Raw genomic sequence first — 526,538 nt, forward strand, 5'->3', positions numbered from 1 at the left:
AGACAGTCAGGCACTCAAGACAGCAATGCGCAGAAGCAAGTGGGAGAGTATCATAAACTCAACGGTATACACTTTTAACATTTCCCCTACCCAAAAACTAGGAGCGGGGAAGAGTACCAAGTCAAGCCTCCAGGGAAAAGCGCTTCTAAACAAAACACGCATATACAATCTGCCTGCCCAAATGTCTTGTCTTGGACGAACAATCTGAAGCGCGAAACAGAAAAACGCGGACATTATAACATAGTACATGGAAACAAAGTGTGTCAATAAGAAGATTGACCTCCCTTGAATCTTTGCGCCACCGCAATGCGTGCCAAAGTAGCGAGAGCCGGTTTCCCACACAAACAAGCCTGCCAAGCAAGCCATCCCTCCCATGCGCCCTGAACGCCACGCATTAAAAGCATCCATCCGTCCCATTCATCCATCCAATAAACCATCCTACTTTAGCGATGCGCTTGAGTCTGCGAAAACCAATCATCTTGTGTGGAGGTGTGATACTGACGGCGCAACTCGGCCTCTTCTTCTTCTTGGCTCGACTTAAGAATCTCCTGCATGGTCTGAATGTCTTTGATGATGGTGTTGAAGGCCTCGGTGACTTCTTTCAGGACAACGTTGCGATTGTAGTCTGCGCGGTGCTTCCAGATAGCGTCCATGAGTGCAGCGTTGATCTGCTCCAACTGCTCCAGGGAACAGCCAGAGGTCGATTGGACGAGCTTCTCGTGCAAGTCTGTGACAAGACCGTCGTCGATGATGAGCTGTGGCTTGGGCTCTTCGTCGTTAAGGATCTGGTTGAGGTTCGAGTGGTGAGGGGGTGCAGGTGCAGGCATTGAGGTAACGTGCTGCGACAACTGCGAAAGTTGCGACGGCTGCGAATTTGATGGCTGACTACTTCCATAAGTGACTTCTGTATTGGAAATATGGTCAGTTGGGTATTCTGGTGAAAAGCGGGGGAGTCGTGGGGAAAAGGGAAGTGACGAACCTTGTGTGTCGGGAAGCTGCGACCCGCTCGGTTGGGGCATCATCTCTGAGAAGTTTGGTATGCCGGGTAGCACACCACCGTTGCTACTCTGAGTGCCAAACTTGTTTTCTGAAGACCTGTTCGACGTCTTTTGACCAGAAGTGGTCGTTGACGCGCTGTTGTTGTAATCGTTGGGATGTGAGTTTGGCGCCATGAAGGTGCGACCCAAGACCTGCGACTTTTGCGTTTGCGTTCCCTGTGTATCGATCCTACTAGGAGTCTGGAATTGGAAATCGTGCTGTGTGTTGGCATTCAGATCCTGGCTGTCCGTCATATGTGTTTCATCGTTGGAAGGCACAGCAAAACCATTAGTTATGAGCTGTGCGCCTTCTCCAACGGTGCCGTTAGATAGACCGCTCTCATGAAGTGCTCGCAACGGAGTGACAGGTGGCATAGGCAAACGGCCGGGCACAGGCTCGCCCAAAGTGATTGGTCCCGAGGTCTCTGTTGTACCGATGGACTGCTCTGGAGGCACACGTGCAACATCAGGGAAGTCCTTGTTCGCTGCGATGGCCTTCTCTCGCTTCTCGCGCGCCTTTCGCTCCCTCTCGAGTTCGCGTTGGTATACTGCCTCGCACTCTTGAAGCAGACCAGGGTTTTGGTGCATAAAGAAGTTATCCAAATCCACCTCAACATTGGTTATCATCTCGTTGCCCTTCAGAGTCCGTTCGGCGTCTCCAAATGTCCGGGCATCCTTAACTAAGGTCTTGATATCAAAAAGATAATCGGCAGGGCGTTTGTAGTAACCGTTTGAAAGACGCTTCTCGATAGTGCCCAGGTCCAGGTTGTAGTACTTGTTGCCACTGTCAACGTGCAACAGAACATCTACACCTTTGCTGTCTTTGGAAAATTCCCAAGGTCGCTCAAGGCCTTGTTGTTCTTGCTGATCACGTGGCAAGTCTGACCCGACATGCTCGGGATCCTGTTCATCCAGCAAATAAGCATACCAGCTTTCTTCCAGGATTGGCTTGAAGAATTTCCTGTGACTCCTCTTCAACTGATCCATAATTGGCTGGATGACAATCTTCATCTTGTTGAGCGTCAACCTGTCCTGCTTCTTCTGCCACTTTTCACGCGCCGCGAGCTCCTTGGGATCAACCACTGGGGCAACAATAGGCGCAGCCTCCAGTTCCGGAAGTATTCGCTTCTTCCTGTTATCAGGGTCGGGGAAGTCTGCAGGAGACATGCGAATGTAGTGGCTGATGTTGTTGAAGAACTCAGAGCGACCTTCCTGATCAGGTCGAGCGAGGTGGAACTGATTAGTTTGTGAGAACGAGAAGAGATCAGTCATCATCTGTCGATCTGGCTTCTCCTTCTCGTTGAGCAATTCCATGACACCCAGCAGCATAATTGGCTCGTTTGCACCGACACTCCGCAGGAGGAGTTTGAATGTCTTGATGGCCTGTGCGGGGAGTGTCTGGTACCAGACATCGACTGAAGGGATGTAGATGACACTTGGCTTGTGCCGCCTGACCTCAGTGAACAGTTGCGTGATCGCCGCTTCGGGTGCTCGGGTAGAGTCTTCCAGGATAGTCGGGAGATCGAATGACTGCACATGCAGACCTTCAATCTTGCTCAGCAGCGCAGCACCAAGATACTGCTGGCCCATGCCTTGCAAGCCACTGATGAGTAAACGGGGCCTGAAGATCCTGCTGCTCTCGAAGTTGCGCATTGTGGCTTCTCGCTCGAAACCCTTCTCGTCGTCGCGGTCGTCGTATTGAGCTTCTTCGAGTGCAGTAAGCTTCTTCCGCCTTGGGATAAGCTCGTCTATCCGCTTCAGGATTGCATCAAGGGGCTTGCGCAGTAGTGGCTCAATGTTCTTGCCTAGTGGTGCTGCACTGGCTGTCACTGTTCGCTGAGATGATGGTACCATCTTGTTGACTGAGATCATGAAATCTTTAGCGAGAATCTTGATGGTGCTGGGGTCGATCAAGAGCTTCTTCTCGGAAGTGTAGATCTGGGGGTATGTTCCTTGTACCGCATTCAAGGCGGCTTCTGTGCAGAGCGCACGAATGTCGGCACCTCCATAACCCTTGGTCAGCTCTGCAAGTTGGTCCTTCATCTCCGGCTTGAGAGGTGGCTCCCAATTCTTGGTGTGAATGTCGATGATGGAGCGTCGGCCTGTAACATCCGGTAGAGGGAAGTAGAACTCTCGGTCGAAACGACCTGGACGCCGGAGGGCAGGGTCTACAGAGTCTGGACGATTGGTGGCGCCTATCACGATGACTTGGCCACGACCATCCATACCGTCCATGAGGGCAAGGAGTGTTGCCACTATTGACGCGTGGATTTGCTCTTGCTTGCTAGAACGGACAGGTGCCAGACCATCGATCTCGTCGAAGAAGATGATACTAGGCTGGGTTTTGCGCGCCTCTTCGAACAACAGACGGAGTTGGCGTTCAGCTTCTCCAACCCATTTGCTCAAGGCATCAGCGCCTTTGCGCATGTAGAAAGTGACCTTCTGACCATGTGTGCTGACACTAGAAGCAAGAGCACGGGCAAGAAGTGTTTTTCCTGTACCAGGCGGTCCATGGAACAAAACACCTCGGGGAGGAGTGATCTTAAAGCGCTGAAACACCTCGGGATATAGCAATGGAAGCATCACCATCTCCTTAAGTTTGTTAATGTGATCGTCTAATCCACCAACACCATCGAAATTGACGTTGGGGTCAACTCCAAGAGGGTCAGAATCTGCCAGGGCTTTCTTGTCCTTGACTTTGCCCAGGTTTGCAGGACCCCCACCAGAGTCTTTTTGTGCGTCTGCATTATGAGTCTGTGGAAATCCAAATGTGGGGGCCGTCGCTGTTGTGGGAGTCATGCCGATCATGCCACCGACAGGCTTAGGCATCTTCTGGTTCTCGTCATCGCTGCTGTCAGAGTCACCGCCTGCTACTCCCATGCCGGCTTCAACACCACCACCAAAGGGCCCCTGACTACGCCACAGGCTCTTATATGCTGAGCGACCACCTCGTGCCCGAGATCTGTCGATAGCCGGTGCATCTTCATCAATCTCGAATATCTCGTTTTGCTCTGGTCGGATGACGCGGTAATCAACTCCTGTCTGGCGGGCACGACGTTTAGGCGCGGCATCATATGCCAGGTCGTTGTCAGGGTTACGTCGCGTAAGACGCCGGCGCTTGTTATACTCGAGGTCTTGTAGCTCGTCTTGTAGTTCATCCTGATCTACCCCAGACTCTTCAGACGAGGAGTTGCGCCTGCTGCGACCAGATTGACGCGTCTTTCCTCGTAGACGGTTCGATCGCCGTCCTGAACCAGAGGCGCTTTCGGATGCGGAGCGCTTGCCCTTTTCCTTGTCTGACTCGGACATTTCTTCTTCTTTTTCGTCCTCGGCCGGGGGTTCGAAATCACTGCTCTCATCGGCACCTCGTTTGCGTTTGGCTGATGCAGCACGGTTCTGTGAATAGAGATTAGTTTACGATGGTCGACGGATTTGTCATGCAGACGTACCCTCAAATTCCGGCCGCCGCGCGAAACCGGGCCTTCCTCGTCAGACTCGTCAGCAGCGCCTTCATCGTGCTGAGACTCCTGGATGACGCCTTCCATATCTTCATCCTCGCCCTCGGCATCATCATCTCCCGGGGCTTCTTGCGTAGGCGAGCTCTCTTTGCTGGCCTCGACTTGAGTTTCGGCACCAGCGAGGATGGCGTCGAGCGGGCCAGGACTCTCGTCGCGGATCATCGATGTCTCTTGTGAGGCTTCCATGATGGCACTGGGGTACTCTGTTGGCCTTGGGCCTTTGCCGCCTCGGGTCGCGCGCGCGATGACGGGCTCAGGACTGCGCGTTCCTTCGCGCACAATCTTGACATGCCTTCCAGAGTCTGAAAGCTCAACGATGGGGGCCTCGACATCGTGCGAGAGACGACTACTACGTCGCGTACCCTGTACTTCTGGTGTCTTTCCACGCGCAAGGGATTTGCTTCCTGTGCGAGTGCGCAGGTTGCGGCCTGGTGCGTGATCAGGCATCTTCAGCTTGACAATGAGCGAAGGCTTGTCGACTTGTTCAATAGACGGCTTGGCTCTGCGTCGCGAAGCTGGCTTGGGAGAGTCGTCCTCTGATGGCGTGTCTTCAATCTCGTCCTCGCTCTCCTCGTACTTGATCTGTTTCTTGGTGGCGCGGCGTACGCTTCTGCCTGTTGCTGGGTTGATTTCGGGCTCCTCGGACTCTGAGCGCTCGGTGAATGAGCCGTCCGACTCGATTTCGTCGTCGTCGTCAATGTCGGAGCCGCCGTATGCGCGTCGTTGGCGCTTGGAAGGCTTCTTCTTTGCTCCCGGCGTGCCTTTGTGACGGCGCCGTTGAGGAGCTGCGCGTTTTTCCGAGTCGTCGTAATCAAAGTCCTCGGGGTCAGATGCGTTGGGGTCGATGTCGAACTTGCGCTTCGCTCGGCTAGACATGGGGACTCGTCGCGGTGAGGCCTATCGCGGTCCTGGTCGGTACAGTGAGCGAACAGACCCCTCAGAGACGTCGCAGTGAGAGCGCACTTACACCGCTTGTTGAAAATTTCAATTCTCACCGTGACATTAGCAGCTGGGAAGCTTCTCCTGCATGTGCGCCGATGACGGCGGCAGCGTGCGCGATGCGAACTGGTGACTGCCCAGGTCGTGTTGTTGTGAAAGCGTGTGTGATAGCCGGGTGCGCGATGCACAGGTAAAGAAGGCGAGAAACGGCGTTCAAGCGACTTGGAAGTCAAATGCTATCTGAACAAATGCCACCGACAAGCAATCAAGTGAAACAAGACAGGTGGTGATCGAGGGGCGTGTGGGTGTTGGGGGAGCGCATGTCCGGCTAGGTCAACCTAATGTTCATGACGGGCCCCGTCCAATCCAACCCGCGCTAACACGCAACACGAAATTAGAGCAAGGAACACTTTTTAGATGCAGCGACCGCGACAACAACGAGCAGCTTTATTCCTCGACTTTTTCATTATCGATCAACATGTACGAATCCAGAATACGAACAAGGCATATCCACATGTCATTTTCCGCAACTTTTCGGGAGTCTTCCGGCATGCCTAGAAGCCCATTTCAACCTCTTCCTTTTCTCTTCGTGGCTCTTCCTGCTGTCGGTTCCTGCATGATCGGCATGCGGCTCTAAAAGCTTAACGCGTTTAGAGCTCGCTGTCATGTGTGGGGAAGAGCGAACCATGCACGTGCGCCACGTGCCGGATCGACTCCATCAAACCGCCCCTGAGCGTTGGTGTCAGTGACGTACAGTTATTGATAATGTTTTTTATTATGAGAGGTTGATTCAACTCCTCCTTGATAGGATATGCGGCGCGCATGTACGAATGCCGAATAGGAATGAGCGTGGCTCTCTGTAATCATCACCTCCAACTGACCAACGACCTCATATTGCCTTTCCTTGGATATTGATTTTGCTTCCTCGCGCGATTGGAAGAGGCTATCATGGCCATGTCCTCATGGTGCACGTGTCCAGGAATAGTGGTGTTGCGTTTTGACCAACGTCGACCAGGAGCCACCCGGGCGGGACCGATTACAACACGACTGTGCGAGGCTGGCCTTCTTTGCATCACAGTCTCGTTTCGTGCATGACAGAAAATGATACATGATTTACTCAGGATCGAGACGGGATGCAAGCTATACCTCGTCGATGGGAGGTTGCACGCTTCAGGAATGAGACTACCTAGGTATAGCGGGCGCATCCCAGCCAAGCCCAACTAAGCCGATTCTTCTACCCGTACCAGCACGACTGAATACCCCTCACAACCAGGGTTCGCCGCCGTAGGCTCTAACAACTCATCAGCCCATGGCAACCTATCTTTTGCGCCGTCGACTTCCTACACGCCGGTAACGCTCTAAACGCTACATGCGCACACAATGTAATACTGGCTCCTAAACACTCATAACATAACAACAAAAGGTTGCTAGAAAGGCATATATATTAGACTTGAAACTTATAAGAACCTCATGTTCATGTTGTCCTGTTGCCGTGAATACCGTGAAGGGCTGCCGAATTAATCCAAGCCTCAGCGCATCCGACCCCGCAGTGTGCCAATAGCTCTGTGATACGTCATAAGCTTTTCAACTCCACCTGCCCCAACACCGAACCAGTAGATGAGGAAGTGCAGTCGTTTTGTAGCGAGCAAAGCTTTCCGAGGTTCCCGGTTGTCACGCGTGCCGTATCTAGAGCCGGCGCATTCGTGGTAGCTTATAATCAATCTCAACGCCCACGCCAATACACCATGCGATCTTTTGTGACAGCTACCCGATCAATTGCCCGTCAACAAGCTTGCAGAAGCAACTTCCAAAAAAGAACATTACCTTTAATCGTTTCAAGAGCCTACGCAAACATGGGTCATTCGATACCACCCGTATGTCACAACGCCCATCTGGTAGTCGCACCGAAAAGACAGGGCTGACAACCATCACAGCTCAACGACAAGTCTCTTCTGAAGAGCCAGACCTATGTCAATGGAGAATGGATAGACGCAAAGTTGGGCAAGAGCTTTGAGGTTCATGGTAATGCTACTAATCTGCGTGCTTTGGAGAACCCTCTACTAAGACATCGCAGACCCAGCGACAGGCAAGCTCATTGGCACCATGCCTGAGATGGATCGCGCCGACACCGAGGCCGCCATTGCAGCTGCCGCGGCTGCCCTCCCCTCTTTCCGCAAGCTCACAGGCCGGGAGCGCTCACGCATGCTACGAAAATGGTACCAACTCATCATCGATAACGCCGACGATTTGGCGAAGCTCATAACCTGGGAGAATGGCAAGCCCATTGCAGATGCAAAGGGAGAGGTCAACTATGCTGCGAGTTTCTACGAATGGTTTGCTGAAGAGGCACCGCGAATGTATGGAGCTACCATCCCAGCATCGGTTGCGGGAAACAGGGTCTTCACAATCAAAGAACCAGTTGGCGTCGTCGGATTAATAACACCGTAAGTATCGAACCCCACGATAAACTACTTTGGCTAACATCAATAGATGGAACTTCCCTGCAGCCATGATTACAAGGAAGATCGGACCTGCTCTCGCAGCTGGTTGTACAGTGGTAGCCAAGTCGCCTGGCGAGACGCCCTTCACTGCCGCTGCTCTCGCCGAGCTTGCACATAGAGCGGGAATTCCCAAGGGTGTAGTGAACTTTGTTACTGCGCTCAAGAATACGGCTGAAGTAGGTGAAACCATCACATCAAGCAAAACCGTCAAGAAGGTCTCATTCACAGGCTCCACCGGTGTTGGTAAGCTCCTGATGAAGCAATCTTCAGAAACACTGAAGAAGCTCTCCTTCGAATTGGGTGGAAACGCACCCTTTATCGTCTTCGACGACGCCGATCTCGAGACGGCGGTGACTGGAGCCATTACCTCCAAGTTCCGTTCATCAGGTCAGACGTGTGTATGCGCCAACAGGATCTACGTACAATCTGGCATATACGATGAGTTCTGCACCAAATTCACCGAAAAGGTCAAGGCCTTCAAGGTTGGCGGTGGCTACGAAGAAGGCATCACACATGGCCCTCTCATCCACGACCGCGCTGTCTCCAAGGTCGATGCACATGTTCAAGACGCTGTCAAGAACGGTGCAAAGGTTCTTTTCGGCGGTCAGAAGCTCCCTGATCTTGGAGAGAACTTCTACCAGCCTACTGTCCTCCGTGACATGACCAAGGACATGCAGCTCGCTAAAGACGAGACTTTCGGTCCCGTAGCCGGTCTCTTCCCATTCGAAACCGAGGCAGATGTCATTAAGCTTGCTAATGCGGCTGACGTGGGGCTTGCAGGCTATTTCTTCAGCAAAGACATCCAGAGAGTTTACAGAGTGGCTGAAGCGTTGGAGGTTGGTATGGTCGGTGTCAACACAGGTCTCATCTCGGATGCTGCCTCACCTTTCGGCGGTGTCAAGGAAAGTGGGTTTGGGCGAGAGGGAAGCCATCTGGGCATTGATGAGTACATTGTCACAAAGACGATAACTTTGGGTGGCAATGGACAGCCTCTGCAAGGCGAGTAGTTGGTTTTCGGCTGTTAGGAACGCCCGTCCACGATGAAATTTGTATACAAAGTCTGGGGATACACATGAAATCGAAACCGCTCCAAGGCAACATTCCAGTCATTTCCAACCGGCTGGAGTCTGCGCAATGCGAATAAAGTCGTGTGGTGGTCTTTTCAGCCGGTCAGGTGAAGATTCGCGAAAGCAAAATATCGCTTTCGCTGTCGCAGCTTTTTCAGCCATAATACAGCACATCAAACTTAGTACCCTCGGTCGCACCAAGTCTCAACAACTCCCCATCTCCAGCCTCCCATCTAGCTTGTAGAGGCCGACTAGGACAAATCACATTGCTATCGGAGAAGCAACGCTAGCGCGTCAGATTCGCGAAAGGGTGGAACCTTGGAAGTTTTGCTTAGCCCAACGCGACTCCGTCATCCATCCAGGGATCCCTTGGCCGCTGCTTCTACATTCGGGTTCATTGCCTGCGCAACGTTGTTGATAGCACCTGTATAAACCGGAGCAGCCTCGACTGTTGACGCTTCCAAAGTCGTCACTTCCAAGTCCGAATTTTCCGACCCTTTCCGACGATTCCGATACGAGACGATTTGTTGTGTCCGACCCTCCTGCCCCTCCTCTCCGCTACATCCTCCGCCAGATATGGCTGCCATGACAAGGTGGCTTAGAGGGAGTAAGCACCAGAGCCAGAGGTTCTAGAGGATACCTCGACGATGACGATGGACAGCAACGAATTACGTCGTGCAAGTGAAGAGGTGGAAGGAACACCAGCACCTGCCTCAGCGGGATCAGAGCAGATGGATGAGCCTGCTGATGCTTCGGTACAGCCAGCACCACGCCGCAGACCTGGAAGACCAAGGAAGAGTGTGAACCAAACTCCTACCAAAGCTCTGACGGTGAAGGCAACGGAGACCATCCTACGCCGTTCGACACGTGCAAATTCGAGGAAGAGCGAAAGCATTCAGGCAACAACATCAGACCAAGACGACATGCCGGTGACTTCAGGAGCAGCGACAACACCAGCACCGAGCGTGCCTGAAGTGGCCCTTGCTGTGGATGAAGAAATGCAGACGGAAGACAACATTGTAGTTGCCATGACGAAGCCAGCTGCGAACGAACAGAGATATATTCCAGGCGACCACGCTGCTCAGACGCCCGAGCCGGAATCCGTGTCGAGAAGCGAAGAAAGAGAGCCGCCGTCACTCGGTGCCCCAACACCGATGCCAGACTCCACAACATTCGTCCCGACACCAAACACCTCGAACCAAACACCTCAACCTTTAGGAGGACTTTACAAGAGCAAGTATGCGCAAATTCCGACCGCCGAATGCAGTCCAAAGAAACGGTCATTAGCCGAAGATGGTATTGAAGATCAATCAGACCATGGAGGAGCTCGATCGATGAAGCGAGCCCGCCTTTTTGACAACACATGTACACCAGGCCCCAGTACAGCAACGTTCCCTAACAACCAGACGATCCCTAGCAAATGGTCAGGGCACGTATGGGCGCCGACTAATACAACAATGAGGAATGAGAAACATAGACATGTGTCATCTGATCGCGAAGAGACAACAGGACGATCGACGGCCGACCGGGACACTGTAGAGCGTGAAGTCATTCAAGGAGTCATGATCAAGCAGGAACCGTTGACCGATGACGTACCCACACCTCCTCCTCCACCCCCGCCTTCCAATCCATCTACTCACGTATTCGGCACTTCGATGCCACCAATCTCCTTCCAACCTCCACAAATGAGCCAAGCGCCTACAGGGCCACGCAGAGTCAACGATCCAATCCGACGAGTGGCGCCTCATCCAGCATATCCCACGTTCGACGTATGGGAGCTCTGTACACCACAACCACAGCGATCAGGTGATCGCCAATTGTCACCCCAGGAGGTGAAGCTTCTGGATGACTTGCAAGAAAAGGTGAACAGAGTGCTTGGTGGCGGGGAGGCCAGAGTCGATGTCATGAGCCAAATCCCAGCTTGGATGCGACTACGACTATCAAATGCCCAAAAAAAGATTCTACAAGAGCTGCATCAAACGATCGCTTGCTTTCGACGAAACAACCAGCCGGGCAATGGAAGAGGAAACCCTGTCGCTACCAGACCAGCACCTGTTCCAGCAAGACCCGCCCCAGCACCACAAAGACATGTCCAGGCCCAACCACTAGCTAGAGCTGCCACAACACAACCTCAAACACAACTTTCTGTTCCTCAACAGGGCGGCCAGGTCTTGGCCCTCTCAGACCTGGATATAAACAACCTATCCGGCATGTCATTAGTGAACAGCGCAGTCCAAAAGATCAACGAGTTGCTGAGGCTAGCTGGTCAGGATAGTGTCCAGTTCAGCTTGTCCGGGCGAGATAAGTTGATCTTCGAGCAGGAGAATAGGCCATGATATGCCTGGGGCTCTTATGTCAGTATCTGCTTCTATGTCTGTAGCAAAATGAGTGGGAGCTAAGCGTCGCCTGTGCGACGATCACTATGTTTGTTCTAGTGTATGTTTAAGTAATAGGTCTATACAGGGAGAGTGTGCAGTAATTAGGCTGCGTAAAGTGTTAAATCCAGGTTGTTCAGGGCTATGTATCTCATTACCAGTACGCTGTATTCAATACATCAACGATCAGAAGTCCACGTAATGGATGCAAGGAACACTCTTTACCAAGTGCTGAGAAGAGATTCAACTACTTAGTGTGTCTGGGTCGTGCCACCTGCGGGTACACCTCCAGGGTTGCCCCTCTATACTATCCTAGCGCGACATTTGCGAGTTGGCCGCGCAACCGCGTTCCTCGATATCTTTCCCGTCCGCTACATTCTGCTTAACCCACCTTGCTTTTTTCCACACAATTACTTCTTTTTTTCAACGCACCAATCAATCTCAGACAGATATAACCCGATATCTTCAAAACAGGCTTTCTAATCAAATTTCAGAAGGTTTACAGACGCCCCTTTTCTTCTTTGGGCGAATATCTTGGTTCCGATCATTCCGATCGCGATCCATCGCTTTCTTGTTTTTCGTTATGTATCCCACGCGTTTCTACCTACAGGTACTGCGATTGAAGTACCTTAGACTCTTGTATCGTTTTGTATTTTATTTATTCGCGACCCCCGTTACGTTACGTTACGTTACGTTACGTTACGTTACTAGCGAAAAGATATGTCTGTGTATATTAAGCAGGAACCGGGCATGCATGCTGATGATGGTGCTGTCGCGGCTATTCCGATACGAACATCATCAGCAACGAGTATCAAACAAGAACCAGGACTTTCTACCATTACAGTCACGGAGATTGCAATTCACCCAGCCCCAATGGCTATTAAGTCTGAGCCCGGCCTTAGACAAACTGCGACTCCAAGCCCCAGCCCACCAAGACCAGCACGGTATGCGCCAGCAACGAATGCAGCGCCAATTGCCGGTTCCAGCAATTCCCTTTCGTCAAGTGTCTATGCCACACCAACCGCATCAACAGGACTCTCCCAATTCCAACTTGACTGCCTGGAGTCGCGTAAGCGACTCTTCGCCGACGATGACGATGACGACACCAACAACAACCAAGCCATAAAGATCGAAGGACGACCAATCAAGCGCATACGCTACCACCTACACACGACACCCATCAAGCCCTCAGAAGAACCCCCCAAGCCCCAACTCCCAGAAATTCCCAACCCTCGGGACCCCCGCGTGGACCTCCTCCAAGTCTGCGCCGCAAAGGGCAACTTCACGCCCTACGAGCTGGAAAAATACAAAGCCGTGCAGCCCAAGGTCGACAGCGTCGTGTACCAAAAAGCGATGGCGTTGTTTAACCTGCTCCAGGATCTTGAAAGTAGGTTTGGTAATGATCCGCCAAAGTGCTATCCTCTTTCGTCAGCGCAGAAGGAGAGGATCGCCAAGTTGCAGAGGATTATGGATACGGGGGTTATTCCGCCGCCGGAGAAGGAGGGAGAGAAGGAGAAGGGTGGGAATGGGAGGAGGAGGAATAGGAGGGGTGGGCGGAGGCATGGGAATAAGGGTAAGGAGGGTGTAAAGACGGAGCCTAGTAGTTAGGTGTGCTGGTGTGAATAGCTTTCTTATTGGGGTAAGGATTGGGCTCAGGGGAAAGGGGTTTGGTTATGGACGTTCGGTTACGTTTGGGTTTGTAGTAAATCCTTTCTGCTTTGTATCATTAGGATAGTTTTGTGTAATATATATATATATATGTTGAGACAAAAAGTGAACACACTTTGCCCCTGCGTTGATTGGTACATATACCTTCTCAACACACCCCCGCAATTAAGGCAGGGAGACAAAGTAATGCGAGTGGTTTGCAACGCAGGCCCTTCACGGTGCTGACTCCGGCTCTGGCCCTACTCGGCGCTGGCCTCATGCTCTGACCCTTACTCGGCTCTGGTCACTCACCCAACCAGCAGTTCCTTCGCGAACATGCTGATGCGCTGAAAGCGACCCGGGCTCATAACCTGTTGAGACAAAAAGTGAACACACTTTGCCCCTGCGTTGATTGGTACATATACCTTCTCAACAATATATATATATATAAAAGCATTCTAATCACTATATTTGGTTTCTTAGTGCGTTTGATTGTCCTGAGGCGGGCGGATACTGCTCCCGTTCAAACCGTATAAACTGCTACACTACATTTGGACTCTCCAACAACTCCCTGAAATGCTTTCGTGACACAGTGTGCGAGAACAGGAGGACGTCTCAGCGTAGTTAACACCATCCATGCAATGTGGAGGTCTTCTGAGAAGATGGGGTTCTGCCAGGGTGACGAAACTTCATCTCTGTACTCATGTCAAACATACGGGCATGGCACGCCAAGGATTTCATAACTTCAGACATCATTGGAAATTGTTCATTTTCATGCCGGTTGCTCCAGCACTATCGTTGGATGCATACGTGAGGTCCTGAATGTAATACCCCGCGCCATAACCCATGAATGCTAGAAAAGACCCATATCGCCCAGAAACTACCTCTAGTACCTCTTGCCCTCGCGAAGGATGTCGCTGTACTCCTCGAGAGGAGAGGGGGTGAGCTTGTTGTCCTTCCACAGGTTGGGTGTAAGGAAACCGTAGGTGTGTGCGACGGCGACAAAGGTAGCCTTCAGGGTGTTCTCGAGGGTCTTGGTGGAACCGGACGAGGCAGTGTAAATGTCGGAGACACCAGCCAACTGCAAGAGACGCTTGACGGCGGGGGAAGCGACAAGACCAGTACCACGGGGAGCGGGAATGAGACGGACAGTGACGGAACCGCACTTTCCGCTCTCCTTAGTGGGGAGCGAGTGAGGCTCACCAAGGTTGGTACCCCAGTAACCTCTTCGGATGGGAACGACGGAGAGCTTGGCAATGATGATGGCGGCGCGGATGGCGGTCGCGACTTCCTTGGAGGTCTTGATACCGAGACCAATGTGGCCCTCAGAGTCACCGATGACGACGATGGCCTTGAAGCGGGTACGCTGACCGGCACGGGTCTGCTTCTGGACGGGCTTGATCTTCATGACCTCATCCTTGAGCTTGGGCAGGAAGAAGTCAACGACCTGGTACTCCTTGATGGGGAGAGAGTGGAGGTAGCTGCCATTTGTCAGTCCGGCTTTCTGGAGAGATGTTGTCGCTCTCATAGACGTACATCTCCTCCATGCTCTTGATCTTGCCAGCCTTTACGAGACGGCCGAGCTTAGTGACGGGTTGCCATTCCTTCTCCTGTACCGATTGTCAACTTCCTGCAATTTTTCCTTTAAGGTTGTGTATGCCTACTTCTTGCTTTCCACCGCGGCGGCCACGTCCACGACCACGACCACGTCCGCGGTCACCACCACGGTCACCACGAGAACCGAAACCGCCACGAGCGGGGGCAGGAGCGTCAGCCATGTTGTATTTTGGTGGGGTATACGGCTGCTGAACTGGCTATTAGCAATTGCTCGGCAAGAAAAGAGGTGGAAGAGCGTACGATTTGGTGTTCCTGGGAGTTAGTGCTGTTGTCGCGAAGGCAGTCGCGAAATTCAATGTTGGAATTCGAACGTCGCTTCCAATCCGTGGGCACTAGCCTGGATTAGGCTTGGCGTGGCGGGACAGTGGACTATCCATAAGGCACTCTTCAACCCGGCATACAAGCCACTTTTTCCTCTGCGTGTGCGTATGCGTGTGCGTGTGATACAGTTAGAGATGTGCGTGTATTCAAGGACTGATTGCTGGAGTATCAGGGCTAAGATGTCGTTCATAGTATGCGAGCATATACTAAACTTTGCGTATTCGTCGCGTTGCTAATTGTGTCGACCATCTTGAATTTAAGTCTTCCCGAACTTACCAGAAAATTATACGATATGCTTCTCATACTTGGAGAGATCTTTGACTCATGGACTGATGTTGTTTGGCGTGTCGAATGCGCTTTCCATGATGCCTCTGTGATGGTAGCTGACTAAGAAACCTCGGAAAGCGCCTGACTCGTTCACATGCTCAAGGTAACAGGAATATCACACGAGCAGGCATACAAACACACCTTAGCAACTCACTTTCGACGATATCACCGCCTACATACATGTCCATGTCCCACAATAATGTCCATCTTTAATTCAGTACTGGGCTCGCTGTCTCCTCCTCCGGGATTCAGGAAATCATTCGAAGATCCACATGCGCGCGACCACGAGCTACCGGTGTACAACTCCCCGCCGTCTCCTCGAATTCCACCCCCCGTTACTGCCTCAGTACTATGGAGCGCCCCCAAAACCGCCTTATTACCACCACCTCGGGTGCCCGACGATCTGATAGCTTTGCAACGACGAGCGCGACACCTCGAACAACAGCTGCAAGAGCTGCTCGATGCTCAGGCAGATGGTTTAATGGGCGGGCTAGGCGCGGGTGATGTCATACCGGACGATCTCGTGTCAAATGGCAGTACTACACCAACTGTGAGTAGTGTAAGGTCGAGTGATAGGAGTGCAGAGAATGGGGATACCCGGCAAATACCCAAGCGGAAGAAAGTCGGTCTCGACACAGCGAGAAGAGGCATCTCCAGGCGTATAAGACAACTTGCTAGTGTCAAGTCTGAAGAACTGGATTTGCTAGACGAAGATTTGAGAAAACTGCAAACCACAGTGGAGAAGACCGACGCGTGGAGCCAGAAGCGCATACGACTCGAGAAGAAGATCCACGATATAGAATGCGAAGACGCAGGCGCAAAAGCGAAGAGCCTACAAACTGAAGCTTCGAAGCTAGAGCAAGAAATACGGCAAAAAGAAGAGGAGCTTTGGGCCCTGAAGCGACGGCATCGACGGGTGCTGGACGAGCTGGCAGATACCGAGAACTCGGCGGAAGCAAAGATAGCGTCCTACAAAACGGCACTCTCGTTGCTGGATCGTGAAATCTCAAACTTCCTTGAAAGACCTCCAAACGCGGACCATGTACCAATGTCATCCTCGCCGTTCCTTACACTCCCAGCGAAGCGGAGAACTCTCGATATGGCGCGTGAATATTGGCAAGACGAGTACGCAAGGTTAGCAGAAAAATGCGAAGAGGTCGACACAGACCGCGGCGCGCTTGAGGAGGGGGCACATCTATGGACAGAAGTCGTGAAGAAGGTAGCAGACTACGAAACAAGCCTACAAGATTATATGCAGCACGCGGGACGGAATGGTTCTCCTGATGCTTCTCAGCTCCTCGAGCAAATGGATAAGACCATTAGCTACCTGGAAGAAAAGCTGGACTACGCCACTTCGCGCAGCTGGAACTTGCTGGTATGCGCTGTTGGGGCAGAACTTGAGGCATTCACGCAAGGTAGAACCATGTTGGTCGAGGCTCTGGGCACAAAACGAAAAGGCAAGGAGAAAGCTCTAGGGTCACTACTAGATCATGATGGGTTTCAAACGGAGCAACAGGAGGATATGACGATATCAGCTATTAGAATCAGCAGATCGCCGCAAAGGCAGCCAACTCCGCCAAAGCCATCGTTCTTCGACTCAGAAGATGAAGATCCTGATCCAGAACTGATGATTTCGCATCAGGATCACGATACCGGTTGAGCTTTTTCTGAAAATGTTGAGGCATTGGGGTCTTTCACAGCCGAGTAGTTATTCTTCAACAGTGAATTAATTTTCGATCATCATCTCGCATCATATAGCATGCGCATCGCGTAATTGTACGGTAGACAGCTGCAGTGATAATCTATTTCACCTAACCAGCATATCGATAAGGTGGCCCGAATGTGGGGTCATCGGAGATAGTCTTATTGCCGAGCCTGCTACAAAGCTTCCCGATACGAGCACCACGATATCGCCTCGGTACAACTATATACTCTTTCGGAAGCTACACGGCAGAAATGAGCTCGTCGCAAGTTCCGACAAGTCCACCTAACGAAGAGGATTCTGCAAGGACCATAGTCTACGATCCGAACGATCCCTTCTGGCGCGACACTGATGATGATGACGACATGGACTTTGTGCCGGCAGAAACGGGCAGTGAGAATGCGGACGATGGGGAAGCCGAGTTGAGCTTTCATGGTACGCGCTCACATCAAGTGCGCAATAGCCATTATATGTATTGACTTTACTTCAAGACGCTGCCGAACGACTGGGTAATCTCAACGGGGTCGAGATCGCATTCGAGTATACCGACGATAACGAGGAAGAAGAAGACGAGGACGATGAGGATGAAGAGGAGGACGAAGACGAAGGGGAAGAGACAGAAGAAGGCGAGACACATATGCATGGACGACCCATAATCCTTGGCCGCGACGAGATCCTGCGGTTACTTGGGCATGCGGGATTGGGACGGATATTCGCCGCTGGATTTAGCCCACGGTCCGCACTTCAGCGGCGCACATTCAACGACGATGATGAAGAAGAAGATGATGAGGACGACGACGACGACGACAGCGACCCGGGTACTGGTTATGACCCTGTCGGCCCTGCAGGGACATCTGGCAGAAGGCGGCGACCACGCGGCGCAAACTTGTTTGAGAAGGTGCCTAGCGAACAAGGACAGGAATTGATGCAGACGGGGACCTTTGGGTCAAACGTACGAAATGTGGACACAATTAAGAAAAAGAAGAAATTAGCCAGTGCCATCATGCGACGAGAGTTGGGCATCGGTAGTGATGGGCGGCAGAAGAACGCAACAAGGCTTATGAAGCAGGACATGATACCAGAATCAGCGGCCGACACCATCATACATTACAATGCGCGATGCTATTCTGGACAGTTTTCCGACGACGGCAACTTCTTCTTCTCTTGTGCGCAGGACTTCAAAGTGCGCATGTACGATACGTCAAACCCATACGACTGGAAATACTACAAGGTAAACGGTATTTCAAGATGTTGCTTTCGCAAAGCTGACTAGTCGTAGACAGTGAGATACCATGGTGGCCAATGGACGATTACAGATGCCTCATTAAGTCCTGACAATCGCTTTTTGGCATACAGCTCGATTCGAAGCGTCGTGAGTTTAGCACATACGGATCCAGATAATGATTCCGAGCCGCATTTACTCGATTTCAACGACATGGGCTCTCGCAACCCCCGTGGCTTCTCCTCACATTTCGGTGTAAGTGGAATCCTATCCACATGCGATTTGCAGCTGACCTTTTCAGATATGGTCGATACGCTTCTCTGGTGATGGCCGTGAAATTGTAGCAGGAACAGGAGACAACTCCGTCTACGTTTACGACATTGAGCGACGTCAATCAGTGCTCCGTATACGAGGCCACCAAGATGATGTAAATGCGGTCTGTTTCGGTGACACTCAATCGCCACATATTCTATACTCGGGCTCGGACGACACAACGCTTAAGGTCTGGGACCGAAGAAGTATGGGTGATGGCCGAGAAGCTGGTGTTTTCCTAGGCCACACTGAAGGTTTAACCTACGTCGACAGTAAAGGAGACGGGCGATACGTGCTCAGCAATGGAAAAGACCAAACTGCAAAGTTATGGGATCTGAGGAAGATGATGTCCAAAGAGAAGGCTGACACGATTGATCCGAATAAATACACGACGCGCTTTGAGTATCGATCCAACGCTTACGACCCTAAGGACTATAGCCCACATCCTTACGACTGCTCGCTTGTTACTTTCCGTGGCCACAAGGTATTAAAGACGCTTATTAGATGTCATTTCTCGCCCCCTGGTAGTACCGACTCCCGCTACGTCTATTCTGGTAGCTATGACGGTTCGGTTCATATTTGGAACATGGATGCAACGCATGCCGGTAAAGTGAATGTCCTAAAAGCGACGAGGAATTCGCGGCCACGCGATCCAGACTTCCTTGCTGGAACCTATGATTATTGGGGTAGGAACGAGGGCCGATGGATGACTTGTGTCCGAGACGCGAGCTGGCACCCCAATGCGCCTGTGATTGCTGGTAAGTTTAGGAAACATGACATACCTCTTCTTCGGTTGTGCTAACAAGTTGTAGCGACGTCATGGAACGGATGGGGCACCTCACAAGGGACATGCACAGTTCACACATGGAACGATGGCGTTGAGGACGACGAGGCAACGCCGGAAGTCGGTCGACGGGTCAATGCGCAACTACAGCATGACGAGCGGTTGTACAGGAGACACCCAACGTGGTACGAAGACATGATGGAAGATGATTGAAGAGTCTGCATTGGCTGACAAATGTAGAAATCGATGCACGTGTGGGCCGAGTGTTCTGTACGTCTCGGTGGTTGCTGTGTATTATTTCGCATTTAGATATTTGGCGGCAGTTTGGTATTAGTCGGTATTCACATTACACGAGCTGTGCGGGACATTGATGATATGCGGTGCGTAAATGCTTAGATTTTGTATGCAATCAAACTCCCGCTGGCCCAATGTCGGTATAGTACAGCCCCTTTCGCATATGCAATGCGTGGTATCTGGGCCTCCAAACCCCATATGCCGCATATGTTCCCCCACCCTCCAAGCGCACTAAAAATGATATGATGAACGCATCCGTCGTGTGGTCGGATGTGCAAGAGGAAGGTAATCGATGTCTCTGGAGTTGGGGAGACTATGAGCCACCAACGAGGATGTTGTTGACGGGAATGTGGACGAGCTTGACGACGTAGCCAATAACTCCTGCGGGTACGTCAGATGACCAGATTCGTCGAAGAGGAAAGAGATATTACTGACCCATGATCAAGAAACCGATTCCGACTGCTTGCGATATCCTGATGAACTCCTTCTTGTCGGGCTCTGCTACCGAGTTAGTGCCGTAATTAAGCACACGTAATGTAAGTCTTACTGGTGCAGCGGTTCATGAAGAGAGTACCCTCCTTGAGGAACTCAGCGGGCATACTGCGCGCACGTTAGTAATTGCCTTTTCTCTCTTCCATCATGTCTTCGGTCTTGCGTACTCGGCAAACTCCTTGATGTTCTCCATGGCGACTGATGTGCGATTTTCGTATCGTAGGACTAATTCGAATTGGTGTGAGGGATGACTTGTCGAGGAGTTTTGGTATCGTGGATTGAGGAAGTCGCGAAGTCAGGGTAGCTCAGCTGCCAAATTACCAGATAGACCAGTTCAGAGTTGGCGGCAATCTGGCCTTGCGGAGACGGCAAGAGCCGACAGGGGTGGGTGGCGTGCCAAGGAGTATACTAACGGCGACGCTAGCGATCCGAGCTCTCGCATCGCGTTCTCGTATGTTGCTCACCCTCTTTCGCGCCGGCGATAGCAATCGACTCGAATCTGCAATCTTTCCCCAGGTTTGTTGCTGACGCAGAAAGTACTAAAACAGACAGGGACGTTATAAAAACTGCACTAGCAGCCCGACTGTTCTCGTTGCGGCACGCGCAGAGCTTGGGACAGGAAGGGAACGCGCTTGGCTTCTGGTTCGAGCTCATCCTCGTTACTGTCCATTATTTTCTCATTACTGGTTGCGCACGGTTTTGCGCCACGTCAATTCCAAGCACATTGTACACAGCGGCTCTGGTTCGCGCACACTGTACTAGAAGCTGGCAACGCAAGCGCAGAAGGGAGGCTGAGGCTACTACACACACAAACATCTCTGACACCACATCCTGTACCTTTCACATCTCCGCATCTGCCAGAGGCGATCGGAAGAGCACGTCTTGATCTGAGCTGTCCTTCTGGACCATTCCCCTCGCCAGCAGCGGCACTGTACGTATGGCCTGATTCTACGCAGTTTGTCTCTTTGTCCTCGTCGGAATGGCATCGACTGCCGCAGCATTCTTTTCTTTACTGTATTCATCCCATCTCAACATGCTGATTTGTATACCAATCACAGAATTGCATGTACTTTTGCTATTGATACTAGCACCTCGAGTACCTAAAGCGAATCAAACAAGCATACCGGCACATATCATAGCGCTCGCTTACTGCAGTTGACTTGACAGACTACAGCAAACATGGCCGACGACGACAACTTCGATATCGACATCTACGGCGATGAACCTTACCAAGATTCGACCGCCCAGCAAGACACCACAGTGACCGACTCCAACGTCCCCGATACAGATGCCAATGCAGCTACCCTGAACAATGCATCCGACAACACAAAGCCCGAAAGCGGTGACCACACAGCCGGTGACCCGGCGAATGGAGATAGCCATCACGAACAGACTACACAACAGATAGCGTCCACAGGCGGCTCGGCTGGTCTAGATGTTCACAAGCAGGCACCACAACAGCAAGGCACAAAGCGCAAGCAAGGCGAGGATGACGATCGTCCGACCGACCCTGGCGCTACCGCAGCCCTGATGATCAACGATGTCAACTGGTGGGTCAGTGAAGAAGACATTCGCGGATGGGCCAACCAGAGCGGCTGCGAAGACGAGCTTATCGAAGTCTCCTTCAGCGAGCACAAGGTCAACGGCAAGAGCAAAGGGTAAATATGTTTCAATCTCCTGAGACTTCGCATGCTGATTAGCTTGTAGTCAAGTTTTTGCTCTAATGAATTCACCACAAGCAGCTACTGCTTTGAAGCACAAAATTGAGAACCTGTTCAAAGACCAAGCGCACACCAAAAAGCCGACCGCCATCTTCAGTCCTCCCCACGTCAACCCATTCAAGACATTACCAAAGGATGTCCCAACACGAGACAAGGGTAGGAACGACCGTGTGATTGCCAGCAACTACGGAAACTCGGGCGGCTATAACAACAACCGAGGTGGTTACAACAATAATAGGGGCGGGAACTTCAACAGAGGCGGTGGTATGGGCTATAACAACAACCGCAACTACAGTCCGGTAAATAATAACATGGGCGGAAACATGGGAGGCTATGGCGCCCAGCCACCTATGAACAACTTTGGAAACCCCATGGGAGGCATGAACAACTTTGGGGGCGGCTTCAACCGTGGTGGTATGATGGGCGGTGGCATGCGCGGTGGCATGGGTAATCGTGGTCGCGGCGGAAACATGGGCATGAATCCGATGGGTGGAAACCCGATGGGCGGAATGAATATGCCAATGGGTGGCAACATGATGGGCATGGGAGCCAATATGATGGGTATGGGTGGTGGCAACATGGGCATGATGGGAGGAATGGGTATGTGGAAATCTCCCCCTAGAACTTCTTCTAGTGACTGAACCCCAACATCCTCTTCTCTTTGCCTAGATAATTGCTAACGCTGAACTTACAGGAGGCGGCTTTGGTGGCAACCCAGGCTTCAACCCAGGCTTCTTTAATGGTAATCAGGGTGGCAATGAGAATACCTGGCAAAACCCTCATGGCGCTAAACGACCACGCCCGGAGTAGTCGACACCCCCAGGACCCGATGCCGGCAACTCGCATAACCTGGCGGTGTTAGACGATCAGGTCGCAAGCAGCCTTTACGCACCAAACCCGACTTCTAAAATATGTGCCTAGCGAAGACTCCCTGTCCGAGGCCTAATCGGAAACCCCTTTCTGACCATTTTAAACCCGATCTTACCGACGTCATGATGCACGCTTTGGTATCATGATACTGATAGTCTGGCAAAAGTTTGGGCTTTTTTTTCTTCTTTATACGCATGTTGCGGCCAAGCGTAGTCAGATCGACTTGGTAACTGATTTCAACTTTCTTCGGCGTTTACATGGGATATTGGGATATGGTGTATGAATTCATCCTTTTCTATTCGTGTGTTATCAGTACATTCGACGTTTTGTCGGATGTGTGTATGTTTATATCTAACCTTGTGTAAATTTGGTAGTTACCATCTTGTTCGTCACATCCACGTGCCTGGTGATTGTGTTTATTGCTTTTCCATAAGTCTGTGGAACTTCTAGAACCTTTGTAATTGCTTCCTGGAAGCAGTTTGGAAACGAGATGCTTGTATACTATTTATTTTTTTGCAAATTCCAGCGCCTTTACGTGTAGTTTTCATAAACTGCAGACACTCATGCTGTGCTAGTACTGTAGTAAAGACAGTCGCATCATCATTCCTTGGTGGAAATACAGGTTCACCCTGGCTAATCTGGATATTAGGGCCGGCTGTGGACCTGCATATTGAATATGGGGCGGCAGGATTGACGATATATTGGACGAACATTAAACCTTGGACATCACTTGTTCTCTTTAAACCAATCAACAGCGCTTCGTATGCACCCACCTTCCAGAAGTATTCTATACGTGGGTCTCCGCACTCGCAAATCCAGGGAATACAGCGGGTATGCACTCTAAGCATAGGTATGGCTGTGAAAGCTTGACGATCGCGCTAAACTATAAGGAGCCGTCTTTCTGGGGACTAGAACTCGGTTGCCAGGCGAGGCTGTTAAAACTTCGGGGATAGGACATACGAGTGGGTGTGAGAGCTATATGGAGGATTTCAACACTGAGGGGCAAGGGGGCGTTTTGGGTATGTAATACAGTAGGTAGAAATGTATATCTTGGCCGACTCCCAAGATATAGAAAAAGTTCAGGGAGTTACCAGATCAATTGAAGACCAAAAAAAATTGCAATGAAGGTCTCTCGCACAAGTGCAGCATTGCTGCTTAACAGCATTCTTGCCTCTGCTCAATGTATTTCATCCCTCCCTCCTACACACTACCACACCAACTCCCTATCCACTAACCCGCCCTAACAGCAAACACAACTAGCATAACCTGCCCATCCTCCTCGAAATTCACCTCCATCTCCGCCGGTACATTCTTCTCGCGCATAAACCCGGGCTGGAACGTCGGGAACACACTCGACGCCGTAGAAACAGAAGGCAGCTGGAACAATCCACCCGTCGTAGCCGCCACTTTCGACGACGCCAAACGCGCCGGTTTCAAGGGAATCCGTATCCCCGTTACGTGGGCCTACCACTTTACCTCGCAGTCCCCTGACTGGACCGTCGATCCTGTCTGGCTGCAGCGCGTCTCCGATGTCGTCGACATGGTGACATCCCGCGACCTATACGCCATTGTAAATGTGCACCACGACAGCTGGACGTGGGCGGATTTGACGGCATCTGGTACGAATGTGACGGCTGTGGAGGAGAGACTGGGAAAGCTGTGGAGCCAGATCGGGGCGAAGCTGGCGTGTAAGAGTGAGAAGGTAGCGTTTGAGCCTATCAATGAGATTCCGGGGACGACGGCTGAGCATGGAGCGGAGGTTAATCGGCTGAATGAAATCTTTTTGAAGGCGATTAATGAGGCAGGGGGATTCAATTCGAAGAGGGTTGTTACGCTTGTGGGTGCGGGTGAGGATGGGGTTAAGACGAGTCAATGGTTTAAGAGACCGGATTCCAAGTGGAAGAATCCGTGGGGGATTCAGTATCATTATTATTCGCCTTGTAAGTCTCCATTCTCTTACTTTAAAAGTGTTGGTTCATTGCTAATGTGGACTAGACGACTACGTCTTCCAAGCCTGGGGAAAAACAACATGGGGCTCCGACGCAGATAAAGCCAGCCTCGAAGCTGACATCGCCGCCGTACGCGGAAACTTTACTGATATTCCCCTCATGATCGGTGAATGGGCTGTTTCGCCAGTCGCCACAGAGACAGCAGCGCGATGGCGTTACTTTGACTTCTTCGTTCGCACTGCCGCAAAGTACAACACTTCCACCATCCTCTGGGATAACGGAAACGACTTCCTAGACCGCGCGAAGCATACCTGGCGCGACCAGGTGTCCATAGACATCTACCGCAATGCTTTCCAGGGCATCCCCAACGCGTTACCGCAGAGCACGACGGATGGCTCGGTAACGACGCAGCAGACTTCAGCGTATATCTTCCACCGCAAGAACGATGCAGTTGCGAGTGTGACGCTGCCCTTTTCCTTCAACGGGAATAAGTTGAGTAAGATTAGCAAGGGAAGCAAGCAGTTGGCTAGCGGCAAGGACTTTTCCTTGCAAGGCGAGAGTATCACTTTCTCGGCTGCGTACTTGCAGTTGATCCTCACACCGGCGGCTGGAACGGGTAGTCTGGCGAACTTGACCTTGACTTTTAACCGTGGTGCGGCTCTCCAGGTTGATGTCGTTCAATTTACTACGCCGACGCTAGCTAGCATCTCTGGATCCTTACCAGCAACAGGCCAGGATCTCCTCCTCCCGCTGACTTGGTCTGGGTTGAACCGACCAGCTGCTGTAAAGGCGACGAAGGCTGATGGCACGTTTTTGGTAGATGACTGGACACAATATCTGGGACCACTACAGCAAGGTCGTATGACGTATAGCAACCAGTGGGATTGGACGGCACAGGGCGTCTTGATCAAGGCTGCTGCTCTTGATGCTGTTAGGGCGGCGGGGCAGAGCACGACGTTCACTTTGGAGTTTTATCCACGTCAGCCTGGGAATGAAGTCAAGTATACCGTGACAGTATAGAGGTATGCAAAATACAAGTGGACTATGCAAAGCTGGTATCCAGGACCTGGTAGGAGATATAATGCTATATATACTCAAGCAGATGCTACCGTATATCGTGTTCCCACTCTTCCAACGCCGACCTCAATCTGACTTCGACGTCTGGTTCGGCCCAAAAGTGCCCTGCGCCAGCAACCTCGACGCTGGTAAATCGTGACGTAGGCGCTGCCTTGAGTTGATCGGACCAGTCTCGGATCTTCTTTGCCGAGGAAAATATATCCTGGTCTCCATAAATAGCAAGGCATGCATGCTTCGCAATGACCTCCTGATAATCTTCCCTAGATTTACTCCAAATTTTGTAACCCAATGCTGGTGCCACCACAGTAGATACAGGCGGTGTCAACGGCGAGATGAGAATATAACGAATGTTAGGCATGGTGATGGACACACTCTTCGTATCTGGTGTTGATATTGCTTCATTGTGGTCGTGCCGCCTGTGACTAAGGCTTCTCAGCCGCGTTCGTATCTCTAGACGCGTACCTCCCTCAAGGTTTCTCTTGACGTCCCTGCTGCTTCTCCTTTTATGTGGGCTGGTTTCTTCTCCACCAATCATGACTGGACTGGTCAGATCGTGACCTGAGCTGCTCTTCCTCGCTCGGGTCTCATCTCGAGCGAGGTTTATCCAATCCAGATTGCTCTGGGCTGCCAACTTGCGCGCACGAAGAATTATCTCGTCGGCCGCAGAGCCCGCCAACGGGGCAGAGAAGGGTTGTAGTATGGTAGGTACAGGCGGTAGGTTCTTGAGAATGAGGGAGCCATATGAGTACCCTCCTAACACGACTACAGGACAAGTATCCGGTTGTGTCTGCGCTGCTTCTCGCATTTCAGGTGGTATTGGCGACTGTTTGGGCGTGAAAGCGACACCGGGAGTCTTTGTAAGATGCGGCTGGATGTAGGACATGTAATGCATGAAGAATGCAGCGAAGGAATTGTAATCGTCCAGCTCAGGTCTTCCGGACCAGCTGGTACGTCCTTTAGACGTGTTTGCACCTCTAATAGCTATGAGTTTGCTATTATTGTGTCAAAGCCTCTTACAGACGCATACCTGAAGTTGAACGTGCCCACCATCCACCCAGCGTGTAGAAACTCCTCTACCACGATACCCACTACCCGATCATCGTAGCTGCCACCCATTGAAGCATACGGATGTGCCATGACGATGCCCCTTCTCTTCCATTGTACGATTTCACTCGAGTCTTTCGGCTTAAGTAGGACATCGGGGTGGTATAGGCGGCAGTCGAGCGTCGTATCATCGTGTATGGAGGGTATCGTGAAGCTGTAATGGGCATCTGGTGGGCGACGCATCTTCTGGGCCGAATCGAGACCCAATCAGATTATTCATTGCATGCTTATGATTAATAATGCTTATTCGCAACTCGTTCGACTTTGGATGTGATAGTTGTAGGATGCGGACGGGAGCATTCGGGAGTGTGGGGCCGCTGGGAGAGCGCGTGAGGCAGGATCCGCTTAGTCATCGTCAATAGTACCAACTGCTTTCGGTAGACTTTCCCATACGAACGAAGGTTGACCAGAAAGGAGGTTTCTTAAGTAGAGCATCTAACTCATCTGTATACATACATCATTTTTTTATGTCTTCGGCCATGTAGTCGGATCTGTTGAGGTGCAAGTACTATTATACACCCGAGTACCTGGCCACAGTCGTCAGAGGAAGCGATTACTGCTTGGATAAATATTCATGTTATATAATAAGCGCTTATCCGTTATTCCCTCTATGCTTCAGTCTAGTTGGGTACTTGCTATACTCTGCCCGAGCAGATGATACAGCTGTAAGCGCGTGCTACATCAGAGATAGCAGGCAAAACACTGTGACGTCGTTGAGGTCTCTCAGGACCATTGTGTCGATTGCTTCATTTCTTTGAAGACGTCAACATCCAGCAGTCGGTAATCTACGGGTTCGATATGACCGAGATAGTCATTCCGTTAGGGCGAGTTCGCATAAACCTTGCGTCATCACCAGCCCGCCACAGCCACGCGTCCATTGAATCTGCAGGTCCCCCTCGGAGCATTGTTCTTATTCCGTCATGTATTCAGGCACATGCACTGAATGAACACCGTAACCTTGGATTGGGTATTTTTAGATTCTAAGATTGACCTATGTCTTGTACACGCAATGTGGCTCGGCTCAACTTCGGTGACTTTACTTGGGTATGGCTCACTACACGAACCCGATTTGGGAAGATCCGCATCCGCTCACACCTCGACTAAAGATCTCCCTCAGTCAAAACAACAGATAGCTCGCGCAACCAGCAGAGCGCGCCGACATGCACCCAAACGAAAAAACACGATTTTTATCACCGCAAGGCTACAACCAGTTTCGATATCGGCCGCTGAATCACGCGGATGGCGAGGACTTTCGCCTCTTGTGTCTTTATCCAGGCGAGTGGCACGAACCGGTTCGATGCGACCTTCTTCATTCCAACATCGACGCCGACATCGAGTATGAAGCTGTTTCGTACTCATGGGCATCCGAAGAGGGAGATGATAGCCTATCACAGCGGATCTCATGTGCTTACATCGGGGAGGAGCAAACGGCGGATCTTCTAGTAACCTCAAACTGTGCCTCTGCACTACGCAGGCTGAGACTCGCATCAAACGAAAGGATGCTGTGGATTGATGCCATTTGCATCGATCAAGCCAATACACAAGAACGAAACCATCATGTCGAGCTCATAGCAAAGATCTACTCAAGCGCTTCTCAGGTGTTGGTGTACCTTGGAGAAGAAGACCTAGGCTTTGCTTCTCAGAGCTTATGGTTAGACAGCGAGCGACGCCAATCGGCTCTCAAAAGGCTTTTTTCAAAGAGATGGGTTTCAAGGGTGTGGGTGATTCAGGAGGTTGCATTGGCACAGAAGGTAGTAATGGTTACTGGCGATGCCACGTGCCAAATGGACGCGAGCCTAATGTGCCGTATACGAGGAAGAGCCAGGGCCTATGGTTTGCAAGTCCCTGGTCCGCTAGCTTGGGATCCGCTGGTCAGTGCTCCCACAAGAGATCTCCTCACATTGTTATACATGACACGGGGTTGTCGTTCCAAAGATCCCAGAGATAAAGTGTACGGGCTTTTGGGTTTAGTTGGGGAACGCCTACAGAATCTGATTGCGATCGACTACTCTCAAAGTGTGGAAGAGGTTCTAACACGCACGGCCGCCGCCATTATCATCTGCCAGGAGGATCTCGAAGTTTTGGCATATGCATCGTTATCCCTTGGGAGCAGACATGCAGCGAATAGACTACCTACGTGGGTTCCGGATTGGACCGAGCATCGCGGTGACAACACGCTGCACTCTCAATTTCAACAACCTAAGATCGGCCCCTGGAGATCCTTGGAAAAGCTATCTGGCAGCGAAACTCGTGCTGCGGAGCTCACCAAGCTAGACTGGGGAGCAGCGGTTCATATCCCCTCGAATTGGCCCGTTGATAGCTTTTCGAGTCCATTCGTAACAGCTAGGGCTCATTGTCTCGCGACCATCGATGGTACGACGAGACAAGTGAATTCTCACAGGCCAACATGGCAAGATGCTCAAGATTTTAGCCGCGGGTTAATGGCTCTGATTGACAAGAATCTCGGATCGAAATTCGACTCACAAGTATGGCCTTTACAATATCAGTGGCTATTCGATCCTTCGTACGCTCGCCCCATCTCTGCACAGCACCAAAGCCCCGACAAGCTCTACTGGACCAGTCTACAGCAGTTTTGTCTCGAACTCAATAAGATGGGAAAAGACAAGTACATCTTCCGGGCCGGCATTCTTCCTGCGATATCGAGTCACGACTTTCAGGAGGGCGACACAGTTTGGGCCATTGATGGCTGCACAGTCCCGCTGATTCTCAGAAGGTTTAAGAGCCTTAATCACGAACGTATGGATGCATGGGGCTATATAATTGTTGGAAATTGCTACCTCTTTGCCTTGTCACATTTGGATTGTTGGGCCACATCAGGGACGGGGCTCGAGCAGCGATGGGATTTTGAGCCATTTCGCCACATGGATCCATTGGGTACGCAGACAATTAAGATTTATTGATGCTAGTTCTCCTTGGACTTCAGCATCAGCCTTCAGCCTTTCCATGATTGCCGATTGCCGATTGGTCAGCACAGTCACCAAGATGCATAGCCCATGCCACCATTAAAACCTGCAACCGCGCCTGCTGCTTTGCATCCATTCAACACAACTCTCGCAAGGGCCAAACTAACAACAACTTTTACATTCATGCAACCATCGAAAGAGGGCTCTATCCCAAAATGTCTGGAGTCGCATGTAAACACACGGATGTATGTCGATTCGACGGCGTCAGGCTTTGCTTGAGTTGTGGTACGACGGAATTCGAAGTCTCGTTCTCGGACAAGGCTATCTGCCTGGCAGACGGTTGCTACAAGTATACTTTGCTTGACTACAAATGCGGTCGCCAAGTTCGCCTTATCATCCTTCTCCCGGGCGCCTGGGAAGATTCCCTTCGATGTGAGATCAGACATGTCAATCTGGACGACGATCCAGTATACGATGCAGTATCCTACACTTGGGCAACTAAAGCTGGAGACGCGTCTCTCTCCAAAGTTGTTCAGTGTGTACATGGTGGCTCCATCCTCATCACTCCCAACTGCCATTCCGTTCTTCGTCAAAACAGACGATGGGGAAAACGAACACTTTGGATTGATGCAATATGTAAGTGGTAGCCAGAGACCGTAGTACGAATTTCGGCTGACTCCAACTTGCCAAATAGGTATCGACCAAAAGAACACGAGTGAGCGCAGTCATCAGGTTGGGTTTATGGACCTCATTTACTCCAAAGCTCGGAGTGTTCGTGTCTGTATTCCTGATACCTCGCACGGGACCAAATCGGTAGACTACGACCAATTGTTCCGCCGGTTGGGCGACGAGAAAGACATTGCTGCACTTGACAAGAGTTGTCTCTACAACACCCTAGAACACTTTTTTTCGTTGCGATATTTTTCAAGGGTATGGGTTATTCAAGAAGTGGCATTGGCGCGAGTGGTATTTCTGCTTGTGCACGATCAAGTCCTCCAAGTAACCGCTCACATTATTGACCGCATGGCTCATCTTTGTAGGCTGAGCGCAAACCGCCCTTCTTGCATGGTCATCAGGTCCAATTGAGGAGGCAGGGGTTATTGATTGTTTGCGCACCAGCATACATGGCAATGCCACCGACCCTCGTGATCGGGTCTTTGCAGTTCTAAGCCTTATGAAAGCTCAATCAAAGTCACTCATACCTGTAGACTACTCAATGAGTCTTGAAGTGGTATTCTCGAACGTAATGGTGGCAATCATCGCAACACAGCGGAACCTCGATATTCTATCTTACATGGACGACTACAACGACCCCGCCAGCCTAACAACTAAGACGATTGAATGTTACCTGAATCGGACAGAGAAACACGTCTTTCATACTCGGTGCCCTCTTCGTTTTCCTCCAATAGTCCAATTTCTAGGAGACAGCAACGGCCCCTGGCGCGCAACCGCAGACTTCAATATCACATTGTTTTCTGAATGTGAACAAGCAGTCAAGTACGAGAAGAACTTATGCTCTATTAGGAGGCCACATCAACTGGCAATGATCCACGTCTACGCTTTCGTGTACGGGCACATTATCTCGATAGCGTTGACGGGACGTGTCCTTGTAGCGAAGGAACGACCTACCAGGATGCAGAAGAATGGTTGCAAAGCGTGCGTGAGAGATATCCTGAAACATGTAGACTATCCTTATATGATTATATTCAGCGAAAAGGGTCAATTGGGCTTTGAATAAACGCAGATCGAAATGACAGAAGTCAGAGTACTGAGACGGAAGAAGTGGAACCCTCCGTCGCTCTCAGGAAATCACTTGCAAATAGCAAACTATTCTCAACCCACTTTAGCGACGGCTACACCGACCGGGTTCCGCAGATGGACGACGAAATTTTTGCCATAGATGGCGCCCGAATGCCCTTTATTCTCCGCCCAACCGGTCCGCAACAACATCGGATAGTGGGTATTTGTTTATTAGGGGCGACTCAGGACCTAGATCATTGGGTGGAGAGAAAGAAGCATATGAACGGCGTATGCAGCATCCCGAGGCCCATTAGGGAGCAGACGGAGATGATTGAGATCTACTGATTTAGGCAACTCTTTCTCTCAATCTTGTATTCATGGTGTTCCCCTATAGATTTCATTTTCGTATTCAATAAAGAACCAAGACCAGGCGCAAAAAATTTTCTCGTCTTATATAAACATCTGCACAAGTAGTATAAGCATTTTCTCACAGCGATTACACAGATATCTTGTATCACTCGATCAATCAATTATGGATAACCAGAAGCAGATGTAATAAGCCGAGTATCAAAATGTATTATCAATTTTATTCTATCTTACCTCAGATCTAAGCTCCACTACCTCCCTTCACATATCCCTCAAACCCACCCCCACATTACCCCTTTTTCTCTCTCCAAAACTCCAAGAACCGATTTACAATCCTCATCTCCCAATAATGCGCCTCACGAATATACGCTGGCTCCGCAGCTACATCCTTAATCCCATAGCTATCCCAATGATGCCCCGCACCCGCAATCAAATAACTCGGATACTCATCACTACTAATCCTCGGACTAGACGCAAAGTTGGAATGATAGCACAAATCAAGCCACACATCCGTGTTCCCGTCAATGAGCGCCAGGTTCTCGGCTTGTAGGTCCCACCCGCCGTACTTGTTGTAGTAGTGCAGAGACGGCGTAGCAGGAACGCTGTTGAATTGGCCGTCGGGAAAGGCCCAGGTACACCATTGTTGGGTGTAAGGGATTTTCAGGACGCGCGAGATAAGCGAGGGACCCATTACGGGGGCAACTTGGTAGCCACCGGATTCCGCGCATGTGGAGTAGAGGTAGGAGCGAGCGGCGCCGTTTGTGGGGTCAGCGTAGAAGGTTTGGTTTTGGGTGCTGAAGCAGCCGGGATCTGTGGAGTTGATGCGGCCGGTGGTACATAGGGGTAGGAAGATTTGCTTGATGTAGTTTGCGTAGTTGCCGAGGCCGGTCCAGGGGTCGCCGTTTGTGTATTTGGAGAGGGATGTGTCGATGCTGCTGATATTTGCGGGTGGGTTGGGGTTTGTGACGTTACTGCAAAAGTTCCAGAAGTCGTTGTGGCCGTAGAGAGGGGACCAGTTGAGCTCTTGCCAGGTGTTTGTGGGGTAATTCATTGGGCCGCCGATGGGGAAGGCGATGGTCATGGCGAAGTCGCCTAGGCTGGAGAGGTCCCCAAGACCGAAGACTTCTTTTACGGCTTGGATGCCTTCTTTGTTGTCGTCCCAGATGAGGTTGTCGATTTTGTTGATAATATCGACAATAAGGGAGACACAGTCCGCGGGTCCATACTTCATGATCGGGTTGTACCAGGTTGGGTATTCGAGGAGTGCTTGAACAGTGGCACTGCTGCCAATGCCACCGGCAAACTTGCCATTATAAGTCTTCATGGTAAATGCGGTTTGTGCACCAGCGAGCGAACCACCGTACATTATCCATGGAACGTCGGGTCCGCTGAGGGTAGCATTGACACCAGGGAACGTGGCATATTCCCTGAAGTAGGCGTTATCAGCAATTGCTGTTATCTGTTAGTTAGTTTCGTTGGCAAGAAGTTTTTGTATAACCTACTCTGCTCCGTAGTCAAGAACCTTAACTCATCCGTCGTACTAGTATTAAACGGATAGCTCTCTCCATAATACCGATTCTCAAGAATTACACCCAGGCCACTAAACTTTTCCATCAATATCTGAATGACTATTCCAACTCGTTAGTCATCTTTCCCAGACAAAAATGCATTCAAGACTTACTTCCAGTCTGCAAGTTCGGGAATCTCGATTCTCCACTCGTCTCTCCACCAATGTAGAGAAAAACCGGGCCTCCAGGCTTGTAGTACGACGAATCAAAGACTAAATACTCAACGATCAGTTCAAAGGTCCTAATTGTCGGGGCTCCAGTGGGATGAGGACTTACAGTACCGCTGCTTAAACGTATCATTCGTATGCGGAACATAGCGACAGCTCTCAGGAAAATGATCAATCTGCCTTGAATCAGGTACAACCCCACAGAACATCATCAACAAACCTTGAACAAGAGGAACCAAAAGAAAAACATACCGGCATATCAATCGTATGCGGCGCATACCCCTCCGCCGCCCTCTTGCTGCTCATCCACCTCGGCTGCAGGACAGCCTCCGCCACAACCGCCAGTCCACCAATCAACGCAATTAGACCCTTCATCTTGAAATTATTTGAAACTTCAACCAAGAACAGAGAAAAGAAAAAGAGAATCAAGGACCTTCGTATACCTCCTTAACCCGTCCCCAGCTCACACCTCGGAGCAGAGCAAGCTCGCGCATTTACTAGTTCAGGTTGCGAAAGCGGGGCAGGTGCAGGAGCGCTAGGCAGAAAGAGGCAGTTGGGTACAAAGCTTGGTTAAGCTTGGGGAAGCTTGGTTGGTTTTAAGTGGGTGTGATGATGACGGGCTGCGTATTGCTTACGAGGTGTTATCTGGGTAACACGGCGGACGAGGGACGGGATGTAGTTGGGGGCGGGGAATTTAGATGTGTTGGTGTCTGGGGGTCCTTTTTTGCAGACATTGTTGAAGTGGGATTGAGATGTGGGATACGGGGGTGTTTACTACACTGCTATAGTTTTTTGGACTCTACTGCTGCTCCTGTGAACATGTTTCTACCTACTTTCTTTTCTCAGACTAGCTGCTAGCTTATCTTTGGCGTGGAGTGGGGGGATAGTCAGTGCGTAAGGCCGGCCGATGGTCAACCGTCAATGTCAGATCAGTAACGCCGATTGGCATACATTTTCTCGTACCCGTGAAAGGATTGACAGCTTGGAACATCTAATTCTCTCACACATGGAAGCCGTATGTATCACTATCTAAGCCGAGGTGACTACAGAAAACTCATATCCTTCACTCGAGAGCCTCGCTCGTCGGTCGGATGAGCATGCCGGCCTTCTCGTATGTCCGATCCGTGGCTTCCATTTGCTTGATACTCTCCTCGCCTGTCACCCAAGCGCCACTTCCCTCCCTCCTCTTGATCTTGTTCACGAATTCTTCAAGCTGGTATCGATACGTAGCCCACCAGCCCTGACCTTTGTTCTCTCCACCCATGCCTTCAGGCCATGTGTATGCTTTCAACTTGTCTGTAGTCTGTTCTTGTTTGAGGATTTGGCCGGTCTTGGGATCGAGGAATTTGATCGTAGTTGTGACATCGATGCGGTGCCATACATGTGGACCCATGAAGTTCCAGAAGATGACCGTCTTCTGACTAGACCTATCAACCCCATCTTGAGCTTCGAGCTTCTCTGGTCGCAAGCGGACGGTCGATGTAGACAGCAGGCCTTGAAAATTGGGCCAGTTGGATGTTAGCCATGGGAACCAGTATCCACCCCTCTTGCCTAAATCTGCGAACATGTGTCCTTTTCCACCATTGGGAAAGGTGTAGGTAGCCTTCATGGCTTGGTCACATCGCTGATCGAACGGCTGATGTATAAGACGAGGCGTTGCAGAGTCAACTTGTACGGGTTCAGTGCCGAATACGCCTCGTACTGAAGACAGCGTGTAGTGTCCCAAGTCCATGGCAGTACCACCAGCAAGATTATAATCGAACCTGATGTCGGTGTTAGGGAAAGCACCTGCGGGCACTCCAGCGCTAGCATCTACACTCTCGACCAAATTCTTGTCAAATTGAGCGAGAAAGACGTGCCATGCGGGATGGAAGCGGTAGTGGCTTGCTTCGACAAGCACTGGTGCGTTTGGGGCATTGAACAGTGGGTGGTGAAAGAGTGAGCGTGCTTCTTGCGCGTTGGAGACTGACGGCTTTTCGAGCAGCACGTGTTTTCCAGCTTTGAGCGCGGCAAGCGTCCATTTGTAGTGTAGACCATTGGGCAATGGGTTGTATATGCAGTCAATCGATGGGTCATTGATCAGTGCTGTGATGTGTTAGTGAGTGTGCTCACATGCACACAGGTTGCTCGACTACTATCAAGGCATGCCCCGTAGAAGCCAACAAACCTTCGTAGCTGTCGTGGACAATGGGGACATCCCATCGTTTCGCATAAGCCTCTGCTTTTTTCCTGTCCCTTGCTGCAACCGCAACTACAATGACGTCGGCATGGGAACGTGCTTGAATGATCAAAGCCTGTGGACTGTTTCACCCTTGGGATTAGCTCCCGAAGACAATCAAACTAAACTTAGAAGTTAAGACGGTAAACCAAACATACGCAATCGCGGCGGCCCCTAGTATCCCAAAACGAAGAGCGTCGTCATTCTTCTTTACCGGCTTTCGCCCGGCTGCCCACTCGCCAAACTCTCCTAGGTAGTTCAACCAGTCAACAAGGCCCATGATTGATAATAGTCGCGGTTGTGAGATGAGAAGCACAGGGATGGAGTTGAAGATGTTTCGTTTCGTGAGGAGCCTTGCAAGCTGTATCTCCCGCTTTCTGTAGTTGACACTGAAGCGGGGTTACGCCCCGTTCCCAACTACCTAGATAGTACACATGCAACTACTCTAGCAATCTTGCGATAGCCAGCAAAGTTGGTGCATCTAATTCCCGCATCAATGCTAATGATGATGTAGTTTGTACATTTCAGGGTCTCCAAGCACATGCCCGGCGTTGCATGCTGGGGTGTGGCTGTGCATGCTTGGCGCTACCTCGGCCTGAATTGCACCGCAGTGTCAGGCCATTTCCTCCTTGGCAGCATCCAGAAATAGATGGCTAATGTAAAGCACGCGGCATACCCAGTGGACGATCAGGGTGCCGCAAGCTGAGGCTCCATAGTAGTTGCAATATAATACCTAGCAAACACTTTAGGCAGAAACCAGGCATCAGCATAATAGTAATAGAGCGTGGGGCCCACAACGACACTGTATACCTCGTTCAGGTTGAGGCATAAGTGTGATATAGACGCAGCCAGGACCTGGTTCGTTGGAGATGGGATGATATGCCGTCCTCGGAGTCAAGGGCCCGGCTAATGAGAACAAAGGCAACGGAACACCGAGGCATTTGGCTCGTCCGACGACGCCCTCTGGAACACGACAACGAGTCGAGGTCCGTAACGGCCAAGGCAAGTCTGAGGCATAGCGGCGTCGACGTCGGCCTATTTAGACTTTTTTCTGCCAGGCCAGGCCATGCTAGGCCGCAACCGGCAAAAGGACGGCAATAGCAATACTGTAGCCAGCGACTCGTGAGGGCGACCTGAGGCGCGTTTCAGGTGTAAATCGCGGTGGCGAGAGATGCGGCATTGCCTTGCATGAACATGCCGTTCAGGAGAGGTCGTGTGTGATCGACGGGCGCTGATGCACGCGTGCCTGGTTGCCTGCGAAACGAATTGCGCAACCGAGGTGTGTATGAGCCACAGCCACATAGGGCCCACACACTCACACAATGTCTCGCCAAGCACGCCATGTCACGTGTCTTGGGTAAGTATAGACATGTACATGACGCTATCTCACACTGCGGTAGGATCACCTCGATGATGTCAAGATTCAGATGCAGCGGAGATTTGGTCGGACACGGAGAAATTTGCAACTGGCGGTGCAAGCTTGGACGAGCGTGATGGAGACAAAGTGCAAAAAAGCAGTGGGCCGAGCGTCAATGATCAACCGGAGACGATGGATACCGTGATTGGATCTTCCTGGGGGTGAATTGATCTTGTTGGCTACTCGGTATGAAGCGGCTCGCTAAAAGCCACGACGCCTGGCACCGGAGGTCACAAGATGAAGATGAAGATGATGATTGCTTCAAACGGCCATGCAGCGGTGAGCAAGCTCGCTGCTCGACAATGGAAGCTTTTGCTAGAGCGGCAGCGGCAGTTGCAGGTTCCAACGGTCTTTTGCTAGCTTCGTCCTATTGTAACGAGTTCCGACCACCTGGTTCTACTGACTAGGCAACGGCCAAATCGCGACTCGCAACGGCGTCCGTGTTGAGACGACGACAAGGGGTTTTTTTGGGTCTTGGGTATTCACCGCTAGCGGTGAGTCAGAGACGAGGGAACAAATGACGAAAGCGCCGAATAGCGTCCATGACGATTAGGGTTTTCATTTGGCTGCATTCCAACTCAGAGCACTCTGTGCTAGTAAGGCTGCTACCCACAGACCCACGATCTGCATGCAGAACGTGGCAGGTGTGGAATTGCGGGCGTTGAGTCAGAAGTGATCTCTGCCAGGGATAGTAGGTAATGGGCAAGAAAGAAAAATGAAGCCAGCAGGTTTATTGCACTGTATCCAAGCACCAATGCCGGTTTCCACCTACATGTTGTGCACCGCAGGCGTTAGGCCATGTCTTGGGCGGGACGCCTGCCTTGGAGCCTGCAGCTATACTAAGAAGTTGACGTCTGGCTTGACACTGCCCACGTCGCACATGGACGAGCAAACCAAGGCAGGCTGGAGAAGTGACCCACTCGAACCGATTGGCCCGTGGCCTTGCGTACTCCACGTACAGTACAGGATTATTGTATTGGTAAGTATAGCTTTGTATGCATCAGACCGGTACTCCGCCATTGCAGCCCATATGCCAATCTATACGGCAGGTACGGCTCACCCGGGGTGAGACGGGTAGATCGAAGATGAGAGCGGAAGTCAACGGCTCATTGTCCAATCCCTACTCCAATGTCTACTCTTGCTGAAACCAAGGACAATACACTTTCGGACTTGTCGTATTCGCAGTCGGACGCGGAGTGCAGCGCGAGCTGACTGCGCCTCCGTTCGCGCGCTGAGAGCCGAGCCGTCCTTGGGCTACGATATGCACATACGTATCGTACGTGCCTGAAATATTTTCGGCATGCGGATCCGAATATCAAGACACAGTCAGCGCGTGCGGACATGCTGGCTGAATAATGTGGTGTGGATGGACCCGCTCGGAGCCCTGGATCGAGGGGGGCATTGGCGTCGGATTGCGGCGCAGGCATCCATCTCATGGTACTTAGTGCCTAACCGCGCGACGCGCTGTTTGCTGTACATGAAGGCCTCAAAACGCCGGATACGAAGTTTGAACGTGAAGAGGGTCCAACGGCTAATCACTGTGGAGACTGGCGAATTTGATTTGTCCTGTTTGAGCGGTGTAGCCGTCGACTGCATGGCAAAGGGGAGCGAAATTTGGTAGACAAAGATATTACGCCAACTAGCGTAGCATAGTCGCAGTACTTTTCTTCGCCTAGCCATGCATCTCTTGGCTGGCCAACCTGTCAAGGGTCATCTGCCACAGTTGGAAGCCTAGCATGGCTCCCTGGATGCTCTGCACTCGTGCCTGAACGGGCTGCAGGCCTGAAGCAAGCAACTGCCCTGCTACCGCGCGGTCAAGAGGGTGTGAGACGATCATCGCTTGCTTACCGCGCTGCCTTTTCCAAGCTGAAGTGCGCCAAGTATCGTCGTTCCTGCACAAGCCGGGTTGCTGCCGTGACATCTCAGGCGAACCGGTCACGCGCAAGGTTTCGGTCGTAGCGAGACAGGAACACGCCCGGGCAAAGGAGGACCCAGATTCACTCAAGAATACGTCACACAGCGCTTGTCGTGGTAGTGGTCGTGGTCGTGGCCGAGCTTGTAATGTACAGGTGCCTAATTGTGGAGGCTGACGAGGCAAACCTTCTCTCCTCATACACACGCGGCCGCGCTTGCAAAGGACGGTGGGGTGGATCCTGTCACTACCATGTGCCTTAGCGGGTATCAAAGAGGGTGTGGACGGGAGCTATGGTGCGGGCTGATGACGGGCCAACACTCGTAGCCGAACACATGCTCCTTGTGCCCACTTTCTCACTCAGCAGCCAAAAACAGCCAGTATCAGAGTCATCGCTTCGTCAGGCTTACATACCATGTCGGAATGTCTCCGATGCTGTTGAGTCCGTCTGACTTGCATACACGTTTCACCTTGAGCAATAAAAGAGGCAATGTAAGAGTAAGAGTGGGTGATCTTAATAGACCAAACGATTAATGCTACGGGACAATATTGGGTATTCCTCCAGGCTATGGTGCCGCCGGACCAGTAACAAAAACTCCGCCAGTTAACAAAGCTATCATGTACAACCGGGTCCCAAGCGCCGACCAACGCATGTCCAAAAACAGTAAAAACGCTGATTATTACAGGTAGGTAAGGGTGCCAATAAGTCAAGTAGGCGTCTATAGAGAAGATTCGTTCCGTCCACCCGAGCCAGCGCGTGTGTGGGATATGCAAGCGTAGCCATGGACCGATGACCAGCTACACCCGGCAAATGAGCCAGGGTCACATGTTTCGGGACGTCGTGGACACCATGTGTTGGAGTCGGAGGCACCAGTGTCGACATTGCTACCAGTGAATGCGTAGATTGCCTTTAACCGGTGATAGCGTCGAGTGTCAGGTGAGCAACAAGGAGTAGTTCTGATCCTGAGGCACGAGGTGCGTCGTACTGAATGCGGCAGATGCTCTGCATGATGGCGACATTCCAGGCGGCAGTGTGGGTGCTCCAAGTTGTGGATGATAAGGAATTAAGGTGGAGTAGGCGGATAAGGATGCGTAGTCGATATCAATGCTGAGCTGCCAAATAAATTATGAGAGTCGTTGACATGGTCGTCTATTTGGACTTGGTTGGGACCGCAGGAAGAGGGCAGGTTGGTGGTGGGCCAGGGCAAGGTGGGAGGTTCTGTCCGGCCATGTTGCACTCGCTGTAGGTAAGAGCAGCCATTGGATGAGTTGATATTAGGTTGTTGGTGGGTTGATTGGAAGGCGAGTTATTGTAGTGGTGGTAGTAGTAGTAGTAGTAGTAGTAGTAGTAGTAGTAGTCGTTGAAGATGTGAGAGTCGTTGTCGTAGACGTTGATGGTGTAGAAGACTGCAGAGATGTATACTCTTCGTGGTAGTCGAGGATGGTGGATGATGAAACGATTTCTGGTCGTGGTGGGGGGTCAACGTATTTATGCTTGTGCTCAGATTGCAGAGGCCCAAAATGTCGGTCAGAGCTACGTACCTTGACGATGGTGTGTAATGGCGCTAGGCAGCGCATGGCACGGTCCAAGCGGTGAAAGAGGCGTTGGGCTGATGAGCAGGAAAGGGGTGGCTCCTGGTGTGTGCATGAGCTAAAGCACGGCGAAACATCGCTGATCCCGGTCAGATAATTCGCAGGGGTAAAAGGAAACACGAACCTGCGCGTTACCGCTTGCCGTTTCATCAGCCTCGTGACCGTATGAAGATGATGTTGATCCAGTCATGTCGCAGTTGGCGCTCCTCGCGGCATGTCGTTGGTACAACGCATCACCTCTGGCGTATAGCAGCAGGCAGAGGGCGCATAATACATGGGAAATACCATTACGAGTCTGACATCACCTGTTGTTCCATGACATTGTCCGCGTCTTGTTAGTCTTATTAGTCGACATGGCTAGTGCGAACGGTCGTGATAATTGAAACATGGCCCTCCTTTTCCCACCCGCCAGTGCGCAGGGCTGCTGCCATCAGTCGCCACCTTGGGTCGGCCTGCTAACTTGGGAGGAGGGTTTGCTTGCCATGCCTGCAAAAGCTTCAGGAACAGGCTGCGCTCGGTGTCTATACCCGTGCGTGTCAGAATTAGGTCCTGACACTGCGACAACAAATTTCGGTCGCACAATTTGCGACGTCGCCTATTTGCCCGCAACCGCCCACCGTGTCCTGGGAGTCGACCGCCCACCGCCCTCCGCCCACCGTCTTCGAGCGCAGGACGGAGATCTAGCGCGCATGCCCACCTTCTCCCGTGCTTCTCCCAAGCTTCCATGTAATTTCAATCCGAGAAAGGCCCCTAGAATTTTTCCTCTCCACTGCGGGCTGCTGATGCATGCCCGTGCTGGTACGGTACAGTAGCAGTCTGATGCACCAACCCGTCTTTGCTTGTTTGCACCTGGCACCGTCATGGTCACGCAGACTGTACGGTACTGGTATGGTAGGGTAGCTGTGCAAAAAAGGGCCCGAGAGAGTTTAGCTTTTTGCCCTTGGTCAGGATGAGCGCAAATCGCACACGCAACGATGTCATGCTTATTTTCGTCCTTCTAGTTAGTCTGTCGGCCGCCTTGATGCGATTCGTGTTAATCCCGGCCTCGCGCTTGTGTCAAGGCAGACGCCGGCGCCCTGTATGCCCTGTTGCCCTTTTCTCCCTCCGGCCATCACCAGTGGCTGGCAGTGGCTGCTCGATAAAGGTTATACCACAAGGTCGGCTGGTCCGGAAGAAGAGAGTTGAGCGAGCGGGATTCAGCCACTTGGCCTTGAGTCTATTCTACCGTGTCGCAGCTTGGAGGCTGTACCAGCACCCATCTCCACGTGGTCCGCCAAGTCTCATGTTTGAGCCTGCAAAAGCGTTTGTTTGATTTACATTCGCAATATGTCTCTGCACCCCTCTAGGCCCTAGTCCGGTCCCAATGGGGACGACCACGACTATCGTGCCCTTTGCAACCTGGTTACCGATCGCCAAAAGCAAGAGAGATTTGCCTTGGATTTGCCTTGGATTTCCCTTGGATGCTGGCAGAAAAACTAAAGACACATTGCGATGCACGTATCAAGATCCGTAAGCGATCTACAGGGGCAGCCGTTACGTCAAAGCTTGGGAAAAATAGCCATCGTCCTCACCATTGCCACCCTCCGGTAGTTCAGTCTCAACCCTACAGAAAAACTGCCGTTTCAGACCAGTGGAGCGGGCATGCGCTGCTGTTACAGATCAATGCAGAAGTCGTGCGACGAAATCGGAGATATGCTCCCAGCAGGCAACGTTTAGGGGCTGCTAAGCGTTCCAGCAGAGCGGACGACGCGGAGAGGCGAGGCGACCGAGCGTTCAGTCGGCCTGCCGTTAATTGACAGCTCACCAGATCGGTGCCGCGCCCACGGGAAGTTGCCTTGAGCCTTGAGGCTGAGGCTGATAGGTAATCTGCTTTCTATCATGCCACGAACCATGGCACATCCGCTGCAATACTCCACCCTTGGCCGCCTGCCTCGCCGTTCATTCACACCATCTCACGACATCAATAAGCCTCCTATTACCCGTACAGCAGGGACTACCTGCAATAACAATCTTCTTGTAGGCAAGGCCAAAAAAAAGTATTGCGTATTGCCACTAAACTCTATTTGCCGGCTCCGCACAAGTCGTAACAGCTTTGCCGATCCATGCGTCACAGCTTCACAGCTTCTCCCATGTGGGCGCTTTTGTCGCCTATCGTGACGATAACGATAGCTGAGTTTGTCGTCGTCAGCAGATCTATTCTGATATGGGACGTCCATGTGCGCTGCTGCAGGTACGCGCAAGCCAGTCGTACAATATGTGGCTTGCGCTGCTCAACTCTAAACGATCAACTGTGGCGCCACATACTTTTGGGGCCGGCGAGTCCGGAGCACTAATTCGGTTGCTTTGGCGACAGCTTTTCCAGAAGAGGTATATCGGGATCGAAGAAGCTTTGCTCCATAGAGGCACCGCGCTGACATGTGCCAAGGGCGTCGTGATGGACCTTTGGTCGCAACACAGAATGAAGCCCTGTACCTTAGCAGCCTTAATGTAGCCAGAACGCGCCGTAAACGTACCAGACTGCCTTGATTCGATTGTCGTGAATATTGCATCTTCCACGTGTACGCCATCTGTATCACACTTTCCCCTGAACCGCACGTCAGGACCGCCTACCCAAGGCCATACCAAGACAAGGATTACTTCCTATTTCCACGCATAACTCGCCATCACAGCTCTTTGGCTGTAGGGCCTATTCTCCAGCTTGTGAATATGTCTTTTGCCTGACGTTGCACGAACGCACACCCGTTACACACATGTCGGCGCAATCATTCGGTGCAATGAAAAGCACATTGCGTTCGTAGAGAAAGAAGCATGAATTGGAGCCCTGGCGGCCAAGGGTCGGCCAACCGTGTCCATGTAGTTATTTTCGGATTCGGTACCTGAAAACATCTGGAAGAAAGCCTGGGTTCCTTGTTTCGATAATAATAATGCATACACGGATACGATTGCGATTCATACGGCATCCTCTTCGTCGTCGACGGGCTCGGCCACGGCTTGCGTGGACACCCAATTTTCTAGCATGGCCTGGCTGGAAGTGGCACCGCTTGCTCCCGCTGGGTGTCGTACGCCACGGCGCTTAACGACCAAACATAGGATACGACCGTAAATACTGAAGCCATCATAGCATGTCTTCAGGCCAGGTTTCTTCTTGTCGCCATCCAAAGGCTCCTCGTCCTCGTCCTCTGCTTCATCACTTTTGCGGGACCTATTCTTTGGCTGTGTGGGAGAGGGTTCAGGGACGAACAAGTCTGAACCCTCGCTGTCGCTAAGTGCATCTGCACCTCGGTCAACCCTTGTAGCCTTTCCGCGTGTTGAGCGCCTAGATTGCTTTTCCGGCATGTTGGCTTCGGGGATATCATTGAGCTTGATGGTTTCGTTGTCCTCCTCTTCCCTGATCACTATAGGTTCTGCGACATCTTCGTTGATAACAAGCGGCTTCTCGCTAGTTCCCGTTGCAAGCCAGTTTGTGAGCTTACCCGAGTTGCTCTGAATGCGAGGCTTGTCCTTGAACACCTTTTGTTTCGTCAGGACCGAGTGACGAGAGGACAGTTCCGTCAGGAAGATTGAAACTTCGAAATCGTCTGACAGGAGGTTAGTTAGCTGCCTGGGGTAGAGTCCAGTGGGGATGCCTGTTTCATAGGTGATGACAGGCCGTGCATCTTACCTTGGACTACGACATCCTTTACTCCTTTTCTCTTTCCTTTGGAACCACCCCTGCCTTTTCCTCGTTCATTTTCTTCTCGAAGCTTGGGCAGTACGAGCGGTCGTATAGCTTGTATTACCCGTGGTAAAGCCGGGTTGTCGCGTTTCAGCAGCCACGCTTCTGCGTCCGCAGGCTGATCTAGATAGATGCGGACTTCCAGGACAGAGTGTTTTGTGATCCGCAAGTATCGGCGGAGAGGAGCCATCCTGCAGATTTGAAGGGCCTAGAGCGGGTCCTCCGACGTTGGTTGTGTTAGATGGCGGACGGCCATCGGCTGGCGAGATCGACGACGATGCGTGATCACGTGCGAACGTTCCGACGCTAGTTCCGATCGGCATGCGATTGCAGAAGTTCGTTCAGACGGTGGAGAAAGTGAGTTGGTACGTACATAGCACGCACACAACACATTGCAACGCAGCGAAAGAGATGGTGCTGGCGCTTCATGTATGGGGCCCAGCGTTTGGCCTCCCCTCGATAGAGCCCGAATGTATAGCTACTATAGCCTACTGCCAGCGCGTTATTCCGAGGGGACAATGGACACTAGTCGCTGAGCATGATGCTACGGTTGGAGTAACAGGTACATGCACTCATTCCTCCTCGAGTGGGACATGATTTGACCCAATGCAGAGAGCCTGCCGATCCTATTCGACGACGATGTTGCGACTGCATCTGGTTTCGAGGATATTGTTGCATATCTCCGCAACTATCCTGTCATCGCAAATGATCTTGATGCTAGTCTCTCCAGTCGTCAGCGAACCGATAGGACTGCGTAAGCATATCAATTGAAATGCTGAAATCTTTCTCATGAATGATGCAGTTTCATTACCTTCCTCCAGTCCACAGCGACCCCTCTGATCGACTTGTCACTCTACGTTTCTGCCGAGAACTACAACACTACTACCTCGTCGGCATATACTGCGATACTACCATGGTACGCCAACTACACAGTCCCTCCGAAGCGACGAGAGTTGGCGAGAACAAGGACGGCACACATGGGTTTGAGCAGTTTGGATGTGGACACGACAGCGGAGGACGGGTTTGCGCCAGGTCGAGGGACTGCATCGTCGGAATACGAGGCTGCCAAACGAGCCGCTGGTATACCGACCGAGAGCAAGGCCACCACTTCATTGAATATTGGACGCAGCAAAGGCCTGACCGGCCTCTTGGGTGGCCAAATGTACGCCGCCCGTTTCAAGCTGGATGCTCTTTCAGCGGACCTTTTGGACCCATTGTCCGACTTATTGGGGAGGCATGACTATCTCCTTCACGGAGAAGAAGCTTCCAGCTTGGATTGCCTTGCCTTTGGGTATCTGTCTCTACTAATATATCCACCAGTGCCTCAAGCGTGGCTAAGGGAGACGATCAAGATGAAATACCCACGCATTGGAGCATACGTAAACAAGCTTCATGGAGATCTGTTTCGCTACGACGAGGTCAAGCCTGCTGAGGTGTGGACCATTTCTAGCAGCAGTGCAAAGACGCCTAGAACTACACTGTTGCCGTGGGTCGCAAAATCGGAGACGTTTGCCTCGAAAGCATTGGCCAGTGCAAAGGAGATTGCCGGAAGCATTCCTGGCGTATCCAAGTTTTGGCGAGGATCGACAGCTGTGGCAGTGTCGAAGCGCAGCAAGTCCGAGCTCCCGTCTCCCTTGTTGGTCAACAGCCTCGTAGGCATTACAAGCGCGTTCACAGTGGGATTGGCGGCTCTGGCTATTCACCACCGTCGGTCGCCACGTGAGGGCGAGCTCATTTTTTGGGCATTGCGCCCAAGCGGTGGATTAGGCGAGGCTGGGAGTATCCTCGGGGTCTTCGCGGACCAGCTCCGTGATGGAGCGCTCTATTCCCAGTTTTAGACTTGATGCATCAGTTACAAGTCAAGGCAGCCAGGTGGTAGTATGTCAATAGCCGCAAGTGCAAAGCGAGTCACATCAGCCGGAAAGAAGATAGTCATTGGCGCCAATAGCTTACAAGCTTCTCGCCCCAAACCAGATTAGCCATAAAGCAGGGCAACCACTGCCGGCATGCCGTAGTCGGTGGAACCCTTCTTCAGTGTGCATATGATGCATCCACATATTAGTGAATGGTGCAACACAGTAGCACACGAGTATGTTATACTAGTCAAGCAATGCCAACACTGGCCAGGGCAGTGTGGAGGATGTGCCATGTGAGGCCCAGGGTTGCGGGCGAGCCCGAGAACATGATCGCCGTACAAAGTGGGGCTGAGCGAGGGATGGATACGTCATAGCATTGCCCTCACCCTTTAACAAAACGTCCGTCTTGCCGCGACACATCCGCGCCTTCCACGTCAACACCACATCGGAACCCTTACCAGCTTCACAAACAAGACACCTAGTTCAAGATGCACCGAACATACAGCATGCGCCAGTCTCGTGCGCCTACGGCGTCGCAGATTCAGAGCCCCCCGCCTCCTGCTTCTTCGACAAAGAGCGGGCGCTTCTTTGGCAAGGCCAACATCGGTACGTCATACAACTATTACTTGCGCTTCAGCGCAGTATTTGCCAAAGTCGTGGACAGAGTCAATTCCTCAATGTCATGTTTTTAGTGCTAACATGTCTTCTTCTTTCCAGGACATACGTTCCGCCACAAGTCTGCCGGCGCATTTGGCCCCGACCTTGCAAAGAAGCTTTCACAACTCGTCAAGATGGAGAAGAACGTCATGCGCAGCATGGAACTGGTTTCCAGGGAGCGCATGGAGGTCGCAGTATGTTTGTACCACGTTGCAAGCAACAAGACCGTATTGTACTAACTCCCCGTGTAGCAACAACTCTCCATTTGGGGCGAGGCTTGCGACGACGACGTCTCGGATGTCACTGACAAACTTGGTGTTCTCATCTATGAAATCGGCGAGCTTGAGGACCAATACGTCGATCGATACGACCAGTACCGCGTGACTATCAAGAGCATTCGCAACATTGAGGCTTCCGTCCAGCCCAGCCGCGACCGTGAGTTGCAATTGCACGTGCTATGTGAACCAAATTAAAATATTGCAGGCAAGCAGAAAATCACCGATCAGATTGCTCAACTGAAGTACAAGGAGCCCAACTCCCCCAAGATTGTTGTGCTTGAACAAGAACTTGTCCGCGCTGAGGCCGAGTCTCTGGTCGCCGAGGCCCAGCTTTCTAACATTACGCGTGAGAAACTCAAGGCAGCTTTCACTTATCAATTCGATGCAATGCGCGAACATTGCGAGAAGTTGGCCATCATCGCCGGTTACGGCAAGCACCTTCTCGAGCTTGTTGATGATACCCCGGTCACCCCCGGTGAGACTCGTCAGGCATACGACGGATACGAGGCTAGCAAGGCGTACGTATCTCTCCACCATGTTCCCGAATATATTTCCACTAACACGCCACAGTATCATCCAGGACTGCGAGGATGCTCTTACCAACTGGGTTTCCCAGAACGCCTCCGTCTCTGCCAAACTCTCTCAGCGATCGCGTACCCTTTCTCAGCGTCGCCGCAACCGCAACCACAGTGAGGGTGTCGACCTATCAGGCCAAGACCAGGCCCTCGACAGGGAATCTGGCCTTTGGATTCCCGCCTCAGAGCACCATGGTAACGGTTACCAGGGCGAGGAACTTGACGATGACATCAACTCCACCATTGCTAGCGAGCACCAGCGTGGTCGGGAAGACGAGAGGATTGTTGCTGCTTAGACGTCTTACTGACGCGTTGGACAGTGTTCCACTTTCCGTCATCTAATAGTCCATCTTTGCAAGGATCGACGATGTATACCCCTGACGGAAGAGTCGGTAACACTGCGGAGCTCGATCCAACTTATCATTTTCATGTGGCTTGGGCCATGTGAAGTGCAATGTTCTGGATGGTGTGCTGCAAGCTCTGGTCTATTCTCGGATATCAAAGTTTTTGACGATTTTTATGATGCGGTACGTTCGTATAGGAGAGTTGTGGTAAATACAGTAATGAAAGAGTCTTTATATGCTTACCTTCGTCATGTGTGCACGACCTCGTTCGACCTCTGTGCTGTCTCGTAAACCCCGGCCGGGTTCCCCAAATTAGGATCCCTTGGGCCCATCGTTCATTTGCCGACAGCCCACTTTCGGCGGGGGGAAGATGCCCCGCGTTACTGTCTTGGTCATAGTGCGGGGTAGCGATGATGAAAGTCAATGGCCGAGGACGGCTGTTTTACCGGCTAAGAGGATTCGTAAGTACCTGAGAGTGATTTTCGTGTGGGGGTGACGTGTACAGGGTGGAGTAATATAGAGGAGTAGCCTCGTTCCTACTACACACCGTACCACCTGCACTTGACGGGACAGAAAAGAGCAAGGACTACACATGAGGGGTTCATAAGAAGGAAGTTACGATACATCCAAACTTGACAGCTCTGCAACTTGACATCACACGTCGTCAACGGGCTATTCGTATCCCAAACACAACACGCCATACTCTCATACCAGCCCCTCAGTATAAATCACACCTCAAAAAAGAACCATCAAACTTCAACAATGGCATCCAAACCCGCAGTTGGCTTCTGCGGCCTCGGAGCCATGGGCATGGGCATGGCAACCCATCTCGTCAAGCAAGGCTACCCCGTAACCGGCTTCGACGTCTACCCGCCCTCGCTAGAAAAGTTCAAAGCCGCAGGCGGCACGCCTTCATCCTCGCTTTCTGAGTCTGCTAAAGATAAGCCATTCTACATTGTCATGGTGGCTACAGCCATGCAAACGCAACCCGCGCTCTTCGAAAAAGACGGCATTGTAGCTGCGCTACCCAAGGGCGCAACGCTCTTCCTGTGCTCCACGGTACCAAGCGCGTATGCGAAGAGCGTGGAGAAGGAATTGGTTGACATTGGCCGCTCGGATATCCACTTCATCGACGCGCCTGTTTCTGGGGGCGCTGCAAGGGCGGCTGAGGGTACGTTGTCGATTATGGCGGGAGCGTCTGCAGCGGCGTTTGAGAAGGGCACGGAGTTGCTCAAGGAGATGTCTGCGCCAACCAAGTTGTATCTTGTTGATGGTGGGGTCGGCGCTGGTAGCAATATGAAAATGGTGCATCAAGTGCTTGCTGCCGTACACGTTTTGGCACTCAACGAAGCTTATGGGTTTGCGGCGCGTTTGGGGCTCAATGGCAAGGATGTGCTGGATAGGGTTGTGGGCAGTCCGGGGTGGAGCTGGATGTTTGAGAATCGCAGTTTGAGAACTTTGAAGGAGGATTATTTTCCCGGGGCGAGTGCTGTGACTATTATTCTCAAGGATACGGTATGTTCTCTTTCTTCTGTTTTTACCCCGGTACCCACAAGCTTCTGTTCTCCGGAGTAGAAGTCCGAGGAAGAGTTTCACTAACATGATATAGGGTATCATAACAACCATGTCCCGCGACATCCGCTTCCCAGCAACAATGTGCTCCATCGCCGAGCAGGTCTACTTCTCCGCCGTAGACCGCGGTCTCGGCCCCAACGATGACGGCGGCATCGTCCGTCTCTGGACCACCGATCCAGTCGCAAACATTACATGTACCCTCTCCCCCGAAGACAAGGAGACCAAACTCCAGCGCGTCGTCGACCTGCTAACCGGCATCCACCTTGTCGGCGCTGCGGAATCCCTATCCCTGGCCAAGCACGTTGGTATCCCGCTGCAGCAGTTTTACGGCTTGGCACTGGATGCCGCGGGTGCAAGTACCATGTTTAAGGAGGCGGGTAAGCAGATGATTGAAGTGTTGGAGGGTAGAAATGATGGCAAGGGTAAGGTGCTGGATGCGTATGCGGAGGTGTTGAAGATGGCGGTTGAGCAGGCGCAGGCAGCTAGGTGTCCGGTTTATCTGGGTACTGCGGCTTTCAACGTCTTGTTGCAGACGAGGGATGAGTTGAGCTTCGCGGCGTTGTTGAAGTACTATGCACCTTAAGGGTGGAATGGGGTACCTTTTCTTGGTAATCTAATAAAAAGCTTCGAGTTACACGGAATTTAAAAGACGTGCTGATGAGCATGCAATAAAAGAGAAATTTATCAATCCGCTCCTTTGAATTTCACTTGATGATCTTCGCGTGTTGAGTAAAAAACAGTTGTAGAGAGAACTAAGTCAACACCCTCTATGCCACATACGAAATGCAGGGTGTCGACCCGTGTAATTCTCTCTGTAGCTGTCTCTTCCTCAATTTGCGCAAATCTTTAACTGAGATACTTGTGTTGTCCATCTCTTTTGCCGTACACTGTAGATATGGCCAACTTCTCGTGTCTGCACGACTTCGTACACTCCTTTCTATGCTGCGGAATATGCCAGTCACTCGATACGCCAGGCGTATGGAGCCTCCCAAAGTGCCACCTTCATTCGCTGTTAGCGTTTACAGTGGTAGCACCGGTGGCTAGAAGTCCACTTTTCGTAGCACCAAGGTTCACACCTGTGGTGATCGGTCCTCAGTGGAAAGGGCATCAGAGTCACAGTCTGAGGAGACGACTGTCTGCTTGCTGCTGACCCTAAGCCGTCTGACTTCGCGTCTAAGGAGCCTCTGGCCTCCTTGCCACCAAGAATTTGTGGTAATGTGCGGTATCCATCCTTCCCAGATCAAACCGCCACCCGCATCGCAACAGCCCTCGAACTATTCTTCACATAAATCAATCCACGCCTGTATATTCAAGTTCTCATCTCCATCTCCAGCTCTCTCGTCTCCTTGCTGAGCTCCTGCACCTCATCTTGCGCCATCATCTGTGCACTAATATCCAGATCTTGTATAACGTTTTCCAAGCCGCGGACCAGCGCCTCGATCTCAGCGCGCTGTGCGGTTACAGTAGACAGTAGCTTGGTGTTTGACTGCTGAGTTTCTGCAAGTTTCGTGTTCATGTCGTTCGCTTGTTTCTCGAGGTAGGGCATAAGGTGTGCTAGGTGTATTTCAGAGGGCGAGAGTGTGTGAGGGCTGTGCAAGTCAGGTAGATTAGCATTGGGGACATTGTTGAGCGAGGCAGTTGGGTTGATGTGCTTACGGAATAGGGGTTTCCACAGGCCCGCCATTCGCATTCGATTCGGCGCGTTTCTTCCTCAGTTTCGCATCCTCGATACATTGGTCTAGGGAATTAAGCAGCTTGACTACATTCCTCCTCTCCATGATATCTTCAAAGTTGCTCTTCCATGTTCGGTCTAGTTGGTCTACAATCTGGCCTCGCAGGTTATCCAGCACTTCTGGACTGTATTGTGCAGCGGTGGGGAAACAGGAAGCAAAGTTCTTGGCGGAGCATTTGTCCAGTGTGGCTTTTGAGGCTTGGTTGAACACATTGATCAGACCTTGCGCGCGAGGGCCTGGGGCGTCGGCGATGGGCGGGGCGGGTGTGGGAGACGGGGAGCGCGAGTTAGGTTCTGTGGCGGTGGGCATCTTGGGCTAGCGGTTCTGAGGCGATTTGTGACGAAACGGCTTGTTCCTGTCTCCAAGAATCGCGGAAGTGATGTCGCTGGCTCCGAAGCTGTGTTTACACAAAAACACGCTAACCTTGCACGTGATAGCGCGCTACGCTAAGCATGACCCCACTTCCCCGCAGCCTACTTCTCCAGCGGATGTTCAACAACCTTTTTGAAAACAACTACCACCTCAAAGGTAACGGTGTTGCGTCCTGAAAACATGGCGCCGTCAAGTTTACCCGCAAGACCTGGTGGTCCGCCCCCGATGATTAGAAAGGGTCCAGTGCGTGTCAGGAAGGTCGAGAAGAAGCGCAAGCGCAAGGGCAAAGCCATCGACAAGTTAGTCGCGCTCTTCGACTCCGGAAAGATCGACCTAGCCACAAAGGATGAGGCTAAAGCCCCAGAAGACAGTAGTGTTGCGAACCTACTGGCTGAACCCAATGTGTATGAAAAAGAATATTGATGAATTTGTCAATTAAGCATTTTGTACAGTATATTTTCTGAGATTTCTTAACTAACACATACCTTACTTAGACCTAGCAAGCAAACCAAGAGACAAAAGCATCTGGCTCGCGGATTACCGGAAGAAAAGATTTTCGAGCAGTATGAATGCAGGGTCTGCCACGTACTTTGTCTGGACAAGGGAGCGCGTCCGCCTAAAGGAGGTGGTATGGGTATATGCTTCGACTGCGATATGGCTGCATTGGTGGTAAAGCCTCTCCGCGGCAACATCGTCATCCTGCGGAAACACCGACGAGTGCGCTTCTGCCTCGTCTGCGGACATGCAGTTTGTCAGCCGCGCAATTCCAAGCACAGTAGATACTGTGCTTGTATCATCAGTCTTCTATCGGCCAAGTCGAAGGAGGAAGCTGTTGAGATTGAGAGGATTGCTGCTTATGAGATCTGCAAGGAACTTCGTGGTAAGAGCACGATTGGAATGCGGCGTGTTTCAGTATGCTAATATGGTTGTTCTAGTCGCTAAGCCCGAGGAACTGCCTACGTACAAGCCAGAGTTTAAGCTGGAGACAACACCATTGCCTGGAATCTCGTCTGGATCCTTGTTCATTCACGAAAAGCAGAAGGCCATCAAGCAACAGATTCTCGAGGAGTCGCGCTCTGATATGAATAAGCATCAAGAAGAAGTATCCGCTATGGAAGTCTAAGGTTTCTGGGGTCGAACAGTCCACCCAAGTTGGAAGAAGACAAGCACGACAAGGAAGCGCATCAAGTGATTTAGCGAATGAGAAATGGACACCACATGGTTTGACCATATCGGGGAAGGCTAAGATTTCTGGAGCCGGATAGGCCAGATGAACAGCACACCAAGGAAGGTACAGAGTGATTTGACTAATGGGAAATGAACACCACGTGGTATTGATTGCGTATGTAGGAGTATTGGCTAGACAAATACAATGAGTCCGAATCCTCCCCAAGCGCGTCCCAACGATCAATACAAAACAGACTGCTGTGCCCCAATGTACCATAAACAATAATGCTATGAAGAGATGAAGATGCGAAAAAGGTTTCTACTCTTCCAAGTAGGAAAGCTTGCGCATCTCGCCCAACCTAGTCCTAGCCTGGGCAAGCGAGTTCTCAAGCTGCAAGATCTCGACCTGTGATATCCTGTTAGCAACTGGTTCCTCAAATAGCGGATGACGACGATGATGATGATGTAACGTACCTGCTGCTCCATCTGGCGAACCTTGAACTCATGGTCGCCCAACTTGCTGTAATCCACAGATTCACCCTCGTCACGGTTCTTCTGTGCGATAATCGCCTGCACTTGCCTGACGAGCGACCTGCAAGCCGCTGTGACGGTCTTGGACGCACTCTCAAGCTTGTCTTGCGTCTTGCTCATGAAGCTGGCCTTGACACGACTGGCAGCCACCAACTGAGCCGTCGAAGCAGCCACGTCGTTGGAAGCGACAATGAGCTGCTCGGGCGAGTTGCGACCCGAGATGACGCCATCGGCCGTCTCAATGAGCATGTTGGTTGATGTAGCAACAGCTTTGGCGGCACTGATGAGCCCTTCGGTCCAGCGGTTGTGTTTCTTGTAGAATTGCGTCTTGGACATGCTTCCTCGGCCTTCACGGACAATTTCTTGTTGCGAGACGGTAGCGGCCTTGATGAGGTTCGCGATGGCGTTTGTGACCGCGATGGCGGCTTCGAGAATAGAGTCGTGGATTTGCAGCTCGTAGGTCGAATATTGGTCTCTGGGCTTCTTCATCAGCTTGGATAGACGTTCTGTAGCCGCATCAATAGCGTTGGCGGCCTTGGTCAACTCGCTATCAACCAGGTCACCAAGATCACCAGATGCATTGGTGATCTTGCTCTTGGGCGCAAACGCGTCCGCAAGCTTGGATAGACTCTGCAGGTTGCGCACCACCTCAGTACTATTGTTGATGACAACACCGATCTTCTGCTCAGCGTCCAGATCGTACATGCGCACTGACTGAACGTTACGGAAGAACCTGATGGTGGACGTTGCCGAAGCTCTCGCACCGTTGATGAGCTGATCCGATTTGTTCTCATCCGAAGCAAAACGTGTCAATCCCTTGGTGTTGACCAAAACATCGACGATAGCGCCACCAAAGTTATTGACGGCATTGATCACTTCAGCATGCTTGGCGTTTGGTCCGTCAGCAATGAAGTTATTAAAGGCCGTGGAAAACTCCATAGCGCATGCTGATGCCTTTTCGATCTGCGACAGTACGAAGGGACCTGTGGCATTCTGGTTACCAGCTTGCATGGGAGAGTCTAATTCGTACAAAGCATCATCGACACGCTGTACGCCACTTTGTAGGACCGAATCAATTATGTCGTTAATCTTCTGAAGGCTGTCTTGAATGAGAGTGTCCAGATGGCCATCCAGGACGTTGTCGTTGGCATTGGCATTAAGCTTGAGCTCGTTCAATTCCAGCAGCGTCTGGTCCATGCCGGCGCGGAAGATCTCAAGCTCTTCCTCCTTGTCGCGTAGTTGACGCTCAAGGTCGGAGTCCCCTTCACGGTACTTCATCTGGAAGTCCTCCAGTGCGCGGCTCTTGTTTCGCAAGGCCTCTTCGAGATCTGCAATCTCACGGTTATGTCTTGACAGCAGCGCCGACAGTTCTGAACCCTTGCCACGCTCGGCGTTGTCGGCTCTATCCAGGGCAGAGCGAAGCTCGCGCTTCAGCTTCTCAATCTCTTCACGATGGCCACCAGTGTGTCGGTCCTTGTCCATGAGTGCGCGGTCACGTTCGCGGATCATGTCGGCCAACTCGATGTTCTTGGTCTTCAGCTCTCGTTGGAGCTTATCGCGGCTGTCGATGGCTTCCTGGGCAGAGTTCGCCTTGAGTTGTACAGCCTTGAACTTCTGTAGCAGCTGAAGGTGCTCATGTCGCAGTTGAGAATATAGCTTGGCGAGCGATTCGTACTTGGACCTCCAGGTGTTGAGCTGTTCCTGAAGCGCGCGTATTTGATCGTCTCGTGAGCCCATCTGTTGCTGGAAGTTTTGGTTCATCTGGTTGATCTCTCCCTCCAAAGCCTTCATCCTTTGATCGTACTGTTGTAGCATTAGCTGATCGCGTTCGTACTGTGCACGCGCATTCAAATTCTCCCGTTCAAGTTCGGCAAGGCGACCCTGCGTTTGTTGCTGATACTGCTCGCGCATGAGTTGCTCTTGCGCCAAACGAGCTTGCTCAGCCTGAAGCCTTTGTTGCTCCTCGAAGTCGCGTTGTGCCTGCAGCGCTTGCTGTTGCTGTTGCTGCTGGGCCTCCTCCCATTGTCGCTGTAGCCTCTGCTGCTCTGCCTCGTATTCCTCTTGTTGTCTTCTCTGGTTGTCTTTCCAAAACTCGTTGATGGGCTCTGGGTCAACAGCAGGAGTGCGTTCGGCCGGCTTCTCATTTCGTGGTCGCGCGGGCAAGGCTGGCGCATTTTCGTCTTCGGACAGCAGGTTCGGTGGCTCTTGTGGTAGCTTTGGCACTGTGATCAGGCTCGTTAAGTATCGTAGGTTGGAGCATTCGTAGTAGAACTTGACAAGGCGGTAGTGCTGCGCATCGTATCGGCCGCGCAGAGGAGAAAGCGCCTCATCGTCGCCAAGGGCTAAACTTGTTAGTCCAGGCCGGAGTGCAGGCGAGCGTCAACCACTTACTGGTATGCATTGCGCGCAGCATGCTGGTAATGAACTTGTAAATACCATAGCTTTCCTGGACCAATGGAACCAAGGCTGCTATTCTGCATTCGTTGTTCGCGCCGCTCCTGAAGTGGGAGAAGATGAGCTTTTGGAAGGCGTCAATTTGATCCTGCAGTGTCATCAAGTCCGAGATGGTCTCGTATCCCTCGTTCGGGTCGTTGATCGACTTCAGACTGATGTACTCCTCATATTCGAATGTTCCTGTCTCATGTCAGTCGGCCATTTCGGGACTGCTGTCACCTCTCGTACCGTTGAATTCCGGGTGCTGTCTGTGGAAGGCAAGCTTAGCCAGGAGATAGTAAATGTACTCGGAGATAAGCGGCGCATATCCTCGCATGCCTTCGCCGGCTACAGAGCCCCGTGACAAGCTTTCGAGCCAGCTAGTGTTTGATTGTGCCTCCTTAAGAGCGATGGGGTGGCCTTCTTGAAGGACCTTGTGGACGGTAATGAGCGCCTTGAAAGTCTGCACCTCGTCTGCAAGAATTGGCTGCCTAGGCGTGCTATCAGCATCTCCGGCGTGTTGGCAAGCGGCGCCAGAGTCTCGAGTCCAAGGGAACCTACACTTTCATGCCCTGCCAGAAAGAGGCCGAACTCTTGTGGTCCCAAGTGTACACAATACATGCTCGTACGTGTTTCCCTGCGCCGGTATAAGCTTCGTCTAACATGGCAAGATTCCGAGGCCCAACGTACGCTTGGGCGAGACCTCATCAATGCTGGTCGCTTTACGAATGTTGATGGCAAGCTCCGACTCCTGCCTAGTGATTTGTTTGTTAGTCCATGCAACTATTGCGCCCGCGACAGTGCTATGCAGAAAATCTTCCATAGCCGTGAATGTTGGGCTGTACGTACTTGCCCATGTCAACGTTGCGCGAGCTTCCGTAGAGGGCCATGTTGGTGGCCGTATGCGCTTTCTCAGACTACGTGTTTACGGTCGCAAGCAGTCGCAGACGAGGAAGGGTGTCGGTGAAGATGCAAGAAAGCCACAAACAAGTAAAGAAAGAGGTGGGGTGGTTCGGGCATCTGGTTCAGTTAACCATCGTAGGAGCTACTTAGACTACTAGTTACTCCTGGGGGCGGTGGTTCGTGCTCCTTGGCGCTTCGTCATCGCCATCACCCGCAACACTCCAGGCTGTGCCTCCCGTCCAGACTGTTGCCTTCGGTGGTGCTAACAACGCATACGCGGCTGCATGCGCAACCGCCTCCCTTTCTGAGTTGGCAGTTCGTCATGGAGGGTGAGCAGATGCGCCTTCACTAATGGGGCTGCTAGATAGACCCTTGATCCATACCGATCATCCATGTCTGCAGGCCAGCGCAACCGTCATGAGGAACTACTATGTCATTTTACTTGATATGCTTATATGCCACCTAGGGTATCAACGCCATGCAATGCTACGAATACAAAATCCAGCGACCTATGACGCTGTGGACGACAACGGAAACACCTCAAACCGCCTCACTTTTGTTTCCTTTGCTGAGGTAGGCCGCCATCGGGTCTGCTGCCATTGTGCGTTTTCGTCGGTACTCCTCCATCTCATCCTCATTCACTGAGCCAGTCATCTCGTCGAGGGCCCGTTTTCGACTAGCAGCATCGTTTTTGGCCTTTTCGGCGGGATCGGGAGCGTTCGGCACGTGTTTCTCTAGGGCTCCTTCCTCTTTCCATGCAATCTCCTTGGGAACTTCTTCCAGCGCCGCGCCAGTGCGCATCCGATCTGCTAGCTCAAACGCTTCCTTGCCTGCCTCACCTGTACAATACGAATTCTTAATCGTCGAGTGACAGCACGCAAAGCCCCATTTGAAATCGGACCACCAGCTACCCCAGACTGATGTGTGATTGTTGAGAAGTATGTCTTCCGGATACTTTGACTTTGCCTTGACTTTCGGCGCTCCCTTAATATTGCCTCGCTCATCGTACTCGACATATCGCTCGTTCTCCGTGATAGCCTTCTTCCGCAGTGTATCGTCTGAGAACTTTTCCTGGGTTCCGTACTTCTCTGCCAGGGCCTTCTTTCTCGCCGCCGCCATCTCTTCGGCTTCCTTGAGCTGCTTCTTTCGCATGACCTCGCCAGATGTAGGGTTGGCTTGCAGATGCAGCTTGTTCTTGTCTCCGCGCTCTTGCGTCTCCCATGCATATCGCTGTGCCCTTTCAAACTCGGCTGCATCTCCCGAAGCCTTCTGGAAGCCTTCTTCCGCGACCAATTGAGCTGCATTGTCCGCTGTTGCACCGCTGTCAACCATGGAGCGCGTCTTGGGGTCGTATTTGGCCGAATCGAGATCGAGGTTGAGCAGGTACTTTGCGGTATCCTCTCGTAACCGCAGGTTTCGTGTAGATGTGGCCTGCTTCCGTCCCATGTCTGTCTCTGCGTCGTACTTGTCGCCTTCATCGTCGTCATCTGATTTGTCGCCCTTCTCTGCCTCTTTTGCCTTCTTGCGTATCTCCTCCATGGCATTGTACTCCTCGATAACCTCCTCGAATTGCGTCGCGTCATAGCCATTCCAGCGATCGCGCTTCGCATCGAACCCAAGTTGTACATCCTGGATAACTTCGTCCGCTTCTATATTCTTCCCCGTAAACTTTGCGCCTGCTTTGCGCGGCCGACTCAGGCAGTCCTTCTTCTTATGGGTCATGGCTCCGCAGTTCTCGCATGCGCCTTTGCGAAACTTGGTCGCGGCCGGCCCGGCCTTCTTCCCGCGATCGTACCATTTGGAGTCTTGTTCCTGCTTCTGCAGACGTTGATGCTCAAGGTAATCTGTTTGGTCCTCTCCAGTTTCATCGACGGCATAGAAGGGTTTCTTCGAGATGAAGGAGGGGATGTACTCGTTGCGCTCCTTGGCGGCGGCCGAGACATCCGGTTTCTTTGGTTGTGAGGGCGGCATCTTGGGCGACGTGGGCTGCGTTGAGCGCGGTGAGTTGTGCTGGGAGATGTGCTGGGAGATGAAGGTGGTGGTAGAAGCTTTAGGTCGGCGGCGAGAGTGGAGCGCTAGCGCCATAGGGCTGCAGTGACGATCCCTAGCTCACTCGCCTCACGGGACCACGCGCTGCATTTCAGTCGCGACCGCGTCTGCTTGTCGCCCCCCATTGCACGGTAGCGTCCACCTTGCGTACTCTTTGTTCTGCACGGTTTCTTGAGCACGATGCAAACCACCTTCCTCTCCCACACATTTTGCATCTTGCCCAGGTGGTTGTGTAGGTAGTCATGGACACGTTCCGCTTTCGTCTGAATTGCATCGACAACTACCAGGCGGCGCCGACAGACCTCGACCCTCTGTTGCGGCGCAATGCCGGGCCGGCTGGTCGCATGGGGGCGCCCCAAGTGCCGGTAATCAGAGCATTCGGTGCGACAGAGACCGGACAGAAGGTGTGCGCTCATATCCATGGAGCGCTACCCTATCTGTATTTGGAGTACAATGGGAGTTTGGAAAAACATGTCGGTAGGTATAGCATACTGTTTACATATATCACGTGCTGATACCTTCTCAGTGGACTCATATATACTCGACCTACGCACATCGATTGATCATGCTCTTGCCTCGGCCTACCGACGAAACGCATACGATGGAAAGTCCATATACGTTGGCCACATCACCCTGGTCAAAGGCGTGCCCTTCTTTGGATACAGTGTTGGATACAAGATCTTTCTCAAGGTTTACATGCTCAATCCCATGCACATGACGCGATTCGCCGATTTACTGTATCAGGGCGCCATTTTGAACCGCGTCTTTCAGCCATATGAAAGTCATCTACAAAATATCCTGCAATGGATGTGTGATTATAACCTGTACGGGTGCGATTATATCAACTGCGCGAAAGTGCGGTTTCGGGGGCCTGTTCCAGATAGCGAGGAAATAGATACTTCCGTTCACAAGTGGCACGATGCTTCCATTCCGGACGAATTCATGGCACAAGCAGATCAGTATCCTCGCCAGAGTCATTCCACCCTCGAAGTCGATATATGCGTTCAAGATATCCTCAATCGGCATGAATTACAGTATCGACCCATTCACCACGACTTCCTAGAGCGATCGAGCCAGATGCCCCGAAATCCCGACGACAAGTTTGTGCCGTCCATGGCTGGTTTGTGGCGAGATGAAACTCGCAGAAGAAAGCGTCGTATGGGTCTCAACGATACATCGAGCAGTCCCTTTCCTGATGAGGTGCTCGTGTCAATGTCGGCTGACACTAGAGAAACCAAAAGCGGGTGGATACACGAGGAGGAGTATCGGGAACTTCTTGAAAATCTAATCAAAGAAGAAAGACGTGAGAGAGGCAACGTCGAATTTGACACTTTCGTCAAGCCTGTTGAAGGTCAAGACCGTATCAAGACTGCTGTGGAGAGCATCGAAGATCTATACCCCGAAGTTTTGTCTACACAACGGCTTCCAGACGATAGATCTGATGAAAGCGATGACACCTTGGCGGCTGACGGTGTAGATCCTTTGAGCAACAACGAGCCCCGGTCTGATGAACCTGAACTTGAGTGCGAATATCAGAAGCATTGCGATACCATCGTGGGCGAGGACAACGGATTGAATGAGCCAGATGTCCATCTTTCCGACACTGAAGAGCAGCTATCCTTAGATCCTTTGACCGCATCGTTACACAAGAGTTCTAGTGGGATGGAACTGGATAATATACTGATCGACGAAGGTATTGATCTTGTCGACCCCAGTGACGAGGGTGAGCCTGGTTCTAGCAATTCCAACAACTCACGGAAACGAACACGAACCCTCGATGCTACAAGTGAAGAATACAACAAGCGTCAGAGAACGCTAAATGAAACACCGAGCCGTCGCGGGCGCATCTCTCTCCGCTATGCCATTGCAAAAGGTGATGATTCAAGAGCGAGCGCTTTGCAGGAAAATTCTGGAGACGAGCCACCTCAATCCAAACAGGATTCACAGGCAAGTATCAAAGCCCAGGGCCGTGGAGGACCGACTACGCTTGCATTTCCTGTAGTTAAAAACCCAAATGCACCGGAGACTATGCATCGCTTGAGTCAATCCGGCTACTCCAACTCCCAAGACGGTCCTAAGACACCTGCTAAGCATCTCCGGATGAGGGCCTCACAGCACTCTCCAGTCACTCCATGGACAAATGATAAACTTACACCTGTGGTATCGAGCAGCAGTACACCGAAATTTGGTTCCCAAGCGATCTCTCTAGCAAAGCAATTGGGAACGTCGAGCCGTAACACTACCCTCTATTATGCTTCCCTACCTCCGTCAGCCGACCTCGTGGGGAACACTATGATGCACGCCGGGCTGCCGCCTGTAATTTATCAAGATGCCTATCATAGCAACGAGAAGGACGTTCCGGATCGACCTCGTGAGTATGCGGGTCGTGAGTTCAAACTACAAAGCACGACACTACCTTATCTTCCTCCTTTTGATCCAACCGGTAAATCTCTCTCCAGTACTGGGGAACATCCACCGGTAATGGTAGACAAAAAGGAACAAGCTGCAATGGACAAGGCTAGAGCGCAACGTTGCAGCTTGCGTCATTGGGAAATCTCCAAACCTCCACCATCTTTTGAAGAAGTGGAAGACTGGACAAATCGGCAAGCAAAGCAGCGTAAATTGGCAAAGTCAAAATCAAAAAACGAAACTGCCTCTCCCCTGCGGAAATTCAATCCTATGAGTCATCTCTCACAGATCGAAGGTCCGACGCAGAAGAATCAATACGGCTTCAAGTACTGTCAGAAGCAGAAGTCAACCAGTGTTAAGCACGACGTCCAATATATGAGCATCATGAGCTTGGAGGTCCACGTCAACTCTCGAGGCTCTCTGGTGCCTGACGCTGCTGAAGATGAGATTCAGTGTATCTTCTGGAGCGTGCAAGGTGAGGAGAATGCGACCACCGACCGCCCCCACGCGGGTATACTTTGCTTCTCTGACGAAGATGGAATTGCTGTTCGCATCGCGAAACAGGTCCGGGTAGACGTCGAGTACGAAGAGGACGAGCTGGACCTCATCAATCGCCTCGTTGACATTGTGCGTCAGTTTGATCCGGATATTCTCACTGGATACGAAGTACATAATGGTTCATGGGGCTATCTTATAGAACGCGCGAGAATGAAGTACGAGTACAACCTGTGCGAGGAAATCAGTAGGGTTAGGTCGCTGTCTCCCGGTAAGGTTGGAAAAGACGCGGATCGTTGGGGCTTTACGCATACCTCCACTATCCGGGTGACCGGTCGCCACATGATCAACATCTGGAGAGCGATGCGCGGAGAATTGAATCTGCTACAGTACACGATGGAAAATGTGGTGTTTCATCTACTACACAAGCGCATACCACACTATCAGCACTCGGATCTCACTACTTGGTACACGAACGGTAGACCACGAGATCTGACAAAGGTCATCAATTACTTCACCACGCGCGTACAGCTCAATCTGGACATCCTAGAAGCAAATGATATTGTACCACGTACCAGCGAACAAGCTCGTCTGCTTGGTGTCGACTTCTTCGCAGTCATCTCGCGCGGTTCACAGTTCAAGGTTGAGTCGACCATGTTCCGTATTGCAAAGCCGGAAAACTTCATCCTTGTATCTCCAAGCCGGAAGCAAGTCGGTCAGCAGAACGCTCTTGAGTGTTTGCCTTTGGTCATGGAACCTCAGAGTGCTTTCTACACCAGCCCAGTCTTAGTCCTGGACTTCCAATCACTTTATCCCAGTGTAATGATAGCATACAACTACTGCTACTCTACTTGTCTTGGGCGGATTGTCAACTGGCGTGGGCGCAATAAGATGGGCTTCATGGACTTTAAGCGAGAGCCCCAATTGCTAGAGTTGGTCAAGGATCATATCAACATTGCGCCAAATGGTATGATGTATGTCAAGCCGGAAATGCGCAAGTCGCTGCTAGCGAAGATGCTTGGGGAGATTCTGGAGACTCGCGTTATGGTCAAGAGCGGCATGAAGCAGGACAAGAACGATAAAACACTGCAGCAACTGTTAAACAACAGGCAATTGGCGTTGAAGCTTCTTGCAAACGTCACTTACGGATACACATCTGCATCATTCTCCGGGCGCATGCCCTGTTCGGAGATTGCAGATAGCATTGTACAGACCGGTCGTGAGACTCTGGAAAAGGCGATTGCACTTATACATGCCACGCAGAAATGGGGCGCTGAAGTCGTGTATGGAGATACAGATTCAATCTTCATCCATCTCAAAGGACGTACCAAGGATGAAGCTTTCACTATCGGTGAAGAGATAACCGCTGCCATCACTGTCGCAAACCCACGACCTATCAAGCTCAAGTTTGAGAAGGTGTATCATCCCTGCGTTTTGCTTGCCAAAAAGCGCTATGTAGGCTTCAAGTATGAGCACAGGAACCAGAAGGAACCAGAATTCGATGCAAAAGGCATCGAAACAGTCCGCCGTGATGGTACGCCCGCAGAACAGAAGATTGAAGAGAAAGCTTTAAAGATCCTGTTCCGAACAGCCGATCTCAGTCAGGTCAAGCGCTACTTTCAAGAACAATGCTTCAAGATCATGGAAGGTCGCATCAGCATCCAAGACTTCCTATTCGCCAAAGAAGTCAAATTAGGCACATACTCTGGCAGAGGCCCACCACCACCCGGCGCCCTCATTGCCACGAAACGCATGCTCGCAGATCCGCGCACCGAGCCTCAATATGGTGAGCGTGTACCCTACGTCGTCGTTACAGGTGCGCTAGGAGCTCGCCTCATAGACCGTTGTGTCAGTCCAGAGACGCTCCTACAAAAGAACCACCTCGAGCTTGATGCAGAGTACTACATTTCCAAAAATCTGATCCCACCACTTGAGCGCATTTTCAACCTCGTTGGCGCAAACGTCCGGCAGTGGTACGACGAAATGCCCAAGATCCAACGCATCCGTAACATCTCGATACCCGTGGGGTCGAAATCAAATGGAAGAAGAACACTCGAAAGCTACATGAAACCATCAAACTGCCTCGTCTGTCGCTCGAAACTTTCGTCACCTACACAGCGACCCGGCGCTCAAACTAGTCCGTACGCAGTGCTGCCGCTTTGTGTGAAGTGTATAAAGCAGCCTGCTCGATCGCTCCTCGCGCTCAAATACCGTGTCTTGAACAGCGAGACACGTGTTACAGAGGTGGATGCTGTGTGTAGGCGATGCGCGAATCTAGCGCCTGGCGAGCAGGTCAAGTGCGATAGTAGAGATTGTCCAGTGTTTTATACACGCATCAAGGAATATTCGAAGCTGGCGGCGATTAAGGGTAATGTGGAGCCTATTATCGGGGCTATGGAAGGCATATGCGAGGATGAGATGAGGGAGGGGAGTATTAGGAGAGTAAGTAAACAACACCTGGCTTGGTAACGTTGGTTAGGTAGGAAAAACTCGTATATATGAGTAACGAAGGAAAGAAGAAACGAGTCAAGATATTAGCTTTGCTTTGTATACTCTGAGATCTACCGTACTATTCTGGCATCTACATCGTTTTCAGTCCTGGGCCTTCTCTCGAATACGAACGACTTCTTTGTGTGGAGATGAAGCGCAGCTGCACTCTCCTATCCGTTGGTCACTATCACAGTTACAGCATTCGCGACTACCCTAGGAGCGTAGACCCAACCATGGCACACCTTCCACCCCATTAATGCACAACCCCCCGTCTCCATGTAGACACTAAACGGATTAGACCCCAAAGCAGCAAAGGCGTAGACCTGGTCAAGCATACATCATCAAATGTCTGGGTTTGAGTGGCTTACTACTTCCGTATGTCAGTGCAATGGTGCAAGCGCATCAAGTGTCGTGCCTGCCAAAACAACGTCTGAAAGCCCTGCGAACACCACAATCTGACCAATGGACAGGTGAGGACAAGAACCATAGTTTGAGCGACTCATGCTATTTGACGTAACAGAAGACTGAAAGAAGAGAGTCGAAGCAATTAAGAGTTTAAGAACATAGTGTAAATTAGTTATCAATCAATGCAACGGTGTGCATGCAGCGGGTGCTTCTATGCATGATGCTACATTGTCATTTTTCATCAGGCATGACGCTCATGCGTGTGGTATGTCAGACAGACCGTCACATCCATGCAGAGTAAGTTCCTAGAAGGTATTGATATCCATTACTATAAGCTGCTGTGACCGCACTTCTGGGCCCAGTCCGCGAATCTCATAGGAACACCGTACGCCGATGACGAGGGGTATCATGACGCTGAACTACTTCAAATCAAAATAAAAAAGAAGGGGATCATCCAAGCCCAATCAAGCGAACGTTCCAATACCCCAAAACGAAGAATCGGTTTCACTAGAAGCGCGAATGATGGCTTCAAGCGATATGAAGGGTGGCGGGTAGATGCAGTGTGATACTTTTGGAGTGCCACGGTAACACAAAGAAGTTGAGAAACATTGAACTTCTAGACTGACCCTAGGTTGCGATGGCATCTAGCGCCTTCCACTCCATCGGTGCTATAAGCCTCTGAGTACCGTAAATGACTGCCCTCCTTGAGGATTTCATCGAGCGCTATCTCGGCGGTAGAATCCCGCGTCTCTTGTGAGCTTGTCATGGTCTCGTTTCGTTGTGGCTGACATCGTAATGGCTTTCCGGTAAGCCTGGACAGGGTCATGCCCCAAGCTCGCTTACATTCTTTCCGGGTTGTAGAAATGTATATCACAGCGTTCCAGGCGCCTTGAAGTGGCAATACTATTGCGGAGCTGATGTTGAGCGAGAAGCTAGGATCCCTGTGAACGAACTGGAACATCCGATTGATACTACTGGGTAACCATACAACGAATAGCGCTAAGAACATGAGGAAGGCGACCTGGAAGTATGCCATTGCCGCAGCATTGCCCTCGGTGGTTCTCTTAATTTCTGGGAAGGATGTCGACAACGTGTTGGGACCCTCAGTAGACTCTGCCGATGTATCGATTGCGACGATGGTCGCCCTATATACACTGCGTTCATTTCGGCCACAATTTACTGTGCGCTGGCCTTCGATGTCTTCAGGCAGAGCTTTGGAGATACATATAGTCGTATCTTGGACGGTATTGGCCTCGGCTAGCATCCGAGTGCTTGAAAAAGAGGTGATTGAATTCGTATCTTGTGTAATTTGAGTCGTTACAATGATGTTGTTGGCATCGGAAAGAGGCAACATGTCGTTGTCTGGAACAATGTTTGGGGTCTGTATCGTGGCGGCGGCTTGGCGAGAATTGCGAGAAATGGAGCGAAGCTCAACACGTCTTCTCCATATTCTATATCCGGTAACAACATAAATGGTGAGAGTAGCAGTTATAAAGATCCAGGCTGGGGCGTAGAAAAACGCAATTCTCATCCACTCGACGTCAGTCGCTACCCAGCACCATAGAGTAGCGGACCCTATGACTGGATGTCCAGTATTTTCGAGGATTACATACAGGATAGCTGGCAGGGCCGGAATCCCATAACTGAATGCAAAGTACCACTTCTCCAGATGACGTATCTGCTGAGCATCGTAGCCGTAGAAGAATACGAGGAAAACGTTGGTAGACATGCAAAACACCTATAGACATTAGCACTGAAGATGTCGATGATGGTACACTGGCTTACCCAGAACGAATCTGCTACCATGAACCATTGAATCACTATGCCCTGAGCTTGGCAGAGACTAGAAGACGGAGAAGCACCTTCAGGTAGTACTGCGATCGATATCAATGTTGCTGTGTTAGTTAAGATGTTGCCGAAAGTCGCTAGGAAGACGAGTCGGTTAATCGGCTTTCGGAAATAGGGAAAAAAGACGAATGTGGTTATTATAAATATTGAGCCCACCACAGAGAGTGTCGACGATGTCCGTGTGGCGAATACAAGAGCAAGATCTTTGCTGTATGACAGTGGAGTTGCCATGGTTGATCGTGTTGAGAAGGGGATTTGGAACTTGGGTTGATGGTTTAGTTAGGTAGCGTAGACTGTGAGGCTGCAACAAGTAATTTCTCTGTGAATAACAGATGAGGTCGGTATGGAAACAGCAAGGATCTACCGTTGTAGCGACCCGTAAGGGTAGCCAAGGGTAGCGGTGCGGCGCAAGGGTTTTCTATCGGGAAACTCGATTGTAAGAAGGGATAACCTCAAAACAGATGGTGCGATTGATCATTGGATAACGGCGTAGAGTTGTGTTCCAGCCTCAGATGTCAGATTAATATACGCCAGAGCATGGGTTTCTCCATGTGTTGTCAGGGCGGTAGCCCAATAGACCAAGTACGATTCACTTGATGAGGGGTACAAGACTCTCGAGCGCGACGTCGCACAAAGTAGGGAAGTGAAAAACGAGTAGTAACCGGGGGACTGGTTCGTGGAATGGAAGTTGGACCAATGAGACAACGGACATGACACTAGCGTAGTGAAGGACTTGATGAGAAGATGAGCAGCAGTAAATGGAGGCGACTACAAAATCTTCACCAGCGGGTGATCTTGAGGATCAAATCTCATTTTTTACTACAGAAAGCGCCAGACATGACGCCCTGGAAGTGGGCAAGAGCTACACCTGGACACGTCGCTAAACGCTGTCCAGGTGCTGTTTGATCATGTCCAACATCGTAAAGGGGTGTGCAAACTGCTTTTCGTTTGCAAAATGAGGCCTGAAATCCTTCTGCAGCTGATATTGGAGGCGTTTCGCGAATGAGAGCGTGCGAAATCAAGAAGTGTGTTGTGAAGTGTCGAGGGAGGCGTTGCCAAGAAGATCGGTCATCTTCCCCGCAGCTCCACTTCCATCGCATTGGCAGCCCCTCGACGCCCTGCATGCCACTATCAAGACAAAGGCACCAAGCTATCGAACCGACTATATGACTTCACCACGCAATACCCCTTCTCAATAGTGGCTGGATGAAGAGGGATATCGAATGGTAGAAACACACTTGACAATCCATCATATATCCCGCTTCTCACGAGCTTTGGCGAGAGCCTACACTATGTCCTGTGAATGAACATTTCTTGTGCTCCTATCATATGTCACATCCGCCCACCCATTCGTACATGTCGCGCTATCTGATAGGGCTCCTCGCTACGAGTTCAACGCCTCAACCTCAAAGAACAAAGAACCCAAGGGCCGCACGATAGGGCATGCTGACATCCAACCGTTCGTGTTGACGACTGTGACAGGCCGCATTGTCATGTAGCCTAGCACTGAAAAAATGGCGCGAGCGTTAATTGTGCTATTAATGAACAAGCTCACCGCTGCACTGCAAGTACTGATAGGGTTGCCCTGTGTATTGGTCGGGTGCAGCGACGTCTTCACACGGCACCGACTTGCTAATAACTACTTGGCCATTTACACTGCCCAGCCAGATAAGTTTTGAGCATCATAAAATTAGTTCCGGCTGTAGCTAATAACCAGGTATAGACACGCTCATTAACCAACCCTCTCGACAGACAGAGATATCTCGTTGGCTTCCATACCTACTCTGCTGCTCTTCTCTGTCTCCCAGAAATCAAATAGGTGCTGGCGCGGACGTCTAGGAGTGGGTCATCGCTCGGCTCCACCCCTTCAACACGTGGTATCGGGTCGAAAATGATAGTCTTTTGCTGCTGGAGACTTTCTGAATCGCTCATTATTTTTTGAACCTTGATGATACCGAGCTCGACTATCTTTCTCTCCTCAGGCCAGAGGACAGTCGCATTGTCCGTCACGTCACCCTCTTGAGCGACCTGTCCTACAAGTTTGAACTTAACTTCCCCAGATTCCAAACGCAAAGGCAACTCATCGAAGAGGTAAGATTTTCCCTTCAACCCTTCTGAATCGATATACTTCTGACCAGCAGCTGGCAAAACCCGGTATCTCAGAGTCGTGACCTGGCCCTCTTTATTGATGAATCGATATGCATTCACGCCGAAGAACCTCTCCGTAGCAAAGCTCTCGGGGCTTAGTCTCACCTCATTCAGAAACCGTGAGGTTTCCGGATGCCGTTCCAAGAACTCAGGTACGGCCTCCCCAGGATTATCCCCTGTTGCTGCCTGCAAGAACTCGAGAAAATCTCCGCCTGTACGTGTAGGAAAGTACGGCGTAGAGTGCGTTATGATATCGGTATGGTGACGCTTTCCGTCGGGAGAGGGTAGGTGAAAGCGAATTGCCAGACCCCTCGGGTTTGCGTTTGCGTCGTTATCGGGTATTTGGGGTATGCCGGTGGATGAGGAGAAACGAACAGTGAGTGGTGTAGAAGGTTCGTTGAAATGCGGGGCCGAAGATAGACCCGATGCGGTGGCTGTTGGAAAGAAAATTCCGCTCAATAGATGGCCTTTTGCATGGGCTTACAGGCTTGTATGTGAGCTACGTTCATTGTCAGACATGATTCGGTTGAACGTACCCGGCCTGAAGCTATGTGGGACGTCACCAGCCATCTCACGAAGCTTATTGACGAGTCCATTGCTAGTCTCGTTCACTTTCCCATCGTTGGAAAGCGGCATATTGGGCGAAGACAAAGATTCAACTGAACAAAGACAGTCAAGAGATAGGATGAAGGGAGGGACAGGGGGATTAGACACAATCTTCAGCTTTTAAGTACCACAGCAGCACCATAATGTTGCTTAGTAAATCCTCAAGGAAAGATGCTCTAAACCGTATCCAATGCTGTCTGTACACATACAGAAATCAAAACTTTCATTGGCTGGGTACAGCTTATGAACGCTAACTGCATGCTTAGTACGCAGACTGCATATATTCGGCAACTACGACAAACAACTTCCAGCCGTTAAGCACTAACAAATAAAATGCGGAATTGTTCTTAACAGGATACCATAGCCGTAGTCTGCAGTCTTAGTGATGACGTATGTTGCAGCTAGTGGAGGTCGCAGGGTGTTGGGCTCACTGCACACAGTTGAGGTGAGCATGCGCCGCTTGTGTTGCCACTCCTAGCTAAAGTGGACATGGTTCTATTCTATAGTTCTAAAATCATTTGGCACTTATAGGTTTTCTAGCACGTTGTCCATCATATACAAGAGGAAGTCCTTACAAATGATGACAATAAAACTTACATTGTGGAGACTGGAGGAAAACGTAGTAGAGTGGTAGCCTAATGATCAGAAGAGAGTCCGCCGCTAATGTGCAATGAGCAGAGTTTAAATAAGAGGCATCAAGTTATCCAAAAAAGGAAGAGATATCAGGTGTTCTCCTGCTGAAGCCTCCCTGAGAATTCTAGCCCTAGCCCTGATCACCTAACGCCTACGGCATGTAACCATCTACTGCACCATGGTATAATCAAATGGATAATATTTGCAGGAAATTTGTTTCTGAAGAGACATACAAGAAGGACATGGTACCTAGGTAGCATGCAGTACTGCAGAAAGGGAGTGAGGAGAGGGAAAGTCGCGACTATGAAAAGTCAAGCCGGTGACATCCCTATCACGTCAGAAGATCACAAGATATTGATGGCAATGTTTATTTAAAACAGACTACTAGAGATAGCGTTAGGACTTGGATGGTAAAAGAGTAGTTGTATATGTCGGGCGATCTGGTCAAGGCCTATACGGCGTTTGTTCTCCCGCGAAAATCTTTACTTCTGAGTTAAATTAGGGGTTTTGGAAGTGCATTGCATCAAGCGCACATATCAGTTTGGGTAGTAATAGTAGCAGCTGTTTGTGCATTGGCGTCTGGTTGTTGATAAGGCAATGCTCAAGTCCCTAGTCTCAAACATCCGGACGGCCCGCAGCTAGGTTGACACGGTCGTCAGCTCCACCATGAATTGTATTCGGCTTCGTCTCGAGCGAGGGTACGAGCTGACTCACCTCGGCGCCTAAACAACCGGGCCGACAATGTACGCCAAGGCATGTTTTGCACGCCCACGTGGTTTCTAGAAGCTTTTGCCCCATTGTCGCGATGCCTAACTAACTAGTACGTTAGTTAGTTAGCGCAACAGGCCCGAGTAGGCGCCTCTACCAGCTACCCTCTGCATAATTGCTAGCCTACGTATATCTCGCGGGCCGCTAAGGTGCACAAATCGGAATTCGACAAGGCAGGAGGTGGGGTGTTTTCTACCCACCGGCATTTCCTCCACGTGCAAACTGGGGCAGGAGGGGCGGTGGGTGGAAAGCGCTTCCATCACAGCTCGTTTACCTACTCCAGGGCTCCATTGTACAGGACGCGAACGCCGACATGATGCCTAGCGACAAGTCGATAGTTTTCCACTACGACGGATCACTTTTTGTGGGTGCTCTGGTACCTATGGCTTCTTGAGATATTCTATGATGAATGCGTAGGTTCTGTATATACATGGCTTACAATCAACTAAGAATCTTGGATCCAACCGACTCTTATGCCTCGCCGTGATCTTGGACTTCTTGGTGTCGGCCATCGCAAGATAATTATCATGGCCATTGGGAGGGGAAACAAAAGGAGGGGCGAGGGGTTGCGACTCCTGGCAGTCCAATTGTGTGCTCTACGCCAGCTTAAGCTGGTACCAGAAAGCTCTTCAAAAGCTGGATCGTCGATGGCGGTATCTTTACAAACGCTGCCAAGATGATGCCATACTAGCAAAAAGCAGGTTTTCTTTCAGAAGAGATGCAAATACTTCGGTGTAATTGTCCATATTGAAATGCTCCATCGCCAGACTATCCTTGATGCTCACATCCTTCATTAGCCATCTGAACGGCTAGACGGCACGAATCTCTTCCATCTGTGAGACTCGTGCACTCCAGCATATCAAATACCTATTGCAAGTGCTGGGTACCGTCCGGACATTGGGCCTCCATGCCCTGAGCGGTCAATCCTTTCCCCATTAACTGGTGGAGAAATTTGGTGTCGAGCTAGAGAAGAGGAAGAAGGAACTCGGAAACGCTACGGCGCTGGATAGTCGCTAGATCCAGCCACTTCGCCAGAGCATGTAAGCTTCAACGACAAGTCTCAAACAAGGCGAAGACTGTCGAAACGTCACTATCACACCAGAGTCCGTGATTTGGACCAGAGTACCAGAAGGGTTCATCGGTCCCTCTCGGTGGTCACCAGCACATCATTCAACCATGTGTGGGTATATGAGACCAGGGGTCGATTATCTTTGCGAGTGAGTTCTTCGTCAGACTTTCCTATGGATTCTCCGCAAAAATTTCCTGTGGGTTCTCTATGTACAGCGTATGTTTTCATTATGGTCGTAGAGTTCATGTTGAGTCGTGTGGTTGCAGAATAGTAGGTAGCTATAGGTTTTCCCGGGTTCTCCGCAACACTGTCCGCAGGCTCTCCGCAAGAACGTCTGCAGGACTTCCCCAAGACTTTCCCACGAGTGCTCTACATACAGCGTGTGCATAAGTCATGAAGGTTGTGCTGAGTTGTAATCAAAACATTTACCATGGAACGCGACATTGTGAATCAATGGTGATTCTTAGAAATTTGAAAATTCAATAGAAGTATAAGTTCTGATATATTCTGTGTGAAAATGACTTATGGGCGGTATCTTCACCATGTACCCTATGGCCTCCTAATCACTACATACCATAATACTAGTGGTAAGCACAAGTAAACAGAAAATAATTCAAATATGTTGTGAAGCAGATGGGTTTGGTATTATATCATATTCATTTAACGGCCATATAAAACATCCTCATAATGGTAGTCACACTGCTTCCCGCAGAACCCAATTATATGTACAGACTGTCACTCCCTCCTAACTTCCTCACAAGCGCCCTCATGCCAAGGAGGTGCCAGCACCGAATTTTTTGCAGTAGTATTCAACCTCGTCGCCTCCCAAGTGCTTAGCGTCAGAAAAGCACATTGGCATGTTGCTGATGACAACCTGTATTCGATTGTTAGCGTGTGTGATTTGAAGTTAAAAGTCGCTGATTATATCTTACCATTTTGCAGTCTTTGCATGAATCCCAGTGTTCGCCTCCAGTGTTTCGGTTTCTGTATGCGTTCGGAATTTGGCCTGCTCGACAAACTCCGCAGCAACCCCGTCCCGCCACCTGCCCCGGCCGGCTGGGACGGCGAAAAGGTGGTCTACCCAAACTGGCCTTCCAACAAGACCGTTCAGTCCAGATCTGTTAAACCTGGAAACTGCACGGAGCGCGAAATTCCGCTACATGAGCGACACGGGACGCGCGGAACAATCCAGATCACGGTACCTGGACCCTAAAGCAGGTTGCTGGGCTGGGATGTTCGTATGAGCAACATAGCCAAGGGTGTTGGTCGGTCTATAGCACTAGTGCTGGAAGGAAATAACGATAAATAGGAATGAATTCTGCTCGGTGATTGTTCTGGTTGATTGTCTTGCGGAGGAGAACTATGGAAGAGCTAGATATAGGAGGTCTGGTCTGAGCGCTGCTCGGACGCCGCGATCAGTGCGCCTGTCCGCGTGACCGAGATCAGTGCGGCCGATCGCGTGGCTGAGATATCTGTGATCTGACAAAGGGGATTATTACCATTTCCGTATCTAAGGGCTTCACGGTCGGCAACAGCGTTACCTTCGGTGCCAGGGGAGAGTTGAGCCCGGTACCAACAATCTTCACAATCGGCGGGAATGCTGAAAAGCAAAGGCAATGGTCGACTGTAGATACTACTGCCTTTATTGGTCCTGTACCAGCGAACAAGTACGGCGCCTTCGTCACCAACGCGTGGACGAATCGAAAGACCGGGCACGTATTTACGAGTGTCATTGGCGGTGGTGGTACCTGGGGACCTTATATGATTGACACGCTCGACGAGAAGCAATATGGTGATATGACATGGGTTGACGGCCTCATTTCTATATGCGCCAGGACCAAAATTCCTCCAAAAAGGTGCCTTGGTGGTGATTTCCTCTAGATGCGCCCCACCGGGGAATGAGAGAGACTTGGGATATGTGTGGGATACGGCGGTGGACATTTCGGCATACAATCTTCAAGGCACGTAGCGGAGCTGCGTGGTTAATTTGTACATAGTAGTGAATGGGAATAGGCTATAGTTACGTACGGTCACGACAGCATGATGAGGGAATGTTAGCTTTATCGAATTTATGACATGATTTTTCATAATTCGCACATCATACCTTGTACACTACCTGAACGTGCTCATTTCGTACAGAAGAGCAGATCTTGGCTCCACCAAACTCTCCTCGTTCACATTTAGCAATTTTGAATGCATTTACACCCTACAAGCCCTCCTTCAGTGTCCTCTTGGACATTGAGCGTGTGCCTTTGTCACCATACAGTCTACAATCCTGTGAACCATATACGTCGCTTGGTTCTTGAAAGTCACCCAGATATTCTCCACCTTGTGATATACGTCTAATCTAACTAACTGCTGCCATTCTCTTCATGTAAACAAACACGCACAGCCAATTCTCGCTGCGAGGCTTCCCGTTCCTTGTCTCCCCCCTGTGCATGAGTAAGCAAAAGAAGCATTCGTGTACCCATGTATCCCCAGATCTTTGTTCACGCACGTCTCTTGGGGTGTCTCGAGTATCCTCTGTTCTGCGGGGCATACGGAGATGCCCACGTGCTCCAAGTGTCGAGTGCACGGGCTATGATCTCCAATGACATGCCCAGCGATATACCTGTGCTTTTTATCCCACAATCCAGCCTCCTCACATAGCCTCCCTCTACCATCTGTCCCAAGTGGGATGTTAATTAGTAATTAGTGGGATTATCATCACAGGTCCATTGTCCTACAACTTGCTCGTTTTGTCTAGTCTTCTTCTTGCAATCAATTTACCACACACTAAAAACCAAACTTATTTCCCAGCGCACACTTGTTCTAGGTACCTCCACTTTGATTGTATAACAACTCGGTCAATATCTCCCGGTGGCAATTCTAACAAAAGGCAGCGAAGCATTCGGAAGCCACAAGGTTCCAAAAATTGATCTTCCTCGTTTGGTATGTTTGCGTATGTGTGTACGTGTGTATGGGCACACGAGACCTTTGCGGTGACATTCTTTCTTACGCTAGTTTTCTGTTACATAAGGACACTAAAGTGAATGGATATTGAAGAATATCATTACCTCGTATTGCCAGTAAGACTCCGTGATTAGCGCCGACTGCGGCTCATCGGCATTAGTGAAACACATGACCATTGCGTCATCTTATACGAGATAGCATTGACTCGGCTCCGATCCTGAATACAGGTTCTCCAACCTGAAAGTTTTGTCGGGAAGCGCTGGAAATAAGGTTTGGGCGATCGTTGGACGGAAGAGGAAGAAGGTCAAGGAAAGAATAATTCTGCAGGGTAGAATAACGTCATAAACTGATGATTCGCATGTAAATACGTATATGAGACTAGAGAGTTTCATGGTTTCATGGGGAAACGGAGACATTGAGATAGCGGTACCGGCACCGGCACCGGTACGTACATACGTTCACTGTTTACGTGTACCTAATGGATTTAGACACTTGCTCAATAACCCTACAACCGGTCCGATCTCATCCCCAGGATTTCGACCTTCCAAGCTACAGTTATCACTGTACCCTTTGTTAGGTGCATTGCCCCAGATACCCCTCAAAGCTTGTGCTGTAAGATGCTTAATCGCCCCCACTCGGTATACCTGCTCACTCCTCTCTCATGCTATCAATCCAAGGCTTGAGCGAACAAAGACCGATAGTGACCGCCTCCTCGGTCCTGATTGTCCTACTGCCTTGTGCCGGCACCAGATTGATCCACGCGTCAAAAATAGAGTTTGCCGTGGACTTGTTAAGCTCCTTCCCAAGTACCGGGTCGTTGGCCACTGCCGGTTCTATACCGGCCTGACCGCCAAACACGATAAGCAAGTGCTTGAAGGATTCGGGGGCTTTGGCGACATCTCCTGTCCACGTGACTGATTGAGATGGACCGACGCCCGAGATGAATGAGTAGACAGATTGGCCACGCTCTGAGGTGCCAATGGAAAAGTCATAGCCGCCGGGGTATTCGCATTCAGAATAGACGTCGCTGAGGCACGCAGCGCGTCGGACGGTGTAACCCCAGTAGTAGCCTCCCTCCTCACGCGGTAGACTAGCAGCGCATGCTGTAGCATCCAGGTTATCGCAGTCGACTTGCGAAAGATGTGGCCAATTATTCGGTGGGTCGATATTGGCAAAGCGGACCGTGGTGCGCATGCCCTCCTCGATGGGTACATCCTTTGGTGTCGGAACCCGAACTGGATACGGAAGACCACATTTGACATATGCGTATCCTTGCTCATCCTTTGATTTCTTTGATTTCTTGCTCTTGGGCGTAGACGGCAGCGGGGGTGCTGGACCGACAAAGACACCCTCACGGTATTGACACCACTCATGGCTCCTGAGATGATGTGGCATGTCCATGCTGGGCAGGTTGCCAACCCATTTGAGGTTTTGATGTTCCTTAAAGATACTCAACCGATGATCCTCGCGATCATACCTCAAATGAGGAGGGCACTCGGCAAAGGATAGCAAATGATATAGAAATTGGTCTGGGTTTTGCCATGCTTCATCTTGCTCCAGGATAGAATCTAGGACTTGTTGCTTTGACCGTCCTTTCCGAATGTACTTGGGGTCGATGACTCTGGGGTCGATATTGACGGGATCATCGTCGAACACAACAATTTCGTCGACACAGTAGATGGCCGCTGCGCGTGCGATGCGGCCGACTTGAATGGTCTTGTGGTCGGGCTTCTTCGCGTTGAGAGTCCAGCTACCAGGTAAGGCGATGGTGACGGTCCAGTCTCGGCCTTTGGTTGGATTGAAAATCGCAGTGGGTTTCGATGTATCAACATCTTCCATGGATTGCTCCTGATTATCGCTTTTCCTCTTCTTAGTTGGGCTGGAGTTGTCATGTGAGTTTTGATGAACTACGACCGAGGCCGAGGCCGATGCCTTGCGCTTCTGCAATGACATCAGCATCCGTCAAGTTTGAGTTAAGCACGATTAATTTACCTTTATGTTTTCTGCGGTTCGCGACGGCATTTTGACGACGATATTATCGTCGCTGTTGCGCATTGAAGCTTTAAATTTGGTAAGATTTTCAACTTATCTGTCGCGACGGAATAGTCGCTAAGTGAAGGAGGTGAAGATCAATACTTGGTTGCTACTATGTGTCGCATGCGTCGGAGGTAAAGTCGCAGAGAAAATAAAAAGAGGCGCATCTTGTCCTGCGTTAGCGCGGATCGCGGTGAGCACCCCTGTTCAGCCCTACCGGTAGGCAGCGACCACGGTCAACTACTCCCACGTTCTTTCTCACAAGCCATCACCCTTTGCTGTTGTTCTGCAGCAACAAGTAGCAAGAACGTCTGGGCCAACATGGAAGGCCACAAGTAAAGTCATCACCCTCCCTTGCACACTCTTACTGACCAGTTCAGGTCCCTCGTCTCCCGCACGCGCGACACACTCATTACCTTCTTCGCCCTCTATCTCACCACGTTGTTCTCGCTCGACACGTGGGCCGCAGCACGAGGCTCTCCCTACCGGGCACCAGGCACCAACTCGTATTACCGTCCAGCGACTACCACACCAGGACCGGACAGCTACCAGGCTGGCATGCATGGGCGCGGCAACGCGGGGCCGGGCAGTGGCGGCGGAGGTGGAGGTGAAAGTGGAGGGGGACGAAGTGTTGGCAGGGTAGACTCAAGGCCTCCGATCAAGATGGGAGGTACAGCCGGCTGTGGTGCTTGCTTGATCTAGCATGGCTGCTGGCTGCGACTTTCCAGCCTGATCTTTGCTAGACCTGCACTTCTTCACTAAACCCGACTACTTCACGAGGATTTGAATTGATTCAGGAAACCATGTTGGATTTCCTTCATTGCTCCCTTTCGCCCCGCGCTACTCGGTGATGCTAACGAAACTATTTGTTCATGCTCCTCTCCTCACATTGGTGCTCATCAACGTGATCTTCTTTCCCTTCTTCTTCTTCCCACCTGCCTGCTTCTTCGGCGTCTCTTCCCCCTCGGCCAGTGACATGGCCTGTACCTGGGCCAGCATGTCTTCCTCGGAAAGGAGGTCCTTCTCCCAACCCTGTAGCCAGCCATCATCACCATCATGATGATCCTGTGGCGCAAGCACCGGCGATGCCCCTGCCACCATCGCAGTACCCCACACAGTCCGTGGCGCTGACGGACTAGTCGAAGGAGATGCCAATGAAGCGAAACCATCACCACGGCGTGATGGCCATGGTGGTGATGTTGATGTGTGGTCACCATCCATGGTGGGCTGCACCTCAGATGTGCTTCCAGAGGCCAAGGGCTGGAAATCGTCGGCGGAAAACCTTTCAGTAAAGCTGGGTCGCCTCCTACGCGACGAGGCGAATTCGGCGTACTCGGCCTTCTCCGCGCGTTGTCGCGCCTTCTCCTCCTTCGTCTCCTTTTCTGTATGTTTCTTGCGTCTTCTCTCAATCTCAGGCCTAAATCGCTCCAAAATCTCGGGTGCGACGGTATCAGTCCAATCGCATTCGAGGAAACCAACCTCACACCCATATGGTAGATGAGCCAGGTATTTGGTGCGCTTCCTCAGCTCGTCATCGACCACATGGCCTGTGGAAACATGTTCGACGCGGGGTAAAATAGTCGAAGGAAATGATGCAAAATTGCCGAAAGCGGCTTTCAAAATACGAATGTCGAGTGGTGATAAATAATAATGCAGAAGTGCTTGATAAAAGAAGTATTCAGACGGAGTCTTGTGATGCTCGTGTTGTTGTCGGTTGCGTAGCTCCGCGAGAGTGAGGGAAATATCGTGACCTGCAGCTGACGAGTGAGACGAGACAGACATGGTCCTGTCTTTGTCTTGGGCAGGTCCATTCCCGGTGCTACTCTGTGCTGCTGTAAAGTCTTGGCCTGCCTTGGAAGCGTTCTGAATCGTGTACATGTCCGGTGCAGCTCCTTGTTCGAAAACGATTGGCGCTCGCTTCATCTTTGGTTCTGCCGGTTTCGCTGGCTCCTCTGGGGGATTTCCGATTCCTTTAAGCTTTTCCTTTGCCTCACGTATACTTCGGATTGCTTTCTTAGTCCACTCCATGCTGTCTTCTGCGAACATGACCTCGTCTTCTTTGCCCTGCTGCTCCAGCTTGACAATCTCTTGATCCAGCTGCTTGAGCATGTAATCCTCTCCACCTCGCATTACACGGGCATAGTCGGTGACTTCGGCAGCGTGGTACCAGGGGATGTCTTCGTCTTTGGCTAGAGCATCGGCTCCGTCGCGCGGCATGGCCAGAGTACTACCAGCAGGCCTGACGACTAAGCGCAAGACAACGTCACCTCCCTCTCGTGGAGGCTCGCCCTCTTGCCCCGTATACCAGCGAACGGGTCTGGTCTCTGAAGCGTAGATGGTGTCAAAGCATAGTGGACACTTCTTGGAACGCGCCCTCTTCTCCGGGGCTTTGCCATCGTCTTCGGACTGCATGTAGCGTATGAGGCAGGGGAGACAGAAAATGTGACCACATCTGGCCATGCGCGGGGCTACTGGAGTCCCGAGGCAAATGGGACAGGAGGCCTCTTGTGAGAGCTCGGACGCCAATATTTGGAGGACGTTATTCCAGTCCAGATGAATATCTGCGTCTACACTCTGGGCGCGGTAGTCGCCACGCGGATCTACAATGAAGCGATAGTTGGCATGCACATATCTAGCAGCGTTAGCCTAGCCATACAGCAACTGCGACTGGTGGAAACTGCTCACCTTGCCTTGTCGACGGCGTGGTAACCAGACCCGAGACCCCAGGTTGGATTGCGACGGTAATTTCTTCCATAGCTGTGCGACTGGTTGTTCGTGGGCCGTGGCGGCAGACTGAAGTTCATCAGGTGGGTGATGGACGTCTGGCCCTTGCGGTTGTTGAATGGACGCATGGCGAGGGACTCTACAATGGCATCCTCGTCGGTGTTCCTGAAGCGTTTGGCGCCCTTGTGCTGCTTCTTCTGCTGCTGCGTGCTCCGAGGCGTAGGCGCTGATCGCGCCGGCGCTGCACTACCCCGCGGCTGCGCGAAGAAGCTGCTGGTGCTCAGGGACGGAGTCTGGTTTTGGGCAGGGGAAGCAGGGCCGGAAGATGCAGAGGCCTTGGACGAGGACGCGGCGGGTGGGTTGCTAGACATGACTCCCAATCAAGGGCTCACGATAGATGACGATGACGCTAACAATGCCGACCGTTATGAAGAGTCGAGTCTCTACGGCCGTGGAAAAAGTCGGATTTGCAAGTGCCGAGGCTTTCACAAAAGCATGCGCACAGATGAGCGGTTCGGAATCCAAACTTGACTCGGTTTATGCTGACGCTGGCGCGGTCGCGCAGGAACCAGGAACCAGGACCCGGCTTCGTCTGCGAGGCCAGATGGGGTACCGAATACGGCAAACCAGGGTCTAAATGGCGGAAAGAGACGGGGAAACAGAAAAGGGATAGTATCAAGGCGATGGGGGTCTAATTGCGAGTGTTGGGTCCCCAAGAGGGTGCGTGTCGGGGACGAGGGTCAGAAGGTGGAGTGGCGGATGCGGACAGATGCGATCATGACGACTTGCGACATCACGTGCGCGGACGCTTCATGTTTGCGCTACAGCCTACAGGGCATTACCTGAAGCAAAGCCTACCCGTACTGCTGGGGCGGCGTCTGTATCCCGAGCTATCCACCCGTCAGTCTGCTCGCACACGCGTTAGCATTCAGTCATCATCACTCTTGGCCGTCCATCGCTCATCGCTGGCGACCGCGTCTCCGCACAGACGATTACTCTTTCGGAACGCCTTCGAACTTGTTCCATTACCGGCCGACCCAAGACCAACCCCAACCCCATCTCCAGGCCAATTCAACTTCACCCCCTCCACTCCACGCGTTTCCTTTTCGCGGGCAGCCTCCGCTGCGCTCATGTCGTCCTGATACCATGACCCCGCCATCCTTTGCTCGCCCACTCACACCTCAACCCTCGCCTACAGCCGTCGCGCGACCCTGTCTGGCATTCAAATAATTCTCGACAAGTCCCTGCGCGCCCATCCCGCACCGACGCCCATCGCATCAGGCGCCATCACTGGTGCAGAGAAGCCCGTCGCCTCATCGTCTTTTCCCCGTTGCCTCACAAGTTGGCTGCTTGGTTTCGAGCCGGCGCCGACTGTCGAGGCAACACGGCGCATAATCGCCCATGATGCCCGGCCCATATATGCCTAGGAGGCAAGCTGAGCAGCAGTACTACCACCACATGCCGCCCCAGGCCCAATCGCCCGTCCACCACAATCCCTATGCTGCCCCCTACCACCACATGCAGCAGTATGGCCTTCCCCACGGCTATCCCCAGCACATGCAGCCCATGCAACAGTGGTACCCTTCTTACCAGCAGCCCCTACCACCGCCGCCGCCGCAATATGCCATGCCCCCGCGCCAGTTTCAGCCGCAGCCCCATGCATCGCCTGTAGTCGTTTCTTCACATCTTCACATGGTGCCGCCAGTCAACCGGGCCATGGGGCAAACGCCCCCCATTGTCCATTCGCGCACCCCGCCAGTGCCGCGCATGCCTACGCCTCAAGCCGCGCCCTCAACCCCTTCGGTTCACTCGCAGACGCACATGTCTTCCTCGACCCCGCAGACCAGCGCCACCGTCGACAGCCCTCCGCCTGTCGTCGAGCCAAAGCCAGTCCCGGCAGCTCCCCTGACCCCGCAGTCGACCACGTTCAAGCCCTTCTATCCGCCTCTACCCTGGCTCTCTGTTCCTGACGCCGAATTTCCCCCGCGCGCCTCACGGGGACGGAGACGGCGGAGGGCTCCTGTGTCTACCGAGGAACAGGGTCTCGCCCTGCCCTCCCGAGAGCAGGCTGTCGACCAAGGTGCCACTGAGGAAGCTGATCAGGACACTGAAGGCCACCTGACTCCGACCGAGGAGCCCGAGGAGTCGCAGGCGTCCACCATCGCCGGTCCCTCTGATGCTGAGGTCGACACACCCTCTACCTCGCACCCGCCCTCCGAAGTCGATCTGGCGCAGCCCACGACTCCGTCCACGACGACACCTTCGACTGCGCAAACATCGGTCCAGACCTCTGTACCCAAGAAACACGCCCGCAACTCCACCATACCCGCTGTGCCCCGCGTCCCCATCAGGAACGCCAAGGCGCCAAGCGCAGCTTCTACCACACAGCAGTCGGTTAAGGCTCCTGCCATAGCTGAGCATGAGTCTACGCAAGCTCAAGAAACCACTGCGACTACTTCAGAAGCTGGTGGTAATGCTGAAGAGACCCCAAAGTCGTCTCCGCCGAAGCCTATGGCACCAAAGTCATGGGCAGAGCTACTTCGAGCAAAGAATGCCCCAGCCCCAGCGCAACCGGCTCCTACTCCTAATGGCACTGTGGCTGCTCCCAGCGGCCCGGTTGTCCCAAAGAGCAACACGCTTGCCGATATCTTGGCCTCTTTCTCTGTCGATTCGGAGAAAAAGGTCTCCTTTCTTGAGCCCCGCGGTCTTGTCAATACGGGCAATTTGTGCTATATGAATTCCGTGAGTCAGATGCTGTTGCTTTACCAAGTGCAATGCTAATAATTTCCAGATCCTTCAGGTTCTTCTTTTCTGCGTTCCTTTCTACGACTTTCTGGATCAGGTCGCTAAGCGCGCTGTGCATAGCTTCAAGTCCGAGACTCCTTTGGTCGATGCGATGATTATGTTTTTGCGCGACTTCAAGCTCATTGACTCAGCTGCAACTGTTGAACAGCTTCGTCTTCGGTTGAAAGGCAATGATCTGGAGCAGTATGGTGAGCCGCTGACTCCGGAGTACGTGTACGATGTGATCAAGCGTCTTCCTCGTTTCGACAATATGAAGCGTGGCCAGCAAGAGGATGCGGAAGAATTTCTAGGATTTTTGCTTGCTGGGCTGCATGATGAGTGTGTTCATATCATCAAAACCGGAAAACAGAGCCAGCCTGCAGACACTATCACATCACCCAAGACTGAGCGGTCCGGTTCAGTGGATGGCGGCTGGGAAGAGGTCGGACACAAACAGAAAACAGCTGTTACTCAAAACTCTGGTGCTATTGACATCGAGAGTCCCGTTACCAAGATCTTTGGCGGCAAACTCCGATCCGAGTACAAGAGGCCCGGCGAGAAGGCTTCGGTCACGCTGGAGCCATATCAGCCGCTTCAACTCGACATTGGCGAGCAGAACATAAACAACATCTCCGATGCTTTAAAGAACCTTACTCGTCTGGAGACACTGGATGGTGCCGCACGCGGTGCCAAAGCGTCGACGAAGCAAGTACACATCGAGACATTGCCACCAGTCCTGATTCTTCACCTTAAACGCTTTCACTACGACGAGAAGGGCCCCCAGAAGATCTGGAAGAAGATCGGGTACCCATTGGAGCTGGAGCTTCCCAAGGAAGTCTTCCCTCCACACAAACGAGGAAGCTACCAAGTTCAGGGAGGCTTCCCCCGCTACAGGCTGACAGGCGTTGTGTACCATCATGGAAAGAACGCCAGCGGTGGCCATTACACGGTTGACATTCGCCGACAGGAAGGAAGGGAGTGGATCCGTATGGACGACACCATGATCCGGCGTATCCGCGCCGAAGAGGTTGCCGAGGGTGGTGCTGAGGAGGATCCCAAGGTTCTAGCAGCTGCCCTCGAACAGCACAAGAACGATGCTGGGAAGAGCAAGAATTTCTTCACTCAGCTCGACATGGAAGAGGAAGAGCCGGATAAAGGAGGATGGAACCAGGTCAACGGTTCCGAGAAGCAGAAGGATGGCGGCAAGAAGTGGAGCGGTGTTGTCAACGGAACGGCAACACCCAATTCAGCAGGCAAGAGGACGCCGCTTCCCAAGGAGAATGTACGCGACAACAAGGTGGCGTACATCCTGTTCTACCAGCGCATTGAAACCTGAGGCGAGCAAGCTGGAGCAAAGGAAGCCACGGACTCGGTGGAGGCGTTCAACATGACATGATATTCAGAGCCATCTTATCATGACTGATTGAAAAGAAAAGTAATGCAGTACGGGGCAACCTGACGTGGAGATGATGAAGCGTCTCATGAAAGGTTGCGGTTCACCCGCATCGCTTCGGTACGATGTACAAAAGAGTGGGGAAAAGCAATGTCGTGTCGGTCGATGGGCCCTATATGGGTGTTTTGATAGCACGAATGATGATGATGATAGAACTTCAGTTTGAGCTTGTTGAGCAACGCACATGTGATTGCTTTGCCGTATGACTGACACCCCTTGACCCCTTTCCTTACGTTGATTGGCCAATGCAACGGACATGCACATACCTACCATCCACAGCCCTCACCAAACCTCCCCTTATCCCCCTCGATATCACTCCTCATCTCTGGAAAAGTATCATAAAAGCCCTCCTTTACACCCCAAAACGTCAAGTCTCCATGATACCGCTCGAACAATGGACTTGGATAATACTCGCCCGTCCTGGAGTCTTGGAAAAACGCGTCTTCAAAGCTAAAGGGCCAAGCGAAATGGAGATGGTGCGAGTATGCGCGGGATAGAGCAGTCGATTGGAAGATGGAAGCGTGGTTTGCGAGGAGGCGAGTACGGAGTGTGGGCCAAGCGAAGAAGTCGAGAGCGATTGGGTGAGTGGTAGAGGCTTGAGAGGGACTTTTGGTGGGTAATGGGTTAGCTCATGGTTAGATTTGGAGATTGTTTTGTCAGAGTGACTTTAGGTAGACGGACCTGGGTTTCAGCCATTCAGGCACTTTATCCAATTCCTCTTTAGTAGCGTGAAGATAGTACTGATTCGTTAGCCCACCCCATCCTGTGCATCAAACCTTGAAAAGACTAACCTTTAATAGTTTATAGCTCTTGTATGCAACAGCCAGCCTTTCAATCTTGGGCAAATGCTCAAACAACAGTCCGTCCATTTGCCTCAAGATCGATATCGCGGGACATTTTTGCAGACGCTCGACTGGTACGGTATCCCAGCCCTGTTTGATGCCTAGAAAAAGTAGCCCTGGTTCGGCGGCTTGTGAGGTTTGAGGGGCACTAAAAAGGCGCGAAGAATTGGAAAGACTCAGTGGTTGGCGGTAGGTGAGTACTTTGCCGAAGACCTCGTTGCACCTTTTCCAGGTAGGACATACTTTGATTGACGCGGGTAGCCGCAGGTCGGGGTTTCCGATGTAAAGCGTTGTTGGTGAGGGTAAGCGCCAATCTGGGCCGAAGAGCTAGAGATAGGTATATGGGTTAGTCTGGTGACTGTTATAAACGAAACCAGAGTGTGTACCTCTTCCATCAAGGGTGCATATGGGGCGGCGAGCTGAGTATTGCGAGGCATCTCTTCAACGTCTTCTTCGTCGTTGACCGTAGCGAGTTCCAAATTTATATCCATGTCCAGATTGAGGTCGTTTGCTGTCGCTGGATCCATGACTGCCTGCACAGGCATGCTATCAAGATCAAGGCATCTTGGTGCTGTGAATGTCTCCGCGGAAGTCTTTTGATCGACGATACATGTCGATGATTTTCTTTGGTCATTTGGAAGAAAAGGCCTTGGCGATGGTTGTCCTGCCGTTCAGAGTGAGCTGTGCCACGTTTGTGCCTGAAGCTGCGTAGAGAAATGCTCACCGGTAATGCTGTTCGCAGCTGACGAACCGTTCTCGCCATGGCCATTGGACGCATTTACTGACGTAGTGTTACGTGATGCAACTGGACCACCTACCAGATTCCTGACACTATCGATAATCTCCTTCAACCGCACATTCTCCGCTCGCAGTTGGTCAATCTCGGACAACAAGCTCGCAGTGGCTCCATTGCTGTCTTGTTGGCGCAGTATTTCTATGGTGCGTTCCAAGTCGGCGATGTGTGCCTTTGTTTTTTCTCGCAAGGAACGTTGGGCTTCGCGATCAATGGCCCGCTTTCTATCCCGACGTTCCTGTTCACCCAGGCACGAAGCAAGCCGCTTTCGTTTGACAGCTGGAGCAGCGGCGGAGCTCAGGGGTGATGCAGCATCACTAGGTCGGAAGTCTACCATGGTCGTAGGATTACGTCAAGCTGGACGCTTCCTTGCTTCTGAATGGTACAGTAACAGTCAGCAAGCAAATAGGTAGCAATGTTGACGGGACCGAGTTGACAAGACCACGGCGCACCAGCGCGTGTTCCAGTCTGCTGGGACGGCCGAGGCGGAGGAAGGCCTTAGTCAGCGTGATCCCTAGCGCGGGGAAGGTGGGGGCCGGGGTATGTACCGTACAGTAGTGCGCACCAACGGGAAAGGGAAAGGGTAGAGTTTCTCCCGCAGCTTCTGAGGTAGTTAGGGCTTAGGTGGTATCCGAGCAAGGCTTATCACTGTGTCTTAAGCTTCCAGGAGTTGCGGAATTTAACATGGGCAGGGGACAGACGATCAAGTGCGGAACAAAATTCGGGCCATATTTTGGCCTCTGATTCAACATCCATGCATTGCATCGTTTATCGCACTATCAAAGGGCAAGTACCGGCTGCCTAAAGACTAAACAAGATTAGACCAAGAACACCACCTACAGCTTGGAAGGCTTCCAATTCGGTTTCCGCTTCTCAGCAAAAGCGTTTAGCCCCTCCAATGCATTTTCACTTGTATTGAGACGGCCATTGTACTGCTCCATTGTCAACTGCGTCGCACGCTCGACGCTTCCAGTTTCCCAGGCTTCCCTTAACGCTGCGCGAGTAACGATGGCGGAATCCGGTGAGATAGCTGCAATCTCATTCGCCAGCTTCAGAGCCTCGTCCACGACACCTTCCGGAGTCGACGAGATGCGATTTACGAGATTGAGCTCTTTGGCCCGCTGCGCAGTTATGGGTCGGCCAGTCAAAGCCATCTCAGTCGCTATGGGCATGCCGACGTTGCGGACGAGGCGTGCCGGGCCTCCTGCACCCGCGAAGATGCCGCGCAGAGCCTCTGGAAGACCGAAAATCGCATGTGGTGCAGCCACGACCATGTCGCTGCAAAGGTTTAGCACATAGCCAGTATGCTCAGCGTTTCACGAATGACATACCAGCCCAAAACTATCTCGAAACCGCCTCCGAGTGCAAACCCATTGACAGCCGCAATAACTGGCTTCTTACCCATCCTGCGGCTCAGACCGCCGAATCCACTCAGCGGATGCCTCATGAGCCCAGGGCTCAGCTTCAATTCCCCGCTCCGAATCTTGCCAAGCTGTATCAGGTCCTGTCCAGCACAAAAGCTCTTCTTACCCGCGCCAGTAACAATGGCGACGCGTAGATTCGGCTCGTGGTCGAACCATTCGAACACTTGTCCCATCTCCAGATGACCCTCAAACGGGATGCTGTTCATCTGTCTTTCCCGATTGATCGTGACGAGTAGGACATGGTCGGCGGGATAGGATAGACCAACATGCGAAGTTGGAGGTGGAGCCGTCTGGGGCTTGATCGATGACATTTTGGTGACAATAGAGACGCGTCGCCCTAGCTATCTTCGGACGAGGCTACTGACGCAGTTCTTGACGTATCTACCGGTCAGATGAGGGTAACAATCATGTTACATATTTGCTCATATGAAGAGGAAGAGTAAGCTCGCCACGACCTTGGACCGAGGCATCTTCAACCCCCGCAAAGAGCTACCTAGGTATCGGCATCCAGCACCCGTACCGCTAGCTCCATCACAACCAAGTTCCCACATGTACCCTATTATATTAACCGCTTATGAGTCCAACATGTAACATTCAACCGTGATACTCCGTAAACGCCTGGTTTCATCAAACTCGTCCACACCCCAGCTTCTACACATGCGTGTGCCCGCCCAAAAGGGGATATGCGTATAACGCCGCGCATACACCCCAGACAAACGTCCCGACGACAACAAGGCATCCGGCCAAATGTGGCACCGTTCGATGTGCGATGACCAGACGTCCATGCCCATTTATCATGGGTGGGTAGATGTAATACCGCCCCGTGGGTGGGAAGCCTGGCTGTGACGCATCAGTCGGGCTGATGTCGATAACGGAGTCATGAACGGATCTGGGGGGCTTGATGCTGCCATATACAGCGTCTCGAAATGAGGGTTGCGACGCGGTATCGCGCGACGATGGGTCATTCTGGCGTGAGCGTCAGCATCATCTGCATTCCTAGTGTCCCGGGGCTCACGGCTGTACCTCGCCTGCCATTGCGTAGCACAATCTTGGGATGTTGCAAGTGGGTATTAGCGGAGAGAGAGATGGGTCTCGGGAGCTGTCTATCGCACACGTATTATACAAAGTCAAAAGTAAGGCGAAGTAGAGCCGGATCACCTGGCATGTCCCGCAGGCGTCGCTCAGCCTCGTGCGAGGAACTTGGCGTGTCTTATGCTTTGTAAGACATGTCGAGCACAAGAAGCAGACATGTCCCCAACCTCTGTCCATGTTCTGGCGGTGAATCTTCTTGCACAGCCAGCTCTTCCGAGTGCGTCAGACTCGTACAGTGCCGCACAGTAGGCCAAGGTGCGAAGCGCTGAGCCTATACCGAAGCAGAGGATATTGACTCGGCCCCCAGGTCATGGTACCTGCCGGTAGAACTAGACATAATCGGCCAAGGAGCGCCGCACCAACTGTTGATCATCATTCATCGTCTCCAGTGGGCAACTTCCTCAACGGAAATGTGTCGGTGATCCTGTGCAACTTAGCAGTACAGTTTCAGTGTCCCTCTGCAGAAAGCGGGGTACACCACGCTTACTCTGGATCCATCAAAGCAGGACTTTTGGCCAATATGCAAGATCACAAGTGGGCAAATGAGGCCCAGTCGATTCGTCGCATCATTGGCGGCCTGTCGTCAACTGCACATGTGCAAGACGCAGCAGATGCCCGGTTGTGCGACCCGACTGCTCGAGGTAGGCTACACGGCATGTTTGCTGCCTTTTCTCCCTGCATGAGGGCAGTCGTATTTGACTGCTCGATTCCGACTTTGCTGGCTTTCCATTCGTTTCAAGTCATCTTACACTCTCATCTGGCTCGCTGAGCAGCCCGAGACGGCTGGCTCACTACTTTCCCACCCTTCCAGCCTCACCATCATGACCTGGCCAGTTACTGTCGGTGATGGAGCCACCGTGATGGAGGACAGTCCTGGAACAGAGCCGCTCCTGGCTGAGCCGACCCCATCACCCATCAAATACACGTTTATTGACCCAAAAGACCCCGAGGGCTTCCTGAAGCGATGCTCGGGTGTGTTGAAAAAGACGAGTTTACGCTGCAGCGCTGTCATTGGCAAAAAGACGCACCTGAATACTCACCCCACCTACCTTCCTACATGCAGCGCCCATCGCGACCAACGCAGCCTCGCGGGGTGGTGCCAGTTCAAACCCCCCAACGGAGAGAGATGCGGACGGCTTTTTCGCTGGACGCCGCCGTCGTACTTTGAGCTTTGTCACGAACACCAAGGTTACCCCGGTACGCCCTGTTACTTGCTCAAGCAGCTGCCACTTGAGTTGCGTCACGAGATTTACCGCTACCTACTGCCTACCGAACCCATCGGGTCCTCCACCATTACGCACCATCAGGAAGGCTCCGATGAAGCTGGTCCGACCGGTCAAAGGCTCGTCGCAGTTCATAGGCTCCCTAATCTTCACCTCCCGCAATCTCGCTATCACTGCAAAGCGCCAACATCCAAATGTGTCTTTCCTACGCGACTAGTGAGCCTACTTCTAGTATCCCGTAAAGTTCACGACGAAATAAAGGACTTGCTATTTAGCATTGCCACGTTCAAGGTTGATGTTCGTCGAGACGGTACGTTCATGTGTGGGCGCCGACTGCTGGAGCCAAAGCGCGCGGACGGGTCATCGCACGTCTGGGCTGCCGAGGCCGATGACGCTAGGAACAGGTTCCTGAAGACATTCAATTGGGGCTTGGTAAAGAACTATACTGTCGATATATTGTTGGAGAACTGGGTCAATGCATTTCTTGGAATGGGCCCTGCCTGGGACGAAGAAGTCGAAATCTACGATATACGAGGTTGGTCTGTGAAGTCATACTACTGCATTGTTGTTAACGACTACAGATTATATCTCCGTTGTCGTATCAGGCATCCTGGCCAAAGCGCAGAAGCTGTGCAAGCTTCAAGTTCGACTCTGTCTGTCGGAATTCCAGTGGTCAGAAGAGCAGATTTTCTCAAACTCACGGTTACTTTTCGAGCCCTTTGAGCGACTACGCAATGTGCGTCAGGTAAGTCTGGGTGGTGTGTTTCAAGGACGGCCAGAGGACAACTCCATGTTGTTAGTCTCGCCCCACTCACCATACACTCGGGGGCTACCAGACCGTCTCGAGACCTGCTCGGTACCATCACTGCCTACCAATGACCCAATTTTGGTTGCAGGCATGCCTGCATTCGATGCCTATGTCTCTGAATGGAAACGCAAGATTTCTTCCAAAAGCTCCACGGCTGTGACCGAGGAACCACCCATCCGGAGAATGTTTGCCGAGTTCCGCAACTTCTACACCCAGCTGTCATCCTATGTACCAGACGTCATGTACCGAAGTGGGAAGCATACTTTTCTGCATCGAGCCAGGGTGGCTCGCGAAAAAGAAGACGTGATAGTCTTTCGAGATATCCAAAACGAGCTCGTTCACTACTGGACTGCATACCTACTGAATGAAGAGGACCGCAAGAGGAAAATGAACACAATCTTGGAGAATCTTCTCAAAAGCGATAAATACCCCTCGCACGTCTGGGAAGAGACCAGTTCAAGACAGATGCAGTTGCCATCAATCAATAGCAGCAGTGTGCAATCTCCCATCCATCTAGATTCCAACAGGATGGCCAGCGCTAGCATACCGACCAGGGGAAGCTCTGTAAATTCACAAAGGGAAATGGAAATGCAGGGATATCGCGAAGCGGAGCTACGAGTCATACGTGCGTGGACGCAGAACGTAGACCAAAGTGTGGGACGACAGCGTACGCTTTTACCTCGCCCTGGCCCGATAGACAGCCCAACTTTCCTAGCCGAATGCTCTGCCAAACTAGCCAACGTCAATGAAGCCAACATGCGCCAACAAGCTCGATGGCAGCAAACCGGTACTACACGAGATGGGTGGGAGCAATTCGATGCTCTCATGTGCGGTGAGGATAGTAGCCCAAGTACCATCGCCGCCGACGATACGTACAATGTCGCTTTTGAGAATCACTATATAGCGCCCGAGGGTGATCCGGGCCCGTCTACCAAACGGCGACGCATTGATTACGCGCCTCAGTCGGAAATGCAGCGTTCGCCATCTACATCTGGACCCATATATCCATATTTGCCTTACTCGGGAAAGGGAAAGGGGAAAGCCCCCGTACAAGCCAGGGATGAGGTTGGTTCATACTAGAAAGGGCACAGAGAAGCAAATACGACATGCAAGAGCATTCACTTGGTTGAAGAAAGCGAGAAGTATCTCAAACGGCCTTACGTTATTGTCATTTATAAAGCTTGTAGTATTATATATTATGTTCAAACAACTTTTTATGATATTCTATCTTTTCACTCGCCACATCTCCTGCTTTAAACCTTCCATCCTTTCTTCTGTGTTTTCACGGTAAAAATCCACAGCACAATCAGACAACACGTGCCAATGATCAAACAAACCCCACTCCACACCTGGACGCCGATGAAGTCTGTTCGGCCGTCCTTTTTCTTGAGCAGAGCACCCGCAATGGGCGCGCCAATAAGCGTTGCAATACTGGATACACTCCATGACATTCCCAAGCGCGTGCCTAGACGCGAAAGATCCGGGGTGATGTTTGCGAATGCAGCAGAGGGAAGAGTTACCAGACCCGCAGAGAAGAAACCTAGCGCGGAAATGTTAGTTTTGCAACTACAGGTAAACGCGAGCCGGGAATACTTACCCCAAAGAATACTAAACGCAATAAACGTCTTTTCATCTTCGATGACAATCCAACAGAGAGATAAAATCCCGCTTGCGAACGTACATATTGCCCATGTGACAATAGCGCCTAGCCAATGCGCCACAACAGCAGACATTAGTCTTCCGAAGAAGCTACCTGCGATGGCAAGGACGAGCATGTACAACGCAGTGCTCTCGCTGCTTCCCAAGCGCTCTTTAGCATACGTTGGGATGTAAAAGTACGGCACGATATAGCCAAGGAACGTAGCAAAAGTACAAGCCGTAAAGATAAGAAACAAACGGTCTGTGAGGGCCGTTTTATCGAAGAGCGAGCGACGCTTACGTTTGCGGTTGAGCCAATCCGATCCAGAAAGAAGCGCTGGGATAGAAAGCAGCGCGGCGGCGAGCGCAACGAAACCAATTGCGCGCATAGTCCAGGGAAACCCAGCAGAGTGGACAAGCTGGTTGAACATGTTAATATAAATGACACCACCAACAGCAATACCGCTCATGACGATCCCCAGTGCAAAGGCTCTCCGCCGACTAAACCACACGCCCACCATGGCTAAGCTAGGGATATACAGCAGACCCGCACCCAGCCCCATGCACAGACCTTGGCTCAGGAACACCTGCCAGTACTGTGTGCTCAGACTCAACATCATGATGCCTAGCACGACGAGGGCGTTGCCGACAAGCAGCATGGAACGGAAGTAGCCGAGGTCGAAGAGCGGACCTGACATGACGCCGACGATGATGAGGAGCCAGGCTTGCGTGGTGCCGATCCAGGATATTGCCGAGGGGGAGGAGCTGCTGAGGAGCGTGGTGCGGTAGTAGGTTTGGAAGACGCCGTAGCTTAACGTGAAACCCCTGTCACATACCGTTAAAATCGGCAATTATTCAAAGGTTCGGAGAGATTGTATCATCACGTACCAAATGTTGATGTAAATCATGAAGCCGCCAAAAACTTTTAACCATGCATGTAGGCCGCCATCTGGAGGAGGCGGAATTGCAGATTCTGCAGTGACGGTTGACCGAGCATCGAGTTGTGCTTCTTTGTCTTCGGCTACCTCATCGCTCCTTCCTGGCTCTGCGTGTTGCACGACATCTTCGTCGCGAGACGCCGATGAGGGGCGACTGTACTCTTCCCCCTGCGAGTTGAACTTGTCTGAGATGACATGTTTCTCTTCTAGCTCTGATTGTGCCGTCATCTGGTTGTAAGAGCAACTCGTTTTGCAAAATCGTCTCGAAGGCGTTCTTTTTATCCTAAATTAAATGATCCTAGCTCCTATGATTCCGACTCCGATATCATTCCGACGGGTAACTGTTATCGAGTCATGCAACCAAGAAGCACCGGAGCTATGAGCTGGCACACGCTAATATTCGCATGTATGTTTCGACGGAATGAAGGATTGCGAGAAGATGAGTCCGAGGTAGTTTAGCATATGCGGACTTTGCACGCGGAAATAACGCGCGGGGACTCCCACCGCCTAAATATCCCCACACTTCTTAGTGCTGGATGATGTTGGTTTGTGTGCGGGAATAACGTAGCTACCGAGGTCGGGGAGATGCCCGATACTAGGTACACGATGCCAAGGATTGCACAAGGACGGCACTAGACAAGTCGATACGAGAGGGTCAAGCATTCTATCTGTATTCAGACCCACAAGGGTCGGGAAGATTTCGTGTCCAGACCGAACGGCCATTAGATACCTTCATGGCTGCCGAGATGCAAGCCGAATATGGGGTGCGGTGAGCTTTTTATCGAATTGCAAGGGTACAAGGCGGAGCCACCGACAGGAGAAGCCTATCGACAAGGAACACCGAGCGACTGTGCTCGTTTCTTCACTCTGTGGTCCGACCAAAGCTGGTACGTGAACGAATACATGTTGAACCACAAGAGATTTGGTGCGCAACTGTGGTGAATGTTCTCCGAGCTGGATGACGGGAAGGCACACGGCTTCAGCAAGACATGGGTAATGAGTGTGACTTCAGGACATCTTCTTCCGTAGCGTTTCTGCCTGAGGTCGCTACGGCCCGCCAGAATCTTGGACGCAAGAACCCAGAACTCGGGAGTGTGCTAATAGCGAAGGATGAATGAGGTGTCCGAGTTGGTTAATGATCTTTGAATTCTTATATCCGTAAAGTGTCTGAAGTGAGAATCGCAATCCGTCCGGCAATCTTGTCAAAAAACCCGCAAAGATGTTATACAATGAGTGCGCCGGTGCTGTTCAATCGTTCAGCTGAAATCCGTCGAAAGTTCGTCTTCGAAGTCGGCCATGGGCCGTTCTTGAAACCAACGCCGTGTCTTCAAGCCGAAGCTGCCGGCTTCGCGAACTTGGCTTTCCTGGCCTCAGCAGCAGCCCTGTCCTTTTCGCTCATCCAAGTGGTACCGCTACCGCTACCGCTACCACCAGCGCCGCCTGCAGTCTTCCTTTCACTGCGACGGTTATCATTGCTGTCCCGGCTGTCTTTGGCGTCTCGGTTGCGGTTCTCGCGTCGACCTCCACGGCCTCCAGAGCGGCCTGCATCCCGACCTGCGTCGCGACGCTTGTTGCTGCTTGCATCTTCAGTACCTTCTCGTGTCCGTTTTTGGCGGCGCTCTCGCTCCGGCAAAGCCTCGTCGAGTCCCTTGGGGGGACCGACTTCTCCAAACTTCTTAGCACGCTCCAGCTTCTTGAGACCCTCGTCGTCTTCGAACTTGGTACCGAACTTGAGGGCGCGCTTCTTACGCTTTTCGATCTCTTCGTCAAGCTTAGTGGCAGCAAGACCTCTTGAGTAATCGGGGATGGGCTCCTGTTTCTCTTCGGGCTTGGCCTCTGTGTCTTCTGCGGGCGCTTCTACCTTCAGGTCGTCCGTTTGGGCGGGGTCAATATCGGCGACTTGATTGGGTACGGCTTGAGGATTCGGTGGCTGGCCTTCACCTCCAGCGTTGGCGACAGTCTCTGCGTTAGTAGTGACGGTCTCTTCTTGCGTAGTGGTGGTGGTGGCAGGCGCTGCAACGACATCGTCGCCTTCGTCGTCCCAGTCGATCTCATCTTCACCGCGGGTAGAAAGCTTTGCGCTAGACTTCTCGTCGTCCTTCTGTAGGCGTTCAACCATCTCTGCCTTCTTGCCGGTGTGAGGGAGCTTGCGCTCTTTGAGGAGCGCTGACAGCTCGTCGTTCTTCATCTTGGAGTAGTCCGACATGATTGCGCAGACGGCGGTTATGGACGTGGTAGTCAAGGCACTCGACGCGACACGGACAGGGGCGCGTGTCGAGAAGCTGACGGGTGTGTTGAAAGGTCGAAGAGTGTCGCACAACAAATCTTGATTTGTCGCTGATTGGGATGCGATCGTAAAAGACGGCTTAAATGGAAGCGCGCGAGCTGTTCGATAATGGCGCGACAGGTGTGGGCGGAACCACGGTCGTCCTCGTACAGAGGAATGAGCTGGAGGGTGAGCTCGGACCGTCTTGCGCTAAACCTGTTCCGGCGCTCCGCAATCCATTCATATGCTTTTGTTAAACCTTGTCGCTATTGTGTTTCAGATTCACAGCCGGAAGCAGAAGGATGCTTCCGCATCGCGTGAGTTATGTAATCGCGACACATGTTTAGTGTAGCTTCATCAAGGACAATGGTCGAGGTATCACATTTCATTCTGACTACAGCTCGCTACCATTCACTACAGTACTGTACCCTCTCCATGTGGCCCGATTACCGTATCCACTGCTTACTCCATCGACCGAGCTCTCACCCTCTTGCGCGGCTGATCCACACTCTCGGCCTGACTAAACATGTCCCCGTCAAGTTTACGCTTACGAGGAGAAACGGAACTTCCGAGTCGTCCTGTCGGGTCCGAACGTGTGATTTGACAGTCAGTCTGCGCCTTATCTTGAGACTCTTCAATCTTGGAGAGTAATAGCTCTGAAGGAGTTACCCGTCCTTGTGTAGGCCTCGAAACTGTGTTCGTATCAACAGGCTTTGGAGTTCCCTGCAGTATTTTCACGCGTGCCTCGTATGTTTGGATGAGCTTTTCCATCTTCTGTTTCTGTTCGTTCTTCTTGGTCTTTTGAGTTTGTCGGAGTGCTGCGTTTGCATCGGCTAGCCGCTCAGCCTTTTGCTTCAGAAGGCTGCTTTCATGGCGCCTGCTTTCAAGCTCGGCTGCATGTTCTGACCTAAGCACTGCAATGTCTCTGCTTAGTCGCGAGACCTCATCGTGGACGTAGGGTGATGCTGATTTGATGGCTTGCGGACGGCGTTGCTTTACGATTGGGTGTTGTTCTTCCAGCGTTACTTCAGATAGGCTCGCAGACCTCTGCTCTGCGATTTGAGCCTCATACGTCTCGGCCTTCTTTTTCTGCTGCTCGCACTGCATCTCCAGCACTTTGGCCTCCCACATTTGGTTAAGCTTTTCCGTTTCTTGCTGATGCTTCTCCCGCACCTTCTGATCGAAGCATAATTGGACTTTCAAATCCCCGATCCGCCGATCTTCTGCTGTCTTGGCTGCGTATATAACGTTGGATATTGTGCCTCTCCAAGATTTAATGCATCCTGCTATCTGGCTCGCTGATACCATGTCCTGCCCTTGTGTGCTTTCGTCTAAGCATTTCATACAAGCTTCCATGACTTCCTTGAGAACTTTGAGTGCGTCATAGGGACTGGCTGCACGAGAAGGACTTGATGGCTTGTCATGGGTTGAGAGCGACATGACTATGGCTTTGGCGATATCGGCAGCTTCAGGCGCAGCGCCTTCATTATCAACGAGCGAGCGAGCCACGGCTTCTGCAATGTCCTCTTCACCATTGGTGTCGGAGTCAAGTCTATTGCGGTGTAACACACCAGTCCCTTTCAGGCTGTTGCAGGATGGACTGTCATGCATGGCCGCCTTGTCCCGTGCTGCTGTTTTACCCCGACTGGAGATAGTATCAACGCGTCTTTGCGCCTTTGCTCTGTAGTCCCTGCGTCTAGCCTGTTGACTGATCCTTTCATAAGCTTGCTCGCCTTTGGTTTCGTTTTCGTTACTACCGGAGGCCTCTCTTTGTTGAGTCGAATTGCTAGGGCGAATAGGGCGCTTGCCGTATGGCACATGCGGCTTGCGCATGGTGGGTACATCGAGTGGAAACATGTTTGTTGTGGTTTGAACTGACCAGGTTGCGATGGAAACTTGGACGCAAGTATCGAAGTGCAGTGCGCGTTGGCTGATTGCAGGCTGGACGTTGGCGGCGAAGAGTCTTTGCAAGCGTTGTAGACCGATTGGTAGAGAGCGTACTATGCTCATATACTGAAGAGGTGAAAGTGAGATCACAAGCAAGTTGCACAGCAATATTGGAAGTGGGGCCGACGGTGAAAGTGAAAGCCAGTGTATGACTGATATCATTCACCTTTGCGCCTATTTAACCTAGCAGGCAATCGACCCGTTAAGATTTTTATGAGAAATCGCTCCGTCCTCGCCAGAAACCTGTACCGCCATGGAGGATTCTTGTCTGGACATTATACGGCCTAGTTCTTCTCCTCGCGTGCGGCGCGTGGGTACTGGTAGTGTCGCGGAAGGATCATGGGCCGGCGATTGGCGGTGCGGAAAGCTTCAGTCGCAATGGGGGAGCTGTCGGTTCGGATGGTAGTGCCGATGGCCATGAAGAAGCTGTCTCGACGTTAGCTTTGGCAGGCACGTATGGGCGGACATGCATACCCAAACGTGGCGGCTGAGCCCATCATGTATTGGCCCAGCGTCCTTAGCATCCCATTCGGGCCCGGACCAAATCGAACAATGTTGGTGAATCCTACTTCTTGTTAGGAAAGGACCTTTTGTAGAAGCGCGGGGTCAATGCGCACCGAAAATGAAGCCAATGATCAAACCGACAGCTGCGCACATGTCAGATTATGCTTGTGATTGTGTTTACTCGTAGAGCGTACATCCACCCATCATGCCACCCATCTTCACTGCATACTGTCAGCCACGGCCATACATGTCTAGGTGCGCAGACGGAAGCCTACGCTTGTCAAGAGTTGAAGGGCCATGCGCGCCCTGGGGCATGGAGCCAACTGGTATGGGCATCTTGGGGAGTGTTTGACGATCAAGTGCAAGAGGGGAGGCACAGTCAGTGTCAGTTGGACGTCGTCCCACTTGCAAGTTCTCGCCGCGGCTCTTCCAGCGCCAAGAAGAGAGGCCCGAAATCCGGGGAAAGTGTGGCCATGGGCACTCTCGCTCTCGCTCTCACTCTCACTCTCACTCTCCATGTCGAGGCTAATCGACTTGCCACTGCACATGTGCCGTCATGATTACGGGTTGAGACACGGGCTTGCAAAGGCGAAGATGCGCTGATGGAGAGCGGCTGTGGCATAGGCACGTGACTCTCGACACTCGACCACCCCCCGGGCATTGGAGGCGCCTGCGCTCGAAAATGAAGCGGATTAGTTTCGACTGCGGCCTGTCTAACTGTCATGGTGGGTGGGCTGTAGCAGCATCTGTCTCGTTTCATCTAGGTAGATATTGCCATCTGTGCTTGCACCCTTTCTCCACGCCCGCATCACGCCTGTGCCGTTGTCTCGCCTCGCCCATCTGGCCAGTCAGCGTTGCATGGAACCAGGCCCGACAACAAACGTCCTACTACTCCTCAACTCAACCCCCAAACCAGCCCATCCAGACTATCTATCCCCCGCAGCCCATCCAGCAGCCTAAGCCGTGGCCGCGCCCGCAAGAGTTGCACTTCCAGAGACACTGCTTTCCGTGCTGTGCGCCTGTCTGCAGTGCCTTGCATCATCGCCCTGACGTCGCACCCTTTCTGCCTGTAACTAGTAGCACACGACCGACGACGACGCCTCGACGACACCCAGAGCCCGCCTGCTACCGCAACGCATGAGTGTATGACGGCGCCCGCGACATTTTGCTGCTGCCGCAAAGCTGTTGTTGCAACCCTTGGGCCTCGTCACGCTGGTGTCGCGCCGCTAAAAACGGAGAACACGGGAAGCGTGCAGCAAAAGTGACGGCCGAGCCTAAACACGACCACCTCCTTCCTTCGACACCACGTCGCCAATGACGGCAGTTGCGCCCCCCGTCAACTATCAGAACATCAACCGGCAGGCATGGAGCGCTGAAGGCGTGCCCAACGGCGGTGGCATCTTCATGCCGAGGAAAAGTGCCCAACGGTCAAACTCGTCGTCGAGCCTGTCTTCCCAGGCCTCGACCACATCCACCATATCCGCTGCCTCATCATCTTCGTCGCAGCCGAACAGCACCGCTTCCTCAAACGGCTCCGACTGGGCTGCCACCCGCAAAGCAAAGACGCCAAAGGGATTATGGCCTGCCACCAAGACTGAGCCTATTGCTGGAATCACTGCTGCACGCCCGCAGCCCATTGCATCCGTCGGCCCCGGCTCCTCTGCTGCCTCGGCCATGAGCGCACTGCAAGCACCGTCTGCCATGGTCCCCTCGCAACATAATGGCGCCCTCCAGGCCGCCCAGCAACAGCCCAACGGTGCACAACGGACACCTGCCCAGGAAAGCACCGCCGTCCTGCACCTTGTCCCCATGAACGGCACCTTTGAGCGCAAGACCATCACCGTTCCCTTCTTCCCGGATGTTCTCCGCATTGGCCGACAGACCAACAACAAGACAATACCGACGCCGCTCAACGGCTACTTCGACTCAAAAGTCCTGTCAAGACAGCACGCCGAGGTATGGGCAGACCGCCAGGGCAAGATATGGATCCGAGACGTCAAGTCTTCAAACGGCACCTTTGTCAACGGTTCCCGCTTGTCGCAAGAGAACAGAGACTCGGACCCACACGAGCTTCGCGAGCAGGACATGCTGGAACTTGGCATCGACATTGTCAGTGAAGACCAGAAAACTATTGTCCATCACAAGGTTGCTGCTCGTGTCGAGCATGCGGGCATCTATTCACGCTCAAGCAGTGAGATGATTGACCTCAACTTTGGCGAAATGGAAGGCCCTCAACTGTCAAATATCATGGGCTCCACCAGCCAACAACAACTGGCAAACATGCGAGGTCGCACACCTAGTCAAGGTTCCATCAACGGCCAGCGAATGCAGGGCCCCGGCGCCATGGCCAACTATCAAAACGGCATGCAGCAACCACGACATCCCAACTTCTGGCTGCAGCCTATCACCATGGAGCAGGTAGTCAAGAAGCTCAACGTAAGTATCATGTCAGTAACCTGCTGTCTTCACCTCTAACAGCAACAGAACGAGATCAAGGCCGCAAAGCAGCAGTCGCAGGACCTCCAACAAACTCACCAGTACATTAATGCCATCCTGACAGCAGATACAAAGAAGGAACTCACCAAGACATCTCCAATCAATCAAGTGAGAATCTCACCCATCAAAGACAACAGCCTCAAGGCGAGATTCTCTGACCCACCTGCACCACCTCCACAGCAACCCTTACCCGAGAAGCCTGACGCCGCCTCGTCCCTCAAGAGGTCAGACACTGAGCGACAAAAGACCGCATCTCCAGTGCGGTCGGATGCACAGTTGTCCTCGCTCACCGAGGCTTTGACTAATGCGAAGAAGGAGATAGAATCTCAGGGCATGCGACTACGAGATCTCGAGACTCTGTTAAACGAAGAGCGTCGCGCGAGAGAAGACGCCGAAGAACGAGCGGCTCGACTTGAGCGTGAAACGAACAAGGATCATGGAGATGCAGAGACTGTTGTTGGCGACAACGATGCAGAGGAAGCCGAAGCGGCCGGGCCAGAGCATGAAGAACTCACCGGATCAGACAACGGGTCCGTGCCTTCTGATAGTACTGAGGATACTACGGCCCGCTTGCAGCAACGTCTGGAACTGATGATGTCAGAAATGAACGAGATGAAGCAACAGATGGAGCGTTACCGTGAACGAGCCGAGACCGCAGAGACCGACCGTAAATCATTGGCCGAAATGATCGAAAAGATAAGAAAAGATAATGCAAAAACAGCAAGCAACGGAACTCGCCGGCGAAGCAGAAGCGATAGTGCGTCGGAAAAGATAAGCGCGCAATCCGGCATGAACCTGGGGGACAGTCATGAGTCTGAGGAGGGCGAAATCGTCATCATCAAAGAAAAAGATCTCGACGAGGACGGCCCGGAAGCTTCAGCTCCGGAGCCGAGTCGTCAGAATGGACATCATGTCCAACACAAGGATTCGAAACAGTCACGGAATGCTGAATCCCTGGTCGCTCAACGGCTTGACCGAAACCCCATGTACTATGGCGGCCCGGTTGGGGCCATGGTGGCAGTTGTTGCAATAGGTGTGGCAGTCATGACGATGCTTAATCAATACCCGAAAGCCGAGCGTTGAGCAACAGTACACTAGACAAAGTCTTTACAGACGTTGTCGAGTACAGCGAGGCAAGCGCATAGACATGCATACGGAGAGGATGATGCACGCCAGAAGTGGTGATTACGATAGCGATTATTTTGACATTGCCAGGCTACAGCCAGACAATATCCACTTTTGGACATGCACTATACGCATCCTTCGTCAAATCGCCACGGAACCGCACCTTGAGCATTGGTTGCATTTACTCCGTTGAAAGCAAAGCCACCACCACATGCAGGAGCGCGACACTTAGCAACACCTAGCACAGGACCATCAGCTATCCAGACCTATACCGGACACCGGAATAAATATCCATATCCACCACACAAATCGTAATGCTCCAACAGGAGCGATGTCACGACATCGAAATCACAGCAACAAACCTTTTCCTTGACCAATTCCAGCGCAATCTGGCGCATTCACCGTCACAACAAAGTTTCCTACCGGTGTTGAGGAGGTCTCGAGCCTCTGTTCAATCGTTTAGGCGAATTTTTTCCCTTGGGTCCTTTCAGTCGATATAGCTTCTGGCAAGTGAGTGAGGGGGTGGAGGTGGGTAGGGAGCATGGGACAAACAAGTAGCCTATAGGACGGCTAAACGTTTTCTTTTTCGCTATCAGGTTTCAGCAAGGGCAGGCAAGCAAGTTTATCTACCATTTTGATTTTTTCCTATGTTATACACACAACATATGTTTTCGATCTGTTATCTGGGTGGCTTTTCTTTGTGTTGTTCTTGTTGTTTGTTTTCTTTAGGGGAAATTGGATTCTTTTCTTTCTTCTTCTTTTTTCTTCATGGCATCACGAATGGGTAGATGGATAGGTTGGAAAGTGGAAGCGGGATATTTTTCGCGCCACAACCTTCAATGATATATACTTTGACCTCTCCTCTTTTTGATATTCTTCTTCTCGTTTTGTTTGTTAGGTGGGCTAGACTAGCTTTTGCTTGCAGGTTTAATGCAAATGCAAATGCAAATGAGAATTTGGACATGGACAAAGCTCATACCAGTCCTATACTCACAGTCACTGAACTTAGCGTTCGTATCCTCGTCTCGGGTATATCATCATCCGCTTCTCCTTCGGCCTGTTGTTCCTGCTCTGTCGCACCACTCTTAACTTCGATATCATCAACCGCCTTGACATTCCCCAACTCAACCCTCACCCTACAACTCTCATCTTCCTGGAAATGTAGCCCTATCTCCAGCGCCCTAGGTATCGCCCTACCCGTCGCTTTCAAATACACCATCCCGCCTACTTTGCGCGCTTCTCCTTTCTTACTCGCCTCCTCGGCAACGTTTCGCTCCACATCTTTTGCCTCTAGTCGCCCATTCGCTTCTAGCACTTTTGCACCGTGTTGCCCCCCTCGGGCTGCTCCTCCTGCTCTACTGTCCAGCGAGGCGGCGGATTGCTTCTCACGCTTTGTAATGTCTGCGAGGAGTTTGCGCACACGCTTGACGCAAGGGATGTAGGGTGTTGTTGCAGTTATGTAGATTGTCTTGGGGGAGGCGGATGAGGAGTGTGGGGTTGGGAGTGCGGGGTGAAGGAGCGGGCGGGTGGATATTGAAGCATCTGGGGTGTGTCAGAGTGTGGGCTTGAGATCTCTCGGGGTCTTTTTGCACAGTATTTGCGTATGTAGGGGGTAGACGTACTTTGGGGGGGTTTGGCGAGCTTTTTGCGGTTAACGGGCTTGCGGGACTTGGGTGCTGGTTTAGAGGTGGGCGGCAGTATTTGGCCTTCTTTCGGGGGGTTCGGAGTAAGGTTCGGGGCGCTTAGCGTGCTCTCTACTGCCGTCTTGGGAGTGCATGTTGTTTTGCTGGATGGTGGTGGCCGTTGACCGCATGGTGGTGTTGCATCTGTCATGGCGATGTCTTCGGGTGTGCTCTGAGGCTGAGGCTGAGGCTGAGGCTGAGGTTTGACCTGGCCATTCACTGATCGCTTCTTGCCCGCCATGTTTTCGGCATATAGAAGAGTCTAGGAGGGAAGTGGGCGCAAAAGGTGCAGTCGCGTCGCGTCACGTCACAAAATCTTTATCGATAAGTCCGATTCGGGAGGATACCGACGGCTCCCTCCGCCCCACGCACCACCCATCGCGATTACTATCAAGCATGTAACACAACGCAGCAATGGCCAGCCCAATGCGGCAAAAGCTCTTTCATATCCATCTTCCCGGTCTGGCTCCCTACGCAACTGCCGCCCGCCTCCAAGAATTGCTCGTTTCCCGCTTCCTCGCCTCGAAACCGCCCTCCAACGCTCCTTCCCCACCACCACACATCATCACCGCAGAGTTCCAACCCGTCTATACCTGCGGACGACGAGAAATCGGCAATGTTTCCCCCGAACAGCAGGCACATTTGCGCTACAATGGCCGCGCAGACTTTGTCGAAGCCATGAGAGGCGGACAAACGACCTTCCACGGCCCGGGACAGCTTGTCGCATATCCCATTGTCGACCTGCGTACACATAAACTCACGCCCCGCCACTACGTTTGTCTGCTTGAGAAGAGCCTGATAGCTACGTGTGCGCGGTTTGGTATCAAGGCCATGACTACGGAGCATACGGGTGTGTGGACGAGCCCGGACGACAAGATTGCGGCCATTGGCGTGCATATGCGGCGGAATATCACAAGTCATGGGGTTGGTTTGAATATCAACACTGACTTGGCGTGGTTTGAAAGGATTGTGGCGTGTGGGCTGGAGGGGAAGCGGACGACTAGTTTTGAGAGGGAGGGAGTGGTTGGAGAGGGGATTGAGAGTGTTGCGGGTTTGTTTGTGAACGAGGTTGGGGAGCGGTTGGAGGGGGTTGATGGTGTTGAAAGGATAGGTGAGGATGTAGTTGAGGACATGTTAAAGAGGAGAGTGTGGGGCTGATGCTGTGTATACCACCTGCTCGTCGCCTTTCGTGTGTTTAGCGCATCATGTTGGACGATTTATTTGACTGGTTTCTATAACCTCTTGTCGAGGTAGCATGTGCCTAGCAGAGCGACCCGGTTGGTCGCTATCAACGCAAGACCACGCAGTCCAGACGTCCTCGAAACTGTTAGTAGGGAAACAACTGGCTACCCCCACAGCTCAGCAGCTTCCGATTCATATGAAAAACACTTGTGAATTGCGACAGATAATCGCCATACTACAGTCTGATTTCGCCATCGACATCTCCATAAAAGGCCCACACAGTGTGTGGTGGATACTGCGAGTGCCATGAGGCGATCAGGTGAGGTGATTGGTATTTCTGGCCATATTCTAGTTGAGCGTTGTAGACCAAAAGGCAGGTGAGTAGTATACCTGCACTTCCAATCACCAAAAACGTTCTAGTCCACTTCGCCTACGCAGAGTTGACGTACATGGTCCACATAAAGTGCCACAATCTTAGATTTACGATCCAAATCTTAGATTGTGATTGAAATCTTACATGTTGGTTGAGATCCTCAGATAGAGTCTGATTCAAATCCTACAGAATCCTGCGACTTTACGATCGGGCATCAATCTCCAATCAGGTCGCCGCAGATTTGCGAGCCCGGCCCACGAGCCAACTTCCGTTGGAACCGGAATCAGGATCTTCATGGGGGTTAGTTCCGCAGATGCATGGTGGTTGGGATAGGGCGTTAATGCGGAGAGGTGAGGGAGGTGGTGCCGGGCGACTGCGGGATTTAGGGTTACAGTGTCATGGTTGGCAGGAGGAGAGCGACAATGTGGGTACCATGCTGCAGAAACAGAATCAGAGGAGCAATTAGATACGGAGCTAAGATACTGGGGCGTTTTGCACTGTTGATTGGGAGGACGTTTTGTTGCGCTAGTGTTGTCAGTTAAACGGTATCTCTAGTGTTGGAATAAGTGGCACTCGGTCTGGTGGGCATGCTGGGTATTGGGTGAAAACTTAGAAAGAGAAATTTAGCTTATTTCGAGCTTCATTGGACACTGTGGTTTCCCAAGGACGCCTGAAAGACTGTGCAGTAGTGGATAGTGGATACTGGCTCTCCTGGGATTGGTCCCGGATTGTCAGCCCCTTGCACACTGGCTTCTTGGCTATCAAAGTGTCTTCCAATCAAGTGGTTCAAATTAGGAACGGCTATTTTGGGTTTGTGTCTTTTGCATGGACAGTCATCTTCGAGGTCTACTTCTGCTTTAGGTGTGGTATTGTGCTCACTTCCAGGGCTAACGTACGCACGGCAAAGCGCCGTGGATCAGTGTCCTTTGATTTTACCTTTCCAGCCGGATGCATGATGATTCAATGAGTTATATCATATCTTGAAGGAGAAGAGGCGAAGAGCTATACGTAGTATATCTTGAAGAGACGAGATGAGCGAAGGAGCTACTGCAATGCCTTGTCAGACCAGGGAAGAAGTGATATTCCTGCCTCTTACGGTCATGTCCGCTATGCATAACAGTTAGTATGCAGATGATCTAGTAGGTTATCGTGACTCGGTTATCATTAATCAGATATAGGGGAAGGGGAGGGGTGGTCAGCAATGTCAGTTTTCCATCTATCACAGGTACCGTAGCTTAACATTGTGACCTTTATGGTCGTGCTCACATGATCATTTCACTCTAGCAGGGATATTGAAGACTGAATCTCGCTCAACAAGCCCCACATACAACGAATTTGACGAGTCACGAAGCTGTATACTGCACACCCTCTTCGCTTACTGGAAGGCTGTGCTATAATCTGAGACACATGATAGTACCGGAACTGCTAGCCGCGAAATCGGTCGCTTACCTACATTAATATGCGCATACAGTATGTAGGGTGGTGGCAGGTGGTAATTCTGCAGCTGCCTCCTGGGGACTGAATAGATCCGAGAGTGTGGTTGATGCACACCGCCATGTGGGTTCCTGCATGTCTCGACATCACCAAGACTCTCTTATCGCGCTCCAAGCGAGAGCTGCTGGAATTAGAATCCAACGCTCGAGGGTGGAGATGTACAGTAATGGAAGGGTGAGTGGCGTTGCCACTGCCGAAAGTGAAGCTGCAGTTGCCACTGACCCAAATGGCCAATTGTACCTGTATGCGAAGTAATTTCTTCACAGTCGTATCATACCCACATGATCTATATTAATCTGTAGCTCAATATGTGTAGGAACATCATATCATTACCGTGTGCGAGTGGCACAGGTTTACCCCGTAGCTGAGATGCCTTGTTACATGTTTGTCTCGTTCAGCACTGCCATTCATGGATGGTCGCCGAGAGCCAAGTTGTGGAGATGATACTACTGCAGGAAACGAAATAATTCTTCAACGGTCTCCACAAGTGTGGAGGCTACAATATAGCTGATATTAGATATTGACAACGCAATCATGATGCTTCAATGGGCATCACATGTGGTACTTTGCTTGCTACTCTGGTTTATCCAAGCGAACCAAGAGTGTTACGCAAGAGGTATGGAGTGTTCTGGCCAGATGAAAAGACGAGTTTGCATACTACGCCGCTGATGTTCGTAATTACATAGACACATGCGCACATGCATGCTTACGTGCTGAGTTTGGCACGTGATGCGGCTCCTTGCGATGACGCAGCGGGCCGTGGTCCTTCCGCAAGAGCAACAGGCACATGAACTATCTTAGAGTTGCTCTCGTCGTCATCATCAGGGGCCCGATGCAGCGGGTAGTGAAACGCACGTTTGCATCGTAAAGTTTACCGAGCGCCCAGTCCCGGAAACGGCGACAGGCTTCGGATCTGGGGATTGGGCTTGAGCCACAATGCGATGCTGATTTGATTTGCGCGAGACTGTACACTGCATCATGGGGGAGCGAGTGCAAGATTAGGAAGGACGGATGCATGCACAGCCTGCACACCGATCAAACACGAACGACACGAGGGTCACAAGAGAAACGCGGTGCTCAAGATGTAAGATGCAGAATCTCGGCTGATTATGGCGCCTGTCTGCATATGCCACTTGGCTTACTGTGGAAAATATGAAGACGGAGCTGAAGCGCATAGAAAGTTACTCCCGGACGGTGAGCGCGGCTAGGAACCTTTTTTCGTCACGTACTACCCCATACTGCAGGCCCAAGAGTCTTACCCAATACGACACATCTACTGGCGCCGCCTCTGGTCTGCATGAATGGTCTGATTTTTGGCTTATCCAACGAACTGCTTGCCGCATGTGGTTGCTAATCGCTTGTTCATCCTCAAGGGCTGGATGACGGAAATATAACGCGCGATTGCCGAAGCCTGTCCACGTAGGCCCTGAGAACTAGCGTAGTACCAGATCTTCACCTTGTACATCCATCTTCTCCATCGACACCAGTGTTGTCATGCCCCATGTGCTGGACATGACAAAGTCATACCAAGTCGCTTGCTGATAGAGTGCAATAGTGTGCAACCGGCCTTGTGTTTGAAATGAAACACCAATAGCTTCGATTCTGCACATGACCGGTAGCTTCCTTAATGTGAACCACCCTGCTTCTGCTCCGCTGCCTCTTCCCATACACATCTAGCGCACATGCACTCACCACCAAGTGCCCCCACGGCCCATTCACGTCGTTCCTTGACCGGTAAACGAATGTCGCAGTAATGACCAAAGACCTCCTCGTCTTTCTTGAGACCAGGACCCTTGTCCTGATCTCTACCCATCCAATCAACCATCTGCTCACGGGTCCAGAAACGCATCGATCCACGCCACTCCCAGGCTACGTTCGGATCACAGCTATGGTTTGCGAGACACCACATGGGATGAACAGCACTAATCTCAGGTTTTCCGTCCAAGCCCTGTTGTGCGGACGCCGTTCCCCGGAACTTCGCATACAGTGCGTTGAAGATCCAAGTGTCGTAACGGTGGCTTTGTGTGAAGATGTTGACATCCATCTTCTCCAGAACATTCAATGGCATGAGGATGTTGTTCTTAAAAGAAAAAGGTAGTGTTTGTGGGACATGACCGAACGGGTTACTCAGACGACCGGACGTGCCTGCTTGCCACGCGACTCCAAGATCCTTGCCGTGGTAGTCACCCCATATGTAACGCACTTCTTTCAACTCGAGTGGGTGAAGGTCCTGAGTTTCGGCCAATGCCAGAGCGCGGAAAAGGAGAAGGGTATAGAGATAGTCTGCCGCCTCGCGCACCGGTACCTTGCCTTGATCCAAGTTGACTCCACAAATTGAGGGGTGATAGTGATCTTGTGCTAGATCGTGGCATTCTTCACTGCAAAAGAAGACTTCATCGCATTCCTCGCATGAGATGATTGCGTCCTTTTGGTCTTCGGAAGTCGAGAAAGGTATACTGCAAGCATCGCAATATGAATCATGGAGCCTTGAGATAGCAGTGAGCAGAGACTTCTCCTCCAAGACCTTCTCGCCCGGGGCTATATCCTCCTTGGCAAAGAGTCCAAGTTGTTTCGTATATTTTGAATCCGGAATTGATCCGTTTGTGGTGTCCGTGGTAGTGAGAACAGGTAGTTCAGCGACCCTCACTTCCAACATCGGGGCTATGTTTGTGAGCTCCTTGTTGAGAAAGTCCAGGCACTCTGTTGAGAACCGGTTTGGTTCGTGATGATTCCAAGGGTACTTCTCGCGGCGAACCAGGCCTTTATCTGGGTACTCTTCTATATTTATATCTTCTAGGGCTTCTCCGTTGTCCGCGAAGTAGGATCGAAGACGGCTCGACAATGTATCATCGTAATTATGGAAGACTTTATCGTCTGGAAACGCCTTTTTTGCACGAGAGATGTAATCAAACGCACTGCGGAAACATCCACAATCTATCAGACACCCAATGAGGGCATCGTGTCTTAGCCACGTCAGTAATCGCTTCCTATGTGTATAGATTTATCTCGGCGCTTACATACGCATTCTTCGACCATCGCGTTTGTGCCCAGGCCGCGATCTCGTCATCTTCAAAAGACGTAACTTCCTTCTCAGAATCTACAGCTACATCTCTCATTTGTTCAGTGGCGATGTCCGTTCGCGCCGCCTCCAGGGCGTCGTCATGGTATTCGCCTTCCTGAACCACTTCATCAATCAGAATCAAGGCTTTGTACGCATCTCCTGCCGCGAGGTCAGGATATCCAAGATCTCTATATGCTTTTGCAAGTCTGAGACGATGCAATATGCTGTAAGGCTGATCAATTGTGGTCTCTTGCAGCCCAACTAGCTCTCGTGTTAAGCGTTCGCGTAGGACATTGGATTTCTAGGAAAGTCAGGTTGACTGTGAAAACCATAGTAAGATGACTTGCCTGCATCTCGAATGAGGAGCCCGATCAATGAATCAATCAATCCAAACTCAGCGTCGCATATTTTCCACAAAATATTCGTCACGGTGCCATGTGCCCACCCTCGTATCGATAAGCTAATTAGCCCCACTTCACTTTGCCCTCGTTAGAACATCATCAACTTCTACGCTCTACATATCGACACTTTTATCACCTACAACTAACTGGTAGTGAGGGTTCTTGTGAAACACAGATATCAGCAGTCATGCTTCCATCTGCGGCCGAACTTGTTGCGCGTTTTCTAAGAGCTAGTGGATATACTGAGGTGACGTCGTCCCTAATTGGAAAGGGTGACAATCACTAACGCTCCTGTAGACGCTGAATAGCTTTGTTCAGGAGGCCGAATTGCCTTCTGATATCGGAGCAGCTTCCGATAGTCTCGTCACCATCGAGTCTATTCTGGAAGAGAAGAAGAAGTTCGACCTCAGCCTCAGCTTCGAGAAGCTCGGTGTCGATGAAACGAATCAGGGATGGGCCATCCACGCACCAGTCACCCCGAAAGTCGTGCCGTCCCTACCAAGTCGGTCGAATATACTGAGCATATCAGTGCTCGATCTCAAGCTGCCATCAGTAACAGAGATCAAACAGTATGTTGGCGTCACCACTGCTGATCGACAACTACACTTGATGGATCCAACGACAAATTCGCTCGATGTTGTGCACACATTCTCCGGTTTTCAGGATTCGCCGACACTGGATCTTGTAGCTGTGGATTCAACACATCTGCTAATCGCCTCAATGTCCGGAAAGCTGACGCTATTCGACACTGTCAACAACAGGATATTAGAGGAACGCAAAGATCATTCAAAGTATCTAGTCAAGCTCTCAATGTGGTCTTCCAATGGCAGCTCCATACTAGTTGCTAGTTCAGGATGGGATGCTAAGATAATACTATATCAGATGGATGTCAGCGCCGAGAAACCACAGCTTGGAGATCCAATAGCAACGTTGGATTTGCCAAGCATTCCAGAATCGACTGTATTCGTCACCTTGCCCGGGGATGGGACTCCAGCTCTGGTAGTCGCTCGGAGAGATTCTACGTTTCTACACTATTACGCTGTACCCAGCCCAGAGTCACTGGCTTTCACTCTGATTGGCAAGCAGAACCTTGCTCCACACTCTAATGCTTGGATTGCATTCACACCATCAGACATACAAATCTGTCCCACAAACCCACAGCTAGCAGCCATCGCTACCTCCAGTACGCCGCATATGAAGCTACTGATAGTGAAGCTACTACTCCCTCCCACATATTCCTCAATGACTGTCACGGAAGCTAGTTTAGCCATGGAAGTATCCGTGACACAGGCGTCGCAAGCACGAGCTGAGCTAGCCACTGCAGATAAAGAGGAAGCTGCTATATTAGTCAACGTTTCCACTCTAGCGCCACAAACGGCTTATTCCACTCCACGCCTAGTTTGGCGCCCAGATGGTACAGGTGTTTATGTGAGCTCGGATGACGGAGTAGTCCGCGGCCTTGAAGCAAGGAGCGGGAAACTCATTTCTTCCCTACATGCACACGAACCAGGGTCAAAGTTGCGATGTCTCTGGGCGGGTTATTTGACGGGGACCGCTACTCAAGTTTCAGACGATCAAAGCAATACCGAATACTTGATAAGCGGTGGCTTTGATCAGAAGCTCATCGTCTGGAGTCCTTCTTAAGCGAATTGTATATGCTACTATCATGACTAAGTCATATTTAAGATATTGGAGATATTTTGAAACACAGAACTTGTGGAATTACAGTGAAGTCACTACTAGCAATGTCATTTTCACAGATCCTGTAGGCGATGAGTGGTGGTCCCTGTTGTGAAACGAATGCAAGAATAAGGTGGACATGACAGCTCCCGAAGCACGCCGAACGAGCTGCAGCCAGCAAAACCTCATGTGCCAACGACATTCAATATCATGCCTAAGCCATTAAGAGTGGTTATTGCAGTTTACACGCTTCATATGCCGAATTGAGACTAACGATAATTGCTTTTGTTTGGCTAGCTGAGGATGACTACAGTACACAAGACGGAAGGCAAGGACAGGGCTCTGCGCATGTCGTTGAAGATGATAGCACTTAATGACGTTTACATTTTACAGGTATAGTAATCCTTTCCAAGAAGCGTGGCGTAAAGATGCAGGTGTCCAGGACGCATACGCCATGCATCCTATTCCAGGGTATCTCACCACGCACCACACGCCACACAGGAGTTCGTGCACCCAGTGCGGGTGAATCGAAATAGTACGAGATCTAGACGGGGAGCGGGTAACAGTTCCTATAGGCTACACATCTCGATGTCCAGCCATTCTATCCAGCATCCCGACCTAGCCATGTTTCGAGAGAACGATGGCTCAGCCAATATGGCAGTCGGACAAGACCACTGAAACGAGGTATTACTTGAATAATCCGCGGAAGAATAACTATAAGTATGGAGCCGGTGCAACTCGATCACCGATCTATTTCATTCCATTCTTGAGCAAATAATTCAATCTTCGATTGTACGCACACGGAAAACAACAGTTTGGTAGCAAGATATATTTACAGAATCATTTTTGCACCTCATCACGCTCTGGTTGCCATTTGTACTTGGGCGCCACTTCTCTATCACACATATCTATTTACTGCAATGTCTTACGGAAGATCTTGGAAGGAAGGTGAAGGGGATTTCCTGCTCGTAGTATCTGGTACCACCCGCTATGCACCCTACTTGACCGGATGGCAAGAGTTCAAAGACCATCTTCGAAAAGTGGTCAAAGAACAGCCGGGTTGGGCTGATGTGTACTCAAGCCAAGGCCAACGGCGAGGAGAAATGCAGGGGTGGTGTCGGCTCAAGGACAAGGAAGACGCGGATGCTGTGTACAGTAAGAATCACTGGGCGATATCAACGGCGAAACTTGGCTAATCCACTTCAGAGGTCTACTACCGAGCCAAAGGCATGTTGGTGCACGTGTGGGAGACGAACCGCAAGGGTGAGGGTTACCGACTGATGCGATGCAATTGTTCAACACTGTTCCCTGAGTTGCCCGACGGTGGTCATTCCTCACAGCATTGCGGTATTGATATTGGAAGAGTCAATCAGTTGGGCGGCAGCAGAGGAGCCACTACAATGGTACCGACGCCATATACCACAGCACAGTCCAGGTACTCGACTGGGATGTATCAGCAGGGCTATGCTTCTCAGCCGCCCTTATACAATATTGCCCCAGTCTACCCGGCCTATGCTTTGCCATCGCCACCTATCTACTCGACGAGCACCAACGGAATGCCGGTAAACGTCCGAGGTGGGGCAATACTTACCGAAGCTCGTGGTATATTCATTCGCAACTTGAGTTACAAGTGCACCCCTCAGGATCTCAATGGATTGCTCCTTCAAACTGTCGGATATCCCATCGATATCCAGTTCCTCCGCGATGGCAAGACCGGCGTGTTCAAAGGTGTGGCAACCGTCAAATTTGCATCCAAGGAGTTGGCGCAACACGCGGCAAATACGCTGAATGGCAGGGATCACATGGGACTGAAGCTCCACGTGCGCATGGACGTCGATACTACGGTTGTAGGACGAGCTGAACCCATGGTGGTAAATGGGTCGTACACGGTAAGCTGAACCAGACCCCCCCTCAAGGTTGATCGGTCTCTGACAAGGCACAGCAGTGAAACTTAGTAATTCAAACCGGCCTTTATCTCGGGCTTAACGGTTTCCAGGGTGAATGCAGGCGTCAAACAAGGGTCAAAGACACGGCACCCACATGGACGGGCAAGGATGAGGCATGGTGAAAAGGCGTCGTTCCACCACGTTATTTCAGTGGCAGAAATTGTTCTAGTAGCAGCCCACGATTCATGATATAGCTATTGAATAACGTAGAAAAAGTATGGCAACAGGGCGTTGCTTCATCTCGGCAATCTCGAATCGTGTCTTGAATCCTGATGTCGTTGTGGCTAAACCAGCCCAAGGCAATGGTACACAGGGCACATGAGACATGGACCCCAACATTTCTTTTTCTGCTCCTTGTACATAATACCATCTTAGGCAACTGATGTCAACCGTCATACGAGGCTCAAGAAGAAGCAAAAGTTCCATTTTCCCGAATCCCTGGTTGGCTCTAGACTTTCGCCAAGGTTACATCACCATATTCTCTATAAGCCCTTTATTCGACAGCATGGCTGCAGGCCAAGTAACGCATGCTGTCGCCCCCCCCTTTTTTTTAGCGCGACAGCTGCACAGCACGCCATCCTCATGGAAGACCCTAAGCGCCGGTCTTCTACCAGTTACCACAACCATGCTATGGGTACGGCTACACGTGTGACCAGATCCTCGGGTCAACCTTGGCTCGATATGTCACACAACAGGCTGAAGACACTTTGATCGAACAGCCGAAATGGGGGGTCCACCATCTCCGGCCCCCAAATCCGCAAAAACTGCCATGACACAATAAAGCTCCGCGACGAGCAGGCAAAAAAGCACGATGAGACAGCCCTACAGCAGTGAGCCACAGGGCTGAAGTGTACATTGCGTCAACAGGGCAAGCGGAACAAGAAGATGGCATGTTGTCGTATCACGCATATGCATCCACGCATGTGGTGCAAAAAAAGTGCAACATGGCCAGCGCCCCCAAGCCAGCGGGCGATATCGATCAAATCCCCACATAAAGCGGTCGAGGGGTTCCACTAGCGTAAGATCGATTATCATACCATCCCATGTCTCAATACTCGACGCCTAGATCTCGGCAACGCATCTCAACACGCGGGTGGGCAGCGCGGCCGGCGAGGCCACCACTCGACGTCCAGGCCCGTTCCGCGCTTCCGCGCTGCCGCGCTGCCGCCCCCCCATGGGCTGCATCATCTACAAGACACAACCCACCGAAAGCACGGTGCGTGTGCGTGTGCGTGAAATGCATGCAAAGGGAGGCTTGCCTTGGCTTGATGAAAGGCGGTTCCACATTAATCTTACACACCATGATTTCCCGATTCTCATACTTTCCTACCCACATCATCGGTACAGGTCGTCATCACCCTTCATCTCCATCCACCGTGACCGTCGTTTGTCATCATCATCATCGTCAACAAAATCATGCAACACTACCCTGGTGTTAGCGTCGACCGGGAAAAATGCAACAGTGGGTTGGGCTTGTTGACCCCCGCGGTGGGTGCGACAAGCGAAGGGGCTCCATCGCTGGGCGCGGGCTGTATAACCATAATGGGTCAAGGACGCCAGATCTAGAGGACGTGTGACAGTGGGACTGTGATCGAGATCGCATCATCGCGTCCAGGTGAGGTATTTTTGGGGGGATGGAGAGTGGGTTTACTACCCACATGGACTCGGGTATGAGAGCCGTAGCAAATCCGACTCTCGCCTCACCTCTAAGAGGTGTTTGAGGCTCGTGGGAAGTAAATGACGAATAAAAGATGGGGATACCAGGGTAGCTACAAAGAGGTGAGTTGGCTGAAATTATACTAGGTTCCAGGAGTGCAATCTGGGGCTGAAAGGACGATTTGGTACCAGTCAAAGGGACATATGCCAACTTCGCAATCGCAAGCCCAATCACTACTCAAACACAGCCCAACACCCTGGCACGCCAACACGCACGACAATGAGCGATTTAACAACATTCAACGCAAGGACCCGGAACCCCTTTCTCCCGAATCAATCCGCATCACTCTTCCCTGTCCACCACCCCTCTATACGCATCATCACCAGCTTGCGGGGGTGTAAGCATACGATTAGGAAGTAGGACCCGTAGCTAATCTCAGATCCACCGTCCATGTCAGGGATGTGTGTGATCTGTCAGCATAACAGACCCCCCTCGCGTACGTAGGTATACGTATTCAGCTTCTGAAACGCTGCGATATGTCGAGTTACATCATTGACTTTTGGAAGGATTTGGGCGGCACATACAACGTGCCTCATCACGTCTGCTCCCGTCTGAAGATTCTTTGAAGACACGATACCCAGACGATTGTAATTCTCAAGCTGGAACTCACACTACTTGTCATAGATTCCCTAAATCGTATAGGGTAAAAGCCAGCCTCATAGAAGTAATGTGTAGATATCAGACAGTAAAATGTATTCAATATAATATTCCACTACTTCAATAACATCAAAGCTCAGATAGCATGGGTATACCGAGCAACCACAGCAAACACCTTTACACCGGCACTTTCCATCACTGACTCTCTCATCTGATACCTCTGGCTTTCCCGGTCACAGATCAGGGTACATGAATCGTATCATACCTAATCCGTACCAGTGATCCAAGCCCACCAGTTCTGTGGTGATCCCGTCTCGATACCACAAGCTCTGATGACTGCCACAACGACAGCACCTACCACACTCATACCCCCCAATACCTTGACGAGCACGAAGCTCCGCCGCCTTATTTCATCACTAAAATCGCATAGACCCAAGGGGTCTCGCGAGTCTAGTCCGACAGCTTTGGCATACCGCTGACCGACTTTGCTACCTTTCTCGTCACCGTGCCTGACTACGGCCCATTCGGCTCTCGGAGTTCCATCGGGACATGCAACAATTGTACCTCTCGACACCTCTTCTCCAACGCGTTCGAGCAGCCACTTTGCTCGTTCGTTGCTCTGTAATTCTTCAAACCTGTCTTTTTCGTTGCGTCGACTGCGTTGCAAATCTGTTGCCCATCTTGCTATCCTAATTTCACTGAAGCGTTGATCGCCTTGCATGGACTTGTTGTATTTCGCCAGTGAAAAGCTGCCCGGCGGCTCGAGAGCCTCGGAATTGGCTAGTGATGCAGAAGATAGGAGTGGGGATTGTAGGTTGGAAGGGTAAAAGGGCGATCCTGACCCTGGCACTAAAACACCTGATGGTGACGCGGCAGAGAAGACCGAGGATGCGAGAGACGCTGAGCGAAAAGTTAGCTTGTGCAGATACGAAGGAGATTCGGCCTTACTATTCATAGTAGCTCCATTGAGGCCCACAGAAGCCATGGTTGGGCTACGCGGGTGCGTTATACCTTGCATAATGACCGAATCGCCCGGCAGCCTTGTCCTTCGCCGCCAGGCTAGGAACTTCTTTGCTGCCGAATGTCGAAGCCAGGCAATAGACTCAGGGTCAAAGACCTTGTGTACCAATGCTCCAAGTTCAGAAGGAAGCAGAGGCTGTACGTAGTCGGGCGACATGAGGAGTGATGCATCCATGTTATCATTGTCTGGCCCAGAAGTTGAAGAGACGGCATAGGGATAAGTGGGAGTAGTGTAGGGGTATGAAGCTGCCTCGCTTGATGCCCCAGACGCTGAGATTCCGACGACGGGAAGACCTTGCACAGCGAGCAGCGCATCATCCATGGCCTCGCCAAAGAAGAAAGGCCTGAGAGCGGTTGTCTGGAGCCGAGCGAGGATTGAGGTCTTCAATGCTACAACTTCCTGTGCAGACAGCGTATCCGATTTGGCAATGACTGGAATGACATTGGTGAGATATGACAGTCGCTGCATATAGTCGATGTCCTTTGTGATATCCTTGTCTGTTTTATGTTAGTATGATAGCAAAACAGCGGTGCTATAACATACTGGGTGGTAGTAAGTAGATGACAATGTCTACTAAGACACCGCCGCTACCACTGACGACTCCAAGGGCGTCATTGTCTTCCAGTGTCGTTACCGAAGACGTTTGGAATAATAGCGACTCAACATAGTCCACTACCAAGTTCATGTCATCCTGTTCCGTTGGTCCGTGACAGTACCCAGGAGTGTCTACGAAGCAAATGTTCCTCTCTAAGACGGTGTCGGTCCCGCTCTTTCTCCTTCTCAGTACACGACTCTCTTCGATATCAGCCCACCAATGAGGGTAAGGCTTCGTGCTGGCATGGGTTTCGGTCACGCGCGTCGTGCCTGCATGTCCTGCCTTTCTTGTTCGAGATCTGGACTTTGGTGGTCGTGATTGCGCGATTAAGGGTGAGGGTGACAGCGGGTCTACGTGTACAATGTCTTCACAGGCCTGGACGATGGAACGAATGAGAGACGACTTGCCAAGGCCTACAGGATGTTGTTAGTATAACCTCTGTATATGGCAGGGGTATTGCACACCTGTCTCGCCAGCAACCATGACTTTCAGCTTGCCCATGGCTTTACCTCTCGTCGTAAAGGGCCTCCTCGTTGGCATTTGCATCACAGGCATTACAAGCTGTGGGAAGCTGGATGGTGCCTGTTCTATCTCTACTGACTCTTCATCCTCACCACCTGAGGAAACGGCTTGGCTCGCGACATCGTCCATGGCAAACTCTTCGTCAGACAGCTTGAGTGATGTTATGGAGGCTGACCTGGGCGTGCTAGACAATGCAGACAGGGGGTGTGGGGAGGGTATCTCAGCACCGGGTAGCTTCAAGGGCGTAGATGAGCCATGGGCAGAATAGCCCCTCTTCAGCTTCCGAGCCGCATCTGCCTGGAATTTATCCAGTTGTGGCACCGAGTTTGTTGACGAAGTATGCGAAACCGACCCCGAACTCCTTGCGCTGTGGTTTCCCGTCTTGCTCGCCTTCACTGGCTCCTTCGCAGGTACTGTGCTCTCTGGACCGAAGGCAGCCTCCAATGTGTCTGCGAGACTCTGCACTCCATATGTCCCATCTTGGTACCTTGCCGTCGAAGACGCAGCTTGGGGAGGAGTCATGGGCTGTTCCACCTCGTCGGCGCGCTTCATGACGAAGGTAGTGGGGACATTGCTCCATGGGGCGACGGCATGGTCGACGCTTGACTTGCGAGATGGTGGCTTAACAGCCGGAGTGAGGGCGTCGCCGCCCAGTTGCGGCCGCATGACTGGAAATGATCTTGGGGCATGTGTCGCAAAGCGAGCAGGACAAAGATACTTGGGGGAGGGAGACTTGCTCAGGCTCAATAGAGGCCCAAGTCCCAAGTCCCAAGTCGTGAGGTGATGCGCGTAACGGCCCCGCCTTAGCCCCGCGACGAGCTACCTACTGCTACTCTTAGTTTGGCAAGATCCTTTGTGAGAGTGGAGCGCAAAGCAGAGAGCTCGTGTCTTGATGTCGGGTGACAAGCGTCAAGATACTGAACATGAACAAGACGTATGCACGAGACGGCATGAGAGATGCAACGCCTCCAAGCTGGGCTGGTGCTGATGCAGCCGGCATGCAGGGTGCTATTACCCCTTCTCGAATCAGACGCCACCGGCCCGTGTCGCACTATCAGCTGACTGACGTTATCGGGACTACCTCCCGCTATAGACATCACACATCAGACCAGGTCTGGTAAAGCAAACATATGTGCACATCTTGTGTACTGCTTTCATACTACAACATGGCACCATCATCTTGCTCAGTCATGTCTGATCATCTTGTCGCTCATGCCATCCATATACTGACCCCAGCACCGGAACCCATTACACTACATGTCATAACGTCCCAGTCCGTACATCCGCCCTCGAACCATCAGATAGCCATCCCTATATATTAGCTGACCAGAAATTTCCGCACCCACAAGGGAATACATTTCGAACACGGAGTTGAAGGAACACCCCCGACGACAGAAAGGAAACATGCAAAAAATGAAACCGCTCGCTATGCAAGGGCTCAAGACCCCAAGGACGAACGCGCGTGCGCCTACACTTTTCCTCGAAATGAAATGACTTTTATACAAGCGCTGAAAGGGGGTCGAGTACAGTACATAGCTGAAGCCGTCAGTCGTTAGGCCGTCGAGTCAAACAAAGTTCATAAAAGGATTCGGATTCCATCTCAGGAAGGTATGAATGTGAATGAAGAAGGATAGGAGAAAAAAAAGCCTGTCACGGAAGCGCTGTTCTTCCTTTATGCCTCTTGAGGCGCGCCACCGCGACCCCCACGCATGGGACCGCCTCGACCGCGCGGTGGGAAGTTTCCACGGGGTGTCTGGCCCATACCACCACGGCCACGGGGAGCACCGCCGCGACCGAAGCCTCCACGGTTGAACTGGCCAGGGTTGGTGCGGCGTTCTTCGACCTTGATCTCAATGCCGTTGATCGTGTGCGGGTTGGCGGCGACTGCGGCCTGGAAGCCAGCGGGTGTCTTGAAGTCGACAAAGGCACAGTTCTGGAACTTGTTAGTGAAATCATGGTTAGGATGGAACTGTTACTCACCTTGCCCCGGCTGATGTCAAGGTACTCGACCTCGCCAAATTTGGAGAGAGCAGCCTTCAGTGCACCATCCTCGACTTGGCTGTACACGTTCTTGATGTAAGCACGCTTCTGGTCGGGATCGGCGGCCGGCCCAGCGTTTTGGGCACGAGATTGCTCTTTCTTGTGCCCGGTAGCTGTTTGCCAGCCAGCAGCTTCACCCTGGCTTGTTGCGGGAGACTGTTCACGGGCAGGTGCTGAGCTTTGGCTGGGAGCGGCCGCTGCGGCGGGGGTGGGGGCGGCAGCAGGGGCAGCAGCCTTGGTCTGACTGGGAGCTTGCTGGGAGGCGGGGGCATTGACGACTGGGGTGGCGACCTTGTGTGCAGAAGCGGCAAGGCTAGCCCATGTTCGCGGCGCGGAGGGCTTCGGGGGGGCAGAAGGCATTGCAACGGGTGCAGCCTTCTGTGCGGCCGGGGCAGGCGTGGGCGCGGCAGGCTTCTCAGCCTCGACGGTCTCTTCAACTGGGGCCTTGGGCTCCTCAACCGTCTTCTCTTCAACAGCAGCAGGTGCCTCTTCCGCTGCGGGCAGTTCAACCTCCTCAGGTACCTGCTGGGCCGGGGCAGCAGGCGCAACCTCGGGAACAGCAGGCTCCTCTTGCGCGGCCTCCTGCAGCTTCTCGTCCACCTTGTTCAAGTCCTCTTCGCTGGTCGCCACCTCATCGCTCTTGTTAAGGTCGGCATCCTCTGGGACGGCGGCGGTGGGAGCTGGCTCAGTCACGCCATTGGCAGGCTGTGCCTGCTCCTGCTGCTCGTCGTCCTGCTCGGGCTCCTCGGCAAGGTAACGGAAGATATCATTGAGGACAAAGTAACCATTGGTCTGCTCAGCCAGAACGAAGGTCTGGACAAAGCGCTTGTGCGGCTGGCCCTGGTTGGAGATCTCACCAATCACTTGGATAACGATGTTGGCATCGGAGCCTTGCGAGTCGACGTTGGTGACACGGACTTTGGTGTCTTTGAAGTCCAACTCCTTGATGCGCTCGTTGATAGCCTATGCCCATGTCAGATGGCTTGGCTGTAGCTCGCAAGTGTCAACATACCTTCTGGCCTTGGCAGACGTTGACCTTGTCCTCCTCGACACCAGAGACGTACTGAGAGCGCTTGTTGTAGAAAAGCTGTAGTTGGCATCAGTCGCGTGTCCGCAGAGATAGCCATTGGCATGCGTGTGGCTTACGTAGAGTTGGTTGGGGTTCTTGCTCAAAGTGGTGTAGTACTGCTCGACAAAGTACCAGCCGACTTCATCCTTGGGGATCTCCGAGGCAGCTGCTTGTTGTGCGGGCTGGCTGGCGGTTGGTTGCTGCGAGGGTGTGAAGTTGGAGGCGCCGGTCGAGTAGCTGTTCTCATACGCTTGTGGCGCGTAGTTGCCGTTGACGGGGCCGGATGGTTCGGTAGATGCCATTTTGCGTGGGTTGGAGAGCGGGGGCAGAGCGACTATAAACCGACAGCTGCGACAAGTTGCCTTGACTCTGCGCGACGTATAGCGGGGGGTGAGTTAGGTGAAGGTAGAGACGGGCGTCTAGATGCTAATTTCGCAACCCAGCGTCAGTAAACTTGGGCGTCGTTGCAAGGTGCAGCGCGCCTACCGAGCCGTGGTGAGAAGGATGGGCGGGAAATGCGTGCGGAATTGAGGTTTCGCTGTGGGACGAGGATAGATGGCGCCGAATCGGACAAATGGCCGTATATACGAAGCTCTCGCGGGGATGAGAGAGAGATGAATTTGTCTGGCTATGGTCAAAGGCAATGGGAGAGCGGTTGTTTGTGCGCGTGCAAGCAAGATGGGAACCAAACTCATTCGGATGGCAAAATGGAAAGCACGCGAATCAAGTCTGTGCGTCGGCGGCCCAATCAAGCGAACATGTCCTGCGCCTATCCGTCAGACGCCCCAACCGTCGACCACCTACAGTACGGTACTGTGAACCACCCACCTGGAACATGGAACATGGCCTTTGTAATGTGCGAAGCCGCTGCGACGACTTGTAGACAAATCATGCTTCTTCATCGTCCCTCGTTTGCTCATCCGCCGCCATCATCTGTGTTCCGGTAGAAGAAACAAACCTGCCTCAGGCAGCATATTTTGCATAGTTGGTGTGCACCCACGGGGTATTGGTTGCAGCAGACTGGCATCGGCTCGCTATTAAGCATTAAGCAAAGATGATGGCATTCAGCTCCGCTTGGCCCTACTTTCAGACCCCTAACCACCTCTAATCGTCTGAGCAACAATAGTATCATGACTACATCTCCACACCGGTACCATGGCACCTTTTCTAGTCAAGCCGAAACTTGACGACAAGCAATCATTCAGGACCATTAAGCCTGTGTATCGGACTTCCGTACCGCCATCTTGATCTTTCTCCGATATGCCCGACTCGCGCGGCACCCGACACCTAAAACCGACCTGTCCGACCCATTTTTGATGCACCTTTTTTATTCTGTTTTCAAGGCCGTGTCAGGCCTTTGTGCGTTCGAGGCCACTTTAAAATATTCCACCAGTGGACACCTCTGCAGTGACGTCGTGTCGGCGGATTCCTCGCGCCCCGACGCGCGCGAAGATTTCGGAAGGATGTAGTCGAGACCCCTGTTCGGTGTTCAATCAGGCCGACCCAACCCAGTCCTACGCCGCATGTGCAAGCACTAGTGTGTTATCAAAGAGAGCATCATGCACTTCTTGGTAAATCAAGCCCACAGACTGTCTGCTTAAATAAGAGAGCTGTCCCCTTGGCTTTGGTTACTCAGACACTCATACAACTCCAAATCTTGTCCTGACAACATCCGTCTTTCACCATGTCGCAACCGGCAAGCTCAACAGTGTCCATGCACGAGAAGGACGACCAAATACCACACACCGATGTTGAACAGCCAATTGCATCCATGGACGACAAGCATCTTGATACGGCTGCGCCTACAGCTGTGAGCCCTTTCGACCCAAGCCAGTACCCTGACGGCGGAAGAGATGCATATCTTTGTCTTCTTGGCGCCTTCTGCTGTCTCTTTTGCTCTTTTGGGTGGCTCAACGCCGTTGGTGTATTCCAGAGCTACTACCAGCGAAACCAACTCCGAGAATACACGCCTTCAACCATCGCCTGGATTTCCTCGCTCGAACTTTTCGTCATGTTCTTACCTGGACCCATCGTCGGTTTCGTCTACGACAACCACGGCCCCAAGTATCTCTTGTTTGTCGGTACCTTCTTCCACGTATTCGGCCTCATGATGACCAGTCTCTGCACCGAATACTGGCAATTCGTTCTCGCTCAAGGCATCTGCAGTCCCCTGGGCCTCAATTGTATTTTCCAGGCAGGCACAAGCACCCTCCCCACATGGTTCTTCAAGAAGAGAGGTCTGGCATACGGCGCTATGGCTGCTGGAAGTGGTTTGGGCGGTATTATCTTCCCTATCATGGCATCGCACTTGATCCCAAAGGTTGGCTATGGCTGGACAATGAGGGCGATTGCCTTCCTCATCCTAGGCATGATGATCATCGCTATCTTCACTGTCAAATCTCGGCTTGCCCCGACACCGAGAGCGTTCGAGTTGAGCGTATTCTTGGAGCCCTACAAGGACACTCGCTTCGTCCTCCTCACTGCTGGGTCCTTCATGTTCTTCATGGGCATTTTCATTCCCATAAACTTCATTGAGGTACAAGCCATGTCGGACGGAATGTCTAATCGCTTGGCTGGCTATCTCTTGGCTGTTCTCAACGCCGCCAGGTAAGCATTTCCTCGATTATGCCTTCATGCACAGTACATATGCTAACCATCCTCAGTATTTTCGGTCGTGTCATCCCCGGTGCTCTTGCAGACAAGGTCGGAAAGTTCAACATGCAAGCCTTCTGGTCCTTTGTATCCGGCATCCTAGTCCTCAGTCTCGGCATCACCGCCTCCAACAACGCAGCCTACATTGCCTTCGCTGGCTTCTACGGTTTCACATCCGGCGCTTGGGTTTCCCTTCTGCCCGCCCAGATCGCTTCCATCTCCAAGGTTGAGCAGATTGGCACACGCGTTGGAGTCATCTTCGCCACCATGTCGTTTGCGGGTCTGATCGGTAACCCAGTTGCCGGCCAAATCATCATCAAGAACAAGGGCGAGTTCTGGGGCCTGAACGTCTTTGCAGGTGTCATCCTCCTGTCTGGAGCAAGCATCTACTTGGTGGCTCGTATGCACATGGCGAAATGGAAGCTTGCTGTTAGGGTTTAAGACCTTTTGCGCTATTCGCTACGTATTTACGAACTCCTATCCGCCCCTCCATACTTGTTTCAAAGCGCACTTGTTGCTTTGGTAGACTGCATCTTCACGGCTCCGGTAGCCTTGTTGTCGACGATTATCCTCAGTATCTTTTTTTAATAAAGCATCACAGCGTTCCTGTTTTCCATTATATCTCCTAGAGAAAGTAAGACCGAAAAGCCTCGGTAGAGATTATGTAATCGATAGTTGTTCGGTTTGGTACGCCAAGTATGGGTACCGTAGTACTGTGGAGGATATGATAGAATTTCCTCTCCTGTACATCCATGGCACATGGCATAAAAGCAATTCAATAGAAAATGATACCTTAACTGGACCTTTGGGTTATTACTGTAATACTGAGATTTACGATCAGTGTGCATGTTGAGTCCCTGTCGAGAAGGCAAGTACGATAGAGTCAGGATCATTGGAAGGAAGGCGACCGGACAGTCATTCGGCAGTCCCATGGGAAAGTACTCCACTAAACTACTCTGGGACACGCTTTAGCCCTGTCCCTCGCGGCACACTGTATAAGTACTTGCGCTATCACTCCCCCGCTCCTTCTTCATGCTCGCCCTGTTCGCTAATAGATATTTCGATTCTACACATTTGCACCACCGAAAATGTCTCTAGCAAGGCTCTCTACGAGCTTGACGTTCACATCGTAGAGTACTGCGACTTTGAATCTCAGCTTACCCTCTGCTCTGTATCCAAATATTGGCGCGGTCTCGCAGAGCCTTACCTCTATAGCAAATTACGCTTCACGATCGACGAACATGAGCAGATGGAACTGCTGATGCTGACCCTACTGAAGCGACAAGATTTGGCGAGATATATCAAGAGTTTCCATCTTGCACCATCAATCATACCTGAACATGAGTTCAGTAATGAACAGATGTTCCAAGAGACGGAGCAACGAGAGCGTCAGCGGCTAGTGGTGCGCGAGAAATCTCGGGCTCTTCTACCTAAGATGCAGCAAATCATCGGAACTGCCTGACCTAACCTTCACCCTGAATTAGTCGCGTATTCTTGGTTACTTCACATGGGTAAAGCTACGAACATGATCAACCACACGCTCGCCCTCATCTTGACCCTCGCGACAAATCTTGAAGATATCCAGGTGCAAGCACGGAGAGAAAACAACGGTAGTCTGGTATCCACACTCCTTCAATATTACCGAACGGCTGAAGAGGTTGCTAGCCGGAATTCCTACCCGTTTTGCAAGTTGAAGAATCTTGTTTCATGGTCTTCAAAGTTTGAAAGAAGAGATCACTGGATCGAACCTGCACCCGCTTTTTCATGGATACCGATGCCAGTCAAGGCAGATACTTGCAGCCTGCACGGCTTGAATATGACTTGGATCGAATATCCGGTTTTGAAGGAGAATCTGTATCACCCGTCGCTGAAATGGCTGATAAGTGTACCCACTTTCACATACATCACGGCGATGCACCCTGGGTTTACACCGATGCTACGTGTATTCGAAATGAATGAGTGTAACTCGGATACTATGGATTTTCTAGACATGTTTGGTTCAGTATATTTCCGAAACCTGGAGATCCTACGACTCACCAAGCTTGGTTTGTCACATACCAGATGGTACAGGGGTATCAGAATGAACTGGTCTAACTTCGGTCGCTTTTTGGGTAAGTCCCCTCCCAAGCTGAAAATGCTTCAAGTGTCTATCTCCTGGGATTTGCCGGGATATTTTTGGTACGCCAGGGAAAGGCCTAGGGACCTCGAGGTATCCGCGGGAGCTCTGAACGAGATTTTGAATCTCAACCACCTTACCATGGATATTGGAATGTTAGTCCATTCGTTCGCGGAGAATGCTTGCGACGAGCTTCTCAAGCTTCCAGTAACAGTACTTCCACAATGCCTGGAGCACTTTACTATCACCAATGTCAATCTCGGGTTCCTTCGCCGTGTCGTGGCCGCGTATACAGCATCAGAGCGCCGCAATGTGTTTGGCCAGCTGATGACAGGCCTTCCCCACTGCCACTATTTCACCGTTGAGACGTATCGAAAACCCTCTGACTGGACTGTCGAAGCCCTAAAGTTGATTGGTATCGACCTGTACAAGAGCGGGGTGGAGCTTGCGCTATGGGTGCGGCAAGACAACGGTGAAATTGAAAAAAACGATCGTCTTGTTTAGGAATTTGCTCTTGTAGAGACGATCCCTAAAAAAAGTCTTCTATGCGAGTCGGAAAGCATACTGCATATGTACCTTGGATTTGGTGGTCGAGCCGGCAACTAGCCCGAGCCGAGGTATGATGAGCCGACAGGCTAGACCAAATTCGGCACAAAGCGCAGAATCTACATGGGAAGCTATAGAACAATCAAGACTTCTAATACTCCGGAATCTTTCTAGTACTAGCGGTGCAAGAGGAATTGAGCCGGACGCAACTCATTCAGCTACTGCACAGTCGGTGTACGGCTCATCTTTTCCTCCATCCTCGGTGATACTCCAAACAACAGACACGTCATATGTGATTAACCATGTCTCTTAGGATTAGGTAGAGAGCTTAGAGAGCTTAGTGGCATGTCTCAGGGTCCTAGATATTCTAGGTCTCACCACGTTTAGGTTTCCGTGCGTTTCCACCCCAGGCCTTCGCCCTATCACCGCCCAGGACAACTGTGTTGTTCTGGAATCCAGAACACGTTGAGCTGCTTGCTGCCTATCACCGATGATTACATGATGTGGATATGGAATTGCTGACGAATTCCCGCCTCGGAGGATATGGGCGGCAAGGTTGGCTACGGCCTTAACATGCCCGTGCGCGTGACGCTCCGGCGAACAACATCATAACCATAGCAAACATGAGGTTGTTGAGCCACCCACAACAGGTAGTATTATAAGATTTTGTAGTGGAGTAGTAAACAGATGTTTACGATCAATTTGTACTATCTAAATTTATTTAGGAGGTGAACGTTCGCCTACGTGAGGTAGTTTTAGTTAGGGACAGCGATAGCTCTAGTGCAGCAGTATTACCACTTATAGCAGCTATAACACGCTGCCTACTACGTTTTTTTAGAGTAGGTTTCTTTGAGGCTAGCCTCTTACCTCTTTAGGATAACAATAGAGCTTTTGTAGCGTTTGCAGCATCTCTCTATTACTGTTTCTCACACCAAGCGTAAGCAAGTCTCTTAGCCTTCTCAGCTCTCTCCTTTTCCCTCACCACCTTAGCTCTCTCTCGCTCCTCACGCTTCTCCTCCATCTGTAACTATTTAAGATGCTTAGCATTATCTCTCTGCTTCTTACGCTGAAGCTTTTAAAGGTGCTCCTCCTCCTCCTCCTCCTCCTCTCGCTGTATTACTGCTGCTCAATCACGTGCTCTCTGAACTATCCTTGGAGAGTACAAAACAGCGCCACCATGATACTCTCCTAACTGCCCTAGTAGGAGAGCTTTACCGTGCTTCTTCCTCTTCTTCTTAGTCTTAAGAGCAGCTTTGAGACCCTTGTTTTTATAGTAAAGGAGCTCATTTTAGACTTAAAGATAGTGAAGGGAAGTAGAGAGCTACTTTGCTTTGTCACTGTTGCTATCTTCAACAGCTAAGCGCATAAGCCGTTCTATATGAATCTAACCACTTAGAGAGAGGCGTAATAAAGAGCTCTCGCCCCTAACTAACTGTGTTAGAGTATTAGAGAACCTCTTTAATATAACGTCGGCGTTCATAGGCTAGATGCCAGTGGCTTCAAAGCTCTTAATAATAGTCTCTTTCTTAAAGGAGGTGATTCAGGCACCCTAAAACAATGGGAAGAAGTCTCCTTTCTTAATAGCTAAGTGCCCAAGAGCGTGTTGTTAATGATGAGCTAGTTTAGCTAAGTAAGCTGATGAGAGAGGCTTAAATATCACTACATCTAGGGGTTGAAGCGTATGAGTTGAATGGGGAGGAAAGATGGCTAGGAGTATTCGATTCTGATGGCAGTATTCGATGAAATCTATAGTGAGATGAGATCCATGGCCATCCAAGATGAGTAATCTGTATAAGCGGCGGCACTTCTCCTTTGTGTACCAATTAAATATATCCTTAAGCCATGATAGTCCTATATCATTTTTAGTCCATCTAGATGGATTTAAGGTGACATGAACTAAGTGCTCTCCTGCTCTAATATCGGCTACCTATGTATCTCTGATAGCTCTATTTTTAGCCTAGTAGATGAGGCTAGGGGGAAGAGCTGATCCATCAGCACACACGCACGCCAGCACCGTTATCCACTTCCTGTTGCCATCTTGGATAGGTGCTCTAACTCCTTTCTTCACCTAAGTCTATTTAAAGAACACCCTCTTTGTTCTACCTAATACACCAATTATAAAGCCCTTCTCATCTATATTATATGTGTTGCTCTGCTCAATCTCATACTCCTCAATCTTCTAGTATAAAAGATCAAAGTATAGTTTGTATTTATATTATAAGTCAGCTTGGTGGCGTACGCTGTCAATTCCAGTGCTCCAGCGTGAGATGAGATGGATGGAGTGGCGGTTGATAAAGCGGGTAACCCACGCTTCTGAGAGCTGCCGGTAAGCTACCTAAAAGGCAAAATTGTTAATCATCTCTCTCGTAGGTGGAAGGCCTTGTCTAGTTAAGCCTTCTATATATACAACAAGCTCACTTTCTTATTGTGGGTTAAGAGCGCGTTGATTGAGATCCTTAATCTCTTTTATATGCTGAGAGCCTTGGTGTCTTCGGCTGAGCGTTGATCGAGCCACGCCGTACTTAGAAGCTACTTTTGTATACGAGGTTTCGGCTCCGAGCTCTCGCGATTCGATTGCTGCAATTGCAGCTTCAATTAGGTCCATATTGGTGAAGTTGTGGTGCGTTAAAGTTGGGGTTGATCTCGTGTTTCGGTGTTCGGCGGGGCGTCACGCGAACCCGAGCGTCACGCGCACGGGCATGTTACCATAAGCGAGTAGTGGGTAGGCAACCTTCAAGTGACCGCGCGAGTGCCACCATCTTTCTTCTCACATTAATCACGCAGTCCTGCAAGTTACAACATTACTGCATCAAAAATGGCGAAAGGACCCATCGTAGTGTAGCTCGCTAATGGAAACTGATGGCTAACGACTGACCATGAGACGCAGTTTCTTGCTGCTCTTGCGGCTTTATCCCCATGGGTATACGACAGATATCAAGCACTCTCAGCAATGCTGGAGAATAGACCTGGGAGATTACAAAACTTCAACGGCTTTGGAAGCCATGAAGTCAAGTTCCGCGATGAATTGCGCAATTGCGAGGATGTGCTCGTGGAAGAAAACATGGGTATCGCCTTTTTGAGCTGCAACCCCGAGCGGGATCAATGGAATACTGTTATGGTAGATCTTCCCACGATGCAAACACCAGAATATTACACAGTATAGTCATTGGGGGCTGACATAGAACAGGGCACATTGGTACAGCCCGTCGCCGGCAAAGAACCCCCACACATCTGGATCTACGATTACTCAACCCCCTCCCAATCCCTCAAACCCCTCACTCTAACCAACTACGCCAACGCATCAGACTTCCAACCCCTAGGCATAGAATTTGATGCCGCAACATCAACCCTCTATGTCATCAACCACTCCCGCAACTCCGGCAACATCATCGAAGTCTTCCAGGTTTCAGTCCAAGACGCAGTAGCAACACATGTACAGACGGTAAAGCACCCGCTTCTCTACACGCCTAATTCCATCCACTCCCTGGGTGACGGGAAGCTGCTAGTGACAAACGACCACTTCATCAGCTCGCTGATTTCCCCTCTGCTCTCGACCATTGAGACATTTGCGGGTGTACCTGGTGGAAGCGTTGTATACACCGATATCCGCAATATGTCACGAACGAAAACTCTAGCTCGACTCCCCTTTGCTAACGGTATCACGATGCTTAACACGACAAGCGTAGCCGTCGCATCATCGTCCAAACCAGGTCTTTACTTTTACACGCTGGACGCTGAAACTCCTAGTCTGCAATTCGCTACCTTTGTACGCGCGCCATCGGGCGTGGATAATCTTGCCGTTGACTCAACGGGTAAGCTTACCATGGCTGGTCATCTGTTTGCCCCGGAGTTGGTCAAGGTAAGCAAGGCGAGGGCGAATTGCGATATGTCGGGGTCAGAAGAGGCGAGGAAGGCTTGTGAGTGTATGGCGCCTAGTTGGGCGGCGGAATGGAGCGAGGAGGGTGGTTTTAAGACGTTGTATAGGAATAGTGGGGACGAGTTTTGCAGTAGTAGTACGTTTGCGAGGGATGTGCGGAGGGGTGTGGGATTTGTTACGGGGTTGTATGATAGGGGGCTCTTGGTTGTTAGGGAGTGATGTAGAGGAAGGTGCACTTGATAGCGGTGTGAATCAGATTTTTGGACTGCTCTGTCATTGCAAGATAAACCGAAAGGCTGTATTCAAAGCTTCTCATATCAAACTCTCCCCGTGTACTAAGCTCCGCCAGACGCTCCAATGAATTCAGCATGTCTGCCTTCTTCAATTCAACTCTCCAACCCCTCTGTGAATTCTCCGTGACTTTGTTCGCTCAGTTCCCTCATTTCCGCCACCAGCATCATTCTGGGCTCCAGAATCATTCGCAAACTTCCTCTTCAAATTCACCTTCAACTTGACCACCTGGCTACAGCTCTCCGCTTGCTCATTGGTCCACGGCAGATAACTCCACCGCCTACTTCGCCCCTGCTGCTTCGGCGCACGATCATCCATGAAATAGAGCTCATCATCCCTATATTGACCGTACCCATCGTAATGCGTCCACTGGCTATCATGTATAAACATGTTTTCTCTAGGCTCCACTTTCAGCGCACCATCAGAATGCACGATAACAGCTTCGACCTTTGCAAGCTCTTCTGCGTCATGATTGACTGAATGGAACTTGCGTGGTAGATGAGTGCTGTAGGTTTCTGGGTGCAGAATGTAGCGACCGCAGCCTAGAGGTTGGGGTTCTGGGTAGAGCGGGGAGATCGGCGGTGCTGTATGTTTAGATTAGCTATTGATAAACCACGATTATCCATGAGCTTACATGTTATCTCTCCGTCCGCATTCTTTGGTAGCCCCAGCCGCATGAGTTCAATCTGCTCTTCACATAGAAAATCGTACGGCACGCCATACATGTCGCAGTAACGTCTCCACTGGCTCCAATCCTTAATGTAAAGTGGCTGTCGGTCACCCGAACGTCTCATACGGCGAGTGTAGTACTCTTTTGCTGCATAATGTGTGCTTGGGATCTTCTCAGTCACTACCGCGGGCGGATTGTGCAGTGTCCAGGATTTCTTGTTGAAGGGGTCTTGTTTGAACCAAGATGGGCGCCAATGAAGTGTCGAGTTGTCGTTGAAGCTAGTGAGATTCAAGAGATCTAGTTGGAGGCGCTTGAGCTGAGGGTTTTGTTCCACGACTGCCTGCGTCAAGTTTTCGGGGATAAGGAATGAGGGCGCTCGAACTTTGCTGACTGGCTGTGGTGACGTAGCCGTGAAGCTGTTCGGAGTTGCGATGCCGACCGTGCCTTCCTCAGGTCCTGACGTATGTGATCCTGGCGTGTTGGGGCCCGAATAGGGCGGTGTATCGTGACTTCCCATCGCTGCAAGCTCTATAAAATATGATGTCGTCGAGAAACAATTGACAAAGTGGTGTTGAACTTCACCAGGTTGGTGCCTTAACAAGTCAGGGAAAGCTAGTGTTTGTACAGAGCTAAGAAGCCAGGTGTACGGGGACCGGTGAGTGGTGAGGTTCTAGTGCGCACTCGCTTTCACTCTCTATCGTGGTGCGCTTTGTAGCAATCGGTGATGGCTCACGGGGCTGGACACGCGCGGATTCCTGCATCTGACTGGTCGAAACAAAAGAGGGTCAGCTGCAGTTAGGCGTGTTGGTACATACGCTTGGTACTAGAGAGGTTGTGTTACAAGGGGTCCTCCGAGCCAAGCTATATATCGCTAGTGTTCCGTTTGCACATGCACACAACAATAGCAACGGGAAAGCGCGTGAATATTCATCTCATTTGCGTTCCATATCATATCATAAGGCAATGTTGGTCTTGAGCATCTATACATGACCGTCGTAGACTTAAACTCTGCACAACCTTCCGTTCTGAGTCTGTATACCCTGCTCACCATCCTGAACGACCCATCTCTCGCTTCCTACAGCAGTTGTTGCGTAGAATAGATCATTTGGGTCCCACTTACGCTTGATCTCGCTCAACTTCGGGTAATACCCTCCGTAAAAAGACTCTTGCCATTCAGCTTCCATGACACTAGCCTCGTTCAAATAGCTACCACCTCCCTCAGAAACGGGTGCTATATCGCGCCATGGCTGCAAGATGTTCTCCTGGAAATCCTTATCGGCCTTAGCAAGGGCCTCTGGTGTAGAATGATCCGCCGACCTATTAGATGAGGTTACAAAGAACATGGCACATTCACGCCAAGCTGGATTGACGGCGTTGTTCGTGTTCGCATACTTCTTGGGCGCTTTATGGTATCCGAGGAAGTGTTTACCGGCTAACACGTGCTCTTTGATGAGTGCAAAGGTCTCTTCGTACTTCTCTTTGAAGTTACGACGTGGAACAATGCGGTTCGCCGGTACTGATCCATCAGAACCAACACCGAAACTCATCTTTCCCCACGTTGCCTGGTAGGCCGAGTAGAACGACGTATGTGCGATGGGCGCATCGGGCTTCGTAAGTGTGATATTGTTCGCATCGAGATAGTCGAAGAATGGCTTGACAAGATCAGTGTAGGATTCCATGGTGTGGTTTGCGGCGAATATGAATCCGAGTTGAAGATATAAGGCGGGGTTGTTTCCCATGAAGTAGAAGGTGTAGATTCCCGCATCTGCCCATTCAAGAAAAAGGTCGTAGAACTTCCTAGTACCGACCCAGAAAGCCTCAGCACTGTTCTTGGAAGCATCGAGGGTCCAACTCGAAGTGACGGCGTTGATCTTAGGATGCGCTCGGACAATAACGGACGTGATGACAGCAAAGGTTCCGCCACCGCCACCTCGCAGCGCCCAGAACAGGTCAGCATTCGAATCTTCTGAGACCGTTATGAAACGACCGTCGGCATTTACAACTTGGAATGCCACAACGTGATCTGCTGACATTCCATATACACCGGCTAGTGGGTTCTGGCCTCCGCCGGTAATCATGCCTCCAGCCCATCCCACACTCTGTCGTGCGTTAGAAAAAAATTCATATAGTCATGCTGACTGGAGATGTCTCTTACAGAAGCGATAGCGCCCAAGACGGTGACACCGTTCTTGTCTGCTGCCTCATACACCTGCCTCGTTCTGACACCTGCGGCGACCTTCAACGCTGGTCCAGAGTAGCCAGGGCCTTCGTAATTGGGAAGGAAGTCTATCTGCTCCATGTTGTGCATCCACAAGCTCAATGCTCCACTACCAGTTGACTTTCCAAGATAGCAATGGCCAGTATTCTTGATAACGAGACGGATGTTGGTAGCTCGCACAAAGTTGATAGCAAGTTGGATTTGTGCCACGCTCGTCACTTTGACTGCGTACTCGGGATATGCGCCCATCGTGCAAGTCAGACCGGTGGTGTCGTTTTTCGGCATACAAGTCCTGCCTTGGTAAATAGGCCACATGTCTAGACACGACGTCAGTACATATCTCAAGCAAGTTTCGTAAAAGGTAGCCCTTACTGGAGGTCGGATCGTCTTCGTGGAACCAAGGACTTGTGAAGTTACTAACGATGTCCGCACACTTTACACTATCCTTCTTGCCCCATTTTGTGTCGTAGCACGGGGCTCCAACAGGTTTCGTCGGGATCAGAGCTCCACCCAAGAGGGCGTCGAAAACCCTCCATATCGCATCCTTAGGCCATGCTGAGTCTCCAGGGTATGTTTTGCATGGTGCAGAAGCAGCGCGTCGCATCCGCGCTTTGCTAGCAACATCGCTGTCGTCGAATGCAAAGTATTCGGCGTACTCGGATGTAGCTGCATCTGCTGCTAACCGCTCGACCACTGCATCCGTCAACTGCAGAGTCTCCGCTTCTTGTAGTGGCGCTCCTGCTGCGATTGTCGTCGGAACGGAAGTTGCGGCAGGCTCGATTGAGGAGGCACGAGTAACAACAACCGGTAAAAGAGCGAAGAACAGACAAACAGCTACCCGCTGTAAAGAAGCCATGTCGAGGCTGATACGGAGGTAAAAGGTTGATGAAATGAACAATTCCAAGTAATGGGCGACTGGACGTTTTATCTCACATCTTTAGCCGGTCGGTAGTGTAACCAAGGCTTTATGTCTATAATCCAGGCTCATGATTCGTGTACTGATGCTCTAGAAACCGCTAAAGTCCCCTATCTTCACTGTCGTTCTGCTCCACAAGGAAGGGTTTATGAGGCTATGTCCGTAGTCTTGCGCAGGGACTGCAGAAGGAAGACAACGGTCGGAACGATAGAAGAGTCGTCTACTGGCTTAGGCATGGAAGGATTTGCTCTGTATACCGTCCTTGGTTTGCCGCTTAGATAGTCAGCATCGCGGCACTTTTATCAAACCAATCATATTTTCCATGCCCAGGAATGGATACCGAATCAGTCATGGGTTTTCTTCGTTTACACTACTCTTGCAGAACAGTGGATCCATTGGGCATCGCAGAAGGACGGTCAGCTTGGCGTTTGGTAAATTGGCAGCATGTGAGAAATCCGTAGAATTGCAGCACGGCTCCCAAGACATAATTCGGTCGCTGCTTCCGTCTCCAGAAGTCGGTACTGGCGGACCTTTACATTCTCACCATGACTTGAAAAGTATCGATAAAACGCTCGCTCATAATGCTGCACAGAAGGGTGGACACATCCAAGCCTGTTTTATTTGTAGAGTTGGTATTGGTGGAGTCGAGAAGAGCTACAGTAGCACGAATTCACCCGTCTCCGCTCCCGCCGCTGCGGGCGCTAAGTTAGTGCCTTGGCGCAGGGTCTTAGCCTTGCCGCCTCGCCTCAGATACCTCTCATCTACCGCTGGTTGTTCCTAGCGACGCTCCCAAGACATTTCAGTCCTTCTGGATCAACTTTACCGCTCCCCCTTGCAGGATCGATCCGGCCTTGGCGAGCTCTGTGTTGGGAGACGTGCAATGCTTCTACGGACGACGGAGAAATAGGATCCCAGTCATGAGAGCAGGTAAGAAATTTTTAATGGTGTTTCTCAATTCAATTCAAATCGAGATTGTGCTCATTCTGCTTCAAATAGTATCAAGTTGTGCCTCCGGCATTAGGAAACATATATGGAAGGGAAGCAGCCGTAAGGGGACGCCGTAACCGAGAAGTCATGAGTGGAGTGGTGGCCGCCGGTTCCGAGACGGGGCTTTCCGATTTAAGTAACGATTATCCTCCCCAAGCTATGTTGAGCGTGAGTGTAAGGAGTATTCGAACAGGCACTGAGATGTAGGTATAGGCTTGTATTAAGACGAATCCTTGAGGAGCAATCAAGGATTCAGTGAGATGCTATATACGACTATGGCACGTGACTGTGGCTGGCTCGGGCCGATGGGTCTCCGAAGGGGTCCCTGAGGCCTACCAAAGTATGACCCAGCTGGAGTATCGTGACAGTGAGTGCTCTGACCGTCTTTTGGAATACTATGTTTTCTAGTACTCTGCAATAATGTTTTTTTAAATAAACTTGTTGGTAGGGCTTTGCACTAAGTTCGAAAAGGAAATAACGTAACTAGGAATGCATTCTGTTCGGTGACTGTTGATTGATTGTTCTATCTCTAGGTTGCTATGAAGATATACGCGGGGTTAGTACGAGTCAGACCAAAGTAGTGTAAAGGCACTAGTACACTGCAATAGTTAGGATGCCTCTAATAAGTGAGATTGTGTGTACAGATCTATATACAAGTACGAGGGGAACTTTATTATTCCTCGCACGGGCCAACTGCCAGCGTGGCACGTGATTGTATGGCACGTGATCGCGTGAGGGATCGTAGTGTGAAGGTCGTCCGAAGATGATCTTGGGTTGGTTCTCGGGGATAGAGTGATGCGATGGACACGAGGGTGTATAGCACGATTGGTAGATCGATGTAATATACGGGGAGTTGAGAATCAAGTACTAATCCTTAGATTTCGAAGTTGAACACAATGAGCTATAGGAGCTCATTGCCTAATGCTATATACCTATGGTGCTCGCTGTCCTCGCTCAGAGGAGTCCGAGGATTCCTCGGTGGCTGACGCGCGAGGAGCACTCCTCGGTGGCGTATGTACGAGGGGTGTGCCAAGACTTTTCCTCGTGCATGCCAAGCCGAGGAGGTCACGTGATTAAGTTCCCGTGTCACATATGGAGGGGTCAGCTATCCCGCCGACGCTCCTTAACTTAACCGCCGTGCCCCTTCCCACAGGTTCGTAACACGTAGGTTTGATCCATCACAGTAGGACCGACGCGGCCCGTGATTAACATCTGTAATCCGACAAAACTACAAAAAAAAGTTAATAAAAATAAGCTTCCGCTAGCTTAGTTAATAGTAATAGTAGACAGGGTACGCTAACGTAAGTGTAGGACTACTATAATACTAATAGGTCATAGATAACTACACGTTGTTGTGTTGTTCTTAGTATTAGGAATACCTATCCCTAGATACTATTGTTAATACAAATAAAATGCTCAAAAACAAAAAAAACAAAAATTTTGCACACTAATAGAAGAGCCGTAACCCCTTTTAGAATACTATAGAAGGTAGTTATATACTGCACATTGTAAACAACGAGATGATATAGTACCTCGTAGATCGCTCTGTTAATAGCAACTGGAAACTTCCAAGTCGGTGAGTCTGCTACTGCCATCAGCAGATGATATCTTGCGAGGCTTTCACTGCGAGCAGGATATTGGTGGAGATGTCAAATCCTTGCATTCATGGAAGGATCCAGTGGCACAGTAAGCTGGCGAGCGGCTGACTCCTACAGAAATGATTGGCAAGTGAGACCAATGACAATCTCCCGTCGTGATCACATATGTACACACGGCATAACGGCATGGGTTGATGTATTACGGCGTTGTAAAGCAAGTTACAAAGTTAAAGATGGGAAGAGGAGCTTCGAAGCGACCATTAAAATACACTACTCCGCTCTGTAAACCTGCGTTCACACACAATGGCAGGAACTGGTCTACAACCAGCTAACATTTTTCTCATAATCTTTCCTTTTCTTCTCTCATTTACGATTGTGACCATCCGAATTTGGCAAAGAATCAAAGAGCGCAAATATGCTATTGGTAGAAATCCCACGTCTTGGCCATACTGGGCATATACTAATGAGCTTAACAGAAGATATGCTTTTGATAATAGCGGAAGCTATTGTACTAGTGCTCACAGCTACCCTGTGGAAATGTATGTACCAATACTTTCGGATGGTCGTTCCAGCTAACCAACTAGTCGTCATGGTGTCTTATGCGGGCTATCATGCGGAAGATATCCCCAAAGGAGCCGTTCAGAGGGAAGACGTCGCTTTTGTGAGTCGTGAGTTTCACGATCCTCTCGTTCCGTCAGCCTCGAGTCGTTTTTAATCCGGTCCTCAGTGGCGGCATACCAATGGCATTACCTATAACCCGATCCTCGGGTTTGTCAAGATATCGTTCTTGATAACGCTTCTGAAACTCCGTTGTATGGACCGCCTCATCATCGCGAGTCTCTGGACTCTGATCGTTGTGAACATCCTTTTCATCATCAGTGCTGTCCTCGGAAGCCTCTTGATATGTTGGCCAATCCAAAAATCCTGGCATTCGGATACGCCTGGTCGCTGTGGTGATCGTGCAGCTTACGTTTTTGGTACTATCGCAGTGACCATTGCTACTGATGTCCTCGTTGCAATCATACCGGCGTGGGTTCTCCACGACCTGCGGATGCCCTTGAGACACAAGATGGCTGTGATCATTTTTCTCTCACTTCCACTTGCAGCCACTGGAATTGGCTGCTATCGTCTACATAAGTTTGTCGAGGTAGTGAACCTACCAAAAATCTACGGCGAGGACCCTTACAACGTACAGAGTGTACTGTCCAATGTTGAAGCAAACCTTGGTGTCATCGCTGCCTGTGGGCCTACAGTCAAATGGATCTTGGTAAGCAGTCATGTCATCTCAGAAACGAAATTCTTGCTGATCTCATGTTAACAAACAGAGCCGCTTCATCCCCTACTTCGATACGAGTCCGCCACCACGCGAAGACACACCAAAAGTGATGTCGTGTTGGCAGAGACGCCCCAAGGCCCATTTGAAGAGCGATGGAGACATTGAACTACAACTCAATGAACTCAATACCACGTATCCACGCGACGCCAGCAATATGTGTTGGGACAATGACGACGACAAATCGGGTAGCGAGAAGCAATGTGAAACGGTCGATAGCATCGGCAAGACTACTGGAGTTCATTGGGACCACATTGAAGCACCAAAGCCTTCTCTCCAGCTCAGTATTCGAGAGATTAAATAGAAATTCGGTACGCTAAAGATCTGAATGAGTTCATTGTCAGAAGTGTTTACCCAACTGTATCACAAGACGCCCACACTCTAGTCGTGGACAGAGAGGAACTCCATATGTATACCTGTATGAAAGTCATCTGGACTTTGCTTGCACACTGAAACTACTGATCTCCATACTTGGACTCCCATATGTATTCACAGTGCGTTGTCTTTCTCACGGTTTTTATGCGTTTTGGTACGAGGTCATAATAAAAGCTATGAGTTCAGTACAGAGGACATGCTCGATGCGTCACGGTCCCCGGACTCCTGAATGATCTCCCCACCGCTAGAACGAGTTGAGAAGATTACACACATCCCCGATTACGACGCTGGTGGCAGCCGGTGGCACGTAATGGCGGGCCAGAACACGGGTCGTCAAATGACGATGGCCCCACTTCGCGGCTCACGGCTGAATGTGTGGAAGCGCGGAGACTCCGCGGTTGGAGGTCATGCCTCCAAACCGAAATCTCAACATGCTACGAACACGAGCATGGCGTTAGTAAGCCAAGCTCGATCGTGTCATCAAGCGACCTTTTCGACGGTTCCCACGGTCGCTGAGGACCCAATGGCATGGACATGTCTCCACTGAAGCGTTCGAGCGATGATGCGGACCATGAAGACGGTCGCCGGCCTGCACCACGCACGCCAAGAATTCGAGCGTGTGAGTCGCGCGCAGTGTCGATATATGGGGATGCAATTTTGCTAATTAGGAATTAGGCGCCGAATGCAAGAGACATAAGATCAAGTGCGAGCCCGTGGATAATGAGAACAAGTGCGCAAAGTGTCTGAGGAGCGGAACAGAATGTGTACCGTATAACTTGAATCAACGCCTTTTAGACGAGGATGCCACGTAAGTTTACCTTTCCACATTTACTATCAGTCAGAACTGACAATTCTCTAGTTGGAAAGCAAATGCGACTGCGGAAATACAGCAGTTGCGCTCAGCAGTCGAGCGTCTCCTCCAACACAACAAGCTCCCCAGCCTGCAGGACAGCTCTCAACCAGAACCATCACCCCAACCACGTTCAGCACGAACATCAACCATTAGTCCACCAAATGTCGTGTCTGATAACGGACATACAACTTTGGTCGTTCCGCCTCCCATGGACATGACGCGCGATACCTCCGTCGAGCGCGAATCTGGAGAAGAATCCGGCTTGGTGACCGCACCGATGAGAAGTTTGTACGACCTCACGCGAATTCGCAATCTCCGTAGTAGTGCACGAAGGAAACCAAACTCCAACCCTGTAGAGCAAGATTTCATTGCGCAAGGTATTGTGTCACTAGCAGAAGCAGAAGCCCTGTTTAAGCGGTATATGCAAGACCTGCGACTCTATCTCTGGGCTGGCGTACTTTTCCCATATGACTCTCTCGCCGCAGCACGGCGGCACTCCACGCTCCTGACCGCCGCTGTCTTAACCATCTCAGCTCTACACACACCCGGGCGAGATGAAGCATTGCAAAAGTGCTACGATGTGTTTGTATCCCTCGTCTACAGCACCTTTCTGGCCCGCCCCCACAATCTGGACGACATTCGCGCCTTAGCCCTCGCAGCATTTTACCTCTCAAACCTAAGCTGGAAACTCGCGGGCCTCGCCGTGCGAAATGCGGTAGAAATGAACATACACATGTCCTACCAAAAGCTAACACGCGGCCACGAAGACCAGCGCGACAACGTCCGCCTCTGGTATGCCCTGTACGTCTGTGACCACCAATTCAGCATCGCATACGGCCGACCATCCATCATCCACGACGACATCGCCATCAAGAACATCGAGCACTTCCTCGACAGCCCCAAAACCACGCCCGGCGATATCCGGCTCGGAGCCCAAGTAACGCTATTCAAGATCCTGACAGAAGCCTACATGGTGTACGGGAGCGACCCCGAGCAACCCCTTACCGAACCTGATTTCCAACAACTCCGCCTCTTTAACTTTGCCATTGAACAATGGCGACTAAGCTGGCAAACACGATCCGCCGATAGCCCCGCCATCGGCTCATACCCCTCGAAAGGCGTAGTGCTCTACTACCACTTCGCCCGTTTCCAACTAAACTCACTTGCCCTTCGTGCCCTCCCACCTCCCAGCGCAGCAACGTCGGAGTCGCTATCCTACGACCGCCGGGAAGCCGCAAACATTGCCATCTCCGCCGCCACCAGCACATTAACCCTCATCTTCGAGGAGCCCGACCTGCGCAAAGCCATGACTGCCGTCCCCATCTTCACGCACACAATGGTTGCCTTCAGTGTTACTTTCCTACTCAAGATGGCGCAAACATGGGGCGGTGTTGCGCAGGTCCAGTCGCCAGAGTGGGCGGCTACGGAACCTGTGGGATTGGGCTTGAATTTCAATATTAACCAGGTGTTGTCGTTGTCGAGGCGGTCGTCGTCGTTCTTGGCAAAGGTGGCAAGGGATTTGAATGAAAAACATATTACGCGGCATATTGTTCAGGGTATTGATGATTTGTTGAAGAGGATTGATATTACTGGGACACCTTCGTCTTCGTCTTCGTCGGGGGCGTCTGCTACGGCTGTGGTAGTGCCTGAGCCTGCACAGGTGTTTCAGCATGTCAAGGGGGGTGCTGTTACATCAGGCGGGGAGCAGATTGCTGCGGATCCGACAAATGAGTATAACATGTATGATCTTATCGGTTCTTATGGGTTTGGGTTTGATGAGACGTTCCTGGGTCAGGTTGCTCCGACGAATCTTGACTTCTGGCAGACGGAGCCTTTTTGATGGTATCTTAATACAAAAGTTTACTATTCTTATGCCTAGTCTACCGAACAGTATACTGGCGTGATTCTGAAACGACACCTGTTCTTGGCCTTCTGTTAAGTATGGACAAGACGACCTCCTTGGTCGAGATCCCCATGTGTGAAGTGCAGGCGCATGCTCAGTCTGAAGACTCTTTGGTACTAGTTATCTCCATCCGCCGCCAGAGACCCAGGAACCCACCTCCAACGACCATCTCACCGACCTTGGGACGGCATACCATGACCCACTTTTCTTCTTCTTGCTTACTCAGCTCCGCTTCAAGCTCACTGTCCCTCGCGGCTTGTCTTTGTTCGGAGTCTACTCCCTCATCGCTTGAGGGTTCTGAAGGCTGGTCTGCTCCAGCTTTCCTGACTGTTGCTTTTGGTCTGACGGCGCGCACGTCCCATTCACGAATTGTGCCTGTTCCCAGCTCAATGACCTGGTCAAGGAGATATGGCATCCTCTGTTCGCGAATTCTTTCAACGCATTCGGCGATTTGGGTTATGCTGGGATTGAAGACGGCGAGCAGTCCGTTGACATGCAACGCTGGGATGACGTTGGCTAGATGGCTGTTCGCATTCGGTAGGTCTAAGAACACATGCGCCAGAAAGGGCTTGTCTGTCTTTCGCGAAGCTTGTTGTTTCGCGATCCAGTCCGATATATCACCCACGTGAAAGTCAACATTCTCAGAATACATGCCATGTCTAAAGCCTTGCACAATCTTCTTGGCATGCTGAGAGTGCTTGCTAGAAATGTCAAGCGTATGTATGATGGCACGGCGATTCTGCTTCCAAGACTCAATTGCTGAGTCGCCCAAATCCGACATGGACTCGCCAAGATAGACTGCATCCTCAGGTTCTTCCTCAGTGGTGGTGATAGAGGGCGTCTTGGGAAGCGGCGGATTTGCGGCGTGTATTGCTCGCGAGAGATGCAGTGTCAGCGCGCCGTGGCCTGTGCCAGCTTCGAGAATCTCGAACGGAGGCTCCGAGTCTGGGTCAGGGGAGGGCCTGTCCACGTGAATGTCGAGCAAAGAGACTATGAGATTTGTATCCGACGGGTAGAGCTAGCCTGGATGAGTATCGCTGACATTAGGGGTAATGCTGTACACACCGGAGTGACAAGACGAGGGGTCAACCGGACATACTCTGCCAATGTCGGCTCGATAACGCGATATGTGGCGCCCTTGCTGGACTGGACAATTTGTCGCGACTCCTTTCCAATGACGTCGGCATGTTGAATTACGCCCCGGTGCGTATGTGTCGAACCGGTGGCTTTCAGTTTCACGAGGCGGCCATCGTGGCTATCTCTTTTCTCGCGAAGGAGCACCACATCGCCTTCTATGCGAGTGTGAGCGACGGCGCATAGGTGGAGGTGGACTTCTTGCCTTGAAAAGCGCGGCAAAGACGGGCGCTGGTGGACAAGTTTCGAATTTGCGTACAAAAGGGAGTGAATTGGACGGCACGTGGTAGCTGGCGCAGAGGGGAAGAAGACAGCATGGCTTTGCAGACGCAGAGGAGAAATATGTGCAGATGCGGAGGTGACGCCCTTCTCCGCAAGCACCAAGCGGGCCGAGCGGGCGGGCACCTGCGAGCAAGACAGCACTGGACGAGATTAACTCTCGTAAATAATACCACTGCCACGTCTCCTATGCTTATCCTATTCAGCCTACACTCGACACGTGCGGACCCGAAACCGCGACTCTGTTTATCCCCGTGACGATCCCAGAGGTTCAAACATTATCGTACGGGTGGTCCAAGAGCAGCGACCCGCAGCACCACGCTTCATACGCGCCGGTACCTCTGACCCTGCACGCACAAGATTGAATATTTGAACAAGGCCTTTTCCATATCACGGACATGACGTTGCACCACTGCAAGAGAAACCGATTCTAATCCCAACTTTGCCTTCATGCGCTTACGCCTACACCCTCAAGAGCCTCCACCATGACGCGCCGGATAGTAAGTGCACAAACACTGAGTAGCCATGTCAGAGACTGACTTTGCAGGTGCGGACGGGCGTGCAGCTCATTGCCCTCATATTGCTCGTCTCTACGTCTCTCTTCTTCCTCGACAACCGCTATCGAGTCCTCCCGCAGTCGGTCCACAGCCATATGCCACTACACCACGACGGCCTCGTCATCACCGATATCACCGTACAGACATGCTCGAGTATTAATCCGCTGTCTAAGTGTATGCTGGACCAGAAGAAGTGGCACCGCATCGAGAAGGACCTGTATCTCGGCAAGGGATGGGTCACAAAGGCATACGTGCACATCAAGCGCAAGCGCGAAGAGGAGCTCAAGACTGAAGACAAGGTCATTATTGATATTCGTACAGGCAGGCTCGACCCCTCAATAGCAGAGAAGACACAGGCGTCGGAGAAGTGGGAGCCTCGTCCCGCCGGCGTCTGGATCAAGACATCGCTCAAGCGTCACGCGAGCGACTCCAAGAAGGCGGTTACAGCGATAGATATTCTATTTGGTTCAGATGCTGTCGAGCCACGACCTGGGTGGGAGCTGGTCAAAGGAGCGCTGCATCTCGACAGCAGCGCCAAGGATAGTACAGACCCCCGCCTGAGCTTACGACGTGGCCGCGCAGCCAAGATTGAGAAGCCGGTACCTAAGATCAGAAAGGATGGGAAATTCAAGATTATGCAGATTTCCGACCTGCATCTCAGCACTGGTCTCGGCCACTGCAGAGACGCGGAACCCAAAGGCGCAAACGGTGGACATTGCGATGCTGACCCCAGGACTCTGGAGTTTGTGGAGAGGCTTCTCGATGACGAGAAGCCTGATTTTGTAGTCTTGTCTGGTGATCAGGTCAATGGCGACACTGCGCCCGATGTTCAGAGCGTAAGACACTCCATTTCGCTGTGTGCTACAAGCTGACCAATTCACAGGCCCTGTTCAAGATTGTCGACCCCCTCGCAGAGCGCAAGATACCATACGCAGCCATCTTCGGTAACCACGATGACGAGGGTACCCTTTCTCGCCACGCGCAAATGGACCTCTACGACTCTCTACCCTTCTCAGTCAGCGAGCCCGGCCCAAACACCATCGAAGGAGTTGGCAACTACTTTGTTGAGATTCAAGCCCACAGCAGCAAGCACTCTGCCCTGACGCTCTACTTCCTCGACACACACTCGTACTCACCGGATGAAACCCACTACCGTGGCTACGACTGGCTTAAGCCAAACCAGATCAACTGGTTCAAGACCACAGCCGAAGGCCTCAAAGAGGCGCACAGCCACTACACTCACAAACACCTCAACATGGCCTTCATCCACATCCCCCTCCCCGAATACGGCAACCCGGACAACGACCGCGTAGGCAACTGGACCGAACCCATCACCGCCCCCGCCTTCAACACGCATTTCAAAGACGCCCTCGTCGAATACGACGTCAAAACCGTCTCGTGCGGCCACGACCACGTAAACGACTACTGTGCCCTCTCCAAGGACGAGAAGACGGGCGACCCAGAACTCTGGATGTGCTATGCCGGTGGCAGCGGCTTCGGTGGCTACGGCGGATACAACCACTACCATCGTCGTCTGCGCGTATTTGAAATCGATACCAATCAGGCACGTATCGTTACGTGGAAGAGGCTGGAATACGGCGATGTGGGCAAGAGACTTGACCAGCAGATCATTGTGGATTCGGGGAGAGTGCTGCCGATCCAGTCACCACAGGAGTGAGTGGGTGAGGCGAGCATGAACGGGGACGTTCCATCTGTTCTGCGTGTCGTTTCGGGTAGATCTGCAGCTAGTAGCCCTACACAGGCTGCTTTAAAGGAGCGTGTGAGGGTTGGTGCACACACGCAACGGAAAAGGTCATTCTGTGGTCACACCTTGCCTTTTCCGTTTCTTAAAACTGCGCGCTTTGGTCACTATTACATTGTTCACGGCAGCCGCCTTGTATCAGGGGTTTATTTTTTTGCAAATGCGGGAGGGTGTTGTTGGTATGGGCGGGGTGTGGACGCTGGGCGTTTCTGGCATAGCGGACCTTTTGTTGCTGTTGATCGTTGAGACTTTCCTTTTCTCATTCTGAAGCTCAGGCCAAAACAAACAAGAGAATCAAACTTTGTACACATTGTGATAGTAATGCCAAGGACTTGTCACCTTTTGAGGTCTTGTCGGGTTGGGACCGAGGGCGCTGGCTGGCCAGGGGAAACAAAGTTTGGTAGACCATCTGTGGTGGACTGTGTGCCATGTGCTACTACCGACCCGCATCGACCCAACCACGTAACCCCACACTTTCTTTGTCCCAGCTACCAGGAAAAAAGAACCCGACATTTCACCCGGGGTATTGTGTACCACATAAGTCAGATTCCCAGCTACCGGGACGAACGAGCTGTCACATGGAAATTGAAACCCCACAACCCCACGACACACACACACACACACACACAAAGATAGCAGTCCAAGACGTTTGTATATTGAAATTATCATGTTCATTGGACTAGACATGAAGATACATGCAAGAAACTCATCAGGGGCCCATTAGGCTATTTATCCATCGTCACCAATTTTATGATTCCATCTCCCAAAAAAGGACTTTCCAGACCAGAAGATTTTTACAGGAAGGGAAGTATCTATAAACACACAAGCACACCACCGTATTGTCGTAGCGTGAAGTTGAACGTCTTCGGTCTCGCTTAAGAGACGTGGACGAACTGGCCAATGGCAGGGACGCCATCGACGACAACGAACAGGAGGTAGGGACCGGCGGGCAGGACGTTCCTGTTAGGAGGCATGGTCACGGTGACGGTCTGGCCGGTGGAAGCCGTGTTGAAGCCAGTAGTCTCGAGCATGACCATGCGGTGACCCATGTGGACCGAGTGGGTAACGAAACCACCGTAGTAGAGAGAAACCTTGAGGTTCTTGGAGTTGGCAGGCACGTTGAACTTGATGGTGAAGGTGCTGCTGTTGGCCTTGAGTTCCTTGCTGGAGATGACTACGTTGGAGGGACGGGTGGGGTTGCCCTGGAGGTAAGGGGGAGTGTAGATCTCGTTGCGGAACTCGGTGGGGAACGGGTTCTGCTTCGAGGCGGTGAGGACAGGCTGCTCGACAGGGTTGGAGCCGCTGATGAGTAGGGTGCCGTCAGGGAGGAGGAGAGATACACTGTGGTAGAGACGGGGGATGGTGGACTTGGGGCCCGTGCTCCAGCGTTGGCCCTTGGGCGCTGAAGGGTCGTACAGGAGAACCTCGAGCGAAGGGTTCTGGGCAACACCGAAACCTTGGGCACCCTCTTGAGCACCGTTGACCCAGACGATGGTGCCGTCAGCAAGAAGCGTACCCTCAACCATGCAGCGGCCTTCAGGCATAGCATCCATCTCCCATGACGGATTGGTATCAAGAGGCCTGATACGGCCGCAAGATGGGTCGCCGGGAGCAGTGATATCTTGGTAAGGGCCACCCCCGCAGATAATGATGTCAGGGTTGTAGTTGTTGGCTTTGGTCAAAGGCATCATGACGGATCCACCAGTGTTGGGGTAGGTGCGGTAGGCACCGGGCAGGTCAGGCAGAGTGCGGACAACGGATCCAGTCTCAACCTTGAAGATCTCAGCAGACTTGGCGACTTGAACGAAGAGGTTACCATCCCTCATCAAGTGCATGAAGGGGTACATGTAGTAAGGCTGGTTCTTGCTCAGAATCTCCATGTTGACACTCTTTCCGCGAGGAGTACCGTCGGCGTTGAGGATCTCGTAGGTAGGGTTGTTGTTCTCGGGCTTGGTAGGGTCGAGACCGTTCTTGGATCCGGATGCGACAAAGATGCTGTTGTCACCCATGATCTGGACGGAGGCGTACCAGCGAGGAGTGTTGAGTTGTTGGCCGGGTTCGCTCCATGCTTGGCCGTCGAGAGAGGCATCGCTGGAGGATCGCTTCAAGTATCGGATACCACGGAAACCATCGCCAACAGTGGGGTCGATGAAATCGAGCGGGGCGTTACCACCGAGAGATACAAAGCGGCCATCAGCCAGGAAGATACCACCAGAGCAAAAAGCGTTGGTCTTGTAGGCCAAGGGAGTAAGCTTGCCGGTGGCGGGATCCCACTCGGAAGAGTAAGCAAACTGGCCGTTACCAAGCTTGAGCTCGGTGTAGTTCTCAACCTTGTCAAGGAAGACAACCTTGCCGTTGGGCATGAGGCCAGCGTGCATGGCGGGTACACCAGATCGGCCCTTGATTTGGATGCTTCCGGGCTTAGCGGCAGCAGGCGCCGGGCTGGCGGCAGGTGCAAGTACAACGGGAGCTGAATTGCATGGTCCGTTCTGGCAACCTTCACCGCAGTGAGCAGTGGTGTTACCACAGTAGCCGTACATGCTGCAGCAGCTTCCCTGTGCCCAGTTGCCACAGACAGTGTTGCCAAACTTGGCTCCACAGGTTCCGTCGGTAGTCGCGGCACCGCTAGGGGTACCTGTGGCTGAGGGCTTACCAAGAACAGGCTCGCCAGAGGTAGTAGAAGAAGGAGGACGGGTTCCAGTCGTGGTAGGGGCAGCTGATTGGACGGGGGTAGTGTCTTTGCATCCGTTCTGGCATCCGTTTGCCTTGAGGCAGTGCCCGTCAGTGCTACCGCAGTATCCGTAAGACGAACAGCAGCCACCGTATTGGCCGTTCGTGTCGCATGTTGCGCCAGCAAAGTCCTTTCCACACCTGCCGTCGTCCCTGGGCTTGGGTCCAGCTGTTGTAGGCTGAGGAGTAGAAGGCTGGTTGGAGCATCCTGACAGGCAGCCGGCATCGCAATGCGCAGCTGTGTTTCCACACCATCCGTATGATGAGCAGCATGTGCCAGTGTACACGGTGCTGTTGGGGTCGCAGAGCAGGTTGCCGTGAGCAGGACCGCACTGGCCGTCTTGCGAGTACTTGGACTGTCTCTTGACCTCGGGCATTACTCGGCGGTAAGATGCATACTTCGGAGCGTTGGAAACGCCGGTGTTGAGTTCTGGCTCTGCAATTTGGGGAAACCTCGAAAATGGGCTCTGGATGATAGGGATACATCTGTTATGCATTAGCCAACATTGGTGAAGCTGTTCCCCGTGTAAACTTACTTCTCCTTCTGCCAGCATTGTTGACCAGAGAGGCATGCGAGAGGGTTTTCGTCGCAGTAGGGCTGAACCAAACCCGGAAAGGTATCGATCATGCCGTACGCCAAGTTGGCGAACAGGCCGATGTATTGAACCCTCATTATGGATGTAAAGCTAGGGAATAATGTGAGCTGACTGAGCACTGGAGGACGAGATAGTCATTCAAGTGTAATGCCGGCAAATAGGATGCCAGGGATAGAGAGATAGGTGTAGTGACATGGAAACAAGGGTGTCGAGGGTAGTGTAGAGGGGCGGAAGGATATAAGGAGTGATGGTTTGAATGTTTGAATCTTTGTTGGTATTGCAAAATAGAAGGGAAGCGGCGGCCGATGGTAGCGACTTCGGAATGAACTTACCTAGTTGTAGTTGACCAAACAAATTAAGGGAAGTATTATTAGCGACTTATATAGAACGTGGAGGAGGCTGGAAACGAGTGACAGCAACCAACACAGTAGTGGGTGAGCGAGGGTCAACGAGCGACTTGGGTGGCGTCGACTGCGATGGAGGGAAAGAAAGCAGGCGGGAGTGCTTGGCCTCAAGTACCTGCGTCGAAACAAGGAATATACGAACGAGTTCAGCTATACTAGTCATCGGCTCAGCCTATTGGACGTGTGGCCCAATAACGGTATTGGTTAGGGCCAGCGGGCAGCCCTAGGGGGGGGGCTTGCTTTGCGCGGCAATTTCCAATCTTTCACCCAATGTTAGACTGGGGCGGTAGGATCATCGCGGGGATTGGGCTCGCTGGCATTCTATTTTGAGGCGAAGCGTTGGCTCGCAGCACACAGCAGACGTGGAGACGCGGGAACCGGCACAGGTGACGACAAGAAGTATGTGAGGAGGAGGAGGAGGAGGCTGAGGGGCCTGGCAATGAGGCTATCGTGAAGGCAACCTGCTGGCCTGCAGCAACACTTGTTCACCATCGCTCCAGCGACGGCAGAGGGGGAATGGTCCGACAAACGTCGCGCTGTCACCGAGCCCAGCGGACAGAGTCAAGCATTTTGGCTAATGCGCTAAGCTTTGGGGATTTGTCCTGTGGCGGCGAAGAGATTGCAGCCCTGAGCCATCCGGTGCATCCAGCTCGCCTAGCCACACGAGGGAAGCTACCAGCCCGATGGCCGGCGCTAACCGTACCAAGCCAGACGCTAGCCGTAAAAAGCTTAGACGGCAGGAGGCAAGGAAAGGAACTATGCAGCCCTCCCCACACATCCGAGCCCAATACGGTTAGCCTGCCGAGCCTTATCGGCATCAGGGGCACAGGCTGCTCATCACCGGGCGGGACGAAGCATCACGACACTTGTATACCATGTAGATAGTCGTATTTACGCAATAGCACATGGCGCAAGTCCTCAGCCTGCGACCTACCGCCGCGCTATTACCAAGCCCGCCAGCACGAACGTCTACGCACCTTAGCTTTCTAGATGGTTGACGGATGTCGTTCCCCGTCCCCTGCATATCTCGTATCCAAAAACACTGCAGGTGACCGGCCGTCCAGCTAGCTTGTCTAAACACGACTTCTAGTACCTGCCCGGCGTGCTGGCCTGCCTGTACCTGAAAATGGCTGCCAGCATCTCGAAGAGCTGGTCTGCCTCAATCTAGAGCTGCCGACACATCCGAGCACGGCACTGCCCGAAACCTGTCAGCATCTTGTTGCATATTGATCACCTCCACCCGGCGCGCCTTGTTGACCAAATTCAACGAGATTGGTCTACTTGCCGAACACGAGATTCCAATGCCGGCGCATCACCGACACGTCGAAATTTGACCGATTGTTCCTCCATCGCATTGAACGTGGCTGCCACCACCAGCCTTCAATATGCACCCACCACCACTATTACGAAACTGCAACTCTGCTGCCTCTGAGCATGCGCTGTCGGTGCGGATACTCTCCGCACATGCTAAGCACATTGGTGTTTCCTTGTTTGCAACACCATCGTGACTGCATTGCACTTGTGGCTGGACCCCCGACTCGCCAAGTTGTCAACTTTTGCAGAGTCCCCACAGCGGCTGCCACGGCCTCGCTTTTTGCTACCTCCGCTTTTCCGCTTTCCGCTTTCCGCTTTCCGGGAATAATCTGTCACCCGGACCAAAATGTTTTGCTGCCAGAATACTGTAGCAGTCATCGTATGTAGGTAGACCAGGTTGATCGATTTTAGCAAGAGTCGGCCCGTTTACAAACCCTATCAAACTTCCGGTATTGGCCTTGGAACCACGCCTCTGTTGATGTTTACCAGACCCCGCATCTATACGAACTCGGCATGTTTGGCAAGTATCGACTGCAATGTCCAAGCGTTGTCGAATGACGAAGTGGAGTGCCTGAAATACCCGTTGCGGCAGTCGATTGCCTGATTTCCCCTGATGGCCAGCACCAATCAAAGAACACGGAAAGCACTTCGCCGTAAAAACGTTTTAGTCGCCGTTTAGGGGATGCGAGACTCCTGAGCATACCAGGACACATCTAGATCACGAATTTTCCTTCTTTTTCGCCCTCTGACCTATGCATGTTTCATCAGCTTTTACCCGTCGTCGTTATTCCAATATGCAAGCTGCAGTACTGTTCATCAACCACTCACCTGTCACTCATCAACAAAACTCATATGATCCCATGAAAGCTGCGTACATGTCCAGAAGCGCAAGTAACATACATCCAAAGAGTCTTTGTCTCCGCCTTCATTGTATATTAGAGACACTGATCGTTACAGATGACACTCAATACGTTCACAGATGCGTCTGCCACTACCATGCATCACTCCATGTGCAGTATCCACCGCATGTCCACAGCGCCACTCAGAACGCGAAAGCGCCAAACGTTACGCCAAGCCGTGGTATCGCACTCGCTTCGTCCGCGCCATCTAATCAACGGTCGTCTGCGTGTCGAGCAAACAACGGCAACGCACGCCTACCGTATCATCGTCTCCACTCGTAGATCCCCACGACCAACAAACGTTGTGCTGGTGATGATACCATGACAAAGTCTCCAATGAGCCACTATGTGTAACCCTCGCGTAGTTAGCTGAGCCCTGTCACGTTACACACGACAAGGAATAGCCTCCAGGATCTTCCAGAAGTAAACCAAACCACTCATGCGTAACAGACCACGACCTCGCCCCATCTTAGATGCCACAGACGGTGATCAGATGCTCATGGCGTTCCTCGCTTCGACATTGCTGCGTGACAGGGGCGCTGAACGGTGGGTACACGGAATTCACATGTGAAAGACCTCCTTTTACCGCCAGGCTCGCGCGCGCGTAAAATACAGTCGACGGCGCGTAACCACCACAATATGCTCTCTAATCATCAAGAATCGCACAATCCCATAGCTAAATGCCATGGATGATATGAAGACATATATGGTATACAACTTGTCCCAACGACATATCTGACCCTGACCCCTCCAGGACTATTATCCTGTCGTGCAGTGCCGTACCACATCGCATCATCAGTACTCACATACACCGCATCAAAAGTGTCTTTCCACCGCATGTCCTTCGCACAGAAGTTAGCCGCCGTCGTGGACAGAGTAAGCGCTGGACACGACTTCGCATAGCTGCATGGTGGCGGAGGACGGCGAGTGCGTAGATAGGCGGTTGAAATGTGGGTGATTGTAGGGAAGTCCAGGGCGTCAAGGTGTGATAAGGAGATCGGAGGAGATTTTAATGGCGAAATCGCAGTGTAGTAGGGTGGAGTCAGGAGCATGGCTTTCACTGACTTGGATTTGGTCAGTACTATGAAATCAAGTGTCGTGTACATGTTGCAGTGTCAGTTTATAACTTGTAGTATAGATGATTGTAATGCTGATTCTTGCACTCTCTCAAAAGCTAGAATTTCTTGTTTTGCAATCGCGGACCTCTAGTCCAGCAATCTAGTAATATATATATATCTATGTATATCTACACTCAACTATGTACACACCGCCTTGATAAGAAAGAAAAAGATAATAGGAAAGATAATGCTGTCTAGCATGTAAGTCATACGACACAACTCCCCCCTTTGTCGTTGCAAAGTTTTGAACCCCCAAGTGATATCTTCCGCAAAGCGCCTTTTGGAAACAACAACAGCAACAAGCTCAAAGAAAAGACAACTATAAGGAAAATGACAAAGGAAAAAAGCTTCTCAAAAGATGGACTTAATCATCCCCACACCCACAGGTAAACATCTTCGCAAACCCACTCTGTTTCTTCCTCGGCATATTCTCACTCGCCAGACGAAACGCCCTCGCCGTCTCCGCCGCCTCGATGCGCACACGCTCAAGCTTAATCTCCTCCTTGCTCATGCGCGCCTTTCGGGGTCTGTCGGAAACACCTGTGCGAGGCCGTTCCCTCTCGCTATCAAAGCTATCCATGCCCCTGCTTTTAGCTTTTCGTCGTCCCATCCAGCCCGCAAGCCCCACTTTGTCGTCATCAGAGTCCCAGTCATCCCACGCGCTCACGGTGGTTTGCAGCGGGTAACCGACGCGACAAGAAGTGGGTGGTGAGGAAGCGCCTGCAGAAGCAGAAGGGTACAAAGTGCTCATCTCTGATAGCGTGGCGCTGTCATTGCGTGCGTGGGGCCAGGGCTGCGTTTGTAGTAAAGCAACGTTTGCTAAGCTGGAGCGGCGCGTCGAGGATCGCGATTGCGTCCATGGAGGAGAAGTGGGTGTTGTGGGGTGGGAATCGGGCTGTGATCGGGGTACGTGTGCAATTTGGAGACGTAGAATCGGGAGATTGGGGTCGGTGAGGGAGACTTTTCGCTGCCGTGACGTGTCTAGATATGCTTCTTGCTGCTCAGAGGGGGGCTGCAGTGACGACATTCGCATGGGTAGCTCGGCCATGTGTGGTGGAAGTGGGCAGAATGATGCACGTCTTGGCGATATTGGTATTGGGACAATTGCTTCTTCGCCGGATGAGATTTTGTGGAATTGTTGGGGGTCCGACATGGGGAAGTTGCGTGTGGCAGGACTGATGGGGGGCGTGGCTTCTCCCGGAGCGGGGAGGACAATGGTTCTTATACAGAGTTCGCAAATTCCAGAGGCGTAGATGATGGGGTGTTGGCATGTCTTGCATATGGACACTGTAGTTGATGGTGTAGCAGCGTGTGCCCGTCGGAACCGAAAGTCAAAACTTGATCTCGACGTGCATCTGTCGAGCTGTGGGCGTATTTTTCTGTTCTTCGGAGCTGTAGGTAATAGAACTTGTAGCGTCTGGGTATGCATCTCTCTTTCCCTTGCTTTTTCTACAGCCTGTCTCTCATACTCGTCCCACAACTGTGCCGTTTTTGTAGGAGTCGATGGTGGTGGCCTGGGGTCCTTGAAGGCGGATGGTATTCTCGTCAACGGTACCGGTTGGTTTGGTGACACCATGGTCACCGTCGAGGTTGCCATGTTGTTGCTGTATTCTACAGTGATCACGTTGGATAACGGCAAGTAGGTTGATTCCAGGCGATAAGGTGAGGAGGAAGACAGTAGGCCTATCAGGGCGGGCAAGCCTTGATAAGAGTTTCGGTCCTTAGACGATGTGTACTTGCACAAGTCCAGTGTGTCGGAACCAAGGGGTGATACACATTGTTTATCAAGGAAGCTCTTCCAGCCCAAACAAGCCGCCAACATCAAGCCGTGGTGGGCGGGGACAGGGAGGCTTTTGGTGTAGACTAGGATCAAGCGGTAGAAGGGCGTTACATATGCCGCATCCGCGGGTTCGAAAGCGCTGTACACTATTGATCTACGTCGGATAAGCATTCACAGCAGCAAGATCTCGGAGAGTTGTTTGGTCGCTCCATTGGACATGCTCATCCTGCTCCGTCCAATAGGTGCCACGCAGCGCAACGCAAGGCGTCATCTGTGGTCCCAATGTGGCAGGGGTCATAGCCGGAAAAGAAGGAAAGCAAGGGAGCACTGTCTTGTCAACACGTCTTGACCGATGGCGCCTATAGAGGAACGGTCAAAAGCTTTGACGATATGCCTGTTCATGCATCCATGATTTGCAGCTTGTCGTGACGGCGCTGATGATCCTCCTGCCGGACACATGGGGGGATCGGGACAGTTGCAGTAGATTATCCAGAGACGGCTAGTGTGGAAGCCGTTGTTGCGCAGAATCATTTGTGCGGCAGTGGGAGTAATGGTGAGGTATTGGATTGGGCAGCGTAGCCGTCGCACAGTGGTGGCTGGAATGTAACTCCCCCATCCTTTCATAGTTCCAATGGACCCTTCATTGACAAAGGGGAAAAACAACAGTCCGCATAAGTCGTGTGTCGAGAAATGCCACAACGCGACGTCCGGGGCTTCAGGACGAGAGCCGCACATCCTTGATCGCACCGTAACCATGACTTGTCGCGTCGAGCAAAGCAGAGCATACAAACACCATTCGTCGTCGAGACGAGTGCAATGTTCATTATTGGCATTGGGCGTCTGTCAAGGGCCGTTCTGTCAATGCTCGTTGTAGGTGCAATGCTCAGGTATGCGCCCAGCGTTGCATCTCGGAACCAAAGCACGGATTCCTCGCCAGATTTGTCTCGAGTGGCGTCTCAACACCCACCACAACATGACTGCGCCCTCAGCTGAGCTGTAAAGCAGCGCGCACAGTAGCAGGACTCATTTGGTTTCCTGTGTAGCGCCGCCCGAGACGAGCTGCTACTTAGTCTACGTGAAGAAGAGGTTGAGCATTGCTTCTTGAGGTCCCAGGGCATTCACGCCGCGAGCCTTGGCAGCGATTAGCGAGACGGGACGGGATTGCGCAATTGCAGTCATCACCATGGATGCATTCGACTTGTATGGACGGCTAGGAGATGGACGGTTGCTTGAGCTACCGACAAAAATCCGACTTGTAGCAAGCTCCCGTCAGGCGCACTTTGGTTCCCAAACACCATAGGGCAACTTCGTTTGAACACTTCACCGATCGACCCTCTTCCATCGGTTGCCTTCAACAATAAAAAAAATAAACTGTTTCAGCATGGCTCCGGTGTATGTCAGCAGCGACATGGCATCTCAATCTCGATCAACGCCGAACAGCTCCAGGGCACAGATGACATCGTGGTTCGTACGCTAGACAAAACCACAAGAGTGCGTGCGCATCGTCCAGTGTTGGCATGGACACTGAGAAGCTCAATACATTGCACCTAGTAAGTTTGCATATGCAATTTCAGGCAATCGGGGCTACGCTCCCAGGCTCCTCCCGAAGTACCGACCTTAGTTTTCGCCATCGCGTTTCAACTTGCTTCTGTCAGGCAAACCATGGATTCCCCTCAGCTCCCAGCAACAGCAATGAGAAGATATGCACGGAAGCTCGACCGGCCCCCCACCTCCGGCACGGTCGCTCTCCACATTGCGCGCGTCCCCCTAACATTTTACCCAACCAACTAAAGCCAAATTGTCCAGCAACTGCTCGTTGATAGGGCTAGCGTCTTGTGATGAGTAAGAGTGAGTGAGCGTTCTATACTAGGAAGGATGCCATGCTTGACTCGAGCGTTGCACAGCATGCACGGCCTAATATCTGACCACGACTCAACATGTTTGCTTGCCCGATAGAAACTTCCTCGTCGCCGACTTCAACCAAGACGGAGCAGGACTGTGACGCAATCACTTCATCACCACCTCCACTTCGAACTGAAGCTTGAGCGTTGGAAAACCAACAACACGTAAACATGGGGCTCAGGTTCAGGAGCTTGCGGGACTTGGACCAGACAGATGGCACTGTGGTGTTGCAGCAAAGTAGGCCTCCACATAACATTCATTCTTATTTCCCTGCATCAGAAACTGATGGTGTGCTCTAGCCGGTAGCGATGAGACCGCTCCACCGAGCATCATCTTGTCCCCACAGCCCTCACCAAGCGATCCAAATGACCCTCTTCGCTGGCCACGTTGGAAGAAGCATGTAGCGTTCGCCTCGGTGTGCGCCTTCACGTTCCTGACAAATTTCGGGATTGCCGGTCTGTCACCAGCGTTTTACATCCTTTCGGGCGAATTCTCCAAGCCAATCAACCAAATGTCACATATGCTTGTGTATCCCATCTTGGTTCTAAGAGTCTTCAACTTCTTCTGGGTGCCAATGGCCAATTTCTTTGGGAAAAGACCAATCTTTGTGTTTGCTAGTGGACTGCTCTGCGTAAGCAGCGTATGCGGGGCTGTAGCAACTTCGTTCCAGAGTTTGCTTTGGAGTAATATTATTGCCGCATTTGCCGGGTCTTCCACAGAGGCCCTCGGGCTGGCAACAGTCAATGTAAGCTCTGGAATTCAGTGTATGCCCTTTTAGGTGTCAAACGTGGAACACCGACCCTATGGGTATCCGAGAAACGGTGTTTTGGAACAATGTTTCATTATGCATACCATTCCGAGACCCTGGTTCAAAGAGCAATAGCATTAGCATGGAATGCACTGACTAAGAACTCTCCCAGGACCTATACTTTTTGCATGAACGTGGTGGCAAAATGGGGTTCTACATGTGCGTACTTTTTCTCGTCCCAACCTATCCCCTCACTCACCTATAAGCCACACGATAATCGTGGCGCAGGAAGGGGATTCTAATTCTGGAGATTGACGAGATCCAGGAACGCCATAGCAGGTGGCAACACGATCGGTCCCCTGGTCTGCGGTTTCATCGTCACAAATCTCTCCTGGCGCTGGCAAAAATGGATTACTGTGATTTTGACTGCAATAAACTTCATTGCCATCATACTCTTCGTTCCTGAAACAAGGTACAAGCGGGAGGAAGTAGATGGAGTTGACGACGCGAGTTACCCATCAAACGAGAGGATTGTCTTGACACAAGAAAAGGCCTCACAGGATATTATCGGTCATGGAAATGTACAGCAACTGCCAAAGAAGACCTGGGCGCAGGATCTGAGCTTGTGGAGCGGAACTTCGGAAACGAACATTGCCAAGATATTCATACGGTGAGAAGCAGTCGAGCACCGTAAAAGGGTTGACGTGCTAATATTCAGTAGACCTTTTCCAATGATCGTGTATCCGGCAGTCATCTACGCGTTTCTCTGCTACTCGATATCCCTTGTCATCACGGTCGCTGTCAACATTCTCAATCCTTTCGTACTACAAGCACCTCCGTATAACTGGAGCCCGCAAATAAATGGCCTCATAAACATCCCTGGTATATTGGGCAACGTTTTTGGATCATGGGCTGGAGGTAAGCAGATTGTAAAATGGTGACAGCAGATGAACTGATTCAATACAGGTAACCTGGTTGACGCCTGGTGCAAATGGCGTACGACAAGGTATCTTGGTGTCTACGAGCCTGAGAGTAGAATCTACATGGTAGCCATCCCACTGGTGATCACAACGTCGGGGTCCATCCTGTTTGGTTATGGCGTTCAGGATGCGCTGTCGTGGGTGTCACTGTTCTTCGGCTATGGGATGATCTCGGTAGCGCTGACTGCGATCCCTACAGTTACTTTGGCGTATTTGAGTGACTGTGCACTGCCAGTAAACTCTGACGTCCTGCTACTTGTCAATGGGCTGAAGAACATTGTGGCTTTTGGCTTCTTGTACGGTGTCATACCTTGGGTTGACAGTGTTGGTTACACGAGTAGTTTTGGTACCCTGGCAGGTATTTTTGCTGGCATCGTTGGCGTCGGCGCTGTGTTTCTAATTATGTACGGCGCCACTGTGCGCCATGTATCGGCCCAGTGGAAAGTAATCCTAGAGTGAGTGCTACGCATAGATGACAATCTGACGAACACGTGTATGATGTTGTGAACCGTAAAGAAGCACACAACGCAAAAAGCAAAAAGAGATGACTTCTGATGATGGTACGTGTTATTCCAAGAAGCTCAAGCACTTGCCTTTGCTTCCTTTAACAATCTATTATACATGGAAAAGATCTTTTAGATGATTTGAGATGATTGCTATGATGTTGCATATTATTCTTTGGCTAAATCTCGTGCCTGGGCTTGCTCTATCAGCCTAGTATGCATGGACTCGATCTCAGGGATGATTAGGGATTCGATTTCCATAGATGGCTCGCCTTGTGGTACTCCTTTCTCTATGGCAATGGACGCACCCGCTTCTACAACTTTCCCTGATTGTTGATCTGCGGAGCCGACCAGGGATGGCATACCAGACAGGCTCTTCGTCCTGCGGCTGGTGGGCACTCTGATCCATTTCTCGCCATCGAGCACGGAAACAAAAACGACCTCCCACTTGCGAGTGAGCAGTAGATTTCCGATAACCAGGTGATGTGAGTATTTGTTTAGTGCATATCTGGCCTTTGTGACGAGTAGAGAAGGATCGGTCTCCAGCTTGAAGCTTACAATCATGGCTTCGGGCGCCCAGCCATCGACGAGCTGCTTGAGGAACTTGGGTACGGGCTCCAGATCGATTATGAGACTCTTGCCTTCGGTGCGTGCCGCTGGTGGTTTCACGTTGCCCCCACTGGCGCCATCTGTACCTTGGTGGAACTCTTCATTTGACTGGATCTTATGTTCAACCATGCGGTCCTGAGGCACGAAGAAATCGGATACGGCGGCAGCTAAGTAGAACATGGCTTTGGGCCCAAGCGGACGCATGAGCTGCGCAACCTCGCGCAGGTTCCACAGGTACTCGGTGATGGTTACGTAGGACAGGATCAACAGCTTGTTCTCACGCTTGACCTCATTGTACTGGCGCAAGACACGTAGCATCTGATCCTGGTGTTGTTCATCCACCACCACCTTGCCGCCCTCCTCCTTCATGAAATCGAGAAAGGACCGCGTATTGTGCGAGTAGTGCCGCGAGTAGGGGAGAAGGGAGAACTGTCGATGTAGGAAGATGACTGCATAGCCGTTTTGGAGAAAGTATTCGGCACTGGTGGCTCCTCGCGTACCGGCCGAGAAATTGTCAATGTAACGGACCGTCTGCTGTTCTAATGGCACCGTGGTGCCGCCAGAAGTGACGAGCACGACGCGGAGACCTTCGTTAGCATGTCGCGTGACAAACTCTCGTGCAAGGGTCGTGTTGGTTTTGAGGTCCTTTGGCGGAGGTTCGTTATCGAAGTAGTGGCTCTCGGCCTGCTGTGCGCTCGTTGTATCCGTCATGATGGCATGATGGCGGAGTAAATGAGGTTGTTGCGTCGCTACAAATGCGTTTAGCGGGGTAACTAGCTCCTAGGCCGAGTGAGGGGCATGCTGAGTCATGATTCATATGGCGAACTTCATGGAGAAGAGTGCAGTGCACGGGAAAGCCAGTATTCTTCCTAGCCTCTAGGCAGTTGCGCGCGGCATGATTGCAGTCACCTGTTGTTGGGAGAATAATAGGAGCGTATGCTTCTTCTTCTATACCCATCGAATCGCCAGGCAACGACGCACTCGTTGACTGTACTCATGGTTCTCTGATATGGGCTCAACCACATACCTCAAACACATGTACCGACCCGAGGAACCCAAGGACGCGTACCTAGGTAGTCTCCAGGCAACAGATGGTTGTGTTGAGAACCAATTGAAGCCAACATTGAGGGCTTAGGTACATTCCACATGTGACATGTCTGAGTGATGAAATGTTTTGGTCAAACATTCTACCAAGTCATATTTGAGTCTGGATTTGGTACACACTTCTCAACGGACTGGGGTTTTCAGTCACACGCAGCCCATAGGTATTTGGTAGTCTGTACATTCGCTTCATACGCTATAAATTTTGTGCCAAGTTATTCAGATGTAGTCGTAAGGGTTAGATATAGGTTCCTCTAGATTTGCTGATACAGTCTGGGTCAACTATGCCTAGGTGGGATAGAGAGTGTAATCTGGAACCGTGGATGTCGAAAACGCTAGCCTACGACGATGAGCCTATGCACTGTCAAGTATTGTGTGCATCGAACATTTCCGATGGAATTCATCAAGCCTCCTCTGAGCCACAGAGGATGGACTTGGCAGGTGAGGATGATGATGCTAGAGGTGAGGCGCGCTGTCACGTGTGATCGACGGTTGTCGGCTTTACGTAAGCAAAGCAGCGCGTTTGCCAACCTTTGAAGTGAGAGCATCTACCTAGCGGCAAGAACACTCACGTCGCTTGTACACTCTATTTCCAACATCTGTGGCACTCTACCTTTGCAAATAATATAATTTGAGCCGCGACTGCAAAAATGTAAGCGGACGACAATGTCAATAGCCAAGTTAATGAAGCTAACGCCATCTAGGGAGGCCTTCAACGACATCTACCTCAATCTCTCCCGCAAGCCAGGCGCAACGCGATTCTCCGACTCGGGCTTTGGCTGGAAGCCGGCAAACGGCGAAACATACACTTGCGATCAGTCACAAATCATCCAGGCGCAATGGAGCCGAGCTGCGCGCGGATATGAAGTCAAGATTCTCTCGCGCAATGACGGTGTGATCCAACTTGACGGTTTCAAACAAGAAGACTTTGACCGCGTCTCGAAGGTTTTCAAGACTTGGTACGGAATAAGTCTGGACAATCGGGAGCACGCTCTGCGCGGGTGGAACTGGGGAAAGGCCGATTTTGGCAAGGCCGAACTCACCTTCAATGTCGCCAATCGCCCGGCCTTTGAAGTGCCCTACACCGAAGTCTCCAACACGAACCTGGCAGGAAAGAATGAAGTTGCTGTCGATTTCTCTCTCCCCACCGATGGCGATGCTGGCGCAAATGGGTCCTTGGGAGGCGCGAGATTCAGAGGCAAGAAGTCTGCAGGTGCTCGGGACCAGCTCGTCGAAATGCGCTTCTACATACCCGGTTTGGCTTCGAAGAAGGAGAAGAACGAGGACGGAGAGGACGCCTCCGGGGCTGAAGATGGCGAGGAGACCAACGCCGCCAACCTTTTCTATGAAACTTTGATGGAGAAGGCTGAGATTGGCGAAGTCGCTGGTGACACATTCGCCACATTCCTGGACATCCTACATCTTACCCCCAGGTACGATACTCGCTTATACATCAATCCACAAAGTGCTAACAATACTACAGAGGTCGTTTCGACATCGACATGTACGAGAGCTCCTTCCGGTTACGTGGTAAGACGTACGACTACAAGATACAGTTTGACTCAGTCAAGAAGTTCATGGTCTTGCCAAAGCCTGATGACATGCATACCTTGATCACCATCGGTCTGGACCCGCCTCTCAGGCAGGGCCAGACGCGATACCCGTTCCTTGTCATGCAGTTCAAGCGCGACGAGGAGGTCAATCTTGACCTGAACATGAAGGGAGACCTGCTAGAGGAAAAGTACAAGGACAAACTGCAGTCGCACTACGAAGCCCCCATTGCTACAGTTGTGGCAGACATCTTCAAGGGCCTTAGTGGAAAGCGCATTACCAGGCCATCCCGCGACTTCATCAGTCATCATGAACAGTCGGGTGTCAAGTGCTCTATCAAGGCCAACGAAGGACATTTGTTCTGTCTGGACAAGGCCTTCATGTTTATCCCCAAGCCGGCGACGTACATCAGCATGGACAACATCGCGTCGGTGACCATGTCGCGTGTGGGTGGGGCCATGGCTGCAAGCCGCACGTTCGACATTACCTTCACAATGAAGCATGGCATGGCTGAACATCAGTTCTCAAACATTAACCGGCAAGTGCCACATGTATGATATTGAAACTCGTGAGACTAATACTTTACAGGGAGGAGCAACAGCCGCTTGAGAATTTCTTCCGTGCCAAGGGCATCAAGACAAAGAACGAAATGGCCGACGACGTGAGTAACACCAGCCCCCCATGTGAAGTCGGAACTAACAAGGTAACGCATAGTCTGGAGCTATTCTTGCTGCGGCTCTTCAAGATGAAGATCTTGCCTCGAGTGATGATGGACAGCCAGCCAACCGCGGTAGTGCTGACGAGGACGACGAGAGTGTTGATGAGGACTTCCAGGCCGATTCGGAATCAGAGGTTGGCGAGGAATTTGACTCTGACCATCAGAGCAGCGGCTCCGATAGCGATGCTGAGATGGAGGATGCAGAGAGCGATATGGCGGAGGCTGTGCCAGAACGCCCGAAGAAGAAGCAGAAGGTGTCGCAATAGTGACAACCCTGTAACCGCAAGCTGGTAACCGCAAGCGGGCATGGGTGGACGGGTCGAGGGCGGTGAAGGGGCACCGCGTTATCTTCCGATGCTTGCAAGTTCATCGAAGATGCAGAATCTCGATGATGAAAGAGCATCGTTCGCTTACCGCTGTTAACGCTCCCAGCGTGTCCTCGTAAAGCTCGCTCAGGCCATGGAGGAATCTCCGAAATTTCTCATAGGTTCTGATTAGGCTTGGCAGGATAGAGGAAGTGTCATTCCGGTTATGAACAAGGCAGGGAACAGGGCCCCTGATGCGTTGGTAGCCACAACAAACGGACCGACCATGATCCCTAGTCAAGTGCGCAGCGACCAGGAGAAAAGTTTAACTAAAGTCGCACATTAGCGTCCATGTTCCGGCTAGGCGTCCACCAGTGCATCTTGCAGCGTCTACAAGTGATTTGCGTAGTGCAATTCGGCCATGACTCGGCTGACTGCGGCGCTTGACGCGACCTGGCGTGCGCGCGGGCCCTTCACGGTCCCTGGGCGCTGAAGTCTGGGTTCTCCTACTCCAGCTAACTGGAGCAGCCCGAGTGCGATTCAGATTGATGCACTAGGCCAGGTCCATCCCTCTCGTCAATTTTCGCAACCTTGCTCATGGTGACGGTGGATCCGCAACTGGCGCGAACCCATGCTAGACCCCGCATCTAACCATCGAGTATCAAACGCTCTATCGCCCTGAATACTGAGATAGATATAGGGCAGCTCTCGCCGACTCATGTGGATGCTTTTTCTTACCCACTTCCCTCGGCACGAGGTTCTGAGATCTTAAGCTTTTCGGAAAATAGACCCACACATTGGCACCACCCTGAAATGCGATCACGAACTGGATGGTAAGTCGACACCTACCTTGATGCTGCTGAGTCCTCGTCCTGACCTTTGCCACACAGTCTCACCTGCCGTCAGCGGAAGCTGAAGTGCGATGAGAAGAAACCCGTGTGCGGGCAATGCACAAAGGCCTCTCGAGAATGTGTCCCAAGCTCGGGCATTGTCTTCCGTCACCAGCACAATGCCTCGATGAACGGCGAAGACTTGGGAGACGAGAACTCTCTGAAAGGCTTCTACGCCTACAAGAACACCTTCGATGACAATGCCATCTGGATGGACATACCAAAAAATGGTGAGTCTCACACTATCTTGTCCTTTACCATTCGCTTAATCCATGTCCAGTAACCTTCATCAACACCACCAACCCATACCTGGATCCTGGTACACCAGACTTTGACTCCATGTCGGCAGCTTCAGACTCTCCAGGACCCTTTGAAGCCCGCTCAGTAGCTTCATGGCGTACACACAGCAACTTCCAGTCAGTGACCAGCACACCGTCGAGTATGGGACCCGACTTAGGCCATACCAGTGTTCCTTACTGCTACACACCTGACCTCGAATCTCTCCCACCCCTGATGCAATCACCTCCAACATCAGCAGTCGGCACACCCATTTCTCCTCCTCTATCATTATGTAACCGACGCATGCATCCCGTCATCGATTATGCCGCCTCTACAGCCTCGCCACCAATTGATCCCCGGCTAAACTCGCCATATGACTCTGCTGACCACATCCCTCGTTCCGTCTCAATTTCAAGTTCAAGACGGTCGCCCCCCCGGTCAGACGGCGGGACACCGACCCAAGACGACCATGAGATTGCCTTCCTTCTTCGGTGGTTCTCCGAAGGCCCTGGATATTGGATGGACTTGTTCGATCTTGGTACCTATTTCGCCTCTTACGTTCCAGTCAAGGCACGTGAGAATCCATTACTCAAGTACGCAGCCGTTGCGTGCGCCGCAAAGGCTCTTGCACGTGTTCAAGGACGAAAGCCTGTCATGGGAGGTAGTGTGACGCGTCAAGCTCGGATGGAACAATACCCTGACGCTCCCTTAGTTGATTGGAAACACAAAGCAGCCGTGTATTACGATACCGCTGTGACGCTTTTGCTGCACGCTCTCAAGATGGATGTTGCCTCCTCTCCCGATGGATCAGAGTGTGAGCTCCGACGGCAAAGCCATGACTTCGTGCAAGGGTACCCCGGCCCAACACACAAACGACGAAGAACTTCAAGCAACACGTCGTTTGTCTCTAGCACCGATGAAATCCTAGCCGCATCAGCAATCCTTTGCGTGTACGAGTTCTTGGACACATCAGTATCCGAGTGGGCGAAGCACCTGAACGGCGCCAAATCTCTCTTGGTCTTGTCCCAGGAGCACGTTATGCCGTTCCAACTGCCGACTCCCCCCTCTAGCATACCGTCGGCTAGCTTCAACTTTACTTCCAAAGCCCGAAGAGCGACCTTCTGGAACATTGCTAGGCAAGACATGCTGGCAGCTTGTAAGTTAATCTCCAGTGACATTGCAGACATGTCACACTAACGTGGTACAGTCATCAACAAGACGAGGACTAGACTCGATACCGACTGTCTAGCGTTGTGGAAAGAAGCCGGGCTGCTAATCGATGAACAAGGTTATATCATGCCCAGCAACACGACGGCGAGCGGATACCCGGAAGAAGGGGAAGCGATGATGAAAGAAGACTTGATTTGTAATGCGCTTGTATGGCTCATGGCGAAGCTAGTCAACTTCATGGCGGCCGGCGACGAGATTTCCAATGCAGCCGGAGTGTCCTGGGCAAACGTACCACAACGCACCCTCCTCGACTATTGGTTCAATCTTCGGAAGCAGTTCCAGGTTTGGCACGATGGTCTGCCAGTCACTTTCAACCCTTCGGCCAGGGTTACACCTTCGCATACCCCCATCCAGATTCACAACTGCGACGATGCGTCTTTGTTTACAGAGGTCTGGTACTCAATTCCAATGTGCGCCTCGACTATGCAGACGTATCACATGTCGCAGATTCTCTTGTTTATGAACAAGCCACACGAATCGACCCAGGGAGGCAGCACAGTGGTTGCGCGCATGAACTCGTATCAGTCGGTCCTGGCCACATGCCAGAAGCACAGCCGTGAGATTGTGGGCATATCACTTGCGCGATCCGACGAAGCGGTTCGGATTCATTCTGTGCAACCCCTGTTCACAGCGGGTCAGTGCCTCAGCGATCCCCGAGAGCGCCAGGTGGTACTACACTTGCTACGGGACATTGAGTCTGACATTGGCTGGGCTACGGACTATCGAATACGACAACTTTTCGAACAGTGGCAAGGCCAAGAAGCAGACGGCCTTGTGCCATGAGCACACGAACCTAGGCATCACCACACTCGAGAAGTGCCGTTACGAAACGGCGATACAAGAATAGTACACTTATTATCAAGCCAAGCCCGCACACGTGTCAACCACCTTTGACCCACGGGTCTGTTTCAGCAGCAACAAAGTACAAGAGTAGTCCCAGCTTTGACGCGACACCGTTCGGGGAGCCAGTAGCGTGCGCCCAGACTCAGTCTATGGCGGCGCTGACGCTATGACTTCAGAGGGAAAAACAGGCAACGCACATCGGATGCCAGGGCGGCAATGACACTCGGGACACCGGCGATCAGTTGTAAAGGTTGGGAATTGCAGCCGCCAAGGGGCCGTACGAGATCTGATCGCCGCCCAGTATCCCGTCCCGTCCGAGGGCAAAGCGAGATGGCATCACTTACGGCCATGTTTGACGAGGATTGGTGCACGAGCCGTGGGCTTAGAAGAGAACAAGATGGATAGGCAAAATACCAACGCCCATTAGACCGAGATTGCATCTAGCGCAGCATTATCAGCGGGCGGGCAGCAAATGGCGCACAGGGAGGATGAATACTTTTAATCATTATTAGTTTAGTTGGTCTAGAAAGCTTATGATACCCTCTCTTTTTTACCATGATGGTACAAACCAAATCAAGAAGCTAAATCCTCGTATATTGTACTTACATACTTGACATGTTTGACAGGTGTCGTGATTCGTGATTCATGCGCTAGAATAGATAAGTCACGATGCACATCACCAACACTTTGACACAGCAAAAGGGCCAGGGTTAGACCGAGAGCGGGACCCCTAAGCAAGGTGAATCAAAGAGAGCAGAGAGCAGAGAGCAGAGAGCAGAGCGTAGAGCGCAGAGCGCAACGCGTGCCGCGGTATCCGAATAGCTTCCGACGCTACCCCATACCCACACGCAACCCAAAGTCGAGTGTTCGGGACCAGGGCGAAGGTCACCAAGCAACCAAGCCCCCAGACCACCGTGCCAGAATACGCCCAGCTTAGCGAGAAGTAATGCGGCAACTTGCAACCGAGAGAGTGAGTAAGCGTGTGTGGTGTGCGTGCACCATATTTACAACGGGCCGGGTGTTTTGACCTTACTGCGTAGAGCAAAGGCAAGGACATGGGCAGAGCGAGAAAAAAAAGGCCTCCCCCACTCTCAGTTTATTCGCCGCCAATGCGGATCCGGTTCGTGACCGAGCCAGAGGCCCAAACGTCCTAACCAGCCTACCCTACCTACGCAACACCAACCTTGTGAGCGCACGATTTAGAAGCATGAGCAGCACCAAGCAGCGGTGCGGCGCTGCCCTGCATATCGGGGGGCCAAAAAAATCGCTATTGCAACGGATTAAAACAAATATGCACCACGTACGGCCGGGGTATCCCAACCGAAATCGTATGACGCACACGAAGCGCAGCAGGAGAGGGCCTGTCAGCCAAACGCGTATATGGGTTCGTCTGACCAGGTCGTTGTGGTTTGCTGGGCTTGTCAGAGGAGCGAAGTGAGTGAGAGAGAGTGTGCAAGCCCACACACCCACACTTTCCAATTGACAGTGACACTCAGCCAATCAAGTTGAACCAACCACCCCCGGCAAGTGGGGGATTATGCGGTTCGTTCCTCGGGGCCTTTGTCCGCGGTGCAATGGGCGTTGCTTCGGCGCAACGAAGATCGGCATATCATGATTCCGGATGAGTGTGAGTGTGGGTGTGGGTGGGATGGGGGGGGCATGGGCACAGAGATGAAATCGGATCAGGCTTTTTTCGCGCGAAGTTGCCGGTGATACTATTAAAGAACAACCGAGGGGTAATGGTGAGATTACTATGCTGTTAGTCGGTGACATGCTCTGGCGTACAAAACTGTACAACAACGCGTACTGTTCTTACTAGCTATATGGTGACGCCGTCTTTTCGTTCTTGGCCCCCATGGGGAGGGGGGAGGGGTGGGAACAACAAGAATAGCGCGACAGATTTAGGGTTTGTTGCTAGGGAACGGGAAGAGACGAGGGAGGCTGGGAGGGTGTGGCCTCGTAACGAGTCGTAGAATAGTAGATGGGGTATCCCAGCCTCTAGCCTCTATCCTAGTAACCCGTGGCTAGGGGCGCTTGGGTCAGAGATATGCTTGGTGCGATGATCTATCCCGTGAACCGGACTCCGTTTGCGCAAACCTGTAATTGCGCGACTTGCTGGCGAATGGGAGTTGCATCTATGACGCCATAATCATGCCAGATTGAATTTCAGATGGGATGCTCCGCCCCTGCAAGCATGGCTGCAAATACGAGCATGGGGGCGTCCCACGGGTCTACTACACCGCAACGCTGCTGCAACTGCACTAAGACATCCAAGACGGTGATTTGGCTTGACTGGACGGTGGCTGCGGCCCAAATTTCGCACAGCAAAGCTACAGTACATTGCGGATACACATGCGAGGCTTTTATTATGCATGGCAGTGTTATATGTTGAGCAGCTGTATCAGCTCTCAACTTGTTCTCGAAGGTTTCCAGCTGCAGGTTAGTGAGGCTTAACGGCGCCTAGTCTAGACTACTGCAGGCTGTTATGCATTCCGCTAGCGAGCGGGTGAGAAAATGGTGTGGGCATTCGGGTTGCCTGTTGCAGTGTGCATGTGTGCGGCTCCGCGGTTTAGCCATCGGCTAACTGTATGCGCAGTTGCTGATGCCATGTCCATGTGCGGAGCATGGGGTGAGGTGATGATTCTAGTCGGCAGTTCCGTGTCTTGCTTGTGGTGGGAGGGCGACATGGTCTGGCTTTGTGAAATCAATCAAGTCAAGTGACATGGCGAGTCGCAATGCGCGATGAGACACGTGTGGCCAGTGTCGGATGGCTACGATACAAGGACGTGCTTTCAGTGGCAGACTACCCCTTTTGCGGTTGCGATAAATGAGGTGGTTTAATGCATGGTGAACGACGTGCATATAACGTGGGCGTCGTGGCCGGGAGTTGGGCCCAGCCTTTTGTTGTGACATGTTTTAGGCGCACGCGTACTCTACGTTGCGGGTATCAAAGATGCTGGCCGCCGATCAAGAGCCGATGCTAGTCTCTACCCAGCGCTCATGGCAAAGCGGATATGTGGAGACTGTGCGTGGCCATGGCTGAAGATCTGGGAGAGGTTGAGTTATGGTGCGAAATAGTCGGGGATACCGAGACCAAGCAAGATGCGGAAAGATGGCGGAAAGCACCGTACCAGTACTGTACACCGTACTGGATTTGTACAGTACATAGTTCTAGTCCATGCCCCAGACACATGGCACTTTCCGCACTGCAGTCTGCAGGTGAGAAAGGCGAGTCCACACTAAGCCATGTCCTCACCGTACATACTCGGCGCCAGTGGCAGGCCTCAGCGACCTCTCAGAGCATTTCTTTTAGTCGCACCTGACTTGTAGACACACATACGCGCCGCCACGCTACTCGCGAAGCAACATGAGGATGCCATTATAGCCGAGCTTCGGCAGCTCAGCGCTGCGTGCTCAGCAAGCCATGCTCGGCACCTTTTACGCCCGTATTGACCGGAATACCCTGTACGGGCAGCGGACGGACGTCGTTGCGAGGCAGATGCACGTGTCAGGAGGTTGGAGTCCAACGGGCGGAATCTCCCTGGGGCCGCTTTGATGGGCAATTCTTTGCGCGTGGTTCCTGCATGCCAGCCAGCTGGATGCGGATAAGATGGAGGAGCCGTGGAAGAATAGAACCGGTGGCCTGTGCGTGCAGTCACATTCCTTGCTTGACATGTGCCACGCCACCAAGGTACGGAACTTTGCGAGCGGGGGACCTGCTAGGCGTTCCAAATAAACGGCTGTTGGGCAGTTGGCGTACAGTATTGCAGCTGATATGGCGCATGGTTAGCAGTACATGGCTGTGACGTCACCGCACTTGACCGCACCGTACGTAAATCCGACATGGCACAGCGCCAAGCTGAAGGCCTCTTCTATCTCAGCGTCTGTCGCGTGTAGACGATGGGATAAGCTAGGTTGACGTGGCAGTATTCGTCATCAAACGACACGTGGTAGCCCTTGTTGCGGAGCCTCAACGTTGGCAAATGTTGATAGAGAAGTGCAAGGGTAGGCGAGAGCTCCACAACCCATCCTGCATCCGCGCCCCAGCGTCCCAGCGTCCCAGGACCTAGACCCGAGAGCTGTTTCATCTGGCCAGGACGAGCGACACCAGTTTCCACCTGTCGTGACTAGGCGGCCTCATGTATCGGCCAGAATTGTGCTCTTCGAGATAGCCCGGCACCGGTGAGGAAAATGCAACCCAGGGGCGAGTATCGCGTACCCTGTGTCCTGAGTAGTGCTGCCCCCATTTTGGGTTTGGGCTCTGTCGTCGATGACACCTACCGAGCACACGTGATGCTTGATGCGGTATCATGAATTGATAGCTTCAGTCGCAATTCTGTTCAAGGGCGAGCGAGGACCGACGTCACTTCATCTCGATACCTTCCAAACAAAGGCCAGCGAAGAGTGACATGCCATGGGCCCTAAAGGAACTTGTGAGCAAATTCGTCGCCTGTGGAGCGACGCACGGAGATCAAACCCGCCGAACAAAACTCACAGTGTCCTCTTGCCCACTGCCTATGCCTCCCCCATATATCTCGACTCTTATACGATCCGGTCGCCAAAATACCATGTACATAGGCGGCATGCCCATGGTCGCATGGTCGACAAGTCCAGACCAAACCAGGCAAGCATGAGAGACAAGCTCAGATTCCCGCAGGGGCACAAACAACCTTTACCGGCTATCGGCACACGACGCAGAAAATCTCACGTTACACTCCATGTCGCTTCCTGGAACGGCCGTTCCGCTAAGATCAATCCTACTCCATTGGGTAGTGTTTCCCCGCCTGTACGCCACTGGAAATAATAACCATGATCGCCACACCCGTTCCTGACTACATGGAGCTGCATCACCGCGACAAGGGCATTGAAGCCTCCAAGACACGTGAGCCAGCATCGTTGTCGGGAAAACTCTGGGAATTTCGCGCATAAGCACGTACAAGGGACCTGGCATCGCGGACCCGGATTGTACAAGTCAATCATGGCCGGCATTTGACAGTACACTGGAACAGACGTGTCCATGTCGTGACTACTCACAACTTCAAACTCTCTCTCAACCTTCTCTACCCACTCCGGACCGTCAATTCCGAATCCGCCAATTGCTCCCATAACTGTAACAAGAAACTCGAATCGACATAGCCAACCGACAAGCTCGCTCGTCACACCAACCAAAGCGCCCCAGATCGACCATGGTTATGTGGGGCTCCATCGATTTATTGTCTCCGAGACCAATCCTCAGGTCCCTGTATCCTCACGCCATTATGACGTGACATATTGCTAGTTTAGGGCCCCTTCGGAACGATATTGACCACATGGGGTTTGTCAGTAGCTCCGGATGCAAGGAAGAAGATGGGCGCCGCTTATGGTGTGCATGGCCAAGGTTGGCCGCACTTCTATACGCGGCACCGCCTATCTTGCTTGTGCAATTGCGCTGATCAGGATAAACATTCTCGCAGGAAATCGTCATTTCCAAGACATGTCTTTACGTCAAAGAATCCTTCGCACACACCAGTCGTCGCAATTGCTGTCCGTCACACAGTACGTAATATGCAAAGGAGTACGGTAGAGTCCCGGAAGGTTTGTTCCGCTGGCTGATAGGTGCGACGGCATCAAATGCCGAACTATGTAAAGCACGGCACGGTAGCGGGACAGGCGCTGCTAGGCATACCACAGGTATCCGCACGCGCCATGCATATGCTAATTCGAGTAGCCCTACACCATGCGACCCCTACACCTCAGCCCTCCCATCAACACTTGTACATGAATTCAAATTCACCATGCTGGATGCTGAGTCGGTTTACTGTCTAGTTGCTACCTTAGTTGCTACCTAGATCTCTAGCACTCGGCACTCTGACTCGCTGCCTCTGCCGCCTCGTCGATCCCGAATCTCTCTCCCGGATCTGCGTCTAGCGTTGGAGACCTTGACACCGCGGAGCACTGGGAGCGAGATCAGGGTCCTGCAACTTGGTAACGAACAGTCGCTAAAAGCCGCTGCGAAAGGGTCTGCGGGCATGGGATTCTAATGTCACGCGAGGCTTGGGCGTGCTTAGCTCTTGGAAGCGCATGTTCCCGCTCCGCGGAGTGGCTCAAGTCGAGACAGCCTCATCTTCAAAGCCTGTTGTTCCTGCTTTTGAGGATTCTGCAGTGATGCCCGACAGTAAGCCTCCGGACGTGCCGTAATGACGTTCAGGAGAGTGGATTTAGTCCTGATTGTCGGCTGTGTTGGACATGGTTGCTGTGTCGTCATGAACGATTGAGGCGGCTTGTTCGTCCACCATCTGCGCCGCTGCAGGGCGATCACTAGTAGTGGCAAACGCCATGTAGGCATCTTCCCAGCTTGTGCATGAAGATGCATTTCCCATTGGCCCAGCCCGCAGCATATCGCTTTCAATCACGATATTTCCTGTACGGTGATGAATCGCATCTCCCTGACAAGCTACTATGCTAGTATTACAAGTGCCCTTGTGGTGCTCTTGGACATCCGCATCGCTCGCTCCACCATTGTGCCTCGTCTCGGTGGTTGTCTTTTCTGAATCGTTGTAGGTTTGTCGTTCTAGGCGCTGTACTCCGGCTCCGATATCTTCCGGTGCGTCTGGACTTTCGCGCGCGATGAAGTGGGTATTGGGTATGGGTAAGGCAGTAGCTACATCACTAGGAGCATCTTGGGCTCTGTCCAATGTTCCATCGAGCAATGTCTCGTTGGGCTTCCGTGGCTTCCTACTTCGAACCTGAGTGATTGCGGTCATGTTTATCTGTGCCGGTCCAGCGCCCAATGTCTCCTTGGCTCTTCGTGCTGATCTGGTTGTGCGAGCATTTGCCAACGTCTGTTGGTCCCTTCCCAAGTCGCCTTCCATATCACCATTCGTCTCTTGCGCTTTCGTCTTCTCTGCCGCAACCTTCACACCCTCTTTCTTCTTTACAAGCTCTTCCTCGCTCAACTCAACCCATTTCGCGCCCACCTTTTTCATCTGTGTAAACCTGAGAAACGTCTGGCCAGAACCGCTCGTATCCATATACTCTGATCCCTCGGGTGGCGCATTTCTGCCTCGAACATATGTCTCACTGGGCCGATGATACTCTTCACTACTCCGGTAGCTGGCAGGAAATTCAACTGTCTCCGAGAACTTGAGTCGCTTGCGCCCTGATATAGATACCATGCTCCGCGATCTCTTCGGCGATGGACGGAGAGAAAGCGATATATTGTGATGGTGTTGCGCAAGTCTATCGGGCATCTCTATGGTATCGCTGAACTTCTGGACGGTCGGTGAATGCGAATGTCGTCGCTTGGTGCCCTGGTCTTGCTGCTCGACCTCGTCCTCATCCGTGTAAGTCTCGTGATCTCGTCTCTTGGATACTGTAGGCACCTCGACAGTCATGAGCCAATTGTGAAATTCCATGTGCGCTCTCTTGTAGTTCTCCCGAGCAAATGACTTTGTGATGGAATCGCGCTTGTTTTGATATGTCGTCCAGTCCATGTCCGCAGTCTGCACAGCATCATAAAGCGTGCTAAACTGCTGACATGTGTCGCAACCTTCGCTCGTTCCCGGTGAGGCTGTTGCAGCCAGGCCAGTAGGCGCGATTGTTGCGAGAACTCTGGCGCATGTTTTACATTTGATAGAATCATTATCGCTGGCCATCCGGTCGTTGTTGTCGAGGTTACACTTGCGGGTAGATGTCATGTTCAATGGCTGAGGCTGACCGTCTAATAGTGGGGTAAACACAGAGTGGACGCGTTTGGACAAAAATAAACACGCGACGTGAACCATTCGACAATCCTCGATAACGCGTGCGCCACTTTTGCCGAAGATGCCGACAATGACAAAGGAGCAAATGTGGCGCAGTAAATGTACTGTAGAGTAAGACGTTGTATAGAGAAGGCCCGAGAAAATAGCGTCTTCGTTCCAGCCTCGCGATGTCAGCTTCGATTGAAGAAACCACGTGGATCACCATTTCGCTCACCATCGATAATCCCTGTCCTCAACCTCACAATGTCCCCTACGTCTGACCCACAAATACCAACAACTGCCATGACCCACATGTCAGACTACAAGATGACGATGACCTGCAACTTTCATGCACAATTCGGCTCCAACATACCAACATCGACGCTCCTGTATGCGCTAGTCTAGTAAACGCCGAAAAAACACACCGAAACATTAGATCTGCAAAGCCGGAGATATGCATATGTACAGCGAGTTGTTCAAGTGCCCAGACTGATCGACGTGTTGGAATAGACAAAGCTGTGATACCGATCATGACTGACGTGACAAGAACATGACTCGTCGCTTACCCCAGATACAACGGGAGTTTGCGAGAAGAGTGTGCACCCCTCTTCTTGATGATCGTTTGTGTCGAGACGCGGTGAGAGCCTTCACTAGTATTCACGGTGAATCAGGCTTCCCGTGCTCTGATTGGCCAGGCACTGATTAGTCAGCTGCTCCGTGCGCGCACCATAGATATTCTCCCTTCTCCCGTAGCTCCAATACAACAAGTTCACGCACGTTTTCTCCACCTTCATCAGGTTATGAGCCCTCCTCTATCACGATAAAGTGCTCTAGAGGTGCGATTTCCGCAGCAGCAGAACCGATCAGTTGAACACAACATCAGTCACTCGCGCGACGACGACGACGATAAAGTCACGATGGCGCCATCCACAGCGATGGACGCGATCCCAAAGCTACAAGCAGATGGTAGCAACGCTTACCACTGGGAAGCAGCATTGAAGCTGTACGCAAATATTCACTCTATCGGAGGTCTACTCGACGGCAGCTACATGGTCACATACCCAGAAACACCTCACTATCAAACTGAACCGACAACTACGTCATCGGCATTCAACACGCCACAACTTCTGCTTGACGCTCAGCAACGCGTACGAGCCCACAACAAAGAAGTTACTACACAGTACGACAAAGACTATGAGCTCTATCGTATTTACAACTCCCGAGAATCGTCTCTCACCTTGGCTATACTCAATACAGTACCAAGATCAGTATGGGACAACGTCATGAACCTGCCCACAGTGAGGCAGAAGTACGAAGCTATTACAGCTCGTTATCGTGAACAAGGCGTCACTGAAGAGTGTACTATCTGGGCAGATTTTTTCAAGCTGAGAGCTCAAGACTGCCCCTCTACAGCCAACTTCACCGACAAGTTTAAAGCAGGACTTGCAAAGCTTGACGTCATCGCAGACTGTAAGCTATCTAACAAAGCTCGAGTGTATCAGTTCATTCTTGCTATCAACAACGCCTACCCGGACTACGGACGCGATCGCCGCGCTGATCTGCGCCGCAACGTTACTCTGAACGTCGATCGCATGTGCAGCGAGCTCATTGACGAGGCCCGCCGCGACGACCCAATCAAGACCATTAACACGTCTATCCGAGCTTCTGGGGGTGACAACAACCGCAGTCAGCCTCTTGGTGATAACAACGACGCCAACAGAAGCGCCACCCGTGGCCGCGGCAATCGAGGCAATGGGCGAGCCCAGCGCGGACGAGGTAGAGGTTCTGAGGGTGCGACTCAGAGACCTACAAATACCTCCCCATACTGCAAGCACTGCGACTGCAACCATACTGGAGGAGGTGATAACTGCTGGTACACCTTTCCTCACCTCGCCACTGAAGCCTGGCGTCAGCGCCAAGCTCAACAACAAGGCAAACAACAGCCTACTAGCACCAACGCCGCAGCTATTAATGCTGAAGGCTTTGCCTTTACAACGGTTCATTTGTCAGAGAAGGTACAGAGTCTCACCAAGGAGACCTCTAACTTCAAACAACGATTCATTATCGATACTGGAAGCAGCGATCACATCTGCAATGATCGCAGCAAGTTCCAAATTCTACACGACACTGCTCCTGCTACAATTAATACTGGAGCCGGACCTATTACTGCTAAGCAGGTAGGTACCATTCAGATCACTGTCGTCACGTCAGAAGGTGTACTCAACAAGGTCTCCTTCACTAACGTGCTATACGCTCCGGACATGTTTGTATCAGTCCTCTCCCACTCTAAACTACGAGCGAAAAATCTCTATTACCACGGCTGGGACAGCAAGCTGTACCTCATGCCATCACAACAAGAGATCGCCTTCACACCTGAGATCGACAAGATCCCTACGCTCCTCCTCGCCAACACAGAGCTTGAGGCAGCTCGCGCGTTTGCCTTTGCAACCGCCGCAACCACCAACCCAACAGGTGTACTCGCTCCCTATCGCGAGATTACTCTCCAAGAGCTCCATGAGCTGTTTGGCCATGCCGACCCCAAAGCTCTTAAGCTTCTTGTCGCCAACACCACCGGCCTACGTCTCACTACAACACAGGCATTCTCATGCGAGGCCTGCATGTTATCCAAATCGAAGAAGCAGATCTCACGACGGTCTCCAGCCCGCTCAACCACGTTCCTCCATCGTATTCATATCGATATCGTTGGACCAGTGACGCCCGAAGGTGTCAACGGTGAGCGCTACTGGATACTGTACACCGACGACTACTCACGATACCGCTGGATTGATTTCACAGACTGCAAAGCAGCAATCACATCTAAGCTTATACAACACCTGGACAAGATGGAAACTCAACACCACGTTCGAGTGTCGATCGTTCACATGGACAACGACAACATGTTCCTCAACCAGACGACTGGGCGTTACTTCAAGGACAAAGGCATCATCTCCGAGCCTTCCACCGCCTATACACCCCACCAGAATGGAGTCGCTGAAGCCAGCAACTACGTAGTGGAGGTCCGAGCACGCACAATGATTTTGGCGGCGCCTCACATATCTAAGTCATACTGGCCATACGCAGCCCAGTACTCTATCGACGTCCTTAACCATAGCGTCAGCTCTGCTGTACTAGACAGTAAGACACCAAGACAGCTGCTATTTGAGCACATGAAGGTTGCAAACCCTGTGCCTAACCTATGCTCCTTCCGCACCTTCGGAGAAGCTGGGTACGTCCATCAACCAGTACAGCGACGAGTTCAGAGCGCCAAGTTCGAACCACGATCGGTCAAGATGTACTTCGTCGGTCGAGAAGGATCACGGATCTACCTTATGTGGGATCCAGTCACACAGTCCATACACCGTACGAGCAGTGTTGCTTGGCCTAAACACGACGTCAAAGCTGTAGTCCAAGAAGACACAGCTACAACCAAACCGGATCAATGCTTCTATATCCAAGATCCACCGCCAGCACTAGATCCCTCTTCATTTCCACACCATGAAGTCTCTCTCCCGGAGCAAGGTAGTGGTTATGTATTTGACGGACTAGAGGCTGAAGCGCAGTCTAGCTTTGACTTTGACGCGGACATTGACAACTATAACAGTCTTAACGAGGTTGCTAATGCTCGAGCAACACCTCAGCGTCGGGATACATCCCAAAACGCTCCACGTCACGACGAGATCAGTGCATCATTTGATGCCCGTAACATACTCGATGGACGTCGTCGCATCACTCGACCGCCCAACCGATACGCGGCAGTCTCTCGTTGCTTTGCTACGGCAATTACAGAGGCAACAACAACAGACTTACCGCCTGAGCCTGCCACACGCAAGGCAGCACGCCTTCATCCATACAGCAAGCAATGGATCGCTGCTGAAGATGAAGAGCTCGTATCACTCGACCAGAATGGCACATGGGAGACCACAACCACGATCCCTCCCGACGTATACGCCCTGCCTACTAAGTGGGTATACAAATACAAAGTCAAGGACGATGGACAACTCGAGCGCTTCAAGGCTCGACTGGTTGTCTGTGGCAATAGGCAGGAGACCGACTTCTGGCGCGAAACCTACGCTGCAGTAGCTCGCGCAACTACACTGAAAGTCCTTCTCGCCCTTGTCGCAACCGAAGACTTAGAATGCGAGCAAGCAGACGTTGTTACCGCCTTTCTCAACGGTAAACTAGACAAAGACGAAGTAGTCTATGTCCGCCTGCCAGACGGACGCAAAGCCAAGCTTATCAAAGCTTTGTACGGCCTGCGCCGCTCACCACGCCTCTGGTACAATGAGCTATCGAGCTATCTCAAGGGTATCGGCTTAGATCCTTTAGAGTCAGATCCATGTGTCTTCAAACACCTAGACGGCAGTCTTATCCTTGCGTATGTTGATGATATCATCTTCATCACAGCTACGAAGCAACGCATGAAGGAGATCAAAGAGGCTGTATACAAGAAGTACAAGTGTCGAGATCTAGGACCAATCTCTCACTACCTAGGTCTCCGGATCCGACGCTCACGACCATCCCGACTCATCGAGATCTCAATGGAGTCATATGTCGACAAGCTTGTAGAGGAGTATAGTCGTCAACACGCGCTCCCTCGCTACACGCCGCTTGATACCTCAGTACTCAAGTTGAAGCTGCGATCTCCAACTGATCTTGCAACTCAACAACAAATTCAGAACTACCAAAAGGTTATTGGCAAGCTGCTGTATCCAGCAACCCAACTGCGAGCCGATATATCCTTCCACGTCGCCTATCTCGCCCGCGCTATGAGCAATCCAACTCAACAACACTACGAGTACGCAATCCAGATCATCGACTATCTCAAGACCTTCAAATCTCTTGTAATGAGCTATCGAGCTACATCTCCACACGCACGCATGCCTATCACCATGTATGCGACATCATACGATGACAACAAGAACAACACTAATCCTACGCTACACCTACATGGCTACAGCGACGCCTCATTTGCTGACGGCGAGGACCGCAAATCAACCTCCGGATACTTGTTCAAACTTGCTGGAGGTACTATCTGTCACAAGTCAGTCAAGCAAAAGCTAGTTACAACCTCAACAACTGAAGCTGAGTACGTTGCTCTTACCTACGCCGCTAAGGAGGCTACCTGGCTGTACCGTCTGCTACACCAGCTCGGTTACAACGGTACAGATACCCATCCTATCCTTATCTACGGAGACAACGCTCCATCTATACAGCTACTACACTCAGAGGGTCATCACGAGCGTACAAAGCACGTCGATATCTACTACCATTACATCAAGGATCAAGTCCGCGACGGCAACCTCTACGTAGAGCATGTACGAACTCATGAGATGGCTGCTGACGGCCTCACGAAACCTCTTGAACGACAAGCCCACAGCAGGTATCTACAACAGCTAGGCCTTACGACTCCAACTATCGAAACAAAGGACTACAACAAAGGTGGATAGAGCAGGACTATCAGGTCCTGTGGGGGTGTGTCGAGACGCGGTGAGAGCCTTCACTAGTATTCACGGTGAATCAGGCTTCCCGTGCTCTGATTGGCCAGGCACTGATTAGTCAGCTGCTCCGTGCGCGCACCATAGATATTCTCCCTTCTCCCGTAGCTCCAATACAACAAGTTCACGCACGTTTTCTCCACCTTCATCAGTTTGCCTAAATTAGCCCATTCTAGAGTACTAAATCTCCCGCCCCCAGATTCTGAGAGCTCGTATCATCCAGTGACATACTGTCTCAGTAGTAGTGGATGTAAGACCCAACATAGAACCATGCAAGGGCGTCTGTAAAGCTGGGGCTCGTATTCGATTGCACTACAGTAGCCCAACCTTCTAACATCCCCCGCAAAGCTACGCATGAAGTTCTATTACTGTATCCTTAGCGTCCCAGATCCGACATAGAAGCATGCAAGAACCTCTGCAAAGCTAAGAGCCGTATCCGATCCGATTGAAGTAGCCGGATCCTTTCGGAACCCTTACTTGGAAAGCCATGATCCATACTAGACTCGATTGCTGCCTTCTAATCCTCTCGGATCCAACATAGAACCATGCAAGAGCCACTGCAAAGCCACGACTCATGTTAGACTCGATTTCCACACCCTGACCTTCTCAAAGCCTCTACAAAACTACAGCTCGTATTCGGTTCGATTGCTGTAGCCTAACTGTCCTACAGCTTATGCATAGTCACTGCTCTGCTTATATTCGATTCGCTTGTTCAACCTCTCAGAACCTGTCTTTCTGCCACTCTGAAACGTCTGCTTACCAGCTCAATATCTCCGTAGGATTCCGGATACCAAGGTATCTAGTCAAGGTACGTCATTTTGCCATGTTGAAGCGTCTACTTACTATGTCACCTTCACCGTATGATTTCATGTATCCCTGTACCTAATGAAGTTGCGTAACTGAGCTCGGTGCTCTCATACACGTACGTATCACTTGCATTGCATATGGCTCGACTATTACGCCGCGATTCTGCCAATCTTGCATATTCGTATACCCCACGCGTGTCCGTTACATTATTGTTGTATGAATCTTGATTGCTTCAAAGTTGATAGTGTAGCGCCGAAATCTCTCTAGGCAATGTAGAAATGATAGGTGAAAGTCTAGGCGATGTGGTAGTAATGAGATAGCACAGCTTTCAGAGTGCTACCTTGACATTTTTCTCTCGTAATGTTCGGATCTGACGGAAAGACTTGTACTGCATGGAAGCCCAGCTGAGACCATCATGAGGAAACCCATGCAAGCTTCCACATCACACTTTGACTGAAAGACAACGCTGAATGTTCACTGAATAAAAAAAATTCGCTCAGTGCTGTGTAATTGCTCAAGAAATGGACCCCCAACACCCCCAATACGGCCAATGAACAGCAAGAATTCCCGTGCCGAACGCTACCTGCAAAGGCTCATAATTCTGTAACTTAATAATTTTGAATGCTCAAGACCAAATTCTCATAAAACCCGTGAAAACCATTCGATGAAACATCAACTATCAAAAAACTCCTTGTTCTTATCCATCAGCCCATCCAACTCCTCCATGCTCATCTCTCCTAATCCCTTCTTGAGATGCAAGCTATGCCACTGCCTCTTATACCTCTCCACATACCCCTTACTCATCTCCCTCCACGACTCGCCTCCCAACCCCACGAGTTTCTCATCATCCTTCGCAAGCACTTTGGTAGACCCGCGCAAGCTCGTTTCTATAATCTTGACGCGCTCAACACTGCCAAACGCTGCCACTACTATTCTAACCATCATTGCAATTTCCGATTGGGGGATTCCCTTGACGTCAATCGTGAGTTCGAGGAGATGTACTTCCTTCACAAGCGCTCGTAACTGGCATCTCCAAAATCGTGGTAGACCGGGTTGTGTGTAGTTTTGATGTGGGGGTTCCAAAAGTTCGTATAGTTCATCTGGTGATAACCATCTCATGCAATGCAGCAGTGCACTGTGCCCGAAGTGAAAAGCGAGACGTCGGATGTGGCGGCGGTTGCCGGGTCCGCATTGCCAGAGGAAGTTTGTGGTTCCTGTGAGGCCAAAGTGAAAGTTTGTGCGGTGGAAGATGTAAGGTAGCATTGTAGCGGTGATGGGTGGGGATATCCGAAACATGCCGGAGAGACTGATGGGTGGTTCGGCTGACCCAGATGTTCGGGAGAGTGCACCGTGGCACAAATCATAGTCCCGTGTTAGTCCGGTGGCATACATGAGTATCATCTCTTGAAGCTCTGGAGGCAACCGGAGAAAAGGCTGGAACAAGGGCTGAATTGAGACGGTGTCATTGGGAGATGGCAGCGGTCCGAGGGCTTGAGACCGTTTGCCGAAGATGTAGTCCGCCGTGTGGAGCATCGAGACTCTGGCCGGTAAGTTTGTAAAGTAGAGTTTATTGAAGTAGTCGCGTGCGGAGACCCAGCCGGAACCACAGCGAATGACAAGTTGGTAGTAGTTGTTTGGCGGGACAGATTTGGATTGGGGTGGTGGCCAGCTTCCGTCGTCCTCGACTGGGCTTGAGGTGTCTTTTGGATACTCCGTAAGGTCAAGTTTATGGGTGGAAATATCGATATTTTCGCTCTTCGTACGCCTTTTGGTTCCTCTTTCTTTGGTTTCACCATCCACCATCTGGGGCCCAAAAAGTTTAATGGAAACCATCTTCCTACTATCCGTAAATCCCGAGTCGGTAAGCACGCAGTGCACAACTTTACCCAGCACAAGTTCGTCCCGGCTTTCAGGATCGGGAGGAAGCAGACTTATCTTTCCCTGAAAATACGTGCTCGAGTCGTGGTCCAAAGACCATCGTTTCAGATGTTCCAAGAAGACCCTTCGCTGCTGTTTCTGGACCCAAAGCCGATTCGAGAGGTTTCTAGGGGATCTCGGAGGAGTTAAGAGACGCGTTGTGGAAGGCTTGGGGGTCGGCGGTCGACTCGCGTCGTACGAGGCCATAGCCGGTGTTTCGGGTTCACCGGTGTCGACGGTGCTGCGTGCGCGAGTCATACTGGTATCGGGGCTGGCACCAGTAGTTCAAGTCAGTCGACTTACTTTTCCAACACCTGAGATAGTTCCGGGCTTCCCGAGCGCTCTTGAAGGGTCCGGTGGTGAAATTTGTGTTATGAGTTGGACCCTTTCCCCAGAGACAGTTCGAAGACAGATTGTTTCTACAGACACAACACACCGCTACTTTTGCAGCACAGTTTCCCACGTGTCGTTTTCCTCCTGCCAATGAAAGTGTTCTTCTAGGAAAGATTGAAAACTTTAAACAGAGCGACGCGGAGATCGAAATGGTGGCGTTCAGTCTTACAAGACAAACATGTACGGTGTGAAGCTTAACGATGCGTGATGAGGAGATGATAGTGAAAGTAACATGAAAACAACCGGATCTGATTAATGTAAGTGAACTGTTCAAGTGTAAAGATGTGATTGGATTGAGCTATCGAACTGGCGATGGATGAGTATATTGTGATAGTTTGGTGTCATGATGCATCATGACAAACGTGATGCGGAGGTGCAGATCATCTGGAACGCTAGCGCTAAAACAAACAGCTGCGCTAGCCTGTTATGTGCTGGCATAGGAGACGGATAGTTTAGATCACAGCTCACGATCATCAGTGGATTGAACAGAGGTTGCAGTAATAAAAAAATCCATTTCGAATATGGCGATCATGCCGGGTATCGTATCGAAAAATGCACAACCTAATGCCGTCCTATCATCTACCATGAGCCATCAAGCTCTTCCTTCTAGCCAGCCGGCAGCCTTCTCTAGAAGCCCATTGAAGCTCTTGACATTAGCCAGAAGCCCACCGCCACGCGAGCCGACATCCTTGCCTACCGTCTCCAGTAGCATGCTTAGCGGGATTTCCGGACCCTCGTTTTCTCTTCCTTCCTTGCGCGCTTGCTCGCGGCCGTTCTTGATCGCAGCCTCAATATCAAACATATTGTCACTAAGCGTATTCCTAGCCTCTACTTTGGCCTTCTCAGCTTCGAAGTGAGCCTGTATATAGTCCTGCTCAATTGCGATCTCCTCTCGGTTGTTCTGGAGACCAAGTATTTCCTTGCGTAGTTCAGCGTTATCGCGCTTGAACAGTTTTGTCTTCTTAAAATTGGTACTTAAGACGTCATTAGCGTCCTGCAAGTCCAAGAGCTTCTCATTCAAACTCTCCTTGAAGGACAGGGAAAGGTTGATCTCGCTTCGCAGTTCCTTGCGTCGGTCAGAGTTTTGTGAGGTCTGCAGGGTCTCAGCCATACGATTGAGGCGATGATCGATAGTTTCTTCCAAGATTGTGCGCGTAGTATCTGCAACTGTGATACCTCGTACTGCGGACCCCTTGATGCGCATGACGGAGATGGCATGTTTCGGCCCTAAGAACTTTTGACGTTTGCGAGGTGGTAGCTTCTCTGCCAAAGGTTTATTTCGCGGCACTTGTTTCGGAGAGCGCCGTTTCGTCGCAGGCCTTGGTATAATCTCCGTCTCATCTGCAGAGGGCGCCTCGTCCTCGGGTAACTCTTCTTGTACAGTAGACGTTTCTTCTACTTCTTCTTCCCGGTTTAAAGGTTCTGCAGGTTTTGCAGGTTTTTTCAGTGTTTTCTCGCGCTCAGGGGAAGGCTCGTCTACGGCCTCGCCACCTACTGCTGCCATTGGCTCGCTCCGCTTATTCGGTTTTGGCTTGAGTATGACTGGAGTTGCTTGAGGTTCGCTTTCCGTTGCTGGGGCTTCTTTTCTAAGTCGACCGCGTTGGTTCGGCTGTGGCGTAGGCTCGTTCTCTTCTACTTGAGGCTCAACTTCTAGTGGTGTGGCTTCTTTACGAGGTCTACCGCGTTTGGTTGGTTGTGGTGTGGGCTCATTATCTTCTTGTTGAAGTTCGACTTCTGGCGGTGTGGCTTCTTTACGAGGTCTACCGCGCTTCGCTCGTCGTGATACAGTGACAGGCTCCTTTTCGCCTACTTGAGTTTTCGCTTCCTGGCTTACGATTGGTGTTTGTTGCTTCGGCGATGAGAGCTCGTCCATGTCCATCTGCGTGTCTTCTTGTACCATGGGCTGTGGTCGTGGTTCACTTCCGACCACCCGTGGTGTAGCCTCATTGGGTTGTGGTGACAGTTCATCTTCGCTCTCGTCATCCGCTGGGGCAACAATCGGGGTAGCCAAATTGGTTCCGGATCGGGAAACGGAGGATACTCTCGAGCGGCCATTCACAGATAGACTCGGTGTTGCAGGAACGGGATCTGTCGACTTTGATCGTCTTGTTGTCGATTTTCGTGATGCCACTGACAGTGCTTCTACTCGGTCGGGAATGGGCGTCTGCTGCGGCGTATTACCAGGAAATATGCGCTTTTGTGCTAATGCTTGTGGAGGTGTGCGCTTCATCACCGTCGACTTGGCGAAGACCGTCTCGCGTACAGTACTGGCGCCTTCGTTCAAGATAGACAGCTCATCTGGCACCTTGTCTCGCTCTTCGCGTATGGGCGAAACTGTGCCAACCATTCTCCTACTCTTCTCGATGAAGCGCACAACTTCCTCCCGGTCTGGACTCAGCTCATCCTCGTCTGTATTATCTGCCCCTGGCTCCGCCTGCGATGAACCCCGCTTCCTCTTACCCAGATGCGGGGTCACATTCTCCTCCCGCGGTGTGCTCTTGCGCTTTACGGAACTGCTACGTTGGATTGACGCGCTCCGGTGTCGCTGTACTGAGCCATTCGTGGCACGTGGTGTTCTTTGGACTGGTGTTCGACGCGACGATAGTTGAGGTGGAAGGGAGGCTTGTTTGGCAGGACGTGCCGCAAGAGCGCCAAAGTTGAATCCAAAAGATGCTTGCACTGAGGAGGGTCTGTAGAAGTCAGCATCGCCATATATGCGTCAGCCTAAGATGGTCATACCCAGCACCGCGCACGCGCTGTTGTCGATGTTCGCGGCGATCTGCAGCCGATTAGTATTCAAACACACCAAAAACATTCGGGTTGAAGTCTTACCAACTGGCGCCATAACGATGACTATCCTAACAACTGAGGTTCAAGTGTATTGCTGTCGCGTCATCGAGTTGAGACAGTGTTGTGAGTGCAATGTCAACGCGCTAGTCCCAAAAGCTCCGACTGCCGAACTACAGTTCACCATCCCCGCAACATTCCCGCTCACGCTCCAAGAGAGAAAAAAAAGCGACCGAATCACGCGAATTCGAACATGGGCTGGATATGGAGCAGCGACAACAGTGCGAACGGGCAAGACCAGCTTGACCCCTCTCTGCGCGACTTCCTCAAGAAAGAAGCCCCCACGGGCCCAAAACCTACATTACCGTCTGCGCCCAAAGAAAAGCCCGCCGCACCACCGACATCAACGCAATCGCAACCGCAGACCCCAGCACAACCAGAGAAACCATTCGTACCTCCACAATCTCAATTCCAAGACGGCAGATATGCCGACCTCTGGAAAAACTACACCCCGCAAGACATCCTCAACAACCGCGGAAAGTCAGAGCAAGACCGATTACGAGACCTCGTAGACGCCTACAATGACCGGAAAGCCTCAATCGGGCGTGTAGCAATGGAGAACTGCGCGCTAGAGTACATGGAGCAATTTGAGTGCTTCAGACATCCGACAACATGGTGGTCCAAAGGGACCATGTGCATCGCCGAGTCGCGCAAGTTCAACCGCTGCTACGGCATACAATCCAAGTTCCTCAAGGCGCTGGGATACATGACTATGGATGCGCGGACACCAGAGGAAGACGAGCGGATACAAATGCACGCAGACAAGCTCTACCAGCAAATGCTGCAGCAAGAGGCAGAGATAGAAAAGGCCAAAGCTGAAGGACGGCCCGAGCCCAAGTTCGAAAGTGTCCTGTCCAAACGCAACGTCGCGCAAGCTATGGGAGGTGTTGCTTCATCGACTACTGTTCCTGTAGCAGAGACTAGCAAGTCGAGCGTTTCAGACGACAACGACATTTGGAGTCAGATCAGGCCAGAGGCGCGGAAAGAGTACGAGAAGAAGCTAGCGAAGATGTCGCCGGAAGAGCGCGAGATTGAGAGGATGGCGGTAGAAGGCGAGATCAAGGCACAGACCGGCGTCACGAAGCAACTAGAGCAGACATTCATCGAGGAACGCGTTGCTCGGATGAAGAGGAGAGAGGCCGGTCAGGCAACTTTTGGTGATACGATTAAGACTTTGTGGGGCTGGGGCTAGAGGTCAACGAATATACATGTACGTCATGTGTTGAATATGTGTAGGAGTGTCCTTTGCGCTGATCATCTCACTCCATCTTTGCCATTTTCAACCTGACCATAAGGGGCTTCTTGTGCCAGAGTGTAAACATTGGCTGGTCAAGCCATTCGCTGTTCTTCTCAGCCAAGTCCACTCTCACTGAATCTTGCGCCGGTCATATAATAAGCCCGTTATTACGACTTGAGAACATTGATGAAGTTTTCGACTGGCAATGTTGACATTTTTCACAATGCAGTGAACATGGCAATAAACATCGTGTTGACACTCTCCCTAGAATTTCACACTAAGTTACCACAGTATCTCCTTCACAATGTCACACGAAATCAATACATATTACTTCTCATTTGTTACCACAAAACAGCAGATCCATCTACCAACCGATTTCCGAGCACACAAGGCAGTCACAGTTCTCAACTCAGGCTTCAACAGCACCGCCGAAACAACCATGTCTAACTCTAACTCCATGGTGTTCTTTCCAACCACCCCTTTCGACATCGCTTTGGTAGTGATCTTCGTGTTTGTTCATATTTCCATCATTCGCTTGGCGAATGAGCATGACTACGAGTTTGGAGTACACATAGCCATCGATCATTCCTTGTATTACGAAAGAACCATTGCTTTGTTGGACGAGTATCTTCCAGCGTATTCCGACGATTCGCCGCCGGCCTACACGGAGACTCCGGATGAGCCTCCAGCGTACTCCGATGTCATCGGGATTGATGTAGCAGTCTTCGCAGTTGAAACGGAAGACGATGAGGATGGCACTTTGTGAGTACGTTGTCCTTGCGCTGTTTCATACTCCTAAGTTTTTGGGCGTGAAACACGATATTTCTAGATTGTGTCATGTTATTGGAGTTGTTTGTCGTTCTTAGTTCATAGACGATTGAATTGAAAGGTATGCTTGTGCTTTGCGATTATTTGGCTTTCACTTCCTCTTCTTCGTGCCGTTGATCATTCTTCTACGTTCCGATAGTACAATTCTAGCCTATCTTACATTTGCTTTTACGGGAGTTGCCTCCGGGAATTTTTCTTTTTCCACGAGAAATCAATAAAAACGGGTGCGCTCATTGGAGCATGCTTTATACTTTCTCTTATAAGCAAACAAGTGTCATGTCTCCGTATCTCAACCACGGTTTGAGATATCCAATTGTCTGTGCAGACTGACCTTTCAAAACGTCCTTGTCTCGCACTCTCTGCCACGTAATTTTGTCTTCGCTACCATACAGTCCACTATTCTATCTCGTCGACCCTTGGGTATTATCCGTCTTTTAGCGTACTGCTTTCGATTTATAATTAAATTATGCATTAAGCCTTCATCTTGGCTAGTTCTCATGAGCAAAGGATAATTTATACATTGCCGTCGCCACAAAGCCCCTGACCTCCCTCAGAGTGGCTTCATAACAACAAATCCATCACACCTAATACATTAACATCTTTGCTCATGGTTGTCAACTACTCGCGGACCTTCGCCAGAAGTCCGCCATCACCAGCACCATCTAACAGTCCCACATCACTTAAAGAGCAGAGTCGACCAGAACTCTGGAAAAGGGTCTTCTCAGCGAGCAAAACCCCCACTTTCCAATATCTCAAAACGAACCAGTCGACCGACCCTTTTTCAACCGAAGGACCTCCAACACCACCAAGAAGCCCGAAAGAGCGCCAATATACACCACAATCTCGTGCGACAACTGCAACACCTTCCAGCCCTAGCTCGACCGAGAATGGGCGACTGAGCACAAGAAAAGAATGGATGAATATGCCCTTGGAGCGACGGAAAGCGGCGCTCGAAAGAGTGAACGAGCTCAGAGTGGAGTTGTATATACCGGAGAAGAACTTGGACGGGAGCATGCGGCCGATGAGAAAGGATGAAGGAAATTACAATTTCATCTTAGACTACGCAGATAGTCGAAGCCCGTTGTACTAGTAACATAAGTGTCACGGAGACCCCAAGAAGCGTATTGAAAGAGTTGTTTGATGGGCGTGTTGAACATTTCTTAGTGTCCGTCACATTGGCGTCTTTTCAACGTAGAATGTTTGTGTGGGTGGATTTTGATTATTCAGTCTTTCTTCAAATCTGGCGGTTAGCTACAGAAGGCAAAAGCTACTGTAAGTGGCAAAAGTGTTTTTATCAATAACACAATTCTTAGATTTCATAAACATGTTCTAAGCAATTTTTGATTTTCTAATCGGTAGTACTGTAAGTAGCCGTCCTATTCATATAGTCATTACACGATCAGATTCGCAAAGACCACCGGCAGCCGCGACGCAATCTCGAACACCAAACTGTAGCATATAAGTTAGTATTTACAACATGATTAGAAGATTTCATAACAAGCCCTTGACAAATGCAGAGCCACTATAGCTACAGCGATGCTAGGGGAAGCAGGTGCCTATGTATCCTCATAGGCTTCGGCTCTCTCATAGAGAGCTCGGCATGAATGAATTGGTTATAAGAGAACTGTTACTTCCAAGAGTATGGGGTGGGATGTCAGAAAGGGTGAAAAGCGGCGTTCCATTGATCAAATTTCAAAGGTCGAATACCTCAAAAGAACTACTGTTATAAGAAACAAGAACTATACTGACAGAATCCACAGTGCGGTCATGATTATCTGGCTACCCACATTTTCCTTCCCAAATCACTAAACCCTTCCTGCAAGACCTTGCGACCCGCGAGCTCGTTTGCGAACTCTAGTTTCTTCTACAGGTCCCACTCATCATGGTTATTGACTGAGAACAAAATACCAGCAATGAATGTATCGCCGGCACCAATCGTGTCCACAACCTGTGCCTGCTCTTCTCCAGATACATGCCACGCTTTTACATTAGCCCACGTCTCTTGAGCCCCCTTTTGCAAAGCGGTAGCACCACCAGAACCCCAAGTACAGCATAGTATCGCCCCTTCTTTTGTGCCTTCTCGCTGTGCCTCAAGAAACGTCTTTGCATCTCCAAATCCATTTTTCTCTGCCCAAAGTTTCGAGTAGAAGACGACATCTGCGAATCTGGCTACCTTTGCTATATCCTTCCGCTCAGGCTTCTCACATTCGACACTGATACGGAATCTTGTAAGGGCATCGCGCAGGAACTCAGCACACGGGTACGTGACTTCTGGGATGCGGCCTTCGAAGTGAACCCATACCTTTTCTTCTGCAGACAGAGGCAAAGCAAAAGCTTCAATCCGCTGCTTGAACTCTTCAAATTTCATCTCGGGTAGTTGGTTGATACTGACAATGGTTCTCGACCGCGTCTCTTGGCTTTGGATAATGTAGCTCGATGCAGCTTCCTCGTATCCGTGTCGAAACAAGCTCACACCGGCGGTATTCACGCCCGGAATGGATTCGCAGATAAACTTTGCGGAGGCAGAGTGCTCATCTGGAAGTACGGCTAACAGGTGCAAGGCAGCAGCACCAGATGTTTTAGTCGTTATCGTTGGATCTTGATTTTGTAGTTGCGATAGTACCTCGAGGCTGTTCGCTGTGTTGCCACCCCTTCTCCGTGAAAGCCCTCTTGCGCGGAGCTTCTCATCTTCGATGGGAAAGTGCGGCACACTTGGTCATGTCCAAGTCAATCATTATGCGAACATTGTGATTATGTAGATACCTACGTCAGGATGGTGTCGATATATACTGCGCCCACACATATGATGTGATTTCTGGCCATGGTAGCTGTTTTCGTTTGTAGCGGGCGAAACTCGATGGTCGAGGGTGCGAAGTTTGACATGTGGAGCACCAGTGCTACCACTAACGTCAACTGTCGCGTGTCGTACTACGCGTTCGCACGAAGTCACATGCCAAAATTGTGGGACATTGCATTAGCTGGCTGGATAGCACCACAGGCATGAATTTCCTCAAATACAAAGGTAATACAATAATAATATAGATATCCTGGTAGGTATGTCCCAGTTTCCTCATGATCCAGTAATGAGTGAATCCCTTAGTTCCCAAGTTGGTATCTCGAAAAGTCACACGCTCAAACGCCTGTTCCCATAACAAAAAGCAAGACGATTTAGATACGACGCAATCAATATGCATTACCACTCCAACCCGGCGCCTTTCCTTTTCCTTCCTGACCGTAATGGTACTGGTATTCGTCTTGCTCCATTACTGGACTAACGGTCTGCACCGCGATGCCCCCATGGTGTGGTGGACCATACCACCCATTCCCTGCGGCTGGGACATTACTGTAATAGCCCCCGTGTGCCGCCTCCTCGCCACCCAGGTCGCTGAAAGCTCGTGTGCGCGGCGTCATAGGGCTCTTCATTCCACCAATGGTCCCTGGAGTACGCGGTAGTTGTTGGAGTTCCCACATATGCTGCCATTGCTCCTCGGCTGTCATCTCGTTGTCGTATGGCGACGACGCCCATTTCTCCTTTTCGGCCTTCTTCTCGGCTTGTTTGGCGGCGTGGGCTTGTCTTTGTGCGGAAGTGGGGATGAGAGAGTAGATAGATAGAATCACAAACGCGGCGTAAATAGACCTGTGGGGGTTTGTTAGCACCGTTCGCATGTGTGTGTGTGTGTGTGTGTGTGTGTGTGTGTGTGTGGAGAGAGCTACATACATCATGATGATGCTGACTGCAAAGCTACTCTTCGCTTGCATACAGTAACTTTTTATGTGTTTGTCTTCCACGATATTGCAGTTCTTGGTGAGATACCAGGGCGCACCCTTGTTCTGGCGCCGCGGGTCGATGGTGTCGGGCGACGTCTGGATGTGGATGCCATATGCCCAAAGGCACGTAAGACCGATGTGGAGTAGCAGCGATAGGATGGGAAAGAAGACCTTGAGGAGCCAAAGGGTAGCCTTGACTAGCCAGAAGAACATGCACACGACGCCAATGACAAGGTGGTACTGTGTTGCGCTGTGGAGTATCAGCACATGTCCATGCGCCATGTTGCTAACGTTAACGGGGAAAATACTCACAAGCTGCTCCATACCAAGGGTATATTGACTGGCCGGTAGTTTGCATATGCGTACAGGATGGTGCTCGGGTCGGAATTGAAGCCCATTTCCCCTCCGACCCGCCACAAGATGGTGCGATAGAGGTTTGGCGATGCGATGCCGAAAAGCGCAAGATTAGCGACGGTAAACGGTAGCTCAAACATCATGAGAAACCATATGATCTTGGGTAACCGCCATGATCGCGATATGAAGAAAGCCATGCCGTACGCAGTTCGTCGTTCGTGCTCGAGTTCAGGCGCACCCGGGGCGTTGGCCGCTCTTAACAGCCGTGTAAGCCCCCATCCTAGCCGACGCCAGCAGGTGAAGTGAGGGGCGAAAAGCCATTGCAGGCGCTGAGTGGCACACGCATGCTGCGCGATCACACAACTTGTTAAGTGTGATGGCGAATCACACTTGCAGAAGGGTGCAGTAAGCGGGAGCTAGGCGGCTTGTTCCTTGCGCTTATCCCTGCATCCAGTACCGCGAAATGTGGGTTAATAGCAACGCATCGGGTAATCCAATATAGAGCGACATGGTAAGAGGACGGATGAACTGGAGGGTGTTCTCGCGGAGGACGTACGGCGTAGACGATCGCTTGCTGTGCCGCAAAAACATTTGCAAACACAGTATAACTCAGTCAGGCGCATGCAGCACCTCGACCGTTGGTGGTCCACGGTCCGCAGTGGAGACGGGAGCGGCAGTTTTTGCGGCCTTTGTGGGCGCGTAAAATCGGGCTATGGTGTGAGCATCGTACATATACGAGAGCGCTTGCGGCAACGACGCGATGAGTAGACGCAAAAAAACTAGTATTCATTGACTGGCCAAGCCTCCGCTGTTTTGATCCGCTCTATTACCACCACTTCTCGTACAGCACTCTCTGCGGTATGACGTTATCTTGCTCCTTGATAAACTTGACCATGTCGTCCGTCATGTCTGGAGGCCCGCATACATAGAAAACCGTGGATTGCGCCTCCTTCCTGTTACCAACCGCGCTCGACAGCGCGATATCGTCAATCCTATGGGTCCATGCACAGACTGGTACTTCGGTAGCCGAATCGATTTGCGGCAGCGTCAACGACATCAGCGGATGTATCAGATCGCCCTCATTTGTGCCCATCTCGGATCCATCCCATGTGCCGGTAAAGAAGAGCTCTAGTCTATCCTTTGTGGTTTTGAAGCGCGGTATGCGGAACAGGTCAAGCACATCTTGGAGGAAGAGAACTTCGCTCGGGTCTGTTTCGCGCGAGGGGACTTTGGTGGAATACAAGAAGCGTACTTCGAGGTTCGGGTAGTTCTGGTTTATATAAGTCATCATTGACATCATAGGGCTGCAAAGCATTAGTCGCCGGATCACGCAATCCTGTGGTGGAGCGTGACATACTTGATACCAACGCCGCCTGCGATGAAGATGGCGCGCTTGATCTTCTTCATGTCGAGACAGGGCGGCGGCCACACAAAACTACCGCCGACGCGCACCGTGACCTGCTTGCCCAGTATCTCCTCGACCGGTTTCCATAACCATGCTGCTGGTGGGTTCTCAGGAGCCTTTTGGACGGCTAGCTCAAAGAACGGTACGTGGTCAGGATCCGATCGCGGGAGCGCTTCTGACGGCGATGAGGTTATTGTGAATCCGCCCGGCTTTTCTACATCAGGCACAAAGACATCAAGCCATTGGCCGGGGAGGAACTGACTTGTCCATCAGCGCATGTCGCGAGCGAGATGGAGGTCGTCATACGTTGAAGCCGTTCTTTTCATCTATTTGGAATTTATAGCGCTTGATCCGATCGTTGACATGTGTCACTTTGGCAAGCGTAGCAGTGTATAGGTCGTTGTCTCGGGGCTCCGTCGCGGTGCGCTCTTGGTGGCTTAGGATCGCTTTTGCAGAGCGGGCCTGTGGCATGCTGCCCTGCATCCTTCTCGGCGGAGAGAAGAGTCTTGAGGGGGGTGGATGGGACAAGAGTCGACGGGTAAGAATGCTCATAGCAAGAAGAAAGTATCTTACCACGAGGAAAATGTGAGTGGGGACACACCAGGTGGAGGGGTCCAATGCGTAAGTATGCACGCTGATCCCATCGGGCGGGAGCTTGGACGCCGCCGTTGACGGCTAACCGGACCTCAGCCTTTCGCCCAAGACGGCTGCATTTCGGCCTCTAAATATAGGCGCGCGTCCTTTGCCATAAAGCGCCTCCTAATGACGCGGAGTGGCATTGCAGACGACATGTTTCCATGTCGTGTGGTTGAGTCGGATGCTATCTGCTCACGAGAGACGACTGATAGGCGTTAGCGCTAGGACGCATCCGGGAGCCGCGGCTGGCTTCGGACATGGTGGTCAGCCTTGGAACGCCAACTCAGCTGCTCAGCTGCAACACCAGATGCTACCTGCCAATCCCCCTCAGCTCCTACTTGGGCATCACTGTCGCTCTCGGGGTTTATTCCAGAATAAATACACTACCTGCTATCCCCTTGCACCTAATCAACTTTGCATATCAATTACCCACCATGTCTGTCGAAGAAGGCGAGTTTGCTTTGCCCGATGGGAAACAACTCTACACGAAGACTTTCAGGGTACGGTGGAGCCAATATTAAAGTGATCGGCGTTAATCTGGCATGCAGACGGATGGGCCAGCAAAAGCACGACTCGTCTTCATCCACGGCTTCTCAGACGTACGAGCCCCTCTCAAACGCATACATGGCACGTTTAACATTGACATGACATGTAGCATGGTGAGACTATTACTGCTCCGCTCGCACGCAGCAAAATATCTAATACGCCAAAGTGAACGCCTATGGCGATTTCTTCCCAGGACTAGCTTCCAAAGGGATCGAGGTCTACACGTTCGACCAGAGGTACGTATGCGCCCTATTCTGGCTACTTCTCACTAATGATTGACAGAGGATGGGGCCGCTCTGTGACAAAGCCCTCTGAACGAGGGGACACGGGTCCAACGGCGCAGGTTCTTGATGACATTACCTCCTTTCTCAAGTCTGTTGTTCCAAGTCCAGTACCCCTGTTCTTAATGGGCCATTCCATGGGTGGCGGAGAAACGCTCTGCTATGCTGCCCAAGGACCGGACGAGGTCCGCAAGCACATTCGCGGCTACATCCTGGAGTCGCCCTTTGTAGACTTTGATCCAAAGTCGAAGCCATCCTCATTCACAGTTTTCTTCGGCAGAGTTGCGGGAAAAGTACTCGCAAAGCGACAGCTGACTAACAAGCTGGACCCAAGCCTCATCTCGCGAAACGCAGATGTGTGCAAGCAATTCGATGAAGACCCGCTCTGCCACGATACCGGCACGCTTGAGGGGCTCGCGGGATTGCTCGACCGGACCAATGCCTTGTCTAGCGGAAAAATTATCATACCTGACAATGCCGGGGAAGGCGGAGTGACCAGGATCTGGATAGGACACGGGGACAAGGACGGCATCACCAGCTACCCAGCCTCCAAGCGACTGTTTGACGCCTTGCAAGTCAAGGACAAGGAATTCCAAACGTACGCGGGGTACTACCATCGTCGTGAGTATACTGTCATGGAAAGTCGAGGATACAAGCTAACAAGGCCAGTACATGACGAGCCTAGTCCTGATAAAGAGAAGTTCAGAGAGGATGTTGCCAACTGGATTTTGGCGCGCTCAGACCCTGTCGGCGAGCATGATGCGAAGCCAAGGCTGTGATGTACAGTAGAAGCTTTCCAGCCTGGCTAGCAGGCGAGGCGATGGCGGCGGACTACATTGAAAGGGCGATTAGCGCTGCCGGAGTCGATAGGCGCGTCTTGTTCGCGAGTTTAAAACGCGGAGAATCTCCAGCCCATGGCCCTGTGAGAATGACGATGCTGTAGGACTTTGATGTCGAGTCGAGTTAATACCAGTACACACCTGTTCGAATGCCTATGACGTGAATGACGTTGTGTGACGGCTGTGATGCAACTCAAGAAAGGTGGGATGAAGCCGGGGCAAGAGAAGCTGCCCCACAATTGCGGTAGTTGATGCAAAAGGCGCAATCATGGGCCAGGAACGCCGACAGCGACCGCAGAAGAGGCTCCAAATTATCCAGAGTACAGAAGCAGCCGCAGTCGCATTTGGGCTCCCCGCATCAGGACGCACATCCGCTGCCACCACGTCCCATGTTACTGCGTACCGCCTGCAGAGAAGGAAATGGCCTGCGAGTCTTTAGCCAGCGATGCGTCGATGCGCCGTCGCTCCCAGGAGGCCTGCACAGTGCTCTGTCACCATACTCGACCCGAGCCTCAGTGCGACCGTATCCTGTCAGACCACGTTACCCGTACTTTCCACCCACTTGCCGGCCGAGACTACGTGTTCTTTGCACGCAAACCAAGAGTAAAGGCGCTCAATATCTCGACCTCCCGTCGCGCACTGCGCCCCTTCTCAACTGGTCTGCAACGGTACACCGCAAACCACAGCTATCTCCTACCACCATGACGTGCAGTACTCAGACGCGGGGCCATGCCGGCCATTCCCACCATCACCACCATGATAACACTTTTCTGCTATCCAAGAATAAAAACGATGCCGGCGTGCGCATTACCAGAATTGGCCTGTATGTCAACTTGGGCATGGCCATTAGTAAGGGCTTCGGGGGTTATGTTTTCAATAGTCAGGGTGGGTGAAGGTCGGACATGCTTTCGACGAGGAATACACTGACACGTGATAGCACTTGTTGCCGATGCCATTCACAGTCTTACCGACCTTGTCAGCGACATCATGACGCTCGCGACCGTAGGTTGGTCTATGAAGCCGCCTACCGATCGATTTCCCAGCGGTTATGGAAAGGTTGAGAGCCTGGGCTCGCTGGGTGTCAGTGGCATCCTGCTGGGCGGCGGCTTTCTCATGGGCTGGACAGCTCTAATAGCACTCGCCCAGCAATTCTTCCCCGACGCCGCCGAGATAGCTGAACACTGGGGAATTCTACCGCATCATCATCACCATGGCATTGAGAATCTAGGCCCTAATATCAATGCCATATGGCTCGCTGCTGGCTCCATCGTCATCAAGGAGTGGCTGTATCGTGCGAGTATGCAGTCTCCTCCATAAGCTTCCAATAAGGCCCGCTAACCATTGCTCCAGCACTCAAGATTGCAACAGAACGCAAGTCGACTGTCCTCGCCTCAAACGCCTACCACCACCGCGTAGACTCGCTCACCGCCTTCGTCGCTCTCCTCCTTATTGGCGGCTCCAACGTACTGAACAATGCACAATGGCTAGATCCTGTCGGAGGTCTGGTTATCTCTCTCATGGTTGTTCAAGCTGGCTGGGGCAACACCAAACAAGCATTGCTAGAACTGGCTGATGTTGGCGTCGACCAGGAAATGAAGGACAACGTGCGGAAAGCGGCGACCAAGGCGTTGGAAGAAATTACCACATTGGCGGAGCCGGTGAATGTCCGCGCTATTCAGGGTGTCAAGGCGGGCCAGAACTACCTGATGGATGTGGAGCTTGGTGTGCAGGGTACATGGACTATCGATCAGACACGCAACGTGGAGAATCTAGTTCGAGAACGCATTGGCGCCAACGTACGCGGTGTGAAGAAGGTTCGCGTACGGTTCGTCACAAACTCAGCCGAGGAGCCAGATTTCTTAGATGAGTTCATCCCAGGCGATCCTACATTAACGTCAAACTCAACATCAGAGGCCGAGCATAGCCACGACCACGATCACGATCACAAGCACGAAGACATGAATGGGAGTGCAAGGCGTAGAAAGTGATCCTCATGTACATGTAGACAAGCATAGCTGGGCGTTCTGGAGTTGGTTGATTTGAATGTGCGGCATACCTCAGAAGCTTGGATATCCAAAGAGCTTTTTTACAGACATTCTGACCGACGCATGATTCTAGATCTTACCCCCACGCTAACGTTACTTACCTAGTTGTCATGAGCGTTAGACTGATGTGGAACCCAAGAAAATCGTAGCTGTAGTCACGATGCTTCGGTTTGAATTTATCCGTTACCCAATGACTGATCCCGGTCATCTGCAGGCACCGCCGGCAAAATGCTATGATGCACGTTGGTCGTCAATGTGGGTCTTGCGTAAGTCTGCCGTATCGTGGAAAGGGTCCTCAACACCACGCGACGTGATTGCTTATTTAGCCATGTCCAAGTCTTTTCTAACACCCAAACCATTTCTGATCTCACTACCATCGTACATACATACTGACCATGGCTGACCAATTCTTGGGCTTCGACCTGAGCACCCAGCAGCTCAAAGGTGTGCATTTACCCCGCCGAAGCTACCCCACTAAGCAGACTGACGTGACCCCGGATTGTAGGAATCATTGTCGGCTCAGATCTTAAGCTCATCCACGAGGCAAAGGTCGACTTCGATGCCGACCTATCTAAATACGGCATTGAGAAAGGTGTCCTTACTAACCCAGATGAAGGCGAAGTATTTGCGCCAGTCGCGTTGTGGCTCGAGGCCATTGATCTCGTCCTGCAGCGATTGAAGGAGCAGGGTGCCGATTTCTCCAAGATTCAGGGTATATCGGGTGCTGGCATGCAGCATGGAACTGTTTTCTGGAGCAAGGATGCTGAGACGCTGCTTGCTAGTCTGGATGGGGGCAAAACATTGCTCGAGCAGCTAGAGGGTGGTGCAAAGGGAGAACGGAAAGGCGCATTCAGCCACCCATTCAGCCCGAATTGGCAGGACGCGAGTACGCAGAAGCAGTGTGAGGCTTTTGATAAGACGCTACAACAACCGAGGAATCTTGCGCTCGCTACTGGAAGCAGTGCTCACCACGTGGGTTCCTTCATCTCCGACAAGTTTGAAAATCCTAACTTGTATGACAGAGGTTTAGTGGCCCCCAAATTCTAAGATTTCATGACAAGTACCCTGAAGCCTACAAGGCGACCGCTCGCATCTCCCTCGTATCATCCTTCTTGGCTTCCATATTCCTGGGCAAGTTAGCCCCCATTGATATCAGCGATGTAACTGGCGCGAATCTGTGGGATATCAAGAACGGTCGCTGGCATGAGGATCTCCTCGCACTCGCAGCTGGAGGGAGCGAAGGCGTTGAAGACCTCAGAAAGAAGCTCGGCAACGTGCCTGAGGATGGTGGTTCCAGCTTCGGTACTGTCTCGCCATACTTCAGCAAGCGCTATGGCTTCCCTTCGTCAGCCCAGGTCATCGCGTTTACCGGTGACAATCCATCCACCATCCTCGCACTCCCTCTCCGTGCTTCAGATGCAATCGTCTCGCTCGGTACATCCACTACTTTCCTCATGTCAACACCAGCGTACAGACCAGACCCCTCGTACCACTTCATGAACCACCCCACAACAGCCGGTCTCTACATGTTCATGCTGTGCTACAAGAACGGTGGTCTCGCTCGAGAACACATCCGTGATGCCATCAACAAAGCAGCTGGCTCATCAGACAAGTCCTGGGACGAGTTCAACGAAACAGCCCTCACAACACCCGTTCTCGGTCAAGCTCAGCCTTCGGATCCCATGCGTCTGGGCCTCTTCTTCCCCCGCCCCGAAATTGTACCGAACGTCAAAGCAGGAACATGGCGCTTCCTCGCAAAGGACAACAATCTATCTCCCGTAGCACCAGAGGCAGCCCAAGCAAAGACAGAAGACAAATCGTGGCCCATCCCCCAAGCCGACGCCCGCGCCATCCTCGAATCCCAATTCCTCTCCCTAAGACTGCGCTCCCAATCTCTTGTTGAACCACAAGGCTCCCTCCCCGCCCAACCACGTAGAATCTACATGGTCGGCGGCGGTGCCGTAAACCCAGCCATTGCCGAACTTGCCGGCCAAGTCCTCGGCGGCTCCGACGGCGTCTACAAGCTGGAAATCGGGGGCAACGCGTGTGCCCTTGGTGCAGCATACAAGGCCGCGTGGGGTGTACAGCGTGCGACGCCGCAAGAAAAGTTTGAAGATTTCCTTGAGGCGAGGTGGAATGAAGAGGGTTTTGTTAAGAAGATATGTGAGGGCTATAGAAAGGGTGTTTTTGAGCAGTATGGTGAGGCGCTCAAGGCGTTTGATCAAGTGGAGAAGGTTGCGCTCAAGGAGAAGGGTGAGGCGGAGAAGACAGATGCGGTCAAGGAGGCTATGGGGTTGCAGGGCTTGGATGCTGCGAGGTAGATATTGATAGTATTGGTATGGATCATCTAGGAATTGAAAATTGAAACCTTTTGCTCACCATCTTGAAAATTACGTGGAGAACATAGTTATCCGATTCATCATTGCTGCAATCTGTGTTTGTTCTACTAATGATATAGGGTGAAGGTACACCATATAACCGCACCGTATACGTACTCCCTTGCTACTTAATCCAAGCATCAAACAAGTCCATCACAGACAGCTTATCGCCTAACCCCGGAGCCCCCACTTCCTACTCCCTTACCCGCACCATCACTTCTTTTCTCAGCTTCCACCCCCTCCTATCTCGACCGAAAGCTCACTGATTGCTCCAAAGCCACAGCCTTCGGACCACCATTCCAATCACTGAAACTAGAACTCGATTCGTACAGTGTGACCGACGTATGTCGATGTGCGAGCACCCGCTCATCTACTACACGACGTGGCAGAATATATCCTTCTTGTTGTCGTCTTTGAGACATCGGCGGCGAAGTAGAAGAAGAAGAAGAGTAGAGAAGGGGAAAAGGATGCGGGACGTGTATAGTACTCGATGAACATGAGGATGAGGGCAAGGCATGTGCTAATTTTGAGTTTGGGCCTACAGTCTCGTCTATGGTGTATGGCCGCCGGGTCTCTGCTGCTGCTCTCACTTGCGCGGCAGTGGAGTGGTTAAGATTTTGCCTTTTCACGCCTGCACTCGTCGCGGTTCTGGGTTTCTGGGGCGCCGAGTAGAATGTCGTGGGGGATTGAGAAGATCGCGTTGTAGTGACGTGATTATGATGGGTACTTGGTCTTGACTTTGGTGATGGGTGGATTCTGGTGTTACTTTGACGACGGGTAGGCGAGTATGAAGCCACGTGCGAGGAGATGATCCTTTCATCTGGGTTGGGAGATGTCGTATGGCTTGAGGTTTCGAGTGTAGAGCAGGTAGAGCTTCCTTTTCCGCCTTTTGAGATGGTAGACTTGGTGTGACTGTGATTTGGTCGTGATTTGGCCTTTGATTGTATGCCCAGACCTTGCTCTTGCACTTCTGGAATAGCCTTATCAACGGCTTTACGCCCGCTTCTTCCGTCTGATTGTCCACGCTGTGATATGTGGGCGACTTTGGAGACTGACAAGCCTTCTTTGGGAACAAACCGGTGGTATTCCTCATCCTGCGTAGCTCGGCACGTGCAAGTGGATTTCGAGTGATTCTGCGTCCTACGTTGAGATGGAGCCGCTTTGGAGCACACAGGGCCCTCCTTCTGGTGACGAGGAGTCTTCCGCGCCTGAGATTGATAGAAAGGGGGCTCCGACGAATAGCGAGAAAGGGGCGGCTGGCGAGATTCGTCACAAGAGGTAATCTTGGGTCTAATCCCAGCTCTTCCTTGTGGACATATCTTCCAAACCGGTGCAATACTGGGCGCTGGAAAGTAGTTATTTGCTGGCGGTGCCGAGTTTCCGCGAACTGGAGGTTGTGCCCATGTACTGATGTAGATGTCTCTTTGAAAAGATGAGGACTGGGGACAAGGAGACTTATCGCTGCGGCCTTCGAAGATTGGGTTGAGTGTTTGGCAGTACATGCCTTGCTGAGAGTAAAGCTGGAATCGACTTGGAAATTGTTCTTCTGTTGGAACGGGGAGAAGACTGGATCCTCGGTCATGACACTGATGTTCAGGTTGGCTGAGATGGTCCTTTTGTCTTTGTAGCGTTCCCCCAGGTGACTTTGCTGTTCGTCCTGGTGCCGCCTTTCGAAAGGGTTCGGCATGTTGACGATCTTGGCGACGTTGGGGAGGTGCATGTACTCGATGCTGCGGCTGTGGCACAAGTATTCTCAGTGGTCGAGTTTGCTCTTTTGATTTCGGACCCCATCCAAACCATCGTCTTTTTCTGATCGGACTTACAGACTTCAACCTCGGTGGTGGCTTCTGGTTATCTGGCTTGGTACATACTGGAGTCGGTCGTTGAGGGTAAGACGGAGCCGGAACATATTGCTGATCAGGGGGGTAGTTCGTAAGCTCCTTGGGCTTCTTGACAGGAATTGAAGGCGGGATCGCGACTACAAAATCCTTCTGGGTTGTTTCTACAGAGGGAGCTACAATCCCGAGGGCTGCACTTTTCTTCCTGCGATTCCGAGGTCTCTTAGGTACCTTGGGTATGTTTTGAAGGAGTTCGGGTGGTGCCATTGTTTCTGATGTTTCCAAGTTGGGATATGCACTAGGGAGTTCTTCTACATTCCCTTGAGACTTGTGAACCCCGGAAGATTCAGAATTGCAAGACAGGCCAGTCTTAGATGTCCTCTTGAGCTTCTCCTCCGTTATTGCCTCTCCCGGTAGGATATGGCGGCGTTCAGCTATGTGCTGTATGGTTCCGGTAGTCGTTGAAGATCCAGAGTTACACTCGAATGACTCTATAGGATCAGTTGGTGGACGCTCTGCTTGAGTCATAGTTGGAAGCTCCAAGTCTGTATGAGCGCCAGTAGCGTCGTCTCCACATTTAACCTGTTTTTCAGCAGCACTGTAGACTGCTGGATGATCCTCTACGATATCTACACAACAGGATGATTCCGAGGACGCAGAACTGCACTTGCCTGAGCCTGTTGAGTATCTGGTTCTTGGAAAGCCGAGTAATCGGCCGATGCGTTCTATGAGAAAATGGGTGGGTGATCTTTCTTCGCCGAAAGGCGACGACTCCACTGGTTCCAGCAGAACTTCGCAGCACTCAGGACCCTCCATGTCGGGTTCCTTGGAGGGGTTGTATTCAGGTTTGTCGAAAGGTTCGAGAAGCTCCATCTCTGGCTCAGTAGAAATGGAATTCACGAGCGATGGCATCTGCTCCTTGACCTCTAATAAGGACGGCTCTTCAGGTGGCTCATGAAAAGCAGAATGATGTGGCAAAGAGGTGTTTATGCGTTCTGGCTCCCTCGAATTGGGCTGTCTACAGCGAATTGAGTCCGATCCTCTGGTTGAATTTTTATGCACATGGTCTGGTTCAGGTAAGGTAGATGGTGACGAAGCGGAATTGCTTGTCACAGGCTGCAAAAGAGACGGCTCGGGGAATGTTGCTTGATCTATGAGCAAATTTGAAGGCCGTTCCGTCTCCGTTACAGGGCTCGGTTGAAGATTGACGGTGGGTTCATCAGAAGAACAAGACGTAGGCGACGAGAATGAGAACGTTCTTTCAGGATCTCGCATTGGCTGACGAGATATAAACGAATACCGGCGATGAGTCATGATGCGTTCGGTTGCAGGTGACTCCTCCGGAGGTTGCGGAAACGTAAACATGCCAGCTCCGCTCATTACTTTCTCATTATCACTTGTGAACGTGGAATCGGTCTCATCTTCCACCGTACTTGATTGGGGAAGTTCTGACTGTCGAGTTGGATATTCTGTTGTATGAGTGTTCTTGTGCTCCTCTGTTGGGCGTTCTGCTTTCATTCTTCCCATTGAATGCGAGCCGCCAACGCTCTTGGAATCAGCTGCATGTTCCGCTGAGATGGTGAGGGTCTCTTTTCCATACTCTAACGTGGAAACCCTCTGCCGCTCTTGATCCAAACGTCTCTCAAGATCATCGGTCACATTCCGCAGGTGCTCTATCGTTTCTGTGTATATGTGGCAAGAGGGTCCTGCGGAATGATGTCCAATGTGTTTTACTGCCACATTAAGTTGTGGCTTGTGTAGTGCCACGTCGTTTTCCTTATTCAGTAGATCGCATTGCCACTCAGACGTTGATGAAGAATTCTGGACGTATTTGGGTCGCTCTCCTTGCTGAAAACCGAACTGAATATCTGAAGCTGGAAGCGTACTCGAGTCGGTAGTAGCAGAACCAATGGCAGTTGAAAGCTCGGACCGCGCCACTTGAAGCCACTCCTAAATCTCCTCAGGTGGGATCTCTCCAAGCTGCTGTAGGTCTTTCATGACAACAGACCTTTTCCCCGAATGAGCGGAGATAGGGGAGACTGTACCACCAGATTCTCTCTCGTCGATTTCCTTGTTGGTGATTATAGGCGCTCTTTCTGTGGCAGCGTCTACAGGCTTCTTTCCAGACTGTGTACGCTCCGTTGACGACTCAGTAGATACTTCGCTAAGCACGCTCTGTGCGGAATCCGCGACAGCTTTGGGATGTTGATGATCTTCAAACTGAACACCAAGATCTCCGGCTATTGAATCCAACTCGCCAATGAGTTGCTCGCGGGTTTCCAAGATTTCCATCAACCTCCGGCGTGCTTGTCGCAGCCAGAAATCCTCCTCATCTTCGACGATCGTCTCTCCTACAGTAGCTAGATGATCGTCTCCGCATGACGAACAAGAGTAGCAAGGTGTACTTTCGTATTGGGCACTGAGGAACATTTCCTCGTCCTGTGCACTCGGTACCAGTTCAAGATCAACACCAAAGTCATCGGCTGCAGATTTGACTAGGTCCACTAGATCAGGCATTGACTTGACAACTTCGTTCAGGTTCGAATGACGATCGTTGATGTTTGGTCCAACTCTCCCAGGCGACCCAATGTTTAGCTTCTTAGCTTCTTTAGGCGGATCATACAAGGTGATTTGCTGCTGTTCGGAACATGGCTCAGAGACGGAGTCAGATGCTTCATTTACTGTCTGGTGTTCGCATGGCAGTTTACCGGAGGCGTTACAAGAGTAGACACAGCAGCTGGCGGTTTGGCACCGTTGCACAAGTTCTCCAGATGCTCTTTGAAGCTTTGCAAGACTTGGCTGACTACTTTTGATGTTGTCGATGACATCTTGCAGTGTGTTGGCGTGATCTTTCAGAATAGATTCAATAATTTGACCCAGATCTTCTGCGAATGTGTCACCGCATCTGTCTGCTGGCACACATTCAGTATGCTGCTGGCGCCGTCTTGTATTACGGTCACTAGCTTTTCTGACTCTCCTTGACGAGGATGTGGAGGTAGAGGATCGGGTTAGAGCTCGTTTTCCTGTCCACTGTTGATGGACTGGTAGTTGTTCGGGCTGATTGGCCCGAGCAGAGCACTGTCGGCACGTTCTCTTCTGAGCATGCTCGCGATGCTCTGTATTGCCCATGTATGAAAAGTGACCGCATGCTCGTTTGACCCATCTGCCGGGGTCCTGTAGGGCTTTGCTCGATCTGGTCGTACCACCAGGTTTGGTACGTGCACCGGGGAAGCCGAAATCTTGGGTCATCTAGATATCGGTATGCATCAGTATAAGTCTTTGGTGAAGTTCTAACGGTGAAGTTTCTTACGCGACGCCCGTACCCTTGGCGATTGTCCACATCGTCAGGGACCTCTTTGTTGTGATGTGGTGCCCCGATGCCTGTATTTACGACTGGGACTGGACCAGAAGTGGTGTTGCGACGCGAGAGATTGGGAGAATGCGATCCATCGTAACTGAGACGATCCTTTGATATGTTGACCTCAGACTTTTTGCGGACATCCACATGCTTGCCAAATCTATCACGGAACAACTGAAAGTTCGGGCTCGATGCCTTTGAGAACCTTCTCCTGATGGGGCCATCAGCGACCTCATCTGGGTTACTGAAGCTTTCAGGCATATGAGTGCTGCGTGATTCAGCCCGTTTTGGAACAGACTCTCCGTGTTCTTCAAAAGCCGTTCGAATATCGCGATAAGATCTCGCACGTTGACTCCCTAGCAGCGATTGTCGACGATTCAGAGTCTGAGCCTGCGTGGTCTCGATAGCTGGCATTGACCTACGGGTAGATAAACGCCTCAGAAGCCTATCGGACGGCCCTTGATCATTTCTTGACTGGGGCTCTTTACCGACAATGAGTGGTTTGGAGACAGAAAGTAGCGCTGGCCTATCATCTGCCACACGTCTGTCGAAGCCCAAAAGATTCGCATTACGAGTTGAATCCGAAAACACGGTCGTTGGCTGTATCTGCTTCGTTGCATCTTCTTCTGCCTCCTCTGATTTAGCCTCTTGTAAGGCCATATCTGCCACGACAGTAGCTCTTCTGATTATGACTTCAGGAACCGACTCGCCAATTTCGACATCAGAGTAAGGGATCATAGACTGCACAGCTTCGACAGCCCCTGGCTCTGTCAGGCTTCGTAAGGGTAATCCAGTGGGAGAAGAGTCATCCTCCATGATAGAGGCCGTGTTCTCGTCCACATTATCAAAAGTATCCTTCTCATTGATAGACGATGTGTTGTCCGCAGTATCGGAAGTCTCTTTTTCGCTCGAAAAGGGTCTCTTCGTAGTATGGAGAACATCTGGACTGGGATCACGAGTAGAGGAGCTACGAGAAGGTAACGATGAGTGCGTTTTCGGAGATGCAGAATCCGTTCTAGTAGCAGTCGCTGAAGAGGGAAGAAGGGGTGCTGATGAAGGCTGAGAGACTTTGTTCTCGAAAAAGTTCTTTGCCGACCGTACCGAGACTAGCTTTGGTTGTCTCGAAGGCAGTGGCACAGCCTGAGATTGGCATGGTTGTCCTTTAAGATGAGATGCGGGGCCCGGTATCGATGATCGCCTCTTGAGCTCGACAGCGCTTGAAGCAAGTGAACGGTCTTCACTGCGGGCACCAACTGGGGAAGGGATTCTGCCCACTGAAGCTGCTGCCCTTAGCTCTGGGTAAGAGTACCCTATACGATCCAGAACCTGGGCATGTGTATGCTTATTCGGTGATGTGTTGGTATGATACCTGTGTCCTACATTAGACGACTGTTGGGCCTCGCTTGATCGCAGCAGGACGATCGAATTTGGTGGGCTATTGGTGTTAGGTTCGGATGAACTCGACCGTGGTCGGTTTGGCTGCTCAGTACTCGGTAGCGACACATGAGCTTCGCTCCGACTCTGTCTTGTTCTCACTGTTGATAGTTGACGTGCCTGCTCGCGAAGTGCCGCACTATTTGTACGGGCTGCGGAACTTGACGTAGGCTGATCAAAGCCTGGGGGCATATGTAACTGTTGAGGTGTTGTAAGGCGCTCGATTGACGTATGAGCGGCTTTACCGAGCGGCGTGGGAGGATTGGTGTTTGCTTGTAGTAGGTATCGAGAGAATTGGTATGAAGTGAGATAAACAATAGGATGATAGGAATGGTGTTTTAGATTGTGCAGGGTTGATTACGGGTGCAAAGTCACTCAATTCAGGTGTTATGTGAAGATAATGCGAGGGTTTGTTGCAATGTTTGGGATGCCTCATGGGCTCCTTCTACACTTTGCGCACGGAAAGTACGCGGCATCTGTTACTGTACATACCGCATACGACCTGCCTAATAAACGCTATTTACAGGCTTACTTCAACGCAGCCTGGAGGCTCTCGAGAACCTGTAACATATCAGTTTCCCTTCATCAGACGTGTGAATCAGACCTACCTCAAGCTCAATCTTGGCCTCGGCAATGTCAGCCTCACTGCCGCTTCCACTGGCAATCTTCTGTGCCTCGCCGATCTGGTTCCTGACAGCCTATCTCTACGTCAGTCGCAACTTTCCCATTTCCTTATGATTGATTCCTACCTCGGCGCTGAAGTCCTCCAATGGGTAACCCTCGACGGCGTTGATGCTAAGAACAGAGTTTGGCTGCACAACGGCGAATCCACCGGAGAGGAAGAATTGCTTGCTGCCGCCAGACTCCTCAATGATCTCGACTAGGCCGGGCTTGAGCTGCTCGATTGAAGCAACGTGGTTGGCCAAGACACCCATGTCACCGGTTTCCGCGGGAAGATTGACCTGGACACTGCACGAAACCTCATGTCAGCAATCGCGCATTCGATATGGTGTTGGTCGGCATTTCAAGAGACGTACACGTCCTGGGACTTGTAGATGGACTATAGACTAATAGTTAGCCTTGGTTACTCCTTGACTATCTATAGGTTTCCAACTCTCCGAATTGCGCCTGCTGGTGTTGCGTACCTGATGCGGAAGAGCTAGGGACAGCTTGATCTTGTCGTTGGCGACCTCGGCGTAGCCTCTTCGCTGGATGGGGCGGGCAATGGCAGCGGGCCTCGCGCGGAGGGCGGCTCGGGCGATACGGAGAGAGCTCATGATGGACGGGGTGGTGGGGAGGATGCAATTGCTGCGGAGGTGATGTGAATCGAGTTCTTCGCCTGCGCACTTCTCGGCATTCGCCGACAAGGCACCGCCAAAACGGTTAGCGCAAACGGCATCCACGCCTCATCAGATTATATCATCCTATTTTACAAGTTAGACAATCACTCTGTACAGCGACTTACTTGGCTAGCCGAATTGTATAAAGGGCATGTCTAAATGCTTCTATTCAATAAGAGGGCTTATGCATTCTGATGAGTGTGTGCACCCAATGTCTCAAATTGTATGAACGGGTACATGATATAATCGGACAAGAGTTTGGTATTATAGACACGATAGTCTACAGTATAGAATAGTGAGTCAAATATGTGAATTCTTCTATCATGGGGTATCTTAATCGCAAAACGCCCATCCGAATACGATAAGGCTTCCAATCTGCGCCATACTGCGTATCGACTATTCCCAACAATAAACCAAACTCTTTGCAAGAACTAATCATCATAAAGCTGCTGCGGAGCCGCCATGCTCATTCTCAGTTGTCTCTCCCGTTGCTTTGCCTGCAATTCCAGTGTTTCCACCGCATAGCTCAACCTATCCTTCTTTGCCTTCAATGCCTTGACTCGCAGTTCTTGTTGTGCACTGACTGCTTTCCCCCCACTCCTCGGCGCAGACCTACTGGCCGGTCTTGAGCCTGACCCGCCAGTTCCATCTCGACCAAGTCTGCCGTCATTCAAGTCGCACTTTGCGATCAGGGATTGTTCGCGGCGTTCAAGCTTGTCTAAGTAGTTCTCGACACGTTTTAGGAGATTATCGACTTCTGGGCGGATCTCTGAGAGGAGGGCTGACTGTGCGGTTTGAAGGTCCGATTCGGAGATGAGCTCAAAGTGCTGTTGAAGACGTCAGTCAAATGGATATGAGATTACTGTCTCCTTGTGTTGTATATACCCGGGTTGTCTGCAGTACTTTCGCCAATCGAGGTAGGTCACTGACGCCGTCGTCTAGTATATTGATAGATGAATCCAGCAGTTGCATGCTATTGCGCAACGAGGCCACACATCCCTCTAACGGCGACGCCATGATCGTGGCGAAGGACTCTTAGGTTCAGCGGCGTTCAATACTACTATACTACTGAAGTAATGTGGTATGTCGCGGGGTTGTCGTTGCAGTGGTGCGGTGTTTACTGGTCGGTGTTTCCTTGCGCCGACGCCAAGAGTATGAGGAAGCCGAAGAACAGCTTCTTCTACACCCCATTACCGCCATCCTCCATCGCAATCGCCAATCAATCCATTGCCCCTCCAACACACGCCAAAATGCCTCTTCTCGGAAGGAAATTCCCGGCGCAAATCGGTATGTCACGCCAGACCACAAAAGTGAAGGATGAAGCTCGAAAAGATTGCTAACAAGGGAACCACAGCCAAGCCCATGTGGCCCTTCTACATTTCCGGTACGTTGCGCAGCCTTGTTTGTTCTTGGTAAAAATGGGAAATTTTGGAAAGAGACGGAATTAGCAGGGCGTTGCTATAGACCGGAGGACGTCTAGAGTGAGAGAACCGGACTAACAAGTATGGCCAGGCCTCGTCATCCTCTACGGTGTCAACTCTGCCGCGAACGCCATGGCTCAAGGTGCGTCTTCTCTATTTCGCAGCTTCATGTGCAGGTTCAATTGGCATGTTCGCAAGCTGACCCAGTACAGGCGAGGAGTACAAGAACGACCCGCGAAACCCGGCCGTCAAGAACCAGGCGCCAAACCACTAAGCCGGATAATGGGCCATGCCAGGAGGGGTCTTGAGACATACAAGCGTCACGAGAGGCGGTGTACAATAGCCGTGGGAGCACGATGAATCGTGGTCAATCGAGATCTCGAGCCGAGATGGCTGTATAGACTTTGGCAAAAGCAATGTTGCTCTCAGATGAACGATTCCCCTTGTGCAGTCGTGTAAGAGTGCTAAAGTCTATTCACAAGTTCAAAGTGAAGGGTCGATGATATCGTGCACCTGGCAAGATTGTGAAGCATCTGTTTTGATGGTTGGCGTAAATACATCAAGCCGATGCAGAAACGAGATGACGCTGGCTGGCCAAGCCATGGTTAAGAGTCGGTCAAGGCCATGCGTCATAATATGGCCAACTGACAGCAATCCCCAGGCGATTTGGACTGTTCCTTGGGAACTAAGCTTGACCCCTCATCCTTGTCGAAACGGGTGTTTACACATCTACGACAGCACGATAATTACACGATCGCTGCAGCAACGTTCCTATGAGGACAGGGTGCATTTGTACTGTCCAAGATGTAGGTGCAAGCATCAGCCCCCTCGGATACGTGTGACAAGATGGTTCGTCGAGGTAGGAGATTCAGCCAATGTAGGCAGGTGTCGTAAATGCAGTGCTACAAACAAAAACGGCGTCATGGTACTCGGTTCGAAAAGTGCCTTGCTGTGTGCTTGTTGCATGCGCAAATGTGTGCAGCCGATTTGGGCGGAAGGCAGTAGTTTGAGTGACAGGCTTCTAGGGCTGTGGCTAGGAGATTTGGCTGCATGCGCTATATTACCGTGGGTGCCGAAGACATTGCGCCATATACACAGCAAATGGGGTCTGGGAAGTCGTGACATGTGCCATGGGCTGCTGCGGTCGAGCGCAGCGTTTTCTATTTCTACCCATACCCACCTGGCTGGCATGAAACCGATGCGAAGCGAACTGCAGACTGGTTCGGGTCGCGGGTTTCCAAAGCATCGGCTACGATGGCTTTTCTCGCCGACAGCGGGACGGCGCCCGCAGATGGTTTCTGGTCGAAGTCAATCAAATGTAGCGTCATGTTTGGCGAGCTGCAGCGCGCATAAAAGGGGCAGATCTGGAGAAGTCGGCGTGGATTGTATGCATGATGTGGCCATCAGTTGACGGCATTTGAAACGTAAGACGGTGTCTTGACGGGCACATCCTGGCCATGGACACAAATACACGCCCAAGAAGCAGCGGACCTGCCAATGTGGGCAGGCTCCTCTCTTCCGGCTCCAGGGATCAGCACATCAGATAGGCGGGCTGGGCTTGATACACCGCCGCAGTGAAAGTGGTGGATTAGTGCTGCACGTGACAGGGCTGCCCAGCCCAGCCGAATACAAGGCAGTTGGCTCCTTCTGTGCCGCCGTCCTCTCCATCCGCGTTGACACAGCACCACCACCTTGCTGCAGTGCGACTTCTCCGAGCCCTTCTCTGCTCCTCTGTAGCCTGCAGCTGCTTCATCCATACGCTGCACTTGCACTAACATTGTGCAAACCCTGCTCCGCGTAAAAGCACGTCGGCGCCTTTGTTCGTTGGGCTCATTCACGCCCTACAGGTAAGTCCTGCCCAGCTCATCATTCGGTTCCGCCCTCCAACCCGAGGCCTGGCTGAGCACTCACCACCACGCTCCGAGCATTCACCTGCACCTGCACCTGCACCTGCACCTTCACCTTGTCCGCCAGCCTCTTTCTCCTTCTCTTTTACTGTTCCTACTAGCGTCCCTCGGCTGCCCGCTCCGCTTACTCACCGCCTTATTGGCAAAAGCCTCATACTGACCGGTCCGCCCACAGCAGCCTGACCCTCAAAACGCCATCCCGCCCCATCGTCACAACTTTCGACCCGCACCCAACTACCACCTCCTCCCCAACAGGCCAACCTCTTCAAGGTTGAACCTCCCGCAATCATGACGACAATGGTACGTCCCCCCGCCCCGCTTGTTGTCCCGATACGACACAAGTACCTCGCTGTAGGACGTTTTAGGCTAACCCGTGGCAGGATCTCCGTGTCGGCAACAAGTACAGAATTGGCCGCAAGATTGGTAGCGGCAGTTTCGGTGACATTTATCTCGGTGTGTAGCTGCTGCCCGCTATCCGCTGCCCGCCAACATAGCTGACGTCCACAGGCACCAATATCATCTCCGGTGAGGAGATCGCCATCAAGCTCGAGAGCGTCAAGGCCAAGCACCCCCAGCTCGAATATGAGGCCCGCGTCTACAAGTCGCTCGCCGGCGGTGTCGGTATCCCCTTTGTTCGCTGGTTCGGCACCGAGTGCGATTACAACGCCATGGTTCTGGACCTGCTCGGCCCGTCCCTTGAGGATCTGTTTAACTTCTGCAACCGCAAGTTCTCCCTCAAGACCGTCCTGCTGCTCGCCGACCAGCTCATCTCCCGCATCGAGTACATCCACGCTAAGTCGTTTATCCACCGTGATATCAAGCCCGACAACTTCCTCATGGGCATTGGCAAGCGCGGCAACCAGGTCAACGTCATCGACTTCGGTCTTGCCAAGAAGTACCGTGACCCCAAGACTCACTTCCACATTCCTTACCGTGAGAACAAGAACTTGACTGGTACCGCCCGTTATGCCAGCATCAACACCCACTTGGGTGTCGGTACGTACACGTAGTCCATCTGTCTTTCCAAACGCTAACGTCCGCAGAACAATCCCGCCGTGACGACATGGAGTCTTTGGGCTACGTCATGCTCTACTTCTGCCGCGGCTCCCTCCCCTGGCAGGGTCTTAAGGCGGCCACCAAGAAGCAGAAATACGACCGCATCATGGAGAAGAAGATGACGACTCCCACCGAGGTCCTTTGCCGTGGCTTCCCCAACGAGTTCGCCATCTACCTCAACTACACGCGCTCGCTTCGCTTCGACGACAAGCCCGACTACTCGTACCTGCGCAAGATCTTCCGCGACCTCTTCGTTCGTGAAGGCTTCCAGTACGACTACGTGTTCGACTGGACCGTCTACAAGTACCAGAAGAACGCCCAGGCCATCGCCCAGGCTGCCAACCAGGGCCAGGGCGAAGAGGACGACAAGGGCCGCGGACGTCACGTAACCACCACCGCTGCTGCTAACGCTGGTACTGCAGCTGGCACCAAGCGTGGACCGGTCAACGCACGCCAGGAGGGCACCGGAATGTGAGTTCGATATATCTGATCCTCGTAAGGGACCCTCTCCTTTGCGTTTGGTGTGATAACGCTTAGCGCGGGGGATGTCAGATTCAGATCTTACTAACCTTCTTCTTTTTTTTCAGGCAGCTTCGTTCGGCCAATAAGCGTGGTGGGGACCAGTATGCATCTGGTGGCTACTGATTCTTGATGTGGCTTCTGATTCGTCATCTCAACTCTTGCGGAACCGCTTCTTTGCAATCGGTTCTGCGTACTACGAATGGGAAATGCGGCATTGCCGTCCTGGCAACATTGTGGACGGCGTCGCTCCTCATCGATCAGTTCATGGGATCCATTCGTCGGGCACCTGGTACGGAACTAGAGAGGCACTTTTGTGTCGCATTCACTACGGCCACGGTTTCTTGACGACCATCTCGTATCTCTGGGAGCTCGACCTAAACGATATCTTCAATTGGCACAAAGTTCGGCTGGCGGACAACATTCAACAACTCTTGACCGACTAGAGCCAACGGATCATCTTGGGCTTCTTGCACATCTACGTTACTAGGCAGCTCTCCAGTGGATCACTGATCATTGTTTGCTTTACGGCTTCACCTCGCATTAATATCCCCCCTTGCCCCTTGTCCTTTTTGCGGTTTTGACGTAATTTCCTTGAGTTTCCCCCCTTCGGATATGTCTGCCAGCTTGTGGGGAGGTAAAGCTTAACCAGGGGACGAACACAAATTGTAAATGCAAACGATTGTTTAGCTGAAGCTTGGCTGGTAGACTCGAAGGGTTGCAATTGGTTGGCAGCTAGTGTATGGGTGGTGGATCTCCGTCAAGGGGGCCGCTTCCGGGGACGAAGAAGGACATGTAGGCTGCTACCATTGTGCTCAAAGGGGAACGGTGACGGGCGGGGCGAGTGATTGTGTTTAGTATGCTTGCTTTAGAAATGCACGGTTTTCCTTATATGTGCCATTTCCCACACTATTGACATGTCTTTGGTGCTGTATGTGCCAGTGTTGAATTGGTGACAAGGTTATTTACTCGGTGATTACTTTTGTTTGAACATGTATTGTCAGCAGTCGGTCTGATAGCTATTTGTACATGGCCACGAGGCCTATACATTGAAGGTACCATAACATTAACCAAATAACAAAACAGGCGTTTGACCAAACGTCTTCTGAAGTATTTCCTTTGTAGCTAGCAGGTACATGTATCCCAAAACAAACATGATGTTTGGAAACCTTCCATGCATTACTATCATGGGCCAACCTCGTGTCATGTCATTCATGCCCGACCCTCATAGTCGACAATGCCCAAACCAGATGCAGAAAAACAGGACTTTCCCATTGTACGTCCCTTTTTCTCTACCTGGGCCCGTTTCCCCACTCCTTCTATTACATCTTGATTACATAACGTATTGGCCAATTTTATTTTGGGCTTGGAGTCCAATATAGCAAGCACACTGTTTTCAACAGCGGCATCACAGATACACTGTGTGTGTGAGTTTCGCATCCTCCAAGACTGTCTGTGGACCCAAGAGTTTCCGTAGTGAGGTGCGGTCAGAGCTGAATCGACATGTCGATGTCGCTCGGAAGGTATGCGGCAGGGTCGCGTAGAAACACTGCTGGTTGTACGTCTCCGTCGGGAAATAAAGCGTTGATGATTAAAAACTCGTCCGTTCCATCAGTCTTCAAGTCTCGTTTTCGGTGTTTGGGCTCGAATAGGGTTCAGCTTTGGGCTGTGACGCTGCTTCAACTTCAGATACCGAACCTTCAGAGCTACTTCTCTTCAGCGCAGCCAGCTCCTTCCTCAGTGCATCCATCTCTTGATCCTTCTGGGTTAGTAGATTGTCTCTTTCAGAAACTTCTTGCTTCAACTGCTTGATGTATTCAATGGCGCTCTCCACTTTGGCTGCTTTGGAATTGTTCGAGTTTTGCGCGTTCGATTCCGGGCTCTTGGCATCGGGTGTGGCGCCGAATTGTGGTGAGGGTAAGAGAGCTTGCATTTCCTGGAGGGCCATATTGATACGGTTCCGGCGTCCTTGTTCGGCGATTTTGTGCGAGGTTCGTTTTGAAGTAAGATTGGTAGAGAGGGACGTAGGGTAGACAACGCCGGGGACTGTGGTGCCATCGAGGATATTCTGGTAATTTGACTTGGATGCCAGCAAAAGTGCGTGTGTACTGTCTGCGCCACCTACTACGAGTTAGAACAGGCTGTATAAACCATGTCAAATGATCAACTTACCACTTCCTCCGTCAGGTAGTAGAGGCTTTATACTCGGCGAGATCTTGGGTCTCAAAGCAGGGCTGACAAGACTCGTGCTCACACTGTTTCTCTTCTTCGGGTTGCGTGCCGATTTGGCATTTTTCTTACCGTTGGTCATAGCAAATGCCGGGCTTGTCGGTGTGGACATGGCGTCCATCATTGGGCTGGGGCGGCCTGAAATGGATCCACCAGGTGTGCTCAAAGGGTTCAGCTTCGGTGTTTTCCGCGCGGACATGCGAGGCGTATCGTGATCCTCGTCCCGGATAGCAGTGTCTATTCTCGACAAATCCGGTCGGTCTAAGGACGCTTCGGGCAGAGTGAGATCTTCTAGCATTGGCGGTGCTTGTTGGTGGCCATTGAATTCGGGCGAGGGTTGTATGCGCATCAAAGAGGCTGGAGTGGCCGGGGTGCTGTTATGGCTGTTGCGCTGGGCAATTATGGCAGGAGAAGCTGTCGAAGAGCCAGGCTTAGGTGGTGGGCGCATCTCAGACAGCATGGGCTCAGGAGATATAGAGTCGGTCTCTGAGCTTTCACGTGTCATATGCACATCCAAGCCATTGGACGATGGTCGTGTCGAGTGCACCTCTTTCATGAGCTCGCTGACTTCCTTTGACGGGATCAGTGTAGAGATGGCTGTTTTCCGCCTGTTTGGTTTCACAATGGGAGACTGTCGTACGCGGCCGGTCCCGTTGGCCCGCGGCAGAGTTCTTTTGTTTGTGCTCCGCGAACTTCTCCTCACCTGTTCCTGTGATACGATGGCAGGCTCACCCAGCATGTCCATATCCACATCAATTGGTGAATGTCCCGTCGAGCTCCCCGACGTTGTGTTATGCGATTGCTGGTGAGCATGCTGGTGGCTCTGGGCGTTCAGCGCGGGCGACGTCAGAGGGCTGAAGTAGGCTCCCGGCACGGTAAAGTCTGGGATCTGGAAGCGCGCATCATGGGGTGTAACAGCGGGGGAGACAAGGGGGGTAAATGTCTATGTATGTCAGTTGTGGAGTTGATAGGCACTGTGAAATGCTACGCACCGCGTCGTCCTTGGGCATGTGATATCTCTGGTCGAAGAGGGCATGGTGGGAGTCCAACTGCTGAAGATAGCGGGTGGGGTCGCCATGCATCTCTATGCTGTTAGGCGTTGGTGGAACACCATGGTGTGGGCGATATATTTGGTCTTGGGGCTGGCTAAATGTCGGTGTCCCTGCCTGGCTGTACTGGGACATGCCATAGTCGAAGAAACTATTCGTGGACTGCGACATGCCATGATTTGCTAAATTTTGGACCTGGTGACCACGATTGGCGCCATCGCGGTGGTCCTGGGGTAGTTGCGGGGGAAACTGGGCTTGGAGATGGTGGACGTTGAGCGAGTCGGACAGATCGGCGAGCTGGTTCCCATTCGAAGCCTGAGCCTCATGGTTGTAGCCATCAATGTTGAAATGCAGATCCAGATTGTCAAAGTCGATGAATTCTGCGCCGGCGAAGTCCTGGGGGTTTTGGTCCATGGCGAACTGCTCAGCAGCGTTCCACGACTGTGCAGTGGAGCTGTTCATAACTTGACTTGAGCGGCAACCCGGGCGGAGGGGAGAGAAAATTGGCGGTCGCAGTGACGGACGGGTGGGGTTGGCGCGGAATTGGGACCAGCGGTGCGGCTCCTTCACATGCGTATAGAGGATGGACAATACAGTAGGACTTGTGACACAACTTGTTGCGCTTTTGGCAGCGGTGTAAGGACCTGGCGCTGGCCTCGCCCTCTACAGTACGTAGCGGAGGCAAGTGTCGTCAGAGGGTCAGGTTGAGGGTTGTAACTTGTGAGGCACTGCACGAGAAGAGGCCGGGTGCGCTGAGGCCCCCACGGCGATTTGATAAGAATGGGAGAGTCGCCCGCGCATCTCGAGGGTGTGTGGCTTGCAAAGCTGGCATTTGCGCCCTCAGCCTATTGCCATGTGCCGCAGCTCAGGCGCAGTACCCCCATGACGTTCGGCCCTAATGGCTTGATGATATGTCGTCTGCAATGACGGTCATGTTGGTGGCCATGGTCGACTTGGGTCTCCGACCTGGCTTGACTCGTGCGCGTGGGATGCAACAATCAACAAAGACGGCGGGCTGCAGGCTCCCAGCGACTCGAAAAGGCACACTGTCGACACACGACTAGTCGGCCAATAGTGCGCCGTCGCCTAAACTAATTACATGTCACCGTAGGCGAAGTGCCGGCCTGCATACCACTCGTTCGTCGCTCTCGGTCGTGGCCATTTGGGACATTTGGCCGGCGCCATGTCGCAAGACGTTGGCGATTGATGATCCTCCAGCGACCAGCGACACGGTAAGTTAGCGACGGTGACGGTACCTCTTCTCTCCGGTCAGCAGTCTGATCACGTGCAATCATCTTCCGCTTACATACACCACCACCTGCCTGTACTTGGACATGCCCAGCCCCTTGGTTAGAGGTAGAAGCTTGCTTTTTCGACCTGGCTGCATTGGATAGGGCGACGACATTGTTTGTTTGCGTCGGACGCATTGGGCGGCCATGCCATCAACTGGCTACCATGCGACTGACTACGGCTGTTGATGCTACTAGCCAAGCCTTCGCGCCCTGTTAATCTCGTTTGCCCACTCGGTGGTGACCTACCCTTTCCAGCAAGCGTCCGCCCGGTGCACAGCTCGGGATCGGGATGTGCCGTAGTTACCACAGAGACAGAGACAGAGACAGAAACAGAGTGCGAGTGGACAAGTCCAAGTCGATGTGGAAATGGAAGTGGACATGAGATTATTATTTGAGAACGCTTTTATCTCGTAATTGAAAAACTAGCAAGCCGCCCCGGCCGCATATAAAAGAAGACACACAAATCCCCCGCTGCGCTGCAACCATCAGTCAGCAGCGAGCCCTGCCGTCGCTGGTAATTTACATTGCTGAAAAGAAGTACATGACCCGTCCGATAGCTTCGCTCCCAGGACTGCTGTGCGCGACTTGGGGTCCTTGGGGTATTATCAACCTTGTCCAAAAGAGTAAAAAGAAACCAGTCCCTGCCGTGTAAAAGGGCGCCGCAGAACGCCGGTAATGGACATGACTTTCTGCATCTTTCTCATCCTTCACATTACGATGCAGCAGCCGTTACTCTGTTGCGGCGCGTAGGGGTCGTCGCGCTTGTCAATCTGTCGGGTGCGTTAGCAGTGCACAAGGACACGTCGGAGCGCGTCTACTGACCGTCCCCCATCGTGATGGAACCATCCAGTCTTTTGGTTCCTTGTCCGTGAATGCAATGAGACTGCGAGTCCGCGTTAGCCGTCTTGTTTCTGTGCCCATTGCCACTTGGCACCGTCGACGTACTCTAATGCCGCCTCGGACACGGGTATTCTGCGTCGCTCGAGGTCCTCTCGTAGGCGCTGGTTGAGTTCGGTGAGACGTCGCAGCTTGAGCTCGGCCATGCTCTGCTTCTTGCTCTTGCCGTCACCACCCGTCCGTATCTCGTAAGGCGCGGCCGTCATCATGGCGGACATTGTGCGCGTCGCTGTATTAAGCCGTAAGGGGCGGGGTTATGGTAGAATGAGATGGGTCGTGTGGGTTGTGTTGTTATTATGTGATGCGTCGTGGTGCGACGTCAAGTGTCGGTCGGGGCGTGCGGCGTCAAATGGAAGCAGAAGTAGTGGAAAAGGGAGGGTAAGGAGCGAGGACGGCCAGCCGGATGAGCCTGCCGCCTATATCAGCGCGAGGGCGAGGCTGCTGCGAAAGGCGTGTTGGCGGAAGTTGCAGACGTGGGCGACAGGTGAATCACGGGGAGCAGGAGAGGTTGGTTAGAGAAGAGGAGCCATCATCCCCTTGACGGGTCTGTTCGTCGGGCAGTGTCGGTTGCGGTATAGCGCCATATTGGGTTTAACCACCTGGAGCTCAGCGCATTGTTCACCGACAGCCAACCACCACCGTGACCCGTCGCTAATCTTACGGCTGCGAGTACGCGACCAAACCACAACGGTGCCTGCACCTGCACTGCAAATACCAGCACCCACCCAGTAGTCACTTCGCACTGCGACAGCTGTCCACCAAATTGGCCTTGGTGAGCCTGCAGCGCCCCGACTGCAAGAGGCCATCTCGACCCTGACGCACCCCGTAGCGTTTGTGTCTTGCATTTGCGGGGATAGCTGGCTTACTTGGGTGGCCGTGGTCGCGGGAATAGCTCGCTTACTAAGACCTACCACAACCATTTTGCAGAAAGTGACCCCAGTGTGTGGTGAGACGCGATTTCAACACCGCAAACCCAAAAGCCTTTCGCTGCGTCGCCTGCCCGCTATAAAGCCCATCCGACTCGACGAGTTGGATCCGCGACATCAAATTGCCCAGCATGGCGCCGCCACCCCACTCCAAGCCCGAGAACACTCTGTACGCCCCGCCACGGCATAGCCAGATGCGCTCTCTAGATATCATCCTCTAACGCAACACAGCAAACGAGCACAGGAACTCATCGGAGTCGAGCAGCAGCAGGCTGCCCTCCAACTGCTCCACGAACATGTTACCTCGAAGCGGACCCGTAACAGTCCCATCGCCTCGCTTGAGCCCGTGATGATTCTCTTTGTCGAACTCTGTGTCGATCTGCGCAAGGGCAAGCTCGCAAAGGATGGCCTGTACCAGTACAAGAACACGGCCCAGAACACAAACGTGGGCACCATCGAGGTGAGACATGTGCATTTTTTGCTCTGCAGTCGGGAACTAATACATGGCCCAGACCGTTTTCAAGCGCTTCATTGAACTCGCAGAGCAAAAGGTCACCGAGGCCCAGGCCAAGGCAGACGAGGTTCAGTCCTCGCTCGAGCCCTCTGACGACAAGAATGTCGACGATCTTGAGGCCACAGAGACGCCAGAGTCGATCCTCCTCTCTACCGTCTCTGGCGAGCAGTCGCGCGACCGCACCGACCGTGCCATCGTCACGCCATGGCTCAAGTTCCTATGGGAGACATACCGCACTGTCCTAGACATTTTCAAGAACAATGCCCGTCTGGAGCTCATGTACCAGTCGACCGCCCACCAGGCCTTCCAGTTCTGCTCAAAGTACGCCCGTAAGACCGAGTTCCGCCGTCTCTGCGAGTTGCTCCGCAACCATCTGCAAAATGCCGCCAAGTTCTCCTCGCAGATGCACGCCATCAACCTGTCCGACCCTGACACCCTCCAACGCCATCTGGATACCCGCTTCCAACAGCTGAACGTAGCCGTCGAGCTTGAGCTATGGCAGGAAGCTTTCCGCAGTGTAGAGGACATCCACACACTGCTCAGCTTGAGCAAGCGCCCGGCCAAGAACATCATGATGGCCAACTACTTCGAGAAGCTTACCCGTATCTTCTTGGTCAGCGAGAACTACCTGTTCCACGCTGCCGCATACAGCCGTTACTACAACCTCCTCCGCCAGTCCGCAGCCGCCGTTGCCTCTGGTCAGAGCCCCAAGAAGGACAACCCAGCTGTTACCGAGGCCGACATGACCAAGGCTGCCTCTTTCGTTCTCCTCTCAGCCCTCGCCATTCCCGTCATCAGCACATCTCGTTCCCGAGGAGCGCTCGTCGACGTTGACGAGGCGAGGAAGAACAAGAACTCGCGCCTCACTAACTTGCTCGGCATGTCTCAAGCTCCTACACGTGCTATCCTGTTCAAGGATGCCCTCAGCAAGGGTCTTCTCAAACGTGCTCGTCCCGAGATCCGTGACCTCTACAACATCCTTGAGGTTGACTTTCACCCTCTCTCCATCTGCAAGAAGATCTCGCCAATTCTCTCACAAATTGGTGCTGATGAGGGTATGGAGAAATATGTTGGTCCCCTCCAGCAGGTTATCCTCACCCGCCTCTTCCAGCAGCTGTCCCAAGTGTATGACTCCGTCGAGATCAAGTTCGTGCTCGGCCTTGCGCAATTCCCCGAGCCCTTCCACGTCAGCGCCGGCACTATTGAGAAGTTCATCATGAACGGCTGCAAGAAGGGCGACCTTGCCATCCGAACCGACCACGCTACCGGTGTTCTCACCTTTGACTCTGATGTCTTCTCATCTGCAAAGGCCATGCACCCTGGATCTGGTGGAGGGTCTGCCGAGACCGAGTCGCGCTCCGTACAGCGTCTACAGAGCACCCCAGCGGAGATTGTGCGATCTCAGCTTACTCGTCTCGCCAAGTCACTTTACGTCACTTGCCAATATGTCGACCCTTCGTTCAACGCAGACCGTCAACGCGCCAAGGAGGCTGCTCTTGCGCGGGCCAAGGAAGGCGCCGAAAAGGAGCACCAGGAGATCCTGACTCGCCGCGACATCATTTCGCAGAAGAAGGAAGCTGCCCTCAAGGCTCAACAGGCCAAGGAGAATGAAGAGCAGACCAAGAGGCTCATCCGCCAACAACAATTGAAGGATGAGGAGGCTCGACGTCTGGCAGAAGAGCAGAAGCAACGTGCTGAGCAGCGTGTCAAGGCTGAACAGAAGCGAATTCAGCGTGAGGAGATGGAGAAGCAGATCAAGGAGCTCAAGGCGACTACCAAGGTTGACATTGAGCTCCCTGAAGATCTTGATGATCTAGACTCCCAGAGGATTCGTATCTTGAAGCTCCAAGCACTTGAGCGGGAGAAGAACCAGCTAGGCGAACAGCTCCGTATTGCCGGGAAGCGTATCGATCATTTGGAGCGAGCTTACCGTAAGGAGGAAATCAAGCACCTCAAGACCGATTACGAGAAGCAGCAGGAGGCTGATCTCGCGGCATACGAAAAGGCCAAGGCTGAAGAACTCAAGGAGGCAGAAGAAAAGCACAAGGAAGACGTTGCTCTTAAGCACCGTCTGTCAAGACTGGTGAAGCCATATCAAGACTTCGTTACCACTGTGAAACAGGCGCGCAAGGCCGAGTTCGAGAAGCGCCAAAAGATCGCACAGAAGGAGCTCGAGAGCAAGAAGGCTGCACGCGTCAAGGAGGTCAAGGAGCGTATTGCTAGGGAGAAGAGGGAACGCGAGGAGGCTGAGCGCCGCCAGCGCGAAGAAGAAGAGCGCGAGAGGGAGGAAGCCGAGGCCAAGGCCAGGGCTGAAGAAGAGAAGCGTGCGAGATTGGCCGAAATGAAGGCGAAGAGGGACGAAGAGCGAGCGTCAGTATCACCATTGCATTTCCATGACCGTATACTAACACCTTACAGTGCAATGGACGAAATTGCTCGTCTCCAGGCCCAGCGTGAGGAAGAAGCAATGGCCAAGCGGAAAGCTGCGGCGGGTGCAAGCCGCGCTGTCCCGGACCGTACCTTCACCCGCGAGCCAGCTGCCGAGTCCCCTTCGGCTGCTGGCCCGCCTAAGATTGCTCTTCCTGGCGGCAAGCCCAGCTGGCGAGACCGTGAGGCTATGAAGGCTGCTGGCCAAGCCCCTCCCCCCACCAGCACTTCACCCGCACCCACACCCGCAGCTGCTTCCCCCGCTGCCGATGCGGAACCTCCCAAGCGTGGTGGATACGTCCCACCAGCTCTCCGTCAAGGCGGTGCTCCTGGAGGTGGATGGCGCGAACGTGAGGCCAGCGGCAGTGGCCGTGCACCGCCTCCTGCCCGCGCTGAGCGTCCCGAGCGTACTGAGTCTCCTGCTACCGGTGGTCGCTATGAGGCTTCTCGTGGTGGTGACCGATGGGGCGACCGCAAAGCGTCTCCTGCTGCTACTGGCGGCTATGTTGCTCCTGGTGCACGCCGTGACGCACCAGCTCGTGAGGCGGATGGCGAGTCTGCACAAACTCCAGCACCAGCTGCAGGAGGCGGAAAGTACGTCCCTCGTTGGAAGAGGGAACAACAGTAAGTTTGAAGTAGCAAAAGCTAGGCGTTCGTTTTCTTTCTACATCCGCTACGATTTGATGATGGGTCATGGCAGGGTATAGGAGGGACATGATGACATTGGGGAGTTTGTGCTTGTTAGAATCGGGCGATGATGACCAGACGTCCGTCATGCCTAGTTAACTCATCAAAGCGTTTTCATGTATTCAAGACATGTACTACCATTTCGAAACTGCTTGGCTCACATATGCATGTGCGTGTGCGTGGAGGGGTCGAGCGAGGGGTTATTAAAGTACGAGTTGGTCTAGTCTCAAGTGAAGCAGATGCAGGGCGACAAGTTTGAGGGTTTACAGACATGATAGCTACCTTTTGGGGTGCGTGAAGAGTATATATGTGTACTGTTAAGAGCAGCTACGATACATGTTCTGTAGTCGCTGGGCCAATAGAAAATCCAAAGCAAAAACAAGAGTATGAACAAGTCAGTAGGCTTCGCGTCGCCGAGAAGTGAAGCAGGAGACGATTCGCCCAGGGATGTATGCAGGGAGTGTGGGCTAATTGAAGGTAGGCCTAGTGCTGACAGCACTAACGGGAGGCCTGTGAGTAAGTGATAACCTCGTCCTCTCATCTCGGTTGGGGGGGGGGGGGGGGGGGGGCAGTCTTCAGCTCCAGCTCCAGCTCCAGCTCCAGCTCCAGCTCTGGACTGGCAGAGGTTCAAACTTTGAATTGCTCACGAGGCAAGTTCGGAGTACCACGGCCATGTCCAAACTTTCTTCTTGAACAATAGGATGACCTTTCGGTTTGCTCCGAGCACGAGGGGTTACAGAGGCGGGCGGGGTTAACGCCAGTCTGTCCGTCAGCAGTAACAATTGTGAGTGGGGAACATTGGTTTTTCTTCAGAGGAGAGGCTCAAGTTAAGCCGGTATGTTGCGGTTGGACAGGATAATGATTGCGAAGCTGCAGTCAGCACAGGTTCCGCTGAGCATGCTCGTGCGTCCCTGGAAGGCAGCATCAGCAATCGACATTGCCATGTTCAGCCACAGTGGTGACTAGAGGTGATGAAGGGCAATTATCAGGTGCTAGATGAGAAAGACCATCTAGCAGCATGCCGCGTAGTTTGTGGGTGGAGAAATGGCTCGACGGTGCAGAAAGTGGCGACAGGAGGCTTGTTCGGCATGCAGGCGTCCTATTGCGGGCTTGAGGTCACGGCCACGGCCACGAACAGTGGTTGGGAAGAGAGAGGCCGACTAAGCAGGCCGCCGGCCCCAAAGACGGTTTACTGGGGTCTTTTTCGTATGCATGGCTCATGGCTGGCAACAGCGGAAGTGAGCAGCACCTCTAAGCTCCCATCCCTACCAAGCCGGGCTGGGATATAAGGTCGAGGATGCCTCAGCTGTTCGATCGGGTCATATAAATACGTAGACTCGACGTCTTCCCCCGCCGCCGCCGCACCCCGGAGTTTTTGTTTGATTTTGCGGCAAAGATCTGCTGCTCAACGGTGTCTATTCGGTCCTTATAAACCAGTTGGTTTGACAAGCCGGAATGCGTAGCGTGAAGCTTACGACACAGTAATCAAGACAATCGGCAAGACGGAGACAACGGTCGACCATGGACTACACTTACTTTGGCGCTTCACAACAGCCCTACGACCATTTCTTGGGTATGAATTCGCACTCTTTTGCCCACGCCGGAGCGGAGCCGGATACTACGCGGAGTATTGTAAGTTGTAGCACATGCTTGCTCTCTCTCCATCTCTCTCATACGTTCTCTTTTGAATTTCTCACCGCCCATGGTTTGGGTACGCGCGCCACGTCCGAGAAAGACCCCGCGTTTTCAGGCTGAAGTGTGGATTTGCGCATTTTACGGGGAAAGGAGAGAGAGCTCTGACTAATGTGTTACCCTGGGGTGGGTGTGGTAGGAACAGCTCGACCCCATCTTATTCCCAGCAGCTGCAGCATCCTACGATGCTGCATCGTTTGGTTTCAACAACGGTCTGCCGACGCCCCAGCAGGGCTCTCCGGATAACGTGGCCGCACACACACCCATGCCTGTCGGCAGCGTAGACTCGGGCATTGGTGCCGAGTTTGACGATGGCCGGGGGAGCCGCACCCGCAGCAGCAGCGAGGAGAAGGATAACCTGACGCCTGCGCAGAGCAGGCGCAAGGCCCAAAATAGGGCGGCGTATGTTTATTTGCTTTGATTCCCTCTTGCTACTATTAGCTGCCTCTTCTAACGCATATTCACAGTCAGCGCGCCTTCCGCGAGCGCAAAGAACGCCATGTCAAGGAACTCGAGACGAAGCTCTCCGCCCTAGAATCAAGCACACATTCACTGCAATCCGACAACGAACGCCTGAAAGCCGCCCTCGCACGCGCGCGCACGGAAAACGAGATCCTCCGTGCGACAAGCGGTCACTCGCCCGCTGCATCGCGCCCCGTCTCGGCCAGCTACCCCTCGCCCGGCGCCCACCTGCCCTCGCTGTCCGACGAAGACGAGGAAATGCACGATGACTACACGATCCAGTCGCTCACCAACGGCAGCGTGCTCAACGCCGCGGATAAAGAACATTCGCGCCACAGGGCAAAGGGCAAAGAGGTGCCCGCTAACCAGGCTTGGGACGTCATACAGGAGCATCCGCTTGTCAAGCAAGGACTTGTTGATGTGGCTGATGTGTGTGAGCGGCTCAAGGGGTCGGCCAAATGCGATGGCCATGGGCCCGTGTTTGAAGAGAGCGCTATTTGGCAGGCCGTCGAGGAGTCGAGACGATGCGGGGGAGATGAACTTATTTGAGACTCTGATACATGTGAAAAGGAAATCTTCACTCCCCTCTCGCTCTCTCGTTCTCTTCGATACCCGATCGCTTAGCTCAGTTTCTTGCTTCATGTTGGTGTTTGGGCGTTTGGAGGCACGTGGCTTGGATGGGCATGCGGAAAGTATACAGAGTACAGCTGCTTTGCTGGCGCTGGTCTCTTAATGCTAGTATCAGTTCCGTCCAGTCACCTAGCATGAAAAAAACTTGATATGATTAATGACATTGCCCTTTTCCAACCACCTGTTCTTCATCCCATCCCGTCTAGTCTCGTCTCGTCTCGTCCCATCTCAGCCCACATCCAATACTCCATGACTGAACCCTCCAGCATTGCAAAGTCCACCAACCCGACTGTGATGTAGTTCCTCATTTTACTTTGAACCGAGAGTATCAAACAAGACAAGACTAAGCCACTTGCGCCCCAGTCAGCTCCCGTTTCCGTGAACAAGGGCCCTTGCCTATATCACCTGGGCATGTCAAACAAAGGTCCGCGTCCCGCGCGACCCGCCAGCTGAGGGCATATTAGCCGGCCGGGCGGACGCTACTTGCATGTGTGCATTAAATCTGGGGAAGGTACAGGGAAGAATGTGTAAGGCGTTGAAGTAATAAGGCTCGAAGATGTATGTATCATGCGAGATTTATATGTAACACGCTTACCTGATTCATATCCTACCTTTACTTGATTTCATCCCAATACAGACAGTAGTGCTGGTAGGAAGGATGGTTGGCTAGGTAGGTCTACGAGCCTAGGTCACGTTTATCTTGAATCAAGGTAAACACCCTATAGAAAATGACCAAAGGAGTGGTATCTGATATATATACTGCACGGCTCGAATATGTCGGTTTTTGTACTGTAGTACCGCTCCCGTCTAGACTGCGCTTACATGTCTGCCCTATTTAAATACAACATCTCCGATTCCGCCCAATAGACAATCCAAGATGCGTTGTGCGACGCCTCCCAACTTGGAATCAATACATATCGCCTACGTCGCTTAGTGTGAATGTGTTCTGCACTCGCAACATGACTCTATATCCGGGGTAGATCAAAACCACGGGCTGCGACGTGCTGTAAAAGTGTGGCAGTCCAGGAAAGAATTAAACTTTCCGTTCTTGCTTCAATCCCAATCGCTATCTTCATCGTCGGCCGCAGTATTGCCTTGTCTTATCTTGCTCTGGTTATCATCTTCATCATCCTTCTTCCGCTGAAGGCGCGAATCTCCCAGTTTAACCGCACCAACATCTACCAGGACCTTCTCCAGATCTAGAACACATATGTTAGTACCACATCTCCAATCTCCAATATCAAGGATATCATCTGTGGAAAAGCACAACTCACCTTGCACACTCGTCCTCGGCCCACCCAACTGCATCAGCGTAACAATCTGTCTCTTGATATCTCCATCCTTGTAAATCAACACCGTCGGCGTATTCTTATCCGGATACCCCTCAATACACAAATCCGCCCTCATCTGACAAAACTTGACGTCTCCAAACCGCTTCGCCAGCTCCCTCCAATGCTCGATCATAACCCTGCTCTCCGTATTCGTCCCCGTTGAGCTCGTCAAAAGTACAAGTACGTATGCGTTTTTACTCGCTTCCGTCACGTCGCGCGAGTAGTCTGGTTTCTGGAGGTGGTAGACTTGGTTGTAGACCGAGGCCGTGGTTATGGTAGAGAGTTCTGCCATTCGCTTTTTGCGGTATGAGTCGAGGAAGTCTTCATCTTCTTCATCTTCTAGCTCGGCTAGTTCGTCGAGGTCTTTGCCTTCTAATCGGTTTTCGTGCGCGAGTGTGCGGGCTTGTTCGAGGGCTTCTTGGATCATGGGCGTGGGCGATGGCGGTTTCTCAGGGATGACGCCATGTTTGCGGAGGATATCGTTCCTAGGAAGTATTGGGTTAGTGACATGCCGCGTACTGGCTGGTTTCCTAGTGATCAGGCTCACCATTCCGTGTCCGCGTTGGGGTCGTCGATGGGGACATTGACGGGCATATCTGGCATCTGCATGTTTGCGGTTTAGAGGATAGGACCGACCGGCTGACTTTCAATGTAGGCTAAACTGGGGTGATAGACAGGATCAGATGTTCGCGTTGTAGTAACTCGGTGCCTAAATTGAGTCAAATCTTTTGATTCTAAAGCTGCGACTTGAACCCTGCAGATCTGCCCCGCCCCCACTTCAACTCCACGCGACATGACGTACAGGGTACCTGGCCATGCGAACTGGTGCTCAGCATAGTCAGAACGTCTGGAAGTTGAACATTTTTACTGCAGTAAAACGACTTCACATTCGAAACCAACTTCAAGAATCCACGTAGAAAGAATGTATTAGGATTAATTGATAGCAGTTTATCCTTCCGCTTCGTGTATGTCTCCACCCAATATATTCTCCCCCCTCATCCCCTCATAGTCTAATACTCGTCGCATAGAACCATGTCTTTTTAGGTCTTTATCAATCTGGATGTAGGTTCTAGAAGAATCTTCCCTTGGTACCAGTCTCAACGCTGCTATGCTCAAGCACCGCATCGCCATCGTGATCGTCGTTGTTCAGAGGAATGGGGCGATCAAACGCGTCGAATCGCGTGCCTTGAACCCTAGCCCTGATCCACAAGAAGCTGATGCGAAGAGCACAAGCACCGAAAGCCCAAAGAAGGCCTCCAAAGGGCGCGGCCACGAAGGCGCCTGTTTGATAATCAGTGAGCCGTAAATTAGGAAGTATGAATAGACATACCGAAAGCACTCCAGTCATTTCCGTACAATCCACCTTCCAGTAACAACAGTTTCCCGGCCTTTGTAGCATCGCCATCGTAGTAGACAAGTCCAAACAAGAAGATGGTAAAGACACCACCAAGCCCACCCACTACAAAGTCAAACCCGCGGTACCAGTAAAACCTATCGCTCAAGCCAATGACCAAACAAGGAACAACTGCAGCGCTAACAAGGTCACTGATCAAGAAGATTTGGAGAATGTCCGGGCTGCGTAGTGCAACAACAACAACAGGGAAGATGAGTGCCACGACGCAAGCACGAATAATCCAGATGTTGAGCTTGTTGCGGAAGAAATCGTTGCTTCCAGTGCTGATCATGGCCGACTGGAACGAGTCGAATGCGGCAGTAGAGAGGGAGATTGTCATTACTAAAATCACGCCAACAACCCAAGCAGGTAGTGTTTCGAGTAGGAGGAAGAAAGCCAGGGAACCGTTTGCTTCGTCGCCAATGGTGTAAGCGCCAGACCATGCAGCGAGCATTCCACCCACACCAAGTAGGGTCAGGATGATAAGTACTCCTACGCTGGCAAGCGAGACTCCGATCCAAAGGTCCTTATCGGTACGAGCAGCAAAGGTGCGCATCCAAAATCCAGAAAGGAAGAAGTCGTTAGTCAGGATTGCAACAGGGAGGATGTAAATGAGCTGCCATCCAAGAAGACTGGATTCGAGATAGCCGGATTTGTCGATGAGTGAACGATCAATTTTCGTTTCAACGCCCACGGCAATGATACCCATGATGATCAGGCCAATGACCATTACTCCTTGGATGTTGTCCGTTACAAAGGATACTTTGAAGCCACCGAGTGCTGGAGAAATCAGTTCAGATTTCATCAAAAGCAGCGCCATGTCTTACAGGTGTAGATGGTAGTAACTGCACATTCCACAATGACTACCGGCAGGCCGTTCAGTCCGGTCAAAAGGTTGACAATCTGTTGTAGTGCCGACAGTTCAGCCACCATGTACAAGAACATGGTGATGAGTGTGCAGACGCTGAGAAACAGACCCGCGGCCGCTCCGTAACGCTGCCTCGTCCATTCCGTCAGAACGAAGCCTTCTGGACATTTCCGGCGGATAATGGGACCCAGCGCACCAAAGATCAGGAGAGGTAGAGCCGAAGACATCGCGTAGACCAGCAGACCTTGCACACCAGCGATGGTGGCAATCTGAGGGTAAGTGAACAGAATCCCAGATCCGAGAGCTATGGATGAGAGAAACCTAGGTCAGCTTACTGCATCAATTCGGGGATATGGGGGGAGTAGCGGCAGCACGTTCCTCACGCAAGTATTATCTTGATCGAGTTCTTACGGTACTTCTCAGCTTCTCCTGGACCAGATGCAAATACCCCAGATATTACATCCTGAGTTCTTGAATCTAGCCTTGGTTCGGCGCCCGCAGTGTAGCCGCACAAAAGACTGCCCCCATATCACTGCATGGAAACCACATTGGCCGCATGGATAGCGATACGGGGGCAACTTTTGTGAGAGATCTTAATACGAACCTAGAGGATTTCAAGCACTCATGCAAGAACACGCGCTCCGATGACAACATGGTTGTACAGGCGTTTGATAATAGTGATATCGCAATGCCGATACTGCCGCTGCTCTTCATGTGGAAAGCATTGGTGCACGAATGCACTCACCCGATGCGATGAAATTCAAAGCGAGCGGAACGCCTGGCCAGAGTCAGTAATTCATGCGTTGGAGGAGGCGAGAAGTCTCGCGCAGTTGCGCAAAGTCTGGGAAACACTAATGCTGTGCAACCGGCTTGACGGCTTCTTCTAACCCTTCTGTGTACGGTTGCTGGACAACCATTCCGACTTGGACTGGTGTCGCAATTTCCATGCGACGAAGCATCCCAGGACCCTGGTTCATACATCAATTCAACATTCTGATTCTTGAAGCGTCACGTTCACTCACAAGAAGGCACCTAGAGTAAGGTATATGATGGCGTTGGACGCCGGTTGTGAAGGAACGCCCATGGTTAGAAATGTACCTTTTTGACGTGACGATAGAAGTTGAAGATGAATTAATTCAATGTAAGCCGAGGATGCAGGGTCAAGTTAAGACGGTTCGGCACCAAAAACTTTTGCAGCGACCGACCCCGCGCCTTCCTCATTGTATCACTAGCGCTGCGCGGAGGACGTCGCCGCTGATGTCAAATTGTTAGACAATCGTTCTAGCCAGCTCTGGTCCCCGCCGACCGGCATCACTCGCCGTGGGGGTACTGGATGCGCTCATATCGGGCCTGTCTTGAACTACTCGGGACGAGTGTGACGCATGCAGCCCGGCAACTAAGACAGACTTTCCAGCAGTCCCTATGACGACCCTGTTGATTTGGATACTTTTGTAGCATTTGAGAACTAGAACTGCATCAAGTGATGCTTTCTCCATATTACTACCCTTGGCAACGTACAAAGACCCCCAAGTGACAACCTGACAAGAACGCCTAATCGCTCCATTACGCAGGAAACGCAGGAAGCCGAAAGAGTCTTCCCTTATTACATGGTTGATCGCGTCTGTGACGTTAATCTGAACCAAAGACGGTCAGCACAAGAGCCCTCTACCAGGCATGTCTGTCCCAGTTCGGATCTGGCATATGTTAGCCATGCTTTACTTCCTAGACCAAGTGTCGGCTGACCTTGTACAAAAGCAGCCAGCACTTTGCTGCCAGTCTGCAGCAGTGGATGGCCAACTACTATCTGCAGAAAGCGCTGGAGGCCTTCCCGTCGGTGCTCAATCACATCGTCTGAGAAGCGATTTGTGAGCACCTTGCCCGGCAGGGGCGGTATGGTTACGCGCGCTGATTCGCGCTCCAGGATATCGCGGAATGCTTCGAATTCGCTGTACCGGCGGCGTACGGTCGACGACTTGAGCTTGAAGGCGGGAATGTTGGTGCGCATCACGATTTCGTAGGTTGTGTACATGCCGCGACCGACGCCTATACTCTGCATTAGCATCATGATGCTGCGACTCCAGGCGTCCCACTCACCATGCGTCATTGGGTTTCTGACCTGTGCACGCGACTATGTGAGCAAGGCTGTGGGAGAAACGAGGCTTAAGAGGCTCCTCTTGGACCTACCTCGATCTCCAGGAAGTTCTCCGGAGGGCCATACAGCTCCTCGAAGCTTTGCGATCGTGCATCTGGTAGCGACTGCATCTTGGCTGTGGCTATGGTCGTGTAAAGGCAACGGAGGGTGGGCTGCGCGAGAGTTGATGGTCGAGGGCGGGGCTATTGTCGCGACCTAATGGCCCGACACTTCGGTTTCCACGCCTCGGGAAACTACTGTTAACGCACGTGCTGCAAGCGCCCTTTTCGCCTTATCTCAGGTGATGTATAACAATTGCGCAGTGCTTCACTTGTGTTCGCAGACAAGCATGATACTGGCACAGTCAGGTCCGTGAGCATCATTCTAGCTACTCATGACCCCGCTTCCCAAGCCCGAGCCTTGTGAGACCCCTCCCAGGAAGATTCCCGCATGATACATGGACAGATTGGGTATCGAACATATTCAAGCAAACAGCCGCCGCTCCCTTGACCTTCTTCTATTCTATACGTACTCGATACGTCCAACACATTCCTCCACTCATGAGCTTCTCTTCCCATACGGTTCGAACGGAAAGGCAACCGCAATGGCAGCCATGAAGATGTACAGTGCTGCACAAATGTAGATCGGGACCGGAGTACCAGTCTGTAGTAAGAGAATCAGCAAGTTACGTACACAAGCGTATGGTTGGAGACTCACGTTGGCGACCGTAGCAATGACGGCACTCAAGATACCCATGACACGGTTCCACCCGATGGCGATTCCGTTACCTGTTCCTCGGTGCGCGCTGGGTAACACTTCTGGCGTGTACGCATACCTGCCTTAGTTAGCATACTTAAACATTGTCTGTTTGGCATCTACTTACAATGTACCGTAATAGATGTTGAGGCAGAAGTTGATGATGCACGTGAATGCAACATTCTGCGTTGCAGTCCTGACCTGCGTATACGCAAAGAAGAATGCCATCGTCACCAGCGCACCGATGACCATTGTGTACTTCCTTCCCAGTCTCGTCCCGCACATCCATCCCGCCAATACTGGACCCCAAATACCGCTGAAGTTCACAAGCGTGTAGTTGCGCCATGTGATATATGCGCTAGTCTGACCAAACTGTGCTCCACGAGAAGCGAGATAAGCCGGCAGGAAAACGTTGTACAGCGGGTAAGCAAGGCCGATAAGTGTCCAGGAGAGCCAGATGAGAGTGGTGCTGATACCGATTCGTTTGGTCGCATACAATCCGCGAAGATGCATACCCACCTCCCCGAAGCCCCATTTGCTCTTCCCCCCTCGAGCGCGATCTACAGTTCCGCATTCCTGCATGAGTTCGAGCGTGAGGCTACAGGGGCGGTTGTACTTCTTTGCGATGAATTGTAATGTCTCCACACACTCTGCATCTCTACCCTCGCCTACGAGGAATTTTGGTGTTTCCTTGAGCTGTATGATTGTGACGCGAAGAATGGACATGACCAAGACGAGGGAACCAGAAGTGTACCACACGTAACGCCAACCTTGATTGTTGGACTTGGTGCAAGGAGCAGCGCTGGCATCGACGGAAGGATTAGCGCAACTGTAGTTTGGAATGAAACCCCATGCAAGGAAACCTGCTATAAGCTGGCCGATGCCTATGCAAATGTCAGCTTCAAGTATTACCGCCCAAGCACTTTTCTTCTGACTTGGGAGCACTCAGGAGACTTCATACCCCACCAGGCCGCCATGAGCGTGAGCATCCACTGCCTGTAGCCCGGCAGGTACTCCAAGAAAACTGCAGTATCCAATACCAGGTTACCTCCACCTCCAAAAGCACTCAAGCACACAAATAACCCCAGCACCTCCCAATTTGGACTTGCGCCAGCTACAATCGCAAACACTGAGCAGATGATAAGACTGACGTTGAAAGCTATCTTACGGCCCATGATATCGGCAGTCAAACCCCAGAAGAGTGCACCTGTGAGCATACCGACATAGGCGGCAATGGTAAGTCCATTGTGGTACGAGGGATGGAATTCGAGGGCGGCTTGACCGGCGATGATGGATTGGATAAGGAGGATGAGGGAGTCGACTGCGTACCCAAAGCCGTTCAGGACAAATAACTGGGTGAAGTCAGGATTGCCTCAAAGGCATTTGAAGAGTGCGTATACCTTCCAATGGTATCCAGTGAAGCCAATCTGTGGGTACCGAGTTAGTAAACGGCGTCTAGAGCACGTGTGCCTGTGCACTTACTTGGTCAATCGCATTGTTCACGAGATGCATTTTAGCATTTAGGATGGGATCGGTATGTTCGAGCTGTAGAATATCGTCTTTGCCCAAACAGCTCGTTTCCCAATACACGACTTGGTGCTCGACATCCTGCTCCTGCACCTTCTTTGCGTCTACCTTGTTTGTTCCCTCCATTTTATCTTGGGATACTTGTACGATCGGGCATCAAGCGTATGGTATATCCAAACGATCCACCTTGTTCATCGACAGTATGTAAGATGCGTATGCGACACCCCAGGCAGTGCACGTAAACAAGCGAAGATCAAGAGGAGCGAGGGGCACGGGAGGGGTAAATAGGTCGATACATTTCACCGGTACTCGACTGCAGGACCAAAGCTCTGTTGCCGTGTATCCAATGCAACGTCCGAAGGTCCCCACGCTCCGCTTCAACAATAGATGCAGCAAATCAGTGAACTTTGTTGCGAAGATCGCGGCTGGGCTGTAATTGGCTGACATCATACGCTAGTGAGTACGACAGGGTGCAGGTTAGACCGATACAGCTTGGGATTCTTGGGATCAGATCGTAGGCGATACCAGCGTGGGAAGGTGCGGCTGCGGCTGTGATTTAACCGGATGTCGGCTGTCATGACGAGTCGTGTAAACTCCTCCCTGCCGACATCATCACACATGCACGGTATAGCAGGCTTTTTACATCATGTGAATGCGGCTCAAATGCGGCTCGGATTCTTTACCTCAATATCTGCATTGTATGTAACCTAACCTGTGGACATAAGAGCACGTACCTTCGTGCGATGTGTTATTATTGATTCCCATTGAAACTGTGCCCGCCTGGAACAACGTTACATGGAAAGAAAAGCCCTATACATAACGTAGAAAGCCCATGACATCCTCGTTGAAGTAATCTGATATCCCGAACGCCTTGCTGGAGGAAAAGGTATAGTATAGGCAATCATGAAACCCTGGAAAAGGAGGGGCAAAGAATAACGACTACTGCTGGCTCTGTGCTTGCGTCGTTGCTGTATGTTCCTCGGTGCTAGCGATAGCGCTGTCATCCTCCTCTGTCATCATTATAGGCGTCGGTGCGATCCTTCGCCTCTTGCTCTCTCGGACTTCTTCCACATTGCCTTCTGGGACAGAGTGAAGTTCCCGTTTCTTCGAAGTAGACAGACCGTCGTCACGGTCCGACTCGCTCCTCTCGCTTTCTCTTCGACCAATCTGGCCAATATTGGGGATGCCGCTGACAGAACTATTTGCACTGTGTGATCCGTGCTGTCCATGAGCTGGTGTAAGAGGTGGTGTCCACATGGGAACCGGACCGGAGTTTGCAGCCGCTATGCTAGGCACCGACGACATAGCTGGCGTTGGCGCGTTCATGTTACTCTGGTCACCCGCCCCAGGAGCAAAGGATGAGGCTGTAGCTATGCTAGATACCGAGTTGCTCCTTGTTGGACTACCTGGTCTTGCAGGGACGAACGAGCTTGGTGAAGCAGGAAAGCCGGCAGATGGTTGCCTCTGCATGGGTGGTGCAGTGGCTGTTGCGGTACCTGACATACTTCCTGTAGTAGGAGTCGGAGTAGGGGTCGACGTGTTTGATGCATGACCAGTTGTTGTATTAATCGCAGCAGGTGGTTGCTGTGCTCGACTGTGGACAGCTAATGGTCCTGTGTACTTCTCCCCAAGCTCACCAGGAGCAAACGTGATCGAAGAACAGAATCCGTCCGATGATGTCATTAGCAACATCGAGCCATCATTAGACCTAGAAAATTGTAAGCATCGCTATGACCTAACTTTGAAATGTAGTACTTACCAGGTGATATCTGTGAAAGTCGCAAAGTGCAAGTTGCTAACTATGCACAACGGCTTTTGCTGTTGTGTATCGTAGATGTGGATGGCATCTTGAGTTGCGACAGCATAAATCATGCGGTAAGGCAGTGTAAATGCAGCCGTAGGTCCAGCAGGCGGGACGGTTGGAGTGAACGCATCGCCATCGGTGGGTTTGGGTGATGGTGCTGATAGGCTTGGCGAGGGAGAGGGTGCACTCGTGATAGGCGGCGGATCCATGGATGAATGTGATGTAGGCGGCTTCGAAGGCATGACGGGCTCTGGCAAAGACGGTATTTCATCATCCATGTTCGAAGTGTCGATAGTGATTTGTCTCGTGGGCGGGGCAGCCTGGCGTAGGGTGTAGTAGACTGGTGAGCAACGGACCGCAACTGAAGGCTTTTTGTGACCCGGTAGATATGCGACGGGGGGCTTGTTGAGACCAGCTCGAGTGTAAATGTAGACCGTATTGGTGATATCTTCGGCTGGTTTTGCTTCGCCAACTGATGGATGCAGTGCTTTGTACTGGCCCGCAGGGGTGAACAACAAGCTTCCATCTGGAGCAAACGTGAGGCGTCGGAAGAAGGATGTCAAGGTCTCGTTGAAGTAAATGGGTGCGTTGCGAATCCCTAGAGTACCAATACTGCTGATGCTGGGAGAGTTTGGCATGACAGCGGGCAGAGGCATGGACGGGGCAGGCGAGGCGGAGCGCCTCACTGATGGTGAGGTAGTAGATCCAAACGAAGAACGACGACTGTGCGATGTTGGCGGAGGATGCATATTTGGCAGAGCGAGTGACTGTGGAGTGCCAGGCATTGATGGGACAGGCGAGCCAATTGCCATGGCGTCACCGACGAAGGACGCTCGGCCACCGAAGTCGGGCGGAGCAGGGCTATTTGAGGATACACGGCGTGCGGGCAGGTCCATTCTGGTAACCTTGCTGTGCTGAGCCAAGGAGAACTGGCCGTCCTTGTTCTTCAGTGTGTAGATATGGACAGACCGATCAGACGACTGGGTCGCGATGTACTCGTTCAAGGGGTCCCAGGCCACGCCCTGGACATAATGGTTATGCTCGGCAATCTGCCGTACGATGCTTCCTAAATGTCATTGAGCAGCTGTTGGAGAGGTTGTGTCGGGGCAGGTGTCGTACCAGTCTGAGCGTTGTATATGCGAGCAATGTTGTCCATGCTGCCTGTGATGAAGAAGACGCCGTCTGGAGACCAGGCTAGGTCGTAGATCTCTGAGCCTATGGACCTGCACATGGCCTTGACTCGCCATGTCTCTTTGTTTTCAAGGCCGTCCTCGAAGTTGGTGTGCGTGGTTTGGTTCTCAGCTGGGACCCACAGGAGGACGTTGCCGTCGTCGCCCGCGCTTGCTAGCATTTCGCCTGCAACGTGTTAGCTGATATGCGCGTAGTAGGTCGGGGGTTGGGAGATGATGTACCTCGTGGACACCATCGTACTACATTGACGGCCTGCGTGTGTTTTACGAGTGATGATAAATACGTGACTTTGCGCTCTTCGCCGTGCGTCTCCACGTTCCAAAGCTAAGTCTATCAGCATTTGCTCAGGCTCCCAACATGCTGATATTAGACTCACCCTGACATTATTGTCGCCTCCAGCTGTCGCCAGACGTCCCTTGCCGTGTGGTTCAAAGTGGGCTGAGTAAATGGGGGCATTCTCGTCGTGCCAGGACACCAGGAGCGGAGCAGCCTTCATTGTGCAAGCAGATGGCGCTCATGTGCCGTTTGGAAAATGCCGATTTGTTTGGTGGAGGCAGCACAGCCGGGACGTGTGCGTTGACGTCGTCGCAAGGGTTTTGGGCGTGTCAGACTATGGGGGGAAGGCGTTGTTGGAGTAGGTTCCGTGTTTGCCGATGCAGGTGAAGGGTAATGGTAGGGCAGAGCTCACGATAAACGGGTAACAAGAGCAAGTCGGGAACTTGGGTGCCAGAATTTGCTTAGGCGAGCAAAGATTACTAACGGCAGTTCAGGTTGTCTTTGAGTGAGTGAGGCAATTGAAGCGTCTTGGGTGGTTGGCACCTCTCTGGGCCGCCTGCACACGAACCTGGAAGCGCGAACGTTCCGCGTCTCCTCCTAGCTAAATCAGGAAAGCTTATGGACCGTCATATGCATCCGGCACGACACCCTCTTGATTGGTCTCTCGTTTGTTGCAACAAAGACGTGTCGTAGAGCACTTCCTGTCACGCCTACCCTTTAGCTTTGTTCTGCGAAGCTCGTTCCTTGTGTCGACTCTATGCTCCAAACGTTCGCCATAGCGCCTTGCTCACGCTCAACATCACCCTGGTGACCGCAGGCTAAAGATGAGACATAAGCGAAATGGACCTTCGTCCGTCGCCACTTATGCATACAACAGTCAGATCGGTTTCTTATCAATTATGCCGTATGCACTGCCGCCCGACGTAGTCATGGCGACAGTCTCATCAAAGGCCTGCCTTGCCCGTGCACGGACCTGTGGAGCGCATCGAGATGGTGACGGCACCAGGGTAATCACCTTTCTTTTTGGAAGAGCCCACAATACCCAACTCCACTTGTGCGCTATCTCGTTGCGGCAGCACATGAGAAGAGGGCCGTGTGTACATTGCTAGTTTCCTCACCCCCATCGTGAAACAGAGGCCCTCGTGGTTTTTTTCGCCTCGCAAACCTGCACCCATCATGTCAGAAGACCATGGCCCCACACGTCTTGAAACCGAGTTGGAGCTACTAAACGCCATGTATCCCCATCAGACACACTATGACCCCAAATCACGAGAGTTAAAGTTCTCGGCTGACAATGCCTCACTGCTCCTTCGCCTGCCGGAGCCGTATCCGGAATCAGGATTGCCCGATATCATTTCGGCAACTGATGCAGCAAAGAACGACGTGCGAGCACAGAGCAGAGATGCTGTAAGAGAACTTGGTTTGACCGAGGGAGAGGAAGCACTGGATGCTGTCCTTGCCACTTTCCAGCAGCTCGTTGAATCTGCCGCCGCCCAATTGGACCAGAGGACACAAAAAAGCGACTCGACAGCACATGTTCAACATGTTTCCAATCTCTCCAAAACCATTATTGTCTGGTTGCACCACCTTCTAAACACTAACAAGCGAAAGCTCGCCCTCTTACCTCCATCCTCAACCCCTCCTGTCTCCGGTCTCACTAAGCCCGGCTATCCCGGTGTTCTCGTCTACTCTGGTCCGTCGTCAGCTGTCACGGAGCACGTCAACGTTTTGAAGGCGCAGAATTGGCAGGCTTTTCAAGTTCGATTCGAGGAAGATGAGCTTTGGCAATTCGCGCACGGTACGGGAGTCAAAGAGATGGAAAGTATGAGTGAGATTGTACAAGGCGTTGGCGTTGATGGAGACGCGGGGAAGAGACAGAAGAAAGCGTTTCTGGAAGCCGTCGGTATCAAGTGAAAATCACCAGCATATGAACCGAAACATATATGCCTTGCGTTAGTGCAATATGCGGTGGTGTTTAAACGCTGAAATACACTCCTAGTCAGACATCTTGACCCGGAGCGTTGACTCTGTAAAGGGTCAATATCTGGCCAGGTCCCAGTCGGTATGTCTCGGAAGTCAAGTCTGCGCATCTTCAAAACTGCCAAGCTTGCTTTTAGCCTGGTGAGCAGACCATGAAGATCAACAAGATCAGTCGAGGGCAGCCTTGGCACTGCTTCAACGGATGGTTCCTTTTCCGGAAGAACGGTTGTCTGGAACATGGAAAACGACAAAGCGGTGTCACAGTATGTGCTACCTGAACAAAGCATTTACGGCATCTCTCCTAACTTCATCGAACGGATATCAACGGCTTTCTCCAGCATGGATGTGTATTCAAGGTCCTTGATGGTGAAGCATAAGTACGCTTTCGACCGGAGCACCCCGGGTCCGATGATGATCTTAATTAAAGTCAACAATTCGTGTGCATCAATACCCTCGTTAGAGTAAACCCAGTGTTATATGTGGAATCGTTCGAAGATATCGTGAAGTAGCTGATCGAGAAACTTGATGTAAGACATTTGGACTATTCTACGATGTCATTCGTAGGTGGCTCGAGCGCCGAGAGATCGCATCTCGAATGATGATAAGAAAAGTCTCCCGCGGCACACAAATCCACCCCACCAACGTCGCCATACCCAATTCCCTCCACGCTCGCTATGTCCGCACCGAGCCGGTGCCTGGCCACGGCATCTAGGAATCTTACCACTACACCAGCGGCGCGCATTGCGCATCGGACCTTCGCTTCCACCACACCGAATTCGGCTGCATTATCACGACAGACAACGACAGAGCAGACAAGATGCGTTCGGGATATACAGAGAACACGAATTCACAGCAGGAAGATCGCGGGTGATTGTCAGGGACAGACGCGGTTGTTTTCACAGTCGGCGTCGCGCAGCAAGCTCAAGACGATTGATCAGATCAAGGCGAGGAATAAAGGTGGAGTATGTTCTACGCTTTCTTAGACATGAACACTGCATTCCAAGAGATGTGAATGTTAGAACATAAGCTGATGCCCTACGTAGCCATTCAACCTCACGGCAGGTATCCTCTTCATCGCAACTTGCGGAGGACTATGGGCCTATTTCACGTACGAGAAAGAGCGACTTGCACGGAAGCGAATAGCAGAGCAAACAAAGGGCATTGGCAAGCCCAAAGTAGGCGGACCATTCCAGCTTGTCGACCAGGACGGCAAGGTATTTAGCAATGAGGACATGCTAGGCAAATACTCATTGGTACGTCAACACGCTACTGTGGTATTGCGTGGACGGTTGTAGTAACAAGATATCTAGGTGTACTTTGGCTTCACCCACTGCCCCGACATTTGCCCCGACGAGCTCGATAAAATGGCCCTCATGTACGACAAAGTTGTGGCCCAGTGCGGCAATGTCCTCCTCCCCATAATGATCACATGCGACCCCGCACGCGATAACCCCAAAGTCCTGAAAGAATACTTAGCCGAATTCCATCCCGACTTCATTGGCTTGACAGGCGACTACGAACAGATCAAGAGCGTTTGCAAAGCATACAGGGTCTACTTTAGTACGCCAAGCAGTGTAAAGCCCGGCCAGGATTACCTAGTAGACCACAGCATCTACTTTTATCTGATGGGTAAGCTCTTTTTTTGGTACAATGACGTGGTTAGTAGCTAACACAAAGCTACAGATCCTGAAGGCGATTTCGTCGAGGCTATTGGCAGGAATTTCACCGCTGATCAAGCGGCTAAAGTCATTTCAGACCATATCAAGGACTGGGAGAAGCCGCTAAAGAAGGAGACGAGATGGGAGTAGATGCGCGAAGATGCAGTGTCTACGCTTTTATGCCGCTACGAGAGAGCAACAACGAATGCGTGTATAATAATAGTGTAGGAATACGGCGATGACAGACGTGTACTATAATGTAGTAAGATGCATGTAAATAACACCATATATTTAACAAGACTTTATATCGAAGCACATGACGGAGACTGTATAGCAGTTTATAGTGTGTTGTATCATTAAAATGCATCAATCAGTTCCGTCTAACAAGAAAGCTCCCAAGACGACATTACGTTACATTCAGAGACAACAAAAGAACCTACCTCCGCCTCTACACCCCCTTTCACCTAACGCTTCAGATACGGCGTCCCACGCCTGGTACTCCCCTCCGGCACATCATCTCCATGTAACTTCTTCCTATTCTCCTCCATGATGCTTTGATACTCCTTCTCACCCACATACTCCTCCACCACGCGCTTAGTCTTTGCCTGTTGCGCCGCCTGCCCCGCAGCAGCAACCTTGCCAACCTTGGTCGTAGACTTGGTAACTCGAGTGCCTGTCTTGACACCAATATTCTTTCTCTTAGGTGTTTCTGTCACTGGCTTTGACGGCTTCTTCACCTTGGGCTTGGGCTTAATGACATATCCTTCTTCCGATGATTCGTATGAGTCAATATGAACGGTTTTGTTTCCAGAGCCTGGCACCGAGGAGGTTGCGGGGTTTGTGACCTTCGGCTTCTTGGGCTCGGGCGTGTACGGTTTAGCGCCGATGCTGAGTTTGCGTTTGGGTTTCACGGGGGGTCTTGACTGGTGTGGTAGTAGGGACAACGGCTGGCTTTGTGGTAGATGCTGTCACAGGGCTCTTGGGGGGGGCGACCGCGAGGGCGCTTTGGAGACACAGTGGCCTGAGGACTGGTAGTCGGGGCCTTTCCGGACGTAAGTGGCTTTTTGGGACTATTCGGTGTCGTAGGACCGGTGCTTATGCCGCTTTGGCGACGACCACTCGCTTCGATGGCTTCTGTGCGGGTGCGATCGATTCTGCGAACAACGGGGGTGCCCATCAATGCTACTGCTTTCTGGATTTCATGTGCTCTTTCAGCGGCTTTGATCGCCTCCTGTTTGGCGAGACGGGCTGCTTCTCTTGCCTCTTGAGCTTTTTTCGACAAGGCTTCCCTTCTTTCCTTCGCTTTTTGCGCCTCTTCGTTCGCATAGTCAGCTTCCTTCTGTCGGTGTTTGATGAGTGGGACTGGTGTTTTCGGGAGCTTAGCTCCAGTCGGCTTGCCAATCGACTGAGTAGTCTTGATAGGGTCGGTTGATACACTGTTCCCAACGGAAGGATTGCGAGGCTTGGTGGGTGTGGTGTTCACAGCACGTCGAATCTCAGTTGGTCCTAAGTTGGTGTTAGTGTGGGCATGTTATAGGTGGACTCAAATGGTTACCTTGTGATCCAACTACAATCTCGTCTAAGAAGATTCGAGGCACATAATCCTTCTTAATTAGTTCTTTCGCGTTGGTTCCCTTCGAGAATTGTTCAACAACTTTCGCAACATTCCGTGATGTTCCTAGCTTGCTGATGCTGATTTGGATTTCTATTGGGGCTACAGGGAGCTTGAAGCGCGATCCAGAGTCATATTTTGAAAGCCTCTTATATCGCTCAAGGTGGGGATGGTCATAGGGCACATTAGTCTCCACAATATTGCCCTGCGCTTTCAGCCTTTTGTTTGACTCAAGGAGATCGGCATCGATTTTCAAACTTTCCCAGTGTGCCATCTGAAAGGTCTCTGGGAAGTGCAGAGCCGCTGGAATAGTCTTGAGCCATAGTTCTGGATCGTTACCGGGGCCCCCGTACTTGAATGTCCTCTCGAGTTCCACTTTGTTCTGCTTGTCGGGCACGGAAGGCCGGGCATCCTTGGGGGTTTCATCGCTTTCCTCCCCTTCTCGGTATAGAGCGTCGACTGCTGATGGCGTATGATATTCTGGAAACTCGTCTTCGCTCCCTAGCATGGAAGAGTCGAGACTGTTCAGGGAAGGTGAGGAGGGCTCTTGAGCAGCCTCCTCAAACTCATGTTGAACTTCTTGGACCAGAGCTTGCGCGCGTCGGTAGAGAGCAGGGTCGTACTTGCGGCCTTGCTGAGAGAGTCGTTGGAGAAGAGCTTCGTCAATGGCATCGACGCGGTTGATAAAGGTCCCAGGAGAATCATCGCCACCTTCTTCAGCTATGTAGTTGATAGCTTGAGCAAGACGGCGGTCGTTGAGTTGACGCTGCGTTGGCTGTTCATCACTAAGTGAGATACTATCCTCGGAGTCATATTCCTCGAGAGTGGGCGATTGGTCAATGTATGTGTAGGCCATTTTGTGCTTAGTTCTGAGAATGTTGGCTCACGATGATGTGTATGCCTACGCACATTAGTATATGCCATTTTGAGATTCCTTCCCGGAGCAAACACACCAAGACGTCTGCACCTTTTGCAGAATTGAATGAGATTGTGGGAGAAAAGATGAATATTCTTGTTACGACAGCAACCCGGATTTGAGTAAGAAGGTGTGTGAAGGCGCCTTTGTCATGGAAGAGAACAAAGACGCCGGAAGCGCACAGCTGTGATACTTCCGCAAACGGCGATTATTCGCGATGTTGTTAAACGACAGCCGCCAAGCATTATCTGCTTTGTGCGCATCGAGAATTTCACGTAAAGTAGTGTAGCCATTGTGATGCAAGTGGTTGATGTTGTTCTGCTGCTGTGTAAGGACCCTGGTGCAAGGGGTGATAACGTTGCGCTGAACTGTCGCTGTAATTGCGGATGATAGCAAGAACAAAGATTGGACAAGACTGATGAATAAAGGAGTGACATGAAAGTATCGGCTCTGCACAGATTTTGAGATGTGTGAAGGATGCATGTACTGCGCAAGTGATCGATAGCTACCCAAACAGTGCTCAAATAATAGCAGTCTTTCCACCCCATCCACTAGTACACTGAACAATAGATGAAGCGAAGTTTGTTTGATTGATAAGCCTACTTACCATACCCTCTCATGTTCGTAATCAGGGCGGTTGTGACGCATACGAGCATCCTAGCCCCACGCATCCCCTGCCGCATCTCAATGAGACAACATGTGGCTTCTGCCGTCTGGAGATGCGAGCTGGGGAAGGAAGGGATGCAACGGCAAGGAAAGTTGAGGTCTTGTTGCTTCTTGGATAAGGAAATACTGGGGCGCGTGGAAGCTGTGCCTCGGCTTGTGGACAGCTCGCATTGCGCCACTAGCTGTACAGTCCGTGCACACCCAACGAGCCAGTTCAGCCAACGAGCCACCCCAACCCCCGCTGCCTCATGAACCCACCCAACTGCGACGCGTCATAACTCTACAACCATGGACCCGATTCAAGAAGCGATTGAATATATCGAATCGCGTGGGGCTGGAGATAAATTCTCGTACCGCTAAGTTGCAAAAATATTCGGAGTTGATCGAACGACGCTGTCGCGAAGGCACCGGGGCGCACAGCAACCCCGGGGCACAGAGGTGGCCGAACATCGACGAAACCTCAACCTACAACAAGAGGATGAGCTTATCGGATACATAGAAGGGACTACAAGAGACGGCGTACTACCTACAAGGAGTATTTTGAGAAATTTCGGCAGCGCGGTTGCGCAGCATGAGGTTTCGGATAGCTGGGTTACCCGGTTTCAACACCGTCATCCCGACGAGCTCATCACCAAATGGGACACTGGTATGGATCGTGAGCGTCACTTGGCTGACAACAAGCGTAAATACGAGTTGTACTTTAACTTGCTGCACTCCAAGATGCAAGAACATGGGATTGAAGAGCGCAACATGTACAATATGGATGAGAAGGGCTTCTTTGTTGGTATCGCCCACCGCAGGAAGAGGATCTTCTCTAAGGCAGTTTATGAGTCAAAGGAGCGTACCGCGGCGATGAGAGATGGCAACAGAGAATAGGTAACGCTGCTGGCTTGCGTATGCGCTTCTGGAGAGGCATTGCCGCCCGCTCTCATCTACTAGGGCATCTCTGGGGTTCAATCAAGCTGGGTTGACGACCTGTTGGCTGAAAAACACCAGGTTTTCGTATCCCATTTAGCTTCGGGATGGTCAAATAATGATTTGGGACTTGCCTGGCTTTAACAGGTCTTCGAACGCTATACAGCAGCCAAAGCTCGCCGGCAATGGCGCCTTCTGATCCTTGACGGCCACGCCAGCCACCTTACGCCCGATTTTTTGGAGTATTGTGAAGCTAAACGCATTATGGTTATGGTGTATCCACCACATTCTACACACAGTTTGCAGCCGTTGGATGTCGTGCTCTTTTCGCCGCTTTCGAAGCACTACACCGAGGAGCTTACCTAACGCCTCCAGCGAACCCAAGGCCTCTCAAGGATCACTAAACGCGACTTCTACAGCAACTTTTGGCCGGCTTGGAGCTCTACAATGACTCACGATCTCATATTAAAGAGTTTTCAAGCTACAGGCGTATGGCCGATGGACGCAGACCCGGTACTTTAACGCTTCAACAACCAACCACAACAACAAGATGACGAGCTAGGAATTGGAGAGCAAGGCGATGGCGATACCTGGCCTTAACTGCGCAAAATTTTTGACGCTGCGGTGGCTGACAAGGCTAAATTTGAAGCTAAACGGCTGTCCCAAGGCCTACACTCGCTGCAGGTTAACAACGAGCTTTTCCGCCTCTAAAGCGCGGAGCTACGCGCTGAACTTAACCTCATGAGGTCCCGCCCGTCTAAATTAACAACACTGACTACTTAAGAGGGCGACGATTGGCACGGCGGAGCTGTATTCTACAGTCCTAGGAAGCTTGCTAGCGTCCGCGCGCGCAAGGCCGCAGAACTGGACGAAGCCGCGGAGCTACAACTCCAAAAAGCTCGCGATAGAGAGAGAAAAGCAGCAGAAGCTGCTGAGAAAAAGCGCTCTCAAGAAGCTGCAAAGGTGGCTCGACAACAAGCCAAAATTGAGAGGGATGCCGAGCAGTTACGGCAGCGTGAGGAGAAAGCTGCCAAACGGGCACTTAAAAAGCAACAACAACAAGCTTCAACCGCTCAAAAAAGTCGCGATACAGCAAATAAGCGTAAGCGAGAAGCCTCACACAAACTAGCAAAAAACCGACAAAGCGTCGTCGTGTTGTTGCTCCATTAAGTCGGGTTGACGCTGGTCGGCCTGAGGCGCCCTCCCCACCCAGATTTGGCCTGCGCGAGCGCCAACTTAAGACACCAGCGAGATACAAGTAGTGTAAACGCTTTAGTAGCGTCAATATATCAATACACCCAAAAATCTCACGATAATAGCTTTTGTGGGTGGCTCAATAACCTCATCTTTTTTGTCGTCTGATCTTGTTGGGGTGGCTCGTTGGCTGAACTGGCTCGTTGGGTGCGCACGGACTGTAGTTCGAACGTCACTCAAGGGACATGTGCTAGTAGGTTATCTGAATATCGATTTGTTTGATCTCGGTCGGGCCACATTCAACCACTGTACAGGAGCGATTGGTCTCTGTCTGACAGCAAAAAATTGATGGTAATTGCCCATTGGCTCATCGGCAATGTCAGGTAAGCCCGCAACGCCTCCCCGTGCATCTGGACCTGGATAACATATGCATGCACTGGCACTAATCAGTCTCACCATCACAGCACTCTGTTATCTCGCCCCTGCAGCGGCAGCGGCAGCAGCCAGTCTCGCGTACCTTGATGGTCGCCATGGCTTCACTTACGACTGGCCCTTTTTTTATTCCATGATCAGCAGCCAAATCGCAGGCGCCATCCACGAACGACGCGATACCCTCAGTCTCTTCTATGACCTCGAAACACACGCGAAGTCGGCCCTGCGCGCGAACCAAACCTTCGTCATCTTTTGTGGAAGAACATGGACATATGCGCAGGCTTATGACACCGTGCTCAGATATGGAGCGTGGTTGAAGAGTAGGGGGGTGGACAAGGGTGATATTGTCGCAATGGACTTTGTGAACTCGGACGTCTTCATCTGGGTCTGGTTTGGTCTGTGGAGCATTGGCGCGAAGCCTGCTTTTATAAACTATAACCTCACTGGAAAGCCGCTTGTTCATACCATCAAGACAAGCACCGCGCGATTGGTACTGGTAGACCCAGAAGGCAAAGCCAAGTTCAGCGAGCATGTGCTCAACGAGAATGGCTTCACTCGGGTGCATGGCGCAGACAAAGTCGAATATACCTTTGATATGGAGCAGTTGGATGTCCCAAAATCTGTCAGGAACCAGACACAGACGCCACAAGCCGCCGTTGAAGCTGGCGCAGTATCAGAGCCCCAATCCGCCCAGCGAAACATCGAGATCATCTTTTTCGACGACGCGCTCACATCGCACATCCTCACATATCCGCCAACACGCCTCCCAGATGCCGTCCGATCAGGCCAGAAGCGGACCAGCATGGCCATGCTCATCTACACATCAGGCACAACAGGACTACCCAAGCCGGCCGTAATGTCCTGGGGCAAATGCACCATTGCTTCAAAATTCACTGCCAGCTGGCTCAAACTCAAGAATGATGTCGTCCACACATCCATGCCGCTCTACCATAGTTCTGCCTCTGTTCTCGGAGTATGTGCAGTGCTTGGGTCAGGAAACACAATCTGCCTATCCAAGAAATTCTCTCACAAGACATTCTGGACCGAAGTCCGCGACTCCAACGCCACCATTCTACACTACGTTGGCGAAACATGTCGCTACCTTCTCTCTGCACCCGCCTCACCCCTCGACAAACAACACAAAATCCGCGCCGCCTTTGGCAACGGCCTAAGACCCGATGTCTGGGAACCCTTTAAGCAGCGCTTCGGCATCGAAACAATCTACGAATTCTACGCCGCTACCGAAGCCCCCATCGGCCTCTTCAACCGCTCCACAAACACCTTCTCCAGCGGCGCAATCGCCCGCAACGGCACATTGGGTAACGCCCTCCTATCCAAGAAACTTGCAATCGTACGCATGGATCCCGAATCCGACCCTCCAGAGCCCGTCCGCGACCCCAAAACAGGCTTCTGCCAACGCTGCGACGATAACGAACCCGGTGAGCTCCTCGCCAAACTTGACGCCGCGAACATGGAGAACAGCTTCCAGGGCTACTACGGCAACGAAAAAGCGACGAGCAGCAAAATCTTACGCAATGTCATGGAAAAGGGCGACGCGTACTTCCGCTCCGGAGACCTAATGCGCTGGGACGACGAAGGGCGATTCTGGTTCGTAGACCGTCTTGGTGACACGTTCCGCTGGAAAGCAGAAAATGTGTCGACGGCTGAAGTAAGCCAAGTCCTCGGCACCCATCCTGCCGTTGACGAAGCGAATGTCTACGGTGTCCAGGTCCCCCGCCACGACGGCCGAGCTGGATGCGCGGCCGTGGTGCTGAAAAATGGCGAATCGGCGCCTAGCGAACACATGCTGAAGTCTCTAGCTCAACATGTAAAGAAAGAACTACCTGCCTTTGCGGTGCCCGTGTGGCTGCGGTTTACAAAGGAAATGCAACTTACCGGTACTAATAAACAGCAGAAGACTGCGTTGCAGAAGGAGGGCATTGATCCGCAGGTTGTGGAGCAGGCGGGTGATGTCATTTACTGGTTAAAGGATGGGACGTATGTCAAGTTTACAAAGGGCGATTTGGATATTATTGAGGGGGGTGGGGTCAAGCTTTGAAGCATGATGAGTCTCATTTTGTCGACATACATATAGCAAGCCAGCGATGGATTTTTTTTTTGAATTGGAATTGTAGCTTTGGGGTAATTAGGAATTTAGTGGGTAGATTACAGAACAAACTATTTCGCTGCTGCTTTGCCTTTGCGTGTCTTTTTCGGCTTCTTTTTAGTAGGCTCAGAATACAAGTCCTCGCTTGAGTCGTCCATCGACTGGGCGTCTTCTTGTTCTGCCAGTGACGAAGCTTTACTTGCAGCCTTCCTCTTCTTTCGTGCAGGAGCGGAATTCTCCTCATCCACCTGTGCCACCTGTTCCTCTCCTCCACTATTACCCCTGGCACCATCCCTCCCCGCCAACTTACTCAATGCGGCACCCAGTCTTTTTCCTGCAGCCCCTGTCCCCTTCTTCTTACCACTTGGTCCGCTCCCCGCAGCATTACCACGCACTCTAGGTGCAAACGCGCCTGCACCAACAGCACCATCAAAGAAGCGCGTTATGTTCGCCTGCGTACCTTCCTTCTCTCTGCGGTTCATATCACGAATGACAGGCACAAGCACCTCATCGGTCCTCTCCCATGACCAGCCAATCTGCGAGCTCAAAAACGTCCTTAGCGCAGCGAGATCTGGCACACCCCATTGAAACGGCTCAGGGTCGGAATCGACTTCAGGATGCAGGTATGCGTCAGTGACGCGTGGATCCGGGAAGTTCGGCGGAAGAAAAAGCTTAGTTCCTTGGTTCTTTCGGAACTTCTTGCGAAAGGGGTTCTTCGCATCTTCATCCTTTTTGATCTGGCCGCTTTGTACGCCATCCCACCATGTTCTGAATGCCTCTAGAGTCTGGAACTCGGAGAGGATTTCTAGTGCAGTAACTGGTCCGATACCAGGAATACCTGTTGTGTAATCCGAACCGAGGAGCTGCGCAATATCAATCATTTTCTCGCGTGTCAGATTGAATTCGGAGGTAAGGTCTTGTGCAAGGTAGCATTCGACGAATTTAGCCGCGTTGAACATGTTCTTGTATACACGTGTACCGCCGAAGAGGAACGTATCTGAATCATCTGTCACGATACCATCGACCAGCCCGAGGTTGACCAGCTCGGCGCATTGCGCTTCTGCTTCCATGGGCGCGGTGATGTATGGTAGTCCGAACAAAGTAAGCAGTTGCTGGCATTCGGCTATCATGGTTTGCGTAACTTCATCCGCGTCTCGGCGATCCTTTTTCTGCTGCGCGCGCAATTGCTTGAGTTCTTCATCAAAATCTACGCGTGTAGCTGTGTTATTGGTGAGTTCTTGGGCAAAGCGCGCGTGCTCCTCTGCTTCTTTGGCGAGAGAGGCAAAGAGCTCTTCATCCTCGGGGTCAGAGTATTGATCAGATTCATGATCATCTAGAACATCCAGAGGCGCACTGTCGTCTGCTACACCGCTATAGGGTACTGTAGGTTTTGTGAGGTCGTCCGGTCCTTGCAGGGGTGACAGCTCTCTCGGAGGTCTATGTTGCTTCTCTTGACGGATTGGCACATCTTCGAATACCGGCGAAGGCGACCTTGATGGCGAAACGGCAGGTTCGGGTACAGAAGTTGGCTCAATTTGCATTGGTACGTCTTCGAAATCTTCCGATGGGGATCTCGAAGGCTCCCGCACAGGTGGCTCTCCTTCTCCACCCGCTGCCTTCTGCGCTTGTCTCTCCTCTTCAGGCTCACTTTCGGACCAATCTACTGGCTCATCATCTGAATCGTCTGCGAAGGGAGTCTTCTTTTTCAACGCAGGATCTTGACGAGGTGGTGACCGTTGTTGTGGAGAAAGTGGCTTGGGAGGTTCCGCTCTAACTTTGTCTGCTAGATCGCCCATCCTGAGCCTAGAATCCTCGATTATCACATCTTCCATCTGAGCATCGGCCTCCCCGTCAGAGTCGATTGCGATCACCTCCTGTTGGCTTTGACTGGCAGGTGCATCGAGATCGATGATCTCCTTCTCTTCCTGCTTCCGCAGGCTTGGCAATTGCTGGAACTGGAACCGAGTCTTTTCTTCTTGACGAGCTTCTTCCCACTGATGTTTCTCTTCCTGCCGTTGAGCATTGACGTCCTCTGCTATATCTCGTTGGCCATTGAACCAAGGTGGAAGTGGTGCCGCAGCCTTCTTCTCGTGTCCGTAATCCTTCTCAAAGCCACCTGCATTGTCCTCTTCAAGCTTGTCCATCTTCTTCTTACCAAGAAGAGAGTTGCCCAGATTGAGTCTCTCAAATGGCAGCGGTCCATCAAAACCTGCAGCATTCGTTGACTTATTTGCAGGCTTTACAGCAGGTGCTTGAGCATGCAGCTTAGGTGACATCAGCTTTGGCTTAACAGGTCGCTTTGACTGGCGAGATTCTGCCAGCGCAGCCTGCAGATTCATGTCGTCTTCGCTATCGCTGTCTTCAAAGGGCCCTTTTGGGGCAAGTTTACTGCTGCGCTGATTGGCAAGCCTGGCAATGGCCATCCCCGAGCCTTTTGTACCAGCGAACGGGTTGGCTTCAGCAGCGCGCTTCTGTTGAAAGACTTCACGTACTGGATCATCTTCTTCCTCCGATTTTCGCTCCGTCTCTTGCTGGTCCACATGCATCGACAAGGCAATGGCTTCCTGTAATTGTTCGTTCTCAACATCATCCCCTGCCTCATTCTCTAGATTATTAACGCCATCCATTGGTACATTCTCCCAATCCTCATCTTCTTCGTTCTCATCAGCAAGGAACAAAGAGTCGGGATCTTGGCTGACTGGAGTAGCCTGCTGAGGCCTGGACTGCAGGAGTTTCTCTTTTCTAGACTTGTAAAGTTGCCGGCGTCGTGTTGCTAGCTCGTTTGCAATGAACTCGCGACCTTCTTTCTCTTGGGCACTTAGGCCTGCCTTGGGCTTTGGCAGTCGATTCAAGCCTTCAATAGGAACATCTTCAAATTCTTCGTCATCTTCCCATTCGTCCTCTTCAGCAGGGCGCTCTGGTAGTTCCACGTCAATTGGCTTATGTGCTTTGCCTTCTTCCTTGTTCAAAACCACGCCTAGCGCCCAACCACCTTCGACTCCGTCATTCTTCACAAGCACATATTCCCTATCTCTCTCACCAGCAACGCGGCTGAAACCACCCGCGCCAAATGCATCGTCGTTCATGCCATTGAGGTTCATCAATCGTTGCGTAAGGTCGTTACGTTCGCGCACGCGCTCTATCTGGAATTTGGAGAAGGCCATTCTGTCAGGGAACATGGCGTCGAGCTGTTCTTTTGAGTGGCCCATTCTGAGTCGACTTCGTAGCCTAGCTGCATTCAAGATGTTGTATCGATCAGCGGGAGGCAAACTTTGGAAGAAATGCCCATCAAAATCAATCTTGGAGAAGTCGTAGACATTAATATCCTCGCCTCTATCAAACTGTCGTGCGTAATCCTCGAGCTCTTCCAGTGACATAACCCTCGGGTCATTTGCAGCACCCATCTCCGACATGGACTTGCCCAAGTCCGGCAGGTGGTACTGGTCTTTCTTCTTGAATGCGCGGTTTTGGGTACGCTCCTGCGGTGTTTGCAGTAGCTCTTCCGCGTACACCAAGTTGTCAGGTATCTCCTCTTCTGGCTCCTCGCGCGGATGCTTCGCAGCTTCTTTCCTCCTCCTTTCCTCCTCCTCAGCAGCCCTCTGCATTTGTATTGCCAATAACTTGCCAGCTGTTCTAACTGCATCTTCCCGTCTACCCTCGCGGCGCGACTTGCGGTTGCTAATAGTCTGTCGCTTCAGCGCCGGGGCGCCACCGTCGAACACGAACACCGGCTTGATGCCGATGAATAGGAGCTTGCATACTCGACGAAAGAAACCGACAATATGGCTGTTCCGCAGCGCGTTTCCTTCCTTGTCGCGCACCGCTTTGAGGAATTGGTAAATCCATATAGAGGCATCGACGGCGAGCCGCTTCTTGTTCAGTGTCTCAATTTTGATCGGCCTTGCGCAGGGCTGTAGGACTGTCCAGAGGTTGGTAACGCCCATGACGGTCTTCTACGGATGTTTTCCATCGGTTTCAGCGGGTGAGAGTCTAATAGTCGTCACTTAGGTGACTTCTGCCTGGTGAAGGTTGCCTTGTGATCGCGCGTTCAAAGCGCGTTTTCGATGACGACATGCCAAGCCGCAGCACATCAGCCGCGGTCACGCCAGAAGAACACAGCAGCCGTTCAAGTATCCGAAAGAGTTGTTGAAAACACTGTATGGAGACTTCACTATGCTAAATATACAACACTACTAAGGCAAAAATCATCTAGCTAGACGAATACAGGAGCCCTTCTATATCTAAAATAGTAGTACAAACGCTGGTTGAAGACTTTAATCAGCCAAGTATACAGCCCTACTAAGGTAATGAATCTTTAGCCAGACAACTACAGGGGCGCTTCTAGTATTCAGAGGAGTAGTACAAAACGCTGTTTGGGGACTTTAATGAGCCAACTATGCAATTATACCAAAGGCAATAATTATCTAGCTAGCATCAAAGCATCTTATGTTGAACTTTTTCCAATTATAATTTCTATCCAATCTAATCAGGTGTAGGTGAAGGTAATCAGGTGTAGGTGAAGGTAATCTATAGTGCTGGTCCCTCAAGCCCAAGGCCAACTCCGACATTCTGTACTTCATCTTTCTCCTCCTCATCGTCGCCAAAATCCCCTGCATCCGCATCGCCAAGCATACCATCTTCATGCTGCTGCTTACGTCTAGAGGTGCCCCGAGTGTCTTCAGCAGCAGAATCCGAGTCATCAAAAACCCTGCTTGGTTTTCTCTCAGTAGCAAAGCCGCTCCTATCGCCAGAAGATTCAAACATCGAGTTGGGACGATCATGGCTGAATGGCGAAACGCGTGAACGGCTCCCAAAAGCTGTGGCGTCTGCCGTAGTTGGCGGTGACATGGCAGACCACCAGCCACTAAGGCGTTTCGACAACGAAGGGCTGTCAGGAACATCAAGTTGCTTCTCCGACTGTGCCACTATGTCCGTAGGTGCTGCTTTCTTATTGCGAGAGGAGAATCCGAAGCCTAGAGGAAGGTTCACTGGTGAGCTAGGCCGCGATGGACCTGCGGTGGACGAGGATTCAGAGGCGGACATGGGGTATGGAACACCACTTTCGGGGCCGTCGCTCTTCGTACGTTTGAGCAAGCTGCGGAGATCCTCCTCACTAAGGACGTTGACCATTTCGTCATCGCGTGTACCACGAGGTTTGTATTTTCGTCTCCCTTCCATGATAACGTTTTCCAACTTGGCGCGGTTGGCAATAAACTTCAACTTAGGAAATGCGGATTGTTGGCCAACATTTAACATTCTAGCAAGGCGCTGGGGCGTTGGGTCAGATAGTATGAAAAGGAAGTCGGATGGTATGGACTTGGGCCAGATGGTGATGGTTCCGCTGAATCGTTGTAACCAGAGTTCACTCCAATCCTGGCCTAGTGGCCGTGGTAATAGTTCCAGGTGGCGAAGGACCTTGAGCCATTTGTATAGATCGAGTTTGAGATACTGCTCTGTGGCCGAACCAAGGAAACCACCTCTCCAGCCGCGACCACGCCTGTGGGTGACGGGCCGCCCGACTGATCCACGAGAAGAGAAGAAGAATATATTGATATGTGGGTTGACCTGGCTTACGATCGAGAAGCGGACATTGAAATGGAGATTGAGAGCCTTCAAAGGTATGTCGGTCCTGTTGGGTGTAAAGTCAGTGTTTGTTGACCAATGGAACTAGACTCTTGAATGGGCGTTTGATTGACAAGAGCAAGTCATTCGGAAGAGCTTTCCGGCTGACGTACCTGAGACTACCATCCTTCCATTTATGGCCAAAGGAATAGGGGGACAGAGTCCCGTCCCAATTCTTCTTCATTAGCACGACTGGGTTGAGGATACCAGGGACGGCAGCTGACGCCAGAACAGCGGACCAGATAACACAATCTGGCGCTGTGATGTAATTCGCTAGGATAGTTGGCGAGTGAGGGTCCGAGGGAACGCAGGAAACATTGAGAATACGTCCTGTTCGTTGGTATGCTTCCTTGAAAGTCATACTACCACGCGTCATCCAGGCACATCTCTTTGCCCAGTCGACACTATCGAATCTGGCTCCGGTCTTCCACCACCTCTTTGACCATGTGAGAATGCCTTCGTGGCAAGCTGTGATGCGATGAGCTAGAGCGGGTACGAGGAGCTTCTTAAGCTCATCGTCGGTCCTTGTACATAGGAGCGCAGCAACAAGGGCACCGCCTGATGTGCCGGTAATGACTTCTGGTAAGAGATCAGCATCCATGAGGGCCTTGGCGACACCAAAATGGTAGTATGCAAATGTGGCTCCTCCAGAAAGACAGAGGGCTGTTCGCCCAAAGTTGCTACCCATGTGTTTGAATAGCGCGCGCTTGTTTTCCGCATCGAGTTGCGTCGTTGTCAGGAGGAATTTGAGGGAGGCCTCAGCTTCGTCGACGAATTGTTGGACAAGATCCTTTGTTCCGTAGTATGTCTCACTGTACAATCGTGGATTCTCAAACCCGACCCAGTTGTTCTTCATGCACGCCTCCAACAGCGCACGGAGATCCTCAATGGCTGTGTGCTGTCCGGCGCTGGTCTTTTGTTCCGAGGCGTTGTTTTCTTCCGCCTCGGCCTTTTGTCTTAGTTTGCCCATCTGTTGATACACTTTTGCGACGGTTTTGCTGTCATAGTAGGCATACTCGGGCTTTGTCTTCCACGAATCATTGCCCAAATATGTGTCCAGCTCCTTTGCGCCTTTTATCCATTCTTCGTATGAAGTCGCATCTTGTAGTCGTTGACGTAGTCGCTCGCGGGTACCTCGCCATGTAATCCAGTGCTCATAGAGGTAAATATACAGTCGCGTGAAGACGTAGGCTATGCTTAAGAAGAGTAGCCATCCAAGTACGACTAGCAGCAGAGGCCACTTGACAAGCACATATGAAAAGCCTTCGCGCGTCTCGTCCTTGCCCCGCCGTGGCGGCGCCTTGCTCTTCTTGCGCCGCTTGACTCGCTGGTGGACGGGTCGCCAATCATTTTGCGCCGTGATGAAAGTTCGCTCGGGTGGCGGAGAGGTGAGGTCTTCGGCCGATGGCGATGCATTCTCGGGCGCAGCTAAAGCCCGCGCGAATTCGACAAAATGGTCTTCCTCAACGAAGTCGTTGGCATAGTCAGGGAGTAGGGTGAAGTCGAAGCCCGCGGCGGAATACGGCTCGGGGCCATCCGTCTTTTTGTCTACATCAGCCATGAGGTATAATAATATTGGGTGCGGGTTGCATTGTCGACAAGATGAGATGCGAGGGCTCAGGTGAGGTCAAATGGGCGCGCTGAGCGTGACATGACATGTGAGGAACACTCGAAGCCTGGACTCCATCGCGTACGTCACAGCCAGGGCCGGCCTCGGAACCCTTCCGCCGATTGTGCAACAATCACACACTTGTGCGCTCAGCCACTACACCTTGCAATAGCGCGTCCCAAGGTATTATTCTTATTACAGTACCTATATATGTAATGCGCTGACTTTTATACTTCAGCTTCCTAAGACACGGGGTATGCGGCCTCGATACAGCCACCTCCAAAGCATCCTTCGTCCGCGACAGTTTCATCCACTGCAATGGAGGCCCCGGCGTTGCTTGATGACGCTTGCTATCGAGACTTCTTGCGATGATACCTCTGTAGCCGTAGTCAAGAAAGGGTGCAAGAATGACCGCACGACTGCACAAATACTCTTCCACAAAAAAGTGACATCAAACAACTCTGAATACCAGGGTGTACATCCAATAGTGTCGCTCCAGTCTCATCAGGAGAGCCTTGCAACACTTGTCGGTGAAGCAATCCGTTGCCTGCCAATGCAGGATGGAGAGCTTCCCTCCGAGGACGACAGAACTGGGCCGATTCCAGTAGACATCACCACGAGGACACTACCCGACTTTGTTTCCGTCACTCGTGGGCCGGGCATGCGCAGTAATCTGTTCACTGGTCTTGACACCGCCAAGGGACTCGCTGTAGCATGGCAGGTACTACATTCCAGAGACTGATTGAACCCGAGCTGACATGTCTTGCCAGAAACCACTGGTCGGAGTTCATCACATGCAAGCACATGCACTCACCTCACGGCTCGTGAGCGCCCTTGATGCTTACAAAGAGCTGAATGAGCCCGAAGCTGAATGCTTGCCAAACGGAACAATTGGTCGGAACCCCACCCAGGCCCATGTTTCTCCCGACTTTCCCTTTTTGTCTGTTCTTGCTTCTGGCGGTCATACCTTGCTCATACACTCAGCCTCTTTGACAGATCATCGTGTACTGGGGAGTACAAATGATATCGCCATTGGAGAATGTCTGGACAAGATTGCACGTGTTGTACTACCTCCAGAAGTACTACAGGCAACGAAGAGCACTATGTACGGAGCACTTCTCGAAGATTTTGCATTCCCAGTTTCGTTACGAGAAGAGCCTGCATCTCATGATACACCTACTCTGTCCTCGGATCTCCCCGTTTGTTCAGCTGATAAGTACAAGAACACTTTCCAACATCAGTACAGCTGGTACGAAGTCCCATTAAATAATGAGGATTCAATGATCAGAAATGTAACCGCATGGGGCTGGGCACTTAACCGACCTTTAACCAAATCGGGTGGGGGGATCAAGATCAACAGCCTGGAGATGAGCTTTTCTGGCATCACTACTATGATCGAACGCATCGTTCGGTACGGTATGGACCCGATAACGCGAAAGCTGAACAAGAAGGAGCGAGCAGCTACCGAAGTAAGCTTAGAAGAACGGAGAGATCTGGCGCGTGAAACAATGCGTGCCGCTTTCGAACATGTTGCTTCCCGTGTCGTTCTGGGCCTGCAATCTCAACAGGAACTTCTGGAGGCTAATCCCGCAGTTGTCATGGCTGGCGGTGTCGCCGCGAACTCCTTCTTTCGTCACATGTAAGGTCTTCTCATAACAACCTGACTGCATTCAGGCTCAAGTATCTACTAGCTTGAGATTATTGTGAGGCTGACCTATTTTTAGACTTGCGAGTAATCTTTGCACGCATGGGTGCTCTCATGTTGAACTCTATTTTCCTCCACCCAAGTTTTGCACAGATAACGCCGCCATGATTGCATGGACTGGTCTTGAAATGTTTGAAGCGGGATATATCGACCCACTCAGCATTCGTGCAATCCGTAAATGGCCACTTGACGACCTTTTACACCCTCCATCAGACGGATGAACTTCAGACACCAGATACCACCCGAATGGCTAGTAGTAGGATCCATCGCCTCGCAACTCTCCTTAGTTACTGAGATACTAATTGGTGGGTACTATCTCACCTGCTAGCTTAAAAACCATTGCGTGGTTGATTAAGCTCATGACGTTTCGACGGGTTGGCTGGCAGAGACACTATCAGTGCAGTATACACGGGACGGCCGGTCCTCCCACTCACCAAAGATGGCCAACCTATAGCATTTGTAGACGGAATACATGTAGAGGAATACATCTCCGCTTTTCCGAATGGATACAGCTTGGTCTCGTCTTGGCCTGCTCCTAATAGACGAGTTGCTGCCAAGAGAATTCGTCTCTTATCCGAGTTTTCATGCTATCGAAGCAGCCTTGGCGATGTGTTGAGCAATCCATCGTTGGTCAGCTCAAATCAGGGTCCAGGGCCATATCGTGGCATACCCTGCGTTCTCGGTTGTCCCTTGCCCGGTCACGACCACTTCAAATAACCAGCAATTAGCCAAACAAGATGCACTTTAATTCTGCCGAGTTTCCCCACGTTTCGCCAAATCAGTATATATAAAGCATGATATATCTCTAAATTTGGTATTCTCCCAGGCTGATGGCACACGTGTACCCGGCGGCTGTCCGTGTATATTGCACTTGCAAGATCGAATGCATGACCTAGAGCCGGGTGCTATCACCATCACAGCTGGCTAATGCGGTATCTTGAGTTTATCTCATGTTCAACCAATGTTACTAAAGGGTCTGTGGTATCTGGGCTCGTATCTTTCATTTGTGTGCAGTAAGGTTGCATATACGCACGGGTCGACAGAGAATGGGGTAACAGAAAAAGTACTATAACTCTCTCGCGCTGTCGCGATGAATTCAACAACGTTCAGGGACGCGATCAGAATCTAGCCATCAATTTTCTGTCGGACACTGCTTATCAATATGGGCCCCGCACGTAACAGTGTGCTGGTGCTGCTTGGCCTAGCCATCAGGTTAGTCACGTTGTCCGCATTTGTATATGACTACTAAACTCTTGCAGCATTCGAGCAGCGCCTGCAGGCTTAAAGAACCGCCAAATTGAGCTTCTTCCACCGAAGCAAAGCGTGTCTTGGGACACGGGCAATCCTGAACCTACAACAGAATCACAGGATCCTGTCACGCCCAGCAAGCCGACTGATGCTTTCAGCCTCGGTACTCCTTCAGGATGGTTGTCTTGGGAGACCAGTGGTCCCACCGCCACACCTGAACCTGAGCCTGTTTATCCTGCTCCATCGAAGCCAACAGACCAGTTCAGCATCGGAAAACCTTCTTACTGGATCTCATGGGCTACCGGTGGACCTGAACCAACATCAGTACCCGATGAACCAGACTATCCTGCGCCTAAGCCCAGTGACCAGATCAGTATTGGAAAGCCAAGTTACAGCATCTCGTGGGACGGTTCAGGTCCAGGTGCCACAACAACACCATCGCCATCGCCATCGCCAACACCCACGCCCACTCCCGTCTATCCCTCCATCACCTCCTTACCACCAGTATGGTCCAACTCGACAACCACCAGCAAAGCAATCCCGTCAAACACAACCAAACTCTCTTCATCCACCAAGAAGCCCTCATCAACCCCCAAGCCTCCTCCTCCTCCACACTTCCCTTTCCCTCCATTTCCCTTCCCCTTCCCCCTCCCAGGCCCAAAGCCCACGACTACAAAAGCCCCTTATGTGAGTCTCTCACCACCCAGGTACAGCGTGAGCTGGGACTTGCAACAGCGGAACCCCCCGCCACCACCTCATACGCCGCATCGGCCAAAGACGACGTCGACGAAGAAGATGACTACTACCACTAAGACTACGTCGTCATCATCGATGTTGAAGAGTACTTCAAAGTCTACGCCGAAGAGTACACCTACACCTACACCTACACCTACACCTACTCCAACTCCGACTCCCACGCCAACGCTAACATCATACGCACCGCCTGACATCACTCTCGGCCCCCCAGGTTTCAGTGTATCATGGGGCCTCGATGCACCCGCGGAGACGCCAACACCCGATCCAGAAGCCGACCCGGAATATCCCAGTGACCCTGATGATGATGAAGACCCCGTGCCCACCCCCACACAACCCAATGATATCGGTATTGGGAAGCCTTCTGCAACTATCATTTGGGGGAGATGAAAGACAAAGCAATGGGTAGGCTGAGTAGGGTGGTTGCTGAGAGCGTGAGCTTAACTCGTAAAGGGGTTTCCAGAATGTAATGGCACCCGATTTTAGTTTGCTTAACGGAATTCACAACATGGTTCACTTGTTCTGCCATAAAAATTGTGCCCATGCTCATTGTGAGAATATTTACTCTGTGATGTAAAATGTGATAATGTACATTATATTGCCATCGAGAGAATTAAACGTAATACAAAGCAAAAGCGCTAAGAGTGAAGTGTGTTGAGGCGCATCACGAAGACTGAGACTGTGTTGAAGCAGGCTGACTGCGGACCTGAAGTTTCTTAGGCTTCTTCTTCGCCTTGGGTTCTTCAGAAGTCGAATCCTGTTTCTTCTCCTCGCCTTTGTCTGACGCTTCCTTCTGCGACGGCGCCGCGCTTTCAGTTTCTAGAGCTTCGGTCTCTTTTTGTGTCTCCGATTGTGACTCCGTCGACTCTGCTTTGGGTTCCTCAGGCACAGCCTTCTTCTTCTCTTCGGACTGTTCTTTCTCTTCTTTCCCCTTCAAGCCCAACTTCTTCGGTGCCTTCTTCGCTTTGCTGGATGAGATGGAACTCGCCAGATCCTCACCTTCTTGCATATCCTCAACCAAAAAGTTACTGGCCATGCAGCGTCCACCGTTCTGCTTCCCAACTTCCATTGGACAAGCACTAAATACGATCACAACATCTCGTTCAGCACGGAATCTGACAAAACACCGCTTCTTGCCCTTTGGCTCCTCAATACTAAGCGTCACACCTTTTGTGCCTGCTCCGTCGCTCTGTAGAGTACCTTCAGACTGTAGAGGCGCATTCATGAAGAGGTGTAGAGGTGTAGGCGCAATGTTGACGGAGATGTCCGCACCGACTGCCTTGGCACCCTTGAGTCCGGCGGTCTCGTTGATCTCCTTGAGCGCGAGGACGAGGTTTTCGGCACAACTACCGTGTTCGGCAGGCTTATCTACACCCAGTGCAGCATATTGATTTGCGTCGCATGCCGCCGTCAGGGTATCGTGTGCACCAGGTGATGTGTCTTCGATAAAGGTCAAGATTGGATTGCGAAGGTTGGTCAGGAGCTCATCGTCGACTTCGGGGCAGACCTTGTGTGAGGCTGCGCGTGTGTGTGGAAGGGAGAGGTACTCCATGGGAGGTTGGGACGAGTTCGAGGGATGAAGGGATGTGTATGCGGAGTAGGCAGCGTAAACTGAGGAAGCGTAGCCTGAGCCTGTTGCAGCTATACAGTGTCAGTACGAATTTAGTAGTAACTGCTATCCAAAAACGTACCAGCCATAGTTCCTGCGCCCACGGGCGTCTTTGAGAAGTCATACAACTGCTCTGCATAGCTCTTATTCGGATCGCGGTAATGGCTCGCCTTGAAAGCGCTGACAACAGACTTGGAGTCCGGTACTTCCACATTTGGCACATAGCTAGAGAAGCTCTTTCCAGTGGGTAGGTACGAAGACCATTTCTTTGTATTCTCCTCGTTCTGTTTCTTCTCCTGCTCTGAGGTGGGCTTCTGTTCTGCCTCTTGTTTGTTTGCGCCACCCTTGTTACGGTATGGGATTGAAGGCAGGTAGGATGCCCATGTGCGTTTGTTAGGCTTCGAGGACGATGGCGTGGTTCCGTTCTTCTCGTTTGTGGTGTTATCGGGTGTTTGCTCAGATGAGTCTTTGGCTGTCTGGGTAACATCGGCTGCTTGCTCAGGAGAGTCTTCGACTTCTTGCTTGGAGTCCTCAATGCTCTTCTCGGTCGATTGCGCCTCCTTCCCATCACCACTCTCATCCTCTTTCTTCTCCTCCTTTCCACTCTCTACCAGGGTCTCAGTATCTTTGCCTTCACCCTCCTCAACCGCCTTCTTCAACTCCTCAGCCTCTTTCTTGACTTGTTCCTCATCCAGCTCCCCTCCTGTACCATCCTCCTCATCCTCAGGTGGAGCCCCCAAAGTAAACGCCCACATACTAACCACCTGCTGCCCATACGTATTAATGACCTTGATAGTCCTTCCCCTCGGTACAAAAGTCGCCACGCCATGGCGGGCAGGTATAGTCTGCAATTCCCCCGACATATCGTCGACAGTATTCGTAAAACCTTCGTACTCGTCTGGCTTATTTCGCTGTACCTTGTTCTTCTTCATCCGCTGCTTCTCAACAGCCGATAACACAGATACAAGCGCGAGTCCAGCGAGCGCGCGACGAGAAGGGATTTGAGGCGCCGTCTTGACGATAACGCTAGCAAGGCCAGCAAGGAAACAAAACAGGATGGGAGGTTAGTTGGAACAGTCACTAGTGTAGTCTGGCTTCGTATATCGCCCTTCAACAGACGAGTAGGCAAGTCGTGGAGCGACTACCATGTTTACAGGGTTCGGTGACGTATGTGGTTGTACAAACACCTGTGGCTGCACAACGCCATTCGCCCAACAGGTTCACCCGCAAGCATGGAAGCCCTAGTGAAGGGCTGCGCGAGCATGTTTGCTAGGATTGCGATTGTGGAGATGACGCAGCCTGATGGAACCTTGTTTTGAGATGGGAAAAATAGTGCGGGGAGGCTGATGGGCTGTTGCCATGAACTCCTCGCTTACACTTACGTAGGCTCGTCACTACCTACTCCCGTAGTATGTGCTGCGGATATATGTTGAGGAATTAAGCAGGTTTGAAGCTCTCTCGCGTACAATTGCTACCGTGCCGATAGCATCACTGAGTACGATGGATTTGGATGCCGGGCCGATACAGTAGGTCGTAACACTGGGAAATGGATCCAGGAGCTGCAGTGTACCATTGGGGACAAAATAGAAAGCGTATAAAGCATACTGTGCTCTTCAGGGACACTTGAGAGTTACATAAATGCGGATGTATTCTGTAAATAGCATCTAGCCCGGCAGAAATCACGGAACTTTGAAACCCCCCCAGGTTCAGATAACCGCCTGGTGATTCAAAATTCACATGCAAAATGTGAGGCAAATGGACGAACAAAGCTCATCCCAGATTCCCGTTCCTGCAGCACTAGAAATCTAAACAAGATCTCGATCCGATCTGGTCCACAACCTAGATATGCAGGGCCAACAATAGCCCATTGGAGCTATGGTCACCTACTGTACAGCAACTGACAATGATAGATGGCCATCTAACCCACTCTACTAAGTAATAGTCCAGAGCATGCGGTCGAACCTTGGAACTCTCGCGGCTCGGTCTAGCTACCAATGCCTCTAAGTATACGCACGGAGTACATTGTGCATGCTACAGGTCACGAGGACACATGGCTGCAATGTTCCTTTGGGACTCGTTCGGTAAGCGGTAGTTCGGGGGTTCCATGCCTTGCAGCTTTCCCGGTACGATTTCCTTCAGCGCGTGACCGTTCGTACCAGCTTCTGTGCAACGTGGAATCAACCGAGAATTGTTTCTTTCAATGAAAAACGGGTTGCTCGTCAAAAAGACTGTGTCGTTCGTCGATTATTGGGGTGCCGCATGGCTTGATTGATCTGCGGATCTAATGCATGTGGTTTTCGGAACCAAAAAAGAAAGGTCGAGGGAAACCGGAGTAATTAATGCAATAATAATGTCCATGTCAGATGCCCATCATCGGGTCGATATCAACGATTCTAACGTCTAGAGTCTGGGTGCTCAAAGTCAAAATTTGAAGGGTGGAGCGGAAACCGGTGAGCACGTGCCGGTAATCGGGAGGAACTTGGAATGGAAAATGATGATGTAGCGAGCGGCGGAAGAATTAGAAAGTAGTATCGCGGGCGGCGGCAAGTCTTCCTAAATAATAGTAGGATTCTCCGCCGGTCTTACTCAAGAGATGTGCTCTTCGTATCCGTCATACCGACCACAGCACGTGCCTGACAGAGAGTGAGCATCTAGACACTGAACACGCGGACGGCAGTCCCCGTCCACAAAGTCTCCTATTCATTCTATCCTTGTGCATCATCCAAACATGCACTGCCACTGCAACTGCAATCCTCATACGTTGCAGTAGCCACAGCGACGATGATTGCTTCTTCCCCGCCACAGTCTATGCATCACCTTGGCTCGTCTGCAGCTTTCGCGTCTCGACCTCAACCTTTTGACATAGCCGAGACAGGCGCCAAGTCGCCCTAAGGCCATGGAACCCACCTGCTAAATCGAGACGTCGTTAGCTCTTCAGCAAGCTTCGCAGCGCCCGGCATGTGCACCGGGCCTACACCCTCAAGCCACAGCCATCTTTCCGCGACTCTTGGCTCCAATACCCACTAGGGCGCCTGCACGTGGGTGGGTGGGTATAAAGCAAGCCAGGAGAAAGCGCGTGTTCCCGAACCAAAAAGGAAAAGGAACGGACTACGCAACGTTGCAAAGCATGTGGAAGATATCGCGGACAGATATCAAGACAAAGGCAGGGTGAATGAGGCGAGCGGGGCACCGACATGACGGCGACATGCTGACCATGCCGAATGCGCGTCGTCCCACCGGAAGTGATTGCGTGCTGATGTCATACAACAGGCTCGCGGCCCGTGGTGCGACTTTCACATGAAAGAAAGTCGTTGTCGGTCTGAGCGAGCCAGAGAGGAGACGTGCATTGCCTTGCGCGCTGCGCGCATCCTGCATGCGCACATGAGAGTGCGAAACACGGACAACGGCCCCACGCAGGCAAGCAATGGCGCGCTTCACCTGCCCTTCAGCTGTGCGTCAAGCTTCTTGGTTAAGCTCTTGCGTCGTCCATAGTCCCAGTCCCGACCCAACACACTCTTCTTGCTGCTCCAACCAATCTCTTCATTCTTGCGACGCTTCTTTCCTTCCGTGCCACACTCTTCCTTCTATCCATATTTTACTCTCTTCATCCTTAGCCCTCGAATTACTAGCCTTGGCCGACACTATCGAACGCCGGCTGAGACGTTCTTTTTCGGCTTTGTACAGTACTTGACGTCTTGTTCCCGGCTCCCATATTCATCCATCTCACCTGACCCTCGACTCCGCTTTCCACCACCACCACTACATCCTTTGTGAACCGTCAGCACCAGCACCACCAGCACCACCACCACCATACCACGAATTTCTTTCTTTCTTTTTCAAAACTCCATATCCAGTATCCTCATCCAAAAATGGACTGTATAGAGGCTGCGGGCGCCAGGCGGGCCATGTCGCTCATGTTCACAGTTCCTGAGCGCTTCATCGGCTTCGCGCACATGGACCAAAAGACTTTCTTCGAACTCTCCGACTGGATTCTCGCAAACGTTGCGTCGACCATCACTACCGACATTAGTGTCGAAGAATCGCTATTCGTCTTCCTGGACATTGTCGCACAGGGGAACAGCTTCAGTGCTGTCGCGTACGGCTGGGATCATGACGTTGAGCTGACACAGGGGTATGTTGCCTTTGGATATTGTCGTCTCATTGATGACTATAACTGACTGTTATGCAGAATATTCCTAAACGTGCTCAACGCCCTCACCGTACTGCGCGAAAGCCGCGAAATCGCCGACTCATGTCCGCCATTCACACAAACTCGTAAACGCTGGGAAGTCGCCCGAAAATGGAACCAAAAACGGTCTCGCATGGGTGGCGTAGGTGGCGCTGTCGGCGGAGTAGTCAGGATAGGTTACGACGAGATGTCGAGGGACGGCCTCGAAGTCGATCAGGAATGTCTCAAGGAGGCACTGATCGCGCTCAACAACTTCATCCATGAGAACGCCGACCATGACGAGTCATGATCGTGTCGTTGCTCGGTTTTTTTTTCTTTTGTTTGCATCGGTACCGGTGTTGATTTGGCGTCTGGATAACGACTTGGGTTTGGGTAGCGCATCGCATCGGTTGGAAAGATTGGGTTTGGGTTTTTCGTTGTTGTCTTGACACGAGTTTCCTTTGGTTCTTCGTTTCGTATGTACATAGCTTGTACGTTCTTTCGCTCTTTCGCAGGTCGAAGAAAAAAATGCCGTCATGGCTAGGCTTTGACAATGCCGCCTCCTCTCCAGACCCTATTGTTGTACGTGCCCATTTTATCTTGCATCCTGGTCCCTATCCTCCCAGCTTCAGTGTTGCGTGTATCGCATCAGTTTCTCCACCTTCACCCTAACTCAACAGACCCCACAACGCCCTTACCCAGAACACCTAACCTCCCCTTCATTATTCCCAAACTCTCCTCAATTCTCTCCGCCGGCTCTCCCCTCTCCATTCTCATCAGTGCCAACGTGATCAACCCTGCATCCAGATATGTCCTCCCCTTGAACCCCCTCCTCCCCACATCCCTCAACTCTTCTTCCGCCGCCTCCGCAATGCGCTGCCTTGCCTCGAGCACGCGCAACACAGGATTGTTCCGAGCATCAGGGAATGCAGATTGCGGCGGAGAGTTCATCATGGTATCGGAGGGTAGGTGGGGTGAGGTGTTGCGCCTGGGGTCGAATTGCGAGAGCGAGGAGGGCGAGTAGTGGGGGTTTGGCTGGACTGCGCCAAGGGAGGAGAGGCGCGAGGCAAAGGCTGGGTCGCGAGCATCGTTCAAAACGGCTGGTGGGGAGGTTGCATGTTAGTATAGTGTCATGGCAGTCTGGATTTGGAAGAAATAATGTGATGCAATGAGCATCAGACAGGCAATGTCGACTCACCATTTGTTTTCTCACTCGTAGCCTGCAACTCAGGATGTACAATGGGTCCATTGTTTTGCGTCTTTAACCCAGGCACCTTTTGCGTCGTCGTCGTCGTCGGTGTTGTTGTAGTACTGGTCGGCGCCCTTGTAGGATATTTTCTCGCCGCGCTGCCCGCAGCTTTTGCACCTTTGGAAGCTGACGAACCCATCCTATGAGGGGTATTATGTATTTGTTCTTGTTGGGAGAGAGGAAGTGGGGTCGCAGTAAGCGTGCAGAATGTTGAGCTTGATAACGTTTTGTTGATAAGAGCGGAGACGTGACCTGCATGGAACGGTTGGGGGACTTTTGCGGGAAAGCTTGGGCCAGGGGCCAATGATGTATTAGATGAGAAGGTATTGCATCATCGCCTGATAGGCGGTTGATTCTGGGGGTGTGCACTGCATTTGGGTCATGTTTGTGATGGCATCGATTGGGGAGCAATCATTCATTTCATTTTTTAGTTTAGCCTTGTCGTGGTACGAATTGGCCGTACGAGGAAAAAGTGGCTTCATGTACTACTCTACTGCAACTTTTCGTCCGCGCGATAATGTCCCGCGACAAGGAAGGCCAATTCCAACGCCTGTTTTTCGTTCAAACGCGGGTCGCAGTACGTAGTGTAGTTTAGGCTCAGATCCTCATCTACCAGACCTTCACTTCCACCAGTACACTCTGTGACTGCATCACCAGTCAATTCAAGATGCATGCCACCGAGGAAAGAACCATGCTGCTTGTGGATCTTGAGCGCAGACGAGAGCTCAGAGAAGATGCTGTTGAAGGAGCGCGTCTTGATACCTGTTGGGGTGCTGCGAGTGTTCCTATCGAAATGTTAGTGATTGCGCTCAGGTGTAACACATTCGACTGTCCTTACCCGTGCATCGGGTCGCACTGCCAGACGACGACATGGCCACTGCTCTTTACAGCCTCAATGTGTGCGCCCAGCATAGATTCGACCTTGTCTGCACCATATCGTGTGATGAGCGTGATCTTGCCAATCTCCTTGTTAGGATTGACAATGTCGAGGAGCTCAATTAGCTCATCGTTCTTCATGGAAGGCCCAACCTTGATACCAATTGGGTTCTCAATACCACGGAAGTACTCCACATGACCGCCGTCGATCTGACGTGTTCGATCGCCGATCCAGATGAAATGAGCCGAAGTGTTGTACCAGCCCTTGCCATCGGTTGAAGGTTGCGAAGGCGTGTAGCCAGCTGGATGCTTGAGTCTCCTAGTCAAGCTCTGCTCGTACTCCAAGACAAGGCCTTCATGGCTAGTGAACAAATCTACGGTTTGTAGCTGCCCTGAAGTATCTGCACCGATGGTCTTCATGAAGCGCAATGAGTCTGAGATGCTGTGAACGATTTTGGAGTATTTCGCCTGCAGCTCTTCGTCCCGGACATGGCCCAGCTCCCAGTCCAACGGGTTATGCAGATCAGCAATACCGCTCGCAAGCTGTCCACGGATATAGTTCAACGTGGTAGCAGAGTGGAAATAGGCGCTGACTAGTCTCTCGGGATCTACTCTCCTGGAATCAGGGTCATATCCGTTTAGGATATCACCTCGGAAGCTAGGAACCTCTTTGCCGTTCAACATCTCCGTGGGGCTGGATCTGGGCTTTGCATACTGTCCCGCTATACGGCCAATGCGGATGACAGGCTTGTTGGAGCCCCAAATGAGAACCAAACTCATCTGCAGAAGAAGCTTAATCTTCGCGTCGATGGGATTATCAGCGCAGTAAGAGAACAACTCGGCACAGTCACCGCCCTGGAGGAGGAATGATTTGCCAAGAGCAGCTTCGCGAAGGCTGGCCTTGAGTCTTGAAATCTCAGTCGGCGTAACGATAGGCGGCAAACCAGAGAGTTTTGCGAGGGCGGCAGACACGGCTGCTTGGTCTTCATATGTGACGACTTGCTTGATGGGCTTTGATCTCCATGCTGTGACAAGGTCAGCGCAAGAATTGTAGTGTCTACCTTGCATTCTTACATTCTGGTGACCATCCTTGACTTTGGCTATCGGCTGTGGTCACTTGCTTGGGTCTTTCAGGTATCTGTGTTGAGTCCGCATTCGGTGTTGACGATGATGCCTGATGTTCTGGCTGTCCACCTTGCTGACCACCTGACGCTGCCATGAACTTGCTCACGTAGTCGGTCAATTTCGCATGCCCTTCGTTGTCCATGGTGTATGAGATACGGGTCAGGAATCCGAACGCTGCAAGAAGGTTTAGCTGGGACTATGAGTCAACTCGAAACGTTAATATGGAATCACGGTAAGCACTCCTGCTGCAAACCGACGTGAATAAAGGACGTAAGCACATGATGACTCAACCACACAAAAAACTGCAGTAAAAGCGGACTTGCGCCTACAAGATGGACAATGACGTAATGGGGCAAACTCACCTCGGGAGGTAGTGAGTAGCAGTGTGAAGGCCAGAAAGCTGCAAGTGTTGCAGCTTCGGAGCGAGAAGTTATGAGCTGTGCGTATTTACGTATAGGAATGCTAAATGCCGCAAGTGAAATAGTGCATCTAATTGTAGAAAACGCAGCCAATAGCGGTCGCTCTTTTTTCCAATTGGTCACCTTTTCTACAGCTTCCTAGTCGAGCTCTACCAACCCCACAGTCCTCAGCTCTCAATTGTCGCAACACACTTCTTGTTCCCAATACATCTCCCATTGTCCCAGAAAAATCTGAACCTGCTGCACGCATTCCGACTTCAAAATGGCAGAGCCCCAACCCTCGACTGTCAAAGAAGGCGCCGCCGACCCGCATGCCCCCACCGGCACAGCCGAAGACCGCAAAGCCGCCGCCGCCCTCTCCACGCTCGATGCGCAAGAAGGTGCTGACAATGGGGAGAAAAAGGAGGTAGACGGCAAAGCTCTGGATAAAGCGATGAAAGGTCTGAGTGTCAAGGAGAACAAGCAAGGCGACAAGAAGAGCGTCAAGATCGACGCTTCTGACGTAACACTTTTGGTACGTCAAGTCGGGAGCGGAGCATCAATGGGGCAGTGAGCTAATGAATCAATAAAGATGAATGAACTCGAGGTTTCCAAACCGAAAGCGACTGAACTGCTTCGCGCGCACGATGGCAATGCGGTAAAGGCCATGACCGCCTTTGTCATGACGGCGCCTTGAGAGTGTACGCATATGGGCTATAAATACCTAGGCCGAAAAGAAGATGCTGGCAGGCACGCCAAGACGTATACGTATGCGAACCGCCGCCGCATCTGTGGAGCTCAATTGCTGTACCACTGAGATACACACCGGCTGCAGGAAACGACAGAAAGTACTGCACATACGCGGTACAGATATACATACAAGGAGAAGAGCTCAATTTGTATAACTTCAATTCATGGGCCTCAGAAGATTCGTACGAGCTAATAGATATACGTCCATGCCCTATATCCGTCTTCGCTACAAGCAATACAAAGATGGGGTATCAATATCAATGACATGTATGCAATCCTGCATAGCCAAAAGAAAATCATGTTTTGGTAACTCTCCTCTACGTCCTCAATGGCCGTCTACTTACCTTGGTCACTAGCATAGAGTTATTCCTCGTCGTCGCTGTTAGCAACAATGGGTCGCTTCCTCTTTTTCTTGCCAGCAGCTGGTCGAGCTTTGCCCTTCTTTTTCTTCACTGCCACCACGGGGGTTATGTTGGACACTCTGTTACGCGTTCGACCAGACCTGCGACCTGGTAGAGTATCCTCAACGTCCTCGGTGGCCGTGTCTTCAGCGTCTTCAGCATCAGAAGTAGTCAAGTTGACGTCTTCTTGCGAAGTCTGCAGAACGAATTCCTCGTCTTCCACGTCCGTATCGTGTATTTCCCTAGTCGCTTGACTGTTTTGTAAATCAAAGAGGGCGTTGTCTTCTCCATCTGCTTCTGATCCCATGTCGGCATCCGAGTCAATGTTATTTTTACCCTTGCCTCTGGGCTTGGTCACCTTCTTCCGACCAGGCTTGCCAGTGGCTGCTTTTCTTGCTTGGAGCGGCCCGGAACGAAGTCTGCTGGTAGGCTCTGTAGATTCTTCTCCCCGCCTCTTGGCTGCTTGCTTTGCTGCTTTTGCTGCCCTTGCTTTCGCCGTAGCTGCTAGGGTACGCGAACGGTCTTCGATAGACTGACTTAAGCTGGCAAGCGACTCTCTCTTTTTGGTCTTCGACTTCGTCTGCTTGACATTGTATGCCTTTCCACCTGGCTGTTTGAACTGTGCTGTCTTTTCTTTGGGATAGTTGTAGTTGAAATACAGTTCTGTGCCTGCTTTTATGTCTGTTATTGCGAAGAGCGCAATTCGAAAGACCGTGTTGCACAGCATGTTTTTGGGAAAACAGTTGGTGTATTTGTCATCAGCGTTGTTGATGAAGCGTAATTTGTTTCCCATGTATGTGGCATCGACTTCTTGTTCTGCATGGTGGTATTAGTGATTTTGTCCGCAAATTTCATAGAGAAAACTTACTTGAGTTCAACCTGAATAAGTACATGGTCTTTTGGTAGTCATATATCGTCACTCGACGATCACCTTCATTGACTGAAATAGCCTCACCGGTGTACTCACCAATGTACTCGCCGCTCTTGATGTCCTCACCCATGTACAGTCCAAAGCCATGGACTTCCGAGTGGCCCAGCAACGTCTTTCGAGGGACGCCTCGTTGAATGGCAACGTTACCACAGCTCTTCTTCGCTAGATCCTCGTCATAGCGATTGACGGGGTCAAGGACTTCAGTTGCTCCACACGATCCGCACAAATCGGCGTCGCACTCTCGGTTGAATTTGATGCAGAGGCAGGCACTAGACACACAGGCACGTTTCACAGGACCTCTTGAGCAAGTGCAACCTGGAAAGCGCTTGTTGCATAACTGAGAGCACTTGCATGTCTTCTCGCAGTTGATGCCTTCTCTATAGCACCGGCATTTTGCACTCTCACAACTGCCATCGTGATTGCATGGAAAGAAGGGCTTTCTTTTCTCCCAGTGCGAGGTGATCTCCTGCTGTAACCACCAGTTGCTATTGAACTTTCCCAAAGGTGGCTTCGCGCCTTTACAAGCAATCATCTCCGATTCGGGGCAGACGGTGAACGCGTCCGGATTTACGGGTAGCTTGTAGTTAATCACCTTCTCGATATCTGAGTCATCGTGGAAGTGTGCTGGTAAAGGAGCCCCGTCATCTTCTTGCTCATCCTCAACCACGTCGTCTTCGTGTAGCTGTGATCGGCGACGTGATGACTTGTCAACCGAACTCCGACGACTGGCTTCATCGGTAACAGGTGTGAGGCGCTCCTCATCGGAATCTGTCTTCCACGAGTCCTCAGGCACTTCCCTCAACTCTCCATGAAGGAGACAATTATGCCTAGTAACGTTAGTATCTTGTCACAAAACCTTCTCCTACACTTACTGGTAACAAACTCTACACATAGCGTGCCTATATGTAAATGTCTCGGCAGTCTGTTCCTTCGCCGTCTTTTTGTTGATATACTGCTGCATGACTTCAGATCGCTGAGCCAGGTACCAGATGCTGAAATCGCATTCTTGGCGGACGGTTGCGCAGGCAATTGCCGCGATCCTTAGAGCTTTGGCCGTTGGCTCTCCGAGCTGCAACAAAAACTTTCGCCATTTCCTGTCGCTTCGATTGAACAGTATCGCCTTCTTCGGCTGCCCATCGCGCTCGAATTCCTCGATATGATAACCTGACCTCTCGGACAAGCTAGCCCTGAAAGATGCGCTTGCTGGCAAGGTGTTGTTGATTCGTACAATGGCTTGTTCCGGCGCCAATAACCAATACAAAATTTCATTCCAAGATACACCCATCTCGTTCAAAAATGCCTCAATAGTGTCTTTATAGAACCGGCATTGCTCTTTTCTGAGGTCAAGAGGCCCATTCTCATCATGCGTCAGTTCGTATATATAAGGCAGCGTGCTCAACAATGTCTCTCGACAGGTATAGTCTTCATCTTGGAAATAAGGTGTTGCAAGCAATTTTGACTCATTGTCGGCTAAGATGTTGTTCTCCAAGCTGACATACTCCTTGAAAGGGGGAATCGTGACCGCGTCAGACCTGTATTTCGTCGTCGGTGCGGCCAGGACGCTCTTGATTACGATATCCTTGGGTTTGGCCTTGACGTAGATCTCTTGGCTCATATCGGGAAGACGTTTGGTGTTGATGCCTTTGAATGGGAGCTGTATCGTGCGCATGTCTGCGAAGGGTGAAAGTTGTTGTTCATATCTTTCGGGCAAACTCGAGTGAACCAGACGCTTCTGCTTACGGCTTCGTGCACGTAATTCTTGCTCTTGATAGGTCCTTTGGCGCATCATCCGAGACCACGTCAAATACGCATGCGTTTCGTGTCGTCCCCCGATGTGACGCTTTAGACATGCGTCTATCGCTGAACGCGTAGCTTCTAATTCGTCTTCTGCAAAGTTTGCGACTGCTAACTTGGTCTGGCCGTCGGTTTGATCATCGGTCACACCATCATCAGCAGATTTTGTGTTGTCAGGCAGCAAATTGTCGGGGGGCACATCGACAGGTGGCTCGTTTGAACGCTTAGTAGACGTGTCTGACGGAGGATGGCTGGTGTGGTTGACACCATCTGATCTAAGCTCTTCTTGGAGAATCTCTGGCGGCTGTTCCGGCGCGGAACCGCGGCTTTCCTCTCTTTCTATCAGACTAAATTCGACATTGGTAATGTTGTTGCTGCTGCAGCACACCAACGGGTCTCTACTTTGGCTGGGGCTCCGTTGTCGCAGAGGCGCCTGAGCATGGTCATCGTGCACATGCGCCAAAAAGGGGTCATTGGTTAAATTTTCATTTGGCGAACTGTCTGGAAGACGTGAGCTTGTCACTCCCATATTACTTCGCTGCGCCGACGACGTCCGCTTCACCGACTTGATTACCTTCCTTTTGGTTGGGGTTAATTCAGATCCCGCAGCCTGCGAATCACAAGCATTCGTAGGCTCAGAAGCTTCCGCGTCGATGTTGTTCACTACGAGGGCGCCACCGCGCTCAGGACTTGTGTTTACGCGACTGGGTGTGGCCCGTTCGCGGTTGTTGTCGGGAGAACCGCCGATTGGTGACAGGGAGTCAAATGCAACATTGTTCAAAGTTGGCTTACCGGGCTCAGTAACCGCAGCAGGAGGTGCGTTTTCATCGGGTTGACCAGGCGCAATCTTTTGTGCGGTTTCTATCGTCTGGATAGGCTCACTAGGCATATGTAGGATGGGGGGCGGCACAACTGGTAGGGTCGATTCCGAGTCGCGGACAGATGCAGCAGAGGATGTTTCGTCGCGCGGCATCATATGCGTCGCGGCAACCACTTCTGTTCTCACTGGTGATGCTTGAGCGATTTTGGCAGCCTCTGGTTTCTGTGCGGGTGTTTCCGATGCGCTCGGGGTTGGCTGTCGTGGAGCGGGAAGCGGCGCAGTGGTCTGAATACCAGGTAGAGGTAACCCGATGTTGGCAGATACAGCCTGTGTCGAGCTCTCCGGAGGATCCAGGTTGGAGGGAATTCCGGGGTCTCCTGGCAGAATCTTTACCTCAGGCAGTTCGGACTGGACATCTTCAACGACTGCAGGCTGTTGTGGCACCTCCGGTTCGTCCTCATCTGTCAGCTCAATGACATAGGTAGCTTTCGGAGACGGCGACCTCTCCCGTCCTCTTCCTCTAGGAGTTCCAGTGTTTCGACTACTGGAGGCATGCGTCGACGCCCGGTTCAGCGCGAGCAGGACCATTTGTCGTCTTCTTTCTTTCTGCGCAGCAGCCTGTTCCCATTCTGTCTGACGCTCTTGAACTTCAATACCATCCTGATCAATTCTTGGGCGCTCCTGCCGCCTAACAGTGGGTAGACGGAAAGTTTCGGGTTGAGGCTCATCGTCGTCATCTAGGCTTATTGGCGTGAGAATTGAGTCCCCGCGTGCCATTGTAGCGCGTGAGGGTGCAGTAATCTGGACAGCGATGACCGAATTCCTCTACGTCTAGCGGGGAAGTGGATGGTGAGACGAGGTAGAAGTGGTGAGTTGCATGATCTTGCAAATAATCCTTCGGTGTGTGTGTGTGTGAAGCGCTGGTGAAAGTAAGCTTGAGCGATTGTGAGGTCTGCCAGGTGACCCAGTCACGCTAAATCGCGGGGAATCGCGTTGGCACGTGGTCTGCACTACCTACCCCCTGTCTCTGTTATGATTGCAGTAACCAGGCAAGTAAAGCCAGATGTGATATTAGAAGCTGCGCACGAGAAGCGGTGGTAGTGGTAGGGGTAGGTTATAATAGTAATGTTGATTATGTATTCTACTAGCGAGGTACTACTTCCCTCAAGTGTTGTTAGCCACCCAACTCCCACGTGAACAATATCGTCGGCATCATCTGGAAATTACACAATAGCTCATTCTGTCCGCCAACCATCAAATCTGAAGTAGTCCTCTGACCCTTCTCCAAAGAGAGGCACAAACACGCGCCCAGAATTTTGCAGGGCGGTGTAATTATGTCCCCAAACCAAGCACCTAGAAGCTACAGTGACGAACAAGGAAGAAACGCCGCGCCAAACAAAATTACGATGTTCAATTCCAGCGAGCGGCCCATCATGCTTGCTGCAGTCACAAAGCAAAGTCATCATTTTACCAGATCCTTCGATTCTATCCTAGGAAGTTCTGTTGCTGCTGTCCAGGCCGTGGAAAGACGCTCGTTGTAGGTACTTGATCTAGGCTCATGCCTCCCATTGTCCCTTGGTTGCTTGTATTCTGCCAACCCTGGCCAGTTTGCTGATTGACAAAGGCGCTTTGTCGGAAAGGGTTGGTACTACCCGTCGCGTGCACAGTAAGACCACCCTGCGGCGATGTTGCACTCTGTGGTGAAGGTTGACGTGCAAATGGGTTTGTGCCTGTAGGTGTGGGTTGCAATGGCTGTTGTTGCATTGGTGCGAAGGGGGATTCCTGGATGGGTGAGATTGAAAATGACGGTGAGTTGACAGGAGACTGCGACTGCTGAGAAAAACCAGTGTTCTGTTTTGCGAACGGGTTCGTGGAAGTGCGATTGATCGAGCTTGTACCGGTAGGGCTGGTGAGCATCTTGGTGTCGCCCATGCCAGTCGCATTGGGCAGCATAGACTGTCGGAACGGGTTCGTGGACGTCTGCTGCGGCTGCAGAGGCTCGGCGATTGTGGGGATCTGCATGTGCTGCTGCTGTTGTGAAAAGTCAGGCATACCATTTTGTGGTATTGACGGCATAGTGCCTTGCGAGTTGAATGGCTGCGGTGTGTAACCACCGAAGCCGGCACCAGTGAACTGTGCTTGTAGTTGTGGTGCCTGTGCTTGTTGCTGCATCTGGAACGGATTGGTGTTCTGCCCGTTTTGCATTGGGAAGGGCTGTGATTGCTGAGGGAAGCCCATGTTGGCTGTCTGTTGCGGCATCTGGAAGCCCTGTTGAAAGCCTGTCTGCTGTGGATACTGTTGTTGCATCATCGGCTGTGTGGCCATGGTTTGTTGATTGTCCTCGAGAGACTCAAACAGATCAATCAGCGGCGCACTCGCTGAGGGTTTGGCCGGAGCTGCAGGCGGCTGACTGCTAGCATTGTGGGAGGCTGCGGGCTTCGGATCTAGAGGTTTGCTAGCCCCGTTGGTGGTCTTGCCCCCATTCTTCTTTGCCTCCTTCTCGGCCATGTATTGCCGTCGGTTGATCTCGAAGTCTTTGTCGTTCAGATATTCCTCCAAGGACGCGGCCAGACTAGTTGGTGCGTGCTTGATCTTGGGGATTTCCAATCTCGTAGAATGCTCGTGTGATCTCGCAAGACTGAGGTATTGGACGACGGCTTCAGTCTGTTTGACGAAGGTGCGATATACTGCAAGGGCACGCGTCGCATCAGGCCGTGATAGCTCGAAGTAGTGCTCTGTTTAATTAGTACATGGTACCCCAGGAATCGCAAATCGACTCACCGAGAATGTTGATGGTGCCTTCGTTCATAACATGGAAGAGCACCAGGAGATCCATTGTCAGCAAGCGGAAAGCCGTCATTGTAATTTCGTTCTCCGGCTCATCGTCGAATGGCTGTATACAGTCAGATGGGCCAATTTTGGTAGTTGGACATTGCTTGCTCCACGTACCTGGCACTTGAGCAACGCCCTAATCTGGTCCTGCACACTTTCCGCTTCCCGAAGGAGGCCCTTTTCTACACTTAGCCGCTTAAGCCGGCCCTCGCCGCCGCGGACATAGTCGACCTTTGTTGCGCCATATTCGATGGCTCGTCGGAGGAGGTATTCGGAGTAGGTGCGGATATTGTGTCCTTGTGTTTGTACTATCGCGCCCAGTGTCAGCAACTGCCATGTGTCATGTCATGCCATGCCAGAAAAGAACCCCCCCATATGGCCGCTCCGCACAGAAGAGGCCTGGTCAGCGATTATCCGTACCATAGCCAGCACTGTGATCCGACCCGGCCCAGGGCAATATTCGCAGACGTACCCTCTGTAAAGTGGTTGATTGCCAACTTCCTGTGCGGGTTCTGCGCCAGGAACTTGAGTGTAACGTCGGGCTCGCCCTCCCTTATCATGAGGTGTACGATGATCAGGCTCTTGTACACAATAGTCCATGTCGAATCGCGCAATCGGTTGGTGAGGGCGCGAAAGATCTCGGCGACGCCTGCCTCTCCGGCATGTGTCGCGACAAGGATATGTTCGACATACTTTGACTTGGGCGCTGCGAGCTACGGGGCCGGGTCAGCCTGTCTGCTGCTGGGAACAGCCGAACGGGGACGGGGACGAGGAGGAGCGGCGCATAGCTACCTTGATCTTGGTGCCGCCCTTCACACTCTTCTCAAAGGAGCTGGCCATGGGTCACAGGGGATACTGTCGCGCCGACAGGTCGCTGCCCGATGGGCCCGCTGACGATGTTCTTGATGTTGGCCTGTTTACCGTGTCACAATGGCTCTACTGGGTTTAGGACAGCATGGCGGCGCGGTCAAAGGATAGGAGAGAGTGTGGTATCAATACAAACAGGTCGGGCTGTGTGTAGATCGCGACACCCGACGTGCATGTCCGTTATTAGAGCGGACCGGGATAGAGGAGTGAAGCAGGGCCGCACGGTGGAGCATGCTCATGTCCAGCGGGCGATGACGCCGTGCCCATGCACCAACGCCCAGGGTCCCAGAGCCGTTCGCATTTCCCCTCCACAAACACTGAAACTTTTCACAAACAAGGCCAAATTCTCCACCATGTCCACCTCACCACCCCCCGAGGAGCGCGCAAAGGCCGACGCCGACGCCCGCGCAAAAGAACAGGCCGAGCAGGCCGCTCTGCCCTACAAGTGGGACCAGACAATCAAGGACCTCGACATCACCATTACCATCGATGCAAAGTACAAGGGCAAAGACTTGGACATCAAGATTAGTCGCAATGCCCTCAAGGCCGGCATCAAGGGCCAGGAGCCTTTTATCCATGTACGCCACAGCCCACTAGCATCACTGGGGTAGTAACAGTCTAGGCTAACACCTTCTGCAGGGCGAGCTGCCCCACGCTATCCGTGTCGACGAGTCCACCTGGACACTGACTTCCACCGGCTCCCAGAAGGAAATCGCCATCCACCTCGACAAGGTCAACCAGATGGAGTGGTGGGCCCATGTAGTCACCACGGCGCCCAAGATCGACACCTCCAAGATACAGCCCGAGAACAGCAAGCTAGGCGACCTTGACGGAGAGACACGCGGCATGGTAGAGAAAATGATGTTCGATCAAAGGATGAAGGAACAGGGTAAGCCCACCAGCGACGAGCAGAAGAAGGCAGAAATTCTAGAAAAGTTCAAGAAGGAGCACCCTGAGATGGACTTTTCCAACGCCAAGTTGGGTTGATAAAGCATAGGATGTGGTTGAAATTATGCGAATATGAGTGAATGAAAAAGAAATGCTAATGACGGAACGCGACATCCACATACGTCAGGGTTCAAGTGAGGATGTAACGTCTACCCTCTAGCACTGGACATGGGCACTGCCAAATGCATATGACAGTGGTACATACATTATCTTAACAGTAAGTGAGTTCATCAAGATCTTGGATGCATAGAAACATCTGGTAATCGATTGGTGGTTTGTATTCGTGCGTCATCCATGTTGATTGCGACTTCAAGACAGCAATCTGGCAAGAGCTGTGAACATAAAATGGATACCTCCTGTCGAATCATGACAATGTTGGAAGCTATGACTTGCCGGACAGAGGAAGGAGCGACATGACCAATTCCAGCAGATTCCACGGCATCGTAGCTTCCTCACTTATGCTGCCAAGCCACCAGCACAGGCTACAATGGTAAAAACAAAGCATGATGAACGCGGGAAGCAGCTTTGGCGATCATGAATCAGACTACCCTATTCACACACAAAATGAGGCTTTTCAGTTCATCGATGTACCTCACAGTGAAGCAAAAGAGCTCTAATTAGCTGAATAGGTGGATGAATCACCCGTAATTACAACCATTTATTCCATGTATATTCGTGCAACTGCATTTGTACTAAGTCACACCCCTCTCATTCGCCTTATCCTCACCCAAAGGCGCTCTCTGACCAGTCCGCCCATCGCCCCTGACCGGACTAGACGGCGCACTCCCCTCTGCTACTGGCGCCTCGACAACCAGCAAGCCCTCACCTAGCCCCCCATCCCTCTGCAGCAAACTCTGGCTCGTCTGCCTATTGTGGCCACTCCTTTGATTCACACTCGGCTGTCTCTGTCTCCGTTTGGGCAAAGGAGGCGGCACTGTCGACAACTCACTAGCTGCCACTGCAGATGCTGCTGCCGCCGCAGCTGTACTCTGAGTCCGCCTCATCTCTCTCCACATCTCTTCTCCCTCATCATCATGCAACCCCGCGCGTGCATCCTGATCCGGGAAATGTGCGGCGGGAGGAAGCAACGACGCTGTTCCCAGAGCCGATCTAGTAGGCGAGTTGAGATCCTCAATTGATTTTTGCGTTGAGAGACCAGCGGGCTTGCGCTTGGTGAGGGTGTTTGCAAATGTGGTTGCTGCAGCGGGAATAGCGGCCCACGTTTGTCGTTTGGCATTCGAGGGCAGTGGTAAGGGTGTGCCGGGAGGAGGCAATGGCTGGCCTCTGCCCATGGGTTCGGTGTGTGATTTTGTGATTGTGGAAGGCGTTGTTGGGAGTGGAGGACGGAGAGAAGAGTCTTGTTGGAACAATTCCATGCTTTCTGTACCGTTTGGACCCTCGGATGTCGGTGGACGGTTGGTATTGGTGTTGCTATTGTTGGAATTGGTTCGGTTGTTTTGCTTTGCGGCGAGCCAGTTCCGCGCCGCTGCTGTGGCCGAGTTGAGGGATTGGTTGATGGTTTGCTTCTTGGTCTGCATACTGGTTGCTCCGGCCGCCGCAGCAGCTGCGGCAGCTATCTCTTGTGCAGACAGGTCCCTTGATTTGCTTCGGTTATGAAGTTTCTCTGTGTTGGGGGCTGGCGCTGATGCCGTACTCCCTGCATAGATGCTAGCCGCCGAAACGTCATCTGATGAGCTGTCTGAAGCCTCGGTTGCTTGCCGTGAATTCTTTGGTCTCATGGGCGAGGCCCCAGGGAGAGATCTAACGCTTGTTGGCGTTTGGCTGCGGTCTTGTACCATCTCAGCCGAAGCATTAGCAGAGTCAAGCTTCACTTGAGCTGTTGACGAGGACGAGCGCATTGTCCGTGGTCTCGTCGATGCAGACGAAGGCTTGACATCTGCAGACGAGGTCACGCCAGTTCCCATTTCTTCCGAGTCAACACAGGTAGAAGCAATGCTAAAGTGTGCACTGGCCGCGTCGGACTTCTCATCAAGTTTCTCCGCATCAGAGATCGCTGTCTCCAGTGTAGCGTCATCCTGTTTGATCTTGTCGGCGTCTTCATCATCCTTGGCGTTGTCTTCCCATATTCCTCCGCGGATGACTTGCGCAATGGTATCGGTGAATGGCATGTCGTCCCAATTTGGAAGAACCAGTGTCTCATTTACCACTTCTCGAATGCGATTCTCAATGGCTCTGAGAACAACGCCATATGTAATCTGTCGGGAACTCACAATCGGCTCGAGCGAGAACTCCATCTTGGGAGGCGTTTCAAACGTCATCCAGAGCCTGTTGCTGGGCGGCGGCTTTACTCGAATGAGGAAGTGTCCATCGAGCCTCTTCAATACGGTAGCCAAAACGAGTACCACCTCGCGAGCCTTGAACCGTGTTCCGAGATCGATACGCACAGTAGCTGATATCTCAATGCGAAAGTTGCCTTTGTAGCTAATATCTCCCTCAACAACGAGATCACCATCGACCGTCAACTCCTTGAGCTTAGGGTTTGTGATAAATGGCGGCAAGGTACCCATGTCGACTTTGCGCAGTTGCACACTGCTGATAATGGCGGGTTTGGGCACACGAGCGATCTTCTTGTTGATCTTGGCTGCGATGAAGTCCTTGATTTGCGACGTCTTGTACAAAGCCAGGAATACTCTCCCAATGAGCGCGTTGATCCATCGCGTGTGCAAGTTCTCTTCTGAGGCATGCAGTTGTTGCACCAGCTTAACCAAGTCTGTTGTATCGAACTTGAGTGGGATGGATGGCGAGCCTGCATCAGAAGGGTCCTTCTGGCCCTCTTGGGCGTGTAGCATTGCGTGATAGAAATCTTCCTTCTCGGAGCAGTTGTCGGAAAAGAGATAGAAGCTCTTCGGGTCTGCGGCGGGATCGTCGTCCATTTCCTGCACCAGTCGAATGCCTGGACAAGTCAGTTTAAGAGATATTAGCAAATGCAAGCATTTAAAGCGTACAGTTTCTCTTGATCCATAACTCGCCCTCAGGTATGCTGTCCCCACCTCCGTATAGGTCGACCTTGTAATGGGCGAGTGATATGACGTGGCGGACTTCGAGCTGATCCTCGTTGTCGTAGAGCATTAGGTGTCCCAGACTGGCTCAACGTTAGCTTTGCGTGACATGGCACAATATAGTAAACCACATACCGCAGGACCACATAGAATACATTCCGCGCCTTCTTGTTCTTTGTGTTGGACGCTTCTATCGACGGGCTCGTAGTCTTGTTCCGGTCGAAGATGCTCCTGTACATTGACTGGTATACACTGGGACTTTCCACAGCCACGACAGCGCCGGCAGGAGTCGTCCGATCCGGTGGCTTGCCGTTGACACCACCGGGTACATATTCGCGGCAGACGGCAAAGTAGCCAGCGCACGCATCTGGCTCGTGTTTTCGGCCCTTGAGCTTCTCCAGTATACCATCGTCTAGTCCTATGCCCAGTTGTATGTCGTCTACTCTTTTGCCACCTGCCGACCCGTTCGACGTCCTGCGTTGCCCCGGTGTCTGTCCATCACTGGTGACAGTAGTCGCTTCCAGATTCTCCAGCTCAACGGGCGTGGTGCACCAGAACCAGGCAAATACAAGTACACCAGGTATGAGCGTCAACCCTCCCAACAGATAACCCCATACGAAGAACTTGAATACAGTCCCAAACCCCCATTCCCCGCTCATCTTGCCTTGCGTCTTATGCTTTGCCGTGGATCATGCCTTGCCATGTATAAGTCTATCGCCGGTGTTATTGTGCTTGTGTGGTTCGTCACAGGAGAAGAATAGGTATACGTGTACGGATCGCAGGCGTGGGATCACGGTGTAATACGGATTCGGCGCGTCGAGGCACGTGTAGTAGCGAATGACGGGGTTGGAATGAATGCAGATGATTTCATGTATGCCTTTGCAGCAGATGATACAAGCACAAAAACCAGACGAAAAGGTCTTGGAAACGCACTATTATTCTGCAGTCTTAGCCAGGGGTTGAGAACAGTCGTCCAACGCGAGCTGACCGTTGGAGCTATGGTATGGGCGGCGGGGCCGGACTTAAACCACGCTCCACGTGTGAGCTGGAGGATGCACATCCGTGATCGGCGCTAGTGGAGCCATCCCGCGCTGCTATGACGGCATCTTCGACATTTCACCCCAGATAATTTCCGAAGACGAATCCTTCGCATCCCACGGAACATTGATTCCTCACACTGCTCAATATCAACAGAGGTAAGTACAGCATGCTCTCGTCATACGGGCATGAGATCAGGCTGGCGATGGCGGGGGTTACCTGTCATCTCCACCTGGGAGTTTCTGACACTTGCACAAGCCCCAAGGCCCGTGTAGATCTTCCATACAATTGTGCAGGCCCCTTCCATGCAGTTGCATTGTTTTACTCCCACTTCTGCCAATTGTACATTACTCCACTAATAATCTTGATTTGTCCAAGCTGCGGACTAAGCATTACGGATCCAAAGTAACACTTGGTAGTTACAACAACATCGATAAGAATCCTGCGCAATACACACATACATATTCGCTCGTCAAACATGTCCACTACAGAGTCCCAATCGTATACCGCCGACATACCCTCAGAGCGCGTTGTCAAGACCACGGATACCATCCACGTGGAACTCACCCCGCACGACCTTGACTCACTCGCTGCCACACGCTTCGTCCGCTCACCATCAGCTGGTGCAACTGTCCTATTCATTGGCACTACACGCGACTCCTTCAACAATGAGCCCGTGTCCTCTCTAGCTTACACATCGTATACTCCGCTCGCCATCTCCACTCTCTTCAAAATTGCGACCTCTATTCTTGCTAAGCATTCATGCACCAAGATCGCCATCATCCACAAGCTCGGCGAGTGTCCCATTGGTGAAGAGAGTATTGTGATAGCAGTATCAGCACCGCATCGACAAGCTGCATGGAGGGCTGGTGAGGAAACGCTAGAGGAGACTAAGGATAGGGCTGAGATATGGAAGCTGGAAAGATTCAAGGGCGGCGAGGGAGTTTGGAGGGCGAACAGGGATGGGCAGAAGGGAGTGAAAGTAGAAGGCGGAAAAGAGGGTGTTGAAGCTAAGCACTGATTCTACAAAATCTTCCAATACAGGGTGAGTGTCTTGTTCGTAGCATTACATGGAAGCTACCGGTGACATCCAGTCTTACTGTTGTTTACACTATTCTTACAGTCGTACTCGTACATGGTATTGTCCGTTATTGCTTGTTGTCAGGATCCGAGTTTTCTTCGTCCTCTATTATTCGCATCTGCCCAGATGCCGCTATCATCTCACTGATAGTATTCGGTACCTCATCTTCAGACTCGTATATCCTGTCATAGTTAAGGCGCCTTCTCAGGACTGCCCGAGCTTCCCTCAAATTGGCGATATCAAAAGTCCACATCGCCCCGCCCAGTGCCATAATTCCAACACTGACACAATTCATTGTTGCCAAATTCAGAGCCTGGCAGGCATCTGAAAAGGGACTAAAGTATTCGTGGGGGTTCGTGTTCGCTTCGTAGAATTTCGGCATTACACGGAGTTGCCGCCGCCAAACAGCCTTTCGTGTTATCGCAGTCGATGCAAGGAGGCATGCGCTTCCGAGGAAGTATATGGAGAGTTGCCGTAGGGAACGTGGTGAAGTGACAGGCGTGCCTTCGTATGCGCTTTCAGACGGTGGTGGCGAAGGAGGATTAACCGGGACAGCGCTTGGTCGGCCCATCATTCGTAAGACTGAAGCCTTCTGTATGGTTTCCATAAAGCCCCTACAGCCGTGCTAGTGGTGTATGCGGATGGGGCGGACCCCCGAACGAGTCTTTCGCAACCCCGAAGCCAAAGTAGCGATTGCCAATTGTCGTTTAGGTGATGTCGTATCGAAAAAATCAGATTGCACGTTTACCGTTGCTCAGAATCGTGGGGTTGTGCGGCAATGGCGTTGAGAACAGGCGTGCTAGGCATCACAAAAAAGTTGCGATGCAAGCCGCGGTCGGTGCATTTCGGGCCGCGCGGGATCGGGAATCAGAACCCCACAAGGGACCCTGTCTCCTCAATCCTATGTAGTGCTAACTTGAATCGTCAATTGTTTGTATGCCAGATGCTCAGCAGTCATATCACTCTCGTATGTCTGCATAATAAACAAGAACAGATGGAGCATAAATGTGATAACCATATGCTAGCCATTTTCCAAGTTCATCTTTTCATTATTCAACACTATGCTCAACCATCTACACAGTTCAGCCAGATTTTAAGAAAGGTTGCCACTTAGATCCCCAGGCACAACCCCCCCTTTTGTCTAGCACCACTTGAATGACAAGTCTAATACCTCGACCTATGCGGGACCGCAGGACCCTGCATCATAGCCAACCTAGCCGGGTTCATACCAAAAGTCTCCGCCTCAGACGGCTTCTCAGCTGCAGGCTCTTCCTCCTTCTTGTCCGCCTTTTTGCCGGATTTGGCTTCCTTCTTCTCCTTGCGCTCTCTCTGTTTCATACTGACTTCGGCTTCCTTTATGCGATCACGGGCACGCTCGTCGTGCAGTTTTTCGTTCTTGGCCGCAATCTTGGTCTTTCGAGTTTCGCTGTTGCCGCCGCCTCCGGCACTGTCATTGTATTAGCTTCTTGTACGCCAATCTGCCAAGCGTAACATTATACTAAACGGAAATGACATACCTAAGTTCAACGTTGATCTTCCTGCCCTCCTTCTTCTTTGGATCGGGAAAGACTGAGTGATGGTACTTCTTCAAGCACGTCACCATGCGGTCGTAGCGGTCGAACTCGACAAAACATGTACCCATGAATTTTTCTGTGCCCTTGTATGTACGTAGACGAATTTCCGAAGGCTTGATCTTCTCAAAGTGCTTCTCAATCTCCTCTTTTGTGGCGCTGTAAGGGAGGTTGCCTGGAGAGGGAGATTAGCGAGAGTGATGTGGTGGCTTGTGTGTTAAACGTACCAACAAAGACGATGAAGCGGCCTTGGTTGGCTTCGACTGCGGCCTGGGCTTCTTCTCCCTCCACTTCTACCTCCTCGCCCATTTCGGCCTCTGCGGCTGTATCTTCCGTGAGGACGTCCCCGTTGGACTCGGATTCCTTTGTCTTCTTTGTCTTCTTTTCTTTCTTCTCCTTCTTGTCCTTCTTCTTCTCTTTCTTAGCAGCCTTGGAGTCAACATCTACCCCGTTCGTCTCCGCCGGGGTATCTTCTACATCTTCCATGGCCGTGTCTTCGGCTTCAGTAGCCTTTTTGCTCTTCTTGGACTTCTTGGAGTCCTTGTCCTTCTTAGACTTCTTCTTGTCCTTGACAGGTGCATCCTCGGTCGCGTCAGGCATTGGCTCGTCATCGTTGACATTGATGAAGTTTTCCGAAGTCTTCATCTCTTCAATGAGCTCAGTCTCGTCAGCCGGTGCATCTTCAGACGCGTCGGTATCCTTGGACTTCTTGGACTTTTTCGACTTCTTTTCCTTCTTCTTCTTTGCGTCCTCTAGGGCATCCTCAACAGCTGAGATATCCACATTGTCCTTGGACTTCTTCTCCTTCTTGTCTTTTTTGGACTTCTTGTCCTTCTTCACCTCCGCTACTTCGACTACAGGTGCTTCGGGCGTGGGCGCATCCTGAGTATCTTCGGTCTTCTTAGACTTTTTGGACTTTTTGGGTACATCCTCTGCTACCTCGACATCGCGCTTGCGCTTCTTCTCAGGCTTATCAACTTTGGATTTGGACATGATGGGCGCGCAAAAATGTTGTAATTAAGGTTGTAGCGTCGCGAGACGAAATTCCGAGATCTTGAACTTTTTCTGCCGGGCGGTGGGGGTAGATCCACCTTGGCGCGTGAGCCAGGCCACAGACACGGGTGTTGAAAGGCAACAATCTAGTCGCAAGCGATAATGCGGCCTCCAGCACATCGAATAAAGCTACCACAGGGCTCGTTGCAGCCCCCAAAGACTCGCCCGTCGCACCACCCAAGTCCGCGCCAATTTTCGTATAGACACCCCCGCCAATTCCTCGTCGCGCAACCAGGCTCCCCGCGGCCACAGCTACCCTTTCTGTACCCCTCCGGCCAACCTCTCTCCAATGGCCAACTACAACGTCTGTTTTCCATCAGCGCGAACCACAAGAAATTCATAAAGGAGACGGCAAAACTGAGCGTGCGCTATAGCATACTCATCTTTTTGCTTACGTCGTGCTTCAGTATCGCAAGTTTGGGCATCCTCAGCGAACAGCAAGAGCGCGCATTCCCCTCGCCACATGAGTGGAGTCTGATCACAAGGTTCCGCTTTCGGAGGGGCAAATGGTGGCAGGTCCCTGAGAACAATGAGGAGGAGGGGTTTCCCAACTGGGCCCGAGTCTACTCCGAGCTGGAATATGCGCTGAAGAGGCTAGAGAATCCCAATCAAGATGGAGCAGGTCTCAAGGAGCAAGAAGAAGGTGGCATACTGGTGCCCGGACTAGGCAAGGCAGGCTTTGATATATCGGCGAAGAGCGAGGAATGGCGGCAAGGATACTATGAAGTGCTCATGGGTATGGCGACCGCCGCAGAACGACTAGACGGGTGGGTGACGGACAGATGGAGGCGAAACGTGTGGGCACCAGAATTCATCCAGTCCCCTACGAACAAACGACCAAAGACTGTACTACCCGGCATGCCGGAACCACCAGATGCGGACCACCGTGTGCCTGCTGCTGAGGCACCGGAGACGTTCTACCTCAAGATCATAACCTCCAAGGGTTTCACCACTTACCAAAGACTTTCAGCTGCGTTGGGCTATGCCGACTGGCTTAGTTTCAGGACACTACCTGACTCAGCTGAAGAGATGTACCGGTGGGCACTAGACATTGCTATCGCAGGTCTACCAACGCCCGAGCCCTCAGCCGTCGTCGATCGAGAGACTGGCATTTTATCCGCTACAGCGCCAAAAGAGGCGGTGACACCAAACATCATCTATGCCGCCACCAACTTGGCGACCTTTTTGGCAGAGCAAAGGCGAATCACATCCGCACTTCCAATCTTCATCTCCCTGCTTCGCGCACGTCTCGGTGCAGATGAAGCTTATATTCCTACGGTCGTTACTCAAAAGGACTCCAGTCTAATTGGCACCTTGATCAGTCTCCTCAAAGAGCCAGACTACCCTCCTGTCCCGCCTTCTGGCGATGAACCTCTTCTGCGCAAGGAGACTGACCGCTGCGAGGAAGCTGCATTGAAGAACTATATTGGCGAAATCCTCTTTGCGACAGCTGGTTCATCTTCGACTCAACGCCAACAAGGCCTCTCATGGGTGCGCGACGCCGTGTCGACATCTAAACTTGCCCAATCTCTCGACTCCATTCGTGCCAAGGAAGACATCCGCAAAAAGTGTGAACAGTGCGAGGAGGTAGGTCTAGAGTCTTGGGGAAAGATTATGACTTATCTAGCGGCGGAAGCCAAAGAGAAGCAATCTCAAGCCAAGAGTGGAGGTCTAACAGGCTTGGTGTGGAAGATCAGAGGAACAAAGGGGCTGGATGAGGATGTGGAGAATCTGGAGGGCGAAGAAGAAGGTGTCACACTCAGGCTGAACAAGCTGAGAAGCAAGATGTTGAAAGACGAGTACGAGGACATGGACCGCAAGTATGCGCGAACATTTGTATTCTAGAGGCTGCTTGTACGATATAATAAAACCAGCCACGTGCCGCCACCTTGGCACGAGGCTCGAACAGGAGGACAGCATTTGAGGTCTTTTGCTCAACTCAAGCCCAGTTTATTCGACTCCGAAGCAATGGTAGTTGACATACCACACAGCTCTCGATTAGCCAGCTGATACCAAAGGTCCAATCACCACACCGCTTCCCCACATGGCGCTTCTCCCAAGCCTGCAGCCGGCATATTGCTTTCTCCTCCTTCCCAAAGTGCATGCAGCGACTTTTCAGGCACGACAAACCCCCTGCCAATAACGTTTTCTCATTCCGAACACGTTCGCGGATCACTCTCCCCTCTATCCTATCAACCTCCCCATCACCCCTGTACCCACAGATCGCCACATCCGACCTCGCATTAGCGTTCGACAACCACCTGGGCAAACATGTGCGCTACGCACCCATATTATTAGTTTGCACCTCACAAACCTTCTCGGCTACGCCTGACCCGTCCTGTCTCCAACGTGCGAGCCTTGAAGGATCATTTCTGGAACATGGGCTGCACGTGCTATCGGGTTTTCCGAGTATGCGCAGGGGGGCTAAGATATGGTCCGAAGGCGCAGAGACGAATGGTAGGTGTTTGGTGAGGCATGCGTGGAGATTGGTCGGGCGTTCAAGTTTTAACAGAGAGCGGAAGGAGCATAGGATGAACAGACCTGGCTTTTCTTGTTTGTATGCGAGGCTGAGGTGGGATGGGGCCAGATGGCACAGCTGACCATAGGCTGTGCTGTGTGGTATAAGAAGACGCAATATCATTAAATTGGTGTTTTGAACCATCGACCGAGTTTTGCGTGTAAACCGGTATCATGGGCTTCAAATCACTCGTCACCATCTCTGCACTCACAGTGTCTTTTGTGAGCAGCGCGCCGCTCACGCAGAGGCAGGCACCAAGCAATGTTCCTGACTATGTACTCAAATATGGTACGTACTTTTGGTCTTACTGGCCAAAGACACAATGTCCCTAACAACCTTCAGCCCCAGTCGTGTACCTCCATTCTACAGAAACATATTTCCCAACAGACATCCAGACCTTCCTCGACAACACCACACCCCGTGTGAACTTTACTGAAGTCCCTGGCCCCTCTAAACCTCTGACAACTTCGAACCTCAACCAAATGGGCAGCGACGTGTGGCTCACCTCAAACGACGACGTGACCAAAGACCCCGCCTGGATCAAAGGCACCAAGCCAAACGCTCAAGGAAAGACAGACGGCGCAATAACCGCTGCTATCATTGTAAATGACAAGGGCAACGGTAACGTAGACGCATTCTATATGTACTTCAGCGCATACAACTATGGCGGGGAGGTCCTCGGCTGGAGTGCTTTGAACTTTGGTACTTTCCCTTAGTATTTCGGCTGCGCGCCACTGACCATAGTACAGGCAACCATGTTGGCGACTGGGAACACACAATGGTGCGTTTCCTGAATGGCGAGCCCCAAAGCATCTGGTACTCGCAGCACGCGAACGGTCAAGCGTTTCGCTACCCGACCGTCGAGAAGTCGGGTGATAGACCTATTGCCTATTCGGCAAAGGGCTCGCATGCAAACTATGCCATTTCTGGTACACACGATCATACCATTCCCAACTTAAACCTACCGGGCGGCGTGCTGGAGGATTATACGGATAAGGGCACGTTGTGGGACCCGTTGCAGAGTGCGTGGTATTACAAGTTCGACGCAAAAACGACGCAGTTCTCTGCTTATGACGGTGCGGCTCCGACAGCATGGTTGGACTGGAGGGGCAGATGGGGTGATGAACAGTACCTGACAAGTGATCAGAGACAGGTCGTCTTGTTTGGTCAGGCCAAGTTCGCTGGAGGGCCGACGGGACCGGTGGATAAGCAGCTCAACAGGGACAAGGTGTGCCCAGAGAACGGCAAGCTTTGCATCTTGAGGAGTATACTTGTACCGAGAACAGATGCGGGGAATGTAGTTGAGTATGGAGACAAGATCGCTGCCTAAGGCATAAATAGGATGTGGACGTGCATATAGTTGTTGGAGTCCTTTTATAGTCACAATGTGTATAGAATCTTGAACTGCAGGTTGTGCTATCTGTATGACTGGCTACCTGATCTGATGTGCGTGGTAGCGAATGTAGAAGTATAGCTACATGAATAACTCTGCCCTGATATTCTGTATCCCCTTTGGTGCCAAATTCCCTTGACTTAAAGTGACTCAAGGTAGCGGTAATCAGCAGCAGTGAACCCATAGGTTCCAGGAGGAATGTAGCCCGGCTGGCCAGGCCTCTTTCCCAGGTATCACGAGCTCGAATGACTTGTGAATTTCTTTTGACATGGAGAGCAACAGGTAGTTCCACAAAGCGAACAGGCAAAGATTATGGGTTTCGCTGGTAGATTTAAATAACTATTGACGCAGCCTTCGAGGCTGCTGGAAGAAATGGACTGGATCAGTGCACTTACTCCCTTGGTGCACCTTGCACCACTTTGCACTTGGTACCATATCCCAACGAGCATGATGTCGACATCTTGAGCGTTTTTCAGAATCAGGCGAACCCGAGCGAGGGTACGAGGGCAGAGTTTTGGAGGCGCCAGTAGAAGTCGTTGTCTGCTTGAGCGTTGTAGGATGACCAGGGGCGCGAGCAGAAATTTTTGTGGCCTTCGGGGCGTGAACGTGTGCGGCTTTAGGAGCTGATGGGTTCGACTGAGCGTATGGCAGGCGCGTCGTGGTGGGTTTCAACTCTACCATCTTGCTCTACGGGCGAGTTAGCAATGACCGAGATACTGTCAGGCTAGCCTACCTTTGGAGAGGATAGCGGCTTTTGATTTTGAACAGGGATGTTCTTTTGCGTGTTGTTGGGTGACGGCAACGTATTGCCAGCTGTTTTGCGGAAGACGAATGGCAAAGGTTGAAGAATACACTCCTGGAAGTGAGACGTTGATAGAATGAAGAGGGAATTAAAAGTGACAGAAGCATGCGGAATTCACCTCATAAGTTCCCTAGCTTGTTGCGCGGGGGAGAGAAGATGAATGAGGAAAGTGTAAGTGAACGTGAGCTGATGTGGGTGACCATGAGGAAGCCGCAAGAGAAAGTTAGGAAGGTGTATTCTGATTGACAAGAGAAAAAGACGCCTTATCGCAGGAATGACGCAGGCCATAAATCAAATGGGCGCTTGAAGCTGAGCTCAACTACTGCAGCCTGCATAAATTGTCTAGACAATGGAATGAATAGGCACCGTGAAAACTTCCAAGCATTCTACCTTCGTGATGAAAATCACGGCTAATTGGACTACTGTGAACACAAGCTATGGGTTTTCTCCGCCTCTTGTAAAAGATTGAGGAATTTTCTCACAAATACTGTTCGAGTGGTTGATCTACCATGTCTGGACTAGAGGTGGTCGGCGTCATCAGTGCCTTTGACTAGCGGCACAGCCTCCTTCCCCACTGAGTACAAGAAACGCAAAGCAGAGAAACACCGCCAAATCGCACAAGAGCTCAGCATACTCGAACATACTGTGATATCGGCGCCAACACAAATACAGCATGAATACAACCGGGACCTCGCGAGGACACGCACCAGATTCGGTGTTGGAGACTGAGTACCTTATTTGTTTCATCGGCCAGCTCATTTTTCGTTTGCTAATTATAAATACTCTATGCAGCAATTTCTCAGAGCCATCTCACGGGCATTCTGATTAGTATGCAGTATGATACGATCGACAGCTCCAGCGTTTAATCTTTCCACTTCTTCGACCCCGGAAATCAACTACAGAGCTCTCCTCAATTCTCCATTCAATCTACACTTGAACCATTGTCAGCTCTGCCACAACAATACTAACGATTTAGTTTTGCTGTTCCAATTACACGACACACCCTTCATGTACCATGAGTCAACAACACACCTCACTTTTATTCCCAGTCAATCGCACTGCGGCGAAACAACATCCCTGTTCCGTGTAGGTGGCGATATTCATCATGCAGTGTTTCCATAACGGTCTGGAGCTCTAGGATCTCTACTGCAGCCACAGAGCCTGAGAGTCCACCGGCCTGGGCTGAAGGATGTAAAAGTATGTCCAAGGTCTTTTCGTGTATACAACAACTCCCGGTTTCTTCCGAGACAACAACGATCTAGAGGCAATGTACCCAAACCAGGCAGATATATTCAGATCAAATCGTACAAGTCCTCGATCTGACAAAGTTTATCCGACGACTCGAAATCACCGCGTAATCACGTCAGTACACGGCTTCAAAACACAGTGTTTGTACTGTCCCACGCTAACTTTCCATTCACATGATATCTACGTCACTTAATAACTTCCTTGAAGATGCCTTGTAGGCATGGAGCACAAATCGCTCACAATCGCTCACATGGTTGATCTGCGAACTGTCATTGGCCAGAATCCAATACATTGCATACACCCCGCAGCAATTCAATGTAATCATGCAGAAACTCCATAAAGAAGGTAGACGGTAATTCTTGCTGTTCTTTCTTAATTCTAAACGTTGATAATTTTCCTTGCTTTTCCATCCCCCTTTCTTGGAACGTTACTAGATCGAACAGCTCAGACAGCAAACATAGCCACAGGATTAGCCACACACTAGACTTTACCGTTTACGCACTGTGAAATCCGCTAGTCTTTGTTGGACTACCTTCAATCTGGGTATGTGGGCCGTGGCTATTTACGTTGAAGCTAATGGGTGACTTTGGGACCTAAGTAGGACACGAGTTGGCAGTATCCGATTGCCACATTTCTGCTGTATTGCTTACATTGAAAATTGAAAAAGCGAATGTTGCCGCTTTTCTCAGGGGAAATATCTTTTACTACTTTTGTTCTGATTCAGGGACAGTGAACATGGCTTTGGTTGCGAGTTCGTGTCTACTCATGGGTATCTTGGTGTGTTTATCAGTCTTCTTTTTCGAGTTCGTACAAGCGCAGAGCAACTACAGCCAATATGTCAATGTATTGTAAGTCCAAAATCTTCCTCCGTGGAAATGTTATTGAGATACAGCAGTCAAGGAACGAAAGGCGGTGGTAACAGATTCCCTGGCGTCGTTGCTGCGCCCTTTGCAATGGTGAAGTTGGGGCCCGACGTGCACGATGGCAGGACGGATGCATACTCCGGATACCTTCCATCGGGCAACATCTTCGGCTTCAGCATGATGCACGAATCTGGAACTGGCGGTGCGCCAAAATATGGTGTAGTGTCACAGATGCCAGTAGTCGGGGACGTTCTAGATCCACTGGCTGATCTATCTCAGCCCCGGCGAGTACCAGATCAAGGAAGCGTTGGATACTACAAGTCTTCACTGGCAAACGGAGTGACGGTGGAGTTGAGTGCCACTGAACATGCTGGGTTGTACTCGTACTCTTTCCCGAATGGTACTGCATCTTCTATCGTGATAGATGTTTCGCACGTACTGTCTAGTTTCAGAGGCTTAGGCTGGGAGCAACATTACGCGGGTGGTAAATTCATCATTCATCAAGATGGGTACTATGAGGGGTCAGGCATATACAATAACGGATGGAATCTCTCGCCCGACTGGACAATCTACTTTTGCGGAAAGTTCAACAAGCGACCTTCTCAGTCATGGACCTTCAACGGTAACGCTAGTAGATTGAGCACTCCAGCATTTGGGTCTGCACGACTTGGTGGCGTTTTCACGTTTTCCGAATCTAAAGTCATGTCTCGTGTTGGCATATCCTTCATCTCTCCCTCAAAGGCTTGCGCAAACCTCGAAGAGATCACTGAAAACAAAAAAATCGTGGAACTTGCTGACGCGGCAAAGAAGACATGGGACGTCGAAGTCTTGAGCAAAGTTCAAGTCTCATCCATCAACTTAGATGACCTACAACTGCTCTACAGTTCCCTTTATGGGATGTTTCTCATCCCCTCTAACCGCACCGGCGAGAATCCCGCCTGGAACACCGGAGAACCCTACTACGATGATATCTTCACTCTCTGGGATACGCACCGCTGCCACACACCGCTCTTCCATATCCTCCAACCCACCGCCTACGAAACCTTCATCCGTTCCCTCATCGACACCTGGCGTCACGCCGGCTTCATGCCCGACGCACGATCCTCAAACTACAATGGCCGAGTACAAGGAGGCTCAAACGGCGACAACGTCCTCGCCGACGCCTACATCAAGGGCGTCCGAGGTGCCATAAACTGGACCGACGGATTCTCCGCCATGCTCACAGACGCAGAAGTCGTACCCCCCAACAACCACGACCTACAAGCCCCTGACTCCTCGACCAAAGAAGGCCGCGGCGCACTACCAGATTGGCACACATACGGCTACATAACCCCACGCTTCTCACGCGCCGTCTCCCGAGCGGTAGAGTACTCCACAAATGACTTTGCCCTCCACCAAGTCGCTTCCGGGTTGGGGAAAACAGCAGAATTGTCAAAGTATCTCAATCGCTCACGCAATTGGCGTAACCACTGGAATCCAGCGGCTACATCTCACAACCACACGGGCTTCCTCGTGCCTCGCCTTGCAAACGGGGCGTTTGTACCGCAGGACCCGGCGTCGTGTGGGGGCTGCTACTGGGCCGATGCGTACTATGAAGACAACAGTTGGATCTACAGTATGAACGCCATTCACGACGTTGCAGAACTGAAGCGACGGGTAGGCGGCGACGCGGTGTTTGTAGATCGTCTAAATAAGATTTTCGAGCTGGGGTTCTTCAAGGCTGGAAATGAGCCTAGCTTTACGACGCCTTATTTGTATAATTTCGTGCAGGATGAGCAGTGGAGAAGTGTGAACCGTAGTCGGGGGATTGGGAGGTTGTATAATGCCTGGGAGGGGGGTTTGCCGGGAAATTCGGATGCTGGGGCCATGGAGTCGGATCTTTTGGTGTGTATATCACGCTTCTCGTCTTGGTTTCCTCTGTTTAGAGAGGGACGGATATTAACGGTTGCAATAGTGGCAGATCATAGGCCTCTACCCTCTTACCGGCCAGACCACCTTCCTTATTCTTTCCCCTTGGTTCCCCTCACTTACCCTCGACCTTGCGAATGGGAAGACACTCACCGTCACCACTACTGGCTCAACCGATCGCAACACATCTCCTTACGTACAGAGTTTGAAAGTAAACGGCAAGGCATGGGATAAACCATGGGTAAGCTGGCGAGACGTCTTCGAGAATGGGGGTTTGATGGAATATGTGCTCGGGCTTGAGCCGGTACATTGGGCTAAAGGGGAGTTACCACCTAGCCCTGCTTCATCTAGATAGGAGACAAATTAGCAACATATCCACATTTGAAATCATTATAAATCAGCACACATAGAGTTTGCGGGGAGACATCATGCTTGGACCATCAAGATATGTATAATTAAAATGCGATCCCTTCCTCGCCATCATGTGAACAGCGTATACAAACGTGCAACATAACAATGCGCACATGGTATGCTATACATCCACCAACATCCGTCAGTACCACAATAAAGGGAAAGCCACAGGATGCTCCAATCAGAAAGGAGAAAGTGGCCGCCAGTGAGTTGACTCAGTGTTCCTGCCCCGACAACGCCGACGCCGATCGGTGCAAAAACGTGTAAGTAAAGAAGATAATAGTAGAAAAATAAATTATCGAAACAGTGGAAAGAAGCGGAAATGTCGTGAAAAGGTGCATGAACCGGTAACACGTGACGTAAACAAGGCGGATTCGCCGAATATCGATGTTTCGCAAAGGCTACTGCTCATGGCTTTCTGTCAGGGCTCACGCGATCTAGATTGTGCCCGGTTGAGAAGTAGCCAATGTGGTCCGATAGAACTGGAGGGAGTGTGGACTCCCACATCGCCCGCCTCTTCTCTAGATCGTGGTTTCGCCGCCCGGCATCATGCCGATGTATGTTTCGCAAAAGTGGTGCGCTACCGCTCCGAGGTAATGTAGTTGTTTCGTTCCAATTAGTTGCCCATGTATTTGCTCTGTTGTGGCCATATCTCCGCGATGGTGGTACCGCAGGACCGTCCTCTTGGCTACCCAAGTGTTCCGAACCTGGTTTCCTTCGCACACGCCGCAACCTTTGGGCAAGGCTGCGTTTCTCTGGGTCATCTATCATTGCAGCGTCGTCAGGTTCAACTGACTCTTGCACTCGTGACACACTTGTGGCCCTTGCGATGATTGGAGATTCAGAGTACGAAATACTATCGGCATCCTACACCAAAGTACGAGATTAGTAACTTTGAGGTGCATAGTGTGCGGGCTACAAGCCAAAGTCAGTACTGCTAAACATGAAGTAGATAGCCCTGAATCATCAAAAATCCAGTAAGCTTCAGATGCGATACGTACTGGTGAGTTGAGCATGCTTTGACGCTTGTTCCTGCTCTTCTTGATATGACTCTTGAGTGCGCTAGAGTCCAGTGGTTTAAGCAGCTCAAAACTGCAGAGCAGTTCTCCCGAAACGGACATGACGGCGCCCCAATTGTCAAATTCGCCGCAGTACTATAGGTTGTCAGCAATAGTTTCGGCTTGTGAGTTTCGGTGGGCTTACGTTAGGTGCTGAAAACACAGTGACCAAGACTCTGTCTGTGAAGAATTCATAGCCATCTTCTACAACCATGTGGGCTCTGCACACAAGATCAAAGTCGTGTCGCGCCAAAAACTCCATAATGACCTTCTTTCCAAAGCAGTAACTGACGCCTCGTTCGTTGGACTCCCAGTCATTTTCCATGTCCGCAGGGTCACTCCATAACAGGTCGTTCAGTAGACCGTAGTCTGGTACGTCCGTAGGTCGTGCAATTTGTCTAATATCGTCCATGTGAGACAGACTGGGAGACAGACCGCCGTGCACGCAGAAGATCTTTTGTGCCACGATGGCCGCGATGGGAAGCGTGTTGAAGGTGTCCACAAAGGCTTTCCAAACCTTGATGTTGCACCGTCTCTTGCACTCGTCGTAGAAGCCATATACACGTGTGACGTTGGCGCATTCGTGGTTGCCGCGGAGGAGGAAAAAGTTCTCGGGGAACTTGAGCTTGTAGCAGAGCAAGAGGAGAATCGTCTCTAAGCTCTGTTTGCCGCGGTCTACGTAATCGCCGAGGAAGAGATAGTTGGAGTTGGGTGGGAATCCGCACATCTCGAACATGCGGATTAGGTCGGTGTACTGTCCATGGATATCGCCGACAATCTTCACAGGCGGTGATAGTTCGAGCAGTGCGGGCTGGCTGAGGAAGACTTCTCGGGCGGCTGAGCAAATGGCGAATATCTCAGCATTTTTCAAGCTGACAGTCTTGGTGACCTTGCCAGCATAGGCTGCGTCGAGTAGTCGCTGAATCATGTCATCCAGATCCATTGACTTGAGCGCGCTGATCTCCATAGGCGAGCCTGAACCATCAGTAGCTGCTGGAGGTTCTGGAAGCCTTGGAATTGGCTGATCTTTCCTTTGCAGAATCGACTCTCCCGGCTGGGCAGAAGCCAAGGGTTGTGCCACCCCTGTCGGCGGCACATCAGAGACGTGGTCAACTTCGCCAGTTCGCTGAGCCTTGCTCACGCCTTCATGGCCTGTTCCAAGTGTTGCGCCATGGACTGGCGAGGGCGGCGGTTGGTCGTCGTCATCTGCGGTGGCTTCGACCTTGTCTGCCGTCTCCGGTGCTGGTTCAGCTGGGACTGAAGTTGAAGCGATCGAGTTCCTCCGCGATCCTCCTTTGGACTTGCCCGAAGCTGCGTCTATCTTGTCTGTCTTGCCGTTGGCGTCGGGGAGGCCGGCAACAGAGTTTCGTGGGCTTTCAGACTTGCCCGTCCCTGGAATCTTATTCCTGAGCGAGTTGCGCAGCGAGCGTGTGGACTCTTTAGTGTCGGATCGCTCAAAAGAGCGGTAGTACTCGCGACCGAGTGGGACACCGTCGTTCCCGGCCTTGTCGGCCTTTTTGTCCTTGTTGCTAGACTGCTGGTTGCCCATGGTGTGGGTGATGTACTAAGCGAGCGTATGCAGGAGTGTGTAGTGGCTATCTATGCTTTGCTGAAGCCGTGTTTGTGCCGGGTCTGAGTTGGGAAGGCGGCGGTGGCAGCTGGAAGGCGTGCGAAGGGTCGACGACTGCTCCTTCCCTATGGCCACAAGCGATGACGCCAACGGCAGTCACGCTGTCTTGTGAAGTATATATGCTACGTAGCAGGCAGGAGGCAGGGCAGGCGATGCGGCGACGTTAGGGTGGTCGGTACAGGCGGGCGAGAAAAGCAAGGAATCGTGCCTCCGTCGGCACTGTCGTTGTCTGCCTCTTGGTCTGGCGGACGAGGCTGGGCTCGGCGACGGGGGAGTGGTGGTCTTCCAGCGTGCGCGCCAGATCGGTGGTATGCGTGCTGCAGACGGTTTGTGGCGACTCACGATAGGCGGGCAGTGCTCAGACTTGCTAGTTGTGGTGACGGTGAAAGCCGTTCGCTGGTGGGCTATGCAGGCAGGGCGGGGATTAAGTTGCACTGTCAGCCGCAAACTCTAGTCTGGTTCCAGCGCGTTGGCGGCGTTGGCAATGACGGTCGTGGGCGAGCTGGCCTCGTTCGGGCTCTACGGACCGATGAGTAGCTAGGTAGGTAGCAGCGTTGGGTGCTGTGCTAGCGGGGTGAACGAGCGCAGCCTAGCCGTAAGCCCAGACAGCCGCGAGGTCGATGCGATAACAACAACCTGGAGCGGACCGAGACGAAGGGTATAGCAAACAGCGACGGCGACGGCGACAGCGACAGTCAGAGTGCAGAGGGGATGGGACAGTGCGCCACACACAGCAGCAAAGTTGGAGAGAAACGCCTGCCAAGATACGGACAAGCACGACAAGGATGACAAGGTCACAAACCCGAACACAAAGCAATCCGCCCCTCCACCCGCACGCGTCTCGCCAGCAGCACCGCGATACTACTCGTGGAACGGGCTGCAAACTGCATCTCAGGCTCGCAGCTCGCAGCTCTGCCGTGCCTCAACCCCACAAACCGCATCATGGGCCCACCGTTACCAGTCCATCCAGAAACTATGGAAACGAACAGGCACGGCTAAGCCCTGGCGACTCGGTGCGCCTCACCAGAGCACGAGTGCCTCTGCGGTCCTCCTCCGCCCGCGCCCAAGCGTGTGCATGCGCCATATATGACCAAAAGTCCCGCCGGTGAGGCAATTTTTTTTTCTTCAATTTTTGTTGCTTTGCAGCCCAAGGGGCATCGGATACAATCTGCCTACGTATCTGCATATTCCTTGTGTCAAGTTGTCTCACCGTGGGGCTTAAGTTACACCAAAATACGTCTTCATAGGTCTTATGTACCGGAACCGGTAGCTTTCTCCACCCGCGACCCATCATCACGTCAGTCGCCCAGGCCATGGCGCCAAGGGCGGAGTTCTTGGATGCCCATGTGACCAGATACCCACGGCCCATGATGCCACATTTTATATTTCTCATACTATTCCGTGTGCCCTGCGTTTTATAGCTTGGTTCCAAGGTTGACGTGGACAGCCTGGTTGTCGTGTTAGCGAACGCATAATATTCTTTCTGTTTGTATAAGCATACCTTCTTGTTGGTGTATGCCTCCAGCCCAGCCTCGCCCAGCTCCCTTCCAATACCACTCTGCTTCACACCTCCGAAAGGAACTCGAATATCTGTGTCATTGCTTGAGTTGATCCATACCATGCCTGCTTCAATACGCCTGGCAACACGGTGGGCTTTGGTGATGTTCTCAGTGAACACAGCTGCTCCAAGACCGTAGGTGGTGTCGTTGGCGCGCCTGATTGCCTCCTCCTCCTCTTTGAATGAGCTGATGGCAACAAATGGGCCAAACACCTCCTCGCGGAAAATCTTCATCGAATCCTTTACGTTTGTGAAGATGGTAGGCGAGATGTAGAAGCCCTTGCCGCCTGCGTTCTTGTGTGGCTCGCCACCAGATATAAGAGTTGCGCCCTCGGATTTGCCGGACTCAATGTAAGACAGGACGCGGTCGTACTGTGCTTTGGTAACCTGGGGACCTTGGAATGTACCATCCTTGAAGGGGTCTCCAACCACCGAGGTATTCTTAACGCACTCCTTGAAGGCTTCGACAAATTTGTCATAGATGCCCTCTTGCACCAGGATTCTCGATGTTGCACAGCAGACTTGACCCTGATTGTACCTATGCCGTGTTAGTGTGATATCAAGCCAAATCTGAAAATACCTACATGATGCCCGTGTGCGCCCATTTCACAGCCTGTGCCAGGTCTGCATCTTCAAATATTACTAGCGGCGATTTGCCACCTGTCTCAAGCGTGATGTTCTTCATGTTGACAGAAGCCATCTTCATAATCTCCTTTCCAGTGGCTGTAGACCCAGTAAACGCAATCTTGTCGACGTCAGGGTGTTGGGCCAGCGTGGCACCAGCTTTCCTACCATCTCCGTTGAGAAGGTTGACCACACCAGGAGGGAAGCCAGCTTCCTTGATGAGTGTGGCAAGGTACAATATAGAGAGGGGTGTCTGTTCGGCAGCCTTCATGACGATTGTGTTACCGGTGCAAAGCGCGGGTCCTAGTTTCCAAGCTGCCATTAATAGGGGGAAGTTCCATCTAGGTTGATCAGTACGGTCTGAATAAATGAAGGATGGACTCTTACGGAATGATTTGCCCACAGACACCAAGTGGCTCTCGAACAATATATGCGAGCTTACGTGGTGAGGTATCGATAACTGTTCCGTGAATTTTGTTCGCAAATCCAGCGTAGTATTTGATAACAGCAATAACGCCCGTCAAGTCGTCGTTCAGGGCAACAGAATACGGCTTTCCATTGTCCCAAGTCTCAATGGTAGCAAGTGTCTCCTTGTGTTGGTCAATCAACTGTGCAAGCTTGTAAAGCAGGTCACCTCGATCACTGGTGTCCATGTCTCGCCATGATGGGTCGTTGAATGCTTTTCGAGCTGCTGCCACAGCGTCGTTAACATCTTCTGGGCCAGCTGCGTAGACGGAAGCAATCTCTTTCTCATCACTGATTGACGTTAATGAACAGCCGCGTGTGAAGGTCATATGAGGATGTGTACCTAGGGTTTATCGTACTGATAGTCTCTCCAGACTTGGATTTGACAAATTCATTGTTGATGAAAAGACCTCTGGGTTGACGGTATTTGCGACCATTGGGTGCTGTAAGTTCGACAAAGAGATCAGACATGTTGTTCGTTGTACTATAGTATCTCCAAATTGGATTGTGGCTTGTTCTATGCACTCTGGGGGTTGAGATGGCCGAGTGAAGTGGTGGACAAGAACGAACTGACGCTCTAGCAATATTGGAGTAGAGCCGGAACATATCGAGGAGGCGACCTTTTATCTATAGGTTGGAGATATGTAGCGTAGTGCTGATGAAGCCCGCGGGACAACGGTAACGTTAGTAACCTGGATCGACCCCGCGACACGCTCCTAGTATTTCGCATGCAACTGCCGCTTTGGTCGCGGCACTCCACCTTCCACACGCGCATCAACTGTAGACGATACTTGATGGGGTAATTCTGAAGGCCTCCACCGAGGTTGGTCCCGAGGTCCAGAGATAACATGCATCGTCGTGTGAGCTGGCGAGGCGGCCACTGGACACGGCAGTCGCGACGCGTCGGCGCAATCCTGGCCGCTACCTGTAGCTAAGTTACCCCACCAGGACAGCTAACTTATCATTGAACAGCCTCACTGCGAAGTAGTCGTCATAACCTTATCGCAAGGGACCAGAGCAAAAACAACGACACTTACCTATATTCACCCCCGCAGATTCCGCACCTCCTTCCGACATGGCCGACGACCCGCCCCTCTCCAGAGCCTCCAACTCCGACCCGCCCGATGCCATGTAAACCGAATACTAAGCGGTTTCCCACAAACCTTGCGCGCACAGAGCTAGTTGTGTATCGGCAATGGTGCAAGGTCAGTCTGGAATAAAGCGGCACAAGGACAGAAGAGGAACAAAGGCTGGATCGTGGTCAAGGACCATGTTTCGAGAGACAGCAAGCACAACAGCCTCTATAACGACGACGATGACAACTGTAGAGTTACGTTCGGACGTCAACTCTCGCAGGCTATTCCAGGAGGCGGGCATATAGTCGTGACAGAGCTGGAAAGACGCATGCTAAAGGGAATGTATCTGGTCATTATGTACGGCTTCAGGCCTGGGTGAGGATAGTTCAGGTCGCTGTTACTGTGTAGTACTAGGGTGTCATACACAGGAATCATCAATATCCTCCTTGCCTAAGATGGAAGATCGAATTGAAAGATGCTAGCACATGCCCTACGCCCGCCTGAATCCATCGGCGCCACCCAATGCTAATGTCTCACTACCTGCTTTCTATTTCTCGCCGGATTCCGCAAATCCATACACATACCCCATCGAAAGCACCGGCACTCCTTCTACAGGCTGATGCACAGGCAGCTTCCCCGACACAACCTTCTTCTTTACCACCTTCGGCTTCGCAATGTCCTCTGTCACTGCTTCCTGGCCGCCTGAGGTATCCATGACGTCTTCAAACTCTTCGTCGTCCTCTTCTTCGTCCTCATCACCCTCCTCTTCCTCTTCCTCCTCTTCATTCAAATCCTGCGCGTCTTCAGCTGGATAGCTTTTCGGATACAGCTGTCGGAGATACTTCATATCGAATACCTCCTGATGGGCGTGCTGCCAAAGTTTCTTGATATCGTCCGCGGAAAGTGCATCCTTGACTCGCGTCGTTGGTATCGCTTCGGAGTCTAGGCGTTCCGATTCAGGAACCTCATCCTCGTCTTCGTCCTCTGTCTGCTTAATAGCCGCCGCGTCAGGCTTTTTCGGCTCGATTCCCCACTCTTCTGGTACATAAACCCACTCGCTCGCCTTTCGGATCCTCTCTTCGACCCATCCTTCCTCCATCGGCTCCAGTCTCTTTCTTAGCAATGTGCCCGCCATACCCGCTGCCATACCACCACCTGCATTCATCGGAAATAGCGGATTTGGAAACGGATGGAGGGCTTCAAATCTGCTAGTGTTGGTCGGTAGAGCTTGTGTCGTAGCGATTCTTCGGCGAATGTCGCGGTCAACAAGGACCTCCTTGCCGGATGCATCGAGGACGATGTTTCCCTTGGCATCTTTGGAAGGAATGCGGTGCTTTTGGGTGACAAGCTTGGACTGATGACGATACCCACCACTTATGTGTTGGTGGATTGAGGTTAGATAGGATGTCACTACTGTGGTTATGCGGTGAATTTGTGGCCTATCCGTCTATTAGCGCTGATATCCTGAATATAAGCATGGCAACGTCGAGTGTGATAGATAGACCATAACAATAGAAGCGATACAGCAGGTAGTAACATGACTAATAACATCAAAGGCCGGATGTAGAGCATGCAAGATCATAGAAAGATCAATTGAGCGACACGAGGTCAATAGGGTAAACCTCACAAGCTAGTTTCAGACCGCCATATTTGTAATCTCACTTACCAGTCAACTACCTCTCCCCGATTCAGCTTGAATTCCATCTCCCCTTGCAGGCGATCCATTTTTTTAATCATAGGTACCAGCTGGTTGCGCAGATTCTCCAGCATTCGGATATCATCTCGATCCGGCTCGCCCTTGAAGTTTTGATTCATCTTTGTCCCCGTGCTGCTAGCTCTTTCAATGCGTGATGGTAGCTTTTTCCTCTTAGGGATTGAAAAGTTCTTGCGACGCAGGTAGTCGATGGATTCAAGTCCAGCTTTGTTGAGAGCGGAGTTGAATGTCGAAATTCAAGGTTGTCTGGGGAAGTTGAAGGTGATAGAAGTGGGTTAGTTGCAGGTCTGAGCTATGGGCGCTAGTGTGAATTAGGGTTAGGGTGCTTGGCGGGTGGAAGGGAGACAAGACGAGGCCCGTGGCTGAGTGACTGCAACCTGCAACCGCGACAGCTATCCATCCAGCTCCGGAACTATCATCACACAGCTCTGGCTACTTTGCATGCCATCGTTGGCTTACTAACAACGATAAATCCGTCTATCACCAGCAAGTCCCAGATCATAACGTAGGTTTCTCCGCAGGTTTCCCAAACCTAGGTACCATCATGTCCCGTGATAGCTCGAGATAGAGTTCTACAAGTCAATACGTGTATAACTCCGGGGTTTAAACGAATGCATGCTCGGTAGTCAGTCGAGAGCTCCGGTTGTTGCGACCCCCGCGGAAGCCCCACCAGTCGTAACTTCATTTACGGCAGTTGTTGCCCAGCTCCCGATACTACGGTTGATACTACTCATGAATACTTCCAAATTACTATACATGAGCTTGCTAATGGCAGTTCCCAATACAAGACAGCTTACCATGTCATCATCGCGGAGATGCGCCGGCACTCTGACCTTGGGGTTTAGCCAAATCACGTATGAACAACGAACGCACTAGTGCACCTCATTTATAGGCATAATATATCTTCTCTCGATGCACTTGTAAAGGAAAATATGTGGGGGCAAGAGCAAGTAGGCCGATTGACAGGTGGACCAGACCGTTGGTCAGTGCAATAGCCAGCCATTAAAGCTGCATCATCGCCAGTATATGCCGATCTCGTCGCAAGCAAAGTAACTATACAGGATGCGGGGTAAGAGATACCCCTCGTGTAGATTCGAGAGAAGAGCAACAAGCTTCAATCTACGCGCATATCTGTATCTGGGAAGAAACAGATCGTGCCGAAGGTCAATCAACGAATAATCAGATGTACAGCTTGCATAATGTTAGAGAACCCTATAGTTGAGCATTGTATAAAGCACGAAGGAGCGCAAGAACACTGGTAACAGACTATCAACGTTTTCAATTCCAATACTCCCACGGTCTCTCATAAGCATTCATCGCCTGAGCTAATATCATGGCTCCTTTGACAGAGGTCACCGGTAGGGTTGAGTGGAATGGGAAACAGGTCCCAGTTTACGATATGGAAACCATCGACTTCTCGGCCATCCTTTCACAAGAACCTGCCGAGCTCGACAAGCTTCTCCAGTGCTGCAAAGACGAAGGTTTCTTCTACCTTGACCTGAACAATGTCGATGGGCGTCGCTTCATCGACGACCACCAAGAGTTATTGAAGCTCATGCATCGGTTCTTCGAAGCTCCCATCGAAGTCAAGAACGAATACGGACTCATCTCCCCTCATCTTGGGTAAGTTAAGCGGATTTCATATATCATTGCAAAAGTAACATTACTGAGAACAAATAAGATACGAACCTGTTGGCTCGCGAAATGGAGTACTCGAGGACACAAGAGACGGCTATGAAATGGTCAAGGTCTCGCGTGATGAGATTCAGCGCGAATCTCCCCACATTCCACGCAACATCAAGAATAGTACCGACCTAAAGACCCTCGAGAACGCCATCTCTGGCAATAACATCATTGGCAAAGCCATCTTGGCAGCTCTCTCCACAGCTTCCGGTCTCACAGGCACGAAGCGCTTCGAGAATTTGCATCGCAACCATCGCCCTTCGACCAGCACCTTGTCCATGATGCACTACATTCCATCTAACCCTTCTAAAGATGGCAACGTCGGTCACCAGAAGCACACGGATATCAGCTCGCTCACTATTCTCTTCACTGAGCAATGGGGTCTTCAGATCCGCCCACCTGGTACCAAGGAGTTCGGCTTTGTCGAGCCCAAGCGAGGTCAGGCCATCATCAACGTCGGCGATTCTCTACGATTTGCTAGCGAACACACCTTCCAGTCATGCATCCACCGTGTTGTACCATACGACTACACGGAGCACCGTTACTCGGTTGCATACTTTCTCCGTGCCGAGGATGAGACCATGTTTCAAGATAGCGAAGGCAGGTACGTTACTTCGCGTCAGTGGCATGACGAGAAGTTTATGGCGTTCCTTGCGTCGCCTGCGGATCAGGCAGCTGCCCCAAGTTCTTTGTTACTGGGAGGCATGCAGGAGGATGACACTGATGTCTACAGGGCGAAGCCTGTCACTGTGGAGAAGGGAAATAACGATGTCAAAGTGGCTGCTGTTGAGGTCAGCGCTTAGCTGCTGCATGGGATATCTGCGTTTTGTGTTCGGAGTCATTCATTGTTCCCAGTCTTTACCATAAATTACAAACACACCAGAGCACATTTGGTTTCGTCCCAGAATCGTGCCATGTACTCTCTTGTTTGTTTTTCTGTGATACCAATGCGAGCAACTAGGAAGATGCTCATTCGAGCAAGGAGGCAGTTTAGCATGACATCACCCCCGACGTCTGATTAAGAACTGTGTATTATGAGCATGGCTGTTTATAAGACCCCGCACAATCGATATTGGCACAAAGTACCGCGACCAGGGACTTGTTTGATCCCGTCATTGACCAATGTGGTGCCACATGGCACTACTTATAACAGCATCTGTCCTACCGACGTTGGACGACTTGTGAAATATTATACGCGAATGTAAACATCATGCTTCTGGTCTTGGCCCTGCTCGCTTCGAGCACTGTTCATGCATGCGACTGCAACAAACCGAACCTATTCCGTCATCATGACCGCCATTTGCAACGCCGCGACACCACGCCCGTCTTCCCACCGATCCTGACTCCCAATGAAGAATTATTGGTGGCATCCTTCGATAACACGTCGATAGCATCATGGTCGAGTTACTACAGTAAGAAACACTTTGCCCCTGACACGCAAAGCACAGATCACTTACAATCAGCGCAGCCCATAGGAGAAATCTCGCTGGCGAAAGCGACGCGGTGCCGAAATGGACTGCCGAGAAGTGGGCCAAAAATGGGTTTGATACTAGATTGGATAGCTATCGTACGCTGTTCGCTAGAGCAAATCATGGGTCTGAACGTTTGAACTGACCCGTGGATATAGACGTTTATCTTGACTATCCTGTCCACAGATCAATCGCGCTTGACTATGGCAACGGGAGCACATATCACGCAACGCTGGAAGAGGAAATAGTTGAGGAGGACCAAACTACTGGATATACCAACAGGGTGCCTGCGTTCCACGCATATTCAGGCTCCGGCAATGCGTCCGCCACGTACGTCTACGTTGGTAGGTGATCCCCGTTCAAGAATACGAGATACACTCAAAGCTGACCTCAACACAGGAAGGGCATCGCAAGAAGACTTCAAACGCCTTATAACTCTCGGCATAGACCTGAAGGGTAAAATCGCGCTTGCCAAGTATGGTGGCCCATATCGGGGTGTCAAAGTCAAGAATGCGCAGATATTTGGTATGATCGGCGTGGTCATTTTCACGGACCCGGTCGACGATAGAAACATGACAGCGAAGAGCTACGCTGCCTACCCAGAAGGTCCTGCAAGAAACCCTAGCAGTATTCAGAGAGGCAGTGTCGTAGATCTTAGCACGTATCCAGGGGATCCCACAACGCCCGGATATCCTTCGAAAGAAGATGTGCTGAGGATGGGGAAGAAAACTGTGCCTAGTATTCCAAGCTTGCCTATCTCATGGGTTGAGGCGAAACCGCTTTTAGTTGCGTTGAATGGGCATGGTGTCGATGCGAAAGCCGTTAGTCGCGCGAATTGGGTCGGTGCGATTGATGGGGTTGAGTATAGTACTGGCCCATCCAAAGCTACACTTTCCCTGAGCAATATCATGCAAGATGAAATCAATTGGATACATAATGCTATCGGAATTATTAATGGTACCAACGAAGACGAGGCAGTCATTGTTGGAAATCATCACGACTCGTGGATGATTGGTGGCGCTGGTAAGCAGCGCAAAATTTCATGCATTGATAGAGTCACTCACGTGTGCAGCGGACCCTCACTCCGGTTCAGCAATTCTGATCGAGTTATCACATGCAATTGGCGTTCTTCTGAAAACTGGATGGAAGCCAAAGCGAACCATCGTGCTCTGTAGCTGGGATGCCGAAGAATACGGCCTAGTAGGAAGGTGAGCACTACATGCTCGTATGCATTTCCCAGAAAAGCTCATGTTGACCCTCTCTAGTACCGAATGGGTCGAAGAAAATACACCCTGGCTCAAAGACTCTGTAGTGTCGTACCTGAACATCGATGTCGGAATCGCAGGCACTGTTCCCGACTTTGGTGCAACGCCCGATCTCTACGCCCTCACCACCTCGACCGCGCGAAAGGTGGTCTGGCCACATGGCCAAAACCGCACAATGTACGATATCTGGGAAGAGAAGGCTGGCGAAATCGACCCTCTAGGCGCACAAAGTGATTACACGGCTTTTGTTCACCGCGCAGGAGTTTCTGCTATCGATATAGGTACCACGCGAACGCCCCTCGACCCCATCTACCATACGCATTCGAATTTTGATAGCTTTCACTGGATGACCAAGTTTGCAGATCCGGAGTTTGATATGCACAAGTCGATTGGGCAGTTTCTCACGTTGATGCTGTATCGACTGGTGGATGACGAGGTTGTGCCGCTTGAGCCCTCGAACTATGGGGTGGAGATGCATGCGTGGCTCGAAAGGCTTCACCGAGATGTCTCGTCAGCAAATGCGACTAGGCTAGTCGATCTTTCTCAGCTTGAAGGTGCGGTTGCCACCTTCCAGCAAGCGGCACAGAAATTCAATACAGCTCGACAGATGGCGGTTAGCTCGGAGAGTAAGCTACAGGTCAGGCAGCTTAACCTGAAGGCACGGGACTTTGGACGCGGTTTCATCAGCCAAGGCGGGCTTCCTGGAAGAGACTTCTACCAGCACCAAATTTTTGCTCCTGGTATCGACAGTGGTTATGCTGCTGTCACCTATCCGGGTGTGACAGAGGCTATTGCTGCGGGTAACTTCACCCTGGCAACGGAATACATTGACAGGGTGGCAAAAGCAGTCTTGGCTTCTGCCAATATTCTTGCACCATGAGTAGAGGCTCGTGAGAACACAAGAAAGAATCAGTCTGCAGATACGATGAATCAATTTACTCAACTCTTTCGAGACTTTTCCGAGGCTCCTGTGTATTCGTTGGCATGCTCTAATCTCCAAGAGGAAGCCCAGCTTCCATCTGCGTTTACATCAATCGAAGAGTATGAATGACCATCGAATCTTGCTTTTGGCCAAAACGCTGGAAGATAGCTGTTGCCGAGTGCATGCTTTGTCATATGCCGATAACTATGGGCCGACCAGAGAAATGACTGTGCTACTACATTTACCCTGCTTCCGCGTTAAGTGAGCACAAGATTTGCGCGCTTTCAGTGGTTCGTCTCATGATCTAGCTAGGCGAATATCGGTACGCAACCACTTGTTCACAGCGCTTTATCTGGTGAATAAAGGGGTTATCTTCAGAAGTCTCTCCGGGAATTTAAAGGGTGACCACCGTGATCTATCCAGAAACCATTATATATCTAGACAGATATGGGACGCGGTTGGCACTCGCAGAGCTCCAGATCGAAGCCAGTCGTCAGGTTATGGTGGCCCGATCGTCTTCATCAAGTTTTGAAGTCCGTTCTCGATACTCTTTTTCCACATGTTGTACTTGCCTTTTCCCGTATCATACCACCATGGTTCGCATATACCCCGCTCCTAAAGCATTTCGATGAATCATATGTGGAGCTGTACGCGGTGAATGAATCTAGCGCTATGTCATAGGTGTCACGAACGGCTCGCGAGCGGAAGTGACATCCTGTGCACAGAAAGTGCCATTTTTAGCGAGCCGCATCCCAGCTGTCAGTACCCATATTCCCCGTGTCAATTATGACAACCATACCACACACTTTCCCGTCTATAGTGGCAACACGGGATCTAGTCCTCATTTCCCCCGCATCAAAGGCTGACAGTTTTGTTATTCGTAATTTGATATCACGGGCCAAGGGTTTTGTTCAGCACCAGGCAACGTACACTGTACACACGGGGGGGAAATAGGGAAAGCCGACCAGATGCAACAACCCGTAGTCTTCCCTCCCGCAATCATGTTGTCGGCGAGGACCAAGTCTAGTCGACTGTGCTGTCTTGCTTCATCAGCAGTATCAGTTGAAATGCCACATATAACAACAGCTCCGACACCGGCAGATAATATGACCTATATCCATTACTACACAGCATATTCATCATACAGCTATCATTATGGCTGAGAAGACCATCTCCAATCTCGACCGCCGTCCTTCAGAGAGCACCACAGATACCGAATCATATGAGCCAAGACAGCAGGAGGGTGGCTACGCAGCCTGGTCCACAGTCATGGGCTCTGTTCTCATTTACTATGCTGCTTCCGGTCTCATGAACAGTTTCGGGTTCTTCCAGGATTACTATAGCAAAGAGCTCCTTCATCATATCCCTGCACCAAACATCGCGTTCATTGGAACTTTGCAGATGGCATTATGCAATATCTTTGCATCAATCTCTGGCGCTCTATGCGATCGGTACGGCGTGAAAGTCAGTATCCTCCATCAACCTTCCGCAGACGGAGAGCTTACCAAATCCCAGTACCTCTATATTGGCTCAGGCACCGGCATGGTGGTTTCCCTTCTAATTCTGACTTACATACCAACCTCCCAATTTCTGCTAGTCCTCATGACCCAAGGTCTCATGCTTGGTCTGTCAACCGCCTTCGCCGTCCAACCCGCACTCACTGTCGTGGGCCAGCACTTCAAAGACAAACGCGCGCTTGTCATGAGTCTAGTCTGTATAGGGTCTTCACTGGGCGGTATTGGCTTTCCACTCATGTTCAACAAACTGGTTCCCCGATTGGGCTTCGCAAACGCTCTTCGTATCGCTTGCTTGAAGATTGCACTGTGCTATTCCATTGCGCTGTTTCTTTCTACGAGTAAGCACAGTAATAACCCTGAGCGTAAGAGCCGAACGCCTTTGATAGACTTTGGGGGGTTTCGAGACTTTCGATATGCAGTACTTTGTGTGGGTATGTGGTTTACTATCCTCGGTTTGTGGATTCCGGCATACTATATCAGTGAGTTGAACACACTACAAAATCCCAGCAAGGCAATCTCTGATCACACATAGAAACATACACGGCTGCCGCATATGGAAACAACGACATCAGCCAGTATTTCTTATGCATAATAAATGGCTGCAGCATCGTTGGCGCAATATTGTATGTCCCAATTACCCCAGAAGACGTGCCAAAGCTGACTTCAGTAGTGCTGGTACCATGGGCGATCGAATCGGCCGTCTGAACCTCCTATGGCCTATGGTCTTGATGTCTGGCTGCCTATGTCTCTTCCTCTGGCTTCTCAGCACCTCGATGCCCACTCTAGTTCTCTTTATCAGCATGTACGGCTTCTTCAGCAGTAGTGTATCAGCTCTGCCGGCGTCAATCATCGGCCAAATTACACCAGACGATAAATTGGGCGCTCGCACTGGGGCTTTCTTCAGCCTCATTTCTGCTGCAAGTCTAGGAGGAACACCAATTGCGGGTGCGCTGATCAGTGACGCAAACAGTAGAGATGGGTATAGATGGCTAATCTTGTTTTCGGTAAGTTGTTTCGGATAATGGATAAAATGAGTAGCTAATCCAATACAGGGAACTGCATTGGTTTTGGGTTCAGTGTTCATGCTAGCCAGCCGGTTGCTACATACTCAAGATCTTCGCAAGAAGTGGTGAATAGGCATCTAAAAAGTGTGCGCATACCGAGCCCAGGGACGAGTTGAGGATCATGATTGTATTTGTAGATATATGGATTACATGCTACCTTTTCCTATACTAAGTAAGGCAATATGATATCTGCTGCCTAGATCTAAGTCCAGCCGGATGTGAGCTTCTTCTTAGGGCCCAGGCTGTTATGGTGCGACACAAAAGAGTATCAAAATATCTCCTTGCAACGCACTTGGCACCTGCACTGAGGAGGCCAAAAGCTGTCGAACACGAACGCTCGGTTCACTTGGCCAACGTTCTTCTTGTACACACCAGGCCAAACACTTTCTTCAAGCTCAATACCTCCTCCATCTTCCGTGTACAACTCCGAGAGGTCTTTTTCTGAGAACCTCAGACTGTTCATTGCCTCCTTACGCAGTGTTTTGTATCTCAGCTCTTCAATCTCGTCCATGAAGTTAAGCAACGTGACAAATGGATATTTGGCCAAAACTTCAGCTACACGCTCATAGATGAGACGATGCAAGATCCTGGGACAAGGCTCGTCACCAAAGATCGGTGGACCTTGTTGTCTCGGCATGTCCGTCAGTATATAATTCCTCCCGGGCAGGAAAATTATCAACTGATTCAAACGCGGAAGGCGCTCAAAAACTTCGAAGTCGATATGGCAGGGCTTCCGGTACTGCGCAAATCCTGCAGTCTCGACCTTGAAGAAGTGCATGGTATCGATGAAGGACAGCCGGATGCAGACCTTGCGGATGCCGTGACCGAAGGTTGCGAATCGCTCGAGATGTGGATAGATCTTCGGGAAATACTTGTAGGTGTTGATAAGCATCGATGTCTTCTCGTCAGTCGTGATGCTGGCGTTGTTGGGTTGCAGCAGCTGCGGGAACTTTGTCAAGCGTCTAATCGCATTCTTGAGGTCCCCACCGCCCTCAGCGAAAATACATAGTCCCTTGTCATACTTCAGATCGCTGCTGCCTGCGAGACAGAGACGAAGGCTGATGGCCCGGACTTGATGTGACACTCGAAGCAAAGCTGACCAGCTACCGAGGTGTGCAGTCACCTCGTGTGGGCCTCTGGTCCTGTACATGGACTTTTTGGATAGCGGCGGCAATTCAGAGCGATGCATGCAGAACTGGACAATGCGCTCTTTCAACTCAGTAGGCAGACCGGTCCAGTTGAATGTTTTCCCATTAGCTTGCCACCACTGGCCCAAGGCCTCGGCTCCAACAGGCGTCTTGTACTTGGGGAAGTTCCTGCCCAGAAAGCGTGCCAACGGGACGAACTTGTCTTTTAGTAGCACCTCGACGCTGTTAGAGGACATGTTCGGCTGTTTCTTTCCGCTTGGCAAGGCCCTCGGGCGACAAAGAGCGATAATGGGAGCGGTTCCAAAGTTGTAGAACCCGACGTACGGTAGGAAGCTAGGGTGCAAGAGAGAACTCAAAGGCGGGTTTTTGTCGTGCATAGCCTGGGCTACCTCGATGGTAATGTTGAAATGAGACGCGGATTGGATGCGGTATTCCAGGACGACCTTGCGGATGTGGGCCACGAATGGGTGCTCATACGAGACTGGAACCTGCCAGTCGCTGGCGAAGCAATTGAAATTGAAGTTCATGTTGATCTGAGTGTGTGGTGCGCGCGGTATCTGACGATGGTCGCTCATGGTCGTAGTGTTACCATTGGCTAGATGTGTGATGTGTGCTGAGTTTGACGGTGTAGGTCACAATGTTCGAGAGTAGAAGAGAGTAAAGGATCTCGTTGCATTTGCCAAGTTGGTGGGCCTTGATATGGCTACATTGGCTAGCTCAGAGGACAATAGCGCATTGAGCATAGCGTTCTGATGACCAGTAGGGTCAGCGGTGAGAGGACGGCTCCAACAATAGCGAACAGTCAAGCCACTAGTCAGAGCTGCGCAGCCTATAATAAGAGCAAGTGATAGACAATAGAAACAATGGGTTCGTGCTCAAGCTTCCTTTTGGTGACAACTGGTTGGCCCACTACTGCCGCCCGCATTCACGTTCACCTTGTTATAGAATATCGAACTCGCCATACTCAAGTGATTCAAGCGACGGGATGGCATTGGTCGAGGAAGACTACACAGTGGTCCGAGTAATAATAGGTGCATGTTCCATGTTTTGGAACTTTCCGTGATCGACTCACAGTTGATAGTTCGGAAATATCAGGCTGCTCATGACGTAAAATCTGTGGTTGGTGAATTAGGTCTGATCTCAACTATGGCACCGGTTTGAACTCACCAAACTCCCATGTTGTGATTCGCCAGAGTGTGCCTTGGCTCTACAATCCCAGATGGACGAAAGTTGTGAGAATACGTGGAGAGAAGGATACCCTGGTCTATGCGATAGTTGAAGGAGGCCATTCCTGACAACATGATATGAATACCATTAATCAGATTATCGCAATCATCTACGATACAGGATCGAATGCCCTACTCAACAATACTGCCCAGTACCAATGGCTGGTACTTCTCTCATTATTCGTTTCATTCCACCTGGGTATAAATTTCCGTTCCTTCCATCACTCAAACGACGTTCCATTGCGAATACGAAGTCTCAATCCCTCTCACCAAACGTCCTCCGCAGACACCATGTACTTCTCCCCATCTGTTCTAACACACTCGCCCTTCTTATCCCTGCTACAGCTCTTCCGCATGTCCAGCGCATCCTCGTTGTCGTTGTAGTAACCTTTGACCACCCTGTAAACGCTGTACCCCATCTTTCGATACAGGTCCTTGGCGGCTTCGTTGCTCTTGCGCACAAACAAGTCCACAAACCACGCGTCCGCAGCATCGGAGGCTTGTACCAAGGCCGAAGATAGGGCCGTCGCATGACCAAGCCGGCGTGCGGAGGGTGCGACAGTGAGAGCGGTAATATGACCGTGCCAGGGCAGGTAGTTGGGGTACTTGACGCCCGTGGTGGAAGGCTTGTAGGGTGCAATGGGGGGATCGTAGGGCGACGACTCGAGCTTGCCTAGAACTGTTGCCACACGTGGATTTAGTATTTACTCATGTTCCGGCTGAGACTTGATAACGGGGAGACATCGTACTGTAACCCTCAATACTCCCGTTGAATCCTTCTATAACTTGGCATAGCTCGGGCCATTTGGTCAGGTACTCAAGGTAGAAACCTATGTTATATGTTTCAGTGAGCGGATCGAGATTTGTGACTGTAATCTTCAAGAGATCGTCAGGGGACATGGGTCGTATCGTTGCCATTGTGATGTGTGGGAAAAATAACTAAAAACTCTATGAATGAATTGTAAGTGTTGATGGCGTAGAAAGTTGGAGGCACTCCCGCGGCCAGAACTCGCTTAGAGTGGGCAATCGCTGGTCACCCTTGCACAGGCGCGCGTCACCTTCCTTGCCATTTAGCGCGGGGACAACATGAGTGTGTATCGTGTTTCATTCCTATATACTTCCTGTGTATGCCTTCCCATGTACAAATGAAATAACGCCAATATTGCTCTTCGCTTCAATTACATTACACTGGCAGATTGGGTATATAGCAAACAATAGCAGCACATTACCGCCCGACTTCCATGTGTCCAATACTCATTACGAACGAGATCGTGTTCTCCAAGCCAACGACCCCAGGCCAAATCGTATGCACCTTGTTCACGTCAAGATACGGACAAGTTACGAACTTTCGACATGCCCACATCAGATGCGGAAAGAGTCTACACTGGCCTGCGCACCGTTGAAATAGTCCTTGACCGACGAGGACGCTGAAGTGAGGCCTCGCTGTTCGTACGCCAACGGGCTCTGTGCTCGACGAGGACTGGAAGGATTGCGCAGTGCTTCGAGGTGTGAAACACGCGGTGCGCCGTTGCTGTGACCATGACCGTTCATGAAAGGAGAACCCCCGCGCGATGAGTGTGTGTCCCTATCGTCAAAATCATTGAATCGCCCATTTTGGCGTCTTGACGAGTTTTGAGCTAGCGAATTGCCGCGGATATCGTTCGGGATGGGCGGTGCCTGGCGGAAGCGGCGATTGGGATGTGAATGCTCCTTTTCATCAACAAGGACTACCATCCATACACCCACCGCTCCATTCTGCCCAAGCAAAGGAGTACAGTGAATCCATCGCGGCCGACCCTCCTCGTTTGAATCTTCGAGATCAGGGACCGCATGCGGTAGCCAGCGGATTTTTGCTGTAACGCCACGTGAACCGTCTGCAAGCGCATCGCTGAGCGAGTCACGGACGCGATTGCTGCCGCCGATGCGGTCAAGGAAACGCGATTGCAGAATGCCTGGAACGCGAAGGGATGGCGATGTGAAGAGGATGCGGAGAGAGGGTGCTGGGCGGACGATAAGGTACTGTTTGTATGTTAGTGCTGTCACCATCATTCGCCAGAGACGCGACTTACATGCTTGTAAGGGCCAGACAATCTGCCGTCAGGCTTCGATGCTGGTGTCTCCGCCCTGTCAACATCAAACGTCGACTGATCCTGAATCAGCAATCTAGGCTTGTGATGCATGCTTGCATCGTCTTGTTCCTCTATCTGTTCCCTGTGCATGTTGCCGCCATGTTTACGCACAGTGTCCAACTCTGTGTTGTTGAACATTTCACTAAGCGCCTGGAACTCGTCTTTCTGCTGAGGCTTCTCCTCGCGGCCTTCTTCTTGATCAAGCATACGCCTAAACGCCTCGAGATCGGTATTGTCCTTGACAAGGCCAGAGACATCGATTTGAGCGCCGATGAAGTAGCGGAGGTTTCCTCGCGAGTCAAGCAGGGGTGCCATCATCAAGAGGTTCATGAATGGAGAACCGTCACGGCGGCTGTTGGTGGTTAGTTGAATGTTATCGGTATCATTTTCGGGTTGTCTTACTAGTTCAGCAGAACTTCGCTATGATCTTTACCCTCGCGTGCAGCTTTACCAAAGCGAGCTACAGTACTCCGACTTGTTTTGGGGCCTTGGAGGAAGCGACAGTTGCGGCCAATTGCATAGCCGACGCCGTATTGGGTTGTCCGGTGGAACTCTATTTCTTTGTCAGCCGAGGCGAACTTTCTATGTGCAGAATCAACTGACCTTCAGAGGCGAAGATGATGGGATTGTCAGTTCTTGAGGGGTCGGTAAGACAGAAAACCTCGGCCAAGCCCTCACTGGCTTCACGTAGCATTGGAGGCAGGTTTCCTGTGACACGCTTTGCGATGCTGACGCTAACAACTTGAATGAAGACATGAGTAATGAATGCCGGTAGGTCGTCCCGGACAAGAATATCAAAGGCCCGACTAGCCTTTTCCTCCAACACGGTGTTGATGGTAGTTCGCGCTGGAGTGTCAGTGAAGTCAAGGCCCTCAATGGGCTCTAATGCTTCGGCAACTGCATTGGCGTAGCTGATGGCGCGTAGAGCTTTCAGGGCATCGAGGTAATATATCAGCGTAGGGACTGATTTGGGTCGAGCGACACTAAGGAAAGACGAAAAGCGAAGTAAAGATGCAGTATCGGCAAAGATGGCCTCCAGATGCTGTTTCGAGAAGAGCTGTTCGGACCTGTCCTCAAGCGAGAACTGTCGATGGTTCTCCATAGGTGCACAGACCAGGTCGAACGACTGAGGATCATCTTCTAGTAATGGCGAAAGTCGGTCGCCATCGTCCAGCACGCCGCCTTTCTGCTGCAGTGGTGGAAGATGTTGTGTTACTATGGACGGTGCCACAGACTCGTATGATATGACAGAGTCGGCCGAACTTCGCACTGCTGTCGGTCCGTTACCTGCGCCATGCAAAGACTGCAACTTGGATAGTGTTGCATTCGATACATAGGAACTGCTCCGGGTACGCGATTGTTGCATTTCTGCCATGATGGACTTGATTGGTGACGTTGGTTCTTCGCTCAGTCGCCTTTGCAATGTTATGCGTTGCTGATTGGCGTGTGGGGTACTCGAGCTAGTTGATGATGAGCAAGAGCAAAGGCGAGAGCAAGGCCAAGAGCAGGAGTGAAGGAGTAATGTCAGAAGAGGGCGACGTACCTGGTCCTTGAGGGAATATGAATGTCCCGTCTTGCAAAGTCTATCGTTGGTGCGGGCGCCGAGTATTCATCATCCGAGAGCCAACTCCCTCTGCGCTCTGGATCGGCAGAGCTAGTGACGGGTGTAAGAGGGGCACTTTTGTAATTTGAATCAGGACCATTTTGCATGGTTGCGAAATCGAGGACCAGTGGTTCATTAAACGCACCGCCACTGCCGTTATGTTCTGGATGGGCGTCCGTATCCGGTGCCATGACGCTATCGACATACGCCGGGACCCCTTCGCTTGAACTCCCCTTTTTGGATGACTCGGTAGCGGAATACCAGGACCTTGAAACGTCAGACGATCTTTTTGATGACAAGAGTTCGTGTGCCGAGCGCATCTTGTTCTTAAACATGGGCATTGAGACGGTGGAGGGCTACGATGCCAGGGTTATTGAAGCAGCAAGTGTCGAAGGCTGATAACTGGGGATTTGGAGACTGACAGCGCAATTCAAAAAGAGATGCAGATCAATGACGAAGGGAGGAACTTTGTAAACATACCGACAAGTCCAGCCAAAAGTGCCACGTTCTATGGGTCCCTTGCCTTGGCTGGTGGGCTCCTAGTGCGCGCGCGTGGCAGTGACTGGCTACGTCGTCGACTCGCCGACATCCGCTTCGGGCGTTAGAATAATTTCTATCGTCTGGTAGGCTAATGTCTGGGGAGGGCATGGATAGCGATTGCACGGATAGCGTAAGCTACTGCAAGGCACGCTTGGGATGTAGTCCCGGCGATCGTACAACTTTGCCCTCGGCTGCTAACGACCCAAGGTTTGAGGCTTGACGTGTTCAAATAGCGCCGGGGATTGCGACAGGGGTTTAAAAAAAGTCGACGTTCCACCGCTTAGCGCCGTTGCAGGCTGAGATCTGCCAGAGATCTGTGATCATCGTCGGTCGTTGTTTGTCTCCTCAACGTCTCCAACCGGTTGTCGCAGTTGACTGTTGTCACAAACGTCTCAGGACGTCGGCCAGCCCGAGCTTGCATCGTGCACCAAAAGCAGTCAATAAAATCCAACGTCAGCCGAAGCATGCTCGCCAGCCAATTCTTGCATGCTTTGCGTCTCCCATCCTGTGGTCTTTGCGCTCTCGATATGTTGCCAAGCCCTTCCATCCTGACGTTCCGTGTGGGTGTGGTTGGTCGGTATCTACAGCCGAGTATTGCAAGTCATGTCCTCGGGTTCTTCATGTATCACGCTGAGGGAACACCAAAGTTTCGGCCCAAGTGGGCGTGGTGGTGTAGGTCCACAAAAGCCCAATCGACTCTGCTGCCCGTGCCGGTTGCAACGGGATGGGGCATGGGGGTCTTCTCCTGATGGGGACTCCAGCCGAAGCACCGTACTCTGATGCTGGCCAGCTGTCACTGTCAGTTGTCAGTCGCTTCCCTGCGCTAGGGGAACGGGGTACGTTCGCCAGAGTGACTGGCAGAGTTGTGCGTGTACCAATCCTACCTACTCAGCTATTGCTAGCGGCATATCTGCATGTGCATGTGTACCCAGATGCTCCACTACATCATCGCTTTCGCATTTTGCTAATCTGAACTGCGATTCGATCGAGATGGCCGACCCCGTTGATGAGTCAGTATTGCCCTATTGAAAAGCCCATTACTCGCGAGCTTGCGTAACTGGGCATCTTCTCATATACCGTACATGCGCATCTTCCTTTGATGCGAGATTCGTCCCAGGACATGGGTACGAGGTTTCTGGGCCTTGCTCGTGCTGCACGGCATGTCAACGGCCTAATACGTTTTGGATCAGCCACACATTGCCGGTACTGCGACCGAACCCGTAACCTTAAAAATGCGAATGCATGACGTCCCGTCTTGATTGAGTTGTGGAGCCATGGCTGGCAGTAGTCGCAAAAGGGGTCTCTTTGCTGCGATGCAGGGCTTTATTGTCCGAAGATCATGATTTGTTTTGCATCATCTATTGTCCGAAGAGTTGTGATTTGATTTGGGGTTGTTTTTGAGTGGAGCTCAGCAGTTGCGGCACCGGGAGGAAGCTGCTCCTGCGGCTCATACAAAGCTGCACCCTTGCAAGCTGGCGCACGACATCATACGCGCCGCCTTCGCGACTACGACTGATGACCACTAGACGTTGGCGGAGTTTACGCAGCATCACACTACACGTTAACAGACTATCAAGGCGGCCAAGCTCGCCACTATGCAGTCAACCACGGGACCAGGGACCTCGAGGCGGCCAGACCGGAACCCTCAAGGCCACCTCCTCTGCTCACTAGCTTCTACTCCTAAGCCAGCCCCAATCAACCCGCCATCGGACGCTATACCTATGTAGCTGTGGAACTGTCACATAATACGACTCAGTAGCTTGCTGCGTCACGTCATTCGCCTTGATCCCCGGATGGATGGCGGCTGCAGCCGATAAAGTTCAGGCCAAGCTCGCATAGAGCGTAATAGGGATACTGGCCTCTCGTAAAACTTGAATTCTTGAAAACTTGAAAACGTCAAATACGCATGACCGCCGTGCACAGGCAAAGCCGCCCGGAGAATCCGAAATGAACCCAATCAGCAAATTGAGGGTAACGCGGTAATCAGTTACAGGCCACCATCCGAATCCTAGACGATCATCACATCGGGGAAGCAAAAACAAAGACGGAATACGGCCGACGACCAGCGTGTGAAACGCTGGTATACTGCAGGGAGCTCGCAAAAAAATATTTTCTTGCGCTCAACGGCCTGCATCTTCGCATTACCTGCCGCCAGCTTCGTCGCCACTATCATCAACACCAAAGCGGCTCGTAACTATAGCTTCGCCTGTTGGGCAACCGCTGCAAAGAGAAGGAAATAGGCTGCACGTGCTTGACCCCCCACCCAGTTTCATCGACCCAGGGGTGGAACCGACCCCCGATACGGAAAATTCATAACGTTGCCCTCCGCCTTCATAAAAATTCCACTAAACAATTCTGCTCCCCGCGCTTGCCTCCATGAAGATCCTCTCAAACCCATTCACCCCAAAACGGCCCACCGCAACGAGATACCTCATTTCCCAGCTATATAGCTCTTCCGCACGCGATAACGGCTATACAATCCGCCTTTTGATACATGATGCCTTCCCATCACTTGCTATGACATTTTCTGCTGCTTATGAATATCACCAATGTCTTTTGCATCATCACTTCCCTTTCGACATATTTTCATGCTTGTCGTCGGCGTTTACAATGACGAATGTAGCATCTAGAGCGAGGAAAGATGGCAAGAAAGAGCATCAGGAAAAGATCGATAGCTGGAACCACCGATTGGCGAACGCATGCACTAGTGTATATGTACAGGATGAAGCTGCAATACTGAAAAATTGACGAGCGGTTGTGGTAAGTATCATCTGAATCGAGTAGCGAACTCGTGATGTTCCTCACAGTTGGTCGATGCTGCAAGCATATTCTGGTGGGTCTTTTAAGGATTGCATCCTGATGTCTGGCTACTTGCTTCCGTTCATCACGTGCTGGATGGCCGATGTGGGTCACGCACTGAGGCCTACCATCCCGAAACCTTCTCGCAGCACAAACATATAGCGACAAGCTTTTGATAGCAGATCGTACAGACTTGTATAAGTATGCATAGGCTTTGAAGAAGAAGAAGGTATGTGGAGCATAAGACAGGAGTATGAATAACATTGACAAAGGACCAGTAGCCTGCATGCTCATTTTGAGATCAGTTCGGGCTGGAAATAGACTCAGTACTAGTAGACAAAGGACCAGGCACCGTGATGAGCCGGTTGAATCATTAGGTTAGACTAGGCACCTCCAAACACTCAAAGAATCCGATTTCTGTCTAGCAAGAACTATGCAAGTCTTGGTCATCGTTTCAATGGTTTCTCTGTTCAAATGCGACTTCTCCATTGCGCTGCGATCTCCTTGGCTCTCCTTGCATACTTACTTCCTATCCCGTCATTGACAAATGGATTCGTCTACTGTCATACCACGAAACCCTGTCTTTACAACGGGTTTCCCCATCGAGAGTCAAATGCTGATGTCATTTAACGAATCGGTCGACCATGCCAGTGATTGCCAATCACTGCTTGTAGCTTCCAACAAATCATCCAACATGTCCGAGAAAAGGTTCCTAAGAAACAAGGTACACATCAAGCTGTGCAGTACTTCCTGAATGGCTGACAACTGTACTTGGAGCAGCTGTGAAAGGTATCGGGATATCATAATGTTATGATATGAATGTCCAAAGCCACCTCGTTTGTGTGATATCGTTCAAGCAAGATCTACTCTTTGTGCAATGCATGACATGGTGTGATCAATATGCAATTGCAGCCTTCGGGGGATTATAAGCACCTTGTTGCTGATCAACGGCAGTTTGCCGGAGGATTACACATGATTGACTAAGGCAACACTGTAGTTGACGTCGATTAGAACCGACGGCAAGGATCATATCAGAACGTCAACATGCCGAAAACTAAACGAATCACAAAGCAACCGGAACAAGCACGCGAACGAGCAGAATAGGGACTGGAGGATGAAGTTTATTGGCGTGAGGGGTTACTCAAAGCCATGTTGGCACATCAGCGTATCTGCATCGTGATATCGCCGCTTTCCATGCGTATGAAAGTGCAGAAGAGAGAGAAATCGAAAAGTCCGAGAAACCACGCCGTTGACCATCCGTATCCCATTTTGCCAGCCCGCGCATCCGAACCACCTTGTCCACGTCTAGATGTAGGTCTCGTAAGGTACAGGTGTAATGTTCTCTGGCTTGTTGTCCTTGAGGCTGACGATCGACTCGCCTCGGGGCTGTGCGGGCATGCGCTTCATCTGCTGGGGCTCGCCAGTCTCCTTAGCCTTCTGTTGCTTGGCAAAGTTGAGCTTGACGCGCTTGAGGAAGTCCTCTCGTGAGCGGGAATGGCGGACGTGCTCGATGCGGACGTTGATGCGCTTCTCCATATATCGGTTGCCGACCTGCTTCTGGAGGATAACACCGACAGCGGACTTGGTGACGTTGTAGACGATACCAGTCTTGCCGTGGTAGACCTTGTAGGGCATACCCTTCTGGACCGCACCTATTTTGCATGAGTCCTCCGCTTCAATCGATTCCGCTGTCTGGGGGTTTCATACCGTTGGCTACGACATCGACGATATCACCGACCTTGTACTGCTTGAGGTAGGTCGACAACGGGATCATACCCTTCTTCTTGAAATCCCTCGAGAAACTGCCGCAGCGTCAGTAACCGTCGCATTCTCGCACCAGAGATTCACAACGTACGCATAGCGCGTACCCGCGCGGAGACCGGCTGCGTGACCCATTGTGTATGTGTTGGGGTGGTTGTTGGCGGCGAGTGAAGTTGATGATGCACAATTCGAACAGATCAAAAATTGGTGGGCTGCCTCGCTTGCGGAAGGCGGGCCCGTGCACCTTCCACATCACTAGCGCCAAGCAAAAGCGCCTGCCATAGATATATCTATTCTGGTTTCGCTCAGCGCAAAGTTAGTTGCACTGAGATCTGAATTTTCTAATTGCAATGGGAACTGACTTATCACCTGATTGTACCATAAGCGGCTAATGCACTCTGGACGGCTTTGGTTGCTTTGCACTGGGGAGGACGAGATGGCGAGATTCTTTCCACAGTACGACGTGTTCGGAAAATACATATTTAATAGACGACTTGGTACAGCACGCATGCCCTTCATTGTAATTCATAACCATGGCATTTCTTGCAATATTCAAGAAGTGGTCATGCTAGGTCGGCTGCCATTTGTACAGAGCGGTAGAAGACTATGAAAATGGAGGCATGATCTATAGTATTTCAACACTCCCTTAGCTTCGCATCTCTAGCTGAGTCTAATTGCAGTCCTCTGAACATCAAGAGTAAGCTTAACGTCGCAGACACCAAGATGCTTATTTAGGTTAGTCTCGCCCGGCTACTTAGTGCGCTGAGTCATCCCACAATGTGAAGTCCGTGCACGCGCCGCATCTCAAATCCAGTTTGACTTCTCTCGACAACTTTCTTCGACATCGACAACCACAATGGCGCCCCCTCGCTCCTACTCCAAGACGTACAGCGTCCCCCGTCGTCCTTTCGAGTCCGCTCGTCTGTATGTGATACCCTTAGGCCACTGAGCGAGAGCGTGCTCCGCTTATGTCTGAATCACTGGTTAATGTTGGGATAGTGATACCGAGTTGAAGCTCGTCGGCGAGTATGGTCTCCGCAACAAGCGCGAGGTCTGGCGAGTTCAGTTGACTCTGTCCAAGATCCGTCGTGCCGCCCGGTAAGTACTTGCATCGATTGCGCAATTGCGGAACTTATGCTAATATGTGCAGTTCGCTTCTTACTCTCGATGAGAAGGACCCCAAGCGCCTCTTCGAAGGTAACGCCCTCATTCGCCGTCTCGTGCGTGTCGGTGTCCTCGACGAGTCCCGCATGAAGCTCGATTACGTCTTGGCTCTTAAGATTGAGGACTTCTTGGAGCGCCGTCTCCAGACCTGCGTCTACAAGCTCGGCCTCGCCAAGTCCATCCACCACGCTCGTGTTCTCATCCGCCAGCGCCACATCCGGTATGCATATCCTTCTACGCATTGGAAAACTGCGCGACTAACCATACCACAGTGTCGGCAAGCAGATCGTCAACGTCCCCTCCTTCATGGTTCGCCTCGACTCCCAGAAGCACATCGACTTCGCTCTGACCTCGCCATTCGGTGGCGGTCGCCCTGGTCGTGTCAGGAGGAAGAAGGCCAAGGCCGCCGAGAAGGGTGGTGACGACGATGCCGGCGAGGAGGACGAGGAGTAAACTACACGCCAAAAGGAATGAATCATGGATGATCGGCGTTGGGCATGACGGGATGATTTTCTTTGACAGTTATCCTGTCCTTGAATGCACTATATCCCTTGCGGGTTGGCTGGTGATGATCTACATACACTTCATGTAGCCAGTGCCCAAAAATCTTCAATTACCTTCACCCGTGTCTGACTATCGATTATGACGTGATTTATGTTGTGTGTTGCTACTAAACGTGTTGAAATACGGGGTGCATTACTATATATATTTTGTCGTTGGTTGTGTTTGACAAAGCTTGGTCATTTGTTCAGCCTTGGAAGCAATCTTACAATCAGATAATGGCAACACCCACTATCTATTAAAAGTGTTGCGTATGCACAGGAAGTGATAGTAGGAGTTTAGAATCGCATGGTATTATTTATTTGTAGAGAAGGTTTATAGCGGCTGATACAGTGACCTCAGCTCTAGTACACCGAATCATCAGTGTAAAGCCTTGTACCGGGAGATGGTCTGCTTGACTTGTCCGACCCGATCCCAGCTGCAACCTTGTCCTCGCCCACCTTAGCCCTCGCTTCCTGCATGATCCAGAGTCCTGAACTCGTGCCCAATCGCGTCGCGCCCGCCTCTAGCATCTTGATCGCGGTACTCAGGTCCCTAACGCCTCCACTCGCTTTGACCTCCATCTTCTTGTTACCGACACGCTGAGCAGCAAGATATTCTGCCGCAGCGACCATGAGCTGAACGTTGGGCAAGTTAGCACCAGGGCCATTGAAGCCAGTGGAAGTCTTGATAAAATCAAATGACGCGGCGGCAGCGAGGTGCGACGCAGCCAAGATTTGGGATGAGTTGAGTTGTGAAGTTTCGAGGATAAGTTTAAGCGTTGTAGGAGCAGGGCAGAGGCTCCTTATGCTTGCCAACTCCCTATAAATGGCACTGTAGTCTGGGATCTCGTCTTCATCAGGTCCGCTCGCGCTGCCGCTGTTGCTGCCGGCGTTGATGGCCGTGTTTGCTGCGGTGATGCTGTCAATAGCAGAGTCCCTGGTAGTGATGACTCTTGCGGGGGGGGAAGCAGGACGGTTATGCTTTGTGAGCAGAGAGTGGTTGAGCACAACGTCTAGTTCTGCTGCTCCTACTGCGACGGCAGCGCGTGCTTCACGCAACTTGGAGTACGTGTCTTGGGTTCCTTCATGGAAACCAACGACACAGGCTACGAGGACATCCGAGCCTTTAAGGTCGCTGACGCAGCGTTGGACCCAGTTCAGTCGCACGCATACAGACTGTTGTGGGTGTTAGTTGTGGGTTTTCCTCTCGATCGATGCGCGGAACAACATAAAAAATAAAGCATACCTTGAACCCTTCAGTTCTGGCCTCAGAGCACAACCCATCAATCACAGTACTCGTAGCATCCAACTTGAGTACTGTATGATCTACTGTCTTGGCCAACTGCTTCAACGCCTCCTCGCCATTTCGCATGCTTGGCCCCTCGTACACCTTCTTCGCCCTCACCCCACTAGCAACCTCTTTCAACACATTCTTGACCGTCTCATCAATCTGCGCCTTCCACTCCTCATTTGTATACCGATCAGTCATCATTTCGATTGGGCCCTTGTCAAGATCGGGGTTAGCGGCTAGGAACCCGCGGATCAGGACTTCAGATTCGGTGAGGGGGATAGGGTGAGGGTTTGTAGTCCCTGCCGCAGCTCCAGCTGATGATGTAGTAGACATGTTCGCTAAGGGTGCTCGTGATTTTGATATTTCGGATTATCGGTTTTGCTATTTTAGACCCTGCAGTTCCGCGCGATAGGTGGTAGGGGCGTAGTGGTGACGTGGGGTGGCTTGTGTTACGAGTCGTGTCCGATTGCTGCAGATGATCAGGGATGTACGCGAACGCATGCAAGGGCGTTCCCTCTTTAATGGATGTTGAGTGCTGTGGCTATGCGTGTTATATGTATATCATGGTGATGGCGGAGGTCGGCGTTTTGCCCGTCGTGCGTGCTGAACAGGCATGGGGTCGTGACCACATTCCCCACTTGGAGAGCGAAATTGTGCAGGGAATCGTGAGGTCCTTCTGTTCTAGGTTAAGCATGGATGTCGCGACGCCAGTTATTTCTTTCTGGACGGTGGAGATTATGGGGATCTCGCCATTTGCGAGGTGGACAACACAAATAAGCACTTGACTAGTTCACTGGTGTTCGGGTCATGAAACCATCGCGACAAGTTAAAGTCACCACATGCCTGACAATGTTAAAAGAATGTGAGGATTTGACGTTTTGATTTACAAAGGACCGCTAGCATGCGTAGGTGTCCTCGATTGCAAACCGGTCCTCACCTAGGACGATTGATCCAAAGGCTCTGAAATGCCATCTCTCCTCCCACATGCATGTACATGAAAGCTGAAAGACCATGCCAAACAAAAAGGAAATAGATTCGAGGAAAGGGTTGTCCATCAGCGCTGAGATATCCGGAACTCCCGTTTTTGACTTTTTGCATTGACTCGAGTCGAAAGATCCCTCTTCTATCCTGCGGTCGAGTCGATTGGCGCCAATGAGATCTACGCCCCTATGCCATGATAGTCATCATCGTAATCCATCATTCCCCACTATCATTGCGATAGCGAACCGTCTACTTCCTTCGGAAAGAGCAACCCTCGGTCAACCGCGCCTTGCCACCAGTGGGCTGGCACCTATGTATGTATTAGCCCACGCCCGAAAAAGAGTGTGATTTCTCCAAGACTTACAGGACCTGCGAGCAGCCCTGGCAGACGACGACTGTGTTTGCGTGCGAGAAGACGGTGGTGATGGTGAAGCACCCAGGGCACTTGACGTCCATGAAGAAGGAGCGGGGGGCGGGCACGAGGGTCTTGAGCTTGTGCTTGCGGGCCTCACTGGACGCTTGTTAGTCTCAGGTCCAAGTCGAAGCGGCGGAGATGTATGCGTACGCGGCCGGGGTGGGGTTGAGAAGGTCAACTGCGAGAACCTTGGGTACTGTTAGCCATAATTTCTCATTGAGATACGGTTTGCGCAGGGCGAAGGCGTGCGACGTTGCGAATTCGACGTCTGTGGCAAAGTCCGAGAGTCTCGTGTGCTTGCCACAAGCTCCCGCTGCACCCTCGTAAATGCTCCCGGGGGCTAAAACTCACCATTTTGACGGTTTATGAGAGTCTTGAATTGGTTGTGGTGTCGGAAGGCTCGAAGTTGATGGCGGGGGCGCGAGTGTCGGGGCCGCAAGAGTCTTGAAGAGATTAGAATTCTGTGAGTGCGTGGAACATGGGTCGCCCGCTTAGCGGTGCTAGCGTCTTGGCACTCATCAAGCCGACAGGTCGCTCTCATGGCTGCAAGGGCATTTCTTTACGATTTATGTACTTGCCATTGCTGAATTGGAGACCAGATAGTATCTTTTAAGAGTTATAATTTACGGCCACGAACAATGTGCGCATGTGCACCACCGGGCGATGCGACAATTCGTCATTGGACATGCCGAGGACTAGATGCCCCGAGAGAATTGTTAAAGTACCTTTGGCCAGTGAATGCTACCGTGAAGGAAATCGCGGGCTATAGCTAATGGCAGGCTAGCTAATCATAAGTTGATGCCTTATTAAGTGGTGCCTCACCGTCGATGACGATGCACACTCGAATGCGGCAACACATGCACGTGGCCCAGATAATAGTTACACCTGAGTCATAAACTACTTAACAGTGTAGGTGAACGCTTATGTAATAGTTGTGTCTGGCGGCTACAGTAAACTTTGCACACTAGTCTGTCAAGTACTTTATGCCACCCAGGTGGGTACATATTGTGATGCGTCTTAGGGTTCTAAGGGTTTTCTCTCAAAAGTCTCTTCGAAAGGATTTACACATAATTACATCAGTTTTCGGGTAATCGACACCTGTATAACTCTCCCATCAACACAATAGGTAGTTAAAGAGCCACAATGTAATTTTCGTTAAACTGGTCGGGTGGTAGGTGATGGCTCCGGGCATATACAACAGAACGGCTCTCCAACTAACGTGTCTGTGCGCGTGATGCCCATAATCGCGTGCCGCACACCCCGCAACATCAACACCAATCCACCCTTACCACTTCAACCACCCATAACTCCACAACCATGAGTTGTATCAACGCTGCGATTGAAGCTATTGAATCGCGTGATCCCGGAGATAAATTTACATACTCTGAGGTTGCGCGCCGCTTTGGTGTTGATCGCTCTACGTTGTCGCGACGCCATCAACAGATCCGGGGCTCAAATGAAGCCAAATCACGTAATCAGCAACTCCTTCACCCACACCAGGAGCTACAGCTTCTAGAGCACATTGACGAGCTTACTGAGGCTGGCTTACCACCGACGAGGACTATGATCCAGAACTTTGCTAGTGCTATAGCCGGAAGGGCTACCTCCCAAAGCTGGGTGACGCGCTTCTTTCACCGTCATCCCGACGCGATTATATCACGTTGGTCAACTGGTTTGGACCGCAATCGCCACCGGGCTGATTCTGTATACAAGTACGAGTCGTACTTTGATCTACTATCTACTAAAATGGCTCAGCACCATATTCGGGCGCAGGATGTATATAATATGGATGAGAAGGGATTCCTTATTGGAGTGACGGGGAGGAGTAAGAGAGTGTTTAGTAAGCAGAAATATGAGACTGGGGGCTTTAAGAAAGTGATACAGGACGGCAACAGAGATTGGATCACTGTTATCGCTGCTATATGTGCTGATGGGAGTACGTTACCGCCCGCGATTATATACGAAGCTACTTCGGGCAACATGTACGCCAGATGGGTTGATGATATCGCAATTGACGATCCAGTCTACGTTACCTCAAGTCCCTCAGGGTGGACCAATGATCAGGTAGGCCTGGCATGGCTCGAACAGGTGTTTGATCGCCATACGAAGGAGAAGGCCGGCAATCACACACGCTTACTCATCCTTGACGGCCATGGGAGTCACGTTACTATGGAGTTTATTGACTATGCGATCGCCCACAATATTATGTTACTCATACTACCCCCCATAGTACCCATACGCTGCAGCCACTCGATGTGGTAATGTTCAAACCTCTGGCAGCCGCGTACTCACTCAGCTTGCAGCACTACCTCCAGGCGAGCCACGGTCTCTTAGCTGTGAGGAAGGATGACTTCTACCGTCTTTTCAAGCCTGCCTGGGACTCCTCTTTCATTAAGAAGCACGCGTTGAAGGCATTTAAAGCCACTGGGATAGCTCCTATAGATCCCGAAGTAGTACTTAAAAAGTTCCGAAAGTCAACACTAACAGCACCGCCGCCACTAGTGAACGTGAGTAGAGCTACTATCACGAACCTCATTAATCAGGCCTACGATCCGAGCTCTATTGCGGCCAACAACCTCTCAGAAATACTCCTCCGCCTCCAGGCTGCCAAAGAGATCGCCGAGTACGAGAAGGACGCACTGCGCGCGGCGCTACACGTTCACCAGAAGCCCCGCAATCGGCACGAACCTCCCCTAGATCTACAGCAGCGAAAAGCGTTCCATTCAGGGGCAGTTTGGTGGTCGCCGTGCAAGCTTCGAGAGGCCCGCTTCAGGCAGCTAGTGAAGGAGAAGGAGAAGGAGAAAGAGCTACTTGATAAGATAGAGTTGAAAGAGGCAAAGGAGAACAACAGGATCTATCAACTTAAGATCAAAGAGGCAGCGCGGGCGGCGCGTGAGGAGGCAAAGAAGGTGCGGGATGAAGCCAAGGCTGTAAAGGCTGCCGAACTTGACGCCAAACGACGCGATCGCGACGCTGCAAAGGCTATACAACAACCCCAATCGGGCAAGCGTAAGGCTTCAAAGCCCGCTGCAAAGCAACAGCCAAAAAAACGACGCGTGGGTGGTGCTGGCGGTGGCACTCTGGCTGAGGTGGCTGCACCGGCTCCCCCACCAACAACCACCCGACGCGGCCGGGCCGTCAATACTCCGGCAAAATATAGATAGACAAAGTTGTAGAGCTACGTCTATAGATCAATACACCGGAAAATCTCGCGATAATAGTTATTGTACGTGGCTGCACAGCCTCAACTTTGCCGTCGTCGCGATATTGGTGGGGTGTGCGGCACGCGATTATGGGCATCACGCGCACAGACACGTTACTGTTGGGGATCGGCACACTTCTGAGTCAGAAGTCGTGCCGTGATATGCAGCACGTCCTTACCTAGAACAATCATGGGTCCATCAAAACGTGCATTTTGCAGTAGAGGCGGTCCCAAAAAGCTTCAGGTTGGGTATGACAAGGCGCTAAAGTGCGAGGTATTGCCCATTGCATCTGGAGCTACTTCCTTGCTGACCGTTTACCCCACTTAACTAGCGTCCATGGGTCCTTTCCGGGTAGAGTACACGACAAGAAGGTTATAAGTACTACACCTCGAGTTAATCACCACAAGAACAAGCAACAATCCAATCTACTCTTCCATACTAAGATAAAAGTTCAAGATGGCAGCCCAGGAGAAGAACATGCAAGAGATAGAGAAGGCAAAGAAGCTAAACCATGTGCCCTGGTGCGAAGAGTACGAGAAGATGATCTCAGGAATGCTGTGAGTACTCTAGATTCCACTTTGCCTGCAATCATTAAACTTTGACTCTGATCATCTCAATGTTCTTCATCCTGCACGTACCCCATGACTGTATCAAACACGCACCTAGGTGACAGGAAACACTTGACAGTTTAGGTGAGCACCTAGTAGACTTCTCTGGCTCCTACAATGTCCTTTGTACACCAGTATGTCAAGTATTTTGTGTCACCTGGGTGCATGTAGACACTTCGAACCACTCTCTCCACCCTCATACTTCAAACAACTAACAACCACCCAGCTACAACGCCTTCAGTCCAGAACTAAACAAAGCCCGCTACCAAGCCCGCGCCTTCGCCCATAAATACAACACTTGGTTCCCCGACCCCACCACCGACCCAGACAAAGGCTTTGACACGCTCGCAGCCGAGCGTCTCGGCCTCCTCAAGCAAATCATCGGTCACATAGCCGATGATGAGATTTTCATCGAACCACCCTTCAACATTGACTACGGCTGTAACATCTCACTCGGTTCTCGCTTTTACAGTAACTTCAACTTGACCATACTAGACTGCAGCCTCGTTACCATAGGGAACCGCTGCATGTTTGGTCCCAACGTATCCATCTTTGCTGCTACTCACGAGGCAGAGGTGCAGTCGCGGCGCGACAATATTGAATATGGACATCCGGTTGTGATTGGCGATGATTGCTGGGTTGGCGGAAACGTAGTGATCCTACCTGGTGTGACGATAGGGAGGGGGGTTACTGTGGGTGCCATGAGTGTTGTGACCAAGAATGTGCCGGATTTCTGTGTCGTCATGGGACAGCCGGCTAGGGTTGTGAAGAAAGTGAAGGAGGTACAGCCAATGGAGGAGGATAGGGTTGTTGGGAACAAGTGAGGACATGGTATACACCAAGATAAGATCTGGTTATATACATTTTTTGTGTCAAAGGTAGACATGATTAGTTAAATAACCGACCGAGCAAGCCTAACATCGAGCGATCATATACAATTGTAGCAAAAGAGTTGAAGTATCACTATGTTCAGTTCAAAAGCAAACGTGACGAAAATGATGAATATGATTTTTCTACATAAAAAGACCGGGTCCTCACTGAAAAGTATTCAACCATCATCGTTTCCAAAAAGCACTTGAGGAGGCACGCAAGTCAGTACCCGCCCCTACCCCCAACAAGAACCAAACTTAATCAAGAAAAGAAGTGAAAGCAAGTCAGTGCCGAAGCCTGACTAGCGCCAACATGTACAATAAAAGTATAAGAGCGGAAACAATATAAGAAAGGCTAAAAGAAAGGTCTACGCAAGCTGAGACTACACAACCAGACTGAAATATGTGACATAATTGAGTCAATTCTGCATCCCAGAATTTGATTTCATCCTATCCAACTGAGATTGGCTGAAGATCATGCAGATCACCTTCCCTGTAAAGTTGGCAACAATGGAATGATATAAAGAAGAATGAACGATGCGAAGCCACACACACACCAGCGAAGGGACTTTACTCTCCTGCGCGCTTCAATATGGCGAGCTGATAATGTAGGCGCGGGTTTACGCACAATGTCGAAGCGTGCAAGTATGTTCGCAAGAAATAGTGAGGACAACTTAGAGGATCGTGCAACCGCCGCTCTGGTCCTTGCTGGTCTTGACTTGCAGAGCAACACGGGCAGCTTCGGTGAAAGCTTCGTTGACACCCCGGTTCTTCATCGCGGAGCACTCTGGACATGTGTTAACTATTGCATCAAGGTTGTTTATCACGCAACCTTACCGAGATATCGCAGCGCCTTGATCTTTTCTGCTACGCGCAGACCTTCGTTGTAGTCAATGCATGGCTTTTCTGGCTGCTGGCCGTCGGCATCATCGTCTTCTTTTTTCCGCAGGTCACACTTGAGCGCTACAAGGACGAGCTTTACGCCTGGGCAGTTTTCTGCTATTTCACCAACCCATTTGGTTTCTACGTTCTCGAGTGAGTCGGGAGAGTCGACCTGTGGGGTGTAAGTCGCGTTCTGGAGATTGTATTGGGACTGAGTATACCGAGAAGCAGAGCATGATCGCATGCGTGTCATCGTAGCTGAGTGACCGTAGCCTGTCGAATTCCTCTTGACCCGCAGTATCCCATAAGCTAAGCTCGACGTGTGTGTTGTCAATGTAGATGTCTGTTGAGCGAGATCAGTCTAGTCATGTCGGTTTCGCGTATAGGCGCACAAACCGTGGACGTAGTTTTCTGTGATAGTCGTTAGCAGGCTCTAGAGGTAGCGCGCGGGTGAAGTCTTACCGAACACTGTGGGCTCACTGAAAAGGTTTGGTCAGCGTCGCGCCCTCATCAAATGCGCCCGTCACTTACTATACTGTTGGGAAGTATCTATACGAAAGTCAGCGCTGCGCTTGTGAAAGGGGTAAGTAGACTATGGCATACCCTCTCGTAAAAACGTTCAATAGTGAAGTCTTGCCGCATGCGCCGTCGCCGCTGTCCAAAGTTCGTTAGCCAAGTGCCGTCGCATTGTCGGCGGGTCGCCCAAACAAAGAGGCTTCCCCGCATGAAGCAGACGTACAGTAGTACTAGCTTGCGCTGCACAGACTTTGTTCCACCGCACATGGGCATGGTGAATGTTTAGGATGGGTCCGTTCCGTTTGCTCAGGGACGAGAGAACGCGCGCGCGTTGAGGACGGTCGTGGCAGTCGCGGTTGCAGTCGCGATCGGGGTAGGAAGGACAGAGGGAGTCGCACGCGAGGATCCTAAGGATGGTGAAGCCGTGTGGAGATGCTGCTGCTGGTAGCAAGGTATGGCCCCGGGGAGTGTGAAGATGCAGTGGAGATGTTCACGGGAAGGAGTAACCCTAATGCGGTTAGCACATCACATCACAGCCTCGACGCCAATGCTTTCAAGTGGCAAGGACGCCCTGGCACTATATGTTTGCACACCGAGGCGCCCAATGGTCTACTTACCAACGATGGAGATTGTTGGTGATGGCGATTGAAGGGCTGACGAAGAGCGATGGAAAAAGAAAGGGAGATGCCGGCAGTAAAGCTGGGAACTGATCGGAAAAGCTTATGTGATGGGCCTCCCAAGTTGAGGGATCTGCTAGCCGACACCGACAACCAAGGAACGACTGGGGGCATCATGGAATCATGGATGTGGTTCTCCACGTGCTGAGAAGCCGGACCGAAAGAAGAAGGTCGATTTTGGTAGATGCCCGACCGATGTCTTCCAGTTCGATCTAGGCCCACCCAATCCAGTACGAGGACGCTCGTATCTCGTGTTTCCCATGATGGCTCGCTGATACATTAACCGAAACCGAAATACTTACGCCTTGCTACAAAAACACCTTGAACGTCTTCCGGATACTTGGATAAGCTGGCACCTGGGTGACATAGAATACTGTACATACCGTACTTGACCGTGTGGGTAAGCACCTTATAGGCGTGTCTGGCGCTTACAGTAGTGACCTTTGTACACTAGTATGTCACCCGGGTGCTGGACAAGGCAGAGACGATATGACCCCCTTCACATGCGCATGTACCCACTTATCTCACCACTAAGTATCGTGAGTGGAGTTATTACAGCTTCATACCCCCATGACCCGGACGGAGATCGTACTAGTTGGATCGCAAAACACATGCAGATGGGTACCTACCAAGAAAGAAATAGCGCAAAGCTTGCAGAGCTCAAGATGACATGTAGTGAAGCTGGCAGCAAGGCTTAGTTATTGTCACACTACCTACTGTTTGCTGAACAGGCTCACAATCGTCGCAAAGGTAAGAGTGAAAGTAGTGGGTATACCTATGCAGGAAGCTCGGGCCCCACTTCGCGGGGCGCCGGCGGGCACCACCGCCGTTCATGTACCCAAACAACCACGCAGGCAGCGCTGAACAATCACACACACGCAAACACCTTTTCCACCCGTGATAAAGTCGCAATCTCACTTGTATTTATCATCAAACAATTGATACAACGACACGCATATCAAACTCACCGACCGCGCCACAGCCATGTCTGACGATGACGACTTTATGCAAGACTCCGGCGATGAGGAGTAAGTCAAGGTGGTATAGAGATAGTATATATGATTTCTAACCATTCCTAGGTATGACTTCGAGTATGAAGACGACGATGAAGAGCAGAGCGGCGATGTCGACATCGAGAACAAGTATTATAACGCGAAGCAGCTCAAGGCCGATGATCCCGAGGCAGCCATAGACGAGTTCTTGGGTATGCCTGCGCTGGAAGAAGAGAAGTCGGACTGGTACGAAACACGAGCATCTGGCGTCATGGAAATGGACTGACGGATGTGTAGGGGCTTCAAGGGCCTAAAGCAGGCAATCAAGCTGGAGTTTAAGCTCGCGCGCTACGACAAGGTAGACATGGCAACCTATGCGATTGGGCTTTGACTAACAGATCAACAGGCTGTAGAGCATTATAAGGAGCTTCTGACTTACGTCAAGTCGGCTGTGACGCGCAACTACTCGGAGAAGTCGATTAACAACATGCTCGACTTTATAGAAAAGGCTGCAGAAGATGTTAATGCCTACCGCTGCATGGAGAAATTCTATGCTCTTACCCTTGATATCTTCCAGAGCACCAATAACGAGCGGCTTTGGCTGAAGACCAACATCAAGCTCGCCCGGCTGTGGTTGGACAGGAAGGACTATCGACAGCTTACGGACAAGCTCCGGGAGTTGCACAAAGCCTGTCAACTCGAGGATGGGAGCGACGACCCGAGCAAGGGCACATATTCATTGGAGGTGTACTCGCTGGAGATTCTCATGTATGCCGAGACCAGGAATAACAAGCGGTTAAAAGTAGATTGTCCGAATTCAACATTGCCTGCATTATCTCTAACGCTATGACAGGCACTATATCAGCGAGCGCTCAAGGTCAAATCGGCGGTTCCACATCCCAAGATTATGGGAATTATCCGGGAATGCGGTGGCAAGATGCATATGAGCGAAGGCAAGCACCCAGCTGTGTGAAGGTCCCAGTCAGTATTAACGCGTCCCAGAGAACTGGAAGGGGGCGCAAAGCGACTTTTTCGAGAGTTTCAAGAACTACGATGAGGCTGGATCGCTCCAGAGGATCCAGGTTCTGAAGTATCTGGTGCTTGCAACGATGTTGTCAGGGTCGGATATCAATCCGTTTGACTCGCAAGAGACCAAACCCTACCAGAGTGACCCGCGTATCTCTACCATGACGGATCTTGTCAACGCCTACCAGCTCGAAGACATTCACGGGTACGAGAAGATTCTGCAGAACAACAAGGATCTGCTGGAAGACCCGTTTATTGCCGAGAACATTGACGAAGTCACGCGGAACGTGCGCACCAAGGCGGTCGTTAAGCTGGTTGCACCCTACACCCGGTTCACACTGGCATTCATCTCGAAACAGCTTAAGATCTCCCTTTCCGAGGTCCAAGAGATCGTAGGGTTTCTGATCGTCGACAAGCGGCTACGCGGCAAGATCAACCAGCAGAATGGAACGGTGGAGATAGAGAGTAGTACAGACATGGATCGGGTGCAGGCGATGAAGGAATGGAGTAGTGCGATTGGATGTCTCTGGCAGACGGTGTTGAACGAGGGGGATGGGTTCAAATCAGACGAGAGTGGCTCGCATGGTGGTAATACAGGGGGCCCAGGCATGGTTTGGAGCCAAGGCTCCATGGGCGGCAAGTCTGGACGAGGAAAAGTTAAGGGCGCGGGGCGGATGTCGGGACTGGTAGGGAAAGGATGACTTGCAGCATCTACGCGCGGTCCACAAGACGACCTGTAACTGGGTTGCCGGGCAGGCCACGGGGACACTGGAAGTTGCACATTACCGTCACCGAGGCGTCTTTTACCTGAAGAATTGAGACATGCGGTCAGGTTGCTCGAAACGACTGGCGAGGGTTGGACAGTCGGGTAGCACCGGGCAAGAGTTGCCTTGCACATGGACAGTAGGCGTCTCAACATAGTAGATGGGGCGGTGGACATGTTCGGTCACGCAACAGAGTGCAATTAGCCACAGGGCAGTAGCGGTCTAAGTCGTATCTATGTAACATGGCCTCGTTTTCTTGCTGCAACCCGCCAAGGTCCCGATTGCGCGGTCATCGCGGAAGCCTGCAGGCCCCCGTGCGCCTTGACATGATGCTGGCCATGAGTGGTGGATGGTGACGCAGCGACTGAAGGCTTTTGGGTTGGCTGCACCTGCAAGGTCATCGATGCCGGTCTCAGTGTTTTGCGAATGCGAAGGTGGGTGTTCGTGTTAGAGCTGCATCTACAATATGCTACCGACACCGATACTACTAGACTCCGGGGAAGCGGGCACGGACGATGAAGGTTGTCGCAAGCGAAGCCGCTCAGCTAATGACGGCCCCCTTCGCGCAGCGGGCCAGTCCTGACTCGTGCTTGGTGTGTTCAAGTTCCTTGGAGCTGCGAGCTCATCTCGGGTGCGTTGAAGTTGTTTTTTTCTGTTGCATCAGCGCCACGCCCACGCTGAGCGAATCATGCAATGCAGCCTGCCTCTGTGACAAGCCTGTTCAGACGCGAGAGGCGACGCTCTTTTTCTTTCGACGCCATCTACTAACCTAGTCCAAGGCATGCTGCGAGTGCATTCCACCGCGTCACACGGCGTTCCTCGTCGATTGCATGCATGCACCACAAAGCCTAAAGACTCCGTCATTATTCCGGTTGGCGGGGCTGCTCGAGTGCTACGCCTGCCGGAGCCTCCAGGGGGAGGGGGGTTCCCCCATTCTGTCATGGTAGCCGTCTCGTGATAGTCAGTGTCCCGCGGTTCTATGCTCGGCGACTCCATGTTTGATGTAATCTATGTCCACAAGGGAAACAGAGTCAGAGTGCACTTCAATTTCCTCATGTGAGCTCTTCAAGCCTAGTCGGCTCCAGAATCGATACGCTCCACCCCAGCCGTGGTTGCGCATCGACTGGGCCATTTGCCTCGAGTGATGCGCCCTCGTCTTTGGCCTCGATAGTAGTTGCTTTTGCTGAATGCCTCTTCCTGGCGCTGATTGTGTCGAGTGCCTCCCTCTTGTACGCCGTCACGTTCCGCCCTCTCTCCCTCCCAGGTGCCCGGTGCTACAGAGACCGGCCGTTCCAACGCGCCTGGACGAAAGTGTTGCAACTTGCCTTGGTACCTGGCATCTGGAAATCCACTGGCACGTCCAACATCTCCTCCTTGTCTCTGCCATATATTGGCGCTGTGCCCCTGGACGCCTGTGGGTATCACAGCAACGACACAGCTTCCAGCCCACGACGGCGGGTCTCTGCGCCTACTAAAGACACTGCTGCCCTCCCCAGCTGCTCGTCGACGAATTGTTGCTGAGATCGATTGCGCGTTGCCGAATCTGTTGTGGAATCTTTTCATCCAATTGCTAGCCATTGCCGCCAGTCACGCCCACAAAGGCCACCAAGGGAGGCAATTGAGTGCACATCGAGAACGTCGCAACTGCCCCCGCGCACACGCATACGCATACATTCACTCACCCGCACACACACATACACACACACACACACACACTGGCCTTCTTGGACGAGATGAGCAGGCAGTCGGTTATGGCGGGCTTTCACGGGCACCAGTACCCGCACTCGCATCTACACCAGGGCCACTATCGAGTTCCGGCTCAGAGCCACTACCAAAGCGGGTTGGCGTTCGCTATCCGCGCCCCGGTCCTTCCTCCCGGGAGCTTTAATCATCACACTGGCCACGGCCATCACCCAGGCCACCAGCACCGCAATCCCCACCTCAACATGGCCGCATACCCATCCGACGACGAGTTGGCTCAGCTGCAGAAGCTCTCGAGCGACTTCGAGCCAGAGGTAACGGTGAGTTTAATGAGCTTGCCACATGAGCTTGACCTTTTGACGGGGACCGCGCTGACTGCCCCAGGGCCCACTGGTTGGCCAACGCCAAAGCAGCGCTGCCATCACGACACAATATGCCACCGCAGATCCCGTCTTCCAAGTCAAGACGGCTGCACTGCCTGCCAAATACGCCTACTTCCGCACCTGTCGCGGCGACGGTCATTGTGGATGGCGGGGTGAGTTTTGAACCTGTCGTAGTTTGTTTGCCGGTGCTAAAATGAACAGCAATCGCCTTCACCTACTTTGAGGCCCTAGTGCGTCTGGCCGACGTGAACAAGTTTGCCGAGGAAGAAGCCCGCCTCAACTCGCTGGGCAACCTGCTCGAGCACATTGGCTACTCGCGCGACATCTGGATTGATTTTGCCGAGGAGGCCTTTGAGCTCTTGCACAAGCTTGCCAACTCGCTACGCAACATGGATGGCCAAACTGCCGACATCCTCCTCAACACCTTCAACAGCATGGGCGAGTCCATGGCAATCATCACTTACGTCAAGGTGGGCAACCCCCATCTTCTCTGTGGCATTCAAGAGCTAATAGCAAATCTAGCTCCTCGCAAGTGCCTGGATACAGACTCACGCAGACAACTTCAGGCATTTCATCGACAGTGGCGACGTCAAGGGCTACTGTGCTAACTTCATTGAACCTACACAATGCGAAGCCGACAACATCGGCGTCGCTGCCCTTGCCGAAGCGCTTGTCAAGCCTGCTGGCTTCGGTCTTGAGGTATGGTATCTGGACCGCTCACCAGGGGAAGAGATCAATCGCAGCTTCTATCTGGAGCCAACCGATGCACATCATCGACCCATTGTCGGCGCCCCTATGCTAAGACTGCTCTACAGACCGTAAGTTTATCATATACTCTACTGTTTCGTCCCCCATGCTAACCAGAGCTAGCGGCCACTACGATATCCTTTACAAGGCGGAAGATGTCCCCCAGGTTCAACACCAGCCCGTCCCGCCACAGCAGCCGCTGCACGTTGCTCTAGCCAACTACACCGACGACTTCCTACCGACTGCAACCAATGTTGGTGATGTCATGAACATGATCCCAGGAATGTATCCCTCTGGTGTCGGTCTGGGTCAGCGGTGGCCTTCGCTTTCGCTTTCGTACGACTTTAGCCCAACCCCCGCTTCCCTCCCCCAGGTTACTCCTGTCCAGCCATATGCCCCAGCGCCAACGCCTGTAACACCAGTTAGCGCCTCTCATATGGACTTTGTTACATCTATCCACTCTGTCAGCACGAACCAGTACAACCCGCCAAGTCATCACAGCATCCACCTCGAACAACCTCCTGTGTCACTTCCTATACACCCCCCACCACCCGTGAGCATCGAAAGGGCAGCTCCCGTAGGTGTTGAGAGGGGTGGTCCTTTCCGGCCTTCAATGTACGAGCTGGAGCCAGGCTTCGGATCGTCAATGCAGGTCCAACAGTTCCAGACGGCTATATTCCGCAAGTAAGCACGCTCAAAATCCGCAACTCTTCCTCAACTAACATGAGCAAGTTCACATTTCAATACCGCACACTTTATGAATCCGGATTTCTCGCCTGAGCAATGGAATCCGGACGGCGAGTACGCTACGGGAAATAAAGGTCGGCACAAGTCGCACTCTTCCTGACACCTTTCCTTCAAAACTTTCGGTCTATCTACCTTCATCTGGTGGCTTCTTTTAAACATCTTAGCGAGTACTAGCGTGGCGTTTCTCGAGCTTGCTCTGCTTTCCTCGCAACTTGCATCGTCGTCTCCACGGCCTCACCATACTGACCATGATTCACGGCCGATACAACTCAGTTCCTTATATATGGAAAAGCAATGGTACGACAAGTGCCTGCATTCGGGTTCATTCGGCGGTACGCATTTGGTTTTACCTCAGCATCATCTACGACACATCTCCCTTCCAGCGAGGGTGGAGTACTGTACCATCTCTTCTTCCCTACAAGTCAACTCCGCAAGGATACACGACCGTGACGAATACCAAGACTATCTGCCTCAGGGTGATCGACCTTAGAGTTGAACATCTTTATGGTGGTTTTTGTTCTTCTACTTTCCATACGATTATCGGCGATCACACACCATCCCGGCATATCTTAACCTTACACCTTTCCTCCATCTAATGAAAATCACTATTCGGTATGCGCTGTCTCTCTATGGCTCATGCCGCTTGCTCCTCGGCATCAAACATCAGCTCAAACTTGGGCCAACGGACCCATCCGTATCTATTCCCGACAACATCTGTGCACGACACGACACTTAGCAAACAAGGGTGTGCGAATTGTCGATCCCCTGCAGGACGGGAAGTTCCGGATCCTTCACAGGGTGATAGCCGAAAACAAGGCCCTTCCTCTGTTACAGGAGGACAGGCTCGTGGGATTCAATCACGCGGTAGATAAGAAAGACAGACAAAAACAAACAAACAATACAAAACTAGGTATCCCCCAAATCACTAGCCTGATGCAACGCATACGTGAAGAATTATCTCATCATCAGCATTAAAGTACGGGCACGGATCCCAGCCAGCATGTTGTAAAAAGTGTAAGTATAGACGGGCCGACCAGGGTGTCTGACCACATTAGTAATCGGCGTGCGGCGACGTGCAAGCGATGGCGCACACGACGTTTGAATCTTGCAACGGGATCAAAGGCAAGCGGGAAGTAGTGGATTGCATGCACACACACATGGATAGTAGATTACATGAATCTAGATCGCGAAGCAGTAAATATTCCGTGATGGTGGTTAGGCTCCGCTTTGCTTTTTGCCGCTCTCGCATAATACATGTTGCGTGTTGCATGTTGGGTGCGTTGCGTGCCGTACGTTCATGTCGGTCACCTGCATGGCAGGGAAGGACATGGGGATGGGGGATGGATGGGAGGGGGCCGCCGGATCGGATTATGAGGCTGTCAGAACGGTGAAGGAAGGAAAAATAAAACACTCATCCCCACATTTTCTTTGCTATTTGCTCGTTTGTGGAGGCTTGGAGGCTGTCTCGGCTGGGGGCTGAGAGGGACCAAGGTACATGGAGAGATAGTGTGGGTATGTAGATTCGACACGATGACCAAGGTTCAGTACGTAACCTACTTTGATGGCAAAATTGCTTGGATTCTTGTTTTCATTCCCCCCCGTCTACGAGACATTGTTGTCCTGCTGCGGCTACATACCGGCGTCATCCTGAGCATGCAGAGACGACGAGAAAAAAAAAGCCTGCTCTCCGCAACAACGCCATTCGTTCACCGTATTTTCTGTGCACGCCCGGGAAAAAAATAAGAAGAGAAACAGCGATTAAGTGAGGAAACTTGTCATGGAGCATACGGTTGCATTGGCGCAACATCTTTCGAACGGCTGTTCGCAGGATCGGGTAACGTTGAATACGATTTTAGTGTCTTTTCTTTTCTTCCCCCCTCTCCTCTGCCGTCTGAGCGAGTCAGGAGCGCGCAGCCCGGGGAACATGACGCCCTGCTGTGAGGACTATACTTGACGGGCCGTTATAGCCACGGGGGGCCGGACGAGTCGTACCATATGCGAGTGAACTCACACCGCTCAAGACATCTTGTGTTGATCCCTCAGTCCACATGTTTCGCCTCAGCATGGAAGCTCCCTTTCCCTCGATCCGAGAAGCTCACATACGCAGCTTACTATGCTCTTTGTCAGTTGTCGTTGTCGCAGCACCCGCATCCTTAGACCATGTTGCCCACTACTCCTCCCCCTTCTCTTGTCAAGCGCCCTTCTGTGCGGAGCACCACAGCACGAACCGTGAGTCCACCGCGCAAGCCGCGAAGTAACACGGCAGGACGGGTGGAAAGAGCTGCGTGATCGAAACCGGCCCCCGCTTCTGCACACTTGGTTTTTCATCCCGCAGTGCAGCTGACGCTGATCCGAGCGCAACATGAAAGACACGGCGTACTGCTGGTTCCGCGGGTACAAGCAAGCTCGTCAATAGTCGTACAATTGCGAGGGAGAAAGGCTGCACGAGCTACCCCGCTCTGTGACATGGCAGGCTTGCAAAGGGCTTCATTTTGTGGTCAAGAGTCTTGCTGCAGCGTCTTGAGAGTTCTCGCGATAGAGTCCCAAGTCCGTTGGATACGAGAATGCCCGGGATATGGTGGAATGGGCTATTGTCGGGGCTCGCCGGCTGGGAAACGTGGGCGGGCAGGTTTGTAACGGTGGATTCGTATGTATTATTGATCAAGTTTCGGATACGCAGGCCTGTCGTGATGTACGGACTAGGCAATAAATGAAGCAGTTTTACGCGGAGAGGTATCACAGATCCAGACTGTGTACGAAGCGTCTCGGAGCCGACACGCCCGGGTACGGCGGGAAGCATGCGCGACATCAATTACTTCTTCTGCGTCGCAGGGTCCGCCCGGCTGCCTGGACTCGAGATCGGCAACATAGTGCCTACGGTTCCAACGTTGCCGGCGGTTCAAGACTCGTCAGCCGCATCAATATCGTCTGATTCTGACTCGGAGGTGGCGTCAGTGCAGTCGTTCATCTCCACGTCGCCGCCTGCATGACTATCGTTTGCGCCATTGTGGGCTAGGCCCATATTATTTTTCGCACGAACTTTGGCACGGTCAGCCCTCTTCTTTGCTTGGCGAACAAAGTAGTCCTTTTCCTGGCGCAATTCTGCTAATTGCGAGAAAGTGACCTTTTGAATGCGTTGCAGACTGGCTAGCTGCTTCTTCAACTCTTTGACTTCTGCTTGCTGAGCATCACCTGCTGATATGGACCCACTAGTACTATCTTCATCGAGTGCCATGAAGTCGGCCGCTGGAGCAGAGCCGCCTTTGTTCTGGGCGTTCCATGAGTCCAATTCGGCTAAGCTCTCTTCCAGCATGTCGGTAGGAAAGCAGGGGTGGGTGAGAGCCTCTTTGAATGCACTCTTCCTCGTAGACTTGTTCTCAGTGGCAGACAAGTGAGGAATGTGCAGCCGGCCTGTCAGCTGCATGTTCAAGGTATAGTTTGGTGGGATCAGGCCATTCCCGCTGCTTGTCATTCCAGCATCCTGTTTCGGTTTGACAATAGTCTGGATCTTAAAGGTTGGCTCCCGTGTATTGGGGAAGCCTACAGGTGGTAGAAAGCGAAGGTTTGAAACAGGGCCTGGCAGATTGGCAGGTGTAGAGAGATAATTGGCCTTTGCAATGTCCCAAGTCGCAATCTTACCGCTTGCATGGCCAGATAACAATGTTGTACCATCCCAGCTCAAACTCAGACTGAGCGCACCACCCAGCTTCTGCGAGTCGGCACTGAACCGGGTCTTTGGTGACGGTTGAATAGGGCGGTGAGACGATGCACTATCACGGAGAAGGTCGAGCAACGTGTGCTTCTGCACCTCATCGTAGAAGTCGATGGTCTGTAGGCTGCCGTCGGCATAAGCAACGTAGAAGGCCCGGTCTGCCGGATCAAGAGTGACTGCAGTGGGTGCCTCTTGCAGCAGATATGTCCTCAGCGCTTGGCCGTTATGGTAGTCCCAAACTATGGCCGACTTGTCCCCCGAAATCGAAACGGCAATGTTGGCACTGCTCCAACTATGCCCGCAGGCGATGGACGATATAGGGCCACGGTGGGTTGAAAGTGTATGTAAAGGCGAGCGTGAGGCGTCAGGCGAGAAGGAAAGTATCGATGGCAGCGCCCATACGTGTATCATGGCATCCGAGGAGCCAGATAGGAAGAAGTTGGACGAGGGGTCGACGACAATACATGTTACTGGCTGCAGGTGGGATGTAGATGTAGAGACGAGGCGACCGGAGCAGATCTAAAATATATACATCAGCATGTTTCCTCGCTGCGGCTACCGCATTTGGGCTATAACTGACCTCCCACGCCAATATTCGTCCACTCTCGGTTCCCAGCAGCAGCACGCTGTCCTGCGCCGCGAGGGCGATGCTATGTATCCGCTCTGGAAACGGTACCAAAGCCTCCTGGTTGCCCTTTTCTCTGCTATACACATGAACAATCGCCTTTTCCGACTGAGCGGCGAAAATATGCGAGCTGCTCACAGCGACGCCATTTGGCGCAGTTGCGCTCTTCTTAAACACTTGTCTCTGCGCAACCAATGGCTGGAACTCGTGGATGAAAATGCCGGCATCTTTGGTGACGCCGGTGTTTGGCTTGGTTGACGCCGAAATGGCGGCCACGAATTGTTCGGTGAGCATAGCCGGGCGTGTTTGTCAGAGTTGTCGTCTTGTCGCGAGACTGAAAGTTCGAAGCTCTGGAAATTTTGGTGGAGCCCGCGACCCGCGTTTCTAACTTAACTTAGCAGGGGTCTGTGCTAGACTAGCCGTCGGACATGCTAACTGCTGAGTAGAGCAACACCGAGTGTCGTCAAACATTACTTTTCGTGAACCTTGGTCATAAAGAGCCTGGATGCGCCCTCATGGTCTTCATGGCCTTTGTGGAGAGTTTGTCACTACGAGTGCCGCCCTTTACCATGTCAGCAGCATCCCCTTGCCGCATGCGGCACCTGCACGTCTGATTTACGATAAGACTACAGAACTGCCACAGTCTTGTACCTTCCCATCTCAGCCCCCGGAATATGCCTCCCAACGTAAAGAGATGCTTTGGGCGTGTTGTCGATAAAATGACGTAGCAGGCCAATCCCATACAAGGTCCTTCCACGTAAGCCCATGCACCTGGGTGACATGGAATACTTGAAAGCGACACTATTTCATTCCTAATAGGCGTTTCTGGCGCCTACAGTAGCTTTTGCATACCAAGGTGTCAACTATTCCAAGTTACCCAGGCGCATGTGTTCTTTGATCCGTTTGCAGTCGACTCCGGTACCGAGAGGGCAGCAACATGAAACCTGCTTTGTCTTTGATCGCAAGGCACAAGGAACCTTGGACGCCCTATAAACGAAAGAAACTTTCCTGTACTTTTAAATCTGCCTTGCAACATCAACATCTGTATCTGGTCTCTTTCTCTCTCTCGTCATCAAGCAGGCCTATCCACAACATTACATAACCACAGCTACGACAAGCATACATCCAGCCCACCATGCCATCAAGCCGCCCCAAACGTAAGAATGAAAACTTGGACAAACCTATACTAATCAAGAAGAAGCGCGCTGCATCTGGCGAACCCTCAAGCCCTCTGCCCCTAACTAAGCGCCAGAAAGAAGACCCTGCAATCATCGAAGCCCGCCACAAGGCCGAAAGAAAAGAGGCCAAAGCAGCAGCCAAGAAGAACTGGGAAGCCTGGGTTGAAGAAAATGACCATGAAGGCATGCTCTTGCCCAGCGAGCCCGCAAAAGACGAAGGCATTACCCAAACAGACAGTGTTAAGCACTACGGCCTCAAGCCCGCCGATCTAGTCACCCTCTTGCATTTCGAGAAGAAGAGTCCAATGTACGGCAAAAAAAATGAACCTATTCAACAAGCTGGAGGTGAAGGACTAAGAGCCGTTTAGGCATTCAGACGAGGATACATCGTCGGAACATGGAACCCCTGAGAAAGAGGAGACGCCAGAGGAGAGGTGGGCCGAATACACCAGGACACACTCACTTACCTTGGACACCACGGACGGCAGGCTCAACGAAGAACCGACGATATCTATCAATCGAAGGGACGGCCGTGTTAAGTACGACATCACGGGTCAAGAATGGGATTGTCTGCCCTTCTTTCTTAAGACTGTTGCATATGGTGTCAGGATGAAGGTGTACAAGGAAAGTGAGGTCAAGCTACTGGGGTACAGGAAAATGGCTGTACTGGCTGGCGGAGATAAGCTGTGCGATTTCGATGAATTGTTGCTCCTGAAAATGGGAGAGCAGCTATTCGAGGAGCGGGAGAGCAGATTGAGGGATATTGGGAGAAGATTCGATGAGCAGAAGAGGGAATCAGAGGAGTGCAAGAAAGGATGGGTGGAGTAGAAGAGCAGGTTTCTTTCCTGCGTGGAATAGAAGAGAGGCGACACGATTATACTCGCACAATCAGTAGTCCCATCACTCGAAAGGGAAAATTGGTGCTTAAAAAAGTTATCGCCCGCTCAGTCTTTCAATTTCAATACCAATCCAATCCCAATGAAATGCCCCAAGTACAAATATTTTTCTACCATTTAGCATCCTGCTTAAACACAGGCACTTCCTCAAAGTTATCAACACTCCACTTTAGCTTGCCATCCCCCGTGATCCACGCCCCCTGGTCCGTAGTCTTCAAGTCTACCTTTTCATTCTCGCTAATCTCATCTTTACTCACACCAATACTGTCCCTAGCCAACCACACAATAGGCGTCTTGCTCGCAAACGCTGGGTTCAAATATGCCTTCTTCAAGTCCTCTTCCTTGTACTGCGGCTCATCGTCTTCGTCAAAGTCGCCGTCGCGTAGCCATTGCTTCATCGCCGCATGGCTAGCAAACACGTGTGGCTGCAAGAAGCGAGCTAAGGGCGAGATGACCTTTGCTGGGACGTGTGTCCGCTCGCTGACGCGGTCGATCCTCTCCTCTGCATGACGCAGAGCGTCAGACTCGCCTTCTTCGGCTGACAAGAGGAAAGGTGCTTGTTCGTCGTCTTCCGACTTGGGTGCAAGATCTGCAGGCATGTACTCTTCAAGCGGAGCGAGGTAGCGATTCATAGTGTAGTTAAAGATAGCTGTGGCAAGGAAGAGGATAACAAGCATAATTAAGGGTCCGGTGGCGTTGCGTAGGCTAAATAAACCGATGAGGCAGAGCTCGGCAATGTAGATGCCAGTGAGAATCTGCTGAAGAGCAAGCGTATAGGCGTGGCCTTTGGTGTCAATCTTAGGTTGCGAGGTGTATAGTAGTTGGTATCGATAGCTCCAGTAGAAGATCACAAGACCGATGGCAGCAAAGCCAAGAACAAGTGGTGCAATGCATGCGTAGGCGATCGCTGGGAGAATTTAGTACTGTTACCTCTTGAAGGTACCAACATGACTTACCGATAATAGCAAAGTTGCCGTACTTTGGAAACAATTTGCCCCAGGACATACCTCTCATTGAGGTGTATGTCTTGTACTTTTGGCGAGGTGTCTTGTCCCAGAATATGTCATAAAAGACATAGAACAGAACATCGGTGTAATTCAGAATATTGCTCGGAGCATTGGTTAATGCCTGGACAACAAAGTAGGTGAGATAGGTGTTTGATGCTCGTGGCAGACGCTCCGCAAGAAGTTGAGGTACTGAGCTTGGGTCTTGGGCGATTTGAGACGCCACAGCCGCAGCTCCGGATGATAGCGTAGTGACGAGAAAGACCTGCAGCACTTGGAAGACGTAGTACCACCTCAGTACCTTCAACTCGATGACGGTCTTTGTAGGGTCTCCAAATTTCGTGAATATATCTGCGCTGATAAGCCATGTTCAATTCGGAGTGTACTAATGAAGTATACTTACATCTGAAGATGTTCGGCACATAACTAGCTAATGCACTCAGCAGAAGCGGAGGTAGCAGACCACTCAGCAAGTTCATCAACGTAGGCGGAAGCTTATTGAGGAACGAAAGCCACTCGAAGTTCTCGGCAAGATACTGAACGTTTGAGACGGCACCAACTACAGAGACGGGAATTGACCAGAATATGATGGTAGCGACCACGAGGGAGATCGCGACACCACTTTGCGATATACGGCGTGCTGGTGGCAGATTCAGATTCTTCCAGACGATATCGCTCGGTGTGTGCCCTAAGAAGCGGGGTGCAAGAGCCAGCACATCTGAGGACGCGACTTGTTGGTAAGCTCGCTGAGCCGCAGGCTGCGTGCGGTATTCCACAAATACCGCTGCTGCGCCATTACGGCTTTCGACTGTCTCGTTTGATTCGCGGGCTTTTTCAATTTCACCCTCCTTCTCTTTGATTTGGTCGCGGTAGTAATTGATGCTGTCGACTTCCTTTCCAACAACTGGCGTCTTCGACTTGTGGGTCGGACGTAATGACTTCTTCATTTGCTTCGGTAGCTGCTCGTATTTGATGTTCCGGTTGTGGCTCTTCCCCACTTCTTTATGAACATTTAGGATCAATGTCATTTCGGCACTCTCCAGCTTTTCAACTTTCGAGTCCCTTTCTGAGACGAGGGATACCAGCTTATCGCCCTTGGTGACTGGCCATATCCTGACTGCGTCGTCGCCGAAGAATCTATGCATGTTGCTCTCGTCAAGAGCTGCGATAGGTGCCGAGAGATAGAGAACAGTGCGCGAGGACAATCTCTTCGCGTTTGTCTTGGATAGCTTCCACGCCTGTCGCAGTCCAATGAGCCAAAGCCGTTCACGCGCGACTGTGAACATGACGAAGCTGAAGAAAACCCAAGAAACAACAGCATGAGCATAAAGATGGTTCTTCTTCTTCACATTGCCGATTGCAATGCGATTTAGCTCCCTGGACCTGCCGCCACCTGTCCAGTTGACTGGCATGAGGATCGGCCAGGTTATCACGGCACCCACGATGCAGATGAAGATCAAGGTCCTGAGAAAGCGAAGAAACAAGTATGAGTCGAGCGAGTGATGATAAAGCATGAATTTATCAGGGACGGTCCTTATCGTGTGGACCCAGCCAAAGTAACCTGGTGATTTCGGACATGGCGTGCGATTCTTTTCCTCGACTGTGCCAATGTACGTTCTCGGAGAATAGATGTTAGGGAACTTTGGTCTGATGAGGACGAATGCGAGAATGTACAAAGTCGCAATCACGGCCGTCGGAATGAAAGCCGCAGCGAGAGCGGCGAAAGACGACGGTCCGGGAGACTTGATGCCGAAATATGTTAGTGAATATACATTGGGTAAGGCTGGGTGTAATGCAGGTACGTACCGACAGAGCGCCGATGCTGTCATGGCCGCTGGCCACGAACGCCGTCTGGAGATCCATTTCGACTGGCTACAGTTGAATTCAAGAAGATCAACAATGCCTCATTCTGGATGTTGTGTGGGGGATCGAGTTTGACGAGCGGGAGATGATTTGGTGCGCTAGAGAGCCTTTGCACAGTCCTGCACGTGTGTTGCCTAGTGTTGTTGAGTGCAGAAGGGTGAAGCCGGTCGCGACGAACAGATGACGTAGACGCGTGGCGCTGGCGGCGCGGTCAAGGCACGTGCAGTTAACTTTGAGCACCAAACATCGAACCAACAAAAACTTTAAGGTTTCTGCATCTAGTGATTCACAATCTGTTCACACCAAGTACTTGGATTGTGTTAGAAGTATTCAAGATGTTCATTACAGAGCTATACTAACATGTACATAAGAAACTTGCAGTTTGTGATCATACAACACTTTGTGCATCCTGGTATCGCGGTATCCAACCCGTCCAAACACCGACTACCTAAACGCCATATGCGGACATGCCGCAAAACCATAACACGGGCCAATATAATATACTGCAGGGCGAAACTAGAGCCACAGCAGCCATCGGATGACTCCCAACCCCATCCCAAACACCCTCTTCACCGAGCCAACAAGCACCACTATGAGCCATACACACCACATAACAGCAACAAGGCCCCATTCAACCAACATCCAGCCGAAGCTCCGTACCCACCTCATTCTGCGTCTCCGTGCCCGGATCATGCGATCAATATCATCGGTGATCTGCTTGACTTGTAGGGGCCCTCTGCCGGAAACTTCACTTGTGATACGCACAGCCTCGTCCCCGCCCTCCAAGATACGCGGCATCAGGTCGGAATCGACTGTGGATTGCAGACTTGAGATTTGGTTTGTGAGTTGTTGAATGGCTTTGTCGCGGAAGGATTCAAGAGTCGACTGCAAAGCTCTTGTAGATGACTCAAGATCTTTGACCAATATACGTGCAGCCAGCACATGCTCTTCCTTGGTGGAAACGGGATAGAGCTGTATCTTCGATGTAGCAGCAGCGCGTAAAAGGAATTCGGGCGGGTTTCGCTGGGCTTGTGCACGACGGACGATTTCTTTTGCCTTGACGCCAGAGCAGAGGAATAGTGCGCGAACACGGGCAATATCTGATTGTGTAACCATATTCGCGTTGTTTTTGCGGTCACCATCATGGTCACCATTATCGGTAATACTCCAATGCCTTCCGGTGGGTCCTGGTCGAGAGCCACTGCGCTGCCTGCTCGCTGCCTGTGCGTTCCGAAGTCCAGTAGGTGGGAGGCTCTCGCCGGTAACACCAGGCCGAGCGAGAACTTGGTTCATTCGATCTTGACTGTTGCTGTGAATGGAACTAAGTGATGCCTGAGACGAGTTGCCTGAAATGGTACCAAGATCCATGCGTGGCGGCAGGAGCCGGTCGAGACGAGGCGATCGACTGTCCTTTCGCTCTCGGGTCTGGCGCGAAATGTGGTGCTCTTGGTCCGAATTCTCGTCATCAATTGAATGAATAGGACGGAACGAAGGCAGATCAAGATGATTGCGGTCTTTATGCAGAGAGGTTACGCTACCTTCTGTATCTGTAGTAGAGATGCGATTAATCGTTGGTCGTTTGACACTTTTCGCTTTCGTAGCAACATCATCGTCAAATTCCACGGAATTGCGATCCGACATGGTGTCAGAGTCGGAGTCGTCTGCCCGATCTCGTCTGAAGATGATGTCACCGACTTTCGTACCCTCGTTCTTGACACCCTTGAAGAATCGCGTAACAGCTGAATGTGGCTCTTGGGTCTCTCTTCGACGCAACTTCTCAGGGCTAGGCAAGCTGCTGACACTATCGTTCTTACGGTGACCGAGTAGGTTCATTACTGCACCAGGAGCTGCTAGTATTGCTGTCCCGATGTGTTTCTCGTCAGATGTCTCTTCACTGGTTTGCCGTGACCTGCCTTTCTTGTCTGTTTCGGCCGTATCTGGGCGCAGCTCATGCTTGTGCTCTTCGCTATGTTCGTGCGAATGAAAGATGTTGTTGAATTTGCTTCGCTTCGACTTTCTTGTCTGCGAACCTGACCGACTTGCAGGTGACGAAAGATCACTACCAACATGTCCAAACTGTTTGGCATGTGGGGTACTTGGAGCTGTACTGTCCTGATTGTCGAGGGACGATCGGGGCTCAATGTTGTCAATAGTTAGACTAGACTTTGGCCGCGGCTTCGGCGGTTTCTTGAAGTTGGCATGGTCTTTGATATACGCGAAACCATTCGTGGGACGTGGGACTTCTAGTGAATCTCGAGAAGGTTTGCCGTCGGATGTGATGTCTTCGTCGCGGCCCCACTTGTTTGGTGTATCGGGTGAGATGAAGGCGGGAGATTTGTCTTGGTATTGTTTGGCTTGTTGTTCGAGGAGCAGAGCGAGTGGGCCGGTGTTGTGCTCGGGGTCAGTTATAACACGGATCTTGCGTTTCCTCGTATCAGGCTCTGAATCGGAACTATCAGAATCGTCATGTGTCCGCAGTCGGGAGCCTCGTCTAGAATGTTTGCCACCCCTGGGGCTATCAGTACGCAGCGCTGGTAGTAGTCTTCGCTTGCGTCCGCGTTCGCTGCCTTTGTCACTCTCATCTCCTGTGGTGGGATCCAATGCGATGCTGGGCAAGCCGTCAATCCAGCTCTTTCTTCGCTTGTCTGAAGTCTCGATGCTTGCACGTGGATGAAGTAGGTCTTTCTGCTGCACTTCTCTCGGCGGGAAGATCTTTCGGCCATGGCGATTCTCGACTAGCATCTTGTTGTCACCTTGCTCCAGCCAGTGCGCATCTGCTAGCAGTTCTTGTGGGGTGAAGAGCCAGCCCTTGTGAGGTCTCGCAGGTTTGTTGGGTGGTGCAGGGACTATGTCATGGTCGGGGTGAAGCTTGGGTAGCTGTACGGCATCATCTCGACGGTAGGTAGCATGTTTGGCATACTGCTCAACTCGATCCACCCATTCGTGTACATGCTCAACATGCTCGAATTCTTCCGGCGGGTGATCGAGTGCCAGGCGTTCGCGAGCCCTGCTCCGTCGGTTCCGGATATATTGTAGGGGGTTGTAAGGACGGCCCAGTTGGTGTTGTTTGCCAGCGTACGATGGCACACGGGTGAGCTGGGCTTGTGGGCTGCCTGGGACGTTATTAGAGGACACAACAAAGTTGCCTGGGGCGTTAGCGTCTGGTTTCAGAGGTGGTAGATATTCGAGCAATCGCAGATATTCGATTTGAAGCTCGATATATGCACGAGCTTTATCCACTCGTGCGAGCGTAGCAGCTGAAGGGTTGATGGTCTGAGAAGACAGAAAAGGGATGGATCCGCTTCTCTGTATCGAGGTAGACATGTGGCGGGTGGGAGAGCTCTTGCCCATTGGAGATATGTTACGAGAGGCTCGCCGTTGTTCATTCAGGTACTGTCTTAGACTGCCTCCTGCGCCGTAGTTTGAGAAGCTGGCTTCTCGCTGCGTGCCAGACGCAGCACGTGGTTGCGAGGCCATGAGCTGGCCTGCATTGACATGTCTCCTCCGACTCTCACTCAAGTTCAGCGCCATGTGTACTAGCTGGTTTGGATCAATGGGCGGAGAGTGCATTTCGTATGCGCTCTGCCTGGCCCTGGCTACATGAATGCGGTTGCTGTCCATTTCCTGGGAGTTGACCAAGTCCATGCCAGATGCGCCAGGTGAGCTGGGAGGCGACTGCCGCGTTCTGGGGACCCGCTCCTGCCGTCCTTCCTTCCGCGAGCTGCGCTTACCCTTTAGGTCTTCGGTGCGGGCGTCTTGGTAGGCATGACGCTGTCGCGGCCCGCTGGCAAAGGTGGAGTCGAGAAGGAAGGCGCCAGATCGGCGAACGCGTTGCTTACGACGGGCGACGTCTTCCTCTTGCACGGATTCCCTAGTCAGTGTGTGTACCGATCCTAGAGTCGTTGCGCCGTTGGTTGCGCCTGTGTCGGGCCTTGAGTCTTGGCTTCGCCGCGGGGAAGAGCCACCCTCGCCATTGTCTGTATAGACGCCAGAGTTCCTTGCGATGTACGTGTGCGAAGATGCGGTCCAGCCATCAGAGTCGCCTGAGCGTCGGCTATCGCTGGAAGGAGCCGACATGTCTCGTGATTGCGGCTTGGTCACCTCGAAAGGCTAGGGGGTCGCATGGCGATAAGGTAAAAGGCTGCGCGAAGCAGGGGAGCTGGCGCGTGGGGCGGGATTTCGTCAGTCGCTACCTTCAGGTATACATACTACGTCGTACGGTGGCCAGCATATGCTTTCATATGTGGGCGTGGTTTGTATCAACTCCAACTTCGATGTTGTGACGAAGGCGTTGAATGCAGCGTCGGAGTGTATGACTGCCAATTGCCGTTTGTACCCCTGTTTCTGCCCGAACCGCCAACAGTGGGTCCGTGTCTACAACACCATTTGCAAACAATTTGCTTGTTCACCAAAGAGATTAACATATCAAGCAACAACAACAATAACAACAACAACAACAATAATAATAATAACAACAATAATAATAATAACAAACAAACAAACCACATGTCCGGTACCCCAAATTCATTGAACCCTTCATCGTGTCATACCCTCAACAGACGATAGCTTCCAAGACTGACAGGCCAGTTCCTAGGAATGCACTAACAAACTCTTTATCTGGTAAGCCTGTCTTGAGCTGTAGACTAGGTAAGTCACGTACTTACCAAGCTGGAGGACCGGCGTTGCGTTGATCTTTGCCTGAAAACCAGGCCAGGGGTCTATCAAGCCTTTTGACCTCGCTTCGAAGCCTCAACAACGCTTTGAATTTCGGCATTACTGTCTGTACGTAAGCCCCGAAGATGCACTAGAGATGCGCACAATGCATCGTCTGCAGGCTTGCGGCCATGCTGCGCTGTCAAATACCCATTCGTTGAAGCATCACGTGTTCCCGCCTTGCCCCACAACTCTGTATCCTTTAGTCTGAGCATCTCCCGTGCAAAACAGTACTCCACGCATCCGCACTCTGCAGCGTAGCTCAAAGTGGCTCAAGCCCATGTGCAACAAGCGTGTTTTGTTCGCCAAGTGCTGCCGTGTACGTCCAGTTGGCATATATACCGCTCACTCTCCAGCGTTCGAAATGCTGCACGAGGCTTGTTTGTGGTAAGACGGCTCTTGTCTGTTGGGTCATTGCCGTCTAGTCGGCCCTTATTCACTTCGCACCAGGACACTCGTAGGGTACTTTAAGTCAGACACGCAGCCCTGTCCTACAATGGTATTTGTTGGGAAGCATTACTGCATCATCGGCTTCTACTTCCAAGACATGTGAAATCCATTACTAGCCCTTTCGGGAACTCCGATCTACTCCGGTTTCTACACGTCCAAGTACAAGCCATGTTGAGAGGGGCTCAATCCAAAGAGGCGTGTCACATCTTCAGCTCGTCTCCCGAAAAACTGACCGTCTGTCACACTGCGTTCTGGCAACGAACTGGATGCCCATGAGCGCCGTCGCCTGAGATGTGTAGGACTGCGTTTGTATTAGTCGTGTATGGTGACAGTCGGAATCAGGAATCAAGTGCGAGCCAAGCGGAGAGGATGCAGAGCAAGTATGGGCCCAGAGTCTATACCAACACCAGTACTTGTCTTGCGGTGAAGCCGTTGCACCCCACCCCTCCCGGTCCGCAACCAACCGTATGAACCGACGTATACCGCACTTTGCAAGCCGTTGGGCATGCTTGAGACATGGAACACGGGTCCATGCCAGCGCCGGCTAGAAAGCTTACGAATCGATAAGCATGCTTTCGTGTCGTTTGCCTGGGCAGAGCATATGGGGCAGCGGCAGACGGAAGGCTGACATGTAGCGGGCGGAGCATGTCCAGGTCACGTCGCAGAAGTGTTGTAGCATCGTCAGATGAATGTCATCAATGGCATGCCTCGTGCAGAAACGGGGCCGCAGGTGGCCCTGATACGACGCAGTACATATTGTGGATATGGCGCGATGCACAATGTCATAGGGGCCAAGAAGAGTACCATACCCTTGGTAGGCTTCCCTCGGCGTCGGTTCCAAACTTCCAAACGGTAAATAAGGTTTCGTGGCAGCTTGATGTCAGCTTCGGACCCATGGCCACCGATCTTACGCCCGACGCCCATTTGCCGTCTATCGAAAGTGAAGGGCCAAGCTTGGGCTGGGGTTGGCGAGGCGGACGTCAAGGGTCAGGGTGAGAGTTGTGCCCGTAATGTCTTCATACATTCGTATTGCGCCTCACCTGAGACATGGCCAGCTCGGACCAGAGAAGCAGCGGGAGCCAGGTGAATTGAGGCTGGCGTCGATGAAGGATGGCAGCCATGTTGTGCTTTCCAAATGCAGGCCAAGCAGACCATCGGTTTGCAGTGCAGCTGGACTCGAGGCTTGGACAAAAGACCAATTGGGTTGCAAATCGGCGACTCTTCGTAAAACAAAAAAATGTGTCTCGATGCGCTGATTCGCCCATGACCTCGGCTCCGCTTGGGCCAACAGAAAGGCGGACTGTTCCGGAACTTAGTCGCAGTAAGGCTGAAGACGGCAAAAGGCACGAGCACGAGGGTGGGGAGGGGGAACTGCGACGGCTGCCCGCCGCTGATGCCCGTAAGAAGCAATGATGAGATGGGTCGAGTTTGGGGTTTGTGATGCGAGCCCAAGTCGTCACGTTGATTGTGTAGCTCTCCAGACCGACTTGCGACCGCCAGCAGGCCGGAATAGGAAAGGCACGACGACCACAGCAGCCATGCTCGCGCTAGCAAGCTCGCAGCCCTCTGTTCTCTTAGACTTGCAGTTCGTCACCATGGCGGCATGATCCGAGCCAGGGTTTGACGGCATCCTTCGTTTCTTTTTTATTATCTGGCCGAGTGGCCTGGAAACCGGTCTCTCTATACGCGGCGTCCCCATGTGATTCGCCCTGGCTCCCATGGACGTCGTTCAGCCTGAGGCAGATGCTCCAATAAGCACTCAGCTCGCCAGCCTGCCGCTTATAGCGTGGCTTGCAGCTCCAGGTTCGCCCACTCATGATGGGAGACGAGGCTGACTGCGCCATTCCAGCCTCGTGCGCACCTCGACTGGACCCAGCAAAAATCGGGATATCTTGTAGCCTGGCCCCCCGCGCTCCCCCAGATCGACCTGGAAACACACGACACCTTCCTAGTACCCCAAGCGGCACTCGTGCTATCCTCTAGGCCCGTCGCATCTAGCTGCCGCTGAAGCTGAACTACACGCCCCACCAGTACATCCTGCCAAGTCTTGACTCGACTCACCTGGGACGGAACCGGACAAAGCCGCCGTATCCCAGCCTTTTCAGACGCTTGGATTATCACTTACCATCAAATACATGCCTCCGACGAGGTCCAGAGCCAGAATGAGAGAAGGCGCGGCCAAAACCCCGACGGTTACCACTACCCAAGTTAGCGAGCCATTAGAGCCGCCTCCAGCTCCAAGAGCAACCGTTGTGACAGCTCCTAGCGTTGAAACCACATCCAAATCCTCGCCAACATCAGAGGCAAATTCAAAAGCTCCGTCGCGCAGAGTCTTGCGACTGAAGTGTCCCGTCTGTTCTGACTATCCCGATGGCTTCCGCAGTGAGCATGAGCTACGACGTCATACCAACCGCGTGCATAAGAAGACGCGGAAGGTATGGGTGACCATCGACACTTCGCCAGACAAGTCGTTCCTTGCCAACTGCAAAGCATGCCAGACTGGGAAGAGGTACAACGAATGCTACAATGCTGCAAGTCATCTCCGCCGCATGCATTTCCATCCCCACAAACGCGGCGAGAGAAAGATGACTGCTGCAGAAGCTCGGCGCGGCGGCAAACCAGGTGACTTGGATCCTCCCATGGATGTGCTAAAAGCCAACTGGCTACGAGAGGTCGACGAGACCCTGGGGGACGACAACGACTCGGGAGAGGCGGACGTAGCAAGCTCGTCCCTATCTCCACCTCGAACAGTGCCACCGCAGTTGCAGCAGCCGACTGCCTCGATCAAAACCGAAGGGAAAGCACCGCCGACACCGACTACGCCGTCTACCCGTTCGATGGCCATAGACAGCATTGTGGACAAAATGGACGCGTCCTGAGCACAAAACCCACACTAGGCGGGACGCTGCCGGAAGGGTCTGGAGTTGTATCTGTTCTGCGATTTGGACTATGGCTTGCCGGAAGCACACTCACGGAATGTTCTCGCGAGGCTCGAGTCTTCTGGCACTATTGGTGTTCCCTGACACAGTGACTGTCTCACTCAGCGAGCGAGACGAGGGTGCAAGACGGCCGTAATCTTCTGCATGTTCGCACTCGTCTGCTGGAAGGTGCATGGAAACACCAGGCCTCTCTTCGGCTCAATATGGAGGTTGCGCATTTGGGCAAAAGTGTTTTGGCGTTGAAGGCGTGAGGGGCTTTGGGGGTTTGTGGATAGTGTACCACGACGGTCATGATCTGCGAGCGAAGCGTCAGACGGCGACCAAGATCAACGCTGAAATCTCAAATGCATGTGTTGAGGGGGCGAGGCTCTGTCTTAAAAGCTTGTGTTCTGTTGTGTACGTTCGCGTCATGGATAAGTGGATGCAATACAGTGGCGAGGCAGGCAGCCTCAAGCGCTTAGTAGTGGGCATGCCATGTGTGGTGCTGGGAGAAGACATGGGGAGCACAGTGGGCAGTCGTCACTTAAGTAGCAATAGCAATCCCGCGACCAGGCAATGTATGAGGTTAGGTTCAGCAAGCGAGCGACACATGATGTGAGGTGCAATTAAGATGTCTGTCGATCAACAGAGGGTACTTGGGTAGTGGCGGGTCGGTACTGCCGCGGACGGGGCTCGTGCGCAGCTGTGTGCTGCATCGTCAATTCCCTCCAGAGCCACGGCAACGGTACCAAAGCTTTCTTGCAGCGACCACAAGGCATGTGAGTAGAGTGATTCGGCAAGCGCCCACCGCATTCCATGTCCGCTTTTGTACAGGGCGAAGCTAATCATATCGTCTAGGTCCACGCCGCCGCCTGTCATGCACTTTGCCATAGCCGCGCCTAACTTGGTCCTATCCGCGCGCTATCAGGATTTGCCATGGCTGTGTCGCCTGCAAACCCCAAACGTCCCACGAGTCTGAGTCGCCATCCCCGCAACCAGTGTGCACTTCGCATGCGAACCACTATAAGACCAAAGGTACATAGCGTCTGGCTCACCTTGTCCGCCTGCCATGTCTGTGCCACGAGCATACCGTAATTATGTCAATCTGGGCAGACTGTACAGCATGCCACCATACGCTATCACACCTTCCCGTGGCTTAGTCAGGTCGCGTAATACTGTAAATCTGGGCAACCTATACGCATCCAGCAGGTCTCTGACCCCGCCAGGATGGGCTTATTTTGACGATGGCTCCGTCTTCATACTTCCAGCCAGATGGTTGCCTCATGATGTGTTCGAGGCCCGCATGAAAATTGCTGCCCATTTTGTGAGCGAGCCGACACCCAAGATGCAGGAGATGAGGCACAATGATCAGCGGCGAAAGCGCTGCATCATAATCAAGTAAGTGAGCCGACCTCGCTGTCCACCCATGCGTCCTAACAGCTTTGTTAGCAAGAACGGGAGGGAGGTGCGCGAAAACATATATCGCCTCGTTGCCCGCAACGCACAAGACTTACAAAGTCTTTCTGTAGCCGATTCGCCTTTCGAAAACGTCCAACTCCAACTTGATCCCACAGGAAGTCGACCAGTCTCCGCACGCTTCAGCGACGCGATGCCATTCAAACAGAAACATAGGGCGCGGAACAGCGAAGCACTAGAAACGTTTAGAGGCACACTTATCGACGGTGTTTTGCAGCCAAACGTGCGCCTGGGAAACGGCCTGCGCCTGTCGAACAACTACGACTTCTTGGACCCAGAAAGCACAGAGAGGGGCACGAAAGCTACTAAACGACCAAAAGGTGTGGCTCCACCTCCAGAACCACTTGAGAAGCCGTTGTCCCAGTCAGACGTGCGTTCCTCGCGGAAGCGCCCACTGGCCCCGGAATCAGACAGGCCCCGGCTTCTAACCCGATCTCCGTCTCGACTACTTCCACGTTCACGCGACCTCGAGCGCCGGGAGGCTCAAATAGCCGAAAGAGAGCGAGAACTTTTACAGATACAGCAGCGGCTTCTGCTTCAGACTGTGCGGAGCCAACGATCTCTATCCCGTCGGGACCGACCCGTACGATCCCCGCCACGAGAGTATAATACTCAACACGACCATCGAAGACAACGACCAACTAGTGCACACATTGATGATGACTCTACTTCAAAGATTGCAGATATCGAGGCACGAGAACGGGCCCTTCAACAGCAAGAAGAGTTGTTACGGTACAAACGAAAGGCTTGGCTTCTAGAACAGAAGCTCGCTCAGGCTACCGGACGTCCTCCGTCTAAGCGCGTGCCTAGTCATCGCGATGTGGGTGTGGAAGAGTACAACGCACCATCTCCTCACGAGCCTCGACTTGATCAAGGAACTGCCATGTCAAACCCGCAGTACGATCTATCGGATGGTGATACATCCCCTGGCCACGACCTCGGCGACATATCTCCACCAGACGCCCTCCAGAGCCTTCGGTCTCGCATTCAGCTACCAACCAGAGGCAAGCTACGTTCAAACCAAGGCCCACGGCGTGGCTGAAGATCGGAATCATGTTGCCGACGAATACCGCAACCACATCAATACACACCGACCTCTTCCGCCGACTTGGCCTGAAGTGTTGGTACAATCCCCGTGTGACTACTCGCGCTGTCCTCCCCTGAAGAATCTCGAGCATATTTCACTTCACGCCGTCAACGCATCATGTCCCAATTTACTGTACAATATTCCTACGCAACTCACATATGATACCCGACCCACAAAGTGTACATGAAATAGAATTTAGTTCAGCAAGAAAAAAAGAAGAATGTCGCCAAAGTCGCCGTTTACACAATTACTAATCCACTAGTACTCCGTTGGTATTTGGCGTCCCAATCGGGGAAGCAGCCATACCTTCCCGATTTCCACACCTGCCTTGAAATGACAGGCCAGAGGGAAAAGACGAAAAAAAGTAACAACCGGGGGAGGGGCAGGGGCGTACCGGTTCTCCACAGTAATCGCCGGCTCTAGACCCCTTTGCCTTCCATACGGTGTTCCCGAAGTATCTGAGACAACTATTGTTGCTTTTATGCAAGGAACCTTGACGGTAATTTTGGATATGTGGATTGATATTGGTATTTCGGGTATCTGAGATCTGAATCTGGTCATTGGGAGATGTTACTTCCGAGCCAATAGACGAGGCTACATGAACAGGAAAGAAAAGAAGGAACTTCTCGCAGACGGAAGTTTGTAGTACAAATATATCTCCTTTGGGAATGACAAAAGAAAAGAAAAATTGAAATGAGATGAAATGAGATGAAATGAGATGGAACGGTTTGCTGCACTGGATTCCAACAACGCCTACGCTTTTTGGTATATCGAATGAGGATGAAGAACAACAAAAAGAAATGGGTATACATGGAAGATATTTGTGTAGTGGTTGATGTTGTGATGGTTTTTTCGAGGCCAAGGCCGCTGTAGTTCCTAACTCTGATTATGGAAATATATGTTTTCCTTTCTGCTGATATTACTTGGAAGCTCTAGTCCTTTATTAGCGGTATCCCCGCGTCCATTTCCTTTTCGTCCGACGTCTCGACTTGGACGCTCGTCTCTGTTACGATACTAATGCCAGTATCTTTGGTTCTGATGATGGAGTCTTGTGATCCTGTTCGCGTAGGACTCTCCTCGTTTATTGTGCTGCTGCGCTGCGTCTCAATCATGTGACTGCGGCCCCGGCGATGCTCGCTTAAGTGTGATGACCGTTTGGTGCCGCCTGTGATGGTGACGGTGCGTGCGTTGGTTGTGATTCCGTCGTTTTTACCGACAGACTGGAGGCCAAAGTGGCCTTGTTCGGTGTCGCCGGGGCGCGCCGCGTTGGTCAGGTTGGCGGTGAGTGTTTGGTTGTAGTGTCCTGCGCTCAGGTCTCCGGAAACTAGTACACGTCTCGTCAAGGTGTATAGGAGTGCGTCGATCCACCCGCAGGAGGTGAGTAGGCAGCCGGCAATGATGTAAAAGTTCTCAGACATGGGTTCCCCTGTCATAGCCACCATGCGGCCCACGGCGATAGGTAGTGTCAAGATCACGTAGACAGCCGGATACATGACCATGAATTTATTCGCGCGTGTGAGCTTTCTGGTGTCGTTTGCGACGATGTTTCGAATACGATGGCGGAGGTGGAAGAAGATGTGTGCGTAAATGATGATTGTGCCGAACTCAACAATGAATATCCAGAGGTAGTGGAGCCAGAGTCGTTCTCCCTGGTATTCACTCGAGACCCAGCACTATTTGATGTTAGTCTTAAAATGTCACATCTGTCTATGATGAGTGGCTTACCCAAGCTGCTGCACGAGCAAAGTATCTATCCCGATGCATTGCCGGCCCCAAGACTGTGAGAAATAGAGCGAAGAACCATATCGATAGAATCGCCACCACGAACCACAGATAAGGCAGCTTGTATCCTTTGACCACGCCCAACCATGTGTGTATTCCAATTGCAAGCACGAAGAAGCCACTTGCAACATCTCCGATTTGCAAGAACCAGGCCTGAATAAAACACGCTCCGGTTGGTGCCAGAATCTTGTTGAGTCTAAGCCAATGGAAGGATATCGAGAATGCAATTGATTGTTGAAGATCGGCAATGAGGAGATTGAAGATAAGGATTACGTATTGGTTGTATCCGACGTATTGTCTGTAATGCCTTCGCCATGATATCATTCGTTGTGTGATGAAGCCCAGTAATGCAGCGACAGAGAATAAACTCAGCATTGCACACACAGCTAGCGGGACCATGCCTGCCTTGTAGGCAGGCGTGAGTGGATCCATACTGTCAGGGGGTTGGAAATATTGCTCATCAACTGTCCTCGAATCCAGAATTGAGCTCATATCGTAGGGTGCCATGGTTGCAGCAGACGACGCGTCTGTGCAGTCGAATTCGAAAGCGGGACGGCTCGAGAGTAGGTAGGGAAGTGATAGTGTTGCAAACTCATCAAGACGCCATGTTTTGGAAGAGCGGCAATGGGCAAATTATTTTAGGGACGAAGCGAAGCCGGCTCCGTGCCGTCTGAATATCCAGGAAACAGGTCCACGGTCTCTGGGCCAATCAAGGGGTGCCAGGCAAAGACTCTTTGTTGGTCAGTGAGACAAAGTCGAGTAGATGGAATGGTTTGCGGTGCGGGTTGTTGATAAACAGAGAACGTGGTCAATACTCGGTATCTTCTCCGCCAAAACGTCCTGGGAAGAGTGGTCAATGTGAAGGATATATGGATGATCTCAACAGGGCGGGATCCGATAAATAATCCGGTGGACCAGAGGGCCTAATATGGACATAGATGCTTATGGCCAGAAGGAGATCGCCCAACAGACTACTGTACCAGGTAAAACGGAGATGCAGGTGCACCAGCCGCGGCATGTTAGACGGCATAGACGGGTGCCAGACGATCGCTAAAGCACTGGAGTGCGCCACGTTGACAGGGTTAGTGGAAGTAAGTTACAGTTTGGCGTCTTGCGCTCCTGCGTGCCCCCCTAGCATCCGCTCCCTGTCGTTGAGCTAGCGTATTGCGAATCGAGCAATGTCCAATACTACCGAGTCGGTCATCCCTTGGATACGAGAGGGTGGGACGAAGAGCTGCCTGTCTGACATTTGTGGGAACTTGAAAAAATCTTTCGTTGACCAAAAAGCAGGCTTCACTCTGAGGCGAATAAGAAATTCAAGAGGGGAGAAGTGTGGCGGAATGTTGGAGCAGATGTCGCGTGCGAGTTTCAAGCCACTTCGGATCGAGGAAAACAACATCAACGAAGCCTCCACGTGGTGCACGGCCCTGGACGATGCCTCAGGACCGCTGTCTCAGGATCAACACTGTCTGTGCATGCAGTTCCAATAGCGACGATGATTTGCGGTACGCATAAAGTGGTGCCAACTACGGTAATCGCCGGGTCGTATGTACTTACTTACATACGTTCACGAGAGTCGTGCAATCACAGCCCTGAACGCTCATGTTGGTATTTTCTTGTTGGTGTGTTTGCTATTGCGAACTACGCCGCAGCTTGTTCGGTCCGGTGTCCTGGAGGAGCGCGACCTGCCCTCTCCTTCAGCCGTCCCTATATATTGCTGTCGTCGGTTTGCGGGGGATAGTCTGCTGTTAGGCGACTTTGGAACTGTGGAGGATGCGAGGCGCTAGCCATTCGTGGCCTAGATGCTGCTTCCCTCGCTCAGGGGTGGCCAGTAACGAGCGACCCCGATGAGCACCTGGGCAGTTGTTGCGCGGCCTGAATTACGTCCCTTTATGCGCTTTGCATGGGCCTAATCAACATATTTACCGTTACGTTACGATAGGACACTCCCGCCACACGGATGGGGATGCCGTCCCCAAACCACGGCCTGTTGTTAAACTTTGCCATAGACAAGCAAAGATCTCGGGAAGTCCGAAGTGCTTGCACCATCCCGGCCATCGTCATATGCAAAATGACAGGGACTTGTACAGTACGTACATACTTGTGTGTGTAATTACACTCTGTCTGTGCAGCCTTTCCTCACCGGGAATAAGCTCTACTAAATTTAGCATAGCCTGCGAACGTAAACAAGTAAAGCCAAGCTAAGGTACCGCTGAAGGTTTGGAGTGCTGCTGCCCATGAACGCTTTCCATTCTTTCCTAGAACACAACCCCTGGCTTCTAGGCACGGCGAGATAGCGATCAAGCTTTGAAGGAGTGACTTCGTCTCAGTTCAGCTGACTTATCTAACCACATCTAGACTACGGCCGTAAGCGCCGTCATGTCCAATCTCTCAATTTGTGGGCCAATTCAGAATAGAATCGACCCGTCACGATGCATTCAAGAAGCCTTACAAATCGTGGCGCTCCTCTGTTGTTGGTCGAGATACTTGCTGCTCAATCACCACGTGCGCTTGTTTCGCCGGCGTGAAACATTGATATTGTTGCTGCATAGACCCTGGCCGCCTTGCAGCACGCGGCTAAGTTACCAGGGCGTGTTGAACTAGTATCGTCATCTTCGGCAGAATTGCGCATCAAGTTTACACAACGCATGCTTGTTCACCAGCCGGCGCATTAAAATCGGTGAGAACCTATGGCTTGGCCGAGAGAAGTACTGCATCGTATGACTAACGGGTTCCTGACGGCCCTCTTGCCGATTGGTAACCCGCTGTAAGTACAGTAGTAGAGCAAGGGGTCAACCAACGGTACCCCGGACTTAGCTTTCTGCCAACCAACGCGCCACTTATTCTCAGAAAGGGTCTTGGTGTTGGAACTTGAATGACGTGTTACGTCCTATATCCGAGGGCCGTTCTAAACGAACCACGGCGTCGGTAACTGTCAATAAGTACCATATGGCGTAGGATCGAGAACCTTGAGGTACTGCATGAAGTACCGTACTGGTACGTACCACTTACCCCGCAGGTCACAGTGCAGCAGCGACGAGACCTCGTTTGTGCTAGTGCGTCGTAAAGACAAGCGTTTGACCTGCCCTGTCACATCCTCATTACGGGTATACTGTCGGGCTTTATAGTTCGTATGTCACTGGGAATCAGCGGATAAGTCCGCGCTTTGGAGATGCGAACAGGAGGGCTGATTATGGTCCGGGAATACAGACATTGGGATCAACACAACAACAATATTGTCTGTCCCAACTCAGAAGTAGATAAGGTCAAATCTGTACTGATTCGTACACAGAAGATATGTAGTTCCCAGCATGTCACAAGATTAGCCGGCTTCCTAGTTTTTCCAGTCCGCCAATGCTTCTCCATGCGCCATCAAGCAGGGGCATGGCATCGACATGTCCAGACCCTCCATCTCATCCAACAACAGCGCCAGGCAGCTTCCCAGAGCCTCGGCTCGCCGCAATCCAGAAGTGTACCGGTAGGCCGTGACAAATAATCCCGTCAGCTATAAGGCGTAGCTAGCTCTCCAGAGCAGCGGACTATGTATACAAAAGAGGTAAAAACCCCATAGACAAACATTAACCCACGGCAGATGTTTATAGTGCTACGATACCCGAGATCCAGCCCAGCGTTTCTTGTTAGCCCCTCTCCCTCTTGACCTTACCACCTCCCTCTTTTCGGTCATTGAAAAGCATGTTATCAGGCACACGCCGCCATGATGATGGCTGGGCACCATCATCAGGGGTTTGAATCTTAAACAGCCATCGTATTTGTGTAACTTTCATGATTAGCTTTCATCAGTGTGATAGGATGTCAATTCGTATGCTCATTTACTCAGTGACAATCGTTGCGAATTATGACCGAACGAATCCCGCATCAAGCACAGAGAGCGAAAGAGGACGAAAGTTCGGTTCGAAACGCTGGGCTGCTGCACGTTAGTTAGACAACCAAGTCTTTTGGCCACGCCACAGTCACTGCTTGGTCACACAAGCCACTGTAAATGCGCTCCATATACAGTACTCCATTCGCGCCTGCTTTCTAGCAATCGCAAGTTTGTCAATACCACTCTAGTGGAAACTTGGTGAGATTGTTCCGCCGTAATTGTGATATAGCGAGTTCATCTGGCAACTTGGGTGGCATCGTGCAGCAACATGTTTATTGGAAGCGAGCCAGGTATCTTGAACAAGTTTGGAACGGGTAGATAGACGAGGTTGCTGCATTCGTGGTGTAGGTAGGCGCAGTGCAGGGTCGCGTCTGCTGGCACGACCCAACGCTAACCGGATACGGTACCGTGTTGTGGAACGGTGTTTGGCCGCGGTGTTGAGTCCTAACCCCGACAACACTGTACAACATAGCTACCAGAGCGCCCGTCTTCTTAGTAATGTATAATCTACGGAATCTGTAAAACGCGACGCATCCGAAAATACCCCCAAAATCTTGGCAAAATGGCGGCAAAGGACGAAACAGCGCGCGCGCGCATCGATAACATCAAAGCCGACCTGCTCTCAACTTCGACATGTACCAGCGCCACGGTTGCTGCGCTCGAGGAACTACTACTGAAGAAAGAGGAGGTTACGACCCAAAAGGAGAATGTCAGGGCCAAGGTTCAGGCGACAGCTGCGGCGCGGAGGAGAGCTGGCACAGCAACGGCTGCGGCAACGGCTGAGGTTACAAAGCAAAAGTGCGGTACTCTTGCGCCGAGAGAGAGATACATACTTGCAACTGAAGTCGCCAACAAAACGCTTCAGACGCTCGCAGATGCGCTGAAGAACCCGCCTCTCACAATTGCCTCCGCGAAATCGAAGCCTGCGACCGCCGAAGATGCGCGTAAACCTGCACGACCGCGACCCGGACACACTAAGACTTGTTCAACCTCACAGAAGCCTCTCAGGGAGCGATCCGTCTCCCAGATCAACAATTCGCCCCAGAAACGCGCGCCACGCCGTTCATCGTCATACTCTTCGTTTCTCTCCCCTGGCCCCGATCCTGGGCTCGTGGCGATGGCCGAATGTGCAAGGACAGCGTTTGCATATCTGGGTACCCCGGAGGCACTGAAAGTCCTGGGAAAGGACTCACAGGAGCTGCAGTACGAGAATGGTGTGCTTGTGCTCATCGGGAAGCTTGTTGCACTTGGCCTGGACAACTTGGCTATCAAGGAGCTGAGGAACTTGAAGAAGAGATTGGATCGATACCTTATTCGAGACGCTGGAAAAGAGATAGCAAGGGGTGGTCCACAATCCACTGGGACTACGGAGAAGGATAGCCTTGCATCCCTCTTGGACTTTGCGGCTATCGACTCCAAGAGCCCTGCTGTGCCACTCGTTGCAAGTTTTCAATCATACACATTGCGCATCATTGCGAAGCTACGAAGACCACGAATTGTCGAAACCACTTGGGACTACCTGAAAATGTCGAACCCTTCATCGCCCGCAAACTTGCTCTGGCACACCGCCAAGACTCCGAGCAGTCAAGCTAAAGCAGCAAGACAACTAGAGTCCCTGGCGCAGACCGTCCTCTCTTTATGCCCCAGTATCTCCAGCGCAGACGACGCCAACACGCTACAGCCGTCCCCAGAGACTGTACTTCTTCTACAGCACTTAGCCTTCAATATCCGAAAGCAATGGTGGGGTCTTGTCAAGCATCAAGGGAACGAGGATCAAGAGCTGGCCGAACCGTTTGCCAAGTGTCTGGTCGCTTTCGCCCGCAGATCACAGCTCATTCCAAGTAAGAAGTACAAGTTAGCCGAGACCTTGTACGCTGACTTGGTAGGACTGCCAGACGACTTTGCTGCCTCGGAGAATAGTACCGCTTCGTCTGCAACCGCCAACAAGGCTTTGTCTTCACTTGCTCAAGCTGCTGGTCTATCTGATCAGGCTCTTCGATGGCTAGGCTCATCAAAGACGTCTTCGGCCTCCAACGCGTCTGCGGCTAAGCAGACCGCGCGGACGATACGGATAGCTATCATTACTCTAGAAGCATATCTGAAAGGCGACAAGAAGCCTGATCTAGAGGAGACTATCATCACTGCACTTGAGACCCTACATGGGAGTTTAGGTGGATCAACGGCAGATCTGGAAACGCTCTTTGCAGAAGTAAACTCTCTGCGTCGTACAGCGACAAGATTACTTGTAGCAAGTCTCTCGAGATCCGCCGTTGCAGAGCCCTCTGCTATTGAACGATATGCAGTACCCATAATAGCAGCAAGCGTACATTTCTCAGCGAGGTTCCTCGGCACTAGAGTTCCCGATGAAGCCGACGCAAAGACGAAAACCCGACATCGCGAACGAATAACAGTTGCATGGAAGTGTTTGAAGAGTACGCTTGACTCTGTCATGACATGTTGCAAACAAAACATACGGACGCAGGAGGAATGGAAAGAGGTGGATGCCGTACTACAAGAATGCTCGCACATCCTCCATCGATTCAGTGAAGAATTTGAACATGGCACATTCTCTAGCGGAGAGGGCGCTGTTCTTGTTGGCTCATATACAGTCAAAATATCCAACGCATACTGGGCACTGTATCTACAACTACGGAAGGCGCATTGCAATCTCGAACACCTAGTTGTAGCCATGCAGCGTTCAATCGATCTCTTAGAATCGAGATCCTCATCTGAGCAAGTGAGCGGCCTTCTTCCGATGAAACTTGAGCAATTGGGCGAAGCTTTTGAAGACATGAAACAGAGCGAGCGTTCTCGCAATGCTTATCGACGATGTCTGGACAGCCATCTTAGTGAGGATGTGTTGCAACAGCTCTCTGAAGCTGCTGCACGATCTTCTGTCAACGCAATCTTCAGTAATGGTGAGGCGTTTAGTGTTTTGGCTAGGGTGCTGAAAGCATACCACCACTCATTCATCAAATTCGGTCTTCAGCAACAGAACGAGGTAGCTTTCTATGACAATGAAGAGCTAGACCCAGGCGCTAGAGGAGCACTCTTGGAAGTGCAAACTGGCTTTTTCCTACGGACGCTGTCCAAGAATCGACAATGGGACTTTACTTTGAACAAGTCGATATGTATCCTCACAGAGCGACTCCAACAGCTTTATGCGCCACAAACATACCCCATTCGGCATCTAAGATTGTCCGTTACGCTTCTTCAGCTTTCTCAGCATGATCTACATGTTGTTTCTGAGCAGCTTTCTCCCTCCGATCTAGCAAATGACGACAGCGCAAGAGTGTCGGGGTCTCGGGATGAAGCCTTGAATAACCACGAAAGTCACCTGAAAGCACTTTACACCCTCAAGTCATCAATGCAGGATCAATCCCCTCCTACTTCCACCCTTCAGCAGTGTTTTGCAACGTGGGAATCCTTGGTCGATTCTGCAACTTCATGGGCTGCTCTAGACGATCGCATAGACAATACTGAGACATGGCTACAAGACCTTCAAGCATGCCTCGAGTTCCTAAATGCAAAAGGAGAGGAGTACCTTGCATTGCCACTCCTTCACCTTCTGGTCGCGACACTTGAGCTTCGGAAAGATTCGGACGCCTCTGAGCTCATCACCACCGTATCTACCCTTGGTCTGCAATTTCTCCATCTTGGATACACCGGAAAAGCAGGCCTGTCTCTGGCCAAAGCTGAAGCTTTGGTTCAACGCCGAACCTGCTCTGTGGAGGCCAGACTGCAATGGCACCTGGCCTATGCAGAGTACCTTCTAGGGATTGGGAATACTGCAAAATGGTAAGTGATTCATATAGCCACGGTCATACCAGACGCTAACGCTCACGAGTTCGAACATAATGTCGAACGCTCAATCCATTGCACTCGCAGACAACCAGTTTATGAATCTAGCGAAACCCACTACGACACTCTCTGGCAGATTGCGATTCAACCGAATCGTAGCGGATGCCTCTTATGTTCAATCACTTCTCGCTACCTCTACTGGATCGTATCGACAAGCCGCTCGACATGCTAGACAATGTGTCACGCTCAATCGCCGTATTTGGGCTGCTTTGGAGTCAAGAGCCAACGCAAGAAAAATGGCTGCTGCAGATGATATGGAATCCGAAGCAGGAGCGGCGTTTGACCCGCTAAGTTCGGTGCGCAATGACAAAGGGATGCCACTGGTCATGTCTGTAACGCACGATGCCCTCAGCGGCCCCGACTTTTGGTCTTTGGTCCCCGCCTTGTATCGGGCATTGATGCAACAATCACAGATCTTCGCCCACCAGGGACTGTTGCATGAGGCCATCTACGTCGCTGAACAAGCTGAGAAGATTGCTTCCTCTACAGGATCAGCTACACTCATGATCGACAATGCCAGCTGGCGTGCTGATTGTTGGGCCCAGAGCGGCAGACCTGACAAGGCCGAAAGCACCCTTGATACACTTAGCTTAGCTTCTTCGCGAAAGTGCCTATCAACCGCGGGATACCATTCTGCTATCGCCAGGACACACCACTGGAACAGCCGATATGGAGAAGAGATAGAATCTTACTCCCGCATGGAGCAGCTCATCACAGAACTGAGTTCCCCTTGTTACATCAGAAGTTTAGAGACTTTCTCACCTTCAGTCGACGCGCTTGCAGAGCAGATTTCATCCTTGGCGTTGCAACCTCCAGCCTCTTCCAAGGCCAGAGCGGCGGGTGCAAGAGGTCGTAAACCCGTAGTGAAAGCTGCCGCAAAAGCGGTGCCGAAGCCAGTAACCAACGCACGTACTAGGACCACTGCAGCAGCCACTGCTAAGGCTGTCCCCAAGACTACACGCCAAGCTAGGTCTCCCATAGTTCCGGAGGCGTCCAGTATTGCCGACCAATGCTCTGCGTTGCAGATTCTGCAAGCAAGCATGAGAGATCGAGCCATACTTGCAAACATATTACACGATGACCTCACTAAGGCCTTGGATCTTCTTGGACAAGCAGAAGAGTTGCAGACTGGTTTGGGTCAAGAAGTTTCGCACATGTGGGCTACTTTCAAAGCGAGGCTTGCGCAAAGCACAAAGCAGATCGCAGAAGATTTTACCGTGAATACCTTGCCAGAGTCGACCATTGCGTTTCCTGCTTTTGGTCTTAAAGAAAGCACACTCTCTGAAACGGCAATTTCTAAGAAAGGCACCATCGTACCAACAAAAGGCGGCCGAACCAAGAAGCGGTCGAAAGAAGACTTCATGGACACGCTTCGGGAGGCACGCGAGAGACTTGTAGAAGCGCATAGCCTTTGTGCTACTAACGGCTCCAATCACTTGTTCCGTCAGACTTCCATAGCGCTAGGTCACGTCACTGTGTTGATGTCTGCCGTGTGTGGCAGTGAGCTACCTGGCTCGCTTCACCCCCTATATGCAGCCTACATGAGTGGTATGTACAGGATTGAGTAATACAGCAACTGTGCTGACATTTTGCAGAAGTACCAAAGGTGAATGCGTTGAGGCTCGTGCAAGAGTCGACTGAAGGAGAAAAGGAGCAAATGTCACGGGATGAATGTCTGCAATGGCCAGTCTCGGATCCCTCTCGCTTTACCTTGGGCTCAATCTCGGACTTCCAGAAGGACTATATTGACATCATTCCGGATACATGGACCGCTGTATCGCTCGAACTTAGTGAGGAACGCGATGAACTCTTCATTACCCGGTTTGAAAGTGGATTGTCGCCCTTCGTATTGCGCTTGCCCCTAGCTCGCCACGCTTCCCGTGAGATGGATGAGGAAGAGTTTTCTTTTGCGGATGGCAAAAGGGACTTTGATGAGATTATTGAGCTCAGCGACTTTAGTACGCGATCCGCGAAGGACATGACCTCGAGAGAAGCAAGACAGCAGTGGTGGGCTGAACGTGAAGCCCTTGACACCAGGCTTCATGAGCTTCTCATCAACATGGAGAACATATGGCTTGGCGGCTTCAAGGGTGTCTTTTCACAATACGAAAGACAGCCAACTCTTCTTGCTCGCTTCCGGAAAGCGTTCGAAAGTATACTCAACGATCATTTGCCGTCTCGTCGGAAGAAGAGTCAACAAAAGCGACCGGTTTTGGATACACGAGTTCTGGAGTTGTTCATTGGACTAGGCGATGCTACCAATCAGGATCTCGATTTGGACGAATCTCTAATGGATTTGATCTATTTTGTGGTCGACGTTCTTCAGTTCAACGGTGAGTGCAATGCGTACGACGAACTCGACTTTGATGCCATGGTGGTCGAAACGTACGAAGCTTTGCGCGCCTACCATAGCGCATCTCAGAAACCGGACACTGCTACTCGGCACACTATACTGATCTTGGATAACAACCTACATGCATTCCCCTGGGAGTCCCTTCCATGTCTAGAGCAGCTGTCTATCTCAAGGCTGCCTTCGCTTGCGGCCCTTCGCGAGCGACTGCTCTCCGCGCGGTCTTCGACAGCTCACCCAGACGCCGCTCCCGGTCATTACATATGCCCCGACGCAGGAGGCACAAGCATGCTTAATCCTTCGGGTGACTTGGCTCACACATCCAAAACAATCAAGCCCCACCTTGACGAACTCCAAGGACCTTGGAATCACATCAGAAACCGAGCGCCGTCGGAGAAAGAATTTGAGGAGGCGCTGCGGGAGAAGAATCTGGTCCTTTACTTTGGCCACGGCTGTGGAGCACAATACGTCAAATCAAAATCGGTTCGACGCCTCTACCCCGGCCCACAAGACGCAAATGGGAGAAAGCCAGGCTGTGCAACGACGCTTCTTTTCGGCTGCTCGTCTGTACATCTTACCGAAAACGGTATCTTTGAGCCTTCTGGCATGCTCGCTTCCTACCTTACTGCGGGCGCACCTGCAGTTGTCGGCATGCTCTGGGACGTTACAGACAAGGACTGCGATCGTCTCGCTGTCAGAGCAGGCGAACTATGGGGCCTCTGGCCCGAGGCACAAGAAGATGCTCTTCCGCCAAAGACGCCTGCCAAGCCAGCCGCGAAGAAGTCAAAGGGCAAAGGCCGGGTTGGTCAGTTGGTGGATGACGTCGAGGGGGTTAGAAGTTTGGGAAGTGTGAAGAAGGGGAAGAAGACGGCAAAGACGGCTGATGAGGATGTGAGTGTTGAAGGGGAGAGCGGTAGGGGAGTTGGGTTGGACGAGGCCATAAGGGATGCAAGGAGCGCGTGTGTGTTAAGATACCTGAATGGAGCTGCAGCTGTAGTGTATGGGATCCCGGTGTATCTAGAGGGGACGATATGAAGAGAGAGTTTGACAGCAATTACCAATGGAGAGGTTATGACAATAGTCGATCGGCGGACGAATTAAGGGTCCTATAGTGACAGACGCGTTAATTTGAAAAAGCATTGCACCGGCCCTTCTATGGGATCCGTGGTCAGCCAAGCCTATTGGCCGTCCTTGCGGAAAATACTCCGATAGACTGATGACAAGAGCGCACCATCCTCTGCTCGCGAGCAACACTGCTCCTTGCCCTCTTCCTCCACATGATCGAAACGCGTAGCGGCGATCGTCGGAACTCCACAAACCCACCGAAGCGAACCCTCGGAAGGCGCTTTTAGTCGTCTTCGCACCAACATCGATGATCATGGCGGAACGCCCGGCTAAAGCAGGTCCGTCTCGGAAACGAGCACTCGTCAGTTGCGACCGTTGCAAGATCCGGCGAGCGCGATGTATTCGCGACAACGCAGACGTGCCATGCGCCGACTGCAAGGCAGCTGGCGTGCAATGCGAATCCAAACTGCCTCGTAAGCAACGAGTATACGGTAGTGTGGAAACCTTGAGCCTGCGCTACAGAGCTCTTGAGTCGCTAGTCAAGGGCCTGTTTCCCAATGAAAATGTTCAGGACACCGAGACACTGTTCAAGCTGGCGGCGGCAAGGAATATATCCATGCCTGCCAGTGACGACTTCACCCCAGCCGATATCTTCAACAAAAATGAGCGAGAAGCACCGACGCCGGGTGGGCAGCGACAGGAGCCTTCGCCAAACCTCCTTCGCTCAGGCATGGCTGTTACTCCTAGTCAATCTACTCAAAGCACATCTGTCGCGTCTACTACACCCAAACACCATCAACCTACCCCTGCTGTTACTGAAGCGCGACGACCATCAGCCGACGTTCGTGCCGCCCACGGCTCCTCACACTACTTCGGCCCCTCGAGTAGTTTCCGACTCGCAACTACAATACGAAGCTTGGCAGCACGATGGAAAGCTGCGTCTGGCGCAGACTTTCCCTGCATCCCCTTATATGGCTCTGGATCCGGCGCGTCTATCAATCGCAGCAGCACAAACGCATCCGAAGATGACTACGCCATGCCCAGAACTAACTGGCTACCAATCCCAACTAGCAGAAGTCGCAAGAGATCCAGATCACAGGTAGAGTCCTCGAGTGATCAGTCGCTACCACGAGACCCAGGCCCCATTGCCGAAACCATCGGTGACTTTTTACCGGAGAAACACATTGCGGATGCACTGACCGCTGCCTATTTCGACCATGTTCACACCTACATGCCTCTTTTCAATAGAAGCGTGTTTCAGAATCGACTGGAGGAAACATATTCTCGGCACTTGCAACCCCTGGAGGACTCTAAGCAGCCGGGGTGGTTGGTGATATTGGCCTTGGTCTTCGCCTTTGGATGCCAGCAGGTTCGAGCACTTGATGCAGAGCAGACGCATGAACTTCGCCTCAAGTACCTTGTTTTCGCCAAAGGCTACTTTCGACAACTCTTGACAACAACGTGCTTGGACAACGTCCAGGCTCTCGTTCTGCACAACTTGCACCATCATAATATAGGACAAAAGAGTAGCTCATGGCTTCTCATAGGTCTTGCTGCGCGCATGGCAAGTCATGTTTCGATTTGGATCGGTGTTGCACTAACCTTTCAATCATAGTCAATTACCATGGGCATGCATCGCGATAGTTCAAACCTAGACTTCGACCCAATCGAACGAGATATGCGCCGTCAGGTCTGGTGGACCATTTATATCTTCGAGAAGACGCTGTGTAGTATTCTGGGACGACCAACAGCAATCGACGATCGAGAGATGTCGATGCACATCCCCGAATCACCAACACTTGAGCAGACCGGCGCCACTGCCACATTTATGAGTCTCGGCTTCGAACTTGTCCGCATGTCCTACACCATCCGACAGCATGCCTACTTTGATTATACTTCAGCCGAAGAACGCTCACCTACCCTCGCTGTCGCAAAATCTTTACTTCGCCAGTGCGACAATTTCTTTGCAAGCATACCGCCGCACATGCTAGTAGAGTACTCATCAGCCCAAGATGAAAAGCCAACAATTCTGTTACTGCATATTTACTATTACTACACACGTTGCATCATAACACGAGACTTCCTCGTCCACAAAGTCGACAGCAATATAAGCTACATGGAAGGGAAGCCATTTCCAATCACGGAGGATTGGCAAACAACGCTCATTTTGGCGGAAGACTGCGTAGAATCGGTGCATAGAAGCCTCCAATACATTACGATTGGGATCGATCTTGGCATCATCGGCTACTCCTGGTTGGACTTTTTCTACGTCTTCCACGCTGTTCTGATCGTATGCGCAGACTTCCTTGCGCGACCGAGGGAGCAAATAGATTCGGCGAAGGATACCGAGCGCAAAACGACGGTGCGTATGGTGCTTGATCAGGTACGCGGCATGCACAGGCTTGCGCCTACATACAAGACCCTTAGCCAGATTGCGCTGCAGTTTGCCACTATAACCGGCGTTACGGAAGACAAGAAACCACCAATTCCAGTGGAAACGCAACAAGAGCCGCCGCTGATGGAGCCCGCAGGAGCGATGGTAGACGACTGGAGCATGGATCACCTAGTCGAGATATCAGATCTGGGGGAGGACTGGTTCACCAATGCGACAACGGACCTAGGGCTAGACTTTTTCGACTTGAGCCATTCGAACCCAGCGATGACATTCCCGCCTACAGATCCTATTTCTCATGCTGCAACTATAGGCGACCCAACAACTGATGCGGTAGATGACTGGACGGCGAGGACGCTAAGAGGGATGCACACGATTTAGACACGAGATCACGCAACGAGTCGGTGACGACTTCATTTGTTATGACACAAAATTGTACGATTAGGGAAAACGGAAAGTTAATCCAGAATAATGATACCGTGGACTTGTGTAATACGAACTATTGGCGAGGCAGCATTAATGCTGCCGTCATGAAGTATTCGCGAGATCAGCGACGTCATGGTCTGAGAGTGGTGTTGAATGCCACTTGGGCAGCAGCAAGCGCTTGGCGATGGCTAGTGGAAGATCGACCGATAACCGACCTAGATCTGTCTAAACCGCTTTTGGATCTCATGACGCATTCGTTTAAAGTCTATATCGTGACGGCTGCAAACAAATAGGACCGTAGTAGCTCCTCTTCCGCAGGATGCTGCACAAGTGCTGAGATTTGCTTTCAATGCGACGCTATCGTGACACTGACCCAATTTTGCCTACCACAAACATGGCGGGTGGCAATAACAAAGACGGGAAGAAGAAGAGAGTGCTCGTTGTTGGAGCTGGGGCAGCAGGTACGATGAATCGAATCTGCTGAGATGTGGGGTTGCTTACGAGATGCAGGAATGTCATGTGCTCACCATCTTTCTGAACACCCGGACAAATTTGATGTTACTCTCATCGATGCAGTAGATTACTGCGGAGGCCAAGCTTTTTCTATTGGACTCGACAAGGAACGGCATGGAGCAGAGTGGCTCAACCAAGGTGTGCAAGGTGGAAGTTACATCTTCCACCATACCATGACTATGTTTGCGCGACAGGGCCACCACGCGGATCCCGTTAATCTCCAAGTATCTTTTGGGAAAGACGACATCTTTTGGACAAATGTATTCCCAACCGAACTTCTCGCACGGCATCAGAAAGAAATTAGGCGGTTCAACACCATGCTCAAGATAGTGCGGTGGTTCGAGCTCTTTTTCGCATTGATACCGATCAAGATCCTCTTCAAGATGTTTTTCTTTTCCGAGGAATTCACCAATACTGTCGCCATGCCCATGATAGCGCTTTTCCTCGGCACAGGCAACGAAACGCCCAATGTACCCAGTATCATTCTCGAGAGGCTTTGTACGAGCCCTACGTATGGCATGTGGTATCCGGCAGATAAGCACAGCGTTGTTAGCAATCTGCCGCCCATGGTCGTGTTTCCAAAGTTTAGCGAGTTCTACGAGCGCTGGAGGCAGGATCTACTCAAGAGAGGTGTGACTGTTAGACTTTCAACGGAAATCACGAGAGTGGTGAAGCGGGATCAGACTGGTGTCACTGTTCGATTGATCAAGCGCACGCTCAAGCCCGATGCGCATAATCCCAATAGCGTCCACGTTCCCTACGATAACGAGCACAATGCCGATTCTGATGCTGAAGAGAAAGAAGAGCACTACGACGAGTTGATCCTTTGCGTACTGCAAGTAAACCCACAATGATATCGCTATTCGTGAGCTGACCCCTGACAGTGCCGACACCGCAAAACGCATCCTAGCACCCACAGCCTCTTTCCGCGAAAAGCAAGTCCTCGGCTCCGCCAAGTTTTCCGACGATATCACCGTCACGCACTGGGACACGGCCTACATGGAAAAACACTACGAAAACTTCTACGACCCCGCCAAAGCCGTCTCTTCGCTATCTTCCGTCTCGCAAACCTCGCGCAACGATTTCGCAGAGAAGAACTTCAAGCCAATGTACTACATCAAAATGTACCCACAGGACCTGTCTAAACTCGAAATGTGTTTCGACTGCACCAACTACCAGTCCCAGTTCCCACCTGATGTTCCCTTTGACAAGCATGTGTTCCAAACGATTTATCTCAACAAGGAAAGAGATGGCCATCTGTGGAGTATCGATGAGATTGACAAAGACAAAATCATCAGAAAAGACTGGTGGCACCAGCTTTGCCACTCTTGGACACATTACCTCTTTGTAGTCCCCTGGATGTGGGCGCTACAAGGACGCAAACATACACGCTTCGCAGCGGCATGGACGCTGATAAATGCGCATGAAGTCGCGGTTATGAGCGGTATTGCTGCTGCCGTTGACTTGGGTGCGGATTATCCCGAGGACTTGGAACGTGACAAGTTTGCGTTCTTGAGCTTTAGGCTGTACTACTTGCTTGCATATGGGAAATGGTATCGCAGAAGAGCGACGAAGAAGAACAAGGAGGGGCCGGGAAGTGAGTGGGCGAGTGGGCTGTATGGGAGTGTATATAGAGGACCAGGAGTTAGTGAGGTGGAGAGAAGGCAGTGGAGAGAGGAGAACGATGTGCAGGGAGAGCCGGTAAAGATGGCCTTCCCTACTGATGCAGGTACTAGATAACATGGTAGGTAGGAAAATGGGTGTTGGCAGTGGATGAGGACTTGATGATGATCTTTGCCATTCGGAGGAACAATATATTAATCTACCTTTTAATCGCTGTTGTTATATGTTATCAAGCGTTCAGTGTTGTAAAAGTAATGTTAACGTCTTTGTGGTTGGAAAAAGTTCACGTCAGAAGATTTTGAAATTGGAGCTAGTTGTTTCTAGGAACCATGGAAATCAAGAATCCAAACCCAGATCTCTCGCTTGGTATTGTATCCAGTCATTACCTTGAAATAATCTCATATTAACACTGGTATCCGAGAACTGAACCGCAGTCAAGCGATAGGATAGAGATGTCCAGTTGGGAAAATGAACAAATCTCATGGTTCGCTCCTGTATTCCTGCTCCTACAAACCACACTACACCCAAATACACTAGCATAATTCCTTGCTCTGTATTATGTATATTTCAACGCATATACTACAAAGTTCTCGAAAAGCAGCTTCTTGCATTCACTCATTTTTACATTCTCAAATCCAAAACCCAAAGCAACCACCATGCCAGCCAACATGCACATGTCTCCTTCCACTTCTGCAGAGATATCTTACCATATCTTGCATATACATCAAGCATCCGGGCAAGAAGACACGGAAAGTTTTTCAGAAACAACCACCGAGGAGACTACAGGGGCTCCTGCAATCCCGCAGCAGCAGCCCGAACAGCACCCAGGCGACTCCGCTTCCCCCTCGCAAACCCAAACCCGCTCCCCAGCCACATCACAGGCAACTACCACCACCACCCTCAATAGACACGCCTTCTTCGTTAGACACAGATGGTGCCTCCTAAGCTACATCCACCAGCAAGCGGTTATGCAGCAAAACCGTGAGTTCGAAAGAGTGCAAGGAATCTGTCACTGGTACCAAGACATATTTGGACTAAGTCGGCCGCAAGCGGAGGCTGGGTGGGATTCAAGGGAGGCATGGGACAGGTATCATAGTGTGCCTGCTGAGCGGTGTCGGTATCCGCAGGGGGTGAATTCGGGACAGAAGTTGATAAGGAAGGAGGGTGAGGAGGGGCTGGAATTGCCGGTTCTGATAGTGGCTCAGCAAGTATACATTGGTGTATCATATCCTTCTCAATAGCAATAAATAAACTACGAAATCTTCAAACATGGGGTTGCGGTGCGAAACCGTGAAGATTTGAGCATTACAAGTAGACTAAAAACAATAATGACATAGACTTAGCGAAGGAAATGGGTATATTCAATCAGCGGTCTAGACAACGCAGAAAAGTCCAATGCGAATGTAATGCGTGAACGTAGCTAAATGATGCACAAGAAGGGAACGCGCAGCACGCAAAACAACGCCTAGATGAACCCTCCTTCTGAAATGGAATAGACAACATGAGACCGCTGGCCAACGTCACTATGTACTTGTTATAAAACTGCAACACGATACAACGTCAGCGCGCTACTTTCTCTCTCTTGTAGTATTGTCCACAGGCTTCACACTGGTGCTGCCCTCAAGTGGAGGGATGTAACCTAATTGCTTCTCTGCTCCATCTGCTCCGTCACCCATTGGTGTGAAGGGGGTGAAGGCGCCTTCTGGTGAGGCCTGCCACTTTGCCATGTCCTTCTTCAACTGTTCCAACTCTTTCTGGAAGCGATTGCCAAAGACGTCAATGTAGTAGGTGGCACCGTTGTAAACACTCCAGATGAAGACGATGGTAAGGAATAGACCGCTAGGCCAGCGGTACCAAAACCAAACAGGGCAGGGAAGCATGGTGAGAACAGCATAACTGTACTGGATGAACATAAAGGCGGGCTCTTGAAGGAAGTCGGGAAGCGCGAGGACAATTTTGCCGATCCAGGTTTTGGCATACGACTTTCGCAGCCAAGTGAAGCTGGTAGGTCGACCCGCGGCGATCTGTTCGCGGCGGCGCACCGTAATGAGGAAGTGATAGCTCAGTTGCCAGAAGGCATACGGACAGGTCGCCCATAACATCATCTGTGGAAGGCTATAGTGGTGGGGAGAAGTCGGGTCGGAATGACGAATGTTGTAGATGGCGGGATAGTGTTCTTGTTGATATTCTGGGGATAGCAAGTGGACGAGGCAGTGTAGCGTTACGCAGGGCATCATGTGGATGAACAGACTAGGCAGGTTAGTATGTGGTCGAATGCGTGGGTGTGTAAATGTTACCTGACCACCTTGTCCATGCTGTGGAAGACGAGCGAGTTCCGCCACATGACAATGGCGATGGCGTTGTTACCCATACAGAGGCAATATGTCGCGATGAACAGGCGTTTAGACTGAGGAAAGATGTAGATGCTCATAACCATGAGGATATTGACAAAGTAGCATAGATCGGCCAGGAAGTAGTGGTAGCCCTTCTTGTGGTAGGTGATGAAGCGGATCGGCATAAAGTAGAGCAGCTGGGCAGTATACCAGTGGGGGAACCAGTCTGGATGGCAGCCAACCAAGTAGCCCGAGACGAAGATGTTCATAACAGCGGCGATGAAGGAGGCCTTTTCGCGCGCCGTCACTGTTAGTGATTCCTTCCAGCGTCTGTTCAGACGGTCCACAGAATGGAGCATGCGCTTCTTGTATTTATCGAGCTGCTCTGCTTCCGTGGGCACTCTGCGGCGCCACTCCTCGACTACACGGTCCCTAGTTATGCCCCGGTTCTTCGCTTGGTTCTTAATCTTCTCCGTCTGCGAGGCGATGGAGTTCTGAATCTTCTCGATACGCTGCGAGAGAGCGAGGTTCTCGACAAAGTCAAACATGGTGAGCTTCTCGACAGGTGGGAAGAAGGCGGTATCCTCAAAGTCGGACTCATCTTGGTAGGAGCTGTTGGAGAAGGAGGCGGAGCGCGAGAGACCAGGCGTGGTGAGCGGTGGTTGTCCATCAGTGGACGAAGCAGTCGGTTCTTCGAGTAGGGAAGAGGCGGCATGTGGCGAGTTGCCAGGCACAGAGAGGCCAGAGACTCCCAGCTCCGGTTCCGACTTGGACTTGGGCACACCGCCCGCATCCTCGGGAGACGACATGGCCGTCACTTCTTCCTGGACGCTCTCGAGACTAGACGGGGTTCGGCGATGGAGGGGTCGCTTCAGACGCGGAGGAGATGTCGGGGCTGTCATGGCTATTAGCTGTTGAGGTTCAAAGTGGTGACTCTCGGTCCGTGTTGCATAGTCGAGGGAGGCAGCGGAATAAAGGGCAAGTGCGTACCGTGGTAGTAAACAGCTTAGACAGGCTTCAGTCAGACTTTACGTTCTCATGACAAGTCTAAGAGACAAGTGTTATGCAGGGTTCTGGGTGGTGTAGCCGCAAACGTCTCCAAAAGTCGTCGGTGAAAGCACGCTGCTTGATGAACGGTGATGATTGGCTTCACCACGTCATCGGCAACCCCAGTAAAGAGATAAAGCTGAGAAGTGTCACGAGGGCAGACAGTTTCTGTGTAAGAGGGTTGATAACGAGAGCGTGATAAGATGTCGAGTCGTTTGGATATGAGATTGTCTTATTTGCATAGACTGTATGCAGAGTACTAAGAAGATACACAGCAAGCATACGCACAGCGCTAGGGTTTCGTCATGGCGGGCCCAGCTGGGCGGTGGGCATGCATCGATACATGGCACTAACTACGGCGGGCGTTTGTTCCGCCTGGCGACGCGAACGCGCTTCACCGTGACCACGACCAACCCACCCCCGCGACAAGCTTCCCTGCGCAACCACACCTGGGCCATTCACAGCGCAATCGCCATTTAAGGTGTCGCGCAACGCAACCGCAATCATGGGAAAGCTCGTGCGGCTGGAGATTTATAGTATGGCCTCTTTACGCGCAATTGCAGTCATTCGCTAACTCGAGCAGACTTCAAGTCTTATCGCGGCCGTCACACTCTTCTCTTTGGTGACTCATACTTCACCTCCATCATCGGTCCCAATGGCTCTGGCAAGTCGAACAGTATGGACGCCATCTCCTTTGTCCTGGGAGTCCGATCGTCCCACCTGCGATCTGAGAAGTTGAAGGACATGGTCTACCGTGGCAGGATCATCCAGGAAGCGAGAGTCAATGCCGATGGCACTGTGACCGAAGCTGACGGCGATGCAAATGGCGACGCAAACGGGCATGCGAATGGCGACGCAGCAGAAAACGGCGAGCCCCAGCCCAGTGGCCCACGCAACGACCCTCAGAACGCATGGGTCAAGGCAGTCTTCGAGGACGACGCAGAGCAAGAGCACGAGTGGCAGCGGGCCATCACCAGCTCCGGTTCGAGCGAGTACCGCATCAACAACCGCGTCGTGACACAGAAGCAGTACGGCGAGGCCCTTGAAGAGCACAGCATCCTGGTAAAAGCGAGGAATTTCCTCGTCTTCCAGGGTGACGTTGAGAAGCTTGCTACAACCGCACCGGAGCAGCTCACATTACAAGTCGAGCGCATCTCTGGTAGCTTGGAGCAAAAGGCCGAGTACGACCGCCTCAAGGAGGAATCTGAGGCTGCGACCGAGGACAATGCCAAGCACCTCCACGAGCGTCGTGGTATTAACGGAGAGCTCAAGACGTACCAGGACCAAAAGGCCGAAGCCGACGAGTACGAGAAGAAGCTCGCCGAGCGAGATGACGCTGTCGTTACCAAGAACCTGTGGAAACTCTACCTATACCAACAGGTCATGGAAAAGGCACGCAACAAGATTGCCAGCCACCAAGAAGAGCTCAAGGAGCACAAGCGCAGCGTCGAAAAGTACCACCAGCGACACGATGCGGAAAGGCAGGCCGAGGCCAAGATTAGGCGCGATCTCACCAAGACCGACCGCAATACCAAAGCAAAGGAGAAGGAGATAGAGGATGCGTCAAACGAGCTTGCGCCAATCGAAGAAAAAATTCGCCTCTCCAACGAGACTCGCCGAAAGTACGAGAGCAAACTGGAGGAACTCCGGAAGAAGCGAGACAACGAGAAGAAGGCGGTCGAGAAATGCCAGAAGGACCTTGATTTGGTACAAAAGGCCGAGAAAAAGTGGGAGGATGACTTCAAAGCAGCCGCTCAAAGACAAGGTCGTGAGCTGTCGGAGCAGGACCTCCAGGAATACGGCCGTCTGCGCAGCGACGTCACCAAGCGAACCCACGGAGATCAGATGCAAATAGACAAACTCAAACGCGAAGTGGAAACAGACAGAGATCACGTCAAAAACCTGCAACAGAGCGTCGACAGCCACGAGAAGGAGGTTGAGAAATTAAACGCAACCATCAGCCAGCTCGAGGAGCGCCAGCAGGCCTCCAAGACCCAGGTCAAAGAACTTGAGACTGCGAGAGCCGCTAAACAACAGGAGCTTGACAGATTACGATCTGACCGCAAGCAAATCGAGATGCAATACTACGAGAAGAATCAGTTATTACAGGAGGTTCTGAAGCAACTTAGCATTGTCGAAGGCAGTCGTCGCGAGTCAAGAAAGCAGCAAGAAGCTCGTAGAACCATCGATCGCCTCAAGACTCGTTTTGGATCGGAAAAGGTACATGGAAGGTACAAGGATCTAATCACCCCCAAGATGCAAAAGTACCGCAAGGCCATAGGCCGAGTCCTTGGACATCAGATGGATACCGTCATTGTTGACACGGAAGCCACCGCCAAATCATGCATCGACTATCTCAAAGCAGAGCGCATCGGTGTCATGTCTTTTAACCCGCTCGACTCAATACAGATTCAAGCCGTTGATCCGCAATTGAAGGGCATGCATGAGGGCATGCGTCTCGCCATAGACTGCATCAACTACGAACCGAAGCATGAACGTGCCATGACAGCGGCGTGCGGCAATACTATGATCTGTAATACAGAAAAGCTTGCCAAGGAGCTGCGATATGTGAGGCGAGTTGAGGTCAAGGCAGTCACCCTGGACGGTCGTGTTATCGGCAAGGGTGGTACACAAACAGGTGGTGAGCTGGATCGGGATGATGATTCGAGCGAGCAACAATGGGATGAGCGGTCCTACCAAACATTACTAGACAAGAAGAATCGATACGAAGAGGAGCTTCGTGCGCTTCCCAAGCAGGATCGGCAGTACACCCAGGAACAAGCTCTCGAAGTCGAGCTTTTGGATCTTCAGGAGCAAATAGCTCGCACGAAAGATGAATCCAGGGCACTTGGCCGCAACATCGAGAGCGTTAAAAAGGAGCTGGCACACCACAAGAACGAACTAAAGGGAGTTCGTCCCAACTACGAGAAGCAAGCGCAAAGACTGCAAGATCGCGAAGACGAACTCAAGAGCTACCAAGACAGAGTGAACCAGGTCAATGACCAAGTCTTCTCCGCCTTCTGCCAACGGCTGGGCTACGAGTCTATTCGCGACTATGAAGCTCAGCAAGGTACTGTCCAACATGAAGCTGCCGAGAAGCGCCTTGAATTCAGCAAACAACGCAGCAGGCTCCAGTATCTGATGAAGCAAGTCGACTCATCACTTAGAGGTGTTGAGGAACGTCTCAAGCAAGCAGAAGAGGAAATCAAGCGCAAAGCGGACGACATTAGCGAGCTGGAAGCCAAGCAAGAAGAGTTACAAAGCGCCAGGGATGTCCTCCAGGCCGAGCTTGAGACACTGCAGGAAAAGCGAAAGGCTTTGGAGCAGAAACTCGCTGAACGAGTCACAGCTGTAAAGGAAGCACGACGAACTCTAGATCACCGAAACGAAAAGGTCAAGAACGTGCTCAAGGAAGTTGATGAAGAAGAGGCCAAGATCAAGTCAAGTGCGACGAACCGATACAACGTGCTCAAGGAGTGCCGAGTGAACGAAATCAAGATACCGCTTACGTCAGACTCGAAGCCACTGACTTCCTTGCCAATGACCGATATGCCACGACCAGATGTAGATGCCATGGACGTCGATGAGGACCCCGATTCGACCCAAATCCAGGCCGTAGAGGTTGACGACTACGGCATCGAGGTTGACTTTGAGGAGCTGGACGATGAATTGAAGACGGAGATTGTTGAGATCCTTGAGAATGTATGTATACCCCATCTATCACTATGTTGAACTCCACTAATGTCTTTCAGGAGGATGACAGCGATGAGCGCGTTCGGTCACAAGCCGGAACCCTTCTCAAAGCCGCCGAATCCAAACTGACCGACATCATCACCAACCTTGAAACCGATATCAACAAAGCAGCGCCCAACATGCGAGCTGCTGAACGTCTCGCCGCAACAGAAACACGTCTAAAAGCTATTGATGAAGCATTTGCCGAGACTAAGAAGCGCGCGGCGGCAGCAAAGAAAGCTTTTGAGGAAGTCAAAACCCGACGTTATGATCTCTTTATGAAAGCGTTCAACCACATCTCCGAAAACATCGGTGGTACGTACAAAGACCTGACCAAGTCACCAGAGTTTCCATTGGGTGGACAGGCGTATCTGGATATGGAGGACAGCACGGAACCGTATCTTGCTGGTCTCAAGTACCACGCTATGCCACCACTAAAGCGTTTCCGTGACATGGAACATCTGTCCGGTGGTGAGAAGACCATTGCTGCGTTGGCTCTGCTTTTCGCAATCCATAGCTACCAGCCTTCACCTTTCTTCGTTCTCGACGAAGTCGATGCGGCACTGGACAACGTCAATGTTGGCCGTGTTGCGAAATACGTGCGCGAGCATGCTAGTCCGGGCATGCAGTTCATCGTCATTTCACTCAAGGCAGGCTTCTTCCAGGAGAGTGAGACGTTGGTTGGTGTGATGCGGGACCAGGGCCAAATGACGAGCAAATACCTCAGCCTGGATGTAAGTTGCCTCCACCCAAACATCCCTCACAGACCATGTGCTAACACCATAACAGTTGAGGAGATATCAGCCTGCCTAGTGCTATTCATGCGAACTTGTAAAGTTATCTCGACTGATGCCTGTTTCAAAGCATTGGGTTTATATAGTACTCCACTGCATCTTCATGTGTCGGGCGGTTTGCCGAATTCATACAGCCTAATATGCATAATATGACCTCGATGTATTCTGCACAAGTCCATAATAGACGCGTTCAAAACGCGATTTTTTGCAAAAGTTTATCAGTGACCTTCCTATCGCAGTCTGGCTCTATCAGTGGCTTTCCTATCGCAGCCTGGCTCCACATGCGGAGATAACGCTGTTTATAATAAGATTCCTAGACCTTTGTTGCCTAAGCCCGTCGTCGAAGTAACTTCTTTGGACAATTGTTGCCTAAGCACGTCGTCTAAGTAACTTCTTTGGACGGTTGGGGGCCTGAGAAAAATGGCGGTTTAAAGCGCCCAACTACATCGTGGTGCATTCTCTTGTCCCTACAGATTGAAGGCTGTCAGATCTTGACGTTGCATGCCCGTGTGTTACCGCCATGGCGCAGGACCAAGCTCCGAACGAGACATCGCCTCTGCTCCGCAAACCTCATGACGACCTGCAGGCAATCGCTACAGACAGTGGAATCACTACTGGAAACGAGAGTGCCAACATAGAAGATGGAGGAGATGTTGAGCGACAGATCAGCCACAATGGGGATACGTTCAAACACCAGGGCATGCCCGAGCTCAAGAAACGGATGAAGTATATATTTCCCGCAATAGCGATCGGAGTATGCTATCCCAATAACTTATATATACCATGTAGTTTTTTACAACGAATCTAACAATGTATTTCAGGTTTTCCTATCATCGGCTGACCAAACCCTCGTGGTAACCACCTATGGCACGATCGGAACCGACCTGCACGCCCTTTCGTCCACATCATGGATAGCAACAGGCTATTTCCTTACGCTGTCGGCGTTTCAGCCCCTCTACGGCAAGCTCTCGGATATCTTCGGGAGGAAACAATGCCTTCTTTCCGCGTATCTCATCTTCGGCATCGGCTCGATGGGGTGTGGGTTGGCAAGAAACATGAGCGAGTTGATTGCCGCGCGAGCCTTCGCAGGCATAGGCGGCGGAGGCATGAGTGTCGTCACTAGCGTATTGCTGAGTGACATTGTGGGATTAAGGGAGAGAGGGCAGTGGCAGGGCTATGTCAACATGATCTATGCTGTGGGTGCTTCTTGTGGGGCTCCATTGGGCGGCCTCCTCGCAGACTCCATCGGCTGGAGAGTAGCATTTCTCGCGCAGGGACCAATGTGTGCGTTGGCATTCACTGCCGTGGCATTGACACTCAACATGCCAAAGCAGGAGGACTCGCACTGGAAAGCGAAGATGAAGAAGATCGACTTCCTGGGAGCGATAATCCTTGCACTCGCGGTCTTAGGAATCCTCACAGGTCTCGATCGCGGCTCGAATATCTCCTGGAGCAACCCAGTCACCATTGCCGGTCTTGCTACCACGCCCTTGTTCATCGTCTTTGTTCTCGTGGAGAAATACGTGGCAGCCAATCCTTTTGCACCAGGGCGGATCATCCTCAACAAAACACTCTTCGCATGCTATCTCTGCAACTTCTTCTCCTTTGGAGGTTGGCTTGCAGTCCTGTTCTTCATACCACTATACTGGCAAGTCATCGGCGATTATGGCGCATCCCAGGCCGGGCTATTCCTGGTACCATCTATCATCTGCGGAGTTAGCGGCTCACTACTCGGTGGCGTTTACATGAAGCGTACAGCGAAATACTACTGGATCACTGTCATTGCTTATACCAATCTGGTTGCTGGGCTTTCAATCATTCTGCTCTTTGCAGGCACGATAATGCAAAGCATACCTATCATGGTTATGGGAACATGCATATGCGCTTTCCACAATGGCATAGGCGTAACAACCACACTTATTGGACTAATTGCAAATGCCTCACACGCCGACCAAGCAGTCGCAACCGCTTGTTCCTACCTCTTTCGCTCACTTGGCTCCGTCTTTGGCGTCTCCATGTGTGCAACCGCTTTCAACCAAACACTGCGCAAGTCTCTGCAAAAAGCGCTCCAAGGCGACAAGAATGCCGCGGAGATTGCCGAACGTGTGAGAGCTGGCCTGGAATATTACAGAGGCCTTGATCCAGAGCTCAAGAGTATTGTAAGGGATTGCTATGGCAAGGCTACTAGGGCGGCAATCGGTGTGGGGATTGTGCTAGTGGCAGGCAGTGCAATTTTTGCCTGGTTCATCAAGGAGAAGAGCTTGGAGGATAGGAAGATGCCAAGTGATGAAGCGGAGGAGGTTGGAGAGTGAAACTACGCTTCGGAGTTACCTCCGACTTGACTCCTGATCTTAGCTCTTGTTGGTACTCGTTCAGGTCCGGCTGCTTGGTAAGAGACAGAGGTACCAGGGTATCCAGTCTATCTCAACAGATGCGGAGCCGGCTCAACTATACGCGGTGTGCAGACATGATGTAGTACTACGGTAATGCTTGTAATATATGACAACATAGCATAGTAGTCTAACAACAGTAGTTGTAAAAGGAGCCTCTAGGTGAAGAACATACTATCCTCTCGCTGTATTGTGCTTGTCGTTGAGGTAACAATTGATTGCATCTGGGAACACGAAGACCGTTGGCCTGTACGCGACTGTAACGCCTACCCCGAGCTTTGCTACACCGTGCTTTTGATACCGTCGTCATGTCTCCATGCATAGCTAACGTTGTGCGATGAACCTTGTGCCTTGGTGGACGGCGAGGCGGTACTAGTCCCGCGCTAGCCACGGCCGAGAACCTGCGATCTCCAACCGGTCACTTATTCACTCTCACGAAAGATCACACGATGGCCCGCGAAACAACGCCTCCTCGATCAGCGGAGCTGTATTGTTTTACCCGAGCAGCGCCTCCCATGGATGTTGCTTCTGCGCTGTTTGAGCTACTATGACGTGATGCCCAGGTATCGACACCGCATTCTCGAGTTCCATGCCAATAAGCGACGATGTGACATGCACGATACAGTCACTTTGGACAATCACTGCCTGACCGCTTCTACCGGGATGTATGAGGCTGGGAGAGTCCTGTCATCTAGATTTGTGGATGTCACCCACTAGGGTATGTGGACCCTTTGGGTATCAGACAGGCCGTCATACCCAAATTCGGCGCGTTAAGCATACCCGCCTCGCCCAGAGAAGCAATACAACACATCCGCCGCGCGGGCTGTATGCAACTAGACCCCTCGCACTCGATTCCTCCCGACGGCGCTACACCTGACAATGACGTCAAGCTCCATGCGGGCACGTTCCTGGCGCGGCCCGTAACCGTCGGTACTCCAATCAGAAAACCATACGGGCACCAATGGCACCCTGCCAGCTGTACAAGCCATCATCAAGCATGAGGCAACTCACGAGAGTAGGGCTCATATGGGAGGAGACATAGTATCGGCGCTTATGGAGAATCTGCGGGTGAGCGTGGGGCGGTGCTACTCAAGCTCGGTGCCTAGAGTAGGGCTCCATAGCTTCATTTCTTCAAGCTATCTAGCCCGTTCCTCTTTCCTTGCGAGTCATTTGGATCCTATATCTGGGGAGCAGCACCACAAGAAGCGAGATCACGATTGAAAATGGGCGTTGTTGTAAGCATTCTGTCCGTTCTGAAGCGAGTGATTATGGTTATGCTAATGCCCTCAGAATCCTCCAGCCGATCCTGCAAGTGTTGTACAAGCGCTCGTATGCACTCTCCTGGGTGTTTTCGATTCCACAAGAGACTTGTACCATACTTTGACGACTAAGGAGCAGAGGGACTATGAGCAGAACCTGCGAGCCAAAGGGTACCCTGTGTCGAGGAGGGCCGAGTACGTGAATGATGAACGACTGGGCAACGATGAAGCTTTTGCCACGGATAAAGCGGCAGTCACAAGACAGTTTGATATTGGATACCAGGCACTAGGCGCTGAATTTGCCATGGGCGATGGTATGCACTTCTCTTCCATACACTTACACAAAATGGGCTCTCTGTTGCACCCAGTATCGCTATGCTTTCATCAAAACCTGTTCAGCTTATATCTATATCCAGTAATTTTGCTAACGAAACATACTAGTCACTGTGCATGCGGCCCTGCAGGCACAGATCATTACTCTCCAAAATGTCCTAGTGACTACGTTCCTCTACGGACCCACATCGAACGATCCTGTTGCACATCAACTGGCCAATATGAATGCGGCATCGAGAGTAGCTGCTGCAACAGCGATTGAGATCTTGGCCACGTACCAAGAGCGTCTACTAGATGAACGACCACCTACCCCACGGTCGCTCCACTCTTTCACAGCTCGCTCAAGCCCATCCCATGCGCCATCTCATGCGCCATCTCATGCACCAAGCCATGCACCGTCCCACCATTCTTCATATGCGCCATCTCATACGCCATCCCGCGCCACATCTGGCGTGCGATCTCGCGCGCAATCTCAATCCCAAGCACCTTCTCGTGCCTTACTACCTCCGCCCAGTGGCGCAGGTAGCTCGACATCTACAGCACTTATGAAGTACCAGGAGCCATCATCGCGGAATACCCAATTGAGAAGTATTAGCCCGGTCAATACTACTGTTCTGGAATGGCGGAGCAATCTTCAGTCAGAAAATGCGTACACAGAAAACACCTCAATGTCGGGGCGAAGCTCTTACGCCACAGAGCCAGCAGCCAACAACTTATACTGCGCATATGCCTACGACCTCCAGCGTAACCCTACGCAACCCCTATCCAACAACATCCTGTCCGAACGCGACCCATACTGTCCGCATTGCCAAGGTGGACTGCACCTTTCACCCGGCAAAGCATGGGAGATATGCAAATGGGCCGGTGACACCGAACGTACCTTTCAAGTCCAAAATCGCTTCGTGGTCAAATGTCACCGTGACGGGCCTGACGGCCAATACTGTTGCGTCATTTGCTCAAAGTACGCAGAGTCAGACACCATCTGTGGCGATGTCAAGGCACTAGTCAAACACCTTTCTGATGACCACGAAGTCCGCGAGCTCAAGCATGAAGAGGACATCGTCGAGGTCATTGAGAAGCCAGATAACAGGCGGGATAGTGGTATTAGTAGGCATGGCTCTATGAGGGGTAGTCGTAGTCGTAGGAGTGCTAGTGTGGCGTCTGCGAGGAGACGAAGAAGTTTAGGTGGAGGGTACGAAAGGGAGATTGACATTTTTGACATGAGGTCTAGTAGGCGATAAATTGGCATTGCGGTCTGATTTTGGAGGTCAAAACATAGTCCCAATGGACGGACGGACGGGCGCTGCGATTGCATGTTGTTTTGGGTCTAAGATATATACGTATTTCCCTCATACCATTAGCAGTAGAAACATGTACAAATACATCATCATTCAACATATACATTCAGCTCCTCCTAAACCTATACTCACCCACCCCCTTCGCAGCACGTCCCCAACATCCGGTCTTCCCACAACACCAAACAACTGCAACCGCCCCGCTCCGCCCTGCAGCACAACACGACACGACGCGACACAACTTCAACCCCAAACAGGACAATGCAGAGTATCTACAATCCACACCTATCCTGCATAATTACTCTAAACGGTAGAAACATGATTCATGTAGTGGATTACGACCCGGCAGTAAGGTTCATGAGGAGTGCAAAAAGCAGGTTGTGCGTATGTAGGTAGGGCAACGTGATGCATGTGTGGATATTCAGGTTGCAGATGCGGATGCGGATGGTGCTGGAAGAGAAGTTGTGGAACGAGGGAGGATGAGATGAGGAGGATTGGGGATGATAGCGCGGGAAGAGTGAAGGGCGAGACCATTGCCTGTTTTGAGACTAGTGGGACGGATGTGGTGGCCCTGGAGGAACTTGAGAAGATTAGTAATTTACGGGATTGCTGGATAGGGAAGTAATGACGGGTAGGGATTTAGAAGGCTGTGCGTGTGTGAGGGTGATGGGCTAGGGGCGGTATGTGCCGTGCAATATACCGGTGCTTGTATGGCAGTTTGCAGTGTGGGGGTTATGCTGGGAAATGTGTGGACGCGATAGTTCATGTGTTAGAAGGGGACCCAGTTCCCTCATGTGTGATAGTTAAGTTTATTGCAACTACATGCGGCAGGCTCTTGATGAGTGCGATGTAAAAGCTCAGTTGATAGGGAGAGAAGAGAGGGGGTACAGCCTAAGCTAAGCCTGGCACCAACTGGAGCCTTGTTGGCCCGTAATTTAGTAACTCCCAAGCTTTCACGTGAAATGTATGGATATATCCAACAGCACATATCTCGCACACTGCTCAAGATGACTCGTGTTGGTTTCCGCATGGTACCGACATTGACAATGCTGACTAAGCAATAACACCAAGGCCGATTCTCGGACTTTGGAGACGAGGCTGCTTCATCCATCCCCTCAATAGACATCGACCCCTCAACTATCCAACATCCGGATAAGCACTATCGTCTCCATGATGTAACAGCGACTTCGGGGCAGAGCGGTCCGACTTCTTTGCAACATTTATTTCCAGCTAACCCCGTGTCTAACTCCGCCATAGCTACGACTATAACATGTACCCTTTTCGTTTTCCGCTATTCAATTGCACACATCTATGACCCACCCACTCACCATATAGACTCATACGCGATATATGGGAATGTCTGGACCGTACCTTCACGGTCACCATGCATCGGTCCTCCGATCACACAGCTGGCGCACCGTCGAGAACTCCTGTCCTCACCTACTACCCTACCTCAGCAACCCTTCGCTAAAGATTCTCGACGTCGGCTGTGGTCCTGGTACCATAAGCGTTGATCTCGCCACACGCGTTCCACAGGGCTTCGTCTACGCTATCGATCCCTCCGCCGAAGTCATCGAGAAGGCACGAAAACACGCAGAGGAGAAGGGCGTCACCAACGTCCGGTTTGAAGTCGGCGATATATTTGAGTGGAACAAGCTTGTGGGATTAGAAGAGGCAGGCTTCGATGTTGTGCATGCGCATCAAGTACTGCAGCATCTACAAGACCCACTAGGCGCGATGAAGGCGATGAAGCGTCTAGCCAAACCTGGCGGTCTTCTTGCGATACGAGATTGCAACTACAGTGCAATGGACTGGTATCCGGAGCATCCGGTCATGCAGAAGTGGAAGGATCTATACATGAAGATCGCGCTCGGTCTGAAGGCACACCCGAATATTGGAAAGCGACTGCATGCGGTAGCTATGGAGGCAGGCTTCCCAAGGAACGACATAGAGGCTAGTGTGGCAGCGTGGACGTTTAGTACGCCAGAAGAGAGAGAATTCTGGTGTGGGCTCTGGGCCGAGAGGACAGTCAAGAGCGATTACAGGCAAAGAGCGTTGGACAGCGGATACGCGACGAAACAGGATTTGGAAGAGATCGCTACGACTTGGAGAGAGATGGAGAAGAAGGAAGATGGCTGGTTCGCTGTTATCAACGGGCAAATCATCTGCCATGTGAAGTAGGCTATAGGTCACGAAACCCGTTTGTGGTCTTGTCTCAGCCGGCCTGTTTCTCTTACACCGTCTCTTACCTTCGTGACCCGCGTCTCCCACGATCTCCCTGCTCGTCCCCGCACATGGGATGATGCATGTGAACCGCGTCTCCCACGCGCTTCCCATCTACCTCCAATAGCAAGTGTCGACGCTTTTACCGCTGTACTAGTCATCTGACAGTACCGGGATTAGTGTCCCAAGCTTGCCGTAGCTGCCTGCCCTGCACAAGCTCGGTATATCAACCCCACTTTACCCCTCCAACAACTCAGCTATCAGCTTACCCTCACTTCACGACCGCAAATCACTTCAAATAACTTCTTTTCCAAACAAACCAACAACTTCTCCGCAAAAATGCAGTCTACAACCGTTCTTGTCAACTCCAACCACAGCAGCTGCCCCAAGTGCAGCGCCACTATCAGCGGCGATGCTAAGACATGTGGCTCGTGCGGCAGCGTAAGTTATTGAAGGCTATTTGATAAATATGTGAATTTATCGCCAGAATGAGACTAATGTTCATCGCAGTCTTGCCCGGTCTAAAACAGAATCGGATCATTTGCATGGGTTGACGTAGAGGGCGAGGTTGAATGAGGACGATACCCAGGGGTTGTTTACGAAAGGCGTGATATGGGGTTGGTATAACTGTGGATAGTGGCGGATTGGGATGAATTTGGTGACTAGTGCTTCGAGTGAATTGAAAATCGAAAGCCGTCTATGATACTGTTACTGCTTTTCCCCTGCTATTACATGCTAAACTAGGTGCTGTGACTTCACGAACAACTTGTAAACTCCCCTGTAAACACCAACAGCGAAGCAACCAAACTTCTGACTATGAAGGTCTCAGAAATGGCTACAGCTATGCCCCGTTCAGCTTTCCAGATGTTCACTACGATGCCTTCATCCATCTCTAGCCTCTCTTCATCCTCCTATAAGCTAACGTAAGCACCCCAAATAATAGAACAGCTGTCAAAAACATGAATACTGAATCCGCCTGGCTTTGCTTGCATCGCGTGTTGAGATGCTTCCCATCCTCAGTGACATAGTAGCAATACTCGTCATCACACCCGCCGTTCAGAATATCAATACCTGCAAGCGATCCCTTGAATGGAAACTCCCCACTACCCCACTTATTCTTCCTGCTGGTATCGAAGCAGTTCTTGCCCTGAAGTCGCATGGCCAGTAACTAGGTATCCATACCTATCAGCATATTCCCTGTCCATAGCTTGGAAATCAGTCAGAGAGCAGGTACTTACCACGCCACCGACTACATTAGCCAAAAGAACAACGATATCGATTGATACTTGGAAATATCCAAGCAGGAGTTCAGTCCATGCTAATATAAGCCCCAGAATTGCGCCAATGAGCGTCACACCGCCGATGCCGGCAGAGAGGGGAAGGAGGATAGGAGGGCCGGGCAAGTGCGATTCAGATGGTGCCCATCTGTTTAACAAGGTTACTGAAAGGCCTAGGGTGATGATTCCGAGGAGGAGTTGTAAGGCGCGGAGAAAAGTGGCTGGGAGGAGAGACTTGAGATGAGGCATGCTAAGGGTATATGAGAGCTTGTTTCGGATGCGGTGGAAATGAAAATGCTATAGGTCTCGAGGGGTTATTCTGGAAAGATATAGATATGGAAGGGGGCTGTGAAGCATGTTTTGCACGAATGAGGCTATGTGTATCTCTGCGGGATCAGAAGGTGTCGTACAATCACCCTGTGAGGATGTATCTTCCCGCTTACACAAATACAGGAACGGTGAATTTGTACTATGCCTATGGATAGAATTCTCCTTATTCTAGCATCTGGGTGACATGGAATACAAGACATCGAAACTATTGGTAAACCCTAGTATCCTACTCCTAACAGGCGTATCTAGCGCCTACAATAGCTTCTGTATACTAAGGCGTCGAGTATCTCATGTCACCCAGGTGCTAGTTGTAGTCAGATCAATTTTAAAATCTCAAATCCTCTAATCTTGTGACGATGTGTCTACGCGTCGCTGGTCCTCACTTTCTCTATTCGCCACCTGCCAATCTTCCATCCATCTTCCGTCTTGAAATAGTTCAAGGCTGAAACGGACAATACGATGATCGCTGTGGTAAATAGTAACGCTCCATTTGAAGTCCCAATAACACATCGATTCCATAGAGCATCGTAGCTGTATGGTTTATAGTAGTAGCATCTTTGCAGCCAGATGTAGTCATGATAAAGGCGGTGTAGTCTACTCCACCATTAGAAGAGCTTCTGGTATTGTTGCCAGATCGTGAGTTCATGCCACCGCAGAATATGTCGCTTGCTTCAAACGTGGGCATGTCGGCCTGGATATCGCAGTTGTAACCTCGCAGTTCTGATGATATTTCCTGCGAAATTCCATTGGTTAGTAAGTTTATCTACGTTCGTTACATCTATGCTATGGCAAATTAGCACAGTCCGCAACAATCAATTAAGTGGGTCCTAGAAGGTTCAGATTGGATTGATTGATTACCGCTTTAAGCCTAGTAGTTACCTATAGGAGTTTAAGCCCTACCTAGATAGGTAAGTGGGTCTAGGAGAGTGACCGGATTGAATTGATTGTTGCGGAGTCTACAAATTAGACATACCACGCCAATGGCCACATTCAATAGTAAAATTCCCCCATCAATACAGTGCCCAATCCACGGATGCATAAAATTCCAGACGTCTGCTGCCGCGAGTAAGACTGCAGCTATAAGGGTCGATAGGCCTACTGCGACAGGGGCAACCAGAACAGAAGGCATTGGGTCCGTTTTCTGGCCCTGATTAGGATAAAAGATAGTTTGATGACCGCAACACTAAAAAGCACTTGAAAGGCGCGTGCGATCAAGATAGGAACAGACGAGGGTATGAGAACCATTTTCGATTGCAAGGATCGGCGTGATATTTTATTGTGGGGCGCGTAAGGGTAAAGGAGCGGCTGCAGGTGGTTGAATCTTGATGGAAGGGAAGTAGATGCTTGGGAGGAGAGGAGGGTTGCAACGAGCTTTTGTGGTGGTGTCACCTCCCGCCCTTACCAAAATCAGCGACGTGACTCCAATCTAAGGTACACGGATACGGGTACAAGGCAGGTACATAAATTTGCGTTGTCACATCGTGTTCATGGATGGCGTCTGGCTTGCCTGAAATGAGGCATATATAACATATGGCTGTGGAAGAAATGCACTAGAATGAATGGAGATAAAAAAGATGGGTAGGGCACTGAGCATCCAATCACTACCAAACTCAAAAATAGGGTCCGTCTTTCGAATAACACATTTGCGCTCTGAACACTCCGTTATTACAAACTCACACTTACTTGCTTCTAATTACATTGTCGCTCGCGCTATGTCTCTCCACAGCCTCACGTATGTACCTACTAACTCAGTCTCTCAGTGTCGCTACGTCGTCAGCGAGAACTCCATAAAAACAGCTAAAATTTAAGTACTTACATGAATATAAACCTGCTATCACTTCCTCGTACGCAGAAAGACCAGCATTGCCGCTACGGCAATGACGACGACTGTAAGAAACATAAATGCGCAGTCCGCTTTGGTCGATATGCACCTCGATTTCATTGTATCCAAGCCACTTGTATTCCAGCACCAACAAAGACCATCCTTGCGACAGCCGCCATTGAAGATGTTGTTATGTATAACCATGTCTGCGTCCTTTGCTGTATTCATGTCACAGTCGGCGCCAGAGACCTTGATAGCAAGTAACTGTCTCTCCTATTAGCAGGGCAATTATACGTCAAGATGGAACGAGACTGCGGCAGTCCAGCAACGCTTACAACTCCACAGGCTAGGTTGATGAGGGCAATGACTGCATCAACGACGATAGCAATCGTGCCATCCAAGAAGCCAAGGAAGATGCCCGCTACTCCAAGCGCAGCACCAAGAATTGTGATGCCGCCTACAAAAGCTGAGAATCCCAGAGTGGCAGGGAGACTGCCCCAGTGATGACCTCGTACAAGTGATACAGAGATACCGAGTACGACAATGCCAAAGACAGCCTGTAAGCCGCGAACGACGAAGCTGAGGAGTGGGTTTGCAATTGCCATGCTGAGTAAAAATGTACTGAAGGGTAAAAGATGGCTATCTCGTGGTGTGTTCGAATGTTTTGGAATGAGAAAAAGAAATGGAAAGGAAGCCACGATGAGTGTCACCTCCCTGAGTATATACGCTACATGTGCACATTGTCACTGCCCCAATAGGATCCATTAGCCCATGTTGTCCCGCATTTTCCTCCAGTTACAGACCGTTTCATCATGAGGCGACCAAGGCAGACATACAAGTGGCACAGCCTTGAAATCGCCTACATCGCATAGATGAGACAGGCTAGAACACAGATGGGATTGCGCATTCCAAGTTGTTTAGATCTTGAGACACTATCCTCGCCGATAATTCAACGTCATACCGCATTGAGGGGCGAAATACGAAAGGCTGCAGTTATCAGAGCGCAAGGCTACCAATACTAGGGGCCGAAACTGGGCTCACCGGTCGACTCTCGGCATCGTCTTGCAAGGCGGCAGCTCACACAAGGCTTCGCTTGGTAAACTGCGAAATTGACGTATTTACACGAGCCTATAGAACCGGCAACGACGTGTTACAAGAGTTATGTGGAGAAGCATGCTCGTCACACTGTCCGGTGTGGACCGTATGCTTTTACTGAGATTCGAGAAATCTATTCTTAGATGTGAAGAGCTTCAATGGCGGTTGAGCAGCCATTTCACAGCGCATGCGTGTCTATGACTGCTCAAGGATACATTAGAGCGATGCCGGAGGAGAAGAGAAGGTGCGTATCGTGCAGTGGCCCCGCTCTTCGACTGCTTGGTCAGATCTGACCAAGCAGTTGCGAGCTCGGCAACGCGTCTTTCCACCTTTCTTCCACCCCGTCTTGCATACAAAGAATATCCGTGATGTGTCTCTACCTCATCAGTAGTTCCGTCGCCCTAAAGATTAACAAGATGCGCGTAGTAGCAGACGCCGCCCGTGGTCGTTCATTAGCTTTCTAACAATTTTCTTCCCAAGAACTACTAACTACGTTTTGCATACTTACTTTCTTTGTTGTTTATGCTTCATTCTTTCACATGCTATTCCTCACCTTCGAAAAACCTCTCTACACCGATTGTCTTCTTCCAGCCTTCGAGGTCACGTACACATAGCCTCACTCTTGTCATCTGCCGCACCGGTTGGCTCTGTACTGGCCAGGCTTCCTAGGGCATGGTATGTTCCGGAAGTACCGGAAACCTTGTCAAACTGGGAAGCGGAGGGTCGGCGATATGCAATGGCGAGTGTTAACTACCCGAAGGAAGCGGCAAAGAAAAGCCACAAAGAAGCGATATGCTCTGCACTAGTTGATTTATCTGTGTGAGTAGTTCAGCTGTGTGAATAGTTTCCGCTTTCGAGTGAAGTAGAAGAGAGGCTCCATGCGATTCTTGAAGCGGTTATGTACCTGATCCACCTTGGCACACCGGCTCCCGTCATTCGAGCAGGGGCCACCTGGCATAATCCATAGTTTTCCTGTGCCAGCACATTCAGTAATCATAATGTTTCGTTGTTCCGGTATGATTAACGCAGCTCGCTTGCCGTTCTGCCAGACCCCAGATGTTCACGCAATCGTGAGAACCGAGCGGGGAAAGGTAAGCACACGCCAACGGACCGCAATAACCCCGTTTCCCCTTAATGACACACCCATAAAGGCAGCTATGTCGTCGAAGAACTGATTCATACCATTTTTGCCCATCTCCACTACATGCAAGCCTTGTGACATCATTCAGTCCTATTTGATCGTCGGGGAGAGGGCACTGTTACCTTTCAGACTTTGGAAAACAGCCAAATTTCCCATCATACATACTTCCAATACTATCATGGCAGCCGTTAGTAACGACCTTGCTCGTCAACATTCCCAGAGAGAGTCTTCTGAAAGACCAAGTTGGTTCAACCCAGATCCAACGATAGACGTCATCTCCCCTGATTTTCGGCGGCTTCTCCAATCGTACAGCGGTATTCCGGCGGATGAGCTGCTCGATCATGTTGTCAAAATCCGCGAAGAGGCCTGGGCTATACATCCGTTTCCGTGCATCGGCCGATTCCTTTTCTTGCAAAACAACTTCAAGGGTCTTGAAGACGAATACAACGAGGTGATTCAACGCCTCTGCCAAGGCCAGAAGCTACTGGATATGGCCTGTTGTGTTGGACAGACTATTCGTTACTTAGTAAATGGCGGGGCACCATCAGAACAGATCTACGGCTGCGACCTTCATCCAGAATATATCGAGGTTGGATACAAACTCTTCAGAGATCGCGATACGCTCAAGACCAAGTTCCTTACGGCAGATGTCTTCGATTCAAATTCGGTGTTGACAGAGCTCAAGGGTCAAATGGACATGGTATTTGCTGGCGACTTCTTCCATCTGTGGGGCTACGTAAAACAGGTCGAGGTTTGCAAACGTGTTGCTGCCCTATTGCGCCCTCAGTCCGGTTCGATGATTCTGGGCCGTCAAATCGGAGCTCCGCAAGCCTCTGAGACACAAGGCCCTGCTGGTGTTGGCATTATGTTCATGCACAATGTAGAGAGCTTCAACAAGATGTGGAAGGATATCGGCGACGAAATGGGTGTCAGTTTCATAGTCAAAACATGGTTTGGACTACTTCCCACTGGCAAACTGGTCCTGAAGAAAGATGATGCCTGTCGTCTCTCGTTCGCCGTTCGCATTGATTAGCAGTAGCCGACGTCACACCAAATGTGCGCTGTTCTCGAACAATCGAAAGATTACAAAACTCGGCAGAGCTGACGACTGGTTATCCAGCTTGGCACATGCAGAGATCGGCTGAGGTCTCTAAACTGCCTCACACCTGTATAGAACCCATCAAGATCAAGTTATGCAATTTTCGTAAACCTCCGGGGTATAGAAGTTATTGCTACTATTTTCGTCGCAGTCGCATCTGTACCTCGATTTTGCCGGAGACCGGGATATATAGGGATAAAGATTCCAACAACGGCAGACGCGACCTTCGTATACTATGTGGAGATTTCGATATTTCAATGCCAATATCACACGTATATTTAATTGGTCATCCAAATACCTGCCCATTGTATTGGTTCAGCCACAAGGTGATGAAGCGCAAGATTCTGGTCGGGATATGTTCGTCAAACGAGATCTACCGCCGGGAGGCGCCCCTGTACTTCGTGTTCAATATACTATGGGCGACAGTAGTGTAGTATGTTCTAGCCCATTGTACTCAACGCCAGAATAAACGAACTCTCGAAGCGTCGGTACTCATATATTTTCCAAATGAAATGCACGATGCGCATACAGTTCAGCCGCCTTCTCCACAACGGCATTATGGAAAGAAAACGTATGAATACAAAATATCCGCTGTCTGAAACTACCATCCAACGTTCATTCTAGTGCCATTCTTTGCAAAGTTTCCCCTGATAGAAAGACGATATGAGACTTTCGTTCGTCTGCGTTGCCGCTCTTGCTGCGAGCATAGAGGCAGCTGCTTTTGAAAGGAGGCAAGATGGATATCCAGATGGTACACGATTCATGTCCCAACCTGTCACAGAGCGCATAACTAACATGATTGGCAGTATCCGACTGCGATCTTGATGCATTTCAAGGGCACACGTCAGAGGCATTGCTCTTCTGCAGCAACATCTTGAAATCTGGAACCGCCACTGCGACGGTTATCAAGAGCTATACTACTACCACGACTACTACCAAGAAGACTACCATCACCATCAGAACGACACCAACCCCTACACCGACTCCCACTCTAACTTCTACTCTGACATCAACACCGATTTCAAATCCGAGTTCTTCGACGACACCTCCACCACCCCCTCCATCGTCTTCTACTCCCAAGCCCCCGCCCTCTTCTTCGGCACCCCCACCGCCGCCTCCATCATCATCCACTCCCAAGCCCCCGCCATCTTCTTCCTCTGTGCCCCCGCCACCACCGTCATCTTCCTCAGTACCCAAGCCATCTTCATCTCCCACTCCTGTACAGCCATCCTCCACTCTCGTGTCCTCAACACTCGTATCCAGTCCATCTCCGTAAGTGATCTAAGCACAAAACAAGCCTAATTGACCCTCTGCTAACTCTACAACAGCACACCCACTGGTAGCCCAAGCTGTGGTATCGCCGGCTATGTCAAGACGACAGCGGCATACTACTTCGAGTCGAGCGGAACGAAGAACACATTTGCTGCCTGCAGTGCACTCTGCAAAGCAGACACAAAATGCAAGTCGTTTGGCTATGGCGAGGCGAATTGCATGCTGTTTGACGTCGCTGCGTACGTTGCCCCTTGTTTCTTCATGTCTCTTTCTTGCCCGTCATTTCACTGACATCCCCCCAGTGCAGATAACACAAACCTCAACCCTACCTCTCCCTACACATTCTACGACGCTTCGTGCCCGTCTGGAGTCCCCGTCGGCAAGCGCTCCCCTCAACTTGACATCACGCTTGGTCAGCCCGGCGGCATCAACATTTCTCTTAACCTTGGTCCAAAAGGCATTTCCTCGGCCTGCTCGTGCCTCATTACCAGTGGGCCGGCGAGCACGACAGTTACCAGGACGCAGAGCAGTGCAGTTGTCACGACGGCTACAGTTACCAGCACTACTACGAGGACGATTGGCGCGGCATAGCAAGGTCGAAGAATGGTGAAACAAAGTTGTCGTCTCTAGGAGTCTATAGAAAGTAGTTTTTTGGAATCTATGTAAGTGGTAGCAGCGCTTCGCAACAGATTATCCCAACGCAGTATGATAGCAGCAATGTAGAGAGACCCTACATCAAATTAAGTTGTTCAATTACGCTCTTCACCTGGCCTCATCGGGTTTCCACACATCCGTGTGTCCCCTCTTGCCCCAAAATTCTTCAAACCAATCCTTGCAACTGTTGGTGACCCAGCAGCCCGCGAGATGCACAGCCAGGTCGCCATCCCGGTAGCCCATATTCGGTCCACCTTGGACATAAGCATTGAACTTGCGCTGTGGATATATGCCCACATGCTTTCTGACCAGCTCATGCTCCAACATCAGGTGTTTGAGCGCATCTTGTTCAGCTCCTAGACGCTCTTGTCCCATCAACATTGTGTGGTCCGTCATCATCTCCAGTAGCATACGGGTGAAGGTGGAGCGGCGAAAGAAGATGGATCCGCTGTTTACAGACTGGTGGTCTTGGGTCGCGAGGATATCTATGTCTTGGACGCGGTACTCGCGCGGCGTGTTAATGTGCGTGGGGTTCTCGTCGAGCATGCCGTCAAGGATGGGGGTATCGCGCATTATTCCGTGCTTGATAGCAGAGGGGCTAAGAATGTCGGAGGCGAGCGACGTGGAAGGTGACATGATTATGATATCGGTGTCGACCAGCCAGACCCATTTTGCCTTTGGCAGTAGGTAGAAGGCTTCGGCGACTGCAGGAATCTTGGACCATGTCTGCCGAAGTTAGTCATTGCTAACGTCGAGTCGTTTGACAATCTTACTCTGTGTGCCTCCCCAATATCATATCTACTGGTGTTCAACCAAAGATTGGTGTACCCATGCTTCGCACAGTACTTTTCCCTGTCGCCTAGCACTCTCTCCAATATGTTTGGAACTGCGCTATTATGTCCTAAGCCGTCGCTAGCGGTCAGGACGACTATCTCATCGTTCTGCAGCTTCCGCGCATTCCCTCTCCAGCTTTCATCCGCCGGAGCCTCCCAATTCCATTCTGGTTGGTATTTGAAATAGCCCGGCTGATGTACGTCGTTGTTCGTTCTTATCGGTACTGTCGCTACGGCCGGTGCATCATCTCGGTGTTGGGCAATGGATAGTGGTATTGTGTCGTGGAATTGGAATAATAGAAAAGATGGGACGACAAGGGCGGCAATGAATGCTATGTATCTGCGATCGATTGTGTCAGCTAACATTTCCTTGGCTGGGCGATACCCTTTGCAAGATAGCGCCTAACTATCTGACGAATCGTACGAGACTTGGATGTTTGTGCTTTTACCTTTTTTGTGTCGCCTGCATTTTGCTTCAATGTTATTCGCGATCGTGATAGAAGCGACGCTGGATACAAACCTCGAGAGACATAGGGGTAATGCTAAGGATAAGGCGGATTGCCCAGAAAAGGAGGCGTGTAAGTATATCCTGTTATCCCAGTCATCCGGATACGATCTATTCTCGGCGCCGGGACGACTGGGTTGAGAGCATTCAATGCTGGTAGTATAGCAACCGATTTACAACGTCTGAAATAAGAGTACACCATCTATGCATTGATTTGAATCGGTTTCGCTACGAGCCCAAAAGTGATGGCATATAGACTTTGCGTATTTAGTAGTCGACCATTTTCCGCGCGCCCGACTCCAGGCCTGTGCGTAAGAACTTCGCCGTCCCGCTTCGTACGGGTTAGCCCCCCATCCCCCAACAAAACATCATATCAGCCTGCATCACCTCATCAACGCGTCACTGAAAAACCATCTACATTCAAGTCCAGAGGACTGTCAGATTTTCCATCGCACTTGTCATCGAAAATTCCGTCATCGCGACAGACAGCTGTCACCTAAACCCGCCATCATGGCACATCTTACCCAGATAACGAACATGATTGAGTTCGCCGCATGCATCAAGAGTACGGCCGGGAAGACATTGCTCCTAGCCTATTGGCCCGAAGATGCCATGTCAAACGAAGCGGTTGCTGCGCTGCAGAAATTGCTCCCCGCATCCGAATACGAAAAGTACAACGTAGTAGACATCTACTGCTTCGACATGTACTCATTACCGGAACTGGGTGCATTACTGGATGTGAGTTTTGTGCCGACGCTGTATTGGTTCCAGGATGGCGTCCAGGATCCGATTGAGTGGCACGAGGGAGTATCGATTGAGGGGGAAAGTGTGGAGAAGGGCGTGAAGAGGGTCGTGGACAGGGTTAAGGGGGCCGAGATTGGCGAAGACGATAGTGATGATGATTGGTAGATGCACAGCTTTGGGAGGGGGGATGAGAGGGACAGTGTCGACCAACGTTTGATTGAACGGTAGAAGAGCCACACTCGCTGGTCCTACTCTGCAAGCTTTGCTATCGTATCGAAGCTGAATAGAAGCCTGTAAGTTTCCGAGAACACCGCCGGATTACCACATCGCTAGTTCATAGAATTTGATCGCACAACACACATCCTATTCCCAAGACTTGAAATCAGTACGGGAGGATCACCAAGACAGTATGGGACATCCGGACCGAGCGATGCGACATCATCAGTACCTCTCGTACCATTCATTTGTGATCTTACCATGTACATGTCAGTGCGCTTGCTTTGCTTGGTCCTTCCGTAGAGGCCCTCGTATGTACTTTTGGAACATGCACATCATCGCAGGGGCTTTCATGGGTGTTTGGCGATCGCGTCATTGTTCTCAACTGTCGTATACCAACGCCGTCGGTTGCTGACATCAGGTCAGAGTATCTGAATCAGGAGAGTGAATGAGATCACATCTGCACCTCCCCAGCAACACCCCATACCCTAACTCCCACCTAGCCAGGTTCTCCTCTACTTCACTGCCTTGAGAATTCTTCCATAAAAATCCCATTCCTTTGCCACTGTTGTCAGCCTGCCTGCAACTCGATTCCGCTAGTGCTACCCAAAGCGCATTGGCCCCTTCCCAACTCTTCATCAGAGGAAGCGAAAACCCACCCTCGCAGCCACTATGGCATACTCACTCGACGGCGAGCATTTATCAACCCTGTTGCAAAAATGGAACCACTCATTCTTCCGCCCATTCCCTCGCCACAGCAGTCACTAGCATAGTCATTGTCATCTTCTACGAAAAAAGGCCTGCCAACAACCGAAGAGATGAAAAAGATCAACAATACCCTCGCACGATTTGCTGCATTAAACTACATACTCAATACATATAGGAAAATAGCGCCAAGGCCATCGTTCCCAGTGCCGACCATCCAGTTGTCGAGATATTCGCTCTGGAGCCCGAGCTGTTTTGCACTGCCAATTACACCAACAACGGAAAATCACAACGATATACTTCTGGACCACTCCTGAATCTTCTGCACGAGCAAATTCGCATTTCTGATAATAATGGCGCGTTTTTGGGTGTTTTCGTTGCTCTTGCCAGTGTAGTAGACTGGGTGTCGCTGTGCATCAATCAACGAAATCGCAAAAATTTCAGAGCCCAAGACCTGAGCGATACTGAATTAGTTGCATATTTTAATGCAACAACTCGATAGAGTCAGGGAGGCCAAGGAAGACATCGGAACTGCCTTGCAGTTAGCAAAACAAGAAGCTTCTGTCGTCAAGTCTGGTCTACGCAAGTCCCCTGAAGAAAAGAGTGGCTTGAGAAGCGGGTTATCAAACTGATATCTTAGTTAAAAGAGGCTTTTACAGCGGCAAACATACTTGCTGAAGCACCCAAGGTGGCCAGGAATACCATCAAGAAGAAGGCCAGCCTGGTTTCCACGCCCAGCTCAAGTCCCACTCGAAAAGACTGTCGTGGATGGCGGACCTGTTGAGACGCGCAATATGGACGTTGATGGCAAGGAGATGCTATTTGGGAAGTGTCGTAACTGTAAGGAGTGGTATAGTAGGAAGGATCATTAGTTGGTGTGTCGGGATTTCTTTACTAAGGCGGCGTTTTGCCCGTATTGCGGGAAGACTTGCAGGAATGATGGCGGGTTTCTTCATGGGCATTTGCCAGGGTGTGAGAGGCAGACTGGAGGTGCGTTGGTATGACTGGTTATTTGAGAAATGTGGAGGATGTGGCTTTGACCAGACACTCCGCCGATATGGTATATTCGGTGGACTTGTCCTATTTGTGCATGTGCTCTCATCCGAATACCGAGCGTGGAAGAACGAGAACATGTGAGGGAAGCAATGTATTTTGGTGACTACGGTGGTTTTGTAGCAGTATAAGTTACATTTGAAATGGAAGAGTGGGGTATTCTGAAATTGGAGTAGCATCACGCCATCTACACTTTGATAGACTGCACTACATCAAGCCAATTAGTCAACCACCTCCAACATGCTGTAGGCCTTGTGATCGGTCGCCTTCTTCACAATGGTAATCGGATCGATCTTCTTCTGCACCTTCCTCACCTCCATGATACCATCATCGCCTTCAACTTCCACCTCTTCCACAAACTCTTCATCCTCGAATGCGCCGCTCTCCAAGAATACCTTGAGCATACCCTGCGAGTATCCCGACACCAACGCAGTGTCCACGTCATCCATAGTCGTCGGCTTGTCCGTGCTGTCTGCAGCTAGATTCCAGAAGATGAGGCGCGGCATCTCATAGCCAGCTTCAGCGTATTTTTTCTTGATACGATCGTACGATGTTGTCCAACGGTCAGGTGTTCCTGCTTGGTCGAACTGCATATCGCTGAAGACGAAGATCTGCTTGACCATTTCTTCTTGCTTGAGTTTGTTGTTTATAGCCATGGGTAGAATGATGTCCTCAAAGACTGCGACAAAGTCTGTGTTCATGCCCCAATCGGCATTCTCCATATACCCCACCTGTTCAACAAGACCCTTCGGTGCTTTGGCCATGGAAACGTATGAAGGACTCTCCGAGAATGTTATGAAGCCGCCACCGAAGGGAGGCGCCGTCACCTCTGAGATGAGGAGTGAGAGACCTATTGCAGAATCCATTGGGCACGAACCGTCCTTGAACGTTGGACCATTCATGCTACCACTGACGTCGCACACGGCGATGCTAGACTGCAATGTACCTGATTCACGTACACGATTTACGAGCGTGTTCCACTGGCCATCGATGATATCGCCAATGATCTGAGCTTCCGTGGCTGCTTTGACTTGCGCGAAGTTAGGTTTACCAGATCCTTTAAGATTCGCGAGCCCGCATTTTATCGCTTTGCTAACCAGGGTTGACGGCATCAGAGTTGCTCCGGAAATCTTTGCTTCGCCTGAAGAGACTTTCTTGATGTATTCCGTGAAGCGCTCAAAATCTTTCTTCACAAAGAGTCCGCTGTACCGGTCCATAGCCAGAGATGGTACCCGATCATACTTGATATTCTCAAAGGTCTCGGCGGTAATATCTCGCTCTACAACACCCAAAGCCTTGCGGAGGGGTGATGCATATTGTTTGCGATAAGCCTCGCGGACATGACGAAGATAGAGCTCGCGGTTTGCAGCATCTGGACAGTATAAGGCCGGCTCTGGGTACAATATCTCCGCAATAGAAGAAAGGATGAATGTATGCTTGTCGTGAAACTCGCCGAATGTAGGTGTCCATTTGGCTGCGAGAGATAGCTTCTTCAGGTCTGATTTCTTCCCAGAATCCAATAACGCCTTGTCTGTCTTCAGTTGTTCAGCAAAGAGCCTGGCAACAGTGATGTGAAGCGCCCGGTAAAATGCATCATTCTTCATCTTGTTCTGCACTCGCTCATTTTGTTCCTGCTTCTTCTGCTGCCGGGCCGCCTTCGCACTCTTTGGGTCCCAGTTCCTCTTTCGCTTGGCTTCATAGGATTCGTCACGTTTCTGAGTAAGTAGTGAAGAAGGATCCCCATCAAATTTGAGCTGATCGTTTGCTGCAAAGACAACGAGGTTCAAGAGGTCTTTCCAATATCCGTGGGACATGCCGTACCGAACGTCATGGGCTTTGGCCGGATCAACATCCTCTGCGCCAATGATGTCATATTCTTCAACGCCGACCTTTTTCTTCTCAACCTCCCCTGCGTCAATGATGTCGAAGTCTTCAACGCCTACCGTTTTCTTCTCATTCTCTGCTGGCCCGCGCTTTTTTTCGATGACAGGCCGAACCAACCACTTCAAGTTTGCCAGAAGAGTTAGAGGGTGGTTCTCCGCAAGCCACCCAAAAGCTTTGTACGTGGCGATTCGATTGCTCTTACCCAAATGTATACTTCGCGCGTTGAAGACGATCTTCAGTGTCAGGAGCGGATCCTCAGCCCAGGCGTCTTGAAGTAAGGCTTTTAGCTTCTCCCCCGTTGTACCGTCTCCCAGATCATAGAACAGGTTGACAAAGTTGTTCTTCGCGGAGATATTGGTGACATCGGCGTTCTCCGTGAGGGTTAGGTTGTTTTCGGCAAGCTCTTCAAGCGAGCGGTGGTGAGCATAATCCTCCATGCCGGCAATGAAGGGCGCTTTCTGTGAACGAGAGTTGTCAGCTTCAGCCGAAGCTCTCCGCTTCAAGCTAATGTGACGTACAGGTTCATCCCCAGAGACGGTGGCTGAGCCGTCATCGTCAATGATGACGGTCTCCTTCTTGGGCTCTTCTGGGCTCTGACGAAGCTGCTGGTTGAGCCAAGCTTGAAAGTCGTCTTCTGGTATATGTAATGTAGCGTCTTCTGGGAGCAGGACTGGGAAGCTGGAGTTCAGTACAGTGTGGTGCGGGGTGCTGGGCAGAGTGTCCTCGGCAGCCATATTTGTTAGTGTCTTGATCTGAAGCCTAGGTGAGGGGTGGAAGTGGTGACTGTGGAGATGTAATCTGGACTTTGATAGTTGTGAAGTGCTGCTTCGACGAGGTGGGCAGCGAGAAGCTAAAGGCAAAGAAAGTGTGGAGTAAAGGGCTGGAGGGAAGGAACGACGTGCGTTCACCTGGGTGACATAAGATGCCTGGCACGCTAGTGTACAGAGGCGTATGCTACCCACACTGTCGAGTAATTTATGTCGTCGCCCAGGTGCGTTTGTGGTGGAGCAAAAGCATACATGTACGGGGCGATGCATGTTGCTGCCTAGTTTGCTCACTGCAGTTTGTTACGGATTGTGCCCTTGTGCCACAGCATGTCGACAATCTGGCGTTAAAAGGGCGCTGGGTGACAAGCACTTGGGTAGGCAGCGGCCATCACGTGCTTGCCTACATCTGTGCCGCATACGGGCAGGAGAAGAAGCGGTTCTAACCGAGTTTGTCAACATGACTGATGCATGGACGTGGTGCAGGATCGAGTCGCGTACAGCTCTTTACGAGCCTCAGGCAGCCACGGCAGGTACAGAAGCGAGCGAAAGCTTAGGAGGAAGATGCCCGCCGTAACCCCACAGCTATATACACGTCATGACACGGTTAGCAGATGAATAAAGGATAGATAAAGCTTCGTGCACGAGACCAAGGGCAAAGTCGACGTGTACATGTAGGCCAGAAGACATTGGAATGAAAAGAGGTCAAGAGGTCAAGATTGCGCTAGTTCTGCACGGCCGTCTTGTCCAAAACTCCGTATTACCGTTCAAACATGCCTCCCAGTAGTCCCCACAATCCCATGGCATCTCCCCATGTTCAAGTCACTGGTCTCCCTCATCCTGACGACTCGGCATTATGGCCTGTAGTGTCGGCACCCGCACCTCTGGCGAGGGGACGACATGCGAGGGATGCTTTGGCCAAAGTGGTACCACACACAGTGACCTCGACGTCGCATTTCCAATCCTCGTTGCAAGACTATCTTAGCAGCCCTCCAGAGGACCCCGAGCACACAGAGGCGCACTTTTCCTTCTGGATAGGCACCACCTTCACGGTGCCGCCGCCCGCCTCGACCACCTCAACCACGTCAGAATCGCAGGCGCAGGCACAGACTCAGCAAGCGTCCGAGTCCACCCCGCATCAACATGCGCATGCGCCGCCCGGCTACCAACCTGCCCACTATGGCGGTTCCGTCCAATATCAGCATCTGGCAGACGCTGCTGGCGCCCTCGCACCTGCCTTCTCAGAGTCGATCGAGCCGAACAATGGAGCAGGCCCAGGCTCCAAGGACGAGCACAAGGTCAGCTCGACCGTGTACGATGCGCTGCAGCCAACGTCAGACCCCAAGGAGAAGATGCGTAAGCAGAGAGCCATTGCAAAGTGCTGCGTCGACATGATACAGCGCATTGACGGCTACCGCTACAGCTTCCACAACTGCTGGAATAGCAGAGAAGATGACAGCTTCCGCTTCTCCTACTACTGCAACGACTCGCTGCTCAACAAGGACCGCGCCGCCAACGGCAAGGGCGCAAAGCTGGGAAAACGCGCCACTAAGCCCGTCTACGACTGCAAGGGCGTTCTGTCCATCAAGTTCTCAGCTGCCAAACAGACGCTCGACGTCATCTACAAGCATGTGCCCATACACAAGACGTACGAAGAGCGCGCCCCGCCGCCACGCAAAGACTCGAAGCGCCGAAAGTATCTTGAGGAGAATGACCCCGAGGCTCTCGTCAGGCTCGCGAGCCGATCGCGTCAGCTCAGCAGTGAGGACCCAGACACACCCAGGCCGAAGCGGAAGAAGTCGCAGCCCCCTTCGCTCCCGCTGCCAGTACCGGAACCCCCGAGACAGTCCAATACCTCACTTGAAAGCGATCTGAGAGCGCAGAGCCTTCGGTCCCTGCTGGAGCTGATACAAGTAGATACACCTGCCCAAACAGCGTCAGCTCCCCTAGAGCCTCCACCTCCACCTCCGCCTCCGCCCCCTCCTCAAAGACCCGCTTCCGCGCCTCGGCCAACACTGCATGTTGAAACCGAACTATCGCCAAACCAGCAGAGAAGACGACCCAGAACCAGCTGTGATGCCTGCAAGACGAAGAAGACAAAGGTATGTTAAGAACGGCTTTCAGGTGGAATACATCGCCAAGCAGGCAGTACCAAGCTTGAGACCTGTGACTCTGGCTACCAGCTTCAGTACTCGCTCCACAGTGGCATAATTCTCAACCTTACCAGACTAGAGCTGACTTATTCCCAGTGTGATGGTACGAGACCAATATGCCAGAAATGTCTCGAGAAGAATCGATCATGCGTCTATCCTGATCCCTCCAACGGCGATGATCAGCACCAACGTACCGAATTCTCCGACTCGATACGCCAGGCTGATCAAGCCGGGAACGATGAGGTTTCTGAGCTTGAGCAGCTAAAGAGAGAGTTGGAGGAAGCCAGAGCCAAGATACGGGAGTTTGAAACTGGAGAGCGAGCTTCGACCACTCCAGTGCAGACGCCGCAGCAAGCATACATGCAACGCCAACCGCAGCGCGTGCATATCAATACCCAATCTTTACAGCAGGCTCAGGTCCAACAGCAAGCTCGACATCATTCGCAGGCTCATGGCCCTCAGCAGCAGCAACAGGAGCAACAACAGTGCCAACCGTCAATACCAAATCACCGTCAACAACTTCAGCAGCTTAATCAGGGCCCATCACGCAGTCTCAGTAGCCCACAGCAGCAGCTGGCATACAAGCTGGGTAGTCAATCACCTAAGCAGCGTCTACAGAACAACATACCACAGCCGCAGCAGCAACAGCAACAGCAACAGCAACAGCACCAGCACCAGCAGATTGGATCTCCACAGCCCTCCTTGAGCACGCAGCAGCAGCTCCAAGCCGCCGCAGCTCAACAAATGCAAAGTACGCAGCTACAGAAGCAACAAAACTATTTCACAACAAACCACGCCAACCACTCTCCATACCGCACAATGAGCCGATCCATGCCACAAAACAATCATTCCGTCAACACCATGACAGGTCAAAACACGCTTATGACGCAAAGCCCCATATCCACACAGAACGCACAAGTCCCTCAAACGCAACAGGCTCAATCTACTTCTCAGATACATCAGGCAAGTAGTGGCATGTCGCCTACGGCTCCTTCAATGGATGCTTCGGATCCGTATGCCCGGGCTGACTTTGCTTGGCCGACTGTGGCATACTATGGGTACCAGACGACACCGCAACCACAGCAGCAGCAGCAGCAACAACAACAACAACAACAACAACAGCAACAGCAAGATCAATGGGCTACAGCACGTGGGTCAAGCGTATTTAGGTGATGCCTTGGCTACAACGTACCTTGATGGATAAGCAATGAGTGGCCAGTGTCTCAATTGCCGTTCTTGTATCATGTTCTATCTACACATATCCATCTACCTTGTTTTTACCTCTGGAAGCTGAAAGGCGCTGGCGTTTTTGTTTCCCTCTTCTCTTCTAACAGCAAGGTAAATCATATACACTAGATACCCCAGGATACATTACTTGATATATGCAATTGGTAATAAAGGGCAATTGGTCAAAAGTAGCCACGATTGTAATGATGATGCTTTTGCTTGCTTGTGCTTATCATATGCTACTTCATATTCGTGAAAGCTAAAGGCTGTATCGCCGCATGCTTGGTGCCCCATCCCAACGCCATAATGCCGCTTCATGCCCCCACCATAGTCCCATTCGGCGTATACATACTAGGCTAGCGAGAGCAAGAGTAATAACCGTCTACGTGCTTGACGCCGACATCCATGCGCCGTCCCTCGCTCCAAAACGCCTTGCAATGCTAATCACCACCCTTACCCACCTATCATCGTCTTCTTGTTCTGCATCAGAATAGCTTTCCACACACTCCTTGACTTTTTCCTAAAATCCCATTTTCGAACCCATGCTACGGAAGCTATCACCAATACCAATACCGCTGCTGATACTCGATCCTTTGTCGGTCGATTTGCTAGCCTGAATCTCCATACCCGCTGCCTGCATGTTGAGACGCATCAACCGAAGACGTAGAGTGTGGTCGTACGTCTCGGCCATTGTAAGAGCATCTGTGTGTACATCGTAGCGCGGGTTTGTAGGTGGGGAGATGAGCAGACGATCGACGAGATCTATCCGCGCATCGAGAGAGCCCTGGTTGATCATATCTTCTAGGTCCTCCTCGATGGTCCTGCCTTCTGCTGCTGGAAACTTGGAGGCCATCTCTGCAAGCGTAACACAACTGAATGGTATGAAGTACTGAACTATGCTCTTCCTTCGAATACGGCTGTAGATTATGTTCAGTACCTTTGAAAGATAGACGTCCAAGAGATAGTCATTGCGGTAGCCCTCAAGCACTTCGAGGCAGGCGCTGTATTTGGAGTTGCAGAAGAGATTGATGGCGCGTCGAATGTGTGGTTCAAGCTCAAGGAAGTTGCGGAACTCGCTGTTCGCCAGAACCCTATTCTGTAGTTCACTGCGGTCCATGAATGCGAGTGCACATAGGCCGCCGTATACCGCTATGTCGTTGCCCGAGATGACCTCTTTTTGCCATTTGATGCCTCCTGCCGATTCCACGGTCAGATATGCCGCCGGGGTACCAATGAAGGACGACGCAGCTTCACGGTAACTTCCAGTAGCCATCTGACACAGTCCAGTGCAAGCTGTTATGATGGGCTCCAGCTTTGCCTTCTCCTCGTTTTTGAGTTGTGTGGCATCCGACTTGGCCAGGTTTGCCAGTACATTTGTCCATGACTTTTGCGCAATGGTAACGTATACGAGACGGAGCGTCATATCGGAGAGATGTTTGGGCGACGTGCAATGTTCGCGCATCTTCATGTAGGCCTTCTGCGCGTTAGGGAAGTCACCGGTGTCGTAGTAGAAATGGCCGAGATCCTCGTTGCCCATCTACAAATCGTCAGCATAAAGTCCGAAGTCTCATATACCTCGCGGCTTACCCGTATGCTCTCTTTGATTAGGTTGTTCTTATACGACTTTAATTCGTGCTCCAGTCTGTCATGCTCCTCGCGCACTTCCCGAGACTTTTTCTCGGCCCATGCCGTGTCTATATGGGCGGCAGGGTCCTTGGGTGCTATGTTGCTAAGTTCATCGGCGAGGGTCGTGTAGAGGTCAACATTCTTGCCCCTCTTTGCCTCTGCAATAGCAAGGCGATAGGCGTCTACGGCGAGGTATGTCGAGTGGGCGCCTATGTGGTGGAGACGGTCGATCCGAGTATAGCCTGAGTTGATCAGCTGAGAATCGAATACGCCATGTCAGACATGAAGACGTACCAGAGTAATTTGCAATATAAGACTCCAGGTCGAACTTGGGCGGGTCTACACAAGTTAGCGTACATATACATGTGGAGAACGGCATCATCTCAAACCTTTGACAATGATTTCGCCCTTTGTCTTTTGTTGCAGAAAGAATGGCGACTGTTCGATATTAGACGCCATGACGAATGTTGTAGCGTGTCGTGTGTTGTGTTTGCGCGTTGGTACGGAGCGTCGATGGAGCTGCTAGCTGCCTAGGTCATTGATGCGGGGCGCTCGCGCTACGCCGCTACCTAGCCATGACTAAGCACATACTTTCCCGCCTTCCCACTCCGCCCACACGCGCTGTCACGGGGAAGAGCTAGAAGGCCATTTGTGCTCTACCTGTATGTTTCAGCCGTTCATATGTTATTTAATAAGAATAGTCGCTTTGTTTCCAGCGACACCGCTTGTGTGTGCAGATATCCCAATCATGCGTCTGATGCCTTAGAGCCGCACCGACGGATATGCTGAATGGGTCTTCATCTTGGTGTAAGAGTATCTTGACCAGCTCTGCGCGTCTACCATGCAACCCTAGGGCTCTACAAAAGATCGTGAAAGAAGTTATTAAATTACATCCCATTTGCGAAGCCTCAGTTCAGCTTTCTTGTCAGTTCCTCACCATCCCGTGCCGTCACTTTCTTCTTCATTTTGCTCTCCAGCCTCTCCTCTTCATCATCCACGCTGTTCCAACTACAATTACGCAGCTAGCTAGCCCTCCTTTCAAGGCTACCTTGCCGCTATCACGGCATAAGCGGGTCTCTTCTCCGCGGCCCGAGCCCCATGATCTGGGGCAGCCATATCTCACTCACCGTCAGCTGTGGCTGGCCCACAGCACGGATATCGCCCTGGCTAAACAGACCCTCGGGAAAAAAGAGGATTCAGCTTACGGAACTTTTGGAAGCCGAGAATCTATGGGACCATAGACTGGGGAGATCTGCGACGCAGGTCCGAGGCGTGGGCGCATCGTCAATGGACATACATGGGGATACGGGGACTACCGGTAAAGCTACTTGTACAACCACCACCAACGAAGCTGCTTCCAACTGGTTTCAAATCGTATGCATAGAGGTAGGCAGATATGGTAGCAATAAGATTGGATAACCAATAGATTCTTTAATCATTACATCTTCGCGGCCAGCACGTCCAGATATAAAACCTGCCTTCCCGCTCGTCAAGTGTCCAAGTGCCCCCTAGGCTGGAACAAACCTAGTGGTATCGATCGAAGAGAAACAAGAATGCAAAAAACTACAAACTTGATAGTACAACAAAGAAGTCATTGTCGTCGTTGATCATCAGCATCTCTGTGTACGGGTCATCCGTGTGACCTTTTGTTTCACCCCATGCATATGCTATGCCGATCGTGTCGCTCAAAACGCTCGCAGAAAACGCAAATGCTCAATTCATGCCCCCAAACCAGTTGGCATTACTCACTTGTGCGGTAACAGCGCAAGCCACTCTCTCGGGCATCAAAGGCCCCTTCTCTTCAATGGTAGCGTTGTGCATGGCCTCTGCGCGATTGATTGTTTGGACGTCCAGATCGGTCACATAGGATTTGCCATCTGACATCTTCAAGCGCACTTCGTACTCCTGGTCGAGCATCAGATCGTCTTTCCATAGTCTGCGCGGTCCATCGTAGACACAAAGTACGCGCTTCTTCATCTTCATCTTGTCGGCAGCACAGCCCCAAGATACGGGGTAGTTCTTGCGCTTTTTGCGACCAGAGCTGACAATGGCTACGCCGCCTTTGGAGAAGGTGAGACCAGTCCGGGGACCGGGTTTGGTGACACGCGAGGAAGAGTAGTGTTGCTGCTGGTTTGCATTGTTACCACCCCCGACGTGCTGCATCGAGCCGACACCTCGGGGATGTGTTAGTTGTCAATGCGACTTTGTCGACTTGATGCCACCTTTGCCCGAGCGGGCGCGACGACTGCCGTAGGTTGCGTCGCCATGGTCGTCATTGTCAATCTCCTCGTCTTCAAACTCCTCGTCTTCATCTTCATCGTAGTTGGGGACATTGTACTCAATGCTCTTGGAAAGGCCATTGCGGTCAAGAGTTTCAGTGACGTCCTTGTCCTCTGCGACAGATGTCAGGAGGCGTTGGTTGATAGCCTCGCTGGGGTCGGTTTGTTGCACGACGCGTAGCACACAGTCGTCCAAGTGCTCGTAGAACTCTTGTGCATTCGCAAAGGTGACTGAGCAAGTGGAGCAAGTTCCAGCAACGTTGGGCTGTGCGTTTCCGAGAACCTTGCGGTTCGATGGGCTCCTCTTACGGCTGTTGGGGGGATTCTGTTCGACCCCGTGAACGGTGGTGAGATGCCTCTTGAAGACATCAGCGCGGTTGAATGACTTTTCAGCCGCGGAGCCACTGCCTGGACAGAAACCGCAAACCATGGTGCCCTTGTAATGTGTAAGGGTGTGTCGGTTCTTGTCGTATTTCCGTGCGAAGCCTTTGACGTGGTACTCGCACGTCGCGATAGGGCACTTCTCTGGCCTCTCGTTCTGGTGTGTGAGCATGTGAGCCTTTAGGTCCTTGAAGACACGTCCACACTCTGGCAGAGGGCACATGCCCTTCTCGCGTGTCTCATCATCCACTTCATAGCTGCTACCGCTCTTGCGGCTTGTGCCTGAGTGTTGCGAGTGAAGAGAGTTGACTGAGCTTCGCCGTTGGCCTTGGGGATAAGGCCGGTATTGCTGGGTGTGGAGGTAGGGGCTAGCGCTACCCTTCTTGTGTCTCGTTGATCCTCGTTGACTATATGAGGAGATGTTTGAGAGAGCGGGGGAAGGAGGTTGCTCGATGACCGGGAAGTAGGGAGATGGCGTTGTCCTGATTTCAGGATAGGGGCTAGGTGGGGCGAATGCGAATGGCTGGATCAGATTAGGATCTGCTTGCACTGTGTTAGTGTCTGTCGTCTTGGGCTCTAGAGGCAACCGACAAGACTGAGACGACTGGAAGGGCTGCAGAGGTGAAGTAAACGAGAGAGAAACGGTGGAGTGGACTCCTCCTGTGTGAAGCTTCTTTGAGGAAAGAGAGTTCCGTTGCTCGCTGGATGTTGGAGCAGGCCGAGTAGCCGAAGCTGGGGTTTTGGGCACCTTGAAAACATGTGTCTTACGAATCGGCGATATGGGAGATTTGACTAAAGGAAAAGATGTGACTGGTGTCGAAGAAATTGTTGACTTACCCACATAGGACTTTTCGGTTGCCATGTTTGTGTACTCATAACCAGGAACGTGTCCTAGTGGCATGGGGTTCCATGACTCATTGAACTGTGGCACAATCGCCGGTGAGCCCATGGCAGATGAAGATACGGAAGCACCGGACTCGGAAGAGGCTTCGAGAACAGGGGGCATCTCGTGGAAGGAATGGGAAATAGAGTGAGGCGATCCAGCTGGGGTGTGGTATTGATATGGGCGAACACCTTGCACAATGGCATCGTAATGGTATTGTAGATCTTGAGGCCTCGGGATCTCTGTGAGGGGGGCCATTGGGTCGTAGGAGGCACTGAAAGCATGCTCCATGCCATATGCTGAAGACATGAAGGGGTGGCTGTGGTGGAACTCCATGTGGTGTTCGTGAGTGTTTGAGTAGAGCTCAAAGTCCTGAGGCATGCTTGCTGGGTATTGTGCGTACTCAGCCATGGTGAAGAGGGTGGTGGAGAAGAGTAATACAAGTTCAAAGAGCTATAAGTTTGTTCTATTTCGGAAGCCTATTTCCACAAACAGAGTCAGCATAAGCACTGAACAAGTGCGATCTGATGGTCGATGTCTGGTTGGCAGGGCGAGGGGGCAGATTACAAGGGACGGGCAGGGGGTGGTTTACCTTCTCGGAGACGCTGCCGATCAGATGCTAGAGTTGGCGTATAGGTCGGCGACGAGTAGATATCGTCGAGACGAGTGCAGATCGGTTGCTGGTTCGGGACAGAGGGCGTGACGGTGAGTAGACCTTGTCTGTGGAGCACTTGACAAGGCTGGCTGAAACGAAGGACAAGTCAGAGGCGGCAAGGACGTTTGTCCTGAAAGGCAATCCACAGCTTCGGGAGAGGAGCAGATGGAGCAGTGATGGTGTTGATCATGGGCCTGGAACTGGAGGACGAAGCTTCGGGGGCGAAGTTGGTTTATACACAAGGCCATGGCCCCCAGCGGGAAACAGTGCACGAAGCCACAGGACGGCATGCCAGACGCCAGACCCCTGTCGGGAGGGTCCTGCCCTACGAGCGCTCGGGCCTCTCTGGCATGGGGGAACGGTCAGGCCACGCTAGGAAAAAATAAAAGAAGGCAGAGATACCGGCGGCCGTCACTTCACGTCCCCGCCTTGATCGCGCGCCCCGACCGCTTCACGGTAGGACTAGTGCACTCGGACTCGCGGTGTGGCCGACCCCTGCGTGCGCGAGTCGACGCCCCAACAGAGCAAGGCATGCCGAAAGTGACGAGGGAGAGGCGGCCGCCAGCGAGTAGGCGTGCAGAGCGTGCAAGTGTCCAAACTGCATCTGGCGACGACGGGCGCATTAGGTATAGGCTGCAAAACATGCGCACGCTTGATCACCGCTTCGGTCGGGGAGCCATGGCAGCCATAGAGTCCTGCCATTCCACACGTCTGGTGTGCATCTCGCTTTCGCAAACTTTTAGCTCGCTATGGTCGATCCGCAATGCGAGCCTTGTGGCTGGTGAGAGGCTGTGCATGTCGATGACGTATCATTGGACTGACGGCCGTCTGTTGCTAATTTTACCGTGCCGCATGACCATTGCCTGCAAACAGACCTGTAAGCGAGCTCCTTGCGTCGTGCGTGGGCGCAGCAATCTTTTCTGTTTTGCAATACCAAGCATTCCACTGCGCTGACCTCACCGCGTTTCTCGCTCTTTCCAATTCTCCTCCCCACTAACAACCACCAGCCCATATTGCGGTGCGCCATACTAGACTGTCACCGCCGTCTGGACGAGCTGCCCACAAGGCTGCAGCAACATGGCGTGATGTCGACTCTCATGATTAATCACGGCCCGCATGTGACAGCACTTGTGCTTTGTTTGGTCGCGAGTATACACCACTCATCCATGCGCCGCTCCAAACAAGACGACCCAGTGGTGGGGTGCTTGGGCTGCTAGGAGCAATGGTACCCGCCCGCGCCCTCACAGGCCGGCGCGCCATGGTGCACAGGCCTGCCCAGTGTCTTGACCAAAGGCTCCCGAATGCTAGTCATCATACTACACGGACCCCATGTTCCGCACTATGCTCTCATGCAGAATCGGGGCAGTCAGCGTGACATCTTCTTTCGCGTGGTCCCTGGAATCTCATGACCCGGTGTCATGGTTAAGGTTGTCGAGGGCGTGAACCGCACACTGTCTGGGAACGAGCTCGCCTATCACCTTGTCCTGGCCAAGAATACCAGTCTGCAGTACGACTTGCGCATGAGTATTGAGTGTGCTACCGTACCATGCACCTCGACGATGCCATGTAACACTTCTGTTCCACCTGGGCGAGGGGCCCGTCTTACGCCATCACTCCATCGAAAAGACTTCATCACCTCATCTTCGACTCACCTCAGGGGCCCAAGATGAAGAGGCGCAACAAAGACATCTCTGCCTAGTCCTAGTGCATGCCAGAGGCCGCTCGGTTTGGCGTCAATCAGTCATAAAGCTGATTGTGACATGTGCGGGGGTGAGCCCAACTTTGCTTTCCAAGGTTGGCACCGCTTCCCCGATTCACACTATTTTAGTCGCACACAATCCATCTCTTCTTATCGCTGCCTAGACGGAAGCGAAACCGTCCCTGGCTACAGTACGTGCTTTGTCCAGCGTAGCATATGGCTGGACCATGTTGATAAAATTCTTCACTTGTGAGATGTGAGGCCACCGACAATCTTGGTATTGCAACCGCCAGCAGCTCTGCCAAGGACCGTGGGGTCATCTAGTTTCTCGTACGCAATCAATACTGTTATGCAACCACCCTATCGCCTTGCTGCGTTTGACGGCGTCGGCACTGCAATCAAGTGACTGCAGGTGCAAAACATAATGTTTCAGTAAGATGACCGCACGCCGCCACACAATCCCATGTTAGCCATGATATAGGCCGTATATAGCGCCAGTTGTGTAGGGCCAACGGTACGGGCACGGGGGAAAACAACCCAAATGTCCAAAACTTGCTTGGGACGCATCGAAGATGAAAGATGAAAACCTGCACCGCCACACATCTTTTGCCGTGGTCTAGACCCTTCTGCGACTGCGCATCGACCCTGCGTAGTCGCGGATGTGGGTGGACGGGACAGAGCGAGAAGAAGGGCCGACAACAGATAAGCTATACCGTCAAAACCCTGTTGCGCAACGATCCTGGTCGACCATCTGCATCTGTGTTGCACACTCGAGTTTGGAACAAAGTTGATGACTGCAGTCATCCTCTCTAGTATGCAACACATGTTTCATTCCGCCTCGACGTGTTGCAGCTTCGGAGATTCAATTGGTCTTGGAGCAGGCTACTACGCTGACAACCGTTGAGGCTTTGCTGAGTTGGTTGACATAGGAGTAAGCGCGGGCTTTCTTTCCGCCGCTCCATGAAGCTCGAAACATCCGATCGCCGCCCCCATGCGCCAGTACTTTGATCGAGGCTTCGATCTAGCAGCACATCTTCGAGACGCCTACTGCAATGTAGTCTTGAGCAACTGGGCCAACATGTCGAGCGACTGCGTCTGTCGTCTGTCCAGGTGGGTAAAAGCTTTGTGGTGTGATCTGGACCGTCTACCCCTTCCTGCCCCTTTGCTTTCCTGACCTTGTCCTTGCCGGTGATTGGGCAAAGACCAAGGGTGTCGTCTGTAACGGGTAGGGTACCAGAGTCGCTATCTGGTATCCCCTTCTGGAAGGCCCCACAGGGCAAGGTACAACAGCAGCAAGTGGTGTGTAGGGACAGAAGTGGAAGAAGCCCAAAGCCACTGTGACGGGTGATCAGCACAGGAGTGCTTGCTAGGTGAGTACCAATAGCTTGGAACACCAGCTAGCATACCAGATATCGCGAGCCGTAGCTATCTGGTGTTCCATACCATGCGAACCATCCCAGGACCCAGGACGGGCGTTCCATGGCTCGGGCACTGTGGTGTAGATAGATAGTCTTGTGCGCCATCACACGCAAACCCAGTTGTGCGAGCTCGGGAGCCAATTTTGGCCTTGTTGCAACCGCACATCTCGCTTTCGCAGCGTCCAAGTGTGTGTGCGGGCACAACTCCGACGGCCAGCGCTACTAGCGACGCTGCCCGTTACAGTTCATGACGCGCCTTATTAGTTATCGACGGCCGTTGACCGGGGTGAGCGCGTGCCAGTCGAGGAATGGTGGAGAGTTAGATTGCTGGCGTCGGCTTCGCCTAGGTGTAGGCACGAATGACCCCACTACCAAGCCACGAACCCAGAAAGGAGGGAGCAAACACCGGCCAGGTGGGTCGACGATCCTTCCCGCCCACCACGAGCGACACTATGCCGTCTTGGGGCTTGAGACAGTCGACGGCCCGAAAAAAAGAGCAAGGATCGAGTCTCTACTTGAACGAACCGACGAGTAGGCGTACTGCTGGCGTCTACAAATGCTTTTTCCTTATCCATACCTGCAGCCTGTGGCTTGGGCTGGTGGCCTGACCGGTGGTCTGACTTCCATGAACAGAGCCTCACGATGCGCTCCAGATCTCGCCTCGAGCTGCCCTACTGGCTGCACATGACCGGATGGCTAATTTGGTGTCGGTATCCAGCACATCCTAGCCGATATCGAGTGTACACTGGAGAGCTGTGGGAATCCCTCCCCGTCAAATCTAGACAACCGACGCTGAAGTGTTTTTGTGAGGCTTGCCAGGGCACGCACAGGTGTGGTACTGGGAGAAACAATCGCCTACTCTCATTTCTGCTTCAACTCACTCATGAGGCCGTCATTGTCCCTAAGTGCGTCCAATCACTGCTCTTCGCAACCGAATCCATGGGGTGTGCTGGCAGTCTGGACTATAATTGCTACTGTCCACAGATAGATGGCGCGCACGGCTGCGGTACCGAAACAACAATGCCCAAAGACGCCACTTCGTCTCTGACGGCTAGAATGGCAACATCCGCAACCGCGGTAGGGGTAAGGGTCTCGAGACGAACTGGCAAGTAAGTGAAAAACAACTGCTTTCTCCTCCCAGAGGCGGAGCCAAAATGGACTTATTGGCCCGCGTGACAGATCAGTCCACCATGCATGCTTCGTCGCAAAACATCCCCGAGGTGGTCCTGGAGGACTCGTAGTCTAATTCTGAGGGGGGACTTGGCTGGCGTCGACTATCTCGCTTGAACGGCCCCCGCGTTCTCCTGATTCTGGCCCCCAAATTGTCGCTTACCCCAGTCCTGAGGGACAGCGTCAACCAGGCTGACCATTCAGATATTTGCACGCCAGATGACAAGGCTTGGTCTTGTAGGGTCCAGGGTGTCTGAGTGCATAGCAACGATATCGTGTCCCTTGGAACGCTGCAGTATAGACGTGGTTTGTTCGGCGACCATACTGTGAGACCTCACCAAACACGACCCATGTCAGTACTATTTCGAGACCGGCAAGTACTACGACCTGCGTCTGTCTTAGGTCCAGCAGCGTGGTCGAGACCGAAGATTGTGGGCCTTACCAAGCTTTTCTGTCTTACTAGCTCAAGCCTGTCACAATGAGAGTATCGGCACGAGCGCCTCCCCTCGGTACCATTAGTCCATTCGTATGTAATGCGGAGAAATATGTGGTCAAAGTAGAGTTGAAGTGGAGCACAGAGTATCCATTCCGTCGGGTGCACAAGTTTACCTAGGTAGTTCGCGAAAGAAGTAAGAATAATGTGGTTGTACCTGAGTAGCTCGATTCATGTCTTGCAAATGTATAAAATGGGTTTGAACGAAGTTTCGCGCCCCTTTGAAAGCAAAGGAAGCCCATGACTGATTCAAGGCTTCAACCTAGAAGTATCGAATGACGTCACGTCGACTGTTGCCAGTAGGTAGGTACGATTCCGCAGCACTGCCGGAACATTCCGTGTCGACATCCATAACAAAGTCAACATAATGCAGCAGGCATCTAAGTCACAGAACAGCACGGTATTGTGGAGAAAGTAAAACATTTTCGAACTCACGATTCATTGGCCTATCGCAGCCTATCCACATTGGGACCCAGGGGTATCATAAATAACAGAACGCCGAAAGAAATATCGCAAACCCCCCTGGACATAGGAGAAGGGTGGTGTGACAAGCCATGTTTCCCCCTTCAACAAAGAATAGCTCCATGTAAGCAAACATGGAGGATTTGCTAGCTAACCGTGTGGTCAGTTTTGCCCACCTGGATAGGCACTAGCAGCGATTCGAACTGTCTGAGACAGTCAAATCTGGTCGATGTCGGCATGGGACTTAGCCTTCCTTCTTGGTGTCTAATTTCGACTGTCCTGCATTCTTGCGTCCACTCCAACTCAAGTCACCAACGGTGGCCATGGTGTAAAATTTAATGAGCGAATGAAAGTATGAAAACGCCACATGAAAAAGGATGTACCGCAAATCCTGGGGATGATACCAGTACCATAGTATGACCTTGATCAACTTCGTTCCCCAGATAGACAGGATCAGAATGGTCAAAAGTCCTACGCGATGTGAAGACTGGGTATAAACTGTCGTCCGAGTAAACGTCCAGATAATAGCAAAGTCCCATGCCAGTGCTGTGTTGTAGAGCCACGGAATATAGGTCATCCAAGTTGTAATTGGCCACTTCATCCAAATGGTCAAGTCGGAAAGGAGTGCCTCGGGGTTTTGTCGCAAGGTTGTGCGGCTCCAGCGATGACATTGATCGAGAAACTTGGCGGGCAAGAGCTTGGAGGATTCCAGATCCATTCCACCCAGTCGAGTAATGATTCTCGCTTCAGGCGAGCTTTCAACCGCAACATTCCAGCCCTCGTTAATGACCCAGCGCGAAATGAAGTTATCATCGTCAGCTTGAACTGGCCCGATACCGCGCAAAGTAATGCACTCGAATTTCTTGCAGAGCATGTCGAAGAACGATTGGAAGCCTGAGCTTCGTTTCCCCAGCCACACGAGACGCTTGAAGAAACCCTGCCATAGGTACTCATCCAAGAATTCTTTCTGGAAACGTTCATCTTGTACAATAATTCTTCGTATAAGATTGAACCGGCCTGAAGCAACAAAAAACCCGCCGTCCATGAAAAACGATGCGATGATCTCAAAGGTATGGCGGGTGAGGTAGAGGTTGCCTATCATGTTCCAGAATCCTGCCACAAAGGAGTTTCCTTCGACACGCTCTACCCACTTTGTTGTTGCGATCAATCCAACTCTTGGGTCACTGAAAGCTCGAATTGCGACCTTGAGGCACTCAGAAGACTCCATGATAGCGGTGTCGTCGAGGTTGACCACGATTGGGGTATCGGCCATGTTCCAACCTGCCACTGCCTGGTAGCGCTTGTTCATTACGTTGGCAGCTGATGTGTACTTGATCTCTGTTTGAAATTCTTCCGGGGCCATCTTTTCGGTAACTTTCGCAACCTCTTGTTTGATATTTTCCACGTCGTTAGTAGTCGGCGCCGATAAAACCATGCATCCGGCCTTGCTTTGTAAGACACCTGTTACCATTCTCTCGAACATGGGAATATCTTCCTCGGTTTTCGGTCCTGCGGTAGATACAACGACTGTACAGTCTGATGGGAAGTACTGTGTTCCCTTTCCATCAGCAGACCTTGAAAATTGCTTAGAAAGAAGGAAAGCAAGGAGAGCGACAACGGTACGGCAGTATCGACCGAATACGATAGAAATGAACCAGACAATGTTAGGATCCTTAACGATACGGGCTTTTCTAGCTGATCTCCCGATACATATGACTGGTGCCATGTGCCAGAAGAGGGACATCATATACAACAAGGAAAGCCGACTCTCGGGCCCAAATTTTCGAAAGTAACGGATGAGACGTAAAATCCAAAGTAACATGAAGAATGATAGCCAATCTTCCCAAAGACGTAGAGACCACCAGCGATGTGCTGGAGCATGTGCCGGGCCAACCTCGACACCGGATAATAGCCAATCCAAGAGAGCAGGAAGAATCGAGAAGACTATCACAAACTGAATCTATGCTCTGTTGTTTGAAATATTCCGCAACGATTTTCCGGTGGAGGGATTGGATGTGTCTATGGAGGCACTCGGCTGAATTGGATTGTGGGCGGGAGCGAGCCCGCAGATGGAAGAGGATTGTGAGGCATAGCGAAGTTGAGTCTTACTACTTAGTTAAGTCGTTGCTTTTCTGAATTTGAGGAATATAAGGATTCTGCATGGCCGGAAAGTCTTCATATACACTGAGAAGAGTCATTGTACCACTAGAACAAACAATCAGTATTGCATGCAACAATGAATACATAAGTCTTCTGGAGCTGAATATGACTCCTTAGAAGCATGGTGTTGTGTTGGAGTGACTGTATAACGGTTACTTTGAGGTCTCGATCGTTGTAAACGCGTAAGAAAGAAGCCGCGATTTGTTAGAGAAGCGTGAATAGATCTATTCTAGGTATAGAAAAGATGATACATTGAACAGTTATTTCACTTGCAATGAAAGAGCTCAATCCGTTTCTTTCTGAGCTCGCATCTAGCTATGAAAACAATGTACGTTGTCATATATACATGGCTTACTTCACCTGTGTATCTACGTGGTGCAAAGACTCAGTCACAGCTTGAGGTCTCACATGAGCATTTTCCACAGCTCAGTTAGCGCCATGGCCAGAAAGCGACACTCTCATACAATGTAGTTCATGATAATGATCCACGACAGCGCCACGGAAACGGCTTAACATGTGGGGTGCGCATTGGGTTTGAGCCTTGAGCTTTGAGCCTCGAGCTTCGAGCTTTGAGGCCTGAAAAGGCGTGACTGACAAACGGAATCACAACTTCAATAATTAATACGACATGATCGTGTACCAATAGTGGGTATGACAGGCCAGGGTCTTGTTCCATGCATTCCATTGCTACACGAGGTCAAGAACTGCTCCATGCACATGGGAAGTGGCCTGAGGACGGCAACTATGCTGAAAGTGACACAAACTGGTAGCACAACAAAGCATTTATGACACAGATCATTACAAAGAAATTTTTAATGAGTCCTCATCCGTGTTCCCTTTGGCTTACGAGCGATGATGGCTACCTCGCACTGTAACTATTCCTACAAACGTTGTATAGACTTCAATGTTCGCGATACACAGTCTATGGCATACAGGAATTAAACTATTTTATACTTCAGAATCTAGGAAACGTTCATAGCTATTTCCGAAGTTACTTCTAGGGATCGGGCTGCACCAACACCTGCTTCAAGTCATCCCTTGCTCTGCTCTTTATACCCTGAGCCGCAACCACCCAACATGCTTACCCATCTTGTATATGACTTTGATTGGCTCCCTACACCAATTCTGATCGGTGTCGTGTTATGAGTAAAAACACGCAGTGTATTGTGAGCGGTGAGCATCTTAGCAGGAGACTACACAGGGAAAAGTTTTGAGATTTCTGTCAGCCTAAGCAGTGCTACGTTGAACCACGCGAGCTCTCCGCATGCGCCGTTTACCTGGATGCGAGGCTGCACCACCGGTAAATGCGCGGTGAGGAAGATTCTGTGGGGCGTGGAAGTCGGCCAGTGTGACCTCGAACATCAGATGCTCTTTCCATGGGGATGAACTGCGGGGTTAGTGCGACAGGCTAACCACCACAACACCCCGGAATCTTCTAAGCTGTTTCCTAGCAGTTGACACATCATACTCGTCGACAGATTCGCAGGTTTCGTTCGCAAAAGGTGGAAGGGGCGAGTGTCACGGTTAGCGATCGAAAGCGCTATTCCCAAAAGCAGCGAACATAAGAGGAAAGGCGCAAACCCATCATGTTCTCGCCCGTAAACAACCTTTGGAACCCTTTTTAACGATATTTGTTTCTTCTCGCTTCACCGTTGCGGGTCGACCCATCCGCGGAAGCAAGATCAGTTTAATAAGTACGCCAAGCACGTCCACCACTCAGAGGCCTCCAAGCGACTTGACCAGCAAAACTACTGAAACCGCCAAACACCAAGTAAGACTAACTGCCGCTACTTCTACCACGAGGTTACCGGTGTCTGGACTCCCATCATGTGGGACGCCCACGTTTGCCATGGGGAGTTCCCAACTGCCCGAATGGGCGAATTTCCCGCGAACAATTTGAGCCTGGCGCATTTGTCACATTATGTATTGCAAAACTACAAGGGGTTTGTCACTGATTCGAAACGGATATCCAATGAGAACATTTCCCAGTAGAACACCAGGTCACGCAATCTCCTAGGAGCGGAACGCCTTCTGCATCGCGCAGCAGACCGAGATTTATTGTCGACTCTGTATAGGGAGGAATAGTAGCATGCGCAGTCAATATGCATGACTATAAGTATAAGACATGAACCCAGCATTTATTTCTGTACGACTATACACCCAGAATCTCTTGTATATACGACTACTATGTCTTTCAAGTCACTCTTCGTTTCGATTCCGCTCTTTTGGCGCTGTGCCACCGCACTACCTGCAGGACCCGGTTCCTGGCAAAACGGCAGCTCCTATGTTTACCCTTCCCAGGATGATTTCTCGGCTTCAGCAGCTTACAACTTGATCGACACATACGATGCGAGTAACTGGGTGTCTAAGTTCGATGTTCAGGATATCGCTGATCCTACGCGTACGTTGGCCATGTGTAACTTTGTAGTACTCGACACTAACATGTATTACAGATGGATTTGTCGACTACGTCAACCTACAACAAGCTCAGCAACAGGGCTTGCTCAAGACACAAAATGGACAAGTTTACATGGGGGTAGACTCAACATCACATCTCGACCCGAATGGTCCAGGACGTAAGAGTGTACGAGTGCAAAGCAAGACAGCGTACAATCATGCCCTTGTCATTGCAGACTTTGCGCATGTCCCGGGTAGTGCATGTGGTTCGTGGCCGGCCTTGTACGTATATCATGTTCCATGAGGCGAACACATACTAATGTTCCCAGCTGGATGGTCGGACCCAACTGGCCAAACCAAGGCGAGATCGACATCTACGAAGGCGTGCACTTGTCCTCCTCGAACCAAATTACCCTCCATAGCTCCCCAGGCTGCACCCCAACCATCGGCTCGGGCGGCGAATCCGGTTCGCGCATCAACGGCGCAGATTGCGGTGCGGGAGGCGGCTTCAACGGCTGCGGCATAATGGCCAATAACCCCGTGACATATGGTTCACCATTCAATGCCAACGGCGGTGGAGTCTACGCTACTCTCTGGACAAGCTCTGGTATCAAGGTGTGGTACTTTGCTACTCGAAACGTGCCTGCGAACATCAAGAGCGGAAACCCGGACCCGTCGACTTGGGGCAAGCCAGTAGCCAACTTTGCAGGATGCGACTTTGATGCAAAGTTCAGGAACCTGAATATCGTCTTTGATATCACCTTTTGTGGTGATTGGGCTGGTGGTGTTTGGGGCTCAACTTCGCAATGCTCCTCCATTAACCCCAGCTGTAGCGCTTATGTGGCGAGTCAGCCGCAGAACTTTTCTGATGTGAGTATTGTCGGTTTTCCACTTGATGAGCAGCACTGACAATGAATAGACATACTGGCTCATCAACTCTGTCAAGGTGTACAGTGCATAATTGTTCTTACACCAAGAACACTACCAGATTATATGATCTGTACGTTTCCCTATGCGACATGGGAACATGTTTATATATCCTTCTTCTTCAACCTTTCATCTTGAATGTACACACATCCGGGTATTTCGCTTCTTATATAGAGAATATTCTTCTTCATCTGTTGCATCTGAGGAGGCCCACCGCCAGGACGCTCGCTCAATACCCTAGAACTTCTCTTCTTGTCTATATTTATTTGTGTATATATCTATCCATCATATATTCTACTATAACACCTAGCGTGTGTTTACAACATCCCTCAACGCCTCTATCTCGCCTTTCTGCCACTCAGTAACCTTGCCTTGCCACTTCTCTCCCTTACCGCCGCCCTTTGCTGTACTCACAACTTCCTTGACCTTGGCAGTCATCTTCTCAACTAACTCTGGCATCCCAAATACGAGAACGGATCCAGATGTCTTGACTTCACCGGAGCACAATACCACGACACCGTCCCGCTCCTTGACTGTATCTTTGACTTCGAAGAATACCATGTTGATGAAGTCCAATCCGTCGGTTGTGCGGTGGGAGAATGCCACCTCTTGGCTCTGCAACTGCGTCTTTATACGTTCGCCTTCGAAGCTTGCAATTTCTGCAAGCAGTTTCTTTTCTTTCTTTCTCGATTCCGAAACTTGGTCACTCATTCTTTGCACGCCAGCTGCTACATCCGTGGGCGCAGAGCTGGAAGATAACGAGACAGCTATCGTACGAAGACCGTTGATGGCCTCCGTAGCCATCCTGATAGCGCGATCGCCAGCCGTGAAAAAGAGTCGGCAGTTTGTTCCTCGCACGGATTGAGTGTGATGGAGAAGGATCACGCTAATGTGCGCTGAATTCTGGAGATGGGTCCCACAGCAAGCATTATAGTCCATGTCCCCGATCTTGATGAATCGCACAACGCCTTTTTCTTTGTCATAGTCATCAGGTAAGCTATCACTCCCTTTTCCCTCTGGTGTTTCAACCGTAATTGGCATGCTTTCTCCAATCTTCGCATTACAGTCCTTTTGTATCTTCTGAATCTCATCGTCTGTCGGTTTTCGTGGTAGCTCAACGTAGTTCATTTCTCCGGGTTGACCCATGCTCCACCCAAGTGTTGGTAGGTCCATGCCGTCCATGATAGCGGATAGAAGGTGCTGTCCAGTATGTTGCTGCATGAGATCCCAGCGCCTAGCAAAATCGACAGTTTGGCGAACCGGCATTCCAGGTGGAAGCGGTGTAGGCGAGAAATGTATACAACGCAGGCCATGACGTTGGATACTTCGTATTGGTATTTCTTCCTTGCTTTCATCATGTTTCAATGTGGTCAGAACGCCGTGGTCTGTATGTTGGCCGCCACCCTCGGGGAACAGAACAGAATCGGCAAGCTCGATAAGATATGTTTTGCTGCCGGTCGCATCTCCATTCTCGATGCCTTTTGTTGGGTCGGTCGACTTTTTCGACTTTGATTTTCCCGCCTGTTGTACTGGTTTTGGCGGCACAAATTCTTCGCAGGAAACAACTTCAGTTTCGAGGGTTTGAAGATAAGAATTCTTTTGGCATTGCAGAGCGCCAACTATGGCAGGTGCCGTGGTAGCACCCATGATTGCGACTGTATAACGACGGAGTGTGTGGAGATTGAGTAGAGGAACTCTAGATGAGGTGTGACTCGACGCTATAACGGATGTTGACCGAAAGATAGAGAAGCCGCGGGAAGTTGTCCACTTAGTCAGCGCGTTGACGACGTTCATGAGGCTACTAGAATCCAGATCTGCAAGAGCTCCAGGTTCACGGATCTAGATTTTAGTACCTTGTCTATTCGGGATGTATTGACCCAAGATTCAAAGGAGCAGGGAGCGATCTGGGAGCGATACCTGCTGGTCTAGGCTGCTTTTGGTCTAGCGCCTTTGCGTCTCGAGCAGCCGTCACGGGCTCCCTGAAGCATCAGCAGCTTCTCGTCCCAACATACCTTACATGATGTCCCCAAAATTGCTTTTTAGTCTTTGCGAAAAACGTCAGCGTTTGTGATGCGACAGATGAACTAACGGTGGCTGCATCGAATGTGCCAGCACCATAGAGCCTATAATGACGTACTTGACGCCAAAAGTCACGAAGCTTTCGGCAGGCTTGCATTATGTCTACTAATGAACAGACTACTAATATTTATGTCCTTAATGTCAAGACCTAAGAAACCCACGCATGCGGCGGTAACGCGCTTCGTTGAGAACTATCTAGCAATCAAGGAAAACGATGTACCACGTCTCTATCACGCACCCCGAAACCCTCGCTACGATCCAGAAACTGCTGTCGTCGAGCAAGTTGTGCTGAGCGTCACCCCTACACCAGGCGTCTATTCGTTGATCGGTTACCCATTAGACGAGAGCACTGTCGGCTCTGCAGCGCCTCTTCCACAGATACACCCTCGACCGCCGCGAACGCTCTGTTTCCTACATCGACCCTTTACTCTCGATCGGCGCAATGTACGCAATGGAACGCTCGTAATCTCGAGCCACACAGCTTTTGATGAGGTGCTTACTGTGGGATGGAATACGGCGCTGGCGGGGCGGCTGGGCATGAACATTGCAGACTGCCTCTGCGTGCAGGGATACAAAGGAGACCCAGAGAGGAAGATTGGGATCATTGGCCAGGTTTCTGTATCTTTGAATGAGCTTTCTAGACTCATACAGGAAGAGTTTGGTACTGCAGAGCTCGCGCACGCTGGGCAATCTGATGAGATAGGCATCATTGCGATCATGAACGCGTTCAATGAGGAGGAGGTGCATTGCGTATTAGAGATGGCAAGACAACAGGGCTGGATTGCACCTGATCAGGGCGGCAGACATGTACTCTACCTGACTGGCCAGCCGCGTGTTAGTGGGTTAGAAGCAGCTAAAGCGCTAGGAATATCGGTAGCTTGTGTAGGACATCGGCAAGCTGAAAACTGGGGTATCAGATATATGAGTGAAAAGTTACGGAGGGCTTTTCCCAGCACGAAGGTAAAGGAGGTGTACGAGGAGGAGACTCCTCTTGTACGAGTGAAGAAGGAAGCTATCGCGACAGAACCGGCATGTTGATAACCGTTAGGAGATTGAATAGAAACGCCATGTCAGCATTATATTGTGTTTCGCACCTTGCTTTGCTTGAAATCTATACACAGTTCGCAAAGAATCCTTATTGTGAAATGTAATTAATGCCCTTCTTTCCAAGCCACAAAAATTGGTTTTCAAGATGAAGGTCAAAAATCTGCACAAAAAGTCAAAACGTCAAAAAATCAAAAAATTCGCCCGGAAAAGCTGGGCGAGAAGCAAAAAAGGGAAGAGCCTTTATTTCTTTTCAAAAAGACACCAAACAGGGCCGAACCGGAGTCGAACCGGTGGCTTCGGGAACGTAGCACATGGGTTTGCTGCAGTCCTACACTCTACCACTGAGTTACCGGCCCAGATGAGTTTGATGAAAGAAAACAGAGTTACTCACAATATAATCATGGCAAAAGAACAGATTTTAAGGACTTGAAATGTACCCCGCACCTGGTGGGGCATTCTCATCTGGCAAGCCCGAACACGGGGATGAGTCTCACTCTTTTAGACAAGCGAGATAACACTCGATGCATTAAGCTTCTAGATTAATCGCACTCAGCTATTACAGTCTTACCTGAATGAATTCTCACAGAACTACCCTTGCGACGGGACTGAACACGTATGATACTTGTCCGGCAAGGCAGCAGAAACATCTTCACAGTCTATTTACGATAGCTACTTCGAAACTAGTACGTTCATATCTGACAAGAAAATCTTACTATGTGCCTAATTGCCATCTAAGATCCGTTTAGCCAGGCTGTCGCCACTTGGGGCCTCTCTAGGTGCCGTGCTAACCGATTCAAGGTGGCATATGGCCAACCATATTAGAGTACACAGAAATTGATAGGAAGCCTAATATTTACTTGAATCAGAAGAACGTGTGCGAGGGTATATAGAGTTGCCAAGGTCTTCCAAGATGTAGTCATTCAGTCCATTCCCCAAGTTCAACTACGCCTCTACTTTCTGCATACCCGAACTAAGACGCACAAATGGCGGAAACAAACATGAGACAAAAGCCACACCTCAACAAACCATTGATGGATCAACTCAATCGAATCCCTTGGCGCTGCCTTATCATTCCCGGCTCGCTCCTATCCTTTCTCGGCATCTACACCTGCTTTCAAATGATCGACTACACCCAGATGCCTCAAAAGAGCCAAGGCCAGATCACTGCTTTTGCCCATGTGGCGATATTCTTCATTGGCGTTATGATAACCTTTGTGGGGTTTGTTCTTTGCGCAACGTGGTATTATATGTGGGACAAACGATTCATGCCTTTAGCGGAGGCAGAGCAACAGAGAAGAGATATGGCAGCAGCACGGGACCGAGAGCATCAACTTCAAGAACAACGTCCAGAACAACATCAAAACATCGTTTGAGAGACACGTCGTTTTCCCGATTAGGGTCTGGAGGTGTGGTAATCCGGAGAAGAACAATTGCAAATGCCAGTAATCTATCTAGTCCGCGTTGTGACATTCGGCCATGATATGACCGCATGCCAAGTCTTACGAATCCAATGTCAAACTTGTAGCCGAAATTAGATAAAGAATCCACTGACACACAGGATACGACGTCCACTATACACTTTAGGGAGTAGGAGTGTCTGTTGCAAAGTTATACTGTAGACTACATGTTTGCTTTCTATGAGTAGTGTTTTTGATGCTGGCCACTACAGTAATAAACCGTTGACAAAGGCCAATACTGAAGGATCGCCTGTGCCTGATGATGGGCGACGCTAAAGCCTGACACGAAAATCAGGGTGATTGGCATCTCTTGCAACACAGCGCTTTATGGGGATCGGCAGCCGCAGCAATACCGGCCGCACCCGTGCACAGCAAATAAGGTATTCCGGGATGCCGGGTTGAGGCTCGACACACGCATCGAGGCTCTTCTAAGTGACGTCCAATGCCACCCTGACAGGGCCGATAATGAGGCGAGGTCAGGCGATGAAGCGGTGAAGGCGGATTATTCACATTTGCACACAAGGGGCACCTGGTAAAATACAGTTCAACGCAAACACGCGAGTTGTCTACGTCCATGGACAGGTTGCAGTTCGTAACAGTTCCTCTCATCCGTGCCTTCCCCACGCTTTCTCCGACCCCCGCAAATAGCTCGCTTTAAAATTTAGCGTAGCTCCGAGCTCGCAAGCGACGGCGGGTTGGCCGACTCACCACAACATTGAACCGTGTCCTGGCCCTCGAGACCCTCACACTGGCCTTGTAAACTCCCCTCTAGGTCAATTGCATTCGCAGAGTCCCAGACAAGTGTCAGCTCCTCACCATGGCGACTGTCAAGGAAGAAGTGCGCGAGGTGCTGCTGGGCACGACAGACGAGCCCCAGCTATCGCAGCTCACACGCGCTGTCTTTATGAAGCACGCGGAAAAGGACGAGTCGGGTGAATACTACCTCAACGAGGATCAATTCATCACAGCTGTTGCGCCCGAGAGCGAGGACTACGTAAGCAGGGTCTTCTGCCGTGTGTCGAGTCAAGTAGAAGCTAACGGCGCGCCCGTTTCCAGCACAAGATCAAGCGTTTCCAGTATGGCATCCTCTTCCAGGTAGCTGACCGCGATCAAAAGGGCAAAGTCAGCATCCATGACTGGTCCGTCTTCCAGAACTTGCTTGCAAAGCCCGACGCCGAGTACGAGGTCGTCTTCCGCTTCTTCGATAAGCGGCGGACCGGCTACATCAACTTTGACGACTTCTACGAGACATGGAAGGCACACAAGACCGAGGACAGCCTGCCCTTTGACTGGGAGGGCGGCTGGGCATCGCTATACATTGGGTCTAAGAAGCACAGGCATACCATGACGTACCCTCAGTTCGCCCAGTTGCTGCGAGGGCTGCAGGGAGAGCGTGTTCGTCAGGGGTTCACCTACTTTGACAAGAACAAGGATGGTTTCATTGAGCCTGAGCATTTCCAGCGCATAATACGCGAGACTGCAAGCCACAAGCTCTCCGACTACCTCCTCGATAACCTCCCCACTCTTTGCAACATCTCGGTTGGCAGCAAGATCTCATACGCCAACGTCCGTGCCTTCCAGAATGTCATCCAACAAATGGACATGATCGAGCTTATAATCCGTAATGCCACACAAAAGAGTCATGACGGCAAAATCACTCGTGCAGACTTCCTCAATGAGGCTGCAAGGATAAGCCGATTCAACCTCTACACGCCCATGGAGGCAGATATCCTCTTCCACTTTGCTGGTCTGGACGAGGCTTCTGGACGACTCGGTCTGCGAGACTTTGCCCGAGTTCTCGACCCGTCCTGGCACCGAACAGGACTGTTGGCAGCTGGTGGCGTATCCGAGGCAGGCCAAAAGGTCTTTGCGACGACAAAGTCGATATGGCACGATATACTCGAGTCTGTCCACCACTTTGCTCTCGGATCCTTGGCTGGTGCTTTTGGTGCCTTTATGGTTTACCCCATTGATCTTGTCAAGACAAGGATGCAGAACCAGAGGAGTTCGGGCGTTGGGCATGTCCTCTACAAGAACTCGCTCGACTGCGCAAAGAAGGTCATCAAGAATGAGGGTTTCAAGGGTCTATACTCGGGTGTGCTTCCCCAGCTTGTCGGTGTAGCCCCGGAAAAGGCCATCAAGCTCACAGTAAACGACCTTGTCCGAGGCAAGCTGACGGACAAGTCGACTGGCCAAATCAAGTTCACTTCTGAGATGCTGGCTGGTGGTACTGCGGGTGCTTGCCAAGTTGTAAGTTCTGCTGCTGCATTCAAATACTTCACAGGCTAACATGCAAAACCAAAGGTCTTTACCAACCCCCTTGAGATTGTCAAGATTCGATTACAGATCCAGGGTGAACTCTCCAAGAACGTTGAGGGTGTTCCAAGGCGATCTGCCATGTGGATTGTTAGGAACTTGGGTCTCGTTGGGTTGTACAAGGGAGCTAGCGCTTGTCTTTTGCGTGATGGTAAGTGCAGTTGTTGTGTTCTGAAAAGGCTAACTAACATGTGAACAGTCCCCTTCTCTGCCATCTACTTCCCCACTTACAGTCATCTGAAGAGGGACGTTTTCGGCGAGAGCCCCCAAAAGTCGTTGGGTGTACTACAGATGTTGAGCGCCGGTGCCATCGCCGGTATGCCTGCAGCCTATTTGACCACACCTTGTGACGTCATCAAGACTAGGTTACAGGTAGAGGCGCGAAAGGGTGAGGTTACTTACACTGGGCTTCGACATGCGGCAACGACGATTTGGAAGGAAGAGGGATTCAAGGCCTTCTTCAAGGGTGGTCCGGCCCGTATCATGCGATCGTCGCCGCAGTTCGGATTCACCTTGGCCGGCTACGAGGTGTTACAACGAGGTAAGTGTTTCACAACGCTGTGTGCAATACACATGCTTACATGTTCCAAGCGCTGCCAATGCCGGGCTCCAGTCATGCAGATGCGTCAAGCCTTGAGCCTTCAATGGGTCTCGAGGAAGCCAAGGCACCGCTGCCGTACCTCCGCAGCCGCAACGCACTCAAGGTGATCCTCGATCTGGACGAGAACTTCGGTAGACCCAAGATGCCTGCGGGTTCCAAGTTCCCAGGGATTCCCGTATTCGGCAAGAAGCCGGAAGCGTAGTCGGGCTATGCACGTGGGCAGCCGAGACTATTGCGGCTGAGGCTAAAATGGGATTGGACGATTCTATGCATGATTGTTTTTTCCAAGCGTTGAGCACGTTCTTACTTACCACGACAGTCAGTGTGGTGGGGGTGGGTGTGCTGTCACAAGTGTCGAAGCATTTCTGGCGGGCACAGTAATAGATAGACAAGAGTGCATACCGCATGAGACTGTACAATAGGAAGGGTAGGACAGTGATGGCGATGGCAGGGGAGCGAGGGTGGCATTGCATACGGTACTCGCACACGCATGCACATGTAGTCGATAACGGACCAGTGTCCGGGTAGAAACAATGAGATAGGTACATGACCTAGAGTTGATCTAGACGCTGGGTGGATGTGCGGCTTGCTGGTCGCTTGAGGAGCGGGCAGCACAACCTTGGAAACGGTCAGGCCATGCCGCAGATTAGCGCTTGAGACCACTGGGCGGGCTGATGGAAAGCTTGGAAATGCCATGGCTAGGCTGACGATGTGTTCGCCAAAGTGCTGATATTCTAGAGTTGCAGTCATGGTCATGGCAGCAATTCGTGGCAGCCATTCGGCCCAGGGAGGCTGGCTAAAGAGCGACGAACAACTGGGGCCCGACGCAAACGAGTGGGTGCGAAGTGTGGCCGGGCTGGACGCTTGATCGACCCCATGGAGTGGCTACCCTTGTGGGGGCCCAGAGCAGCTAGCGGCTTGCAAAGCGGGGAGAGGCGCTGGGGACACTTGGGGCGCGGTGAAGCTTTGCCCTGTTTGCCCTGCTTTGGTGGGAGCCTCATGTGTGGATTGGACTGGAGCCTCGCGCTGTAGGTAAGCTGCCGCTGGGCTGCGCCTCGCCCATGGAGCAAAACGGCACCGGGCCTGACGACGACGACTACTGTTGTTCAGTCCAGAGCCGCACCCCGTCGTCGTCCTCTTGTAGCCAGCACCACACTGAGCCCTTCACCCTCGCACCCCCCTCTAACCCCCCCGCCCCCCGCCTTTTGCACCCTTCGTCTGCTTGTTGCTGCATTCGCTGCTCCGGGGCTTCCGCCAGTTCCTCCATCTGCTGCGCAAGGCCACGGCCCAAAGCCCCCGCAATCAGCCTCCTCGTCCTCCAGCGCAGCCGCACCGCCGGCCCAGACGCTGCTGCCCCCCCCCCCCCCCCCCGTGTCCTGCCTGGCCTGAAAGCTTGAAAGGCAGACAGAATTCACAGACTGCCGTCATCTCGTTCATGCGACACGCGACCCGGTGCTTGTCTCATCTGCGCCCACCAAAGTTGATGTTTGCGATCGGCAGCCCTCTTCGACACCGCCTTGAGGCTGAAAAAGAACCGTCGCACTGGCACCTTCGGGTATGTTTTTCACCGCGCAGAGCCGCTTCCTCGCTGGCGTCTTCACATTGCATCACTTCTCCCCACATCTCCACACTTAATTCGCGACTCATGCTTCTGCTCGCCATTCTTCCATGCCCATGACCATCAAGCCATTCCACCCACAACCCCACCCCTGCTTGTCCCATTCGCGACACCCATCCGCCTCTAGCCCTGCTCGCATCTGACGGCAACGGGCCGCCTCTTTCTGTCTTCTCAAACACTTGCACTCGACTAATACACTCTCTCCACCTGACACTGTCCGCACCCGTGTTGTCGTCTACGCTTTCCATCTCCTCATCGTTGCAACAAGAATGCAGCCGATGGTCATGCTGACTTCCCTTCAGACAGCCATCCAAGACTGGTCTTGCTGTGCCACCCGTTCCCTTCACCGCCGCCTTGGGCTCTTTCTTGGAGCCTTTGCCGAGCAATCTCTGGGGTAATTGCCCGCTGTTCTGCTACATTGACCCCTGATTTTACCTTCAGGATTTGCTATGCAGATACTAGACACAGTCGAATACTACGGAGAAGAAGACGCAATTCTAGGATCCCCCCCTCTAAAAGCAATCATCGTAAAGACAACGCCATCGCGGACCCCATCACCCCGCCAGTCTCCACCTTGCCGCTCTCAAACCATCGTACAGAGCGTTAGTTGTTCTCTCTCTCCATCACAGAAACGTCCTAATAGGCGCAAGGCCCGAACTCAGCCGACCCAAGGGGACTGGGTCCTCCTTCGGCAGATGGACCCAAACCACCCTGACATCGCCCAACGAGCAAGCGAAGTAGCCCTCAATTATTCAGACTCTGGTACCAGTGACGACGAAATGCTGGACGTTGAATCTCCCAACACAGTAGCCGTGTCGTCTAACCACAACGGTGCGCTGCCAGCAATTCCAAACACCCATCCTGCGGTCCTACAGCAGACAGCTCAAGAAGCCCTTCTATCCACTCCCGACCCAAAAGCAACAGCTACCCACAGAGACTCGGTACTGGAGGAGGATGTCATCAGACACGGCGGTATGCTAGCGGACAGGCGTTCATCCCAGGCTTCTGTCGGCCCCCTGGGCAATAGTATGCGGTCTAATTCCCTCGCTTCAAACTTGAACTCTGTCACCTCCACACTGTCAAATACATCGCTCCACCCACCAAGCCAGCCATTCGGGAGTTCCCCAAATGGCCATGCCCAAGAGAATGACACAGTAACACTTGGCTTGCGACAATTGACAATTCCTCAATCCAGAGGAGTTTCAATGGACACGCTTCCTGCATTACAGGCCATTTCCCCAGCGCGTGATGGAGCAGCTGCCTCTCCTAGCCAACAGCTACCCTCGTTCCGCCACATGGACGATATAGCGCGATCAGCAACAAGCGATCATGAGGCAACTCGATCAAATAGCTTCCCCCATCGGCCTTCACTGTCTTCTGTAGGACACTCACCAACCTCCATGGTCCGACAACTTTCCATGAGCTCTCATTCTCCAGCAGCACCTTTCCCCCCAATGAGCGCATCGTCTCCCATGAGTGCCAGCGAACCACCTCATCGTGGCGATTTGTTCCTAAGAACCACAGGCGGGGGCGTCTTTAGTACTGATGCACGGAGACCTTCACAAGCGGCATCGGACACTGGTCATTATCCTGCCACAATATCATCCGCTTCAACAAGTGAGAGCTACCAAAGCTCAGATGGCCTCAGTCCTGGTACACAGCCAGCACCTATCGAACAAAGGCCGCGACACATGAGCTTAGACGGTGCACTTGCATCGAGAGTGCTACCACCTCCGTTAGGCTCTGGTTTACAGCATGGCATTCCCTCACACGCCACCGGATCATTCAAATGCGACTATCCAGGCTGTGCTGCCGCTCCTTTCCAAACACAGTACCTTTTGAAGTAAGTAGTTTATTAGTCGTGAGACTTGCCTGTGCCCTGCCAGTTTTGTAAACTGATGTTCGCAGTTCACATACAAACGTGCATTCGTCAATTCGACCACACTATTGTCCGGTGAAAGACTGTCCACGAGGTGAAGGCGGCAAAGGCTTCAAGCGGAAGAACGAAATGATACGACATGGACTCGTACACCAATCGCCGGGCTATGTATGCCCGTTCTGTCCAGACCGTGAACACAAGTATCCAAGACCGGACAATCTCCAGAGGTGTGTGACTCGATAAAATCTCCACTTTTCGCCTAGAGACCGAACTAACGCATTCGCTAGACACGTACGTGTACATCATCCAGATAAAGACAAAGATGATCCCGAGCTGCGAGACGTGCTGGCCCAGCGTCCCGAAGGCGGCAGTCGTGGAAGGAGGCGGCGTGTGAGCGACTCTGGCCACTAAACTTCGTCGAGCCATGACGCCATTATTGCACTTTGGTACCATCATGGCAGTACCGCATTCGGAGTAGGTTCGACAGAGAAAACTGTGAATATCCTACGTTTATATTTTATATTAGTTTTGGGAGGATAACCATGTCTAAGCGTTTTTCACAATTGGGCTGCATGATATACCAAGGGTGGGGCGCAACAAAGGCCTTTTCCAACGAGGGCGGAGATTGGATGTCTTCTTTTATAATCCCTATTGATCGGATATTACTGTTATATGTAATCCCTGCTCCTCCCGAGTCTGCACTTGCACTCTGCATTCTAGCTGTTTCTCTTTTGGTAACTTAGCCTGCGAACCTGGATTTTTCACTACGTTCGCTTGGAGAATTTCAGTAGCGATATCACGTGGTTTGTAAGATTTGATGTCTTGTACCAACTTTTGGAACCTTGGAACTTGGTTATGGGTAATATGCGACCCCCTGTCTAGACATCAAGTACGAAAATGTGAAATCGCACTTGTTACTCAACTTGAGAATTGCAGGACTTTGCACTGGTTCAAAACCCCTGCATGTGGAGACTGTGGCGTAGGCAGATGACGTAGAAACACTGCGAGAGACAAAGAGGCGGGGAAAGGAAAAAAAAGCCAACATTTGTTAAAATCATTAATTAAAAGATCAGGTGGCCCCAGTAACTGCTCTTGAACACACAGGTGGACTCGCAATGAAACAACCCGTACTCCAAATCCTAATGTCCCAGAATGAACACAGTGACTGACGCGAAACATGCTGGTAGGCTCAAAAGAAATTCGGCTTCATCTAGCAGTTGCACCCTGCAGGTCCCTGTGTCTGGTTGGCTTCCGGCCTTAGGTTGACCCCCTGTCGTTGCTGGCCTGGCCTCAGGTTCCGTGGGCCTGCCTGGTCAATAGGCAGCTTCTTTGCAATAGCTGTGAAGAGCTCCTTTACGTTCTCGCACGTCTTTGCCGATGTCTCAAAGAAGAGCAGGCCGGCCTCGCGGGCATATTGTTCTGCATCGGCAGTAGAGATGGCGCGCTTATCGGGCGATTCTGTAACAAGATCGAGCTTGTTTCCAGCAAGAGCGATGATGATGTTCTCGTTCGCTTGGCGTTGAAGCTCCTTGACCCAGGCCTTGGCCTTATCCAAAGATGCCTATGTTCCGTCAGTACCGCGGTTTCAGGTTGCGCAGAAAGTACCTACGGCCTGTGTGATGTCATATACGACTACGGCGCAGTTTGCATTTCTGTAGTACATGGGCGCAAGCGACTTGTAGCGCTCCTGGCCTGCTGTATCCCAGATCTCAAACTTGACCGTTGTGTTCTCATCGAGGGCGATGGTTTGGGTGAGGAAGGCGGCGCCAATAGTAGATTCCCGGTAGTCGTCGAATTGGTCCTGTGTGAATCAGCCGGGGGTTTTCTCGTGGCTGGGGGTAATGATAGCCTACCTTAACGAAGCGCAATACCAGAGACGACTATGGTCATGTTAGCTTCGACTATGGCTGCCTTGATAGACGTACGCACCTTTCCGACTGCGGACTCTCCTATGCAGTGTTAGTCGTACGCATATCAAACGAGATTCAGCAAATCCTACCCAACAGCACCAGCTTAAACTGGGCGAATCTAGAGCCTCCGGGCCGTTGGCCTTGCTGCATCCTGGCCGACATGGTGGGCGTGACGCGGCGCTATCGGCAAGTACGTGGTGGGGTGGTGAGGCGTAGTGTATGCGGTATAGAGCGGGGGAGAGACTCAGGGCACTCTTGATCGGACTTGTGACGGGAGAGGCAGGGGGGCGGTGGGTGAGGAGGATGAAAGAGCTGGTTGCTGCTGTGACGAGGTGCTGCGTGCTGGTGCTCTTGGCCTTAGCGCCGGGGACCCTTTGCCCGCAAGGGCCGCCATGACGAAACACGACCAACACCCATGGCTCCATGTGCTGTCGTTTGAGAAATTAACACCAATACACCTAAGCTACCATTGGAGGGCCTGCATAGCGAGGAATAGAGAGTCTCCGCTTCCCACTCTCCCATCATGACTGTCGCCTTGCCTTATCGCGACATCAATGTGCACTCGTCGCCCTCGCACTATGCCTTCTCCTCGCCCTCTTCTCCCTCAGCACCTACGCTTGTGATAGATCGCCCCTCAGGCGACATCCGCCTGCACGATGGAAAGCTGCTGGGCTCGAAGCGCGTTTCGAGCATTGCAGGTATTCTCGGTATCATCAAGTTGCGACTAGGTACACACACCCCATACAGCCTAGGAGGACACGAATGCTGATGCATGTGAAGACAAGTACATAATCGTCATTACCAAGGCCCAGCCCATGGGCAGGATAAAGGGACACATGATCTACAAGATTGTCGCGACCGAGTTTCTATCATTACGCGAAAAGCCGCTGCACGACCCTGATGAGGACAACTACCTCAGTCTGCTCAAGACGCTCCTCAAGACCTCGCCCTTGTTCTTCTCCTACTCATTCGACATCACCAACACCTTCCAGCGACAGGCACACCTTGACCCTTCGATCCCCCTATGGAAGCGCGCCGACGATCGCTTCTACTGGAACCGCTTCGTGTCCAGCGACCTTATCGACTTTCGCGGAGGACTAAGCGGCGGATATGGAAGGCACTCGAGTGGGAACCACCCCGGCGCGGACCCCTACATCCTCCCTATCATGTATGGCATGATGGAGATCAAGAACACCTCGATCAAGGGGACTCCGCTTACTTTCATCCTCATCACCCGGCGGTCGCGTCTCAAGGCTGGAACGAGATACTTTTCGCGCGGCATCGACGAGAATGGCAACGTCTCCAACTTCAACGAGACAGAACAGACCATCATATTGAACGACAAAGCTTCAAGCGGACCAGGAGGCTTTGGCGCAAACCAGAACGGTGCTGCGGGTGCTGCCGCTGGCAAGGAGACGCAGGTACTCGCATATGTTCAGACAAGAGGCAGTGTACCCGTGTACTGGGCTGAGATCAACACCCTAAAGTACACTCCTAAGCTCCAGGTCCGCGGAGTCGAGAACGCCCTGCCAGCGGCAAAGAAGCATTTTGCTGAACAAATCCGACTATACGGTGATAACTGGATGGTCAACCTTGTCAACCAGAAGGGTCGTGAGCAGCGAGTCAAGGAAGCATACGAAGAGATGGTCAACCTGCTCCACACTTCGCCGGCCGAGAATGTTGAAGGCGACAGGATAACACCCGAAAAGTTTCACATCATCGACCCTGCGAGGGCCCAGACGGTATACGATCGCTTGCACTACGTCTACTTTGACTTTCACAACGAAACCAAGGGACTGCGATGGGACCGCGCGAAGCTTTTATTGAACCAACTGGAGCCGCATATCCTGAAGCACGGCTACTTTTGCGGTGTTGACATGCCAGGAGATGCTGGCGGTGTAGAAGTCAGACGCCACCAGACCGCCGTTGTGCGAACCAACTGTATGGACTGCCTCGACCGCACCAACGTCGTGCAGAGCATGCTTGGTCGCTATGTCCTCTCGCGCATGCTCATCGACCTCGGTCTGATGCGCGAAGGCGAGAGTGCAGAAGAAGACCAGGCGTTTGAGCACCTCTTCCGCAACGTGTGGGCCGACAACGCCGACGTCGTCTCAAAGTCATACTCTGGCACTGGAGCGCTCAAAACAGACTTCACCCGCCTCGGTGTACGAACAAAGCAGGGTGCCCTCCAGGATCTCAACAATTCCATCACACGCTACTGCCTCAACAACTTCGCCGACGGGCCCCGCCAGGATGCCTTTGACCTCTTCCTCGGCACATACCTCCCCAGCGACTCTGCCATGAGCGGTCAACTCCTCTTTGCAGACCGCCGCCCCCTATTCATCCAATCAATACCCTACATCCTCGCCGCAAGCATCTTCCTCATTCTCGTTGGCACCTTCACGCGCCGCGCCCCTGATGCTGCTGTCTGGCCTCTGCGCCTTCTGCTTCTTTTGTCGATCCTTACAGCGGCGGTATGCTTCAACTTTATCTGGAGCAATGGCACTCTTTACGTAAGTATTTACATACTTCGCCTCTATTCTACGCTGTCAACTGTAAGAAGCGGTGTGCTAACTTGACCGCCACAGGTGAACTGGCCTAAACTCAACCGCCAACCTCCCCAGATCGAAGCCTTCCAGGAGACGCTGTCCAAGGTAAGTCAGCACTCTGTTGTTGGGCCGCTTGTTGGCACCAAACATGAGCGGGGGAAGAGTGATGCGCGATTACTTGGCTTGGAAGAGGGTAAGAAGAGGATTGAGTAGTTGGTGTGGGGTAGAGCAAGAAGAAGGGTATTTTCTATTTTCTTATATTAGAGGGTGAGGGTGAGGGTGGTTTCTGTTGAGTTGCTTTCTTAAAGTGTACTGTTAGCTTGCTTTTGTCTGCTGTGCTTGCTTACTTGTATTCGGGGGGTTGTTAGAAGGATACTACTAAATCTTTTTAATACAATGGGTCTTATGGTCACATATTCACTTTCATGCATGTGCAAGGTTTGGTGATCATTTGTATTATTGGATTAGACTTTTTGCTGCTCCATCATCTACGATCTGTAGTCCTCGTCCTTCCGTTGAAGTTGGGAGTGAAAGTAGGTCCTTGCATGTGCTCGAGGTGCCATCTTCTCGAGTATCCATTTCCTGTCATGAAGAGTAGTGGCTTCGTGCTTCCAGAATCTCGTGTCGTAAATCCATCCATCCATTCATCCATCGCTCATCGGAAAAGTACTGCCCGAGCGTACTCAGGGTGTTGTGTCGTGAATCCATCGTATGTCGTAAAAAGGAATTATGTTTGGTGTTGTCCGGGTATCGTATGAGAAAGTCGCTGATTAAGGTATGTACTAAAGAAATTGAAAAAGCTCTTTGGTACCATAAAAGTGTGGAGCGCACGTTGTAGTCGTAGAGTGTCGTGAGTAATGCTGTCAAAGAGAAAAGCGAAATGCGCTTAGGCGCCATGTGATGCAGTCAAGACAACGACGTCAAATTCATCGTCGATGCTCTCCTCACTCTGAGTGGCCGAAGCGTCCATTTGTGGGTTTTTGGTCGAGTTGCCGAAGCGGCTGTTGACAAAGTCCCAACCATCGCCCTCGAGACGGGTGCGCAAGCGTTCGAAATTTGAGTTTGCTGCGCGGTGAAGGAGTGAGGCCCAGTCTCCTTGCTTGGCTGGTGCACATGTTGATAGGAGGAGCTGACCAGAAGTTGCAGGGTTTCTGGGTTCTTCATCGGCTTCCCAGTCCTCGAGTTCGGGTAGAATCCATAGATCAGACTCTACGCCATCTTGGCCGTTTTGGTTGAGGTTGAGACAGGTGCTGTGGTGGATAGACATGTGTAGATCGCGACCCCGGGATTTTTGTTGTTGTGGAATGTTGTGCGCGAGTGCGACATTTTGGCGGGAGAGGGCTGAAGTAATGTTTACTTTGCGCTTGCTAATAGTGGTTGTTGCTGCTGATGAGGCACGCGATCTTCGCGGCGATATGTCGGTGGCGCATGACGGGAAACTGCCGTATATAGCGTTGCTTAGATCGTACGTGAAGTTTTCCTCGTCACTCGCGCCCGCGGTGCGGTTCGGCCCGTGAGACATGGCTGGTTGCAGGTGTGTAGGTAAAGCTTCCAAGAGGGTGGATGGGGTTCAAGTTTTGTATGAACTGCCTGAGTAGAAAAGTTTGTGGTGTTTGAGAAGTGCCGCGCTTTGCTGCGCTGTTCTGTTTGTAGCCGAGGTGAAGCCACAGGCGAGATTTTCAAGTGGGTCTTTTCTTTTTGGAGTGCAGAAGCCCGCGAGCTTGGGAGAGTGTATGTGTTTGTGAGCTGGAAAGCGGCAGCCTGCTGGCTTGTGATTATAGCTGTGATCTGATGACGTTGCAACTTGTGGTGACGCGAAGGCTGGCCTGATTTGTCTTGTTTCAGTTGGAGGTCAACTTTGGAGTATGTGAGATATGGAATGTAAAATGGAAGAAGGAAAGGAGCAGACGAAGTAGCTTATAGGAAAAGAAAGTTAGTAGGGCATAAAATTTTGTGGTACCGCAGATGGTAGAGCGACCGCTGTTTGCGGTTCGGTAGACACACCCGTAATGCTTTTACACTCAAACGGGTATATTCATACAAAATGTGGGACTGCTGGGCAAATGGTTACAAAGTACCATGGATTGCGCAGAAAATTCTAGCTCTCTAAGCCGCAGCAGCGAATAGATCCAGGGTCGTGTGGTAAGATTGGTGCTGGACCACAGAACGGGGGGTAAGTATGAGGTATTGCCGACTGGCCCAAGCGCCTGACGTGTGTTTCCGGTCCTGCTCCAAATCTTCATGAGGGTCGGCATTGGCATACGACCATCAACAACCCCGTCCCCCATCCTCATCCTCGCCATCCGGAGGCAGCCCACAATGCTGCGTGCCTCGATTCTTCGGGCTCGTCCAGCTGTCCGGCCATTGGCTCGGGCCGCCCGCCCGCAATGGCATGTCGCCCAGCGCTTCTATGTCGACGACAAGAAGAACTTGGGCGAAACAGCTGTTCCCAACCCGGCCCCTACTACGCAGCCGTCATCAAGTCCATCAAACCCGACACCTGTTCAGGAAAACACCATCCCCGCCTCTGAAGTGCCCAAAGGTCCACCTGCCCCAGACAGTACCATAGGCGCATCCCGCGATGCCCCAACCACACAGCCCTCGACAACACCACCAACTGGTACCGGCACGGCCAGTGTAGCGCCCGATCCAATCAAGCCACTACCAAAGAAGAAGCGACGGAGGTTCCGCAGGTTTCTCCTCTGGCTCACTATCCTCTCTGGCCTTGGCTACGCAGGTGGTGTCTGGTACTCGCTTGTCTCGGACAACTTCCACGATTTCTTCACCGAGTACATTCCATATGGCGAGGACGCGGTTGCATACTTTGAGGAGCGTGAATTCCGACGGCGCTTCCCGGGCCGTGCTGGCGAACCCAGGCTCCACCCCCAGATTTCTGGCGAGAACAAGGTCACCATTCCTGGAAGGAGCGGACTGACTGCACGCCCCGCAAAGGAAAACAGCAGCGACCTCGCCAGCCGTGGCCCACATGTCAGTGCAGTGGACGACAACAAGAAGCAGGACAAGACCGAGTCGGGTGGACAACAGCCAAAGGTCTCCTCGCAGACTCCAGTAGCCAAAGAACAGCCCGTCCAGGCCACCGAGACTGCTTCATCCAAAGCCATTACTCCGCTTGACCACCTTAACGTACCCTCTGCCACTGAGCCCGTCGTGCAAGATGTTGTCAAGATTGTCAACGACATCATCACCGTCGTCAACGCAGACAATGCCCACGATGGCAAGTACAACTCTGCGCTAGACAAGGCCAAGAGTGAACTCACAAAGGTCGTTTCCGACATCAACGCCATGAAGGAGACGCTCGAACAGCAAGCAGAGGCCAAGGTCAAGGCCGCCCATGCTGAGTTCGACCAAGCCGCCAAGGAGCTGATCCAGCGTCTGGACCACCAAATGCAGGCACAGGAGACGCAGTTCAAGGAAGAGTTCGAGAATGAGCGTGAGCGCCTGTCCCAGTCATACAAGGAGAGGCTCCAGTCGGAGCTACAAGCTGCACAGAAGGTGTACGAGCAGAGCCTCAAGAACCGCCTCCTCGAACAGAGCATCAAGATGCAAAAGTCTTTCACAGCCACCGTACGGGAACGTGTCGAGGCCGAACGTGAGGGTCGTCTTGGCAAGCTGAATGAACTCTCTTCATCAGTTCACGAGCTTGAGAAACTTACTGCCGAATGGAACAGTGTTGTGGACGCAAACTTGAAGACACAGCATTTGGTTGTCGCCGTTGAGGCCGTCAAGTCTGCACTCGAAACCCAAGTCGTTCCCAAGCCTTTTGTCACGGAGCTGGCTGCTCTCAAGGAGATTGCCGCTGATGATCCAGTTGTGAGCGCTGCTATTGCCAGCATCAACCCCGCCGCATACCAGCGCGGCATTCCCAGCTCGGCTCTGCTAATTGATCGTTTCCGTCGCGTTGCAGGAGAAGTCAGGAAAGCTGCTCTCCTGCCTGAAGACGCAGGCATGGCGTCCCATCTTGCTTCCCTGGCCATGTCCAAGGTCCTCTTCAAGAAGTCGGGTCTTGCTGTTGGTGCAGATGTTGAAGCCGTCCTTGCACGAACCGAGGTTCTGCTCGAAGAGGGTGATCTGGACGCTGCCGCGCGTGAAATGAATGGCCTGCAGGGGTGGGCAAAGGTACTAAGCAAGGATTGGTTGAGCGAGTGCAGGCGAGTACTTGAGGTCAAGCAAGCGCTAGACGTTATTGCTACGGAGGCACGTCTAAACAGCCTACTCATCGACTAGGGCATTCTTCTTTCTTAATCTGCCCTAGCTATGATGACGCATATATAGCACGGTGCCCTTTTTCCCTTTGAGTTGATAGAGTCAGCACTGCAGCTTGTACGAGTAGCTTATAAACGTTGTCCATGTTCAGACTGTTGGCACTCGGAAAGTTCTTGATATGTGAGTCTGAGAGAGAGTTATTTTGAGGTCTATAGAAAGCTTTCACTAAGGTTTGTCGTCTCAATCACCAAGGACGGACTGGGAAAGAGAGCATCGCCACCCAATGCTTGTATATGTGTGCAGACACATAGTTCAAAGAGGGCCGATTGGAAAGCATGTCGGTCGTCGAAGCAAATGGCAGACCCTGAACGAACCAGGGACACGTCCATGCCGTGATGATGCGTACAGGAACCCTAATCTAGAACATGGCTACCACCATCGGTTCCCTTGCACATACGCGTATATCCCCACACATGTCACTGACAGTCGACTGGCCGGCGCACTTCAAGAGCAGTACCAATTACATATGCGAACCACCGTCTGCGGAGGCCAGTAACCGGGTCGGTGGCGGAGCATCACTGCACAAGCAGCAGGTCTTGACACTGGATCCACACATGCGCCTTCCAAGAGCAAATTAAGCACGCCCAAGAACAGCCAAGGGCCCGCTATCTAGTGGCTTCGCTGTGCTTGTTTATCAAGCGCACCTTGATGTTTGTCTTTCGCAGCTTCCGTTTTGGGCAGTGGCGCAGAAATAAAAGAGGGGCTGGAAGCTTAGCCGGGCATTGCATATTATGACTTTACATTATCTCCGACATGTTATGTAGCTGGTATTGTTTACTCGTGCGACCTGACAATGAGCAAGTATGTATCATCTACACGCAGTTATCTGCTCTACTTCAGTCAGCAGCACTCCAATTGCCCCCGATGGACCGAAAAAAGCAAAACTAGTTATGCTTCCATCAAACGACGAAAATGCTGCGATATCCGCCCCGAAAGATACGAGGCTGGGATCGGCGTGCAGGCTAGTATGCAGCCCGTCTGTGCTACTATCAACCTTCCAAATGGGGTACCAGTCCCCTTCCTGCGCCGAGGGTGGTCCAGCATGTGTAATGACGCGTTGCTTTCCAGAAGGCTTAAATAGCCGTCGAGAACGTTTATTGAAGATCCACCGACTCTCTCTCGCTCCTTGTATACACGATGCATTTTTTTGCGTCTGCTGTGTTGGTTGCCATCGCTGCAAGTGATGCGCTTGCATCACCTGTGAAGGCGAGATCGCCGTATGCGGTCAAGGAAACGCACTATGTACCACGCGAGTGGCAGAAGCTCGGCAGAGCCCATGGAGCGAAGACCATTCAGCTGCAGATTGGTCTCAAGCAGGGGAGGTTTGAGGAGCTTGATCGTCATCTTCACGAGGGTATGTTTATTTGGGTTGCAAATTGGGATATAAGCTAAAATTGAAACAGTCTCGGATCCTGACCATGTTCGTTATGGCCAGCATTTGACCCCCGAAGAGGTCGACGAGCTTGTTGCTCCCACCTCGGAGACCTATAATTTGGTTCATGAATGGCTCCGTGAGAACGGCATCAGCACCGACAACTTGGGTTACAGCTCGGCAAAGGACTGGGTTATCGTTCACCTTCCCATTGAGATGGTTGAGAGTCTTCTCGACACAGAATATCACACGTACAAGCACAAGGATGGCTCTGTCGTTGCCCGCACGACTAAATGGTCGCTTCCCCGCCACCTTCATAGCCACATCGATACCGTGCAGCCCACCACTTCATTCTTCAAGACCACAGCTCAGGCTTCGACCTTGTATGATGAGCAGGCTGAGGTTCCCGCGAGCTACAAGACTCCCTTGAACAACACAATTGCTGCCGTCTGCAACGTGACATCCGTCACCCCTGAGTGCTTTCAAACTCTCTACAAGACAAAGTGGTACCAAACCAAAGCCAGCCACAAAAACAGCGTCGCCTTCAACAATTTCCTTGGCGAGATTCCTATCCGCCCAGACACCAAGAAGTTCCTCGAGAAGTACAGACCAGAGGCCGTCTCACAGGCTTACGGCTTCAAGACCATTTCCATTGACAACGGACCCCTCCAAGACGGAGCTCTCACCCTAAACCAGTCAGCCAAAGGCACCAGCAGGGAAGCCAACCTTGACGTCCAGGCCATCGCGGGCATCAGCTGGAAAACTCCCATCACCTCTTACTCAACCGGTGGCTCGCCCCCTTTCACCCCTGACATTACCACCCCCACGAACACAAACGAGCCCTACCTCGTATGGGTAAACTGGCTCTTGACCCAGCGTAGCATCCCCAACATCATCTCTACATCGTACGGCGACAGCGAGCAAACCGTTCCCCGCGCCTATGCCGAGCGTGTATGCCGCCAATTCGCCCAAGTCGGTGCCCGTGGAACAACCCTTTTCTTCTCCTCTGGTGACAGCGGTATTGGCGGCACAGACTCCTGCTACACAAACGACGGCACCAACAAGTACCAATTCAACCCCAACTTCCCGGCCTCTTGCCCCTACGTCACCACTGTCGGCGCTACCATGAACTTCCAGCCCGAAGAAGCCGCATACAGACCTTCTCGCAACACGACTGCCGGATTCCGGGACCTATACGCTAGCGGCAGTGGATTCAGCAACTACTTCTCCCGCCCCTCTTACCAAGACAAGGTTGTGCCCAAGTACATCAAGGAGCTTAACGGCACGTATGACGGTCTTTACAACAAGACTGGCCGTGGATACCCCGATCTCGCTGCCCAGGGTCTGTACTTTGCCTACTTCTGGAACGGAACGGAGGGTACCATTTCCGGTACTTCGGCCTCTTCACCCCTGACCGCTGGTATCTTCGCCCTGGTCAATGACGCACTAATTTCAAAGGGAAAGCCTACGCTGGGCTTCTTGAACCCTTGGTTGTACAAGAAGGGTTACAAGGGCCTTACAGATATCACAAAGGGAACGAGCCATGGATGCAATGTTGATGGTTTCCCGGTCACCAAGGGCTGGGACCCTGTTACTGGGTTCGGTACTCCTGACTTCCCGGAGTTGGTCAAGTTGGCGTGCTAAATAACGTGTATTTTTGTAAAATAAGGAGCATGTGATGATAGTCATGATGTATGAAAGTTGAAATGTATATATTTAAGAAATTTCGATATGTATGACTACATGAACAGCCACATAAAATGTAATATGCACTGTGAGTCCACGATGATGTATGCAGAAGTAGATACAAATAATATTATTAGTACCTCTTGGTCAGCCATATAGCTGACTCTGTTTGCATTTAATCGTCCTACAGAGCTAGCATTTATCTGTGCAAGTTTGATTTTCAACTAGGATAGGAAAGTTCCCTCTAAAGGTATAGATTATTTATAACCTCACCACACAGTCAGCCTTCCAGACGATGCAAGGCTGTAGCAACATCCTGAATCTAGTATACTTTTAAAATTCGGTCTCGGACAGAGAAATAGGTACTGTTGTCGCTGATAAGCCTACCTGAAAATATTTGCTGATTTTACAACCTGATACTTACCGCGTGTTGTGGTCTTTGCTAAACTGCAAGAACTTAAAAAGTCACGTTGTCCGTAAATAGTGCCAAGAGCACAGAAGGATAGATTAAAAGGCTTATTGCACTTAAACAGGCAATATGCCGATATAAGCACCATAAGCAGCATTTCGAGACCCCCACACCTAGCTAAGCCGCCGCAAGGCTTGGCACAAGCTTACATGCGAACGTGTCAAAACACCATGTTGGTTGCTCTTAGTTTCGAGCCACCGTACGTACGTGGCGAGCACGTGACTACGTGCGTGGCCCGTGCCGTGGGGTGGGATTCAGTTCGTACGCGAGCTGCAGCCCACCTCCTCTAATCAATCATAACCATCTACTTCAACTCGTTGCAACGACCGTTACTTGATTCAACCTCACCTTTGCCGTATCAACACACCATTTCTACGCTTTTTGTGTTTGCCAGGTAGAGGTATGTTACCTATTTAGGCTTCTTGGATTTGTGATACCCCAACTCGATACTTGAAAATTCATAAGCACCATAAGCAATACAGAGGACCTATGCCTCTAACCTCAAAGATGCTTAGCGCTGATAAAAGTATTTAGGAAAACTACCTTACAAGAGATAGCCGACAAGATACAACGTCACTTGACATACACACCACCAACAATTCCTATTACGAAGCACACACTTTGTATGTTGAACAGACTTAGCAGGCCAACTACGTACTTATCCGCTTCTAGATGGCGTCAGCAAAGAGCTTCGAAGGTTACTAAGGTTTGGACTATTGATCCCTTCACTAGTTTAGGGACAAGCGCGGTATGATGTACACTCAAGGCGGACAACATAGTGTCAGGGAATGTAGTATCTGAGCAGGTATAAATATAAGAGCAATTCGAGTCTTTCAAGATATACAGACACTTGATACATTGCAGTCAAACAGTGTTCCATCAACTTCAACACCCACACTATACCTCAACTTACTCTCCCAAATTTCAACCCACGTTCAAGATGCTCTCCCTCAAAGCAACTACCGCACTTGCTTGCGGACTTCTCATGGCTGTTACCACCGAGGCCAAACTCAATTTCGGAATGGACGCCAGCAGCAACTGTAAGTCCATCTAGATCAGATGACCCATCAGAAAAAGAGGAAAAGCTTAAGCCTCTTTCAGTTTTGTGGGTCGACGGGCAAAGCTCATGCACAGCCGTCAGGATCAATGCCCGTGGCGAGAATCCGTGCGGTCACAAAGTCACTTTGAACAACGGCCAGACCTGTGAGTGCTACAGTGCCCCTCCAACCCCTTGCAAGTTACATCGCTTCTAACAGAACCTGTACGTATTAGACAGTCTAGAAGGCTGTGGTGGTCAGCAGTTTATCCTGAACGGCGATGGATCCTTCAACAGTGTGTGCGGCACCCAAGTTTTCAACACAGACTGTGGCATCCAACGTACTTTGAGGTGCCCTTTCTAAGTCCGCATCTCGCTTTTGTCCAAATTTGACTAGCCTCTGCTACAGATTCCATTCAATAGCCAAAGGTCTTTGTCCTCGATGCCAACATTTTGCACAAGCAACATTTTGATGACGAGGCCAGCAAAGCTTCCATCAACAGTCAAGTTTCTGGATAGGTGGTTATCTACACACTCTTTTTATTAGTACTGTCATTAGGCTTTGCGCTTTAGCAAGCTCCACCTCATTCTTTACAGAATCATCGATAAAACAAATCTGGTTTTCTAATCCAACGGCATCAATGGCCTCGTTGAACGTCAGTGCATCCCTAGTAATAACGTGAATATGGTAACTTGCCTATCTGGCTACATGATGAGATCTTGTGATAGGTGACGCAAAAGCATGGTTCTACCGAGGAAGTCAAATGCCTTGACACAAGCGGAGATGCTATCTAATTTCTCACAGCTTCAATAGTCTGAGGGACCAAGCTAAGGACTCTACTAATAATTAAGCTGCTGCGTTAACGCAGGAATCTATCGCAAGAGACTTGTGTCTGTTTTTTGTATTTAGATTGTGGTGCTGTAAGTATAGATACATAGTTTGAACATAGCCTTGTATTGTTTAGTTAGATCACATATCCTCCGTGCTCGCTACTGATTCATCGCCAAAGCTCCTCTCTCTTCTCTTTTCTTTCTCTTTATAATCCTCACCTTGCTAATAACTCTACGTATCTGGTTATTATTACAGATCACTACGAGGAACATCGACTCAAATCCGGGTGATCCTGTAGCCTAGAGGCAGATACATGTCGTCATATCTTTACCAGACACTACTCAAACCCCTCACGTGCCATTGGAAGTAGCAACATCAGGGTTCGGGTAATACCACGCTGCCACAGCCACGATGACGTACACAATCTACGTAATCTGTCAGCAAACTTGTTCCACTAACCACACGCCCAGTCAAGACAAGAACTTACGATAAGCATGGCACCCTCGAGATAATTGCTCTCTCCATCCCTCAAGAAGTTGCCTACGACAACAATACTCAACACAAGCAGAACAACCATGAAAATCTCAAAGTTGAGATCCATGTCCTTGCCCATGATCCAGCCTACGATGACGACAAGTGGGGCATTGAACAAGGCTGTTTGGATCGAAGGGCCGATGCAGTGGAAGAGGGCGAAGTTCTAAATGGATTACGTTAGCAGCGGTATGTTCCAGTGGCAGAGCTTACGTACAATCTGACCATCCCACGCCTCATCGATAGCAGTCAAGTGCTCAGCAGCCTTTTCCACAAGCGGAAGCATGATGAGACCGAGGAATTGGTCAGGGACACCCGCTTCAACGACATCCTCGATGCGCTCGACGAGAAAGTAGGCCAACAGTGTGACAAGAGCGAGAGAAAGAATGAGTGCAACAATGCATTCTGTGAAAGTGAACTTGGGTTTTGCGAGATCTTCGTGGTGGTCTAGATCTGCGTGTTCGTCTGCTTCGAGCACTTCGTCGAAGAGGGAGTGTTGGGAACGGGCGTTGTACCAAATGAAACTGAAACACGATCAGTAGTGACCAGATGGAAGGGGGGTGTTACCTACATGCCAAAAGCGATGATCAGCAGAATTGAAGTAATCTGACTGATTCTCAACACGTTATGCTTGAGTACCTCCTCTGTAAACTCGTGCTTGCCATGTGCCGTCTTAACCGCCGAGCCCTTGAGCGCACTGTAATACGCACTCGGGATGAGCAAGCCAAACCCAGCGACCAGCAACAATCCAGAACCCACCTCACTAACCGAAGCATGGAACTTTTGACTGAGAGTCCTCAATCCGCCAACAAAAAAGCACAGTCCCAAGCATAACAGCAGATTCGTAAGTATAGACCCCAGAATGGCAGCTTGGATAACAGGCACCAAATTTCCATCTTCACTAGAGCCTCCCTCATCACCACCCTCATGTTTCGCAATCAGCACCACAAACAGCACAATCTCCACAATGGAGCCAAACGCAGTTTCAATCAGAATCCCGCTGACTTTAGGCATCTTCCTCGCAAACTCCTGGCCTGCGAAGCCCAGCAGATTGGCCACGGGAACCATGCCAATGTAACTCGTAACAAACACAGCAATCGGCATGTTGGGAGCGACGAAATTCAAAATGAAGGCTACGAGGACCAAAGGCCAAAGGAGGTTTGTATATTTTGCTGCCTTGCTCCCGGAGCGCCAGGCTACGGTGAGGAAATGGGTGGGATGGAAGCCGGTGCGACCGCTTTCGCCATCCGGGTGGATGTTGTGCTGAGGGAGGAAATTGTGGGCATGATTGAGCAAGGGTACCGTCTCGGAATGATGGTTGTGGGTGTGGTTGTGGGCCATGGCTGGTTGCCCGATTGAGCAATGGGCTGGCTTCGGCTGTGGAGGAAGCTGTGGTTGGTGCGGGAGCTGGGGAATGAATACCCTGGATAGCGCGACCCCACAAAGCTTAAAGGTCGGGCGAATGCGCGGTTGGCTGCTGCATGCAACGAATGAAGCTTGCGAGTTTGGCTGTGAAAGAGCAATTGATGAGAGAAGAAGGAGGAGATGAGGTACAAAGATGGCGGGGACGACGCTGGCACGAGAGCCAAGACGCGGCTGAGGCTGGGCGTTTTCGCAAAAAACAAGGCGGGACCTCGGTGACAGCGGTTTTGTCAACGGTAACGTTGAACGATGATGTGCATTGCTCTTAATTTGCTGAGTGGTTGGTATCTATGATACATGCCGAACTGACCTGAATTGCGCCTTCACACTGTTGTATAGACATGCCTTAGTAATGCACTAAGCAATAGTAACAGCCATGTACCAAGTACACAAGCGGCTTCTCCTCGTAACCTTACAAGACAGCTTCCCACGACAGAATAACTAATCCCCGTGCAAAGCAGCCTCTTCCATAGCCAAGACGGCATTCTCTAACTCCCGTATTCTCTGCCCCACCCTCCTCTTCACTTCGTCTGCAACAGCTCTGTCCTCTCCCTCAACAAGACCATTGTAGTATTCCAGTAGCCGATCCAGTTCTTCCCGCGCAGCAGCCCGGTCATCAGGCGCATACGTAGTATTCTTCTCACTTTCTTCAGACGCAATCTCAAACTCATCCTTGGCTGTACCATACAACTCCTGTATTTGCTCAATTGCCTCGTCGACGGCTTGTTGTGACTCTGGAGACAACGGGGACGGTGCTTGTGAAGTCGACGATGCGAGTTTTGCGCGTGGTGACGAGGTAAATGTACGGACTGAAGAGAGTGTGTTGTAAGGTGTGTTGAAGCGCGTCCATTGGTTGGGCGCAGCGAGAATAGATGTGTTGCGTGCCTGGTATGGAGGTGGGGGAGACGGTGACCGTGAGCGGTCTTGTATGTAGGATTGGTGCGAAAACTGCTGCGAGGCTGGGTATGAGGTGCGCTGTGCTGCTATTGCACTTGCACGAAGCGTCGTTTGGCGGAGTAAGGTGCGGATGGGTGCTGCACCAGAGGCCATTTTCGGTGACGATTGCCGATGGTACGAGGCTTGAAATTGGCGGGCGACTGAGCGTCTCGCCACGCTGCGGAACGAAGGCGCGCTTCTGAAAAGTAAGTGCGACATTGTGGGTAGTCTTGGGCTGGGTGAGGGTGAGATGGGCTGTGTTATGAGCCTGAGGTTGGCCGGAGTTAAGCATCTTTGTCCGTCATGACCGCCTCGCTTCGCCCACGTGCTGCTCTGTTCGCATGTGACATCATAGCATGACGAGTCTCACCAATATCTAGAATGTCTCTCGGGGCCTAATGAAAGTTATCTCTAATGAAAGTTATCTCTGTAGTGTGCAGTCGTCTGTATATGGGAACTTGTACAGTTCCATGTCATTAGTACCAGCAAGGTAAGAGAGCACGGCCCACATGCCGGTAGAGCGATATACAAGATAATTGCTATTAAAACCTGAGAACTTTGTATTTCCTTCCTTGTGCGCCTTGAGTTGAACGTAAATCATGAAAAGTGCGTGCCTGACATGAAATGCTTCGCCCCTAGAAAGGACGTTGAGATCGACTGCCCCGCTGCTGTCGGCCATGGAGAACCGCGTCGAGCTCGTCTCTGAACTGCGTCGACTTTGTTGGTCCATGCTCAAACCTGCCGTTGGTCTTGCGCTTCTCCTCGCTCATTTCTTCTTTCAGAATCTTGATCTGCTTTTTGATCTCGACCCAGAGCTCTAGCTTGTCAAGGTCTGAGTCTGGTTCCGAGCCAATATCTTCCGAATTAGCAAAGCGAAGTACTCTGTCAAAGTTGGAGTGGAGAGTGCCAGTGATTGACTTCATCGGATCCTGAGGACCAGACCACCTCTGTGCTTCAAACTCCGCCTCCGCAGCACTCTTACCACCGCGTGCGGCAATGGCAAGCAGCGCCGCAACAAAGGCTTCTTGCAGGTAAGCAAAGGAGAATTTGGGCGTGATCTCCGCAATTTTTTCACAAAGCTCGTCGGGGAAGCTAAGGTCCTTGTTGTCCTCAAGCTTTCCCTGCCAAAACTTGCAGTACTGTACACGTTGGTCGTAGTTTGGGTCTGAGAAGTAGTACTTGCGGTCAAAACGACTGGGCCTCTTTGCGATACCTGGGTCCAGTCTGTCAAGGTGGTTTGTTGAACCTACCATCAGAATGCCATCATTGGACTTAAGACCATCGACCTCGTTGAGGAAGTACGAACGCACATGATCGTTGACGATGGAATCCAGGTCTTCAAAGACGAGATAGCAGGGCGCCTCTTCGCGAGCCTTGCCAAAGATTTGCGCCAAGGCGTATTCAGGGCCACCGAAAGAGGCCAGCGAACGGACGTATAGGGTCGGAACAGCGAGTCTGGAGTCTCCGTTTGCACCGCGTTGGTAAAGGCTGTGCATCATAGCCTTGATGCTGATGGTCTTTCCGTTGCCAGGGGGGCCGTAGTAGATGACACCACGCTTCCACGGCACCTTTAAGTCTTGGTACGTCTGTTGACCGTCGAAGAAATTCTCCACGTCAGCAATAAGCGACTTCTTCATGTCCTCGTCGAGTATGACGCTCTCCCATGTGCTCTTCTGCACTGAATTGTATAGCTCAGCGCTCTTCTGCCAGTAGCCCCCGTCGAAGACCCAGACCTCGTTGTGCAGTTCGGATCCCCACTTGGTCGCGTCCTTGATCAGCTCGTCGACCTTGTGTGTCGCATTAGACAAGATGTAATGCATAATCGGAGTCGGATATGCTCCTGCTCCGTCGCGTCCTTCTGCGACATAGAGTATAGCCTCCTGGTCCTTCCACTTGTACATGTATTTTCCGAATATGACGCGCTCGACCATTGTGCCAGCACCAGAGTCAAGTCTTCTGGCTGGGGGGTTATAAGAACGCAGCTTGACACCTGGGCCGTAGACAGGATCTTTGACCACGTCGTCGAGGGGCGTCGCGTCTGCTAAGCCAGCACCAGCATACGCAAGAAGATTGAGCCTGCCCTGGGGTGCAACCACGAGGTCGAGGTTGGGGTATTGCGTGCGGATTGCTTCAATGAGCATGACATCTGTGTTGATACGTTTGCCCGACGAGTTGTCAAAATACGAGAGGCTCGCCATGTCCTCGTGGGACGTGATGGTTGTGTCTGCCATGTTGAGCTATGGGAAGCTGTATCGCTATGCAGCCGATGCGGTGGTGCAGCTCAGGTTGAAGGGTTTCTAAAGCTGAAAGTGATTTATGTGATGCAGTTGATGTCACGCCGATAAAGTCAAGAGCTTTGTTTGCTCAATGTCGCTGCCTAAACACCGAGTTCAGGCGCGCCAACAGCTAGACGGGGAAGGTAGCTAAGCTTCCGCGCGGTATGACGGCTTCCCCGCGCTAGAGGGCCATCGACCCATTATTATGTAGCCAGCCGGACTGACGCCGACTTTTCCGTGCGCGTGGTGTTCTATCCAATCCATCTCCAGTTCACTATTGCTATGACATGTTTTGTTTGTCTCAAAGCTTATATATGATACTCTGTGCTGAATTTGTTTACATCGCGTTACGCGTGATTACGCACTAATCCTAGGCAACAGCAGACATATCCCGCCAACCTTGACACCGTTGCATCTCATAGACTTACGCACTCAACTCCCCAGAATATGATGGCACAAGGGTAAAGTAGCCTGGGCAGAATACTGAAAAGATGTATTTCGGGAGCGAAATGCTGACGAAAAGATACAGTGACCATGTGTGTCGTTTGCTTGCGCTACCTGCTGAGCTCCGGATGCACATCTACAGCGCCTTGTTCACGCACGATGAGCCCATCGAAATCAGACGAATTCCAATCTCCCTCTACTGTGAGCGGGACCAGCGGTGGTTCACCTTAAATAGCAGAGAGGATCCGCACGACCGTGCACATAGTGAATGCCAACGTCAGATTCGCAAGTGCCTGACTTCTGACATATATCTTGGTACTGGCGTACGAACCCATTCAGAACACTATCCATGCCCACAGTCGATAGCAGGCTGCGATCTGGACCTGAATCTACTGCTCAGTTGTCGCCAAGTCTATTGGGAGGCGCGCAAGCTGCCATATGCCCTCAACACGTTCCTCACCAAGGAAGTGGGCACCTTCTCCAACTTCATGTATTGTCTGAAAACTTGGCAGGTCCAAGCCATGGCTCATCTCACTTTCGAAATTCTGGAAAAGCAGGGTATGACACAATATCTGTCCGAGTGGAACGACATCTTTGCTCTGTTGGCTGCATCTTTCTCTGCCCTTGAAACGACAGCCATCCAAGTGCAGTTGTACGATCCTATATCTGCGTGCTGGAATCCTTTCTGGGATGGTGGACTTCTTGCGCTGGATCATCTTCAGCTGAAAGAAGTCAAATTCATCATTGTCGATGGGGATATGCAACCGTACTTCACCTACTCTGCAAATCCATCACACAATCAGTCGATGCCTTTTCGTGAATGCCGAGACCTTCTCCGCTTAGATCGAGGATACAACCACGGTGACAATGAGTACCTTCGTGTCATTTGTCGAAATTCGCCGAACCCTTGCCCGCTGTACGTCCCGAACCTTATACGCCCCCTGTCCTGGTATGACGGATCGGATCGCATGTTGCGGCATGAAGATATACTTCAGCGAGATTATTCCGCATACCAATACAATTTCGAGGAGTTCGGCACCATGGAACGCGCCATCTTTGGCTATCAATTTGATGCGACAGCAACGTCAAAAGCAGAGATTGAGGAAAACACCAGAAAGCTTCATCGATCACGTGAACGACTGGCACGAAAGCTTTCCTCACAGGCAGTTGAATTACGACCACGTCGCTCTCAGCCATATCACACCGACGCCAACGATGACACGCGAGGAGAGATGGCACCATTGAACTCAACACGTATAAACAATGAAACTCCTGGGCAATGGCGCCGCTTATTGAACGAAGAGACGTTTGCACCTTTCTTCGAGTCGTTTCCGCCTGTGATTCCGGGCAGTGCCACACGTTCTGCACTAAAACTTGCATGCACTGGTTGTTCCGAATCGGTTGAGGCTCCAGGCTGTTTCCTTCACAACTGAGTACGCGAGTGATAGCAAGGAAGATACGGATGGATCAGGCGGTTACAGACTTTCTGATCGAGAATGATAAGCATAATGATGCGCAGCCATCGCTGCCGCGTGTATATGGAGGTAGTGCGGATGGCGGAGGGGGTGTTAGGAGAAGGAAGAATAGGATTATTTGAAGTCTGCGTTTAGTTTAGTTTAGTTTCCCATATATTTGCTCATCATGTTTTGATAGCATTTGTTGCCGACCATGCCCAGGCAAGCGTGTTCTACTTCGGGCCTTCCTCGCTGCATATGTACCACGTAGCGAAAAGTGCCAAGTTGTTACCAAGCCGGGAGAGAGAGAGTCAAGAAACGCCACTTTTCTGCCCTGGTAGTCTTTGTTGCGACGTCCTGTATTAGTCTTGACGACAAGGCGATGCTCCAAAGCAGTTTTTCATATTGTGAGGGTTTAGATAGGAGGGGAAAGCAATATTCGCCACTCTATATTGCCTTGTTAGCATTACCACGATAATGTCACGCCATCTGGCGCGACGAAAGTGCCAACAGCTGAAGCTTTCCATGTTGCGGCGCTGTATCGAAGAACTTGTAGAGATGAATGTTGCGGAGAGATGGAGTGAGGCTCGCAGTTTCCCCAGCGTCTTAACGTTAGACACGCTCTTACGCAGGGACCGAAGCGGAGTCCCCGGATTCCGTCTCTCCACAACTTGGTGGTCCCTACTTCCACCATCCAATGTGTCCGGGGGTCTCGGAAAGTCCGCCAAACGGCATGGATCACAGCACGTACTGTACAAACCAGATTGACAGTCATCAACCGACTCGCAAAGTCTTTGTTGGATTGCGGCTGTGTTCAAAAAAGTTATCAAGTCAAGCGCTCAACCCTATCCTATGCACGTACACGATACAACGTAACACGTTTAGAGCAATGACATCTCGAGCGGCAATTCTCACCTGATGTTTGGGTTGGTAAGCCGAAGCGGCAGGTACGAGACATTGCTTGCTGCAGTGCCATGACGATACACGGTGAGTATTAGCCTAAACTGCTACGGCATGGCGCCATCCTTCCATCTCCCGTGTTCCGCACGACATAGCGGTACAGGTCTGTTGTTGGGGTGTCCCGTTGGTATGGAAGCCAATAAATATCAAACAAATGCTTTGGCCCTTGATAAACGATAATCAACCGTTGTCTTGAGGCGACGCAAGGTTCATTGCGAAAACACCAGTCGAGGGCTGTTTACGTGTGTACGCCTTGCTATCGCGCAGGCAACAAACACGGACGGCAACATGCAGGTGGAATTGAATTGATGACTTTTCCCGCTGGTCCGAAAACATGCAACAGCCAGCATGCGTCTCAACCGCACGCCCAAGTTAGATAGTGAGCTTCTGATCCACACACGGCCCATGTCCATGCGTCCCCAAAGGGCTCACGCGACGCTAGAGTTTGCTCATGCCACAACGGATGGTTTTCCGTGTATGTGCTACTGAGTAAACCTGTCAAATGCCATGTTTAGTCTTTTATTAGGTCCATGTTGTAGTGTTTCTAATGTTCTTGCTAGAGGCGGCCAAGAGGAGAATTATGTCATGATATGGTGGAAGGTGCCGAGGCTCTTGGACAAAGCTTAGCCGCCAAACCCCATGCAACCTCCCGTTGCTGCTCCACGGACTCTGGAAAACGATTTTTTTTCTCTGCCAACCAGGTCAACAATCTCGGAGCAAATTGCTTCTACCACGACTGGGCGCATCGTCTCCATATCCCATACAAAACAAAAGCGCTTGGACCATCAACTGCACAGCGGTGTAGCTGAAAGGGACAGAAGTGCTTTATAGCCTGTTGCACCCGCCATATCCGGCATCCCAGCTGATGGGGCATGGGGAGAAACAAAAACCACCTTACAGGTTCGCGCGCAAGGAAGGGAATCAAAAGCGCCGTGTGCGCCAGCGCGTCTAACTCGTCCGAGCGATATGAGCGTTGATGCACAGGCGGCTCCAGTGCTCTTTGACGCCTTGCTGGCAGGGGCGCACTCGGCCAGGGTAAACCTGCAGTTACGGCTAACATGCAGAATTCACTGACAGTGGTCCGTGTGCATACGACGTCGCGAAGATAGGCTTTTCCTCGTCGCCCATTCTCGTGTTTTGAAATATTTTGAAAAGGGTGCAATCATGTCATCGATCACGAGCAGCGATGATGTAATGCTTGGGGCTTGAAACGGCGACCCGGAAGCCGCCTTGGGAGGCAGCCTTCACCCTTCCCCGCGTCATGACAAGCACCAAAGACGCCCCCATCTGAGCGCGACACACATACGCCCAGTAGTCGATCGGCTGGCGTGCCAATTACCATGCTCTTTGTCGGCGTCCGTCCGGCCTCGCTAAGGCAATTGTTGGCGCCGATCACACCGTGCAGCTGTTCATCGGCTAACCGTGCCCTCAATTCATTGACCATCAGTGGAGACCCATGCTGTCCTTTTACCCGGCCTGGAGAGGCGCCTTGCGGGAAACTGCCATGAGTGGTTCGCTTTAGTACTTGTTTGCTATCTAATTACTTACCCTTAGTCACGTCTCTGGGCTGACGGCTCGTGGCGCTTTGTTGATGGGTAGCGCCCTTCCCTGCAGCGTCTGGACATATATCTCTCCACGCTCCCCCAGACTAGTTCTGTCTCCCCAGACTCTTCTCTGAAACCCTAGAGTTAGTTGGTCCTACACCACGTCAACCAATACAAAACACAATGGCGACAGCTCGTGAGCACAATGATGCCGTGGTAGGTTGCTTCCATGCCCATCATCGACAATTTCTAATCGTCATGACAGCGCGGCCCCAGTTTCGAAAAGGGAACCAGCACGACCGACCATGCCGCAGGCACTAATGGTGCTGGCATGCCTAAGCAAAGGTCGCCTTATGACTATGGCGGCAACCCTCTTGCACATGTTGCTACCAACGATCCGGAACTTCGCCTTACCGCTTTTGGTGGTGAATTCCAACCCGGTCTCTACAGGCCCCCGAACCGCAAGTTCGCCAACCCAGCACCCCTGGGTCTTTCGGCTTTCGCCCTGACCACCTTTGTTCTGTCTTTGATCAACGTTAAAACCCGTGGTCTTCACAGCCCCAACATTGTCGTAGCTCTTGCCTACGGTTATGGTGGTCTCGTTCAGCTGTTGGCCGGCATGTGGTACGTGCTACTCCACCAAAGTTTAAGAAATTGTCTAACGTGCGAATAGGGAAATGGCCGTCGGTAACACATTTGGTGCTACTGCCCTTTCATCATACGGTGGTTTCTGGATTGCTTTCGCCATTGTCCTTACACCCGGTGGTTTTGAGATTGAAACCGCCCTCGCTGAGACGGGTCAATTCTACAACTCTTTCGGCCTGTTCCTGATGGGATGGTTCATCTTCACCTTTATCCTGCTTCTCTGCACCCTCCGATCGACCGTGGCCTTCTTCTTCCTCTTCTTCACCCTGGACATGGCCTTCCTCCTACTTGGAATTGGCTACCTCCAGGCTGACGCTGCTGGTCCCCAGAGCGACTGCATTGTTGCCGGTGGTGCTTTCGGTCTCATGGCCGCTTTCGCCGCCTGGTATAACGCGCTCGCTGGTCTCGCGGACAGCTCCAACAGGTTAGTAATCCTCGTACGATCAACTGGAATTCATATGCTAACTAGACCCAGCTTCTTCGTCATTCCGGTTGCTCATTTCCCCTGGTCTGAGAAGGGCCGTGAGCGACGCAACAAGGTTGACAACTCGGTTGCCCGCGCCGAGTCTGGCCACGCTGCCTAAATCAGTGCATCAAATGTACAGATGATGCGAACGTGCTATGTGAGAATATGGAATAAAATGCCGTCATGTATCGGCATGAACAATACCGAGATATACCAGGGATGACACGCATGTTGTTACCTACGGCCATCGCTTACGCTTTTTTAATACTGATTTCGAATACCCAATCTAAACCGATTTACCTGCGCCGATTTCTACCTCTTCTCATATCTCAACGACTGATGTTGGCAATCACAGGATTGTTTTAAAAATCAAAGTGATGCCCACGGGTTTAATCGACACGCGATGGTGAACTGCAAATGTGCATTAAGCTACAAGCTACACTGTCCCGGTTTCTAAGTCAACCAGTATCAGTATGCAAAACCAACTGTTCTACACTTTTAGGTACCTCGGTGTGAAAGTACTATATCCTACACGATCCCAGTAAGCACCCTTTCCCTAAGGCACTCGAAGCTGCTCGCCCCAAATCTGTATCACGAGCTGTTTCTTATTAATCTTACCCATGGCATTCCTCGGGATACTCTCCACAACCTTCATTTCCTGCGGGATCTTGTAATTGACCAGTATCTCCTTGAGCGCTCTCCTCATATCGAGTGCAGACCAAGCCTTGCCCCCCTTTCCACACGTCTTGCCTTGCTCGGAAAGGACAACGACGGCAGCTACTTTCTGGCCCCAGGCTTCCGAGGGGAGACCGACGACGGCGACTTCGTCAATTTGGGGTAGAGACAGCATTTCGCGTTCGATTTCGAGGGCCGACACTTTCTCGCCGCCCGTCTTGATGATGTCGGCTGATTTGCGGCCGTGGATAAAGTACAATGGTCCCCTGGCCCAAGCTTGGTCGCTCTTACCCGCTCCATGAACGTTTCTGCGAACAGCAACGTCACCTGTCTTGAACCACTTTCCTTTGCCGTCAGTGTCCTCTGTAAACTCCTTGGTCGTGGCTTCGGGGTTCTTCCAGTACTCTCTGAAAATGGTGGGTCCGCGGAGTTGGATCTCGCCCTGTCGTTCGCGATTGGATGCTGGATCAATCTCCTTGCCGATCTCTATGACCTCTCCGGTTTCGGTATCCACGAGGCGCGCTTGCACCGACGGTAGTGGCCAGCCAACCGAGCCGTCGACGCGATCTTTGAAGTCGAGGCCACAAGAAAGTGCCATACCGACTTCTGTCATGCCGTATCGCTCCAGGAGCACATTTCCTCCGCTGAGCTCAGTCCAAGCCGTTTTTACCGGTGTGGGGAGGGCAGCGGACCCCGAAATGTTGAGGCGCATGTTGGAAGGGTGGAGAGCAGTTTTGCTAGCAGCTTGGAGTTCAGGCGAAAGGCTCGCATGGGACGATAGTAAGCGCGTGTATATTGTTGGGACGACAGTGAGAAAGGTGATGGGCTTCTTTGATGAATCAGGGTTGGGAAGGAACGGCGCGGCTAGACGATCCCATGCAGCTGTAGCGTTGAAGGGGAATTGAAACTCAACGGTGCTACCAGCGAAGAGGGGTGTGAGCAGCGCATTGACAGTGCCGTGGATGTGGTGTAGAGGGAGTACATGGAGCAGCACATCCTGGCTGCTATAATTCCAAGCTTCGAGCAATGACCGCGACTGTGCTGTCAATACGTCTTGAGGCAGCAGAACGCCTTTCGGTCGATTCGTAGTGCCAGACGTGTATAGCATCATTCCACCCCTGTCGCTTGTGGGTTCTTCCAGTGTGACATAGTCGTCAGTCTTGCCCATCATAATCTTCTCTTGTTTGTAGTTGATGGGCTTGGTCTCCATGCCCTCACCCAATACAAGGTCGGCCTGGCTCTGGAACTTTTCCGAGGAGAGAAGCATGAGAGACTCGCTCTGGTCGATGATGTAGCGGAGCTCATGGGCGGGGAAGGCAGGCGATAGCGGGACGGCGATTGCATGTGCGGCGAGGATAGACAGTAGAGTCACTGGGAATTCATCAGCTCGGCTCTCCACTGCTGCTATACACAACAACAAGGTCGAGAGGAATGCGCACCTACATAGTCATAGCCATTCTCTACCAGAAACGAGATGCGCTGTCCCTCTGCGCTCTGCCCATTACAATTCTGTTGCAACCTGTCCTTTGCAGCAGCGACATCATTGACAAGCTCGCCGTAGGTAAAAGCGCGACCTGATAGGGAGTGAACGATAGCGGTACTCTGCGCGTCGTGCTTCTTGATAGCCTCAAAGATGGGCAGGCGGGGCAATGTAGAAGCCATTCTGATGAGCGACAAAGGCGCGCAGGTAAAACGGTAAGAGCAACGCGTATTATATGTCGACAGGGAGATTGGATGTCGTGAGAGGGTGCGAGAGAAGAAAGTCCGCGCCCACATGGCGGTACGATACCGGGAGAGGGGAAAATCCGGGATCAGCGCAGGTAATGCAGGCTTTCGAGGCTTCGGAGTAGTACGGCGGCTTCGGTTGATTGATATGCTGCGGTCTACACCCGAGTCATTTGTGTCATTGTTTCCTAGCCTCGCTCAGAGGGGCATGTTTTCGGTTTGAAAACACTCCCACGAGCTCGGGCGACGACTTGTGAATGATGAAAAGGGCTTTTTCTCGTCGCTCAGGCTTCGCAACAGCGTCAATGGCTCGTTTTGCTCAGCTCCAAACTTTCGGAACCATGACGTGAACCCGTCCCTGGAAGAGCTTTCCGATCCCGCCGCCTTGGCGCTAACTAGCCTCGGCCTGCAGTTCTGGCGCCGCCGCCACTATCTTCTTTCCCACCACAACGGTTGACTTCTCCCATTGGTTCTGATCAAAGGGGCCGTCCATCAAGTAAAGAGACATTCGTGAATGTTTGTTCGAAAAGCCGGCCTCGCCGGAACGCGATTCATGTCAGCCATGGCCCAATCTATGACTCCAATGGAAGATGCTCTGCGCTCAAAGGCACGGTCTGCATCGTACACACATGTAGAACATCATCTAACTGCAGGATAGATTACAGAAGCATTGAAGCCCTCATCCCTTGAAATCTTCAACGACTCACACAAGCACGCTCATCACAAAGCCATGCAAGGAGTCACCAGCCGAGAGACACACTTTCGGTACACCCATCATCTTCCCTGCTCCACACCCCACCTCTGACTTCTCCTAGTGTCTTCATAACATCCGCAGCCTTCCAAGGCAAAATGCAAGTTGCACGTCACCGCATGGTCAACGCACTGGTAAAAGACGAACTGGCAAAAGAGGGCGGCATCCATGCATTGCAACTCACCACACGCACGCCCGAAGAAGAAGAAGCCAGGAAACAGAAAGAAGCTACACAGTAGTATTCGCAATGTATAGCTAATTTTCCCATACTCCAACCGCAAAATAGTAGGAAGTAGCAAAAACCAACATGTTGGATGACGGTCAGAGCTTCGCATCGTGATCAATTTCCAGCTACCTGTCCACCTTGCCATATCACCACTGTCCAGTCCTGTCCAGTCTTTTTGTGCTAGGCATGTTTACCCACTATCCCTACCATCACATGGGCCATTGTAAGCCGCGCAACTGTTCCTCTTGCCAAAGTCCTCGCATCCACCTTGCTTGTTGCACCAGTACACATTCTGGTCCTTGCCGTTAATGACAGCCCAGTTGTCGATATTGCTAAGGTAGCAGTAGCCGCAGTAAAGACCTGATATTTCAATATGAGCATATGTGCCACGTTTCTCCATCATCATGTTGGTTGGTTGGTCACGAACCTGCGTTCTTCACTTTGTTGCACTTGCACGCCCGCTTGTCGAGACTGACGGGCTCCGCTGCAGCTTCAGCGTTGGCGGAAGCATCACGCACTACATTCTCGACAGCACGTGCTTCGGCAACAGCCTCGGGCTCGGGAAGAGCAAAGGCGGTGCTGGTCAGGAGGAGGGTAGCGAGGATGGCCTTGATGTGAAGCATTTTGAACATGTGCGACAGTTGTTGTGATTGACTTTGCTGTGATATTGCTTATTGAATTGATCACTGAAGATGATGGATGCTGCTTCACCACTGTCCGTCTCCTCTCCAGTTTATATGCTGTTCTCCCCCTTCTCCCCTTGCTCAATTGCTATTATCCGTCACGCCATACCCCTCATTTCTCCCTCCAAATAAAGACCATGATGTTCGCCGGTGAAAGGGGGGGCCTGAAATGTAGACTTTCAGCTCCCAAGACTTCTGTATATGAATACGAGGACTTGGTATATTCACAACGTGGTACGGTAAAGCCACAAAGAACAAAAATGTAAACAAGAATAAGGCCAAGACTGGGGTTCCGCGTCATTCCCCGCATGTTTGCGACGAGCCGAGCCAAACATCGTAGAGAGGTATCATCGGGACGTTGCAAATAGCTTCGGTTTTGGCCCCAGAACTGAGACTAGTCTGTTCCACCAAAACGATGAGCTGAAGGCGTTTGGTAATACAGCCTTACATAACAACCCCGCCGCCAGACACAACAGCCATCACAAAGGCAATATTTGGTGGCTGCTGATACTGGGCATTTTCTACCTTGAGAAGCTGCATAGAGTGTCCAGGTCCATAACAATGTATGCAATATGTTTATTTTCTGCTATGGAGAGTCTAATAATTCTCCCTGCACGCCTAACTCTCAGCCCGTTGCGACGGCCAATAGAACATGTCTCGCATCAACATCAGAGATATTCTACTCGCCAACAATCTGCCCATTCTCCTTGCCTCCCTCAATCTTATCGCCACCCTTGAACTTGAATCTCTTTAGTCCCCTGACACCAACATTGATCTTGAAACAGCTGCCTGCAAACTCATCAACAGGCCCTCCATTCTCTCCACCTGTGCCACCGGCGCTAGTAATAAAAAGCTCTTCTCCAGCAAAGCACGGGCAGGTGGGTTGACTAGTGGGAACCTTGATTTCTGCAACGATCTCACCCTGGGGCGAGATCCGAATGACATGATGCCCACCATGAAGGGCGGTCCACATGTAACCCTCCTCATCAATGCAGTGACCATCTGGCACGGCATCCTCCCCGTAGCGGTTGTCCTCTGGCATGGTAAAGTAAGGGCGCTTGTTGCTGATAGCCCCAGTCTTGGGGTCAAAGTCAAACTGCCAAATCGTCTTTGTCGGACTGTCGGCAAAGTACATGGTATCATCCTTCTTGTTCCATGTCGTGCCATTGGGGATCGTAATGTCACTCATTGGACGGTCGAGGCTCATATCGGGATTCAGACGGAAAACCGCGCCGTCAGTTCGCCACTTCTCAACCATGGGGTCGAACATGAAGCCCACCCAGAACCGTCCCGCGGAATCGACAGCGCCGTCGTTGCCACGGAATTTCTCGTGCTTGTTTTCAGAGATTTCGGCCTCGGACCAGACTTTCTTGACCCAGCGGTATTCGCCCGTTTCCTTGTTGGCAATGCCGTATCCGTATTTGCCGCCGAAGATGAACTCTTTGGGGTTGGCCTCAATGTCTGCCGTGCATCCCATTGATATGTCGTGCTCCTTTACGGTCTTGAGGCTTGATGGCCCTTTGGCCATGTCCACGCGGAATAGCTTTTGTTTCTCAACATCGAGGAAGCGGACCGTGTTGGTGTCCTCTTCCCAGAATGGGCCTTCGCCCAATGAGCAGTGTGTCTTGAGCCATGGCTGAGAGATGGTTAGTAAATGGGTTTTTCTACATAATAATGATGAACTTCGCGCCAACGCGTTGCGTCTAAGGCACGATAAGCCAAGCATAGCCAAATAAGGTCTGTTTGACACTGCTCTGTCGCCCGGATGACCTCAGCGGGGCATCCGAAGTACCCCTCTATACCAGCCCAAATATACGCTAAATGACCACAGATACACATACCTCTGTTATTTCGTACTTTTCAACGTCGGGCATTTTTGCAGAGGAATTGAGTGTCGTCTGAGGTGTAGAAGTGCTACTCTCAGTGTCCTTTTGTTGACGTTGCTGAATGTTGTTCCTTCCCGAGGTGGAGACGGGCCCTGTCAATGCGGCCCTCATCGAGGACCACAATTTGGATAGCGTCGCTCCCATTTTCCGTATGACGTCCCGATGAGCCGCCAATGAGGCTATAGCCCCGTCTCACACGTCTTTTCTCTCGCTGTGGCCTCCCAATTCCACGTGCGCAACCTTGGACGCGTATTGCGGTGGATGGCAACTGCGCCAATCAAAGTCACTCTTGCAACGAGCTAGGATACCTGTTGACGGATGGAGGTACGGAGAAGGAAATTCCATTGCATCACTGAGCCTCCAGATTCATATGTTGCTTCCGTTCCAACATCTCTGCACGGCGGAAAGGGTCGTTGCCGTTTGTGCGGTCCGCCTGGACTGGACGAGTCATTTCCACCTGCTCAACAAATGCGTTACCTGGACGCGCGCTGTCTATAGCTATGCGTCTCAGCGGGAGCGTGCTTGCTCAAGGGGTACACAAGCAGCATAGCGAGCAATATTGTTGGTAAAGGAAACTTGATGAGGCGGTGATAACGACGTTCTGTCGGCTAAGCGGTCCGCCAATGCCTACAAGAGAGAGCACGTTGACTGTTTGCACGGGACCACTGTATCTTTGTTCCGGTTGAACCAGGCTAATCTCGAAATGCAGATACGTTCTTGCCGTGTGCTTATGAGATGACATGCAAGAAGTAATTTGAGTGCTGTAGTATAGATATTGTGATAACGGCCCGTTCCTGGGTAATCTGGCTCTTCATCCAAGTGCAACTAACGTCTTTGTTGTCGCACGGGACGCATTACTCAATATCGCGGCAACAGGTGATCTGGTTTCATCCTGCTTTCAAGTAGTCAACACTCAGTAAGGTATAGGTAGTCAACTTCATCTCACGATACTAGTGCATTGCTATTCTCCATCACTGTGGAAGAAGCCGGCTTTGTACACCCTTCAATACTACATTTGGGCACTACAGAATATTGACACACTCAATCGTCTAGACACGACGATCATTGGCGATAGTTTATTGCTGGAGCTCAATATAATAAAATGTACTGAAAGCGATGATAACCTACACGCACACACGAACAAACTGCTGGGACAGTCACAACAGCATGTCTTGTGGTTCTTTCTAATTTTGCCACTACCAAATAAATACACGATCACTAATAGGAATAGTAAATCTAAACAGGCATGGTGGGAGCGCACATGGTAAGCTTGAGACGGACAGATTGACGACAGTCGCGTATAATCTTCGGCTCTGAAGGCTTGCTCACTTCGTTCGCCGAGCAACACCTAACAACTAGGTAGGCTTGGATACATTGGTATAGGGTTACTTTCTAATCCACAGTCGCGTGATGCATACTATGTTTGTGTCATGGTCACGCTGGGGACTGTTCAATATAATAAAAGTAGATTTCTAACACTGAAGCGGGTTTATCTTTCACAGAAGACACAACTTGTTCCCAAGATAATTAATATGCCCTTTAGCCTCAAGCAATCGCCACCCCCATCTGAGCAACAACAGCCTGAGAACGCCGATAGGAGATGTCCAAAGCACGAATGTCGATGGATCACCCGAGACAAGCGCAATGTCAGGCTTTATGACTGCCAGAACCGTGCAGAGATACCTTGTCCTGCATCGGACTATCCTTGGACTCAGCCCAGCACTGGCCATATCATACCAGCCTTGTCTATGGATAACTGGAAAAAGAGGCAGCAAGATGGTTGGTTTGGGTACCATCAAATGAATCCAACTCACAGACCTCATATAGACCCTCTGCCCTTTACAGAGCGGATTACAGATCGCCCTTTTCTAAAACCATATCCGAGACCCAAGACACCTCCTCGAATGAGACAGCACGTGCGACTCGGCTCGGGCACAGGTATCGAATCAAGTCCAGTTCGACCGCTCCGGGATACAGACCACGACCTTTTAGCAGACGGATCCATCTCCTCCTCTGAAGATGTAGATGAAGTAGTAGAGGAAGACCCTCTCAACAAGGTAAAACTGACTCGTAGGAAGACGCGACAAGGAACATGTTTCGCGGAGGGTGGCGATGATATTGAAGATGCGCAACCAGAGGAACCGGAGGAGAAGCGGATGAGAAGGGAACCAGCCAACGCGGGAGATCTGAAGTATTTCCCAGAGGACTGTTTCCAAGACGGTGATGGGAAGTGGTGGAAGCATGTGTCTGGCGAATAGACATGATATCCGACACTTTCAAGGCTAGATATTACACAGATGATAAGAAAACCACTGGCTTTCGCAGTGTTTACAGCTTTTGTTATAACATCAGAATTTCCTAGGTAATCTCTACGAACATGGTTGCCCCATGGTCTTCTTCAGTGTTGTTCGCTAGCAAACCCACGCACCCTAGATGACGTTTACCGGAAAGTGCAGCCTCCAAACACTACGAAACGACCGCAGTGATAAACCACAAAGGTCGGCTCACCGCTTCTATGAATACATGCCTCAACTAATATTAAACAGAAGCACGAGATTCTGGAAGGAGAGCAGACGATGTTATGTTTTATTGTTACAAGTGACTATTAGTCCTTCACAGAGTCCCTAAATCATATGTCGCGTTATCGCAAAACAGTTACCTTGGTAGTGACAGTTTGCGTATTGTAGACACGATCCCATGTTCCCAGTTTGTATACTCGTACAAAGCCCAAAATATGTACAATGAAAGAGCGTGAGTTGGAAGAGGTGTAGTTCATACGCCAATACATACCGCTTCAGCGAAGGGAGGCTAGTCGTGATAGCGACTTTCCGCAGCTCCAGCTATTTTGTTAACTTTAGATGATCATTTCAACATGTTCACTTCCCCACAGTTTGATCCTTGAGCTCCTTGGTTTTCTCCTTGACCATCTGCGTAACGCCCACTGCCTCATCCGCTGCACCCCTCGCCTTCTTCGCCATCCTCTCCTTCCACGCTTTGTCCTCCTCATCTCGCATCTCCAACTCCCTCAGCCATCTGTCCCTCTTGTCCATGCGGTCCTTCTCCGCAACCTTCTTCTCGTACTCTTTGCGCTTCAAGCGGTCTTTCTGCCAGTACATGTTTCCAGCGACTAATACGGCGATGGTAAAGCCTTGTGCGTAGAGACGGCGACGGAAGTACAAGTTCGTCATTTTATGATCGCCTTTGCGCATGGAGCGGGTTGCGCCGACAATGGCCCAGACGGTGAGGCCGCAGCCGAGGGGTACGAGGGGCTCTTCCCGGAATCGTCGCCATATTTTGTCAATGGTGTTTTCGTTGTAGAAGTCGCTGGGCGGGAAGTTAGTGGAAATGGTCATGTGTAATCGATTGCGTCATGATTGAACATGTGAAAACTTACGCATTTTCGTCAAAAGAGGAAGGGAGAGGTGTGCTGTTTGGACCACCGAAAGACATGGTGGGCGTAGTTATGCGAATGCAGGTGGCGGAGGTGTCGCGCGCGTCGATGGATGCAATTGGAGTGGTTTCAACAGAAATGGAATGGTGCGATAAAGACTAGGTCTGAATTCGCAATACAGGGCTATACAAACTCTCACAAATGATTATTAGAGGGGCGGTTGCTTTCATGAATGGCTTCAAGATGCGGAGCTATATCGATTATCTCACCACTTCGGCCATCGGCCCGTCTTGATGTTCCAGCCCCGATGCGCGCATGCGGACCTACATGACCAGAAGCTTTGCGAAGAACGACAGCCCAGGGCAAGCATCACTATCCGCACCAAACCACGCAGTCGCCTTCAATGAGAGACGAGGCGACAGGCACACTCCCCTCGCTGCGCCATGAACGACGAGGCCGAGTCGTCTCGAGCTCCACAACGCCATGACGATGCTCTACCCGAGCTGGCGGACCTTGAAGATGCGATAGCACGCTTGGAAGAGGAGGAACAGCGCGAAAAGGAAAAACAGGCAAAGCAGGCGAGGTTGGATGCGAAGAGGAAGCGCATACAGATGCTGGGCGAGCTGCTGCGCGACTTGGATATGGTTGTCTACCTGGAACTCATCACTCTCTACCATCTAGAGTACTATGCCCACACCCACCATAGACTTCAGCCAACTGCTAACGCACGCCTACAGCTGCTCCTTCTTCTGGCTCGCATTCAAGGCCTTCATCCACGGAACACTGCTCACCCCTCTCCCGGACACGGCAACCGTCACCCGCCCGCCCGACGAACCAAAGCCCTTCCTCCCGCTACTCCTATTTTCGTTTGGAGTCAATTTCCTCCTGCATCTCACATACCCGGCGCCCTCGGCCGGCGAGGATACCAGAGGCTACTTACACGGTGGCTTGATGATCGACTTTATCGGCCAACAGGGCCCTACCAGCAAGTGGAAGCTTGGCGCGCTCGACATATGCATCCTGGTCCTGCAGCTCGTCATGGTGTCGGTGCATGTCAAGAGGCGGGAGCTGAAGAAGAAGCTGGCGAAACTATCGGCTGGCCTAACGACATCCACCGCCACGTCAGACCCGCCACCAGCAGAAACGGCAACAGCGACCAGCGATAACACAGCGCGGGGCCAGGATGTCGACGACGAGGAGCGAGGCGTGCTACACCGAACTGACACCATGTCAGATATTGGCCTTGATGCCGATGGCGAACAAGATGCGCTGCTGCCGACGTCCGAGTCTGGCCATGTCGACGCCATGGAGGTGCTCAGTTCCGGCCAGTGTGTCATCGGTGACTTCACCCTGTTCGACACCCTCCTCCAGGAAAACAGGAACTACTCGGCTTACAGACTGACGCGGACCGAAAGCGGCATCAATGACATGCCCGAGACGCTGCGGCGACTCAACACTCTGCGCACGCGCTTCGGAGTCGGGGGTGGATGAAGCACAAGCAAGGCGTTATCTTATCGTCGTCGCCTTGCTCCGGTCCACGTGTCGCAGCAAGTCCGCGGTGCTCGCACTCCTGTAACGTTTCTACAGCATGCACCAGTTCCCGAGCGAATGCAGCATGCAGTGGGCGAGGCCCCGGTGTAGCCCACCCAACTCCGGACCGGCTGCCCCCACGCGATTGCGCTATTACACTGCACTCATGCATCCGCTCCTGCAGTTTCTCGCGTCATGGATTGCCGCTTCGAGACCATCGTGACGAAATGGTGCCTGTACAAGTTGCTGCACCCAAAGGTCATCTGAAAATATACCATCAGCTCATGTGCGCCTTCCCCGCTCGGTACAGCCGTGTGGGAAATATCTAACATGGATTTGCGCATGTCGAAACTGCATGGCACACCGATGACGGCTTGGTTCGGCCTGTCAGTCATAACGGCATGCCGTTCGTCAGCCGTCACACCCGCCGTGGGATTCTGTATCTCGCCAATCTCCGCGAGCACGGCAGTGGGGTGACTGTTAGGTATCGACATTTGGTTTCACAGCATATTTAAGCGGTTGTGCCGTCATGCATTTCATGCGAGATCTGTTGGGAGCAGAGTTGCCGCCGTCTGCAAGTCGTATATTGCTTGCGGAGAGTGTGGCTTGAGTAGTCGCCTGGACGCTTTAGCCGCGTGTGGCCGTTGATGGGGACCCGATTTGTTTTCGCAGCTTAATGGCATCCCGATATGTTGATAGAAGACGAGGACTGTTAATAAGATAGACGATTAACACCCAGCTTGGTCGTTGGTGATGTAATCATTCCTTTTTCCAGTATCCACATACGATAGGGGTACAGACTTGAAAAGACAGTTGCGGTTGTGTAACGCAATTTAATCTCCACATGGCAAGCATGGGGGTGAGAGGGATACAAAAAGCAAACATATCCCGCAGACAGGTTTCTAAGAGGACCCTGCATGACCTGATAATGGCTATTCTAGGCCTTTTGCAGCCATGCACGCGAGCCGAATGGTGCGTATCCCCAGTTCCGACTCTGGGAAGACAATGCCAAGAGCAGGTATATCCTGACCTGTTAATCCCATGATGTGATCCGTGGGGTGAGAAGGGGAGCATGTGCTTGGTTGCGCTCTGCCCCGGCCTCTTGTACGATGAATGTCATTGCAAACAAGCGGCATGTCGTACACGGGAAGTTGGGTTGTTCGGGTAGCAACATGTCCCACGCCGGGAACATGCACAATCCTTCTGCTTCCTTCTCGGCCCCCGAACTTGTTCATGGTCAAAAGTCGTCACGACACTGCCGTCAGCCGGGGTGGGGTACGAACAAACGCCCGGTCAGCGGGCGTAGCGGTTGCGCGGCAGAGCAACGGTTCGGAACGCTCCAACGACGCACCGAAACCTACAATCCTTCTGTTCCCGAGTTACTTACCCCAAAGGCTTGCTTACCACCACACGTACCTGTGCGTGCAAGGGTTGGTCGCGGTCGGGGGATTGGGAAGGGAAGTCAGCCGTGTGACAGGCACCACATGCCCACGACGCCACCATGCAGCGGGCGTGCTTGTCAAAAAAGATGGTGTGGGGAGCTGCGTGATTGGTGGACAACGTTCCGCATTTCCCCAAAAGAGGCACCATAATGGTGGCACGGATTTATCCTCATTGGCTGGCGCTGAGATGCGAGTGAGATGTCATGGACTATGATACGCAGAGAGAAGGGGGGGATGATGGACGGAGGTCCGGGTCAGCCATGTGTGTGATACGCGACCCTGTGCGTGCTCTTGCATAGGGCCGGGGTTTTAACAGGTTGTTTCCCGTTTGATCAAGATCGCCTTGTCGTCACATGATCAGATCTGATATGCGGGTCTTCCGTCATCTTTCTTCTTTGCCGTGGCTAGGGCCCTGTTTTGCGCTGACACGCATGGGTCGAGCGGTGTTGTGCTGCGTGGCGTACATGGTTGGGCTGCCATATCGACGTCGCCTACGCAAGCACCGGCAGGGATAATGCTGGAGATTGAGTGCAGACGGCCCGGCGTTGTGGTTCGGCGTCTATCAGGGAAAAAAAGGGTGGAGGGTGGCATGTGCGGGTCTTTTGAGTGGTTGGAGACGAAGAAGAGCCTAGTCTGCTTTGCTTAGCAGTCGTGCCCATCCAAGGTCGCTTTCTTCTGTCACTCAAAGTCGGCCTTTGACATTACGGGTTGGAGATGGAGATGCCCCAAATCCACGTCCCTACCCTACCTCCCCAAGTTCTTACGTCTCGAGTCCCTAGGGAGTCCCGCGTGTCGCTTTGATTGATCCGATGCGGGTCCTGACTCTGGTCCTGTTCTGTTCACATGTTGCGACACACCATGTTGCTCTAGGTCGAACCATAGTACAGCACCAAAGTTTGTAGCCTCTTCCAAGGTGGCGTTTCGATACTGAAAGCGCCACTTACCTCGGCCCAAAAACCTCAAAGCAATAGGAGATGCAGCACAGCGCAGCGGCGCCCAAGTCCTTATTGCAGTCAAATGATACTCTCATCTCTCAACACTTCTGTAGTGTAACTCGTGAAGACGCGCAGGCGCTTATGCATGCAATCAAGGGCTTGGGGGAAGGATGCGGGACTCTGCCCCGCCTCACACGTTACTCGACGTATTTTGGGAGAGGGGGGAGCCGAGCACCGGTGGTTCTGTTGTACAAAGACACATGAACTGGATTGAGCCTTTTTCTTTTCTTTTCTTCAAACAAAATGGCGTTTTAAAGTGTAGTGAAGTTCAAATCCAACCATGTAGCTGTGCCTCGACTCGGGCTTGCAGGACTGCAGTGTGACAAGCGTTTCATTTTGTTTTCCTTCGAGCCGTCCCAGCCTCCCCGCTGCATCTAACAAGGCTGCTGAGTCAGGCGCAGATCCGGTGAAGCTGGAGACGTTCTGGTGACTTTGACTATAACGAAACCGAACACTCGTGCAGTAGAGACACACACACACACACACACACACACACACACACATCTCGTACAGGGCGGAGAAGCGCGCGTGACAACAAACACAAGTAGAAGAGCACGAAACGGCATCGCCGAAGTACCTTTACACGTTCACGCGCCGCCGATCTAATCAGGCAAGCATGACCTCGATTGCATCGCGTCAGAATAGGAGAGACATGCGGTGTGGACACAGGTACACGTGTTGAGTGTGGGACATCGGTTGGAGATGGTGGGTAGCAAAAAAGTACTCCCGGCAGTAGCCTGGATCCGGCCCATGTACGTACTCTGTCAAAGGACCGGTAATACAAATCAAAAGACATCAGCTGCGAGAAAAGATCCCCACGTCCAGAGGGAAAATGTGGAAGTTTGTCCGCAAGTGGCATGTCCAGGCTGGCAAGCACCACCCCTCGAACAACCCACGAACCACCAACATGACTTGTCGCACCGTTGTTTGTGCTTAGTGAGGCGGGAAAAAAACAAGAAGCGGGCGGCAGTTGGATTACGGGGCACCACACTCTCGCAAAAGGGAGACTCGCACTCGCATCCCGTATTGGAAGACCATCGGCCCGAAGAATAAGAGCAATGCTCGGACCTGTATCAGCGGGTAAGCAGCGACCAAAAAGGCTGAACCAAAGCCGGATCCGCTGCAACACACACTGTCTTACAGCCCTGTCACCCGCTACAAAGGTAAACGGTGAATGAGTGTACGCTGATCTCACACCCTCTCCCGCTTCATTGGGTGGGACTTTGTCCCCGGTCGCAGCATGTCATCAATCAGTGCCAGCATCCATGTACAAAGCGGCTCCACCATGTTCCTGTTTTGTAGCCTACAGTAGGATCGCGGGACAAGCGGCTGGCTCGTGGGAGTGCCAGGTTGTACCCTAGTAGCTTATGCTGCAGCCCTCAGATTGCTCATGTGTGCCATCCTTGTACACGTCGCATTGTTGTCGCGAGTCAGTATTACTCCAAATGCTTGCTGATATGTACCTACAGTACACACTACACCTTCGCCCGCCGTGCCCTTGCCGTCGATTCAAGACAAGTTGGGAGTTGGAGTAGAAGGGCGGTGTAGCTGCTGGATGCGTTTTTCCTCGGGGAAACGGTAGGTCTAAGGTTAGGTCCATGTTTAGGTCCGATGACGAGGGTTGGATCATGGGCATGTCGTGCATCCAGGTAGCGGCACGTCACCTAGCCTCGACCGCCGTATGCTTCGTCATTGGCCCACGACTTGGCGAAAGCGCGCAGGGCTCACAGAAGGCCATTTCTGATGCATGGCACTCTATGGCTAGAGCTTTTGTGGGGAAAACATGTTGTTAATGGGTCATATGTTGCCTTTGCGACATGTTCATGTGATGCGAGCGCCCAGCGCCCAATAATCTGCAGGGCTTTCTGGTTTCAGTTTCAGTCGCAAACCAAGAAATCGACGACAATCAGATAACGCATCCTTATAGGGGGAAAATCTGACATGGCGCATATGCGCAATTTTCACAAAGCAGTGTAGTTGGCAACATGGCGACATGTACGCGTCAGGGCCCAGGGCTCACCTTCTTTTTCCATAAGCGGGCAACGCTGCCTAGTCGCAAGTGCCACGAGGGTTGAAAACATCATGGCGGCATTTCCTATCCGGTCATCATCGCAATAGTTTCCTTGATATGTTCTCCATCTGTCCTGCGTAATCTAAAGAGCATTAGAAGCTGGCTAGGTTGCCGTATCTCGGTCCATTGATAGCTGAACTCAAAAGTCAAATTCGGACAAGCAATCCGGAGTTGACCGCTAGACTGTGCACCCTGGGACGGTACGGTCGACGTTGGCATTCGGGCCGTTTAGGGCAGAGGTCGAGCTACTGGAGCACGCTACACCCTGAAGTCGTCAATCGGAGGATTTCCAAGACTCGCCGATCTCTTGGTGATCATCCATAGAAACCTCTGACAAGCTTTCCAGATGGCAACATAGACTTTTGCACACTTGAGTCGTGGCAGCGGGCAGCAGGCTTTGTTTGGCACAGAGAGCTGGTCAGCGCTCGAGTAAGTAAGCCACGGTAATATACATGTGCTATCATCACGCACATAAAGTTCCGGCCTGGGCCATCCAATACGCCGAGTAGCCATGGTTGCGTGTCGAACGGACCGCGCCGGAACCAGCTCCGACGGTCGATATGCGGAGCACGTATCTCCATTCTAGCCGGCCATCGTCCTTGGCTCCTTTCCAGTGCCACGGTCTGGAGGCTACCAACCAGCCTGGTGGAATTTTACGTGTGCTCCAAGGCGTTAGCACAAGATCTCGTATGCAAGAGATTCGTGTCAAAGATGTCTATATGCAAAGGGGTAATGGTCGCAGCCGTGACTCAGCCCTTGGTAGCGCGGCAAACCCGCTGATGCTTTTTCGTGATGCATGAGCGTTGCTGGGAGCTTGTCGGCGGGACGGCAATCCTTTGGGAAAGGACAGTATGTATGTATGGTTCGGGTCGGCACTTGCCCTCGCGCACTGCGATGAGACGACATGCTAGTCGATACTGCAAACTCCAACTGCCATGGCGGCGCCCGACGCTTTTCCATAGCGCCCAAACTTTCCCTAGCTAGATTCCCCCTTAGCCGCCAAGTGCCGATGCAGAGATTTCAAGTCGCATGATGTGCTGCCGCGAGTGTAAAAGCCGTTGGTGGTGCAAAGGCAGTTAGCAGCCAACCGCAACCGCTGGCTAGCATCCCGACTGGCCTTTGGCCTGATTCGTCAGGTTTATTTCCCGATACGGATCATAAGGTTCTGGGTAGTCGCTGCCAGCCTGTCTAGCTTCACAGTCCGTTTCCACGCGTCACGAAATTCAATTTCGAATATTGCGAATTTCCAAGGTACGCAAGGGCCGGATTGGGTCCAAGTAAGCAGGTATTTCCGTCCATAGGGCATAGTGAAGAAGATTAGAGTTTGGAGCTGCCGACGTATTCGCTTATGGCAAAGCGCCGTCCAAGATAGGTTCACCAGACATCATCTGATACAGAAACAAGCAGGGCTTGTACAACGGTCATCCATGAACGAACGATGTAGGATTCTGGTGATCGACATATTTGATCGTGTCGCAACGTGGGAACCATGCTCTGCTGCAAAATTTTAGTTACATCCGCTTCGGGAAGGACGTGCGAACCTTGATGCATTAACGGACATGGACGGGTAATACCAAGGCAGTTTGAAAGTGGAGCTTCTCATTTTTGACCATAATGAAGATGACGAAAGCGCCCGTGAGGGCTTGTTACTCTAGATGCAGTTTATATCTTGTTGAATCGAACGGAAAATGGTTACATAGATGAAGAGCCATTGGGTATAACGCAGAACTAAGCTTGCAAAACTGTAAAAGCTTGAAACAACCATCCCTGCAGATATGTGACATCCGTCATGGATGCATGCTTTGTGATGTATGTAGTAAAGAGAGTGAGATAGAGCTGAAGCAGCAGGCTGTGACGATGCCAAATTAGTGTCTTCGGCCTGCGTTCTGCTCTGGAGCCCAGTTCCGGTGCTCGTAGCGACCGGCTTCTGGGACAAAAGGATCGCGATAAGCGGGTCGTTCTGGCGTAGGCTGTTGAAGACCCGAGGACTGATCCCGTTGATGTTGCAGGCTCTGACGAGGCTGGGAAGTGTTTTGTCCTGGCTGGTGATTCACTGGTGGGAAAGTAGGTACAGGATAACCGTGTGCGTCATGGCTAGGTGTGGATGTATCGGTCTGATGAGGTCCAGCTGCTGGATGGTAGCTACTGGTCCTCCTTCGGACATTACGCTCCTCCTCGCGGTTATCATCCTCGTAATCATCATAGGAGGCTTCCGATCCATGGCCAGTGGTAGACGATGGTGCGCGTGATGGTGCTACTGAGAGGCGCCTCAAGCGAGGAGACGGTGGCCGGGCGTAGTGCCTTTCGGGATGCTCTTGCATTGCGATAGATCGCCAGTAGTCTCTTTCGCTTCGATAGTACTCGGCATCCTCGGTCGAATCGCGGACATTTTGTTCCAGTCTAGAAATGCTCATCGAAGCCTCCCGTTCCTTCTCCTTGCGCCGAGCGCGGAACCGTGCAGATGCACCAGCGTTGCGCCTCCTTTTCTCATCGGCACCCTTAGACGCCGTCTGTGTCTCGACGGGTATCTGACGAGGGGGTCCGTTGTGGCTCTTGATAGTCATGAGCTGGATGCTGCTTTGAGCCGAAGGAGCCATGGCGATCATGCTGTTGCGTTCGCTATCCATAGAAACAGACCCCTGGTGTGAATCGTGTGTTGAAGTAGGCACAGGTCCAGGCCCGTAATGTCCTTGGTTGCTGTGGTTATCGTACTGACTCGATGCCACGGAAGCTGGCTGGCTATATGGGGAGTACTGTGTAATTGGGCTAGCACTACCCGATTGCTGAAAGTTCACACTAGGCCGGCGCATGTCGGTGCGGATCATGTTCGGCGGAGGAGTCGGGGCTGTAGGTGGGAAGTAGTGCATTCGGCCTCCTGCTGGGGGAGTAGGTAGCGCCGGCTGTGATGCCATGGTTTCAGACGGGCGTGTACTCGCGGTCAAGAAGGGCGACTGGTGGGCATCGATAGTGCCTGTTGGAGGGTTTAGTCTGCCCAGACTATGAGTCCGGAGGCCCTTTTCAGACCCCATTGGACGCATTGGTGGCCTTCCGGGGGGCTGGAAGAGCCTGGGAGGGTTTTGCTCGCCTCGTGTTGACTGGGTTGAGTCGACGCTGTTTGGTCGACTGATGGAAGGCAGACTCTGTGAGTGGTGCGTTTCCACTGGAGAAGGAGAATCCATTTGGGACACACTGCGCCTTTGAGCTCGCTGCTGTTCGATTAGGTCGGCCTGGGGGTTGAGCATGGAGTGAACTCCAAAAGAGTTTCCGTGTCTTTGATTAGAGGGAGTGGGCGGCGTCCGAGAAAGCTGGCGGAGAGGCGGCAGCGAAAGGGGCGGGTTTGCTGGTCCTTCACGCGGACTCCGATACGGCGGCTGCATCGGAGGATAGGATTGAACTGGCGACATCTGAGGAGTTGTTTGCTCTGAGCGAGATCCTCCTGTCGGGTTGTTCAACATGGAAAAGGCAGCGTCAGAGCCCCCTTGGCCGCCCTGACCCGACCATTGGGGGTCTGACTTTGGGTCGTTGTTGTATGGAGGAGTCAACGACTGCTCAAAGCGACGGGGGAAATGGTTATGGGGGGCTTGGAGAGCGGGGAGAGTTTGAGTAGCCAGTGTGACTAGATTGGTTGGGTCGCCCGGAAGACAACCCAAGACTCTTAACTTGAGGAAGAAGAAGAGTGTCCAGGGGTTTAGGTGGAGGAGGTGGAAACAAAGTGTCTGGACGGCAGTTGCAACGGGAGTACCGTACAAAGATGAGGCGATTGCAAGTTTCCTAGTAGGGCAGTGGTGGTGGTGTGGGGCTAACGGCCATGCTCTACAGGCAGTAAGCGACCAAGGCTGCTGGAACAGGAAGCAAGAGCAAGTATAAAGGTCGAGGAATGAAGCTGCGGCGTAATGTCCTGGGAACTGGGAACTGGTGGAGGGTATGGAAATTCGAGAGTTCAGTCACCGCAATCGGCAGTGAGCGCGCCTGGACCGGGTATGTTATAAGAATGTGCGGTGTAATAGTCGGAGGATCGCTAGCCAAGCAGCAACACATCGAGGGTGCATATGTGCCCCTGTCGCGCCTGGTCCATGTTGCGCGAGAAAGGGCAGCGAGTACGTGATGCCTTGTCGGCGGCTTCGACACTCGCGCTAGGCGGTGCGCACTGGGCTGCCAGGATACGCTGGCAAGCAATGCACGCACGGCTTGCGCGCTACTGCACTGTCGACAGTGATGATGCGCGGAAGCGGAAGAGGGCTGGCTTGTACTTACTTTGACCATGTCCCCCACCGCAACAGCGCGCACCTAGCGGCCCACCAGCGACGTCGAGGGCACCCAAGACCCCAAAGGCGACAAGCCTATGCAAGTGCAGCTGGCGGCCGCGCCCTGCAGCGCCAACAGCTAGTTAGTAGCCATCAGCCAGCACTGACGTGCGGGAGACAGTCCGGACATGTCATCGCATCTGCAGCTCGCCGGCCCTCGTTGACTGGCGAACGCGAGCCGTGCGTGGCAGCGGGCTCGCATACCTGTCCTCGACCGCTCTGACTGTTAGGGCCGGTGAAGACAGCGGTAGCGGGCGGGGCAAGCCAGAGTGTGATGCGCACGACCATGTCTCATCATGTGCCCCAGCCCGAACCCCCCCTGGCCTGCCGCTTGCTCAGTGCTGAGTGCTGAGTGCTGAGTGCTGAGCGATGCAGATGAATTGTGCACCTCATTTTTGCTCGGTGCAGCCCGTCATTGGTGCCGCCCGCGCATTTAAAATCCCCGAGCCATTGCGACCTGTGCCTCGCCCGCCGCCGCACTGCACAAAATCTGAGCCACGACTGCTGACTGCGCACTGGGAGCCGCCATACGGTACAGTGCAGCGATCGCCAATACCCACCATACTTATGGTCAAGTCCATCGATAGGAGGACCAGACGACCAGTGCAAGTCGTTGCGAGTCGTGGCATCGTGTGTCGTGGCGTCGCCTGTCGCGTCCCATATCCTTTCCTTCTTGTACTTTCTACATCTCATGTCCATTCCCACCCACCTTGGTCCCATCACTAATGTCTCGGGACCGAACGCCGCGCCAACGCCTCGTCTCGCTGCGAAATTACTGTCTTTGCGCCACACAGCCATCGCTCCCGCCCCCAAAACGTGCTGGTTGAGAACGTGCTCCGGTGTGGAGGGGTTGCAGCACTATGTAATGTGGGGGTAAAACTACCCGAGTCGACATAGCCATGTACCCACGCCCACCTACAAATCATGCGTCACAAACTCGATGGAATCAATAACATCTTGCCCTGCTCTTACTCCCGGTGTGATAGTAACGGCATCTCATCATGAGCATGACGGTCCCCCGCATCTCGTGGGGGTGCCGGTATGCGGAGCACCTGTCCATGCAGCACGACGGTTTGTGCCAGTGCCAGGAAAGACTGGCGTCGGCATGCTATGGGCTATTTGCAACCCTCTCAGGAGACAATGCGCCGTTTGCCTTTCTGCTCAGCCGGTTGGGCCTCAACCCAGAGCCCCTGGCTCCAGGGTATGCCCCATCACATGTCCGCCTTGTGTGTATGTAGTTTCGCATGCAACGTCGGGTACAACAGGGCAGCGCGGCCTGGCTCGAGCTACTGTACACTGCACTCCGTCTCTGGCGTCAACCCATGTGTGCTTTTTGCGAACCCTCCCATGGCTTATCGCAGCCGCAGATGCGGTAGCGGTCTGCATCAAGGATCAGATGCAAGATCCACATCGCAAATCCTGTTCTTGGGTCATGTTGCGAGACTGGAGAAAGACGTGTGCGGTTCCGTACTTGCACCCTGGTAACTAAACAGACAAAGTCTGAAAGACCACATGGTATGCCGTCTAGTGTCGCGCCGACTTTCAGATACGCCACAAGTAGCGATAGTTGGGGTAGCATGCTTCTGGACGCAAGCTGAACACCCTCAAGAACGCCATGGCCAGGGATACATGCCGAAAGTGTCGTAGCACGCAACCAGCACCGTGGTCAGCACGGCGCCATCGATGCAACTCAGCCATCGGTTGGCCCATCCAACCCACTGAATTCCCGGCTCCAGACAGTCGGTTGCGCAGCCAAGGTCATAGTTCAGGGGACGGTGCTCTGAGATATGAGCATGTCACGTCAGAGGTGACGAACTAATTACGCTGTATATAGCCGCGTGAAGCGTCTGTGGTCAAACTTGCCGGAACAGATAACCATCTCCCATCCAGAGGGCAAGTCCAGACGACATGAAATGAAATAAGCGCATGACTCGCGGGCCTTGGAGTGCGGTAGTAACATTACTTCGCAATTCGGGGTTCCGTATGTTTTGCATTTCTGCCTTCTCCAACAGACGTCGGCTTACCACCAGCTTGGTGGCATTCAACGGGGCATGCGGAGTACCTAACCTGTGGCGCACGTTATGTAGCATATGTACGTACATACAATTGTAGCTGCTTTTCTGGCAATGAAACCTTCGGTACTTAGCCGATATTCGGCGACGCTCCATCCAGTCAGGCATCCGGCCAATGTCAAAATCTTAAGCACTCGCTTCCGCGTAGATGATGAAAACGAGTGATACGAACACGTAGGCGGTGATGCACCAGAGAAGGGACATGGAAAAGAAGCCGTGATCCGAGCTTGCGCACGGGTTCTGCCCGGCATCCCGATCCTTCCAACGCCTGCTGGCGCAACGCTGGAAGCTTGTTCAGAGCTTCATTTACGAGAGAATATGTCGATAGATTGTATGCCGACATATCCCTTGGCTGCTGCACGTACTCATAGTTACTGCACAGACAGAAGAAAATACATTCGGTAATTGCCGATGCTCGCATGTTCAAAATTCTTTCTTGTGTTGGCTTACATCACGTGTTTCTTTTACGTGCAGTCCCATCCACCTCGAGGGCTGGATTCCCGTTGCACGCGTTGCCAGGTGGACCATGAAGGTCGCTTCCTACGTACGTATTGAGTAGCGCAAGGTTGGAGTGGACATCGGCTCAGATCGCCGACGATCAGAAAACGTCCATAACGTCAGCCCGTGGCGTGCTGCATTCGCCATTGCAATGGGCGAGAACATTTGCCCCGAAAGTAAGCAGATCAAGAGGGTCACCCTGGTATGGTTACTAGTATGCCTTCAATCTTGGTCTAAAGCCCAAAAATCATCCCACATCTGTATATCTGACAAGGTACGATTATCACATTATGCACCGCACTATATTGGTCGTGTTTCTGCACAACCTCGGCAAATGGGAGAAAGAACATGAACCTCGCTTGGACTCAACATCATTCTTCGCATCTTGAAACTCAGTTAGACGTCTCCACCGCCCTTTTGCATTGCTGACCGAAGACGCTGTGCGTATATCCGTACACCACAACTTTTCCCGCCAAATCATCCGCGGCCGGGCATGGTCAGCGTAACACTTACAGGTATTCTCTTACAACATATGTTGCACGGGTATACTTTGTTCAGCAGGGAGTTCCACGTGCGTATTCGGATCTCCGAGCGTCATCTATCTGTTACTTGACTCTGACTATATCCACTGTTGTATGATCAGAAGCGGCAGATGGCGTTGCCTACCCCTGCCATGCACAACATATGGCGGAGTCAAATACCTTCACATGTCATCTGCTCATCAGCAGTCCTTGGCTACTCCAAGCATAAGGGGTAATATTCCCTAAGCCCTATACATCCGTCTTCCTCCGTTTCCGTTCCTGTTCGGGTGTGGAGGTCCTGAATGGGACCGAGACTAGGGTCGGATCTCTACCGTACGGCCAATACCAAACATACTACTCGCCGTTTGCCCGTTGCTAGTAGGCAACGTCGCTGCAAGTATACCCCAAAGCAGTATCCACCGTGCTCGCTGGTTGCTTGATAGGAAGCCCAAAGCGCTGCATGCCCTGCTGATCTACTTGCTTCGTCGCCCATGCAAACTTTACTTCAAGCTGACGGCGTTAATCCGATAGGATATCGCATAACATGCCTGTCCACATATACTTCCCGGCCATAGCTCTAAAAATCTGTGATACGCCCTACCCGATCGGGCCGCAAATGCAGATTGCTTGATCTACAGAGCACTACCATGTTCACATACAGATGATGTGATCTCCAAGACCCGGCTACCCCAGTCTGACTTTTACTGGGCCAGTCAGCATCTTCCCTCACCCTTGGACAAGCAAACATAGCTTACCCATGTCTACAGACGCAACGCAGCACACCATGTCAAGGAAGCGATAGAAAATCATCTGTGCCAAACTTTCCTCCAACAATTACCCGGTAAGATACTGTAACTACTTCATACTCAACCTTACTAATACTATTTGGTATATAGTACGCAGGTTTGTAACCTAACTCACCTATTACCTCTTATTACACTTCATTTGTCTCAGCACTCCACTAAGAAATGTCACATTGGCTGTTATTGTGAGGGGTGTCTAACCACTCCCACTTGTCTCCTGGTCACAAGACCTAGCCAAGGGCGGAGGATTAGGGAAGAATGACTTTGGATACACCGATTCGCTTGCACGGTGATATTTACGTGTTCTAGGAACCGAGAAGTTTATGATTCATTAAGTACGGTCGATTGACTAGGAATGACTTCTTAACCCTTTGACATGTTCCGATTAAGTTTCCGCTCTGGCAAGTACGGCCCATCGTAATTTCATGCAGGTGTAAAGTCTCCGACAAATTAAGAACATCGGACTGCTCACTACCAGCTATTTTTATTTTGATTTTCGGACGTCAGAAATTGTACTTATCGAAAAGGGCAGCACAAGTAACTGCGACGGCGCAATTAATTGATAATTTTGAGTTGGTACTTGCATGAAATTGGTAAGATTGTATTGTCAGCCTCAAGACCATGCCTCCATCATCTAGTCTGTCTCCCAAGTCCTAGAGTTCCAATCCACAACCCCCTGTTGCCCAGAAACTGCGCGCGGAGCATGTACTTGTCCCCCATCTAGCTGACGCACTTGTATCTCCCTTGTCCACTGTGACAAGTTCCGCCGTTTGGTTCAGGATCGTAGGCGTTCGCATACTGAGTGACAAAGTACGAGTGATGAATACAAATATCCACCTCAGCTATCTTGCACTGTCGGTCGTCAGTTGTATCGATGCAGACAAGCTTTCCGTGGTACTCACGCAAGCAGGCGAACCTCCGTTGAGACAATTAGGGTGTGCGGCTCCGGGGGAACCCTCGAGAGGGCCACAGCAGTGAGCTGCCAGGGCTATTGGCATTAGGAGAGCCAAAACGGCAGAGGCGGTGAGATATTCTGTCCGGCAGAGAGGATAGATCAGTATAGCACTCGATGAGCGTTTGTGTTTTCTTGTTAATGCGTATTCATGGTTGTCGTTTTCTTCGTTGATGTTTGTCAGTTCGAAATCAGTTCGGGCTGGAACAGTTTGTCGAGATCACTGCTTGCAAAAGAGTCTTGAGTCTCAAGTAGCTTGCTGTTTGTTCGAGGAGAATACAAGAGGTCTTTTAAATATTCTTCTGGAAGCTCGCAAACATGGGATTCCACTTGGTAGCTAGGAACAACGGCTTGTAACGGATCCAGTGTGTGGATGCTTGTGGAAGCCAGTGGTACGTACAGCAGTACATTTTGAATTCCATATCCCACAAATTCACACGTAACCGGAACAAAGACATAATTCGAGCGATTCGTGGAAGTTTGTTAGAGACGTAGCCACGTGTTTCCGAAGAAAAGGACAGCTCTTTCCAGTGATTGTATGCTAAGTGCGCAAATGATGCTGTCATCACAACTCATAGGTATATATTTCTTCTACTCTATGTTGGCGTTGGTCAACACCAAAATACTCTTTTTCCAGATTGGTACGTGGAACTGTACGTCAGCTTGAAGGCTCTACCCTATGGTGGTGTACATCTCATGATGTACATGACGCGGAAAATAAACAGGATAAGCCCTAGAGAGAAGCACGGGCTCTTCTGATCAAACAGATGAAGGTCGTTTATTAATAGCAGTCTGGGGATATTAACTTTGAAAGAGCTTGGCAGAGCTTCGGTCAAAATCATGTTATCAATGGTTCTTCAATTTAGTACGCCAAAGGATGATTAGGACGTACAACGGTTCATCTGTTCGCTTTGACATGTAGCTCAACAGTAATGTTAGGTCGTGATAGGGTTTACTCGCCGACACATCTATCTACACTGCAAAGTGATAGATCTACGCTAGCAGATCATCACGCAAATCTGACGCACCAAGACATTGCTCATGTGAAATTCCGCCGAATAGCCGTGTTAGGGCCGACCATCTGGGAAGATCCATAATGGCCCTTGTAGATTGACGATCAAGTTCGGCGGCGGTCAATGTTCGGCTGTACCGGTATTCCAGCACAGTCAGCAACGCAACTCATTGCTGCATGGGCAGAAACACCAAGGTGCAAACTTTTCTCCAGTTTCTGACCAAGCAGGCTAACATGATGCCGGCAATGTCTCCCATAATGTCCACCGCTTTAGCGTCATCCCTTATTTCTCCTTGCAAATGGCAAAATCTAGTGGAGACAATGGTGCCCACCTCGCAAAAGCTGCCAATATCCACTGGTCTAGAATCAATACAATGAAACGCTTTGTTCCATCGCTTAATCTTCATCGTCGATTATGTGTCGGTGAGTGCAAGACTCGTACTCGCAAAAGGGCTGCAGCACCCGATGTTCCGTTGTATTTTAGGCCTAACGAAAGGGCTCTTGACACCTGTAACAGTAGGTGCATCTCGTCTCGCCCAATACTCCCCAACGCCTTGTTTACCTTTAAGGGATAGACTTTCCAAGAAGATGGATGTCCCGATTAAGTTAGTCCCTGCTCGCTATTTGGACATCAGAGCAAAGGAACCGTAGGCAACCGCTATCCCCCTTTGAAGTTCTACATGAAGCTAAGCACTTCATCGCAACACTATGGTGTACGAAGATGTGTGTCTTCGAATTTAGAAACTATCTGACTGACTATCTAGGTATCTTTGGGTTAGGATCAGACCGCCGCGTAGGACACGGTACCCGAGGCAATCCAACGAACATCCACCACGTTTACCAACAGGATCGTGGAAGGCTCATCACGTTCTCATACTGTCTCTACTCGATTCACACTCTAAATCCTTCAAAATCATAGGGGGACCAGTAACTTTGCGCTCAGGATACTGACAGGCTAAATCACGTTACTCACATCCTTCCCGTAGATCCCTACCCCTCGCTGACTACACCCATGCCAACAACCCAGAGTCAGTGTCTCACGATGGTCTGATTTCATCGCTTCCCCATCATATGAGAGTGTATTTCCCATGTCATTTAATCATCCTGTTTTCCTAACCACCGAAATCTTCCAGAAGGATTGGCTGGCCCAAACACGCGAACCGCGCCTCTTATGCAAGGAGAGGTGCACTGCTGCCCAAGTACCGGCCCACAGTGATCTCAGCCCTTTAGAAGGGCTGACAAAAGTGCCGAGGTTTGATTAGACGCGCGTTTCACACTTGACTTCTTCCCGTAGTTCTTCCCCCTTCTTCCAAGGTTCTTCTTCCTTCGAAGCCACAGCTGTGGGGATGATTACCGAGTGGGGCGAGTTGGATGCTGTCGCGTTGCTCGCGTGTCGCGTCTTTCAAGCTGCGAAGACGTACTTTTTGCGGTAATGCCCAGTCGCCTACCCTGGAAGCATGGGCCCAACCCAAAGTCACATTGAACGGGAGGGCGAAACTCGGGAATGATCAACCCCCGACATGTTGTATCTCGGGGTTGCGAGTGACTTTTGGTCCCCTGATCCCATCTGTTCAGAGTGAAAGGTGCGGCGTAGTGCCTGGAAACTTAGTTTCGCGGATGTATCTATCCGACGTAGCATTGCATGGTCTATATGCAGTGTGTTGGCACGTCGATTCCTTGAAGAATTTGTGTTTTCATCAGTGGGTCTTACTACAATGTTGGTTGATCGATCGTGAAGTATGCCACTGAGGACAAAGATTACCACAATATCCTTTGCGAATGAGAACTGTATGGAAAAGGCGAAAAATCGCAGCTTTGCCCGATGCCTCCAACCTATGGGTTGACAACGACAACCTTGTGTTAATTATGTAATTATACATCGATTGGGTCTCGACTTTGGTTCTCGACAGAACCATAATATCGCTACCAAGGCTCAGTCTCAACGGTGCATCCATGGAACCATCACTAACTCCGATATATCATTGATATTGTTGCGTGATAATTTCGACCAAGTAGATATGAGTGCTCGATACAGTCGTCAGCCAGGGCCATTATCTTACTGACCTTGATATTACACTTACCACAAAGCTCTCGCCAGGACAGACAAGGGATTTCTTCCACAACGGCGACCACGCTACGATGCTGCGAGAAGTGCGATACGCCCCGAACATTTCTACAATTCGTGGAAAACCACACTGTACCCAAAGTGAACACTCTCAAAGAAGAAGGCGAGGATATGTGCGTCATCTGCCACTTACCATACGGTAGTGAGAACATCCCACTACGAATACTTGACATCCCCGTAGAGGTAACCAACCTCCCAGGATGTAATCACATTTTCGGAGCTGCATGTATTGTATGGCTCGGTTATGGCACCATCGCAGCACTCCATCAGAGTTGCCCGCTCTGCGGAACAGAATGGTGGCGAGAAAAAGACCCAACAGCTCCCGACGCCGACGAGCAAACCAAACAAAAGAAGTCTGAGGATCTTGCCAAGTGCTGGGAAACAGACTACAACACAGCTCGGTACCATATGTACCGGGAGCAAGAATACAGTGACAAGTACCCACCGCTTGGACGCGTGGAGCTACTCAGACGTTCTCTGTGCACCATGCGCTTTTAAAGGCGCTAAAGACCGAGAAAATGCAACGGCGTTTCCGCAAATTACAAGAGAAGCACGAACTCACCATCGCAGAGCCTGCAGATGATCCGTTCGAGGTGGCATTTAAGTGTCTGATGTACGATCCGTTTACCATTAACAGCTACTGCTTGTCGGAACAGGGTCTGGTGGCCGTCATGTACAGGACGCTGGATTCGATGCGAGGTCATCGGCTTTGGCAGATGTACCATGATATGGTGCGTAGTACGCAGGATGGCCATGGACAATCTTCCTTGATGTTGTTGAGAGGGCCTGGATAGATATTTTTCCAGGAGACCAGGTAGATTGGGTTCAGTTCTTGTTACAGGCGTTGGAGGTGGCATATCCTGTCGATGGGGCCAAGACACAGAGATAGATGTACGAGGATGATTTGGAAGACTTATGGGATTGAGATCACACGGCGGAGGAACATTAGTGTCGGGATATTGCGTGGCGTTATATCATAGTTAGATTAGCAAATGAAAAAACATTATGTCTTAGAATGTAGATGCATAGCGCCATCAGAATGAGTAAGACGTTGGTGTATGTTGGTGAAAGCGCGGCCATGACATCGGCGTTCTTATGTTAGAAAATGCCGACCATGTCTTGGCAAAGGACACGCTTACGTCTGTCTCTGAGCACCATATCATTGCCAGCTCCGCCGTTCACTCTATTCAAATCAGTACACCATGAGGGTCGTTCATAGCTTTGTATCTTCGCTTCTGCTCTCCAGCGCAGCAATTGTGTCTGCAGCTTCTTCCTGGAGTTTCGAAGATGCCACTGTGTCGGTATCGACTAAAGGTGCTGGTGTAGGCGGAGCTGCAAAGGACAAGTGAGCTCACCTTTTCTTATTGTATACAGTCGATCACAAAGCTAACATATGTCTAGATTGAGCCCTTCCACACCGCTCGGCAAGTCTGTATCTCTGGGCGCATCGGATACATTGAAGCTTATCCTCACGACTGTTGAGGGAAGCACTGCGAAACGACCTCACCAGGCGTTCCTCACCCTGACCGATCCTACAACCGGCGTGGAAGAGTCTTTTGTACTCAGTGTAAAGGACAGCGGAAAGGGCAAGGTCGATTTGGTACGTGAAACATCTCAATGGCTACCAGACAACAACTAAACATTCCATAGTCTCATAAGGACCTACCCCACCAATTCTTGACCTCGGAGAAGCCAATTGCAGCGTCTATCGTAATCGGATCTTTCGGTTCCTCAAAACCCTACAAGGGCAAGGTGTTTGACCTTACCGTCACCCGCGACGCCAGCACTCCCCTCAAGATCCCCGAGAAGCCGGTCCGCTACGCCGCCGAATCCGAAATTCATCACATTTTCCGCGAGGACCCCAAGTCACCACCCAAGATCATAACCATTGTGTTCGCGGCCGCTGTTGCTGGTGCGCTACCTGTGCTGCTTGGTGCGTGGGCTATGTTGGGCGCAAATACTAGCCACTTGAGCAAGGCGCTGGGCAATGCGCCTGTGTCGCATGGGCTCTTCTATGGCTCCATACTGGCTATGGAGGGTATCTTCTTCATGTACTACACAAGCTGGAACCTCTTCCAGACCCTGCCAGCAGCCGCGGTGGTCAGCTTCGTTGCTTTCTTGAGTGGCAGCAGAGCGTTGTCTGAGGTTCAGGAGCGTCGCTTGGCTGGATTGAGATGAAAAATGATTTGAGCTGGACAATACCATCTTGAAACCATGTGATGCCAGGCATATGGGATGAGCATACGTGAGGGGAAAAAAGAAGAGTATCTCGCGAGGATGTATGAATAGTAGGCGATGGCGGAGGATGCCTCGGTAGAGCAGACTTCAAAAGGCGACAATGTACGCCATAATTCTAGCGAATTTACTAAGTTTATGCAGTGCAATCAAATTTGTCTGTCTTTCTATTTTTGGTCTAATAATCCGACAGTGCACCCGGGTGACATGAAATACTTAACATACTAATGCACAAAGGTCACTGTATGCGCTACACACATATGTGAGGTGCCTACTCACAATCTAAGTATTTTGTGTCACCCAGGTGAGTGTTTCCTGGTATCTGCTTCCGTTCAAGGACCAGTGATTGTCCCATGTATCTCATCACTGTCATAGTGTCATCTTCAACACCCCTTCGACGTTCTCTCCTCCCACTATGCCCTCCTCTACCATTTGTTCCAAAACCTTGGCCACATTCGTACTCCTTCCCTTCCAGTTGTCCTTGATTTCTGTCGAACCACTCGCCACCTCCTTCAGAATATCAGCCACAATCGCCTTGGCGTCAGCAGTACCTCGTACTTGAGCGCGATCAGCTCGTTCAGCATAGCTTCTTGCTCCACGGTAAAAGACACCCGCGTTCGCAACTAGAGTTGGAGCACTTTTCCGCCAGGCCGGCTTTACATCTTCGAAGAGCGCGATGCGGAAGCGGAAAAGATCGGCATCACCTCGTCCAATGAAGACATCTGCTAGATTGGACGGTGGCATAATGGATGTATATGGCGCAGATGACAATCGTGTGAACATGGTTTGGACTTGTGTGAGAGCAGTCCATTGGATGTCAACATCAGTAGCGAACGTTGGGGATGTGGTAGTGTATTGGCCGCCGTCCGCAAGTGAGGATGCCAGGTCCATGAGGACATCACCATATGCCGAGATAGTGTGCACAGCTGAGAGATCGGGGCTTGTCGTTGTCGTTGCGCCTTCGATCAGGCTACCGAAAGTTTCGTCGACAGCTTTGGCGTACTCGGTCGATGTTGTTCTACCACAACGGTATTGGGCATCTGCTACGCTAGCTTTGAAGACGGCAGTTACAATGATGGCATCTTCTTTGGGTGTTGTAGTAGCTTCTTCCGCTGTAGATAAAGAGCCTATTGATAATGTCGGACCAGCTTTCGGCTCATCCACCTCTTTTTTTGGCGGCGACTTGTCGATTAGTGCGATCAGAGTGGGAATCCTGTTCGTAGCTGTATCCATGCCATCGTGTACTCTCTTCTCTATGTTGGGAAGATCCGCAGCGGGATCATACAGCCCAAGTAGTGTTGTCAAAGCCGTGAGCTGCACTGTGCAAGTATCGAGTATGTCTTCTGGTGTCAATGGCTCTTCCACAGTAGCCCAATCACCGGGTGCTTCCGAGGTTCCGGAATCTGTCTCCATATCCTCGTCCTGCGTTTCAGCCGGCTGCTGGTGCTCGCTTTCCCAGGCCTCCCGATACTCACCCGAAGCTTCAGCTTTCGTAATTTCTGCCTGTATCTGTGAATGTTGTTGCTGTTGGCTTTCCAAACATGTCTTGAGGATCTCGACAGCCTCCTCAAGTAATGGAATAGCGTCTTTCTTCGTAGCTACTTGAGTGCCCGATTCTAGGCCGGTATCCGCCAACGATACAAGGACTTGAGCAGTGTTGAAGAGAATGTCGATGTTTGTTGGATTTAGCGAGCTGGCGAAGCGGTGCGAAATCAACGTTTCTTGTAGTAATAATGCCTTGTTACCGAGATGAGAGATCATACGCTCATCTTCTGTGAGGACAAGTTGGAGGTGGGCCCTGTTCGCTGTTAGTATTTACCGTGCGAACAGTTTGAGAGGTCCCTCTGCTGACTTATTATAAGCTAGGTCAAACGACTGAGGATATCGCTTTAGCCCTTCGTTGTATGCCTCAATTGCTCGGTTGAAGAAGCGGACAGCTTTTACTGCATCGCCCGCGCGCCATTTTCCTGCTGCTTGTTCAAACTCGTCTGCGGCTTCGAGGATGTCGTTCTCTGTCTGCGGCTCTTGCGTCTTCGCTTTGCCCTTCGGCTTCGGTCTAAGAAAGCCTTTTCCCTTCGGCGGCATGATGAATGCGGAATCGATGTTGTGGATACGTGATGTTGATGTTGATGAGTTCACTGGAAGTCGATGCAGCGTTTTGTAGAAGTGACAAATCTGCGCAAGCACCCTGGTGACATAAAATACTTGACCTACTAGTTATCCACACTGTCAAGTAATTTGTGTTGTCCAGGTGCAAGTGCGGTACAGAGGCTTTTAGTAATCGCAGTGCACCATTTCGGTCAATGATGTCGAAATACGAGCTAGCGCTGCTGTCGCAATTGCCACCTTCTGCTTGTACAAAACTTTGGAACTCATTGATCGCCCCGCTTTGACTAACTTAGCCCCACCCGCTCTCAAGAGCCTTGACCTTCCACGCAGCAACATCTACTTCAGCTTCTGCAGATCAAAATCATCCCACAGCAACTTTTTATCGACGAGAAGTCCGTTGACATCAAACGAGACGCCTTCTTCTTTCAATAGCTGTAATTTCGAGTCCTGGTTCTGCCCGCTTGGCGCCTTCTCCCAATCGCCCTTGTAACCACCGACAAACTGCTACGGTCAGCACTTGTTGACCCTCCTAGTAATGAGACACGTACACCGGTACTAGCGATACAGCGATGGCACGGTACTTCTGGACAGAACGGGTTGACGCGTAACGCTCCGCCTACCGCTCGTGGAGAGCTGTTCAATGCTTTTGACAACGCGCCGTATGTTGTGACGCGACCTGCCGTCGGTTAGTAGGCAGAATGGTATCCGGGATGAAAGCTATTCAAAACCTTCTGGGATCTGTTGGAGCGCTGTGTAAACGCGCTCCTGATATGCAGTAACCTTTTGTTGCTTCGACATTGTGGCATCTGGTACAGTTGCGTAGGTGCAGAAGACGCGTCCACGGGCATTACTACGTAGGTAAGTTTCAACGCGCAGTCACGTGGCCTTGTCTCAAACAATCTAGGCGTCTACCCAAGCACGTGAAAGTAGTCCAGAGTACGTGCAGGCTACTTTCAAACATAATCATACAAGGATAGGCACTTCTTCGGGACCGTTCATCCTGTGTTCCCAACCCCGCAGATTACAAACAGCTCAGTTCACTACCACAACTGCCATTTCTCTCGGCAACATCAACAGCCGGTCACTTGGATATAGGGATCACCCTTGAATTCAATCGCTCATCCTTGCGGCGATCATAAGATATCGTTTACGCAAACACTTCGCTTCGTCATCGGTACGCTGTCTGCGTAATCCGGATGATATGAACAGTGGTCAGCCGCAGCTTTAGCCTTCCCACTTCGCACAGCAGTCTGCAAAAGGCATCAACCCCGATACATAGGGGTCAGCCAGCATAAGCAGATCTTCTCTTGGTGTCACACTTGATTGCTACCCTATAGCTTTGAAGGTGCGTGTTGACGGCTTTATGGTTAAGATGGCATGGCTTGTTTCAACAACACTAGACTGCAGGTCGTCATTTCCACACGAACAGCTCGCAACGACTTTTCTGTGCTCAGACCGTGGCGGGCCGGACTCCACCACACCTCATAGGGCTATGAAGTGTCTGCAGCAGGTGATTCGCAGATACTGAAGTAGTCGCGCCGTGCCGCCCTCCCTTCTCACCCCTTTCCCGTTTGAACGGGCCCGCGGTGGGCCCTTGGGTGCAAACTCAGATGTCAACCATGTATGTCATCTATGCTGCCGGGTGTCGGCGGTTATCAACTGCAGATGTTTGGCTCCAGCATCACCAACAGACTAGAGAATGGGTCCAATCTAGATGTAAAGGTCATCAGCATAATTCGCTAGGGTTTCCAGACCGCTTCTTGTGCGATCGTTGCTTTTCTAGTCCAACTCCGAGCTGCTTGGAGAGCTAAAAGAGATGGGCCATGTGATCAAGCAAACACGGCGTCTATAAGTCGGTGAACGCAATGTCAGGCAGTCGTTCACGATCTTTACTGCGTCTGGGTCTGGGTAGCTGGTATTCGCGGATGAGGTCTCTGGCCCCTGTTGTAGCCGCGGCCAGCGACGGCATGAAAATGGGACTCCTGGCTCTTATTGGCAGCAATCCTTCACCAGACGCTTCTCTATCCAGTATGGCGCGATCACATGATCGAATAGCTCTGCGCGCTCCCGTTTCTTCACATCAACGCAAAGCGAATGAGCGTGCAAAGCCGGGGTCAGCGGGCGTGGTGGCTTAAGCGCAACCTGGATGGTGGGACAGTATTCCAATTTGGTTGCTTCTCCGTCGGAAGCGCAGGTGAGACTGTTGGAGGCCAGAAATAAGGCCGTTTTTTTGCCATGGAGAACGAGACCGAGTCTCAATGTTTGAATGAGCAGCGACGTGTAGAGCTTTTGATGCGCTGTCATTGTGGCGAGGTAGATGGAGTGCTCAGCCTCAACTGCGGCTGCAGCTAAGCCGAAAGTGGACGCACTCAGCCACATGTCAGCTGGGGACGGGCCTTCCGGTGCTGCAGAGACACCATGACTCCACCCCAAGGAGCAAATCTGCAGTCTCTGCGTCAGAGCATGAAAGTGGTCACGAGAATAGCAGCACTCGTTGCAGGAACCGCTGGACGTGCTGCGCGTAAATCGCTCAGAGACATATGACTCTTCTGCATGGGAAGATCAAGCCGCCGCCTGTCGCCCTGCGGGTCCTGATTGAACAGTCAGACAACCGTCGATAGTGAAAGCTTCTCAACGAATTGATGTCTGGCCCGTTCAAGGCAGATGCATAGGGAGTGCTTGGGGTCCATATCGGGCCTTTCGTGTCTGATGAGGTTTGCAATGACAGCATGGCTGATAGTCGCGTGCTTTTGGCAGGCTGAAGGAGACATAGGGAGCTGGAAGCCCGAGGTTGGCAAACGAGTGTCGTTGCAACTTGACTGTGCCATATCTACACGTCTCGCTAACTTTTCTTGACCTCAGCTCCCAGGACCGGCAGCCTTGTCACGGGACGAGTCTGGAAAGGCAATAGTCAACACGAGGCTCTAGATGAGGGTTGCTGAGCCTTTGAAACGGCATGAAGTTGGTGGGTCAAGCGAAGGGTATGGGTGGCCTGGTAGCCAATTGGGCGCTTCCCTTGGCTGGCGCCGCACAGGGCTTGTCTGCGAATCGGCGCCCACAACAGCCATCCAGCAAGTCGACTGGCCGCCCTCTTTCTTCATCCCATACGCCTCCACCCGCCTATCCAAGCGCAAGCGCCCGTGATAGCCCAGCATGTCTCCGTGCCGGCCCAGCCCAACTTTGCAAGGCGGCCGGCGCGCATTCTCTGCGAGCACGTCTGCGCGTCTTGATGGGCAGGACGCCATGTTATACATATGCGGGCCCTACGCACCCCGCAAGCACAAGAACCAACAGATCTCAAACGTTCAGCTTAGCAGAATTGACTATACTTCGGCGCAGGACTGGACTACATCGAAAACAGCATCGGCACTGGTCCTCCGCTTTCCACACGGCTCATCCGGGAAAGCCCCACTGAGGCGACTTACGGTTGAAGCCCCGCGCTAGGACATCAACCCTGAGGAAAGAATAGACGGGACGCGTCGAGTATATCACCACTCACCGTCTCGTTGTGTCGTGGTTGTTTTTCGTTCAAAACTGCGGTATCCTTGCACGTCCCCATCTCGGGCGAAGCCGACTGCGCCACAGCGATCTACAATTTTCGGTCCCCCCGATACTTGTGGCATACGAGAAAGAGCTTGACGTCTTGACCGAGAATCTGCACGAATACGCAACATTGCATGTATCTTTTGGCTACATCACTTATATTCATGGACTTGCAATCTTACTTTTTTGCATCAATCCCGAATCGCCACTCTACGTTCCGTTCTGCAATTCTTCCCGCTACCACCCGCTCACGCCGTTGAATCGCTTCACGGCTTCCCGAGCTGACTTTGCTGACATCCCGGAATCTCGACTGCCTGGTTACCCCGCGCCCAGACCTATCATCCCAAGAGTCCCACAGGGGGACAAGCACATGCCTTCATGAGTTACTCGCCTCTCACAGGGTTCTGCTGTACATCTAGTCGGGCTACACAAGGTTACCCGAGATGGCTTCCTATAAGTCACAATACCCTCCCACAAGGAGGATGGAGGACCGAGCGCCCACCACTCGGTTACCTCAGCGTTCTATCACTCCTACCACAACCACATCGCAGTTACCTACGCCAAGCCAGTCTAAGCTGCAAAAGAAAAGGCCATCAAGAGATGACGAGGTAATCTCCAGAGGCCCCATAAGTCAACAAGAGCCTGTACAGACAGCCAGCTCTCGCCAAAGGAAAACCAACAGATCTACGCCCATGTTTCCTCAACAACCAAGCGTGACAGGCTCAAAACCAACACCACAAACCTCGACTTCCCGACTACCTAAGCTTGAAGTTCCTCAAAGTATACGCACACCTTCCCTTGCCTCAGGCTCATCAGCATCCACCATTGAAAGTCCTCGATCGAATGTGCTTAGGAGAAAACAAACAAGTGTTGGAGTTACGAGTGGTCGACAAGCTACGTGCATCAGAGACGATTCCATGTCTTTTCAGGATGACAGGCAAATGATGGAGGGTATACCCGGTGGATACAAAGACCCTTTCTCTGACACGGTTTTGGGCATTTCGATACCGTCATCTTCGACAATCCTTGCTCGCTCCGAGCCTCAACTCGATTCCTTCGGTAACTCGTTTTACGACTATGAGATCGGCCCGACAGATATACTCCCACTCCCAATGCCACAGTATGCGCTTTCTACCACACCATCAACACGATATTCAGAGTCACCTGGGCCTTTCAGTGTCTCATCGACCCCAACATCGATGTCGTCCTACTCCCCTGGCACCACACTGTCAAGAGCTTCAAACCGCACACGACAAGTCAGTCCATTACAAAGTAGGCCGCCTGTATCCCGGCACAAGACTCCGGACGAGATCAATAGCCGTCATCCTCACACACTGTCTACTGTTACAGAGTCTTCTACGTCGTCGTCATCAGCATCCACCGTTGTAACAGAAGGAGCAATGTACAAAGATACCCAATCGTCGACAGGTCTTGCCACTCTACCTCAGAGCCCTCGGGTATCAGAAGTATTTTCAAGTACGGTAGAGAAGCCACGCACGCAGGCGCCTCCCGAATTCGCTCATCTTGCTGATCAATCACCCGTAACAATACCAACGGGTAGAAGACCCTCAAGGCCTAGTAGGGACGGCACTCCTGAGCTATCGGGACTCCGAGGCCCTTCGCCAATAATTCAAAGCAACATGCTAAACTTCCCATCCCATCACAGACGCACTGTATCGAACGAATCCAGGACTACACCAATTGCAAGCTCCAAGTTCAATGTTCCAGTCAAACCGTCTTCGCGAAACCCGTCGCCAAACCCTGCTTCAGCATTGCCAGCAGTCGCTCGGGCATCAGCACGCGGACCCGCATCAGACACTCACGATCGGAACCCCCGAAGGATCAGTGCAGGCCCAAGCCCCGCCCCTACCCATGCGCCAAGTTCAAGCAAGAGTTCTCGGTTTGGATTCTTCACACGCCGAACAAAGACCGAACCTATACCATCCGCGAAGTCTGAGAGCAAACTCCAGCGCAGAGGGCCAGCTGCAGGCACAGGACATGAAGGCTACGGCAGATATGCTGTGAGAGGCCGCAGTGGAAGTTCAGTTAGTACCAACAGTATTGGACGGTCCGCTAGCGCCGGAACTACCACTGAAAGTTTGGACAAGACACCCTCGACTCGCAAAAGCAGTATGACCAGCACAACGAGCGGAGACATGGACGACTTTTACCTGAATCGACTTGCTCCTGTTGTTATTCGAGGTACGGGATATAGCTCCGAGCTTTCACGCAGCCCTGAACCGATGCAGAGTAGCAGTAGTCTTGATATCTCTGTCAATCAAGGACTAGAGCTAAAGAAGACTGTAAGCAACACGTCGCAATCAGCACTGGAAAAGGGTCGCCCAACGCTGCTACCCTCAGCGATGCCAGACAATATGCGTGGAGCTTCTCCTATGAAGAGGATGACCCCGGGTTCACGGAAGCCATCTGAGAGCGACGATGACACCAAGCGATCGTTTTTACCTACTACAACCTCAAAGCGAACGTCACAGGCGTTACAGAGCGCTCAAGGTCCCGGTAAACACTCGGCCTCTGCTAGTCGTTCTGGAAAGATACGCAAGAACTCTACAGGCGAGGCAGCTACTGAGGTCAAGGAGAGCAGTTGGCTGAAGTCATCGAAGAAGAGCAAGGCAGAGAAGGAGGCGGCCCCGAAACCGGCCAAGAGATGGAACTTCTTTCAAAGGGCGCACGCAGGACCACGCGCAGCCACACCGGCAGCCCCTGTAGCCAGTCCTGAGAACAAGACCGTCGCGTCTCGCTCTGTTGCGCACTATGCGTTGATGGACCAATCCGGACTTGAACTGGACGATATTGAGCAGCTAATGCAGGAAGCTGACGAGGGAACGGAGAGCGCCCTTTCGGACGATGAACCAGGGAGGAGAGAGCGAATGCAATCCATGCTACTGCCACCCAAGCCAGTCTTGCCGCCTAGCTCCGCGCTGCCTGCGCGTTCGGCTTCACCCAAGGTCTCTTTGCGCCCAGAGGCACAGTCACAGCCACAAGTACAGCAGCATCAGCAAAGCAAGTTGAGCATCGACACTAGGGTTCAACCAACACACCAATACATGGATCGCTATTCACAGGCAGACTTGACACCATTTACGGATATCTCTCGACCTTCTTCTCCCTTCAGAGCACCATCAACAGAACAAGACGAACCTACTAAGCCCGAATCAGCCAATGTGGAGCATAACCAAGGTTACTTCGAACTTCCTCAAGAGATTGCTTCACCTGGACCTCCTCCGGTAAGCCCGCCGCCGCGACCAAGCCGCTTGCCCCAAGTAGGCCGGATACCCCAAGTTATATCAACTCGTCGTCAGGCCCGGGGCCCCTCTTCTCAGTCGTTCTCTCGTCCCTTCGTGTCGAACCAACCTCGTCCAGCGGCCATTCCGCGAACATCTTTCGATTCTATCGGCTCGGTCGTTGCGACTGCTGCTCCTGTCGAGCCATATCCGATCTTGCAAGGCTTGAATGCCCTAGCACATGGATCAGCAATCGCGACTATCAGCCCTATGGATGCCGAGCTCAACCGTCGCAGCGAATTCTTCAGGTTCCCACCACGCAAAGACTCAGAAGTATCCTACTCGAGTAGTTCGGGTATCTGGAGTTTTGCACCTGCTCCCAGCACAGCTGTCGTTCCGACTGCTGGGGCACCATTGTCTGATGATGAGCTCTGGAATGAATATGATGACCTCATCGATGAAGTGCTTTCGCCGGTCACTTCTCGGACGAGTGAGAATAAGCGAAGGTCAGCTGAGGATGAGCACAGTTTGCGGAGCCACCCGTCCCTTGAGCCAATGCCTCTGAGGCCGAAGGCACTCTGCAACACTTCAGGGGCCGAGAACGAGTATGAGGAGGTTGAAAATCCATCTCTACACCTTCGTCGTTCTCGCCTGCTTGCGGTCTTACACTCCACCCAGTCTCCCACATCGTCGGTCGCTTTCTCGGAGTTTCTCTCAGATTATGGCGAGAAAAAGATCAGCGTTATTGACCCGGTCACAGGGAGACTCAGCTTACCCGTCAGCCCTCGGCTTTCGTCAGGGTCAGATGCGAAACGCGCAACTCGCTCCAGTCTTCCAGTGTCCTTGCCCCAGAGTGCACGACAATCAGGAGCTACTGTTGCTTCGAGGTCAAGCAAAGATCGCGACAGTGTCAACACGAATCGACACAGAGATACACGCTTCATGGACATTGCCGAAAGTCAAACAGATGGACTAATGTCCATGGCTAATCTTCGCTTCGGTGCGCTTATGACGAGCAAGTGGCTTTCGTTTGGCCGCGTCTTGTTCAGTCCGGTACACTTCGAACTCAAGGATCCCAAAGAAGATCGCGTTCTTGTTATCGATGGTCTCGGCAAGGATTGGTCGTACTACTGTGCACTTACCTATCCTGAGGCGACTGTTTATGATATGGGACCCGATCCATCCTCTCCGTCGTCTTCCGAGACCGCGTCTGAGCCGTGGTCGACACTAAACAATCACCGTCACATCTGCCATCCCTCGCTCGGCAAGGCGTTCCCGTTCCCCATGCATTTCTTCGCGTGTGTCGTGCTTCGCTTCCCGACGGCTCTTCCCTCCTCGGAGCATCGCTTTGTCCTCTCAGAAGCCAAGCGCGTTCTGCGACCGGGTGGTTACTTGGAGTTCAGCGTCCTCGATATGGACCTCGTCAACATGGGCAACCGGGCGCGTCGCGCTGTCCGCGGTCTGAAGATGCGAATGCAGGTAGCGGATGAGAATATTTCTCTCCGCAATATCAGCGACGAAGTCATGGCGGGTATCGGTCGCAAAGGATTCGTCGAGTGCAATCGTTGCATTGTCGGCGTCCCCGTCGCTGGCCAACTTCCCAATGTCGATGATGCCCAGGCATCGTCTCACAAGAAGAATAGTAGCACAGCAAGCAAGATCCTGACTCAGCCCAAGGGACCCAAGCCAGAGGTTTCTTTCTCCGATCTTCTCAACGTCTCTTCACCTTCTGAAACCACAGACAACGGTATCACTGATATGGTGGCGCGCGTTGGCCGATGGTGGTATTCGCGTTGCTACGAATCACTCGTCCTACCAGAAGCTGGCGAACCTGGAGCAGCTGCTTCAGGCAAACTCCTCCAAAACAGTATCTGGCGTGACGAGGCCCTTGTCAACGAATGCGAAAAGCGCGGTACAAGCTTCAAGCTTCTCATCGGCTACGCTCAGAAGCCCGAGGTGGGCGTCCGACGCACCGTCAGCGTTTGAAAATGATACGTTTCTCCCGAGCTGCGCTCCAACAAAGTCCTGGAGACTTTTTTTTTATCTATTTTCCTTACATATCATCATAATGGGTGGTTGGTTTTGTGGGTTTTATCTGGCGTTTATGCTGCGTTCAAGCGATTGTCGATTTCCTTATACCCTCGTTCTGATTTTTCTTCTTCTACTTTTCACTCAACACACTTGCATTGCGAAATGGCAAACGGTCTAGCATCATGACTTACTACAAACTACAAAGAATGGCGCAAGCCTGGCAGCATCATCGTTATCATCATCATCAACGACAACATACTGTCTAGTATCTTGTCAACAGACGCATACATGTACTATTTACTTTCGATCGAGTTTGAACATACTGGCTATGGACACACGACTTTTGAGGAAATATTTTTCTGTTTCTATGGTGGAAGGCTGGAGAAGGGCCTGGTGGATTTATAATACCCGGATTGTCAACATGGATACGAAAGATCAAGATACCTGACGTAGATATGAAAACACAGTCGCTTGCAGACTAGTGAATATGAGAACGAACACTTTTTGTTGCATACACCTGACTTGGTGGAACATCTTCCCGTGACAGTAGCAGGTCTCCAACACTACATTGTCTGACAATCCATACTGTACAAGCGAGAAGACTGGCGAAACACTGCAAACTTACAACAACTTGGTTTGAACATGTATTGATACAAGCGAGCATGGACTTTATGCCACTGCTAACATACTCTACAACTTCATACCCAAAACCTTGTGTACCCTAAGCGCCTGCCGAATACTCAAATCCAACATAATCTCCTCTGATCCACCAGGAATAGCATAAGCCCTAACATCCCTATACAACCTCTCAACCTTGGCACCCTGACCACCGCGACTATAACTCAGGCCACCGAAGATCTGACTGGCCTCCCTGGCGCAGAACTCAAAGGTCGTTGTGCTCTGAGCCTTTAAGCTGGCAATGGCGCCGCCGAGCTTGAGCATGGCTTCCATGTCGTTCATCTTCTCGCACTGGAAGATGAGGTTCTCCATCCAGTTGTAGCTGGCTTCGATTTGGCGGGCCATGTGTGCGAGTTTGAGTCGGATGACGGGGTGGTCGATGAGACGCTTGCCAAACGTCTTGCGCTTGTGGGCGTATTTGACGCTTTCTTCGTAGCAGACACGGGCGAAGCGGAGGCATTGGATGATGATGCCGATGCGCTCGTGGTTGAAGTTCTGGGTAGAGTTAGTATGTGTGGTAGTACGACTGCGTTTTGTTGCTTACCGTCATGATGACCTTGAAACCCTGGTTTACTTTGCCAATGACGTTTTCGACGGGGACCTTGACGTCCTCGAAGGTAATGTATGTTGTTCCACTGCTCCATACACCCTGGCAGTCCATCTTTCGTGTCGATACGCCGCCGGCACTGCGCTCGATGAGAAGGAGAGAGACACCGTTCATGCCTTCGCCACCAGTGCGGACGGCGGTTGTGAAGTAGTCAGACCAGATACCGTTTGTGATCCATTTCTTCTCGCCGTTGACAATGTAGTGCTTGCCGTCTTCGGAGAGCTTGGCCTCGCAGGTAAGGTTTGCAACGTCGCTACCGGCATCTACGGGATGTTAACATCTAGTTTTGATAAATGCTGAATGCATGAAGACTTACCAGGCTCGGTAATGGCCAAGCAGATCCTCTTCTTTCCGCTCAGCAGATCCGGACCAATTCGTTGGATAAGCTCCTTCTTGCCGAACTTGAAGAGAGGCGGTCCACCAATTCCGTATCCACCGATCAAGCCCCAGACGAGACCACCACTACCGGTTCTCGACAGCTCATCGGTGATGATCATCTCGTGGAAATGATCCCACTTCTCCGGTGGTACGCACTTGACTCTCAGGTCGGTGTAGTCTTTGGGGTATTGGATGCCGAGCATACCAGCGAGGTATCCGCGTTCGCCCATTTCAAGGAAGATCTCGTCGGGGACCTTCTTCGCTTCGTCCCAGTCGGTTACGTTGGGCATGAGCTTCTCTTCGACCCATTGGCGGACTTCGTCGCGGAGCGCAACATGAGTCTCGTTGTAGTAGGGGGAGTGGTACTAAGATGTATGTTAGTCGGGCTGCGGTTCTGTCCACCGTCCTTATGTTTGACGTACTGTTTGGTACCATGACGGGTCCGCGTATGGAATGAGATCTCCGTATGCGTCAAATGGCTCGCTCTCCTCGGCAGCGACCTCAGAAGGCATGGGCGCTACAACTCCGGAGTTTGCCTCGGGCTTGACCACATCCTTCTTCTCCTTCTTGACCTCAACCGCAGAGGTCGCGGGAGGAGCTGGGGGGGCAGCCTTGCTATCTAGCGAACCGACCTGCAGTTTCTGGTACTTCTTCAGGATGCTGTCGTTGTGGTACTTCCAGAACTGCTTTGACGCGTCCTTTCCGGCAACGCGCTGGAGAACTTTGGATTGTCAGTTGAAGTTTGAGGTCTGGAAGATGAGGTTTGCATACTCTTCTTGCCTCCTGGATGCTCCTCCTGGAAGTTGGTCAGGTCGTAGACATCTTCATCTACAATAATCCACAGGTCGCTCGCCGTCTTATGCGACGCGACATCTGCGGTTGAGAAGCGTTTTGCCATGATGCTCTAAGTGTGAGAATGCAAAAGAGAGAATCACGGTACCAAGGCACGCAAGGAGATGAAGTGTCGCTAATGTCAAGACAAAGCCGAGGGCTTCCCAGGGTTATAAGAGGCGTGGTAGGTTTCGGGTACTTTTCACATGCCAGTTGCTACTCCACGCCAAGGTAATCCGGGGAAACCGCCTGCTGCTGAAGGTCGGCCGCGCATATGGCGTGTTTGGGGTGCAGCCGCCGCTGTCTAGTGATCTCGTGAGCGGATTTGCGACTACTGCAATTGGTTCTGCCATGCCTGAGCGGGTGACCTGCTGTTTGAAGGTAAACGTCATCCATGCAAATGCCGAGGCATGCCGCATTGGGTTACTCACGTGGCGGCCCATGGTCCTGCGGGGCCGAAGTTGGAAGGCTTCACATGTCAGTGAGATGCTGACATTTAGATTTAGATGCTTCAGGAGGCGCACATGCTACATCTGTGTTCTCGATAGTAAAAAGCGAATGGCTTGTCTTGTCAGCCATACACGAATACTCCCACGGCCTTTTACTATCAAAGGACCAGTCGGACGGCAACAACAACTCTCTTCCAAGGTTCTCTGATGAGTGTATGGAACTTGCAGGCATCCTGCGCTTAGCTCGATTTCTCTACGAGGGCGTGATCTCTCCATCGTGTTCTGTGTGGGGTCTCCGCATCAGCTACTCGTCATGATTCGCATTGATTCAGAAATGTAGCTCTTCTCGTCCTACCACACTCTTGCGTTATTCTAGAACTCTCATAGACGCATCACAATGCCTGGCGAAGTCTATGTCAAGAAAGCCTCGGACATCCAGGCTCCCGATGGCCCCCAAACCGACGGCATGATTCGCATGCCTGCCATCGTAGACAAGTCTGATCAATTATGTGGCACCGGTAGGATTGATCTACACTGCCAAGGCCGCGACTGCTAACAAGAATAGTAATGGTTGCGAAACCTCATACATCATCGGCAGTCCACCACCACGGTGAAGAGGGTACGTCTTGTGTCACATTTCTGCCCACACCGTTATGCATCTTGACTCGCCATGATACATGAATACCAATCTGATGTTCGCTCAGACACAATTGTCTACGCTGCAAAGGGCCACGGCGCCATAGTGAGTGGGCCAGACGGTAACAAAAGACAAGAGTTAGCCCCTGGTGATTTCGCCCTTATACCTGCATATGCGGAGCATCAAGAAGTCAATGATAGCGACGATGATGTTGTCTGGATCATTACTCGAGGTGGCAGAAACCCTGTGGTCCATAATCTCGAGGGTTGGACTAAGAGCTGAGCGAAGTTCCGGACGAAATCTAGTGGTATGCGATTCGCGTCTTGATCATATTTCCCTCTGTCTATTTCATATCCTTGCAGCGAAGTCTTTCCCTCTGAAGTTATTGACTTTTGTTCGACCGATTTAATCCTTCCGATGAGTGCGGAACGACACTAGTAACGAAAAAACAATCGAAGAGTTGGACACTTGCAAGAACATGGTCACTCATGGTAACTGGCCGAATTCGTGTTCACGGACGTTGTACATTCATTGAGCTCTTGTATACACATCCTTACATGTCATCTTTCAATAGCCTTGTTGATGGACAGATAGGATAAACGGCGATTTCGAGCCCGCCGCGCCAGGCTATTTGCATTGGGATTCCCGGCATCAACACGATCAAGATAGCTGGTGTGCGTCAAGCATTCGAATGCAAGGTGCAAATGGATCACTCATGGCGAGCATGCTTCCAGCATTGGTTAGAAATAGCGAAAGGGCTGGCTGCTACTCTATAATGACCGGTAACCCGGTCAGTGTACCTATGCTAAGGTACTTTTTCGATACTTGGCCCCTGAAAACGCATGGTTGCATAATGCCGAAGTTATTGAAGATGAAATCATAGATGCGCTGAATTCAAGGCGTTGGCGGAGAAGATACTCGATGGGTGTAGCGGAGGCAGAAAGGGGAAGGACATTCTGCGCTAGCGCAACCGACGCTGGCTTCGTTCCTGCACATGATCATCGCATTGCCGTTCCCCTTTCCTCCTTCAAGATCGCCCCGCAGAAGCCACCGGTTGACTGGCCGAACCTCAGGCACACGAGACATACAACATGTGTAGCGACGTGGCTGAAATGTCATTGGGTTCATCTGCCACTAACGTTATTCTGTTAGAGTACTTATCTCTGTGGCTGAGGTGTGGAGAGCGGATGCATTGACAAAGAAGGCATCGCAATTTACACCACTGCATACTTGCGTCCTGCGTTGGTTTTGCCTGCATATACCTACAGTTTACAGGAGACAACTACAAGCCATAAGCCGTCTGACAGCTACCAAAATTCTATTCCGGCCTGTAATCTAAAACATCCTGCGGAGGTCAGCTGAACGAGAGTCGAGAGGCAACCTGGATGCCCAGTCGAACAAGACCCTCTCACAATATAGTCCAACATTCAAAGTAAAACTGCATGCTCGTCGTCTTCACATGAAAATACCGGTACATACCTTGTCGCTACCCGTTTTAAACTCCCCTGTCGACCGCCTCGCGAACGTTCCGATTCCCGATCATTAGCCGGCCCATGTACGTATGATCCCAGCGCTGAGTTGACCCACGACAACCTTGCTCGGTCTTGCACCTGTATCCGTCGTTCACGCGTGCCCCATATGCCCATCGTTATACAACGCCATGGCTAGCGCGTGTTTAGTTTCGCAAAATGCAGTGACCGGGTGGCTTGGGTCTTGCGGGGTTGGAAGGTAGGCCTCGTATTTATACATGAGCCCTGTCCGAGCATTCGAGATGTTGTCGCAGGCTGTATTCTGCGAGACGTTCACTTGCTTCCCCGGATTGTGTCTTTATTATGGCTTCGCTTCTCGTGTTGGGCTTTTCAGCCCTCGTATCGGGGGCAGCTATCCAGCAACGCGATGCTGTTCCAGCAGGATTCGTCGCGCCACCATACTATCCAGGTATGTTGGGACTCTATTCGATTATATCTGTGTTGAATTTTGTAGTGTTAACGTCTTCTAGCCCCACACGGAGGATGGACAGCAGACTGGAGTGAAAGCTACAGGAAAGCATCCATGCTTGTTTCGAACATGACCCTTGCCGAAAAGACCAATCTCACGGCCGGAACTGGAATCTTCATGGGGCGCTGCGTCGGTAGGCACAAATCGTATTATACACAATTGCATCATACCTAACCATAAGCTAGGAAACACGGGTAGTGCTTTGCGAGTGGGTATCCCTCAGCTCTGCTTGCAAGATGGACCTCTAGGTGTGCGGAACACTGATCACAACACCGCATTCCCACCGGGCATCACTGTCGGAGCGACCTGGGACAAAGACCTTATGCAACGTCGTGGTGTTGCGATAGGTGAGGAGTTCCGTGGTAAGGGCGTAAATATCCATCTTGGCCCCAGCGTAGGACCACTCGGCAGGAAACCAAGAGGCGGTAGAAACTGGGAAGGCTTTGGCTCGGACCCGGTACTCCAGGCTTTTGGTGGAGCTCTTACTATAGAGGGCGTCCAAAGCACTGGTGTCATCGCTACGATCAAACATCTAATTGCGAATGAGCAAGAAGAGTACCGCATGTGGAACCTGGTCAAGCCTGGCTACTCCTCAAACGTGGATGATCGCACACTGCACGAACTCTACCTTTGGCCGTTTGCAGAAGGTAAGCTAGAATCGACGAAGGATACGAGCCAAAGCATAGTCACTGACAGACTATGAACAGGTGTACGATCTGGTGTCGGATCTGTCATGATCGCCTACAATGCTGTCAATGGTAGCGCATGCGCACAGAACAGTTACATGATCAATGGCCTTTTGAAGGACGAGCTTGGTTTCCAAGGATTCGTCATGTCCGATTGGTTGGCTCAAATCTCTGGAGTTCCCACGACACTCGCTGGATTGGACATGTCAATGCCTGGAGACAAAAACGACATTCCATTAGTTTTTGGAACTTCTTACTGGATGTACGAGCAGACACGTTCTGTGCTGAACGGCTCTGTTCCAGTGGACCGCGTGAACGATGCCGTGACGCGCATTCTCGCAGCATACTTCCAGATGGGCCAGGATCAAAATTACCCTCGACCCAACTTTGACGCCAACACACAGGATGCTGAGGGCCCTCTGTACCCCGGATTACTCTTCGGGCCACGGGGAGTGGTGAATGAGTTCGTCGACGTCCAAGGTAACCACGCCGAGGTCGCTCGTGAAGTAGCTCGCGATGCCATCACGCTACTTAAGAATGATGGCGGCATTCTACCATTGACCAAGAACGCGTCTCTCAAGATCTTCGGAACTGATGCCGAGAAAAACCCGGATGGAATCAACTCATGCGCCGACCAAGGCTGCAACAAGGGAACCTTGGGTATGGGCTGGGGAAGTGGCTCCGCTCGCTATCCGTACATGGACTCTCCCATTGATGGTTTCAAGGCCCGAGGCGCGACTTACCAGTTTTTCAACACCGACTCATTTCCAGGAAACTCCAACCCGTCACCGAACGACACTGCAGTTGTCTTCGTTACCTCTGATTCTGGAGAGAACTACATTACTGTCGAAAACAACCCTGGAGACCGCACTTCTTCTAACCTGAACCTCTGGCACAACGGTGATAAGCTCATCAAGGATGTTGCTGCCAAATACTCGAATGTTGTCGTCGTAGTACATACCGTTGGCCCCGTCCTCATGAATGAATGGCACGACCTGCCTTCCGTCAAAGCAGTCGTTTTCGCTCATCTTCCCGGCCAGGAAGCAGGAAACTCTCTGATGCAAGTCCTCTATGGCGACGTCTCTCCCTCTGGCCATTTGCCTTACACTTTGCCCGTGTCCGAAGATGATTACCCAAAGTCTGTGGGCCTTGTCGGATACCAGCTTGGACAGCCCCAGGACACATTCACGGAAGGCCTTTACGTTGACTACCGTCACTTCCACAAAGCCAATGTGACACCGAAATATGCCTTTGGCCACGGTCTTAGCTACACATCTTTCTCTTTCTCGGATGCTACCATTACCTCCGTAACTCCTCTCACAGCAACGCCCCCAACGCGCCCCGCAAAGGGCCAAACACCCGCATACTCGACAGCCATTCCACCTGCCTCGGAAGCAGTCTGGCCAGCCAACTTTCCCCGTCTCTTGCGCTACATCTACTCCTTCTTGGACCAGAATGATGCAGACGCCGCCAGGAAGATCGGTGACTCTCCGAGTACATACCCCTACCCTGTAGGCTATTCCAACGAACAAAAGCCTGGTCCACCAGCAGGTGGTGCACAAGGAGGCAACCCCGCACTCTTCGACACCGCATACAACATTGCCGTCACCGTAACAAACACCGGTAACCGCCCAGGCAAAGCAGTTGCACAACTCTACGTACAATTCCCGAGCGAGAGCACAGTTGATACACCCGTGATTCAGCTCCGAGACTTTGAGAAGACGAGCACATTGGCAGCTGGTGCTAGTCAAACACTCAACTTGCGAGTTACGCGGAAGGATCTCAGTGTCTGGGACGTTGTAGCTCAGAACTGGGTAATTCCCGCTGTTGGTGGTGATTATGGTATCTGGATCGGTAGTTCGTCGGACCAGTTGCGCTTGAGGTGTGGTACAGCGCGTAGAAGCTGTGCTGAGGCTGCCAGCCCGGTATAAGTCTTTATCTTTATAACGTAGTATGGAATGTCTATTGCATAATAACTTACGTTGAGACTGTGACTTTCTAGGATGGCTTGAATGCTTGGCATAACACATCCCTCCCTTGGTTTAGCATACCATTCCTGATTTTACCGCATTCCATTCCTCACCCTATCGGAACGACCTCATCTTCGACTACATAACAAACTTCCCGAGATCCTCAGCCCTCCCATCACTAACCCCCCTTTCCCAGCATACCCTATTTCCCTTCTAAACATGTTTGCAGAGCAGAGTTTTTGAACGCAGAGACCATAATGTCACTGCGTTGTCGCAGTCCGCTGACAAGGACAATAGGGACCCAACGATCCGCAACTCCCTGGAAGTGTAACACCTAGTACTGAATTTGAACCCAACATGCACGTCGGATGTGTCATCGATGTCGCGCTGGTAGGTCAGCCTAACCAGGGTACCCGCCTCTTCAATGGACCATTTGTATCGAGAAACGACACCATGTCACAGCAAAGCTGTAAAGAGTATGTTCAACCCCGCCAAACGCTGCCTACGGGCTGAATACGCAAACACGGCTTGCTAACGATCTAAATAGTTTCTGTAAGATTCCCTCTGCGGCCGGTCCGGATGCGCCGTACAAGTACTTTGGTATCGAGTTTGGTCGCGACTGCCGTTGCGGAACAAACTTCTTGCACGACCCGATTTTCAGCACCCAGTGCAATACTACGTGTTTGCTCAACCCTGCGCAGCTATGTGGTGGACAGAACGTCATGGACCTTTGGCTGAATGTTGATTATGTTGAGGTGAGAAGGGCGTTTTACTCTATACTGAAAGAGTGTAGCTGATGGTTTTTTAGCCTGCGAATGGAACGACTACTGGCACACCTACGGATGGCACTCCGGGCTCAACTCCCACCGGTACTCCTACTGATGGTTCTCCTTCTGGAACACCTACGGATGGCAACCCAGACGATGGTACTCCCACGGGTAACCCTGACGATGGCACTCCGACAGGCACGCCAACAGATGGCAACCCCGACGACGGATCACCTTCAGGTACCCCAACTGACGGCAACCCCGATGACGGATCACCTTCAGGTACCCCGACCGATGGAAACCCTGATGATGGATCTCCCCCAGGTACACCTACTGATAGCAATCCGGACGATGGTTCACCTTCAGGCACACCGACTGATGGCAATCCCGATGACGGCAATCCTTCAGGTACACCGACTGATGGAAACCCTGACGACGGCAACCCCAGTGGCACTCCCACAGACGGCAACCCTGATGACGGCAACCCATCGGGCACGCCTACTGGAAACCCTGATGATGGAAACCCGGACGGAGGCCAGCCATCATCTACACCATCGTCGCGACCTCGACCTAGCCGTCCTAACCGATACCCATCATGGGTAGGTGATGGTGTCGACCCACCATACTTCCCTTGGTACCCGACCCGGCCTCGTCCTGGTCATGGGAGGCCCACACCCAGTCCTACTCCAGCCGTCAATTACGGCAACGGCTATGGGACAAATGTGAGACGGTGGTTGGGTACTGTCTGGTACTGAGCTGGGTAGGATATAATGTAGACTAGGACATTCTGTAAGCATCGCCATAACTTCGGTGGTACAAAGCTAATAGACAACAGTTCTTTCTTTAAAATGGCATAGCTCTGGCATTGGCATTTGGCGATTTCCTTATGAAGCAGAGACTACCTAGGTACCATGGAACGGACACGGTGGTCTGACAAGTCAGCAATATTATACAAATGTTGGTTTAATCATGTCCCCCCTGCAGTGTGGTAGGCGATGGTGACGGGGGATCGGGTTGACTAGCTGGTCGAGGCATGTGCATGTTGCGGTGTAGAAACCCCGCAGTGCGCAGTATCAACCCCGCCTTCTTGCTCGTGATGCTGTGAATGAGGAGACTGCATGTCCCTGAAGGTGTGCTGGACTCATTTGCACCGGGCAGATTGGGTGGTCACGCGGCAGGAGTGTAAAGGGGCAATCATGTGATTGGCCGAGAAGTGGATATTGCGTCGATTTATGCCCAAACGCCAGCTGATTGGCGTGGATTGGGTGATTTATCCACGAGATGGTCAGGCAGTTGTGCGCAGAGGGAGAGGTTGAATTAGATGGGAGACCAATACGATAGCTTAGCATTGTTGTTCGGGCTTGTCGAGGGCAGCTCGAGTGCATTGAGCGATTGAGCAATTTTAGATGAGTCGTGTCGCGTCGGATCCGGCGTCGAAACGGAGCTTATACGAAGCTATGCACCGCGCATTATGCTGTGCTCCGTCTCGCTCAGGCCAGACGTCACTCTGAGCTATGATTGTTTAGGTTGGCGCAGTTCCTGTGGTTGCTCCGGAGAGAGACTTGACTCCTTGCTGGACCGACTTCCCCAGGGGTTCGCTCACCATCCCACAGCTCATCTACTTGCCAGAAGCCTCTTGTTGAAGACCAATTGACCGTGCAAGCTTTTGTTGTAAGTTGCATTCTTGTGAAACCGTCATATATCCCTGTCGCGCCATCGTCACTGCTTGTACATAAACAAATTGGCTGGTTTCAGGCGCGGACCAAGGCCATCATCTCCCACGTATCCTATACCTAAGCCCGCAGCCGGCACTCGTTCGACACCACCTTGCTGATAACACACTGACGATCGCCTCGTCCCAATTCAGCATGTCGAACGGCGTGCGCAACCTGCGCGCCATGTTTGAGAACTCCAACTCGGCATCACCTGAACCCCGCGGCCGCTCGCCGGTAGACGCAGCTATGTTGTCCGACAGCAGCGACCGCCCACGCTCCAGAGTACGCGCCTCCTTCGTCCCTGTTGAGCCACCTCCTACGAGTGCCCCTCGCGACTCCTCGACCGATTTGGGCCAGACAAAGGGCACCCCATCCAACAGCGTTGCCGCACATCGACGAGAAAGTTTCCGCGTGAGCCAGGACAAGCCCGACGAGCTTGCTGAGCTCAAAAAGGCCGTCAGCGAGGAAAAGGAGGAGCGTCGCCAGAGCGTGGCTGTTCCCGAAGCTGTGCCCGAACAGGCGGTTGAATCACGCGAATCTTCAATACCGGCTCCGCCCATCCGCGACGAAGACGACGCCGCCAACATGCCCAATCTGGGCTCCATCATGAAGGGCTCCGACTTTCCCGAGTCGTCTACCCGCGTTGATGTGGAGGTGCCTGCTCCTGTCATTGACGACGTCAAGCCTACTGAAGCTCCAGCTGTCCCCGAAGAGAGCGCGGTTGAGGCCAGCGAGCCGACCCCGAAAGCTTCGCCAGTGCTTGCTGCTGCCCAACCCGCTGAGAACCCCGACAAAGCTACGACGGGCGCCCAGGAAGATGTTGCGCTTAGGCCAGCAGCTCCCACCGAGGAAGCTGCAATTGAGGACGACAAGCCTGCTGTGGACGGAGCTGCTGCTGAGCATGAAGCTGCCATTTCAGATGAAAGCTCGGCGGCCGCCCAACCCGCCGAGAACCCAGACAAGCCTGTGACTGGCGCCCAAGAAGAGGCGACCCTGAAGCCCGCAGCTCCCACCGACGCAGCCGCTGTTTCTGGCGAGACGGCTACTCTCGCGCCCCCAGCTTCAAGCACCGAGACTCCCAAACCCACTGCGAGCAAAGCAAAGACAAATGGCACTCCTGCGACAAAAAAGCAGGAGATCAAGAAACCTGCCACCATCTCGACCACCAAAGCTGCCAAAGCACCCATTTCGGCCGCCAAAAGCCCACTGCCAAAAGCTGCACCCAAGACTCCCCCGAAGCCCAAGGCGGCCACACCAGCTGCGCCTGCTCCAAAGCCCAGTCCATCCAAAGTAGCAAGGCCGGTGTCTCAGGCAAAGTCAACAGCTTCCAAGGAGCCCGTCAAGGCCCCAGTCACCAAAGCCCCGGCTCTGAAAACCCCAGCCGCAGCAGCCCCAGCCAAGAAGACCAGCCGCACTTCTCTGCGGCCTCCGGTTGCATCATCGGCCCCAGCGCCCACCAGCAGTGCCGCTGCTAAGCCCAAGGCTGCTGCTCCAGCTCCAGAGAACAAGAAGCCAGCTGCTCCCAAGCCAATTGCCACTGCTCCCCGTAAAAGGCATGTCTGGTTACATCTAACCCCCTTTTACTCCGCTAACAGTATTACAGCACCTCGCCAACTGGCTTCAAGAAGCCAGCCCCGAAATCGCCCACCCGCCCCGTCGGTCTGCCTTCTCGTCTCACCGCGCCTACCGCTGCCTCAGCTGCCAAGCATGGAGAAGAACAAGCTACGAAGAAGCCAGCCACTACAACTCGTCCTGCAACCAAAATTGCAGCTCCCAAAGCTTCACGACCTTCAGTTGCACCCACTGCGACCACTGCGACCAAGCGACCAGAATCACGTACGTCGACCGCGAGTTCCGCGCCCAAAGGCGGTTTCCTCGAGCGCATGATGCGACCAACAGCCGCAAGCTCCAGCAAAACCCACGAGAAGCCACACGAGAAGCCGCAAGACAAGCCTGCGTCTCCACCTCGCAAAGCCCCTGCCGGCTCGAAGCCTAGCACTCTACAGAAGGGGAAGAAGAAGGTCGAAGAAGTCGCGGCCAAGGTCAAGGACGCCGTAACCAACGGACATGATGATGAACACAAGACTGAGGATGAGCACAAGTCCGAGGGAGAGGCCGTCAAGGAGTCCGATACCACTGAGCAAGCGATCGAGGGAGCCACCGCTGAAGAAACACCACAAGAACCGGCCAAGGCAGCCACTCCAGTCCAAGATGTGGAGCCAGCCACGGAGCCCACGGAGCCGGTCACTGCAGAAGTGCAAACATCGACCGCAGAAGCCGAGACTGTCCGGTAAATGCAGATCTTACGGCCTCATATATCCCGTGTCATATGAGACGCATCGTTTTAAATTCTGGACCTTTACATACGACAGTTCATAGGCCGCCCCACGACCGCGAAAATTACGGCTTTTGGCGGGATTTTCAACGGAGATGTTCTTTTAGTTTCTCTTCTCTTCTCAGACAGCATTTTCTGGAGCGATTGTTTGGCGCAACCACATTCATGGATGGATACCTACGGACATGGGAGTGGGGGAAAGATTTGGATACAGATTATTGTGTGTATAGTTGTCCCTGAGCGAAGGGTTCGCAAAATTTGGCAGACATTACCAGTAGACTATAATCCATTCTTCACTCCAAGACCTTCTCCAATGCTAGTTTGAAAGGTTCACGTTTTCGGCGTTTTGTTTCAGGTTGGAACGCGTTGGCACGTGACTGGCACCTCCGCCCGAAACTCCGATGGCCCAACTTTTTCCAGGCGGGCAAGCGACGAAACGTAGCGACAGCGGTCCCGAGCGTCGTCGTTTCGTTCTTTTTTCTTCTTGAGCCGTTGCCTGGTGTTCAAGATGAGGGTTCAATCTCTTTTGCGGGCACAATCGCTTGCCACAAGCAGTCTTCGCTGTTCTGCACGATCAGTTGCGAGAGCACCTTCACGATGCGCTCTGTCGACAATTGCGGCGTCGCGCACACCGTACACTAATGGCTCCAAGACCGACACATGGATAGAAGGCCAGAAAATACAAAATCAACGGAGGTGGCAGACTACAGCCGCCAAAGTGTACGTCTCGCTAGAGACTGACCCTAGCGAAAGCGAGGTGCTGAAAGGCTAATTGATAATTTAGATTGGAGCAAGCGAAAGATGACCCCTCTACTCTGACACAAGAGAAAATCGTCGAGAACCTAGACCCGGTCGAGTGGGAGCGATTGTCGAGGGTACGGAATATTGGTATCGCAGCGCACATTGACTCTGGCAAAACCACCGCCACCGAGCGCGTACTCTTCTACACTGGCCGAATCAACGCTATACACGAGGTGCGGGGTAAAGATGCCGTGGGTGCAAAGATGGACTCTATGGATCTTGAGCGTGAGAAGGGTATCACTATTCAGTCCGCGGCGACTTTCTGCGACTGGGTCAAGAAGAACGACGAGGGAAAAGAGGAGAAGTACCACATCAACTTGATCGACACACCAGGGCATATCGACTTTACAATTGAGGTGGAGAGAGCGCTGCGAGTCCTTGATGGAGCCGTCATGATTCTCTGCGCTGTCAGTGGCGTGCAAAGTCAGACCATTACTGTTGACAGGCAAATGAGGCGGTACAATATTCCTAGGATATCTTTCGTAAACAAGATGGACCGAATGGGTGCCAACCCCTGGAAGGCAGTCGAGCAGATCAACCAGAAGCTCCGGATACCAGCTGCGGCTCTTCAGGTGCCAATCGGACGCGAGGATGGCTTCTTGGGTGTGGTTGACCTCGTTAGGATGAAGGCGATATACAACGAAGGACCCAAGGGTGAAATCATCAGAGAAACTGACGAAATACCTGCGGATATTGTTGAGCTATGCAAGGAGAAGAGGCAGGAGCTCATCGAGAAGCTGGCAGATGTTGACGATGAGATTGCGGAAATCTTCTTGGACGAGAAGGAACCCACAATAGCCCAGATCAAGGCTGCTATCCGCCGAGCGACTATCTCCCTCAAGTTCACACCCGTCATGATGGGCTCTGCGCTTGCAGACAAGTCCGTACAGCCGATGCTCGACGCCGTTTGTGATTATCTGCCAAATCCGTCCGAAGTCGAGAACATGGCCCTGGACAAGAAGCGTGCGGAAGCTCCAGTCAAGCTCGTCTCATACAACTCTCTTCCATTTGTCGGTTTAGCCTTTAAACTGGAAGAGAGCAGTTTCGGACAGTTGACGTATATCCGTGTATACCAGGGTACACTGAGAAAGGGAATGAACGTATTCAACGCCAGGTCAGACAAGAAGATTAGGATCCCCAAGATTGTGCGCATGCACTCGAATGACATGGAGGAAATTCCTGAGATTGGCGCTGGAGAAATCTGCGCTGTGTTTGGTGTCGACTGCGCGTCTGGTGATACCTTTACTGACGGTAACCTCGCATACACCATGGTAAGCAGCCACTGCATAATGAATATTGTATTCCGCTAACCCCTCTCTCTCAGACTTCCATGTTCGTCCCCGAACCCGTCATCTCGCTTTCGATCAAACCCAAGCACACCAAGGACACTCCCAACTTCAGCAAAGCCATGAGCCGCTTCACGCGAGAAGATCCCACCTTCCGCGTCCACACCGATGCCGAATCACAGGAAACCATCATCTCAGGTATGGGTGAACTCCATCTGGACATTTACGTCGAGCGCATGCGCCGTGAATACCGCGTCGAATGCGAGACTGGCCAGCCCCAAGTCGCCTACCGCGAGACCATGACACAGCGCGTAAACTTCGACCACACGCTCAAGAAGCAGAGTGGAGGATCTGGAGACTACGCGCGTGTGGTAGGCTGGATGGAACCTGCCGAGTCCCTCGGCGAAAACAAGTTCGAGCAGCAAATCTCCGGTGGCACCATTTCGGAAAAGTTTCTGTTTGCTTGCGAAAAGGGCTTCATGGCTTCCACAGCAAAGGGTCCCTTGCTCGGCCACCGCGTCCTCGGTACCTCCATGGTCATAAACGACGGTGCCACGCACGCCGTCGACTCCTCGGAAATGGCCTTCAAAAACGCTACCCAACAAGCCTTCCGCAAAGCCTTCAAAGCCGGCGCCCCGCAAGTCCTCGAACCCCTCATGAAGACTACAATCACCGCGCCCAACGAGTTCCAAGGCTCCGTCGTTGGATTGTTGAATAAGCGAAACGCTGTTATCAACGACACTGAGATTGGACCAGAGGACTTTACGGTCTATGCGGATTGTAGTCTGAACAGCATGTTTGGGTTTAGTAGTCAGTTGAGGGCTAGTACGCAGGGTAAGGGCGAGTTTAGCATGGAGTTTAGCCATTATAGTCCTGCGCCACCGCAGTTGCAGAGGGAGTTGGTGGCCAAGTATGAGAAGGAGCAGGCGGCTAAGAATGCTTAGTGAGAGACTGGCTATGAGGATATGTTAAGGCGGTGAGCTGGTTGCTTGCATGTATAGATGGTTAGGTTTCGGGGCGTATATGTGTTGTATGTGAGAGACAATGTGGTGGGATGTACGAAATACTGTACTGTTACATGTAGTATACGGCTATGACGAAAAGAAAATGATATCCCCTCCAACAATCAAACACCGCCTTACCCTCTTCTACCCCCCTCGATACAATCTACTCGACATCCAACCCCGGTCTCAAACTCTTCCTCTCAAACGCCCTCCTCACTGCCAGCCCAACCTGACTCCACCCATTAATCTCATTGTGCCCCCCATGTCTCACAACCTCCAACTCCAGCACCCTTTCCCCCCTCGCATCCGCCACTTTCTTATACGCAAACGCGCCCCTTTTTACCCTCTCACTCCCATGAATACTGCGTCTTTCCTCCTCCATCGACACGGATTCATCCGCCAACATACGCGTTTGTAGCGGTTCAAACAGGGCTTCTGATTCACGGAACGTGATATCCTGGTCATTTCGCGCATGCAGGATATGGATATGGAAACCCTCGTGTTTGGAGGCAGACGGGGACGTGTAGGAAGTAGAGATTAGGGCGGACAGGCGAGATGCAGTATCCCAAGTATCGACAATACGGGCGGTGATGTAGTTTGCGATGCGGGGGTAAGCATTCAGTGGTTTAAGCACGGGGAAGAAACCGCCGATTTTGTAGGTTTGAAGCAAGAAAGGGAGGTTGCGGAAGGGGGAAACGAGGATGATGCCTGCGAAGGCAGGAGACCCTCGTTTACTGGGTTTGATCCATGCTTGTGATGTGGTTTGAGCTGGGAGGGCGGGAGATAGCGGGTCGGCGAAGTAGAGGGCCGCGGCTGATGTTACTGCTGTTCCGAGACTTTGGCCGAGGAGGACGGTGCGGGAGGCTGGGTGAGAGAGCGTGGTTTGGAGGTAGTGCAGGAGGCTTATGGCGTCGGTTATTAGGCCGGTTTCGGTGGGGAGGTGTGGGGGTTGGGAGAGGGTGGATGGGGGGAAGCCGCGGTAGGAACAGGTTAGGAGGTGGGTTTTGGGTATGGAGGTTATTGAGCGGTAGGTTGAAGGACGTTGGTTTTGAGCAATGTTACCGGCGTTCTGGAGTTGTTAGTTTTGGATATAGTGGAGATCGGAGAGCAACTGGACGTTTTGGGTATCGTGGAGCGTAGTAGGAGGGAAATTAGAGACTGAGGATATGGAATCTACGAAGATAAGAGTGATAGCGATATAAAGAGAAAGATGCCGCGATGATAAGGATGAAAAGAGTAAGAGAAGGACAAACTCACCCCATGGAAATTCACGACAACCCTAGTCTCCACATCCCTCCTCATCAACTTCTCCCCAACAGTCCCCTTAAGCCCCTCGACGGTCTCACCTGCCGTCGCTGCGCTAACAAGCTCATACTCATTCTCCAAGTAGACGTCGAGCGGTAACACGTGCCAGCAAAACAGCCGCTCATTGTCTAATGTCGTGAGCCAAAAAGGTTGAACCTGGCCCTCTGCCATTCCAAGCATCAGTCAAGTGTCCAGTTTGTTTTACGGGGAGGAACTAACTGGCAAACCCAAATTCCTCTGGATTAGTCACATTATGCCAAAAGTTTGTATTGAATTTATGTGCGTAGAGGGCACTATATCCCAGAAGGTTTATGTTAGCGAATCAACTTCCCAAATATCACTGCTTGTCCTACGCTTCCTTCTCTTTTCTCCACCTCTCTGTTCCCATAAACCATGAACAGTAAAAAGTAAGATCAACTTACTATCTCTGCATACTCGGATTCAACAACGCGCCTATGAAAGCCGCCCACAGCATGCCCAGGATAGAAAACGTCCAGTACCCCTTCACAAAGGCGGATTTGAGGCTCGCCATTGTGTCTGTGGGTTTCTCGGAGCGAAAAGGATAAGTGCAGGTAGGGTGGTGTGTTGGTTGCGGGAAAGACAAGTTGGATGACAGATGGTAGGATGCGGGACTAAGCCCAGATAAGCAGGCCGCAGCGAGGAGCTTGGCGTCGGAGGTGCGCGATGATAACGTGATTTTTGTAGGCAGGAACGATACATGCATTATCTCTGTTTGAAGTTTGTCACTATGTGATATTTTTTGTATTTGGACTACTGATACCATGGCGGGGAACATGGTGCAAGCCCGTATTAATTGCACACGCAGGGATGACACAACAAACACAGCAACTCGAATAGCATATGTAAATGGAATTGGGGGTATCTTTTATACTCATACTCAGTTGTTGGAAATACAACAGCTTCCATGGCCCCAAAGCTAATAACAGTAACCAGTCACGAAAGTATGCCTAAACCAGACTCTTCCTAGGCCGTCCAGCTTTCTTCTTCTCAAGTACAGCTGCCTGGCCCGCCCCAAAGCCACCCATGTTGAAATCCACCGTCGGTGTCAGAGCAGGTGTTGCTTCTCCACTCTTGGCCTTCTTCTCGACCGGTTCATCGCCGTCCCTCGGTAATCTGAATGCTAGATATGTCTCATCTGCGCGCTTGCACCGATCGAAAACCGCATTCATGTATTTTTCCACGACATGTGGTGGGCGTACTGAGCGTGGTAAGGCACTTGCGATTTCGTCGCCTTCGTCGTTCTCGATGAGGAGAAGGACAGTGACGGGCTGGTAGAATTCGATATTGTCTATTTCATTCATCTCGTCGAAGTCTTCTATGCGTTGTGGTGGTTTCGGTGGGACGAAAGGTGTTGGAGGAGCTGATGTAGCGGGCTGTATAGGCGTGAGGGTAGGGTTGGGTGTGGGTGTCATGGCATCCGGTGTAGGCACGCCGGGTGTCGCATGCGGCGCAATGTTCGGTGCAGGTGTAGATGTAGGTGCTGGCGTTGGCGTTGGCGTTGGCGCTTGTACCGGTACTGCCTCTGGCTTTGGCGCGGGTGTAGATGGAGGTTTGTCTTCGGGTTCTGGCTTCGGTTTCATCTTTGTAATCAAGAACGACAATTTCGCGCCAGTTCCATTAGGCAGCCATTCCATGAAACTGTAGGAAGGAAAGTAGAACTTGTCCTCGTTGCCATGTACAAAACTAAAGACCAATGGGCGGTAGGTTGTCCGCGGCGGTGGAGTGTAGGTCGGGGCTGGATGTTGGGGGTGATACTGGGGTGGTTTATTGTAGCTGTTTCCATATGGCGTGTGCGGCTGCTGTATTGGAGGCGCATGCCGCATCTGGCCTTGTTGTATGGGAACCGGGTTGTATGGCTTCGGTGTGTTGGGCTGTATTTGTTGTGGAAGTGGCTGAACAGGCCGTGGGGGTGGAGGATGGGATATCTGTTTCGGTGGCGGAGGAGGCGGTGGAGCTTTCGGGGTGGGTGGAGGTTGTGGAAGCTTGGCCATCTTCTCTTCCTTCTGTCTCGCGAGGATGTTGGTCAATTCGTTGATATGTGTCTGGAAGAACTCGAGCTGCTCCTTGCTTGCTGAGCCTGCCGCCACAATCTTCATGACTGCCTTCAACTCGGGATCTGTGCCTGCTCTTGCCGCGAGCATGTGGATGACAGGATCGGGCGCGGGTGCTGCAGGTGCTTGGGGTGGAGGAGCTGCTTGCACAGGCTTCGGCGGCGGTGGTGGCGGTCGGGGCTGCGCCTTCTGCTGTATAGGTTGGCCATTATGGTATTTGGTGTGTTGATTAGGCTGGTTATGATTCGGCCATGGGGCATATGGTGATGCTGTTGGCGCCTTCTTCTGTACCGGCTTACCCACCTCACGTGGGCCATAGAGCTTGATAGGTAGTGTATGTGGCTCTATCACAAGCTTCACAACCACTCTATCTGCGCCCACATGGGGAAAGTTCTTCAGCAACTCCTTCTGCCTTTGCGCCTTCGCCTTGTCCTCATCTGTCCGGTCTGCGAGCTTCTTGGGCTGATTGAAGTGTTTGTGAAAGGTGCGGAAGTTTGCGCCGGACAGCCATACCGCCTTGGAACGCTCAAACGACAAGTCCAAGACGCCGCTCTGTTGTATCGTCTGCCATTCGCTTGAAGGAAGATCGAGAGGTTGTGGTTCCGAGAGGGTGGGTAGTGGCGCGCCTTCAGTTATCCGGTGAGGCAGCAATTGTTTTGGTGTGAGTGGTACGCCCTCACCAACCGGTGTTGATGGTGCTGATTCTCTTATGGCGATACTGGCTCGCTTGCGCTTGAGTGTTGCTTTCGCACCTCGCGCCGGCTTCTCGTTTGGCGTGTCGGGGACGGTGGGGGCAGCTTCTTCACGAGCGCGCGCCCGCGTCGACCGTCGCGGCTCAGACATTGCGTGTGGCTATGGATATTTGCACCCGGAAATTGCGCATTCTCAGCATTCAATGAAGAAGTCTGATGACCAAGCCACTAATATGGACAGATGCTGGAGTCCATCGACGCGACTTGAGGCGCACCCAGCGGGGCGGTAGCCTAGCGCCACGGCTCATGCTTGCCCGCATCATCATTTGCTTCCTTTCGCCGTCAGGAACCACAACACCAACCTAAGAACGTCTTTACGAATAATTTCATGCGTATATGTTTCTCGCTTTAAAATCTCACATATAGCCAATTTTGTAAGACCTATGCAATCGTCTATTCTAGCAGCGGCTTTGGCAACACCGCCCCATGATCGACGGGTCGGAACTGGTGGCCTGAACAGCAAATTATCATTTCCAACAAGGAATCTTCCGAAGCGCCCTTTGACCTGACTCAATCCCCATGGCGCCTTTCTGTACTGGGCATGACAAGCCCACTATAAGGTAGGTGTCTGTAGCCGCTGCCGCTGCGTAGCTGTCGCTCTTCTCCTCAGGCCTCACCCGTGTACTCTTCTTCACTATGCGCGTGGCAACTATTGTGCCTGTTCTCCTGGCATACTCCTCGGCCGTCTTTGCAACGTGCTACTTCCCAAACGGCAATGTCGTCGATTCTGACACGGCCTGTAACCCCAATGCCTTAGTCTCATCATGTTGCTACGATAACCAAGCATGCCTCTCCAATGGACTCTGTGTATCCGACCCTCATGACCCTGCCAAGGCGCGTCTGCACCGAGGAACATGTACTGATAAGTCATGGAAGAGTGGGAATTGCGTGCGACAATGTCTTGGTATATCCACCGTCTTCTAACCTGTGAACCCATACTCATTGCCATGTAGACACCGAAAACAATGGCGCGCCTGTCTACAGCTGCAACTCAACCAGCGTCGATTCATACTGCTGCTACGACGACTGTGAATGTGAAAATCCGTTTGAGGTATTCAAGTTCAATCAAACACCCGCCGACGTCTACACCATGACCATTATTCTCGAATCCTACACGCAAACCCATACCTCGACGCCGAAAGCCGTGACTTCAACATCGACCGCATCGACCGCAAAAGCTGCAACAGTATCGGCGATTACAACCATCGTATCAACGTCCGCGGCGCCCGCATCGACCACTGCTTCCTCAACCCCCGCGGCAGCGTCGGGCACCAAAGGAGATACAACCAATTACGTTGCACTTGGCGTAGGATTAGGTGTAGGACTAGGTATCGGCATACCCCTAATTCTCCTATTTGCCTTCTTCTTCTACCGCCGCAACAAAGGTCACAAGCCCGCAGACAGTGATCCAGCGAACCCCGCGGAACTCACAAACGACGCTTACTTTCCTCCCCATGAAAAGTACGCCCAGAACTACCAGTCCGAAGTGTCAGGGTAAGGAACCATGTTGAAGTTGTTCTCCCTGGATGGTCCATAAACTAACAATGTGAACTAGAGATAGCGTCGCGCCTGAAATGCCGGCTTCGTCGCACGAGCCCGTCGAGCTGCCGATTAATAACGACCGGACGGATACCACGACGACAGTCAAGTATCACTGAAAGAGTATGAGATGACGGAAATGGATGTCTGGAACGGGACCATGTGCCCATGAAATCGCACTTGTGAAGGAACTAGTAGAAGCACTGGACCAACCGCGATCTAAACAGTACACTAAAGGCCCGTTACCCGCGCGCAATCCTCTATCACGGGAACCATGATCCTCCCGGAGAAGAGCCCGCGGCCCGAAAGTAGTTGTACTCGCCGTTGTAGTTGCAACAACCAAGATACCCCTACAAACTAATATGAATCGATTACAATACTCAGCAAGTCACAGTCTTACTACCTACCATAATGACGTTACATTACAACGTAACAACGGGGAACATACCCGACGCATAACCCTTTCCTTTGCCTTACACTACCACATTACTACTCCTACTCAGCCTCCAACCCCATCGCATAACCCCGCCAAGACCCCCCAACGTCCAAAAAGCCCTCAGAGACCTGGTCCCCACAAAACAGACAACGGCCCAGGGTAAACTCCCCACTTATCCTACTACCGGCGTGGCTGAGCAAGATCCAGGTACAGAAGCAACTATTTTAGTAACGCACGAGAGTGGGTACGGACGGGAAGGCAGGGAAGGGGGCGAGAGAGAAGGGGTGATGCTTGAGGAGTGCTTGTTGAGGCGTTCAGAGGAGGATGGTCGGGCGTGTGGTGTTTCAGGTGAGAGGGGGGATGGGAGAGTGGAGGGGAAAGAGGGGGAATGGGGGCCTTGACGGAAATAAGGGACTGAGAGGAGAGAGGTAGAATAGGGAGAAAGGGATGATAGAGGAGGGAAGATGTGATAGAGGAAATTGGTGTTTGCTGATGATGAAGAGACTAGCACTGACCCAAGACATCCAAACCATCATGTTTCACATGAAACAACATCACCACCACCACCACCAACGCCACCACACCAAAGACACCTCTGCATCACTCATGAAGCAGCCTCATAAAAAAGGTTCAGAGTAAAACAATCGTGTGTGTATTTTCAACTCTTGTACATGTGTTTGTGTTTGTGTTCGTGTACGGGGTAAATACCCTCATCGTATCGTTGACAAACCCCCTCCTAAAAACGCCAGCAGATGCAAAAAATAAAATAAACAAAAAACAAAGACAAAGAAGGTATATACAACAGAAAAGCCAGTTGGTCACAGACCGTCATCCCCTGATATGCTAAAAAGTGATCAAAAAATGAGTGTGGAGAATGTAGCGGGTTCAGCAGCAAAAAACATCATGTTGTTCCGAAATCCAAGTGGTTTCCAGAGCGAATGATTGTATGAATGAATGAATGAATGTGTAGCGCCCGTG

At 51.6% G+C, this 526,538-nt stretch overlaps 206 protein-coding genes across 206 annotated transcripts; 104 read left to right on the forward strand and 102 right to left on the reverse strand.

Moving 5' to 3' along the window:
• Positions 1 to 443: 443 nt before the first annotated feature.
• Positions 444 to 5,431, reverse strand: PtrM4_041510 (RPT1, ATP-dependent 26S proteasome regulatory subunit; the record flags this gene model as incomplete). The annotated part of the gene is made up of 3 exons (XM_001937529.2): positions 444 to 904; positions 980 to 4,433; positions 4,487 to 5,431. 3 exons carry the CDS (start codon positions 5,429 to 5,431, stop codon positions 444 to 446), a joined length of 4,860 nt encoding a protein of 1,619 aa, XP_001937564.1.
• A 1,916-nt stretch (positions 5,432 to 7,347) lies between these two features.
• Positions 7,348 to 9,002, forward strand: PtrM4_041520 (PutA, NAD-dependent aldehyde dehydrogenase; the record flags this gene model as incomplete). Its single annotated transcript, XM_001937528.1, has 4 exons — positions 7,348 to 7,368; positions 7,429 to 7,516; positions 7,569 to 7,938; positions 7,985 to 9,002. The coding sequence occupies 4 exons, from the start codon at positions 7,348 to 7,350 to the stop codon at positions 9,000 to 9,002; spliced, it is 1,497 nt and encodes a 498-aa protein (XP_001937563.1).
• Positions 9,003 to 9,709: 707 nt separating this feature from the next.
• PtrM4_041530 (uncharacterized protein) lies at positions 9,710 to 11,398 on the forward strand (the record flags this gene model as incomplete). Its single annotated transcript, XM_066104422.1, has 2 exons — positions 9,710 to 10,641; positions 10,777 to 11,398. 2 exons carry the CDS (start codon positions 9,710 to 9,712, stop codon positions 11,396 to 11,398), a joined length of 1,554 nt encoding a protein of 517 aa, XP_065958986.1.
• A 759-nt stretch (positions 11,399 to 12,157) lies between these two features.
• Positions 12,158 to 13,172, forward strand: PtrM4_041540 (Herpes-BLLF1 domain containing protein; the record flags this gene model as incomplete). The annotated part of the gene is made up of 2 exons (XM_001937526.2): positions 12,158 to 12,824; positions 13,168 to 13,172. The coding sequence occupies 2 exons, from the start codon at positions 12,158 to 12,160 to the stop codon at positions 13,170 to 13,172; spliced, it is 672 nt and encodes a 223-aa protein (XP_001937561.2).
• Positions 13,173 to 13,970: 798 nt separating this feature from the next.
• On the reverse strand, positions 13,971 to 15,212 carry PtrM4_041550 (RpsE, Ribosomal protein S5; the record flags this gene model as incomplete). The annotated part of the gene is made up of 5 exons (XM_066104423.1): positions 13,971 to 14,565; positions 14,621 to 14,694; positions 14,826 to 14,894; positions 14,942 to 15,033; positions 15,086 to 15,212. The coding sequence occupies 5 exons, from the start codon at positions 15,210 to 15,212 to the stop codon at positions 13,971 to 13,973; spliced, it is 957 nt and encodes a 318-aa protein (XP_065958987.1).
• A 336-nt stretch (positions 15,213 to 15,548) lies between these two features.
• PtrM4_041560 (Tropomyosin multi-domain protein) lies at positions 15,549 to 17,009 on the forward strand (the record flags this gene model as incomplete). Its single annotated transcript, XM_001937524.2, has 1 exon — positions 15,549 to 17,009. One exon carries the CDS (start codon positions 15,549 to 15,551, stop codon positions 17,007 to 17,009), a length of 1,461 nt encoding a protein of 486 aa, XP_001937559.1.
• Positions 17,010 to 18,054: 1,045 nt separating this feature from the next.
• Positions 18,055 to 19,582, forward strand: PtrM4_041570 (WD40 repeat protein; the record flags this gene model as incomplete). Its single annotated transcript, XM_066104424.1, has 4 exons — positions 18,055 to 18,282; positions 18,331 to 18,528; positions 18,575 to 19,343; positions 19,398 to 19,582. 4 exons carry the CDS (start codon positions 18,055 to 18,057, stop codon positions 19,580 to 19,582), a joined length of 1,380 nt encoding a protein of 459 aa, XP_065958988.1.
• A 394-nt stretch (positions 19,583 to 19,976) lies between these two features.
• Positions 19,977 to 20,348, reverse strand: PtrM4_041580 (Sss1, Preprotein translocase subunit Sss1; the record flags this gene model as incomplete). Its single annotated transcript, XM_001937522.2, has 4 exons — positions 19,977 to 20,044; positions 20,099 to 20,161; positions 20,211 to 20,263; positions 20,323 to 20,348. 4 exons carry the CDS (start codon positions 20,346 to 20,348, stop codon positions 19,977 to 19,979), a joined length of 210 nt encoding a protein of 69 aa, XP_001937557.1.
• A 986-nt stretch (positions 20,349 to 21,334) lies between these two features.
• On the forward strand, positions 21,335 to 22,686 carry PtrM4_041590 (PPE-repeat protein; the record flags this gene model as incomplete). The annotated part of the gene is made up of 3 exons (XM_001937521.2): positions 21,335 to 21,813; positions 21,863 to 22,476; positions 22,571 to 22,686. The coding sequence occupies 3 exons, from the start codon at positions 21,335 to 21,337 to the stop codon at positions 22,684 to 22,686; spliced, it is 1,209 nt and encodes a 402-aa protein (XP_001937556.1).
• Positions 22,687 to 23,867: 1,181 nt separating this feature from the next.
• PtrM4_041600 (BglC, Endoglucanase) lies at positions 23,868 to 25,715 on the forward strand (the record flags this gene model as incomplete). Its single annotated transcript, XM_001937520.1, has 3 exons — positions 23,868 to 23,928; positions 23,994 to 24,686; positions 24,742 to 25,715. The coding sequence occupies 3 exons, from the start codon at positions 23,868 to 23,870 to the stop codon at positions 25,713 to 25,715; spliced, it is 1,728 nt and encodes a 575-aa protein (XP_001937555.1).
• An 85-nt stretch (positions 25,716 to 25,800) lies between these two features.
• Positions 25,801 to 27,059, reverse strand: PtrM4_041610 (uncharacterized protein; the record flags this gene model as incomplete). Its single annotated transcript, XM_001937519.2, has 2 exons — positions 25,801 to 26,746; positions 26,800 to 27,059. 2 exons carry the CDS (start codon positions 27,057 to 27,059, stop codon positions 25,801 to 25,803), a joined length of 1,206 nt encoding a protein of 401 aa, XP_001937554.1.
• Positions 27,060 to 29,317: 2,258 nt separating this feature from the next.
• On the forward strand, positions 29,318 to 29,797 carry PtrM4_041620 (uncharacterized protein; the record flags this gene model as incomplete). The annotated part of the gene is made up of 1 exon (XM_066104425.1): positions 29,318 to 29,797. One exon carries the CDS (start codon positions 29,318 to 29,320, stop codon positions 29,795 to 29,797), a length of 480 nt encoding a protein of 159 aa, XP_065958989.1.
• A 2,398-nt stretch (positions 29,798 to 32,195) lies between these two features.
• Positions 32,196 to 34,016, reverse strand: PtrM4_041630 (Peptidase-S28 multi-domain protein; the record flags this gene model as incomplete). Its single annotated transcript, XM_066104426.1, has 5 exons — positions 32,196 to 33,358; positions 33,409 to 33,534; positions 33,588 to 33,686; positions 33,751 to 33,817; positions 33,894 to 34,016. The coding sequence occupies 5 exons, from the start codon at positions 34,014 to 34,016 to the stop codon at positions 32,196 to 32,198; spliced, it is 1,578 nt and encodes a 525-aa protein (XP_065958990.1).
• Positions 34,017 to 34,704: 688 nt separating this feature from the next.
• Positions 34,705 to 36,139, reverse strand: PtrM4_041640 (oxidoreductase domain containing protein; the record flags this gene model as incomplete). The annotated part of the gene is made up of 3 exons (XM_001937516.1): positions 34,705 to 35,726; positions 35,809 to 35,942; positions 36,018 to 36,139. The coding sequence occupies 3 exons, from the start codon at positions 36,137 to 36,139 to the stop codon at positions 34,705 to 34,707; spliced, it is 1,278 nt and encodes a 425-aa protein (XP_001937551.1).
• A 1,439-nt stretch (positions 36,140 to 37,578) lies between these two features.
• PtrM4_041650 (uncharacterized protein) lies at positions 37,579 to 37,683 on the forward strand (the record flags this gene model as incomplete). The annotated part of the gene is made up of 1 exon (XM_066104427.1): positions 37,579 to 37,683. The coding sequence occupies one exon, from the start codon at positions 37,579 to 37,581 to the stop codon at positions 37,681 to 37,683; it is 105 nt and encodes a 34-aa protein (XP_065958991.1).
• Positions 37,684 to 43,730: 6,047 nt separating this feature from the next.
• On the reverse strand, positions 43,731 to 44,686 carry PtrM4_041660 (uncharacterized protein; the record flags this gene model as incomplete). The annotated part of the gene is made up of 2 exons (XM_001937513.1): positions 43,731 to 44,359; positions 44,443 to 44,686. The coding sequence occupies 2 exons, from the start codon at positions 44,684 to 44,686 to the stop codon at positions 43,731 to 43,733; spliced, it is 873 nt and encodes a 290-aa protein (XP_001937548.1).
• A 221-nt stretch (positions 44,687 to 44,907) lies between these two features.
• Positions 44,908 to 46,334, forward strand: PtrM4_041670 (Tom37-C multi-domain protein; the record flags this gene model as incomplete). Its single annotated transcript, XM_001937512.1, has 3 exons — positions 44,908 to 45,058; positions 45,109 to 45,250; positions 45,299 to 46,334. The coding sequence occupies 3 exons, from the start codon at positions 44,908 to 44,910 to the stop codon at positions 46,332 to 46,334; spliced, it is 1,329 nt and encodes a 442-aa protein (XP_001937547.1).
• A 506-nt stretch (positions 46,335 to 46,840) lies between these two features.
• PtrM4_041680 (Pil1 domain containing protein) lies at positions 46,841 to 48,158 on the forward strand (the record flags this gene model as incomplete). The annotated part of the gene is made up of 5 exons (XM_001937511.2): positions 46,841 to 46,958; positions 47,070 to 47,203; positions 47,261 to 47,444; positions 47,493 to 47,805; positions 47,858 to 48,158. 5 exons carry the CDS (start codon positions 46,841 to 46,843, stop codon positions 48,156 to 48,158), a joined length of 1,050 nt encoding a protein of 349 aa, XP_001937546.1.
• Positions 48,159 to 48,968: 810 nt separating this feature from the next.
• PtrM4_041690 (MmsB, 3-hydroxyisobutyrate dehydrogenase and related beta-hydroxyacid dehydrogenase) lies at positions 48,969 to 50,364 on the forward strand (the record flags this gene model as incomplete). Its single annotated transcript, XM_001937510.2, has 2 exons — positions 48,969 to 49,721; positions 49,816 to 50,364. 2 exons carry the CDS (start codon positions 48,969 to 48,971, stop codon positions 50,362 to 50,364), a joined length of 1,302 nt encoding a protein of 433 aa, XP_001937545.1.
• A 726-nt stretch (positions 50,365 to 51,090) lies between these two features.
• Positions 51,091 to 51,823, reverse strand: PtrM4_041700 (MIND kinetochore complex component Nnf1; the record flags this gene model as incomplete). Its single annotated transcript, XM_001937509.1, has 2 exons — positions 51,091 to 51,370; positions 51,438 to 51,823. The coding sequence occupies 2 exons, from the start codon at positions 51,821 to 51,823 to the stop codon at positions 51,091 to 51,093; spliced, it is 666 nt and encodes a 221-aa protein (XP_001937544.1).
• Positions 51,824 to 52,066: 243 nt separating this feature from the next.
• On the forward strand, positions 52,067 to 52,309 carry PtrM4_041710 (uncharacterized protein; the record flags this gene model as incomplete). Its single annotated transcript, XM_066104428.1, has 1 exon — positions 52,067 to 52,309. One exon carries the CDS (start codon positions 52,067 to 52,069, stop codon positions 52,307 to 52,309), a length of 243 nt encoding a protein of 80 aa, XP_065958992.1.
• Positions 52,310 to 52,540: 231 nt separating this feature from the next.
• Positions 52,541 to 53,009, forward strand: PtrM4_041720 (uncharacterized protein; the record flags this gene model as incomplete). Its single annotated transcript, XM_001937508.2, has 2 exons — positions 52,541 to 52,766; positions 52,822 to 53,009. 2 exons carry the CDS (start codon positions 52,541 to 52,543, stop codon positions 53,007 to 53,009), a joined length of 414 nt encoding a protein of 137 aa, XP_001937543.2.
• Positions 53,010 to 53,372: 363 nt separating this feature from the next.
• On the reverse strand, positions 53,373 to 56,907 carry PtrM4_041730 (I-LWEQ multi-domain protein; the record flags this gene model as incomplete). The annotated part of the gene is made up of 7 exons (XM_001937507.2): positions 53,373 to 53,459; positions 53,528 to 55,926; positions 55,976 to 56,218; positions 56,267 to 56,508; positions 56,579 to 56,654; positions 56,708 to 56,772; positions 56,867 to 56,907. 7 exons carry the CDS (start codon positions 56,905 to 56,907, stop codon positions 53,373 to 53,375), a joined length of 3,153 nt encoding a protein of 1,050 aa, XP_001937542.1.
• Positions 56,908 to 57,460: 553 nt separating this feature from the next.
• On the reverse strand, positions 57,461 to 58,891 carry PtrM4_041740 (pre-splicing factor SLU7; the record flags this gene model as incomplete). The annotated part of the gene is made up of 1 exon (XM_001937506.1): positions 57,461 to 58,891. One exon carries the CDS (start codon positions 58,889 to 58,891, stop codon positions 57,461 to 57,463), a length of 1,431 nt encoding a protein of 476 aa, XP_001937541.1.
• Positions 58,892 to 59,211: 320 nt separating this feature from the next.
• PtrM4_041750 (PolB, DNA polymerase elongation subunit (family B)) lies at positions 59,212 to 64,342 on the forward strand (the record flags this gene model as incomplete). Its single annotated transcript, XM_066104429.1, has 2 exons — positions 59,212 to 59,446; positions 59,496 to 64,342. The coding sequence occupies 2 exons, from the start codon at positions 59,212 to 59,214 to the stop codon at positions 64,340 to 64,342; spliced, it is 5,082 nt and encodes a 1,693-aa protein (XP_065958993.1).
• A 1,042-nt stretch (positions 64,343 to 65,384) lies between these two features.
• Positions 65,385 to 66,847, reverse strand: PtrM4_041760 (G protein coupled receptor family protein; the record flags this gene model as incomplete). The annotated part of the gene is made up of 2 exons (XM_001937504.2): positions 65,385 to 66,506; positions 66,554 to 66,847. The coding sequence occupies 2 exons, from the start codon at positions 66,845 to 66,847 to the stop codon at positions 65,385 to 65,387; spliced, it is 1,416 nt and encodes a 471-aa protein (XP_001937539.2).
• A 1,548-nt stretch (positions 66,848 to 68,395) lies between these two features.
• On the reverse strand, positions 68,396 to 69,400 carry PtrM4_041770 (KatE, Catalase; the record flags this gene model as incomplete). Its single annotated transcript, XM_066104430.1, has 3 exons — positions 68,396 to 69,198; positions 69,249 to 69,263; positions 69,301 to 69,400. The coding sequence occupies 3 exons, from the start codon at positions 69,398 to 69,400 to the stop codon at positions 68,396 to 68,398; spliced, it is 918 nt and encodes a 305-aa protein (XP_065958994.1).
• A 3,206-nt stretch (positions 69,401 to 72,606) lies between these two features.
• Positions 72,607 to 72,775, reverse strand: PtrM4_041780 (uncharacterized protein; the record flags this gene model as incomplete). The annotated part of the gene is made up of 2 exons (XM_066104431.1): positions 72,607 to 72,714; positions 72,773 to 72,775. The coding sequence occupies 2 exons, from the start codon at positions 72,773 to 72,775 to the stop codon at positions 72,607 to 72,609; spliced, it is 111 nt and encodes a 36-aa protein (XP_065958995.1).
• Positions 72,776 to 72,828: 53 nt separating this feature from the next.
• Positions 72,829 to 73,721, forward strand: PtrM4_041790 (uncharacterized protein; the record flags this gene model as incomplete). Its single annotated transcript, XM_001937502.2, has 2 exons — positions 72,829 to 73,038; positions 73,329 to 73,721. The coding sequence occupies 2 exons, from the start codon at positions 72,829 to 72,831 to the stop codon at positions 73,719 to 73,721; spliced, it is 603 nt and encodes a 200-aa protein (XP_001937537.2).
• Positions 73,722 to 75,440: 1,719 nt separating this feature from the next.
• Positions 75,441 to 76,814, reverse strand: PtrM4_041800 (Methyltrn-RNA-3 domain containing protein; the record flags this gene model as incomplete). Its single annotated transcript, XM_001937501.1, has 2 exons — positions 75,441 to 76,733; positions 76,785 to 76,814. The coding sequence occupies 2 exons, from the start codon at positions 76,812 to 76,814 to the stop codon at positions 75,441 to 75,443; spliced, it is 1,323 nt and encodes a 440-aa protein (XP_001937536.1).
• An 882-nt stretch (positions 76,815 to 77,696) lies between these two features.
• On the reverse strand, positions 77,697 to 79,678 carry PtrM4_041810 (PEX10, RING-finger-containing E3 ubiquitin ligase; the record flags this gene model as incomplete). The annotated part of the gene is made up of 2 exons (XM_001937499.2): positions 77,697 to 79,458; positions 79,512 to 79,678. 2 exons carry the CDS (start codon positions 79,676 to 79,678, stop codon positions 77,697 to 77,699), a joined length of 1,929 nt encoding a protein of 642 aa, XP_001937534.2.
• A 1,276-nt stretch (positions 79,679 to 80,954) lies between these two features.
• Positions 80,955 to 83,670, forward strand: PtrM4_041820 (UBP5, Ubiquitin C-terminal hydrolase; the record flags this gene model as incomplete). The annotated part of the gene is made up of 2 exons (XM_001937498.2): positions 80,955 to 82,292; positions 82,342 to 83,670. The coding sequence occupies 2 exons, from the start codon at positions 80,955 to 80,957 to the stop codon at positions 83,668 to 83,670; spliced, it is 2,667 nt and encodes an 888-aa protein (XP_001937533.2).
• A 1,135-nt stretch (positions 83,671 to 84,805) lies between these two features.
• On the reverse strand, positions 84,806 to 85,759 carry PtrM4_041830 (uncharacterized protein; the record flags this gene model as incomplete). The annotated part of the gene is made up of 2 exons (XM_066104432.1): positions 84,806 to 85,293; positions 85,354 to 85,759. The coding sequence occupies 2 exons, from the start codon at positions 85,757 to 85,759 to the stop codon at positions 84,806 to 84,808; spliced, it is 894 nt and encodes a 297-aa protein (XP_065958996.1).
• Positions 85,760 to 86,258: 499 nt separating this feature from the next.
• On the reverse strand, positions 86,259 to 87,157 carry PtrM4_041840 (CaiD, Enoyl-CoA hydratase-carnithine racemase; the record flags this gene model as incomplete). The annotated part of the gene is made up of 2 exons (XM_001937496.1): positions 86,259 to 86,700; positions 86,754 to 87,157. The coding sequence occupies 2 exons, from the start codon at positions 87,155 to 87,157 to the stop codon at positions 86,259 to 86,261; spliced, it is 846 nt and encodes a 281-aa protein (XP_001937531.1).
• Positions 87,158 to 88,759: 1,602 nt separating this feature from the next.
• PtrM4_041850 (uncharacterized protein) lies at positions 88,760 to 91,049 on the forward strand (the record flags this gene model as incomplete). Its single annotated transcript, XM_001937495.1, has 2 exons — positions 88,760 to 89,696; positions 89,743 to 91,049. The coding sequence occupies 2 exons, from the start codon at positions 88,760 to 88,762 to the stop codon at positions 91,047 to 91,049; spliced, it is 2,244 nt and encodes a 747-aa protein (XP_001937530.1).
• Positions 91,050 to 91,222: 173 nt separating this feature from the next.
• PtrM4_041860 (AraJ, Arabinose efflux permease) lies at positions 91,223 to 92,773 on the reverse strand (the record flags this gene model as incomplete). The annotated part of the gene is made up of 3 exons (XM_066104433.1): positions 91,223 to 91,509; positions 91,567 to 92,432; positions 92,496 to 92,773. The coding sequence occupies 3 exons, from the start codon at positions 92,771 to 92,773 to the stop codon at positions 91,223 to 91,225; spliced, it is 1,431 nt and encodes a 476-aa protein (XP_065958997.1).
• A 1,099-nt stretch (positions 92,774 to 93,872) lies between these two features.
• On the reverse strand, positions 93,873 to 94,751 carry PtrM4_041870 (putative sap domain-containing protein; the record flags this gene model as incomplete). The annotated part of the gene is made up of 1 exon (XM_001937493.1): positions 93,873 to 94,751. One exon carries the CDS (start codon positions 94,749 to 94,751, stop codon positions 93,873 to 93,875), a length of 879 nt encoding a protein of 292 aa, XP_001937528.1.
• A 522-nt stretch (positions 94,752 to 95,273) lies between these two features.
• PtrM4_041880 (Cast multi-domain protein) lies at positions 95,274 to 96,644 on the reverse strand (the record flags this gene model as incomplete). Its single annotated transcript, XM_066104434.1, has 1 exon — positions 95,274 to 96,644. The coding sequence occupies one exon, from the start codon at positions 96,642 to 96,644 to the stop codon at positions 95,274 to 95,276; it is 1,371 nt and encodes a 456-aa protein (XP_065958998.1).
• A 398-nt stretch (positions 96,645 to 97,042) lies between these two features.
• On the reverse strand, positions 97,043 to 97,598 carry PtrM4_041890 (mitochondrial genome maintenance protein Mgr2; the record flags this gene model as incomplete). The annotated part of the gene is made up of 5 exons (XM_001937492.2): positions 97,043 to 97,184; positions 97,233 to 97,323; positions 97,376 to 97,405; positions 97,457 to 97,483; positions 97,538 to 97,598. 5 exons carry the CDS (start codon positions 97,596 to 97,598, stop codon positions 97,043 to 97,045), a joined length of 351 nt encoding a protein of 116 aa, XP_001937527.1.
• A 978-nt stretch (positions 97,599 to 98,576) lies between these two features.
• On the forward strand, positions 98,577 to 100,841 carry PtrM4_041900 (FHA domain protein; the record flags this gene model as incomplete). Its single annotated transcript, XM_001937491.2, has 2 exons — positions 98,577 to 99,698; positions 99,747 to 100,841. The coding sequence occupies 2 exons, from the start codon at positions 98,577 to 98,579 to the stop codon at positions 100,839 to 100,841; spliced, it is 2,217 nt and encodes a 738-aa protein (XP_001937526.2).
• A 1,015-nt stretch (positions 100,842 to 101,856) lies between these two features.
• PtrM4_041910 (Rpp20 multi-domain protein) lies at positions 101,857 to 102,716 on the reverse strand (the record flags this gene model as incomplete). The annotated part of the gene is made up of 2 exons (XM_001937490.1): positions 101,857 to 102,425; positions 102,506 to 102,716. The coding sequence occupies 2 exons, from the start codon at positions 102,714 to 102,716 to the stop codon at positions 101,857 to 101,859; spliced, it is 780 nt and encodes a 259-aa protein (XP_001937525.1).
• A 263-nt stretch (positions 102,717 to 102,979) lies between these two features.
• PtrM4_041920 (LipB, Lipoate-protein ligase B) lies at positions 102,980 to 103,723 on the forward strand (the record flags this gene model as incomplete). The annotated part of the gene is made up of 1 exon (XM_001937489.1): positions 102,980 to 103,723. The coding sequence occupies one exon, from the start codon at positions 102,980 to 102,982 to the stop codon at positions 103,721 to 103,723; it is 744 nt and encodes a 247-aa protein (XP_001937524.1).
• Positions 103,724 to 107,238: 3,515 nt separating this feature from the next.
• PtrM4_041930 (uncharacterized protein) lies at positions 107,239 to 109,028 on the reverse strand (the record flags this gene model as incomplete). Its single annotated transcript, XM_066104435.1, has 3 exons — positions 107,239 to 108,577; positions 108,636 to 108,976; positions 109,023 to 109,028. The coding sequence occupies 3 exons, from the start codon at positions 109,026 to 109,028 to the stop codon at positions 107,239 to 107,241; spliced, it is 1,686 nt and encodes a 561-aa protein (XP_065958999.1).
• Positions 109,029 to 109,263: 235 nt separating this feature from the next.
• PtrM4_041940 (uncharacterized protein) lies at positions 109,264 to 110,720 on the forward strand (the record flags this gene model as incomplete). The annotated part of the gene is made up of 2 exons (XM_001937487.1): positions 109,264 to 109,323; positions 109,374 to 110,720. 2 exons carry the CDS (start codon positions 109,264 to 109,266, stop codon positions 110,718 to 110,720), a joined length of 1,407 nt encoding a protein of 468 aa, XP_001937522.1.
• A 956-nt stretch (positions 110,721 to 111,676) lies between these two features.
• PtrM4_041950 (RNA-binding protein (RRM domain)) lies at positions 111,677 to 112,704 on the forward strand (the record flags this gene model as incomplete). Its single annotated transcript, XM_001937486.2, has 3 exons — positions 111,677 to 111,911; positions 111,963 to 112,645; positions 112,699 to 112,704. The coding sequence occupies 3 exons, from the start codon at positions 111,677 to 111,679 to the stop codon at positions 112,702 to 112,704; spliced, it is 924 nt and encodes a 307-aa protein (XP_001937521.1).
• Positions 112,705 to 115,281: 2,577 nt separating this feature from the next.
• On the reverse strand, positions 115,282 to 117,820 carry PtrM4_041960 (CDC3, Septin family protein; the record flags this gene model as incomplete). Its single annotated transcript, XM_066104436.1, has 4 exons — positions 115,282 to 115,916; positions 115,965 to 116,534; positions 116,581 to 117,045; positions 117,097 to 117,820. The coding sequence occupies 4 exons, from the start codon at positions 117,818 to 117,820 to the stop codon at positions 115,282 to 115,284; spliced, it is 2,394 nt and encodes a 797-aa protein (XP_065959000.1).
• A 2,377-nt stretch (positions 117,821 to 120,197) lies between these two features.
• On the reverse strand, positions 120,198 to 120,565 carry PtrM4_041970 (uncharacterized protein; the record flags this gene model as incomplete). The annotated part of the gene is made up of 2 exons (XM_001937483.2): positions 120,198 to 120,281; positions 120,341 to 120,565. The coding sequence occupies 2 exons, from the start codon at positions 120,563 to 120,565 to the stop codon at positions 120,198 to 120,200; spliced, it is 309 nt and encodes a 102-aa protein (XP_001937518.2).
• A 1,382-nt stretch (positions 120,566 to 121,947) lies between these two features.
• On the forward strand, positions 121,948 to 123,356 carry PtrM4_041980 (AraJ, Arabinose efflux permease; the record flags this gene model as incomplete). Its single annotated transcript, XM_001937482.2, has 2 exons — positions 121,948 to 122,870; positions 122,927 to 123,356. 2 exons carry the CDS (start codon positions 121,948 to 121,950, stop codon positions 123,354 to 123,356), a joined length of 1,353 nt encoding a protein of 450 aa, XP_001937517.2.
• Positions 123,357 to 124,440: 1,084 nt separating this feature from the next.
• On the forward strand, positions 124,441 to 125,535 carry PtrM4_041990 (uncharacterized protein; the record flags this gene model as incomplete). Its single annotated transcript, XM_001937481.1, has 1 exon — positions 124,441 to 125,535. One exon carries the CDS (start codon positions 124,441 to 124,443, stop codon positions 125,533 to 125,535), a length of 1,095 nt encoding a protein of 364 aa, XP_001937516.1.
• Positions 125,536 to 128,527: 2,992 nt separating this feature from the next.
• PtrM4_042000 (uncharacterized protein) lies at positions 128,528 to 129,673 on the forward strand (the record flags this gene model as incomplete). Its single annotated transcript, XM_001937480.2, has 2 exons — positions 128,528 to 128,695; positions 128,765 to 129,673. 2 exons carry the CDS (start codon positions 128,528 to 128,530, stop codon positions 129,671 to 129,673), a joined length of 1,077 nt encoding a protein of 358 aa, XP_001937515.2.
• Positions 129,674 to 129,835: 162 nt separating this feature from the next.
• On the reverse strand, positions 129,836 to 130,932 carry PtrM4_042010 (uncharacterized protein; the record flags this gene model as incomplete). The annotated part of the gene is made up of 2 exons (XM_001937479.1): positions 129,836 to 130,329; positions 130,380 to 130,932. 2 exons carry the CDS (start codon positions 130,930 to 130,932, stop codon positions 129,836 to 129,838), a joined length of 1,047 nt encoding a protein of 348 aa, XP_001937514.1.
• Positions 130,933 to 131,416: 484 nt separating this feature from the next.
• On the reverse strand, positions 131,417 to 133,489 carry PtrM4_042020 (GlcD, FAD-FMN-containing dehydrogenase; the record flags this gene model as incomplete). The annotated part of the gene is made up of 3 exons (XM_001937478.1): positions 131,417 to 132,514; positions 132,571 to 132,950; positions 133,006 to 133,489. The coding sequence occupies 3 exons, from the start codon at positions 133,487 to 133,489 to the stop codon at positions 131,417 to 131,419; spliced, it is 1,962 nt and encodes a 653-aa protein (XP_001937513.1).
• Positions 133,490 to 136,948: 3,459 nt separating this feature from the next.
• Positions 136,949 to 137,771, forward strand: PtrM4_042030 (uncharacterized protein; the record flags this gene model as incomplete). Its single annotated transcript, XM_001937476.2, has 2 exons — positions 136,949 to 137,401; positions 137,460 to 137,771. 2 exons carry the CDS (start codon positions 136,949 to 136,951, stop codon positions 137,769 to 137,771), a joined length of 765 nt encoding a protein of 254 aa, XP_001937511.2.
• Positions 137,772 to 138,376: 605 nt separating this feature from the next.
• PtrM4_042040 (fungal specific transcription factor) lies at positions 138,377 to 140,535 on the forward strand (the record flags this gene model as incomplete). The annotated part of the gene is made up of 3 exons (XM_066104437.1): positions 138,377 to 138,461; positions 138,518 to 138,650; positions 138,702 to 140,535. The coding sequence occupies 3 exons, from the start codon at positions 138,377 to 138,379 to the stop codon at positions 140,533 to 140,535; spliced, it is 2,052 nt and encodes a 683-aa protein (XP_065959001.1).
• Positions 140,536 to 140,692: 157 nt separating this feature from the next.
• PtrM4_042050 (uncharacterized protein) lies at positions 140,693 to 141,785 on the reverse strand (the record flags this gene model as incomplete). Its single annotated transcript, XM_001937474.1, has 2 exons — positions 140,693 to 141,588; positions 141,698 to 141,785. 2 exons carry the CDS (start codon positions 141,783 to 141,785, stop codon positions 140,693 to 140,695), a joined length of 984 nt encoding a protein of 327 aa, XP_001937509.1.
• Positions 141,786 to 142,496: 711 nt separating this feature from the next.
• PtrM4_042060 (phosphoesterase) lies at positions 142,497 to 144,246 on the forward strand (the record flags this gene model as incomplete). Its single annotated transcript, XM_001937473.1, has 3 exons — positions 142,497 to 142,511; positions 142,559 to 143,404; positions 143,452 to 144,246. The coding sequence occupies 3 exons, from the start codon at positions 142,497 to 142,499 to the stop codon at positions 144,244 to 144,246; spliced, it is 1,656 nt and encodes a 551-aa protein (XP_001937508.1).
• Positions 144,247 to 145,205: 959 nt separating this feature from the next.
• PtrM4_042070 (glyoxal oxidase) lies at positions 145,206 to 147,733 on the reverse strand (the record flags this gene model as incomplete). Its single annotated transcript, XM_001937472.2, has 2 exons — positions 145,206 to 147,546; positions 147,597 to 147,733. The coding sequence occupies 2 exons, from the start codon at positions 147,731 to 147,733 to the stop codon at positions 145,206 to 145,208; spliced, it is 2,478 nt and encodes an 825-aa protein (XP_001937507.1).
• Positions 147,734 to 151,755: 4,022 nt separating this feature from the next.
• Positions 151,756 to 152,988, reverse strand: PtrM4_042080 (uncharacterized protein; the record flags this gene model as incomplete). Its single annotated transcript, XM_001937470.1, has 1 exon — positions 151,756 to 152,988. One exon carries the CDS (start codon positions 152,986 to 152,988, stop codon positions 151,756 to 151,758), a length of 1,233 nt encoding a protein of 410 aa, XP_001937505.1.
• A 2,255-nt stretch (positions 152,989 to 155,243) lies between these two features.
• On the forward strand, positions 155,244 to 157,260 carry PtrM4_042090 (ProP, Permease major facilitator superfamily; the record flags this gene model as incomplete). Its single annotated transcript, XM_066104438.1, has 6 exons — positions 155,244 to 155,310; positions 155,373 to 155,818; positions 155,994 to 156,040; positions 156,147 to 156,491; positions 156,543 to 156,739; positions 156,788 to 157,260. The coding sequence occupies 6 exons, from the start codon at positions 155,244 to 155,246 to the stop codon at positions 157,258 to 157,260; spliced, it is 1,575 nt and encodes a 524-aa protein (XP_065959002.1).
• A 212-nt stretch (positions 157,261 to 157,472) lies between these two features.
• Positions 157,473 to 158,624, reverse strand: PtrM4_042100 (Dfp, Phosphopantothenoylcysteine synthetase-decarboxylase; the record flags this gene model as incomplete). The annotated part of the gene is made up of 1 exon (XM_001937468.2): positions 157,473 to 158,624. One exon carries the CDS (start codon positions 158,622 to 158,624, stop codon positions 157,473 to 157,475), a length of 1,152 nt encoding a protein of 383 aa, XP_001937503.1.
• Positions 158,625 to 159,680: 1,056 nt separating this feature from the next.
• PtrM4_042110 (POB3, Nucleosome-binding factor SPN, POB3 subunit) lies at positions 159,681 to 161,549 on the forward strand (the record flags this gene model as incomplete). Its single annotated transcript, XM_066104439.1, has 4 exons — positions 159,681 to 160,447; positions 160,498 to 161,107; positions 161,158 to 161,226; positions 161,280 to 161,549. The coding sequence occupies 4 exons, from the start codon at positions 159,681 to 159,683 to the stop codon at positions 161,547 to 161,549; spliced, it is 1,716 nt and encodes a 571-aa protein (XP_065959003.1).
• Positions 161,550 to 162,401: 852 nt separating this feature from the next.
• Positions 162,402 to 164,770, forward strand: PtrM4_042120 (C6 zinc finger domain containing protein; the record flags this gene model as incomplete). Its single annotated transcript, XM_066104440.1, has 4 exons — positions 162,402 to 162,421; positions 162,479 to 162,708; positions 162,759 to 163,913; positions 163,965 to 164,770. 4 exons carry the CDS (start codon positions 162,402 to 162,404, stop codon positions 164,768 to 164,770), a joined length of 2,211 nt encoding a protein of 736 aa, XP_065959004.1.
• Positions 164,771 to 168,702: 3,932 nt separating this feature from the next.
• PtrM4_042130 (uncharacterized protein) lies at positions 168,703 to 168,918 on the reverse strand (the record flags this gene model as incomplete). The annotated part of the gene is made up of 1 exon (XM_001937465.2): positions 168,703 to 168,918. The coding sequence occupies one exon, from the start codon at positions 168,916 to 168,918 to the stop codon at positions 168,703 to 168,705; it is 216 nt and encodes a 71-aa protein (XP_001937500.2).
• Positions 168,919 to 171,027: 2,109 nt separating this feature from the next.
• On the reverse strand, positions 171,028 to 172,506 carry PtrM4_042140 (uncharacterized protein; the record flags this gene model as incomplete). The annotated part of the gene is made up of 1 exon (XM_001937464.1): positions 171,028 to 172,506. One exon carries the CDS (start codon positions 172,504 to 172,506, stop codon positions 171,028 to 171,030), a length of 1,479 nt encoding a protein of 492 aa, XP_001937499.1.
• A 962-nt stretch (positions 172,507 to 173,468) lies between these two features.
• PtrM4_042150 (rve multi-domain protein) lies at positions 173,469 to 177,998 on the forward strand (the record flags this gene model as incomplete). The annotated part of the gene is made up of 1 exon (XM_066104441.1): positions 173,469 to 177,998. One exon carries the CDS (start codon positions 173,469 to 173,471, stop codon positions 177,996 to 177,998), a length of 4,530 nt encoding a protein of 1,509 aa, XP_065959005.1.
• Positions 177,999 to 179,525: 1,527 nt separating this feature from the next.
• On the reverse strand, positions 179,526 to 181,028 carry PtrM4_042160 (uncharacterized protein; the record flags this gene model as incomplete). Its single annotated transcript, XM_001942454.1, has 1 exon — positions 179,526 to 181,028. The coding sequence occupies one exon, from the start codon at positions 181,026 to 181,028 to the stop codon at positions 179,526 to 179,528; it is 1,503 nt and encodes a 500-aa protein (XP_001942489.1).
• Positions 181,029 to 181,755: 727 nt separating this feature from the next.
• PtrM4_042170 (DUF612 multi-domain protein) lies at positions 181,756 to 184,008 on the reverse strand (the record flags this gene model as incomplete). The annotated part of the gene is made up of 3 exons (XM_001942453.1): positions 181,756 to 183,853; positions 183,903 to 183,942; positions 183,996 to 184,008. 3 exons carry the CDS (start codon positions 184,006 to 184,008, stop codon positions 181,756 to 181,758), a joined length of 2,151 nt encoding a protein of 716 aa, XP_001942488.1.
• A 195-nt stretch (positions 184,009 to 184,203) lies between these two features.
• Positions 184,204 to 185,202, forward strand: PtrM4_042180 (uncharacterized protein; the record flags this gene model as incomplete). Its single annotated transcript, XM_001942452.2, has 1 exon — positions 184,204 to 185,202. One exon carries the CDS (start codon positions 184,204 to 184,206, stop codon positions 185,200 to 185,202), a length of 999 nt encoding a protein of 332 aa, XP_001942487.2.
• Positions 185,203 to 185,551: 349 nt separating this feature from the next.
• PtrM4_042190 (uncharacterized protein) lies at positions 185,552 to 186,013 on the forward strand (the record flags this gene model as incomplete). Its single annotated transcript, XM_001942451.1, has 1 exon — positions 185,552 to 186,013. One exon carries the CDS (start codon positions 185,552 to 185,554, stop codon positions 186,011 to 186,013), a length of 462 nt encoding a protein of 153 aa, XP_001942486.1.
• Positions 186,014 to 187,939: 1,926 nt separating this feature from the next.
• PtrM4_042200 (RbsK, Sugar kinase, ribokinase family) lies at positions 187,940 to 188,898 on the reverse strand (the record flags this gene model as incomplete). The annotated part of the gene is made up of 2 exons (XM_001937461.2): positions 187,940 to 188,786; positions 188,843 to 188,898. The coding sequence occupies 2 exons, from the start codon at positions 188,896 to 188,898 to the stop codon at positions 187,940 to 187,942; spliced, it is 903 nt and encodes a 300-aa protein (XP_001937496.2).
• Positions 188,899 to 189,258: 360 nt separating this feature from the next.
• On the reverse strand, positions 189,259 to 190,394 carry PtrM4_042210 (uncharacterized protein; the record flags this gene model as incomplete). Its single annotated transcript, XM_001937460.2, has 3 exons — positions 189,259 to 189,712; positions 189,794 to 190,093; positions 190,156 to 190,394. The coding sequence occupies 3 exons, from the start codon at positions 190,392 to 190,394 to the stop codon at positions 189,259 to 189,261; spliced, it is 993 nt and encodes a 330-aa protein (XP_001937495.1).
• Positions 190,395 to 191,023: 629 nt separating this feature from the next.
• Positions 191,024 to 192,073, reverse strand: PtrM4_042220 (oxidoreductase NAD-binding domain-containing protein 1; the record flags this gene model as incomplete). The annotated part of the gene is made up of 3 exons (XM_001937459.1): positions 191,024 to 191,501; positions 191,555 to 191,859; positions 191,909 to 192,073. The coding sequence occupies 3 exons, from the start codon at positions 192,071 to 192,073 to the stop codon at positions 191,024 to 191,026; spliced, it is 948 nt and encodes a 315-aa protein (XP_001937494.1).
• Positions 192,074 to 192,672: 599 nt separating this feature from the next.
• On the forward strand, positions 192,673 to 192,953 carry PtrM4_042230 (uncharacterized protein; the record flags this gene model as incomplete). The annotated part of the gene is made up of 3 exons (XM_066104442.1): positions 192,673 to 192,738; positions 192,787 to 192,837; positions 192,894 to 192,953. 3 exons carry the CDS (start codon positions 192,673 to 192,675, stop codon positions 192,951 to 192,953), a joined length of 177 nt encoding a protein of 58 aa, XP_065959006.1.
• A 237-nt stretch (positions 192,954 to 193,190) lies between these two features.
• PtrM4_042240 (uncharacterized protein) lies at positions 193,191 to 193,844 on the forward strand (the record flags this gene model as incomplete). Its single annotated transcript, XM_066104443.1, has 2 exons — positions 193,191 to 193,686; positions 193,735 to 193,844. 2 exons carry the CDS (start codon positions 193,191 to 193,193, stop codon positions 193,842 to 193,844), a joined length of 606 nt encoding a protein of 201 aa, XP_065959007.1.
• An 899-nt stretch (positions 193,845 to 194,743) lies between these two features.
• Positions 194,744 to 195,892, forward strand: PtrM4_042250 (MMT1, Co-Zn-Cd cation transporter; the record flags this gene model as incomplete). Its single annotated transcript, XM_001937457.2, has 3 exons — positions 194,744 to 194,789; positions 194,842 to 195,201; positions 195,255 to 195,892. The coding sequence occupies 3 exons, from the start codon at positions 194,744 to 194,746 to the stop codon at positions 195,890 to 195,892; spliced, it is 1,044 nt and encodes a 347-aa protein (XP_001937492.2).
• Positions 195,893 to 196,344: 452 nt separating this feature from the next.
• Positions 196,345 to 198,270, forward strand: PtrM4_042260 (XylB, Sugar (pentulose and hexulose) kinase; the record flags this gene model as incomplete). The annotated part of the gene is made up of 3 exons (XM_001937456.1): positions 196,345 to 196,393; positions 196,455 to 196,921; positions 196,972 to 198,270. 3 exons carry the CDS (start codon positions 196,345 to 196,347, stop codon positions 198,268 to 198,270), a joined length of 1,815 nt encoding a protein of 604 aa, XP_001937491.1.
• A 682-nt stretch (positions 198,271 to 198,952) lies between these two features.
• Positions 198,953 to 201,683, reverse strand: PtrM4_042270 (uncharacterized protein; the record flags this gene model as incomplete). Its single annotated transcript, XM_066104444.1, has 2 exons — positions 198,953 to 200,063; positions 200,155 to 201,683. 2 exons carry the CDS (start codon positions 201,681 to 201,683, stop codon positions 198,953 to 198,955), a joined length of 2,640 nt encoding a protein of 879 aa, XP_065959008.1.
• A 432-nt stretch (positions 201,684 to 202,115) lies between these two features.
• On the reverse strand, positions 202,116 to 205,149 carry PtrM4_042280 (uncharacterized protein; the record flags this gene model as incomplete). The annotated part of the gene is made up of 2 exons (XM_066104445.1): positions 202,116 to 203,414; positions 203,476 to 205,149. 2 exons carry the CDS (start codon positions 205,147 to 205,149, stop codon positions 202,116 to 202,118), a joined length of 2,973 nt encoding a protein of 990 aa, XP_065959009.1.
• Positions 205,150 to 205,485: 336 nt separating this feature from the next.
• PtrM4_042290 (AtpC, F0F1-type ATP synthase, epsilon subunit (mitochondrial delta subunit)) lies at positions 205,486 to 206,234 on the reverse strand (the record flags this gene model as incomplete). The annotated part of the gene is made up of 5 exons (XM_001937454.2): positions 205,486 to 205,518; positions 205,566 to 205,655; positions 205,707 to 205,926; positions 205,995 to 206,017; positions 206,103 to 206,234. The coding sequence occupies 5 exons, from the start codon at positions 206,232 to 206,234 to the stop codon at positions 205,486 to 205,488; spliced, it is 498 nt and encodes a 165-aa protein (XP_001937489.1).
• A 594-nt stretch (positions 206,235 to 206,828) lies between these two features.
• On the reverse strand, positions 206,829 to 207,314 carry PtrM4_042300 (uncharacterized protein; the record flags this gene model as incomplete). Its single annotated transcript, XM_066104446.1, has 3 exons — positions 206,829 to 206,833; positions 206,914 to 207,124; positions 207,183 to 207,314. 3 exons carry the CDS (start codon positions 207,312 to 207,314, stop codon positions 206,829 to 206,831), a joined length of 348 nt encoding a protein of 115 aa, XP_065959010.1.
• A 233-nt stretch (positions 207,315 to 207,547) lies between these two features.
• PtrM4_042310 (mitochondrial F1F0 ATP synthase subunit Atp18) lies at positions 207,548 to 207,992 on the forward strand (the record flags this gene model as incomplete). The annotated part of the gene is made up of 4 exons (XM_001937452.2): positions 207,548 to 207,584; positions 207,652 to 207,681; positions 207,810 to 207,860; positions 207,931 to 207,992. The coding sequence occupies 4 exons, from the start codon at positions 207,548 to 207,550 to the stop codon at positions 207,990 to 207,992; spliced, it is 180 nt and encodes a 59-aa protein (XP_001937487.1).
• Positions 207,993 to 209,913: 1,921 nt separating this feature from the next.
• PtrM4_042320 (SPS1, Serine-threonine protein kinase) lies at positions 209,914 to 211,156 on the forward strand (the record flags this gene model as incomplete). Its single annotated transcript, XM_001937451.2, has 4 exons — positions 209,914 to 209,925; positions 210,006 to 210,078; positions 210,133 to 210,621; positions 210,669 to 211,156. 4 exons carry the CDS (start codon positions 209,914 to 209,916, stop codon positions 211,154 to 211,156), a joined length of 1,062 nt encoding a protein of 353 aa, XP_001937486.1.
• A 1,662-nt stretch (positions 211,157 to 212,818) lies between these two features.
• Positions 212,819 to 214,940, reverse strand: PtrM4_042330 (HLH domain containing protein; the record flags this gene model as incomplete). The annotated part of the gene is made up of 3 exons (XM_001937450.2): positions 212,819 to 213,321; positions 213,373 to 214,372; positions 214,422 to 214,940. 3 exons carry the CDS (start codon positions 214,938 to 214,940, stop codon positions 212,819 to 212,821), a joined length of 2,022 nt encoding a protein of 673 aa, XP_001937485.2.
• A 1,537-nt stretch (positions 214,941 to 216,477) lies between these two features.
• On the reverse strand, positions 216,478 to 216,885 carry PtrM4_042340 (G-protein complex gamma subunit Ste18-GpgA; the record flags this gene model as incomplete). The annotated part of the gene is made up of 3 exons (XM_001937449.2): positions 216,478 to 216,540; positions 216,593 to 216,653; positions 216,716 to 216,885. The coding sequence occupies 3 exons, from the start codon at positions 216,883 to 216,885 to the stop codon at positions 216,478 to 216,480; spliced, it is 294 nt and encodes a 97-aa protein (XP_001937484.1).
• Positions 216,886 to 217,724: 839 nt separating this feature from the next.
• Positions 217,725 to 221,162, forward strand: PtrM4_042350 (Trichoplein multi-domain protein; the record flags this gene model as incomplete). The annotated part of the gene is made up of 5 exons (XM_066104447.1): positions 217,725 to 217,762; positions 217,825 to 218,053; positions 218,106 to 220,477; positions 220,526 to 220,716; positions 220,843 to 221,162. The coding sequence occupies 5 exons, from the start codon at positions 217,725 to 217,727 to the stop codon at positions 221,160 to 221,162; spliced, it is 3,150 nt and encodes a 1,049-aa protein (XP_065959011.1).
• A 1,580-nt stretch (positions 221,163 to 222,742) lies between these two features.
• PtrM4_042360 (bZIP transcription factor) lies at positions 222,743 to 223,924 on the forward strand (the record flags this gene model as incomplete). The annotated part of the gene is made up of 3 exons (XM_001937447.1): positions 222,743 to 222,853; positions 223,053 to 223,315; positions 223,381 to 223,924. 3 exons carry the CDS (start codon positions 222,743 to 222,745, stop codon positions 223,922 to 223,924), a joined length of 918 nt encoding a protein of 305 aa, XP_001937482.1.
• Positions 223,925 to 225,058: 1,134 nt separating this feature from the next.
• Positions 225,059 to 225,945, reverse strand: PtrM4_042370 (phosducin family protein; the record flags this gene model as incomplete). The annotated part of the gene is made up of 3 exons (XM_001937446.2): positions 225,059 to 225,204; positions 225,280 to 225,821; positions 225,884 to 225,945. The coding sequence occupies 3 exons, from the start codon at positions 225,943 to 225,945 to the stop codon at positions 225,059 to 225,061; spliced, it is 750 nt and encodes a 249-aa protein (XP_001937481.1).
• Positions 225,946 to 226,405: 460 nt separating this feature from the next.
• Positions 226,406 to 227,824, reverse strand: PtrM4_042380 (PutP, Na+-proline symporter; the record flags this gene model as incomplete). Its single annotated transcript, XM_001937445.2, has 3 exons — positions 226,406 to 226,617; positions 226,667 to 227,509; positions 227,557 to 227,824. The coding sequence occupies 3 exons, from the start codon at positions 227,822 to 227,824 to the stop codon at positions 226,406 to 226,408; spliced, it is 1,323 nt and encodes a 440-aa protein (XP_001937480.1).
• Positions 227,825 to 229,262: 1,438 nt separating this feature from the next.
• PtrM4_042390 (Phox proteiny (PX) domain protein) lies at positions 229,263 to 229,859 on the reverse strand (the record flags this gene model as incomplete). The annotated part of the gene is made up of 4 exons (XM_066104448.1): positions 229,263 to 229,291; positions 229,341 to 229,640; positions 229,692 to 229,725; positions 229,782 to 229,859. 4 exons carry the CDS (start codon positions 229,857 to 229,859, stop codon positions 229,263 to 229,265), a joined length of 441 nt encoding a protein of 146 aa, XP_065959012.1.
• A 427-nt stretch (positions 229,860 to 230,286) lies between these two features.
• On the reverse strand, positions 230,287 to 232,137 carry PtrM4_042400 (ProP, Permease major facilitator superfamily; the record flags this gene model as incomplete). The annotated part of the gene is made up of 6 exons (XM_001937443.1): positions 230,287 to 230,391; positions 230,446 to 230,563; positions 230,612 to 231,368; positions 231,446 to 231,836; positions 231,885 to 231,911; positions 231,967 to 232,137. The coding sequence occupies 6 exons, from the start codon at positions 232,135 to 232,137 to the stop codon at positions 230,287 to 230,289; spliced, it is 1,569 nt and encodes a 522-aa protein (XP_001937478.1).
• An 813-nt stretch (positions 232,138 to 232,950) lies between these two features.
• PtrM4_042410 (WD40 repeat protein) lies at positions 232,951 to 235,502 on the reverse strand (the record flags this gene model as incomplete). Its single annotated transcript, XM_001937442.2, has 5 exons — positions 232,951 to 233,719; positions 233,771 to 234,881; positions 234,935 to 235,171; positions 235,228 to 235,330; positions 235,383 to 235,502. The coding sequence occupies 5 exons, from the start codon at positions 235,500 to 235,502 to the stop codon at positions 232,951 to 232,953; spliced, it is 2,340 nt and encodes a 779-aa protein (XP_001937477.1).
• Positions 235,503 to 236,458: 956 nt separating this feature from the next.
• On the forward strand, positions 236,459 to 237,196 carry PtrM4_042420 (uncharacterized protein; the record flags this gene model as incomplete). The annotated part of the gene is made up of 1 exon (XM_001937441.1): positions 236,459 to 237,196. The coding sequence occupies one exon, from the start codon at positions 236,459 to 236,461 to the stop codon at positions 237,194 to 237,196; it is 738 nt and encodes a 245-aa protein (XP_001937476.1).
• Positions 237,197 to 237,936: 740 nt separating this feature from the next.
• PtrM4_042430 (protein SCO1-SenC-PrrC) lies at positions 237,937 to 239,070 on the forward strand (the record flags this gene model as incomplete). The annotated part of the gene is made up of 4 exons (XM_001937440.2): positions 237,937 to 238,224; positions 238,306 to 238,515; positions 238,573 to 238,891; positions 238,946 to 239,070. The coding sequence occupies 4 exons, from the start codon at positions 237,937 to 237,939 to the stop codon at positions 239,068 to 239,070; spliced, it is 942 nt and encodes a 313-aa protein (XP_001937475.1).
• A 757-nt stretch (positions 239,071 to 239,827) lies between these two features.
• PtrM4_042440 (uncharacterized protein) lies at positions 239,828 to 241,388 on the reverse strand (the record flags this gene model as incomplete). The annotated part of the gene is made up of 2 exons (XM_001937439.2): positions 239,828 to 240,426; positions 240,476 to 241,388. The coding sequence occupies 2 exons, from the start codon at positions 241,386 to 241,388 to the stop codon at positions 239,828 to 239,830; spliced, it is 1,512 nt and encodes a 503-aa protein (XP_001937474.2).
• A 1,374-nt stretch (positions 241,389 to 242,762) lies between these two features.
• PtrM4_042450 (uncharacterized protein) lies at positions 242,763 to 242,990 on the forward strand (the record flags this gene model as incomplete). Its single annotated transcript, XM_066104449.1, has 1 exon — positions 242,763 to 242,990. One exon carries the CDS (start codon positions 242,763 to 242,765, stop codon positions 242,988 to 242,990), a length of 228 nt encoding a protein of 75 aa, XP_065959013.1.
• Positions 242,991 to 244,599: 1,609 nt separating this feature from the next.
• On the forward strand, positions 244,600 to 246,714 carry PtrM4_042460 (CaiC, Acyl-CoA synthetase (AMP-forming)-AMP-acid ligase II; the record flags this gene model as incomplete). Its single annotated transcript, XM_066104450.1, has 2 exons — positions 244,600 to 244,606; positions 244,688 to 246,714. 2 exons carry the CDS (start codon positions 244,600 to 244,602, stop codon positions 246,712 to 246,714), a joined length of 2,034 nt encoding a protein of 677 aa, XP_065959014.1.
• Positions 246,715 to 246,833: 119 nt separating this feature from the next.
• On the reverse strand, positions 246,834 to 250,706 carry PtrM4_042470 (Exo, 5'-3' exonuclease (including N-terminal domain PolI); the record flags this gene model as incomplete). Its single annotated transcript, XM_066104451.1, has 2 exons — positions 246,834 to 250,324; positions 250,418 to 250,706. 2 exons carry the CDS (start codon positions 250,704 to 250,706, stop codon positions 246,834 to 246,836), a joined length of 3,780 nt encoding a protein of 1,259 aa, XP_065959015.1.
• A 583-nt stretch (positions 250,707 to 251,289) lies between these two features.
• Positions 251,290 to 253,945, reverse strand: PtrM4_042480 (RssA, esterase alpha-beta hydrolase superfamily; the record flags this gene model as incomplete). The annotated part of the gene is made up of 2 exons (XM_001937436.2): positions 251,290 to 252,391; positions 252,498 to 253,945. The coding sequence occupies 2 exons, from the start codon at positions 253,943 to 253,945 to the stop codon at positions 251,290 to 251,292; spliced, it is 2,550 nt and encodes an 849-aa protein (XP_001937471.1).
• A 388-nt stretch (positions 253,946 to 254,333) lies between these two features.
• On the forward strand, positions 254,334 to 254,735 carry PtrM4_042490 (uncharacterized protein; the record flags this gene model as incomplete). Its single annotated transcript, XM_066104452.1, has 1 exon — positions 254,334 to 254,735. One exon carries the CDS (start codon positions 254,334 to 254,336, stop codon positions 254,733 to 254,735), a length of 402 nt encoding a protein of 133 aa, XP_065959016.1.
• A 52-nt stretch (positions 254,736 to 254,787) lies between these two features.
• On the forward strand, positions 254,788 to 255,919 carry PtrM4_042500 (glycoprotease pgp1, mitochondrial precursor; the record flags this gene model as incomplete). The annotated part of the gene is made up of 2 exons (XM_001937435.2): positions 254,788 to 255,632; positions 255,718 to 255,919. The coding sequence occupies 2 exons, from the start codon at positions 254,788 to 254,790 to the stop codon at positions 255,917 to 255,919; spliced, it is 1,047 nt and encodes a 348-aa protein (XP_001937470.2).
• A 941-nt stretch (positions 255,920 to 256,860) lies between these two features.
• Positions 256,861 to 258,089, forward strand: PtrM4_042510 (DUF1421 domain containing protein; the record flags this gene model as incomplete). Its single annotated transcript, XM_066104453.1, has 3 exons — positions 256,861 to 256,910; positions 256,958 to 257,319; positions 257,914 to 258,089. 3 exons carry the CDS (start codon positions 256,861 to 256,863, stop codon positions 258,087 to 258,089), a joined length of 588 nt encoding a protein of 195 aa, XP_065959017.1.
• Positions 258,090 to 258,363: 274 nt separating this feature from the next.
• PtrM4_042520 (uncharacterized protein) lies at positions 258,364 to 260,240 on the reverse strand (the record flags this gene model as incomplete). Its single annotated transcript, XM_066104454.1, has 3 exons — positions 258,364 to 259,340; positions 259,391 to 259,915; positions 260,066 to 260,240. 3 exons carry the CDS (start codon positions 260,238 to 260,240, stop codon positions 258,364 to 258,366), a joined length of 1,677 nt encoding a protein of 558 aa, XP_065959018.1.
• A 2,937-nt stretch (positions 260,241 to 263,177) lies between these two features.
• On the forward strand, positions 263,178 to 263,786 carry PtrM4_042530 (uncharacterized protein; the record flags this gene model as incomplete). Its single annotated transcript, XM_001937432.2, has 2 exons — positions 263,178 to 263,440; positions 263,498 to 263,786. 2 exons carry the CDS (start codon positions 263,178 to 263,180, stop codon positions 263,784 to 263,786), a joined length of 552 nt encoding a protein of 183 aa, XP_001937467.1.
• A 1,429-nt stretch (positions 263,787 to 265,215) lies between these two features.
• Positions 265,216 to 266,868, reverse strand: PtrM4_042540 (AroG, 3-deoxy-D-arabino-heptulosonate 7-phosphate (DAHP) synthase; the record flags this gene model as incomplete). Its single annotated transcript, XM_001937430.1, has 3 exons — positions 265,216 to 265,510; positions 265,564 to 266,626; positions 266,676 to 266,868. The coding sequence occupies 3 exons, from the start codon at positions 266,866 to 266,868 to the stop codon at positions 265,216 to 265,218; spliced, it is 1,551 nt and encodes a 516-aa protein (XP_001937465.1).
• A 710-nt stretch (positions 266,869 to 267,578) lies between these two features.
• Positions 267,579 to 267,821, forward strand: PtrM4_042550 (uncharacterized protein; the record flags this gene model as incomplete). The annotated part of the gene is made up of 2 exons (XM_001937429.2): positions 267,579 to 267,659; positions 267,717 to 267,821. 2 exons carry the CDS (start codon positions 267,579 to 267,581, stop codon positions 267,819 to 267,821), a joined length of 186 nt encoding a protein of 61 aa, XP_001937464.2.
• Positions 267,822 to 268,237: 416 nt separating this feature from the next.
• On the reverse strand, positions 268,238 to 272,597 carry PtrM4_042560 (protein containing SET domain protein; the record flags this gene model as incomplete). The annotated part of the gene is made up of 3 exons (XM_001937428.1): positions 268,238 to 269,091; positions 269,144 to 270,033; positions 270,079 to 272,597. 3 exons carry the CDS (start codon positions 272,595 to 272,597, stop codon positions 268,238 to 268,240), a joined length of 4,263 nt encoding a protein of 1,420 aa, XP_001937463.1.
• Positions 272,598 to 273,305: 708 nt separating this feature from the next.
• Positions 273,306 to 275,492, reverse strand: PtrM4_042570 (ENTH domain containing protein; the record flags this gene model as incomplete). Its single annotated transcript, XM_001937427.1, has 5 exons — positions 273,306 to 274,555; positions 274,602 to 274,713; positions 274,770 to 274,960; positions 275,125 to 275,365; positions 275,445 to 275,492. The coding sequence occupies 5 exons, from the start codon at positions 275,490 to 275,492 to the stop codon at positions 273,306 to 273,308; spliced, it is 1,842 nt and encodes a 613-aa protein (XP_001937462.1).
• A 380-nt stretch (positions 275,493 to 275,872) lies between these two features.
• PtrM4_042580 (CS multi-domain protein) lies at positions 275,873 to 276,506 on the forward strand (the record flags this gene model as incomplete). The annotated part of the gene is made up of 2 exons (XM_001937426.2): positions 275,873 to 276,097; positions 276,159 to 276,506. 2 exons carry the CDS (start codon positions 275,873 to 275,875, stop codon positions 276,504 to 276,506), a joined length of 573 nt encoding a protein of 190 aa, XP_001937461.1.
• A 574-nt stretch (positions 276,507 to 277,080) lies between these two features.
• PtrM4_042590 (uncharacterized protein) lies at positions 277,081 to 280,146 on the reverse strand (the record flags this gene model as incomplete). Its single annotated transcript, XM_001937425.2, has 4 exons — positions 277,081 to 277,088; positions 278,008 to 279,381; positions 279,434 to 279,570; positions 279,623 to 280,146. 4 exons carry the CDS (start codon positions 280,144 to 280,146, stop codon positions 277,081 to 277,083), a joined length of 2,043 nt encoding a protein of 680 aa, XP_001937460.2.
• Positions 280,147 to 281,003: 857 nt separating this feature from the next.
• PtrM4_042600 (MoaE, Molybdopterin converting factor, large subunit) lies at positions 281,004 to 281,546 on the forward strand (the record flags this gene model as incomplete). Its single annotated transcript, XM_066104455.1, has 1 exon — positions 281,004 to 281,546. The coding sequence occupies one exon, from the start codon at positions 281,004 to 281,006 to the stop codon at positions 281,544 to 281,546; it is 543 nt and encodes a 180-aa protein (XP_065959019.1).
• Positions 281,547 to 281,673: 127 nt separating this feature from the next.
• Positions 281,674 to 282,180, reverse strand: PtrM4_042610 (uncharacterized protein; the record flags this gene model as incomplete). The annotated part of the gene is made up of 1 exon (XM_066104456.1): positions 281,674 to 282,180. One exon carries the CDS (start codon positions 282,178 to 282,180, stop codon positions 281,674 to 281,676), a length of 507 nt encoding a protein of 168 aa, XP_065959020.1.
• Positions 282,181 to 282,770: 590 nt separating this feature from the next.
• PtrM4_042620 (RNA-binding protein (RRM domain)) lies at positions 282,771 to 284,170 on the reverse strand (the record flags this gene model as incomplete). The annotated part of the gene is made up of 4 exons (XM_066104457.1): positions 282,771 to 283,053; positions 283,124 to 283,352; positions 283,405 to 283,876; positions 283,961 to 284,170. 4 exons carry the CDS (start codon positions 284,168 to 284,170, stop codon positions 282,771 to 282,773), a joined length of 1,194 nt encoding a protein of 397 aa, XP_065959021.1.
• A 162-nt stretch (positions 284,171 to 284,332) lies between these two features.
• PtrM4_042630 (uncharacterized protein) lies at positions 284,333 to 286,075 on the forward strand (the record flags this gene model as incomplete). Its single annotated transcript, XM_001937422.1, has 1 exon — positions 284,333 to 286,075. One exon carries the CDS (start codon positions 284,333 to 284,335, stop codon positions 286,073 to 286,075), a length of 1,743 nt encoding a protein of 580 aa, XP_001937457.1.
• Positions 286,076 to 286,921: 846 nt separating this feature from the next.
• Positions 286,922 to 288,078, forward strand: PtrM4_042640 (DUF946 domain containing protein; the record flags this gene model as incomplete). Its single annotated transcript, XM_001937421.1, has 3 exons — positions 286,922 to 287,036; positions 287,091 to 287,450; positions 287,498 to 288,078. The coding sequence occupies 3 exons, from the start codon at positions 286,922 to 286,924 to the stop codon at positions 288,076 to 288,078; spliced, it is 1,056 nt and encodes a 351-aa protein (XP_001937456.1).
• Positions 288,079 to 288,472: 394 nt separating this feature from the next.
• PtrM4_042650 (uncharacterized protein) lies at positions 288,473 to 288,822 on the reverse strand (the record flags this gene model as incomplete). Its single annotated transcript, XM_066104458.1, has 2 exons — positions 288,473 to 288,480; positions 288,537 to 288,822. 2 exons carry the CDS (start codon positions 288,820 to 288,822, stop codon positions 288,473 to 288,475), a joined length of 294 nt encoding a protein of 97 aa, XP_065959022.1.
• A 2,104-nt stretch (positions 288,823 to 290,926) lies between these two features.
• Positions 290,927 to 293,317, forward strand: PtrM4_042660 (putative alpha-1,2-mannosidase; the record flags this gene model as incomplete). Its single annotated transcript, XM_001937419.2, has 3 exons — positions 290,927 to 291,039; positions 291,087 to 292,938; positions 293,009 to 293,317. 3 exons carry the CDS (start codon positions 290,927 to 290,929, stop codon positions 293,315 to 293,317), a joined length of 2,274 nt encoding a protein of 757 aa, XP_001937454.1.
• Positions 293,318 to 294,258: 941 nt separating this feature from the next.
• PtrM4_042670 (ApaH, Diadenosine tetraphosphatase and related serine-threonine protein phosphatase) lies at positions 294,259 to 295,980 on the reverse strand (the record flags this gene model as incomplete). The annotated part of the gene is made up of 3 exons (XM_066104459.1): positions 294,259 to 294,288; positions 294,375 to 294,527; positions 294,577 to 295,980. 3 exons carry the CDS (start codon positions 295,978 to 295,980, stop codon positions 294,259 to 294,261), a joined length of 1,587 nt encoding a protein of 528 aa, XP_065959023.1.
• Positions 295,981 to 297,476: 1,496 nt separating this feature from the next.
• Positions 297,477 to 299,179, reverse strand: PtrM4_042680 (PutA, NAD-dependent aldehyde dehydrogenase; the record flags this gene model as incomplete). Its single annotated transcript, XM_001937417.1, has 5 exons — positions 297,477 to 297,509; positions 297,563 to 298,157; positions 298,204 to 298,584; positions 298,631 to 298,999; positions 299,052 to 299,179. 5 exons carry the CDS (start codon positions 299,177 to 299,179, stop codon positions 297,477 to 297,479), a joined length of 1,506 nt encoding a protein of 501 aa, XP_001937452.1.
• Positions 299,180 to 300,331: 1,152 nt separating this feature from the next.
• On the reverse strand, positions 300,332 to 300,499 carry PtrM4_042690 (uncharacterized protein; the record flags this gene model as incomplete). Its single annotated transcript, XM_066104460.1, has 1 exon — positions 300,332 to 300,499. One exon carries the CDS (start codon positions 300,497 to 300,499, stop codon positions 300,332 to 300,334), a length of 168 nt encoding a protein of 55 aa, XP_065959024.1.
• Positions 300,500 to 300,570: 71 nt separating this feature from the next.
• PtrM4_042700 (uncharacterized protein) lies at positions 300,571 to 301,599 on the reverse strand (the record flags this gene model as incomplete). The annotated part of the gene is made up of 3 exons (XM_066104461.1): positions 300,571 to 300,577; positions 300,627 to 301,223; positions 301,451 to 301,599. The coding sequence occupies 3 exons, from the start codon at positions 301,597 to 301,599 to the stop codon at positions 300,571 to 300,573; spliced, it is 753 nt and encodes a 250-aa protein (XP_065959025.1).
• Positions 301,600 to 302,831: 1,232 nt separating this feature from the next.
• PtrM4_042710 (putative 2og-fe oxygenase superfamily protein) lies at positions 302,832 to 303,984 on the forward strand (the record flags this gene model as incomplete). The annotated part of the gene is made up of 2 exons (XM_066104462.1): positions 302,832 to 303,121; positions 303,180 to 303,984. 2 exons carry the CDS (start codon positions 302,832 to 302,834, stop codon positions 303,982 to 303,984), a joined length of 1,095 nt encoding a protein of 364 aa, XP_065959026.1.
• A 407-nt stretch (positions 303,985 to 304,391) lies between these two features.
• PtrM4_042720 (N-acetylated-alpha-linked acidic dipeptidase 2) lies at positions 304,392 to 306,795 on the forward strand (the record flags this gene model as incomplete). Its single annotated transcript, XM_001937414.1, has 6 exons — positions 304,392 to 304,593; positions 304,650 to 304,748; positions 304,809 to 304,994; positions 305,050 to 305,673; positions 305,723 to 305,858; positions 305,916 to 306,795. The coding sequence occupies 6 exons, from the start codon at positions 304,392 to 304,394 to the stop codon at positions 306,793 to 306,795; spliced, it is 2,127 nt and encodes a 708-aa protein (XP_001937449.1).
• A 1,197-nt stretch (positions 306,796 to 307,992) lies between these two features.
• On the forward strand, positions 307,993 to 309,487 carry PtrM4_042730 (MFS-1 multi-domain protein; the record flags this gene model as incomplete). Its single annotated transcript, XM_001937413.1, has 4 exons — positions 307,993 to 308,833; positions 308,887 to 308,977; positions 309,025 to 309,358; positions 309,407 to 309,487. 4 exons carry the CDS (start codon positions 307,993 to 307,995, stop codon positions 309,485 to 309,487), a joined length of 1,347 nt encoding a protein of 448 aa, XP_001937448.1.
• Positions 309,488 to 309,614: 127 nt separating this feature from the next.
• PtrM4_042740 (uncharacterized protein) lies at positions 309,615 to 311,141 on the reverse strand (the record flags this gene model as incomplete). Its single annotated transcript, XM_001937412.2, has 2 exons — positions 309,615 to 309,620; positions 309,711 to 311,141. 2 exons carry the CDS (start codon positions 311,139 to 311,141, stop codon positions 309,615 to 309,617), a joined length of 1,437 nt encoding a protein of 478 aa, XP_001937447.2.
• Positions 311,142 to 312,058: 917 nt separating this feature from the next.
• PtrM4_042750 (N-acetyltransferase 5) lies at positions 312,059 to 312,710 on the reverse strand (the record flags this gene model as incomplete). The annotated part of the gene is made up of 2 exons (XM_066104463.1): positions 312,059 to 312,471; positions 312,542 to 312,710. 2 exons carry the CDS (start codon positions 312,708 to 312,710, stop codon positions 312,059 to 312,061), a joined length of 582 nt encoding a protein of 193 aa, XP_065959027.1.
• Positions 312,711 to 313,154: 444 nt separating this feature from the next.
• PtrM4_042760 (PAS-9 domain containing protein) lies at positions 313,155 to 315,715 on the reverse strand (the record flags this gene model as incomplete). The annotated part of the gene is made up of 5 exons (XM_066104464.1): positions 313,155 to 313,811; positions 313,862 to 314,273; positions 314,324 to 314,474; positions 314,525 to 315,336; positions 315,465 to 315,715. The coding sequence occupies 5 exons, from the start codon at positions 315,713 to 315,715 to the stop codon at positions 313,155 to 313,157; spliced, it is 2,283 nt and encodes a 760-aa protein (XP_065959028.1).
• A 4,453-nt stretch (positions 315,716 to 320,168) lies between these two features.
• Positions 320,169 to 320,759, reverse strand: PtrM4_042770 (60S ribosomal protein eL21; the record flags this gene model as incomplete). The annotated part of the gene is made up of 3 exons (XM_001937409.2): positions 320,169 to 320,515; positions 320,571 to 320,665; positions 320,719 to 320,759. 3 exons carry the CDS (start codon positions 320,757 to 320,759, stop codon positions 320,169 to 320,171), a joined length of 483 nt encoding a protein of 160 aa, XP_001937444.1.
• A 721-nt stretch (positions 320,760 to 321,480) lies between these two features.
• Positions 321,481 to 322,241, forward strand: PtrM4_042780 (40S ribosomal protein uS4; the record flags this gene model as incomplete). The annotated part of the gene is made up of 4 exons (XM_001937408.2): positions 321,481 to 321,548; positions 321,624 to 321,722; positions 321,775 to 322,008; positions 322,061 to 322,241. 4 exons carry the CDS (start codon positions 321,481 to 321,483, stop codon positions 322,239 to 322,241), a joined length of 582 nt encoding a protein of 193 aa, XP_001937443.1.
• A 452-nt stretch (positions 322,242 to 322,693) lies between these two features.
• PtrM4_042790 (DeoC, Deoxyribose-phosphate aldolase) lies at positions 322,694 to 323,954 on the reverse strand (the record flags this gene model as incomplete). The annotated part of the gene is made up of 2 exons (XM_001937407.1): positions 322,694 to 323,506; positions 323,577 to 323,954. 2 exons carry the CDS (start codon positions 323,952 to 323,954, stop codon positions 322,694 to 322,696), a joined length of 1,191 nt encoding a protein of 396 aa, XP_001937442.1.
• Positions 323,955 to 324,851: 897 nt separating this feature from the next.
• PtrM4_042800 (40S ribosomal protein eS27) lies at positions 324,852 to 325,371 on the reverse strand (the record flags this gene model as incomplete). Its single annotated transcript, XM_001937406.2, has 4 exons — positions 324,852 to 324,912; positions 324,967 to 325,113; positions 325,168 to 325,205; positions 325,369 to 325,371. The coding sequence occupies 4 exons, from the start codon at positions 325,369 to 325,371 to the stop codon at positions 324,852 to 324,854; spliced, it is 249 nt and encodes an 82-aa protein (XP_001937441.1).
• Positions 325,372 to 326,334: 963 nt separating this feature from the next.
• Positions 326,335 to 328,181, forward strand: PtrM4_042810 (Trichoplein multi-domain protein; the record flags this gene model as incomplete). Its single annotated transcript, XM_066104465.1, has 2 exons — positions 326,335 to 327,191; positions 327,248 to 328,181. 2 exons carry the CDS (start codon positions 326,335 to 326,337, stop codon positions 328,179 to 328,181), a joined length of 1,791 nt encoding a protein of 596 aa, XP_065959029.1.
• A 495-nt stretch (positions 328,182 to 328,676) lies between these two features.
• PtrM4_042820 (WbbJ, Acetyltransferase (isoleucine patch superfamily)) lies at positions 328,677 to 329,652 on the forward strand (the record flags this gene model as incomplete). Its single annotated transcript, XM_001937405.2, has 2 exons — positions 328,677 to 328,777; positions 329,055 to 329,652. The coding sequence occupies 2 exons, from the start codon at positions 328,677 to 328,679 to the stop codon at positions 329,650 to 329,652; spliced, it is 699 nt and encodes a 232-aa protein (XP_001937440.2).
• Positions 329,653 to 330,371: 719 nt separating this feature from the next.
• Positions 330,372 to 331,368, reverse strand: PtrM4_042830 (GTPase SAR1 and related small G protein; the record flags this gene model as incomplete). The annotated part of the gene is made up of 8 exons (XM_066104466.1): positions 330,372 to 330,484; positions 330,535 to 330,751; positions 330,801 to 330,922; positions 330,976 to 330,990; positions 331,042 to 331,058; positions 331,111 to 331,128; positions 331,183 to 331,233; positions 331,319 to 331,368. The coding sequence occupies 8 exons, from the start codon at positions 331,366 to 331,368 to the stop codon at positions 330,372 to 330,374; spliced, it is 603 nt and encodes a 200-aa protein (XP_065959030.1).
• Positions 331,369 to 332,756: 1,388 nt separating this feature from the next.
• On the forward strand, positions 332,757 to 333,737 carry PtrM4_042840 (CLH domain containing protein; the record flags this gene model as incomplete). The annotated part of the gene is made up of 5 exons (XM_001937403.2): positions 332,757 to 332,800; positions 332,852 to 333,010; positions 333,062 to 333,122; positions 333,171 to 333,566; positions 333,618 to 333,737. 5 exons carry the CDS (start codon positions 332,757 to 332,759, stop codon positions 333,735 to 333,737), a joined length of 780 nt encoding a protein of 259 aa, XP_001937438.2.
• A 136-nt stretch (positions 333,738 to 333,873) lies between these two features.
• Positions 333,874 to 334,491, forward strand: PtrM4_042850 (RPN6, 26S proteasome regulatory complex component; the record flags this gene model as incomplete). The annotated part of the gene is made up of 1 exon (XM_066104467.1): positions 333,874 to 334,491. The coding sequence occupies one exon, from the start codon at positions 333,874 to 333,876 to the stop codon at positions 334,489 to 334,491; it is 618 nt and encodes a 205-aa protein (XP_065959031.1).
• Positions 334,492 to 336,500: 2,009 nt separating this feature from the next.
• Positions 336,501 to 338,232, forward strand: PtrM4_042860 (Peptidase-C65 domain containing protein; the record flags this gene model as incomplete). Its single annotated transcript, XM_001937402.2, has 6 exons — positions 336,501 to 336,575; positions 336,640 to 336,790; positions 336,840 to 337,108; positions 337,161 to 337,456; positions 337,509 to 338,069; positions 338,118 to 338,232. The coding sequence occupies 6 exons, from the start codon at positions 336,501 to 336,503 to the stop codon at positions 338,230 to 338,232; spliced, it is 1,467 nt and encodes a 488-aa protein (XP_001937437.2).
• Positions 338,233 to 341,031: 2,799 nt separating this feature from the next.
• PtrM4_042870 (WD40 repeat protein) lies at positions 341,032 to 342,763 on the reverse strand (the record flags this gene model as incomplete). The annotated part of the gene is made up of 2 exons (XM_001937401.1): positions 341,032 to 342,363; positions 342,425 to 342,763. 2 exons carry the CDS (start codon positions 342,761 to 342,763, stop codon positions 341,032 to 341,034), a joined length of 1,671 nt encoding a protein of 556 aa, XP_001937436.1.
• Positions 342,764 to 343,604: 841 nt separating this feature from the next.
• PtrM4_042880 (uncharacterized protein) lies at positions 343,605 to 344,015 on the forward strand (the record flags this gene model as incomplete). Its single annotated transcript, XM_001937400.2, has 1 exon — positions 343,605 to 344,015. One exon carries the CDS (start codon positions 343,605 to 343,607, stop codon positions 344,013 to 344,015), a length of 411 nt encoding a protein of 136 aa, XP_001937435.2.
• Positions 344,016 to 344,256: 241 nt separating this feature from the next.
• On the forward strand, positions 344,257 to 344,475 carry PtrM4_042890 (uncharacterized protein; the record flags this gene model as incomplete). The annotated part of the gene is made up of 1 exon (XM_066104468.1): positions 344,257 to 344,475. The coding sequence occupies one exon, from the start codon at positions 344,257 to 344,259 to the stop codon at positions 344,473 to 344,475; it is 219 nt and encodes a 72-aa protein (XP_065959032.1).
• Positions 344,476 to 344,653: 178 nt separating this feature from the next.
• On the reverse strand, positions 344,654 to 347,410 carry PtrM4_042900 (uncharacterized protein; the record flags this gene model as incomplete). Its single annotated transcript, XM_001937399.1, has 4 exons — positions 344,654 to 345,450; positions 345,500 to 345,898; positions 345,951 to 347,289; positions 347,354 to 347,410. The coding sequence occupies 4 exons, from the start codon at positions 347,408 to 347,410 to the stop codon at positions 344,654 to 344,656; spliced, it is 2,592 nt and encodes an 863-aa protein (XP_001937434.1).
• A 516-nt stretch (positions 347,411 to 347,926) lies between these two features.
• PtrM4_042910 (uncharacterized protein) lies at positions 347,927 to 351,487 on the reverse strand (the record flags this gene model as incomplete). The annotated part of the gene is made up of 1 exon (XM_066104469.1): positions 347,927 to 351,487. One exon carries the CDS (start codon positions 351,485 to 351,487, stop codon positions 347,927 to 347,929), a length of 3,561 nt encoding a protein of 1,186 aa, XP_065959033.1.
• Positions 351,488 to 354,735: 3,248 nt separating this feature from the next.
• On the forward strand, positions 354,736 to 355,452 carry PtrM4_042920 (uncharacterized protein; the record flags this gene model as incomplete). The annotated part of the gene is made up of 1 exon (XM_001937397.1): positions 354,736 to 355,452. The coding sequence occupies one exon, from the start codon at positions 354,736 to 354,738 to the stop codon at positions 355,450 to 355,452; it is 717 nt and encodes a 238-aa protein (XP_001937432.1).
• Positions 355,453 to 356,614: 1,162 nt separating this feature from the next.
• PtrM4_042930 (DUF1777 domain containing protein) lies at positions 356,615 to 358,009 on the forward strand (the record flags this gene model as incomplete). Its single annotated transcript, XM_001937396.2, has 2 exons — positions 356,615 to 356,889; positions 356,941 to 358,009. The coding sequence occupies 2 exons, from the start codon at positions 356,615 to 356,617 to the stop codon at positions 358,007 to 358,009; spliced, it is 1,344 nt and encodes a 447-aa protein (XP_001937431.2).
• A 977-nt stretch (positions 358,010 to 358,986) lies between these two features.
• On the reverse strand, positions 358,987 to 360,343 carry PtrM4_042940 (Git3 multi-domain protein; the record flags this gene model as incomplete). Its single annotated transcript, XM_001937395.1, has 2 exons — positions 358,987 to 359,727; positions 359,780 to 360,343. 2 exons carry the CDS (start codon positions 360,341 to 360,343, stop codon positions 358,987 to 358,989), a joined length of 1,305 nt encoding a protein of 434 aa, XP_001937430.1.
• Positions 360,344 to 364,281: 3,938 nt separating this feature from the next.
• Positions 364,282 to 370,965, forward strand: PtrM4_042950 (separin; the record flags this gene model as incomplete). Its single annotated transcript, XM_066104470.1, has 3 exons — positions 364,282 to 367,517; positions 367,567 to 369,128; positions 369,176 to 370,965. The coding sequence occupies 3 exons, from the start codon at positions 364,282 to 364,284 to the stop codon at positions 370,963 to 370,965; spliced, it is 6,588 nt and encodes a 2,195-aa protein (XP_065959034.1).
• A 337-nt stretch (positions 370,966 to 371,302) lies between these two features.
• Positions 371,303 to 372,610, forward strand: PtrM4_042960 (separin; the record flags this gene model as incomplete). The annotated part of the gene is made up of 1 exon (XM_066104471.1): positions 371,303 to 372,610. One exon carries the CDS (start codon positions 371,303 to 371,305, stop codon positions 372,608 to 372,610), a length of 1,308 nt encoding a protein of 435 aa, XP_065959035.1.
• A 9-nt stretch (positions 372,611 to 372,619) lies between these two features.
• On the forward strand, positions 372,620 to 373,768 carry PtrM4_042970 (separin; the record flags this gene model as incomplete). Its single annotated transcript, XM_066104472.1, has 1 exon — positions 372,620 to 373,768. The coding sequence occupies one exon, from the start codon at positions 372,620 to 372,622 to the stop codon at positions 373,766 to 373,768; it is 1,149 nt and encodes a 382-aa protein (XP_065959036.1).
• Positions 373,769 to 374,207: 439 nt separating this feature from the next.
• PtrM4_042980 (uncharacterized protein) lies at positions 374,208 to 375,180 on the forward strand (the record flags this gene model as incomplete). Its single annotated transcript, XM_001937392.2, has 2 exons — positions 374,208 to 374,274; positions 374,324 to 375,180. 2 exons carry the CDS (start codon positions 374,208 to 374,210, stop codon positions 375,178 to 375,180), a joined length of 924 nt encoding a protein of 307 aa, XP_001937427.2.
• A 145-nt stretch (positions 375,181 to 375,325) lies between these two features.
• Positions 375,326 to 376,066, forward strand: PtrM4_042990 (uncharacterized protein; the record flags this gene model as incomplete). Its single annotated transcript, XM_066104473.1, has 1 exon — positions 375,326 to 376,066. The coding sequence occupies one exon, from the start codon at positions 375,326 to 375,328 to the stop codon at positions 376,064 to 376,066; it is 741 nt and encodes a 246-aa protein (XP_065959037.1).
• Positions 376,067 to 377,517: 1,451 nt separating this feature from the next.
• Positions 377,518 to 379,184, reverse strand: PtrM4_043000 (DUF2838 domain containing protein; the record flags this gene model as incomplete). The annotated part of the gene is made up of 2 exons (XM_001937391.2): positions 377,518 to 378,199; positions 378,247 to 379,184. The coding sequence occupies 2 exons, from the start codon at positions 379,182 to 379,184 to the stop codon at positions 377,518 to 377,520; spliced, it is 1,620 nt and encodes a 539-aa protein (XP_001937426.2).
• Positions 379,185 to 379,834: 650 nt separating this feature from the next.
• Positions 379,835 to 383,874, forward strand: PtrM4_043010 (Smc, Chromosome segregation ATPase; the record flags this gene model as incomplete). Its single annotated transcript, XM_001937390.2, has 4 exons — positions 379,835 to 379,865; positions 379,913 to 383,031; positions 383,082 to 383,795; positions 383,851 to 383,874. 4 exons carry the CDS (start codon positions 379,835 to 379,837, stop codon positions 383,872 to 383,874), a joined length of 3,888 nt encoding a protein of 1,295 aa, XP_001937425.1.
• Positions 383,875 to 384,375: 501 nt separating this feature from the next.
• Positions 384,376 to 386,167, forward strand: PtrM4_043020 (MFS-1 multi-domain protein; the record flags this gene model as incomplete). Its single annotated transcript, XM_001937389.1, has 2 exons — positions 384,376 to 384,609; positions 384,677 to 386,167. The coding sequence occupies 2 exons, from the start codon at positions 384,376 to 384,378 to the stop codon at positions 386,165 to 386,167; spliced, it is 1,725 nt and encodes a 574-aa protein (XP_001937424.1).
• A 1,301-nt stretch (positions 386,168 to 387,468) lies between these two features.
• Positions 387,469 to 389,078, forward strand: PtrM4_043030 (uncharacterized protein; the record flags this gene model as incomplete). The annotated part of the gene is made up of 3 exons (XM_001937388.2): positions 387,469 to 387,480; positions 387,536 to 387,818; positions 387,946 to 389,078. 3 exons carry the CDS (start codon positions 387,469 to 387,471, stop codon positions 389,076 to 389,078), a joined length of 1,428 nt encoding a protein of 475 aa, XP_001937423.1.
• Positions 389,079 to 390,488: 1,410 nt separating this feature from the next.
• On the forward strand, positions 390,489 to 391,313 carry PtrM4_043040 (UbiE, Methylase involved in ubiquinone-menaquinone biosynthesis; the record flags this gene model as incomplete). Its single annotated transcript, XM_001937387.1, has 1 exon — positions 390,489 to 391,313. One exon carries the CDS (start codon positions 390,489 to 390,491, stop codon positions 391,311 to 391,313), a length of 825 nt encoding a protein of 274 aa, XP_001937422.1.
• A 953-nt stretch (positions 391,314 to 392,266) lies between these two features.
• Positions 392,267 to 392,881, reverse strand: PtrM4_043050 (uncharacterized protein; the record flags this gene model as incomplete). Its single annotated transcript, XM_066104474.1, has 3 exons — positions 392,267 to 392,273; positions 392,315 to 392,523; positions 392,594 to 392,881. 3 exons carry the CDS (start codon positions 392,879 to 392,881, stop codon positions 392,267 to 392,269), a joined length of 504 nt encoding a protein of 167 aa, XP_065959038.1.
• Positions 392,882 to 394,796: 1,915 nt separating this feature from the next.
• On the reverse strand, positions 394,797 to 395,389 carry PtrM4_043060 (MARVEL multi-domain protein; the record flags this gene model as incomplete). Its single annotated transcript, XM_001937385.1, has 2 exons — positions 394,797 to 395,048; positions 395,120 to 395,389. The coding sequence occupies 2 exons, from the start codon at positions 395,387 to 395,389 to the stop codon at positions 394,797 to 394,799; spliced, it is 522 nt and encodes a 173-aa protein (XP_001937420.1).
• A 1,809-nt stretch (positions 395,390 to 397,198) lies between these two features.
• Positions 397,199 to 398,053, forward strand: PtrM4_043070 (Methyltransf-25 multi-domain protein; the record flags this gene model as incomplete). Its single annotated transcript, XM_001937384.1, has 1 exon — positions 397,199 to 398,053. The coding sequence occupies one exon, from the start codon at positions 397,199 to 397,201 to the stop codon at positions 398,051 to 398,053; it is 855 nt and encodes a 284-aa protein (XP_001937419.1).
• Positions 398,054 to 399,610: 1,557 nt separating this feature from the next.
• PtrM4_043080 (uncharacterized protein) lies at positions 399,611 to 399,982 on the forward strand (the record flags this gene model as incomplete). Its single annotated transcript, XM_001937383.2, has 2 exons — positions 399,611 to 399,630; positions 399,694 to 399,982. The coding sequence occupies 2 exons, from the start codon at positions 399,611 to 399,613 to the stop codon at positions 399,980 to 399,982; spliced, it is 309 nt and encodes a 102-aa protein (XP_001937418.2).
• A 171-nt stretch (positions 399,983 to 400,153) lies between these two features.
• PtrM4_043090 (Glyco-transf-34 domain containing protein) lies at positions 400,154 to 401,347 on the reverse strand (the record flags this gene model as incomplete). The annotated part of the gene is made up of 3 exons (XM_001937382.2): positions 400,154 to 400,771; positions 400,819 to 401,218; positions 401,328 to 401,347. 3 exons carry the CDS (start codon positions 401,345 to 401,347, stop codon positions 400,154 to 400,156), a joined length of 1,038 nt encoding a protein of 345 aa, XP_001937417.2.
• A 546-nt stretch (positions 401,348 to 401,893) lies between these two features.
• PtrM4_043100 (uncharacterized protein) lies at positions 401,894 to 402,292 on the forward strand (the record flags this gene model as incomplete). Its single annotated transcript, XM_001937381.2, has 1 exon — positions 401,894 to 402,292. The coding sequence occupies one exon, from the start codon at positions 401,894 to 401,896 to the stop codon at positions 402,290 to 402,292; it is 399 nt and encodes a 132-aa protein (XP_001937416.1).
• Positions 402,293 to 404,322: 2,030 nt separating this feature from the next.
• PtrM4_043110 (DUF2828 domain containing protein) lies at positions 404,323 to 406,719 on the reverse strand (the record flags this gene model as incomplete). Its single annotated transcript, XM_066104475.1, has 2 exons — positions 404,323 to 406,443; positions 406,504 to 406,719. The coding sequence occupies 2 exons, from the start codon at positions 406,717 to 406,719 to the stop codon at positions 404,323 to 404,325; spliced, it is 2,337 nt and encodes a 778-aa protein (XP_065959039.1).
• Positions 406,720 to 407,522: 803 nt separating this feature from the next.
• Positions 407,523 to 408,613, forward strand: PtrM4_043120 (uncharacterized protein; the record flags this gene model as incomplete). The annotated part of the gene is made up of 2 exons (XM_066104476.1): positions 407,523 to 408,476; positions 408,533 to 408,613. The coding sequence occupies 2 exons, from the start codon at positions 407,523 to 407,525 to the stop codon at positions 408,611 to 408,613; spliced, it is 1,035 nt and encodes a 344-aa protein (XP_065959040.1).
• Positions 408,614 to 410,649: 2,036 nt separating this feature from the next.
• PtrM4_043130 (RPN7, 26S proteasome regulatory complex component, contains PCI domain protein) lies at positions 410,650 to 412,214 on the reverse strand (the record flags this gene model as incomplete). The annotated part of the gene is made up of 4 exons (XM_001937378.2): positions 410,650 to 411,666; positions 411,717 to 411,997; positions 412,050 to 412,094; positions 412,145 to 412,214. 4 exons carry the CDS (start codon positions 412,212 to 412,214, stop codon positions 410,650 to 410,652), a joined length of 1,413 nt encoding a protein of 470 aa, XP_001937413.2.
• A 1,254-nt stretch (positions 412,215 to 413,468) lies between these two features.
• Positions 413,469 to 415,709, reverse strand: PtrM4_043140 (DUF1421 domain containing protein; the record flags this gene model as incomplete). The annotated part of the gene is made up of 3 exons (XM_066104477.1): positions 413,469 to 413,929; positions 413,978 to 414,964; positions 415,253 to 415,709. 3 exons carry the CDS (start codon positions 415,707 to 415,709, stop codon positions 413,469 to 413,471), a joined length of 1,905 nt encoding a protein of 634 aa, XP_065959041.1.
• A 5,009-nt stretch (positions 415,710 to 420,718) lies between these two features.
• On the forward strand, positions 420,719 to 420,853 carry PtrM4_043150 (uncharacterized protein; the record flags this gene model as incomplete). The annotated part of the gene is made up of 1 exon (XM_066104478.1): positions 420,719 to 420,853. One exon carries the CDS (start codon positions 420,719 to 420,721, stop codon positions 420,851 to 420,853), a length of 135 nt encoding a protein of 44 aa, XP_065959042.1.
• Positions 420,854 to 421,439: 586 nt separating this feature from the next.
• On the reverse strand, positions 421,440 to 422,558 carry PtrM4_043160 (glycosyltransferase family 2 protein; the record flags this gene model as incomplete). The annotated part of the gene is made up of 1 exon (XM_001937376.1): positions 421,440 to 422,558. The coding sequence occupies one exon, from the start codon at positions 422,556 to 422,558 to the stop codon at positions 421,440 to 421,442; it is 1,119 nt and encodes a 372-aa protein (XP_001937411.1).
• A 2,984-nt stretch (positions 422,559 to 425,542) lies between these two features.
• Positions 425,543 to 426,713, forward strand: PtrM4_043170 (Glyco-hydro-16 domain containing protein; the record flags this gene model as incomplete). Its single annotated transcript, XM_001937375.1, has 4 exons — positions 425,543 to 425,756; positions 425,809 to 426,034; positions 426,082 to 426,622; positions 426,672 to 426,713. 4 exons carry the CDS (start codon positions 425,543 to 425,545, stop codon positions 426,711 to 426,713), a joined length of 1,023 nt encoding a protein of 340 aa, XP_001937410.1.
• A 272-nt stretch (positions 426,714 to 426,985) lies between these two features.
• On the reverse strand, positions 426,986 to 428,326 carry PtrM4_043180 (metal-dependent hydrolase related to alanyl-tRNA synthetase HxxxH domain protein; the record flags this gene model as incomplete). Its single annotated transcript, XM_001937374.2, has 1 exon — positions 426,986 to 428,326. One exon carries the CDS (start codon positions 428,324 to 428,326, stop codon positions 426,986 to 426,988), a length of 1,341 nt encoding a protein of 446 aa, XP_001937409.2.
• A 570-nt stretch (positions 428,327 to 428,896) lies between these two features.
• On the forward strand, positions 428,897 to 429,796 carry PtrM4_043190 (putative ngg1p interacting factor 3 nif3 protein; the record flags this gene model as incomplete). The annotated part of the gene is made up of 1 exon (XM_066104479.1): positions 428,897 to 429,796. The coding sequence occupies one exon, from the start codon at positions 428,897 to 428,899 to the stop codon at positions 429,794 to 429,796; it is 900 nt and encodes a 299-aa protein (XP_065959043.1).
• A 2,283-nt stretch (positions 429,797 to 432,079) lies between these two features.
• On the forward strand, positions 432,080 to 434,381 carry PtrM4_043200 (FRQ1, Ca2+-binding protein (EF-Hand superfamily); the record flags this gene model as incomplete). Its single annotated transcript, XM_001937372.1, has 5 exons — positions 432,080 to 432,256; positions 432,319 to 433,512; positions 433,567 to 433,729; positions 433,778 to 434,119; positions 434,170 to 434,381. The coding sequence occupies 5 exons, from the start codon at positions 432,080 to 432,082 to the stop codon at positions 434,379 to 434,381; spliced, it is 2,088 nt and encodes a 695-aa protein (XP_001937407.1).
• A 2,111-nt stretch (positions 434,382 to 436,492) lies between these two features.
• On the forward strand, positions 436,493 to 438,087 carry PtrM4_043210 (Atrophin-1 domain containing protein; the record flags this gene model as incomplete). The annotated part of the gene is made up of 3 exons (XM_001937370.1): positions 436,493 to 437,640; positions 437,706 to 437,903; positions 437,964 to 438,087. The coding sequence occupies 3 exons, from the start codon at positions 436,493 to 436,495 to the stop codon at positions 438,085 to 438,087; spliced, it is 1,470 nt and encodes a 489-aa protein (XP_001937405.1).
• A 799-nt stretch (positions 438,088 to 438,886) lies between these two features.
• Positions 438,887 to 439,748, reverse strand: PtrM4_043220 (GTPase SAR1 and related small G protein; the record flags this gene model as incomplete). Its single annotated transcript, XM_066104480.1, has 5 exons — positions 438,887 to 439,237; positions 439,286 to 439,477; positions 439,530 to 439,556; positions 439,606 to 439,625; positions 439,676 to 439,748. 5 exons carry the CDS (start codon positions 439,746 to 439,748, stop codon positions 438,887 to 438,889), a joined length of 663 nt encoding a protein of 220 aa, XP_065959044.1.
• Positions 439,749 to 440,109: 361 nt separating this feature from the next.
• On the forward strand, positions 440,110 to 442,348 carry PtrM4_043230 (Phosphoinositide polyphosphatase (Sac family); the record flags this gene model as incomplete). The annotated part of the gene is made up of 3 exons (XM_001937368.2): positions 440,110 to 440,314; positions 440,367 to 442,099; positions 442,175 to 442,348. 3 exons carry the CDS (start codon positions 440,110 to 440,112, stop codon positions 442,346 to 442,348), a joined length of 2,112 nt encoding a protein of 703 aa, XP_001937403.2.
• A 673-nt stretch (positions 442,349 to 443,021) lies between these two features.
• On the reverse strand, positions 443,022 to 443,657 carry PtrM4_043240 (uncharacterized protein; the record flags this gene model as incomplete). The annotated part of the gene is made up of 1 exon (XM_001937367.1): positions 443,022 to 443,657. The coding sequence occupies one exon, from the start codon at positions 443,655 to 443,657 to the stop codon at positions 443,022 to 443,024; it is 636 nt and encodes a 211-aa protein (XP_001937402.1).
• Positions 443,658 to 444,454: 797 nt separating this feature from the next.
• Positions 444,455 to 446,380, forward strand: PtrM4_043250 (Mitofilin multi-domain protein; the record flags this gene model as incomplete). The annotated part of the gene is made up of 1 exon (XM_001937366.1): positions 444,455 to 446,380. The coding sequence occupies one exon, from the start codon at positions 444,455 to 444,457 to the stop codon at positions 446,378 to 446,380; it is 1,926 nt and encodes a 641-aa protein (XP_001937401.1).
• Positions 446,381 to 447,556: 1,176 nt separating this feature from the next.
• PtrM4_043260 (Pro-kuma-activ multi-domain protein) lies at positions 447,557 to 449,435 on the forward strand (the record flags this gene model as incomplete). The annotated part of the gene is made up of 2 exons (XM_001937365.2): positions 447,557 to 447,773; positions 447,823 to 449,435. The coding sequence occupies 2 exons, from the start codon at positions 447,557 to 447,559 to the stop codon at positions 449,433 to 449,435; spliced, it is 1,830 nt and encodes a 609-aa protein (XP_001937400.1).
• A 1,451-nt stretch (positions 449,436 to 450,886) lies between these two features.
• Positions 450,887 to 451,346, forward strand: PtrM4_043270 (uncharacterized protein; the record flags this gene model as incomplete). Its single annotated transcript, XM_001937364.2, has 3 exons — positions 450,887 to 450,986; positions 451,081 to 451,149; positions 451,219 to 451,346. 3 exons carry the CDS (start codon positions 450,887 to 450,889, stop codon positions 451,344 to 451,346), a joined length of 297 nt encoding a protein of 98 aa, XP_001937399.2.
• Positions 451,347 to 452,164: 818 nt separating this feature from the next.
• Positions 452,165 to 453,686, reverse strand: PtrM4_043280 (ChaA, Ca2+-H+ antiporter; the record flags this gene model as incomplete). Its single annotated transcript, XM_001937363.1, has 4 exons — positions 452,165 to 452,239; positions 452,302 to 452,511; positions 452,563 to 452,869; positions 452,917 to 453,686. 4 exons carry the CDS (start codon positions 453,684 to 453,686, stop codon positions 452,165 to 452,167), a joined length of 1,362 nt encoding a protein of 453 aa, XP_001937398.1.
• A 522-nt stretch (positions 453,687 to 454,208) lies between these two features.
• Positions 454,209 to 454,817, reverse strand: PtrM4_043290 (uncharacterized protein; the record flags this gene model as incomplete). The annotated part of the gene is made up of 1 exon (XM_001937362.2): positions 454,209 to 454,817. The coding sequence occupies one exon, from the start codon at positions 454,815 to 454,817 to the stop codon at positions 454,209 to 454,211; it is 609 nt and encodes a 202-aa protein (XP_001937397.2).
• Positions 454,818 to 455,338: 521 nt separating this feature from the next.
• On the reverse strand, positions 455,339 to 456,934 carry PtrM4_043300 (SpoVK, ATPase AAA+ class; the record flags this gene model as incomplete). Its single annotated transcript, XM_001937361.1, has 1 exon — positions 455,339 to 456,934. One exon carries the CDS (start codon positions 456,932 to 456,934, stop codon positions 455,339 to 455,341), a length of 1,596 nt encoding a protein of 531 aa, XP_001937396.1.
• Positions 456,935 to 457,551: 617 nt separating this feature from the next.
• Positions 457,552 to 458,856, forward strand: PtrM4_043310 (uncharacterized protein; the record flags this gene model as incomplete). The annotated part of the gene is made up of 1 exon (XM_066104481.1): positions 457,552 to 458,856. The coding sequence occupies one exon, from the start codon at positions 457,552 to 457,554 to the stop codon at positions 458,854 to 458,856; it is 1,305 nt and encodes a 434-aa protein (XP_065959045.1).
• Positions 458,857 to 461,564: 2,708 nt separating this feature from the next.
• Positions 461,565 to 462,610, forward strand: PtrM4_043320 (Grp1-Fun34-YaaH domain containing protein; the record flags this gene model as incomplete). Its single annotated transcript, XM_066104482.1, has 5 exons — positions 461,565 to 461,597; positions 461,647 to 462,005; positions 462,055 to 462,265; positions 462,356 to 462,450; positions 462,502 to 462,610. 5 exons carry the CDS (start codon positions 461,565 to 461,567, stop codon positions 462,608 to 462,610), a joined length of 807 nt encoding a protein of 268 aa, XP_065959046.1.
• A 438-nt stretch (positions 462,611 to 463,048) lies between these two features.
• On the reverse strand, positions 463,049 to 464,829 carry PtrM4_043330 (CaiC, Acyl-CoA synthetase (AMP-forming)-AMP-acid ligase II; the record flags this gene model as incomplete). Its single annotated transcript, XM_001937357.2, has 2 exons — positions 463,049 to 464,538; positions 464,607 to 464,829. The coding sequence occupies 2 exons, from the start codon at positions 464,827 to 464,829 to the stop codon at positions 463,049 to 463,051; spliced, it is 1,713 nt and encodes a 570-aa protein (XP_001937392.2).
• A 625-nt stretch (positions 464,830 to 465,454) lies between these two features.
• PtrM4_043340 (BolA, Stress-induced morphogen) lies at positions 465,455 to 465,882 on the forward strand (the record flags this gene model as incomplete). The annotated part of the gene is made up of 3 exons (XM_066104483.1): positions 465,455 to 465,523; positions 465,551 to 465,657; positions 465,708 to 465,882. 3 exons carry the CDS (start codon positions 465,455 to 465,457, stop codon positions 465,880 to 465,882), a joined length of 351 nt encoding a protein of 116 aa, XP_065959047.1.
• Positions 465,883 to 466,059: 177 nt separating this feature from the next.
• Positions 466,060 to 466,492, reverse strand: PtrM4_043350 (uncharacterized protein; the record flags this gene model as incomplete). The annotated part of the gene is made up of 2 exons (XM_001937356.1): positions 466,060 to 466,229; positions 466,297 to 466,492. The coding sequence occupies 2 exons, from the start codon at positions 466,490 to 466,492 to the stop codon at positions 466,060 to 466,062; spliced, it is 366 nt and encodes a 121-aa protein (XP_001937391.1).
• Positions 466,493 to 467,231: 739 nt separating this feature from the next.
• PtrM4_043360 (SGL domain containing protein) lies at positions 467,232 to 468,426 on the reverse strand (the record flags this gene model as incomplete). The annotated part of the gene is made up of 2 exons (XM_001937355.2): positions 467,232 to 468,188; positions 468,394 to 468,426. The coding sequence occupies 2 exons, from the start codon at positions 468,424 to 468,426 to the stop codon at positions 467,232 to 467,234; spliced, it is 990 nt and encodes a 329-aa protein (XP_001937390.1).
• A 1,916-nt stretch (positions 468,427 to 470,342) lies between these two features.
• Positions 470,343 to 470,696, forward strand: PtrM4_043370 (uncharacterized protein; the record flags this gene model as incomplete). The annotated part of the gene is made up of 1 exon (XM_001937354.2): positions 470,343 to 470,696. The coding sequence occupies one exon, from the start codon at positions 470,343 to 470,345 to the stop codon at positions 470,694 to 470,696; it is 354 nt and encodes a 117-aa protein (XP_001937389.2).
• Positions 470,697 to 471,314: 618 nt separating this feature from the next.
• PtrM4_043380 (mitochondrial hypoxia responsive domain containing protein) lies at positions 471,315 to 471,888 on the reverse strand (the record flags this gene model as incomplete). Its single annotated transcript, XM_001937353.1, has 2 exons — positions 471,315 to 471,762; positions 471,833 to 471,888. 2 exons carry the CDS (start codon positions 471,886 to 471,888, stop codon positions 471,315 to 471,317), a joined length of 504 nt encoding a protein of 167 aa, XP_001937388.1.
• Positions 471,889 to 472,272: 384 nt separating this feature from the next.
• PtrM4_043390 (DUF1746 domain containing protein) lies at positions 472,273 to 473,320 on the forward strand (the record flags this gene model as incomplete). The annotated part of the gene is made up of 2 exons (XM_001937352.1): positions 472,273 to 472,511; positions 472,567 to 473,320. 2 exons carry the CDS (start codon positions 472,273 to 472,275, stop codon positions 473,318 to 473,320), a joined length of 993 nt encoding a protein of 330 aa, XP_001937387.1.
• Positions 473,321 to 479,732: 6,412 nt separating this feature from the next.
• On the reverse strand, positions 479,733 to 481,109 carry PtrM4_043400 (uncharacterized protein; the record flags this gene model as incomplete). The annotated part of the gene is made up of 1 exon (XM_001937350.2): positions 479,733 to 481,109. The coding sequence occupies one exon, from the start codon at positions 481,107 to 481,109 to the stop codon at positions 479,733 to 479,735; it is 1,377 nt and encodes a 458-aa protein (XP_001937385.2).
• A 5,676-nt stretch (positions 481,110 to 486,785) lies between these two features.
• Positions 486,786 to 487,063, reverse strand: PtrM4_043410 (uncharacterized protein; the record flags this gene model as incomplete). The annotated part of the gene is made up of 2 exons (XM_001937347.1): positions 486,786 to 486,917; positions 486,968 to 487,063. The coding sequence occupies 2 exons, from the start codon at positions 487,061 to 487,063 to the stop codon at positions 486,786 to 486,788; spliced, it is 228 nt and encodes a 75-aa protein (XP_001937382.1).
• Positions 487,064 to 490,310: 3,247 nt separating this feature from the next.
• On the reverse strand, positions 490,311 to 490,562 carry PtrM4_043420 (uncharacterized protein; the record flags this gene model as incomplete). Its single annotated transcript, XM_066104484.1, has 1 exon — positions 490,311 to 490,562. One exon carries the CDS (start codon positions 490,560 to 490,562, stop codon positions 490,311 to 490,313), a length of 252 nt encoding a protein of 83 aa, XP_065959048.1.
• Positions 490,563 to 491,356: 794 nt separating this feature from the next.
• PtrM4_043430 (putative oligosaccharyltransferase subunit ribophorin ii protein) lies at positions 491,357 to 492,332 on the forward strand (the record flags this gene model as incomplete). Its single annotated transcript, XM_001937346.2, has 3 exons — positions 491,357 to 491,499; positions 491,556 to 491,754; positions 491,805 to 492,332. The coding sequence occupies 3 exons, from the start codon at positions 491,357 to 491,359 to the stop codon at positions 492,330 to 492,332; spliced, it is 870 nt and encodes a 289-aa protein (XP_001937381.1).
• A 426-nt stretch (positions 492,333 to 492,758) lies between these two features.
• Positions 492,759 to 494,474, reverse strand: PtrM4_043440 (uncharacterized protein; the record flags this gene model as incomplete). Its single annotated transcript, XM_066104485.1, has 2 exons — positions 492,759 to 494,187; positions 494,242 to 494,474. 2 exons carry the CDS (start codon positions 494,472 to 494,474, stop codon positions 492,759 to 492,761), a joined length of 1,662 nt encoding a protein of 553 aa, XP_065959049.1.
• A 360-nt stretch (positions 494,475 to 494,834) lies between these two features.
• Positions 494,835 to 495,296, reverse strand: PtrM4_043450 (Ada, Methylated DNA-protein cysteine methyltransferase; the record flags this gene model as incomplete). The annotated part of the gene is made up of 3 exons (XM_001937344.2): positions 494,835 to 494,999; positions 495,047 to 495,174; positions 495,227 to 495,296. 3 exons carry the CDS (start codon positions 495,294 to 495,296, stop codon positions 494,835 to 494,837), a joined length of 363 nt encoding a protein of 120 aa, XP_001937379.2.
• A 1,191-nt stretch (positions 495,297 to 496,487) lies between these two features.
• PtrM4_043460 (uncharacterized protein) lies at positions 496,488 to 496,802 on the reverse strand (the record flags this gene model as incomplete). Its single annotated transcript, XM_066104486.1, has 1 exon — positions 496,488 to 496,802. One exon carries the CDS (start codon positions 496,800 to 496,802, stop codon positions 496,488 to 496,490), a length of 315 nt encoding a protein of 104 aa, XP_065959050.1.
• Positions 496,803 to 498,982: 2,180 nt separating this feature from the next.
• PtrM4_043470 (DUF1421 multi-domain protein) lies at positions 498,983 to 503,269 on the forward strand (the record flags this gene model as incomplete). The annotated part of the gene is made up of 1 exon (XM_001937343.2): positions 498,983 to 503,269. One exon carries the CDS (start codon positions 498,983 to 498,985, stop codon positions 503,267 to 503,269), a length of 4,287 nt encoding a protein of 1,428 aa, XP_001937378.2.
• A 735-nt stretch (positions 503,270 to 504,004) lies between these two features.
• Positions 504,005 to 505,875, reverse strand: PtrM4_043480 (CaiA, Acyl-CoA dehydrogenase; the record flags this gene model as incomplete). The annotated part of the gene is made up of 5 exons (XM_001937342.2): positions 504,005 to 504,487; positions 504,537 to 504,862; positions 504,916 to 505,342; positions 505,400 to 505,698; positions 505,749 to 505,875. 5 exons carry the CDS (start codon positions 505,873 to 505,875, stop codon positions 504,005 to 504,007), a joined length of 1,662 nt encoding a protein of 553 aa, XP_001937377.1.
• Positions 505,876 to 506,654: 779 nt separating this feature from the next.
• On the forward strand, positions 506,655 to 507,176 carry PtrM4_043490 (putative cupin domain-containing protein; the record flags this gene model as incomplete). Its single annotated transcript, XM_001937341.2, has 3 exons — positions 506,655 to 506,775; positions 506,823 to 506,876; positions 506,962 to 507,176. 3 exons carry the CDS (start codon positions 506,655 to 506,657, stop codon positions 507,174 to 507,176), a joined length of 390 nt encoding a protein of 129 aa, XP_001937376.1.
• Positions 507,177 to 508,726: 1,550 nt separating this feature from the next.
• Positions 508,727 to 511,509, forward strand: PtrM4_043500 (uncharacterized protein; the record flags this gene model as incomplete). Its single annotated transcript, XM_001937340.1, has 4 exons — positions 508,727 to 508,832; positions 508,894 to 509,025; positions 509,078 to 509,539; positions 509,600 to 511,509. The coding sequence occupies 4 exons, from the start codon at positions 508,727 to 508,729 to the stop codon at positions 511,507 to 511,509; spliced, it is 2,610 nt and encodes an 869-aa protein (XP_001937375.1).
• Positions 511,510 to 511,905: 396 nt separating this feature from the next.
• On the forward strand, positions 511,906 to 513,070 carry PtrM4_043510 (uncharacterized protein; the record flags this gene model as incomplete). Its single annotated transcript, XM_066104487.1, has 3 exons — positions 511,906 to 512,024; positions 512,096 to 512,303; positions 512,357 to 513,070. The coding sequence occupies 3 exons, from the start codon at positions 511,906 to 511,908 to the stop codon at positions 513,068 to 513,070; spliced, it is 1,041 nt and encodes a 346-aa protein (XP_065959051.1).
• Positions 513,071 to 514,183: 1,113 nt separating this feature from the next.
• Positions 514,184 to 516,324, forward strand: PtrM4_043520 (FimV, Tfp pilus assembly protein FimV; the record flags this gene model as incomplete). The annotated part of the gene is made up of 2 exons (XM_001937339.1): positions 514,184 to 515,592; positions 515,634 to 516,324. 2 exons carry the CDS (start codon positions 514,184 to 514,186, stop codon positions 516,322 to 516,324), a joined length of 2,100 nt encoding a protein of 699 aa, XP_001937374.1.
• Positions 516,325 to 516,873: 549 nt separating this feature from the next.
• Positions 516,874 to 519,396, forward strand: PtrM4_043530 (FusA, Translation elongation factors (GTPase); the record flags this gene model as incomplete). The annotated part of the gene is made up of 3 exons (XM_001937338.2): positions 516,874 to 517,085; positions 517,150 to 518,437; positions 518,491 to 519,396. The coding sequence occupies 3 exons, from the start codon at positions 516,874 to 516,876 to the stop codon at positions 519,394 to 519,396; spliced, it is 2,406 nt and encodes an 801-aa protein (XP_001937373.1).
• A 223-nt stretch (positions 519,397 to 519,619) lies between these two features.
• On the reverse strand, positions 519,620 to 521,293 carry PtrM4_043540 (Tymo-45kd-70kd multi-domain protein; the record flags this gene model as incomplete). Its single annotated transcript, XM_066104488.1, has 4 exons — positions 519,620 to 520,525; positions 520,714 to 520,925; positions 520,981 to 521,054; positions 521,184 to 521,293. The coding sequence occupies 4 exons, from the start codon at positions 521,291 to 521,293 to the stop codon at positions 519,620 to 519,622; spliced, it is 1,302 nt and encodes a 433-aa protein (XP_065959052.1).
• A 436-nt stretch (positions 521,294 to 521,729) lies between these two features.
• On the reverse strand, positions 521,730 to 523,676 carry PtrM4_043550 (Periplasmic protein TonB; the record flags this gene model as incomplete). Its single annotated transcript, XM_066104489.1, has 2 exons — positions 521,730 to 522,155; positions 522,294 to 523,676. 2 exons carry the CDS (start codon positions 523,674 to 523,676, stop codon positions 521,730 to 521,732), a joined length of 1,809 nt encoding a protein of 602 aa, XP_065959053.1.
• A 545-nt stretch (positions 523,677 to 524,221) lies between these two features.
• PtrM4_043560 (Mucin domain containing protein) lies at positions 524,222 to 525,243 on the forward strand (the record flags this gene model as incomplete). Its single annotated transcript, XM_001937334.1, has 3 exons — positions 524,222 to 524,489; positions 524,539 to 525,079; positions 525,141 to 525,243. 3 exons carry the CDS (start codon positions 524,222 to 524,224, stop codon positions 525,241 to 525,243), a joined length of 912 nt encoding a protein of 303 aa, XP_001937369.1.
• Positions 525,244 to 526,538: the final 1,295 nt, after the last annotated feature.

This window comes from Pyrenophora tritici-repentis, chromosome 10, assembly GCF_003171515.1.
Source record: "Pyrenophora tritici-repentis strain M4 chromosome 10, whole genome shotgun sequence".
Classification (NCBI taxonomy): Eukaryota; Fungi; Ascomycota; class Dothideomycetes; order Pleosporales; family Pleosporaceae; genus Pyrenophora; species Pyrenophora tritici-repentis.